Consider the following 474,752-nt stretch of genomic DNA (forward strand, 5'->3'; position numbering starts at 1 on the left):
GTCAGAGTCACTGAGAAAGACTCTGTTGGCCATTGCTGGCTTTGAAGACAGAAGGGGCCCCTGGGACAAGGGGTGCAGCCTCCCGTCACTGGAAAACATGGGGAAAAGGATTCATCCCTAGACCCTCCAGGAGGAATACAAACCTGCTGACACCTTGATTTTAGCCCAGAGAAACCCATTTCAGACTTCTGACCTCTAGAAATATAAGATAATCTGTGTCATTTTAAGCCACCAAGTTTGTGGCAATCTGTTACATCAGCAACAGGAAATAAATACTCTACTCTTCCTTAGATCCTTGAATAACGGTCAATGTTGAGAGTGCCTTCGTTGTATTTGTGGAAAACTTTAGCCTACCTGATAGTAGAAGAATGCATCATTCTTGGCTGGGGATCTTACCCCACTCTTCGTGTTCTGTAGAAAACCACAGTAAGTCATACATCCAGTCTACCAGTACACCAGAGAGACTTATCTGACTGCTGAGGTTGAATAGCAATTACTGAGCATGCTCTGTTTATGTGTTAGTTGGTTTACTCAAGATTTTGTAGGCTGGCAATTTGGGCAGGACTCTGCTGAGACTGATGGGTTTACTCATGTGTTTGTGGTCAGTGGCATGTTGATTGGGTGTTGGCTGATCTTGAGGATGTCATTTATCGGTCTGGCAGTTGGCTGGAGTTTCAGCTGGGGTGTTTTGGTTTTCATCCACACGTCCTTTCCACTGGTCTAGTTAGCTTGGGCTTCCTTACTTGGCGGGTGGTTTCCAAGAGGGAGCATGCAGAAGTCTCTTGACTTAGTCCTTGGCTCCAGAAATTGCCTAACATCATTCTGCTTCTATTGCCCAAGGCAAGTCACAAAGGCAACCCAGATTTAAAAAAAGAGTAAAGAAATAGACTCCATTTCTTGATGGGAGCAGTGGCAACCTCACACTGCAGAGGGGCATGCATGGAGGGATGGGAGGAATTTGTAGCAATGCTTTTTTAAGTTCTACATTATCTGTGGCTCCCTTTTTTGGGCTATCTGGCCTGAAGTTGGTATGCATTCTTCCTGCTGCTCCTGCCTCTCCCATGTGATGAACCCTTTGCTCTCACAGGGAGACGCTTGCAGTTGTCCAGCCACCATGACCATGAGAAGGTAGCTAAGTGCAATCCAGTATGGAATAGAAAACTCATTTAGACCACAGGATCAATCCCCATCCACCAGTCCAAGTAGCCAGCAGTACAACTATTATTAAAACTTCTGTCTGATTCCTTTGTGTATTTCTCTATTGCTTCAGAACTTGGAAGAGAGAAAGGCTTGATTAATTAGTACTTCCAAGACCTTAGCAATAACTACCTGAAGGAGTAGAGGAATAACCAACGACAAGAAGGGGAAGGATGAATAAGGATGAAACCAGGGCATTGTTCTAAAAGTGAAGGTACAAATTCTACCAATAAAAGTGAAGAACTGGGTTGCACAAGAGAAATGGCTTTTTACCATCCTTGTGGAATAACGATAAAATGTCTAACAATTAAGATATTTAAAACACGCTGACAAAATTCTGAAAAGCATTTGCTGGTTTTGCATTTACATTCTGGTCAAGTCATTTTCACACTATAGCTGATATTTAGACAAGTCTCCTGAGATGGCACTGGGGTATGATATAAACTGGCTTGTAAGCATTTAAACAATTCAATCCCCTCTAGTTCATTTCTTTCATAGACAACTCAAAAGAAGTATAAACTGAATATACACATACATGGACATGTTTTCATTTTCATTTTTGACTCCTTGGTTTGGAAATTGCTCACTTTGAAACCTTGGGAAGATTATTGTACCTTCTCCACTTCCATTTCTGCTGTAAAATGGGGCCCATAACCCCCATCTCACGACTGTCGTAAGGATCAAATAAGACATTTCAAATGTTTACTGCTGTGTGTAGCACATCATAGAGACACAGTAATGACGGTCATGCAGAAATCAAATGTGCAGGATTGGTATGAGGGGAATTGAGATTCGAGCCTTTGCATGGATCTGTGTAGTAGCTAGTAAGAACAGAAATAGCTAGAGTAGTGGAGATGAGGTTGAGGAAAGCTCCATGTTTTAAGAAGTGCATTTTTAGCAATGACATAGTAAGAGACAGTATTAGAATTGACATTTCACTTTCAGAGAATTCTCAAAGAAATAATGAGTCTGGTCTGAAAAGCCATGGACCAGCGTGACGGGGCTAAGGGCATAAAAGGGTGGTGGAGAATAGGATGACAACAGAATAGGCACAGCTGAACCGCACTTGGGCACGGACAGCTTCCCAGGCGGATGTTGAGCTGTGTCATACCCACTGCAGAGGCACGAATTTGGTCCCCGTTGGCTACCCTCCAATCTTTCTTCTCGTTGACTTGGCAAGGCTGATTGCGCTTCTGAAACCTCGGCTCTAACAGTGTGTGGAATGTTCTAGTGCAACAGAAGATATATTTTGTAAGCAAACTGACAAAAACAGGAGCAAGGGCACACTCTCCCAGTCGAGCCACTTAGCTGATCTACCCCAGCTGGGAAAGACCACTTCCTGGCTTAGCTCTTTCCCCAGTAAACCAGGATTCCTGGTGCCTCTCTCAGTTCTCCTTTCTGTAAGCTGCTATAGCATCAGGAGGAGGGAGGGATTCAAACCACCTTTCTGAAAATCAATCCTCATATTTCTGGCTGCCTTCTTATCATAGTGACAGCTCCTTAGGGACAGTGAGTCACATGCTAAAAGTAGCTGGAGTCCTTGGGGCTATCCCTGACTTTCTCTCCCCCAACGGGGTAGGGGAAGAGTGCTACTTTTTCCAAGGCATGGAGGCAAGGAAAGCTTCCCCTTCTTTTTTTTTTTTTTTGAGACAGAGTCTCACTTTGTTGCCCAGGCTAGAGTGAGTGCCGTGGCGTCAGCCTAGCTCACAGCAACCTCAGACTCCTGGGCTCAAGCGATCCTGCTGCCTCAGCCTCCCGAGTAGCTGGGACTACAGGCATGCGCCACCATGCCCGGCTAATTTTTTCTGTATGTATTAGTTGGCCAATTAATTTTCTTTCTATTTATAGTAGAGACGGGGTCTCGCTCTTGTTCAGGCTGGTCTTGAACTCCTGACCTCGAGCAATCCACCCGCCTCGGCCTCCCAGAGTGCTAGGATTACAGGCGTGAGCCACCGCGCCCGGCCCAGCTTCCCCTTCTTGATCCTTGGGCACAGCTACAGCCGTGGGGCACTGCTTGGGTGTGCAAGACCAGAGAGGAGCTTCCTTCATTTTAACAACCTATCTCCTTTTGCTCTGAAGCCCCCATAAGAGCAGAGGAAAAACACGAACAGAAAGAGACATGCCAATAGAGGAGAACTCAGTCTCCTCTAGTTCAAAATAGTTCCTTTTGGATAAATATTCTCAAGCTCTGTTTCCTAGCGAGTCTGTTTTTCTCTTTTCGAGAAGTTGTGCTTGACGGTTTCCCAAGATGGCGTCTGAGGCGGGAGGGCAGTGGAGGTTTAGTTATCCTCATGGTGGAGGTGAGGGAGGAGCCCTTCATCTGCGTGTGAACCTCTGGACCTCAGCTTCCAGCCTCACAGCCTTCACCGAATCTGTGCGAAGTCTGGTGCACCTGGTGAACGTTCTCTCAGCCCCTGCTGACTCCAGCCCACCTGACAATTTGCTGGTGGAATTGGTCCTTTGAGACTTGGTCCCACCCTCCATCAGCCCCCAGACCTGGCCAGACATCCCTATGACCTCTGCTACAGGGTTTCCCCATCTTGTGTCTCAGTGAGCACTTACAGGCAGGCTTCTCAGTTCTTAATTCTCTTTGTGCCCCTTTCATTGGGCCCTGAGAACTTTCCAGATCTTCCCTGTGTTCTGCTGAAGCCAAGAGAGACTTGGGGTGGGGAAGGGTGAGGCTATCTCAAGCCCTGGCTATATGGGGACCCACTTCTTCTCACACTGTCTGATGGTAACCACACCTGATGCACATGGCACCCTTTGGAAATGCAGATTTCTCCCACAGGCTTGTGGCTCTCCCAGGCTGTACCCAGGGAAGCAGAGCACTGGCCACGGCCTTTCTAGATTTCTCCAAATCTGCCTTGATGTCCCAATGCATGCTCACACCCAGCCCAGCCTGGACGTTTGATCTGGGCGTGTGTGGGGGAGTCAGGATACCTCGTCTCACTTGCCTGTCTTCCCTTTACCCCTCTTCTCAGCTCCTCCCTCCACTGGAGGCACTTTGTACTCTCCCCTTCTGTCTGTCCCCACATCCTCCTTGTTCTGTCCTCTTTGGCCTTTGCCTTCCTCTCCCCAGGACCCTATGGCAGAAGGATTACAGGGGAAGAATAAAATTTCCAAAGAGGGGAGATACAGAAAAGAAGGGGACAGCCACCTAGAGCTGTGTGACCCAAGGCTTGGTGAAGGCCAACAGAACAGGTAGTGACTCGCCTTCCATTGGGCTGTTACGGTGCCTTTTGTGGGTTTTGAAACTGGGAGGACCCTTAGGAATCTTCTGCTATAATCTAGGAGGAGGTTCAGAGAAGTGAGGGGACATGCTTAAGATTGGTGACTTGCATAGCTGATTTCACCACTGATCAGTTGAATTGGGTCCAGCGTTCATTCCATATTGCCACAGTCCTTCCTTATTGTCAGTTAATATCCATGCTAAAACATTACGAATAAATACGAGATGAGAATAGTAACAATAATAGCCAGAGGCATGCTGCTATGGACCAGTCAGGGTTCTCCAGTTCTTTAGAGAAGCAGAACCAACAGGATGTGTGTGTGCATGTGTGTGTGTGTGTGTGTGTGCATGTGTGTGTGTGTGCATGTGTGTGTGTGTGTGTGTGTGTCTATCTGTGTGTATTTTTGTATACAAAGTCTATCTGGAAAGCATCCAGCCATTGTTAATATAACGAGAATGGTTTGTGCAGCATCCGTATAATCTAGCTGCCAAGGAGAGCGACCGGGATGCACACGTGTGAACAATGACTTCACCGTCACTAGACGCCATTGAGTGAGCACGCGTACTGTGTGGCCATTGCCTCCAAAATGTCTGAGCGAGTAGACCTACGAATCTGCATTAAAGTTTGAGTTAAGTTTGAACATTCCTCCTCGGAAACTATTCGGATGGTTCAGAAGGCTTTTGGGGGGTGGGGGGACGATGCCATGAGTACAGCAGAAATAAAGGTGTGGCACAAACACTTCAAAGATAGTTGAGAATCTGTTGAAAGTGATCCATGTTCTGGAAGTTCTGCAATAAGCAGAACACCTGAGAATGTTGACTGTGTACGGGCTGCATTCAACAAAGGTCCCAAGGTGCCTACTTTGAAGGGGACTGAGGCGCCATTTGTCCTGTGTACAATGTTTCTCTATCTTGTGTCTTCTTCAATAAGTGTCCCCATTTTTCACCACATTACATGGCTGGATGCTTTCTGGATAGACCTTGTGTGTGTGTATGTGGAGAGAGAGAGAGAGAGAGAGAGAGAGAGAGAGAGAGAGAGAGAGAGAGAGAGAGAGAGTTATTTATTTTAAGGAATTGGCTCACACAGTTGCGAAGGCTTGGCGAGTATAAAATGATGGTGGAGACTCAGGGAAGAGTTGCAGTTTTGGTTTAAAGGCAATCTCCTGGAAGAATTCTTTCTTGCTTGGGGAGGGAGGTCCATCTTTGTTCTACTAAAGCCTTCAAATGATTGGATGGGGCTCATTTATGTTATGCAGGGTAATCTGCTGCTTTCCTCAAAATCTATCTCATCCAAACAAACACCTTTGTAGAAACATCCAGAATAATGTATCAAATGTTTGGGCACTGTAGCCCAGACAAGCAGACACATAAAATTCACCATCACGAGGGGGTTATGAGGTTTATTGTGAACTGGGAAGATATTGCCACAAAGGATCCACTACCCCATCTCAGCGGGTGAAGTTTTCAGAGAGTTAGAGATATGTCTGGATGTTGGTTTTCAGCGGCTGACTTGGCCTCCAGACACCGCATTAAGAAAGGAGGGAGGTAAATGATGTTGAAGAAGGGAACAAGGAAGAGGAGCTTCGCCACTTGCTTTGCTTGGGTCATGTCCATAAGTAACAAAACCCAGTTCAACATGGAGAAACCGCAAATGCAGAAGCCAATCTGAGAAGGATACAGACTGCATGATTGCAACGATATGGCATTCTGGAAATGACAAAACTATGAAGGCAGTAAAGAGATCAGTGGTTGCCAGGGATTGGGGGGAGGGATGGATGAATAGGCAGAGCACAGAGGATTCTTAGGGCAGTGAAACGACTCTGTATGATATGATAACAGTGGACACATGTCATTATACATTTGTGCAAACCCATAGGATGTACAACAGCAAGAGAGCACCCTAATGTAAGCTGTGCACTCCCGCGACGGTGATGGTCCAAGTGGGGTCACTTCTTGTAACAAATGTGCCACTCTGGTGGGCGATGTTGATAACGGGGGAGTCTGTGCATGTGTGGGAGCAGAGGGCACAGGGGAAATTTCTCTACCTTCCTCTCAATGTTGCTTTGAACCTAACACTGCTCCCCAAAATTGTCTTAATAAACGAACAAACCCGTTAAAGCTCACTTTGTGTAACAGGGGAATTTATTATAAAGACACACGGGTGTTTTTTGGAAGTCAACACTAGGGAAAAAAACGGGGCTTGGGAAAGGACTAGGATCTGGGGTCAGGACACAAGCCATGCTTACCCTGGGTCTCTTGCCTCTGATCTCTTCTGTTCCCTCTTACTCCCCGGAGCCTTGCTTTCTCTGCTCCCCAATTCACATGGCGGCTGGAACACGTCCACGGATAGCACAGGTCCAGTCATCCAAACAGTCATCCTCTCTTTTTCCCGACCCCATTTCCAGTTCCTGGGAGAAGGTTATTCAGTCAGCTCAGGTGAGTGCCCATGTCTGGTCCGATCAGTCGTGGCAGAAGATCGAGGCAAATGCTTCACCAGATGACTGCGAAAGGGTCACTGCTGTGGGTGAGGGCAGAGTTCAGAGTTTTAGTGTGAACTGAGCAGATGTTGCCAAAGACGATCCACTCACTCCTTCATCTCAGTGGGGGACGATTCCAGGGAGTTAAAGTATCCGTGAGAACTGGGGTGGGGCTGCCTACCCCTCCCTGGCCCTCTACCCATCCTCCCTTTGGAGGATGCCAGGGTCAGTGACGTTTCTCGGTAGCTGACAGTAGCAAAAAGAGCCCGTGGGAAACGCCAGCCTTCCCTCCTGCCTTCCGCTGAGGGCAGACCGGGGCCGCGAGGAACTCAGGGTCATGCCACTGCATCGCCCGAAACTGGAGCTCATTCACCATTCAACGCATGGTCCAAGAAACAAAAATAATATTTAATGAGCAAAATCTTCTTTGTCTAATTATGGTAAATGTCAAGGTTGAATCCAAGTGCTTTGCTTAAGGTCAAATACTCAGTGCTATCAAAAAGCGTTTAAACCGAAGCTGATGGGCTATTAAATCCCAGGCTAGTTAAAATCAGGCACAGTTCTTCTTCAGTGATTTATGTCCTCCTGTTGGAAGCAATAATGTTGAAGCTGGAACGATCCACCAGCAGCTTGTGCTTTGCTCCTCCCTGCTGTTCTCCGTAGACTGGTAAAGGATTCCCTGATGAAATCAATGCCCAAAGAATTACCTCCTGGGCTCAGGGATTCGGTTTCCGTTTGGTCAGTGATTTGAAAAGGTGCTGACCTCTTTCTTAGAGCTTCTGATTTAATTGGTCTGGGGTGAGACCTGGGCATTGGTATTTTTTGAAGGCTCCCAAGTGAAGTGTTTCTAATATGTAGTGGGATCAAGAACAACTGGGTTAAATGCTTGATTTAGTAAATTAAAATAAAACGCTGAAAGCTGATGCCCTTGTGTCCTGTACTTTCCTCCATATTGCTCTGCCCTTTCTGATAATTTTCATTCAATCCAAATTTATATTCTTCTCTGCTGCCCCTTATTCTTGGAGCCCAGAGCTGGCTCCTCCAAGGAGGCTTGTGCTGTTCAGCTCCAGAAAGGGCAAAGCTGCAACACCATGTTCTCCTTGTATTTGGCAGTGAATGGGATGGAAACTATCCCCCACATTTCCCTATTGATCTACCGAAGGGATTAGCAAAGATCGGTTCTGAAGGCCCAGGAGAGAGATGAGAATTCAGACTATGGGATAGGCTCCTTCAGGTAGTCTGAAAAGAACGGGACAATGGAAAGAACTTTCCTGAGCAGCAAGGAAATCTTTCTTTTATTATTTATGCACACTGCTTTGGTTTTCATTCTTTCTTTCTTGTCATACAATAGAAATAATGATCTCGGTCCTGGACCCTGTGCTGCTCTGGGACAATTAATCACCAACCTAGTCATTTATTTCCTCATACTCTCAATCCACCAGGACCATTATCCTGAAGGTAAACAGAGGTGCCAGTAAATCACGGACAGAACACAAGTCGGTGGGAGAATGGTTGATTAAGCGTGTCTATAACTTATAGTTATATAGCACCTCTCATCCCAAAGGATCTCCAAGCACCAGATAGACTGATGTACGTGCCTCTACCCAGCCCCTGTATATGTCATTTTCTACACCGTTGCCTTGGGGTGGTGGAATGTTTATGGCCTTTGTCACATAATTACCCTCACAACTACAGTCATGGGTTAGACAGAGCCCAGAGAAAGGAACTTTTCACTTTCTTGTCCTTTCAGGTAACAGAAATCAACTACCAGGCAGGAACTCAGCAGCAATCTGAGGGTAACCTATCCATCCTCTTAGATAAAATTTCTTTGGTTCATGACATTCTCCAAATATTAGAAAATTCCATCTTTATTCTTCGGAAGCTGGCAGCAACAGAGCAGGCACTGAGGTTGAGTGGTGAGCTAGGACAAGATCAAAAGCCAATGTTACCAGGGCAAAAATGTGTAGGATCTGCTAGAATCATAGTTTAGGAGTAAATCTCTGATAAAAGTAGATCACATACTCACAAGTGTGGTAACTCTGCTCCTTGAACTTTAGTAATATATGGATCTCTTTGAATATAAAAAGCAATTTCCACTTTCCTTCCAGTGTTTACTTAAATTGTTTGATTATAATGCTACTTTCAAACTTATCCTTAGGACTTCGTTATATGTACAAAACCAAAATCATATAATCAAGTTATATTGAATTAAATCGAAACAAGTAAAATTCAAACAAAATTACAAAGCCAATGTAATTAAATTTAGCAGCATTAATTAAATGAGAAGGATGATGTTGTTTTGCTGAAACCAAATTGCCTCTCAAATGGAAAACACGATATTGACTGCTGTCTCATTAATTCTTTTAAGTTTGGCAAGCCTGTGCTACTGGGTGCCATGTGATGACCCAATTTTCCACAATTCTCTCTATTTGAACTGTTATGGAAACTCCCATTGTGAAGTATTTTTTTTTTTTTTTGAGACAGAGTCTCGCTTTGTTGCCCAGGCTAGAGTGAGTGCCATGGCATCAGCCTAGCTCACAGCAACCTCAAACTCCTGGGCTCAAGCAATCCTCCTGCCTCAGCGTCCCGAGTAGCTGGGACTACAGGCATGCGCCACCATGCCTGGCTAATTTTTTTCTGTATATATTAGTTGGCCAATTAATTTCTTTCTATTTATAGTAGAGACGGGGTCTTGCTCTTCCTCAGGTTGGTTTCGAACTCCTGAACTCAAACGATCCGCCCGGCTCGGCCTCCCAGAGAGCTAGGATTACATGAAGTATTAATATATAGCAACTTACTTGGCTTAATTTGTGTGAACCCAACATTTCTGTGCGAAGTCTACATTTGTGCCATTGGTGGAACAGACAAAGCCACCTGGATCCCATGGTGTGACTTGGTTATGAGGTGTCATTAAAATGATGTGAAAGATAGTAAAATTCAATTTTAAGACTATGATGAAAAAGGAAAACCCTCAATTTAAAAAATACTCATAAAAATTTTTAAGATTTCCCTGGGGGGGGGCTGTGGTAGCAATGGACCTTATATTAAAACATGTATGTCCAAAGTAATTAGGTTTAGATCAATAGTGGGTTTAAAGCTGGAATCAATGCAAACTTCTGGGCAAAAGAAAAAAGCAAAATAAAATTAAAAGATCACATGACAGTAAAATTCATTCCTCAATAGAATCATGGACTTGAGTATGGAATCTTGCTATAGGCATGCCAGAGACTGCTAAATGTTCAAGCATGTCTGTTTTCTCCTTTTTACTTTTTTCTATTTTGAAGATAAAAATCTCCATCTGTTGCCCCGGCTAGAGTACACTGCAACCTCAAACTCCTGGACTCAGTGATCCTCCTGCCTCAGCCTCCCAAGTAGCCGGGACTACAGGTGCACACCACCACGCTTAGCTAATTTTTGTATTTTTTGTGGAAATGGGAGTCTCGCTCTTGCTCAGTCTGGTCTTGAACTCCTGAGCTTAAGCAATCCTCCCACATCGGCCTCCCAGAGTACTGGGATTACAGGTGTGAGCCACTATGCCCAGCTCCTTTTCCATTTTAGTAGGACAATTCTCCCCTGCTCCAAAGGTGCTCTCAGGGAGCATGGCTAATCAGGTAGAGGCCACATTTCCTGGCTTCTCTGGAGCTTGCTGTGACCATATTATGAAGTTCTTGCTAATGGAATGGAGCAGAAGTGTACATCTTCCACATTACTCTCTTAAAAGGATATTGTTGGCCGGGCGCTGTGGCTCACGCCTGTAATCCTAGCTCTTGGGAGGCCGAGGCGGGCGGATTGCTCAAGGTCAGGAGTTCAAAACCAGCCTGAGCAAGAGCGAGACCCCGTCTCTACTATAAATAGAAAGAAATTAATTGGCCAACTGATATATATATATAAAAAAAATTAGCCGGGCATGGTGGCGCATGCCTGTAGTCCCAGCTACTCGGGAGGCTGAGGCAGAAGGATCACTTGAGCCCAGGAGTTTGAGGTTGCTGTGAGCTAGGCTGACGCCACGGCACTCACTCTAGCCTGGACAACAAAGCGAGACTCTGTCTCAAAAAAAAAAAAAAAAAAAAAAAAAAGAACTCAAAAGGATATTGTTTACTTTCTACATCTACTTTGGCTCTTCTCTCTGGCTGGGCCATGGATGTGGTACTGCTGAACTAGCATTAGCCATGCAACACCACCCTAGAAGGATCTGGAAGAAGAAAATAGAAAACACCTGGGTCCCAGCATAGCCCAATAGTCCACAGCTATCAGTCTCCCTGGGTTACAACTATTCTGTTATGTCAGACAGACATACACCTCTTCCGTTGTGTGAGCCGCTGTGTCTTGGGGTCTCTTTGTTACAGCCTCTCAATCTATGCTTTTGCTGATAGCGACAGTGGTAGCTTAAGATCCTGTTCTATTCATTCAACAGTATAGATTAGGTACTTATTATGTGCCAGGCACTAGATAGGAAGAGATTTATTTTTTGATTGCACATTTAGTTAATAATAGAGCTGGGGCAAAATGTAGGTCTTCTGAATTCCAGCCCAGTACTCTTAGAACTTCATGCTTCCTCCTCGTCTAGCTGTGTGGCTAATGCTCCAACCATTGCGATTAATTAGGGGAGGGCTAAGTGTTCCCAGAACTGAGTTTGACCTGGAAGGCTTTACTCTCAGATGGCTTGTTAGACTCTTGTTTGCTTGGGGTTTTATTTCTTGAAGGGAAAAATAACGATAGTCCAAGCCAAATTAGAGGAGTTACTAACGCAGAAGAAATGTTTATTCATCACTGCAAGACCAACCCTATCCCCTGTGTATAAGAGGGATGTACAGGGAAGCTTACAGTATCTCAGGGACACAACTCGCCAGCAAAAACATTGTTAGGGAAAGGCACAGGATGGGGTGTATGGTCTAAGGCAATGTTTATGCGGGGGGGGGGGGGGGAGAAACAAACTGGAGTCAGGTTAGGTCGAACTGTCGCCATGTTCCAAAATAGAATCTGAGAAATCGGCAGAAAACATGATTAAACATACATGTAGTAGGTTTACTTCCCTCACCCCCTAAAAGAAATTCCTTGCTGCATCATCCTGTTTTATTTTCCTTAAGGTATCACAATGATCAGAAATTTTCTTCTTCATTTTTTTTCACGCATTTATTGTTCATCTTCCCCCAAACAAGGTATTTCCATGATGTTCTCATTTACCATTGATTCTCTGGTGACCAGAAGAGTTAGACTCTCAAAAGTATTGTTGAATGAATAAAAGAAGAAATGAATGAATGACTAGTTAATATGACAACATAGACAATGAACTATATAAATCATGAAACAAGACAGTCCTGCTTCTTTGGTGACAGTGTAAAGATTGTATGTTTTTAATAAAGACAGAGAAATACTATGCTGTCAGCTCTTAGAGGGTGTGCCATCATTCCAGAATACCCTCATTCCACCCACTGCTGCGACCATTTTCATTGTCATGGTGACCATAAGTGTGCTCCTTGCAGACCTGTACTACAGGGAGCACAACTCACCAGGAGCCCCAGCCACTGTGCTTTGAAATCCATCACCGTGTCTGTGCGCAGGCCATGCCTCCTGTGGTCTGCTCCCAGCCAACGACTAGTACAGCAGGGAGACTGAGGCGGACCATTCCTGGGAGACACAGGACTCTTCCAACAGCCAATTTTGGCTTGAGGACCCTCTGAGAGTTTTACACCACCCTCCTTAGACTACGTGGCCAGCTGGGACACTTCCAGCCACCTTTCCTTCCTCCTCTTCCTCACTCAGGGCCAGACTTTCTTTGAAGTCTGGTGGCTCCCCCAGCCTTTTCCTATGCACTCTGCATTTCCTCGCACAGGCGGTTTCCCTAGTAAACCCCTGCATATTTAATCTCCTGTTACGGTCTGATTCTCAGGGAACTGAGGCCAACAGGGACCCTAAGACCAGTCCTGGGGCCTGCGCTGGTTGGGAGCCTGGCTAGCCCCAAGCACTGTCCCATTCTCAATCTGCTGCCTGCTTGCACACAGCCACCATCCAGTTTTCCTTCCATATCAGAAGGAAATCCAGTCCAGATTTTAAAACTCTAACAGAAAAGCAGAGGTATAAGGCAAATGCTATTTATTAGTGCTCACTCTAGATAACTGGCACTGACAGGAAGAGAAAATAGCAGCAGGATAGGAAGCTGAATAGGAAAAACAGATACAAAAATCTCTTTTGAGTTCAGAGCCTTCCTCACCAGGAGGGAGGATGTCAGCTTTGACATACCGCGTGCAGCAAGCTTATTGAATTTTTGATGGCAAAAGAAGTGAGATTAGAGACTTCAAGTGGATAGTAGGGGCCCTTGAATGGACGCACTAAAACACACAGCTTTGTTGGCTTTGTGTAATTACAGAAGGGGGAGGGGTAATTGGACAGAGCATGTCAAAAACTAGATTTCATAGTGTGCCCTGGGGAAAGACAAGGGATATGAACATTTGTTCCTGAGGAATGGATTTCCCACGGCGCTGCGTTCTCTGAAGCACGCTCGGTCTTGCACAGACATCTTCCCCCTCTTTTATTAAAGTAAGACAATTTTTATCAATTTGTAACATAAGAACAGGAAATATATCTATTATCTCTTGTCACATAACAAATGACTCCAAAATGCAGTGTCTTAGAACGGCAGCATTTTTTCATCTCCTCGTTTCTGTGGATCGGGAATCTGGGACAGCTTTATTGGTCCTGTGGTTCAAGGTCACTCATTGACTGCAGTCAAAGCATCCCCTGAGCTGCTGTCATTTCAAGACACGACTTCCACGTGGTCGTTGTCAAGAGTCCCTTTCCTGCAGGCCTCGGTTTCCCAATGGCTTTGGCTGGAGGCTGCCCCCAGTTTCTGGTCAGGGGAGTCTTTCCGTAGGGCAGCTCACAGTGGGTGGCATTGGAGGTCATCAGCGTGGGCAAGTGAGAGAGCCAGAGACAGGGTTGCGAGCAAGATGGGAGTCAGTCTTTTGTAACCTGTCTTGGCCCATTTGGGCTGCCATAACACATACCATAAATTGGGTGGCTTATAAACAACAGAAATTTGTTCCTTGGAGTTCTGGAGGCTGGGAAGTCCAAGATCAAGACATTGGAAGATTCAGTGTCTGGTGAGGGCCCATTTTCGTGGTCCATAGATAACACCTTTTTGCTGTGCCTTCACATAGTGGAAAAGGGGACAAGGAGTCTTTCTCCAGCCTCTTTTCTAAGGGCATTATTCCCATTCATAGGGGCTCCATCCTTCTTTTGACCTAATCCCCTCCCAAAGGCCTTACCTCCTAATACCATCCCATTTTGGGTGAGGATTTCAACGTGTACATTTTGGGGGACACAAACATTCATACCATAGCAGTCCAATCTTGAAACAGCCATCCCTTCTTTTTTGCCATACTCAGTTGATTAGAAGCAAGTTACCAGGCACAGCCCACACTCAAGGGGGGGAGATTACAGAAGGGCGTGGATGCCAAGAGGAAGGAGTCATCAGGAACCACTCGGAAGCTGCCCATCACACAAACATGAACTCCACTCAAGGGCTTAATGGAAGAATGACGTGGAAGAGTGAGAAGATGAAACTGTATTTACAAGTAATGATCCTTTATAGGGCTTTATTGACTCTCACAGAGGACAAATGATGGGTTAACTTTTGAATAGTGCTAGGCAGTCTTCTCCACCAAAGAACCAATAATAATTGAAGATTATAAATGTACCCACAGAGCCCAACGCAGTCCGTTGCAAACAGAAAATTTCTTTTAAGTTTTATGCTTTGTCTCAAGAGCCTACATGAATTTTGCCTTCTAGGCCATGATGTATGTGTTTGTGGGAATAGAAAGGTATAAAAATTACTTACCATTGAGAAAAATTAATTTTCCAAGGCGAGGCACCATGTGGATTTAGTTTGAAGAGGCTGACTAAGATTTAATAGTACCAGTTCCCTTCTGATGGGTCATCTCTACTGAGTCATCCATGCCTATTTCCTCTGTGACATGGGCAAGCTAACTATTATCATCTGCTAACAGGGAAAACATGAAAGATCTTGCAACATCTATTTATTTTCCTTTTTTTAAAGAAATTTCCGCCCCCCTCTTCCACTCCCCCCCCCACCCCCTGCCGCTTGCTAATCCTTGTGTGGTCCACACACCAGCCATGTCAAACAACCACTTGTTCTTCCCTGAGTGTAGCAGCTCGTTCTTACGTTGGGTTATGTGAACACGTAGTTCTCTTGGCCGGGACTTCTCTTTCCTGCCATGTCTCCCTGTGTGATTCTTCCTTACCCTTTAACCTTCAGCTTGGGGGGTCAGAGGGGAGGTCTCAGAGAAACCGTGACATTTCATCAGAGTTAAGGGCTAAACCTGCTCCGTGTTCCCAAAGCTACCCTTGTGCGCCTCCATTTGTGCACATTAGAGTGTTAAGACAAGTATGTCTACAGTGACTGTATTTCGACACCTCCTCCTGTAGATGTGAGCTTTTTAAGGACAAGGACTTTGACTTTTCTTTTTTATACCCCAGCTGTGTGTGAAAAGTCCCCACTCTTTAGAATATAGTAGATGTTCAAAAACAGCTGTTGACTAAATCAGTGTTTCTCAAACTTTTTGGTCTTAAGACCTCTTTTATACTCTTAAAATGTATTGAGCTTCTGAGGAGCTTTTGTTTATGTGGGTTATATCCATTGACATTTATCATATTAGAAGTTAAAACTGAATCATCAAACATATTTATTAAAAGTTTTATCGATTCATTTAAAAATAACAAACCCATTACATGTTAACTAAATAACATTTCTAATAAAAACATTTTTCAAAACAGAACACCCATTAGTCAGAAGAATGGCATTGCTTTACATTTTTGTAGATCTCTTTAATGTCTTGCTTAATAGATGTCAGCTGGATTCTCGTATCTGCTTCTGCAATTAATCTGTTGCGATATGTTGTTTTGTTTGAAGTTTATGAAGAAAATCTGGCTTCTCATACTGTGTAGTTGGAACAGGGAAGAGCATTTTAGTAGTGTTTTTAGATATTTATGAATATTCCTCTTTGATATTACACCAACATTTTTAAATCCCTGGGCTTAGCTACTATCTAGGGATCCACCAACACCAACAATCTTTTCAATTCCTCAAAATCCACCTCTCTAAGCCCAGAAAAACTTTTCCTGGAGAAGAAGAGCTTCTCCTGGAAGAGAAGTGATAGTACTTTCGGCGAAACTGAGCGGTAGTTTCTTAAAGATTATTTTCAGTGTAAAATCTAAAACTGTATTAATGAGCTTTTTATACCCTGTTACACTAACATCTGTTGGTCTGTCCTGAAATTTGCATGGATCTATTCCCGATGCATGATTTTATAACATCATGGAAAATATTGCTTCACTGAAGGTATGCATATCTTCCAAATATTGATGCATTTCACTATGTAGTAGCAAAAAAACTCATTTGTCAATATCACCACTGATCTCATCAGAAAAGTTCTTAAGTATTGGGAAACTTTCAAGTTCACAGTGGTGAATACAATTTTTTCACATTCTAATTTTCAGTTAAAAGCTTAACTTTTATCATGGGTGACATGTACTGTAAGTTGCTTTTCTTGAAGTGACACGGCTCCTATCATTTACTTTTGATAAGATATCTGCCACATTCTGAAGTTTAAATAACTGAAATTTATTTGAAATCTTTATGGGCTGAATCACGTCTGCCCCAAACTCATATGGTAAAGCCTTTACCCCCAGAACCTCAGAATGTTGACTGTATTTGGAAAGAAGGCCTTTGAAAGAGGTGAGTAAATTAAAATGAGGCCTTTAGGGTGGGCCCTAATCCAATCTGATTGATGTTTTTGTAAGAATAGGAAGGCACCAGGGTCGCATGTGTTCAGAGGCACGACCACATGAGAACACACTGAAAAGGCAGCCGCCTGCAAGCCAAGGAGAGAGGCCTCACGAGAAACAAAACCTGCCAACACTCTGATCTTGGACTTCAAGAGAAGTAAGAAAATGAGCTTCTGTTGTTTAAGCCACCCAATCTGTAGTATTTTCTTATGGCAGCCCTAGCAGACTGGTATAGTGGCTTAAAGAGGAGCAATGACTTTGGGTGGAGAGACCAGCCAGCCCAAGAAGACTGCTCAAGGAGGAAGTCAAGGAACACATCACTCTTCTTTTTCCAAACCTGCTGGGGCTCCCACAGTCCCAAACAGCTGGACACCAGAGGGCAGGGAGTTCTGTGCCATCGTCCAACTAGGCCAGCCTTGTGGGGATGGAGAGGGTAAGAAGGAAGTCCAAACGGAAGATCTCTGGACACCTGCCATACTTATTTTTCATCAGGCTTATTTAGAATTTTAGAATTGGAAGCAATCTCATAAATGCTGTCATTTCTCTCACTGTACAGAAAATACGAACTAACATTTACCGATCATTTGTTAAGTATTAGGAAGAGTGCTAAATGTTTTACGTGGGAAATCTCACTTAATCCTTACAACAATCCTATGCACTGGGTGTTATTATTGAAGGAAAATAATATTCGTGAAATATTAACAGATATTCACACCTCCCCATCCCCTGTTTTGAATGCTTCTTTGCCCTCTCTCTCCTCTGTGTCCACTTCTCCCATTCGAGCAGTTGGGCCATTCTGTGACCTCAGAAGGGGTTGGGACTGCAGATAATAGAAAGAGAAAAAAAAAAAAAATTGCTGGCTTTTGTATTTCAAAAGCCTGAGCCTCAGGCTCTCTCAAGGCAGAGATAAAGAGTTTTGGAGAAAGTGTGCTAAGTAACTACTAAGTAAGTACAAACATGACCTCTCTTCCAGGAGAAGCTCTTCTCCAGGAAATGTTTTCCTGGGCTTGGAGAGGTGAGTGTTGAGGAAGTGGAAAGATGGTTGATGTTGGTGGATCCCTCGATAGGAGATAAGCCCAGGGATTTAAAAACAACAACAACAACAACAGAGAAGTTTGTGCACACCAAAGTGACCATGCTCCATTTCACAGGTGCTGCCTAAGAAAGCTTTTCAGACTCTGGGGCACAGGAGAGGAGGTGGCTGTGTGTGATAGATCTCAGCAGGTGGTACCTTAGATGGCCTCCCAGAGTTTTCCAGCTCCAGAGTAGCCAGGAAGCAGCAGGATGATGGCCAAGCACCCAAATGTGTTAAGAAAGCATGGAGAGGGCACCAGCCAAGAAGGAGGATTACATTTGGGGGATCTACGTGGCTGACAGCCATGGATCAACTTGGACTGATAAAAAAATGATCAAAGGATTGACATTTTTATAGATATGAGTATGAACATATGACATGGAGCCCAGGCGAGCACTCCTCGACTCGGCATTTTGTAAACCCCCTAAGAACATGGTCACACCACGAGGAGAAAGGGCAGAAGACCCTGGGTTGATGGAGGTAAATGTCTGCCATCCAGATATGAACAGAGCTCAAGATAAAAATTAAGCTGAGTTATAAAAAATAAAATTATATTTCTGACATGAATTTCCGGACTGAGATTTGTCCTTGCTACAGCCATTTTACAGGTGAGGAACCTGCACCTTAGAGATGACAAAGTACTTGCCCAAGGTTAAACTGTTAGTGTCTTGGCTGGATTTGAAACACCAGAGCCCACCAGCTCCTAGACTCTCCACAGGAGGAAACTCAAGGCTGGGGATATTCAGTGTCCAAGGCCACATGATCATTGGGGTAAACTTTGAGATGGAACCATATCTGTTAACGTCTCAGTCTGTGCTCTTTTTTTTTTTTTTTTTTTTTTTGAGACAGAGTCTCGCTTTGTTGTCCAGGCTAGAGTGAGTGCCGTGGCGTCAGCCTAGCTCACAGCAACCTCAGACTCCTGGGCTTGAGTGATCCTTCTGCCTCAGCCTCCCGAGTAGCTGGGACTACAGGCATGCGCCACCATGCCCGGCTAATTTTTTATATATATATCAGTTGGCCAATTAATTTCTTTCTATTTATAGTAGAGATGGGGTCTCGCTCTTGCTCAGGCTGGTTTTGAACTCCTGACCTTGAGCAATCCGCCCGCCTCGGCCTCCCAAGAGCTAGGATTACAGGCGTGAGCCACAGCGCCCGGCCTCAGTCTGTGCTCTTTATAAGATAATGGGATTCTGTATTTTGAAGGAATTTGGTGATGAATTCCTATAGTGAATTGTGTTATAACTGAATTACTGCTGGCTTCCCAAAAGACCATGCATGAGAAAAATCTGTTGATCAAGGGTGAGTTATTTTAATCCTGGCTTGCAAATTACTAACCTTGATGCCTAAAGAAAGTGGCTTAACCTGTCTTCACCTCCATTTCTTCTATAAAATGGGCCTCATAATGTTTGTCTCCCTACTCCTTAAGTGTGTGCTATGCATACTGACGTCCTTCTGAGACTACAGTATGGAAAGGGAGAAACAAAGAGTAACTTTACAGTGCAGAAACCTGGCAAACACTGCCTCAGCCAGGTGGTGGAGCTTGACATCGTCAGTGGTCAGTTGATAAAGCAATGCTTGCTATGCTGTGCTGAGAATGGTATTTGACCTCTGTTATCTTCCTCTCCAGAACACATAACCCCAGTGTCTTAATCCATGTGAGTTGCTATAGCAAATTACCATAACCTGGGTGGCTCATAAGTAACAGAAATTTGTTTCTCACCGGAAACTGAAATTTATTTCTTCCCAGTTCTGGAGGCTGGGAAGTCCAAGATCAAGGTACCAGCAGATTTGGGTGTCTGGCAAGGTTCTGCTTTCTGGTTCACAGATGGCCATCTTCCCATTGTACCTTTCACATGGCGAAAGGACACACTGAGAGGAGAGGTTTCTCTTGGGCCTCTTCTATAAGGGCACGAATCCCATTCATGAGGGCTCTGCTCACATGATCTAATCACCTTCCCCAAACTCTACCTCCTAATACCATCACCTTTTGAGTTAGGATTTCAACAAATTAATTTTAGGGGGACACAAACATTCAGAGCATAGCACCCAGTCTAATCATGACAAAAGCACCAGAGCAATCCCAGCCAATGGACATTCTACAAAATACCTGACCAGTTTTCCTCACAACTGTCAAGGTCATCGAAAACAAGAAAAGTTTGAGAAATTATCTCAGTCAAGAGAAGCCTACAAAGACATGTTGCATGAAAGTAATGTGCTATCCTGAGTGGGATCCTTGGCCAGAAAATATACATTAAGGAAAAACTGAGGAAATCTGAATAAAGTATGGACCTTAATTAAAAATAATGTATAAATATTAGTTCATTGACTGTGACAAATACACCATACTAATATAAGTTGTTAGTAATGGGAAACTGGGTGTAGAACATATGGGAATTCTCTGTATTATCTTGGCAATTTTGCTGTAAGTATAAAAATATTCTATTTAAAAAAGAATAAATATCAGTATATAAGTAAGAAAATAACTTTGGCAAGAAGGTATCCTTGAATATCTTATATTTTATTAAAAGGAAACTAATTATCAAACTTAATTTCAATTATTTTTAGTAACAAAGCACCAGTGACATACCTGTGGGTCCAGAAACTTGGGCTGAAAAGTGCTGAGGTAGATCGTGTCTATAAAAGATTTTTGGCAATGCTGCCTTCTTGAATCAGATCATCAGATAACACCCGAGGTGCTTTCCTGAATTCTATCTCTATCTAGTATTCAATTTCAGGTATAGCGAGATTTTACTGACCATTAGCATTACAGGAAGGCTTAAAATTTTTTTTCATTTTTTAAAATTAATTAACTAACTAATTAATTTTATTTTGGCATATTATGGGGGTACATATTTTAAGGTTTCAATATGTTTTTATTAGCCTAACATATCCAAAGTATTCTAATTTTAACATGTAACAACAAAAATATTAATGCAATTTTTGACATTCTTTTTTATGGCCTTTGAAATTTGGTATATATTTTGCAAGTACCAATTGCAAGTTTACATTGCAATTTGCGTGAGCCACATTTCAAGAGCTCAACAGCCACATGTGCAATTCTAGATTATCATTTAGTATAAGAAAGGGCATAATGACACACACGTACATACACACTCACACACACATGATTGTAATCTCTAAGTTTTTTAAAATGAAGAAACTTAGGTGCATAAAAGATGCATTGCCTTGCCCATATTGTTCTCTCTTCGTTATGAATGTATTTGAGGACCATGCCAGTGGTCAGAGACAGGCACCTGGGGGCTGGACATGGTTGGGGTGGAGTTGCATAAGGTGCCTAGGACTGCCTTGCCCCACCTGGTTGGCTCCTTCCTTCCTTCACTGAACAGATATTGAGAGTCTATACTGTGCCAAGCCTGGCTAGATGCTGGGACAACAGTGAGGGTCAAAAACAGAAGTGTCCTCTGACTTCACAGAGCTTCAAGCCTAAATGAAAGGTTAATTGCAAAAGGACCTGAGCGCTCTGTAGTGATGTATTAAGTGTGAACTGGACAATGAGGCAGTATCTATTCTGTAGAGATTTTACAAATAATACTAAAATGGATTGAAAGTTGTTCTGCTTTTCATTATCACCATGCACCTGCAATTCTAAAGCATGTCAGTGATAAAATACTTGAAGGAGTCCAGAATATGTCATTGCGGCATGAAAATTATTTTGAGCTGAAGGTGTTTGGTTCCTGAAATTCTTTATCTGCCTAAAAGCAGCGCCTCCCCAAAGAATTTGATTGTCATAAATCCCTTTCCTGGGAGCAACTTGGGAAGATTGACTCTTATCACTAGAGATGAGAAGTCAGCACTATACCCAGACAGACATTGCCACAAAACTATCATATCTCTCATCACTTCCTCTAAGGGTCCATTTATCTTTCCAAAAAGTCATTTGTTTTCCCATAAGTGCCCTTTCTCTTCCTTTCCCCTATTAAGATAGTATGTAAGCCCCAGACTCTAACCACCTCCATGAGTCACATTTCTTTGTGAACTAAAGTGAGTATGTGATTAAGTTTGCCTTTTCTCTTGCTAATTTGCCTGTTGTCAGCTTAATTCACAGGCTTCTAAGTACTGAGCCTAAGTGCGTAGAAGAAAAGTTTTTTTCTTCAAACACTCCTCATAGGAAGACTTTTAAGATTCCCATGCGTCAGTCTAATTCACTGTGCCAGGACCTTGGAGAGCTAGCTTAAACATCTGAATGTTTAACAACCTCCCCCGGTGAATCTTAAATTAATCCAAGGTTGGGAACTCTTGATCTAGACCAGGAATAGCAAATATAGTTCTTCTGCTATGCTTGTTGGGAGGACTTTGAGCCCTTGATAGAGACTGGTATGGCCTAACTGGGTTCTTTGTGCACAGGATGAAGCCAATATACTGAGAGAGTAGGGGTTGCAGTGGAGAAAGAGTTTAATATTGCAGGGCACTGAGCAAGGAGATGGGAGGAATTTCTCAAATACATCTTTCCAAGAATTTCAGAGCCAGAGTTTTTAAAGGTAGTTTGGCAGCTAGGGAATTGGTTCTGCTGATTGGCTGGGGATAGCCTCATAAGGCTGGGAAGCAGAAATTGTCTTCTTGCACTGAGACAGTCCCTGGGTAGAGGGTGACAGGACCTGTTGAATCAGATCCCAAGTATGGCCAGTGGTCTGGTTGGTGTCAGTTGATTCTCCCCCCACCCCCCTATACAGAGTCTGGAAAATATCTCAAAAACCTGTCTTGGGTTTTACAATGAGGTGTTATCTATAGAAGCAATTAGGGAAGTTACAAGTTTTATGAGAGTCAAGGATACCTGACTCCTAAGCAGTAAGCAACTACAGGAAGGCAATAGATGAAACAATGGCTGGTTAACTTTTAGGTATGCCTATACTTCTGTAGAAATCAGACTTCTACCACAGTTCTTGCCGTATGGCTCTACATTACTTTAATATAGGTGGTTTCAAAACAAGTACAGTCATGTGTTGCTTAACAATTAGGATATGTTCTGAGAAATGTGTCCTTAGGTGATTTCATCCTTGCGTGAACACTGTGGAGGTGTATATACACACTTAGGCTGTATGGTATAGTCTATCACTCCTAGGCTACCAACCTGTATAGCATGTTACTGCATTGAATATTGTAGGCAATTATTAACACAGTGCTAAATATTTGTGTATCTATACATATCGAAACATAGAAAAGGTACATTAAAAATACAGTATTATAATCCTATGTGATCACCATGGTAAATGTGGTCCGTCCTTGACTGAAATGACTACTCTGATGAGTGATGTCTACCAAGGATGGCAGGGTGAAGGGGTAGATGAGGAGGCTGGAGGAAGCTATTTTCCAAAAGTGCCACTTATTTTCCATCCTTATAATTCCTTCAAGTTTTCATAGCTTCTGCTCTTATTTCCGTGGGTCCTCTTCTTTTCTTTCCTTGTATTGTAGTTTTGATAATTTTAGCAAATCCTCAAAGAAATTTACACCCTTCCTCTTGAGTCACACATGCTTCTTGAATATCAAGAACAGATGCTGAAGAGCCAGGAATCACTGTCTACATTTGTCCTTTGGGCTTTTCCTTTTGGCTTATCTTGTTTTTCCATTCCTTCTTTTTAGATTTCTGGAAAAATCTTGGGAGTGATTCATTAGTCACACATTCTAATTTTAAGACAAAAGAATCTCTGGCATTAGAAATAATAGAAGTTAAAATGTGATATGATTACATCCCTTTTCTTTCTCATTCATTCAGCTTCTAGGGTCCAGTCCCAATGCTGCTTGGCACTTGGGACTCAAAGATAAGTAGAAGACAAAATCCCTGTCCCTGAGAAGTTCCAAAGCATGAGACCTAGAGTCCTACGAAATAAGTATAATGTGTTAAGTGCTATAAGAGGAGGTACTAGGGGAACAGAGGGAGGGGAAAGTTCATTTCAGTGTGGAAGAAGTGACCAAGGTGTCTGAGGTGTTAATCATGCCCCTTCCCCCTGTGAGTTCATAAGTTGTTAAACAAATAACTTCTAAGCACCTCCTGTGTTCCAGGCTCTGATCTAGGCATTGAGGATACATCAGTGAACAAAACAAAGATCCCTGCTCTTGCAGCACTTGTATTAAACAGAGGGACGAACTGAGAAATAGATTGAAGTGTCAGATGAGATAGACACAGCAGATTACTAGCTAGTAAAATGAGTTGGGAGAAAGTGATTGGAATTGGGCTTGCTCCTCCTTTCCTCCCACATCTTCAGGGAAGGTGAAGCCTGCCTCATCCTGCCTGGCTTGGGCTAATCTACCTTATAAATCATGCCCTGGCCCCTGACCAGGATGTGTTTACCCAAGAGAAGGAGAAGCAGGCAGGTAAACTTGAAAAAGAGAGCTTTTCCTGATCTCACAGTTCAGATAAAGTACTCATTCTCACTAGGAGGGGAAGGTGGGGTTGGTGGTGGTGGCGGTAGGGTGTTGGGATGGAGAGGACAGATGTTCTTTCTCTAGAGCCTGGAGGAAGGCAGAAAGAGGGGAAGGGAGCCTCTTGCTTTGGATCAGAAAAAGGTTCAGAGAGATGAAGAGTTAGATGATGAGGAATTGCTCACTAGACAGACAGAGATAGAGGGAGTCTTAGTCCGAAGCACATGCTGAAGCACAGGCTCTGTAAATACTAGTTTTACCCCCATTACAAAGATGAGGAAAATGTACCAGGCATCTCTCATGCCCCGCCTCACATCCTCTTGGGCCCACTATTCATTCCAGCTATTGCTGCAGCAACCAGCTTGGCATAGGTGTAACCTGACCACACCTCCTATTGTCTGTACCTCACCCTTCTTGCTTTCCACCTCGGGACTTCTCTAACATGCAAAGTCTGCAGAAACTCACCTGGCACTTATGCATGCATGATCTGGGAGCAGGTATACTGGTGGGGAGAATGGAGCCCATCAGGAATTGTCCCCTCATCTGTCCCATGGGCATTTAACATGGCTCCCAGAAGGTCCCTGAACAGTTGGGCCCAATTGTCCACATTGGTGGCCAACTCCAGAATATCCCCTTGTAATGGCTTTTCTTCTTTTCCTATTTTATTTTTTTGGTTCTCAATCCTTTCCCTAGACCATTTCCTAAACTACCTGCATGAAAGCTCTTGACCATATCTTTCTAGGGAAACCCAGTTGAAGACAGAAATTGCAGTTCCAAAAAGAATAGAAATGATATCAAGAAGCTACACACAGTATATGGCAGCAAAGGAACTCAAACGTGGGCTTCAGTCAAAAACAGGTCCTTTCTTCCTCCTGTTATGATATCTTTCTTCTCTGCATGTTGTTAGTTGCTAAAATGTACCTGCATTTACTGGGTCTTCTAGGGAAAAATTCTAAAATAAACTGGGAGTAGAAAAGAGTAAGATATTTTGTAAAGTTTGAGCTACATGAAGCTTACATCTGGTAATTGGTTTCTTTGGAATTTTGAGAGTCATTGTCATCAATGGTTAAATTTGGAAAGCTTTTCAAAATACTGGTTTTGGAATGCTTTCCTTAAAATTATTTGATTTGGGATTTATTTCATGTGGTTTTCATAACACATAAGTAGTTTTTTTAAGACAGTGCAAGCCTATTTGGTTTCAAACTGTATTTTGAAACCAGACCACTTAGACAAAATATTTTTGTAGCATTTTTATATTTATTTAAAATTAAAGAACTTTAATCTAAACAATTTAAAACTCTTTAGAAACCTATTTATCTGAGTGCCAGGATTTCTGGATAAGTCTCACTCTATTTAACTTCAAAACACTTAGTCAAAATAGCTTGGATTCGAGACAGATTTCAAAGCTGTATACTTTCAAAATGGTTCATCAGGATAACATGCAAAGATATATGGACCATTTTATTGTCCCAAAACATTGGTTTCACATCATATAAATATGGTCCTAGGCAATAACTTCACATTACTGCAAAATAAGCCACATATTTTTTAAATTAAAACATCTGTGTGATGTGCAAATGGATTAAAATGTTTTCTTTATCAATAATATGGAAACTGTTTTGCAAAAGTTTCAACCTATAGGACTATGACTGTGTAGACTGTGGATCATTGGGCTATAACCAGCACTTTGTAGATTAGCCTTGAACATTTTTTACTTTTATTACTGCTTGTAATTCTCACAACAACACTGTGAGGTATATACTGTATTATCCCCTTTAAAAAAGAACACCTATGATTAAAAAGGGTTTTAAATAACTTGCCTAAAGTCTTAAAATTATGAAAGGGTAGAATACGTTTAAGGACTCAATTGGGATCCATATCGTAAGCTCTTAACCATGGTACTCCTTACCTTGTGTTCAGTATTCATAACTTTAGTTTATGGAAACATTTTATCTTGCCTAGATATCTCCTCATTCTATTCTTTGTTTCAGTAGTTCTCACCCAAAGAATTACTATGCACCTGCAATCAGTTGCCAGATGTAAGTAATTTACCATTAATAACAAAATACTGATATGAGCCAATGATTTATGTTGAGAAATTAGAGCACATTGTGGATTATCTGAGAAGTCATATCACTCCCACACATTTCTAATCAGGTAGTCTTCTTGAGTGAGGGAAAAGGTGGGGGAAAGGTGCAATTAGATAACAAGGAATTACATAATCCAGATGAAAGGCAATCTCTTGAGCATCCTCTATGAGAATGGTCCTTAGCTAAGAACTGAATGTTCCTACGCATGGTTACTCTAAGCTCAGGTCAGAGCTCAGGGAGTAGCAATTTAGAGGTGTATCACTCATCATTGCCAGCTACCTGGGGAACACAACTTGAAAGGATGAGAGTTAGGAGTAGAAGGAAAGGAAATAACTGTTCTGCATAGTAACAGAAAGGACAAACTTTTTAATGTGAGAGATAGCCTATACATTGAAAATTATGGAAAAAAGAAAATATTTCTCCTTGTGGCTGTCCTGACTCTGACATTGATGTTTGTCATTGAATATGTGAGTGGATGTGTTTGATTTCAATGGTTAGGAGGAGCTAGACAATAGGGAGAATTATGAAGTTTGTTTCCAACTACCATTTGTAGACCAATTTCAAAATCATAGCAAAAAAATATTCCTGAATATTTCATGGTCCTTAAGGTGTCAGAGGGCAGGGGTGAATCTTGCTGGGGCTCTCTCCAGCTCTGACTCAGTTTACATGAATTCTACTCGGGGATACTGCCTGCTGCGGGAGGGGTGATGGATTCTGGGGCAAGACCAATTCCTTTGGACTAGGGTTGCTCCAAAGGTTGATACAGAACTTTCTAGAAAAGAGGAATTGGAGGTGCTTTCCCCATGAATCATAGACCCCAAGACCAGAAAGTAAGACTGGGAGCTGTGGTATGCTCACAGGGTGTGCCCTGAAAGCCTCCTATGCAGGACACTTCAGAAAATCATTTGCTTTCTCCTGAACCCATTACATTTGCCCCTTGTAAATGAGGAAAGAATGTCTCTGGCTTCTAAATTGAACCTTAATTAAAATAATTGGTCATGGACACGGACTTCCTAACTGCCAGTTAGGACTCATCTCCCAGAATTAAACCATTTTGCCTCTGACTTGGTGTAAACCTGTTAAATTAACTGAAGAATTAAGACAATTATGCAAATAATTTAGCCTTCGAATATAGTTTTCCTTGAAAAATTCATCCAATTAAGGCAAAGAATCTTTTCCACTTGCGTTTTCTCCAAATTGCTTTTGGGTTATGTTAATTAAGCCACTGCCCGTGGGAGGAAATGCTGCTGGGGGGGCGGGGGTGTCGGGATTTTTGTGTAGTGGGAAAAATTGTAATTTAATAAATAGAATGGCTGGCTGCATTTCTACATTCCGGCGGAAGGGCTAATTCAATATTTTTCATTTCACCGTATTTATATTTAATTTAGTTTTCAAAGCAGGTGGTTCTCTTGTGAAGAAAATCACCTGGATTAGCCTTGACGGACTCTTTGGATTGAGAAAGGGAAGATGCCCTTGGCCGAGTCTGGTCGGGCAAGCATAAGTTGGTCTGGATATAAAGTCTTCAGACTTGGGGTTGGGGGAGCTGACAATCCATTAGGAAACTCTGATGCCAAAGTAAATCCAGAATCTGCTCCAGCTTGGTGGGAGCCACCATCCGCTGAATGATTGATTACGTTTGCCTCTAACCGGGCTCCCTACTACATAGTCTATTTGCAACCCAGCAGCCTGAGTATTTCTGCTAAAACGCAAGTTGGATAATAAGACTCCTCTGCTTAAAACCCTTCAGTGGCTCCCACCCTACTCTGAGAAAACCTCAATGTCCTTATCGTGGCTTTCCTTGGCCTTACCCTTCTGACCTCCTGTGCATTTCCTGTCCCTCTTCTGTCACACGGTCCTCTGGGCTGCTCCTCTAGCACCCCAGGTGTACTCCTTCCTCATGGTCTTTGCACTGGCTGTTCCTCGCCCCTGGAATGCTCTTCCTGCATGTATCCTCATGGCTCCTCTCCCCTCCTTCAAGCCTTTGCTCAAATGCTGCCTACTCTTGTCCACGTATTTAAAACTGTACCTTTCCCATGCCATGCATTCCTGAGCTCCCTTACCGGTTCTATTTTTTCATAGCACTTACTATATTTTAAGATACTATATAGTCCACTTAGTATATGTCATTTAATTGTCTCCCCTTGATGAAATAAAATCTGTGAGGGCAGCAACTTTTGTGTGTTTTGTTCACCGATGCATCCCAAGTACTTAGAACGATGCTTAGTGTACATTATGTACTCAAGCAGTATTTGCTGGATGAATTAGATTCTCTTTACCATCCTGCCTCTGTTTTCTTCTCTGTAGCATGTGCTTCCAGGGATGTTCTAGGTGTATACAAGCATATAAGGTTACAATTGAGTCCACTTCTTATATTTTGCTATGCTGTAATTTGCTGTTCATAACCTTCAGTAACAGTTTGCTGCACACAACTTTAGGGCACTTGGAAGGGCTGCGGGTGTGGGGTGGTGTTTGGTGTGTGACAAGAGGGACCAGGGAGAGGAGACAAGAATCAGAGGAAATGTCATGGAATGGAGAGAAATAATTCAACAGAAACACAAAATCAGGGTATGAGGTGACTGGAACAAATGGGGTAGATTTGGGGAGAATCCTCCGAGTTATCTGGGCAATGGTATTGATTCTGGTGGCCTGTTCACTTACTATTCTTTTTTTTTTTAGGTGACAAAGTCTCACTTTGCTGCCTGGGCTAGAGTGCCGTGGCATCAGCCTAGTTCACAGCAACCTCAAACTCCTGGGCTCAAGCAATCCTTCTGCCTCAGCCTCCCGAGTGGCTGGGACTACAGGCATGCGCCACCATGCCCGGCTAATTTTTTCTATATATTTTTAGTTGGCCAATTGATTTCTTTCTATTGTTAGTAGAAACGGGGTCTCACTCTTGCTCAGGCTGGTTTCAAACTCCTGACCTTGAGCAATCCACCCACCTCGGCCTCCCAGAGTGCTAGGATTACAGGTGTGAGCCACTGCGCTTGGCCCACTTACTATTCTATCTATTGAATGATAAATGAAAGGGCCACCCTACCCTACCGAGGCTGGGGATGTGGTACATTTAGATACCAGATGTCTTGCTGAGATTCAAAGAATTACCCTGATTCTTCATTTTCATTACACTGATGTAAATATGACCAGGGTCAAACTCTCAAATGACTTGTTTCTATCTTCTTCTTCTTCTGCTTCTGCTTCTGCTTCTGCTTCTGCTTTTTATCATTCTTAAGGAGTCGATCTCAGTTTTCTCTGTCCTGATGGCTGAGACCAATGGTGTCCAAAGCTGGAGGAGGGTGGGAGATGGTGGAGTGGGATGAAATTCTTCAGGCTCCTGCCCCACCAGGTGCAGACACAGGCTCCACTCTTCTTCCTCGCTGACGCAGGGATTGAAAATGCTGGGACTGCGACTCCCACCGCAGGCCTGGCCTTCTCGGTTCATTTTACAACAGCGCCAGGACGTTTCCTTCTGGCTCAAGCGCCTGGGATTGCAGGTCTGGAACATGTATTAGTGGAGTAACGTCTGGAGAGAAAAGGGGGAAAACATGGAAATGCTGACTGCCATGGCAACCACTGGAATAATAAACAACTTCTTTTTCCCTAGGAAAATCAGAGAGTTTGGCCTTGTGGCAACATTTGAAAGGGAAATATGTAATATGCAAGTTAGATCTCGGGTTTGGGGTTTTTTTTTCCTTTCTCTTGGGTCAAAGAGATTTGCTAAGTGTTTCATGGGGCAAACGGAAGCCATTATCCATTATTCAAAACCTCATACACCTTTCTGGACATTTTCCTTAAACAAAAGTAATTCGGAATGTGTTCACTGAAACATTAAAATCACTTCTCCCCCTTCTCATACTTACTCTTCTGGGGTAACCACTACTACAGGAACCATCATAAAATTCCTCTATACCACATACAAATGGTTACTAACTGGTTTGGGTTTCTTGTTTGTTATTGAGTGGGTGGGACTTGGTAGGGTGCAGTCAGCAATTAATACAAGTTTTTCCCCCAATGCTTACTTGAAATGATTTCCCTTTTCAATCTCTTGAAGGCATTTCAGATGGTCTCATAGCTTTCTGATCACTGTCAGGTTTTAAAACATCCAGTCCAGTGTAAAGTAAGTCTTCAGTCTCTCATGGAATTCACAGTTTCTTTCCCTGTCCCCACCTCTGACCTCTGACCCCAGCTCAGTCCTGACCTGTTGGGGAAGGGGGGCCGTGGTGACATGATCTTTCAAACTACTTGCACCCTGCTGTCCTCTGTGGCTTCTGGCTCCCCCAGGGTGGGGAAGAGGGAATCAGAAGAAAAAGGCAACATCTGGCTGGACTTGCACTGTTGTCATCTGTGTGCCAGGTCCCCAAATGCTGGCTTCTCAGGAAAATCTCCTTTATACCATTTGATAAGCTTCTTGCTCCCCAAGCCTGAGCCCCACCTCCAAGGGTACACCCTGAGGTCTCCTCACCTCCGGGCCCCACTCACCTTCTACAGAGATCATTTGGCCTAGTCATTTCTCAGATCTGGGCAAGATGGCGCCAGCCTTAGACCCCACGCTTTAGGGCCCCGCTCTTTCCTTCTCTTGCCTGTGGCTCTTCGAGTGGACGAGAACTCAGTCTGTTCTCCACAAGCACGTTCCCACCTGGAGCACAAACAGCTCTTGTAGACCACATTTCCGGTAATGGAACTCCAGAATTCACTGCCCTAATGGCCTCAGGCCTGCTTCCAAGGCCCCTGTGGCTTTCCTCCTCAGGATCACCTGGGCCTCATTCCAGGTGTATACACCGCTAGGCCTGCGGGTGGCCAACGGGTGCTGCTTGCTGGGAAGCTTGGCAGGGCCAGCTCTCATTGTGCCTCTGCACTCAGGCGTGAACTCCAAGGGTTATGAGAATCTTCTATTTGAATCCAGCTTTCCAGGCCATTCTAAAGATATATTTATTTGTCATGGTAGAATAATAGAATATGTTTTATTTAGCTTGAGCCATACTTTTAAACTCTTTAGACATAGGGTATATGGACCTCCATTTGTACTCTTGTTGTGGGCCTTGGAAATATTAGGGATGAGCAGGACCGAGCCCAGAGGAAAACTCATGTCTCCCTGACACCCAACCTTGCATGTACAGGTGGGCTCTGCCACTGCCCTCTCTTCTCTCCTCAATATCACAGGTAGCTTCAGCCGACCTCCCATCTTTATATTTTCTAGGCTAGAGGCAGGCATTTCTATCTCCCTGTCTAGACTGCTCAAACTCTTGGGGCTACAGTTCAGACTGTCCTAGAGCTCCTTAGTGCCCTACTCAGGTAGCAACACCAGGTGGTGGGCTTGTATGTTGTTCCCAGGATACATTACGCTGCAGGGTGAGAAGCAGCCACCTCTCCTGGCAGACAAACTCAGACTCCACGAGTAGTTCTCTTGGGGAGCACACCCTCACTTTGAAGGGGGAACGGAGGAGAAACATAATTGTGCCCCCGATGCCTGGGAATTTCCTTCAAGAGAAATCTTCTCTAGGGGACCTCAACCTTTTCTTCCATGACCCCTTCAGTGGGTGACTTGATCGTGGAGGACCTCTGTGAGTGGGTCAGTCTAAAACTTTTCCTCAGAATCCATAAGTTCTTGTCACTTATTTTTTTCAGTTTGGGGCATTAGCAGAAGTCAAAGGAAAAGTCCTATCTAGTAATTGTTACACACACATATATATATATATACTCATTTATAGTCCTAAACTTACCTTTATTTGCATGACAGTTTCTGCAGTTCTTCAACTGCTGCGTAATGTCTCATATGGTACATGTGGCTATACTGCGATTTATTTAACTATTTTCATGTTGATAATTATGTAGGTGGTTTTGGATGTTACAAGTAATGCTGCAATGAGTAATCCTTTCACATAATCCTTGTGCCTTTGTGTAAATATTTTAGAAGTGTGATTGCTGAGCCAAAGGGTACATGCGTTTCACATTTTGATAGTAAGCACATTTTGTGTTTTGATAGATAGAGCCACATGTTCAAAGAATTGTAGCAATTTATAATCCTATTTAAAGTATCTGGGAATGCTCTTTCCCCCAAACTCTTGCCTACACTGAATATTATCAAGCTAACCTAATCTGATCTATTCTAATCTAATTGGTGAAAACTTATATCTCATTGCTATGTTAATTTGCATTCCCCAGATTGCTAATGAAGTTGGCTATCTTTTCATACACTTACACGTCATTTGTAACTCCATGAATTATGTTTATATCCTTTGATATATTTAGAACTCTTTGTTCTTCAGTCGTAATAACTACTTGAATATAAAATATGTTGCAAATATTTTCTCACCATCTGTTATTCTCAAGATGCTTTCATCATAAATAGACAGATTCTTGAAGGTTATTCTGTCTTGAATTGACTTTAGGTCATTGAATTTAGGTTATTGTCTCTGGAAAATAGAGTCATGAATTGTATTAGTCAAAGTAGCCTAGCTGCTACAACAAATTATCCCCACATTTCTGGAGCTTAACTCTGTAAAATTTGTTTTTCACTTTTTGCAACAGTTTGACACGGGTGTTTGTGGTTGGGTCTTTTCCAAGTGGCGACTTACAGACTCAGAATCCTTCTTTCTCAGCTCTGCCCTCTTCTAGAATTTTGAAGTCTTCTCCAGCTGGCAGATGAGGAAAGAGGGAGACAGCAGAGTCTCTTTGCTGTGTTATGGGCGAGGATTGGAAGTGGCACGCATGACTCCCCCCATATTCCTATGGCCACAGCACAATCATTTAGATGAAGTCCACCAGGAGCCTGCAGGGGAAGGTGAACACACACCAGGCCAGCCTGCTACAGTAAGATGAGCAGATAAACATCTGAGCAAATAAACTTACCTCTCCAGGTCTCATTGTCTTATTGAAGGAAGCCTAGTGGCTCTTGAGAAGAGTGTATAGGGCAATCCCCACTGAAGAATTTGCAAAACACAGAGACCTAATTGAATTCTAAGAATCCGGATTCTATTGTCTGAAGTCCTGACTACCTCTGTTCCTTGCGTGACAAGATTTAAAGTTGTCTTTGGAGACAAGAGCTTCTTCTGAACTCTTCCACTGGCGTAAAAGATGCCCTCTCGGTTCCAAAAGAATTCTGGAGGTCTTTCTGCCCTTTTCATACTCAGCGGTGTTGAGAATGGGTGACTGGATGGAAGGATCATGATCAGGCAGCCCCTGTGAGGTCTGGGGCTTGGGTCATAAAGATGGGAGGTTGTTGGCTGAGAGCCACAGGCCAAGCAGGATCCAGGGTGAAATGAAATTAATCGGTGGCTGGGTTGGGAAATCATTATGGTGGGGATTGAAGGATAAGCCTTGGAGAGATGAGCCTCTTCTAAGCGATGGCCTGAATAACAGTTAGATAAGGGAATGGGGAGGAGAAAGACAAGGACAGACTAGAGCTCCAATTTCCAACCTGTGTCCAAAATGGGAAGGAGAGACAGGTAAAAACCCAGGCTGGTGATAGAAACAGCAACCAGAATTGCTCCCAAAAGGGGGCATGTGGGTTTCCAGACACTTTATTTGGTTATCTTCAGCAGCCCTGACCCTAGACCTTGGCCCTTCCACACCTCGGCCATTGAGATTTTCTCTAAACCCAAGTCCTAGTGTCATTAGGAAGCAGTGCTTCACCATCTGGGTGGCCAACCACCTGCCTGTGTTGGGGCTTGCTGTTTGGTGTTGGGGCCCTGAAGGTATTTAGCTGGTTGGAGGAGTGATCCGTAGGCATTTGTAACTAGAATGATGGTTTCCCCATTTGTGAAATCAAAGGAGCAATTTGAATGAGCTCAGAAGTTTTAGCCAATGTTCATGTTCCATTAGATGGGATGTCAAGGGCAGCAAGAGTCATGACCTGATCTTTTATGAGGGGTAATTAGTTCCACGACCAAGCAAAGGAAGGCAGCAACTTCTTCCAAGCCCTGTAGGCTCTAGTGATGTTTCTGGGCTTGGGCAAGTCAGTTTCTCTCCCTGGGACTGTTTTCCCATATGAAAAATGGGGTGGAATAAGTGGGGTGATTTGCCCTTCTGTCTCTGACTTCCTAGGAATCTAAATCCAATCTGTGAAAACCCACATTAGTAGAAAAAGGTGGGTTCTGTCATTACACAATCAAAGTAGTCTTCTCATTACTGAGTTTGAGGAACACCCAATAGTCTTTATGCTGCCACAGGCAGCTCAAAGACCTTAATGACTTCCTTGTCAGTCATGCTGAGCCCTAGGATGTCCAAGGAGAGTGCTTTTTGCTCTGATCTGGTGGCTTCAGTGCCTGCCACCCCTCCACATACCAGCCCCAGCTAGGTCTCTGAGTTCTCTTTTGTTGCCACTCTCTGTTTGTTCCCCACTTTTAAATAAATCCATACAGATGATCTCCTGGTCTCAAGTTTTGTTTCCTCTCCATATACTGAGTCTTTCATTCTCTCTTAAATTGCACACAGACCAGGGCTCATGGTCAAGTCCTATGAAGTCCTACTCAGAGTCCTAGGAGCCCTCATGAAGAGAGATATTGGAGAGTTACTGTGCACCACAGCAGTAGTCCTTGTTTTCTGGGTGACCAAACCTTGGAGGGTGGCAGATGATGGTCAAGTGGCTTTTAGGTCTCACAGCCAAGAATCAGTTCTGAGCAGTGGCCCTTTTACTGGCTGGAGATTTGGGAGAGGTATTATAGAATGCACATATGATGGGTCCTGGGGCTATCTTGGAGACTGTATTAGCCACAAGTATTGCTAAGATATGAGGAGTTTGACAATCAAACTTACATTGGTAGCAGCCAACAGGACCTTGGAGCTGTGCAGGGGCTGGAAGAGGTCCTGGTCTCCTAGTATTTGCAGGTCTAAGATATGCCTATCATTACCAAAAACCAACCTGCACTGTTGGAGGCCTTAGATAGAGCTGAGGGTGGTCCAGATGCTTGAACAGAATGCTGAACCTATTTTTCCTTACCCCACATGGTCCCTTCTAACTCAATGAGCAGGATAGGACAGTTGTCATTGAAAGAAGTGTTTTACTGGTTAACAAGCTTCTTCAGAATGGCCTACACAATTCCCAGATGATGTCACTCCCCACTTTGATCAGGTCTTTATTTCTTCCATTTTATATGGTCCCATCTGGGAGAGAAAAATAAATCTACCAACCCAGGATAATTGTGGGAGAGAAGCTCACATGTGGCAGAGATAATTTTCTAGCAGAAAAAATTTTCATTCAGGGAACCCACCCTAGGCTGTGGCAGCTTGAGGAAGGGTCCATGTTTTGTTCACCACTGTTTATTTATTCATTATTTCAGAGTATTACAGGGGTAAAAATGCTTTGGCTACATAAATTGCCTTTGCACTACCTAACAAATGTGCCCATACCCTGTTAGGTGTGGACTTACCCATCCCCTACTCCCTACTCCCACCTGCCCGACATCCTGTGAATGTTACTTCCCATTTGTGCATGTTAGGGTGGATCAATTAATACCACTACTGTTTTTTTTTTTTTAAAGGCTACTTGAGTGAAGCAGTGAAAGTTAACAAGGAACAAAGAAATCTGTAACTGGTTGTGATCAATTAGTTGTAAACACCACTGCATTCCAACCAGCCATCAGCATTGTTTTTTGGTGCCTGTTGAGTGACAGCATCTCGAATGGATGGGCGAGTCTGGGGCTGCCCGGGGCTGAGATGTCCATGATGGGTGCTCCCAGGGCTGAGAAGTCACCCTAGATCAGGGGAGCCCCCAAGATCACCCCACAATTTGGCACATACTATCCTATTTTGTTATACTCTAAATCTTACCTTGTTTCTTACCTTCATCACTTTACAGGGTTTTTGAGATAGATCTCTAGTTCTAGATATAAATTAGTATTTCAGACTGCTGTATAGTATTTCATTATATTTTATGCCAACTCTCTAGCGATAGATATCTTATAGGTTGCCTCCAACAATTGACTCCAATTCCTAGCTCCCACCTTGCTCAAAATACATCCTTGTACTTGTCTTCAGAAATGCAATCTGTCCCTACTCATTTTGTGCTTACTCAGATGGTTTCAAGTATTAATCCACTGCTTTCCTAACTAGTTTGTCAGTTTCGCTCCAAGCAGATAATAATAGTACCTGCTTCACAGGGTGGCTAAGGGTGTAAATGAGATCGCATGTATGAAGAGCTTAGCACATTATCTGGTAAACGGAAAATTCTCCGTAGATGGTTTAAGCCCTGCAGAGCCTAGAACGCATTAAGACTTTAATAAATACCAATTACAATAATGAATATTTGATTGCCTCTGGTGATCTGGGATCTACTTCCCCATAAAGCCAGGTCCCGGAACACTTAAAACATGAGGTATTCAGGAGATAGTAATTATGATAGTCACCATTAATCCTCCCAAATTATTCCCCTTTCACAGACGATGAAGCCGAAACTCAGAGAGGTTATGCATCTTGCTTATGATCATTCAGCATAGTTGTGGCAGGATGGGGACTCAAATCCTGGACTAACTCCAAGGCTTTTGTTTTAAACTATTCTGTTCTATTGCTACAGCAGGAAAAGTAGGCTAGATTATTATTTCAGCAACAAGCATTTTTATTTTCTTTCTGTGTGGATAATAAAGAATTTAAGATCCAATTAACCTTTACTGAGACCTAACATATACTAGGTCCTGCAAGGACCATGTTTAGGACCATGCTAGGACCTGCTAGGACATTTGTGCAAGAACATTTGTGCAAGCTACTATGCACATTTGTTTAGGACCATGCACATTTGTGCAAGCTACTAAAAGATGCCCCCTTTGGGTGGATGCAGCTATGGGCACAGGTTTGGTCAGCAGAAGCCGGATTAGATTCTGGCCTTCACTTGTCCCCTAGCCTGGGCACCTGTATGCAGCACCTAAATGGCCCAGATGTATTCAGTGCCCTCGGAACCTGCCATATCATTGAATCTATTTCTCCATATTAGTCCTGTGGGCAAGTACGATGTCACCCTGCAGATAAAGAGACTGAGGTTCAGGGTTGTGACATTTCCAAAGTTACACAGGTCTCAAAGTGCAGCTCCAATGTTCAAGTTGGAGTCTGGGCACAGTGGTTCATGCCTGTAATCCTCGCTCTCTGGGGGGCGGAGGTAGAAGGATATCTTGAGGTCAGGAGTTCGAGACCAGCCTGAGCAAGAGCGAGACTCAGTCTTTACTAAAAATAGAAAAAATTAGCTGGGTGTGGTGATGTGTACCTGTAGTCCCAGCTACTTGGGAGGCCGAGGCAGGAGGATTGCTTGAACCCAGGAGTTTGAGGTTGCTGTGAGCTAGGCTGACACCACAGCACTCTAGCCCTGGGCAACAGAGTGAGATTCTGTCTCAAAACAAAGCAAAAACAAAAAACAACACACACACACAAACAAATTGGAGTCCCTTGATTTCGAATCCAGAGACTGGTTAAATATAAAGCAGAATGATTTAGGGATTCCTGAATTCAGGAATCACTGGGTAGAACTTGCCCAATTTGACAGCTAATACTATTATGACCCTCTTGCTTTCAAGCAGTCACCTCCCTGGGGAGTGATGGGCGTGGTCCCTCGGGGGCACTGCAGAGGAGACAAAGTTGCAGACAGGCTGCGGGTGAGAGCGTGGGGCTGTGGAATGGGTGCTGGAGGATAGTATAAACGGAATAGGCAGGGTTTCCGGTTTCAGTGCATGTACTGTGAGTCCCTCACAGGGCATTAGAACACATACCCACCTTTACGGAGCGGCACGTGCTCAGCCGAGAGCCCGGAGAGCCTGCCAGTGGCTGAGTGGACGGGACAGACTGCTGGGTGCTGTGCTTAAGATGTGGGCTCCAGGGAAGCCAGAATGGGGCTACCACCTGCCTGGGCACTTGCTAGCAAACCTCTTAGGGCCTTGGTTTCCTCATCTCCTCCCTCATTCTTCTGTGACTCTTCTAGTCCTTTGGAGCCTGAGTTTATGATCCCCCTGAAAAGTCCCAAAGTGAAATCAGGACCTCTGATTCTAGAGAGTTGTTCTAAAGCTCTGGGATTTTTTTTTTTTTTTTTTTTTGCTAGTGAAGGAGATGTCTGTTTTGATGGGCTATTATCAGTCTACTCTTTATAGGTATTTCCTTCCTTTACATGCTGGGGACATGTTTCCCTCAAACAACTGTGCCAGGAGTTAGAAATATCTACCATTGTAATATTTTCTACTTGAGGGAGTTTATATCTAATGGGAGGTAGACTAGGAAACAAGTATTTATTTATTTATATATATTTTAGAGACAGAGTCTCACTCTGCTGCCCAGGCTGGCGTGCAGTGGTACAATCATAGCTCACAGCAATCTCAACCTCCTGGGCTCCAGCAGTCCTCCCACCTCAGCCTCCTGAGTAGCTGGGACTACAGGCATGAGCCACTGCACCTGGATACATTTTTTATTTTTATTTTTTGTAGGAATGGGAGTTCACTATGTTGCCCAGGCTAGAAATAAGCATTTATAATCCATTTATAAGCATTTAAAATATGCACTTATACACTCTGGAGAAATCAGAGAAGACTTCCTGGAGGAAGAGATGTCTAACTTGAGCCCTAAAGGATGAATGAAAAGTGGAGTGGGGAGAATATCAGGAGGAAGCAGCAGTCTGCAAAGAGGCCCAGAGCAAGACAAAGCCAGCTTGTTTGGGGAGAAGAAAGGCTGGGCGAGGAAAGACCCTGCATGGTGTTTTAGCCACTTTAATGAATTTGGACTTTATCCTGGGGACAATAGGAGGCCAGGATGGATTTTTTTTTTTAAAGCACTCTAACATTTTATTTTTGAGGACTTTTTTTTTCCTGTGCATTTGTGGCAAAGGATTGAGCCCTTCCCACAGGATGGATTTTGAACAGGGGATTAAGCTGCTCTGCAGTTGAGGAAGAAAGATCACTCCGGCCCTGTGGAGAGAAGGGGGTGGGGTGGGGGCATGGACGGCAGGCAGGGAGACCAGTTAGAAGGCTGTTGTAGTGGCCCAGATGTGGGATTATTTAAGGAAACCTGAAAACCAGTCCAGCTGTCCCCGTTGGGAGGGAAGCTGCCCTCCTCCCACCCTAGCGTAGCTGGACTGAGCCTGTCTAACCCTGGGATCTCTCGCACCCCGCGGCCCCCAGAGCACAGAGCGTGGCCCTCCCTCCACCGCTCCAGCATCAGCCCCTCCCCCTCCAGCTAATCTGTCCTCCAGCATCCCAGTGGCCTCCAGACTGATCTCCAAATATTTTATGCTGCGCCCTTTCATTTCCCTTCTGACTCCTCTTTGATCTTCTCTCCACCTCCCTGTGGCAGACGCAGAGATAAATTTGCTGGGGAAGCAGGTCTTGTTTCTAGCTCTGGCCTGACACTCCCTGAGCGCAGCGGGACAGGGGCGTCGGCCGCTCTCTGGCTGGGAGGGGGCAGAGGAGCAGAGAAGGAGCTCTGGTTGCTGGAGCTCTGGTTATTGGAGGTCTGGCTGCAGACACGAGGAAGGAAAGAGAAGCTAGTTCAGATCTCCTGCGTCAGCAGCGTACTCTGTCTCAGTGGTCCTCAACCCTGGGTGCACATAGAATCACCTTTGAGGTCTTTTTTTTTATTAAATGCCTACTTCCCACTAGAGATTCTGATGTAATTTTCCTGGGGAGAATCCAGGCCGCTGTAGTTTTAAAAGCTGCCCAGGTGGTTCTGAAGTGTGGCCAGGATGGAGAACCACAGCTCTATTAATGCGATTCAGAGAGGTGCTGGCGCCAGGTGGGGGTGTCCAGGCAGGAGTCTCAGCTCTGGTCGTTTTTTTTGCTGGGTTTATCTTGGACGAATCCTGGCTTCTTTGAGCCTCATCTATTTCCTCTTCTGTAAAATGCGGAGTTTCATAGCTCATACCTCTTTAGATGGTTAACGGGCTAGGCAAGTCACGTAACTGCGTTGCCTGGTACACAGTGTCCAGCTAGGGGCACGGACTGGTTATTTTTCTTGTTAATATGCCTTTGAATTGGGCATTGCCTTGTCCTTCCTGTTCTTTCTTCATGCCCAGTCACTTTAGTGTGAGTTAGATGATCAGATTTCTAGCCCTCATCTGTGGGAGCAGATATACAAAATGAGTGGGGAAAGGCATAGAATTAAACTCTTACAAAATGATTAAATAGAATAAATTTGTCTCTAGTGCCCCTCCCTCCATTTCCTCTTCCTGTGCCCTGAGGTTTATAGACAGGAGTTGAGGCCAATGGAAGTACTTCGGTACCCAGCACGCAGCGCCAGCGAGGGTGGAGAGAGAATTCCTCTGGAATTTTTCCTTTAATAAGTGGTTTCAATGCCGTTCTGAAATAAGACTTTCCATCGCTTTCCCGCGGAGCTATGTTCCATTGGTCCCTGGATGGCTGCGTTCCTCCTGATGGCCTGTGTGGTCATTCCCTATGGGTAGATTGTAAGAGTCACTTTCCACTTTTCTTCGAGCTTCCTTCGGGTGTGACTGAGGGGGCCAGTGATTTCCGGCATGGCATGGCTTTCTGGGGATGAATGGGTCCTCAGGTCACAGCTAGCGCTGCAAAGAACTCTGTCCCCTTTCTCCTGATATCACGAACGTGTTTTGCTGGGCACAGCAGAGATGTCAGTGAAGGATGGAGAGGCCAGTGCAAACTCATCACCACGCCGGAAAAACAGCTTTTTGTAATGAAAAGAATGATGTGTCTCTCCCAAAAGGGTTGGGCCTCAAAGAGACAGGCTGTGGGACAGCTGAAACCTGAGCTCCAGAGAGAGAGGCTCAGAGAACCAAGTGACAGCTGAGAGGAGAAGCCCAGGCCTTCACAGCACTAGTGATGGATCTCTAGCCTGAAGGGTATTGCATTGCCTTTCCATATAAACCAGCTCTTTATTAAGACGGAAAACAAACAGTGGCTTCAATATGAGCCTTAAAAAGATTTAGCTAAAGACTCTAACAGCAATTCAATCACTAAAAGTTGACACTATTTTAAGAAGAAGCAGTGCAATTATCCTAAAGAATTTTTAAATGCTATGACAGCACCTGGAAGTCCTGGGCATTGAAATCACTTAATAATCCAACAAACATGAGTTGCCCCAAAGAGCATCTGTTTCTCCTGTTTCAATGCTAATACATCACGAGGACAGGCCTTCGAAACTGTAGGCATTGATAGGTAGCCACACTGCTGCTCACACGGGAAGTGACTGCACGAGCATGAACCAGGGTGGGTAGCTGCATGGAATTAATTGTGTGTCCTGGTGAATCGAATGACCAATTCCCTATATAAAGAGGCTTTATGGCAAAATTTTAAAACTATCATAGCTTGACATTAATTATTAATAATTATAAAAAATGATTATGATTCCAACATTAATTTTTATTGTTCCCATTAAACTTTATTTAATAATGCTTAATCATTTCTCCTGAGCAAACCCGGCAATATGGTGAGTGAGAATAAATATGTCAAGTGTTTAGTACAGTGTCAGAAATTTAGGAAGCAGACAAGAAATGATGGTCTTTGTTTTATCAAGGGAAAATTATATTTTTTCCCAAAAGATAAGAGCATTTTGGAAAAACTTAAAATTTTTCCAAAAGAGGAAAAAAAAAAAAGGTGCTAGCCTAATGGCTAGTCTGGTTATGTAGGAATCACAGTATCCATGAAGTTCAGGTTTAGGTATTTATTGACACTGTTGTTTTGATTGGTGTTGCCATTTCTCGAGTGAATACAGTAGTTCTCCCCCATCCGGGGTTTTGCTTTCTGTGGTTTCAGTTGCTCATGGAATGGTACAGTAAGATATTTTGAGAGAGGAGAGAGAGAGAGAGAGCACATTCCATAACATTTATTATAGTTTATTATTATAATTATTCCATTTTATTGTTAGTTATTATTAGTTTCTTATTGTGCCTAATTTATAAATTAAATTTTATCATAAATATGTGTATAAAGGAAAAAACTTAGTGTATATATATATATATATATAGAGAGAGAGAGAGAGAGAGAGAGAGATTGCTACTATCTGCAGTGTCAGGCATCCATTAGGGGTGTTGGAACATATACCCATAGATAAAGGGGGGCTACTGCATAACATTAGCACAACTACTACAACTATTATTATTATAAATATTAATCGTAGTAGGAATAATAGTAGGAGTGGTCATAATCATAGTTGGCATCAGTTGTTTTAGCGTGTATCTTGGCCCCCTGCTTTTGGTAACAGCTAGGTTTTCCCTTGGAAATTACCTCTCCCCGCTGGGCCAGTGGCTCAAAGGTGGAACCCCAGTGGAGCTGATTTGTCCTGATAGCAACAGCTGGAAGACACCATCGGAAGTTCTTGTGGCTTACAAATTGGGGGCGCTCCTGCTCCCTGATTTTTTCTGAAGCTTGGCCATTCAACTTATCCTTCAATTATGTCAGCTATCTCAGAGTCACCCAGTAAGTTTTCTTTTCCTTTTTAATTCAGTTAACCAAAGGTGATTTGCCTTGCTTTGTAATCAAAGAACCCTAAATAACACTTGGGAGGTGACATTAATAACAGTAGCTGTGGTTGTCATTGTCGTCATTTTCTAAGCCACATTAGTAAAAGACTCTGACTAGCACTTTCCGTGGGGAGGGGGAGCAGGTGGCGGGTGGACAGCTTCACATCCTGAGGGCAAAAGGGTGGACGCTGACAGTGGACCTTCCTCGGAGGCCTGGATCCCACGCTGCAACCAACCCAGGAGACCTCGATGGCCGTAGGATGACCAACAGCACCACCCCCAGCCTTTTCACTTTCAAGGGTGGGAGCCCAGGATCCGGCTCCGTGAAGCTGCCCTCCCACCGTGGACGCAAGGCTGGCTGTGCCCACTTCCAGCAGACCTGGGCCGCTGGCTGAAGCCACGCTTTGTGACGACCTCCTGGAGATGTTGGGCACCGACTGGGATTGACCCTGGCACCTCCTGGTCACTGTGGATACACCCCCCACCCTCACCCCAGGACCACCAGCGACCCCAGGCCCTGGCTGGGCCCCCGAAGCGCCCAAACCCAACCTCTCTGAGTCTTCGCTCCTCCTTCCCCTCCCTGCGTGGCGCTGGCCTGGTGTGATCCTGGCGCCAGTGTCTAAATGTCCATCATTCTCAGATTAAAAAAAAAACCAAACAAACAAAAAACTATCATATACTTACTATTTATTATGCTCTGGGCACATTCTAACATTATCTTATTGCATCCTCCCAACAGCACTGTGGGGTGGCAGCCATAACTTTATCACCCCCTTTTGCAGATGAGAAAACTGTGGCTTCCAGAGATCAGGTCACTTGCCTGGAGCTGGTAAGTGATGGAGTCGAGATGCAAACGCAGCGTGTCCAGCTGTGGTCCTTACACACTTGACCACACAACTGCTTCTCTGCTGAATGACTCAGTGGGATGTGCCTGGAAATGTGCTGATCACGTTACCTCAACTCTTGCTAATTTTCACAAAAAGGATTAAGTTTCAGTGTGTGTTCTGATCGCAGCCCTACAGACGGGGGCTCAGGAGGGTTAAGGACTTTGTGAGAGGTGGCTCAGTACTCACAAGCACAGCCATCAAGCCATCAAGCCGAAAAGGGTCTGAGCCTGTCAGGAGAAGGCTGAAGACAGGGTCTGGTCTGCCCAGACTTAACCTCACTCACTGTTAGCAGAACAAAAGGACCTTTAAAAGATGCTGGGAATTAAGCTTCCTTTGGAGAATTCCCAGGAGGGTTCTGCAGAAAGGGAAAACTTCCTTGTGCCGAGATAACTTTGAAACCCTCAGATCAAGGCCAGCTCCCCCCGCCTCCCTTTCTTGTTTGAGAATTCCAGGCCTGATTAGATCATGCTCTGGACTAGAGTCGGCCAAGGGCCATGGTTTAAATCACGTGCTCCTGGTGACCTTACAGGAACATCTTAAAAGGATAAATCTATTTGTTTTACACTGAGATAATGGAAAATAAAGCTATCCCTGCTCCTCTCCAGGAAAACTTGCTTGCCAAGTTGGTTTTCATAACATAGTTTGACACTTGATTTATCTTCTCTGAAAAGTGAGACTTAAAAAAACTAAAAAACAAAGCAGCACTTCGTAGTGCTTGGGCCGACAACAATGGAGGAGGCCCAGAGCATGGTCGCAGACCCTGCTACCACAATTGGCAGGTCGATGGATGTGCTTCCAGATGTGGGAACAAAGACCCCGGATTCCGGTGAGTCTGGGGAGACTTTCAGCGGCCCTAATTTTAGGGCTTTGTCAGGAAATGAATGACTGGAAGGCACTCGTGTGGCTGCTGTTTGGCTCCCAAACTGCCACCAAATCCCACCAGCATTCACAGCCCCACCTCCACACTCCCAAGACAAGTGGGGTTGAAAATTTGGAATTTGTGCCCAGGAGGTAGAATCAGGCCATTTTAGGAGATTATCCGGTTGCGATGATTTTCTAGAGGATGCTGATGGTGGGGTGGGTGTGCAGAGAGCAATCAAGGTGATGGAAGAAGAGCGAAGAATTTCTGCTTTGCTCTTTGGATCAGTTACCTCTAAACCAAAGCAATTTTTTTTCACAACTTTCAGATGAATGGAAGGATGGAATTGTCATTGACTCAGTGTCTCAATACCTCTGTGCCTAATATTCTCTCCTGTAGAATGGAGCAATCTAGTGCCTAACTCGGGCTAGATGGGGGATCCCATGTGATAATGCGCGCCTGGCCTAGGGGACATGACCAGGGAATGGTGGGCTCATTATCGTTACCCTGCTCCCGGTGGCTTCCAGGCTCAGTCATTCTGAGTCCCCATCTGTGCCTGGCGGTCTGCCTTCAGGGGCTTATGGCCTACTCAGATGATCTATAAATCCCTTTCTGGTAACATTCTAGTGCCTAAGCCCATTCCTCTCATTTTGTAGGTGAAGAAAGACACTGATGCCCAGAGAGGTTAAGTGACTTGTTCAAAGTCACACAGTAGGCGGCAAACTCAATTCTGTTGCTACTCTTATGTATCACTTAGTCTATTGCTGAATGACAAATTACCCTAAATTATAGCAGCTTAAAACAACAAACGTGTGTTATCTCACACGGGTTCTGAGGGCCAGGGATCTGGAGGCAGCTCAGGTGTGTGGTTCTGGCTCAGGGCTGCTCATGACGTGTGGTCAAGGTATCAGCCGGGGCTGCGGTTTCTGAAGAATTAATTGACTGGGGCTGGAGGAGTCATTGCCAAGATGACTCTGAAGGGTAGCAGAATATGCTACCCCAACATGTGCCACTTGGTCATAAGAATTATTTTGAGCTGAAGGCAAACGAGAAAAAGCAGATGCAAGAAGAGCTCTCTGCCCTCCTCCTATTTGCCTACTACGGGACATCAATTTGTAAAGCTGTCCGCCTCCTTTCTCTATGAAGAAGGACAGAGGTTAATCCCCAGAGACAACTCTAGACCCTCCTTAGCCCAGAGAGGGCACCGGAGGAATCTACCCGACAAACCTCACCAACCAGCCCTTATCTTCCATTCGTTCCCCACAGATTTGCCTTCCTGTAATTTGCCACCCCTAGAAGCTCAAAGCCCTTTCCCTTTGTCTTACCATTTCTCTAAAACTTTACCGTTCTTTTGTTAAAATGCTCTATAAGCTAAATTCTAACCACCTCTTTGAGTTATTTCCCGGGGTGCTTCCGTGTGTATGGTATGTGTCACGCACGTGTTAATAAAGTCCTGCTTGCTTTTCTCTTGTTAACCTCACTTTTGCCAGTCCACTTGCAGGGCCCCAAATCTAAGACCGGTAGAGGGAAAGCAATGTTTTCCTCCCCCCAACAGCTTACGGGCCCATGGCCGTTGGGCCACTTCAGTTCCTCTCGGTGGGAGCCTTTCTCAGGACGTGACGGCCCCCAGAGGGCGCGATCCCAGGGGGAGTGCGGATGGAAGCCGCGCTGTCTTTCATAGCCCAGTGTCAGAGCGGCGTGCTGAGGCCACTCCCATCTGTGGTGGGTCCCACGCACCCACTCTGGGACAGTGTGGGAGGGGACTGTGCAAGTTTGTGACTGCCCAAGATCATCGGACACCATCGTGGAGGCGGCGACCACATCTTCTTAAGTTAGAGACAAAGTCCTTGACGTGCCCCACAGACCTGCTCAGCCTGCCGGCTCCACTCGTAAAATACTCCGTTTTGACCTCTGGCCTTCAGTTTGCACTGGCTTTTTTTAGTTCCTCACGTACACCATGTTCCTTCCCATCCTGCCCATGCCATGTTGTTCCCTCTGCCTAGAACACTCGGGCATCACTCTGTCTGTCTCCTCAGTCCCTCTTCATCTTTCAAAGCTCGGTTCTGCCAGCTCCTCCTCCAGGAAGCCTTCCTGGATCCCCTAGACTAGGTCTGGTCTTCTGGTCACATGCTCTGCATTGGCAGGGACTGAGTCATCGGCTACTAAATGGATGTCCCCATCGCAGGGATACGTGGCCTGACACTCTGTCTCTCGGGGTCACCAGCAGGCAGCACAGATCACAAAGTCAGGCTCACTTTCCAGGTTTATTCACTCCGAATCCTGGGTCCAGATTCTTATTAACCACTTTTTAATCCTCATTCCTAGAGGGAGAAAAATAGCTGTTCTAGGGTACAAGTTCTAGAGTAGTTCTAAAAATAGAGTCATGGATTTTCCAGACTGAGCCTTTAGCCTGTATTTTTGCTTTCAAGCCTCTACGTTGACCACTAGAAAGAACTTTCTGTACAGTATTTCATTCCTTCACCAATTTGATTCTTCTCTGATAGCCAGTACAGAGTTTTAAAAGTTACCAGCCACACTCTTTATCACAGGTGTCTTTGGAGACCAAGTCCTGCTTCTAGAATACACTGGGGGGAAGAGTTGGATAAGAGAATTCTTTATTTTTACCTGGCATAGTGAATGGGCCACCTGGGGCAGTGGGGAGGCCTCAGCTTGAGCCCGCAGTGGAATTCATGTCTGTGGCAGTGGTGGGGGGGGACCACCAGGAGGGCATTTGCAGGACGGCTCTCCCACCCTCACCTGGGAGGAGCCTGAGGACAGGGAGCCCTGAGAGTACAAGAAGGCCCTTTGGAAGGTCTGGGTGGCCCCAGTGGTGCTGAGTGGCGGAGGGACAATATCCTCACTTCTAAATGGACCAGAGCAGCCTGTTGGCACCTAGAGGCCCAGCAGCTGTAGGAGCAGTGGTAGGTAGTAGCACCCCTGCCATGGACATCGGCATTCTCACGATGGACTGGCATCGGCAGTCAGTGGGAGGCATGCACCGTGAGCTCTCAGGGGGACTTAGATGCAGGCAGCATAGGTGAGTGGGTTGGGAGAAGAGAAAATTCCAGTGGCTGCAACTGGATGCATTGTGTCTCTGGTGACTGACTGGCTTGTGAGCACCTGGGAGACACCTCCAGGGAATGCCAGAATATAAGAGACTGAGATCCCATGGGGCACTGATGTTCTCGAGGATCCTATGGGAGAAAGAGCCAGGGATGTGTCAGAATGGCTGTGTTAGGTGATCTGGTGCCACCCATAGATTAGAGAGATCTGAGAAACTCAGGGTCATGTAGAATAAACCCACTGAAGTTAGAAGCTCAGGGGACTTTACAGATCATGTAGTCCCTTGGTTCTCTTGGTACCTAAGGGAGTCTGGGAAACTTACAAGTGTCACTGATATTTCCTTGAGACCACTGAGACTTGGATGGGGGGCCTGATGCTTAGAGACAGGCCGGTACTCAGCAGGTTGGGTGACTCTGTGTGCTGTGACCGGAGGGACAGAAGGCAACTGGCTTGCCTGAGATGCCTCCCCTGATGGGACTCCCGGGACTCAGCAATGTCCTCTCCCAAGGTCATTCCTTTGGGCTGAAGCTGGGTACCTAGAAAAGATGCTTTTAGTAGAAGAATTGTCCCTAGTCAAGAGGAATAATTACAGAGGAACTGGGCTCCACAGGTAAGCGTGGGAGAGGGGCTGGGGAAGAGGGGTGGAGTCTGCAGCATTGCAGACACAGCAGCAGCCATGAGCGATGGCAGCCTGGGGAGGCTGGAAGGGAGGCCCCAGGGAGGCCAAGCATGGTGGGCAGACTCTAGAATGGAGGAGCAGAAGTGGAGAACAGTGACCAAAGGGACCACTTCCCAACGTCACCTGGAGGACCCCTGCCCATCTCCCATGCCTCGTCCAGGCAGGAGTCCTGGGTTTCCCATGGTCTGATATGCATTGGCATGCTCAGAAATCCCCTTTCCTTGTTTAAGTGATGTTCCTTCTGTCTCGAGTATTTAGGGTCTTGAGTCTTATTTCCCTGCAAGTCAGGAGAGGGAGGAGGGGGGCATGTAAACAAAGGAAAAGAAAGGGGGAGAGAATGAGAGAGGGAAAGGGGGGAGAGAGACAGATACGTGAAAGAAATCGAGAAACAAATAAACGCACAGAAAGAGACACGCACGCAGAGAAAGAGCAGACACGAGCAGTAAATTGCTTCCAGGGTGGAAGGAACCAAGTACGCCCACTTTCAAGCCCTTCTGGGGCCACCGTTTAATAGCAACCAGCCGCCTGGCCCCAGATGGGCCTCTCACCTGCCTCCCATCAGCGCCTGGCGCCTCTGGGAACCAGCGTGATTTGTGGGCCCCTCTGGGCTTATGGCCAGACAGCTCCCCCCACCCCCCCACACATGAGTTGACCCCAAGTTGCCCTCCCTTGCGCACGTGGTCCAGCAGGTGGATTTGAGTTTCTAATGGCTGCAGACACCTGCAGCACTTGGCGTGGTGACGGAGAACAGACCCAGGCCACACCCAGGGGGAAGCGCCCGGCGGAGGAAACGCGGGCGACAGACGTGTTGGAGGCATGAAATACCGCAGCAAGTGTGGGCCTCGTCCGGTTTCATTAACTGTTTACGTTTCCCTGGCTGCGTTTCACTGGTCACCTGCCCCCTAACAGAATTGGAAACACAAACCTTCAATGAGGTCAGATTTTCCAATGAAATACGATAAGAAAGAAAGAGTCCGGAGCCAAATCACAGGTAAATGGGCCCAGTCCACCAGAGGGACAGTCACAAGGAGCCCGGTGTCAACACCCCCCTGGTCCAGCCTGACTTATGGTGGCGCGGAGGCCCAGGGAGGCCCGCTGTGGAGGAGGAGGGGTGAAGCAGGTTTGCAGGCCCGAGGGAGGCACAGCGGGGGCTTGGATTTATGGGGGGCCCCCTTCAGAGAGCAGCTCGCTTCCTGTGCTAACAGTGCCCTTGCAGCTCCTGGAAACTCGAGACTGAAAGTTTCAGGCCCGTGGTGGAGCCAGGAGTGTGGAGGGGAAAGAGAAGCCTCTGTTAGAAACCCTCAAGCCCTCTAGGTGCAACACAGCTCATGCTGCTCACCTATGAGCTGCCCAGCAAAGAGTAACCCTTTCATCCCCGGGAAGCATGCCTTGCAAGTTCCCCCAGTCTGGGGATGCCAGCTCTCAAGGGCCAGCTGTCCCCTGTGGCTGCTTCTGCTCAAAGGAAGAAGTGTTTCCTGCTAAAAATCTTCAAGATGTTCCTTTAGAGCCCTTTCCCCTCTGTCAGTATTCCAGCCTCTGACCTTAGAGGAGGTAACTTCTACTCCTTCTTCAAGCCCCTGCTCCTCAAACTGTGGTCTGTGGACCAGCGTCATTGGCACCATTTGAGACCTTGTTGGAGATGCACAATATCCATCCATGTCCCAGTCCCACTGGGTCAGAATAGTGCCCGCTCAGGGGCTCCACATCGGGCCCGGCTGCTGGCGAGCTGGATATGCAGGTTGTGGTGGTTGGACTGGCCTTGGTAAGCCGCAGTCCAGGCTGCTGTGCCCTGTGTAACCGCCACCTCTGCCACCCCAGCCATCCTGTTCACCTGCCCATCATGCCCGGCCTGGGTGGTTGATGACAGACACTGGCTAATGTCCACTGGCTGAGCCATTTTTGTCCACTCAGTTGTTCAGTGCCTCTTCCATGATGCAGGCTTTCTTGTCCAGCACCGTCACACTTTCTGGTCACACCTCGTGCCCACTCCCACATGCCTGTCCACATGCCTCTGCTCCAGGCCCTCCTTCCTCCAGCCATTTAGTCCATTTTCATTTTACATTCCTGATCAGTCAGCAAGGCCATTCATTTGCCACTACTCATGAGTCTGCACATATATTCTCACCTCAGGTCACTTCTCCTTCCACCCAAAGTAGATGACCAGGTACTCTACTCAAAGCCCCACCCATTGGGAAGATCTGCCCTCAGCACTGTCTTTCAAGACCACTTCTGAAAGTGGCTGCAATGCATTCACTGTCTACCTTCAGCTTGCACTCACATACCATGGTGTAAACCAAGTTGGGGGTTTCCTAGTTGTACTGGAATGGCCAACCATATGGCCACAGGTGCAAGCTCAGAAAGGGGCACTTGACAGCCATGGAGGATGGCAGGGGGCCTGGGATTTCTGCTCATGAAGCTTCATCTTCATTGGGTCCTCTAGTCCTGCTTGGGCTGGATTCTGGATGGACCATTTCCATCTTAGGAGGGACTGTGGTGGGCTTGTGTGACTTTATGACCTGGAGAGTCTGCCAGAACTCAGCTCATCATGGGCAGCTCCATACTCATGGTCACTTGGTGCCCCAAGAGCCAAGTGTTCTGTGTCCATCTATGTCCATAAATTTCTGTTGTTTATAAGCTAGCTAGTTTATGGTATTTTCTTTTTTTTTTTTTTTTTGAGACAGAGTCTCACTTTGTTGCCCAGGCTAGAGTGAGTGCCGTGGCGTCCTAGCTCACAGCAACCTCAAACTCCTGGGCTCGAGTGATCCTTCTGCCTCAGCCTCCCAGGTAGCTGGGACTACAGGCATGCGCCACCATGCCCGGCTAATTTTTTATATATATATCAGTTGGCCAATTAATTTCTTTCTATTTATAGTAGAGACGGGGTCTCGCTCTTGCTCAGGCTGGTTTTGAACTCCTGACCTTGAGCAATCCGCCCACCTCGGCCTCCCAAGAGCTAGGATTACAGGTGTGAGCCACAGCGCCCGGCCATATGGTATTTTCTTATAGCAGCCAGAATGGACTAAGACATTGTGAAACAAATTTAGCAGCTTACAACAGACTTTGTTATCTCACCCAGTTTCTGACAGTCGGGAAACTGGGAGCAGCATCTCTGGGTGTTTCTGTCCAGAGGTCTGGCATGAGGCTGTAGTCAAGTTGCTGTCTCGGGCTGCAGTCATCTGAGGAGCTGGAGAATCTGCTCCCAAGATAATTCATGTGACTTCTCAAGGGGCTTCAGTTCCTCTCATGTGAGACTCTCCACAGGGCTGCTCCCAAAATGTTAGCTGGCTTTTTCCAGAGAGAGAGAGAATGAGGGGGCTCCTCCAGCACACCACCATGCACCAGCCAACCACCACAGGGTCCTCACACTGGGAGTCATCCTTGACTACTCTCTCGCTGATCCTCCTCTCTACATATAATCAACCACAGATTCTACCCTTTTAACCTCTTTAGTGCCTCTCAATTCAAGCCACTTCTCTCCATCCTGTTGTCTACAGGGGCCAGAGAAAGCTGAGACTGAGGTACAAATCTGGTCTAGTCACTGTTGGCCCTCAAAATTTTTCCCATTCCCCTTAGAACGAAGTTCATGGCTTCCAGGGTCTGCCTACATCGCGAGCCTCCTTATTGCATGGTCCATATGTATAATAAGTGCCCTCTACTCTCCCTTCCCTCTGTTTGTCTTTAGGTCTGAAGTTCAATGTCACTTCCTCAGGGAAGCTATTCTGACCCTCAGACAAGATTGCCCCCGACACCCCATTACAATGTTCCAGAACATTCTGCCCTTATTGATTGTATTGCTCATCACATTTGTTCAATATCTCATTGAAATCTGGTCTGTAAACCCACAAGGTGAGGGACCACACAGGTCTGTTCACAGCCATACTCCCAGGACCTGAAATGATGCAGATAGTAGACATACAATAGATTGTGTTGAATAAGTGAATAAATGATGTTTACTTGGGCTTTGTCCTTGACTTCCTTCCATGGAAGGAGACAAGTTGCTTTATGTCCATCCTATTTTACCCTAGTGAACAATGTGGCAAGATTGAACAGGACATTCAATGCAAGGACCCTCCAAGGGAACAGGCCTCTGAGTTTGTCTTTGAGCAAATGCACATTTTGGGTCTAGACCTCCAACTAGAAGCAAAAATGTACAAGGCAATATGTTTTTCAGATGTTCATTGGCCTCAAATCGACATAGAAACATCACCTAACTTACATCACCAGACCTGAAGAAAAACAGTTCCTACTTTAGTTTAAATTTTATTTAAATACCCGAGGGAGGGGTTTTCTGCAAACTTCAAGATGAGATGTTCATAGACAGATAGTTATAATAGTTACAATAACAGTTAACATTGTTGGATCTCCCATTATGTATAATAGCCTCATTTTAATTTTCTCACCCCAATTAAAGGTAGCTATTACCTCTTTTTTACAGATGAGGAAACTGAGGCTCAAAGGGGTTATTCAACTTGCTCAAGTTCATATGTCTAGGAAGTAGCGCCACCGTGCCCTATTGCCTTCACTTGGAGTTATTCTATTTTTTATTTCTTTCCTCATCCCAAATGGCTCAACTGCTTTTAACTTTTGAGCTAGTCACTTGGATGGTGGTCAAAATTTTTACTGGTATTCTTTGTAAAGCTTTGCAGGTCAATTTCATAGCAGACAACTTTTTTTTTTTATTGAAGTTTATAAATATACATATGGAAGTCAAGAACAGGTTTCCCCAAGCGATTCAGGAGCACATTGACGATGAAGGAGAGAAGCTTGCCGGTTTTCAGCAATTTGCCTGAAAAATGACATAGGGCCAGAAGAATGTGGCCAGAGAAACAACCACAGCTGTACCTACCCCCTTGCCTGGCTCCCGGTGGAAGGGAGTGGAGCTGAGCCAGACCTGGAGGCAGAACATGACTGCTCATTGTGTAGGTAAACAGCCGGGATTCATTAGGGCTGGGGACTCCCCTGGTGGGGCCAGCTACAGCAGGCTCCGGTGGAAGGGCCCTTTGTCTTTTCTGCAGTCTGCCCTCCTCCATCTCTGGCCCTGGCTGACTTGAACTTTGTGTTGTGTACAGCAGATGAAAACCAAACTTAATTGCCAGAAGTCTGAGATGCCTCTGGTAGGGTGCAGACCAGTTCTGCTCTGCCCTCTTCTTTTCTCTGGCTCTCTCAGTGTGTGATTGCTGCTCGTTGCTGGTCTGCAGAGGTTTCAGCTCCTCCAGAGATCAGGGAACTGTAGACATTCACAAAGACAGCCTTCTCTGCTCTTTCTCCCTGTGCATTCACATGCAACTGGCTTCCCTGGTGGCACTAAAAAAGGTACAGCTTTTGTTAGAGTGCCTCGTCCTTTCATGTGAAAATTAGTGTGTTTTACCACGACTTGTAATTAAATGGGTGGCTTGACTCTATCTACTACAGCCAATTGTTGATTTCTGAATGCTGATTATTAGTAGATAATTCTTAATTCCAGGTATCATTCCCTACTTCCCAGCATGCCACTTTCTTAGCTGTGGGAGGTAAGGGTTGGAGGGGGAGAGAAGTACAGTAGACATAGGTAGCATTTACTGAGTACTTTGTATATTGTAGGTGCCATTACTCCAACCCTATGGGAGGAGGTACCATTATTCTTCCCGCTTAACAGATGAGGAAACTAAGGCCATCGTAGGTGAAATAATATGCCCAGGGATTCAACACTGGGCAGTATGGTCCAGAGCAAGTCAGGACTATAAAAAAGAACAGGGGTCCTCCAAGTATCCACTATGCAGTTGATAGTCTACATTGAACAACTGTATGTATGTACAAAATCACTTTCCCCAAACCCAAGCAATATTTGGTCAAATTTTCAATTTCAACTTATAAAGATCAGTGATTCTAAAACATTTGGGAGTTTGCAGATGAGACTTTGAAGAAAGTCATGGCTCTCTCTTACTCTAAAAACTGCATGCAGAATTTCATATATAATTTTGAGAGGTTTAAACTCCCTCTAAAAATCCCTTCCTAATAGGCAACTCCCAAATTGAGAAGCCCTGATTTAGAAGAATACTAACTCCATCAGTATGAAAAATTGAGTTGACCTTAATGGGGACAGAGGGAGCTAAACTTGTGTAGGGAAATCAAAATTTGTGTAGAGCTGTATGACCTCACGTCAACTACTGACTTTTCTGTATCATAGTCACAGCTCCCCTCTCAATCTCCCAGCCCTGGGTTCATTGTGAAGTTCAACAAGATGCTGTCTAATCACTGCTTTGAGTTCTCCAGAACTGTGTGTTTCCCTCCTTTGCAAAGCATCTTTCTGAGGGTTCCTTTCCAGTTTCTCTAGCCCCGGGAAATTGGCAAACCCAAATCAGTGACAACAAACTAGCAAATAAACTCTGTGGGGATTCCAGAAACAGAAGTAAGGGCCTGTGTTTTCAGGCCCCCAAACCTGTAGAAGGAAGCAAAGATCTGGTCCCAGGGACTTCCTTAGGAAGCAGCCAATTGGGTTTCTTTGTAGGGGAAGGAAAAAAACTTCTTTTTTTTTCCTCCACCCATCTTAGTTTCTTGCCTGGAGTCCTGTAAATTAGACTGACAAAAGATAGATTAACAAGAGAAAAATAAACAAAAGTTTGTTACCTTGTGCATGTGGAAATACCTGGTAATGAGTAACTCAAAGGGGTGGTTAGAATTTGGACTTATATAGCATCTTAATAAAAGAACAAAATGTTTGTAAAGAAGTGACAAGACAAAGGAAAAGGACTTTGAGCTTCTAGGGGTGGCTAATTATAGGAAGGCAGATCTCTGGGGGAACGAATGGAAGATAAGGGCTAGTTAGGAAGGTTCGACGTGTAGATTTTTCTGGGCTGATGAGTCTAGTGCTGTCTCCAGTGATTGACTTCTGTCCTTCCTGATAGAGAGAGGAGGTAGAGACACCTTTATAAATTTATGTCCTGCTTTTAGGCAAATAGAAGGAAGGCATGGAGCTCTTCTTGTATTGGCTTCTTCTCAACTGCCTTCGGCTCAAAATAATCCTTATGCCAAAGTGGAATATTTTGGGGTGGTGCATTCTGCTATCCTTCAGTTTCATCCCCTGGAGCCCCACCCTGTATGTGGGGGTACCATTGCTGTAGGAATGAGGCTGGTAGGTATTGGCTCAGGGAGGTTTTGTGTGTGTGTGTGTGTGTGTGTGTGTGTGTGTGTGTGTGTGTGTGTGAAGGGAAGAAGGGAGTGGTACTGTCAGCTGGTTGTAGAAACAGACTCCTGAGAGGCTCTCACACCTACAGTTATTTGGAAACTAAGTCACCTCCTCATCAATCTCATCCCCAAAGGACAAGGACTCCCCCAATTCCTAAGCCATCAGGACCCTGCCAACACCTATAGAATAAAATTCAAACACCCTGGTCACACTCTTACTCGGTTCCAGTTCTCTGCCACATTCAAACTATACATCCACACTACAAAACAATACTGCCTATTCTTTTCAGTTGGCTCTTGTTCTTCAGTTGGTTTTGTTTAGTATATCTCCAATATCTTATCTCTCTCTCTCAAAATTGTTTAAAATGCATTATAATGGTATACATTGCCATGGATACTTTGAGGAAAAGCATAAACATAAATTATGCTATAAACATATATATACTCATTATTTCCTAGTGACACTGTTCAAATTCAGTCCTTCCTCCCATAAAGGCCCTCTCTACTGCCCTCCATGGATTGAGAACCTACTTCCCAGACCGCAGGTCAAGCCTCCAGCTTCAAGAAGCCTCCCCACCAGCCCTGACCCTGAATGATCCCTGGCTTCTCCCAACTTTGGTTCTTAATCTGACAATCTGAAATGGGCCAAAGTGTGTCCCAAAGCCCCAGGTCCCCAGAGTGTGGGTGTGAGTCTTGCTTTCTCACTCCCGTGAGTGATCTTGAGCTGGTCACTTAATCTCTGAGTCTTTGTTTCTGCATCCATAACACGTGGGCAATACCGCCTAGTGTACTCAGTGACTGTAACGGTTGAATACAATTCTGTATGCATAGCATCGTAAGAAGCTGTATTGCCTAGTGGCCAGGGCTATAGTCTCTGGAGCCAAGCTGCTGGGGTTCAAACCCTAGCTTTGTCCCTCATTATCTATGTGACCTTGGATGACTTATCGAACTCTCAGCGCTCCATTTCCTGTCTGTAAAATGGAAAGGATCATTTTGCTGGTGAGGAATAACTGAGTTAATGCATATAAGGTACCTGGCACAGAGACTTGATTAAAAAAAATGTCACCTATTTATTATCTTATGAAGCAAAAAGATTCTTTTTGGCACCAGGGACTGGTTTCATGGAAGAGAATTTTTCCACGGATTAGGAGTGGTGGTGGTTTTGGGATGATTCAAGCACATTGCATTTACTGTGCAGTCAGACCTCTCTGCTAATGATGATCTGTATTTGCGGCTGCTCCCCAGGGCCAGCATCACCGCCTCAGCTCCACCTCGGATCATCAGGCATTAGATTCTCATAAGGAGCTCTCACAACCTAGATCCCTCCATGTGCGGTTCACAGTAGGGCTGGTGCTCCTGTAGGAACCTAATGCTGCCGCGGATCAGACAGGAGGTGGAACTCAGGTGGTGAAGAGGAGGGGCTGTAAATACAGATGAAGCTTGGCCAGCCACTCACTTCCTGCTGTGCGGCTGGTTCCTAACAGGCCACAGACACGAATGGGTCTGAGGTGGGGGGTTGGGGACCCCGGTTATACGGCATCCTTCTTGCTCACTTCAAGATGTCATTTGCTGTCTCATACCTAAACTGAGCCCCCTCCCAGTGGAGGTGGTGTCCTGCTCTCTGTGTGCTTCTGTTCCTGAGCCTAACTCCCTGGGTGGCTGGTGCAGGAGCTATTCAAGTTGCTAAATGTCATGGAAAGATGAAGAGTTTTCCCAGTAAGCTATAGGTGCAAAGGGTAAGGTTTCCAAACGGTGGCTGCCTAGAGCAAAGAGACAGAAAAGGAAAGCTGGGGGTAGACGAGGAGTGCTGGGAGTGGGGGAAGGTGGGCTCCCCTGTCCTCCAGTCACCAACTCCCTGTTCCCCCAGGCCATGCTTTCAATCGGGCTCTGGTCAGAGCAGACACAGCCAGCTCCTGTCCTCACCTGAGCGCTCCACACCCCGCCCACCTCTGCTCCCCGGTGCGGAGCCCGCCGACCTGGGCTGGCCCCAAGCCGCAGCTTCCCTTCCAGCCTCACCTCCCCGGGCCGCGCAAGGGTTAAGGCAGCCGAGAGGTTTGGGCTGACGTCGCTCTGGTTGAAGGTGGCTCCCCTCGGATGAGGACGGGAGAGCCGGGCGAGCTGAAACCCGAGCTCCCGCTCAGCTGGGGCTTGGGGAGGTCCCTGCAAGAGCCGCCTGCCCGCCGGCCTCGCTCGGTCCCTCCTCTCCGTCCCCTGCAGACACTCGGGCACCCGCCGCGGGAAGGATGGAGCTGGGCTGGTGGGCGCAGCTGGGGCTCACGTTTCTGCAGCTCCTTCTCATCTCGTCCTTGCCCAGAGGTACTGTGAGTAGCGGCACCCCGGGAAGGGGCAGGACCCGGGAAGTTTCAAGAGGAGGTGGTGGGGGGAGCAGGGGGCTTGGCTGGTGGCGCTTACAGCTCCTCTTGTCACCCTCCCTGGGAATGTGACACGGGTTTGTCATCCCTGATTGTGAGACTGAACTATCTCAGGATGGGGGGCCAGCTCCAGTTTTATTTGATTTTTTTTTAAAAGTCCCGAATTACCTTGGGGAGTCACTTCTGTCTGCCTTACCGGCTTTGACTTCCCAAAGCAAAGTTCCCCCTGGAACCAGCTCACTCAGAGGTGGGCAGGAAAGAAAGAAGAGAGCGAAGGAAAGACAGGGATAGAGAGCAGGGCTCCCCTGGTGCTCTTCCTGGTGAATCTTGCTTGGTGACATCGCACAGACATGACGTTCTGAACGATCACGTAAGGAGATGTGCGAGCTCAGCACATATACACACACACACTTCCTTCCCCATAGGAATGAGAAAGAAGAAGAAAAAGCAGAGGTTAAAAGTGCAAGTTGTTTCTGGGGGACCTGCAGCAGCGTTTGTTTTGAAAGAGCCCTGGCTTCTTTGTTTTTCACATGTCATCTTCTGAGCCACAATCTCAGATCAAAGGGGCTGCAGGGGGCCCATGAGGCTGGGACGCAACGTGACAGGGAGCTTCTGGGAGCCTCTTGGCCCGGCCAAGACAGAAGCCAGGGGATGGCAAGCTTGTCCTGTACCCGCTCACTGGCAGGCCGGGAAATGGGGACTTCTTAGGAGCATCTGTGGCTGGAAGGTGAGGTGTCAGGAGGTAGGGGGAGATCTCAGAGAGTGAAGGCAGGCTGGGACAGAGAGACAGCCGTGCGTGGGGGCAGGCTACCTGTGAGCCTCTGCTGCTTCCCTCTGCTCTGGCTATGTGCCACCCGGCGGTACCCGAGAGCCAGTGCTCTGCTGCTGAGAATGAAACAGGACACGTGGGGTGGCGAGGAAGCCAAACGCAGCAGCCTACCGCATAGAAGGGGAACACAAGCTATAAGTCTATCCTTCCGTGGTAAACAAAAAGCTGACATACACGAAAATGCCCTCTCCGCCATTTTGGTCAACACTTAACACCTACCCAGGTCCCGCCTGCCCAGGTAGAATCTTCCTTGGTGATGTCCCGTCAGGATGGCCAGAGTGTCGAATTTGGGTTTTGCCTGGATTGGCATCTGGGACAGCCTGAAGATATTAACGAGGGAAGAAGGAGCCTGTGTGAGGACTCCTCTCTGCTCCGTCGCTGACTTTTGGGACCAAACCCACGGGGTGTGGTGTCCTCAGATCAATTCCAGAGGCCCCTGGTTCTTCTCAGAGCACCAGGGTGCAGTGGATTAAAGTCCTCATGGTTGCAGCCATGTTTTCCTGCTTGGTTTTTTCCAATAATGTGCCAGGTATGATGGGTCAGACCCATAAAATCCAAGCTCAGCTGCCCCTTTTCTCTCTAGCCTAGGATCTGAAAAACCCATTTCTTTCTGACCCAAGAGTCTCTTTTACCTTTTGCTATGAGAAAGCTTCAGGGAGGGTGCACGGTTTCTTGGCAGCCAAGCTGCTGACTGAACCAGAGTACAGCCTCACGTGTCTAGCAAGGATATTTCAGTTATTGAATGTTTTATTCACACTTAGAGGGAAGACGGAGGAATAGAGTGAAGAAGGAAAATATTTCTTCAAGTAGTGAAGGAGTCCACTCCCTTCTGGGATTCTGAATCTGGCCCTGTCGAGAAAAGCTTGGAAGCATATTTCCTCTAATTGCTTTTCTAAAAAGAGTATGTGATGAAAATGTAAACATCCACTGGGCTAGTACGGAGGATTGTTGTTGCTCATTGGCATGTGACCTGGGTTGGGAGGATGAGAATCCAAACATTACGCCAAGCGATAACCCAACATAAACAGAATGTTTGGGGAGAAACCCAACTCCACTGACTTCACCAAATAGCAGTAGCTCTGCCAGGGTGATTTTGCCTGAAGAGGAAAACCTCATTTAAAATATGGGACTCTTGGGAATGAAACCTTAATCTGGAGAACTTCACAAGTGGTGCTTCCAACAGACATTGGCTTGTGGGGAATGAACATAAATACAACTGGGAAAGCTAATTCGAAGTGCAGATATTCGGTGGGCAAGAGCAGCCAGCTGAGAAAGGAAATGTGGAAAGAAAGCAAGGCAGAAGGAGTGGCAAGAAAAATTCGATGTTAGTTTACACTGGGATGTGTTAGCAAATTCCTAGGAAAGAGCTATGACAATGGGGCCTTCTTGGCAGGGGTGGACTTTTGTAGGGGATTGTGAAGAGGGTGTTCCCCTAATACATACTCTGAGAGCTCCTGGCTTCCCCAACAGGAAAATAATTTAATGCTTGCATCACGGAGTTTGGGAGCTGAGAGTGACTTTAGAGATTATTTTAGTTTGAGTCCCTCCATTTCAGAGGACATTGAAACCAAACATCTAACTAACACTTAGTGAGCATTTATCATGTGCTCAGTCTTTGAGCCAGATACTCTATGTGCATTAATTCTGAGACTGCCCTAGTAAGATGGGTGCTATTATTATCCCTGTTGTACGGATGAGGTTCAGAGAGGCTCTAAAGATATCTAGGCATAGTTCCTCAAAAAATTAAATATAGATTTGCCATTTGATCTAGCAATTCCACCTCTGGGTATATATACAAAAGAATTGAAAGCAGGGACTTGATCAGATATTTGTACCCCATTGTTCATAGAAGCATTACTCTCAATAGCCAAAAGGTGGAAACAACCCAAATACCCATTGATAGATAAACAAAATATGGTCTAACACATACAGGGGAACATTATTCAGCCTTAACAATGAAGGAAATTCTGATACATGCTTCGACATAGATGAACCTCGAAGACCTTACACTAAGTAAAATAAGCCAGACACGAAAAGACAAATATTGTGATTCCACTTATATGAAGTACTTGGAACAGTCAAATTCATATAGATGGAAAGTAGCATGGTGGTTGCCAGGGGCCAGGGAGAGGAGGGAATGGGGAGTTATTATTTGATGGGGACAGAGTTTCAGTTTGGGATGACGAAAAGGTTCTGGAAATAGATGTTGGTGATGGTTGCACAACAATGTGAATGTGCTCATGCCACTGAGCTGTGCACTGAAAAACGATTAGAAAGGTAATTTTATGTTACATATATTTTGCCACAATAAGTAAATTATAAAAAAAGACAACACAGGCAGATTAGTGGAGGCTGGGTTAGGCACGGGCTGTCTACTCTCTGAGCCCAAGTTCACCTGTTACGGGGCTGACTTCCACTCATACATCTAGCATGTGGGTTGATTATGCCGATGTACACCCAACTTCAGTAAGGTTTCAGGACACACATGAAGCAAGAGAGAGAGAGCCCCTGCTAGCTCCTGTGCCTGTTTTGGTGGCACCATTGCAGTGTCTTGGGTGGCTGTAGCAAAGAGAGAGATTGTGGAGCTGAGGGACAGCAAACTGGTAGCCCTGGCGCCAAAGTGCCTCGCAGAAGTATTTCGCAGGACACGGTGCTTAAAATGTTTTGCACCTGAATGCCTTGAAGTAGGCTGGATCCTCTCTAGGGTCAGACACAGATGCCTTCTCAACTCGTATGTCTGATACCTGCTGGTCCCTGCTAGCATTTGAGTTTTTGACTTCCTTTTCTGAGAGGGATGGGGCAAGAAGGGGAACTGAGAGAAACAAGGTGGAAGGCTGGATGCTGAATGGGGAGAAATGCGAGTGAGTAAAACTGCTAAGGATTAATTGTTAACAGGACTTTTAAAAGCATCTGATATATTAGACTCGTATGGGCGTCGCATAGATTTTAACTTGCATGTTTCATGGAACATAATCTCACTTCTCTCTGTGCCTCCAACTCTTTGGAAAAAGGTTTTACTCTCATGCATGTCCTTGAGTGTGAGCTTTTGGTGGAAACTGAGGACAAGGCTGGGTGTTATATCTGGGTCAGTAAACTGTGGACAAAGCACATTTGGACCTGGGATCCCAGAAGCAGAGGTGACCCAGAGCACGTAAGTCCCTCAAAAATATCCAGAATTCTTGGAAAGAGCTTTGGAATGCCACTGGCATGGACGGAGGGTTTGACTTAATCTTATCTACACCTGGGTCGCACTGGCTAGAGAGAGATGGCTGAGATAATGATGTCTAGGGGACCTAAAGACTGGCCTTAAGTCAGAAAATTATTTCCATCTGCCCCATTGAGTGGCCAATCCCGATGCAAGAGAAAACTTCTCTACCTGCCTCCCCTGAGATCGGCTCTAGAAGCTGCAATTGATTTGGGGTGTGTGCAATTTGGAAAAAGTGCCAAATGCACTCGGATAAATGAGGGAAGGGTATGCTTCCTCCCCCAACATGGAGAAGGAGCCGTCACTCTCACTCTACAGATATTTGAAAGTCTCAAGAGCCCAGCCTCCCTCCCCTCTTATTTTCTTTTAAAGGGGAGAGAAACGCAGCGTTTACATTCTCCAGTTCCTGAATTCCAGGGCAGAGGACCCAGAGGCCAGCTGGAACATTGAAAGCTACCAGATCAGTGGCAGACAGTCTATCGGATCCCAAGCCTGGTCTATGCTTAAGGAATTCTGTTTGTCGTCACAGGATCTGGGCCAAAACTTTAGGTTTATAATGGAGAGAAAGAAGTAAGGAAAAATAACAGTAGGACAAACCAGACCTTATACCTGTAAACAAAACCACAAAAGGAAGGTGGAGAATTGGAGTTGGCTGGAGATGTTCCACTCTCTGAATCAACGTGACTGCTACCCCCACTCACCAGCCCCAGCGGGCCCACCTGGAACCCAAGAAGAGCTATGTCCCAGAGGAAACAGGGGCGCTGAGCAGACCAAAAATCCAACCGACTTCCGGGATAGCTGTCCACGGTGTCAGGAACCTCACTCTGACTAGACATGGGGAGTGAGAATTTCTCTGTCCTTTGGTCAACTTTTATAATCCAAATCATGTGTCTGTTTCCAGAGCAACAGAACTAAGGAACAGACATATTTCATGTCTGGCCCTGACACTATGCATCCCTGCTCCTTTATGGATTTATTCTGTCAAGATCATCAATGCGTAAACTCTTAAGCCGCGGGATGGGAAGAGCAGGCCAGGAATGAACGAGGGGAATCATTTTTCTCCCTTCTCTTTTGGCATAGCATAACTGATGGATAGTGCAGGGCATGGAGACTCACTCCCCTTCCTCTAATCCCAGGATGGGTTTTAGCCAATTCTTCTCAACCTTGAATGAGGATCTACTGTCTACCAGACACCGGTGTCTTGGGTCTTAACGTCAAGTATTTAAGAGAAGTGCTTCTCTTGGCTAAGCAGCAAATGAAGACACCTATTTCTGCCACCCTTCTGCCGCTGGAGTTGGATAAATGCCTTTATTCCTGCAGTCTGGGCGTCTTTGTCTCCGCCCTTTCTAAGGCTCTGGCTGTCTCAGAGGGTTGAGTTAGTGGTTTGGCAGCAAGTATCTGTGTAAGTAGCAGTCTGGCCCGTTGGTTTGGTGATTAGAAAACCAGGACTGCTACTGCCGGAGTGGAGTGAGAAGCACATTCAGCTAACTGGAGCTCACGGGGAGACATAGCAATTGTCCTCATAAACTGCATTTATGGAGGGTTAAAGAAAATTCCATCCAGTCTACTGGAAACCACTGGATGGAGAGGGGTTGTTGGCCCAGTTTGCTTCAAATCAAATGAAGTGTTTGAGACTTTGAGAAACTAAAATGTCCATGTTCTTCAAACGCATGCCACTTCCATTTACTTCATAAGATTTCTTTGAAGGTGACCAGTTAGTCCCCTGCACCATGGGATCCCTCCTCAGGGGTTAACAGAGGTGGTGGGGGACACCTGAAATGCCCTAGGACAAGTTGCCTGAGCTTCGCCTCCAGGTGGTATCATCTCTTCCTGTGTTTTCCAACATACCCTTGGCTTACCTGGATGCCGGCAGAAGGGAGGACTTGGCTGATGGTAAAGAATCTTTGTTGTAGGATTTCCTGGTCTGGCTTTCTGCTTCCCAGAAGGTTGACTGCCTGCTCCCAAATGGTGCTCACCCTCCCTTCTGGGAAAGCCTGCCCCTCTGGCCAGCCCACGGGTAAAACAAAATGGGTAAATATCTCAAGCCCTTATGGAAATGAGACACACTCTGCAATAAACAAAAGCATTCAGTAGGTTGGGTGCAGTGGCTCATGTCTGAAATCCCAGCACTTTGGGAGGCCAAGGTAGGAGTATTGCTTGAGGCCAGGAGTTCAAGAGAAGCCTGGGCAACATAACGAGACCCTCCTTCATCTCTACAAAAAATGGCGATTCCATCTGTAGTCCCAGCTACTGGAGAGGCTGAGGTAGGAGGATTGTTTGAGTCCAAGAGTTCTGGGTTGCAATGAGCTATGATCGTACCACTCCACTCCAACCTAGGGTGACAGAGCAGGACCTTGTCTCAACAACAACAACAACAACAATGAAACCAGTAATGGACCCAGTGGATTTTTCATTCTGTACAATAGAGACTCTAAAAGTCACAGCAAGAGAAGATAGAGGATTCTAAAATCAGTCTTTGTCATAAATGGCCTTTACCTTGGGAATCACATGTGCCTCCTATGTCCACATTCATGTATTTATTTGGCAATTCATATCAAGCACCTACCAGGTGCCAGGCATGGTTCTAGGTGCTGGGGATACAGTGTTAACTAAGACAAAGTCCTTTTCCCCAAGGCACTTGCAATCTACTGAGACAACTTAGGGTTCAGCATGGCATTTCCCAAAATGAGTTTCATGGAATGCTAATCCTGGGAGATATTCAGCAAAAATAAACAGAACCCAGGATGTTATGATGCAATAAGTCTGGGGGAATGTGGAGAGTCACCATGCACAGAGCATATTATAGACTCTGCAGAGTCCTGCGAGAAAGACAGCTATAATTAGCATTTTACAGAGTTTGAACACAGAGCCTCTTTTTGCAGAATATTTTATACTATCCAGTGGAATTAGTGCCGCGTGGAATGCAGTTTGGAAGACTCTGATCTCTTGCCTGCAAGGAATAAACACAGAAGAATATCTCACCATTACAGTTTGAAGCCTAGGAAACACAGGCTTCCCTTCAGCTTTTGGTGAGCCATGGGCAGGAAGTCTGATGTCCTTGTCACTTAACACTTGCTGAGATGTCTACAGGACCACAGAGATGATGGCATATTCCTGTTGCTGTGAGAAAAGTCCCCACCAGCACTAATCTACACGGGCCATCAAGAAAACTGATTTCCTGTGTTCAACTTGTTTGAAGTAACGTGATTGGTCTGGGATTGTCGGGCAAACTGAGACATGAATCTGATTCATGAGCACTCATGGTGATGTGGCAGTTCTGGCCAGTGATAAGAGCTGTGACTTGACTTCCCGACTAGGTGTGTCCTTGGCGTCAGCCATGCTGTCTTTCCTTCAAAAATAAGGAGACTATTTGGGCATCGTCCTAATCCCAGGGGGCATTGAGTCCAAGGTTCATTCATCACCAATTACCCCCTCCTCTCTCTCTACTTTCCTACCCCCTCCCTGGGCTTGTCTTCAATCTCTTTTTACTTACTCATGTATTTGCTAGCTCTGACATAACCCAGTCACTGTGACCCTGGTTTGCACAACCCGAGAGTGGTCTCTCTGTTTACACTGGGGTTGTATCCCATAGAGAGAGCACATGAATTTGAGCTTATTCATCCATCCTTTGTTGATTGTTTCTGGGACCTACTTTATTCCTGTCTTTGCTAAATATTGACCTTGTTGTCATGCAGCATGGTTTCTCCCTTGGCCCTAGCATTGCATACCTTCTCTCTCTGCCCGGACTCGTTTCAGAAGGGATGACTGCAGTGACAATGGGTGAGGAATGAACCCAGCTAGCTGTTCCTTTAAAGGACATCTTGCCTAGGTGGACTTGGGGAAGACATGATCTTCTCAGCAAAGATTCAGCCCCCACTAAATATGTATGCAATTCATCTTTGATACAGATGTCTTAGTATGGATGTATTCAAGTTTACATGTGCATGCACAGAGAAGAATAAAAGCACGGATGTGGACATATTTGTGTGTATATGTATGAATGTGAATATGCATGGGGCACAGAGTATTGGGGTTATTTGGCAAGTTACTTTACCTCTCCAATGGGGCCTTGTCACCTTCCAGTCTGTAGGGTGAGGGTAATTGTGCCTATATTGTAGGTTTATTGTGGGTATTAAATAAGATAATCTATTTAAAATTCTTAGTGTAGTGCCTGATAAAATGGGAATACTCAGGAAATTAAGGTTGTCTTCTTCTCCTCCCCTTCCTTCTCTTGTTATTCCCTCTAACACACGTTTTGCAAGGAGTTGAGAAGAAGTGATACTGGTGTTTTCATCTGTAGTAGTATGGAACTTACATGGTCTGCCTGAAACTCACTTCATGAGTCCAAAGTCCCATTCCATTCATCTGTGATTCTGTCGAAAAAAAAAAAATCCCTAAAGATTGGCTATGCATTTATTAACTCATGACATTTTCTTTCTCCTGTTGGTTTTATCACATATCCACCTTCCAGTCTTAGGGGAAGTGCCTTCCACATGGTGAGCCTTAGTGTCCCTGTGTTTGAAATAGGGCTGGTGCCAGGTTCTTGCAGGGACTTAGGGGACAGTGTCTTGTAGAATAGGTGAATCTGGACCAATGACATTGCATCCCAAACACTGAGGCCCCCTTAAAATTCTGCAGATGAGATGTTGCTGTGATTAAAAGATAGGGTCAGCCAGGAATACTCAGGCAAAAAGAAGTTCCCCTTCATCTTATTCTAGCTTGCAGAGCTAGGGGAGGTAGCTATAATAAGGACTACTCTGCCTAAAGCTGCTGCCAGCTCAGGACTTAGGGACCCATCAGATACACCATTACAAATGCATCCCTCTGGCTCAACATCCCGCCACACCTCACACCTGTTGCTGGCCAGCCAGCTGCTTTGGTAGAAAGAAAATCTGGCTTCTACTTGCCATCAGTGAACCTGGGTGGTAGGACAGTAACCCTAATTCCGGAAGCTTTTGGCAAAGAGGTAGACAGTGGAAGACCAAGACCCCTGGTGTAGCCCTAATGCATTCTGGCCCAGAAAGAAGATTTTGAAGTGTGCAAGACTGGGAGCAGGTGGGACAGTTTGTAGAATTCCTGGGCCTAGGGATGTCCAGATCGGAGTTTCAGGGTATAGCTTAAGTTTGATTGTCTTTAATGTAGCCTAATGTTGCATTCTAATGCTTTGTTTGCTATATTATTTGCTGAGTTCTATTGCCAAGTATTTTTAGATGCATTATCCAATTATTTTTTCAGTAACCAATGCTAATAAAAATAACATCTATTCAGCTCGCATTCCAACATTTGAAATAACCCAGAAGCAGCTGTCCTTCAGGGATTTCTGGCTCCACAGTTGTTGAGGATAACAGCACCGGGGGGCTCGTCCAACAAGCTAGAGTTTGGGTTTTGTTCCCTTTGGCAACGGATACGGAATTCCTATTTCTAAAGAGGAGCAGCAGGGGGTGAGGCATGTCCTATTAAATGGTGTCCAAAGAGGAGGTTTTAGGGAAAAGAGGTGAGGAAATCCCAAAGCAGGCAGGAAGAGCCCAGAATGCCAGGATATAAGCAGGAACAGACTGCTTGAGAAGGCCACGTATGTGTGGGCCCCTGGGGAGACGTCACGACTCACCACCTCTGCTCCCGCAGCCGTCTGTGTCTTTTTTGTTCTGCAGAGCATAATGGTAATGCCTGACACATATGCAATTTTTCTTCTAAAAGAAATTGCACATATGCAATTTTTCTTCTGACACATATGCAATTTTTCTTCTAAAGCCCTTTGTGCTCATTGCCTTTTCCAATGCAGTGACGTCGACAGTTCCGCCCCTGTACCCCTGTTCCCGTGAGGCCCTGGGGAAAGGCTGTGGCAAGGTGTTTATTCTCTGCTTGTCCAACAATGTAAATGGGGGGCAGATTCCATGACTGGACCCAGAGGATAGCCCAGAAGGTCAGAGTCCCTTTCAAAGCCACTAGGAAGTCAGGGTTACCATCCTTGTTAGGCAAGCGGGAAGGGAGGACCGATACAAAGTAGAGCCTTACGTGAACTGGAGGGAGGGTGAGTTTTTTGTAACATATTCTCCTAGGCAGGCATCCTGAAACTACGGCCTTCGGGCCACATGCAGCCCGCTGAGGACAGTTATCCAGCCCGCCGGGTGTTTTTGCTGCCGCTGCCTGTCCTGCTTGGCAGCCGACTCGTCCCGGGCCCACAGTGCGCACTCTCCAATGGTCTCAGGGACAGTGAACTGGCCCCCTGTTTAAAAAGTTTGAGGACCCCTGTGACCTAGAGATAGTGAAAGCAGAATGACGGGGCTGTGATTCTCGAAGGAGTGTGCTTATTGGACAGGCAGAGACTCAGACCTGCCCCTAGGGATTCTGAGGGAGAAGGTCTGGATTGGGGTCCAGGAATATGACTTTTTAACAAGCAGCCCAGGTCGTGTCAGTGCCAGTGATCTGGGGAGGGTGTCGAGGATGAGAACCTGGCCTTCTCGCACGTGGGGCCTGAGCCCCGGCTCTGCCACTTCCTGTGTAACCTTCATCCAGGTCCTGAACCTTTCTGTGCCACGGTTTCTCCAGGTGTAAAATGCAAGATCGTAATGCCGGTCTGAGGACTGCATGAAATAACGCGTGGAAACACATGGAAAGCACTCGGCACGTGCCCGGCCCAGAGCAGGCTCTCAGTTTATGCACATCGTTGCTGCTGCCATCCGGAATTGCAAATCATGTACCTGGGAGCCAGGCCAGCACGGCGGTCAGGCAGTCTGACTCTGGAAGCTGCCTGTCCCGGTCTGCTGGGATCCGGCTCCAGTCTGCTCCTCACTACTCGTGTGACTGGGTATGCCATTCCACCTGTCTGTGCCTCAGTTTCCTTACCTATTTAAAACATAAATAGATAACATAACTTCCCCCATATTATAGGATTGTTAGAAGGGTTAAATAAGTTTACACAGGTGCACAGCCTAGAACTGCGTCTGGCGTATGGGAAGCACTGCAGAGGGGCTTGCTGCTGTTATCTGAAACACGTTAGTCATCAACCATTCGCAGTGGTTTCCGAGCACGGCAGCATCTTCCCTTAACTTCCCTTTGGTGTCACTGTTGGCAGCAGAGCCCTGTTCTGGGTAGACTACGGATCCGACCCCCGGCATGGCTGTTCATCCTAATCATAAAGATAGTAATAACACCGAATAGTGACTGAGCACTGCGCTAGCTGCATTCCTTTTACTAGTTTTTGTTTTCCTCATTGCAGCCACGAAGGAGTACTATCGTTAGCCACATTTCACAGATGAGAAAACTGAGGCACAAAGGCACAAAGAAATTGAATGGCTCTCCCAAGGCCACATAGTAACTGGTGGAGCTGGGATTCCGGCAGTCTGGTTTCCAGGTGTTTCTCTTCACCAGGGCTGCTTTCTTCTTAAACTGCAAGTCAGAGGCATAAACTTTTAAGAATCAATGTCTTGTGTTGGAAATAATGAGGCTTTGGTCCCAGAAAGAGCTGGGTTCTGACCTTTCTTCTTCTACCTGAAAGCTGTGTGTCCTGGGGCAACTTACTTACCCTCTCTGTTTTCTCATCTGCTAAATGATAAAAAGAATACCTACTTCAAAGGGTGGTCCTGAGGATCCGGTGAGCTGGTGTCAAGGGCTCAGATATATCCCTCGTGGGCGCTAGGACCCAGGAGTAGAAGGGGAGAGATGCAGAGTGACAGTGTGGGGCAGAGTGCTTAATAGAGGATGAAGGGGGAAAGGGAGTGACAAGTTGACTTGTACCCCCCTCCCTCTCTCCAGTGTACATGACCCAAAACCCTATGTATCTAGGGACTCTATTGAAAGTTTTATCACCCCTGTTACCCAAAGTGGAAATGAAGGCCTTGCCTGTCCATCTGCCATTGTCCAGTTAGCAGGAGGAGCTGGGACAAGGGAAGACTGAAGTCACTGAGGTCGAGATCCAGCCAGGCTGGACTGAGAGTCCCCTGGTGACAGGCTGGCTCTCAAAGGCTGGGGAGGAGGGACAGAGTCACCAAGGGCCGCAGGAAGCCATCCCTCCCCTGACCCACTCTCTCATCATTCCTGCCTGGGCTCTGCAGGTGCCCTCAGCCCCACGGAGCCGGTGGCCAGATCTTCCATGGTCAGGAGCGCCGTGTGCTGCTTAGACACCCCCACGGGGGTTGGGGCTGCACTAGACGAGGGGCCAGTGAGTGGTGACGAGCGAGGCTGCCTAAGCGTGTCTCTCTGATGCCTACATCTCTCTTTCTCCCTCTAGCCTCAGAGGGTCTAGAAAATGCAGACGGTAAAAATAAAGCCTCAGTAGAAATTTTAATTAGATGCAGTTAGATGGGAGGCCTGTGGGGGTTTTGGTGGACCAAGATGCCTTTCATTTTACAAAGTCAGTCTGGAGGAAGCAGGACTGGACTGATAGAACTGGACTCCCCCCTCTGGACAGGGGGTACCGGGACGGCTGCTTTTAAGCATGGACATTGAGACATGCTCGGACGAAGCTTACCATGCCAGAGGACGATACTTTGCAACACTCTGATTTAATAAAAGGGGCGACCGAGTGCTTGCCTGCAAAGGGTAATTATACAGCAATTTAAAAATTCCTCGTGCAGACTATTCAATATCAGGAGAAAATGTTCATAATCTAAGGGAAAAAAACCAGTTTCTAAAACAAAACATGTTACCGATTTTGAGAGGTAAAAAAGACTTTGTGTTTATGCATCTATCAATTCCTACACGTAGATATATATGCCTGTTGAAAACAGATGACTTGATAGACACCAAAATGTTGAGATTGTTTCTGAATACCATTCATTCCCTTATTTGTAATTTCCTTTATTTTCCAAAGCTTTGACAAAGAACTTTTTTTTTTATATTGAATAGCAGACAGATTGGGGGGTGGGGAGGGATGAAAAGGCAGAGAGCAGAGGAGTTTTAGGGCAGCGAAACGATTCTGTGTGATGCTATAATGGCAGACACGCATCGTTATGCATCTGTCTAGACCCATCGAATGAATAACACCCACAGTGAACCCTGATATGCAATGTGAACCTCGGGTAATAAGGACGTGTCCAGGTCGGTTCCTCAGTTGTGACAAATGTGCCACTCTGGTGAGGGACGTTAATGATGGGAGAAGCTACGTGCGTGCTGCGTGTGTGTGAGTGTGTGTGTGTGTGTGTGTGTGTGTGTGTGTGTGTGATTTGGGGAGATAGTAGGGGGTTTATGGGAAATCTCTGTACCTTCCACTCAATTTTGCTATGAATCTAAAAGTGCTCAAAAAAAATGAAGTCTCAAGGAGTTTCATAAAGAAAAATGAATATTTTATCCAGTGGAAGAGTTAGCAATGAATGAACGAATGCGTGCGGCTCTTAGACTTCCGTAAGCTTGATCTCTCCATGCCTCAGTTTATCCCAGGGCTGTGCTCTATGGGTTCTTTGTGCTTTCTTTGTGCTGATTTACTGAGAAGCACTGACAGTGTAAAACTCATTTTCAGCTTTTATAAGCCTTTGTTTTTAAACATGGAAGGCAAAGGAAAGTTTGCTCCACTCCTGTAGCTGGCAAAACTGGCAGTTGTCCTAGCCTCTTTCCCCCTGGGTGGCAGGCATGCTCACCTCCCCACCAGCCCAGGAATTCTGTGGACCTCTCTTTGCCCCCCAGAATTAATGATCTAAAACAGAGTATTTGGCATTTCTCTTTGGTTCAATAAATAAGACCAACTCTTCCCTACTTAGTGTTTGCCCTCACTAGTAAACTGGAGGGGTTGGGCTAAATGATTTTTAACTCCAAATGTATTAGCTACCTCACTGGGATCATTTTGAAAATTAAATTGTGTTAGGCGTTTAAAAGCACTTTAGCTAAGGAAATGCTAAAGTGCTTTGGCATACATATAAGAAAACATTCAATAACTTCTACTGCTGGTGTTGCTCTAAATCCTAGTTTCTGGAGCTGGCCCATAGCACCATATTGAAATTCCCTGAAATTTATGCAGCTGAAGCCAAATGGCCAATGGATCATTGTAATTCTAATAAAGGGAGGAAAAAATCCAGGATGTTGCTCTCGTCTGTTTATTGCATTTTTAAATCTCTTTAGCTGTTCAACTTGAAATTTTTCTCATAGGATATCTCATGTATCTGTCTTTTACACAAATATTTTGGGGGCGCTTTCCTGTCTCTGCTCAAGCTGGGAGATGGAGGGGCATGGACTTGCCAGGCCAGAGGGCAAAGGGCCAAGTCACAAAACCATCAAAACCATCACTTCTACCCATCACTTCCAGATTCCTGGGAGGTGGTCTTATTTTTACAAATAGATCAATTTCTTTCTGTGGTTTTATTTAAACCTCCCTAATCCTGTGGGGGGTCTGTAGATTTGGTGCTAATGCCCCTTTATGACCATTCATTCATTCTCATAGCATCCTCAATTTTCTCTATCACAGTTTGGGATTATGTATTTGTGGGGTCATTTGAACAATGCCTCTGCTACTAAACTGTGAGCTCGCTGAGGCCAGGGGTGACATCTATTTCTTTCTCCATTGCATTCCTGCACCCAGCCTCTTGCTTGGGACATAGTTGACACTCAGTAAATACTTGTGGAAAGAAAGAATGCATCAATTCACTCACACTCTTTGCACCGTGTTCCCTGCGGAGAATGAGGAACAGAGTGTTTAAATGGCTTGCTGTGGGTTAACCTTTCTTTTAAGAAGTCCCAGTGTGTCAGGCCCCTATCGATGCTGGAAAAAATTGCCACGACCGTAGTAATTTGAAACAGCACGCACTTATTACCTTGCAGTTCTGGAGATCAGAAATCGGAAATGAATCCTACAAGGCTAAAATCAAGGGGTCACGGGGCTGCATTCCTTCTGGAGGTTCCAGAGAAGAGCCCATTTCCTTGCCTTTTCCAGCTTCTAGAGGTTGTCCACATTCCTTGGGCCATGGGTCCATCCTCCTTGTCGAAGCACATCACCCCAACCTCTATTTCTGCACATCTCCCTTTCTCAGACCCTCCTGCCTCCCTCTCGTAAGGGTCCTTGTTATTTCCTCGGTTCCACCTAGAAAATCCAGAATACGCCTCCCATCTCAAGATTCTCAAATTCACAGCTGCAAAATCCCTTCTGCCAACATTCCCTGGGGTTGCTTCCTTAGACTGAGGTGGTTGTTACTTATATAGTTATTAATAATGGGCCAAAGAGGGCAGAGGCGGGCCTACTCGTTAAAGAGAAATGCCAATGAAAGTATTTAAGGGAATCAATTCCTGGGTAAAAGGGAGGCCCTGGGAATCCCACAGACAGGCCAGAGGAGGTGACCAGCCCTGCTGCTTAGGCGGAAACAGGCTTTGCCAGGTGCCGGAGTGGAGCGAACCTTCCTGGGCCTTCTGTGTTGAAGTGCAAAGTCTCATAAGAGTTGCAAATGAGTTTTATGCTGTTAGTGCCCCCTTCGAGGAGTTACTCATATTTATAAATTCTTAGAAAACTTAGAGAAGGATGTAGCGCTTGCCCCAGGGTAAACAGAGGGAGGGGGTGAGACAGGAGCCACCCCCCAAGGTATGTGTTCCCTGTTCACAGGGGCTGGAGTGGCAGAATATGGGCGCACGGCAGGCAACTTGGACCGCCCGTTCCAGACACCTGGCCATGGGCAGAGAAGCGCCAGAGCTCTGGTAGCAAATTAGATGCAAAGCCGGTTCTCCTGGCTCTTGGCTCCAAACTGGACCCCCTGCTTGGAAATCTTTGACTCTCTAAGGAAGGGTAGCTCTAGCATTAAGGCCAAAGTCATGCAACAGATAATTATTCAGCACCTCCGTGTACTTGGCCCTGCCCTAGAAGCCCTGAGCAAGGCAGATGTGGTTCCTGTTAGCTATGGTCACAGCCCATCAGCTAGACAAATGATAAGCAAGTCAGTGAAAACAGAAAATGGTTATGAATCGTGCTGAGGGCCACGCAAGGAAACAGGGTGCTGAGATGGAGATGACCGTGCTGGGAGGGGCGGGCGTGCATCGCAGGTGAGAAGGCCGCGAGGACCTCTCTGAACAGGCATCGTTCTCACTAAGACCCGACAGCCGAGGCAGAGGCCCTGGGCTGGGCAAGAGCTTGGTGGTTTTGAGAAACTGAGAGAAGGTGGGCAACAGTGGCTGAGCCAAGGTTGGCGGGGTAGGGAGGGAGCAGGCCCTGAAAGGCCTTGTGGACAGAGCATGTGAGGTTTATTCAACATGCAGTGGGAAGAAAGCTGATCACTGTAAGCAGGAGCTGATAGGATACACACTTTAACCACTTTGGCTCTGCGCTCACCGGCCGCGAGGCCTTGCCCACAGCCGGCACTCACAGTCCGCACGACAGTTTGTGCTGTGCATTGACAACGAATCCATTTTTGCTCTTGTGTGATGAGGAAAGCTTCAAAGCACTGAAAGCTTGTTTTACTTTACAGGCAGCTGTGCTTGTAATGTAAATCAGAATAGGTAACGTATACATATATGTTTTTATTGCTTTATTTTTAAATGTTCACAATTTTATTTTGATAAATGAAAAATTAGAAAAGTCATATCACGGCTGTCGGCTAAAGTCGCTGTGCACGTTCATCTGTGGCTACCGACTATAGTCGACGCTGGTACCGAAGTGGTTAAAAATAAGATCCTTGAGAAACATGGGTGTTCTGTACTGTTTTTAAGGTACTCAATGCTTATTACATACTGGGCACTATGTTAAGCTTTTTATAAACATTATCTTGTCTAATACTTTCAACAGGCCTGAGTTGGATAAAATGTACCCATTTTACTGGATAGTAAACTGAGGCTGAGAGAGTAAAGTAACTTAGCCAAAGCAGGTAGCAGGAGTAGGATTGAAAAACTCTATCTTTCTGACTCTAGTACTTTGCCTCTATTTTGTTTTCTCTCCCCCCCCACTTTTATAACATTAAAAAATTGTGATTTTATATATATATTTATATATATATGAACATAAAATTTGTCATTTTGGGGGTATTGCAACTGGTTTTAATTTGAATAATTTTGGCCATATCTTATAGATTTAACACATCATAGTACATTACCGGTAATATATATTCCACCAGGAAAACTTTTGGCACAGAGAATACAGGTAGCAGCATGTGATCTGAAAAAGAACTTGCCCAGAAGTCATAATATTTTTTTTTTTTGAGGCAGGGTTTCCCTCTGTCGCCCTGGCTAGAGTGCAATGATGTCATCATAGCTCACAGCAACCTCAAACTCCTGGGCTCAAGCAATCCTCCCTCCTCAGCCTCCCAAGTAGCTGGGACTACAGGTGCACCAAAACTCCCGGCTAAGTTTTCTATTTTCAGTAGAAAAATAGTACTCAGGTGCTCAGGCTGGTCTCAAACTTCTGACCTCAAGTGATCCTCCCATCTTGGCTTCCCAAAGTGCTAGGATTACAAGTATGAGCCACCGTTGCTGGCCCAGGATTCATAATCTTTGCTTCTTTCAAGCAAGCTTCATTTTGGTCCTGTGTTAGTTCCCATCCTTTGGCCTTTGGTATGCTATTCTCCCTAACTGGATGGCTTTCCTTGATTCTCTTGGCCTTTGGAAATATAATTGTTTTTTTTTTCTGTGATTAAAGGAAGCTATATATAAAAAAGAAAGCTGTATTGAGTTAGAGGAATTTTTAGATATTTGACTTACAATGAGAAAGAAGAAAAGAAGTCAGGATGTTATAATTTAATAATAAATTTCAGTAGAGTGACATGTTACAGTTCATCAATCCATACTTATTAAGAATTCAGAGTGGTCAGAATGGTATTAGGTATTAGGAACACGCAAAAACATTTTAGCAATAGGGAGATATAAATATAAAATGAGGGCACAGAGCGCTAAGGAGTAATGAGAGTAGAGTGCAGTTAATCAGAGGAGGAGTGGGAGGACAGAGAAGGCTGAGAAAATTTGTCATTTGAACCATTTTAAGTATACAATTCAGTGGCATTAATTACATTCTCACTGTGAGCAACCTTCACTTCCATCTAGTTCCAAAACTTTTTCATCATGCCAAACAGAAGCTCTGTAACATCTCCCCATCCCTCCTTCCATGCCCCCAGCCCCTGGTAAACTGTCATCTACTTTCTGTCACTCATATGAATTTGCCTATTATAGACATTTCATATAAGTAGATTCAGGCAATATTTGTCCTTTTGTTTCTGACTTCTTTCACGTGGCATAATGTTTTCACCACAGCATGTATCGTTCCTTTTCAGGGCCAAATAATATTCCACTGTATGGATAGATCTCATTTTGTTTATCTCTTCATCACTTGGATTGTTTTCACCCTTTGGCTATTGTGAATGCACATTGGCATATAAGTGTCTCTGAGTCCCTGTTTTCAATTTTTTAGATATATACCTAGAAGTATAATTGCTGAGTCCTGGGGTAATTCTATATTTAACTTTTAGAGGAACTGCCAAACTGTTTTACATAGTACCTGCACCATTTTATTTTCCTGTCAACAATGCATGAGAGTTCTGATTTCTCTACATTTTTGCTAAGACTTGTTTTCCACTTTTTTTTGGGGGGGGGGAAGAGGTGTGGTTTGGATTGTAGCCATCCTAGTAAGTGGTAGCTCATGGTGGTTTTGATTTGCATTTCCCAAATGACTCATGATGTTGAACTTCTTTTCATTTGCTTTTTGGCCACTCATATATCTTCTTTGGAGAAATGCCTATTCAAGTCATTCACCCATTTTTTAAAATTAGGCTGTTTGTCATTTTGTGGTTGAGTTGTAGTTGTGTTTTTTTGTGTTCTGGGTTTTGAACCTTTATCAGATATATGATCTGCAAATATTTTCTCCCATTTTGCGGGTTGTATTTTCACTTTCTTGATAATGTCCTATGACGCACAGAAGTTTTTAATTTTGATGAAGTCTAATTTGTTTTTCTTTCGTTGCTCATGCTTTTGGTGTCCTTTCTAAGAATGCACTGTCAAATCCAACATCATGGGTGGAGATTTACCCCCGTGTTTTCTTCTGTTTTTCCTCACTTGTAACCATCAAATTCTCACGTAGATTTCAGGTCATTCATTTCATCAGCTAACATCAGAAACTCGGGAAGCTCAGCTAAGAAAGGTGTGGTGGTTGCCCGGAAGGGACTCACAGAGTAGTGGGGGAAACAGACCTAGTGGTGACCATGCCATGATGATCGATGCCATTCATGCCCGGATGCCAATGGGAGGATCTTTCCTGGCCCACCAATGTTTTAGAAAAAAAAGATTTAAAAAAGCAAATTTTTCATAAGACTAAATATATTCAGTTTAAGAAATGGTCCCTTATTATGCAAGTGGTTCCTTTCTATTGAACTAGAATGTTCTTGTGACCCGGAGGCTGAGAGTAAATGGGGACAGTTTCTTTTAATGGCTCTACCTGGCACATTAAAAGTGATCAACCCTGTGTCAGACTTCCACATTTGAGAAGGAAATTAGAAAACCATGAAATGCAAGAGGGTGCAGGCCACCGCAGATGCCAGGGTCCATTCATGTGGCCCGCGTGTGGGGCTCTCAGCCTGGGGGTTATAGGGAAGGCTTCATGGGGACCGTGTCCAGATTCACTTTCTTTCTCAAATATCTGACCTGTTTCTGCTTTAATCGTCATCTTTGCACCACAGTTTTAGAAACGGAGAATCAGGAAAAAGCAGAGCAAGCCCAGGTTGGAAGGGCTGCTTCTTAACCTGAGTTCCTCTGGGCAATCTCTAATTGATTCCTCATATAGCTTTTGCCCACATGGTTTTCTTTTTACTTAAGGTATATGTATTAAAAAGAGGAAAAGAGAAAGAAAAACTCCTGCCCGGAAAGGGATACTTTTTTTCTCACGGGAAAGAACACTTGGTTGTACTTGGGGACTGAATGAAGTTGGGCTAATGAGTTCACCCTTGTATAACAGCGAAATTCTCCCAAACATACTAATTAAGGTACTTTTTGTCTTTTCTGTTGGTTTTAGCTTTGAAGGTACTATGAAAATGGCATGCTGTGAAATTGAGGAGCCAAGTTTGGAAGAAATGACATAGCCTCTACTTGGCAATCGGCCTTGCACTTGAATGGCCTAGTCTAGAGACTGATCTCCAAACTTTTTTGATGGCCCACATGCCGGGGCTGTGCTGTATAGTTGTGCAGTGGAATGGCTCCCCCTGGAGTTGTGCAGTGCACAACCTACGTAGCTGTAAGCAGTGGCCTGATGTACTCCAACAAAAATAGAAATGAGCATAGACACCCAAGAGATGTGTACTTGTTTACAAAGTATATACATGCTCTGCTGTTAATCCAATTAGATGATAGGTTGAAGAAACACGATTTCTTTTTTTTTTAAAGATAAAAATAAAAATGAATAGCAGTCATAATGAATTTCATCTGTGCACCAATGGATGGTTTTGAACACTCCCTGGGGTAGGCCACCTCACTTTGGCAATGTCGGCCCAGGAAGAATTCACACGGGTCTTCTCTTTCCTCGCAGTAGAGTACTTAAGGATCTCACCACTCCCTGCCCGGACCTGGCCTTACCTGCTGGCTTGTCATTTCAGAGTACACGGTCATTAATGAGGCCTGCCCTGGAGCCGAGTGGAACATCATGTGCCGCGAGTGCTGTGAGTACGACCAGATCGAGTGTGTCTGCCCCGGAAAGAAGGAAGTCGTGGGCTACACCATCCCTTGCTGCAGGAATGAGGAGAACGAGTGTGACTCCTGTCTGATCCACCCAGGTGAGCGTGGAATGGGAGACCTCGGGTGACTTCATGTTGTCCGAGGTAATGAACGGGAACAGGCCGAATGCCTGAATTCCAGCGGGCAGCCACCAGGAGGCTGTGGTGCCACGATTATTAAAAGTGACACAATTCAGCCCAGTCTAACTGCAGGCATGGGAATTAAACGGGTCAGTACTCTTTTAGGTGCTGAACTTGTAAAGCTGTGAATTTATTCCTTCATTTAACAAGCAGACTGAATAGCTCCTATGTACCGTGTCAGGCAGTGGGAATACAATGATTAGGAAAGGAAAAAAAGACGCACTCCAGCATGGCCAGAGCTCACAGCCGGGAGGGCAGAGGGAGAGCGGGCGGCTACCACACAGCCACACTGCGCGGCGAGTGCTCCACAGAGAGGCGCAGGGCCCCAGGCAGCGTGGATGGGAATGGGGGCAGGTAGGAGGAGGCTCCATGAAGACTTACCGGGGGACGTGGTGTGCACGCTGGGGGCAGGAGGAGCAGACTGGAAAGGGTGAAGGGGACCTGGCGGAGAGGTGGAGCCACAGAGGATAGCATGTGCCAAGGCCCTGTGGCAAGAGGGAGTGTGAGGTCTGGGAAATTGCAAGTAGCTCTGTCTGGCAGGAGAAATGTGTAGATGATGGGAAAGATGGAGGGAGGAGGGGGAGAGAGAGAGAGCCAGCGTACATGGGAGGAGGAGGGGGAAGGGAGGAGGAGAAAGAAGATTAAGAGAGTAATCTGAAGGAGGGAACAGGAGCCAGATCCCAGAGGACTGTGTAAGCTGTGCTGTGATGTTTAGGTTATTTCCTGAAGTTATTTTGGTGACATTGGAGATCTTTTAGTAAAGAGAGGAAAGCGGATTTTCTCTTTAGCTGTAGTACAGGGGAAGGATTGGGACAGGGGCGCGGCCAGAGGCAGGAGGGAAATAATGGGGACTTTAATAAAGGCAGGAGCCCTAGGGACAGAGAGGGTGGAGGGATTTGAGAGCTGTGAGGTGGAACTGGCTACACTTTGGGATTGCTTGGATGGGGAAGGAGAGGGAAGGAAGGGCAGAAGTCGACGATGATGCTCTGGCTTTTGACTTGGACATTTGGAAGGTGGTCCCAGTGACATGAAAGAGTCAGATGGGATGAGATGGGAACTTTAGTGATTATTTCTTTATGGTTATTATTGGCCTTAGAATATATACCAGTAGGTATATACAGTCAAAATGCTACTTTTTAAAAATCAAATCAACTGATAGAGTTCCTTTCTCAGTGGTGTTATGCCACCTATTTGATATACAAATAGATTTGTTGTTTTCTTCTATTGTCTATGTTTGAAAATATAAGCAAATACATAGACATATATATATATATTTATTTATTTTTCCCATTGTTGCACAAAAGAGAGCAATAAACATTGCTAACCATCTTGCTTTTTTCTCTTAACAATATACGCTGGAGCTCACTCCACACCCGTATAAAACCACATTCTTCATTTTTGTATGGTTGCATATATCTGCACCTACCAGAGTTTATGAACCTTTGGGTTGTTTCCAGCCTTTTGTCATTATTAACAATACTACAGACTGCCCCTAGGCATATATCATTTAGTATTTTTGCAGTGTATCTTTGAGGTAGATTCCTAGAAGAGGGACCTCTGAGTCCAAGTGAGTGGCAGATGTCATTTTCCAGCTTTTGCCAAATTCTTCTCCATGCATTTGGCGCCCACCCCTGCAGTGTCTGAGGGCACCGTGTTCCCAAAGCCTGGCAGCAGAACGCGTCGTTCGGGCTGCTTGCCAATCTTAAAGGTGGGAAACGGGATCTCAGTACGGTTTTAGTTTGCATTTCTATCATCATGATAGAAATCATGATGATCTTCTCTCTGCGGATGGCAGTGGTACAGGAGGATCAAGGTCCAGGCAACCAATGGCAGGGATGCGATGGTGACTTCCAGTGGCATCTGGTGGCACCAGGGTCTCACTGGACCAATGTGGTTTCCTGCAGTCCTAGGATATGCACCTCTGCAATTGTTTCCCTGGCCCTTCTGGCAACTGTGTGAGCTACCTAGTGTCTTTTTCTTTCTTTTTTACTGATACATAATATTTATGCATATTTATGGAGTGCACATGGTATTTTGTTACAAGCATAGAATGTGTAATGATCAAGTCAGGGCATTTAGGGTATACACAATCTTGAGTATTTATCATTTCTTTTTTTCTTTTTTCTTTTTTTTGAGACAGAGTCTCACTCTGTTGCCAGGGCTAGTGTGCTGTGGTGTCAGCCTAGCTCACAGCAACCTCAAACTCCTGGGTTCAAGCAATCCTTCTGCCTCAGCCTCCCGAGTAGCTGGGACTACAGGCATGCGCCACCATGCCCGGCTAATTTTTTCTGTATATTTTTAGTTAGCCAATTAATTTCTTTCTATTTTTTAGCAGAGATGGGGTCTCGCTCTTGCTCAGGCTGGTCTAGAACTCCTGACCATGAATGACCCACCCGCCTGGGCCTCCCAGAGTGCCAGGATTACAGATGTGAGCCACCGGGCCAAATAGTATTTATCATTTCTATACCTAGTGTCTTTTAAATGTAGCCTCATTCAGCTTAATTGCCCGGCTGGTTTTTGTGGCTTGCACCTAAGGACCCTGATGTGACTGAGCTGGAAGAGAGCATTGGCTGGCCTTCGGGAGGGCAGACTCAGCCCCTCTGGGTGGCAGTCAGATAGGGAATTAAAGAAGGAGAATTGGCAGGTGAGTGAAGATGGCCTTTGGAAGGCACAGTGACCTCACAGGGACCCAGTTATAGGCCATATGACCTACTGGAATTTGACAAATCATACAGTCATACCTGGGCATCCATGGGGGGTTGTTTACAGGACCTCCATGGATACCCAAATGCACAGATGCCCAAGTCCCTTAGTCAGCCCTGCAGAACCTCGGGGTTCCACATCCATGCATACCGTATCTTCCATCCACAGTGGGTTGAATCCATGGATGCCGAACCCACAAATATGCAGGGCTGACTATTTCAGCTATTCATCTTCTCTGGTAGGAGGGGGCCCTGGAAGAGGGGAAGCGAAATCAGGATGGTGTGGGAAGAAGGCTGCGAGTCTCTCTCCTACAGAAACCACACGAATACACTATCGGCCAAGGAAAAGCTAATTTCAGCCAAAAGCAAACAAGCATACTATCAGCTCAGAGAAATGTTGTTTATCTCAAGCAGTTCAGAAGCCTGGATCATTCATTCATTCATTCATTCACTCATTCACTCGAATAATATTTATTGAACACTTACTATGTTGCCAGGCACTGCATTAGGTGCTGAGGATATAATGGTGAACAAGATATAGTCCCTGACTTAAATCTATCATAGGAAAACAGACAATAGGCTGTTGACACCGAGCATGACGTATGCAATGGTAGGGATACGCCAAGCGAAGTTATGGGAAAGTAAAGTAATGATGATAGCTCATATTTTGTGGGTACCTTATATGTGCCTGGCACTTTACAGACGATAATTCAATTTAAAGGTGAAAACAGTCCTAAGAGGTAGGTATAATTTTTAATCCCAGTGTGACAGATAAGGACACTGAGGTACAGAGAGCTTGAGAAATTTGCTCAAGGACACACAGCTGAACAATGGCAGAGCCAGAATTGAGTTCTTGGTTTTGAAAAGTGGGGTTGAATTATTTCTGCTTTTTCTCACTATCCCCTAGCCCCTCAAAAGACAACGTTTCTAAAATGGTCCTCGCTAGGAAGTCACTCAGGTCTCTCTGGTGTGGCCTGCTGGTGACACTCGCAGGGTAAGCCTCTTGTTAGGCATTTGGGTTGTTTCCAATGGCATACTTTGGTTGTAGAAATACATGACATAGATTATTTAATGGCACAGGAAAATATTTACTATCGATTATTAAATTAAAAAGTAGGTTACAAAAGCAGAATGCACAGTATATAGTATAAGCCTAATTTAAAAAATGCATGTGTTTATACTCAGAGTGTTAGCAATACTTTTTTCTGAATGATGGGATCTTAGGTTTTTTTTTTATCTAATTCTTTTTGCTAGTCTGAATTTTCTAAATATTCCACAATAAACATGTAACACATCTACATAAAGAAAAAAATATATTATATTAATAGATTCTTCCTTTTCCTAATCATGTTACTATAAAACATCAGCCACTAACTGGGAAGATGTTGCAGACCACCCCCCTAAACTTCCCAGTCTGAATTCTGGTGACTCTGCCATTTTCCTTGATATGACCAGTTTTTCCTAGGGGCTTTGACACCTTTCTGGGTCCAGAAGCACTTAGTGGAGACAGGGCCCAAGAGAAGGTGCAGTCTTTCTCTCTCATGCAGCCGACCAGAACCTGCAAGTGCTTAGCCTAACACTCCTCTTCTTGGGAATGTTTCAGGTTGTACCATCTTTGAAAACTGCAAGAGCTGCCGAAACGGTTCGTGGGGGGGTACTCTGGACGACTTCTACGTGAAGGGGTTCTACTGCGCAGAATGCCGGGCGGGCTGGTACGGAGGAGACTGCATGCGTAAGTAGACCTTGAGCCAGCTCCGCCTCTAGCGCACGCTGGTGTAAAGTGTAAACTCTTGGCTTACAAGGGGCTAAGATTTATCTTTATTTTATTTTATTTTTGAGACAGAGTCTTGCTCTCTTGCCCCAGCTAGAGTGGTGCAGTGGCATCATCATAGCTCACTGCAACCTCAAACTCCTGGGCAATCCTCCTGCTTCAGCCTCCTAAGTAGCTGGGACTACAGGACTACACCACCATGCCTGGCTCATTTTTCTATTTTTAGGAGAGACAGGAGAGACCTGCTCTTGCTCAGGCTGGTCTCTAATATTTATCTTGTTGGAATCTGAGTTCTGGGAATCTTGTGGCCAGAGGGTTTTCTAGGTAAGACTATAAAAACAAAGATGTGTTTCCATCTGGGGTGTGTGGATTGTGAACATTGGTTTGAATTGTTGGTCACAGGAGGTTTATATCTGCTCTTCAATCTCCCTTTTGTAAGGGAAGTGAAGGCATTCTGCACATAGCATGCCTGTGTCCATTCCAGAGCACTTATGTGGCAGCCCTGGTCAGCAAACAGTGAATAGGCTTCAGAAATGTTGTCTGTAGAGCATTTTACTTACACATGTCTGTTGGTAAATTTCTTGAATCCTGAGTTAAATTCCTGGAACCCACAGCAAATTGCTAGCATGCCATTTGTCCCATGAAAAGGGTTCTTTCTGGGAGCTACTTGATCTTAAAGAATTACTTAATCTTTATAAAAGTTCTCTTGTGAGTTTCAATAATTCTTTGACAATGGAATGGAAATCTAAGCTCGTGCTCAGTCTAGATTCCCCTCTGCCGTGCCCTGAAGGATGAATATCCCTCTAAGAGTCTGTGTCTGCAGCAATGTACACATTGCTATTATTTCATTAAGCTTATTTAATATGCTTTGATTTGAACCAGAAATAGTCAGAATGGTCTTACAGTCTAATTTCACTCCTGTGGATGATATTTCCAGTTTACAGAGATAGAAGATGGAGTATGATTGGTAATCTTTGCCTGATCCAATCTGTAGTGAAATGCCACCAGTTTTAAGACTCTATGGCTAAGGATGACGTGTATGGTCTACAGCTGAGAAGCCCAACTATCCCAACAGGTGAAGGAGTTTATTGGCACTTCAGGGTGAGCCTGGGAGTTAAATTATCCAGAATACGGAAAAGTTTTAAAGTGTTGGTCTCAATAGCAGATTTAAAACCTCAATGCCATTTTAGGTGGTTTCTAGTAAAATTTAATTTAGTACTTGGAAGATGATGTACCAGGTAGGTTAGCTGCAAGATTTAACCCTGATCTTTCTTTGGCAACTGTTCTAATGAAAACTGTATTATATAATGATCAGAACGCAAGCTCTGGAATGACACAGACCTGGGTTTGAATAATGGCTTTGCCCGTCACTACCAGTGCGACCTTGGCCACGTCATAAAAAATGGGAATAATGCTCCCTACTTTAGAAGGCTGACTTGAGGGTTAAATGAGATAATGTGTGTGGAGCACTTAGTGCTCTGCCTGGTAATATTAAAACCCAATTAATGCAATCAATATGTCAGTATTCCATAGGCTTCTTAATTGCTGAGTTGATAGGTGGTCCAGAAATAAAAACTACTTTCAATAATAGTTTAAGAGAGACATAATTGGAGTTATAGTGCACCACTTTAGCTTTCACATTGAACTTTGGACTATACGAGATCACTTTGGGTTTTTCCCTGTTTGGGATCATATATTAGGTTACTTTTTCTCTGCGTACGTGAATGGGAAAGGGGAATTTGATGGGTTGGAGTGGTGGATGGGGGTGTGGTCACGCATGGTCTTGTAGGTAGGGAAGTTAGGTGAGGAACTCAGTTGTCATCCAAGTGTTGTGGGAAGCCAAGGAAGAGTGGCGAAGTAGGGTGTGGACCAAGTGCTCTGAGAACTAGATAAGAGAGTAGTTATGGCAGGGACTCAGGGGGAGAGAAAGTGTCAGAGAGGGAGGTGATGGTTGAGCTATGCCTGTGCTCGGATGTGGGTGAAATGGGAAGCTACTGCGGGCAGAGGCAATAGAATGGTCAGGGTGTGAGAATGCGAGGTACGTTCGGGGAAGCATGTGACATCAGGTGTGATTAGAGTGCGGTGACGGTGTTAGGGGCGGGTAGGCAGTGACAGTGGAAAGCTGGTAAGCTTTGGCTGTGAAAGGCGTAGTGTGCCAGGACTCAGACCTCGGACTCTGTCCTGAGGATGGTGGTTGGTGTGCATTGGATGGTCAATCAGGGGAGTGACATTTGACAGGTGACTCCAGCGGTGTCTGGAGGATACACTGCAGCGGAGGCAAGACCACACTCAAAGGTAGCAGTTAGGAGCATGATTTCAGTGGTTCCGGGGATGGAGAAGGGCAAAGGTAGAAGTGACAGGACACAATGACACGCTGAATGTGGAGGTGAGGAATCTTGCGTTTACCTTTCAAGTTCCTAGTTTGACCGGCTCTATAGATCAGCTGTTAAGAGAATAATAAATGAGAAGAGGTTTGGTGGGGGGAAAAGGTGAGTTCCACTTGAGATGCGCTGGACTTTGCACATCTAGGAGAGACCCTGTAGACAGTTGGAAATAGGTGCCTAGAGCTCAAGAGAACTTTGGAGACTTGAGATATACATACAGGGGTGACAGGCCGAAGCATGAGATGAACAGAGTGCCGAGGGCAGAGGGGAGAACAGCAAACATACATGGAAAATCAGAGAAGACAGGGAAGGAGATGAGAAAGGACAGTTAGAGGGGTGGGAAGAGCACCAGGAGGAAAGAGGGTTCTGGAAGCTGGGGCAGAGTGGTTCAAAATAAGGGAGCAAGATCAAGTGGGATAAGGAGATAAAGAAGATTTTGTATTTGACGGCTAGCAGGTGACCGGTGACCTTAGCAATGGCAGTTTCATGTAAAGAAAGATTCGAAGGGGAGAAAATGGAGACAAAGAGTAGATACAATTTTCAAATTAGCTTAATCAAGCAGGGGAGGGAAACATAAGGTGGGAGTTTACACGAGTAAATAGAGTTGTGGAAAAATACAGATTAAGACAGGAAAGACTTGAGCAGGGTTGTAAGCTGATGTGGGGAAGTGTCAATAAAAGTATTAATAGAAGCTGAAGATGTGAGAGTGAAAATAGTTGAAGTCGCGTGGGAGTGAGATGAAGAACAAAGGTGAAGAGTAAAGGAGGGGGAGTTTCTTACTTCTGTTCTAGGTTGAGGTAGGAGGGAAAGAATTATTTATAAGTAACATACATCCACTTGTTAGCCATTATATAGTAGGAACAGTACTTTATGTCCAGTGTTTTATTTGGTCCGTGCCATTACCCCATGAAATCTGTACCCCCATTTTATAGATGATGACACTGAGGCTCAGAATGTGAAGTAACGTTTAGGGAGAAAGCTCAGGGTGATTGCAGACCACTTGTTCTTGTTCTAATGCCCAGTCCTAGCCTGCCTCCCACTGGTGGGTTCCCCCTCACAGTTCTATTTTCTGTAGAGCTATTAGAGGCTGTGCTTGCGAGTATCGAAGCTTCGGGGCAGCCGCATGAGGATAAGAAAAGTCACCGGTTAGTGATAAGATACAGCATGTCCCAGCAAGACTGAGGACCCAGCTGAAGCTGGAGCTCCTGTGCAGGTGACACAGTCAGGTGGGACAGCTGAGAGGCGCTCTCCAGAAGCGTGGTTGCAGAGGTGAGTAAAACCAATCGTTTGGTTGATCCAAGAGTTGGCTAAGATGTGGCTGACCAAGATCCCAGTTGGGAAGGATGTGAAACCAGAAAGAGCCTGGGAGGGGGAGAGAACAGGGACTGGGGCAGAAACACAGACCTGGTGGTAATAAAGTAACGGAGCGTGTGGATAGAGGGGTATTATGGTCAGAGAATAGAAGTTCTAGGTTGAAGCTTTCAGGGGTGGTGGTGAGGATGATGTGTTCATATATGTCAGACCATGTTTGCTGTGTAACAATCTCAAAAGGACACATATGTTTGTTTTTCTTTATCGTGGTTCTGTGGGTTGGCAGGGGTTCAAGCATTTTCACCTGGGCCGGGCTGGCTGAGCTCTGAGCTGCAGGGCTTGGGCAGGGGGGCAGCAGCTACGTGGGACATGAACTTCTCAGGGTGGGTTGTGGAAGCACAAGAGGCCAAGTCTTGCTGTTACAGGCACACTTATGGCCTCTGCTCACATCACATTCACTCACGTTCCATGGGCAAAAGAACTCACGTGGCTAATCTCCAAATCAGTGGAGTAGGGAAGTATGCTCCATCCAAAAGTGGCTCGAGGGGTGATTACAAATACAAATATTTCCTAAACAGCACTCCAGTCACCCCATGTGAGTAAGAGGGTTTGACCAGGAGACAGGGTAAAGGAGGAGAAGAGTATTTCCACGCAGGAGGTCAATAAAGCAAATGGGAATGAGACAGAATGATTGCAGTTGCCCAAAGAAATCCCATACGTGTGCCTTTCCAAATAGCACCTGTTGGTTGAGTCTTGGGTTGAACTTCAGTGCATGATGCAGCTGTACATGGAGTCTATTTGGTTGGGCTGGTGAGGGTGTCCATGTGTAAGATCGAGGCTTTCTCAAGGACAGCAGAGCTGGCTCAGGGCAACCAGTCATCACTACTAGGCAAGCAGAGCAGAGAGCTAATGCCTTCATTCATTAATCTCCCATCCATTCAGAAAATATTTCTTGAATGGATGCTCCCAGCTGCTGGCCGTAGAACAATAAGCAGGACAGATGTAGTCCCTGCCATCTTGGAGCTTGCAGTTTAGAGAGGTGAAATCCCCCACCGTCTGCCCCAACACCAGCCAAAAAAAAAAAAAAAAAAAAGTAAAAAGAAATTTGGAGCGTGGTCAAGGCTATGAAATGAACAAATAGACTAATGGTCAGATTCCTGTCTGATTCTGTGTTGGCTCGGTGGTGCTTGCTTGCTCCCATTATGCTTGTTCTGAAAGCCTAATCACACACAGTGTATGTTACCATAGCCGTAGGCATTGATGGAGCATATCTTATGTAGCGCTGGGCTGGTCACCAGGGAGCACCACGAGCCCTCAGTGAGTTAGCAATCCATCTATGGAAACAGGGCTTGACCGAAATTAGATGTCAACGTGATGTTATTAGGTTCTTATCACCCACACCTCGTATTGGCGCTAAGTAAGTAAGAAGGGAATTCATAGGAAGAATTAATGCATCTCACTAGTTGCCGAATTCCTGTGCGGTGCTGGGCACGGTGCTGCCTGCCAGTACTAAGTAAAGGGAGGCCTGTTCCTGGCGGGGCACCGCGCTGGAGCTCCGGGGCAGTGCAAGCATCTGCCCACTAGATGGCGCCCAAGCGATCCTTTCGGGCCGTGTTTCCCGAAGGAGGAGGACTCTGCCTGAGCCGGTCTGCTGAGCGCTGGCTTTTTTCCTGACTACCGTATAGAGCCTCAGAAGAAAGGAGAAGTGACAGGCAAGTGCCTGAAGGATCAGGGCTGGTTTATATTAGACTTACAGAGCATTAGGCGTTGAATAGACGCAGGAGCCCTTTTATTTGCTCACTGTCCTTGACAATGTTTGTGATAGCATTAACCTAACTCATGACAGTGTTACAATTTATTATGCTACCGATTCATTCATAAGCATTGATAGGTTATATCATCCAGGAGAATCGGAGAAGGGCCTGAGGCCATTGAGCCCAGGAGAGAACTCATCCCCATCTTCCTGTCCAGAAAGATTGGTTTCACAATCTCAGAATATCCAGACTAGGAGCTAGTGGCATTTTGTTGCCACAAAGAAAGGAGCTGTTTTTTTTCTTCCTTTCCCTATTTTTTAATGTGAAAAATTTCAAATCTATGGAGAGCTGAAAGAATAGTATACATCCATTTACTCTTTACCTGGATTCACTAATTATTGTTTCCTAACATCTGGCTCTCTCCTTTTCTGCACTATGGACTCATGAATTTTAGGGTTTTTTTTCCATGTTTCATGACATTATCATAATTTTTATTTTTGATGCTCAAATTGTCCCAGTTTTTTTCCTTCAATCCAGTTCTACTACACTGTTCTTTGAGTAATCGTATGCTTTCTCCCCTCAAATGTTGCAAGTCCACCTTGATTTCTATGCCCAGGTCCTAGAACCAGCTATTTCTCCATGAATCCTGGTTACTTTTAGTGGGGAATGGTATTTAGAAACTGTGATCTGGCTGCTGGTTCTTAGAGGTGCTGGTGTACAAAGTGAAAACCAAGGCTTCCTCTCAGAGTTTCTTAAACTCAAAATTTGAGTCCTTAAATGGAACCACTCTGCTGACCTCCAGAGTGGTGTTGACTTAATGTGGCCACAGGCTGAGTTCCTTGGCCACCAAAAGAGATGAGCATTGTGGGGAGGAGAGGTGGCAAGAGCAAACCAAAATGCTGCACTTCTAGCTAGCATGGCAGTGATCCCAACCTTCCAGTCTCTGAAGGATATTGGGGATCTAAGAAGGTTAGGAAAGCAACCCAGATGAGAGGGGATTTATGGGGAGAGATTATAGGCTCTTAATACATTTATCTTCTTAGTCACATTTTGGACAGAGGCAGAGGAACAGAGGAACTGGCCATAAGCCATGGCCCAAAATGTTTGCAGGGTGGGTGTATTAGAGAGGAGGAGGGTTTGGGAAGTCTGCTACCTGAGCCTTAACCAAGAATGATTAAGAGCAAGTTTAAGGGAAATGGCTTACAAAGCTGTGTGCCATTGACTTATGGCACTGTCCTCTTGAGGAACTGTGGAATTGCCCCAAGTGGAGTCACTGAAAACTGGCTCATCTTGTTCCATCCTTTTGTGTCTTGACATTTCCAGGAAAATAATAATGCCCAGTTGAGTTCCAATTGGGGATGGTATTAGGCGATGGTTAGCAGCCTGGGCTTGGACCTAGGAAGACCTGGATTTTAATCTCTACTCCTCTGTGACATTGGGCAAAGTTTCCCAATCTTTGTAAATGTCAGTTTCCTCATTTACAAAATGGGAATAATAATAATGGCCCTCAGAGGGTTTTGTGAGGATTAAATGAAGTACTATCTATAAATCCCTTAATATGGAGTCTGGTATATAATAAGTACTCAATAAATGGTGGATGCTAATCTTAGTACTAAACCAGAGCCATGCATGAAATGAGCTCTTTTGGTGAGCTTGTTTCTTTGTTGTCATTTTGGGGACAGAGGAAGAAATCAATACAAGGCCAGAGAGGAAAGGTAGCAGAAGAGAATTCCCCAAGGGGCAAAAGAACACACACTGAACATGAGAACGCAATCTTCCCTGGACAAGTATTTTATGGCAAACAGTTTTTTATATTTTATGTGCTGCAGCTCTTGAACTATAGAGAATTAATATTTGGACCTTTGGAGAGAATTTTATGTTGCAAAAAAACTCATCAATCATAGCTCAGCTTCTAGCGAGGTGTAGAAGGGTGTGAAAGACCTCCCCTCTTCCTCAAAAGTAAGAAATCACTAGATAAACCAAAGAAAATCATGATTTTCTTTAAATCCACAAATTATCTGTGAGCATGGAATCTAAAAGAATCTAGACTCCAGAGGGGTGAGCTCTTCTTAGGTGAACAAGAGATCAGGATGCTTCACACTTGGAGACAGCTGTTGAAGTTGGGGGCAGGGCAGGTGAAGGAAGGGACACACCAGAGAAGGAGGAGAAGCCAGCCAGACTTTTGGCCCTTTGGGCTGGCCTGTCGGACTTAAATCTAGAGGAGATCCCAAAGCAAAGACAATCCTCTCCACCAAGTATTTCCTTAAATGAAATTTTGCTGAGCAAGCTGAAATGAAGCTACAGATCAGAAAATCTTGGGATATTGTAGCCTTGCAGCTTCAAAAAGTCGTCTCATAGGCTTACAGCTTTCCAGTTTTGTAGTCATGAAAGTGCAGAAAGTTGTGAGGAGGAGGAGATAAAAATCAAAGAGAGATTTCCTTAGGTTTCTGGTGTTTGAATTTCAAGGCCCTTCTAGTGAGATTTTTAGCCTCAGTACAGCCCCAAACCAGCTTAACTCCTTATTGGGTTAATCTGATCCATTTCTCATCATTTCTAACTATGAAATAGAGGAAAGAACATTTCCAACCAAGGGAAATCATAAATTTCCTGTTATGAAGAAGCAAAGAAAATATGATTAATAGTCAAGAGAACAATCAGTCAAAAGAAATAGACCATGAATGGCCAAATGTTGAAATTTTAAGATGAGAACTTTTAAATAACTTTAAAATCAATATATTAAAGGATATATGGGCAAAGATGAATGTAATGGATGAAGATATGAGGAATTTCAGGATATATTTGGAAAATATTAAAAAGAACCAAATGGAAACCCTAGCACTGAAAAATACATTATCTGAAATAAGACAGAAAAGCACTGGAGGGAATTAACAGCCTGTTGGTCACAATACAAGAAAGGATCAGAGAACTGAAAGACAGGTTCATAGAAATCAACCAAGCCAAATCACAGAGAAAAGCAATGGAAAGTATTTAGCAATCTAAATTCTTTGTGCTGCCCTCGCCAGACACTATATTTTGAGCTGGATTGGGCAGGGCTATCTCAGTGTGCATTTTTGGTGAGGACCCTGGCAACTTTGGGGAGGAAAGATTTTCTACAGCAAAGTGATAGATGCCATTCTTGGTGGACAACCACATTCTTAACTGAGTGGACAGGCCATTTGGTACAGGGGGTGGAGAGGGGCTTTAAAAATGATTTGACTGAACAGGAATAAGTTTAAATTGATAATTTAATACGGTCATTCATTCCGCTAACGGTTACTGTAATTGACTAATGACAATGCACATAAAGGTGTGAGCAAGGCAGATGGTGTCCTTGCTCTCACAGAACGGCGTCATGATGCAAACAATTCAATAAACAACCATTATTAAGGGTAAGTTTGATTTGGGTTACAGGGTGAGCCATGGAGTCACTCCTGGACCCCTGATCAAAGCCATCACTCAGCGCTTCTGTGTGCTGAGTGTTCAAAGTGCCTTCCTGTACTGACTCATTTAGTCCTTGTTGTAGCTCTCATCACAGCCATTTGACAGGTGAGGACACTGAGGCACAGAAAGGTTAAGTAACTTTCCCGCTATCGCTGTCACACAGCTCGTAAGTGGCAGGCTGAGATGCAAATTCAGAAGCAGACCCGAGAGCCTGGTCCCTTGTCTCCTTACTAAACCATCACTCTGGATGTGACGGGCACTTGAGGTCCTCACTCTGAGTGCCTGTCCGAGGGCCCAGCAGGCCATGGCAGGAGGACCCAGACCACGTGGAAGATGCGAGTTTCCTTGCAGCGCCTGGCCTGGGACGTGGGACAAGTGGCTCTACCATCACCGTCTGGGCTGCTGGGCCTGGTGGTGGTAGGGTTCTGGGCAGTGATGAGCCCTGGAGCAGCAGGTCAGAACCTGGCCTGCCCCCTGTGATTCATGTGCCAAAATAGTCAGTATCTCAGATCCAGGAAACACTCAAGGAAAGTAACAACATTTGTTGCCAGTCGCTGAGCGTTTTTATGTACCAGGCTCTGTGCTAAGGGCTTTACACACGATATCTCATTTAATCCTCAAAACAAACAAGAAAAACGCACGGTGGTGGATACTACTATTATTCTCATTTTCCAGGTGAAAAACCTTGGCTCAGGGTCTCACAGCTGGTAGATGTTGCACTGAGATTCAGACCCAGGCTGGCTCTGCAGACCCTGAGACCTGCCTCCTGAGTCCTCTTGAAGGAATAGAAATGCAAATGCCTCCTGAGTCTGAAGGTTTTTAAAGTCCCCTCTTTTTTTATTTTTTTCTAAGAGGAAAGATGAAAGAAAAACGAAAGCTGACCACGTCTCAGAAGGGTGTGCTGTGTCTCTTCCCCGCATTTCCCTCCCCACCCCCGCCATGCTGGCTATAAGAACACTCCTGTCTGAATGTGAGGGGCGTCAATTTTTCTTGGGAACCTTCCAGGTCTCTCACTGGTTTAGAAATTAAGGAAGATTTCCTTTCCTCGCTGTAGAAGCGGAGTGTGTCCAGCTATCCCCCCCATTTGGGTCTGTAGCAATGGGGAGGGGTGGGAGGTATATCCGGGATTTGAGGGCCCAGGGCACAGTCCAGCATCATGGACAGATCCCCCTACACGCACACGCACTCACGCGCACACATGCACGCACACGTACACATGCACACACGCACGCACACGCACACGTGCACGCACACGCGTGCGCACACACGCCTTCTCCTCCCGCAGCCAGGCGTTGTTAGGGAGTCTGAGCACATCTCTCAAGCTCTTTGCCTGCTCTGCTCTTTCACATGCAGGACCACCTGCTAGGTTGGCCAGCGGTACTTCCTTGGCAGGGACACTCTGTTGTGTTCACTGTTCTGCCCCGGACAGAGAGGTGCAGTCAGTCTGTCCCAGCGCCCAGGCCTGCAGCTCCCAGTGCAGAGGCTGGAGTGCAAGGGAACTGAAGGAGTCCCTTGACGTGGGGAGGGAGTGGGGCTCCCTGCTCTTGCTCTTTGCCTAGTATTCCTTCTTTTTCCAAGCACTGTTCCAAGAAGTGGCCTCTTTGTCTCTGGTTGGTTGGAAGTTGTTCCCCATCTTGGGGCCAACTCTGCCCTCCCCTTCGGAGTGAGAAGGAGCCCCATTAAGAGGAACAGAGATGTTGCATGTGTTTGGAATCCTGGCTCCTTCTGCAGGACAGCCCCGGCCTGCAGGAACAAGTGGTCCAGCGTTTCACACGGCCAGGGACCTGCACCTGGGTGAGGACGGGGACACTGAGCCCTCCGGAGGCTGCATGAGCCCCTGGAGCTGGCTAAAGCCTGAATGGACCTGCCAAGGAGCCCTGAATGGGGTGGCGCAGGCACTGCCTCCCCTTGGATTTGCAGAGGGGCCCAGGGGCATGGCTGTCTGCTTCCGGCTTCCACGTGGAGGGAAGAACCTGGGCACAGGCTGGCAGCACCTGCTGCTGGCTCTGACTTGGGTCCCTCAGCAGGAGGTTTGCTGAGGGAGCTGGGATTTAACACCTTGCGGGTTGGGAAGCTGCCAGTCCCAGGGGGCGGAGGCTGTGCAGGAAGGCTGCTTTTTTTGTCTCTCACACCCGCATATTCCTTCCGCAGCCCAGCAGCAGATGGGCAGATGGGGGCGATGAGGAGTGTGAGGTGTGCAGGAAGAAGGAACGTGCGCTTCAAAAAATGGGGAGTGGGCAAAGATTCAATGTCTCTCTTTGGGGGCGGAAACTTTCTGCTGTTTCAAAAATGGAGCCGGAGAGGGCTGGATGAGGGTGTCCCTAAGACAGCTGAACATACCGGCCAAGACCCAGCATGGGTACCAGACAGATCCAAGTTCAAATCTCTGTCCTGCCACCCAAAGGCAGTAAGCAAATGTATACTGATTTTTCTGCTAAGAGTTTTCCTATGCATCATCTGCTTAAGTCTCACTAAACCACATAAAGTAGGTGCCACTTTTATTCACATTTGACTCGGGTGTACTGAGGTTCTGAGAGAGGAAGTAACTTGCCCAAGGCCACGCATCTGGTGGGGATACATGTAAGGCTGACTTTCACACCGAGGGCAGTTGGACCCTGAAGTCTCTATTTTTAACTCCTGCTTTACAGTGAGGGCAGTGATTTGCAGTCTTCTCACTTCCCAGCCTCTGAGCCTGGGAGAGCCGCTTTATTTCTCCAACCTTAGTGTTCTCGCATCTGGGAAACGGGAAGATGAATGCTGTTCTCTTAGGATTCTTATGAGGATTAAACGGGAAAATGCTTGTAAAGCCTTTAGTCAGTGCCTGGCCTGTAATAAAGTCATCACTCATTCACCCAACAAATACTTACTGAGCGCCTGCTCTATGGCAGGTTCCATTCTAGGTGTGCAAGCTAGAAAATTCCACCGCTACCAAAGGGAGCAGACAAGTAAGCTAGATAATCTCCAGCAGTGATGTGTGCAATGAAGAAAACAAATCAGAGAGATGACAGTGACTGCAGAGGGGACTACAGAGGGGACTGCAGGGGAGGGACTATTTTAGTTGGATGGTCGAGGAAGGCCTCTTTGAAGAAGTGGCAGTTGAGCTTCATTCTTAAAGGGAAGAGACATTCCCTTCCTCCCATTCTTAAAGGGAGGAAGAAGAACCTTCTAGATTCAGAAAGCAGCAAGTTCAAGGCCTGGGGTTGGGCACAGAGAGTAGGCTGTGAGTCTGGAGCAGTGTGGTCAAGCAGATGAGTGACACGTGAGGTCAGGCAGAGGGCAGGTCTGGACAGCCAACGAAGCAGGGTCATGAGTGCTGTAGGAAGGTGTTTGCACCATGGACAGACTTTGGAGGGCTTGAATCAAGAGTGCAGCGTGATCTGATTTATTTGTTTAAAAGGTGGTTTTGGCTGCTGTTTGGACAGTAGAAGGTTGGGGGATAAGGGTAGATTCCAGGGGTCCAGGGAGGAGGTTGGGATTGTAGAGAGAGAGATGATCGGGCTGGGGCCAGGCAGGAGCCCCAAGTGGAAAGCAGAGACTGATGTTTCCCACTGGGGGAACAGGGCGGCAGCCATGAAGATCTGAATGAAAGACGAATTGCACAACCTAGGAGTTTTCACAAAAGGAGCAAGCATCAGACCTTACACCCTGTCAAAAGTAGAGTTTGGGCTCTTTTCCTAACACTGTAGAAATATTACTACTGATACTGGGCATGGTTGCTCAGGTCTATAATCCCAGCACTTTGGGAGGCCAAGGTGGGAAGATCACTTGAGGCCAGAAGTTCAAGGCCAGCCTGGGCAACATAGCAAGACTCAGTCTCTACAAAAATTAAAAACATTAGCCAGGCGTGGTGCCATATTCCTGTAGTTCCAGCACTTTGGGTGGCTGTTGTGGGAGGGCTGCTAGAGCACAGGAGTTCAAGGCTGCCGTGAGCTTTGAACTTCAAAAGTGTTGCACCACTGCACTCCAGCCTGGGAAACAGAGCAAGACCTTGCCTCTTAAAAAAAAGAAAGAAAGAAAGATTACTATTGTCATTTGCCATGGAGCAGTATTTTGGCAGAGGGTGGTGGTGGTGTGGTGGTTATTGAACATAACTGCATATCCAGAATTTATGATGTCAATCTGGGTTTTTGTATAGAACTAGGGTAAATAAATTTTGTCTGAAAATGGCTAGATAGTAAATATTTTCATTTTCGTGAGCCTTACTGTCTCTTTCCACAACCACTCAACTCTGCCATGATAGTGCAAAAGCAGCCATAGACAATGCATAAATAAGTGGGTGTGGTTATATTCTAATAAAACTTTATTTACAAAAACAGTCAGTGGGCCGAATTTGGCCCATGGATCATAATTTGCCAACCCCAGTTAGAGAATATAATTTATTTCATGACCCAAATAATTTTGTCTTAAAACCACTTTAAGACATTTTCTTCAAACTCTTGAGTGTGAAAATACGGTGCATCTTCCATGCCTGTGCTTATCTTAACACTGGAAAATATGATAGTAGTTTCAGGACTACTCAGCCCATCGGTTTTCAAACCTTAGGGATTCCTTGGTGGTAACCCTACCAGACCAGGTGAGGGTGGGGTTGAGGGTTTTGGCTCCTGCTTCTGCTTCAACCAGGAGCCCTTCTTTGATCCCAATTTTTTTTATTGGTGGCCTTGATAAGAGTTTGTTTGAGTAAAAGGGGTTAGGGGCAAGAAAAAGATGGAAAACCATCAATCCAGTCCAATTGGCTGGAGATTATCTCTCCCTTCCAACGGCATATATTAAAGATGCATTTATTACATGATTGATTGCTCATAGAGAAAATTAACGTCGATTTTCTGATTGGCCGTGGGTGTGAGGAGAGTAGAGATGAGGGAAGGGTCTACCTTCTGAGCCTTTTGAGGTGGGGGCAGCAGGCAGGCATTTGGAGGCCTGGACAGTGGCTTGAACTTCACACAGGGACCCAGTTAGGCTGGAGTCTCTGCTCTGTCACTTAGTAGCTAGAAAAGTTATTTATTTTAACTTTCTGATTATCTGTTTTCCCAGCTGGAAAATTGGGATGATACCACTTCCCTTCCCAAGCTGTTGGGTGGATTAAATGAATTACTTTATGCAAATTGCCTAGCACATTGCCAGCTGCTTGAGAAATATCAATTTCCTTCTTCCTTTCCTTTATTCATTCTGTTTTCAGAAGTGTGGACTTTCTCCCGCCTCTTTCCTGTTGACCTCAATTTTTGTGTCCCGATCTTTTCTTTTCTCCTTAGGATGTGGCCAGGTTCTGCGAGCCCCAAAGGGTCAGATTTTGTTGGAGAGCTACCCGCTAAATGCTCACTGTGAATGGACCATTCACGCCAAACCTGGGTTTATCATCCAATTAAGGTAAGGGGCTGGGGCTGGAATTAAGGAGTCTGGGGTTGTAGGAAACAATAATGGGGCAGAGGGCCCTGGATCCCATGATCACAGGCCAACTGTCAGCTCTTTATTCTTAAAAGCAGAAAATGTATGTTGGAGCTATTCTCTTTACCTCTCAGGGATTCTGTGGGATAAGGCTTGGCTAAAACTATAGTCAACTAAGCACTTGTCATTCGCTGCTCTAGAACTGTGGGGCTCCAAGGGTTTTACCCAAGGATAGCACGAACATACTGACAGCAAAATACTGAGAGCAATCCAGCCATCCACAAATCTTTAATAAGGCTTCCTACTACCCCATGCTGGGCTGGTCCTGTGGAAGGGATGGGAAGAAGGAAAGGTATAGGTCTCACTTTCAAGGCATTTATACTCAGATTGGAGTTGATGCTTGTCACAGCTCCTTTAATTGCTATTCTCAGCAAACAGCAAACACCCTACGACAAGTAAACCACTTCTGCCCCCTGTGTGGACGATAAGCCATTTTCTTCTTAGGGAGCTTTGGGGTCCTCACAAATGTTCAGTTTATGCCATAGTCCAGGGTATAGACCCTGCTTTACTGTGACTATTGATAAATAAATACTACAAGGGAGCCGTGTTTCGTAGGAGCTGTTCACTGCTGCGCCCTGGCGCCTGGAGCAGTTCATGGCGCCTGAGAGGTGCTTGATCCGCTCTGGTTGCAGGAGTGAATGTTGACAGAGCTGCCTGCCGACTACAGTGCCTCTTCTCTCTCCCTCGGAAAACACCTCCCTTTTTCCTCTTCAGGGAAGCAGGCGGCTCACTCCCCCCTAGGATTTCTAGAGTCATTGTCCCTAGACAATTAGCTCTTCCAATTTAAGCACGTGGTGAGGGGGTATGGGATTGAAACCCCCGATCCTTTAGGGCACAGGCTTTCAATAAGTATTTTCTGGGTGGATCCGTGGGCCCAGAGGCTGCCACATGCCAGCTGGCTCCTTGAATGGCTCTCTGTTCTCCAAGGGGGACAACCAGAACCCCGAATTTAAACGGCCCAACGAAGCAGATCCCCTTCTCAAGCCTGCTCTTCAAAACTGGCACGTGGTAGCTGGTGTCCCCAGGACCTGAGGACCCGAGGTTGGGAGTGAGTCTCCTTAGCTGGGCTCTCTTGGAGGAAGGCCGGCTCCAGGGGCACGTGAGGGCGACACTGTTCTACCCCGTGGGCTCACGGCCTGGTCTGCCAGGGATGAGAAAAGCGGGTGTTAAGTGCTGCATGGGAACATTTCAGCAGCTTCGGGACCAAGACAAATGGTCCCCTCAGGGCCTCTGAAGGGCCTCTCCAAGATCCAGGACGCAGAAGGAAATCCCAAAATACCAAAGCAGTGGAGGATTGAGAAGCTCATTAGCTGCCAGGAAAGGGCCCTAGAAAGGTGTGGAAATATGGCGAATTTCTTTCCATCTGGTTAAACCGGGACCTCCTGGCTGGGGATGGTAGTAATAATGACGAAACACTAGGACGCAGAGGCACCACGTTCAGCCCAGAAGCTCAAGAGTCATCCCTGATGTCCCCTCTGCGTCACCTCCCACCTCTAGGCCACCACGAAATCCATTTCCTTACCTGTAAAATAATCTCGCATCCATCCATGTCTCTCTGTCCCCACTGCCGCCGTTCCATTAGGACTTCAAACCACCACCTTCCTCCACGGGGGGATTGTGTCCTGGCTTCCTCCCCCGCGTCCCCGCGCCTGCTCTTGCCAGCTCTGCCGTCCTCTCTCTGCAGAGTGGCTAGAGTGAGCCTTTGAAATCCTGCATCTAATCACCATCCTCTTGTTGAAAACTGCTGGTGGCTTCCTGTTGGGCTTGGAATGAAATCTGAATTCCCTACCACGCAGGATTTATCACAGGCTTTTACCTTGCAGCACCCCCTGGCTTTCCTTCCTCAAACACGCCAAGCTCGTGACTGCCACAGGGCCTTTGCACGTGCCGACTCCCCTGCCCCAAGACCTTCCCGTAGCTGGCGTCCTGGTACTATCCAAATCTCGGAATCTCTGCCCTGATATTATATCCTCAGAGAGTTCTTCATGTCAGAAACGTAACTCCCCAGTGGCTCTTTGTGTTCTTCCCTGATTTCTTTTACTCATAGCACTGAGCATGTTCTGAAATTACCTTGGTTTTTGGTCTCCTCGCTTACCATCTGCGTTCTAGATCAGAGCTCATCTCCATGAGGGCAGGCACTGGGTCTAGTTGGTAGTTGGGGCACCGCTATACTGGTGGCACCTGGGACAGTGTCTGGCACAGAGCCAGCCGCCAATGTAGGTGTTGCATAAGTGAACAAATGAATGAATGCATGAGTGCAATCACACTTGCAGTGTCTCATTTCAGCTTCAGATACAGCTGTGGTCTCCGTTAGCTGGTGGCCTTGCCCTCACTTTCCAGACAAAGATATCAAGGCCAAGAGAAGGAACTGACTCCTCAAGCCCCACCATGAGTGAGTGGCAGCTCTGGGTGCAAAGTCAGGCGTCCTCTTAGATGGTAGAGCATGTTTCACAAGGTGTGAGTCACAGGACTTATAGCCCCCCAAAAGCCTAGTCATCAAATTTGTGTGAAATAACAATGATTAAACTCAGTTATTGGGTTTGTTTGTTAGGAGGACCTTTTAGAACATTTAAAATACACTGATTGTCAGCCAGACGCAGTGGCTCACGTCTATAGTCCTAGCACTCTGGGAGGCCAAGGTGGGAGGATCACTTGAGCTCAGGAGTTCAAGACCAGCTTGAGCAAGAGCGAGACCCCATCTCTACTAAAAATAGAAAAATTAGCCGGGCATGGTGGTGCGTACCTATAGTCCAGTCTACTTGGGAGGCTGAGGCAGGACGATCATTTGAGCCCAGGAGTTTGAGGTGACAGTGAGCTATGATAATGCCACTCCACTCTAGCAGAGCAGACTCCAGCCTGGGCGACAGAGCGAGACTCCTACACACACATTTGTGTGTGTGTGTGTGTGTATACACTGATCGTCACTATATATATACACTGATCGTCACTATATATGTACACTGATTGTCACTATATTCCAGTGTTCTCTAATCCTGGCATGTGTGGCTTTTACCCTAGGTAGTAGAAATATCCCTAGGGATATTATAGAAAGTCCCAACTTTTCAGGTGGCAGTCCTGGGCCTTTCTGTCTATTTATACTTCTTTTCTAGAGCATGCAGGAGAAGATGCAGATGTACATCTTGTGAACTTGACACTCAGGCAGTTTCCCTGGGAAACTTTGAAAAACAGCCTCTCTGGCCCTGGGATGGGGCTGCTTCTTTTCTTGTCTCTGGGAATTAAGGGCTTAGTATTGTGTGCTTTTCAGATGTGATGTATCCTGATGTGTTCAAACCCAAGACCCCTTTTAGATAAGCACAGGTATATCATGTCTGCTTAACCCCCATGATTCTGATTTGCTGCTTCTTTTTCGACTCTTTGGGGTGACTGTTATTCTGTTAGCCATAAGGCAGTTTACCTTCTGCTCCTTCCAGCAAACAGCAGAGTGTGCAGAGCTTGGTTTCCTTTGCTTAGTCTTGCAAAACAACATGAGCCTTTTCTATTCCCCAAGTATAAAATTACAACACCAGATCCATTCAGTCACCTAGCCAACAGTATTTGTTTGGCATCTCTGTGTGCCAGGCACTGTGCTGGGTGCTTGTGAAAACAATGGCAGAACAAGACAGACGCTCCTCCCTGCCCTTAAGGAACTTGCAGGCTAGTGGAGCAGAGAGGTGGAAAAAAAAAAATCAAGGAGTTCAGCATGAGAAATTAAAATCTGTGCCTACATTATTAGGAAAACAAGGGCTCTCCTTCAGAAAGAGTGGTGAGGAAGGCCTCTTTGAAGAGGGGCTATTTAAGCTTAGGCCATGCGGACTGGGAGGAAAGTGCCCCGGAAGAGGGACAGAGCATGGAAAGATTACCTACAGGGAACGGGGCACCTCCTTCCACCCTGGCATGTGCGCGCGTGTGCACGTACATGCAGACGGTATGCATGTGACACTCCTCTGTTCCTCTGTGGCGTGAACTCACTAACTCCAGTGCTCCCGGACCCCTGTCCCATCGGAACAGGCCGGTGGTGCCATCTGTTCCCAAGCCCTGTTCATCGCCTGCCTTGAACATGCCCAGGGCATGTGTCCTTCTGTCCCCTCTCTACCCGCAGGTTTGTCATGCTGAGCCTGGAGTTTGACTACATGTGCCAGTACGACTACGTGGAGGTGCGCGACGGGGACACCAGCGATGGCCAGATCATCAGGCGTGTCTGCGGCAACGAGCGGCCGGCCCCCATCCAGAGCACGGGCTCCTCACTCCATGTCCTCTTCCGTTCCGACGGCTCCAAGAATTTCGACGGCTTCCATGCCATTTTTGAGGAGATCACAGGTAAAGACCACGGAGACAGATGTGGCACTTTGTGGCTTGCTCCAGACAGACACCCCCTTGCTGTGCGCCTCCCTTCTCCCTGCTCGGCCGGGTGAAAACCTAGCATGTCGGATCCTTGAAAGAAACCTACACCCCGAAGAAAAAAGAGGGAAATGGCCAGGTAGATCTCAGAAAAGCTCACCTACAACCACAGCCTGGCATCATTTTCTCTCTTATGCAGGTCAGCTGGCTGGAGCACAGAGAGGCTGGAGAATCTGTCTGAGGTCACACAGAACCGGAGATTTGTACCCAAGCAGTTTGGCTGTAGAGCTGCCATGAGGGGGCCTCTCATAGTTAAGAGCATTGGCTTTGGATTCCTGGCAGGTCAGATCAAGCTGTGTGACCTCGGGTAAATTCTTTTACCTCTCTGGGCCTCAGTCTCCTTATCAGTGACAAGGGAATAGCAACATGTCCTGCTCCGTTAAGGGGGCTCTGGGAGACAGAACAAATGAAGTGCTCAGCATAGTCTAGTACACAGTCAGCACTCATCAGCTGCCCAACCCCAGGCGTTCCCTTCCCCTCCGTTACCATCTGTATTGCCATAGACAGTAAAATCTTAAACTACAATGGCAAGTGTCGTTTACCTGATGAGTAACTTTAGGCCTGACTTTAACTCCTTCTCTAGTCTTATCAGGAAGCAGGATTTGACCAAAATGGCCCATATGCTCAATCCTAAGGAATCACCCCAGTCTCACTGTTCTGAGTTTGGATCACTTCAGGTTTTACAAAATAAACTCAGCCTTTAAGTTCAATTTTTTAAAATACTGTATTTTTTTTTTTTAAAAAAACTTATAATGGCATTCTGATCATTAAGGCTTCCTTATGTATAAGGTGTGATATGAAAGTCTCAGGAAAGGAGTGGGTGGCTGTATGATCAATTTCTTCCGTCCCATTCATTCAGCAAGACGGGCAGACCCTGGGCTGCCACCTGCCCCCCCCATAGGATGCTGCCCCCCCCACCCCCCCATGCCCTGCCTGTGGGGCTGTGCGGGGCCTGAGGGTGGCCTGGTGTGATCGGCCTGTGGCCGAATCCCCTCCTCGGGGCTTAGGCTGAGCAGGGTCCCATGGGAGGCGCATCTGTGGGGACTCAGGGCAGTCAGCAAGAGTCGGCTGTCATGGAAGCCAGCCAGGGCCAGAGACAACTGGCCAGCTTGTGACTCTGGAACGAGGGAGGGTCAGGAGAGTCTTCCTTCCTCAACTTCCCCTGCAGAAGTTTGGGGAAACTGGCCTGCATTTTGGCAATGCAGTCAGAGAGCACCGCTTCTCACTCCTCAAACTTCCTTGCCTGTCTGCTTGTACTCAAGTTCTTTCCTCTGGCTAAAGTCGGGCTAAAGTCTGTTTCAAACCTGCATATCAAAACCCATACTTCAGAGCACATATCACATTCTTCCTCCTCTGCTAAATCTTTTCTCTTGCTCCCATGAGCTGTGACTTTGCCCTTTTTTGAATGTCTTGTAGCACTTTCTATTCCTTCTGCATGAAACATTAACTGTATTTTATGCTTCACGTTATAGTCCTTGTATACCTTTAATCTGGTAAGTAGGATGTCCTGTTCATCTTTGCATTTCTCTAGCACCTTCCACAGAGCAAGCACTCAATATAGATTTGTTGAACTGAGCTAAAGGATTTCCTTCCTTCCTTCCTTCCTTCCTTCCTTCCTTCCTTCCTTCCTTCCTTCCTTCCTTCCTTCCTTCCTTCCTTCCTTCCTTCCTTTCTTCCTCTCTCTCTCTTTCTCCCTCCCTCCCTTCCCTCTTTCCTTCCTTCTTTCGTTCCTTCCATTTTGTAGAGACAGGGCCTTGCTATGTTGCCCAGGCTGGTCTTGAATGCCTGGCCTCAAACAATCCTCCTATCTCAGCCTCCCAAAGTGCTGGGATTACAGGTGTGAGCCACCAAGCCCGGCCCAAGGGATATATTTCTACATTGGGATAAATGAATATAGGATTGATGGGCAACACACAGACCAGTGTTTCCCAGTCTTTTCTGTAGAAAAATAGTCCCCAAGACTCTCCATAAAATGCAGGTTCTGAGATCAGATAAGCTCAGGGCAAGCTGACTATTATGCACATTCTTAGATACTCACAATGTGTATTAGGGCATTGAACTGAGAAGTTCTGCAGTAAAGAAGTCTGGTTAATTACGACTCAATGCCAGCAGCATGTCCCCAACATAGTTGAGCCCAGACCCCTATTTCGTTGAACACATCAACATCTCAAGGGCTAATGTTTACAGCGTATAAGTTTGGAAATTCTTGAGTACACCTTCAACAGTGTCCCATAAAGCTCATCTTCAAGTTGCTTTCCCTCGGTACCTGGGATGCTGAGCTTTTTTGAAAGAAGATGGTCTTTAGCTGTCCAAACGCTATGGGAGAGATACAAGCATGGCTCTGTTTTCAGCTGCATAGCGTTCCTTTGTGTGTTTGCCTTATGCTCTGCAGACTGCAGTGGTCTCAAGCATACTTCTGGAGCCTTCGAAAACGTCACACGACATCAGCAACATTTGACAATTAATGAGCATTTGTTTTAGGCATCCTCAAATTATAGTACCAAGAATTCAGTAGAAAAGGAATAAACACATGACAAGAAGACTTTGATAGATAAGTGAAAGACTTTGGCCAAGATGCCAGGCTGGAAGACATCAACTCGTTGCACAGTGGCCTGAGGGATGCCTTTTCTCTTGCAGCGTGCTCCTCGTCCCCTTGTTTCCATGATGGCACTTGCGTCCTTGACAAAACTGGCTATTACAGATGTGCCTGCCTGGCAGGCTACACGGGGCAGCGCTGCGAGAATCGTGAGTATGCTTCCCAGGGGGAGTTAAGGTGTCAGGTGGGGCTGGCGTGGGGAGGGCTTTGGGAGCTTGCAGGGCCTGTTGCTTCTTGGCGTCTAGGATGGTCTGTCCAAGATGGCACGTGGTGTGGACACCCCCATTGAGTGGTTCCCAGAAGGGCAGGGCTGCTGCTGAGTCAGGTTGTTTGGAACTACCCAGGTTTGCCCATTGACATTTCTATAAATAGCCCTCACCTGCTGCAAATACCGCTCAGAAATATTCAGTGGCTTTGAATAATATTCAGAGCTCAAACACAATGAGAATAGGTCCATAGTAGAAAGCCACATGGTAAACTCTCCTGTGGCTCAGAGTCTGACTCCCCGTCCATCCTAACATCTGGATTTTAGAGTAGGCTCCAGGGCGCCACTCACAGACTCCAGTATGTTATTGCAGTTTAAAGCCCTGCAGTGGGGGGGGGGGGGGTGTGGTGAAATGCAAGGTGACCGTGAACTCCGGTTTCCCAGGGACAGTCTCAGACTATGCATTTTGTCTGGACATAATTATTAATAGCAGCCTCTTTCATGTTCAAAGTGTCCTGAATTGGATGACAAATTACATGATCATCCTATAAATAGAAGACAAGGTTAGGGGAGTCACAGACAAACCAACCAACATTTATTGAGGGAATAGTGGGTTCTGTGGGAATGCAGAAAAAAAGGATACCCTGCCCTTCTCTCAAGGAGCTTATCCTGCCCTGGTGAGACAAAGTCCAAGCTTCTTTTGCTGGAGGTGGGACAGAATCAAGGAGTCCTAGCAGAAGGAAATCCTTCCAACCATGCAATTCCACGGGCTCTCTGTCTCTAGGACGCTCTCCTTTTGCTCTAACCACTCATGTCTCCCTCCCTCAACCTCTTGCCTGAGCTTATCCTGTCTTCCCCACTGATCCCCCGAGTTCTCCAGTTCTTGCACATAGGAGTCAAAAGCAGAACAGTAACAGCCCCCAGTAACCTACGGTCAACCAAACAGTGGAAACAAGGGGAAGGGCACTGCATGTGGTGGCACAAGGACCGTCCAGCCTAGCTGTACAGTGCCAACGACTGTGCCACTGGCAAAGAGGAACTTAAACACTATGACCCGAAATCACTTATCAAGGGCGCCAGGTAATAGGAACCTAGGTATGACAGGTATCCTAACAGAAAGTTGAGACCCAAAACTGATGACATTGACTCCAGCCATCAGCATGGAATGAGATGTGCAAAAAGAACACGAAGCATCAAAGCTTGAGGGAGAGCAAAGGAGGACAGATAGTGTCCCAGGCAGGGCTCCCCAAAGCAGGTCCTGAGATGAGGGTGTGTGTGTGAGTGAGAAGCTCATAAGGGCGTGGGGAAGCCAGCCTGGCAAGAGAGGGGGTCTAAGGAAGGGTGTGATTTCATGCAAAATCCCAGCGTCAGTGAGATCTGGAATACAAATTATGTCTCGGGAGTTTGCCCTGGCTTTAAGGCAGGGGAGCTGGCCTTCCATGTCCCTGCAGCAATATGTCATTGGCCGAGGGCTGCCCTGGTGGAGTAGGAGGGCATAAGCCCTGGGCATGCCTGGCTTTCTGTGCATGTGGGCACCGTAATCCAGCAGCCCCTGAGCAGTTCTCTGAAAGACAGTCAGAGGTACAGGCCCTTGGAAGAAAACACCATCGAATGGGGAGGGAGAGGGGCCACACAACAGTGAAAGTGGACCCGGGTGCAGAGCACCCATAGTGTCTGCCATGGCCATTTCTAACTCTATAAGGGCCTTGTCTGACAGCATTCTCTAAAGTCCGCACATTTTTCAAGCTAATTTTCATTAGTGCTTCCCTGCAAACAATGCAGATGGGAGCCAAGGTTTCGATAGTGAGTCCCTGAGGCGTGCCACCGAGTTCTGCTTAAAAGCCTCCTTGCTCTGGCTTGGCACAGCTGACGAGAGTGTGGCTATGCTAGAGGCTTAGAGAAGGATGCTCTACTTGTGGCCCCTGCCTCATTTGAGCCTGCTGCTTTGTGTGCAAGGCAGACTGGAGACATGTTGCTCTCTTTTTGTTTCCAGAATTTGTGTCTAGAGTGTGATTCTAGAATCTTGACAGTGGCGAGTCCTGAGCTTTAGCCTGTAGATTCAGAGGAAGAAACGAAAAAAAGGAAAGGCTTAATTTCTTGACGAACTGACTACACGATATTAGGTCTTTGATAAACAAAGGCAAAATTGGAAAGAAGTAAAACAACCAAATAAACCGAACTGCCTTTAAGAAGCTGGGTCACATTCGGGGAGAACGATAAATTGGTCCAAAAGTTGTGACTAAAATACCCATCGGTAGCTTGTGAGTCAGAAATGGATTTCTCAGCATTGCTCTTCTAGCAAGAAAAGAAAACATAATGAAAAAAGAATATAAAATAAGTCATTATGAACTGATTCATAACTTGATTTACAAACTGTCTCAAATACTTTAAAACACCAGCATAGATGGGCAAGAAAATGCTCCTTTGCTGGTTTTCAAAATATTGTGCACAAATCACAGTTCCCTGAGTGCCGTGGGTGAAGGGATTAGCGGCGGATGACTGGCCTCCATATGGGGGGAATAAATGTTTTGTATTTTCTGTAAGATCCAAGTTTGCTTTTGCTTCTAGGAAATTCAGCATGAGTTCCAACTAACTCAGTGGGGGACGCATCACAAAAATTGTCAGGGGCAGTTTACCTGATAGTTTCTGAATAAACCTTAACCATTTTTTCCAGAACAGCCTGTTACCTAGAAAGGCAAAAAACAGGAAAAAGATTTACTTTACTATTTTCCTCATAAGGATACCAACAAACTAGAAAATTCTCCTTGGAGAGAATTCTAGGAAGCAACTCAAGCATCTGGGATTCTCTGAACTCTGAAATACCCAAATTGGACTAGGCTCTTGTTTTTTTAGAAAAATAGCACCAAAGTCAACATTAATGAGAATTCTGTCTTTTATTTACATAGTTCCAAATTTGACAAGGGAACCACTTCATAGGTGCTGCTTTACTGACCTGTCCTCTTAAAGTTGTTGTGGAAAGGTAGATGGTCCTTTTTGCAGATGAACGATCTGAAGCAGAGTATGCAAGACCCTGGCTCCCATCAGATTCAAAACCTGAGGCCAGAATTTCACATTTCACACATAGTTCACAGTCTATCAGACACAGTTCTTGACGTGTGGCTTATGAGATCCTCCGATGATCGATTGACAAGCCCTGGTTACCAGCGTGTCCCGTTCGAGAGTCCTCTCAAAGGACTTCCCTTCCCCACTAAGGCTCATCTGCATCTCTTCCAGAGAGAGTCTTGATTGACAATCTCTTAATAGAAGCTCTTCCCTTTATTTTCTTTGTGTATGTTTATGTCTGTGCGTGGAGTAGAACAGAAATAGGTTTTTTATTTCATTACAGAAATAGATGCTTGCCCCAAAAAATCTAACAGTACAGAGGTGTGTGAAATAAAAAGAGCATTTTGTTTTCCCTGGCCAATCCTGATTACTAGTAGAACCACTGTTAGAAACCTGGTGTATATCCTTCCAGACTTGTTTCTATGGTATACAAACCTAAGTTGTCTATATGTCATTATAGTGGTTCTCAACTGGGGGTGATTTGGTTCTTCATGGCACCCCCGGGTATATTTGGCAATGTCTGGAAACAGTGCTGGTTGTCATAATTGTGGGAGCGAGGGAGGGGGTGCTATTGGCATCTAGTGGGCAGAGATCAGGGACACTGCTAAATATCCTACAATGTACAGGACAGGAGTTATCCCACAATAAAGAGTTATCCAGCCCAAATGTCAGTGCCAAGGGTGAGAAATCCTGTTTTAAACAAAAGTGGATTAAAGTATATACACAATTTTCAACTTCTTTTCAGTGCCCATATTATGGATTTTTTTTTCCCCCAAGTCAGTCCATGTTGGTAAATCTCACTTGGGAAAATGATTGCTGAGTATTCCATTGTACGGATGAATGGATAGTCATATAGTCATCTAAGCCCTTAAGATCAGACTGGGCATTGTTTATAGTCTTTTATCAGATTATATGCTATGCTCCTATGCAGAGGACTGCAATGAATATCCTTACGTGTATCTCTTCATTCACACGTAGAGATAATTTTGTAAGATAAATTCTTAGATGTTGAACTGCTAGCCCCAAGGGCACACATATTTAAACTTTAGAGAGCTATTCCTGAAAGGGTCACTAAGAGGTTTTGCCAATTGACTAGACGAACTATTCCTTACAAATACCGGTCGTTAAAGTAGAAATTGGGATCCGAGTTTCATAAACTAGGGTCTATTCTTGTCGAGCTGTGAATGGCGTGATTGGCAAAGGGATTCCATCAGTCTGAGGATAAAGGATGAGAAGCACTCGGCGAAGTGTGGCCAAGTTCCAGTTGCGGAGGGTCCCCGATGGGACGGTCTTCAAGTGCTGCCGCCCTCGGCCTCCCCTTCCCTAGATTGTCTGCCCAGGAGGAGGGACCGTCCCCTGCGCCAGGGTGACCTCCTCCGTCACAAGGGGAGTGGCGGCCCCTCAGCCTCCAGGCCGAGCCCGGCATCCTGCCAACACCGTCAGCAGCCTCCGCCTCCCCGGGCCACCTTGTGAGAAACTGGGGCCCCTTCTTCCCTCTGAAGTTTCCTGTTTCTTTGTATGACACACAATGACAAAATAAGTCCTCGAGTAAATGGTCAGAATCTTGTTTTGCAAAAGTGGAGAGCGAGGGATTCATCGTCCTGCTCTAATTTCCATGCGGCCTTTGTTCCCCCGGCCCAGTTGAGGGCGCCGGGCTTCCGCCCTGCATCCTAATGAAGGCGGTGAGACGGGCCGCATCGCGGGGCGCAGAGTGCACACTGCGAGCTCTGACGCGCCTCCCAACAAAGCAAGCCGGCCTCCACCAATTAGAGAAAAATGGTGACTCTGGATTCGTGCGGGTTTTGGAGTCTCAGGAGGTTTCCCACCGGCGCGTCCCAAGGCCTGGGGAGGAAAGAGGCCGGGATGAGAGGCACGCTGTATACTCCGGCTTCAAAGGGGTGGCCGAATTTCTCAGCAGGACGAGGGCTGGGGGCTTGGGGGTTTGCATGGAAACACTGAACGCTGATGCAGGGACTTGTGCTGAGACCCCCGTGGGGAGCTGTCGTCTCTCCCATCGGAGACAGAAATCCTACACTGTGGCTTGGCAGACGACTGCAAATGGTTCTGAGGCCTCAGAGGCGAGGCGTTTAAAAATGGAATTATTTACTGCCTTTTTTTTACAGTTCTAAGAAGGCCTCTCTTGTCCTTAACGCACAGAAAACAGGTGCATCTTTGTCCATCGGGAGATGGCACGGCCTGGGTAATAAAGAGCTTGGAATCTGTGGTCTGCAAGACCTCGCTTTGAGCCTGAGTCTGCAGTTTACCAGCCAGGTGGCCTTGAGCAAGTCATTTAACTCCTGTGAGCCTCAGTTTCCCCATTTATAAGGTCCAGAAAAATAATACCAAATACCTCTCAGGGCGCTTGTGGGGATGGAAGGAGGTGACCCACACAAGGCGCTGAGTTGGGTGACAGGAGTTATTATTCTCCTCACTGCCTCCAACTCCATGAGGGCCATTTGAAAGTAAGCAGAGAGCACGGCATTCTCTGGAGAAGAGAGTTCTCCTCTCCTCCTCTCTGGAGAGGAGGTTAGGGCAACAACACTAGTTTCCACAAACTAGATGACTATGACAAACCTTTCTCAGGGCCCCAGGGTTTAAGAAAACTCTTCCAAGACTTTCTGAGTTTCCTCTGTGAACTCACCTTCCCGAATCATTGCTGAATACTAGGTATTGCTGCCACTGCACCAGTGCACAGGCAAGAATGATCTGGTTTAAAAGGACGGGTAGATGTGGCCAATGTCATGGTCATAAAGAAATCCTGGATCCCAGGAAAGGACACCCACATTGGGCACGATGGATGGGCAGGCCTTGTAGCCCAGGCAGCCCAGAGTGGGGACTATTAGAATGACAAATGAAGTCATACCACGGAGGAGGAACTAGATTCGGACATTCCAAATCGGGTTGCCCGGAGCATCATACTGTCTGGTTAACCTCCCTTTTTCTCATGGGGTTTCAATAGTCACTCATTTAATGGGTAGTATGGGCTGTATGCCAGTGCTCTGGTGGTCATTTTGGAGACTAAGGCTTCAGAGTAACATCTTTTGTATTTTGTTAGAGGGACAGGGAACAAAAGGGAAGGAGCAGTTTGATTTGGGGGAGTGTCAGGGGTATAGGGACAATTGCATGGAGAGAAGACCTGGGGAATCCACAGCTATTACCCACAAGCACTTGGGAACCCAGAGCCTAGAGGACCCCAGGGAGACCATCAGCTAGCGGGCTGCTACCTCCTCACACATTCCCTGGGGCTCCATCTCCTCACCCTCCCTAACATGGAAATGCATCTCTGACACCCTTCTGGGTGTGTTCAGAGGGATACTGTCCCATTCGGATTTAGATCCAAAAAACAAAATCTGTCACTGAACCAGTAGAACTATGCCCTTGCATATGTAGTTGATAAGGGATGTGTTTGGTTTTTTTGTTTTTGTTTTTAAATTTAGTGGAAAAGTTTTCTTTTCATTTGGGTCCATCCTTGTTGAGTGAGCCTGTGTCTCTGCAGACCAAATGACATCTTGGAATTAATTCAGTTGGGCTCTGGTGGCGCTGTGGTTCTTGGCCAAAGCATAGCCACGTCTCATGTTTGAGGATCGTGCTGGAAAGGGAACATTTTGCTAGTTGGCAATTATGTTAGCATGGACAGCATTCCAGGCAAGTAAGGTGAAGACAGGTAAGGCCACGAAAACAATTCTCAGCCTGTCAGGCTCCGAGAACTGGGGGTGGAGCGCCACTCCGCGTGGAAAGGGCCGGACCCACAGTGGCTTTGAGAAGCCTTCACTTGCACTTGCCTGCTCTTGCCAAGACCCTCTTGGCTTTTGCTGTGGCAGCTGAGGTCGCCGAGGCAGGACTGAACACTGGAGGCAGATTTTATTTTGGTTCTGGGTTAAGAGATCATCCATTAGGACTGTGATGGCCTGTCTGCACACTGAGGGAAGGGGGAGGAGGGTGCAAAGACTAGAACAGTGAGAGCATGGCAGAGTTAACTTCTGGTGGAGACAAGCATCTCTGTCATCGTGGGCCCCGAGGTGGACGCCAGCCCCTTGCAAAGGCTACAGAGCCCCCACTTTTCCTGAGAGGCTCCTGCCTTGTGGGGCATTCACTGCCTGTCCCTCTTCCTGCTTCAAAAGACGAAAGCTTCCTCTTTGCAAAACACAAAGCATTCTTGTTGGTATCCACGTATGAAAAACAATACTTATTATCCTCTCTTTTCTTAATATAAGCCAGGCTCTGTGCTGTTTGTGACATTGTCCATTTAATTGTCTCAACCTCCCCCACGATGCTAGGTACTTCGGTCATCTCCACTTTACGGATCCATCCAGCCAAACGTCTTCAAGCGTCTATGAGGTACCAGGCACTGGGGAAGTAAGGCAGGGCTGTACAGTGTGTATTTTCCCCTCCTTTTTGCAAAGCCATCCAACAGTCCCAATTAATGGTATAGAGAAGAATGTCACTGTCGCATGTCATACGGGTCTGGGCTGCAACTTCCTCTAGTGAGGCTTTTGGCAGCAGTGACGGTGGTGATGAGAATTAGTAAGTGCTTCTTGTATGCCAGGCACTGGGTGGGGTCGCCTAGGAGACTCAAATGCGCTCGGCAGCTCAGGACTTTCCTGCGAGGTTGTTCCCGCAACCCCAAGGCTAAACAGAGCAGAATTGCCCAGCTTGAGCTTGTTTTATAGCAGACGTTTCTTATATTTTGGAAAGTTGACTGTGACGATTGCTGGGTGACATTTCCCTCAGTAGTTCAGAGTTATCATCCATCCCCAAGAGCTCACCCAGGAACCTTCTAAGATCTGGAGAAACCCCAAGAAGACAACTAGGACCAGGCAGATTCAGTAGGTAGAGGACAGCTAAATTTCTCACCGTCACATGGGTTACCCATCTACTCTATCAGATGGGAATGTGTCAGGTTGATTTTGAACAAGAAATAAAATGACCAGGACTTTCTGAAAAATTTTCAAAGTTGCCCTGTCTCTTAGGTACAGGCAATTTCAGCAGCCTAATTAAATAGGCCATCCAAACACGGGAGAAATGGTATCCGAAAGACACAGTGTACCAGGGGCCAAAGACAATACTGATTAAGATCAAATAGCTAATTGTAAGCCTCAGCCTCCAAATTGCTGCCGGATGAATAAATAACAGTGTGTGCAATCCAAGCATAATTTCACATGGATACTGTCTCATTGATACCCGCAGAGGGCTGGAAAACATCAGGGGGCAGAATTCCATTGGCTGGAAAGGGATAAAAAGAGTTTTCAGTGGGGAATGACGTCACCAGTTGGCATTATTCCTGGTGAAGACCTTCCTGGGAGTAAAAAAATATTTGGTTTGGTGCAAGGGCACCACACTCAAACATAAACTGAACAGGGAAAAGCGAGGAAGAGAGCAAAGGCCATCCGATGGTTGTCTCAAGCAGTGGCCTCGTGTTAAGTCAGGTTTCCAGAACAAACAAAGCTCTGATGAGAAAGTTAATGCCTTTTCCAAACAGAACCGAAATCTGTCACAAGTTGTTTCCTTGATTTTGGTGATGAGTGAGAACGGGTGGATACCAAGAGTGTGCTAAGAATTGGGGCTAACATCCCTCCATCCCCAACCCCTACCACCAGCTAGATAACATGGTAATGAATTTTGTTGACTTTGGATTTGCTTCTGTGCTGAAATGCTCAGATAATCTTATAACTCTGAAACCCACTTCTTATTAAAGAGGCAGCGTACCCTGACTAAGTCAGGTACCCTGACTTAGTTTTTTGCTCAGGTATTTATCTGGCTGTCATAAATATTTCATTAACATAAAATTTGCAAAAAAAAAAAACACCAAAAAGAGAAATGCATACTTTCCATTTATAGTTTTGTAAATCACCATGAACTATTTCTGCAAGCAAGCAGGGTATAATTAAAATAATAATTTAGGGCCAGAACAAGAACAATAGAAAAAATAGAGTACTAGATGGGGTGGAGATGAAAAGAAAGTGAACACAAGTTCATCTGGAGATGCAAACATTATTGATTTTATGCTACCCCCTACTCCTTTCTTCTTCTTATCTAAAGATGGGTGTTGGGGAAATGTTGTTCACTTTAGTTTTGTAAATTATAGCAATGTGAGGTTTTTTATACCAGATCTAACAGCTAGATGTTGTTCCCTTCCCTTCCCCTTCTCCTGAAATGAAAGAGGTAGCTAGGTTGATTATGCGTATGCCATTCCTACATGTGTCAAACCAACTTGCTTCCAACCTCATGCTCCTTCCACACTGCCTGAGGCTTCCACTGGCTCCTGCGTGTGGCAGACTGGAGGTGTGAGTCCATGTTCACAACAGCATCCTTCTGTGTCTATGATCGATGGCAGTTGGTAGGTAGTAAGTCGTATCCCTTGCTCCTTGCGTGGGATAACAATGAGACATGTTCCACACTGTCTTGAAGAGTTGCAAAATGGCATTGAGCTTCAGTTACCCCCTGGTTGGTAACTTGCTTGGTGATACAAACCTCCCTGTCACTTCCATGTCTTATTCCTCCTCTCCACTGTTGGTCCTTTCTAAGATTGCCACCGGTGTAAACTACTTTTACTCAAAGTCTTGTCTCACAGGCAGCTTCTAGGAGAACCCAACGTAAGATGCTTCATGGAGGTATTTATTTGAGGAGCTAACTTAATAGAGGTCTAGAGCTTTGTATTAGTCATGGTTCTCCAAAGAGACAGTACCTATTGTATGAACCAATACTGTATATATTGGCTGAGAAGTCCTGTGATTTGCCATCTATAAGCTAGAAACACCCATGAAAGCCAGTGGTGTAGTTTGAAGGCTGAAGAGCCAATGATGTAGACTCCAGCTGGGGGCTGAAGGCCTGGCACTGAGGGCAGAGGTGGGTGTCCCAGCTCAAGCAGTCAGGCAGAGAGAGAACCCAAATTCCCCCTTCCTCTGCCTTTTTGTTCTATTCGGGTCCTCAATGGCCTTGGTGGTGCCCACCCATGTTGGAGGGCCTTCCCCTTTACACACTCTACCAATCCAAATGCTAATCTCTTCCAGAAACGCCCTCACGGACATGCCCAGATATGATGCTTCACCAGATATTTGACATCTCATGATCCAGTCAAGTGAGACATAAAATTATTATAACTATCATAGTTAGCTAGATCACCATTTGGTTGTTTCTCTAAAATATTAGTTAAGTTTCTGATCAATGTTGAATACACGTATTTTAGGGTTGCATTATCTGAAGGATGCTCAACATATGAAACATTTGTTTTGCTGTTTTAATAAAAATGAATGTTAAAGCCAAGAACTGATATTTTATACTCTCTCTCTTGCTCTTCTCTGTGCGTAAGATCCAGCCACATCCTTTATAGAGTAGGATTGTGGGAGTGAGTAGAGACTGCAGTGATGTTTGTGGAGAGAGCCAATAATACTTCTCAGAGGACTTGGAATCTTCTCAAGGATTTGTTCAAACTCTGCCCTTTAGTATTTTTCAGACAGGGGTTGGGAAATGGCTGTTCCCATCATAAAGAAGCACCTTTGGGCCTCTTCTAATTATCTTACATTTGTAATTGTGCTCCGACCAACTGGCCACACTGCATTAACTACAACGTGTGCCCTGGTTAAACGGCAATCTCTACACCAGCAGTTCTGTCTGGTACCACAGGGAGAAGAGAAATGTGATAACACCGGGAGCTCCAATTCCAGCAAATTTCCAATGGTTATTCTCAGCAGAAGCATCTAAATTAGAATTTGTTTCCATTTAACCCAGCTTCCTACCTGTAGATTAAGAGATTTTCTTTCAGACAGCTCAGCAGGCTAAGCAGATCAACCCACTTCAATCAATTGTACCTGATGAAATCTTTGTTGCAACCCAGACTGCAGTCAACTTCTGGAGTTGGTTAGTATTTGATGAGACACCCACACCCTGTTCAAAGTAATCTAAGGCCCCTGCAATTACCTTTACTTTATTCCTTGATTAAGGAATCTATCTTCTGATACAAATTTAGAAGCAAATTTAAGAAAGGCACTAGTCACCTGGGAAGAATTGGTGCTAATGGAAAAAATTATATATCTTCATTCTCCTCATCCCCACTCTCTCTCTCTCTCTCTGTGTCTTTCTCTTTTTCAGGGTCAGAATGGGTTGATTTGGTCCAAAGAAGTAAAACTGAATTTCCTACAGTAACATTCCTTCAAGTACTAGTTGAACTATTAACTGTCTGTTTTGGTCAAAAAAGATTGTGTTGGGTAAAAATCTGACCTAGGAAATAAACAATTGGAAGGAAGTCCCCATATTAATTCCCATACTAATTTTTTTTTTTTTTTGTAATTATTTAAGCGAAGCTGGAGAGAGTCTCTAGATGTATAAAGTACTTAGTAGAATAAGCCTGAACTGGCATCACTTCTATTCTGGGTTTAAATGAAAAATTTCCATGTTAAAGATACAGAAAAACATCTGCAATGCCTTATTCAGCTGGGCACATTGAATATGTGATGATGCAAGACAATGAATCAAATCAGTGGCCCCCAGCACTTCATCAGTCCTCTACAGGCGACATGTGGGACTTCCGGAAGGCCCAGCAGTGACTCAGCGACTGGATTCTTTGGAGCCTAGGGGCTTTTTGTAACTCTTGTCTCCAAATCTGAGCTTACAACTTGGACACTTAAGCAAAAAAATAAAAAGACAAATATTCATGGGAGGCTGGTGTAGCAAATTAAAATTCTGGATTCATTCAGAAAAAGATATTACTTTCTTTATGGACAGGGATATACAGGTGGGTAGTGCTATAATGGAAGAAAAGGTCTGTTGCCGCTCCACAGCTGAGATCTGTCCCTGAGGCTTTGTGGTTTATCAGGGGATGAGGAGGTGGGTCCACTCCTTAGGTTAGGGATAAAGAATGCAGCCGTCTTTTTGTCACATTCGATATTATCGGTTTAACCAGAGGGCAGAGAAAAGTGACGCTATGTGCACTGAAGAACCACTTTTCCTGAAACTATCCCCACATTGTCCTGACACACCCCCTGATGTCCCCATCATCACGTCCACCTCTCTCAGGCGTTCTAGACCTGGTCATCTCAGCTGCCTTATGTCGCATATGACTCTTAGTGTACCGATCAGATAGGAGAAAAAAGGATATGGCTTTATTTGCTTGAAATCCAACTCTAAGACCCATACGTCAGGCTCATGAGAAATTCAGTCTCTGTCATTGTTAGGACTCCCTCTGTGCCCCAAGATTGTAAAGAGAGTCCTCACTTTGCAAAGACAGCACCAAACCATCAGGGAGAACCCTCTGATGGTGGGTTTTGAGTCTGCACCATTCAGCAGGGGAAGCCCCATGTCTCAGACTACCTGGTCCCTGCAGGTGAACTAGCTCAGCTGGCGCGGGGCTGGCCTGGAGCCTGAGAGGACTTGAGCAGGCTGGAGGCTGTCTCATGAGGATCCAGCCTCTAGTGGCCGGGCCAGGCATCCCCCCAAGATCTTGTCACAGCCCGAGAGTGCTGAAAGCCACGTGGGGTTTAATGCCTGGGACTAAGCCAACCGCGTCTCTGGGGTCTTGTCCTTTCCAGGAGTGGAAAGACATGAGGAGCCCTGTCATCCAGGGATAAGAAAACAACAGCGGAGCTGTCTTGGGTTAATTTCTTCCACAAACAGGCCCTGAGTCAAGCATTTGGGTCCAAACACGGTGTCCAAGGAAGCACTCCCAGGACCAACCAGTAAGGGTATCGGGAAAACAAGATAAGAAAAGGGATGAAATCAAACAAGACTGTTTTCCATTAAACTCCTAGGCTCAGCCTGAGCCCATGGGGGTCTGGGGAATGTAAATTATACCTCGAGGAAGGGGAGTTGGGCTTTCGTACTTCTACACCCACCAGTCATTGGCTCTGGGCCACCCTGGGGTTGGTGAGGGGGAAAAAAAATCTCCCAGGCATTTTTCAGCTCTCCGTATGGGCCAGAGAGTGCCATGCCCAAGGGCAGTCCCCTGAAGGGTGACAGTGCCAGCTCCCAGCTGCAAAGCTCACATGTGGAAGTCGAGGGATGGGCGCCCTGACCGGGAAAAAGATCTGGGGGACCGGAGTGGGGTACCAGTGGTGATCACTATAAGAGCCATCCTAAAGCCACCACATCTGCTCCTGTAAAGTGGCATCTCAGTGAACTATCTCATACAGCTGCTGTGAGAAAAAAAAAACAACAACCAAGAAGAGAAAAGGTCTTTCTTTAAATGTTTATCTGAAACAATATTCCAGAAAAAGGCACCTCTGATTACAGTTTTTTGTTCACACAGTAGCATATAGGGGAATGCTAAACTTAGTGTGTTTATGTTCCCAGGATGAGTTCTGAAAGTATCAGGGCAATGTGCTATTTATTATTAATCATGGACTATTTTATTTAGCAAAGTAGGAGCTTGATGCTCCCTCAGGCCAGAAATGCAGATGTTTAAAATTCTCCTTTGCATGAAAACATCCATGCCCCTGAGAAGACATGAGATGTAAAGCCCTTAAAAAATCAAATAGGAAAGAATCATGAATCTATTCAATGAGGAGATATAAAGATTTCTAAAAAGAAAATGAATAGGAGGGGGAAAAAAAAGATCATTTTGAAATTGAACCCTGGGGAAGAGCTCTGATGAGATATAGATGGCCTATGTGCCCACCAGGTAGATGCCCAAACTCAGAGAGGAAAGGATGGATGGAGGAAGTCTGAGAATTCTCTTCAAAAGCATCCGAGGCCAGTGTGCAGCTTTGGAAAGTACAGGAAATAAATGAGAGGGAAGAGAGAATAATGCCCAGTGGCCCTTTGATATAGGAATACAGCTTTAAGGCTCTTTTGTGCAGGATCAAAGGAGATGAATGGAGAGACACCATGGCTGGTACCCAGAAGTCTGAATGAATACACTAGATCCGGGCCTGGAAGCCCATCGCTGGTAGACATTACCAGGAGCCCAGAAAATGGGGCGAAATGTCACATTATGCTAGAATAAGCCCAGTAATGAGCCTTTAGATTTCCTTGTGGTGTTTTCTTTAAGGTGTATTAAACTTGGGAAATTGGCTTTTGAAGGCAGTTGGGTGCCTTGTAAATGAAGGTAAACAAAGGGAAAGGAAAGTTTGTGTTATTTCAATTACTTCTCCGAATCAGTGCAGCCAGGGTAAGTGCTATTATCCTGTTTTGCAGATGAGAAAGGCAAGGTTGGAGAGATTATGTAATTTTCCCAGGCCCTGGTTCTTAAGTGGAAGAATGAAGAGATTTCACCCTTAATCCCTTCTACCTACCAACAGATACTATGTGTGCACCTACTGTGTGCTTGTTCTAGACACGGGGAACCAAATGATTACCTGAATCCTTATCTATCTGATCCTGGAGGCCATTCCTTTTCCCACCAGGGTCTAGCGATTAGACTTATCTAAATGATTTCATGGAAAATTGTATTCCTCTATGATTATGCAAGATGTTAAAGAGATTTGCATGGGGTGAAGAGACTATGGGAACACACAAGAAAAGTCATGAAAGATGGAATAATGCCAGATTTAGAAGCTTAGCAAGGAGGACCCAAGCCATTTTTCTTGATACGTACATTTAAAATAACAATGGAAACAACGAAAAATAATAAACAACAAACTTTTATGATAACACTTTCTGATTATAAAACTTTTAAAAAAGGTATAAAGAAGTAAAAATTATTCTTAATGTCCTAAGCCAGGGATAATGAATGCAGTTATTTTAAAGTATGTTCTTCTAGTTTCTCCCTTTCCCTCTCCTCTTGGCTGCTTCATATTTATCTGACATGGAACTCTGTGAATCTGTAGGTTGATGTCTTTCATTGTAGGAAAATTTTCAGCTATTATTTCTTTGCATATTGTTTCTGATCCATCATCTCCCCTCTCTTTCTTGGATGCCAATTATGTGTATTTTCTTAACCTTCTCACTGTATTTCCTGTCCCTTATGTTTTCCTATACATTTTCACTTTTTTATCTCTTTGGGTTTCATTCTGATTTTTGTCTTCAGTTTATTAACACTCTTCAGCTCTAATTTGCTATTAGCTTATCCACTGAATTTTAGCTTTCTGCCATTATATTTTTCAGCGCTAGTTTTTCTTTTGGCTATTTTCCAAGGTTTGCAGTTTTCTGCTCAATCTTGTCTTTTATTTTCTTGACTATGATCAGCAGAGCTATTTGTAAGTAGTGTCAGGTAACTAAATTACCTGGATCCTTTATAAATCTTTCTGTTGTTTGTATTTCTCTTGATTTTTCAGTCTTGCCTTTTGTCTTAGTCCACTGTGGCTGCTACAACAGGATACCATAGACTGGGTGCCTTAAACAATAAACATTTATTTCTCACAGTTCTGGAGGCTGGGAAGTCCAAGATCAAGGCGCCAGAAGATTCGTTGTCTGGTGAGGGCCTGCTTTCTGGTTCATAGATGGTGGAAGGAGGGCGAGAAAGTTCTCTGGGTTTTCTTTTATCAAGTAACAAATTCCATTCATGAGGGTTCCATCCTCATGACCTAATCAACTCCCAAAAGTCTCATCTCCTAATACCATGATACTGGGAGTTAGGATTTCAACATATGAATTTTGGGGGGGACACAAACATTGCATCTTCTATTGGATCATAACTCAGAAACATCACTTGGCTCTATCTTGATGACATTCCATAAGCAAGAACTTAAAACCAAATAACAGTTCTCAGAGCTCCCCATTCTAAGATCTTATCAAGTTTAAGTTGCACCATTGATTTAATTATAGCTTTTCTGGGGTCTTGAGTAAGGAAATACTACATAAAAAGTACATGTCACAGGTGACCTGATTTCAGAAATGTCAGATTATAAAAGAGTATGCATCTAAGAATTTTGGAACTTCTCAGTCTTGGGACATGGAGTTTGTGTATACTGATTAGGTTTTTCTTTAATTTTTTTCAAAAGACTCCTCAGTCAGAGAAACAAAGGCTCTGAATCATCCTAAATCTTTGTTACTTCCAAGGGCTCAAGAACTCTCCAAAGTCCCTGGTAATGAAACTCATATTGAGTATAGTAGGACTATGATCCACAAGAACCCTGGATATGGCAGATCGTGGGGTGGGAGCCTAGCAGACAATGGAAGCACTTCCTTCCAAGGGGAGAAAAACCCAACTTTGAGGTTTACCTGTCAAAGCCAATGGTAGAAAGGATTTCTTATCTTTTGCTGAGGCTGATGTGGCTGGATCATAGTTCATTTTCTCTCAGTATTCCAAGACTGGTCTTAAATATCACCCAATCCTTTCTTGGCCATGACCTCTAGCAAGGCTCACAATGGATGGGGAATTATACTTAAATTACACAAATTATAGCCTCACTGGTGACAGGTTCAAATGCCTGTCAGAGCCAGGCAGCCTGGTGGGAGCCCCCATCTAAGCAGAGTCACTTCTCAACTCCAGTTGGTTTTTGCCATGTGGGAATACAGGCCCAGGGCTTCCAGATACGAATTGTGTTAGAAACCAGTAGTACAAATCTTTATGTGAAACCCCCCAATTTTTATGTTGCAACTAATTCCATTTTTTAAAACTTGAGGCTGTAACACATCGTATTCTTGAGATGATTGCAGTCTGTGGGCCCCAGTGGGTGCCCTCTGGCTTCATGTTCAGCACTGAATGAGTCTGTGCTCCAAGAAGGCAGCCCCGTCACTGAAGCAGTACAGACTGCTGGCTTTCTCTGCCTCTTCCTCCCACATGATGGAGGCATTCCTAAAAAGATAAGCTGGGGTTTTCTGAGACCACTTGAAGTGTGAAAAAATGCATTTCCTTCCCCGTACCATCTCAAAATTTTTAAACAGCTTGCTTAGTGAGGTCTTTTTTTTTTTTACACTTAAAATAGGGGTTTTGGATTCACACAGCAGGAAAATTGCCGATATTACATAGCCCTAAAGCACACGGGGTACGATTAAGATCATCTGCTACATGGTCTGTGCACTGTCTTAGAACCAGTAATTTGGCTAATTGTAGCAATCTTGCCAAGTTGCACATAGGAAAGTTATTCATTTATTTTTCATTCTCAAATACTTTAGAGGTGTTATCTGAATGGAGATTCTTTTCTTGCCTGGAGGCAAGCAAGCAAGTTGCTTGGAAGATAATTGGGACAGTTACAGGGGAAAAAAGCATGTCAAATGTGCATAATTGCATTGCAGGGGGACTGTTTTATAAGGATGAGCCTAAGTCTTAGAAGAATGATTAAGAAGAAACCAGGGACACTGATAGAGTGATTGGTACCCAAATTCAATAATTAAAGGTTGGATTCTTTGGGGGACTCTCTTTCCTTAAGCAAGTCTTACTCAGTACCATGCTATAATCTATTTGGGAAAAAAAATGTTACCTATCTGATAGAATATTTCCAGAATTTATCTCAAAATCCTGTCCAGTGCTCAGAATAGCTGCTGATTACTTTAAGTAGCTTACTTTAGATTACTTTAAGGAGTTAAAGAATAGAAATACCCCTGTAATGAATATTAAGCATTTAGACGGAAAGTTATATTTGGAGATCAAAGAATATTTGGTGTATCTCCACAATTATATTATTCACTAGTATTTTTAACCTATAACTTTCAACACACTTATGTTCTTGGAGGTTAAATATAAAATCTAAATGCATGTCCTATATGCACTCTTGTTTCTCATCAGTTCTACTTTCTGGGTACAACCCATATAGGAAACTGAACAGTCTGGTTTAATTGCACAAGCTTTAGGGAATGAAGGAGATAATACAACAGCGTGGAAAAACAATAACTCTTATATAGCGATCATAAAATCTAGGTGAGATATTTATTTTGTCCAGGCCTGCCCAGCTCTCACAGTTTGAGAAAAAAATGAACAAGGTCATATGGGAGCCAGATTTGGTGTCAAATTTATTTATATAGAGGATGAAATATCTTTCAATTTAAGAACAAGTCATTATCACAAGGGGAAGACATGTCTAATACATGCATTTTCTATTATGAGATTTCTCTTGGCAAATCCTCGGAGCACCTTCGTTAGCAGGTTCTGTATCAATGTATTTTTAATTCAATGAAACATGAAAAGACTCTATTCTAAAATTGAATGACTCAGACTTGTAACATTTTTCCTTTTCTTTTATTTTCACTTCTAGTCCTTGAAGAAAGAAACTGCTCAGACCCTGGGGGCCCAGTCAATGGGTACAAGAAAATAACAGGAGGCCCTGGGCTTATCAATGGGCACTATGTAAAAATTGGCACTGTGGTGTCCTTCTTTTGTAACAACTCCTATGTTCTCAGTGGCAATGAGAAAAGAACTTGCCAGGAGAATGGAGAGTGGTCAGGGAAACAGCCCATCTGCATTAAAGGTAACTTTTCAGATGTTCCTGAAGTCTATATAGACATAAGTGGAGTTATTGGACTTTTGGTAGCTTCCATACATGTGTTTAAGCCCCTGGAAAAATACCTTTCTCCCTTAAGTTCTCCCTGGAACCATATATAACTCTTAGGTTGGAAACCATCCTAAAAACATTTGCTTCTTTTGGGGGGCCTCAAGAAGACCTGCTAAGCTTAGTCACAGCATCTTGAGGTGATCAAGCATAGTGGCATAGTTATCAGAGCAGTTTAGGAAAGATGACAAGGCTGAGTTCTATATATGCAAATCCTAGGGCAAGATTGAGGCAATTTATAAGCATTTACATAGCTACCCTTATCTACTCTCTATGCAATATTAACTTAGTGCGAGAAATAAAAGAACAAAATAGACACATCATCGCTGCCAGCCAACACAGGGGGAGGATTGAGATGTCAAGATGTTTAAAAACAAAGACAGACAGTAAGCGCTTGCACATTCAACGGACAGTCATAGGAACAGATGAGTGGTGTAAATTCAGAAAAAGGAGGGATCGACATATCTGAAATAGGGATTAGAGCCAGTCTGGAGAACTGGGAAAGATCTGTAGATGTGAAGAGGATATGGGATGATATTCCAGATGGAAGACAGAGGGGGAAAAAAGGGGTGTAGGCAGAAGCGACATAATCATGGTAAACCCGAAGTCAGGCAATCTGGGACCCTGGGAGGTAAATTTTAAGATGTAGGTTGGAACCAGAAGAAGGGAGCATGGAATAGAGACGTCTGAACCCTCCCCTCTGGCCTCGGGATGTGCAGTTTCTCATTGGATTCACTCACTAGTTGCTTCAGGTTAACAAACCCTCTCTTTGGAGGGCAGGCCACAATGATCTGGCTGTTTACTGGGAAGAAAAACATGTCCTTGTCCTAGATTATCCAGATAATTGCCTTAATCCTCCACTTTGCCTTCTGGGTGTTTGTCAACAACCTGAATCCTGGGAAAAAGAATGAAAGGGAATGGCTTGTGAAAGGAATAAATCACTTTAGACTTCAGCCAGAAGCGACCTTCATCCCCACCAGCACAGATTCTGATTTTTTATTTCATTAAGTATGGGAACGGTGTCACATATGTCCTTGGAGGTTTTTGTCAACTCTTCTCTTACAAATTAATACAACCAAAGTTCTCTAAGTTGCTAATTAGATGAATGTTGGCTGCCTGATTGGGAAAGTGAGATGGGAAGGACTCCTTTTCACTTGCGAAGAGAAAGAGAGACTTCAACAAAATTAAACCGGGCTTTGAATTGCCCTCAAGTGATTGTTAGGGCCCTTAATTGCAGAGAAAGGACAAGGGGAGTCAGTTACCGGAGACTTACCTATGGTTGACGCTGCTGTCAGATTTCAAATGGGAACCTCCTAATTACCTGTGTGGGCTTTATTGCAGAACGTTCACATTGACTTTTATTCCATTTTGGCGGTCAAGTTTGCTAATGCGATTCCCATTAACAGTTGATCCTAATCTATTAACCGATATTGTTCCAAATCACTTAGGTGGGGCAGATTTTCAGAGGTGTCTACTCCACTTGGGTTCTTAGAAGGGGCTGTCATTTTAGGTGCAAGGCAGCAAGCTCTTTTGCTAAATGAGCTGTTGAGGCTTGGCAGGTATGTCCAGCCTCTGAGAGCCTAGAGAATGGACACCTTGTGTCCAGAAAGGGTGGTCAGGTATGAATCCAAACGGAATGATGTGAACGGTGAATATGGAAAAGGATTAGGCAACATTGTTGTTTTGGGTTTTGTTTTTGTTTTTGTTTTTTCTAGCCTGCAGAGAACCTAAGATCTCAGACCTGGTGAGGAGGAGAGTTCTTCCAATGCAGATTCAGTCAAGGTGAGGTCAAAAACACCTGAACTGTGCTCTAAAGGCCAACAATAATTTATTTTCCTTCCATTCTCTTTCCCCTCTTATGTTTGGCCAAAGGCAGTCCAGGGTTTCTTCGGGACATTGAGTGCTAACCAGTCAGGAAAGAATAGGGGTTGTTAGATGAAAGCTCGTTAGCCAGCTGCCTCTAGCCAAGAGGTAGCAACTGTTGGAGAGTGCACAAATTTCACTGGGCCGTGGGAAAGTGGATGGTAAGTGAGATGCAAGACTTTCAGATGGTCCTTGAGGAACTGGATTTGAATACTTGCGTTTTCTGGAAATTACTACGTATTTATCTCGGCAGCTGCTAGGGAGATGGCATTTCTGCTCAACGCAGCCAGCTGTGCTTATAGGAAGATGATCTTGGTGGTAACCAATCAGCTGACGTAGTCTGGGGGCGCCCAGGAACTAGGGACAAATGAGCAGCCCTGCGTGCTGAGGGACGTGAGCCCTGGGGTATGCCCAACCTTTCTCCCGGAAACACAAAGGCGAGGACCACCTGCTGGGGAGAGAATAGGCCCATTTCTACTCATTTCTTCTCCTGCGTCCTCCTCTGTGCTCTCCCCACTCCAGCTACATGGGACTCCTTGGTGTTCCTCTGTCACTCCAGGCACAGTTCTGCTTTGGAAACCTTACACTCGTGGCTCCTTCTTTCTGGAACCTGCTTCCTTTGGATATCAAACCTCACTTCTCCCAGTTCTCTCCTCAGTTTTTGCCTGACAGTGAGACCTGACTGTCCCTTATAGCAAGCCCACCTCCACCCAGACCCTGGAGTGGGCCCCCTTTCCCCAGAGTTCTCTGGCCTTTACTATGTTTCTGTTTTCACCCCCTCCACCTGTTGCCTTATAGACCTATTTTTTATTTGTTCAATTGCTACCTCCCTCACCCTCCCCAAAAAGTAAAATTTACAAATGCAAGAATGTTATCTGTTTTGCTCATGCTGAAGTTCTAGTGCCTAAAATAGCACCTGCTGCATAGTAAGTGCTCTGTTAAGTATGAATGAATGGATTGGGTTGACAAACAAGGTTCAAGGCCTGGGTCTGCCTCTCTCTAGTGCTGGGGTGTTTTGGGGCAAGTTCCTAAACTTGCTGAGCCTGAGTTTCCTCTTGATAAGTAGGGAAAACCATAGCATCTGTCTCTGGAGATTGTTGTGGAGGATGAAATGCAACATTAACAGCTACTATTTATTACTGTCAATGTTTGCTTTGTTTCCATTGCTCTTCTGAGTATTTTACATGTATTAGTTCATTTATTTCTCACTACAACCTCCGAGGTCGATATTATTATTATTATTACCATTTTATTACAGACTTTATTACCATTTTTTTAACAGCTACTATTTATTATTGTCAATGTTTGCCTTGTGTCTGTTGCTCTTCTGAGTATTTTACATGTATTAGTTCATTTAATTCTCACTACACCTCCGAGGTCGATATTATTATTATTATTATTACCATTTTATTACAGATTGTATTACCATTTTTATTACAGATGGATAAACTGAGGCTCAGAGAAGTTCAATAACTTATCCAAGGTCACATTGCTAGAAGAAGTGGCAAGGCCAGGATGTAAATTCAGTATCTGACTTCAGGGTCTTTAAACCTTACATAAAACATTTAGCAAAGCACCTTGCACACGCCATCACTCGTCAGTGGAAGCTATTGTTATAAACAGTAACGATGAATCCCAGGGACTAGAATTGATTCCAACCAAGTGACCTGGACTATTCCTAAGTCAGGATACCCATCAGTCTCTCACCCCTCCTCAGACAATCTCATTCCAGTTTTGTCTTTCCCTTTTCGGGCAAGGCAAGGTATTTCTTAGGTAACAGTGGCAGTACAATCCAAATTCTGCCCACTTTTCTGATCTTTGTGATTTCCCTGGGCTGGCCTTTCCACTATGTGGGAAGCAACCTGTTCTTCTCAAGGAGACATCTTGCAGAGGAGCCCCGGAGCTGTTCGGAAAGATCACTTCCTACTGGTGAAGCAATCTTAATGGGAGGTTAGGGGGCAAGGTGCCACCTTTCTCATGCAGGTGAGAAAGGAGGCCTGCGACTTGGTTTTAAGCATCTTTCTGAAAGGTGGGCTGTGGTCAGTCATGGAGGCCAAGACTATTTCCTGCATCCAGGCTCACCCAGGAGCCCCCAAAGGGCAGTGTAGACCTTCCAAGGCCAAGTGAGGGGCTTGTTTACAAGTTCAGAAGCTCCCTGAGCGACAGACCTGGTTACAAACATAAGCTAAGGATTTGTTCAATGAAATCAATGTGCATGGAATATTTGCTCTGAGCCAAGCACTTTACAGATATGTGAAATAGATTTTTTATGATGACATCAAACTGGTATGGTAGAGACACCAGGGTGGAAATCGTGGCTGCTCAGCGCTGTCTTGGGTGCCATCTCGCTTTCCTGTGTGCCCCTGAGCACTCCCACTTGCCTCCCTGGGCTTCCACTCTCCAGCTCTCCGTTTATTAAATAGGGATGAAAACATAGGTTCCTAAAGGAATTCCACCTTTTCAGTTGACAACCATTATGTACCAATATAAAATAAACACAAGCTGAAAATGTGTGCACATCTTCCCGAAGAATCCTCCAGTGGTCCATTAGCCCTTCAACTTCAGGGCTCATTTAATATCCCTTTTCGCATTTCCACACAAGGCTTCATGTTTCTCCCAATCTATGTGCCCTGAAAGTTCTGTCCTCTGCGGTGTGCTAATTGCATCTGCTAATTGCTAAATCAAGCTACTGTATCAACACAGTTTAGTATGAGTCAATTCCTAATATTGCCCCATTATGATAATGTTTAGAGAAAGAAATACGCCTGGATTTCTCTCATTCAAATTAACTCCCTTTTCTGTTTAACGTTGCAATTAATTTGTGCGTGTGTGCGTGTGTGTGTGTGCGCATGTATGACGTACCTTCAGATAGCAGCTATTATGCCAGATATTACCCTCTTTGGTGAAAATTTTAAGCAGTTGGAATCATGCCAAAAATGGAAATGGAGGCATAAAATGAAGATTGAAGTGTGCAAGAGAATTTGCTCAGTGGTAGGGATGAAGTGTGTAAGTGTGTTCATGTATGTGTGAGAGACAGAGAGAGAGAAACAGAGAAAGAGAGAGACAGAGAAGGAGATAGCCATTTTTTTAAATTTTTCTGTAACCAAATATCTGCGTGGGGCTTGGCATAGATGCTAAAGGGGCCACAATGACTGTCTCTCGCCTCTCACCCTGCTCTTTCTTTGGGCCCATGTGCCCGATCCAGGGAGACTCCATTACACCAGCTATACTCAGCAGCCTTCAGCAAGCAGAAACTGCAGGGCGCCCCTACCAAGAAGCCAGCCCTTCCCTTCGGAGACCTGCCCACTGGGTACCAACACCTGCACACGCAGCTCCAGTACGAATGCATCTCACCCTTCTACCGCCGCCTGGGCAGCAGCCGGAGGACATGTCTGAGGACGGGGAAGTGGAGTGGGCGGGCTCCATCCTGCATCCCTAGTGAGTCAAGTCTCATCCTTGGGCTGGAGCATCTTCCGTATTTCTTGGCTGCCTGCGCAAAAACATTAGCCCCGTGGAAGACTTTTTTAGGAAAGGCTCTTTGTCCAAAGGAAGGGGTTGCCAATGCTTTCCCTAATTTGGTGATGTCTGAAGTTCCACAGTTAGATCTTCTTTCCTTTAGCTTGAACTTACTACCCAGGAAAAATGGACTCTTTACGCTTTAGAGGCATACTTTCTTGTCGATGGCTCTATCATATTTACTTGGAGAAAAGGGAGAAAGCAGTCATTAAACACCAAGTGAGGAATGGGTTAAAGCTGCCAGAGGGCCTCAAGTTATGCCATCTTCTCTACTTTGTCTAAGCCCCAGGGCTCACATTCATCATCCTGTCATATTAATTGAGTAATTGTTATTAATTAAGGGATGAGGTATCTGGAATAGGGGCTTGCACATGCCAAACTGCCATCCCATCTTCTCTTAGAAAGGAGAACAGCATGGCTTAGTTCATTGTGGTCATGTTTATGATTAGTCATGATATTTTGAGTCTTTACATACGTCATCTTCTTCAGTCTCCTCAAGACAATTGTTATTACTCTACTCGTTTTACAGGCAAGAAAACTGAGGCTCTAAGAGATTAGGCAACTATCCCAAAGTCCCATTGATAGTAAGTGCCTGGGATCGAAACCCAGGATTCATTTGACTGTAAAGCCTCCAATTTTAATTCTAGATTTTATAGCCAACCATGTCAAGGGGGGTTGATTACTATTTAAAGACAGAAAAAAAAAGCCACCAGGTTAGGTGGCTTAGTGGTCATCACACCCCTGAGGTCCACCCTTCCAGATTTGTGCCCTCCTGGTTGAGTGCCACGTTCCCCTTTGAATGGGAAAGTCTGAGTTTTTCTTACTAAACTCGTGCTTTCTCCATAGTCTGTGGGAAAATCGAGAATGCCACTGCCCCAAAGACCCAAGGGATGCGCTGGCCGTGGCAGGTGGCCGTCTACAGGAGGACCAGCGGGGTGCACGACGGCAGCCTGCACAAGGGGGACTGGTTCCTGGTCTGCAGCGGCGCCCTGGTGAATGAGCGCACCGTGGTGGTGGCTGCCCACTGCGTGACTGAGCTGGGGAAGGTCACCGTGATCAAGACAGCAGACCTCAAAGTCGTCTTGGGGAAATTCTACCAGGATGATGACCGCGATGAGAAGACCATCCAGAGCTTGCGGGTAAGAGGGCTGCGACTTAGAAACTAGGGCTCTCGCTCGACAAACTCCAAGCACAGGAGAGCAGTGACTATGCCAGCCCTGTCCCTTGGCATGTCAGCAGCCAGCCAGCCCAGAGCCTGGCATGTAGCAGTGCCCAATATTTCATTTTGTTAGATACTAGACAGGGGCACTAGAAAGTCAGTGCAGCCTTTTTTTCCCCCTTTAATTACATTAAAAATAAGATAGAGGCATATATCTATCATTGCTGTCACTAAAAGTTAATTACCTAAGAGTAAAAGACACATCAACTTCTCAAAGTGGTATATACCATAAGTTATAACAAATTAAAAATTAGAGAAATTATTTGTTCAATGGCTGGCTCTGCCTGAAACCATTGGTTCCCTGGATATTAAGATTTGTCATTGGACCCTCACAGCCTAGCACAGTGCCTGGCTGAAAGTAGATGATCAATAAATATTTCTTGGATGAAAAAAAAAAATTAATCACTTGTTATGTTTGAGCACTGTCCTAGGTAGGCTTTGAGGACATAGAGAGGGTTTATCCAAAATATTCCCAACCAGATTACAATATACTTCTCTTTCCCTGCCTCCCTCCCTCTCTTCCATTTATCCACTCATCTGCCTGTCCATCGTCCATCCGTCCATCCATCCACCCATCCATTCATTCATCCATTAAGCTCCCACAACGTGCTATTCTCTGCAAATAGATATAAAAAAGAATAAGGCATGGTTTTACTCTGAGCAGTCCCCAGTCTGGTGGGGGAGACAGACCAATATGTCATGATCAGTGTGACATAAAAAAAGCCTCAAGGAAATGCACCCCAATGCAGTTGAGGTAATAGAACATGCACGTAGAAAATCACAAGGTATCACAAGATTGTTACAAAATCACAAGGTTGTCTGCTCCTACAGGCCCCCATCAAAGAGCATGACCAGCAAAGGTTGGGAAAATCAGGGAAGATTTTTGGTAGTTTGCACTGGCAGTTTGCAACCTGGGGTTTGTGCCTAATGGTGCTAACATATTTTTTCGTTTATTTGCCAACATTGAAAGATCAGAATGTTGTCCGTCCCTTGCGTTTGCAGATTTCTGCCATCATTCTGTATCCCAACTACGACCCCATCCTGCTCGATGCCGACATCGCCATCCTGAAGCTCCTGGACAAGGCCCGCATCAGCACCCGCGTGCAGCCCATCTGCCTGGCCGCCACCCGGGACCTCAGCACCTCCTTTCAGGAGTCTCGCATCACCGTGGCCGGCTGGAACGTGCTGGCGGACGTGAGGAGTCCCGGCTTCAAGAACGACACGCTGCGCTCAGGGGTAGTCCGCGTGGTGGACTCGCTGCTGTGCGAGGAGCAGCATGAGGACCACGGCGTCCCGGTGAGTGTCACCGACAACATGTTCTGTGCCAGCCGGGACCCCACCGCCCCTTCCGACATCTGCACTGCAGAGACGGGGGGCATCGCGGCCACGTCCTTCCCCGGACGAGGGTCCCCTGAGCCTCGCTGGCACCTGGTAGGACTGGTCAGCTGGAGCTATGACAAAGCGTGCAGCCACAGCCTCTCCACAGCCTTCACCAAGGTGCTGCCTTTTAGAGACTGGATCGAGAGAAACATGAAGTGAGTCAGCCTCAGACGCGTCGAGCGGCTTTTCCGTGCACCCATCTGTACGCGTGTTGGTACACGGGGCAGTGTGGACCCCAAGTGCGATTTTGCCCACGGACTTGGCTATGCCAGGGCTTTTGATTGCAGGGACAGAACTCAGTAGCAGGTGAGTAGAGCTCAGTTTCTGGTAGGCCACTGCCTCTCTGACTGCCCGGACAACCGTTTGGAAGACAGCAGCACTTGCAAGAACTGAGTTTCTTCAAAGAAGGCTATATGAATAGGAAAGAAAACCTCCCCCTTCAACTCACCTGGTGGCCATTCCCGCCTTCCAGTGATGCGATGTCATGGTCGGCTCCTGTAGAGTCAGGGTCGACCCGGGGAGGTCTGGGCTTCACGAGGCCTCTTTCCGGGCTCCAGCCAAACGCAGTTCCAGACTGCCTGCCTGCGGGGCAGCCCAGGGCTTGGGTGTGACATGGGCTTTTGTGTACGTGGCCACAGAACTGTCTGGTCGTTTCCCATCCCAATCTCCTGTACACATTTTAATAAAACAAGGGTTACCTTCTGACCTACAGAGCAAATGTGCCAGACTCTCATTCCTGCATGCTGTTTCTCTGAGCTACATGCATTGGTATCGGGGCAATGGCGTGGTGATAACCCTTTAAAATAGAGCGGACAGTTGCATTAATAATTCCCAAATGACGGGTATGACAAGGCCAGGGCCATCTTTTCAGTACCAGCCCTTGGAGCGTGGAGGGTCATGGGGCTGGGGGAGGAGGAACATGGGTGTCCTGCGATGAGGTACCAACAGAGGGAAATACCAGGGATAGGGGGATTTCCATGGTTACCTCTGGTTCTCACCTTCTAGATCCAGCACAGAACCCTGCTTTGAAACTCTATCAGTCTTCACTGTATGTTTTCCAGCATCGGAACTGGAGTCACATAGTTACTTACACTTGCTTTAGATAATGCCAGGAAACTGTAGCTTTGCCTTTTCTATAATTTACATGATTTTCCTCTCAAGCCCCAGCCCCACCTCCCACTGGACAGTAGAGGAAACAAAATGAATTCAGTCCGATCAAATACCTTAAGTGATCTTTTCAGTAACCTCTCTCTTTTGGGTGACTTTCCCTTTTATCCTTTCTCTCCTTTTCTCCTCGCCAGGTATCTCTTCTCTAGGACGGTGCCTTGGAGGCTACATGCCTTCGAGCACTGGGACCCTGGCGGGGACTCCTGAGTTCCTGCTGGCTCCTGGGCGATTTGCTGGCATTTGTTGCTGGCGGCTGTAATTAGTGTGCCTCTACTACTTTCTCTCTCTACTTTCACCGGGCCCAGTGGTCCCGCCCGCAGACTAGGCTCCTCAGCTCTCAGGGAGGTACCTGTACTCCTGACATCTTGTGGTGACTCCTATTGGACCCTCGTTTGGGTAGCTCAACCTCATGGCCACAGTGACAACCTTCTCTGGCTACTGCCCAGCCAGACTCTCAGTGACCTCCTCTGCCTCCCTTGGGGGCTTGTGGGAACTTCTCGGTCTTGTCCACGCCACGTGGGAGCTGGGAGCCCGGGCTTGTTGCAGTACATCCCTGAAGTCATGGTCCTCCGCCTCCTATAGACCAGACAGGACCTTCACTGTTTCCTCAGCCCATCTCAGAGAACTTTGACCTCCAGGACTTTAGCCCTGGGACAGGGAGGCAAAGACATGCTTGTCTCCCAGCCTAACTTCCCATCTCTGTGTCTTGACATAATCCCCTTAGCCATGAGATAATTTCTTCTACTTTCTCTGTCTGTCTTCCTTTCCTAGGGCTTTGCAAAAGCCACATCCTCCTCCTTTCACCCAACCCTCTGCGCCCATTCTCCTGGTTTCATCTAAGGGAAATGTATTAGCTGTCAGTTGTTGAGTACAAATGACCCAGCACTTAGTGGCTTAGTCAATGTTTCTCCTCTCACAGTTTTAGTGGATCAGGAATTGGAGAGCAGCTTACCCTGAGGTTGCAGTCAACTGAAGCCTTGACTGCAGCTGGAAGATTTGATTCTACAAATATTTATCAGGTCACTCAAAGGTTTATTTATTTATTTAAGCCTAGAAAGCTTGGATCTGGGAAGGTGTAATGGAAGTCAGGTCAAAGAGATCTGAATTCGGCCTGGTGCAGTGGCTCACGCCTGTAATCCTAGCACTCTGGGAGGCCGAGGCGGGCGGATCGCTTGAGCTCAGGAGTTCGAGACCAGCCTGAGCAAGAGTGAGACCCCCGTCTCTACTAAAAAAAATAGAAAGAAATTAGCTGGATAACTAAATATATATATATATATTAGCCGGGCATGGTGGCGCATGCCTGTAGTCCTAGCTACTCTGGAGGCTGAGGCAGGAGGATCGCCTGAGCCCAGGAGTTTGAGGTTGCCGTGAGCTAGGCTGACGCCACAGCACTCTAGCCCAGGCAACAGAGTGAGACTCTGTCTCAAAAACCAAAAACAAAAAGGAGATCTGAATTCAAATTCCTGTCCTTCAGCTTCTTTTCCTAGGTGACCTTGAACAAGTACTCAGCCTCTCTGGCTCAGCTTCATCACCTGTTGAGCTGGCATGGTAAAATCTTGAAGATTGTATTGTGGTGGCTTGTGACAATTAAGTGAGATGTCATATAACACAATGAACACAGTACATGGCATATCGTCTGGTGCCTGTAACACTGGCAGGGCCGGGGCCGTCCAGCTGGGCGCAGTTCTACAAAGCCCCACGTCTGCCTCGGCACTTCACACGTGGGTGCCCACCCACATACCCTCTGTCCCCTGACTCTGTCCTGACGCCCCACCTGGGCCATCATGTTCCCTGCATTCTTGACACCCCCTTGACTCTTTACTGTCGTTTTCCCGTCTTGCCCCACCACTCGGATTCGGTTCACATGTACATCATTGCAGCTGTGACTCTGACCCCCTCATAGCTGAATCTGGCCCCAAATCTTGGGAGCACCACCCCAGGCTGCTTGGTTGATAGCCCCACGGCCCTTTGCCGCCACTCCTAGACCTTGCTGCCCCGGCACTGCTCCCTCAGGCCGTGAGTGCTCCATCTCGCTCGGCTGAGGCTCGAAGCAGGACCGGAGAAGCGGGCACGAGCCTGCCCGTGGGCCGCATCTGGCTGCTGTTTGTTGGAAGGTTGTCCATCTCTCTTTGCAACGCGGCCCTTGCAGACTCGCGCAGGACCCCAAAGATGAGAGGTTTCCTCTCTGCTGGAAATCTCAAGCGTGTACCAGTCTGGGGCTTTTCTGGAGAATCAGAACTTTTAAGAGCCATATAGAATAAGGGATTATAAGGACCACATAAAATTGCAGGCACCGGTAGAGAAGTCTGTGCAAGGCTGTCGCCTTTGCTCCCGATGTTGCACCTGAAATCAACCAGGCCAGGAGCGGGGAAGGAAAGCTGAATGCAAAGTTGGCAGAAAAAGGGCAAATGGTGTTTCCTTGCTGCCCCAGCCTCCGTGACGTGAGTTTCCCGCAGGAGAAGCAGGCGGCCTTTGCTTGTAGCTGCACACTCACTCAGTCCAGGACTCAGAGGAGCCAGAAGAGCTTTCCAGCAGGTGTGGGAGGATCCACGGAACCCCCCCCCCCCCGGGTGAGCTGTCAGATCAATGACATTGTCTATGAGCTGCCGCAGTGTTTGACATGCTCCACCAACTCTCGGAGCGGGAAAATAGCTGTTGTTTCACTCTCCCTTCCAAATCTCATGTAAATTTCTCTCTCTCTAACCTAGAGCCATACAGGGAAGGGGACTCTGCAACATAATTTCGTCTCCCCTAAGTTGACAGGGAGCAAAGCCATCACAAGTCATGGAGTACTCACGCTGGAAAAGTGCTTGCAAACCCTCCTTTGGGAAAAGCCAGAGAAGGCTCCTACTTCATCCGGAATCGTTTGGTTCTAATTTATTTTGTGGTGGTTGCTTTGGTTTTTTATATACACATGGATCCCTGACATCTGACACTTTATCAGCCAGGCTTGGGGGCCTAGGAGTTGACCTGGCACTGCTAGCTAGGAAGTGACGTTTTCCTGTTGAAGATAAATAATTTCACAGAATGCTGATAGCAAGCAGGGTCATTCTGTGACTGTGATGGATCAAGACACAAACAAGACCACTTCGTATCTTCTGTAATAACAGACAAATGCAAGGTCATTATGCAAACCATGAAAATGTCAAACATCCTCCTCTTCTGGTTAATATGAGTGACTGCTGCTTCTTCACCAAATGCAGCTTTAGCCTCTATTTAGTCTTCCTCCCTTCTAGATAAGATATATTAAGACGGCCAATTATAGATTCACTCCCACTTCCTGCCAGCATCCAATCCAGAACAAAGCCCCACTTCCTTGAAATCTCCCTAAAACATTTAACAGAAGCCCAAATCCTGTAAATCCTTTCTAACACAGTCTTGATGAGATACCCACAGTCCCTGGGATGTGCAACCTTCCTCATTGCCAGGAGCAACAGATCTAACTTGCTCAACTGCAGGTGTGTTTCTGGTGGGGTGCGTGGGGTGTGAGTATATAGACAGTCCCTGACTTACAACAGTTCAACTTATGATTTTTCAACTTTATGATGGTGTGAAAGCACTATGCATTCAGTAGAATCTATACTTCAAGTACCCATACAACCATTGTTTTTACTTTCAGTACAGCATTCAATAAATTAAATGAGATATTCAACACCTTATTATAAAATAGGCTTTGTGTCTATTATAATCTTATTATAAAATAGGACTTCAACTAAGTATAAGCTAACGTAAATTTTCTGAGCACATTAAGGTAGGATAGTCTAAGCTATGATGTTCAGTGGGTTAGGTGTATTAAACGCCTTTCTGACTTATTTTCAACTTACTATGGAGCTATTGGGATGTAACCTCATTGTAAATCGAGGACCATCTGTATATATGTGTGTGTGTCTCCCCTAAATCATATGGATTTTACTTAACGTTTGTTTTCCATATGATAAAATTTATATGAAACATAAAATTTAAGTGAAATTTATACAATTAAAGCAAGACTCTCACTTTCCTTGGGAGTGGCCAAGGCTTATATGTTAAGTGGACTTTCTGTAAAAAACTGAGTGTTCAATCCAGACTGTATTCCTTACATAAATTCCAACAGGAGTGGAGGGGAAGGGCCCAAGCAAGCAGGACAGTTAACTTTTCAATCACAGGGTAGTGGGACTTCAGTGGAGTCTTTGGAGTGATGGATGAGAAGGATACTGTAAGTAAGATACCGTAAGTAAGGAAAGAGCTTGGAAAATACATAAGGTTAAGCATGGAGGGGCTGTCTTTAAGGAGGGCCAGTTATTTCCCACCATAAACCCTTTATTACACTGATGGATCAGGTTGGCCAGCCAAGGCGAAGCCAATTGGTGGTGGATCTCAAATGCTAGGAATTTTTCTGTGCCCATTTGCAAATATTAAGCTCATTATGACATCACCAGGCGAGTGAAAGGATAGAAGTGGCATTCTAGAAAGGCCCAGTTCTAGCCAATGGGCAGTGGTTAAACGGCCCAGTCTGTGCTCACATCTCACCTCTGTCACTTACACATGGGGACCTTGATCATGATGCTCAATCTCTATCCCACAGTCTCACCTCTCATTTGTGAATGGGAGTGAAATGATTAAGTCTTCACCAAAATAATGCATCCAAGAGTTAAGTATGGGAGCAGTGTCTGGCCCGTTGTGCTCTACAGATATAGGCTGCTATTATAATGGTGATTGTGTTGTTGTTGTTCTTCAGGAGGAGGTTGGGAAACCAGTTACCAGAAACGTTAGGAGGGTTGGGAAGAGGAAAGGAAGTTTTAGAATGCTGTGGAGGTCCCAGCATATGGAAATTAAGTTTGGAGTGGGGTCCATAACAGGAAAGAGTGGATAGAAATCAATGGGAACAAGGATTAGCAGAACCACGCAGCATGAGAGCAAGGAGCAATGGGATTGCGCAAGTGAGAGTTGTCTGGATAAATTTCTGAGACAAAGTGCAGGGCCTGCACTGATTTTTAAAAATATAGGTTTCCCCATCTGCGTGTGAAGTGCAGGTGGGTTGGAGGTGGATGGTATAGGCTGGAATTATTAAAAGCGACCAGGCTCAGCTGGACAAGTAGGAAATTTGCAGCCATTCAAACCTCTCTTTCAAGCATAATACCCATTATACTCTGGAGTGATGAATACAGTGTTTGAATATGAATTTTCACAGTTCTTTGGGATTGGAGAATTATCACGCTATCAAATTCATCACCTGCTCAAAACTTAATGGGCCTTCCGCATTTTCCTCCTATATCAGAACGCTAGTCCATAAAATAGCTTCCATCCTGAATTGAATCAAGAATTGGTATTTCACTGATTTTCCACCTGTCTGCCATTCATTCAACAACAGAAATTATTGCTGCTTGCTGTGTGCCAAGGACTAGGAACCCTGGAGGTGGATAAAATAGGATGGTGCTTGCCCTCTGTTGTATTGTCCCAGTAGTACATGCAGAATTAGAAATCACGGTAAGTGCTAGGAAGGAAAACACAGCATGCTGCAAGAATATATAACAGAGGGGATTGATTTAATCTTCAGGGGATGGGGTACATAGTTTGCCTTCCTGCAGAGGTGATGGCTGAGTTGAGGAGTTAACTATTAGGGTGGGCAGTGAGGAAGAGCATTCCAGATTGAGGGAAGAATATGTGCAAACATCTTGAGAAGGGGGGCTTCTGGCATATTTGAGGAACATCTAGGAAAGTGGGAAGGCTTTAGGGAAAGCGTGAAGAGGAGAGAGGTGTGATGTGAGGTTGGACATGGGGTCACATGATGCAGGGCCACCTTGGAAGCTGGGAGAACCAGATGAGACGACACGGCCAGGGCCACACAGCGTATATGGATATACAGAACCCCATGAGTTCCTAGAATGTGCACTGGGAATTATTAATACTAGTAAGGTCATCAAGCCATCAAGTACAGCCCTTGACTTTGACTTTGGGTTGTTCTGTTATCTTAACCTGGGCATGAATGAAGACTTTGAGTCTCACTGCATTGACACAACTGCATGTTGTTTTAACAGAGAATTGTCTTAAATAAAGATGAGGCCGGGCGCTGTGGCTCACGCCTGTAATCCTAGCTCTTGGGAGGCCGAGGCGGGCAGATTGCTCAAGGTCAGGAGTTCAAAACCAGCCTGAGCAAGAGCGAGACCCCGTCTCTACTATAAATAGAAAGAAATTAATTGGCCAACTGATATATACATAAAAAATTAGCCGGGCATGGTGGCGCATGCCTGTAGTCCCAGCTACTCGGGAGGCTGAGGCAGAAGGATCACTCAAGCCCAGGAGTTTGAGGTTGCTGTGAGCTAGGCTGACGCCATGGCACTCACTCTAGCCTGGGCAACAAAGTGAGACTCTGTCTCAAATAAAAAAAAAAAAAAAAAAAAAAGATGAGATGGGTGAACAAAAGAAAGCAAAAAGCCAATGGAAGAGGCAAAGCAGTCAGGCACATATCTTTACTGCTGCCTTATTTTTTCTCCTTCTTTAGTATCCTGTGAAAATTTTGAGTGAAATACTTTGGATCCCTAGGGCTTGGGGAAGTTTATCTTTTCAGGGCTGTTGGAAAGACAAGGACATTTTGGAGTGGTTTGGTAGCAATTTGTGGTCCCTCTCTGCTTTTCTTGGCAGCAGGACTTGCTTTCCCTGGCAGGGCCCTGCCCGGATGTGCTGGTGAGGCCCAGCATTTTAAGGAAACTGTCTCAATGGCTGAGGTTTTTAGGGCTCACTTCACGTTTGTATTCAATTCACTGAGTGTTTATCCAGAGGCTTGGACTAGGTTTGAGGGAGAACTTTGCCAACAAAGAAAAAAAAAAAACACGTCAGCAGATAAAATTAAGGAATAGCATTCTCAGGTAAAGAATAAAATTCAGAACTGAATTCTTAGAGGAAAACACCCAGTGTTATGTTCCTGAACTCATAAGAAATCGTAATTTCTAGGAACAGGTAATTACACACAAAAGAAAAGGAAAGAACGCTCTTAATCCTTAAATGCTCCCAATTCAGGAAAAGTTGTTTATTTTCACTGGAAAGGGGAATAGGATGTTACAAACAAAACAGTATCCAGGTGCTAATAAATGACACCTCAGAGCGAATTGGGATGCCTTCCAATTACTGTAGTTATACAAAGGCATAATTTAGTTCTTCAGCTTTTGATTAAAAAAAAAAATCCTGATTCTGTAATCTCAATTTAGAACTAAATTACCTGGTTGCTCTCTCTCTCTCTCTCATTCTCTTATTAAGGAAAATAATTTTCTAAGAAAAATACTTTGGGGATTTGAGATATAGCCTCTCTCAGAAGTACCAAGTAATTTCATCAAGAAGTAAATAGAGAAAATAGAACAAGGATCTCATCGTTGGATTTTCTGAGGTCACAGGGCCTGGCTTGGGTCCTTGATTCAGTCCTTTATGCAAAACACTTTGCATTTAATCACAGGGAGCTGTTGTCAAGCAAAGAAATACCCCTGGAGATAAAAAATTTTCTCTTTCCTCTTGTTCATCATGAGGATGTCATTACAGAACAAAGGGAACGGGGAGACAGATGCATAGCCGGTAATCTTTGCCATGATTAAGAGAAACTGGGGATAGAAATTAAGATACCAGCAATCACTCTCAAAGATTATTCCCAATCTATACAGTATCAAGCTGCTCTAGTTCAAAACGTTATGGTTTTTATGGTGGGCATAAAGAATTTGTGCCACCCCCCTGACATTTAGCCTTAAGTCATCTTGCAGTAGAAATGCTGACGGCAGGAATGAATGATATGCTGAGAACTCACGATTCATCTTTTTCCACTGTCTCCTTTCCTCCTTCATCCATACTAAGTAAATGGAATGAATTCGCACTCTTTCTGTTGGAATTTATCAGTCAGTAAGCGTAGCTACCAAATGTTTCAGCCTCCCGACGCTCCTACCTAATGAGACAATTTCTGCCTGAAGAATGGATTATATTTAGACCAAGTCCTCGGTCTGAATTGAGATTTCTATAAAGTAACATCTCTTTTTTCATCAGCTGAGACAGTGAGGCAAAAATAGAACTCTCTCACTTCTCTTTTGCTAATGTGTGTTAACAAGAAAAGTGAATGAACTCCACTTGTGTCTTACGGCTGCAGACACCTTTGAGGTGGACGAGTCCCTTGGTTCCCTATTCGGTGACCTCAATCTGACAGACAGGGCTACAGGCAGGCTCGTCTGCAGCTGTGCCGGGTTGCTGCATGCAAAGCACTGCCGTGGATCTTCGGGGTGATGGGAGTGGCGTCAGTGAGGACGCCAACTTCATGAAGACGATAATAGCCACCACAGTGTGCCAGGAACTGCGCTAAGTGCTTTATGTGACATCGCCTCATTTAGTCGTCACCCAAGCCCAGTGGATGGGGACACTACTATGCCCATCGATACCCATAGGGGCAAGTGACTTACTCAAGGTCATTCAAACAGGGAAGAGGGAATGATGAGCTCAATTTGAATCTCACTGCTCCAAACATGGTTGAGACCGATGGTTCCCAGGTGGGTCTAATTCCGAAGGCTGCTGTAACTTCTGTGTCCACTGCAGCGTTCTTAATACAACGATCTGGTGCTGCCACTGTGAAAATTCTCCTTCGGTTAGTGGTTGTTCCAAACCTACCTTTGTTCCAAACCTTTCTAAAGCCTTTTCATTTTCAATTTAGTTTCAGGCTTCTCCAGTTTTCTCCCTTCCATGCTCTTGGCTTCAGAGCTAACGTTGTCAGGGAACAGTTTAGTACCTTTCCTCGGAAATGGGAACAGTATACAATAATTTTCATTCGTGTTTTTCATTCACCCTAAAAATATCTCAGATTTCTGAACATTAGCATACTCATATTGATCGTTTTACAAAAGAGCCCCTAATGTCCCATTTGTTTTATTTTTTAAAAAACATTACAGCGATTAGTGTTGTAGTCTTAATAGTTGGGTCAACGTTTTAAAGACAGATTCAGATCCACAGTTTATGATTCCTTGGTTGTTTAGGAAGGCAGAGGATGACATTTACTGTGTCCACATGATATGGCAAGCCCTGTAATATCTGCTTTATGGATATACTTTTTGAAGCTACAAGAACTATTTCCATTTCACAGATGAGGATGTGTAGGCAGAAAGCGATTAGGAGACCCACACAACGTTGTGTGCGGAAGAACTGGGATTCAAACACAGGCCTGCTTAACTCTGAAGCCCAGACTTGCTTTATCAGAAAAGCTTCCTAGAAACTCGGAAACGACAAACTGGTTCCCTGGGTGGTTCTGACTTTGTAAAGAACCACAAATATGTATGTCCCACTAATTAACTGACGGTGGATGGTTTTCCTTATTATGAAGTTCTGGAGATCATCGACAATCCTTTTTTAATAGAAATTTATGGGGTACACGTGAAATTTTGTTACATGTATATAATACATGGTGATCATCATGGTATTTAGGGTGTTCATCGCCAAAGTACAGTACATTTTTGTTAATTATAGTTACCCTACTCAGCAAGCAAACAAAACATTGAACTTAGTCCTTCTATTTTACTGAATGTTTATACCCTTTAACCCACTTCTCTTCCTCCTGCCCCACTCCTCATTTACCCTTTTCAGTCTCTGTTATCTATCTTCCCACTCTCTACTTCCATGGGATCAAATTTTTTAGCTGTCACATATAAGTGAGAAAATGTGATATTTGTCTTTTTGTTCCTGGCTTATTTTATTTAAGATAGTGTCTTCCAGTTCCATCCATGTTGCTACAAAAGACACCATTTAATTCTTTTTAATGGCTGAATAGTATTCCATTGTATATATACACTACATCTTCCTTATCTATTCTTTTGTTGATGGACACTTGGGTTGATTCTGTATTTTTGCTGTTGTCAATAATGCTGCAATAAACATGTGAGCTTATTTCAACATATATTGCAGGTATGCCGTTGGCATATTGATTTCTTTTCCTTTGGGTAGATACCTAGTAGTGGGATTACTAATTGAATGGTAATTCTATTGTTAGTTTTTGAGAAATATCCATAATGTTTTCCATAGTGGCTGTACTAGTGACATTGCCACCACTAGCATATGAGAGTTCCCTTTTCTCCACATCCTTGCCAACATCTGTTATTTTTTGCCTTTTTAATAAGAGCCATTCTGACTTAGATATCTTATTGTGGTTTTGATTTGCATTTCTCTGATAATTAGTGAGATCGAGCAGTTTTTCATCTACCCCTGGGCTGTTTGTATGTCTTCTTTTGAGAAATGTCTATCCATGTGCTTTGCCTACTTTTTAATGGGATTATTTATTTTTTTCCTGTTGAATTGTTTGAGTTCTTTGCATATTCTGGATATTAGTCCGCTGTTCAATGAATAGTTTACCAATATTTTCTCCCATACAACAGGTTGTGTTTTCATTCTATTGATTATTTCTTTTGTTGTGCAGAAGCTTTTTAGTTTAAGTTCCATTTATTATTGTTTTTGTTGCTTGCGCTTTTGAGGTCTTAGTCATAAATTCTTTGCCTAGACCAATGTCCAGGAGAGTTTTTCCTAGGTTTTCTTTTAGTATTTTTATAGTTTTGGGTCTTATGTTTAAGTCTTTAAATCATTTTTATTTGATTTCTGTATATGGTGAGAAATAGGGGTCCAGTTTCATTCTTCTTCATGTGGCTATCCAATTTTCCCGGCACCCTCGATTGAAGACAGTGTCCTTTCCCCAATGAAAGTTTTTGTTGGCTTTGTCAAAGATCAATTAGCTGATCTTCTAACTGGGACCCTGACTAATATAACCACTGACTATCTGTATAACCTGGGATAAATTCCTTAATCTCCTGGGGTAAATTCCTGAATCTCTCTTGGCCTTAGTTTTCTCTCTGTAAAATACAGGTAATAATACCTTCTGCAGAAGGTCATCTTAAGAATCAAATAAAGTTATACATATAAGGTGCAGTACACCATACACATAGTAAGCACTCAGTAAATGTTAAGATATGTAACTATGTAAGATAAGATATGTAAATATGTAAGTTTATTTCTGGGTTTTCTATTCTTTTCTAGTGGGCTACGTGTCTATTTAGCATCAATAATCTTAAAGAACAAAGCAGATGAAGCAGCAATTGCAATCAAATTCTCAGACATTACTAAATGATAGTCCCGTTTGTGGGGATAGCCCTTGGGTCACTTGGCTGTTGCCTTTGTCTAGGTCACTTTCTTCTGATAAACTTTGAATACTGCAACATTTCCTTGTTGTCCTCATGAGGGCGAATGGTTTTTATTCAGCAGCCTTTTATGGGAAAGCAGTGTAGGACAACTTTTTCTTTTCTATATTAAGAGTCGCCCCCTCCATCTCCCCAGTTTGGAGTTGCAGTAACCAATCTCAAGCAATCTGAAGGAGAGCCAAGACAGGGAATGAATTCCTTAGTAGAGCACAATAAGAGAAGGGAGAGTCTTGGTCTCTTCTTTGGTCTAACTAAGCTCTCCTTGGAGAAGAACATTGAGAATGATAGAATTTAGCACCAGAAACTTTGAAGCAATCTCATACCTTTTTCCATGATATAAATATACCTTCTTCTGATCTCTAGCAAATGGTCTGACCAAGTGTGGTTATCTGCTGGAACACTGTGTGATGGAGAGGTCCCACCTGTTATGGGGGCAACCTACTCCAATAATGATGACATTATTATCACTATAGGTTATATACCAGCAAGACTAAAAGCAAAGTTCTTCAGGAAGACTGCACTCAAACCCTGGCTTCATTCATTGGTCCTGTAGATCCATTCTCGATGTTTCTCCATCCTCTGTGCTTCTGAGGGAGGTTGAACAGCAAGACTACATATGAATTGTTGCAATGGACTCTCCTGCCTTCCAGCTTCCAGCTGGTTTTGGCCAATAGGGAGCCCTGGAGGGGAATAAAGGACAGAAGGGAAGTAGGGGTTGAGGTATTTATTCCCAGGTGCCCTTCCAGTGAGTTGCTATGGCTACAAAGGTCTCAGCTCCTGTCAGGTGGCCTTCTCCATATAGGATTCCCCTTTCAGTCCCAGTAACCTCCCTTTGGGCTTAGGGTGGGTAACTGTCCCTTACTGTTACCAGCCCAGGCAGTCCGAGCTATCCCTTAGAGTTTCCCTACACGTTTTCCATACCCTTCTAAATAGTCCCTTTATTTCACTTAACACAATTTCCTCAATTTGAATATACCATCTTCTAGGGACCCTGACTATTATAACCACTGTTTATATAACTGGGGTAAATTCCTTAATCTCCTGGGATAAATTCCTTAATCTCTCTTGGCCTCAGTTTTCTCCTCTGTAAAATGTGGGCAATAATATATTCTGTAGAAGGTCATCTTAAAATCAAGCAAGGTTATACATGTAAGTTACAGTACATTATACACATTCTAAGCACATCAGTAAATGATAAGATAATACTATGACTACCGCGAAGTTCCAGTTTACACACTACCTTAATCTCAACTATAGTAGCTCACTTCTTGTAGCTTGGGTTAGGTTTTAAGTCAACAATCAATAAGGCGAAAAGGAAAAAAAAATCTCTTATGGTCAGAATTCATTTTTAAAATCCCTTAAGTCACCTATCAGAGTATATATTGTACAATCGTTTTTGTATTCAGTCCTGTAGGGTAGTTCCTATTCACACTGAGGTTTGAGAACCCATGAGCTAGAATTAAGAAAGGTAAAATGTATATCCGAATGTCAGAGTATTACACGTATTCTGCTTTTCTCATAACTATGGAATCCCTAGGGGAGACTGAAAGATGCTAGCAAATTCAGAAGTGTTCCCACTAGCCTGCAGGGTTGGACTTGTTCTATTCTCATATCTTCTCTGTCAACTTGTAGCTAGCTAAGAGACCTGAACTTTGCTGTGAGGAGTCATTGGGGTCATACTCCAGGGCACACATTAAGTGGGGAGGCTAGGTTCTCAAGTGAGCTCAGTGGTAAATTAAACGGGGTGCAAGCTGCTGCTCCCACATATCTAGGATGGCTCTTTATTAAGCACACGGGATGTGCCAGGGTCACAGCTACGCATTTGCCATGTATCATCCCATTTAATCCTCATGACAACCTTGAGCTGGTCATTATTGTCATCTTCAGTTTCGAGATGAGGAAGCTAAGAACCTAAGGTGTGTAGGGGACTGACATATATTTTCCTAGTTTAAGAATTAAAGTTAGTGAGTAATGTACGTGTTCTGCCCAGAGTGTTTGAAAGTAATGTGTTCTGGACAGGCTCCCTGTGAAAAACCAAGTTGTTGCCTAGAGGCATAACAAAGGACCTGAGCTGCAACTAGCAAGAGCAGCCACACCCCACGGCATTCGGGGTCTGGAGGCCACATGATAAACACCCCATAAGATGGCTGGTTAGTCAATGATGGGTAAGACTCCTCAAGGGAGGGGCGACCTAAGCCAGGCACAGCCTCCGGGGTTCAGCCGAAGATCTTAGGGGGTCACCCTAAGAGAAACTGGGGATGAGAAATGCCCCCTGTGGCTCACCTTGCCCATCCTTGCTAATCTCAGTCCTTTATCTATGCCTAGTGCCTAGAGCAACCACCTGGAGATTCTGAGTCAGGGGATATCTGCTTCCCTAAGGGTACGCATTCTGGAATTTATGGCTATTGTTGCCACGCCTGGGTGGTTGTGTACAAGGAACTAACTTTAATCTTTTAGAGTATAAAAATAAAACTGACCAGGTGTATTACTACTCAAGTCAACCGTTTGTATGTATGTCTGCGTTTTTCTTTGTGTTCTGCGTTTGTGTTTTGTGCTCTGTGTTCATCCTCCGTCCTGTAAACGGGCCATGACAAAGGTGCCTAGACTGAGGTGACATAGAGTGTAATATATGGCAGGGGTCGTATTTAATGCAGGTCTGCCTGACCCAGAGCTGAGCACTGATCCTGCACAGTGGCAGTGCCATGTGGTGGCTTGTCCTCAATGCTCTATGTATTTGTGACATAAGAAGAAGGCTCTATGTTTTCATAGCTTCTCATATTGGTTGTCTAGAATAACACATATGTGTTTGCCTGGAAAGATTTTCATTCCCTGTATTTGAAGACAAGAGGATCAGCCTGTATCATATCTTCCCTAGTTTTTGTTTGTTTTTCTTTCCAAAGGTTAAACACGGCAGTTTTCCCTGACTACTTCTCACAGCCTTATTTCCCATCTTGTTGAACCACCTCTAGTCCAGTGGTTCCTGACTCTGGCTACACACAGGGGACTCAATCACCTGGGGAAGTTTTTAAAAGAGATTCAAGTCAGGGCCTCCTGGATTGATGGACCAGAAATTTCTGGAAGGTGAACTGAACATTTTTATTTTCTAAAAAACTCTCTCAGAACATTTTAAGGAACAGCCAGTGTAAAAATCACTGCTCCAGTTTGCTTAAAAAGTGAAGGATTGGTGTGAACATTGGCAGAGGCTCTCTGGCATGAAGAAAGAGAACCGATTTCTTCAAGCTATAATGATTATTGGACAGCATTATCTGTGGCATAGTCCACGTGACTTAAGAGACCTGGTCTCCCAGGGCAGCTGAATGCAAATGTCTCTCAAGTGTAGGATGGCATGTCAGGGTTTATAGACACAGTGGCAAACTAGAATGACGATTCCCATCGAATCCAGCCATGCTCAATGGTTCACCTGAAATCCCTCAGGTCTTGAACATTGAAAACATAATTGAGTGTTTTTCAATTGGAAGTTTTAAGAAGTGAAAAACAGCTCTATCCCTTGTTCTCCTTTTTTGCTTTGTGTTCATACACCAGCAGGTGCCTTGCTCTTGCAGTGAGTGCTAATGAATGGTGCAGCTCAGCCCTCCACGCATGTGTGCAGATATGGAGGGATTATGCTGGAGTACTTCATTCATGCTGATGGTAAGGGGGGGTCCTAACAACAGAGTAGTGCTGCTGGGATCATTAATATTTAGGCCTGGGAGAGATGGCCCTGCCTTGTTCTTTAGCTACCACCTCAGCAGAGAGGGAAACAAAATCCCTAAATTGTGCAGTTAGAAAATTAGACTGCGAATGTTGTCTATGTGACAACTTAAGATACAAAGTCAGGCCGGGCGCAGTGGCTCACGCCTGTAATCCTAGCTCTTGGGAGGCCGAGGCGGGCGGATTGCTCAAGGTCAGGAGTTCAAAACCAGCCTGAGCAAGAGCGAGACCCCGTCTCTACTATAAATAGAAAGAAATTAATTGGCCAACTAATATATATATATATAAAATTAGCCGGGCATGGTGGCGCATGCCTGTAGTCCCAGCTACTTGGGAGGCTGAGGCAGGAGGGTCCCTTGAGCCCAGGAGATTGAGGTTGCTGTGAGCTAGGCTGACGCCATGGCACTCACTCTAGCCTGGACAACAAAGCGAGACTGTCTCAAAAAAAAAAAAAAAAAAAAAAAAGAAGATACAGAGTCACACACCTACCCTTGACAAGTATTAATAGAAGAGAGTGTCAAACATCATATCAATGTGTAAGAAAGTAGTTTTTTAAATCTACAATTTTTTTTAAAACACATTTGCCAGATTACACAAAAACTAGATTTTTTAGAAGAGCAGAGTACCCAAAACTCAAATGCCCAAGGATGGAGAGATGGTTAAGGCTTTTTTTTTTTTTTAATGAGTGGTTCTGAAGGTTCTTAGGATGAGTAAGATACAGATCTGATTAATTCAATGGGGCAGACAGGAAGGAGGGAGGAGGAAAGAAGAGGGGAGAGATGGAGAAAGGCCTGGATGGAGGAAGATGTTTGGACTCAGATTTTGGAAAGGGGGGTGAAGGAAGGAGGTTATCAGAAATTTACTTTTTAAGCTTATATAATCCCCCCCTTCTTTTTCTTGTTATTTCTCTCATGTGCCTATTTATCCTTGGACGTTTTGCCCAAAACTATTTTTCAAGGACCATTAGAATTAAACTGAACTTTTTTTTTTTTTTTGACAATTTACTGGATGCCAGACTCCAGTTTAGGAGCTTCGCATATCTTTTTAATTTCCTTTAGTTCTCTTAGCACTGCGAGGTGAGAGATGATACTCCCATTTTGCAGACGGCATGAAGCGAAGTTGAGGAATTGCCCCAGATTACTCTGCTGGAAGAGGGTAAAGAACTCCAGCCTCCCGATACGGGCGCCTGGCATTTAACCACCCCAGTCCTGCTGGGACTCGGCTCCTCGGGCACCATCCCTGGACCGGCTCCGCGAGTTTCCACGTGGCCGGCCGCGTTCCTTCGCTGACATTCAGCACAGCGGGCCGGAGAGCGCCTCTGGGGGAAGGAGACTGAAGGGGCGGGTGCCTAGGAACACGGCCAGAGACCTCGCCCCACGCCCCACGCATGTTGGTCCCAAGAAACAGGCGCGCCCCGCTGACATCGCCCAGGCGCGTCTATACTTTGCAAATCTTTTTCTCACGAGAGCCTGTTTAATTCTCACCGCGGCCCTGCAAAGGGGATTATTTTGGGTCCCATTGTCCAGACGCGTAAAGCGAGGCTTTGCCTTCCCCGCGGTCACAGGGTCGGCAGGTGGTGGAGCCGTAGGTGTTTGCCGTGTCCCCGCGATAATAAAAGCTGCACGGGGTTCGACATTATTATGCAAAGCCGGCCGGGAGGCTTGGACTCTCCCTTGCACGAGCCCATCTGTCTCCGCGCGCCACCCCCGGGACTCGGAAGCCTGCGGGGAGCAGAGCCGGGTGGGTGGAGACGCGTCCCCGGCCGCTCGCCCGGGCCAACTCCGCGCGCCTTCCCGACCTGCGCCCCCGAGGCCGACCGCTCTCGGCTTAAAAAAAAAAAACAAACGCAAAAAACCCACCACCTCCCTTACACCCCTCCCGCCGCCCCCAGGGAGCTGCATTAATATTAATCTCCATGAATAATTGAAGTGAAGGCCGGAGATTTATTCGGGCTTCCGCGGGGGAGGGCGCGCAGCTGGGACGCGTTTCGGCCGCGCCACCGCGTCTTTCAGCCGCCGGGTTCCGCGGGGCCCGGACCCAGACGTGGGAGGATGGGGTGGGTGTGCCCGCCTGTGAGCTCGGGGGTGAGTGTGAGCTGAAGCGGATGTGCCGGGGGGAGGCGAGCGCCCGAGGCTGCTCCAGGGAGGCGGGGACGGAGGGGCATCCTGGGTCTCCACGCCGTCGCCTGCGCTTCACCCCGCGCGAGGTGACTCGGGGCCACGCCGACTTGAGAGGAAACAATAGCGACTCCTCAGTTCCTGGGCTCCTGCCACCGGCTGCCCAGGCCTTCCCGGACGAGCGGCGGGGCCTCTTTTCTTATTCGGCTAATTTATGGCTAGAGGCTGGGGGAGGGACGACAGAGGAGGGACCGCGCCTGGGGATGGGGGGCGGGGGGCGGCGGTTAAAGGAGTCGCTCGAGGCGGCGGCGCGGGTGATGTCAGCTCTCGACGAAAATAGCGAGGGATCGCCTGCAAATCCCCAGCTCCGGCGGGGCTAAACCTTGCAATCCCTCCCCGGCCGGCTCCCAGCCAGGGCGCAGCGGCCTCCACCGCCTCCCCCGGCGCGCACACACCCGCACACGCGCGCACGCACGCTCACACTCCCCCGCACACACACTCACCGTCCTCCCCCTGCCACCACTCTCCGTGCCCGCCGCTCGTCGCACCCGCGATCCCCAAAGCAAAGCACAGGTGGCAGCGGCGGCGGCGGCGGCGGCAGAGACGCATTGCCGGAGTGCGCCCTCCTACAGCCCCGGGCGCAGCGCTCTCTCGGGGAAGCCACCCTCTGCGCCCCCGAGTTCCCAGCCAAGCGCCACCCCAGCCGGCGGAGGGGAGCGCGGGTCGCGCGCCGCGGAGAGCCGGGACGCGGATTAGCGCCCGCAGGAGCCTCTTGCGCCCGTTGAGGCGCTAAAGGGCTTACCCGGGAGGGGGGTGGAAGGGCGGGGAGAGGCTCCCCCTTAAATACCGCTCCCGGCCACACTTGCGCTCACCCCGGCACCCGCTCGCTCCCTCGCCCGCCGCTGCCGGAGAGCGCCGAAGAGGAGGGGGCGTTCCCTAGACCATGGCATCCACGGAAGGGTGAGGGGGCTTTTCTCGGTACCCGCGGGGAAGCCGGGCCTGCGCGCGGGGTGGTGGCCCCCCTGTCTGGGATGGGGACTGAGAGACGTCGCCACCGGGCCTCGGAGACGGCGACGGAGCGGTGGCTAGCCTGGGGGTGGGATGGTGCGGAGGGGATTGAATTTCTTTGGTGGAGCTTGCTGCTTAACCCTTTGGAAGATGCGAGAGACGGAGGGTGGTTTTATTTTATTTAAAGGGGTAAGGTACGCTGGAGACGTGAAAAAGAGTGTGAAGAAGAAATTCTCTGGAGGTTACTTTTGAGATTTCAAAACAATAAGGGATTAGGCACGGTGTGAGCAGACTCTGGCCGGGAAGCAGCGCCTGGAGCGGCGAGCGCGGCTCCGGCTGGAAGGTGGGGACCGGCCGGGAATGAATGAGCCCGGGCCAGGCTGGGGCGGGGCGAGGACCGGCGCGCGCGGCCTGGAGCGCCAGTTTGCAGGGTCGCCAGGGAGATCCTGGGCCCGCTCGCGTCGCTCCTTGTCCCGGGATGGCGGAATCTCCCTGGCCAGCTCTAAGGAAGCGCGGAAGAGATTTGGGTGCTTCCCGGGAGGAGGCGGGAAACGTGGTTTTGGGCAAGGGCAGGAGTCCGCAGACTCTGGCGGGTGTAGCGTTGGCTTCCCTATTTTGCCTGCGGCCCTGGAGTCGTCTCCTGCCTCCTGAGAGCGCAGTTGACTCGGAGAAAACTCCCAGCGATAAATAAAGACAGCTGTGGTCGTTAGGAAGAGGGCGATGGGGATGCAAGAGGCAAAAGGAGTCCCTGAACCAATATCTCCCAGGAAACTTTTCTGGCTTGGTAGAGCCTGTGTGGCAATTGAAAGACTGGTTCGGGAGCTCGGCTTTTTGGTTAATTCTTAAAATTGCACTGGCCACTTGCAAAAGACCCCAGGATCCATGTTATGTGAAACGCAAATACCAGGGGCTCCTCTGGGCTCAAGTGGAGAGTCCTTGGTGCTGACCCTTTCCAGTTTCTTTTGATGCATTTTACCAGCTCTGCAGGCTTGTTTTAGGGAAATGGGTCTGCAAGCAGGAGTGAGGAGCTGTGTCCAAAGCCAGATCTCTAGACTCCAGCCTCTGACAACGGGAAAATATTTCTAAAACTGTCTCTCTGTGTCCAGGAGAAGGAACCCTGGAGTCCTTCCAGAGAGCTCTGGCATCTTGTCACAGCACGAAATTTCTTTTCTCTTTTTGTCCTAGCAGTTCAGCAGTATGGACCTTTTAGATTATTTCTTCTCTAAAAGGATGCGCCAGAAAGACACCTGTGCACAAGGAGGGTGGTACCTTTTGCTAAAACGGATCGCTAGAAATAAATATTAAGATCCCATATGCCTCAACATCAGTGCCTTCCCTTGTTTAATTTAGAAGGCTTCCATAGTAGCAAAGATATAGAGGCATTTCTGGGTCCCTTCAGGGCCCTTCTAGATGTACCCTGCTTGTGAAGGCTAGATTGGAAGACATCTGTGAAAAAGATGGATGATGATACTCTTTCAAATCCTGTGTCCAACTTGCTCCCTATTTTGAAGACCAGACAGAGGAGGGAGAGGTTAAGACAGCCACAAAAATCCCCAGACTAAGTATGTTTATCTCACCTTTGTCCTCAAAGAGACAAAGAGAGCTGCCAAATGATTTGACATTAAATATAATGCAGAAGTGATTTTCAGCATTCCAATTAATGCCATCTTTGTGCACTGTGCATGGTTAAGAAAAGATTGGCCGAAGGAACTTGAATTTAAGAGATGAAAGAATTGGAAAAATTTGGAAGGCTGGGAAACAAATATAGAAAGATCTTATGACCCATCATTGTTTAACAACAGGAACTGATGTACACGCGACATTCTCAAAAGTGCTGGTCTTTCCTTTATTCCTCTCTTCTTTCCTTTTGTCTTTTCTTCCAGGAACATTTACTGAGTACTTAGTGGGTAGAACTACCAGTACTACTGTACCAGAACTACCAGTACTTACTGGGTAGAACATGTAAGGCACTCTGGGGGACACAGAGATATAAACAGTCTAGGAGTCGGGCTTATAGACATTTAGCCCCAGCTGATGACTTTTATTAGTAAATTGTTCATGTGGGTTGGTGCAATTCTCTTGCCTGTTCTGATATCTTTGGTTAATGTGGCTTATAAAGGAAAATTCACTAAGACTCCTGGGGCTGGTTTCTTTTGTTAGCCTTTGCCCTCTAACAATATTGAAACTGTTTCCTTGAAGCATACATTGCTGAGGAGGAAGCAAAAATAGCAATGTAGTTATATACTTCCAATTTATGTATTTTCAGTTCAACTCTGTTTGATCCAGAATGTTTGGGGAATGGGGTAATATGGCAAACCAACCATTCTGGATAACATTTCTTCAGTGATGTCATTACCATCAACAACATATGTTGATTACCAATTTTTAAAGAATTATTAGAAGCAATAGTGACGTCTTGTGTTTGTTTAGCACTCCACTTTCAAAGCTCATTTGGGTACATCATCACATTTGATTCTTCCAATAAGTCTGTGAAGCAGGCAGTCCAATGAAAATAGACTTTAAATATAAAATTATATATATAGAATATAATGTCATCTTTCCAGGAAGATTCCAGGACTTGGCAAAGCTTTGAGGTTATCATCTGGATATATCAGTTATCATTGAAGAGCGTGCTAGGCATGGTTGGTGCAAAAGATTATTGGCTTTCTCTCAAAACTTTGGCATATATATCCTGCAAATTGCCTTTTGGAATATTCTTTTTATAATCTGTGCACTTGGTCTTTGCTTTTGCAGAGCAGACCCAACCATTGTCTGGTTACTTGAGGGTTTTGATTATTTGGAATTGGGATTATTAGCATCCAGTGTCTATAAAAATCAACAGTGGACTCTCTGGTAGTTCCCAGGCCTTAAGAGGTATTTTCCTACAAAGCAAGGTCTAATTTGGTAGTTGAACATTCTCTTTTTCTGATTTTCCCTGTCATGGCTAGAATTACTGAGATGGCTTTTAGGTCCCTGATCCAAATTGGAAAGAGATTATAAGTAGTTGGTGGCAGACAGGCTAGTGTCTGTTATTGACTGGGTCACCGTGGAGTGTCCAAATGGTGAGGAGGCAGGCATTTTAGAAATATGTTCCTGGAGGTGGCTAGGTCACCCCATAAGCCAGCGACTCAAGGCAATTTGTTTTCTGATCAGCTCTCAGGAGCCAAGGGGTCAGGGCGAAAGCCAACCACGAGGGCTTGGGTTTCAGTTTGACTTAGAGAGCAAGTGAAACAGAAAACTGCTGACAGCAGAAAAACCTTGGCAGAGGAGACCCCCTGAATTTATTATTTCAAGCAAACAAAAGCAAAACATAACAGTTGCCTTCTGCCTCTCCCGTTGGGAATGAAGTTGAGGTCAGTCGGTGGAGCAGACTTATTGGAAAGTGGGTAGAGGCCAAGGCGCCTGGGGTCTAGAAGGGTTTGCATATTGCATGCCTTAGGCTTCGCTGGAATTTTCATTTCTCATTTTCCAGAATATAGAAATTGGCATCCTTGGGTAAAATAGATGTTAGTAGAGCTATGAGAAAGCTATTTTATGTTTACTAAGACAGTCTCTCATGAGTAATTGGAAGCTTAATTCTGAAGAAATAATTTCTAAATCCAAATGAAACTTGGGAAGCAGAAATGCCGGGTTATGAAAAAGCAAAAAATAGGTTTGTTCATCAGTATCTGTGGCCCCTTCTCTTTCTCTTTTATGCAACACGATTAGGTGTTGTCTCTGTTGACTTTGGCTTTAATGGATGTGTTAGACAAGGAAAAGTCCTTAACAGATGATTCTTCAGCTGAAGAAACAAGCAATATATAACAGCTAGGTGTGAGATTTCTGGGTCAGTGTGCCATCAATCCTACAGTTCCAGGATTGCAAAACCTTTTCATATTTCGCTGCTCAAGGTTGATTTCAATGAAAATCCCCCTTCCCCACCCTCCTCCATGGCTGTTTCACACAATGCCTGGATGTCTGTTTTCCCCCTTTAAAGGCAAACTAGATTGTTTCTCATATTGAAATTTCCTCCATTGGACTGGCTTGTCTCTCGGAATCAACTGAATCTACTCTTCGTTTCAATTGCCTGCTTTAATCATTTTTAATCTAATAAAACACCAACAATCTTGCAACTTCTAGCAATAGTAGGCAGAAGCATCATTCTTGAGATAAAATTTTAGTTTTGTTTGCATTTTCAGAACTTGTCCTCGCAGTCTGAAAAAAAAATCTAACAAATGCCAGACACTGCCTTGCTTTCAGCCTTTGCTTCCATGCCCTTAACAGCTTGTTGGGGGCAGGCGGCATGCTTCATAGAAAGGGTTTTAGAATCCAGATTACGGCAAATCTCTTTATTTACCGGGATCCTGAGCTATTCTCTCCTCCCTCTGCCCACCCTTCACCCTGCAACTCTCCAAGTGCCAAGTCCTTGGAATGAATTAATTAAAGGAGTGTTTAAAAATATCTCATTGCTCCATCTCCACGTACTCCATCATTGATTGGAGGCAGATGGGCTGCATATTTGTCGGTAGAATAGAAAAGGACTAGCATCTCGTTATAAATCTGTCTGGTTTTAAATGATGTCAGAAAAGACAATGGGCCAGCAGTATTAAAGGAGAGTAAAGGATAGATCTTGAAAATTTCGAAAAGAATACCTCACTTTATTAGTGCTTTGTTTTATTTTTAATGTTGTTTGTCAACTGTGTTGATATTTATTTATTTTTCATTCATTTATTTATTTAACATCTCATTTAGATAAGCAGATATGACCGCTATTTGCTGAACTGCCGTCTGGTGTTTTTGGCTATCTCAGCAGCTGCTTTGGATTATAGACTCATTGAGCAAGGACTGTCCTTTAAAAACACAACAGAAAGGAATGAACTCCATTTTGGCAGCTGGACTTGACCTGTGTCAGTCCGGGTCCTCTCTGGGATACACGACGGCAAATGTTAAAGACCTTGAATGAAGTCCTTAGGGACAAGGAGGGAGACATTGTCCCCGCACTCCCCTGTATATGAGAAGCTTCATTTAAATCACAGACAGTACTTTCTTCTGTTATGTTTGGTCAGGAGGGCCATCTGTCACTTGCTGTTCGTAATCTGGCACAGGACTTTCGGTCATGTGGCCCTGCCGTCCTGGGTTCCCAGCCACTGTGCTCTCAGGAGCACAAAGCTGGTGACAAAGTTGGAAGCGGCACTGAGACCTGTCTGCCTCCCAGCCTCATGTGCTTTGAGCAGCATTGGAAATGAGGAGCCCGGTGCCTTGGACTGTAGGTGGACCCCAGGCATATTCTTTTTGTCTCCCAGAGGATTTTCAACATGTTTTAATTATTTGCCTATACTTAAAAATATTTGCCTATACTTAAAAATATTAAAAAATTATTTGCCTATACTTAAAAAATATTGCCTATACTTAAAAAAAATCCTAATTCTGGCCTCTCTTAAAAATTGGGAGACCTGATGACAAAGAACCTGCCCTTTTGTCTTGGTACTGAGTAATTACAGCCCAGCATTGTTTTAATCACTTCAACATGTGTTAATTTATTTCATCCCCACAACAATATGATACAGCAGGGGTAATCGTTAGCCCCATTTTACAGGTGTAGAAACTGAGTCATAGAGTGATTAAGTAATTTGCCTAGGATTTCACAGCTAGTGAGTGGCAAAGCCAGGCCTTAATCCCAGGCAACCTATCTCTGAGACCAATATCTCTTAGTCCATCAGGGCAGGGGTTAGCTGGGGCTGAGAAATGGCTGTCTCCTGAGACAAGGCCTGTGCTTTTCAGGTTGGGCACAGTCTTTTCTGGGACCATGTCACTCATGTCACCTGCTTGATCTCTTACCTCTCCAAGGCAGCTATGGAGAGACTGAGAACTTGGATTCCATCTTCTTAGGATATACCATTGTGTTGTGGTTTGGGATTGGAAAAATTATTCAAAATCTCATTTCTGTGTAATGAGAGGTAATTCAAACTACTTTTTTTTTTTTTAAACTCCTTAGCCACTTCTTGTTATTTCCTTCAACTTTGCTCTGGATTGTTCTTAATGGAGAGTTCTTTTGTGATTAATGGTTGTCAGGAAGCCCATAGCATTGTCTCACCTAGAGCCTGTGCATTGACACAGTCCAGGCACGACTACTGGGTCCCATCCTTTGTAATATTGAGCCTTGGGTATGTGCTTCTTAGTGGCAAATGTAGCTGAGCATTTAGCAGTCCCTAGAACTTATTTTTTCTTTTGCAATCTTCAAGTGTGGCTGTTTGGGGTTGTGACTTAACTTAATGCTCTTTCCTGAAACAGCTATCTTCCCTGTCCTTCTAGAAGTGGAGCTGATGTTTATTTTGCAACAAATGCTAACAGTGATGACCTAGGGATGCCTTTTGAATCGAGGAAGAAATCTTTCAGAGGCTATATTTCTGTAAGAGTGGCACAGTTTGCTCATCATCCGACAGATGGCAGTAAATGTCAGCACTTTGTCCAGACTGGTGGCTTGACTCCTTTTGGAAGCCCTTCAGTCCTTTGGGAATCCCAATTCCCAGAGCATTCCATTCTCTTTTGGTTAAAATAAGTTTCCCCACCAAATATATGGTTTGCTAATAGTGAGACAATTGCAGTGTATTAGCAGCGTTCATAGAGATGACCATAAACAAATATAAATAGGACTGTTCATTTGAACTTATTCCACGTGTATGTGACTCTATATATACATGCCTTCATTAAATCCTTGAAAAACTGTGGAATATAATGTTCATTTTACAGATGGAGAAACTGAAACTTAGAGAAGTTTTGATTTTATGCTATTACTGAGTTTATTGCTTTTCTGTCACCCAATTCTACTGTGTTTCATGTTATCCATATTTTGCAGTTATTCTACATTTCCTTAAAATTTTACAAACTCTCCCTTTGTTTTTTGTTTTTGTTTCTGTTTTGTTGCTCCAATGGGTGTCTCCGATCATTTTGATCAGGGAAAGCAAGATAACAACAATGACAAAAAAGTATTTAAGAATCTTCAATTCTTAAAGAATCTTTAAAAGTTTAAGAGGCAATGCCTAACAAAGACAGCAATGATTACAGAAAGAAGTTAGTTTTTCTTTGAGTGTAGACATGACATTCAAAAGAAAATGCTACCATGAAAAAAAGTGAGACTAAGTTTAGGTAATGGAAACCAGTTGTCAGACACATTTGTAGACATTAAACCAGAAAATTTCAAATGGAAGGAGTAGCAGTGTAGGAAGGGAGATGAGGCAAAAGAAAACAGAAAAGAATTGGTTTTTTATTTGTTTCTCTGTCATTAAAGGACAATTGGGATCTGACAGCCAGCTTTGTTGGGAAGGTGGATGGAAGTCCGTGTGAACAAAGCACAGTCAGACCTGTTTAGGGGTGACATGGGTGGTTACTAACTGACAACACTCATCTCAGACAATCCACAGTGCCCATTGGTACCTGGAGGATTTGTTCAGCTATCATTTTTTAAATTTAGATGCAACATATGGTCTAGGAAGAGTGTCAAGAGTGAATATTGGACTGATTTCTAAGAATGGATTAGGGAGTAACAGAATTATGGACGGCATCTATTCCCCCAGTGTTTTTCTGGAATTCAAGGTCATCAATCAGCAGACATTTGTCAAATCATCATAGAATCTTAGCACTGAATGGATCATTGATTTTTAGATCATGATTAAGTGCAAACATTTCAAATGAAGAACTCGTCCTTTGTATGAGTTTATCTATTAGTCCAGGGGTCTTCAAACTTTTTTAACAGGGGGCCAGTTCACTGTCCCTCAGACCATTGGAGGGCCGGACTATAGTTTAAAAAAAAGTATGAACAAATTCCTGTGCACACTGCACACATCTTATTTTGAAGTAAAAAAACAAATGGGCAAAAACACCCGCATGTGGCCCGCGGGCCGTAGTTTGAGGACTCCTGTTTAGTCTGAGAATGTCTAAATTTGGATCCTTTTCACAGACGTTGATACATTGGGTTTGAGGCATTGTTGCTGGTTGGTCCCAGGAGGCAGACTCTGAGATGGACACTTGTGTGCCAAGTTTACTGGGGGGAGCTTTCAGCATAAATCCTCACGAAGGAGTGAAGGAGGCAAGGGCAGGCGGGCAGACCCACAGGTTGAAACAGTCACAACAAAGGGCTCAGCCCACCCACAGTGAGCTCTGGAGCAGGGATGGCCTTACCCAATGGTCTAGAATTGAGGAAAGAGGTTTGGCCTTTCTACCTGGGGCAGGGGGCGTGGCGGGTACAGTTTGACGGGAGGGGGATGTGGTTAAGAGGTGTCACTTCTCAAGCCCCCCAGCACACGGGTGGGGGCTTGGGGGTTCTGCATAGCATGCGACAGCCTCCGCCATAGACTCCAGATTCAGGTGTTTCCAGACACTAAAAGAACAAGTGCGGTTGCTTTTAATCTGACTGTCAAGACCTCTGCAACGCTATCATCTGTAACAAAACACTATACCTTGCTGGTCAAAGGATACAAAATTTCAGTGATCTATAGTACAACTCGTAACAATGTATTGTAGACTTGAAAATTGGTAAGAGAGTAGATTTTAAGTATTCTCGCCACAAGAAAATAGTAAGCATGTAAGGTAATAGATACGTTAATGAGCTTGATTTATTTATTCCACAGTGAATACATACATTAAAACACCATGTTGTATGCCATAAATACGTACAATTTTTGTCAATTGGAAATAAATAAATACATAAATAAAGTTTTACCTTAAATAAATAAGGTTTTACCTTACATAAATAAAGTTTTACCTTGGTGGCTGTCCCTCACAGCTGCTAAAAGACAGACAACAGAAGCCCTTCTCTGCCCTCCAGTCTTTCCAAGGATGAGCCAATGGAAAGATGGTTATCTGAAATTTCTGCCTTAGAGAAAGAAATTGACTCTAGTTACATTAATCTACTTTCTATCTAGAGTGGTGAGTTTAATGGAAGGGGCCAGAAGGGACAATATAGACAAATATATTGGGAACTGGAGCATCACTATTATTGGTATTTCCATTGTTGACAGCGGCTATTTTCATATCCTACCAGTGTTTTTTCCCGTGGAGTCCTTACCTGGGGAAAGGTGAGCAGTGGACTGAATAATCCCTTTCTGGAATACCTACTGCATTGTTCTGTTGATTCAAGAAGTCAGGCATTCTGTCAACCTCCGGCCAAAGATGCCTGTACGTTGACATTTCTCTGCTCGATTCCACTGGTAAATATAAGGGTATGTTCAGAGATTAAAGAACAATTTTATGCATAATCCAAGGCCCTGTAGATCACACCTCTGTATTTCCCTGATTTTCTCATATTAGTTGACTCTGTGTTCTGAGACATTGATTATCATTGTGTTTGTGTTTTTATTAGGACAACTTAATTTAAGTGGCTCAACTGCCAGACAATAGAAGGTAGGACAAGCCAGCTGAAGTCTCATTGGAAATTGCTTCTCTTCCCTTGCCTGTTTTTGATAGTGACAAACCTGTTATTTACTATGACAGAGACATACTGTGCATATTTCCAGTATTTGGGTAAAGCTGTCATGGGTTATATTCAATCTACATGTAGAAAAGACATTTTGCACATAAACTAACTATCAGCCAAATGAAGGGGTTTGAAAGATTCACTATCCATTGTCAAAGTGTCAAAATATTTAATAAAAATTTTAAACATTTTGTCTTCTGAACCACTGGATCTTTTCCCATAACACAAAACGTGGCTTTATTAACAACAAAAACAAAAACCTCAACTATTACAGAATGGCATAAAGAAGTAAAAGACTGTTTCCTACCTTAATCCTGTACTCCAGAAATACTCATTTTTTGCGTACTCTTTGAGACATTTTTCTAGTGCATATTTAAACATCCTATTCTTAATGTATAAATTGACTATCTTATATAGAGCATTGTATAATTTGCTTTTTACTTAATGCTTCTAGGTATATAAGCATGTGTGTGAGAGAGATATCTATATATAGAGATATACACACACACACACATATATAGCACATAAACCCTTTTAATATCTGATAATAGTCCACTGTATGGTTATATATTATTGATTCAGCCAGTCCTTGTGACAGACACTAAGGTTATCTCCGAATCTTTGTTATCATAGCAATGTTAGGTGGGATGTGAATTGGAGGGCAGATGAGGCAAGGGTCCTGAGAGCAGTTAGAAGATGACAGCAATAATTCAGGTGGGACATAATGGCCTGAACTGGGGCATAGGGATGAGTATGGATTACCAGATTCCAAGGACATTTAGAAAGGCTCAGTGACCGAGTGCATATAGGGGTGAGCAGGAGAGAGAGGACTTAACGCCATTTCTCCAGTTCCTAGCCTAAGCAAATGGGGTGGGGTGAGTGCAGAGAATTCAGGAGATAAATAGCAGGTTTGAATAAGACAGTGAATTTGGTTCAGCATACTGGGTCAGAATTATTCTTTGCGAATCTGTGTGTGTGTGTGTGAGAGACATCAGGTGAGATGCCCCCCCCGAGCTTCTGGGGCTATTATGGGGTGCTCCTTGTGATCCCAGAAGTAAACATGCCCACCGACGCAGATCATGGGACTAGAAAAAAGAACTTGGCTGAGGGCAGAGTCCTGGAGAGCTCCAGTGTCCAAAGATGGGCAGAGGGAGGTGATTCACCAGGTGCAGGGTGCCGAGAAGTGAGGAGTGAGGCTCAGGAAAGAGCCCGTGTCTTGGAGCGGCGGACAGTGCCACATGCTACAGAGATGGTCAGATAATGGAAGTGCTGTAAAGTGGTCATTGGGTCAACCAATTTCAGGGCCATCACTGACCTTTGCCAGACCAGGGTCAGCGAAGTGTTGGCAACCGTGGCCAAGTTGGTATGGGTTGAGAATGGGTGGAGAGAAAATGAATGTAAACTACTTTCTTCAAGACTAGTAGTCAAGGAGAGGATGGGAATGGAAGTAGATCCAGAGCACAACAGGATTACGTTTTGGCTGATTAATTTTAGTTTTAGGGTGGGTGTGATAGAAGCATGTTTCTGTGCTAAAGGGGAGGCTTGGTCCGTGGAGGTGAGGTCTTGAATATATCTTTGTGGAAGATGCTGTTGAAGGAGAGAATTAGAACCAGAGGCTCATTAATTGCTCGCTTTGGAGGCTCCTGTAGGGGAGGGCAGGGTGGCGCTCCCGCAGTCTTCCTATCTGACTGATGCCACAGCAGAGGGAAGCACAGCTCAGAAGGGAGAGGGAGGGAAAGGTCACCTGCCTACACTGCCAGATCCACACGGTCCACCCTGGTGATCAGCAGAGCGACAGATTGGGCAGCCAGCTTGTCTGTAGCCTGGTGAGTTGGCAAAGTAGAGTTGGATGTATTTCCATAGTGGTTACTGGGATTGTGTGTGTGTGTGTGTATGTGTGTTTAGAGATTTACTTTAAGCCTTTCTAAGTCTCCTTAGCTGAAATTCTTCTTCATTTATGAAACTTCACTGGACTCAGTCTTAATCCCAGCCTCCTGTAGGGCTTTGCTTTCTCTTTGAATCACTTGGTGGGCATTTATATACCGCATGAATCCTATTAACTGCCGAATGTACGTTTCTATCTCAGATCTTTTCTCCAAGCTCCAGGTTCACATATCCCACGACCTGACTGATGTCTCTGTTTGTGCAGTGCGTAGACATCTTGACTTTACCATGGTGCAACGAAACTCTTGATCTTTTTTTCCGTGCAGACTCATCCCTGTGCCCTTCCAAGTTTCTCCCACCTCAGTAAATGCCACTTGGACATTACAAGCCAGAAATGTAGATATTACCCCTGCCTTTATTTCTTCTATCAGCCCCAACCTACAAGCTTACTGAGTTCTATTCTCCAAAAGGGACCTTGGGTCTGGGCTTTCCTCTCCATCGTCACGGCCATCACATCAGCCCAGACAACCGTATCACTCACTTGGAAGCCGAACAGTCTCCTAACTCTGAGTTTGTTAAAATACCCCATGGTCTCACCCATATTTTCCTTTCTCTTTTCCCCAGACTGCTTCCTACCCTCCACCCAGGGCCATACTTCACATGGCTGGCACCCTCTTGTCCTATAGTCTGCAACTGAAATCCCATTTCTCAGAGAGGCCTTCTCTTCTCTCTAAAATAGATCTAAATCTAAAATAGATCTCCCTTTCTTAGTTCTACCTCATTCCCCTGGTTTGCTTCTTTCCCTGCATTAATGACAACGTTTACCTATTTTCTGTTTATCTTCTTGTTTGGACCTGCTCCTCTCCCTGGAATGTTAGTTAGCACTTTGAGGACTGGTTGATCTTCACACCCTCCTAGATCCTAATGCAGGGCACGCAGTGAGCATTTGTTGATTGAATCCTCTTCCACGTCAGCTCGGGGAAGGAGGGAAGCCTTCTCAGAAGAGGTAACATTTGAGCTGGGTCTCTTCCAGGGAGTCTGTCCTCGTGACAGTTTGTTCAGACCTCTCTTACAGCACTGCATTGTAACAGAGCGTGCTAAGTGTTTTCTTGTCTGTTTGTGCACTGTCCTGCCATCTCTCTGAGGATCAGGACTTACTCTTTGTGCCCCAACTTATTATCATTATCACAAGGAATGTTAGCGTAATTGAATTGTCTGCCTTGGGAAAGAGACATGCAAGGGCATAGAGAGGACAGAAGGGAAGAGGTGTGGGGACAATAGAGCTAAAATTGAGAAAACATGTCCTTTTGCTTGTTGGGACATCAGCTCTTGGGAAGGTTGTGGTGGTCAGTTGAACATCCCTGCCCATCAGTCAATTAACCTTCTGATTTCTCGGGTGAATAGGGTTCAAATAGGTTATAAGAATAATCAGTTGGGCAGCAGCTCATCTTGTGAAGCCAAAAATATATTTGTCATAGTCAATCACATCCCTGTCGTGCTGTCTGGGAAAGATTACAAACTCTTACATCTACAGTTCTAATAAGATGCAATGAACTTTAATCAGATGGGTATCTTTGAGCCCACTGCCCATGTTTCCCAAGACCACCTGTCTTCTCTCAGAATTCTGTCTTTCTTTTCCTTTTCCTTATTCTTTGTAAAGGAAAAGAAGGAAGAAATTGGGTATTCAGATACAGGTTTCCTAAGTAAATGATCATTTTTTAAATTGCATTAGTGAACAAAATTCCAGGGCTTAAAAACTGATTTAGAATAATAAATGTTACCAGAAGCTGACAACATTGTTGTTAAATTGATCTTTTAGCTATTGAAGAGATTTTTAGTATATTTTGTCTTTCCTAATAGAGTTCTCTTACTCTGGCCTTCTATGAATCTAGAAAGAAGGTCTTGTAGTTGGGATGTATGTTTTCCAGTAACCTAAATAAATATGTTAGATGTGTTTATATTTCCTGAAATAGAGTTCTTTTCTGGAGTTTTTTTTTTTTTTTTTTTTTGTGACTGGACGCGTTGGGGGGTATTTGTTGCATCCTGGTGTGATAAGGGAATAAAAACTGTGCAAGTCCTGTGCACGTCCACCATGCAAGTCCTGGGAGTGGATGAAGGACCAGTTTATGAACCCCCTTCCTGAGTGTTATGGGAGAGTCTTCAGCTGAAACTACCCTCATCATCCTTACGACAAATGTGAGCTTCCTCCTAGATTCAAAGCCAGGACACTCAAACTGCTGTTTTTGAAGTGAAAATAGAATCAGAGAAGAGATGCTGAGTTTTTTGGGTTCCTCCCATGCAGAAGCCATCGCTACTTGTTAGAATCCAGCATACGCAGATTTGGTTTTTATTTGCTTTATTTGCTTTCTCTCTCCCTCTGAAGACTCTCAGTGGATTTCAAGGCAAGCAGACTCCAACACACAATTCACATGCCATCCTTCAGCAACCAGAAAGGCCAAAACAGTCTGTCCAGGAGGGGGCAGGGTGGAGCCACACCTCCAGGAGATGGTGATTTTCCTGCTGTTTTGCAGCAGGAGCCAGAGGGCCATTTGCTTCTTTCCCGGGCCAGCACCGGCTTTTGCCTTGGTTTTTAAGGAGGACGGCCCTACCACTTTGATTGTTCACATTCCGAGTGACCTGGAGTTGTTAGATCAGTCTGGGGACCGGAGCTCTCTGGAGGCCAAGGCCGCACCTGGGGCAGCCGGGCTGAGGCTGAGGGTGAGTTGACAGCAGTCGCCGTTTACCACCCTGGTCCTGGGTCCTCTTCCTTGTCCTCGTCCTCCTGGCTTCTCCCTGGGAGTCCTCAGTGGGGTTCCAACAAGATTTTCCGGTTCCGGAGCTCGGGTATGTCCAGCTTGGTTTTGTCTGGGTTACTGGCGACTTTTTAAGGGGAAGAAGGCAACCATGGGGCAGGAGGGAGGGCTTTGAAGCAGGAGGGCAAGACACTTGAGGGATTGAAAGAGCATTTGGAAAGGGTTGGAAAGGCCCCAGAATAAACAACACAAGAATGGAGGCATGAAGACAGATATTTCTCTTTTCAAAATGACTAACCAGCCACCCTAGGAGTCTAGCTTGTGCTTCAACCCGATTGGAAGCACGCCAATAAAATTAAAATAGGCGTGAAAATGCCGTGTTTTTGCTAAAAGACACACTCCCTTAGGAAGCGGCCGAGGAGCAGCCAGGGACCGAAGCATGTGTCCATATGTTTGTTTAAAGAGGACTGTCCCCTGCACGGCTCAGCTAAGCCACCGCCGAGGCAGGCCGGTGAGACAAAGATGTTCTCGTGTTTTCAGGGAGCAGGAGAATCAAGAAGATTCTGTCCCGCTATGGCTTCAGTGTCTAGTTAGGGGACATTTAAAATTAACCTTTGAGTTTCTCATGTCACAGGATATTTGTTAAATAAACAAATGAAAGCAATTGAAGAGCTCACCATATGAGTTCTTTATCACCAGAATTTCTGATTTCTCCTTCAAGACACTCTGAGGTTATTTGGACTTTAAACATATGAACTCAGGGAAGCAGGACCTATTTCATGGGTATATGACTTGGGCAGTCTTTGGTTTAATGCTGTGATCATCTTGAATTTTGTAACATTTGCCTCAAGTTTTCATTTTGCACAAATTATGTGCAAACCCACAATTATGTGCAGGTTCTATAAGGAAGCTAACACCTGTGCACGCTTGTATGAAATACTCTTAGTGGTGACAGTGAACATGATAAAGATGATGGGTAACCTTGAGAATATCTGCCCTCTTGCAGCGCAGTAGAATATTCCCATAATGAGATACTTTGCATAAAACAGCTTCTGGCAGCCAGTGTTGCAGAGCAGTGAAGAGGATGTGTTTTAAATTCAGAATGACCCATGCAAAAAATTCCTGCTCCATCACTCACTAGCTGTATGACTTCAGGGAAATTAATTAGCCTGAGACTCGGTTTCTTTATCTGTTAAATAGGGACAGTATCACTCACCGAATAAGGTTTTGGAAAGGATTAAGGTAGGACATGTGTGCAGTGCTCAGCATATGCCTGGGACATGCATGGCACCCCTTAATGGTGATTGTCATCGTTTTTCTTGGAATAGCATTACTGTATTACTTTTAGCCTGCTGAACTTAGGGTGGGTTATCCTTCAGTCTCCTGACTTTGCAAACTAGGTTGCTAACGCTTGGTGCAGTACCCACAGGTATGTTTGCTAATTCCTTCTCACAGAGCCACAGGTGATAAGATTAGAAAGTTAGGTCCTGCACTCCTTTGATCATGTGAGTAGTGTATTTGCACTAGCGAAGGTTTGTTTGAAGGTTTTTCTCTTATGTGCTTTTAATCCGTGAACTACTTTTACTCACAACACTTCTGACTCCAAATGCATGGCGTCTTTTCCACCACCAGCTGGGTATCCTAGGAGTCAGGTCGATTCAGTTTTAGCACTGTCTACCTGGAGTAAGCGTCGGATCCCACAGGTTAAAAGCTCAGTCCTATAAACCTGCCCCTACTTCAGATACCAGTCACAAGTCAAGGCCACTTGTACTTCTGATCAACCAGATATAAAGACAGGGGGTACCCACATCCCCTTCTCAAATTCGATAATTCCCTAGAAGAGCTTGCAGTCTCAGGGAAACACTTTACTTATGTTTGCCGGTTTATTATAAAAGTCACAACTCAGGAGCAGCCAGGTGGAAGAGATGCGTAGGGCAAAGTATGGGGGAAGGGAGCGGAGCTTCCAGGCCTCTCTGGGGGAACCACCCTCCCAGCACCGGGTTGTGTTCACCAACCTGGAAGCTCAAATCCCACCGTTTAGGGTTTTTTGTGGAGGTTTCTTTATGTAGGCACGATTGACGACATCATAGGCCGTTGGTTATGAACTCAGTCTCCAGTTCCTTGGGCTAAAAGTTCCAATCCTTGGTCTTTCTGGTGACCAACCCCCATCCTGAAGCTATCTGGAGGCCCTCAGCCACCAGTCATCTCATTAGCATGCAAAAGACACCCTTATCTCTCCAGAGAGTGCAAGGCTTTTAGGAGTTGTGTGCCAGGAACTCCAGACAAAGACCAAATGTTTATTTTTGATTATATTGCAGCCCGATAATATCAGGGTCTCCCCAAGCAAGGAGTTCCTGACTCCCCATTCATTCATTCATTCATTCATTCCGAGACTGTCTGAAATAGGACTGATTGTTTTAGGAGGTGTTGGGCAGAGGAGAGGGAGCAGAAGAGGTATCCAAGCCGAGGTCCGGTGGCCACAGGCAGGGGCACCACAGAGGGCCCCAAGCTTTGGATGGAGGGGAATGGATTTGGTGACTATTGTCTCCTTAACACTGAGAGTCTAATGCAGCCTGTCTGTGACTTCACCTCCATCAACCCCAACAACTGGTTGTTCAAAGTTTCTGACACCTTAAAGCATCTCAAGGGCATTTTGTGATCCCGTTGTAGATGGCTAAGATGAGTCTGAGTAACTGACAAACGAATGAGAAAGCGTTACAATTACCAGGAGAATAGGTCAGTTGTAAAAGGAACCTATGTGTGAGGTAGAAAAGAATGCTTGTATCTCCCAAATAAAACATTAAAAAAAATAGTATGCAGCCAGGGCACTAAATGGTTTCTATATGATTATTTTTTCCAGGGGAATCAAGTAGTTGAAAGACTTCTCTTTTTTTATGTTATCTCTCTTATTTCTCCCTGTTAAATTTTCGTGGGACTCTGATTTTTCAAGGATGTACCTATATGATATGTGGCAGGAGAGAGCCATATTAAGGCACCATTCTGTAAGGGTAGAGAGTTTATCAATAACAAATTTATTGATTCTACATGAAATCCATACTAATTACACATGAACAAGATAAAAAAAAATAACACTATCTCACTAACCAGCGATAAATATCTTTAACATTGGTATGTTTCATTTCATATGGGTATTTACGCATCAATACATTTTTTTAATAATGGGAGCATAACCTATGGATTGTCCTATAACCCAAATTTTTTACTTGGCAATGTGTTATGAACATATGTTAAAGAGTTAATCTATAAACCTGTTGAATGGCTCTATATAGTTTCATTTTGTGGATGCACCATGACTTTAAAACCAATCTCTTATTGTTGGGTGTTTAGCTTGTTTCTTATTTTTCACCATTATAAACATCTTGTATATACCCCTATGCTAACCTGACTCATTAGTTCCTCTGGGTAGGTTGCTAGAAGTGAAATCGCTGAGTGACATGGTGCGCGTATCTGTCATTTCCACACACACTGCCCAGTGAGGCAGTGTCTCGGGGCAGGAGATTCTCAAAGGCAGCTGTTTTTTTGTTTTGTTTTTGAGATAGGGTCTTGCTCTGTCACCCGGGCTAGAGTGCAGGGGCATCATCATTAGCTCACTACAACCTCCAACTCCTGGGCTTGAGCGAGCCTCCTGCCTCAGCCTCCTGAGTAGCCGGGACTACAGGTGCATACCACCTTGGCTGGCTAATTTTTCTCTGCCGTGTCTGTCACCTGCAGTTGCAACACAGAGTGGCTCTGGGGTTGACTTTGAATTCCTCATCCCATGGCAAAGACCTGAGCCAGGTTTAGGCTAAGCAGTGTCTTTCTCCTGTGCTTGGTAAATCATTTTCTTATGTTGAGTCTTTGTACTTAATATATCCTCTCTGACAGCCCACATCAGTCTGTGGTCACATAGACTGAAATGGTCACATCCTATTATATGAGGCTTTTATACAAATTCTGCAACATTCTCTGATTTCTTTATTCGTAACTGTGCAGAGTTCCCGCTATTTCTAAGGAGTTTGCTCTCCTCTACTGGCTGCTTTCTGTAAGAAAGTGGCTCCTGACTTTACTCAAGGCTGGTTTCGTCCTGTCTTTCAACCCTGTCTTTTCACTGCAGGTGGAAAGAGCTGGATATTCCCTCTGTTTTGAGTAGGAACATATTATCTGATGAGCCGCGTTGTGTGACTGGAAAAGGCGTCCTCTGCAGCGCAGACGTCATTGCTACCAGGTTTGGGTCTCTCGTATTCATAGCCACCTTGTCTCAAGACCCAGCCTGCCCCTCTCCCTCCCAGCCACCTCCCTGCCTCCTGTTATGGTCCTTTAGATACCATACCTGAGTCTATGGTGGTGACATCTATACAACATGGCGGGATGGAGAATTGAGGAAATCTTTTGGATAAATCAAACAGGGAAAAAAGCATCCAAAATAGCTTAATTGTCTGGACAGGTCAAGCTCTAGGTGTTTGTAAGTAGCATCATTGAAAGTACTTGCTTCAGTTTTCCACGTGTGTTAGGAGGTGTCTGCAGGGGGGTGGAGTGCTAAGTGTCTGTGAAAGGCCAATTCTTGACTTCCTTAGGGATAAAAGGGGACTAAATTGGGAAGATGGCAAGCTGGGAAGGAGGGAAGAGGAAAGAGCAGTGGTAGCACGCTGCTGAAGGCATCGTGGCTGGGCCTGCCACCCTGCGCTTCCCGGGCTAGTAGGAACGGATTGCAAATCGTTGTTTGTAAGTAACTTGCAGGCTGATGCAAATAAACTCCCTCCAGTGAAGTGTCCCCCAGAATCAACCCAGCCACCAACAGGTTACGCAGGGCATGGCGTGTTGTCCTTCCCACTCAGGAGGCTGTGAATGACCCTCTTCTGATATGTTCCCACATATTCCACAGCACCAGCACTGAGTAGATAAAGTGGAGTCTGAGTCTACAGCTGCTCAGGACACGACTTGCCTTTATTTAGCACTTTTAAGATTAGGTGACTCACATCACCTGTCTCACACAGCCAGGCAGTGGCTCCGTTTTCTATTAGTGGATAAACTAATTAGTGGACCCCAAACATCTATTTTTGCAGCTTTTAACACAATGTGTTGTTGCCGTGGACTTAATAGCCTTTGAATGGACTACTACCTACCGGTAGCCCTTCAAGTTTGGGCTGCGTTTCCTTGGTCAAACTCAGACCATATTTTTGTTTCATCGCCTTCAAATGCAAGAATGGCCAGTGCATGTGAGAATGGAATGAATTGAGTGAAATGAATGCCAAGTAAGCTTATATGTCATGATAGGGATAACATGGTCATCTACTTGTGGTTGCCATAAGCTCAGAATGTTCCAGAACATTTGGCCCAGCCCTCTCATTATCCTGAGACCCGCAATCAAAGCGCGTTGAGAGGCCTTGGTTTTAGTCCTAGTTCCGCCGTTGGCTGCTGGACGGGCAACCCTTCCGCGACGTCTCACAACACGGTCTGTGAGATTTGAAGACTGAGAGAAGGAAGAAAATGTCATCCCCCATGTCTTGGTTTATGGGGGACTATAACAAAATTCCATAAACTAGGTGGCTTATAAATGACAGAAATTTATTTCTCATTGCTCTGCAGACTGGGAAGTCTGAGATCAAGGCGCAGGCAGATTCAGCGTCTGGTGAGGGTTCACTTCCTTAGAGATGGCGCCTTCTTGCTATGTTCTCACGTGGTGGAAGGGGCTCGGGTCTCTCTCGGGACTCTTTTGCAAGGGCACCAATCGCATTCCTGAGAGCTCCACCCTCACAACCTAATCACCTACCAAAGACTCGCCTCCTAATACCCTTGGTTTTGGGTGAGCACGTCAATACTTGGAGTTTGGAGGGACACAAGCATCGGGACAGTGGCGGCAGACCTAAAGCCTAAGGCTGTGCTTTAGGCATGTTCTGAGTTTCTCTTCTTCCTGCCCAGCACATGAGCTGCCTGCTTTACCTGGGTTCTTTGCTCCCCCTCCGTCCTCTCCCTCCCAGATGCCTTCTATGCTGGGGCCTCAGGGCCTGTTACTCTCCCTTGAATTGAGGTTGCTCCCTCCAAGGGAGGGGTGAGGTGGGGAGAGGCGACCTTCCCCTGGCTCTGCTGTCTGTTAATTCCCCAGAGCGTTACTCATACAAGGACATTGTCAGGTACAGACTTTATCAAAGATGAAAAAAAAAAAAAAAGGAGATGACCACCAAAATTGTTATTCTTAGGGTTTAAGAGATGAAAATTCCTAACCTTTTGACAGGAAATCTGAGAGATTATGTCAGTCCTGGTGCCTGGCTTGAAGTCTGTTCTCCTCAGAGAAAGTGCCCCTCTCTCAGCCCTCCACCTCCACCGGGCAACCCCCACTCCTGCCTGCAGGGAGCTGGTGTTTCCCTTGGACGTGGTCCTAGTTGTTCACCGTGGAATGTTCCTGAAGTCGGGGTAGTCAGCCCGGAGCCCCGGTGGGGAGGATGCTCTCTCCGGCCCCTGTGGGAGCTCACTTCCTCCTGCGTCTCTAGGATCGGTTGTGTACTGATCTAGGCTAACCACACGGGGGACTAGGCTCCTGAGGACAATCAGTGGTCCTCAGGGACAGGGCACCCTTCAGACATACCGAGGAGAGAAACGTTTTTCTAGAAAGCAACGTAAGCTGCAATTGTATCCTCCATCTGCCCTAAGAGGACATTTGGCTTTATTGTGCCTTGTCCTTTCCCCGGCTCCCAGCTTCCATACTCGTGCCCGGTGGCTCAACTGTGCAAGAGAAATGAGTGTGGTCTCCAGCACCCAGTACCACCCCTCTCCAAGCCCCAGGGCCATCCGGCCTCGGTCACCCTGCTCTCTAGGGTAGATCTATGGGAGGCTTGAGTTGGCCTGGGCTCCCATCCTATCCTTGGCTGTTGGCGTGGTGGCCTTGCAGCAGGTCAGGAGGAATCGAAGTCGGGGCAGTGCAGTGAACTCTCCAGGAGGAAGAAGAAGAGATCAGCCCGCCTGGCCCATTCTGGCTTTTTCTGCTGAACATTAAGTCATTTTTTTTAAAAGGCTTCAAAGTTCATGCCTTTTAACTGAAGTTAGGGAACATTTTTTCCATCAGAAGAAATGAGCTATTGCACTTTCATATATTTGAAAAGTAGCCTTTCACTCTGGCAGGTTCAGACTGCCAAAGACACATGTCCACCGTCCCAGGGCACCAGCATCACAGACACCCAGAGCAAGGGGCAGGTCCCCGTGGTGTCTGAGCATCAGGTTGCAGCTCTGGAAACCCCAATTGTTGTGTCTCTGATCGCTTTATACCTGGCTACAGGTGTGTGGAGGACAGAGTGTGGGTCTCAGGCCCTTGCTACAGACATCTCCCAGGACTCCACTGCTGCCTGTAGCTGGGTGCAGGTAGGAGGGGTTTACCTTTAGGAAAAGTTAAACCCGGGGGCTAGGGTTGGGGTTCATTCTAGCGCTGGGGCGAGAGGAGGTGATGGAAAGGGAGTGAGCTTGAAAATTGCTGGGGAAGAAGGGCTCCATTGAACAAAGCATTCTTCCTTCCTTACTAGCGGACTGGAGAATGTTCAGTCCTGGTTACAGAAGAGCCTCAAGGGCCATGGGACCTCTCCCAGCCATTCCCAGGGACGAAAGCCCTATGGAGGAAGAGGAATGAAATACGTGGAAGAAGCCCACGATCATAAAAGGGAGTTCCTATTCTTTCCCATCCTTTAAAACCAGAATATTTGTAGGCAAACAACCTGTCTTTAACATCATCTACAAACCATTTAAAGATGCCTACTTTGTTCATTTTGGTAACAATTTTCATTTGGCTGTTTTTTTTTTTCAAAGGGAGACACAAATCACCAAAGGGAACGTTCAAGACTGGGGGAAGAGGTTGGGGACTATTATTTCACTTTCGCAGAACATCCTCTCACGTTTTCTCTGAATATCTCTTGCCAGTTGCCAAATCCTAATTTGATTAAAGGTCAATCAGTGAATACCAGTTTTGGAATGACTTTACCATCTTTGTTCGGGACAATAGGCAGCAGAAGGGGTGGGGTATTGGAAGGCATCTAATGAGGGGTGTGGATACTTGTGGATCGCCTGTACCCATCTGGCTTTGCCATGACCAGGGGAGGGATTCCTGTCTTAGCAGTGGAGGGAGGTAGGGGACTGCATTGGCCTCTGTCTTCAGTGTGGCAGCTTTGGAAACCAAGGGAGTCTCCTGGAACACCACACAGACCAGCTCAAGCTGCAGTCAAACGTGGTGCCATGCATGCATTGAACAGATGCTTATGGAGTGGCTGTCCCTCTGCCGAATGCTAGGGACAGCTCTCTGGGGACAGACAGAGTCACCATCTGGCAGCCATATGGAGCCCAGCAGCCTGATGCCCTAGGTGATAACGCATCTTGGTCTTCTGCCACCTGCTAGCATCACACTCTGACCAACACCTTTGCACAGGACACCCGGCACCAAGTAGGAGCATAGAGATGTTTGAATCTAGGACCAGCTACTTACTGGATGAGCGACTTGTCCTCTCGGAGCTTCAGGTTCCTCATCTATTCCTACTGTAGAGCAGGGATGGATAATAGCATACCTTGGAGAGTGTAGTGATGGTCGTTTGTCATTTGACCAGTGCTGGAACATGTAGGTACTTGGAAAAAGGTAGCTGTTTAGAAACATATTACTATTCAAGCACAGTTGTGCATATACCCCTCTGGAACACCTAAAATAGTGCCTTCAAGAGGAAGAAAATGTTCAAAGTGGGTTGATGCCACATTTATCCACTCTCCCTCTGCAAGCACACACGTGCACCTTACTGCTGTGGAATCTTCCAGAAGGGGATGTCCTGAGGATGCCAACTCTGGATAGATGCTTTGAGGGACTCAGGACGTTCCCTCCAGCTGGCTTTCCCAAGACCCCCCACTGCCATTGGGGAAAAAGAGTATGAGAACCCCAGGAGTCTTTATTTAGTGGCCAAAGGGTATGTCTTGGGGGCTCTAGCTCTCTGACATCTGGTCTGGCAAGAAGAAGTATGAATAACAAACTCAATAAGCTTTTAACTGCTGTTTGGCTCTGGGAATTCCTAGTAGTCTATGCGGGCGGTGGTGGTGGTGGTGGCGGCTGTGATAGGGGGTTTGCCCAGCAGGGACCTTTCCCCTAAGTAGGCAAAGACTGTGTGGGCTTCCTCATCTACTCCTGGTGACTTCCACTGCCCTAGACACAGGGGGGCGCTGCAGCCCCACTTTTGTCCAAAGATAGCTGGCTGCCCTCTCTGCCAGAGCCAGAAAGATCACAGTTTTCCTTTGTGCTTGCACGAGTTCACACTCTTCATATCTGCCTGTGTAGAAATCACTGGAAGGTCAGCAGTGTTCTTAGAAAACAAAGCAGAAAATGTGTAGGGCTTCTTCAACCAGGAAACAAAAACTTACGCCAACAATACGTTTTACATTGCTTATACCTACATTTAAAAGTAGGTATAAGCAAAAAGAATTCCAGACAACCCTTGAGAATAGTGTTCAACACACACACACACACACACATACACACACACACACACACAAATGCACACATGGTTTAGGACATTATGAGTGATTTTATTTATTTACCAAGATAAGGTATCACTCTGCAAACTCTTTTGTTATTTGCTTTTTCACTTAAAAATAGCCCTAGTAAACTTTTGCAGGTCTTTCCCACATTTATTTTTTTCAAAGTGACTTTGGATATACAGGACTATCAAATCTGGGGTTTGAAGCCTTAAGATATGAAGGTTGAAAATGAAAAGCAAGACTTCTTAATGAATATTCCTAACTGAAGGGAGGGCAGGCTTAAAATGCTAAAATTTGGTCACTCTCAGCACCTGAGCAACATTGATTTGCATAGTGGATAGAAGGCAGGCAACTTCCTAAAACTAAAAGACTAAACTACATTCCCTGAGGATATGCCTTCTTCCCTAAAACTGATGCCCTTTCTTTCTGGACTGGTTGATGACAGTCAGGTGGGCTGGTTGGTTCTCCCAGCTACAAAGGTGAAATTCAGCACTGTATCTAGATGGGAAGGGGTTTTTTGGGGGGTGGGGGAAGGTACACACAAGATAGAAAGGAAGCAAAGGCTGTGTGATCAGACTGGCAAGCTCCGTTCCTTGCTGCCCTGCAGGGTGACCTCGGAAAAATTACTTAATCACCCAGAGCCTCATTTGTAAAATGTGGCAATAAAACTTCTCTTGCAATATTGTCCCAGTATCAAGTCAGTAATGTATACATATGACCTAGCACGATGACTGGCAGATGATAGGCACCTACTGTTCTGTTAGGGGTTGCAGAATTTTTTTTTTTGCAAAGAGCCAGATAGTGAATTTTTTAGGCTTTGCAGGCCATGCAGTCTGTGTCGCTATTACTGAAGTCTGCCATTGAAGTGCAAGAGCAGCCATCGATGATACGTAAACAAATGAGCATAGTTGTGTTTCAATAAAAGTTTATTTATAAAAACGTATGGTGAGCTGAATTTGATCTGTGGGCTGTAGTTGGTTGACCCTGCTCTGAATCAGACCTGTCCAATAGAAATATAACAGAAGCCACATAAAGAACATAACATTTTTTCATAGCCACGTTAAGAGAGGCAAAGGAAACAGATGAAATTAGTTTTAAGAATATATTTTATTTACTTCAATATATCCAAGCTATTATTGCTTCAACATGTAATAAGTATGAAAAAGCATTGCTGAGACATTTTACTTTAGTTTTTGGTATTATTTTCAAAATCCGCTGTGTGTTTGGAAATTTGCAGTATGTCTCATTTCATACTAGTCACATTTCTAGTGCTCAGTAACTGTGTGGGATAACGTAGCCTCGATGGTTCTTCTCAAACTGCAGGTAAGAACCATTTCGTGAGTTGAGAAAGCAATGTACTAGGAAAAAATCAAATTTTAAAAAAATGCAAGTGGAAGAGAATAGAAACTATCAGTGTAAATTGCATGTAGAAAGGATGTGGGTTGTTTCCTACAGTTTTGTGTATGCATGTGTGTATGTTTACATGTATGTGTTACATGTGTGCATGTGTGCTGAGTCATGATGACATGACAATACAGAAGACATGTATTTCTTCCTGTGGATTATAGTCAAACATGTTTCAAATTCACTACTTTACGTACTAAAGTCCGGTGGCTTTTTATTTTGTTTTGTTTTCTTTTTTTAAATCGGGCAGAGGTATTTGGCTCCGTGCAGGCTATGCTGACTGAATGAACATCTAAAACCAGCCACACCAGTTTCTAAATGTCATGCTGACCATTTAAAAAATATAAATCAAAAGTTCAAACTTTAAACTTCATCATCTTTATACTTAGTTTTAAAGAATCCTCATTTTGCAGATAGCAAACTGAAACCCCGAGAGGGGAAATGCTTCGTCAAGACCACAGAGCTTGAGAATTAGCTTTAGGAGTAGAATGAAGGAGGAACTCCACGAGCTCACCCTGGGGAAAGCTCCTCCTTCACCTGCACGCGTCAGTCGGAAACCGGGTCACTTCGCCCAGTGATTTAAGTGTCATGAGTCACTTTTGCTTGGAACATTTGAATATATGAAACAAAAGTTAAAGAGATATTGCTTTATAGCATCTCATTCTCTTATTGATTCTTCCATTGATTCTTCCTCAAACACTTTTGAGCATCGAAAGGTGAATCATCACGTACTGGGAAACCAAGGTGAAGAGGGACAGGTTTTACGTGCGAACAGCTCACAGTGCAGAGGGGGAGTTATCTTTCCGTAAAAGTATGTCTGAGATTATTTAGAGTGAAGTGGAGAAGAGCTTGTTGTGTCTGGCATGTAGTTTCCATAAAAGATGAAAATGTAAAATTGGTAAAAACCCACTTTTTATTTATTTTTTATTTTTAATAATTATGGGTACATAATAGTTGTGTATCTTTATGATAAAACTCACTTTCCCCCTGGCTCTTTAGCAATGTGGTGAAAAAATATTTTAAATAAATCCATGGCTCATCGGGTCTTTCCTTTTTCAGTAAAAGTTATTTAAGGCTCATTTTCTTGAAATAAATTCTGGGTAAGCCCCATCCCCTAATTGGATTCTATTTTCTTCCTTTCCCACAGGGTTGATACATAAAAAAGAACACAGTCTTCGTAGTCAGGCAGACTTGGGTACAAATCCTGCCTCCGCTACTTGAGGACTGTGAGGCGTAGGCTGCATTTTCTAAGACTCAACTTCCTCATCCATAAAATGGGAGTGATGATAATGCTGACCTCCTAAGCTTGTAGTGAAGATTAGTTGGGAAAATGTATATTAAGGAAAAAAAACTTTAAGTGTGAAAAATGCTTTTCTATATGAATTTTTTATATGAATAAGTTTTCATTAATGTAGCAAATCAAATCTAGAAACGATGGTTGAGTTTTTTTTTAAATTTTCCCTCACTTCCTCCTCCTTCCAGAAGGGTGCAGTGTGATGCCAAGGAAGCCATTTTGGTTTCCTTCTGTTAAGGTCCTGACGCTTAATGGCTGCAGACTACATTTTCTTAAGGTATCTTTTCTCCACCCATTCACATCTCTCTCTTACACATGTATGGTTTCTGTCAGGGATTCAACATTCACACAAAAAAAGGGCCAGACACATTTAAAAAAAAAAAAACCAAATAGCCCTTTCAGTTGTTACCATGGCAGCCACTCTCTGGTCAGTTATCCAGAAGTGAATTATTAGTGAGCTTTGTCCAGGACACAGTCAGTAAACACGCCCTTGTTCTCCAGGGGAAGGTAGCATGGCTGTATGGAAGCGAGGTCACCGTGCGGGACAGTGGGGGGTGCTCTTGCCTCCCCGTCCAGTGTGGGAAAGACACCAAAGAGCCAGCCATTCACGTGGGATCCTCTTCGGCGGCCAAAGACCCCGTGTTCCTGGCATTTGGGGGTTGCGTAAAAGGCTTGGCCCCTCTCTGAGTCACTTTTCCAGAAGCGGGATGCTTACTTACACTGGCATTTTCCCTTTTTTATTTTCCCAGAAAAAATGTGACCATTCCTGCTTAAATCATCTTCTCCCACAGATAAGGCAACCGCCCAGCAATTGGTTGACCAGGAGCAAGTTCGTGTGCCGAGTCCACGAGAGAATGGGGGAGGCTGCCGGAAGATGGGAAAGTCAGAGGGTGTATTTTCTCAGCTCATTGAGACAGAGATTCCGCCCCTCGTGCTTATTTGAAAATAAAAAGCACTGTAGGTTAGTCACGGATAAGCTTCTAAGACAAAGTAATTTTAAGGCAATTTACTTAACCTTTCTAAGTCTCAGTTTCCACATCTGTAAAATGGGTTTCATAATAGTACCAAATTTTTAGGGATGGTTGTGAGGCTAAATGTGTGAAAAGTATATGGTGAAATTCCTGGCACACATTAAGCCCCTTAGTATGTTAGCTATTGCCATCAAAATGATCTATCCCTAGGCCACATATTAATATTTCTCAAATGTTGAATCACCTGAAATCTGTTATCATATTCTAAATACAACCTTTTAAAGCTGATGGCTTTTTTTTTCAAAAATAAAAATTGATTTTCTTTTAAAAAATGCTTGAAATTGCCATCCAAGTAATAACACATCAATGTCTTTTCTTCAACTCTTTTCTTCAGTTGAGTTTGGGTTTATGCCGAGATCCCTGAATTTTATTACAGTAGCGACTGAGGGTGTCAATGTCTGAAGGTGTCTGGAAAATACATATATTTTAAGAGACATCTTTTTCTGGCACAGCAAAAGAGTGAGGAATGAGAGAAGACAAGGTGGGCCTAAGAATTTGGGTATTTCATGGAAGAGACAAACCTGGCAGCATGAAAGAAAAATATCAGGAAACATGGTTAAGGCCCAGGGGAAAATACAAGTGTCATTATTTTTAAAGCCTGGTTATGCTCCTTGCTTTCTGTCTCCTCTGTTTAAATTCTTCTAACTCTGATGAGACAGATTCCACACAGAGTTCCAACCAGAGAACCTGTAGGCATAAGAAAAAAAAATTATAGCAATATATAATAATATAAGACTGGTTTGAAGGATGCTAAGAAGAACTCAGGGAACCAGAGAGAAATAAAACCGAGCTCTGTGTCTTTGAAGGAACGCACCTTGGGGAAAGATCAAATTAGATAATCAAATGGCTGATCTGGCTCATTGTGGAACAGATGTTCTGAGACAATGTACAGGTCCCAAACTGTGTATCTTTAGTGTATTCTGAAAAGAACATTCTACGGCCACCCTTGCCCCTCTGCAGGTTCTTCTGCCTAGGGAGGATGGGAGGCAAAGCACTGCAAAACCTGAAGGTTTTGGCAACAGATGGACTAGCTGTGTGACCTTCAAGAAATTGCCTAACCTCTCTGAGCCTCAGTTTGCTCATCTGTAAACAGGGGTATAATATTTTCCTTGCAGGGTTGTGATGAAGATGGCATGAGAAACCAGATTTTAGAGGGGTTGATGATCGGGTTTCTAAAAATCCTTTTAAATCCCCTGGATTCTATGGTTCAAAGGCTTTGTGTAATAGTCCCATAGAATAAGTGTATAAGTGGCTAAACTTCAATGATGCTACTTCTTTCCCCTAAAGACAGTGAACTTTGTGAAAATTTGAAGATCGGGACACTGACGAATATGCCATAGGGCAAGTGCATAGGTAACTTCAGCAAGCAGATAAGCTTCGTTGATGAATCAATATTTTCAAATCCACTGAACCTAAAGCCGAAACTGGGGCTCATTTAGGCTTCTTGGATCCAACATGTACTTGTTATTTTGAAGCCATATGTTGTGCAGATGGCCTGTGAGTTGTCCCTCCTTTATTCAAGAAGGAGGAAGGTCATATCCATTTCTCTGCACATGCCTTTCCTAAGACACGGGATTAAAGGATGGGACCAGAACTCTGACAGTCCACGAGCAACCCACGTGGATGACAGTAGTCAGTCGTCCTCCATATTCCAAGTGGGATTTGAAGTCATCTGAAGTTTGGCAAATGAATGTTTTTATACGTTTTCAGTTAAAATATTTATAGTGTTATGGTATCATTAAAAAAAAAAAAAAAACTCATTCCCAGATCTAACTGACTTTGTTGATGAATCACCCAACCACCTGTCCAAATGGCATTTGACGAGAGAGTGTCTATTGTTGCGTTCCTTGTTCTTGGTCCCATGAAACAGCTATACTTAGCGATGCCATACTCTCCTCTTTTATCTGCGCTAGGGTGAGGGCGTTTCTCTTTCAAGCAACCCAAAAAAGTCCTGACTAGAACAGATGGCGGGCCATTGCTACCCTTTGCTGTGTTGTGGCAAAACAGTTTCTCAACTGTCCTCCTTACCTTGTTCACCATCAGTGCCCCAAACATGTCGGGGGGAAACTGCTGTCCCTCCAGCGCCTAGAGGCCCCACGGACAAAGTCTGGAGGGACAGTCACGCAACAGATGCACTGAGGGAGATGGCATCATGGTAGTTGCTCCTTAAAATACCAGCACCAGTCTGGTCTCCAGAATCCACCAGGCACCGTGCAACAGACATTGATTAAGCACCTACTGTAAGCCAGGCCCTTTGATAGGTGCTGGAAATACAGAGATGAGTAAGACAGGGTTCATGCACTTGAGTGCTTTATTCCATAGTGATAGCAACACTTATACAGTACTTGTTCTATGCCCGGCCCTGTGTGTTAGCTCATGTGACTTCAGAACAATCCCATGAGGTAGGTATTATTGTCATCCCTGCTTCATAGACGGGGAAACCGGGACACGGAAAAGCCGGGTGACTTGCCCAGTTACACAGCGAGTGGGGAGCGTAACCAGGGTCCACACCCCAGCGGCTGGGCCCCTCCCCCGGCACCTTCTGCTTAGACTTTCCCTTTCTCCAATAACCTCAGGGGCATCTTCACCTCCTTACGTCTTGTAGCATTTTCTCAGGCTTATTTCTTTCATAGCAACCATTGCAAAAAATAACAAATGACAAAAAAAAAAAAAAAAAATGCTTTCAGCCCCAAAAGGCACAAGGCAACAAAACAAAATGGAATCATCCAAATGCTACTACTGTTATTCTTTTAGTTGATGTCCTTTAGATCTGTGTGCTTGTTGGTCGTGTAAAACTACACACAGTGTTTTGAAGCAGGCTTTTCCCACTTTGGATTAGGTCAGATTTTCCCCACTGTATTCTTCCTTGACATAACTTTTAATAATCAATCATTTTGCGTGTTATTAAATCACAGTTACACCGTGTAATTGACTTAAACTAATCGCTTATTTTGGGACATGCAGGTTGCTTCTGACGTTTCACTGTCATAACACTGCCATGAGCACCTTTGTGCAGACGTTTCGTCCCACCCGTCCGATCGTTTCCTTAGATGGTCGTGGGCTTTTAACCTCTGCATTGTCCAGGCAGGGAAAGCAGAATCAGATTTTGCAATCAGGTTCAAAAGAGCCATTTTAGGTTCTTTTCATTCCTGATGAGCTGGAAACAGTAACACCTTAAGTGTTTGAAGAAGATCTAAATTATTCGCTTTCTACCTTTTGGGAGGAATGTTACAACTTGTGATTCATCCTTTGGGAGATACAGGGTAGCTTCTTTCTGAGAAACGGATTCATGATGTCTCACCCAGGTTTAGCTGCACAGAGGTGTCATTGGTCTGGTTGCTGCTTCTGACCCATCCTGAAGAGTCGTGGTATGGAACGTTGGAGGATCAAGCTGGAGAGGGTCAGGAAGAAGCAAGCTAGGTTTAACAGGAACTCTGTGGGAGCAGACTATTGAGAGCTTGACAGGGGCAGCAGGAAAAAGTACAGTGTGAAATGAACCGCAGGTAAAGGCCCAACACACAGCAGGCGATTCTGCGGAAAGAGAGCAGCGCGCAGCGGTTGACCACAGGGGTTGTAGGCGCACGGAGTTGAGTTTCAAGCCTGACTCTGTTTTGCGGTTGCTGTGTGATCTCACACAAGTTGTTCAATCTTTCTGAGCCTCAGTGTTTTCATCTGTTCAATGGGCATGTTATAGTACCTGCTTCCTAAGGTGGGTGTGAGAACTCAAGCAAATCGTGCAAGTACAGATATCATTCCTGTTTGTTGGTGGCTCTGTGCGGGGCACCGTATTGTGATAATTTCGTCATCATTTTCCTCATCATCACTTCACTCAGTGGAAGGGGCTGTGTGATAAGAGGGCAGCTCGCACACCATTGCAGGGCATTGGGCTTTTCTGGAAAAGACAGCAAATCAAAAGGGACGCTATGACATCTACAAGAAGCAAATGTTACACTTTGTTTTCCTGAAGTACAAAGTAGGATCAGCTTGGAGTTTTCCACCTGCCTTCGGAGGCAGATGGGGGCAGTCTGGGGGCCTCCACTGAGGGGGCTGGAATCCTCGGAACCAGCAGAGTGGGCGTGAATGGACAGGCTGTGGCTCATGTTTTAATGTCCCTTGATGTTTTTAAAATTTGACATTTAGAAATAGCTCTGCATTAAGACTATTTTTTGGGGGGGTGTTCTTGGTGGAACTCCAACTCAAAGGGAAAAAGGGAATTTATTGGCCAAAGTAACTGGGGTGTCTAAGGATTCAGCGGGCTTCAAGCACAGAAGGGCTAAGGGCTCAGATGTGTCACCTAGACTCTGTTCCTCTTCCCGGCTCTTGGCTGGGCTGTTCCTGGGTTGTCTTCCTTTCAGGCAACGATGGCTTCTGGCAGCTCCAGGCTGCAGCACCCTCACAGCTCATGACCCCAGCAGTAGAACTTCCAGGGAGAGGCTCAGGGTTCATTGTCGGGGCTTCAGCGTCACTTGTTCCTGCTCTGATCGGCCAGGTCTGGGCCATGGTAGTCACCTTCATGGAAGAGAAGGAAAAGGGTGGTTCCCCAAAGAGATGCTGGGAAGACAAAAAAGGAAAGAAAAGAAAGAAAGAGAAAGCAAAAGAAGGCAGGATGGCAGGTAAGGAGGGAAATACCAGGGCTGCCCAGAAAGTATCCAGCCACATGCTATGTTCTCGTTATGTTAACAGTGACCGGATGCTTTCCAGACAGCCCTTGTCTATCTATATATGGCTGCTGCAAACTCAGAAAGGTCTCCTAATGAGCTCACTTGCACCTGAGCTCAGTAATACTTCGTTCCGACTCAGTCTGCCAAGATTCTTTTTTCTCCTCTTTCCTCCCACCTCCACCTTCACGTATGTGTGTGTGATTTTGAAACCAGGTGTTGTTTTCCAGCACCCGAAGCTTCGGCAGTTGCTGTGAATCCTGCTTCTTTAAGCTGAGGGTGTCATTAGTGGCATAACAGCCACCCTGTGCAGCCTAACTTCTCCCTGCGGACTCTAAAAATACCCAGAGGCGCTCACAGCAAACAGCCGCGCACCCCGGCTGCAGGCGCCGAGACTCAGGCAGGCCGGGCTCTCGAAACTGCCTTGGCGCTGCCACTGCGGGGAGAGCCAGCGGCTCCCTCGGCTCTTTTATTTACGTATTATGTTTTTATTTTTGGCTTACCGACACCTCTGTTTATGCAGGAGAGGCGGGAGTTACTGGCGGAGCAGCACTGATTGGAAGGCAGGGAAAGGTGGAGGCGAACAGCGCGCTTGTTGGCGCTGTCTTTGTGCGGCTCGCGGTAGACCCGAACTAAGATGTGTCAGGAGATCAGACCAGTCCAGGCAGCGGCTCAGATTAGCAGGGATTTAAAATAAAACTCTTTAACGAGAGATCACCTAGAATAACTCTCACGTATGTACCCATGAAGAGGCCCAAGGACCACATTTGGAGAAGGTTAGTGCTCTACCATGGCCAGGGCCACAGCCCGGGGTTATTTTTCAAAGGCAAAGCAAAACCCAAGCTCCTTTCTGTGGGTTCTCTAGGTGGGGTGGAACCATCCAGAATATCAGGGTCTTCTCAGTTCAAGGAAGAGCTCCCGAGCTGCTGAGGGTATTGGCATCACAGGCTGCACGTCTGCAGTCTGGGAACCTGTCTGGCCTTGGGTGTCTTAACAAACCAGTGAGCTCTTGGGTTTTCCAAAAGCTGAGGGACTGAATGATAAAATCAGATGGGTTATGAAAATATGTGAGTCATACGGGATCTGGCCTTTTATAGATTGCCTGGAACAATCAGAGGTCTGCTTAACAAGACAATGCACTTGACCCGGGCTAAGCGCGCAAGTGAAATCTTCTGCTGTCGGTGGTTAAATGCAGCCTGTTAGATGTTGCTAGCGATGATCACAGAAAGTGGGGAAACAAAAGGTCATAGCTTCCCACCAAACTCTGTGGATGTCTGGACTACGTGGAACATTTGTTTTAGCTGTTGGGAATTGCCACACGATTAATAGATCGCCCAGAAGTCCTTCTCAGAGCAACCTTTCAGTTTGGCCGGTTTATGGATTTAAATTAAAAAGTTAAGCCTTAAGGATAAGCATGAGCAAGTTCTTGGGACAGAATGTGCTTAGCGTTGTTTCCATCCATCCGTGAGTGGAGGAAGCGTGCGTACCCCAGACATATGCTTCTCATTGGAAAATTCACTCAAATGTCTCTCTCTCTCTCTCTTTCTCTAGACTGGTTCTTGTAGAAAGTCCTTGGCACACTCTCTAGCCTCAAGTAAAGGCTTCTAAGCTCCAGATTGCTGGGTGGTCTCTCCCTAGGACCATGTCACAGGCAGGGGCTCTCTACTCTTTGTAGGTGAGGGTTGGCTCACCTAGGATTTCATGTCTGCCTTTAAAAAAGAAAAATCTGCATTGCCTATTGAAATTGCATTGCCTAAATGTAGCAAAGGATTTGGAATCGTTTTATGAATCAGGGCAGCCTAAAAATGTTATTAGTAATAATAACAGCAGCCGCAACGGCAGCAAGAACTGGCATTTATGTAGCACTTCCTATGTGGCACTTCCTACACAGGCACTGCTCTGCGTGTCACAGAGTTTAATGCATGTAATCCAAGACGATGGAGATTCTCCCCTCCATCTTCTCCTTCCCTTTAAATGGGCTTAAATTAGCCAGATTGGCTATGCGAGATGGTCAGGTGATTGCCAACTGTAACCACGTCCTTACAGACATGACTTTTAATAGAGTTTAATTGAAGAGAACCACAGGTTACATGTTTGTTTGGAGATGGCCTTTGCCTTTCACGCTCTTGTTTTGCGAGCAGTGAGTTCAAGGCACAAGCCTTACCAATTCCATTGAGAGCTCCAACAAACACCCACTTTGCTTTCCCTGCCTGCCTTGCTTCAATGCGTCAGAAAGGTTCTTAATTTTTTGCTAGGCGGTTCTTAGTTTTCATGAAAAAGGGAAGTGGACTTTTGGAGTTGATCCCAAAGGCACAAATTGCCTATATGAATGAGAAGGGTCAGCTCTTTGGGAAATAAAGATTTTAACAAATCAGCCCAGGTTTGTGACAATTTTAAACCGTTTCAGACCAGCAGCATCAATGTTCTTTTTTGGCCTTTCCTCTGCCTTTGGTGACAGAGGCATACTGCTCAGCCTTGAGCTGCTCTAATATTGCTGTCTTCCCAGGAGACAGGGCCCCCAGGTGTTTTGTGTGTCATTACCCAAACAACGTTTCAAAATAATCAGTCCCTAAAGTAACACTTTGCAAAGGCATTAGGCCACTTTGATTTGAGCCTGGGTTTTAGAATCTAGGGCTTCTGCCTTTTTCTAAATTTGCATGTTGCTTTTCCTTTTCAGAATTTGGAGTTCTGAGCTGCAGAAGGGCTTTTGGGATGGGAGACAGTGGTGGTGCTGAGTATATTTCCAAGTGTGAAACCAGTCGACTGAGCTTAGATTTACAGGAGCTTGTCTGGTTCGATGTGGCTTTGTTCTTCCGGCTGAAACTTCTAAAAGAACTTCCAAGTTCCTATACAAGGCTGGTTCCATTTGCCATGTGCAAATATTTTTATTTAGCAATGGCCATTCAGTGAAATGGATGGGGAATCGGTATTTCTGAAAGAAAAGCCCAGGTTGGAATGAAGGAAAGGAGTGTTTGCAATTTTCTAGATAAGTTAGAACATGTGGGTGTCTAAAATAGATGAAAACAAAACAAAACAAACAGAACAAAGTAAACAAACAAAAACCATTTGTTGAGGGTCTGAATTATCTAGATTTGGTAAACATGGTGGCAAAATCAACTGGATAATGGCCAAATCAGCGTGAATATGCCTATTCAGGCCTATCTTTGAGGATCTCTTTTCAGGGCTTGTTGGGAGGTTCATTTCTTGGCACCTGCTTAATGATAGATATCTCCACCTTGGGAGTTTTCTCTGGAAATAGAATGAACAGAGCGAGCAGGTATACATGGCCTTAAATTCTGGTACAGCCACTTAGCTGCCTCGTGCTGGGCAAGTTACTTAACCTGTCTGAGCTCAGTTACCTCATTTGACAAGGGACTTGGTCTTCACTCTCCTTTTGCAATGGCCAAGCGAGGCGATGGATGTGGAGTACCTTCTATGTAAGGAGTGCACTGTGAGATTCATCTGGCTGACTCCGCACCCCAGTCTCTGAGCTGGGGACTAGCGAGGCAATTATTTGACAGGCATAGCTAGTCCAATATTGGCTTACACAAGAAAATTGACCAAGATGCCTACAGTCTCTTGAGACCCAGTTTCTATGCTATCTCCTAACCTTACTTGCTGTGTGATCTTGGGAAGTTGCTTAGCACCTCTGAGCTTCCATTTCCTTATCTGTGAAATGGGCGCATTCCTCCTAAGGCTGTGGTCAGTATTAAATGAGCTAATGTAGACAGTGCTCTGCACATAGGAAAGGGGACTGGCGCCTCTGTTTCTCCTTTATCCCTGTGGCCGTCAGCTATCTTGGCCTCATGAAGACACTTGCCCATTCCTTCCATTTTCGAAGCTCACTCCTGCCTACGAAGTGATCTCTCAACCACCAAGGGATTCAGGTCTTTCTTGCCAGCAGACTCATCAACGTGGAGGGGTTGGGATTTGTTAAATAGCGACATTCAGGATGTGAGTCAAAGAGAGTGAAAGATGGTAAATTCACATCTTGAAGCACGTGTAAGTAATCTGTTCTTCTGAAGCAGATCCAGGTTTCTAAACGTAACCGTTGCCAGCTTTGTAAAATAAAATGATTATTCACAGTCTAAACCACATTTAATATTACATCAAGATCAGGACTTATTCACATACACGAGTGTAAACAATATATTTGGCTACAATTACAAAGTTACATGTATGTTTATAAACTGAGAATGACAGTGGCTTTGATTATTTTGCCATTTGTATTTTTTGGCTTTTTAACATTTAATTTTTCCTTCTTTTGAAATGTTAGACTTACAGAATTGCAAATATAATGCATAGAGTTCCTATATTCTTCTCACACAGCTTCCTTTAATGGTATCTTACATAACCAAAGACCATTGATCAAAACTTAGAAATTAACTATGCTACAGTATCGCTAACTTAGACTTTATTTGGGTTTCTCCAGTTTTCCCATTAAGGTCCTTCCTCTGTTCTAGAGTCCAGTCCAGGGTCCTGCATTGCATTTAGTTGTCATGTCTCTGTAGCTTCCTCCAATCTGTGACAGTTCCTCAGTCTTTCCAAGTGACCTTCACACTTTCAAAGAAGACTGACCAGTGATTTTGTAGAATGTCTCTCTATTTGGGATTGTCTGATATTTCCCATTTCTAGCATGTTAGCTGACTGCATTCCTTATGTTGCATTGCTCAGGCCAAAAATCCAGTGACAAATGGAAGTTACTAGGCCTAATGCATTACCTAGATATTTCTGGGACTAGCCTGGCTGGGCATTATAGATATTGAAGGTTTAGAGTATAGTCTCTGGAGCCAGACAGCTTGGGTTTTGTTCCTGGCTCTATGACTTACCTGCTGTGTGACCTTGTGAATGTTATTGATCTTTCTGTGCCTTAATGTCTTAGTCTACAAAATGGGGATAATAATAGAAGTGACTTCTTAGGGTTGTGGTGAAGATCGAGTGGAAGTGTGCAGTGCACAGAACAGTGCCCTGCAGGTAGCGATGACTCAGTGTGCCTTAGCTGTCACCGTCCTCCTCCACAGCCCTCCCCACCCGAGTCTAGGCCCAGCGATCTGCCGGCACCACTGCTCGGGGCCGCAAGTACATGTGTATTTCGGACTCGAGTGATGACTGTGCTGCAAAGCCCTGGGGTTTTTGGCCATGGTCCTCACGCCCCTACTGGAATAGCCACTTCAACGGGAGGCCCAAAGTTTGGACGCTAGTACCGAATGGAGCTTCTGCCTCCAGGCCTCCTGCTGTGCCCATCTCACTAGCCACCTGCCTCCTGCACCCCGCACAGCTGCCCTGGGACCTGCTCGGAAACCACCCAGGCCCCCTTTCCTATTCTGCTCTTCTGCCCCTTGTTCTGTGTTTGTTTGGGGCTCCCACCCGGCTCCCCTCACTTCCCCTGTTCCTCTGGATTGACGTGAAGCAGCGATGCGTGGTGGTCACACGGCCGGCTTCTCCGGAAAGACTGACTGGGTTTGCTTCCCAGCCCTACCCCTTCGAGATGACCTCAATCTCTGTACTTCAGTCTTTGTGTCTAAAAAAGGCTAGTTTTTTTTTTTTTTCTTTTTTTTTTGAGACAGAGTCTCACTTTGTTGCCCAGGCTAGAGTGAGTGCCGTGGCGTCAGCCTCGCTCACAGCAACCTCAAACTCCTGGGCTCAAGCGATCCTCCTGCCTCAGCCTCCCGAGTAGCTGGGACTACAGGCATGTGCCACCATGCCCGGCTAATTTTTTCTATATATATTAGTTGGCCAATTAATTTCTTTCTATTTATAGTAGAGACGGGGTCTCGCTCTTGCTCAGGCTGGTTTTGAACTCCTGACCTCGAGCGATCCACCCGCCTCGGCCTCCCAGAGTGCTAGAATTACAGGCGTGAGCCACCGCGCCCGGCCAAAAGGCTAGTTTTTAATAGTAATAGTAATAATAATCATAGTTCAATTTAGTGAGGCTTTATTCTCTGCGAGGCACTATTTTCCATGTTACCTCTATCATTTTATTTAATCCTCAACACCCCTCTGTGACATAACTATTAACACGATCCCATTTTACAGATGAGGAAACTGAGAAACAGAGAGTGTAAGTCACTTGCCCAAAGTCACACAGCTACGACATGGAGGAGTGAGTATTCAAGCTCCACCTGGATTTGGAGCCCACGTTCTTAGGTGCTGCGTGTGAGGGTTACATGAGGTCATCTATATAGAGCACTTCGCAAAGTGGATGGCTCAGAGTTAATACTTTAAACTTGAGCTGTGATTAATCCCATGATCTGATTTCTGTTTCCTCTGGCTCCTGGTTTACGGGGCTCTGGGATGCTGCTTCTAGTGTTTGTGAGTCATTGCCCTGGGGCTCTGCACCGTGGCAACGGCGCTTTGCCTAAAGTGCACCCCCTGCCCAGGCCGCACCGGCCCCTCACCTCGATGCAGTGCAGTCCGCAGTCCTCTCCCTGATTCGGATCTACTCAGTTTCTCCGGTTTTCAGTCTGTTCCCGGTTGGTTCCACCTTGCCCCTTAGCCCTTGTTTCTGCCTTCTTCCCCTCCCCCACCGCCTGGTCCCGCGCGTCCCTGCGCCAGTTGCTTCCCAGCCCCTTGCTTGGTCCCTGGGACCTGTCCCGTGGCACGGACTGGGACAGATGCTTGTGATTGGTGTCCCTGCTGGGTTTGCCCAACTCACGAGGGTGCCAACCCTGCTATGGAAACAGCAGCACTTGGCCATGGGCCTCGCGGTCTGCAAGGAGGTATTGAGAGAAGGGAGCTGACGGTGAGCACCGGGCAGCCAGCACTTCAGACGGGACGCCTCGTCCCCCACTCTCAGGGGGTCCTCTGCCTCCTTCTGGGACTGCAGGCCCCTCCTGCCCCTCCAGGCTCTGTCCAGTCACTGTCTCTGGGAGGAGGCTTTCTCGGGGCCCCCCACACATGGCTCAGGCCCCGCTCTGGTGAGTTCTGCTGCTTCTGAAATTTGGACCCTGGGTTGCACTCGGGCCTGAGTGTCTGACCATGCTGTGGACAGTGGGCAGAGTCCAGACGCTCCGGCCAGATGGCCCAGGCCTGCATCCTGCACTGCCACGTGCTAAACAAGCTCAGGCAAGTCGCTGAACTCCTCTGTGCCTTGGTTCCTCTACCTGGAAAACGGAGACCCTTCAAGGTACCAGCATCACAGTGTTATTTTAAGGATTCAATGATTAATACAAATGAAAGGCTTAGAGCGGTGCCTGGCACGGAGTAAGAACTCCAAACGTGTTATTGATTATAATTATAACTGTGAGAATTTCTTGAGGCCACCTGCCACCATCATACTCATATTGGTGGCTGGTCCCGGGCTAGGTCCTTCCTGGTTCTTGAGCATAAGTTTGCAACAAGCACCTTATTTGAGGATAAATATCTCAAATAAATTGTATGGAGTATGTATTGGGGGATACTAAAAGAAGCAAAAAAGTTCATAATCTGGTTCAGGGAGTTTTGATGTGGGCTGCGTGCTTGGGCCCCAGAGCCACCGAAGCAGGAGAGAGGGGACCGGAACGCATGATGACACCCCATGAGAACAGAACAGAACAGAATGAAACGATCGGCTGGATGGTGTGAGTTTTGATGAAAGCTCTGTATAAAGGGAGGAGAGTCTGGGTCCAGCTGAAAATGAGTGAAAGAGCATCTGATCCGAGGAGACCAGAGAGCAGGGAGCAAGGCTTGGAGGTGAGCCAAGGGGTGACTCCTACCAGGCACGCTTCCTTCTTTTGCCCTCTGTCCCTTCTCCGTTTTCTTTCCAAGTCACTTCCTCGCATGTCGCCTTTCCTTCTGCGCTGCGCCTCCTGCCGTAGCTGCAGACGGTGGTCCAGGCATCGCGGCTGAAGGGGGACCCAGATGTAGCCCCAGACCCTAAGCCTCCTTCATGCACCTCCCAGGAGCATTAGTGGCTTCATAGTTCTCTGGCCGCTCTCACTTTGTTTTTGCTTTTCAAATTAAAAAACATTTTTTTAGACCTGCAGCCTGGCTGAGTGAGTTTCAAGATCAAGTAGAGGAGTGCTTCTTACTTAAACTCTCACGTATTTAAGAACCCCCTGGGATGCTGTTAGAAATGTGGTTTCTCATTCTACAGATCTGGTTGGGGCCTGAGATTCTGCATTCGTCCCAGGCCCCCGGGTGACGCAGGTGGTTGCGTGAGTGCGCTCTGAGTGGCAAGAAGTCAGCCCATTAATTCAGCTCATCACACTTCCGACTATTCAGTAAAGAACTGAAGCGACCATAGTGCGGGTCTCAAGCATCGTTGCAGGTGGTGCCTGCTCCTAAAAACGTTAACTGAGGTTACAGAGACTTCCTTTGCAAAGATTTCTGAGGCATCCCGGGCGTGTGCTGTCGCCTGGCGGTACTAAGGAAAACGAGGCCGCAGATTCGTGCTCAGCTTCCCGGGGGCCAGTCAGCTGCCCCTGGCTCCACTGATGCAGACTCTGCCCCATAGCCTCGGGCCACCACGCCGCTGTAGGAGAGGGGCGGCGTGGAGGGGGAGACTTATCGGTGGACGCTGAGCGATGAGGACCCGAGGGCCCCGCTAGACCGCGGTGGGCCCTTGGCCAGGTCAGCAGGAAGGGAGTGAACGTGCTTATGGCCGAGTTAGGGCCACGTCAGGGTGACGAGGGGAGGTGATAAACAGGAGGCAAACGAAAGGGTAGAAAGCAAGGAAATGGGGCTCACGCTGGCAGTGGCAGTGGCACGTGGGCGAGGTGAGCTGCCCGGGATAGAGGAGGCAGGGGCTTGTCACCGAGCGTGGCCACCAGGCTTGGGGTGCAGGATCAGAGTGAGTACGGGTGAGTCCTCTCAGCCCAGCGCCTCTGCAAGAAAACAGCTCGAAACTCATGCTGGTGATGGGCAAAGGGCATCTGCCCTTTGGGACTCTCTGTACCCTCGCAGAAATGGATGATTTATTCCTATAGGAAAGGCAAAGTTTCATATCTTCCTTGTATTCTAGTCTTATATTCTGGCTACTGTTTCTTCCCCTTGGCCACCCGGCACGTGCAGCTCATCGTTTTCTTGGCCTGGGAGGTCACAGAAGCTCCGAGGTGCCGGGAGGAACACTCGGCACTGGGGACTTCGATCACCCGTGCATGCCTCCCCTCAGCCACCACCTGTAGTGGGACAGCCGTGGGGGAAAAAGGAAAGCATTCTCACCTCTCCCTGGGCCTGCCCTCATTCATCCTGCTGGGCCCTCCTCTTCACTCTTAGCTCAGTGCCGAGAGCCAGCCTACCACCCACTAGACCAGAAAGATACCTGGTAACGCTCACTCCATTCTCTGGGCTTCTTTTCCAATGCACAAATGCCCTCTCCAGGCCTTTGCGATTTGCCAAGACCCGTCTGCTTCTCTCTTGGCTGGCGAGACATAGTTACTCCAAATCCAGCGTTATTTTTGTTCACTTGAAAGCTAAAGTGACTAATGTAGTTCTTTCAGAAGGGAGAATTTGACCCCTTTCTGGATGAGGCTTAGCCCTGCATTGGTGGTGGACCCTAAAGGTAGGTAGGGAGAGGTGGAGGAATGTTCTGTGGTCATCCCTCCTTCACCACTTTCCCTAAATAGCCTGAGCTCTGGAATCTCTCAGGCCTGGGCTCAATTCTTAGAGTTGTCCCTCGCTTGATCTTCAGTTAGGTCCAGCCTCAGTTTTCTCATCTGAAAAATGGGGCTATTAACACTGTACTTCCACATGAAGGTGTTGTGCACATTAAATCTGTAAAGCCTGGCTGATGGTTTATGGCATGGTAAGTACTAGCGACCGTCGTTGCTGGCACCTGTGCTGCAGTCCCGTTGAGGGTAGCACGTACTTTCCCCTCCGTGCCTTTGCACAAGCTGTTTTTTTTCTGCCTGAAGGGCTGCTTGTCCTTACCCCACCCAGTTTTGCAAATCTTTTAAAATGCTACCTAACCTATCACATTTCTTGATTTCAGCAACCAGTTACTTTACTCCTACATGGGGTGTGTCTCACATTGCTGGAGTTTTATTAGCATTAGTTGTGTATTTGGATTACGGCCTCGCTAGTCCACCCCAGGCCCCTGCCCCAAATACCTCCACCTTATCATTGACGGCAGTGGTCAGTTCTCAGAGCCCAAGGGCAGCCCTGTGTGGCCCGCAAGGTGGAGCACAGAAGGCAGCTGATGAAAATCCAGCATAAATGTATCACATCTTGAAGCAGAAATGCCAAGCTCTTTTCAGGCATGTACATGTGGCCACATCATGCTCTGGTAGGTTCGAGGGATCTCGTGTTTGGGACAATGCTTTTTGATAAGAGTCAACACAGCCATTTTCACAAATAGGAGAATGGATGTTCCTGCCCCAAACATTCCCCTTCCTGCGTCCCACAAATGCCCTCCCTGCAACCTCAGGTGTCCGCAGCCACCGCGCCGCCAGGACTCACAGGGGACTCCTGAGAAGGCCCACGCTGTCCTCCACTTCAGAATCCGGAGCTCAGACCCGAGCCACGCAGAGCCCAGCAGGCACAGGGGGTGGGGAGCGGCTCCCAACACAGGCTCAGGCCTCAGCCAGGGACTCTGGGGTGTAACCCCATGGGGTCTGAGAGCTCCCTGGGTCCTCAGACCACCTAGCCTCTTTATCCCCAGGGCCCTGTGGCTTTTTATGTCCAGCCCCCGGTATGGGTTTCCATTAATTCTGTACACATTTTGTTTTGCTTCAGCTTAGGGGTGGGGGAGAACCCCGAGGCTTCTGATAGGGAATCTCGTGCCCTGTCAGCTGATTTTAGCCTAAGGATGGAGAAGCTACAAGTGGGTGATGCTAAAATAGAACTTGCATGTTTATGCTAAGGGGGTGTCTACTGTCCCCTCCCCCACCTCAATTACATGGCAGAAGGCGCCTCTGTTCCTTTGGTCTCTAAAGCCTCCAGTCTCTGGGATGCGGTGGGGAAGGAAAGCCCACTCTGGGGTGTGTCATTTCCGCGGCTTGTGCACTGTCCACTCAGGAGCGGGGCTTGATGTTTTAAGACCAGAGAGGGACGGGGCAGGGGAGGCGAGCAACATGTGCGGAGTGCTCTCGCCCAGACTTGTGCTTTTCAAGTATTCTCTCCAGGTGGTGATCTGAAATAGGGCTTAGTTAAAATCTGGTGAGAAGTGTAGAAATGGAATATCTTAAAAGGAGAAAGGTACAAGAATGGCGTTGTCCACACTCACGCCCATCAAGGCATGAGGGCAGGGATGTGCGTTGTGATGCTTCTGCAGGTGGTACTGATGAGACCTCTGTCCTCATGCACTTTCTGCCACAAAATGGCAAATCCCGGGGCAAGTTGGCACGCTTTGGAGGCCAAAGACCTGGCAGGTGCATCACAACGCGGCCCGAATCTGCTCCAACCGACGGAGCAGTTGTGTCCATGCACCAGCGCCTTCTCTGTTTTAGTGGGAGGCAACTAAACAAGGCTGCAGTTAGGAAAAATAAACTAAAACAGGACAGACATAAACATGCCTGAGTTAAAGTATGGATGACAACCCTTGCTGCTCCTTAAGTCTTAGTAGAGTGAGAAAAGCAAGGCCATGTGACCTTGATAGCTGACTCAACTGGGCCTTAATTTCTTCATCTGTAGAATGGGTATCAAAATAGCCACCATACTGATTTGTTGATAATCGGTAATAATGACAGCCATAAATGATTGAGCATGACTGAGGGCCAACGATTTTTTGAGGTCTTAACGTTAGGACGTAGCGACAATGATTAATCCCCATTTTGCATGTGAGGAAAGAGAAGCTCAGAGAGGTTAAGCGACTTTGCCAGAGTCACACAGCTAGGAAGGGATCGAGCAGGAACCAAACCTTCTCCAAGTGGTTAGGTAAGACCCTACATCTGACAGGCTGTAACATCTGTGCTGTTGAGCAACCATGTTGTCAGTTGACTATACCGGATCCAGGGAAATAATACAGCTTCACTCAAAGTGTGGAACGGATGCCCTGGTGACGTGAAAGATGACGTTACAGGGCACTTGAGATGACTGGGGGTGCACTGGTGAGGAATTAAGTCCCGTGTGTCACATGGTAAGAAAATGATTCCCTTTTCAATTCTCTTTCCATCTTTCTGGCTATGACAAGGACTGAACCTTGGTTAGGTGCTGTCGTGCCTGTAACACTGTCCTAATACTTTCTAATCTCCCTTTTTAGCAAAGGGGGAGCGGGTGGCAGAGGGTTCAGCACACAATGACATCTCGCTAGAATTTGACATAAAGTGGTTTCCGTCATATTCATTTTCACTCCCACCTTCTATTTATGGCAAGTGAGACTGGTTTTTCATTGATAGTCGTCATGTAAAATTTTCTCTTCGAATACACTTATTGAAGTACAAGAATCAGTCAGTGCTAAACATTATTGAGGAAGTAATAGTAGAGGTGGTTTTCAGATGGGGCGAAAGTAGCGCTGGCTGAGTGGGAATGCCGCGATAGGCGGCCAGTACTTTTCAGCTGCTGACGGCACGTGGATCACACTCAATAAACGTCAAAGACGGAGGGGAGGGAGAATGCAACTCTCTCTTTTGCCCTGTTAAGGGAGAAAAGAACTGAGCTGTTTGTGAACTGAATAAGCCAGTCTTTCCCCAAAAGTTTTGGGGCTGAATTTAGCCTGTTCTGAAGGCTGAGGGGTGAATCAGGGGTTGGAGAACAGGAAGTTTGCCTTGGTCTTCATTGAACCCTAGACGCTGAGTGCTGGGTTGGAGCTTAGACCTCAGGCTGCGATCCTGCACTAGAAATCTAAGGCTCCAGATGGGGAAGGGATTTCCCCAAGGTCACCCGGGCTGAGAGCCACTGCGGTGTGACTAATGCTTTCATCCATTTCTGGGCCAAGCTCTTCATCTTTAGTCTCTTTTCCCACAATAGCCACCAGGCCTGGACTGGCCCACGGTAACACCCAGGCGGCTCAGGGGCACATCCACTGGTCAGTGTGTGCTCACCGATTCCCCAGCACGAGGCACACAAGGGGAAGAACATAAATAATTGTCTCCAAACTCAAGGCGCCAACAGGGTTATGCTACATGATTTTTGCCCTAAGATGAGCATCATTTGCGAGTTAAGTAGCCCAGGTCTTCTATAACAGAGCCAGGGAGGCAGGCCCACCTAGGAGGGAGAAGCCCTGTATCAGGCAGCTTTTACCTAGGTATGCTTCAGTAATAACCACCCCCAAATTTCAGTGGCTTCCAACAACGAAAGCTTGTTATTTGCATCTGTTACGTGTTGGTTGCAGGACAGCTGCAGGTGGGACCCAGGCTGAAGCAGCGTCCCCTACCTGGGCCATGCCTCTCCCCTAGCAGACGGGAAAGGAGCAGTATCAGAAGCAGGGGAAGGTTCCTAATGCTGCTGCTTGGAAGCAACATGTGTTACGTTTGTTCAGTGTTGGATTTGGGTTTCTAGGAGCAGATGCTAGGACAAGGATTTGAACTCACAAACTTTGGGAGGTGCAGGAAATGCCAGCAGGGGAGTGGAGAGGCAAGAAAAGGAAGGGAAGGCAGCCAGTCGAGTGTGGGTTACAACTCGAGTGTAATCCCATGGGGAAATTCTGGAAAACAGGGCAGATCACATGCCTCGGAGTTATCCTCTCGGGGAACAAGGGCGCTGGTCTACTCACACCACCAAACCTGTCGGTCAGTGGCTGAGGGCTGCTGCTGGGGAGTGTTCGTTGCTCAGCGCTTCCAGCCAGAGTGGGCACAAGCAGAGTAGCCTTCCAGCTTCGGAGAAAGCCCCCGGCCAAAGAGCTGGAAGTCGGCTGGCCTGCGTGAGAGGGCTGGGGCGGAGGGCTGTGGGTGGGGCGCCAAGCACATCTGAGACAGGCTCGTGTCTCATCCGCCAAAGCCGGTCTTCGGGGATGGGCAAGTGTCCTCCTCCCACAGAGGTGCAGCAAATATTTGAGAACCAAAACACGATTTGCAACAGATCTGGAGCTCTGATTTATGAAGTGCGGTAAACTCTTTAGTCTATAGAGCGAGTGATGCATCTTGACCACGGTGTCTCGACCTCGGCACTGGTGACATTTTGGGCTGGATAATTCTTTGTCGTGGAGGGTCATCCTGTGCAATGTAGGATATTTGGCAGCATCCCTGGCCTCTACACCCTAGATGCTCACAGCCTCCCTCCTCCCCTCCCGCCCCACAATGCCTCCAGATAATGCCAAGTGTCCCTGGTGGGAGGAAAATCTCCCCTGTAGAGAGCCACTGATGTAGACCATTCATGCATTGCTAACTCCCAAGGAAGTGAAATAGACTGTAGGTGCCTGGTTGAAGGTGCTCACAGCCTAATGGGAGAGACAGACAAACAGACATATGAACTATAATGGCAAGTCGCCCCCGGGTTGCAACAATTTGTAATGTGTAAAGGAAAATGAAATCATTCAGGAGTGGGAAACATCAGTTTTGTTGAGGCCTGGGGATGATCCGGGAAGGCTTACAGAGACAGAGACAGCTGAGCAAGGTTTTGAAAGATGAAAAGGAGTTTTCCAGATGACAGATATGAGATGGCACATGTAGAAGTTAAATGTAATCTTTGGTGATTGTGGAGACGTGGGGATGCTGTACTAACAGATGCTGGGGATACTGACCTCAGAGCCTTCTACCCAGCAAGGCCGATCGCAGGGCTGGAGTTAGACCAGCTTTACCACGATGTGTAAGGAGCAATGTCAAGGGCTCTGGGTGTGCTTACAGGAGTTGGTAAAATGGCACGGATACAGCTCAACCTCAGGGGGACCTGAAATGGCCTTGCTCTATTATTATATAGTCTAGAGAGAAGGCCAGCTTATTCTATAGCCCCCTCAGCATCATTTCCTGACCCATCCACTTTGATGTTTGTCTCATGGTGTTGTACAAAGAAATTTTATGTGGTTTCATCACTTAACATCCGTCTGCCTCAATTTCTCTACCTGTTAGACGAAGACCATGAGGTTTTCTCTCTTGCCAGCTTCCCAGTCTTGCTCTGACCAGACAATGAGATTATATAGCATTGGCCGTGTGTTCAGATGGACCATGTTCCTGTCCTGCTCTGCCGTCCACCAGGCGTGGACTCCTCTGGCTCTCTCTCTCTCCGTTTTCTCATCTGTAAAATGGGTATAATACCCACCTCATGGGGCTGTCTTAAGGACTGAATCCTGTGATGTCTACAAGCCCTCAGCCCTGCACCTGGCACATACATAAAGAGAAGAATAAATAAGAGTTAATCATTACCATAAATATTATGAAATAGGTTGAGTGTGCATAATGACAGCTAACTTGTATTGAGTGCCTGTCATGTTCCAGACACTGTCATAAGGGTCTGTACGTATTAACTTATGACTACAATAGGTATTGGGATTATCTGCATTTTACATATGAAGAAATTGAGGCACAGAAGCGTCCCATTGCTTAATGGCATGGTTATCGAGTGGTAGTCAAATTCCAGCAGACTGTCTGAGCAAGTAATCAGTTTGCTGGGCTTTTAATACTTAATGTTTTCCCATCACTCTGAAAAAAAAAAAAATTAAGGGCTTCGTTAGGGATTCACTTTTACCGTATGATTAGAGCCAGTGTAGCTGCTTTGCGGTAAATGAACTTTTCTCACTGCTGACCGAAGGCCTTAGGTATGCTCACAGAATATTAACAAGAAGACGGGCGAGCAGAGATGTATTTTTAACCACAGTGTCTGAGCTGGCTTCTCGGCGTGAGTCTACTTGGGTAAATGACAAATCGCCCAAAACTGAGCCTTTCCAGAAATGCCTGTGAGAACAGCACAAAGGCAAACTTTCTGTTGCTTAACTCTCCCCGAAGGCTCCACCCCCGTCTATTGAAATCAGACGCCGCGCGAGAGCTTGCCCGCCCCCCGGACACCACCTCCAGAACAGCAGGGGTGTGCCTGTCTCGCTGGGCGGTGGGCACACACATGGTGTTCCCAGCGTCAGGGACAGCAGCCTGTGTTCCAAGAGCTGCACTTCAGGCCAGCCTCCATGCACAGAGGGGCGGCGATGGAAAACAGCACGGGTTCCCTGTGTCTGAGGGTTACCCTCCCTCTGCCTGTGCCCCTGCCACTCACTAAGCTCTTGCCTTTGGCGGAGCAGAAAATACAAACGGAGCACGGGCATGGACCTGGCCTGTCTGGTGTGGTTTTGTGTCGCTGGCTCACAGTAGCGGCTTGAATGAGAAGGCATCAGTAAGTGAAAGGTGCGACCACCCAGCCTGTCCAAACACACCTGCTGAGTACCAGTCCCTACCCCCAGAGGTGATTTCCTCTCCTCTTTCTTTGGCTCGGGTCCTGGCTTCAGTTCTTGTCCACCCCGTGTCCTGGGGCAAGTCCCTTTCTCTCCCTGTGCCTCTTGAGTAAGGTGGAGGTGATAATATGAAATGATTCCGTGCAGAAAGTGGCTGGAAGAATTCAGCATAAAGCACCTGGCTGACAGAAAGGGCTCTAAGTGTTATTTCTCCTGTTTGTCCTTTTGAGACAGAGGCAGATGCGTTAGAGAGGTCTCTGGGGGAGCGTGCATCCTAGAATTCCAGTTTGGAAGCATCTTAAGGCATTCTCTCATGCCATGTGGAAACCCACTGATGAGCTCTCTATTTTGCAAATTGCAAATCTTTAGCCACCCAGAAGTAGAGGTATCTGTGGCCACTCTGCTCTCAGTAGCCGTGTCCTGGGTTCCAGGCAACAGCCTCCCTTCCTGTTGCCAGGCAACAGCCGCCATCTGCCCCCTACTCAGACACGGCGCTCTGGAGAAGCACGAGGCCCAGGCTGGGCCTGGCTAAGGCTGAACTGGTTGTTTTCACTGCACGACACCCAAGAGGTGGTCTTGCTTTCCATGCCTCACCCACACCCCCCGCCACCGCCTCTCCACTTTCCATCCCTTCTCACGTGTTCGTGCCTCACACCTCTCCTTCTCCGGAGGGATGGGAAGCCCCTCCAGCGAGAGGCAGCATGTGATGGTAACACGCACAGGCTCAGGAGTCCCACGTCAAGGGTCTCTCGTTGACCTGCTGTGTGAACTTGGGCAGGTTGCTGAACCTCTCTGTGCCTTCTCCTTGTCTACAAAAAGGAATAATAGTAGTGTCTATTTCATAAGGGAGTTGAACGATTCAAACAAACCAATGTGAAGCACTTAGAGTGTGTGTGGCACATAGTAAGTCTTCATGATGATCAGCCAATATCAATATCCTAAAGTGGTAAATGGCACCACAAGAGGACATAGAGGCTGCAGCCAGGACTTGAATGTAGTCAGGCTGCCAAGACATGAGACTGGAAAATCCAGTCTGCTGTGGATTTGCCATGGGTTCCCATGGCAACGCTCAATAGCAACATTCCTCCAAGGGCTCATAAAGTCAATGGTTATTTTGCCTAAGAAATATTTATGGAATGAATAAATACATAGTCATGATAATAATAATTGTCTCCATGTGTTGCATGCTATAATAGGTTCCAGGCACTTTCACATAAACTGATTGATTTCATATTCACAACAATCCTATGAATTGTAATGACTATCCTCCCATTTTATGAATGAGGTATTTGCGGATCAGAGGTGTTAGGTAGTCTGCCTAAGGTCACACAGCTCACGAGTGGTGGGAGTGGGATTGAAATCTCAGGTGGAGCTCCATTGCATTCTACAGTACACCTTCTTCTGGCATATTTTTCTGTGGTTGCTAGGAACCAGCTGCAAGGCAATCCTTTCCCAGATGTGAAAATTTCAGACTGGGATTGAAATGATCCACAGCGGGGCCAGAGTCCCTTGGTGAAAGAGCCACAGATATGGTGAGGAGTGTGTCGAGGCCATCAAGACCGCAGGATGCGGGGGTCTTACAGGGGCCACACCATGGGGGAGCTCTCCATCAGGCCACCTGTCACACACCTTGGATGTCAGCTGTCTGCAGTGGGTGACAGTTCAGGTTTTCCCCTGGCCCCTTCCCCGCTGTCGCCGGTCCTGGTTGAGAACCGAGGCTCCATTCTCTGTGCTACACTTTGGTCAGACTAATAATTCTATAAGGCAGCCTGAATGCTACCAATCTTCTCACCAGAGTCTTTATTATTCTTCCGTACCATGAGAATAAATCCAATTATGTAGCATAGGCTCAGGGCCATCTATGACCTCACCCCAATTACCCCCTCTTCTTAGCCTAGAGGATCACTGCAATATGGAGATTTGATGCCTGAGTAGGGGTGAGGGGTGTGGAGAGGAGGAAAGGGTGACAAGAACCCTTCTCCAGAAGTCGGAGAGGCCGGCCAGCCTGGACTCTGAGGGCCTCGTACACTGTGTTAGGAGCTTGGTCTTTATGCAGTAGATCGTTGCTTCCAAATTATGTTCTTTGATTACTACTAAATCTATAATATCTATATAGTTCTTATGTAAGAAAAATAAAACAAAAAGTAGTCAGGCTCTGGGTTCCAATAACCTTGGGTATGGCTTGGTTAAATGAAATCGAATAAGTTTCTTTGCTGCAGAACTTCTCAGAGCCTTTAATACACTAATGCACACGACGGGCCTCCAAGGGTAAGCAGCTCTTTCCAATCTTATCTGACTCCCTTCACCTTCAAATCCAGGGGCATTTTGGGGGATTAGTGTTCTGCGAGACTCAGTCTGAGAAATGGTGGTGTTATCCGTGGAAACTATGGAAGGCCATGTGGGGCTGGTGTCCAAACCTATCTCAAAACAGCAAGTTTTCCTTCCATTTTACACTTACTTAGAAAACAAACAGAGGTCCTTCAACGAAATCCAGGAATGAATTAAGGTATAGAACGTTTAGAATTTAGGCACAGACAAAGGATCGGAAGCTGGGACGTCTCCGGGCCTTCAAAGAGGCTGGTTTCTTTCCTTGGCGTTGGGATCTGGAAGTTAAAGACTAAGAACCCCGCTGGGTAGGGCTAAATGTCAATGAGCAAGGCTTGGGGGGGGGGGGGACGGAGTGGCTAATGACTACGATGTTAGGGAAGTGAAGGCAGGTGCCAGGGGAGAATCACCTGGTGACAGAGTGATCTACCTCTCCTGGCTCAGGGGCTTACTAGCGAGCAGCTGGGATCACCCACTGGGAATTCACAAAACCTGAAAAGGAAACAGCCCTGGTTCTTGCGTAAGGAGAGGAAAGGGACATCAAAGGCCAAAGATGATCCTGAGGAGGTCTTTAACTCCTATAATTACGCAACTTCCAAACAAACAAAAAGTGGCCTTGGGCATTCACGTCAAATGACAGCAGTCAATAGGACAGTCTGTGATGTCTTTGACATCAGAACACGGGGTGGGTAAACTTTAAACCCCCGGGAGGCAGGTTTTCCCCTGCAGCGGCGCAGCGGACAGTGATGGGCGACAGAGCGCACCCCAGCACGACGCGGCCCCCGAGGTCCCACAGCCGGCAGAAAGGTCAGGTGGGTTGGAAATCCCGAGTGGGGCCGAGCGGGCTGTGGGGGGCCATGAGAAGGGAGGGATCGCCTTGCATTCCTGGAGAAAGAGGAGAAATGGAAAAGTGGAAAAACGGGATATTATAAAGCACTCAGAAGAGCCGATCTTGGTATTTGGCAAAGACACTCTCTTTTCTTGGGGGGCTGAAGTGACGGGAGCCCCCTTCAGGTCTGCCTTAGCCAGGTAGAGGCTCAGAAAAAGGAGGAATAAGGATTGGGAAAACATAATGTGATTATCAGGAAAAAATAATTAGCTTCTGAAACGTCTTAGGATGGTGAACAAAGCCTGCAGGTCCCTGCAGCCCGTGCCTGGCAGTGAGTGTCTCAGTGAACACTCTCGAAGGAACTAATGAGTGAATCCGTGATGTTCTTCCCTGTCCACATAGAGTCTTCCCCATTTAATGACTGCTTAGATTACATTTAACAAGATACTGAGCGGTGAGTTGGAAAAGCTGTACCTTTTACCAAAATCATGATCTGTGGTTGCATCTTAAAAAGAACTTAAGCACCCAGAAGTCTGTGACGCCGTCCTTAATGATACGTCCCCTGCACTGAGCCGCAGGTTCTTTCTGGAAGTTACAATGTCAGTGTCTTCAGCGGTGACTGTAGAAGAAATAGATCCAGATAAAAATCTTTGGATCCCAGCTCTGTCGTTTGCCTGTTGTGTGATAACTGTATTTCCTCTTGCAAGTGCAGGCTGATGTAAATGATTTTATTAAGGTTTTACTGTTAAGCAGTTTATCCTGCTGCAAAAGTCCTTGGGTCCAAAGATTCAAAAGTGTAAGTGGTGTGTCACTGCTTCCTCTATTTGGTGGGGAAACCAGCAGGCCTGGCTTTGATGGTGAAAAAGGTATTTTCTAATTACTACAAATCCATAAAGTCTTTGATCCAATGTTTTGCTCTGGGACCCTGTTATGTATTTCTTTTCCCACTTGCAATACAGAGTGTGGGTGTTACAAAGACCACCACCTCCCCTTGCTATTTATTCCTTAAAATTACTCTTTCTTTTCCTCCATAATTGGGAAGAAAATAGCTGGTACTTATTTAGCCCTTCAACATACATCTATCTACTCAGTGTTCACAGGGCTCTGGGTACTGTTTTGGGGTTACTGGATTAAATATTGGTCCAGTATTTACTACTCTAGCCTTTCACATGTTAGTTTCCATTTTCAGAAGTCCAAGAAGATAATACAAAATAGGTCAAAAGAAGCAGAAACCGTTGATAGCAGTGACTCTGGTCATTGGTGTCCTTCCATCCTAAGGGTGAAGTCTGTGCTTTCGGCCTTCCCACCAAGAGGGCTGAAGAGCGTGAGCTCACATTGAACAAAGGAGCCCGCCACAAGGGAAAGATTCTTTGAAGCCTTGCATATTATTTTCGGAAATCAAACAAATTTCACACCACGCTCCATTATCTATTTGTTTTTACTTATTTGTTATACTTCTATATAAACATTATGGTGGAAACTGCCATGTTTCTTTGATTCTATCATATGTCATCATTTAGAAGAGTTTCCATTGATTTCATAACAGTGTTTTTTTTTTTTTTTTTTTTGGAGAGAGGACTGCATTGGTTATAAGACACATTCCATTTCCAGAAATGTTAAAACATGGAGAAAATGTATATTTTAGAATCAAGGAAATTCAGTACAATTTCTGGTCTTGGAAGAAGTGTCGTGTTTCTGTTGGGGCTGGGCCTGTCTTCCGGTATCTGTTAGCCCCACGTGGGGTAGAAAAGTGCCTCAGTGTGTGCTGCACAGTCTTAGGCGTGTTGGGTGACAAGGGTGGGAGAGAAGTGTGAGGAATCACCCAGGGCTGGTTCCTTCACCTCTTCTGACTCCTTTCATGGTAGAGTTTCTCCGCCTTGGCACTATTGGCATTTGGGGACAGATAATTCTTTGTTGTGTGGGATCACTAGCAGTGTCCCTGGCACTACCCACTAATAGTGACTTTTCCCTTGTTGTGACAACCAAAAATGTCTCCAGACGTTATGAAATTGCTCGTGGCTCAGAACCACTATGGTAGGGCCAAAGAGAAACAGCTGAAGGAGTAGACCCATGCAGACCTTCTGGCCTCAAGATTTTCTTTTTATTCCAGAAGTTTCTTGTCCCAGTATGCCACCTGTAGGACACCTTTGTCCTTTAGTAACAGATCTATGTTTTGGCCTCTACCTGCGAAATGGCCAGACCTGAGGGTTTCTAAGGACGCTTCTAGGTGTGAAATTGTTCTCAATAGTTGCTAGGATTATAGGATTTTAAAGAACATTGATAATAACCGTAGTCACCATTCTAACACCCTGTCTGTTACCTTCCTTACAGTTTAGTATGTATATTAATATTGCACTAAATGCTATGTTCTTTATTTACATACATCCTTTCAAGGGAGGCTTTGGCTTGTAATCGAAATAGGTGTAAGGAGGAGTCACTAGGAGCCAGGAGGGCAAAAGGCACAAATAATAAGTGTCTAAATATTATCTAACATCTAGTGAAGTAAGTATCAACATGGTCTGGTGATGGTAGAAAGACAACAAGACTTCTTTCTTTTCCGAAGGTCTGGGTCATGTTCACCCTTGCTGTTGGTACATTTGCCAAGGATTATTGAAAGAACTTTTGATCATCTGAGGTGGGAATCAGTCATTTGTCTTTTTAGCTCTGTATTAGACACTTGAATTTATTCATACAGCAAAAATTCATTGAAATTCCTATTGTGTGCATTATGGGTGATTTAGCGATGAGGAAACAAGGTCTCGTTCTGTCTCAGGGAGGGTTCAGTCCAGTGGGAGACAGTGGACATTGGTCAATCACACAGACCAGCGGGGCCATTAGACCTATTCCGTTAGGCCAGGGAGGCTTCCTGGAGGAGGCAATGTTCCATCCACGTTGGAAGGATGAGCAGGAGTCTGCTAGGCAGAGAGCTAAAGTGGAGGCATTGCTTCTGAGCATGCGTATGAACATGGGGGAGCATGGAAACCTGAAGATCAAAGAGACAAGGAGAAAGTCAGTCAGCACATCCTCGTCTGTCTCCAGCAGAAGGTTCCTAAACAGCTGCATTCACTCCACTCTAAATCACCCTTAGCTGCAGGTTGCATTTGCAATTTAACAATAATTTTTCTGATAAAAAGATAAATACCACAGTAGATTATATATTGACTAATATACATCCCAATTTTAGAAATAGTAAAAAAGTTACAAGTCTAATCTTAGAACCAAGAAAATAAGGTATCAAAATTCAAATGTCAGTCTTGAAATGGTCGCTGCTATTGTTATCATCGTTTTTCTTACTGACGCTCCCTTGGCCACCACTACCAGCTGGGATGGTTTCCATTGGCTGTCTCTGCTACCAGGCACCTGCCTCCCACATGTCGATAGGCTCTTGTGCTTCCTGCCCAAACCCCTTCTCTCCCCTCCCCAGCTCCCTCTCCCCAGTCCCCTGGGTTCCCATTGATTTCTCACACAGCACAGTTTAGCCGTGTATGACTTCACTCCCAGATGTCTCAGCCTCAGAGTGAAATGTGTCCATCCAAGCGAATTAGGAAATTAGGGCAGCCCTCTCCCCACGCAGCGCGGCACGCTCCGGGACGGCTCGCAATGCTAGACGGGGGAGAAGATCAGGGGGAGAAACTATGCCACTCTTTGGAGAAGGGAGCCAGGGCCTGGCTGATTCCTCAGGAGGCAGCATTGGAATGGCTTCTAGAAGGGTGGACGTGGCCCTACGCAGGATGAAAATGCCCTCTCTCCTTGAGCTCTGAGGCTCGGCCAAAGCAGGGGTGGCTAAAGAGCTAACCTGCCCCACCTGCCAGCTAGTAGTAGCGCTGACTGCTTCCCAGAGCGTTTGCTAATTAAACTTCCCTCTGCAGAAGGCAGGGCTGGAGAGGGGCCATGGGTGATTCGCTCCCAACACTGACATTCTTCCCTTGCCATCAGGAGCAGGCTTGGAAACCGAGTCATGGGAGGCGGAGGTAGGCATTTGTCACCAGGGCACACAGTGCGTAAGCAGCAAGCAGAAGAAACATGTGCCCGTGAGGTTACTTGTAGACTAAGTAGTTCTTGTCTTTACTCTGAATAGCATATTTTTTTTTAGCAACTTTTTTGTTTCTGATTATAAAGATGGCTTCATTTTTGTTGTAGAAAGTTTGAAACATAAAGGAAAGAATCAATAAAGAAATATAGGCCGGGCGCGGTGGCTCACGCCTGTAATCCTAGCTCTCTGGGAGGCCGAGGTGGGCGGATCGTTTGAGCTCAGGAGTTCGAAACCAACCTGAGCAAGAGCGAGACCACGTCTCTACTATAAATAGAAAGAAATTAATTGGCCAACTAATATATATAGAAAAAATTAGCTGGGCATGGTGGCGCATGCCTGTAGTCCCAGCTACTCGGGAGGCTGAGGCAGAAGGATTGCTTGAGCCCAGGAGTTTGAGGTTGCTGTGAGCTATGCTGATGCCACGGCACTCACTCTAGCCTGGACAACAAAGTGAGACTCTGTCTCAAAAAAAAAAAAAAAAAAAAAAAGAAATATAAACCACCCTTCATCTTACCATTCACAGACAGCCACTGGGAACATTTTGTGGTGTCTTTTTTTTTTTTATTCTTGATTCAATGTGCAATTTTTATAGAATATAGGTAGTTTTTCATCTTGCCTTTTAAATGCACACACAATATAATATATTAATATAATATATTATATATTATATTACATATAATATTATATATTATATTATTATCCTAATTATATTGTATCTGATAGGATCATTAAATATTACTTGGAAACCTGACTGACTGTTTTTGAGCTCACGAACCCCTCAGTGCCAGGGCTGAGTGGGGTGACACGGCCAAGAGAACACATGCCCGTGTCAGTAGGAAAATACTCTGGTCCGCGGTGTTCCTCAGACAGACTGCACAGTCCCAGGAGAAATCAGCGCACTGTCTGGGAGAGGAGAGATGTGCTGTGTCATTCTAGCAGGCGGAGAAGCAGTGGGAGGCTCCCTGGGGAAAGCATCATGCAGAGAGTAGAATATGGTTTGTGAGTGTTCCTGGTTTTGATTCTGTCTCTGGCACTAACTAGTTATCTGGTGGTGATTAACCTACCTAAGCCTCTAAGCCTCAGGTTTCTCATCTATGAAGTGGGACTCATAATATTATCTATTTCACTGGGTGATTGGAGGATAGTACCTGACTTGGAGTAAGTACTCAATGAAGGTCGGCTATCATTAGTATATTATTAATATTAATCTCTCCAGAGAAGACTGGGTCAGCTGATCCCATTAAATGAGGATAGTGGGTAGATGGGTTCACTGTTTAAGATAGTGTTTGAAAGGAAGTAAAACTGTTGGTGGGTTTTAGTATAGTCTTTCAGAGAGGAGGTGCTTTTAAGGGTTGGGGGGATCAAAAGAATGGAATCTTAAGGCTCCTTCCATGATGTTTCCTGGTCATGATTTGGGGGTATGTCAGGGCCTGGTAGGAGGTCACACACCCAAAGGTCTGGGTCCAGACCAGAGAGAGTTCCCAGTCAGGCTTGATTGGGCTGCTAGGCGTCTTTGAAGAATTCAGCAAAAGGTTTGTTTTATCAGCCAAGCATTTTTAGAGTCCTAAATCTAAAATCTGGGACAAACTCTTGTCTTGGTGTATATTTCTGGAAGGAAACCCAGGCGCCTAGGGTTGAATCTGGCTAAGATCAGGAGCTTGGAAATAGCATAAGGTGGTCAAAGAGACCTGGGTTTGGATCCCAGCTCTGTACTTTCTTAGCTATATGACCTTAGGCAAGAGTCTCAATCTCAGCCTCTCTTTACCTTCTCGCTTGATCTGGGCTAAACATTTGTACCCTTTGAGTTATTGTGAGGATTAAAAGAGAGAAAGTCTATGATGTGCCTGACTCAATATAGATACTCAATAAACATTGAAATCATCTTCCACCCGCTACATTCTGCAAGGTAAAACAAGGCAGAATAAGAATGTCTAGGTTTCTCCACCTGTAAGTAAGTAACTGGAACAAGAAGAATTAAAGACAGAACCTCACTTAGCCTCTAGGGTCTGGGAGATGCCCTCGTGTTGTTTGACAGTCTGAACTTCCTAAAGACCAGTAGTGGGCCTCCAGCATTTCCTGGTACATCTTAGCAGATATCTATTGCATGTGCAACGTGTGCCAGGCACTGACCGTACTGAGCCCTGTGCATGGGTGATCAGTGCCTTCATTTCATAGAGGAGAAAAATTGAGGCTCAGGGACATTAAGAAACTCACCCACAGTTTCTTCGCTGTTAAGTGGTGGAGCTGGGATTTGTACCCAGGTCTCTTTGACTCTGAGGCCATGTTAACAACTACTCCACCTATATGGGCCTCTAACCATATAGAGTGTAGGTCTTCAGCTAAGTACAAAACAGATGAGGATGGCCTTTTCAGCTGCTAAGTTGTAACCCCCTGAGCCCAAAGACTGTCTGTTGCCCCCATCCCTCTCCCCTCCTAGGCTCGCAGCAAATGGGAAGCGCTGGCAGCTCGTAGGGGGGAATCTAACCGTCTGGGTGAGGCTGTCTGTACAACACAGACGTCCTGGGAGGAGTAAGCACTGATTCCTCAGAACCTGAGCTCATTAGATGCTTATCTTTGATACGGGAAAGACCAGGACTTTCTCAGATCCCGGGCGGCTGCCTGCAGCGACAGGCACTGAGCGTCTGGAGAGGAAGGCCGATCCCTGCCTTTATTGATCACACAGGGAAGGGAGTAGCCGGCAGGGGGAGGGGAGCTGGCATGAGGAAGGCTCTCAAGCCTTCATAAGGAGAAAACATCTGGATTACGGGTTCCCAGGCCCTGGGCATTTGCGGGACAGGGTTCAGAGGGTCTGAAGGCCACGTAAGGAATCCATGCCTCTAAGGATGCACAGAACGTGGCCACTGAAGCTGCCATTTCCTTTTATTGATGGTTCCCTGGCTTTTGATTCCTTTTGCACTTGTGATTCCTTCGTGGTTCTCTGTTTTGATTTGGGCTTGGTCTTCGTCTTCACTTTCATCTGTGTGGCCCATACCTCAGTTCAGGTCTTGCGCTTCCCTGCCTGGGTGCCTGCCGGTCCCCCATGCCTCGTCCGGCTCCCTGTCTCCTCCCTGCTGCTCCCAGATCAACTTTCCACGGGGGCCACCGTCTCTGAACCTTTCCCATCTGCCTGCGAGCTTCTCTCTCTCTCCTCTGCCTGATGTAGCCTCAGCCCTTCCTCTCCTGCTAGTCTGCCTGTGGGCTACCAAACTCAGCCACGTCCTTCTCCTCCGTGACTCTGTTCCAGACTATTCCAGCAATTTCTTTGTTGTCTTAGTTCCAGGAGCACTGATGCATGCCTGCATCGGTTCCTTCAGCAGTTTGTCATGTGCTTCCTCCTGTCCTTTCTCAGGGCGTTTCCCCTCTTAGACTATAAGACAGGCTTCTTGCCTGTCTGCTTTCCTCCCCATCTGTGTCAGGAGCTCTTTAAACTTAATGTTTCTGTCTTATTTATTGAGTATCCACTACCTGCAAGCACCCTATTGAGGGTTTAGGGACAAAAAATAGGAATTATTGGGCTTATGCATCAATAAATATTAATACTTGAGGTGAGCCCCCCAGAAATGTGTGCCCATTGCCCCAACCCGATTCTAGACAGTTTTTTTCACCAACACTTGGGGGGGCCAAGCAGGCATGCCTGGGTGTTTGCATTCCACACGTCTCTCATGTAAAACAGATGCCCCAGGAACGCGCTGGGATAGCCCCATTCACAGGTTATTCCCGGTGTGGTCCTGCGCATCCATGCAGGGCTCCTTAGCTGTGTCCGTTAGTACCAGCCCCTCCAGCGGAGCAAACAGGGGGTCTGTCTCTGGGGTGGGCACTTCCCGTGATCAAGATCTGCCCGAGTTCAACCCAGGTGGAGCCGAGACCTGTCACTGGAAATTCAGACCCAGACAAAGTCAAAATGGGGCACTGGCTTCAGACAAAGAGGCCCTTTCTGCCACCCCTGTGTTCCTAAAGCTCACAGAAACCAGCTTCTTTGTCCTCAGGAACAAATGAGTTTGATCATTCATTTAACAAACATTTGCCAAGCACATTGATCTCTGTCTCCCCAGTGCCTACCTGGCACAGGGCGTGGCACAAACATAAATATGACAGTCTATGTTTTAAATGAGCCCACATCTTGGAAATACATTGAACAGAAATTACTAAAGCAAGGATGGCAAATATGGGCACATACATGGCCACTCCTTAGTTTTGTGTCCATGGAAGATACTGTTAATTGTAGAACTCATTCACATTGACTCTGGATTCAAGTGAGGAATCAGCCTCAGAATCCTTCTCAACACATTGCACCAGCAGCCACTATTATGGAATTGCATTTTGCCCGTGAAATGAAATCCGCTTTGGAATCCACTTTTGTCCTTAAAGTGGCCCCAAAATGGCTGAGATAGAAGGAAGGATGCTCAAAACCGCTAGTATATTGAGTTGTCGTGTCTGTCCAGTGCAGTCTGGGAGACTCTGTTAGTGGGAGTGTTCAAAAGTAACGCTGTTCTTGGGGGAACCCTGTATGATCGCCCCCTAGGACACTGCCATGCCTCTGCCCTCCCCCGTGGCCCCTTGCTGTCTGCCTCTTATGGATTCTCCTTCCACAGCTCAGAGGTAGCTGTCTTGCAGGGTACAGTTCTCACCCTTCCTGAGGTCTTTTTTTCTTGCCTAGTCTCCCTAGAGCTAATCTCTTCCCTCAGCTTTTTACTAGCGCCCAAATCTATATCATCAGAAAGGTCTTCTTCCCAAGTCCAGACTCCTTCCTTTGGCATGGAAGCACTTCCACCATCTGACCCTATTTGTCCCTCCTATTTGTCTCCTCCCCAGCCCCGGCTCCTTGACCGCACAGTTTCTTCTGTTGAGCACCTGGTCTTCATCCATCCTGGGCCCTAGTTGTATAGCACCAATCGGGGTCCTCGTCCCATGCTTTGGCACGTGCCCCTCTGCTCTGTGTGGTCGGTCACATCCAGCCTGCGAGTCTCAGCTTCACTGTCACTTCACTGAGAAAGCCCTTTCAGACTTCTTTGTGATTTCAGAAGAGAACATGTGCGGCAAGCTTTCAGTCACTCAACAAACAATTGCCGCGTGCCTCCCTGAATCCTCAGTGCCCACGGAGTGACCCTGCCCTCGGGGAGCTTGCAGTCTGCCCATATTGCTGTCATCAGTTGCTCTTGTTTCTATGGCATGTGTGCCGGGAGACACACCCCTTGTGGTCAAGGGCTGGGTCCTAGTCCTTGCATCCCCTCCATCCTGTGCACATGCCAGGTGCTCAGCATGTCCTGAGTCGACTGAAAGGTGGCTTCTTCCCCTGCCTTGTTTGCTGTCCACTCTCTTGAGTAGGGGGTTCTCTGGGAAGCTCATGAAGGGCTGGAGAGCTGGCAGGGGAAGGCACAGCCCATGGAAACTAAGGGAGGGGCCATGTCCCTTCTCTGTGCTGGACCTCAGAGCAGTGGGAGCTGGGGTGGAAATGGATGTCTCAAATGGAGGCATTCGTGGCCAAGATGCATGAAGAACATGGGTCTGGGTTCCAGTTTGCACCTCTTGTGCTTAATAACTTTGAGACCTTGAGCAAGTTGCTTATTTTCTCTGTGCCTTGATGTTCTCATCTACAAAATGGGTCTTCAGATAATTCAAACAATCCTATAGAGAGGCTGTGAGGTTTAAATGAGTTTAAATGAATATAAAACATTTCAAATAATTCTTGGCATAAGCTTTGGCCGTTACTTAGATTTTCCTGGCAATGGGATTTCCTGGTGATTTTCACTTTCATTTTTATATCTTTCTGTCACAAAATGCATATTATTTAGGTAATCTGAAAAACATACAGTAAAACTATTTCTTTTGGTGTTTTTTGTTTAAAAGACAAGGCAAGAGCGTCTAGTGGGTAAGAGGATCATAGTGAACCCTGCTAGCCTCTGCCCCTTGCCCAGTGTGGGTATTTCATGGAGTGCTCGGTGCGGGGAGGTAGCCTTTAGCTCTCTGTCCCACGGCTGTCCTTGTTGCTGGTCCCCTGCCAGTTCCAACGTCAGACTGCTCACAGTGGAGGCGCCAGCCATCCTGGATGGTGCCACGATTGGCGCCCAGGGAGTGGGGAACAGGGAATGAAATCATCCAGCAGTTTCTCTGCAAAGAGGACGCGATGGTTCGACAGTGCAGTAGCAGGCGCACGGCCGGAGTTTCCCAGGATTTAGCAGAAAATTCTGAGAGCTGGAAGGCACCTTACAGAGCCCGGGGGGAGAGAAAGGAAGGAGGACAAGTTTGCAAAAGCAGGAGCAAAGCCCACACATTTTATGAAGTGTTTTATGGTGGAGCTGCAATTGGAGCCCTGGTACTTAGCAAGAGTTATTAGGTGTGATGGTCTTAACACTGAGAGTCCTGGGGCGGCACGTGGGAGGCTGGCACGAGACACAGGCTGAGCGTCCTGGGGTGGGTTGCTTGGACTAGGCGTGCTGCTTAAATCAGCTTATTGATTGTTTTAAAAATGACTATTATTAGTTTTTTACCCTTGGGTCATTCAAAACTCTACTTAAAGACAAACCAAAAACAGTTGTCGGTTACTTGCTCTCTGTTCGACACTCAGCTAAGCCTAACTGAATGGTCCGATTCTCTTACTACCTTCTGGAGACTAAAGGCATCTTCCAACTCAGGACCCAGTGGAATCCGATGCGATCAGGGTGCTCAGGACTCCGGAAGCCCTTCCTGCTACAGAGGACAGTGTGAGCAGGCTGCAGATTGTGCCCTTCGTTCATTTCTCAGTCCCTCAAGCTCTTAGAAATTCAGAACCAGCACATTGGCTGAAAAAAAGAGTTTGGCCTCCTTTTTGTCTTTCTTTCACCCCATGAGGGATGGCAGCCAGGACTCAGCCTTTTGGAGCCACAGTGCCATGCCAGAAGCAACAGATGCTTGGAGTAGAACAGAGGATCTTAACCAGGGGCCATGGGTACAGGTCTTGAGGGGGCTGTGATTGTAAGGGAAACTTCTCTGTGTGCATATGCAAGGGAGAATCCCTTTATCCCATCAAGCATGCACGCACAGAATTTGCCTGTGCACTTACTACTAGTGAGGAGCTCCTCCTTGCTGTTTCTAAAACTCATCACACTTGCTCCTGCCTCAGGGCGTTTGCACTTGCTGTTCCCTCTCTAAGGGTGCTTTCCCCCAAGATCCCACATGGTCACCCTACTTTCTTCAAGTCACTGAGTATGTCATCTCCTGACCACCTTATCTTAAATATCCCCTGTCACTCTCTGTCACAGTCACCAGTACCTGGCTTAATTGTTCTTTATGGCACGTCTTCCCATATGGCTTTAATTATTTGTTATCTCCCTGCTGCAGTATGTGAGCCTCTGTGGTGTTTGTGGTTATCTCTGTTGCATATAGAACGGTGCCAAGTCTGGAGTAGATGTATATTAATAACTTTGATCATATTGGGTTCTCTGATAATAAAAAAAATTTTAATGATGGCCAAAGAGGATCTGAGTTCTCAGTGGGGTCACCTCTCAGCCATGCACCTTGGATCCCAAACATTTCATCTGCTGTGAAATGATCACCTGGGCCCTGCAGCAGATGTTTTAGGCAGAAGCTTTTGAAGGATTTCACAAAGCTTCTGCATCTATTATTAATTTCATCAATCCTTGAATACGCCAGATGTGTGTGTGTGTGTATAAAAATGGAGGGGCCATTTTTACAATAATATCCTTGTGCACAGATATTATGATTATTCTGGTGCACAGATAATGGGTTATTCCCATTTGAAGATGGGGATCCTAACACTACTGATGCACTAATGCGGTTTTTATGACCTGCCTGAAGCCTCATGATGTGTCAGAGCAGGACAGCGATAGAAGTCCCGCATGCAAACTGCAGCGCCACTGTAGAATCATTATTGTCTCCCGGTAACATACCGCTGGTTTGCTTCTTGAACTGGTCACTGCTTTGTTTGCTGACTTCCCAGGATTATGCTTACAGAATTTCCTTCTGGCCTTAGCCTCCACGCCGTAATCCGAGAGGGCACGTTGGGGGAATAAGAGGGCCTTTATGTAACTTGTTACGTAAGAGTCCAGAGATGCCGCGTCTCGCCTGGGTGTCTGCAGGGTTTTCCTAGAAAGTTCATTTTGATGGAGTTTTATGTTGTCTCTTTCAGCCAGTGAATTCTTTCAAAAGCATCCCCTTACTTCTGAGATGGCCAAAGGGAAGGAAGGAAACAGGACAGTCCTGACTGTGACTCTGTAGCAGGCACTTAGCAGAAGTTCTTGCATCTAATTTACTCTTTTCTATGATCTTCTTTTCTTGTGTGAATAAGGAAACTGAGGCTCTTGAGGATTAAAGTGAATTGCTTAGGATTGTACAGCTAGAAAGTAGTGGAACTGGGCTTTAAAGCCAGATGTAGGTTCTTTCTACAGAAGGGGTGTGTGTGTGTGTGTGTGTGTGTGTGTGTGTGTGTGTCTGTCTGTCTGTCTGTCTCTAGGTGGGGGGAGCATGGAATGGTTCAGAATCGTGCTAGGCAGCTCTGTTTCATGTCCCATTCTTTTGAAGTCTTAAACTTGGTCCACGGACTGTAATAAAGCAGATGGGGGCTCAGACCATTCCGATGACTGAGTATCGTGGAGGCCAGGCTGAGGCCAGCTCTTTGATTTCCATGCCCAGGATGCCCCATCCTGGCCCCAGCTGTGCCTAGACGGGCTGGAGGCCTTCGTGGCTGGTACTTTGGATGTCCTTCTGCCACCTTTTGCCCTTTACCTCTGACTTGGCACTGAGCTGGGTCAGACCCTAAAGAAACAGGTCCTATGTAATCCGCTTGCCAGGCAAGAGCTGGGTCCCGTGGCTCCTTCTGTCTGCTCAAGGAACTGACACATGAGCTGGGAGCTCATGTCAACGTGACCGTCTGCCATGGCCGATATGACAAAGCCTCAAAGGAAGAGGCTTTACCAGAAAGCCCAAGGAAATGGGGTTCTGGCCATTTGACCTTTAGGGTCATCAAGAGACGAAACCAAGAGGGGTTTGTCATGAAATATATTTTTTGGCAGTTTCCTCTTATTTTTAATCCTGACATCGAAAAAGTAATAAAAGCAGATTGCAAAACATTCAAACAGTGCTAAAGGGTATGCAATGATCAGTGAGTCACCGTCATTTGAAATACCCATTTACTCACTCTCCTCAGAGACCGCCACTATTAACAGTATTCTGTGAACCCTCCAGAAATATTATTCGTAATCTTTGCATATACAGTTATATGTGTATATATTTGTGTTTATCTATCTTCTGTCTATATAATGCTCCATCCATCTACCCATCTAGCTTATGCTTAACTCTTTTGGTTGAAAATCATTCACAACTGCTTGAATTCACTCTCTTGTCCTGGCGTGGTGTGCTGAGACCCGTGCACCCCTGACAGAGGGTCTTGTGAGTCCTCGGGATGCCTGTCTGAGAGCCAGCCCTCGTTACGAAGTTCTCCAGCCAGCGCAGGTGTAGCATTGAGCCACACACCAACCAGAGACAAGAGTATGGCCTTGTTTCCATACCCTGCACTGTGTGTCTCCCCCTGCAGTCTGTCCTTCTCTTTAAAGCAAAATATGAGACGATGCCCTGTGAGACGGGCGGTTCCAGTTAGCTGTGATTTCGTGGAATCTGTGCTTCGGCGCCCTAACGCATTCCTTGACGGAGAAGCGTCCTGACTCACAATCTTGCTCCCCGCGCTGAGACGCCCGATAACATACGCTGCTTGCTGATATCCCAACAGAGGGAGGTCAGTTTTCTCCCCAGCAGAAAATTTTTGCCAGTTGAATGGCAAGAATGTGGGGCTGAGAAATGGCTAAGACACCACCCTTTATTATAACTTCCCCCGAATTACCACGTGAGCAGCTAGCGCTGTACTGGGCCTCGTCATGGGACAGTCACAAGTAGAAAACAGGATGATCCCCACAGAACCACCCTCTGGAGAGCAGCGATGAGGTTTGGAAGGCTCCATCTTCTAAGACGGGAAAACAGCTGTGGGTTAGGACTAGCTGTGTGACGTTGAGCAGGTATGTCTTAATGGGGAAAGTAATCATGTCTATTTCAAAGGATTGTTTTGTTTTAGTTGCAAGAGACAGAAGCATAACTTACTCTGACTTAAGAAAACAGGAGAATGTATCGGTTTATTAGCCGAAAAGTCCAGAGGTCGCTTCAGGCATAGCTGGATCCAGAGGCTAAGATCTTATCATCGGGACTCATTCTCCGTGTCTTTTTGTCTTCAAACACAGGCAGGTCACTTCCATGCAGGCTCCTGGCAGCTCTGGACACATCCTAGTAGCTCAGAAACCTCAATAAGAAACAGCTTCTCCTTCCCACTTTTTCTAGCAAAAGTCTTAAGACTCAATGTCACTGGACCAACTGGGTCCACAGGCCCACCCACAAATCCCTGTGGTCATGGGGCTGGATTCACCAGGCTTGAGATGGGCAGTGGGTCAGCTCCCCCAACCCAAGAGACAGAATTGAGAAGGGGGCTGTGCCCCAAGGGAGAGTCAAGAGGCTTGAACCAAAAGAGTAGGAAGCAGACACCAGCCCGGGAAAAGCAACAGATTTGCTCTGTAAGGTCTAAGTGATGGGGGTGGGGGTGGGGTTTATTTTGTAAAAGGCCAAATAACAAATATTTTAGGGTTTCTATTGGAACTACTCAACTCTGTTCTTGGAGTGCAAAAACAGCCACAGACAATAGCTTAACAATAGGCTTGGCTGTGTTCTAATAAAACTTTGCTTACAAAAACAGGCAATGGCCCATGGCTGTGGGTTGCTGACTCCTGGTCTATGCAGAGCCTACAATCTTCTTGTCCCACATATGCTAGAGGCCTCAAAAAATCAGATCTGGCATATACAAAGTACTTAACAAATGCTGGCTATTATTATTATTGTTATTATTGTTTATGCTGTAAGTAAAGATAATAATGATAATATTGATGGTAATTATAATAACACTAATTGGATAATGAATTGTGAGTCATATGTCAGCAGCGTATTCTAGAATTGTTTCTACAGTGTTGGTGGAGTGTCCATTCCATATACTCTTAGAGCTAGAGGGCACTGCAAAAGTATCCAACTCAAATATCTTATTTTATAGGTAAATTCTAGGTGGAGATAAGAACAGCACATGCACAAGCTCACATAGCAAGCTGCGGCAGTTTTGGAGTTTGCAGGTGTTTCCTCTACCCCTTCTGCAACTTGAATGACTCTATAGGTGTGGTATGCCTAGTACATTTGGGCATACAGGTATAGTCAGGTATCTATCATTGATTTTTGAATCGACACTGGGTAGTGTGGTGATAGTATTGGTTAAGATTCTTGGCATGTTCTTGAGCCCGTGGAAGGGCCTGATTTGGGACTTGCATGTGTTACATGACTCATGAGAACTCCCTGCTGCTGAGATGACTCAGATGTCTGTTTTACACGAAGATTACCAAACACCTCTCGCTAGTTTGAAAACAGTGAGTAAAGTGAATGGTTACTCATTGGCTTTCTGACTACCCTCTTTGTCACTATTTCTGTTGGCCTAGCATGCTGGCAGCCACTTAGACAGTGAGCCTTCAGTTTGGCTGCATGCTGGTGAGAGGATTCCCCTCCAAACCCCCATCAACCTAAGTCAAGAGAGGCCTGTGGGCACTTTTGTCTACACTCAGTGTGGATCCATTCACTCAATTCTTTATGACTCTGGCAAAACCCTCCCAGGATTTTGGTTAACCAGCAGCTCTGCACTGATCCAGGAGGTGGATATTTGGAACCACAACTCTTTAGCTCTTTGTTTTTCTTTTTCCGAATTTATTTTCAACTGTCATCACTCAGGGTCATATACATAAATCAATGCAATGAAATGTTTTCACGAATCAAAAACAAGTCACAGAATCTTCTGATCTCAAGTACTACAGAGAGCTCAGAAAATAGAATGAAAAATTTGGGGTTTGTTTTCACTGTTCCTCTAAGCCAAGGGTCAGCAAACTTTTTTTGTAATTCCTGTATAGTAAATATTTTAGGTTTTGTGGGCCACAGGGTGGGCCATGATTTGGCAACCCCTGCTGTAAGCTCTAGTAAATTGTAAATACAAGACCAAAGGATGGCACATTTGAATTGGCTGCCCAGTTATTGCATATAGTCTTCAAAATCTGGCGTTGGGCAGATGTAGGTTTAGCTCTGTGGTTCTACTGCTTACTAGGGGATTTTAGGCACATGAGTTCCCTTAGTTCCTTGTCTGTACAATGGGGATAAAATAGTACTCTACCCATTCCTCCTTTGCCCCCACCTGCCCATAGGGTTGTTGTGAGGATTAAGCAAAGGAAATCACTTACCCCAGAGCTGATATCTCTGTAAATGATGATAATAATATTATCATAACCAATACTCTTACTGATATCCAAGCCCATTGGGCAAAAGCAACCATTCAAGAGCATAATACAGTTGATGAATTGACCAGATTACCTTCAAAGGGGCCTAGGTGGAGACCATGAAGAAATCTTTTTTCAGCATCTTTTTATGGGAGAAAGTCTGAACAGGCTGGACTGGATTTTGCTTTGCGTTGTTGCCAGAATCCTGATACTAACTCACGGCAGACTGTCTTCCTTTCTTCAACAAATGAGACCTCACATCAGGAAGAAGAAAAATCTCAAATTAAAAATCCATGTCTGAACATTTTCTTCAGGTACAGAGTTAAGCTACATGGCACGCCCAGTGTCGGGGGCCTCATTGTGGTCTGAGAACCAGTGGCGAGGGGCGATTCCAGGCCAGAGAGCACTAGGACCTTGCAATTTAGCTCCCAGCATCTTCCTTGTGCTGCCCTTGATTGAGCAACTGCTGTTGCTGTGGCTGAAGTTCGAAAGAATTTGGCCCGAAGCTGCCTATATGCCCAACATCTTGGAGGAATTTTGCTTTCATTAAGCAAGTTTTATGGGTATTTAGAAAGAATCAGCAGGTATGAGGTTGGGGTTGGGTGTGTTGGTGAAATTGGACAATGAGAACACACACACACACACACACTATTTGGGACAATTGAAGGTCACATCTATGATGCAGTAACTAGAGGAACATCTGAGAATGTTATTCTCATCTTAAAGTTCCAGGCTCTTGCAGCTGCCACATTGTAGTGAAACGAGATTGGGTTTGGCTGAAGACAGACCAGGGCGTGCTTGGTCCCAGCTCTATTCTTTCCCAGCTATTTGACAATGAGCAAGTTACTTAACTTTGCTTCCTCATCTGTAAAATGACTAACAGTGACTTCTCACACTGTCCAAAATGTCTGTCTTAAGAGATGCTCCAAAAAAGTCCGTCCAGCCAGACTCTATGGCCCGTGAGCACAACTCATGAAATGTGCACATCCTACACCCCACCCCACGCCAGTGTAGACTTGTAAAGAAAAGGCTGACATCATGTCTCAACATTTTAGCACATACTGAGTCATTACTCCTGTGAGTTCTAATCTTGGGGCCGTTGATAATGAGGAGAAATGCAGAGAAAATGATGAAACCCTCTTCCAGCCCCTGTAATCTGCCGGTCTGTCATTGGTTATTCTTCATGCACCACCTCTGCCTGCTCTCAGGAAGGTGAGATCACAGGTCGCTTGCTTCTGTCTTCACACTTGTCCCCAGGGAACCTCTGCTAGTAGTTGTAAATTATGTGACATCTTTTATAACAACAATGTGATTCACTCTGTTAAGCCATTCCATACCTATGTTGTAGCCTGGTGAATAAATTACTCATTTCTTGTTTGGGGATTTTACCTAAGCATACAGACAAAGCTCCCACCTGTACATCAATGGGACCAAATGGGATAGGGACTGCTAACTTCTCAGGAGCCAGCCAGGTACACACCTGACATCAGGAGATAGTTTGTTTTCCTCTTAACACTTCCTTTAAAAAAATAGCAGTACAGGCATGATGGTAAATGGTAATTGACACTTGGCATTGGTGTTAAGGAGGCAATAAGGACTGGTGGGGACTGTGGCAGACAGGAAAATCCATGCCTGTCTGAAGGATAATCACTTCTCGGTTCTAGCTGATTATTGTCATTTAGGAATCCGGGTTCCAGGATAGTTGTATTTTCTAGTACATAAGAGAAAGGTGAAATCCGAATTTTGATGGGAAATACACCATTGTTAAATGATTGAAATTTAAAAAGCAACAGCAACAACCCTGTACTATCCTCAAGTTCATAAGCACTTATATAGATTGAAGGGGAGAACTGTGTGGAGAGGGAAGAAGTTGGGGGAAAATGTTAGTGTGGAATAACACCCCCAAATTGCATATTATTGTGACACTCTCCAAGTAAAAACTACTTGCCTATTTTATTCAGGTTTTATCCTGTTCCTTATATTCTACTTACTAAGGCAGGAAAGTGGACAAACACCTTGAGTACCTTTCAGTAACAAGGTTGAAACAAAGAGCAATTGATGTTTAGTTAAGAAAAAGTTTGATGATTAACAGCTTTCTGGAATTTATCAGTGGAAATGAAAAGGTTTTGTAATTAATTTCCAACTCTTTATCATTAACATTGTTAAAGTTACTATTTATTAAGTTTAGCAATAAAGTAAAGGAATCCTTACCTAAAAAGGGTGAATACATTCTGTGACTTCTCTCCATTATTTTTAGTATAACAACATAGGAAAGTGTTTCATGTTTTTTTAGCAGCCGAGAAAGAGACCTGTTTGGGGAGTGAATATTTGATAAACTGTGAGGATGGGAGGTGAGGCCCACCCCAGGGAATGTGGTTGAGGAACAATAGCTTGCAGCGGATTGACAAGCCCTTGGGTTTGTGTTTAGCTCAACAGACTGAGGAGTTAAGGGTGAGGAATGAAGTAAAAGAGACAGAGGAGAGATATTCAGGGGAGTGTGGAGAAGAAGAACAAAGTTGCTTAAAACGAACTTTTATTGCATGCTCCCTGGGTGGTCTGTGGTGCCAATCTCTTCCCTTTCCCCCATAAAGCACAATATCCATTTCTCAGTAATGCAGTGTGGAGTTGGATCTTTCTCAAGTAAGGAACAAGGGCCTGAGTGTGTGCTGCATGTGGCCTCGGGGCAGACGGGGAGAGAGTGGGTGGAGGGAGAAGGCGAAAAAGCCTGTCTCTTCTGTGCTAACCCAACGCCCAAGGAGGTATTTGAGTCCAGAAATCTCATCTGGACTTCTCTGTAGATCTTCTTCAACCCCTGTTACTGTATTTTGCCCCAGCACTTAATTCAATCTACCAGTTTGTACCGAACACTAGCAGGTGCCTGGTGTGGTGTGTGCCACTAGGACTCAAGCCAAGGCAGGACATGATCCTTGCTTGGACGTCACGATTTAAAAGTCAACCAGATGAGTCACTGACTCAGGAAGAAACCATGCTCAGCAATAGATTTAACATCTTCCACGTTGAGCAGGAACTCGCCTTTCTTCCCAGGCACTGGGGGTGGAGAGCTTTTACCTCGGTTGCTGAGGAGTCGAGAGGTGTAGATGATCCAGCAGCCAGTGTCCCGCACCGTTACCACTTCCGGGCTGTCGAGGAGACGTGGAGCTGCTGGAAGGACTCCAGGAAGTACATAAAAGTCAAGTCATGGCCACTCGTGGTCATTAGAAGCCACAGTTGCTTTTGGCAAGGTCACTGGACGTTAGCCGGACTTCTGGTGCACTGCAGGCTAAGGAGTTCCATAATCCCATCCCTGTGCTTTGTTTAGGGTTCCATGTCTGTAGGAGGAGCCTCTTACCCAGCGCTCAAGCTGAGAAGTCACCTGCTGCCAGTCACCTCCCGGATCCTGCAGGCTGGGATCCCTGTAGTACCTCCACTCTCAGAAATTCTTATTATGTCCTGGGCACCGGGGTAGATAGATGGCCCTTGCTTCAGAGTCTACAGTCTAGTGGAGAAGGCATTTACACATTAAGCAAGCCATACGATTGTGACGAAATGTGCAATGTAAGATCCTAGAGGCATGAAATGTGCATTGGGGGCTTAGGAAAAGATTATTCAAAGGGACAGCATCGAAGAGTCAATTAAGACTTCAGGTTCTAACGTGAGAAGTCATACAGTCCCCAGACACCATGCCCTGCATCTGCCTATCAAAAAGGCGGGGCAGGAGTGGGCAATGACAGAGGACGCCTTCCGATGCGAGCACAAAGCCCCGTGAACCAACCTGGCTCTATAAGCCACCAGTGGGAGAAACATACCTTCTTCTCCTGTGAAGAGCAAGAGACCACACAAGTCCTCCGGGAGGCCTTGAAATGCCCCCCTGGGCAATGGAAGCCATTTAGACACCTGTTGCTGAGCCTTTTAAACAGCTTATTGGCTAAAGCCAGAAAAATATTGCTTTAGTCTGTGTCTGTCTAGGGCCTCCCTCAAAGCAGGAAGAGACGAGGAAGGCTGGTGCAGAAGACACCTGCCTACCTCTCAGCGAGGGGTGGGGGCTGAGGAATCAGCAGCTGGCTGAGCACGCTGCCTCCGAACAGATTTCTAGAAGGAGCAGGAGCTGGTGTCGGGGAACTCTCGGCGTCTGCCACCTTGCCTCTCAGGCTGTCTGTAAACGTCTAATAAGATGATGTCACACTCAGTGTAGGGTCTGGCACTACATTAGTGTCCTATTGTTGCTGTGACAAATTAAGGCTTAAAACAAGAGGCTTAGCCAATCATTTATTGTCTTATAATTCTGGAGGTCGTGCATCTGAGATGGGTTGCATTGGGCTGAAATCAAAGCATAGGCAGGGCTGTATTCCTTTCTAGAGGCCCTACGGAAGAATCTGTTTCCTTGCCTTTGCCAGTTTCTAGAAGCTTCCCACATTCCTTGGCTCATGGCCCCTTCTTCTGCCTTTAAAGCCAGCAACACCTGAGTGTTTTCACGCTACCATCCTCTAATTCTCCCTCTCTTGCCACTCTCTTGAACTCGTAAGGGCCTTGTGATTGTGTTGGGCCCAGCGGGATGATCCAGGCCCATCTCCTGGCCCAAGGTCAGCAGAGGAGCAACCTTGATTGCACCTGCAACCTGAAAGCCTCTTGGCCCTGTAACCTGACGTCCTCACAGTTTCCGGGGATTAGGCCATGGACATTTGTGGGGAGGGAAGCATTATTCTGCCTGTCACTGGTACATCCTAAAAAGTCAATAAATGGTCGCTATACCTTACCAGTACTCCCTAGCAACTTCATTCTCCAGTATGAAGTCACCGACTGCCCTTCAGTTTCTGAAATGCAGAGCTGACTTGGTGGAGGTCAAGAGCGAGGAAGCCTGTCCTCGATGGGCTCAGGGGCGCAGGGCTGTGGCCAGGCCTTGCGGGGAGGGTTGGGTGCAGGTCTGTGTTTGTAAGAAAGGAGCAGGGGGTGTTCTGACCATGATGGTGAAGAACCTGGAGAAGAAGAACCCTGAGCAAAGAGGAGGGCTTCTTCCTATGCTGCAAAGGCCAGTGGACAGGAAGGGATTCAGCACCGTTTACTGTAAGTGTTGGGGTTGAGAGCATGAGCCGTGTTCAGGCAGAGCCGGTTCCCATCCCAGCTCAGCCACTCACCAGCTGCCTGATATTGGGCCTATGCCGTCACGTCTCTGACCTCCAGTTTGCTATTCTATAAAGAATGATAATAGCATCTACCTGGTGGGAGAGTGTTGTGAGGAGTCGAGGAGATAGTGTGTGCAAAGCATCCAGTACATGGTCTGATGGTAACTATGTTTATTAAGTGGCTCCACAGGGTAGAAGAACAACCAGTGGGTAAAAGCTACAGGGAAACAGATTTAGGCTCCCCATAAAGGAAGGGCATGCTAATAGTCAAGGCTGTCCCACGGCGGGATGGTTAGAGTGTGAGGTGATGAGCTGCCCGTCGCTGCGACTGTTCAAGTATTGACCAGACATGAGCACATGGAATGGCTGCAGCAACGTCACCTGGTGCTTTCTGAAAAGTCCAGAGGTCTAGGCCCCACCTAGACTTGCTGGCCACATCCCTGAGCCCCTGAGCCCATCACGGACAGCACAGGTTTAACTTGGCTGCAGAACCACCTGGTCAAATCCCAGCTCTGCTCCTTCTAAGCATTGTGAATGTGGGCAAGTTTCAGAATCTTCTGGAGCCTCGGTCTCTTCATTTCTAAGATAGAATAATTCCTTCCCTCCAGGGATGTCATAAAGACAAAAGAAGTTCATGGATGCAAAAATGCTTTGTGAACTATGCAAATTTGTTAATAAGTTAAACTGATGAAATGTTGGCCAGTTACCACAAGAGCCCACTGTTGTTGTCTCACTTGCAGGAGATATTCACATGTTCCCAAATCATAAGGTGTTCTTTGGGCAAAATTAGCACCTGTTCTTTTGATGGCAAATTGACCAATATGGGAATCAGCTATTTGGGGGCCAAAGATAGATATGTTATATATATTTACTTCTAACTCCATAATTTAGTTTGCCTGTTTTTTAACTTTTTACTCAAGTATGGCGCTCCTACAAAAAAGCCACAGAAATCTTATGTGAACAGCTTGATTAATTTTCACAAACTGAACACACATATGCAATGAGCATCTGGATTAAAAAGAAATAAGAAAGAAAGCTGCTAGCATTCAAGAAACCCTGCTGAGGCCCCAGAATTTTAAATGCACTTGAGTCCAGGACTGCCCCGGGCAATGAATGGTGTGCACCTGGCAAAGTTTGAGTCAAACCTTCTGGCATCCTCTCCTTTCGTGTGGCTTCTGGGTGTGATTCCGGTCAGGACCCATGTCAAGGTATTCCCCTGGAAATTCCTATTTTTAGACAGGGACTGAGAATCTGCTTTATACTGGGGGTGGCAGTGAATGGGCTGCTTTTTCCATGGGCTTTTGGCTCAAATCTGGGTTTCCTGCTTGGATGCAAAGGGACAGGTCTTTCAAGGAGGAATTTTAGATTTCTGAGAGCCAGAAGCCAGTGACTTTGAAGGCCTCTTGGGAAACTTTGAGGAAGCCCTTAAGCATCATCTGGCGAAAGCATAGTATGGCATTTTGAACCTGCCGTGGGAAATCTCACCATCTGCATGGCCGCGAGAGTGACTTGCCTTCTTGCTTGAGGTTTTGCTGTGTTGTGAGGGTGGCTGCTCAGTCTAGAAAATAGAGAAAAGACACACAGACAGACCACACTGAAGAAAAGCAATTATAAGGTGTGACTCAAATACCCAGAAAGTCCCAGCTATTCTATACAGTACCTCGCCCGTTTCTGCCAGGTGCCTGGGGTGTCGCTGATTAAGCCACTTGCTAGTCACCATCCCAGCCACTCCCCTGTCTGGGAGACTGATTGGGAAGGCTCAGCCTGGGAAGGTTCAGGATCCAGAAGAAGAACCTCCAGGGCCTGAGGGCCAAATCTGGGGATCTGTTTACCTAGAGTGGCCCTCAAGGTCAGGACCCATGGACTCTTGGAAAGGGAATGAATGCTCATACACTCTGGCAGAAGGACCACATTTTGGAAGGCCCAGATTTAGAGATATTGATGCTTGGCAATTGGGTCCTATCTTCCCGAGTCCTCATCAGTTTCCCCCAAAGGCCCTGTTGGCTGAGCCTGCCTGGCTCATGGCTCTATACCTGCCCCCACTCTCACCCCCAGAGTGCTGGGAGCACTGGGGCCACCATGCCTTGGCAGGGCACCCGGATCAAAGCTACCAGCAGAGCAGGGCCAGCCCCGCTGTGGTGCTAACCTGCCCCTTCCCCCTGCCTACCGGTTTTTCTAATGCAAACATTCCTCGCTTCTGGCAGGATAGGGACATCCCCATGTGAAGCCATTTCTCATCTCCCTGCTGTTGCTTCTCGCATCTTCTCAGATTTCTTAGACTCCCAAACCACTGCCCCCTAGAACCTGTGACCACAACATATTTTCTGCCTACTCATTAGTTTATTCATTCATTCAACATACAATAATTCAGTATCTACTAGGAGGATGCTAGGTGTGGGGGAGACAGAGTCAAATAAGACACAGTCTTGCCTTCAAAGAGTCTATGTTCTAGTGGGCAAAGCAGACATGTAAAGCATGAGAAATGCCTGGAGAGCACAGGGGATACGGTCACCTGCAGAGGGAGCATCTAAAAAACAAATCTGGGAGTCACCAAGGGCTTCCCGAGGGAAGTCATGCTTGAGTCGTCTTGAAGGAGAAGTACAAGTTGGTCTGAGAAGGCTGGGCTGGAGGGTGGGCGGAGAGGACTTTTCAGCCGGTGGAGACAGTTTGCTGCAAGGCCAACTGCCTTATTCCTCTGGAAAGGGGGCCAAGTTCCCTGTGGCTCAAAACCCAGAGTGCACACCGCATGAGTCTCCCCCAGTTTATTAGACTTGTCTGAAGTTTTCAAATTTTCTTCGTGTTGTTCCATGAACCAGAGGCGGATAGCGATTACTTAAGAATTAACATGACTTCAGGGACTGGGTGGCTGGTGTGCTGCTGGGCCATGGCATAATCTCTATTTTTAGAAGACATTCCCAATAAGAGATGATCAAACACCCCACCCTAGTCTCTCGCCGGGCCCTGGAGGCTCACTGTTCCTTGTCTTATTTCTATTTTGGGTGGTGAACCCATCTGGAAATGGGCAAATCTGTTAGGTCAGAGCTGGCTTAAGTCTCCACCCTGGGGAGGATTTCGCAAAAGTCTAGAGGTTTTCGTAGTTCAGGTTGTATTCCTGACATTGAGAGTCATTTCACCGTGGCAGGGCTCGTGGCAGCGGGAGCTTCCCAGGCCCCCACACGCTCTGGCCCTTCTGGGACTTTTCCTTTATGAAAAGCACAAGTACCGATTTATTGGCAAAGAGATTTACTAAGGCTCAACTGTAAGTAAACTGCCTTAATGGTCATTTTGCAGCATTTGAGGCATTTCAGACAAAGAAAGGAAACTACGATTTAGTAATCTATTACGTATCAGATACTCTGTGGGTGCTTTCATAAATATTATCTCATTGTCTCTCCTAGTGACCCAGCGAGTTGGGTGGTATTGTTCACAAGAGTAAATGTCTTGTCCCAGCCACAGCTAGAAAAGGGAGATTTTCCACCACGAATCCAGTGGCCATGTAATTATACAGTTGCATTGCACCACGCTGCCTTTTGGCAGCTGCTAATCAGAGCTGGTGTTTTAACGTCTGCTTCTGGGCCAAACAAATACAGTTTTTATTCATCCCTTCAGAATTTTGTCTCCTACTGCTTCTTTTTGCTCCTTGTGTGAAGACACCCAAAGGCCCAACTTGCCATACATGTTGTTAGCTGGGTTGGGCCACTGGGCCTGCCAAGTGATTCGGAAAGGAGATTCTTTTCCCTCAATTTCTCGTCTTTTCTGTGAGCCCCACATCTCCACTTCCACAGGAGTTGACCGTAACTGATGTAGGCGGTCTCTTGGTGACCTAGTGGTGTGTTTGGCAACTGGCTGGTCCCAATGCCAGTTTGCTTGTTTGACTGGGTTTCCAAGGCATTGACCTGCCCATCTCAGAAATCTAGACCGAGAACGGGTAGGGGTGGATGGAGGTTGGAAGATGCCCATGTCTGCATTGTGTACTGAATTTGACCCCAACACAGCTTCAGTGGCCCTAGAGAAACATGCTTGTGTAGCAGAGAGAAGAAAGGTGAAAATAGAGGTAAAGACACAAACAGGTGTGGTTTGGTTGTTGCTGGCTTGTCCCTTGTCTCTGCTTTTCCCTGTGAGGGTTGTGATGCAGCCACTTGGCCTCCCTTGATGGTCAATGAAATGACTTGCCTCAGGGAGTAAACTCCAAACTTATTCAGTCCTGGGTCCCTAGAATGGAATCCACATTTCTGGAACTGAGTGTTGTTAATATCCTTTTCCTCACCCGGAGAATTAGAGAATCACAGGATTTTAGAATGTTAACACATTTCCAATCCAACCCTCCTATTTTACAGATTAAGAGACTGAGACCTAAAAAATAAAAATAGGTGAAAATTGACATCTAAACCCTATTGGTATCTTACATTAAAGAGTGTGTTTTTGCCATTTCACCCTATTGTTTGCTGCTCACAGGCAAGTAACTTTACATTCATTTTACCCTCCTCTTATTCCTGACACACCCAGTTAGCAGCAGCCCCAGAATTAGGACGCAGACCTCTTGACTTCCCATCTGGTCTCATTTTGCACACTAGTCCCATCCCGTCACCATTACACGATATCTGTAAACCATGCTTTTCAGCCAGATCCCTGGATGTCCAAGAAGCAGCTACGGAACAGATGTATAGTTTGTGAAGTCTGTAGTGCTCACTGGCAAGACCCTTCCAGAAAGGGCTTTTGTGATCTAGCCAGTGGACACAGTGAACAGAAGACGGGACGGAAGGGGCCTCTGGAGGCTGTGGCCCTCCAGGTTTCATCCACAGGATCTGTGAGGATCTGGGATCCGTCACAGAGAGACTGGCGTCTCTGTCCATAAGCATCTTCGACACAGTTTACCCGGGTTTTGCAGGACCCAGCAAGGGTGGACGGTCCCGCAGGCTGCTGGAAATGCCAGGCTGTCTTAGAGTTGCAGGCCCTTTCACAGCAAGGGTGGTGTTCGTTAGGGAGCTGGGGAAATCCGGGGTGTGGGACAGCGATGGAATCACCACCTCATGGTGCTCAGTGCTCAGAGCTGACACGACGGTATTTCCAGCACCCTGATCCACCCGCACCAGTGTCCCGGGGGAACAGCCCCTCAACAGGTGCTGCTTTTGCTGCTGAGGGTTAGCCTTAGATGCAGAGGGGCGGATGGGGAAAGCCCTCAGACTTCACCTGCTCCTGGAGAAACACACCAGTTCCTTCTTGGCTGCCTGGGGGGATGTTCTTTTGCCACTTCGTTGAACCAGTGAAGGAAGAAAAAAGAGTCTGGTGCCAGGTGAGGTGACACTGAAGTGTGCAGCAGGAAATCTGAACCCAACACCACATCGAATGAGCCTATTATTAGAGGCTCTTGGCAGAGCGAGGGAAAGCAAACGCTAATGGAAAGCAGGTTCTGAGAATAGTCTGAAACTTAGCATTAGCCCCGTTACACGTTCCCTTTTGAGTCCCAGAGGATGATTTGCACGATAAGCTGAGCTTGCTGTTAAAATAGGACTCACGTGGATTTGCATGAGAAAGAACTGGGCAGCGACTGCAAAAATTAACAGCTGTTTAAATAATTCAATGGAGAGGCTGAGGCCGAAGGAAAATTATAGACTCATTGTTAAAGTTTTTAATTGTCCCAACAGCTGTCCCATCACATGGCCTTACTTTGTTGGGCAGTGGAGGCCACTTGAAAGATCGAGTTTAGTCGGTTTACTGAAACCTCCAACATTAAGGAATTGCAATGCTAGATCTTTCAGCAAGGAGGCACTCAGGTAGAAATCAACTCAGGTGGTCAGCCGTGTTGCAGAGCATTAGCCTTGACGGATTTTCTATGCCCAAGCCCCACCTGGGCTTTCAAACTCTTTGTTGCTTTGTTCCGGTTGCACAGCCACAGGCTGTAGGAAGGGAGTTATTAATAAGTGGGTGACACTTGAAATGACTGCTTGTGTTTATCCACTGGACCAGGTCTGGCGCTTTCTGCTCATCACCTTGGAAACAAACCCACAGGCTGCCGAGACCTCAGGTTTTCCACCTGTGTCCAACTCACTTCTTCTTGGTAATCACTTCTCTTACTAGAAGCCAGGATAGCCATTGAGACCCCATCATATTCATGATAGTGAAACATCCCAGCATTGCGTATTTGGCATTCATTTGAATCCATGTGAAAACCAACACATGGACAGCAGAGGTTGCATCTGGTGGGAGATTTAGGCTCTGGGTGGCTATACGGATTTCCGAATTGTGTATGTTGCATTTGTTTGCTAAACTCTAGACAAATTGCATAATTAATCTAAGGAGACCCCTCATTTCCTCCAGGTTTCTGTTCAAATGTCCCCTCCTCCCAGAAGCCTACCCTGGCCACAAGATCACACTGTGCCTCCCCGCACACCACCCTCATCTCCTTCTCCTAGCACTCATCGCCACTTGAAATATATTTATCCACTTCTTTGTTCTCTCACAAAAGAGTACAGTCCATGAGTGCAAAGGCTTTGTTCTTTTTGTTTATTTTGATACCTTTAGCACCTAGAACAGCATGGGGCCCGTTAACAGGTGCCCAGCAGAAATTTGTGGAATCGACGCAAGCATGGCCAGAGGCTTGCTAAGAGGCATGCTGCCAGCCAGTCTGTATGAGGGCCGTGTTCCCAGGAGCAAGGCCTTTGCAGTTCTTAATTTCTTTTAGCAAACTTTTGTCAAACACTTGGTACTAGATGTTAAAGATTGTCACCCTGTTCTCCCAGGGCTCATAGACTGGTAGAGAATGTAGACATTTCAATCAAATCCACCCTTTAAGATTCAACTCTGGTATCAGCCCCTTCTGGGAGCCCTTCTCGAACATCCCTTCCTCTTGCCTAAACCTGGGTTTAAGCATTGTTCTTACAATTTCCCATAGCATCCTGTGCAGAGCTTGGTCATGGCCCATACTTAAAGCAGACAATTACAGTGCAATGTGCTTTCTGTTTCCTCCTTTCGTGAAGGCTCCTTAAGAGTAAGAACAATACCATACTCATTATTGAGTACAGTGTGCCTGACACATAGATAATACTCAAGAAATGCACGTTATCCCTGCCATTGCCACTGTTACCATATGCATTCATGATCAGTATTTGTATAGCTGTGTGTGGACACATTTAAAAAATGCATCTGTTATTCTAAAGGTATACAGGCTAGGAAGCAGCTCTATATTACATTACATAAGATTCTATGATGTTCTATTCTATAGTGGTGCCCATTTCAGGCACTCTCTGTGTTCTGGGAGATGCAGTGGTTAGTTAGACTGCCATAGAATTTTACATAGAGTTCTTGGGAAACTCCCAGTGTCTCCAGCTGCAAGTTGGAGTCTCTGATTTACTTTAAACATTATTTTCTACGTGCAAATGTCAGGATCTCTCACCAGCCTGGAGTATCTGTTTAATTCCAGGAGGGCAAGTCACAGAAATTCTCTCAATAAATACTTGTGGGTTTCTGACATTTGGATGCTGCCACTTTGATGTGGCTGTTTTGATTCAGGGCTTCGGGGACATTTTGTCACAGCCTAAAAAACAAACCATTAACCGTGTAGCAGTTTTGTACAACTAAGAAATGTGTGCAGCAGGCCTCCAACCACCTGGCCGGGTGGAGTATGTACATTAACCTAATGTTTGTGTGTTTTCACTTCGACACGGCTGTTTTGATGCCTGACGCTTCCATTACATCATCTGGATCTTGCCAGAATGTTTGCTTTAAATACTTGCTAGTCTTCCTTGAATACCATTATGTGCCTGATTCTAATTCCAACGGCAGAAGGGATTCAAATGCGGCAGAAGGCAAGGAGATTAACAATCTCGAGGGGACTGCGGAGTTTTGCCAAGGGCTGGCTGAGGGAATACATCCGCCATTGCCGAACACGTACGACCTCCGTTCTTTGTTCGCCATTTCCCAGTTTAGAGCTTCAGATGACTGGCTGGAGAAATGTTTAAAAATGTAAAAAGATCCCAGTGCAAACATAGAAATATGGTCTATCCGTGTTAAAAAGATCATTTTGATCATTTCCCCCTGCTGTGCTGTAAAAAAGAACTTTCTGTCTGTTCCACTTGGTGATGGGAGGAAGTGGTGCTTATTGCTCACGGATCAGAAAGGCTCTTGTCCGAGTGCTGGCGGCAGCCGTGCCCTATTTTCTTTTTCCAGTGGTCTAAGTGGTCATTTGTGCACACAAATGTCAGGAAAGTAAAAGTTGCCTCAAAAATTAACCAGATGAGTAGAAAATGAGGCCACTGAGGGGAGAGTAAGAAGCTTATATTTTGACCAGTATTTTCATCTGAGTATCTCACCAGACCATACATTATTCCCAATTATAAAACAATTTGGTAGTAAGGATATGAATCAGCTTGTTACGAAAAAGCAAGTAGCTGTCTTTGGGTCCAGGTCTTAACTCTGAGAAAGGAAGTCAGTTTCTTAGGGTCTTGTTGGAATGGCTGTGCAAGTGGGTTGTCCCCTGTACTAACTGACCCCCTTGCCATGAAGTTGACAAGTGTCCTGTGTCTCCTCTTTGTGTTCCTCAGAGAAAGAAACCACCTGTGTCAGGTCCCAGGCTGGCATACTTCTGTTTAATTTTTAGGAGGTCGTAGCTGGCTCTATTTTCTATGCACCACACAGCTAGCAAGTGATGGAGTCAGGAGTTGAAGCCAGGGCTCTTTGATTCTGAACCCCACACTATTCCCATTACAACCAGGATTCCAAACCACAGGCCTGCAAATTGGTGTTAGTTCCAAACACAGGCTTCTCCCGTCTGTGGTGAGGATGTCTGGATAAGGGCAACACCCTCGTGATTTGGAAGGTGCTGGCATACATTCAGAGATGGTAGACTCCCTTTCTAGGTGCCACAGGCTTTTTTCTTCTATCAAATGATGACAATTGTAAATAGCAGCTACAAAAAAGATGTCAAAATAAAACATTGGCAATTTCCAAGCTTTAATTTGGAATTTTATTGGCCTGGAAAAGGAAAAAGCTGGGAAAGGGGCAGTGTACCCACTACCCTGGCAAAGGCTCCACTTGGCAGATGCCCAGGATGGCTTAGGTTCATCTGGGGTTCATCCAGAAAAGGGCTGGGGTGCACCCACAGATGAAGGTGATCAAAATGCTTCTTACAGCCATACTTCTTTGACTCTGAGTGATATTGGCTCTTGGGCAGTTTGGCAGAATCCTAGTAATGCAAGTGACCTTTTGAAAACCACAATAGACTGATTTTTTTTTGACTAGATGAACCATCTTTTCCAAAAGAGAGGCAAAACTCAGATTACCAGCTTTTGCGACCTTTATTTGTCACAGGATGGGGAAGGCTTGAGCTTGGAGGCATTTTAATTTTGATATAACTCAGGCGTGACTCTCCTGAAGAAGTCACCTTTTTGCTGTTGTTACAAGAACAAAAGGGCTCAGGTTTTGGAGCCAGAAATATCTGGATTTGACTCCCCATTTCTTTTAGCTTTTGCAACCCTGGACAAGGCTTAAGTGAAGGCTCTGTGACATAGGACAAGGACAGTTCCCTCCCAGGGGTACCGTGGGGGCAACTCTGGGGAAGACCCTACTGCTGCAGGTGGGCTTCCTCGTCTTTAATGCGAGGGTCCAAGGTACTGGGGATGAACGCACCTGTCACTGTGTCCTGGCATCCTGCTTATAGGTGAACTAGAAATCCGGGTGCCCCGAGTCACTCTTGTTTTTATTTTCCTGCTAATGGGTCCAGATTCCAGCTGTGCCTAGGGAGGCTCCTTCTACCCGAGTCCCTGAAGCTGCACAGGGGAGGCGCCCAGGGTCTCTAATCTCTGGCTTCACTTCTGTTTCAGTGCCAACACTATGCCCAAGCAGGTGGAAGTACGAATGCACGACAGCCACCTCACCTCGGAGGAGCCCAAGCACCGGAATCTGGGCCTGCGCTTGTGCGACAAGCTGGGGAAGAACCTCCTGCTCACGCTGACGGTGTTTGGTAGGTGCCTGACGCCCCCCAGCTCCCATCCCTCTCCTGGCGCTGGGGGAGCTGGTCCTAGCTGCCAGCCCTTCCACCCCACTGGATGCCACACGCTCTGCCTAAGGCCCCGGTTGCCTGGTCATCGCTGCCTCTGTGACAGAATCTCCCCCCATCACCTGCTCTAGCTGTTTGTTCTCCTCCTTTGGGTTCTGGTGGTCCTCAAATTTTATGCTTAGAAGTAAGTTTCCTGTAAGTGTGTTAGCATGCAGATTCCCAGGCCATGCTCACGGAGACTTTGCTTTGGGCCGTCTGAAGGGAGGCCTTGGAATCTGCATCTTAGCAAACCTTATAGGTGATTCCAAAGCAGGTAGTCAGTGGACCGCATTTAGGGAACTACCTGCATCAAGGTAAGACACACGAGTTGCAGAAAACCCCACTAACACGGCTCCTGGGGCCAGACCTTCTCCGGATGTGTCGCTGGATTAGCTGGATTTGCTGGGCACGTTGGCTAACGAGGTCATTGTGGAAGAGGCTTGTGCCGGTGCCTTGGTCTGGTCCAGCTCCAACCTGCACAGCTTCCTCCCCTCCTTCTGGCCTCACCCAGGCTCTGGCTGCTCTTGGGCTGTTGATGCAATCGCAGTCTCAGGTTTTCCGCCAGGGTGTATTGAAAACAGGGCAAGTCGCAGTTTCTTGTAATGACAACCACACCATTTCCTTTCTCAATCCCTCTCTTGCTCTCCAGCTCTCACTTGGGCTACACAGAGGAGTGATGAGCAACTCCTCCTCCCCACCCGCCTGCACGCTCTCCATTCCCCGGCCTGTCCTCTGAGCCAGTCGTCACGACGCCGGAGGCCCAGGGTAGGACCAGCAGCCGCCACGGCTCAGGTCACCTAATAAGAAACCACAGGCATGCTGGGGTTTTTCGAGGGTTTATTCCGTGTAAGCAGATCTCATTCATCACAGGATTTGAGGAAGCTGAACAGTACGATTTTCACCTGTGGAAGAAAGAAAACTCAGGCTTTACTCTTTCCACAACTCCAGAAATTAACACCATAACCCATGTCCCTAGGAACTCTCTCCCTCCCTACGGCCAGTGGCGCTGTGGCCAGACTTGTGTGGTTTCCCCAAGGGCCGGTTATGTCAGCCGCCTGTTTGCAGAGACCTGAAGTTTTCCTGTGGGGCCTTGGAGTCTGTAAAGTGAAGGGTTCCTGCCAGGATCTCTGCCTAAACCCGTTTCCTCCCAAATTACGTAGTTTTAGAGCTTCTCCTTGAGTTCCTATAAGATCAGCCATTTAAAGACTATATATATATAAGGACACAGTAGTCAAGAACAAACCTTGAGGATGAAGCCAAAGAAAGTAAATAGGAAGAGAAAAAAATGGAACTCACACTCATATGGTCAATCCTTTTATCTGGCCTCCAGTTAAAATGAGAAGACATGCATTAAACCCCATGGCACATGGGCAGGCCTGGGCCGGGTGGAGAAGCAACTTCTGGCGCTGTGGGTTATTTCTACTGACACTTCTCGCTCCAGGCGGGCAATATCCTCCAAGAAGTTGGAGTCCAGTGGCTAGGGCCTTGAGAGGGTGCTCCTTGGCCATCCTGGCGCTGCCTTTTAGAATAGTTGGAGGTACGGAATGTTCTCTTGCTAGTCATCAAAATCAGCATCACTTATCTAATGTTGTTCTCGTTACATGTTATTCATCATCTAATAATGCGGAAGGATGAGAAAGGTCAGTGTCACTGAAATCAGTCCTTAGAGCTATTCATTTCACTAGGGCACAATACCAATTCGGAACTTTCCCCATCCTTTTTAGGTGTCATTCTGGGAGCGGTGTGTGGAGGGCTTCTTCGCCTGGCAACTCCCCTCCACCCTGATGTGGTCATGTTAATCTCCTTCCCGGGAGACATACTCATGAGGATGCTAAAAATGCTCATTCTCCCTCTGATCATCTCCAGCTTAATCACAGGTAAGACCACGTTCCTGGTGCCTGGCTAACGTGGGGAATACTCCTGCTTTTGGATTGACTGCAGAATCTCAAGTCAGTTGAGTGAATGTGATCATCTATGTCATTTCACTTCTGAGCCTTGATGTTCCTGTCTCTAAAATGGGGATAATCAACACCAAAGAAAAAAATGCTTATCATCCATTGGTTTCTCTCTCTGACAACCAAAGACAAAAAGGAAACAGGAAACACAGCTTCCTGATACAAGTGTTGATATCTCTAGTGATTTTCATTTTTAATGCACACTTTTCTCAATTTTCTCAATTACACTTCTTTTTAGAAACAGAAAAAGGTAAAACATAGAAAAAGAAACTATCTTTACTGTGTAATTGGGCATAGAGAAAGGTTGGCATTAAAAATAAATGAAATGGTACATATGAAAGCCCTCTGAGTTACTCAAAACAAAGCTCCCTTTAGTATGTGGCATCATGCTCAAATTTTTGGCTAAAAGAATTCATTATTTTATTTGAAAAAATTTTTATCCCCCACTATGGGCTTATCTTGGTAATTCCCTGCTTACCAAATAATATTGCTCAAACAGGGCATCTCGATTGGTGTCATTTAGAGAGTAAGGTCTGAGTGAAGGGTGGGAAGCTGGGCTTTGGTCCATATTTGGGTGCCAACCAGAGAGATGACCTTGAGAAGCTGCCCCTCTGGACTGACCACTTTGTGAAGAAAGTGAAGCTCCAGCAACCCCAAGAGAGTCAGATGCTTCGCCGGGTTGTCACAAAGCCTCAGCGGGTTGACCAGTGACCCCAGTGACCTGAAATGCTGGGACTCAGGATCAGGCACTCAGGGGTTAAGCAGAATCTTATCATTCAGCCCTAGATTGAGTGAAGCTGTGCTTTGCCCTGAATGCTCCTTTCCAAACCAGAAAGAATGTTCTCCAAGCCTGTTTAACAGATTGCACGTTGGCCAACCTGGTGAGGAAACTAGCTCCCGATGGCTAGAATTAGACTTCTGGCTGAAAAGAAAAGTAGGTCATATGTAGGCTGGGTCGCATCAGTAACCTCCTCTCCCATGGCAAAAATTGACGGGTCTCCAGAAAGCGGTTCAATGTCTCCTTCTACTAAAAGCAGGAACTGAAACCAGGAAGTGGACAAATTGAAGAAACCACTGGGAAAAAAACCCAATGGAGGCCGGAGTTTTTGTGACTTGCATGGAATTTCTTCTCACTTCCTCAGTAGAGAGGAGGTGCCCACCGCAGGCAGGGTGCTTTACGGGGTGGTCTCTAATCCCCACGCGAGGCTGGGAACTGTGTGTCTTCCTCACGCTTCAGCTCGGAGAGACGAGAGGGCTGTGCTCACTCCTTACTCTTAGATTATCGATTTCAATTTCTCACAATGTATTCAAAAGACATTTGGAGCATGACATAGAGCTACCAGCTTTTTATTTTCCCAAGTGAGGACATTTTTAAAAAGATAATAAACAAGAAAAAAAAAAACTAGCATATACCAGCACCATCACTTCCTAAAAGAAAGGACACCTAGGAACCAAAAAAGCAAACAGGACACAGTCTCAGAATTAAAAATGGAATATCTTCAACTGTATTTTAACTTGCTATTGCAGACTGACAAAAACAGTTGTCACAGACCGTTTGTAAACTCTGAACGGGGTAATCTCCAGCTCTCCCCAGTTCTCTAGAGTCTTGAAGATGTCCTTTGAAAATGGAATTACAAACTGTGAAACCGACCAAAAATACTCAGTACTGTCGTCCCTCCATATCTGAGGGTCACATATCTGCAGATTCAACCAACTGAAGATGGAACATGTTTGGGGGGTAAAAAAAGAAACCAACCTAGTAAAAAACAATACAACAGTAAAAATAATGTAAATTGAAAAATACAGCATAACAACTATTTACATTGTATTAGGTATTATAAATAATCTAGAGATGACTTAAAGTATATGCGAGGATGTGCATAAGTTATATGCAAATATGCCATTTTATATAAGGGACTCGAGGGGTTCTGGAACCAATCCCCGATGGACAATAGGAGAGACCACAGTAGGAGGTTTAATTAAACATTAATGCATTTGTGTAATATGAAGGCATGGGCTACAGATCCGTAGAGATGGGCCATTAATACAAACATAATAGAATTAATCCAACTGGATTTCTTTCAACAGGGTTGTCAGGCCTGGATGCTAAGGCCAGTGGCCGCCTGGGCACGAGAGCCATGGTGTATTACATGTCCACGACCATCATCGCGGCTGTGCTGGGGGTCATCCTGGTCTTGGCTATCCACCCAGGGAATCCCAAACTCAAGAAGCAGCTGGGGCCCGGGACGAAGAACGATGAAGTGTCCAGCCTGGACGCCTTCCTGGACCTTATTCGAAATCTCTTCCCTGAAAACCTTGTCCAAGCCTGTTTTCAACAGGTAACCCAACATTCTCATGTTCCCTCTTCCCCAATCTTCTAAGTCAGGGATCCTCAAACTACGGACTGTGGGCCACATGTGGCCCACCGAGGACATTTATCTGGCCCACTGGGTGTTTCTGCTGCCGCTGCCTGTCCTGCTTAGCAGCCGACTCGTCCCGGGCCCACAGTGCGCATGTGTGGAATGTGCACCACACTCTCCAACGGTCTGAGGGACAGTGAACTGGCCCCCTGTTTAAAAAGTTTGAGGAGCCCTGTTCTAAGTTATCAAGGTATTAAGTTAGAGACTCTTTCAACAAACCAACTCTAGGTAGCAATTTTCTTAATATTTAATTGCCTTTGTCTAGGCCCACAGGTTGTATGAGTTGGTCTGGGGCAGGATTTGGGGATTGGAGTCGCGTGGTTTTTGCTTTTTTAAACCTTCCCTTTTTTGTTCAGCTCACTTAATATCTTCTTGCTCTGGGATCTTCCCACCCACTCCCTTTTTTCTTATGTCTTCCTTTCCTTTTTGTTCCTGCCTCTGAGCTGTCCACGGGCACATTTTCATCAGCTCTGCCCACAAACCTGCTAGAGTACCCAGCGGTTCTCAAACTTGGCAGTATAGCAAAATCACATGTGGCACTTTTAAAAAATGTGAATACCCTACAGAATCAGAATCTTCTAGATGGATCTGGGGCTTGGGTATTTTTTGAAATTGTGGAAGTAATATATGTAGATTGTGAAAAATTTAAACAGTATAAAAGCACATAAAGTAAAAATCAGAAGCTCCCACTCCCCTTCTCTTGAGCTATTCATTTTGAGAATTTTGTTTCCTCTCATACATTTTCTTTGCCACATATGCATGTGTGCATAATATTTAAAAGAATTCAGCCCAAGGAAATTACATACCATGTTGCACTTGTATTTTCATTTAACAGTGTTTTAGAGTCATCTCTCTCTCTTTTTTTTCAATGACTGCGTAGTATTTCTAAAGGGTAAATTTCTAGAAATGAAAATGTCTGACAAAAAGTTTTATATTTTGCATTTGCTGGATGTTGCAAAATGACACAACAAAAGTTTATAGCAATATATATTCCTACCAACTGCATACATGCATATGTACTTTTTTAAACCTGTGATTTTTAAAAACAGGTGATTCTGTGGAGTGGACCCACCGAGTTAGCTGCCTGTACTCAGTCACTAGCCTGTTTTCTAGCCTCAATGCCAGCTTAGGTTAGAAACACACCGTAGTTCCTACTAGCCCAGGTAGGAACTAAGCTAGAACCAAGGAGCCTCCTTCATGCATTTCCAGGGAATCACAGAAGAATGAACTTGAGAAACAGAAGAAAAGTCTACATTCCCAGCTGCCCCCAAATGCACTTGTCAACCACTGCTGAGCCCAGATTGCTGAGTTGGGATATGTTCTCTGATTCTAAATACCATTTTGGTGGCACCTGTAGCATGATCCTATATTGAAGGAAACTATTCTAGGCAGGGGAAGTTGGATGGGGAATGAGTGGAAACAGGTTATAGAAGGGGGAGCTAGCTGGGCTGCCTCTGTATAAGGTGTTCACCCCACAGCCAGCCTGCTTAGGAAGAGAATTTACTTGCTTTGGAGAGATAGACACAGTTGGGTGCCAAGTCTATTCTTGACATTGTGGAAAGAGTGCTGCGGAACTATAGCTGCTGGAAGCTGAGCTGGTGGGAGATGGGCTGGGGCGAGCATGGGAGGGCCCGAGAAAGGCAGATTTGGGGTCTGTGCCTGGTTATGGCCGTGCTGTGTGTGAAAACGAGATACCTTTAATCTCAGTCCACAAGGCAAGACCAAGAAGCAGGCAGGCTCCCAGAGCTGTTGCTCTGGTATTGGAGTGAGCTTTTGTGGGGTCAGCCATGCTCCCTCTCAGTGACCTCTCTCGTCTGTGGGCAATCTTTGCATAGAGCTGCCCACGGCAGGGGCCACTGTCTGTGACACTGGAATGGGGACCTGAGCCACTCCCTGCCCCACCCTGGCCCCGACCTCACCCCTTCCACTGCCAAAATTCCTCTGAGGGCTGAGCCTTAGTCTCCAATAAGCTCGGGGTCAAGGTCTTTTGGGGTTAGACAACCTGAAGAATAATAGTGTAGAACCCTTTAGCTCAGGGTGAGGGAGGGTGCAGAGCCCTTAAGCCTGACAGAGAGAGCCTTGAAGAGGACTTGAGGAGAGGAGGCCCGTATAAAAGGATGTGGCATTCCCAGACAGAAAGGGTGCCCGAGAGGTGTCGTCTGTGTCCCTAGGTATAGCTGGAAGCGATTTGAAATTACTCTCTCAGGCGGAGGAGGCTTCCTGACCAGAGTTAGAAATAAAGATGTAAAGGGGAAAGAGAGCTGTCCCCAGAGCAGAGGCTGCCTCCCGCAAGGTGGCAGGACCTGCGGTGCCCAAGGCAGAGCCCCTGTGTCCTTGAGAGCAGGGAGTTCTCCTGCTTGCTGTTTAGGGCTGACACTGAACCGGCTCTGAGATTTCCAAGAGAGTAACCGGCTGCGAAGTGTGGCCTGACAGCATTAAATCAAGCCCAGTGATAAAGACCGCACGTGTTCTTTTCTTCCAGAAAATGCAGTGATCTGTGTATGTTCACTGAGCCAGTACTTGCGTGCACGAACAGCTGCCCGACTCCCTGCATTGCACGAGGATGGTACAGGGGATGGGACAGGCAAGACCCCTGCCCCATGGGGCGAGCTTACCTTCGAGGGGAGGGAGCTAGCCCGCCGCAAACATCGGGAAACACACAAGGGACCCAGACAGTGAGAAAGGCAGGGTGAGGGACTGGGTGGTAACTAGGGGAGATGTCAGAGCTGAGACGACAGGGGAGCAGAACGAGCTAAGCCGAGAAGACCTGGGGGCAGAGGCTTCTTGGCAGAGGCACAGATGTGCAGAGGCTCAAAAGTACTTACAGTGTTCGGAGGAAAGGAGGCGGCCCGAGGCCAGTGTGGGGGTGCAGCCAGTGGAGGAAAGTGAAACCCAGCCCAGACAGGACCTGGTGGCCAGGGTCAGATTTGGGTTTCTAAACGAAGAGAGTTTTAGGCAGAAAGATGACTGTTTTTCTATTTTTGAAACAATCTCACAGCTATGGATATAGATAGAGCCTTAGGTAGCTGCTTACCTATAGATTGTACATAAACGAGAAGAAAAGTGGATAGGTCAGTTAGGTGGCTTTTGCAGGGTTTAAGGTGAGACATGATGATGGTGGCTTGTGCACAGGTAGACTGGAGTTGGCACCTGCTGAGGTTTTAATGTTGGTCACCTCCAAATATTCATTCTGAAATATAGTTGCCATTTTAACAGTATTAAAAAGTGGAACCTTTAAGAGGTGAATAGGCCATGGCATCTCATGGGTGGGATTTATGCTGCTATAAAAGGGCAAGTTTGGCACCTTTCGCTCTCGCTTTGCCCTTCGGTCTTCTGCCCATGTGTTGATGCAGCAAGAAGATCCTCACCAGATGCCAGTGCCTTCATCTTGGACTTCCCAGCCTCCAGAACTGCAAAAAAATTAATTTCTGTTCATCATAAATTACCCAGTCTCAGGTACTCTGTTGCAGCAGCACAAAATGGAATAAGACAGCACCCAGATGGAGCTGTCCAACCCAAACAGGTTCTGTGAATACAGAACTCGGGCAGAGAACCAGGCCCGTGTTACAGTGTTCAAGTCTTTTTCGCAGTTCTGGTTACTATTGACATGAGATCTGAGATACAAAAACCTGTGGCACCTGGCCTCCTGCCTGATCCTGCTGCCACCATTATTTTAGGTCCATGAGCATTACTCTTTTTAACCCGAGCTTTGGCTTCTATAGCATTCTATAGCATAGGTCGACAGTCGGTTGACTTGGTTCCCTTTTCTTTCCCGGAAACGTGACTCCATTGTTCACAGACACTTTCCTTCTGATCGCTCCTACATTCTCTCTTAACACCAGTGTTGCCCAGATGAAGGGGCCAGTGAGCTGCCTGTTCTCCCCTCATGCAGCCAGCCCTGGGCTTCCTCTCTCCCTGCACACTTGCACATGGCTGGCTGGAACAGAGAGCACCCTGCCCCACTTCAGAGAATGCTGACCTCCTTCTGCCCCATTACAGAGAGCTGGTCAGTTCACCATTGCTTACTTGTTGGCCCAGCTGCAGTGAAATTGGGTCCATATAGTTTCACATACAGCACAGGCAGTGGAAGGAATTCAATGGAGGTCAGGTCATCTGAGTTGAAGTCCCAATTTTGCCAATAACTCTATGACGTCCGACAAGTCACTTGACTTCCCCGTGCATCCTCTTCCGTGTCTATTCAGGGTTCAGCCATCTGCTACCTACTATGTGCCAGCACTGACATTCTAGGATTCTGCGTTGAGTTTTATTTTAATGCCTTTGGAGGTGGTGTTTTTTTGAGCTCAAATGTGGGTTTTTATAGCACTCTGCATGTAGGGTGCCTGGCACCTTTAAAAATAGGACCGCTGCCACGAACGTCGAGGAATAGTGTGAGAGGTTCCTTGCGAGCCATCTGCACAAAAATGCCTGGGGAACATCGAGCAAGGCTTGGCATCACTGCCCGGAAGGAGCGTGTGTCTTTCCACCTTTCATTTGGATCCGAAATATGAGCAAATGCTCCTGCCATGGCGGCTGCTGGCAGCTGGCACACTTGGTGCCCGGATGGAGATCCCCAGCGCAGCCTGGCTCAAGAAGGACCCCAGACCCCTGTGACGGCAGCCTGTGATGACTGTCCAACAGGAGCCAGGCAGGGAGGGAAACAGGAGGATCGTGCATGGCTCATCTGACCCCTGCCAACGCTCTCTCCTTCCTATTTCTGAGCAGACCCGGGGCCCATCACAAGGGGCTGGGGAACCATCTAACTGGGTCTCACAATTGCGAAGAGCACCCAAGTTAGACGTTTGATGTCATCCCTGAACTACAATCATGAGGCTGAAAGTAAAAGACACCCGTCCCCCAATTTTAAGCGTGTGTCCCCATTATTGGACCACACTTCTTATAATACATTTACAAATTAATTGTATAGACTGTATTTATCTGTCACTAGCACAATTGTAAACCACTGCCTGTGTGTAATAAAACATCACTTTGTTAAACCTCAACATATAGAATATTCCCCAATTTTCATAACCCCGTTTTGGCATTTATTAATTATTGTCAATATATTGGGAACTTTAACATATATGAATGGAAAGGCGTTTTTTGGTTTTTTTTTTTTTTTTTTTTTTTTTTACCTTTTAGATGGAACTTCAACTTTATGTTTTTCCCACCCTTGCTCCATTAGATTCAAACGGTGACGAAGAAAGTTCTGGTGGCACCTTCGTCAGACGAGGAGTCCAATGCAACCAGCGCAGTGGTCTCTCTGTTGAATGAGACCATGACCGAGGCCTCCGAGGAGACGACCACGGTTATCAAGAAGGGCCTGGAGTTCAAGGACGGCATGAATGTCCTAGGTGGGCGAGCGGGCGGTGGGGGCGCATCTCTCTGGGGGAGGCCCCTGCTCCCTGGAGCACCCCCTGCCCTGCACGCCTTCTCAGGCGACAGTACCGCCACTGTCCTCTGGGGGGAGCAGGAGGCCCTCTCTGGGGAGCGGTCCAGGGTCGCCGGCCTGAGCGCTGAGCGATTGAGGGAGGCGGAGGGGCAGACAGACCACGAGGGGACACGGCAGCCAGGAGGGCTCTAGGTCGCTGGGCACGTTCCCCAACTCTGCGTGGTGTTGGCAAGTCATTTTCTCTGACTCTCCATGTTCTTAAGTGGCACATCCATTGCATTTTTTAAGCATTTTTTTTTAGCTGCTCCTATGTTACCAGTGCTATGAGGGGTGTGGGGGCTAGACCACGGAGCCCTTGCAGTCTGTAAACAAATGCAGTGCCACCGGGATTGTCAGGTGTTGGAGTAGGTGCAAAAGGGCTTTACAGATGATCTTATTTAACTTTCTGGGATCCCAGGGAGCCCTTTCCCTGAGCCCAGCGCCTTCTTAGCATGCCATCCCAGAGTGTGCAGTGGAGCAGCCTGGAATTGGGATCCTGTATGGACCACTTACTGATTATCTGACCTTGGGCAAGTTGCTCCACTCCTCTGAGCCTTGTTTATAAAATGGACATGGGCTTGGCATCTGTTTTGTAGGTTGTTGGATTAAATGAGATTGTGCATACAAAGCACAATTGTCCATGCCATGTGCATAGAGCTATGGTCATTATGAAAGTGGAGGAACAGCTGAGGAGCTCCATAAAAAGCACCCCCAGGGGACAGAGATTTCCCATCCTGCAAGTGGCTCCAGTTTGCTCAGTTTCCTGCCCCCCACCCACAGTGAGTCCACTTCCCTCCATAACCCCATCCACCATCAAAATATCAAAATGGTGTCCCCAAGGCAAGAAATAGGGACATTTGGCCAAGACCCGGGAAGAATGAGGACTCTGGATGGATGATGTTTATCCATCCAAGTGAGATTTCTAAGGGCTCAGGTGATAGCTATTTCGAAATGGATGAGCTCAGTGGTCCTCTCTATCCTTTGTCACCTAAAATACCAATTCTTTTGTCTCCTTAGTTGGGTTGCCAGATAAATACAGGATATCCAGTTAAATTTGAATTTTAGATAAATAACAAATAATTTTTTAGTCTATGTCCCAAATATTGCATGGGACATACTAATACTAAAAAAATAAATTATTTATTGTTGATCTGAACTTCAAAAAGTAATTGAGTGTCCTGTTTGTTGGTTCTTTATTTGGTAACCCCTACTCCTTACCCATCCAGAATGGTGCAGAGAAAAGGTAGAGGGAGCAGCATTGCCCAGCCACTGAGAAGCAGACGCAGATCTTTCTTGTTTGTCCTGAAAGGAAGCAGGTTGCGTAAGTGAGAATGAGGGAGGAGATAAGCCGACCAGGTTGCCAGGCAATGGAAGATCAATAAACATTGTTACTAATCCACCAGTGGGAAGTGAGAGACAGAAGGATGGAAGAGAAAGAAGGAGAGTTCCTCTGAGAAAGAGGTTTTGTGAATATCCTCAGCATTCACCTGTGAGCAGATATCTCTGCCCAGATGTCTGTAACACCCTTTCAGGACCTTCCCAACTCCCACCCGGTCCCTTCTGCTTGGTCATAACTTAAGACTCTACTGTCCTTGTCGTCTTCATACTCAAGAGGAGGTCGAGGCCATGAGTAATGGGGCCAGGGCTTTGGAGTGAATCATTCAAAGACTTTCCTGGTCATTTCCAGAGTCTTGGTGGATTCTGGGATGTCACATGACCTTTGGTCGTCCTGGGAGTTTCAACACAACTCACTACTCTCTCAACTCCAGCGACCAAGTCTAAGAGGGCTTTGTTCACATGAAACACCCCCGTTCCAGTGAGTGATTTCAGTTAGGCAATGTTTACAGAGGGAAATAACCAGCTGAACATGGGTTTCCATCCAAGTGCAGATCAAGGCGCTGGAAAGCCAAGGGAAGTTAGATTGTTGAGAAACTTCCCATTTACAAATCATGGCTGAAATAAGGTTCTTTCCATAATTTTCCAAAGGCAGAGATGGTGGCCTTTCTTTGTTGTTTAGTTTTTCTGTCTTTCTATTTTTTTGGCTTTGGAAAGTCCCCGGGACTAAGCATATAGTAAGCGAGACACAACTGTAGCCCTGGCCTTCTACTTCTGTAAGGACCTGTTTCTCCCCCACAAAACCTCCAGAACCAATTCTAGGCTCCACCTTAATCCAAACTGCTTAAATCAATTCCAATTTCTCTTTAAAAACCTACCTCCTGCGCTCACAGATCCTGCCAGTTTCTGCTGACACCTAGGGGAGCTCTTTCGTTTCAGTTCTTGGGACCTTGAGACCTTGTGTATTTTCCCTTAAAATTTTGTAAATGGAATTAACCAAGTAATCCCAGTATTCTCAGCCATAATATTGAGATTGATTCTTTTTTATTACCCACCTAGCAAAGACTTCCCCATGGGCTTAAAAGAAGGACTTATGAGTAACCCGAAATTGATTTCATACATTACTACAGAACTAGCCCACTATGTCCTGGATCTAATCTTAACCAAGCTTTTAACTTTCCTAGGCCAATAACTCACCTGTGAAGTCATTTGTCAAGTTTTCTGGCCCAGAGCTAAAAAGGGAGATATTAAATACCAGGTATTAACAATCCTGAGCACAAGTGCTAGATTCTTTTTGCTGAAGACAGAAAGGATCCAGCAGAGGGTAGTTAAACAATCTGGGGTGATATGTGCTTGGTATAGACAGGTGAATGGGTTAGGTGACTGGAGAATGAGTAAAGTCACAGGTTCAGAGAAAAAGAACTCACTTTTAAGAGAATCAAATTATAATGCTATGATTTACCTGCTACAAGTCAAGAATACAGGTATAACTAGACACAATAGGAAACCAGATATAATAGGGAAGAAGTGGATTAGTTCTGCCAAACTGGGATAGGGTAGGTGTGGAGAAAAGGTGGGAGGGGGAGGGAAGAGAAGATGGTCTGTACTTCAGAGTCAGAGAAAAAGTCAGGTGGGCAAGCAAAGACCTGTAGCCAAGGGTGTACCAATATTGATTTAGGGGCCGTGAAAGTAGTCAGAATTGGGGCCTCAAGACTGGCAACACTTGGTCATGGGTCAAGGAGCATATTGTGATTGACGCTCAGAAATCCAGGCAGCCCCCAGGTACACAGTGTGCCCCAGTAGTTGCGTGGGCTGGGGGGTGACTCCAGGCCTGAGGCTGAGGTACTGAGAAGGACCAACTGGCACAGAGAGAAGAGAAAAGCCAGGCTTAGCCTTGGAGGAACTGAAGTGTAGGGCAGCTTCCCAGGACCTTGGGCACCGGGGATGGGGCAAAGCCACACAGATATGAGACTCAAGGTTGGGTATTGGAATTAGTCCAAGACTTGGCACAGTCTGATGCTGACATTAGAGGTCAGGATCCTAGCTCCTCAAATGCTTCCTGCCTGGGGTTAGGATTTACCCGGAGGCTGGGGTAGGGATGAACTTAGATAAAAGTCAAAGTTGACAAGTGAAGGAAAAAGAGAGCTGAAAGGCTAGGAACTTCGAGAATCTGACAATGAAGTCCATGTTGTCTTTATGATCCTGAAAAATATAAATAAAATTTAAAAAGAAAGCATTCTTAGCATTCTGACCATTAAAAGAATTATGACAAATTCATAAGTAATAGGTTAAATTCAAACAAACAGAGTAAATTGGAGTTTCCCAACTTGTCTTGGATTTCTTATTGCTTTCCATTTTATTATTTAATATTCCTCTTCCCCCTCATGTTAGGTGTGCAGCAGTAAAAAAAAAAAATCACATTTAGGATTTTCCTAGTGGGAAACATACCAGCCATGTATTAATTTGAGATAACATCAGAACAATCTAGACATAACCTAGCAAAGACTTTATTGGCTAATTGGTCTCTGCTATTCCAATATTGGCTCCAAAGTTCACATGGAAATCCCCAAGTCCCAACAGGCCTTTCCAAGGCTTGTTAATTTGTGTAATGATAGAATCTGCTTACACGTGGTCTCCCATGATTTCATAAGTGAGGGGAGAGAGAAGACAGCACCTTTTAGTTTAGAGTGAAAATGAATTCATTTTCTTCAAGGAACTAACACCGCTTGCAGTTTAACTTGGTCATGTGGAAAATGTTAAATAAAGCCACAATTATCCAGGGAAAAGTTACTTTCAGTGTGAAATAAAATGCTTTTCTCTTTTCATGCCTAATTCATAGGATAACCCACGGCGAGAACATGGCTCCGTAGGTCGGGAATGGTAAAGAATGAGGGGAAAGGAAAATACATACTTTATAATTTCCTTCTGTGTAATGTGATTCACCCAACAGGTCTGATAGGGTTTTTCATTGCTTTTGGCATCGCCATGGGGAAGATGGGCGAGCAGGCCAAGCTGATGGTGGAATTCTTCAACATTTTGAATGAGATCGTAATGAAGTTAGTGATCATGATCATGTGGTAAGTGGGCTTGTTCTTACTTCCTCTTTGTGGGGGTATGAGAAGTCCCTGGGGTCCTCAGGGGATGCTGGAGCCGTCTGAGCAGGAAAGAGTGGGCATGGACTAGTCAAATGGCACTCCAGAAAAACTTTGAGAAAGGGATGAAAATCTCTTTCTTGGTGCTTCCCTTAGAACAGGGGTTAGCAAAGTATGGCCCTTGGGCCAAATCTGATCAGCCATCTGTTTTGTAGGGCCAGCAAGTTAAGAATGGGTTTTATGGTTTTGTGTCTTGTCTTCCTTAGTTCAGGCTGCTATAACAAAGAACCACTGGCTGGATGACTTAAAAACAACAGAAATTTATTTCTCATAGTTCTGGAGGCTGGAAGTCCAAGATCAGGGTGCCGGTATGGTCGGGTTCTGACAAGGGCCTCTTCCAGGTTGCAGATGGCTGACTTCTTATCGTACCTCCAATTGGAAAGAGAGCGAGAGACCTCTCTGGGGTCTTCTTTGGAAGAGCATTGTCCTAGTCCATTTTGGCTGCTGTAAAACAAATACCATAGATCAGGTGACTTATAAACAGTAGAAATTTATTGTTGACCATTCTGGAGGCTGGCAAGTCAAAGATCAAGGCACTAGCAGATTTGGTGTTTGGTGAGGGCCCATTCTTCATAGATGACTCCTTCATGTGTGTCCTCACATGGTAGAGAGGGCAAAAAGGTTCCCTCAAGCCTCTTTTATTGAGATCACTAATTCTAGTAATGAGGGCAGAGCCCCCCTGACCTAATCACCTCCTGGATGGCCCACCTCTTGACACCACTGCACTGGGCAACATATGAATTTGAGGGGGACACAAACGTTCAGTCCATTGCAAGAAATAAAAAACAAAAATCAAAAGAAGAATAATATTCCATGACACATAAAAATTATATAAAATTCATATTCAGTGCCCATAAATCAAATTTAATTGAAATAGAGCCGTACCCATTTGTTTACATATTGCCTGTCACTGATTTCATATTGTAATGGCAAAGTTTGATAGTTGCCACTGAGACTATATAGCCCAAAAAACCTGAAGTATTTACCATCTGGCTCTTTACATTAAAAAAAAATGTTTGCTGATCCCTGCCCTAGAAGAAAAGAAAAAGAGACAAGCTTGGAAAACCAATCAGCAATACCGAAGATGAGCAGTATTAGAGACACAAAGATGAATCCAAGATACCAGGGACATGGCATGACCCAGGGAGTGTGTGGGAACCACTGCTCCAATATTCTGGTGTCCAAAAGCAATGTCTTAGACATGGGTTTCTCATGACTCATATAGAAGAGAAAACAGGCAGTTGTTAGGGCATGCACACAAAAATGAAATTGCAGGGGATGTGCTGGAACTCTAATTGCTCTTGGAAACCTGGTCTCATGCTCGGGTTTTACAGAAGGGAACACTGTGGTCCGGAGACACTAAATTGTGATTCTTTCACCATTATCATGATCATTGCTGTAATAAAAACTCTCATTTATTTATTTCCTTTTACCTGCCAAGAGCCATGAAAGGTGCTTAATATCTATCAAATGTAATCCCAACAACCCTGCAAAGATGGTATTATTATTCCCATTTTATAGAAAATTCAACTGGGGCTCATTGTGGGGAATTAACTTGCTAAGATGATACAGCTAAGAAAAGGAATAGCTGGAGTTTATATTGGTATCAAAATCCTTGATGCATAAGTGATACGCTTTTTTGTTTAAATTGTCTAAGCCTGTGGTCCCCAACCCCCAGGCAGCAGACCACTACCCTTTAGGGCTACCCTGCCATGAGGCTTAGGAGGAGCAGGCAGGGGCACAGCAGGACGGGAGCTGCAGGCAAGTGAACAGAGCTTCATCTGTATTTACACCCCCTCCCCATCACTCTCATCACTGCCTGAGCTCTGCCTCCCCACCCCCCCCACCATGGAAAAATTGACTTTCATGAAACCAGTCCCTGGTGCCAAAAAGGCTGGGGACTGCTGGTCTAAACAATATCATCTCCACTTTATTTTGTGTATGTTTATAGTCAGTGGTTCTAAAATGTAAGGCAGCCCAAGAGAGCATGAGTCCCCACTTCCTCATTAAGGAAAGTGTGTCACCTTCAGTCTCTGGAACCTTCTGGGGTCCCGTATCTATCAGACAGCTTTTTCCATGCATTTGTTTCAGACTCCTAGGATGGTCCCGTTTGTCTGCTTAGAAAAGAATAAAACCACTATCAGACCAAGTCCCATCTGTGCTCTGTTTTCCTTCTGCAGGAACTCTGGGCTGCACGTTGCCCTCTGCATGTCCCCGGCCCGGCCACCTTCTCCCCACTCCTCCTCTGATGTGTTCCCAGCTTTCCCTAGGTGCCTTCCATTGCCTTCCACTGACATTCTAGCTGCTCTTTGTCTTCTCCCTTTCCCTGCCTCTCACCCCACATCATACGGGCAGAAATCTGTTCTTCACTTATCTTTTATCATCACAGAACCAAATGCAGTGATGTGCCTGTAGTCAGTTCTTACTAAAGCTGCGGGAATGAGTGGCATAGCTGAAAGCGCCAGAATTTCTGATCCAGGAGATGTTCCTCAGGATTTCATGAACCATATTTAAGAGACCTGGCTTGTTAAGATCATTGTTTTATGGTGCTTTTAAAACACAGAAAGGATGCTAGTAAAATAATATGTTCTCTTTTATTATTGTACCGATTCTTCAGCTTCCCAGGCAATGTTAGGTTTCTGAATATTTCTTCTGAATGAAGATTTAAGGTAACATAGTGGTGCTGTAAAAAAATATTTTTAAGTCCTTCCGATCCATCTGAGTCTGTTAGGAATTTAATAAATGATAATACATAAAGCAGAATAGGGCTCTTGGTTAAATATTGGGATCTTCCTTGTTTCCTAGAATTTCTAGCAGGATGTTCATCCTTACTGTAACACGTCGCCCATGTTTCTGTAACATGATGCCAACGACGTGGGCAGTGTATCGATTCCTTCCTGGAGTCATTTCTACAAAACTCTTGCAGGAAATGGAATCTTCTAGGAACGATCAGATGAGTCAGTGGGATAAAGTGTAGCCCCCCTTCTCCCAAGGCATGGAGGTTGGTGTGGATGAAGAAGTGTCTTATTCACAGAAAACAAAACTCCTAAAGATTTAGTGTCCTATTCTAGGGGATGAAGAGCCGCTGTGAGGCAGGAATGAGGCCCGTGGAATGATTCCTGACATCTGTTGGTTACCTCATTGAGACAGAGTCAGGAGTGCACTGCATGATGTGAGATGCCAATTCTATACGTTTCTTTCATTTTTTAGTTCTGTGGTCCCCAATCCCTGGGGCCACAGGCTGGTACCAGTCTGTAGCCTGTTAGAAACCGGGCCACACAGCAGTAGGCAAGCGGCTGGTGAGCAAATGGAGCTTCATCTGTATTAACAGCCGCACCCCATCACTCACATCACCGCCTGAGCTCCGCCTCCTGTCAGATCATCAGGGGCATTAGATTCTCATAGGAGCACGAACCCTACTGCAAACTGCACATGTGAGGGATCTAGGTTGCATGCTCCTCATGAGAATCTGATGCCTGATGATCTGAGGTGGAGCTGGGGTGGTGATGCTAGCCCTGGGGAGTGGCTGCAAATACAGATCATCATTAGCAGGGAGGTCTCACTGCACAGTAAATGCAATGTCCTTGAATCATCCCAAAGCCATCCCCCACCACCTGGTCCGTGGAAAAATTGTCTTCCATGAAACCAGTCCCTGATGCCAAAAAAGGTTGGGGACTGCTGCTTTTTTGCTAATGATGTTAACCTGCTAATAAGCAGCTTCTGGGTAAAACAGCCAATCACTCTTTAACTGACCTCTCAAAGCTGAAACAATCGGAATACTTTTGCACTCTTTTCTATGAATAGTAATAATAGCAAAAAAATAACATTTAGGAGATTATAATTATTATTATTGGTAAAGTATAACTTATAATGATTAAATTCTTACTGTATGGTCAGCGCTTTTTCAGTTGCTATACATGTATTACCACATTTATTGTCAAGGAAATTATTATTATTAAATTATAACTGAAATTTACCAAATTCCTATTAAGCTATATGCTTAATATTATTCCAATTACTTTACATGTATTAACTCATATATTCTTCACAATAATACCTAATATAGGTGCTTTTGTTAGCCCATATTCCAGATGAGAAAACTAAGCTCAGAGGTTGACTTGCCCAGTGTTGTGGAGCTGTATGGAGGTGGTAGTGGTATCTGAATCAGTTTCTTTCTCACTTTAGACTGGATTGAATCCATGATGCTCCTACTACAAGGTGTGTGACTTTAGGCAGGTTAGACACTCTACACCCCCACTATCCTCTCTGTAAAATGGGATAATTGTAGAATCCATGTCATAGAGTTGCCACGAGAATTACATAAGATTGTGATCAATAGTCACAGTGCATTTCTTATGTGCTGGGAACTGTCTGAGCATTTTACTTGGATTAGTATGATAGTTATCTGTTATTACCATTGCTATCATTAGTTCTATCTATATCCTTAGCATCTCTGTGTTCTCGAATTCTTCAAGAAGCCTGAAAAACCCTAAATTTGGGGGTGGTTTTCATATCCTCATTCTCTTATAAAGTTCTTTAAAACATTTTTTCAAAATCTGAAAAACTTAAACAGAAAGTAAAACTTTTCATAATCTCACCGCCATAAAAACACAAAGCGAGAAGCAAAATCCCTGCCCACCCTTCCAATTCTCTACTCCAGTAAAGCACCATCCATCCACACTGTTAAAGAAAAAAATCCCATGACACTTGCTGAAGCACGGTAAGGCAGGCTTTATTCAGAAGCGTCACAGTGAGAATAGGGGCTGCAGACAGCAGTGGGATTTTGCAGTGGGGGAGAGAGATCGGGCTCCACTCCAAATACAGCATGAGCAAGTGGGAATTTATAGCCACCGAGTGGGAGGTTGGGGGAGAGGGGGAGTGCTGTGAATGGAAAATTACCAAGAGGAAACATCAGGGGTCAGGGAGTTTCTGGCTAAACCAACCTAACGGGATTCTTGCTTGAGACAGGCCAGGGTGACCCGACATCACTTTGGGGACAGGGGAGGATGAGGAGCCCTATCGGCTATCAAGGGTGATCAGATTTTGAGGGTGGGGATCCCTGCTAAACTGATTTAGCTGGGTTTTTTGTAAAACTGGGTTTTATAAGGAAGTGTCCAGATGGGCCCAGGAGAAGGTTCAGGAGGCTCACTAAAGTTTGATTAAGCAAAGCATCTTTGTCAACCCATCCATCCTTTCATTCAGTGCTAATTCCATTCTGTGCTGGTAATGATTTTAGGCACTAGTGATATAATGGTGAATATGACGGAGAAAGGTTCCTGCCGTGGTGGAGCTTATGATAGGGAGCAAACAGGAATTCAGATGGTAGTCAGTGCCACAGAGACAATAAAACAGGGCCGTGGGGTAGAGAGGGATAGCGCTGGCGTGGGCAGATGATGGCCACATGGCGCTGTCTGGGAAGGTGACTTTGAGGAAGACCTGCAGGGTGAAAGGCAGGCAGCTTGGTGAAGACTTGAGGGGAGAATGTTCCAGGAGGAGGAAACGGCAAACGGAAAGGTTTTTTTAGGTCAGAGCAGAGGTCTGGAGAGGCTGGAGGTGGTTGGTTGGTGAGAGGGCCCTGCAGGCCACCATGATGGGTTGGAGTTTATTTGCTTGCAAAAGGAAGTCCCTGGAGGGGTGATAAGCCTCGAGGTTGTACAAACTGATTTTCACTCTGTCCTGATGAAAACTTCTAATCCACGCATGGTAGCTCTCAGCAAAAGTCACTCTTTGGGCAGCCAGAATACCTATCCCCACGTGGATTGGGAAAAATGGAGATTTGTGTTGCTTACAGAGCCTGAGTACAGACAGCACCTTTAGGCAACTCTGGGGATGTGTTTTTAACTCTGTTGAGAGGCTATTACAATTCTGCCTTCTTTGGGGATCTGTCCCAAACTGGCAAACTGACCTTGCTATTGGACATGTGTGGGACAGAACCAGGGTGGCTTCCCTGCAGGACTGAGGAAGTCCCTCAGCTGATCGCCATTCTAATATCTGTCTCACCATCTGTTCTGGGCCTGCAAGTCCCAAATTAATTACTTCAGTAGATTAAGACCTCAAAGGTCTTGAATAAATTAGAGCTAATGTAAATGGTTTCCAAAAGCTAATCAAGTAACATCTGCATATTGCCAGTTGCAGATAAGATTTTTGTTGTTTGAAATATTGGCTTCCAAACACATCAGAATGATTTGGGGTACTTGTTTAAGATATAAATTCCCCAAGTCAGCTCTGGGAAGTTCTGACTCCATAGGTATGTGGTGAGCCAAGGGAAATTGCGTTGTTGACAGACAGCTGGGGGATTTTGATGCAGGTGGCCCATGAGTGCAGAGACACTAACTGAGTTCTGGGGACTCCTGTGATGTGGCTGAATTTGTGTTTGTGGAGTTGAGACCAGTTCTGGGAGGGGCGTCTTGGTGGGATCTCTGGGCTGGCAAGGGCTGAGGTACAAAGGGGGTAGAGGCTAAAGTGGACAGAGCAGTAAGCAAGACTCAACAGGCTGGTCCTGGATGAATCAGGTGCCTGGAAAACCATGCACAGAACTGAGAGCAGGACCAGTCTAAGAGCAGCATGGCGGCCATTCCCTCTCCCTAACTCTATAGTCACATCCTTCTAATATAGAAACCAACCAACAAGTACTGGGGACCATTTGGCTTCAGAACTCTCAGTGGGGCCCTCAGCTTCTTTATGCACTTTGGTTTGTGTGCTTTATCTCAGGAGCTTTCAGTGGTGAGCATGAATGCTGGGCACTTGCCCTTTATTTTCCATGGAATGCCATTTTCAATGAGATAAGTCATTGATTTGGAAACCCAGGAACTCAGAAGCCTCAGAACTCATGCTTTTCCCAGCTAGCTGAGTGCCCTAGAGGTAAACTGTTACTTCTCTCTAGTTCCTTTGTCTCTGGCCCAAGTGCACCAGGGGGACTGTGTAGCGGGTCTTCCTTGGCAAAGATCCTTGAAAACATTTTCTCTCCATTCTACAAACTGTCCAGAAGAGAAGGAAAATTGAATGGCACCCCAAAACAGCTTGTATTTGTATTTTTCTAGACCTGTTTAATTTTTCTAGACATCTTGGGAAAGAATTAATCTCTTGGTTTATGAAGATAAATGCCTTTTGGCTTTTGGGGAAGGTGCATTATGCTCAGTTATTTACAGTCTCAGTAAACAAAAGTCTGGCCCCTGAGACCACCCTGCTAGTGTGAGATGTTGTGCCCATGGGCACACCAGGAGAATGCAGAACGGCAGGAAAGCTGAGGGTTTCATGACATGACAGCAGGTTTGTCTCAGACGCTCCAGTGTCGAGGGAAGCAGTCCTCGGACACGGCCAGCCTGCGCCCCAGGGAGAGGACGAGGAGAAGCTTCAGGCTCCATGCTCATCTGGGAAGAGAGTAGCTGTGCTGATGTTTTAACTAATTAATGTTTTAACTAATTACTATCGGTTACAAATCAGTTCTTTCAGGCTCAGTTTCCTCTTGAGAGAATATTTTTTCCCTATAAAAACATCTGCAGTTGAGTAGCCCATGAGATGTTCTAGAAAGCCTCACTAACTGAGTCCTGACTCATGAAGCGTGGATGACAAGAGGACATGGGGTATATGTGTGAGAAAGGGACCTACAAGGGATTCCTTTGTTGGGAGTCAGAGAACTAATAATGGCACTGGCAGGGGTGGGGCAAGGGAGTTTTGAGCAGTGTGCACTGTGCGTGTCCACAGCAACCCTGTGAGGTTGGAGTCAGCCTTTCTGAGCCTTGACGTTCTTGCCTGCAAAAATGGGAACAAGCCACTAAGCAAGATCATATAGCTGGTAAGTGACAGGACAAGCTCCATGTCTCACCTAGTTATATACAGGGCTCTCCTCTACTCTGCACATTTTCTCTTTAATCTAGGAAACAAAGACTTGCTCTGGGAACAATTGCAAAAAAAATAGTCTGTTTGGGTGTCCCTCTCATTTTCCTGACTCCCTGACCCCTGTTGGGAGCCTTCTCTGAAGACTGCAGTTTCCCCATAGTCTTTTTCCCAAGTATGTTCAGAATTTTTAGTAAGATATCAAGCTTCCCACAAACACTATCATTTCAGTCAGAAACTGTCACAAGCTGAACAAATTCATGCCCTAGCAACACCACGTTGGATAACAAGGAGGATGTTGCCAAACATGTGAAGAATAGAACAAGACGAGAGAGAAAATGGTTAGCTTTCCCCAAGAGTGAGGACAGAAATAGTTCCCAAGCGCTGTATGAAATAATAGGACACAAATTGCTTGTCTTCAAAGAGCTATGACTTCTCACTAAAGGGAAGTGGTGTGTCTTGGTGAGGAAAATCCCCCAGTTGTGGAGTTTCACAGATCTGAGATTGTTCTTCTCTTATTTCCTGGTTTCGTGGTCTTGGGCTGATTATTTAACTTTTCTAAACCTCAGTTTCCTTATTTGCCAAATAGGAATAATGTGGTAAGAATTAAGTCAGGCATTGAGTGTGCAGCTCTCACCATAGGGCTTGAAGCACAATGAATAATAGTGAGTAGTATTGTCAGAGTAAGCATGGAAAAAATACTTTCGGACTTAGAAGTAATAAAACTACATTTCTCTAAATGTACTTTTTGGCTCAGACTGGTTTTTTATTTTGGCATCTCTCTTTTATTTTAATATATTCTCTATCTTTTAAGGCAAAAACAATGCAAGTCTACAACCCCACTAGTTTATAGCTTTCTGTAAAGCTCAGAAGTTATCTATAAATGTCTAGGCTGGAGCCAAGAACACAGAAATCAAACAAGATTTCCAGAGACATAACAACATATATCCGGTGTCTCTCAGCTTTTAACTTGGTAGTTACTTAAAAGATGGTACAGCTAAAATATGGTACAGCATGTCTTTTTTTTATTCCTAAAACTCACCTTAACAACCAAGTTTGCATTTGGACTTTTCATCAGAGCAGTTACCACCAGATCCATAAAACAGACTTCAGTTAGGGCAGTCAGCCCAAAGTGGAAAATAACAACTTTTGAATCTCATGGCCCTTTCTCAGTAAAAGTCTTTTTGTTAGGAAAAGCGAAGGGTTTTCCTCAGGGCTCAGAGCCTCAGATTTAAGTTCTGAATCGGATAATGATCTCTTCAATACTGTTTTATTTTTTTTCTTTTGTGTTTTTCAGGTACTCTCCCCTGGGTATCGCCTGCCTAATTTGTGGGAAGATCATTGCAATCAAGGACTTGGAAGTGGTTGCTAGGCAACTGGGGATGTACATGGTAACAGTGATTGTGGGCCTCATCATCCATGGGGGCATCTTTCTCCCCCTGATTTACTTTGTAGTGACCAGGAAAAACCCCTTCTCCTTTTTTGCTGGCATTTTCCAAGCTTGGATCACTGCCCTGGGCACCGCTTCCAGGTAGAGAATACAAGAAATCGCCTTTCTCTCTGCTCACTGCTTTGGTCTCTTTGCCACTTCCTATTTCTCAAAACCCTCCCATCACAAAGTTCAATGAGAACACTTTTCACATATCACTAAAATTTGAAAAGGTGAATGCTTGGCTCCTTCTAGGAACTTCTGAGCCTTGTAATAAACATTTTTGCTGGTATGCAACTGTATTGGAAATAGGATCTCATACTAAAATTTCCAGATGCTATTAATTTGCATGCCTAATTTGCCACATATTAGTTTCGTTTTAAATGTTTTCCAAAGGGATGTGATAGGATACTGTTTGATTAAAATCTCGCCTGTGATTTGGAAAATGTTATCCTAAAATATCACTCTATTGAGGTTTTGGCAAATAATTTTTCAAAAGTAGGAGAACCAGCTTGTACAAGATAAATGATACTATAGGTAAGATTTTTTTTTCAAACAAACAGAAGTCAGCCAAGTCTTTGACCTTGGCATGAACCTCTCTAATGGACCCATTCTGCCCCAGGCTCGACATTGATGAAGAGTCAGTTCCTCCTTCATTACCTAGTTCCAATGCCTGGGTAGCCAAGAGGACCCCAGATTTAGGTAGAGAGAAAAATCATTTTTTTTAATATCACCTTGGACTGAAGTTAGTAGAAACAAACCAAAAAGGAAACAAAAAGAACTACATAAGAAATGCCTTAGAATTTAGAATTTTAAAGACGAGAGAGTTTTATTTTAAGCTTGCAATAGTCATGGTCCGTGGTGGCTGAGATCATAAAACAGGTGGCAGGGAGGCTGAGCAGACTCTGGAACCCATAGCTCATGGCTGGGTCCTTGTTGCAGAGCCTATGACCATACCCTCTGCTAGTGAGGTGGTCACTCTGTGACAGGATGGCCAGGCAGTCAAGTTTTCCATAAGTGACCTAACAGACCACTAGTGGTGACCACCTGAGAAGCCAAGTTATATTTCCATTTTGCAGATCAGTGAGAATTTGGTACTGGTAGAAAACAGAGTTTCAGAAAAGGCTGGGATATATACAACCTTGGGGATCTAGATTCTGCATCCAGTTTCCTAAGATGAAGAGAATCACTTCAAAATTTCCTTTTTTTCTTTCTTGGCCCTTTAAATTTCCTATGGCTAAGTATCTCTGTCTAGAAAGATTCTCTCCATTTGAAGAAAAAGTAAATTTTTGTTTTCAAAAATAAAAACAACCTTGTTTAATGTTATTTTTGTTTTCTGGTTATGAGCACAGTATAATATTTGCTCATTGTGGAAAAGTTCAGGCAGTGAATAAAATTTTGAAGAAGTGCACATGAGCTTCACCAGTTAGTTATGCTATCAGCCAGTGATAATTGCTGGTCACCTTTTAATTGATCCTTAATACATCTTTCTAATTCTTGCTATGTATATATATATATTGTTTTATGAACTGCTAATTTTTATTGGTCAACATACCACAAACTTTAGACTATGGACTTTACTACTATGGTTTTTTTAATTTTTTTTTTATTTGGACAGGGTCTCATTATTTTGCCCAGGCTGGTCTCAAACTCCTGGGCTCAAGCTGATCCTCCTGCCTCAGCCTCCTGAGTAGCTGAGATTACAGGCACCCACCACCATACAGCTTAGAGAATTCTTTTTTTTTTTCTTGCTTATTTGTTTTAAAGATAGGGTCTTACTCTGTTGCCCAGGCTGAAGTGCAGTGGTGTGATCATAGCTCACTGTAGCCTTGCACTCTTGGGTTCTATTATTCAAGTGCATAATAAAGCACTGTGTGTGCTACAATACAAACCCACCCCACCCCTCCCCTAGTGATGTACATTTAAGTCATGTCTATTCAAGAGGGCTGTGACCAACATCCTTATAAATACATCTCTGCAAGGTTGTCTGATGACCCCTCCAGAAAAGTGGAATTTCTAAATCAAGTGTACACATCGACGATTTTGAAACACATCACCATCAATAATAAAATGAATAATAAAAATTCATTATTTTATATTCCTACTAACTGGGTTCGAGAGTGTAACTTTACCTACTCGATAGCATTGGATATTATCAATCACTTTAATGTTTTCCAATCTTATTGGTGAAAAATAGTCTCATTGAATTTGCATATCTTTGATTACTAGTGAGGGGCAACATCTTTCTGTGTTCTTATGGACCATCCTTCCCCTTGGCTCTGCCTCACGAATTGTCCATTAACTTGCTCTATTTCCTGTCGGGTGCTCATCCTTTCCCCATGGGTCTTCAAACTCTGTTTGTGTATAAGAATATTAGCTCACAAGTCACATGTTGCAATTAATGCCCCTCTTCATTTGACATTTGTCTTAAAAATTTATAGTGTTTTTCCTTGCAGAAGTTTTCAATTTGTACTTAGTCAAAGCTGTCAATATTTCTTTAGCATGTAAAATTTAGATTTTGCTCATGGATGTATTTTCTTCCCCAGATTATAAAACATTACTTTGTATTTTCTCCCAATGCCTTTATGGTTTTGATTTTTAAACTACTTAAAGAATATTGGCCGGGCGCGGTGGCTCACGCCTGTAATCCTAGCACTCTGGGAGGCCGAGGCGGGCGGATTGCTCAAGGTCAGGAGTTCAAAACCAACCTGAGCGAGACCCCGTCTCTACCATAAAAAAATAGAAAGAAATTAATTGGCCAACTAATATATATATATATAAAAATCAGCCGGGCATGGTGGCTTGTGCCTGTAGTCCCAGCTACTTGGGAGGCTGAGGCAGGAGGATCACTTGAGCCCAGGAGTTTGAGGTTGCTGTGAGCTAGGCTGACGCCACGGCACTCACTCTAGCCTAGGCAAGAAAGCGAGACTCTGTCTCAAAAAAAAAAAAAAAAAAAAAAAAAAAGAATATTATTATTAATTTTTTTCTTTTGAATGACTAAACCATTATCCTACTACTTTTGTGAGACAAGGTGGATCTTAAAGGGATGTGGATGGCCTGTGTTTTTGTATTTAAATCAAGACAAATGCTTATGTTATCTGACCAAGGTAGCAAATGTTAGACCCATTTCCCTCCTTCAACCTATATTTCATTTGAAAAAAAGGTGGTTTTAATCTTTGGTTAAAATGTGGCTTTTTCCTGGATGTGGAATTTCTTTTTTTTCAAAAGGCTGTGTGGCATGAGTCATGTAAGAATTAATTCAGGGTTTCTTTGCCATGATGGCCATGAGGAAAAAAAAAACGCAAAACCCAGGGACAGCCCACTAAATATCCTTTCTGCCTCCTTGGTCTTTGTAGTGAATGAGGGTGTCAACGGTGGTTGACTGGCTTTTCCCAGTGGTCCCAGAGGCTGGAGGCAGGGAGGGCAGATAGAGGAAGGGAGGCCCGAGGCAGACCTGTTTTCATCCCTCTGACTTCGGGCATGCCATGGAAACTATTCTGGAAAAAAAAAAAGAAGAATCTCAAGTATCTGACAGTTATTATTAGCAACATTTGAATACTGTCATATGGCCATGGAGGCAAGAGCCAAAAAGCAATGTCAAAATGTCAGCCTGTCAACACAAGAAAGCTTGAAATTAAAATGCTCGAGTCCCAGTTTGCATTGATTGAGTATATGCGGATTTTTAAGACACAAAGAAATCCTGTCCAGTAGGGAAATAGAGGATATTTTCATACCTTACCAATCATTTTTTCCAATCTATGTAGTTGTCTAAAGACCTTTTGATGGCATTTTGGAAAAATGAATGTAATAATAAAAATTAATGTATTCCAATGATCCCAGAAGTGTCCTTAGATTCATGCAATCAAGAATCCTGGCCACTGGATGCACAACTGGGCAGTCATCTCACACCAGTCCTGGTGCCCTGGCCACCCTTATAAAGGGCCCCAGGAAAGGGCGGGTAAGAGGAATGAAGGGACACTAACTTCTCATTAAGACAGCTGGGGTGACAATCTGGTCTGAGGATATCCCCTGCATGCAAATGTGGCCAGACCCTAACTTTACCCCAGGTTTATAAGGTTTTAGTAATTAGATACTCCCCATCAATCATTTCTTCTCCTTACCTAAGGCCAAGGAGGTAGCATGATGAGACAGACCCCCCTGGCTTGAAATGACAAAGAATATTCTGGTAAGATGAATCTGGCTCTGCTAAGGTTGTTTTAGGAACTTGCAGGCCAGTGGTTTGATATGATGCAGATTTGGGTGTCTCTAATATTAGAGCTTCTGGTTCCTTGGTTTTGGAGGAGGCCTTGGAATCTGTATTTCATTTGGTTTCCCTGGAGCAGATTGTCTTCTCCCACCCTCTGAGAAACCAAGACCTCTGCTGGGATCTATGTCTTGCCTAGTCACTAATTCTGATCAGTAAAAGAGGGAATCTCTGACTAAGACCATAAGTGCAAGAGAGAAAACACCTCCAAATGCTGTCCACATTGCAGGTTTTCTAATTCACTGTGCTAAGGTTTTAATAGAAAAAAAAAAATGGTTGGACCACAAAGCACTCCCATTGCAGTTTGAGTGTTCTGCATTGCTTTCTACATCACTCAGCTTTGCAGCAAATCCACCCACCCTCTCCTGCACCTCTATCCACATGGAATTAATATTCTGGCCTTAGCAACCCTATCCTCACAGGTCTCCAATTTTAGAAGACATATGAGCATGTCAGGAAATCTGGCCTTCAGGGCAGGGTCATGTGGCCATGAATCCACATCCCACGCCCAGGAGGAATGGGGGTGAAGTCACTTCATATTGTGTCTTTAATTAGCTATGGAGCACATGCTTTTCTGCTCTGTGTTGTTGGAGCAACTGTAAAGTTGGCTGATGATGATATGTCAGGGAGTTGGACTGCCTGTGAGGTTCCCCAGTGAATTGCTCGAAGCTCAGGTTTGTGCCAAAGGGTGCTCAACATGTTTGTTGGTCTCAAAATTAGTAAACCCCGCTCAGGGCAACTCCCAGGGGCTGGATGCAATCCATGTAGTCATTTTGTTGGAAACAGCATTTCTAAGCATGAAATTATAGGTCATTCAAAATTCCTCATTCCATTTCACCGTTGACAGCTGATTCTTTTCTGACACAGTTTTTCTGTTCATTTTGCAACCCAATTTATGTGGACAATCAGATGCACTTCAATATTGAATCCAAGATGGAAACAGCAACCAAAGGAGAAAGAGCTACTGGAAGCTCTGAGTAGACCTCAAAAACCAGAACCACCAAAAATATTTTGCTGCCTGTTAGCATCTTAATAAGATTGAATTTGAGCCTCCAACTCTCTGCTTTTTATTCTGGCTTCAGATATTGCCTTTTTGCATGTCACATTGCTCGATTGGAACAAAAGGAGAAAAACTTTGCAGTGGCATTCCAGTTTGTGCTTTGCTCTGCTTCTCTAGAGTGGACCTGACCTTGTCTCTCTTTGTCTCTTTGTCCCTCAGTGCTGGAACTTTGCCTGTCACCTTCCGTTGCTTGGAAGAAAATCTGGGGATCGACAAGCGTGTGACCAGGTTTGTCCTCCCAGTTGGAGCAACCATCAACATGGATGGCACAGCGCTGTATGAAGCGGTGGCCGCCATCTTTATAGCCCAGATGAATGGTGTCGTCCTGGACGGAGGCCAGATTGTGACTGTGAGGTGAGCGAGGGGACGGTGGGGGAAGCACGGGAACAACCTTCCACCCTACGCCCCCTCCATGCTAACTCCGTGTGGCAGAGGCCACCTGAATTCCAGTTCTCCCGCTGGAAGAATGATGAGGGTAGTAAGAGTGTCGCCGGCAGCCATCGAAAGGAAAAGATCACTATAGAAAGCAGACTTGTGCCAATACCTTCTTGTTTGTATTGTTTATGTCACCTTGCTATGGACATTGGGTATTGTTTGATTTTTAGCAATCTTGTGATGTAGGCAGGCAGCTATTTCTCTGCCCATTTAATAAATGAGGGCACTCAGGTGCTAAGAGGCACGGTAGTTTGTCCAAGACCATAGCACTGGTGATGAGCTTGCAGGGCTGTCCCTGGGGCCAGCATTGGTTGAGTCTGGATCCAGTGTTCTTTCATCAGAATATGCTCCTATGCTTCCTTTGCTATTTTAGGCAGAAATGAAGAAATCCTGGAAGAAAGAGATTCCTCAATATGACATATAACATTTTATTACAAATAAATAGCACATGAGTTTGCTTTGCTAAAGCTATATTTATCTATATGTATTCATCATTAAAAAAATTCAGAAAGAGTATTCTTCCAAGAGATCACTGAAAACACATTGCTTCTCCCTAAATTTAAAGATTATACCTGCTGGCCAGGCCAACTCCTCAGTCTCTTGTTTATAGGTAGAATCATGGAAAAAAATCAGTCTTCAAACTATCCAACGTTGTATTGACATTATAGCATGAAATAAAACAGTTGGCAGTCATCATTTTAATATTATCACTCTCACTCCACAGAGGATCTTTGATTAATCCAGGAGCCAATTTCTAGCTTTCATTAATGTAAAAAGACCAGAATGATCGAGTTATATGGTCTTATTCATGTCATGGCCCTACTCCCAGTGTCTCAATTTCCTCATCTGTAAATGAGGAAGATATTCAGAATTTGGGGCTGTAAATTGGTGGTGTGGGTTGAATCCAGCCGGGTGTTGCTTTGTTTGTCTTACAGTATGTTGCAAAAAATTATCCTCTTATAAGCTAGGTGCCCTTCAGTTCACCACACTCTCCCCTGCTTCCTTTTACTTATGCTTAACCTGTTGCACCTGCTACCCTGCTTGGACTTTTAAGACATTTGAGTTTGTGAACCTTTTTCTTTTTTTTTTGAGACAGTCTCATTCTGTTGCCCTGGGTAGAGTGCAGTGGTGTCAGCCTAACTCACAGCAACCTCAAACTCCTGGGCTCAAGCAATTCTCCTGCCTCAGCCTCCTGAATAGCTTGGACTATAGGCACGCACCACCATGCCCAGCTAATTTTTTTCTATTTTTGGTAGAGACGAGTTCTCGCTATTGCTCAGGCTGGTCTTGAACACCGGCTCTCAAGCGATCCTCCAAACCTCTGCCCCCCAGAGTGCTAGGATTACAGGTGTGAGCCACCATGCCCAGCCAGTGAACCTTGAACTCTATAAGTTTTCTTTCCTCTCTTGGATACCATGAGATCAGGAAACGCTGGGAGTAGGTGGGTCACATTCTGTGTAACAAATGCACTTGCTGTACAAAGAGAATTCTAAAAATTGGAACAGCCAAGACCCAGGTGTTTCACTTTGGGAAGTGAATTAGGTAGATACGGAAAGACACTTTCGGGCTCCATAATGATAATAACTCCACTCGCTTGGTCCCTCTAAGGTGGCAGACTTGTTGTATACATTGCCTTGAGCATGCCCAACAAGCCTGAAGGCATAGTCATGGTCGCCATTTTAAGGAAAGTGAGGCTCAGAGAAGTCATCTGACAAACCCAGGTCTCATGGCTGTGGGTGCCAGGGGCACGAGTCACATCTCTATTCCACGGCCAACCTCTTTCAAATACACATAATTTCTGCTTTCTGACCATGACTCAAAGGAAGACATTAGAATAGTGGTTACTTATTTTTTTCCTTGGCATTAAAGAGGCAGTGTTCTTTGGGTTAAGGCACTAGCCTCTTTTCCCCATTTCAAACCCCAGGCAACACTGTCAACGTCTATATTAGAAATTCCTGTAATAATCTGGTGTCATGGTATTCAACAGTTCATTTTCTGGGAAGCTTTTAGTGGCCTAGGGCCCATTTTAGGAGACTTCTTCTAAGAGGCAGGTTCATTTCAGGTCTGATTTTGCTACATGCTCAGATTATTAAAAAGTCCAAACTGAGGGACTGCCCAGTGTCTGTCACAGTGCTTTTGTGAGATTGTCACTAGACACCACGTCCACCACATGTTCTAGGGGCTGATACTGCCCTAGAATGACACATTAGAGTCTGTGCTTGATCTGCCTAGCTCTGAAGTATTCAACAAGCTCAGAGACATTTTTGTTGGAACACATATTTCTTCTCTGTCCTCATAACTGTTCCAAAAGCCTTAATGAGTATCCCATATGCATCTGAGTTCAGTTCAGCAACTAAGTCAGCAAATAGGGAAAAGAAAAACTTGCCATGTCTAATATACAAACACACACAATATGAAAATATCAAATAATAATCACATGTATTTAATTTGCTAGAATGCATTATCTGAAAAATTTCCTAGAGAATCTCTTGGCAAACCATCTCATGTAGTAGAAAAGGAAACTGGGGCTCAGAGAATAGGTCACACACAGCCACCTAGAGGAAGACCTAAAATTTAGGTTTCCAAGTAGTGATGTATGTTTCCACTTATTAAGGCTTTTCACTTGTGATCCTAGAAATAGCCTAAAAAGTAGGTATTGGGTTCTGTATTTTACAGATGGAGAAAATGAAGCAAGTAAGGTGAAGTAACTTGCCCGAGATCACACTGTTTGTACGTGGTAGAAATGGGATTTGAACCCAGGCCACCTAACTCTGGGTTCTGTACTTCTAACCATACACACACTGCTCCTACTATACTATATTGTTGGGTTGCATATATTAATATATATGTAATATGATCCTCCTATTGTGTCTAGTTCATAGTTGCCTGTCAATAAACATTAGCTACTAGTATTGTTACTATTATTGATGTCCAATGAAATACAACAATACTTCTGGAAGATTAAAGAAAAATGTGTTAGTGACACAGGGAGTACCATGATGTTACTGACAATGGAAAACATGCTTCAAGTCAGAGAGTCGGGCCTTCTAACTATATCTCATAGACATCGTGAGAGACTGCCAACTTTACTTGCTTTAAAATTCACAAATGGAAAGAGCTTCTTAATGAAGCCCTTTGTCAAGCAAAGATGATTTCCAGCCCTCAATTCTTGGCCTTGCTGGCAACCACACTTCCCATCAAGTTCACACTATTAGATGGGAACTTAGACATGGGAGAATGGGCCGGTGACTAAGTGATTAGGATTGTGCATGAATTCTATAAATTTACCTACATAGGGTTTATTTTACATGAACAATGATACTGTTGAGGATTTTCACTTGGCAAAGGACAAGGTTGGCCCGTGGGCAAGTTCAGCCAAGTCCTCTTTCACCGTAGACACCACAAGGGCTGCCTCTGGGAGGACCCACCACAGGCGTGTGTCGTTCACTGTCTGCAATTGGAAAATAGCCACGTCTGGCTTTATGCTGTGCTTCCAAATAAATTCCTCGTCCTCTCCTTTCCCTGCATGCAGGAGAACAGTGATGAGGAATTCTCAGCATGTTCATTAACTCACAGAGTTCTCAGTCTGGGGAGGGATCGGAGCAGCAGGAGCTAGCATGGTGCTGGAATTAGCGGACCAGAGTTCAAATCCCAGAGGACCGTGTTCAAGCCGTGTGACCCTAAGTTTCTCCACCCACCCAATCCATGGTTTCCTCATGGGGCAAGCGAGTGTTATCATAGATGTGCCTTGCAGGATTGCTGTGAGGTTCTGTTCTGAGATCGTGTGTCTAGTACCTTGCACAGGTTCCAGGACCCAGAGGAGTGGAAGGCCAGGCAAAGCAGAGAAGGATGCTGGGACACAGGGGAAGTCCCTGACACGGAGCTGTTGCAGGGCTTAGAATTCCAGACTCCGCCCACGGGAGGGCGAGGGTGTTACTGGGGTGGAGGAACACAGTGGGAAGCCAACTTCCAGGAAGAATTCTCTTTATAGGGTTTTGTCTCACACGACAACGAAAAGATAACCAGATAGTGTGGCCACAGCACAGAGGGACGTGCAAGAGTGACTCATAATAGAGCAACTGATGCTGTAAATAAAACAGTCGAGGCCAAGACTGTTGGAACTTGGGAAGTTCCCTTTCCCTGGTGTTCTGTTTGTCTTGGTCAAATAGCTGAGGATTCCCACCTCCCAGCTCTTGGGGCTTTAGGGAAGTTTTCATTGCAAAGCAGCCCAGCCCTGCCTGGATTTCCCGATGAGAATAACGATTCTCATTTGCTGGGATTGCATGTGCCTGGCCTCCTCTACGTGCTTTTTTATAAGTTCCTGAAAGCTTCTGACTCCCGCATGAAGGAGATGCCATTGTTGTCTCCTTTGTACAGAAGAGAAAATCAAAGTGCAAAGAAGCTAAATTACCTATAGACGTTTGGTTAATAAGTAGCAGAGCTGGAATTTGAACCCAGGCTGTTCAACTGCAGAACTTTCACTGGTAAAAGTACCTCCTGTGACTCAGGTGGATTCAAGGGAAATGGAGTTCTCTGAACTCCGACACCAGCTCCACACTGGCGGGACAAGGGGAGGGCATAGATGGGGTCTGTAGCTCACACCCAGGGGAGGTGTCTATACCAGCACAGGCCTAAATCTGGGAAGGGTAGCAATCTGGAAAAAACAGCTCAAATCACAAGCTCCCCAAGGGCCTTCCTTTCCTCAAATGCAAGACTAGGTAAATTCAGGTCCCTTGCAACCTTAAGACCCCGGGATTCTGTGCTTGGTTATACCGATGGCCTGGATTTGGTTAAAATACTTTGGAAAGCTGTCTCTCAGCACGGAGCCTCAGTGCTTACTTTGGAAACTCTAGAATTTCATAACTGCAAAGATCCACTCTGGGACACCGAGGCGGAAGGGATCGCTTAAGGTCAGGAGTTCGAAACCAGCCTGAGCAAGAGTGAGACCCCTATCTCTACTAAAAAAAAATAGAAAGAAATTAATTTTTATTTATTTAAAAAAAAAAACGTAACTGCAAAGAAAGCAACCTCCTTTTCTTTTCAGCACCCACCAGACCGACTTGGGAATCCATATTTTCAAAAGTATCCTTGCATTTTGATGTGATAGCTTGTATAAATGGCATCCAGAAAAGAGAGGGAAAGAGTCACTGCCCTTTGCCGGACCACAGACACCCCCTGCTCCCTGCCGGTGTCTCAATAAGGCACTTGAACCCCAGATTAATCCTCTCCCGCAGACAAACTTCAGACTAGCGCTCGGTGTGCCCCTGGCATTGCTTGGAAAGAAACTGATGAGACGCTTCAGAAAGAAAGCCTCCATTTCATTATCATTTCTTGGCACCCTCTTTCTGAACAATGCGTTTTCCAGCCCGTGGTGAAACGTCCAGGCATCTGAAGCTTAATGTCATTTGGAATCTGTTGATGTGTTTCCCCTGATGTCCACTCAGTTGGGTCTGGATATTTGCTATTCTGAGTTCTCATGTCAACCTTGGCAATGGGCTTCTCAGACCCTTGCCACGTAGCCCGGGAGTCTCTGGCGCTTGCAGAGACATAGAGGCATCAGCAGAAATGAATGCAGTCTGTTCCCGTGGCAAGATTAAGGGTGATTTTGTTGCTGTTGTTGTTAATATTTCCTTGCCTGCTTTTAAAGCCACACTTACCTTATTTGAGCCCCGAGATGCACTGGGCTGATTGGATATCACGACGAGAATAAGGCTGCGATTCATGAATTTATAAGCTTCCATCACAGCGGAACAGAACCCAAACAGACCTGAGTTCCTGGGTCTTGGAACTTTAGATTTCTCTATTGCTCAGGGGGTGGAGTGGGGAGAGATTTTACAGCTACAAGAAAAATCAGAGTTTAGAATTGCCAGGGATGATCCCTTCTCTTCCCATGACCTGTCCTTTTCTGTTCTCACAGCCTCACGGCCACCCTGGCGAGTGTGGGCGCGGCCAGCATCCCCAGCGCCGGGCTGGTCACCATGCTCCTCATTCTCACGGCCGTGGGCCTGCCGACGGAGGACATCAGCCTGCTGGTGGCTGTGGACTGGCTGCTGTAAGTGCCCAAGGGTGGGGTTCTGCTGGGGGTGGCGAGTGCTGCCTCCCAGGGCTGGGCCGCTGGCAAGGCTGCGGCCAAGACCGTGGCCAGTCCCCATGATGACTCCCTCCCCTCTCCCCTCCTTCCCTCCCTCTCTCGTGTACTGAGCGCCTACTTGGGCAACAAAGAAGAAGATGGATTTTCTGAGGGTCTCGCAGTCTAGTGCAGGAATCAGATAGATTATAATACAAAGTTAAAAGTATAATCATAAGGAACCAACTATTGATCCACACAAGGACTCTCAAAACATTTTTGAACATTGAGTGAGCAAAGGCAGACACTAAGGAATATGTATTGTATGGTTTCCATTTGTGTGAAGCTCTAGGGAAAGACAACAGAATGTAGAGCAATAGAAGGAGATCAGTGGTCGCCTGGAGCCAGGGTTGGAGACTGTGGGGCCTAACTGGGAAGGGACATGAGGAAAACTTTAGGAGAGATGGAAGTGTGCAGTATCCACAGGTGTGCACAGGTAGCCATATTTGTCAAAACTCATCAAACCATGCACTTAAAATGGGTACGTTTTATTGTATATAAATCACACTTCACTAGAGTAGATTAAAAAATAGCACACACATAAAAGCATAGTGGTAGAGAGTGGCTGCATCCCAGACTAGGATGGAAGGGCAGAATGGAGAATCTCAGGAAACAATGGAAATGGTTACCTTGTACTCACAAAGTGCCAGCTACTACACTGAGCACTCTACATCTTTCTCTTAGAACAACCCTCCAAGTCTAGTGTTACCACTCCCACTTTGTATTACCAGATGAGAAAACCGAAGTTTCAATAGGTAAAGTGACTTGGGAATGAGCAGAGTCAACCCTAGGTCTGCGTGGTTTTGGAGCACTCCATGCTCTCGTTCATGGCCATATTCAAGGCTCTAAAGGCAGGATAGCTGAGCTGAATCACCACTGATAGATGGAAGTTACCGAGTATACTCAGGTGGAAGAAGAAATGGGCCATGCCATCCAAGGCCAGCCTGCACGAAGGCTACAGTGTGGGACCTCTGAGTGGTCTAGCATTGCTGGAGACAGGGAGGGTGAAGGGTAGGGCAAGGTGAGCAGCCTTGAAGGCCATGCAGAGAGGCCTGAACTTGACCATGCATGTGTAGCCCAGTTCCCTTTCCCAGGGAAGGACATTATCCTCATGTAAAAGACTCACTGCTCGTCCACAGAGGTGGGCAGGTTTAGCCAGATGGTCTCCAAAAAGAAGGCTGGAAAGGCTGTTCTCTCCCCACGCGGGCTCTGATGTTTTGTGGGATATACAGCGATGCCTCCTGCCTGGTCTTGGAGTTAAATGCTGAGGCCTTGGATGATGCCAGGGACGTCAGCATCAGTGACAAGTGTTGGCATGGAGGGCCATGGCCAAAGTGCTGCCCACACTTTTACTTTTCAACCTGCCTCACGTGCCAGTGGCAAGTTTTCTGAAATTTATTGGCATAGATTTTAAGAAAGAGCCAGAGGCCCCATTTTAGGGCCTTGAGTTTGTTCTTCCTCCCTACCCCCAGCCTTCTAAGGAGAGAACAATGTGAGTGGCTGGAGGGAAGGACATCAGGAAAGGCTAGAAGGAAGCCTGGCCTCTCCCTGAGACAGGCCTGGTGTTGGCGCAGCCAGTGGGGCTTAGGTTAGAGATAAGAGGTGGCCCCTGAGCATGGTCTGTTCAGCTCAGGAGGGCTGTGAGGAAGGTCCTGGATCTTCCTGACTGGCTCTTTCATCATCAGAAAAATGTTCTGGAAATGCCTTTAGCGGGAAGGAGAAGAGCAAACTAAGCAACCTCACGTCTGTCCCTGACAGTGTGTCAGTGGTGAGAGTGGGGTGCTGGGGCCTTTCCCTGCTAGCTTGATCACCTCTGTGCCCCGTGTGGGCCCCAAGGGGCTGCGTTTCCCGTGACATCTGTTTGGAAAGGCAGCTGGGACTGGATGGTGGGGTGTGAGCAGGAAAGTGTAGGAGAGGACGATGGGATGATGGGGACATGGGCATGCAGCAGGATTTGGACAGGGAGGAGGACAAAGGTGAGGAGGACATTGGTGGTGGTCTGAGGACGGAGCCCATCTGAACCGCATAGCTGCCGGCTGATAATCCGCACAAGAGGAAAGATGCAGGAAGCCACCCCAATCCCACCTGCTCCCCTGGGTCCTGATGCTTATTTATACCCACCCCCCTTCTCTAAGTCTTTGCCTTCTGAGCCTCGTCAACTAGTGTTGTCGTTAGGGCCCTGCCTGCTGTGACTACATCATCTAATCTCTTCTTGCATTTATTTCTGAGGCCCAAAACCACCTTTAGAGATTCACCTTTGTAAAAAGTACTATTCCAGAGGCTGGCCCTCATTGTAATACGAGTGCCTTTGAGTGGGGAAAAAAATGCACTGATATAATCAGGAATGGGGAACAGGAGCTGACATTTGGTGAGCACTACGTTAGTGTAATCCTTAGTATGCCCCGCAGCATATGTCGCAGATAAGGATACTGGCTATGAGGAAGGCCCGTCTCCTGCCTGATGTGAGGCAGAGCTTGTGTGGCCAGGCCAGGGCCCTTTATCCCACCCCATGTGGCCCCCTAATTTGTACCAAGCAGTTCTAACCATGGGGAGGATGAGCAGAGAGGTCCAGAGTCAGAAAGACTGGGAAAGACAGATTTATTAGAGTCCCCCCTGGGCTGTGCTTTGAACGTTTGAACCCTCTGAAACTCAGGTTGACATTTAATTGCCATTGTAACAATATTAATAGGTGGGACCTTTAAGAGGTGATTAGGCCATGGGGGCTCCAGCCTTCTGGGTGGGTAGGATTGGTGTCATTATAAAAGGGCGAGTTTGGCCCCTTCTTGCTCTCTCTTTGCCCTTCTGCTTTCCATTATGTGATGATGCAGCAAGAAGGCCCTCACCAGATACCAGCACCTTGATCTTGGACTTCCCAACCTCCAGAACTGTGAGGAAATAAATTTCTGTTCTTTATCAATTCCCCAGTCTCAGGTATTTTGTTATAGCAGCACAAATGGACTAAGATACCTCTGGTTCTACATACTAACTGGAGAATTTTTTGTTTGACCTGTTTTCTTCCTTCCTTCCCAAGATTAAAACAAAACAAACAGCCTAAATGAGGACACATGGGACACAATCAAGGTCTCAGCCAGTCTTAGAATTGAAGTTCTCCAGCCCCAGTAGTTCTGCCATTGTGGGCCCTGGTCTGCTTGGCAGTCATTTCCTTTCAAACCTGTTGGGTGAGCGTCACTTCATGAAACATTCAAAACCCTGCCTACTGCTGACCTAGATGTTAGCGAATGGAATATGAGGGCCAGGTCTTCCCAGATGATCACCCCATGCCAGTGCTCACATGCTCCCACTTGCACAGGAAAACAGGCCATCCTAATTCCAGGGCTGAAACGTGTCAGCATGTGGGAATTGGCTGAATAATAATAAAAAAAAAAGTGATGATACTTTTGGATTAACTACATTGATGAAATCATGTAAGAGAAAACTTTATTCTGGGCTGGAGTTGGAAAGAAAGGAGCAGATGAAGAGCTCTTCTCTAGTTCTGGGGCCCTGGTCCCAGATGGAGGGAGGTGTGGGCTCAAGAGAGAGAAAGGCCAAGAGGCAGGAGCCCTAGGTCTGAGCTCTGCACTTACTATCTGTAGAACTCTGGACAAGTTATTTCACTACATCCTAGGAACAATGACTTACCAGCTTGAAAACTAGAGTCTAGGCCCAATGCCTTTGAGTGCCCTTCCAGTTTTAAGACCTAGAGTAGATTCTGCTGGTGATGGATGTTGTATATAACTAAACGTGAACATTCTTCTAAAAAAAGGAAAGATAGAGGATCCTGGGAAAATGGGGCGTGGATGTCTGTAGCTAGGTCAGATCTGCTTTGAATTAGTAATGGTCCCACATTCTTTCTCACCAGCAAGAGGAGTTTTGGAAACCAGCTCTTGGTCGTGAGCTCCGTGGCTGTCTGGTGCTCATTAGTATGAAAGCTGGGGTGGGTGGTCTGAGTTGAGATGGGAGTGCAGGAGAGATTGGCCATTCCCTAGGAAAGTAGTCCATAAAGGACAAACAAAGAAAAGGAAAAGGGGGGATTTTTTTCTCCTCTCTAGGCAAGGTTTGTAAACTTTCATAACTCTAGCAATTTTTCAATTTAAAACCAAACAAAGCCTGCAGTGACATTTAACATGTCATGATGTTTGCCAACTGCTGAAGACCAGCCAGCCTCATTACTGCCTGCTAAGCCCTGGATACTCTTCAACAGGCAGGCTTAGCCCTGTAAATGTCATGGTGAAGACCAAGATTCTGGAGTTCTGAAAAGTGCCCAAATCCTATAACAGTGGATGGGCGAGATGGATCAACAAAAGCACCTGCTCCCAGGTCCAAGAAGCCCTTTGTGTCAGGAACCCTTGATAGGTATTTATGAGACCTCACTGACACCCCACCCTCTCTGAAGGCGGCAGGATGGAGTGAAAATTGGGCACCAGTAGCAGGAAGAGGAAATAAATAACTAGGTCTGCCTATAGTGGGAAAAGGAAAGTCAAAATAAAGTGAAACCTAAGTGGACCTATGGCTCGCTTGTCACATAAGACTCTGCTGGTGAGATCTTTTCTGGGCTCACATGTGCTAATCGAGGGATATAGTTGAGGTGGCACTTATAAGGAAGACCTTAAAGAGCCTCTGCCCTGCAGGAGGGCTCTGTAGCTCCCCCACTGGCATCCTTCTTTGGAGGGAATAGAGCATTAGTTCTCAAACTTGAGCATGCCCCAAAATCTCTTGGAGATTTAGGAAGTCTGGGTTGGGGCTGAAGAGCTGGCATTTCTAACAAGTCCCTGGGTGATGCTGATGGCGCAGTCTCCAGGGCCCCCACTTCCAGAAGCAGTGGACTCGAGACAGGGAAAGACAGCAGGATTTTCTGACTGTATGTATATGAGTGCCTCTACTCTGTTTTGAGTAACGGTTGATAGCTCATGCATTCATCCAGCAAAAATCTAATTGGAGACTTATTTAAATGTTACGGCAAATTATGAGACAGCTAATAGTTTTATCCTCGTTTTACAGTTGAGAAAATTGGGGTTGAGAGAGAAGTAACTTATCCCAATTTAGTGGATATTAAATGGCTGAGCTGGGATTCAAACCCACAAGATCTGGACATTCCAGGTGTGCCAGTCTGGGTTCTGTTTTTCTTACTTAAGGCACACACACACACACACACACACACACACACACACACACACACACACACTTGAATTACCCTCCACTCCATGTCTAGTGGGAAAGAAAACTAATTCCTACATTAGCCATATCTCTAAAGATTCTGGGGGCTTATGTTTATCTTAGTCTTTTGCTCTGGTTTCCCACTTCCACTGAATTCTCTTCTATATCTCATTTTATCTCTAGTCTGCTTCAAACTCACCATGGAATATGACTCTTTCCCACTAAGTCCTTCTGTCTCCCACCAAAGAATCCCAAGATCGGGGCAGTGTAATTGCAGATCGAGGGAATAGGGTGAGGCTATACTTTAGCACAACAAAATCATTTTTTAATATATCACAAAAGAAATGTGCACTTATGGGAAGGGAGGGAGCAAAGCTCAGGAGAGTAATAAAATGAAAATGAGAAAGCCTCCCTTCACCTGCCATTTAATCTCAAGTGCTGTTTCACTGCTAATAATTTCAGGCAGCACAGGAGTAAAATAAAAATTTAATATTAGGCGTCTCTTTAAAAAAATCTTTTAGTGTTCACCACCTCTAGGACTTTCTCTCTGCCTTGGTTTTCACCTTTCCTAGTCTTCCTTCCTTGTCGGGCTTCCTCATTCTCCATCTTCTTTGGGTCTTCCCCCAGATCTCTGGACATTTCTCTTATTTTCATCTGCAAAGCAACTTGGGCTTTCTGTGTCTTCCTCCTCATCCTTCTAAATCATGCCCTGCATCCTAACTTTTCACTCCCAAAGCATCCAACCAGACATTTTCTAGGCAAAACCCAATTCTGTCTGCAGAGTTCTTCATCTGCTTTCAACTCTTAAAATAACAATCCACTCCTGCCCTGCCTTACCCTACTTCACATACTGACCTCCCCACTCTCCCACACCCCACCTGTGCCATAAATAAATAAAACATGGTCTCAGCACTCAAAGAGCTTATAGCCTAGTAATGGCATCAAGAAATCCCAACAGTGTGCTAGGTGCAAAAAGAGGAGTATCAGAAGACTGGGTGGGGGAATAAAATAGGTGGTGATCTGATCCCCCTTTTGCTTACACTAATTGTAGAAATAGGATGAGCAGTTTGTTTGTGCCATGTAAGCCTTTTGTGCCATGTATGCAAAAGTTTGGTGGAGGGCCTCTCAGTTGACAAGTACTCAATACATGTTAGCAGTTATTATCTTCTCAAATGTGCTTGGAGATGGGTGTTAATTTCCATATTTTACAAATGAGAAAGCTGAGTGGGAATGGCCAAGAAACTTGCCCTGCTAGAGCCAGGATTGCCATCGTGGCTGGAATCCAAAGCTCACGCTTTTCACCGGTGCTTAGGTGGTCTTAGCCCTTAGATGCCCAGAATTATGCCAGCCTAACTCATGTCTGGGACCTTAGGTGACCCCTTTGCCACATTATGCCCCTAGAGATAGTCCTTCAACATCCTACATTCTGAGAGGCAGATGCTATGGTTTGTTTCTATTAAGTTGAACCATATGAAATTGCCAATATTTGGCCTCCTTAGACCTACAGAAATGGCAATTTCATATGGTTCGACCCAATACAAGGACCTAATAAGTTGTGGGTGACCCAGCTTCCTTGGTTCTATTCTTCTGTGAGAATCAGGTCTTCCAGACAACCTTACATCTTCCTGCTAGAGGATTTAGATTGAGAAATAGAAAAAAGACAGAGCACCTTGGCACTTGCTTTTTTTCCAGTGAGCCAGACCCGGTGACTCGGTGTGAAGTGACTGAGTCACACCCCTCTATTATTTTTGGTTCCTGGTAGCCCCCAAGGATAGCTGTAGTGAATCCCCTGAATGCAAGATTCTGCTCTTATCTCCATTCTCTTCTCCTAGCCCTAATGCATAGCATCCAGACCCAAAGATAGCATCAAGTGATCTTAAATTTGTTTTTACCAAGTAGCCTTAAAGCTCCTGAGATCAACATGAAAGACAGGGTTTCCTGAGTGCTCAGGGGTGATTGTGAGAGAAAATGAAACTATTTGCCTGTGGAGAAACTTTCCACATATGAACCGTAAGTTCCCATATCCTGCTTCAGGCCAGAGTGAAACTTCCCCAGAGCTGGTCAGACATTCCCCAGTAGCCTCAAGGTGTTCTACGCTGCAGAATTTTCAGTAAGGGAGATGCATACAGAGTGGCCATGACCCATGTCCCATCTGGGCACCCAGGGAATTTTCCCAGTATGCTTTGTGACCAGGGGACCTCACATGGTAGAGCGCTGATATTTTAGCTTAATCCAAATTAACATCTTGCTATTCAACAGATCTCCTTTAACTTCCGGCCATATCGCTTATAAGTCTATCTTCATAAGCTTGCCCTTCACTCCTTCTCTTTGGTAGCGGCTGGAATAGAGTCCCCCACCAAAGGAAATGGCCTCCATCAGCCCCCTGGATTGCCATCCTTTCTGACCTCCCGAGGTTCCTAACTCCATCAATTATTCCCTCTTCTCTGTAGCTTCAGTTTCTTCTCTACTAGCTTCTTCTCATTCTGACTTAAACATGTGCAAATATTCTACCTCTTGAAATAAAATGAAACAAAACAAAAATTCTTCTACCTCTTGTCTCCATCTACCATTTTCTTTCTTCATCTTGATCGTCATAAATAAGTTGATTATTCATAATATCCATTTCTTCACCTCACATTCAATTTTTTACCTATAGTGAACTGCCTTCCATCCCTACCTCTGTACTGAAATTGCCCATGCCAGGCCAACAGTGGCCTCTTTATTGCTAAAACCAAGAGATACTTCTTTTCCTTATCTTAGCTGATCCCCAGGCGAGAGCTAGCATTGTTCACCACACCTTTGTTGTAAAAACATACTTCCCTTTACTTATGATATGCCCAAATCTTCTAATTTCTGTTCACTTTTGCAGGCTCTTATTCCTTTGCCCATTCCTTAATGTTGGTTGACCCCAGTGTTCCAACCTAGATCGTCTGCTCTTCTCACTCTGCATTCTCTCCAAGGATAAACCAAACACCCCTGTGGCCCCCCTGCCATTGCCATGTTATGATTCCTGATTTATCACCTGCACCTCTAATGGGTCTTCTGACCCCCAGTCCCTATCCACAGCCACCTGTGGGGCATCTCCGCTGGACTGAGTCACATGCCTCACAATCAACATGTTCAGAATGAAGCCAGAATCTTTCCTGCCCCAACTCATCAGCCCCCCCAACACACACACATAAGGCAGCACTGTGCCCTGGGAGGGATCCTGGGCTCTTTTCTCTTTTTTTCCCTGTAACCAACCAGTCTTTAAGTCCTGTAATTCTGTCTCCTAAGTCTCACTGAAGTCCATCTTTCTCTATACCCTCCATACCCTCACTAACTGGATTTCAATCTCTCGGTCTTATCCTTTTCCAGCCCATTTTTCATAGTGAAACAAGTGTGATCTTTCCTTTCAATGGCTCCTTTTTACTCTTGGGATAAAGCTCTAACTCAAGCTTAGTTGATAAGGCCATAGATGATTTAGTCAATTCTTGCTTTCTGCCTCTCTCGCTATGCTTAGTAGCCATCCTGAATTCTTCTAAGTGCTCCTACCCCTTAGATTTCATGCATACTGTTTCTCTCCTCTCTCTGTCTCATTTTCCTATACTCATGCTTAGGGCCCAACTCAAGACACTTCTACTTGAAAGTTTTTCTGTGACCCAAGTGTGATAAAGTGTTCCATTGACATAATCTTATAGCACACAGTATTTACTTCTATTTGAACATTTATCTCACTCTAGCAGGGGAGATAGACAATGAGAGTGTGGGTTCTTGGGGAAAAGGGAGTGTGAGAAGCGTCTTGTCTTATTAGATGCTTGGGTACTTAGCATAGTGTCCCGCGCACACTATAAGATGCTCATTGAACATTTGTTGAATGAACAAATTCACAACAAATAACTCAGAAAGTGTAAGAGTTGATGTCCTTTTCTTTCTAATTAGCTATTAATAGGTGTAAGAAAAGAATATTCATGCTCATTTGCTCCTGCAACTTGTAATGAGTATTTCTGGCATCTTGAGTGTCGCTCTCCTTTCATTTAACTCTCACAACCTCCTGTGAGGTTAGGATTAGCCTTATTCCCTATTTCATGCCCAGGTAAGAAGTGATTTGCTCAGGTGAGAGAAAGAAGCCTTGGCTTAAAGGGTTCTAGCCCTAGGTCCAGGACACTTTCAATATTGATTTTGGCATCAAACATCAGTCTGTTTTGATTCTACACAAGTCTGTCTTCCATCCATTCCTGTCCTAATGACTGTTTCCATTGGCCAAGTTCCTATTCAAATTTAAGGAGATCTAATGGCATGGAAGAGATATGGCAATGAACAAATGTGGGGAAAGCTCACCCAGAAATACTATTCCAAAAACTTGGTTTAGTGGCTGCTTCAGGAGAGTAAGGATTTGGTGTCAAAGAAAGTCAAAGGTTGAAGAAACAGGAGTTTGTGAATTTATATCACCCATTTGAGTGGAGATGACTTTGTTAAACTGGAAAAGTCATTAACCCTTGAGCATGGTATTTTGTGCTTTTGTCCACATGATGGGGTATGAGTGGGGCTAGGGGTTATCCTTAAAATGGGAAGGAGCTAGTACATAATGAGTATTAACTGTTGGTCAGGAAATGATTTTTATCTTCCCCAAATTCTATAATGTAGATATTTTGGCTACTTGAGAAAAATTCTGTCTGAGCAAGTGTCTTAGTCCATTCAGACTGCTATAACAAAATACTATAGACTGAGTGGCTTATAAGCAACAGAAATTTATATCTTATAGTTCTGGAGGATGGGAAGTCCAAGATCAAGGAACTAGCAGATTCTGTGTTGAGGACCTGCATCCTTATAAACAGCTGTCTTCTCACCCTAACCTCATATGATGGAAGAAGCAAGGGATCTCTATTGGCCTCTTTTATAAGGGTGCTAATCTCATTCATGAGGGCTCCGCCTCCATGACCAAATCACCTCCCAATGGTTCCACCTACAAATACCACCACCTTGGGGATTAGGTTTCAATATATGAATTTTGGGGGACACAAATATTCAGACCACAGCAGCAAGTCATCACTGTCACACAGAAAGTGGCTGAGCTAGATCCAAAATTCGGGTTGTCTGGTTCCAGGGTGCTTTGCAACATGTGGCAGACAGTGGATGTTGGAATTCACTCCATGATTTTGCTAGGATGTGGGACTTTGGGGAGCCACTAATCTCTCCAGGTCTCAGTTTTGTCATGGAGTAAATGTGAATCATAGTACCTCTTACAGAGTTGTGATGAGGATTAAGTAAGGTAGCATCTATAAAGTATATTCCTATACATAGTAGGTGTGATATAAGTATTAGCTGTCATCATCACTATTGCCACCACGGCCACCACCTTACCTTTGGTCTCTCCCTTTACCAGTTAGGCAGATTTTTTCTGGGCCATGAGATCTACGGATACTCAGAGCATTGCTCTTGAAGACTTTAGCATTCCATGGAATTTAACAATTGGTCAAAGGTATTGGATACATGACTCAGGACACATGCCAGGAGGGATTGAAAGTATAGTCGAATAGCTCCAAAGTAGACCACAACTATGTGTTAGACAAATAACACATCTAGTTAGTTGAGAGGGTTACCGTGGGGATTGTTGTTCTATAAATAGGGTTAATATTTTCAGGGGGAGATAGTAGCGTGACCAGGCATATTTGGGTGTTCTGCCTAGGAGCTGCCACAAATATATTTGAATTGAGTTGATAAAAATGTATAGTAATATTAAAAGTACACATCATACAATAAATAATGTTTTTTGAGTTCTTACTAAATATCTGGAACTGTGCTAAGCACTTTGTTGTGTTTTTTAATCTTCACCACAGCCCTATGCATGGGACATTTTTATTATTTCTATTTTACAGATGAGATAACTAAGGCTCACAAATGTGCTGTATGATCAGGATTGTCCAACAGGTGAGGGGGCATATCTAGCATCTGAACCACATGGAGCTGCCTCTAGAGTCCATGCTTTATAAAAACTGCTATCATGCATTCCTTCTTGTGCCCTTTTACTGGGCCTTCTTTGCAATCTACTCTAAGTGCCTGATTTTGAGGATGACCTCAAGACCCAGTCTTCATTCACATATAGATTGGATCACCCTGAGGCAGACTCTACAAATCAGAAGAGGGGCAAGAGCATTCTCAGAGATGCCCCTGAGAGTGACATTCAGCTCTGATCAGTTTTTCCTCCCATGGAAAGCGTCTTCCTGGTTGAAATCAGAAAGACTACTGGCCTACACCTTGCAGACAGCTAGCCTTGCAAGGGAGCCAGGCCAGACTCTCCCTAGTGCGGTTTCATTATTATTATTCTCTAGTAAGAAATAGATTCAATAGTAGCAACTAGAATTTATTTTAGACCTTTGTTCCAAGAACAAATTAAGGTTTCCCGTGTGCCTGGAACTAATATTATTTGAATGGAAGGCTAGAATGTCATGGACTAAGAATGTCTTGGCAGCATCTTTACCCAAACTCCTTCCTTTTATATTTTCTTTCTTTCTTTTTTTTTTTTTTTTTTTTTTACTTTTTTATGTGATTTTCCAGCACCCTTCTCTTTAGGACTTTGCATATCTATTAAACATGGCCAAAAGGATTCTTCAAACTGATTTGGCCTGAACTTATGGATGAGAAGACACAACTTACTCTTAGAAATTTAATTAGTTTTCCTGGCACTGACCTTCTAAGAGGGAGAGTTACTAACCATAATATTTTCAAGTCAGAACTGGCAACACAGGATTTGAGGAAGGATTTTCTCAATACTTCCTGGTTTCAGAAATACCCTGGAAGATTTCATTTTTTTTTTTTTTTTAGGTTAATAGAGACAGCAAGATAAAATTATTTTGGTTTTATCCAGACACATAGTCATAACACATATTGTTCAATGAGAAAATTGTGTCTGGGTTTCTTATCCAACAGCTGTGTCTTGTTGGTGGGGGGTGCAGGGGAAGGGCGGGGTTAGTTTCCATGCTTATAAAAAGATGACTTTTCTATTATGGAAGAGTTTACAGGTGGTTAGTCTTTCCAGTAGAACTAATAAATAACATAAGTTGAGACAGTGCAGGTTCTTCAAAGAACAGTATAAATCAGGAGGAATTGCTGGACACAGCTAGGTGTGTCTGGAGTGGGGGTACTAATTCTGAGATTTGGACACACTATTTCTCTCTGATTCTTTCCGCCTCCTCCTACTTTTCTTTGCCGTTGTTTATTGGATGTTTACCATTTACCAGACATTTTGCCAAGCACTTTATATATATTATCTCATTTAATTTTCTCACAAGCCTATGAGAGAAGTATGAGTGTTATCTCCAATTGCCACGCTGGAAATCAAGGCTTACGAAGGTTAAGTAACTTGCCCCAGACCAGGCAGGGGGAAGAGGTAGGGCCAGACCGCAACCCTAGGTCTCTCTTGTTCCAGACCATGACCTCTCAACCACCAGATCCTATTGCTTCCTCCTTAAACCTTTTCTGTGCTTTGTCCCCAGGGACAGGATGAGAACATCAGTCAATGTCGTGGGTGACTCTTTTGGGGCCGGGATTGTCTACCACCTTTCCAAGTCCGAACTGGATACCATTGACTCCCAGCACCGAGTGCATGAAGATATTGAAATGACCAAGACTCAATCCATTTATGATGACATGAAGAACCATAGGGAAAGCAACTCTAATCAGTGTGTCTATGCTGCACACAACTCTGTCATAGTAGATGAGTGCAAGGTACCTTTCCCATTCATGGATATCGAGACCTGTATATAGTAGTGCATGCTCAATCTCTTTGAAAAACAAACACAAAGCCCTGCATGTATTATTGTAACATTTATTTTTCTAAAGAATCATGTAACCCGAGCTTCTATGAGTCCCAGATCATCTAACTCTGTGTCTAACATGGCGGGAAGTCAACAGGCCTAACAGTGAAAGAGCCAATCAGTTGCTTATTTCATCCATGTGACGTAAAACAACCATTCTTCTGCCCCCATCCACCCCACTTGGCTAATTTGATCAGTTTTCTTGAATGTTTTGCCCAAGAATTTGTCGCTGCTAGAGCTTTTCAGGCTTTCAAATATGCTATTCCACAAATGAAACACCAAGAGAAATCCCTAGCATCGTTTGATTGGAGTAGCACAAGTGCTCCTCCTTGCTTTATATCATGCATGGGTCAAAAATGTGCCCATGTAACTTCACACAACTATCTTTCTCTTAATTATTTTTGTTAAGAAGGGTGAGCTTTGACCTGACAGTCACTTTGCTCCAAAAATGGGGAAGCAATTCCAATTAAAGGATAGCCATCCTTCAAAATAATTATCCAGAGATGTCTTTTAAAAAAATGCTACATCCACTCTCACTGCCCGCAGCGCCATCTTTCCTGCAGCACGGATGTTCTGGGCTCTCCTCCAAGCTGTTGGGTGCTAAGTCTTCAAGCTTGATGGGCTCTGTCTAGCTTTCATTGTAACTAACGTGACATTGTCAAAATCAGAGTGTCATGACCAGAGTGAAGCAAACTTGGAGAAACCCTGGCAGGTGAGCAGAGTCAACTCTAGGGATTGGTTTGCTGAAATGATAACATGCAGCCACTGAGGACAATCTGAACCTAACACAGATATCTGGTACCATTTTGACTTCTGCTGACAAGGTCACATTTCATCGCTAATTTCTTCCTGTGTCACTTCTGAGCCATTCCAAATACAGACTATAGTTTTTGCCAGGCAACTAATGGCGACAGAGATGCAGTTCTCTTTATTGGACTGTGACTTAGGTCTAGAATTCTAGTGGACCCGTGCAGTCTTTTGCTTGGCCCCTCTACATCAGGTACATGTGTGGGTAAATCGGGGCTCTAATACAAATTAGGGAGGGAACCGACCCATCAAGAGGCAATTGCAGACATTAATTGACTCAATGAAAATGATTCAAATTATTAGTAATTCAGATGTACCTAAGGGCACAATCCATTCTCCTGGAAAGTTAGTGTTTTGTGTCATCTGAATGAATGAACTGGATTATTCCCCACCAAAATGTTGGTTTGGATGAGCAAACTATATGCTATATGCTCTGTTATATTTAACAAGTGCTTATTGTGTGCCTTGTAAGGTTTAGCTGAGTGCCCCATCTCTTTCCTGTTACATCCTATATTCAGATCATTCATCAAGTATTTATTGAGTGCCTACTATCTACAAAACCCCGAATTAGGCACCAGAGGATGGCAGAAATAATGTACAATGTTATAGCAGAGATAAGACCTGAACTCAAATTATTGCCATACAAGGATAAAGAGTACAAAATGAAATGTAATCACCATTTTTTTTTTAAAAAAGTCACAATTGTATGTAAGAAGAATTCTAGTGGTTAATTGCTGGATGGCTCCTCAAGAGGCTCCTTAATATTGTACAGGATATGTTTTGAAAAAGAAGATATGTGGGCATGGAGATATCTTTAGATTTCAGACTTCCTGGATTTCTTTTTTCTTGAAGGACACCAAGGTATCAGAAGCATCTTTATTCCTTGCTGTATTTCAGATAAGCTTTTTGCTGGACAGTTCCAAAGAGATGGAGGTTCAGTCTCTCTGTGAAATTGACTACCCAACCAACCACCTGCAGACTTGCTGGTTAATTAGCATTTAGATGGTCAGTGGTCAAACTGAGCAGGTCATGAAGATGATTAAAATGGCCCTTTTTGGTTTAATGGCTATTTTAACTGTATGCATTTTTAATGAAGTGATTGGGTTCAGCTAAGTGAAGGTTATTTGGTCCTCAGCCTTGGCTAGGTGAAGCAAGTTGACTCTTCTCACTCTAAATCAGTTAACCGTGTTGACACTGATGTGGGAAGAAGGCAGGCAGAGCTCTGGAAATGAATCTACAGTCTTTCTGAGAATATGTAGGTCACATGTATTCATTCATTCTTTTCGACTTCCTTCTAGTCAATTCTCTGTCTCACTATTGCTCACTTTTTAAGAACTGAGATGGGAGAAGTCAATGCGTATTGCCAATTCCACCTCCTTCTTTCTTTCCTATTACCCAGCTGGTTGGAGCAGAAAAGGGTGGAATGGGTTAGAGAGTGAAGTCTCAGCTTTCTTTAGCCCAGCCAGGAAAGGAAATGCCAAAAAAAAAAAAAAAAAAAAACCTGCTGTCCCAACTACTTTTGAAACATAGGCCCCAGTATTTACAAACAAAAAACAAAACAAAAACATCTCCCCCCAAGTGCTGCCTGGCTCTTCCAAAGGCACCACACTGTGATTGATAATTTTGCACTGCTATTGATCGGGCTCGTTACCAAGGATGAAATAGGTACATTTTAGGTCACAGTGAACAGGCAGCTTTCTCCAGGCAGACAGTCTGTCCCTGGCAGTCTTTCTCGACAGTTCACCGAAAGGGAAACAAATTTGCTGCAGCTCTGGTCAAAACTTTAACCACTTCAAGCACTGTTATGTTATGCTGGTCTCTCTAGTTTCAAACTCTTGCCTGGTGTTAGTAGTTTGAAGTTATGCAATAGCTTTTTAATATTAATCACAATAACTGCATGTGGAGCATTTAATGCTAATTGCATGGTCTTTCTAAAAAAAACAAAATTGTGGGGCTAACAGGGATTGGAGGAATGAATATTTTTTGTTTTCATTTGCTTGGTTTGTGAAGGGCACTTAGTTCTCTGTTCCTAGCATGTTGTGTGTGCTCATGCTGCATGCAGTTCACTTCCACTTGGGTAAGAAGAAGGTCAGATTTCTTTCAAACATTGCTGCGTTTGTCATGTTTCCATATTCTAATGCTTCCATAAATCCAGTCTCTCCATTATGTGGAATATCAGTCGTGGGTTTAAGTTTGCACATGACCTTGAGGACAGACAGACAGAAGGTAAGCTAGGAGAACTACTTAGAAGTGGAGGAGAGAACCTCCCATTCCGTGGAAAGGTTCAGTTCACTTTGAGCCAGGGAAACATATTATAGATGGTCTGGTAATATATATTAAATTGTTAAATATCTGCATTGAAATAATTTAGACATACATTGTCACTGATTTCAGACTTTTAACTCTCCCACCTTTTCTTTTTAATCTTTAAATCTGGGGTAACTTATTTGGTAGAGCCAAGCCCTCATAATTTTTGATTTTAAAAATTAGACAGTTATGAAATCCACCTGGCCTCATTGCAACTGAACCTTTCACATGCATGAGTAGAACTAGCTGCCTTGTTCTGGATTTTTCTCTCTGTGGTTGTATGGAGTAGCACATGGGACTGTATTTTTAGGACTATGTTAAAGTGTGATGGGTCTACAGGTAGTTAGACACCTCACAATCCTAAAAATATAAACATTATTCCCCAAATTGCAAAGCATCTGTATTCTCTCAATACCTGTAAAGCAAATATGGAATTTTTTGATTTTTGAAATTCAAAAATCAATGAAAATCAAGACAAGTGCAAAATCAATTTGGAAGGAACTCCATTTAAAACTAGTATCCCAGTCACGTAGTATAACCTTGGATCTGGTGCTTCTCCACATAACCCAGGGGGCTTTTTTTCTGGTCCGTGGCCTGTAAGCTGGATGTTGATGGTAATTATTTTCAGGTAACTCTGGCAGCCAATGGAAAGTCAGCCGACTGCAGTGTTGAGGAAGAACCTTGGAAACGTGAAAAATAAGAATATGAATCTCAGCAAATTCTTGAATAAGCTCCCCAGCGTATCTTATGGTAAAAGATGATATACACAAGCTTTCTTTAAAAAGGAAACAAATGCATATATTTCTATGTTTACTTAATCTGTTAGCTGAGGCTTAGAGGAGCTCTTGTGAGTCAGTGATGACAGGCACGGTGCTGTGTCTTTGCCAAATAACGCTTCATAATCATCTAATGTTCTCACTTGTATTATTGTTTGAATGGATGCTGCTGGAGGAATCCGTTTGAGTTGAAGACACGTTCCTGCCAGCTTCCCTTTCCTCTCAAGATACAGAAATGTGGATGCTCTTGCCCCAGGGGACACGACTAGAGCAGTGTGGTACACTCCAGGGACTTCGGGATCATGAGCAAAACACACAGTGTGTTCTTCCTTAAAGTGTTCTCCATGTCTCGCCTTGTTGTGCACAAGAGATTCTGTTAGAAGCCTCTAGAAGTAACTCCCCATAAATGTCTTACAGAGTTTGCACAATTCCTATCTTAGGGAACTCTAACCATTTACCTTCTGTGTACTCTTTAGGTTAAATGCTTCAAAGAGAGTTTTAGTGGGAGCCATACTCTTAAAGGCAGCTGATTACGGAGCCCCTTGTGTCTCTGCCCCACCCTAACTAGTATCTGTGTGAATAACGATTGAAACTTCAAAGTATGTTTCATAATTGTCTCTAAATTTGATAATGGAATAGGAAGTATTTTACATATAACCACTGTATATATTGACAAAAGTAAGAGAGCACAGCCAACATAAACTTTAACCAGATTTAAATATTCAAATTCACTTATGTTGGGTTTGCATTCACCTGGCATAGTGAAATTATTTGGTCTATGTTTTTGCTTTCTTGTTTCACCCATAAGCTTCTTTTCTGGATTTCTAACAAAGAAGACATTTGTAATCTGCAAACTATTTCAGTCATATTCTCAACAACCTAGAAGGTCTGATCATTTTAGCACCCTTGCACATGGAGGACACTTGTGTTGGCTGTGCCTCTTTTAATATCATCTCTCGATAAAACAAGAAAAACTGATACTTATCTAATATGTAGAAAGCTTTTTGTTATGTAATAGCAAAGCACATAAAACCAGTTCCAGGACACAGGTGGAAGCAGAGCCAGTCTTCCTCCTCAGTCTTCTCAGTGGAAAGGAACAGGAAACAAACATCTGTGCAAAATCCTATAAAGGTGGCATTCCTATGGCAGAGTCTAGGTAGCCTGGAACCAAGGTGTGGGAACAAAGGATGGCTCTAAACAACTTCACAGGTGGAATCTTGTCTATGGCTGTGAACGTTTAAAGGAATAAATAATATAATTGGCATAGCACAATGCCTTGCATGCAGTAGGCAGCCAAAGAATCTTTAATGATTGGCTTTGCAAGTTAAATTTTTTAATGTTTCTACTATCACTTGTTTATTGAATAATGCACAGTATTTTCGTAAGGTTGCTGGATTTGGGACTGAGCTGGGGGCTTGAATCATTGAGAACTAAAGCACCTTTGACTCTAAGGAGTACGTAGACCTAAGTCCACAGGTAGGAGTGGGGTGTATCATCTGAGATCAGCAGAAGAATGCTGAGATAGTCATGGTTATAGAACCCAAAATCTCTGAGGTGAGGGTGTTTATGGGCTTTCAATACCCTTTATTACCTACTCCTTACGACTTCTCTCTTCCAAATCAGATACCTTTGGGACGTACAAGAGACATGAGATTCTAGTTGTTTTTGTCTCCTAGGTTATTTTTGGATAAGGATCACTATTGAACAGTATTAAGCAGCTTTTTTGTTTTTGTTTTTGAGATGACATTGGTCTTTATTTTCATTTGGTGGGCAGTTAACAGGGCGGCCAAGGGCATGCGCAAATGTAGTAGTGGAAAATACATCCTTCACGGTAGGCATTATGGGCCAAGAGGACAATTCCTGGATTTTGCTGTGAAACTGATTATCTTTAAGTGATGCTCCCAAGAGCTTTTTAACTGTAAATAGAAGGATGGAGGCAAGGTTTATTATGTTGTGGAAGGCCACCTTGGCACTTGTATACACTGACATGTTTCTCAAAGGAGTGGTCACAGGATTGTTTTGTCAAAACTCTGCCTAAAACTTTTTCGGGTATGTTTTATCTTTAGCTTTTACTTAGCCATCCTGTTAGCCTATAAATATATAAGCAGACAATGTGTTTAGAGGAAACAAGATATACAGCTTAACAAAGCAGGTTTTTCTGGTTTGAGACTGTACACACAGTAAGCCTCATGAAAATAGACATAGGAAATCACATTTATCTGAAGATTCAATACATCTTATTAAAAATAAACACTTTCTCAAACTCAGGACTAGCCTGAAAATTCAGGATCTATGTAGGGTTGACACATGTCTTCATCCTCTGTTTTTTTTTTAGGCCTCTTTTGTTCTTCCCATGCCATACCCAATGGGATTTCCCTGCCCAGCATATGTGCCATAAACTGAACAAATGGATCCAAAGTATACCTCTAATAACCTTTATCTAAATAGGATAAGTATAACTTGTCAACAATATCAGTAGATTTATCCTAATAGGGCCAACACAGATATGAATGCTTGTAACAGTCCATTAATATTCGGTGATGCGTAAATGTTATATTTATATACAGAGACAGCGGGCTAGACACATACACTGCATCCTGTAAGGTCTGTACCTTAGGGCTTTGGCAACACCATTTTGTTACAGCCTTGTTCACTTTTTTTTAGGAGTCAAAATTATTTCAGGAGAAAGCCAACTAAGTAGACTTCAATCCTTCTCTTTCTCATTTTTGCCCTTTGGGAAACCCAAGTGGAATCATCATTTAATTACTTACTGAAATTCAGTGATTCAAATCCCATCAGTGAGAAGAGTGGCTTATCTCTCAAAGTGATACTTTACCTTAGATCTTTGAGGGTGTACCTCCCATACAAAGAGCATCAGAGAGTCAGGGCAACCATCTAGATCACACAAATCCTTGATATAGGACATTAGGTGTTGGGTTCTAAACCTTGTAGCTATCAGATTCAATTTTTTACTTCCTAGTAGTTGCAGAAATGCAGCCTATGGTCCTTTTGCCTGTGGAAGTTACCATGCCCCATAAAAGACAAATATTTATTTCTCCTCTCGAACCACTAGTCAGCCTGGATATTCATGAAAGCTTAAAGAAAGGGTGCCAAAATGCCTTGCTCCTGGATTTAGACTCGTGGAATCTGAGAAGGGCTTAGGGAAAATTCAGTTCACGGGGAGATTCCTTATAGGTGATGCCAGGCATCCCAATGGCCAGTTGATGAGACGGTCTCAGGTCAGTTCCACTTGTGCTTGGAGAAATGTGTCATTTGCAAATGTACCTAGTCAAGAAGCCCTTTTGGAGTGAAGTGGTTGGGAAACTCATTTACTGGGTACCCCCAAGTCCCCCCAAAAAAACCCCAATCCTGCCATGGTTTTGCCAATACCACACTTTCCTTTGCTCTGAATAGCAAAAACCATGTTATAATTTTTCACATTTGACAGAAGCAAGGCTTCTGCCACCTGTGCAATGTTTTCCCATGGAATACAGCAGTAAATCCATGTAGGCATGTACTTGCACAGAGATGATTCTCCATAGTTCTGACTTCTGAAAAACAAGTCTCAGCAGCTCTTGCCTGGTGTGATGACTAAAAGTGCACAGCAGTTACACCCTAGTGGAGGTGGTTTTTCCCACTGAGCTGCTGTCGGACTCTGGGGGCCGTCAAGTTGAGATGCTGGTTTGCTTTGCTTGCTCTCCAACTCAACTCCTACCAAGCCAAGAAAAAGGACCAAATGGAATTTCCAGTTTTTATTATACTTGCTCTTTGAATAAGAATACTAGAGTCTGGGAGCATAAGAGGATTAAGTTAAAGCAAAGACTCTGAAAGAATTCTGAAGTGAGAGTTTTGTAAATATAGTTGTCAGAGAAGACTAATAGTCTCAGTATCTGTGGTAATTTTGGGCTAAACCTAGACGAAGAGTCACTGAGTGCCAAGCCAGGCAGGTGGCACTAGGGGCAGACTATTCTCTTTGGGTGAAGTGAGTTCAAAGCTGCTCATCAAACATTTGCTTATGATTTTCTCTAAAGGAAAACCCAATTTTCTACTCTTCCTCCTCTTTTCCACTTATTGTACATATTGTTGCTGCTTTACTAAGAGACAACTTAGTAAGCCATCACATGAGCTAGTGCAAGGGTTGGCTTTAGAATGGATAACAGGGAATCTTAATTGAATAGTATCCAATCTCATAGCCTAACACAGCTAACTCAGGCAATGACAGAAATGATAAGAAACAACATGGTTTCGTAGAGGGAACATTTGATTTAGACTCTGCCCATTTTTTGCTATGTGACTTACACAAGTCACTGTATGTCCAACCCTCCCTCATTTTCTCCCAGATAAAAAGTTAACGGGTTGGATTAAATGATTAAAACCCCCTTCCAGCCTTATGAATCCAAAGTATTATGATCTCTGTTTTACTTTCTTCTTTAGTAAGAGGCTCACTACTATAAAATGTTACTTACTTATATTTTAAGTTGGAGAAGCCCTCAATAATGAATAATCAATTTAGATTTTTCTCATCTCCTTTGGGGGAAATTAGATTCAAGCCTCTATTCATTTGATGTTTTACAACCAAGCTTGGAAGGTGGCCATGTACAACCGCAGTTGGGTATTTTGGGACACCAACAAACAGCCTGTTATAAAAGTTCCCTTTACCTAAACTTTACCTGTCCTAGCAGAAGTCGCAATTCAGCTCAGGGAAAAATGCTGCCAGAGTCACCATGAGGGGACCCGATGAATCTGTAGCCTCACTCAAGCTCTTGCATCATTCCTGCTGTAGCAACAGAGCCCACTCTGAATACTCAAAACACACCATTTTCTCCAAACAGTCCTAATTGCCAACTCAGTATGGGAATTTGGGAGCCTTTGGCAAAGAAACTTGAACACTCTTATGAAATTTGGTGCAAGACTTACACAATCACAGCAACTGTCTGTAAATACCTTCCCTCCGCCTGTATGCAGACATGCACATCCATTCACAAGCAAGCCAGACTGAGTTCTTTCTCTGAAGGAATGTGCAGGAATATTTGATTGAATTCATTTTCAAATTTTCCTCTTGGTTTGTTTTTATCATGGGCATCCCATTGCAGGTAGCAAAGCTTACAAGAATGGAGTTTTGTGACAATCATCACCCTCTTTAATGCCTGAGGAGTTTCCAGGGTGGATGGGATACAATGCATGGTCCACAAGGTGCATGTCACCAGCCATCACTTTTAAACAACCTCTTTCCCTTTCTGGCACTGCCGTAATGGCCCATTGCTTGCATTTTTTCTCTTTGGCCAAACTTTGCTAAATACACAGAGTAGAATTGGTATTTACTGTGTTATGAGCACCTTTATTGCCAGAGAAGACTTCAGCTCTTTGGATTTTAGGGAGCGAGATGTAAAACTAGGATTAAAAGGATTAGGTTTTGTATGTTTGTTGGTTTTTTCCATTGGCGCAAAAGACCTGATGCAAGGGCCACAAGATAAAACATGATTTTTTAATCGACCCATATAAGAACCTGTAGAAAAGTGAGTTCCTATTTCATTCATTCTAAGTGATATCCTGAATAATTACAGATTACTTTTTTCTGTGTCCAGCCTTGCTTGACCTTCCAACCTCCAGGCCAAGTGTGCATTTTGATGTTTTACAAAGTCCTTCTGGTTGTTATGCAGGGCCCCTTTGTGCTGAGAATCAAATCTACTACTGGAAGAGAGCTCACTGCTTTGCAGGGTCAGCACTTGACCTAGAGAATGGGTAGCAACAGGTCCTCAGTTCCTCTGGAGACACCCCCAATCCCTGAGGAGTGTTGGAACCTGACAACCGACTGTTACCCTTGTTGTCATCCCCTGTGGAGATGGGGATGATGCAGTCAGAGCCTCACTCCTCTTGGGCTTCTGTTGGTTCTCATGGCAACCATTTTGCCTGCCTGGAAACAGCCTATTGCCTTTGGTAGGGGACAGAGGCACACACTAGCCAAGGAAGTTGGTCCAGCACGTCTCTGAAGTTTCTCCTCCATGGACCAAATTCTCTGAGATATATGATCAGAAATTTGGCTCTCTGGTGGTTTAATACTCCACGAGAGTTACTTTCCTTACTAGAAGCATTCTTTGACATCTAGATTCTTCTACAAATCACCTTAACTCCCTTCCTCCTTCTCCTGGAAAACCTCAGCATTGCATCTCCATGTTGCACAACACAGATCAGATTATCTGGTCACTATAGAGATTTGTATATAAAAAGCTACTTTTTTGAGGATTTTTGTATATTGTTTTTCTATTTGTTTTCTACAGCTTGAGGAGAGAGCTGGCAAACTGTGAATCTAATTTGATCTTGTTGCCGGCAGATATATTTTGGCTTCCTGGTAAGAATCTCGGTTACCAGGGATAATATATTGCCCTCTGATCAGTATTGCACCCCAAATCCACAAATTCCTCCAGCCCAATCTTACATTCTTTTTTAAATAAATCCCCAACCTTCTTTGCTATTATTTATAAAGAGCATGAGAAAAATGTATTTATAATCCTAGATATTATATGTTTAATATTAATTTAGCCTTTAATAATGTTATAGGTTTGTATCTATTCTTCAGAAATCATAAAGAACTCAGTGTAGACTGAATTAATCCATTTAGTATCTGTAATTTTACAGACAGATATTTTCTTACGGTATTTTCTATATAACCACACATGTAGAATTATAACTAATTAGAGCACAAGAAGTTTCTACAGCAATTTAGAGCTATCAATTATTTCCTGACTATATAATCCCATTTGAAAAATTGAAGAACCCAGTCTTTAGTGATGCAATGAACAAAATGACCATTAAGAACAAGGAATTATTTAAATCCCTTAGCTGGTTAAGATATATGTCTAAATGATTAATCTTTTTAACTCAAAGAATGGTGCTGATTTCATATTTTTGGGACCAGCTCTTGTTTTTCCACTGAGCCTTCTAGTTTTGCTTTTCTCTAAGATTATCAAAGACAAGGTAGTAATAGTGGGATCATTTCTATATTAGAATGTTTCATGCCTTTTTAAATGTTTATGTGAAAATCGGCTCAGGAAAACTTTGAGTAGCAGAGACTGAGGATGAGTGCTACAGAGGAAATCAGGACAGATTTGTTGCAGTTAATTCTTGCCAAGCAAATGGGTAGTAAATGTCACATGGTTACATGAATTGAGCACATATTTTTTAAACAAAGTTTAAAAAAAAATCCTTTTCAGTACCAGCTATGAAGCAATACTGTGTCACACGGGGCTGGCAGTGGGGGCTTAGAATCACATTGAAATTATTTAGAAGCAGCCCAGGTAGATTCTGTCCTCAGGTGAATAATAACAAACTATGTAACTTCCCCCAAAACTAAAACAATAGCCACTGGAAAGACAAGGTGTCTTCCTTCCACCAAACACACTTTCTGATATGGTGGTAGGGCTGGTATTTTTACCATGTTTTAAAAAATAGTCAGTTACATAAAAAATGTACTTGTATGTATTTGAACCTGCCCTTCATTAAGCAAACAAATGAGATGTGCCCTCAACTGGCAATGATTGTATCTGTTTTCAAGTACAGCTAGCTGTCAAAGCATGAAGCTCTTGTGTGTACACACTGACACTTGGTTCACGCATGAAGAACAGTGCCTATGCACTTTGTGTAGCTATAATGTAGATATCTAGGTGTAATTTCAGTGAAATGGTGTATAGATGTATTGAAATTTAATTTATATGTTTATTTTTGGCTATTCACCTAAATGCAGTAGACATATTGATTGGTGTTTTGCAAGTCCTTCTTTTCCCCTCTTAGATATCTAGCTGTGAATCATTTTTCCTTTTTGTCAATGTGGTTTGGGGGGGGCATATATGAGTGAGGAACTTATCTATGAATCCTTTGTACCGATGATTGTTTGAAAGTCTGTGTGTGTCCAGCACCTTTGTAAATATACAATTCAGAGCAGGGATGGGCTGGGTGTGTGTCCTGGTTCTTAGTGAAAGGTCATCCCACGTCTGTATAATACGCGGTGAATGCAACTGTGGAACTTTTGATTATCTAGGCTTAGGTAGGTTTAGAATGAGGACATTTACCTACAGTCCTCCTCCGCTTGGTGGATTGGGCTCAAAGAGACAAAAGGTTAGTCTGCCCCTGTGCATGTTAGCATCGTGTCCTTAGGGAAGGGTCAGCCTCTCTGGTTGCCAAATACTCATCATGATGCTCATGACTTAAAGGATTTGAAGAGCCTTGTCCCCCTTGGCTTCTTGAGTCAGGGTATGGGAAAAACATTTGCTGACTAACTGCCATGCAGGTGAAATCCCACAAAAGCACAGTTCAGGCTGTAAACTGCACAGTTGTCTGTAGGAAGGTAGAACACTAGAAGCACAGGAATAGCCAGTGTGCAGCTTTGGGGGTCGTAGGGGGGCAACTGATGAAGCACAGATCCCACATATATGAGGGAGTATAACCTCCTCTACCTAATATGCTCTGTGTGCATGTTTTGAATGAAGATGAGATTAACTAACATAAATATACACCTGCCTCCTAAAACACATGTTGTGTGTAGTTATCACTAAATACAATGCTGTGAGGTCTATAGTTCCTGTAACCCCTTTCTCCTCCCCAAGGACAGAGAAGAAGTAGCCATGTGCTTTAGGGAACTTTGAGTGCCCCTCTCTTATCCCAAGAGGAGTGAAGCCTAAGATATTACCTGAGGGCATGAAGCACATTAATTTGCAGTGGCTTCTTCATATAAGTGGAGTGAGGGGATACAGTGGACTAGCAAATTTTTCCTTGAAAATGTGGCTTCTTCAATACCTGTCAAATTTAGGATGGAAAATTTACTGAAAGAAAACCAGACTGCATACAGGATTCTCTTTGAAGATTCTTGTATGTCCAGAATGAAAGAATAAATGTTTTCCTAACATTCACAATCCCCCTTGGTCTGAAGTCATGTAGCATAGAGCATCTATAGCACATAGTGTTTAAAGACTAATGAATGCAGAAAGATAAAAGCTTCAACTAAATTTTTTGATTGTTTCTTATATATGGTACTAGAAGATGCCTTGTTGGCAAAGCACATTTTGGGTAGTTGAGGTCTTTTGTTTTCACCTTTAGCTTTCTTACAATGTGGACTGATTACTGTAACATTTCATGTGTAAAATAACTGGATATTCTTTATATACTGGAAATAACCTGTGAATCCAATATTTCACTAAGTGTTTTAACTTTTATGTATATATCTCCCATCAATAAATGTGGATTCCAATTTCTCTTGGTTGCTGCCTCTTCTTCTATTCCCATTTTAGACTCATCCTTGGTTACACAGTGAGGGTCTCTAATGTTCCTTTTGGAGAAGTTTATGGATTGAAGTCTACAGTATCCAAATGAATATTTTCTAGGAAGCCTAGATAGATAGTAGAGTCACATCTTATGATCTAAAGTTAGTGAGTTGGACAAAAATGGTATACAATCAATGAATCAGGAAGTATGGGCTAGCCCCCAAATCTCAGGGGCTTAAAACAACCAAAGTTTACTTCTTACTCACATGACATGCCCATCACCAGTTGGCCGGGGGACTGTGCTCCAGGCTGTCCTCACTCAGGGAGTTCAGAGGGAGGCTCCATCTCCATGTTTCTGCAGTTGCCAACGCTGGAAAAGAGGAACAGGGCAAATCTTACACTGAGTCTTAAAGTTTCATCCTGCATGTTGCATAACCCCACTTCTGTTCATACTTCAATGGCCAAAGCAAGTCACGTAGCTCCACCTAACTTCAAGGAGGGGAAGAGGTGCAGCCTTGCCAGGTACACAGGAAGAAAACTGGAAATAGTTGGCGAATAGCTCTAATGACTACTAGGCCATGAAAATCCCTTAAATCATTCATAAAGGATATTGTACAAATACATAGTTTCTCAATAAGTCCAACACAGAAAGTTTTCCCTCCAGTATTGGAAAAATCGTTACTGTGGAAGTAAGTGGAAAGCATTAAGTGATGTAGAAATAAAATGCACCGTCTTTAACAGTAGGAACACACTCAGCATGGTAAGAGTCTTAGTAGAGAAAGGTATAGGTATAGGAATGGAGACCCTCCGCGAGAACGTCAGATTCTCCTTTTACACTCCAAGGCATTACTGGTAGATGCCTAGATTCATTGCATTGTTCTCTTTCATTCTTTTTTGGGGGGGAAGGAGACAGATATTTGATTTTAAGTGTAAAATACATAGATGTGATACATCATAGTTCTTTCTCCCAGTGTCAGCAATTTATTTAAATTGTTGAAAATGGACACTTCATTTGAAAAGACACATTGTTTTTCTTCCCATGGAGCCAAATCTACATCCCATCCACATTCAAAATGTTATTAAAATCTTACAGAAAATATGCTCATCGGTAAATTTACAAGCTGCCATTTTATTAATATTTTAAGGTAGCAAACAAAAGAGCCACGAATCAGAGTTAAGGTAGAGTTCTTAATGCTTTCAAACAGGTACAATTTGGTCAAAACCAGCCACTCCTTTCTAGGGTAGCACAGCTAGAGAGAAACCTGACTTTGCTTCCTCAGGAGTATGATCCCCTCTCTTCATCGGAGGTATTTGCTCCATTCATTGTGAGAGCCAGCTAAGTGTTGCTTTTACTTACCAGTGCAAAAACGAAAAAGAAAAAGGAAAAAGAAAAAAGAACTTCGGGGGTTGAGTGAGTGGAAGGAGCAATTGTGTGCCAAGAGTTATGGCACAAGAGCTCTGATCTCTGCTCAGTCACTACCGAGTCATACAAATGTGCCCAAGTCCCTTTGCAATTTGGAAAGGGTCATCTCAGCATCTATAAAATTCAGGGTCTAGATTAGATAATTTCCTTTTGAACTCTGAAATTTGAATTTTCTCACCCCAGATAAGCCATCATGACTACAGATATATTTTTAATTTTTAATCTGATTATCTTAACATAATATCTCATCCTTACAAAAAAATATATGTAACCTCTATCTCAGTCATGATATTCACGCCCACAAACCACTCCCCAGGGCAAGAACTAGAACATCGCCAAGAGCCTTCCTTCCCCACCCCAACCCCCCATCCGTCCTCCCTGACCTCATTCTTCTGCTTGACTCCCCGGAGGAAGCTCCTGTTTGAATTTTTGTGTTTGTCATTCTCCTGCTTTTTTTAAAAAATAGTTTTATCCCACACATATGTGTGCCTACACCAGCTTTGCTTATTTAAGCTTTTATACAAAGGGTGCCATACCGCATGGGGTGTTTTTGAATAGCTGTTGTTCTACTCAACACGGTGTTTCTCAGTCCACCCATGCTGTTTCAAATAGTTGTGGTTTGTGCATTTTCAGTGCTGTATAGTAACATGATGGTGTGTGAAATATGTCACACTTTGTCTATGTGTTTTCCTACCAGTGGACAGGTGCCTCATTTCCAGGTTTTTGTTTTTTTTTTTAATGTCAAATAGGCCTGCTATGAACATTCTTGTCTGTGTCTCCTATGTATGACCCAGGAGGCTTTGGTACACGTACTCCTCGATACAATTTTTTAAAAATATGTGTGCATGACCCGAAAGTTCCTATTCAACCCTTCCACTCATCCATCTTCAACCCCCTCGGTGGGCCCACTTGTGGACCACTTTGGCACCTCTAGTAACACATGCACTGCTAGTAACACCCTAGTAATCCAGACATTGCTAGTAATTTCCTAGTAATCCGTACATGCACTGCTGGCTGTTTGATGGAGTCCATCTTTCCAATGGGGATACTGAGGCAAACTAGCACAGATCATTTTTCAGGAGGGGAGTTTAAGGTTAAAAGCTGAGGCCTTCTCTCCTCAGGCTCGTGTGATAAGGCCTTGGAGCACAGGTCTGGTAGGAGCTAAATGGAGCCCACTTCGGTTTTGATCTCTTCTTTGAGCAATAATGTGTGAGGCCCAGCCATCTCCACCTGCTATCAGCAGAATGTTCACCTTGATGTCAACTGTCATTTGACAGACGAAGTCACAGGAAGTCATTAAAAAGTCCCTCCACCTACCCCAAGAACTGCCAGAAGCCCCTTCAGCTACACCCCTGTCTTAATCAGTTCCAGCCACTGTAGTAAAATGCCATAGCCTGGGTGCTTTAGCAACTACACGAATTTGTTTCTCACGATTCTGGAGGCTGGAAGCCTGAGATCAGGGTGGCAGCACGGCCGGGTTCTGGCAAGGGCCCTCTCTGGGGTGCAGACTGCCCACTTCTCCTTGGATCCATGGCAGGAGTGGGTGAGGGAGCCTCCTGGAGTCCCTTTTATAAAGGCATTAATGCCATTCATGAGGGCTCCACTCTCGTGACCTAATCACCCAAAGTCCCACCTTTAATACTATCACCTTGGGCAGGCGTCCTCAAAGTACGACCCGCGGGCCACATGCGGGTGTTTTTGCCCATTGGATTTTTTACTTCAAAATAAGATACGTGCAGTGTGCATAGGAATTTGTTCATAGTTTTTTTTTTAAAACTATAGTCCGGTCCTCCAACGGTCTGAGGGACAGTGAACTGGCCCCCTGTTTAAAAAGTTTGAGGACCCCTAACCTTGGGGATTAGGATTTCAACATACAAGTGGGGGGAGGCACAAACATTACGTCCATTACAACCGCCCGCCCCAAGATGGAGGACGGCAGAGCCACAAAGGGCAATGCATCTGAAGACGGAGACCTGAGAGGCCTCCCCCCTAAGGCATGAACCCTGTGGGGATCTCCTTCCCAGCACAGGGACACAAACAGGAAGCCAGGGCTCTGTACATCAAAGAGCCACAGGTGACGGAGGGTTCAGGCACCTCCAGGGCAGCTTTCATGAGGCGTTCTTCCCATGTGTCACCTCTCAGCCCAGGCAGGAAGGTGTGGGTGGCTAGGTGCACACATCTTAACGTGGGTCGTGCAAGCACAGATGGCTGTGGAGCCCCTGGCAAAACCGCAAACGTTTTCAGCTCAATGCTTTTGCTTCCTGGTAGTTTTCGAAGTTCAATTAATTCATCCTTCCACTGAAACAGTGAGAGGCCATCTTTAATTTCCATGTTGCTGTAAGAAAAACTGAGCCACAGAGCCAGGCTCACATGTAGGAGGGCTGACCCGGTCCATGCAGCTTGTCCAAAGAGAATATAAAAAAGAATAAAGCCGTCCAATGTCAATACTGTTTTTACTCTCGAACATTTAAAAGCGGCGACTTTGAACCTTGAAGAAGTCCATAAAGAAGACAAATAAAACATTACTTCACTGCTTTCCGCTTTCTCTTTACCAGGTGAACGAATCTGTAAAACCTCAAAATATTTTTTTGGCTGTTATTTCAGGGACTCGGATTTTAGCCTTCCAAATATTGTCTGGAAAAATCGAGTGGCCTCCAGTTAAGGGGAAAAAGGCAAATATAGAATTGCAGTCATCTGTGCTACACTCCTTTTGTTGCATGACCTGGCTCTCCTGGAATTCTCCAGCGGCTTCTGTTGCTGTTCAGACGTTTCCCGGCCTGGGTAGCATACTGCTCAGAGTGGGAGGAGCCGCAGAATTTCCCCTCATCTGAGTGAAAAGTTCACTTGGGACACACCCTTCCTTCTCCACCTAATCTCAGACTTTTCTTTCGTTTTAGTGAGGAGGACAGAGACCAATCCAGATTTTAAGGCTACAAAGGACCTCAGAGGGAGATTATTTGACGTTAAGCCCATGTCTTTTTGCAGATGAGAAAGTGACACCCCAGTTGAAATGAACCCAGGTTAAATCTTGGTTCCATCGCTTTCCTAGCCATGGGCCTTTGGATTGTTAACTTAGCCTCATTCTCCTCACCTGTGGAATGGGACAGACCGTGAGCTAGGGGAGTGGATGACAGCACACCCATAAAGTGGTTGGCACAGCACTTGGCACACAGTGTTCAATCAGTGATAGCTGTCGTCATCACCCCCAGCACCATCGTTACTGTCATCATCACTATTGTCATCGTTAGCATCATCAATCACAACTGTGACTGAGCTGGAAAAAGCCCTGGCTTCTCTCTCCCAGCTTGGCCTTTTCCCCAACCCTATCACATAGACGCACCACCATGTAACCCACAGCTCAGCTGCCCTCCCAAAAATCTGAGCTTTGTTGACTGACCATGACCTCTCCTACCCAGCCAGGGATAACTCCTCCTTTACTCCAGAGGAGCTTCTTGGACACGAAGAGTTGGTGCTCTCTGGTGTTCCAGATGCCTTCTGACGCTTGGCAGTAAGGAGTGCACTGGGTTTCTTCAGGGAAAGGAAGTGAGTCTCGGCCTGGCCAAAGTGGCCTTTCACTGGGATGGGAGCCTGAGTTGGCCCTTCCAACAGGAAACAGGACATCCAGAGATGAAGCAAGTCTTTTCTTCCCTGGAGAAGTCCCTCAGGGAGTCGCCGGCTGACAGCCTTGCATGTCATGAGAAAGGCCATTTCTGTGGAATGTGCCCGACCCAGTGGGACCCTCCAGAACTCCCTTGGCTGGGTCTATTCCCGGCAGTTTCCCTTCCCGTCACCATGTTCTCTGTTGCCCTGTCTTCTTTCGCAAATGATGTTCATTTTCTCCCCCAACCCTTCCAAGAGGAGAACTTGGAGGAACCTCTTAGGAGCTCTCTGGCTAGGAGAGCTGCTCTTTGGCTACACTAGAACCATCTCTAGATGGTGCAAACCCTCTGTGGTTTGCAGCTGCTTCCGAGCACTGCCACTATGTTAAGAGTCTGTTATTTATTACTAATAGTAAGTCACTGACTAATAATTATGTTAATAATAATACAATTATCAACTGTATTAGGTGGGGATCCCCAGAGGCAGAGCCTGAGGCAGGATTGAAGTTCACATGATGTTTTGAGAGTGTACTTTTCAGGAAGCCTGTAAAGGCATGAGGGAAGCAGGACAGGGAGAGGAAGGGCAAGAAGATAGTCTCAGGGAAGGTCTCATTTTGAGTTTCCCCCCTTGAGGAAAGGAAGTGCATCTTTGAGCACCCATATCCATCAGTCATTGGCTGCGGGCTATTACAGGAGCGGGTGGAACCTCTGGGTGTAGGGGAGTGGCTTCCATCTGCAGAGAGACATTTGCTGGAGGAGTCAGCTGTGAGTTGTTAGCTGTCAGCCTGGTATTTGGGAGTTGGGGACAAGGGCACCAACCTGGGAAGGAGATCTGGGCAGACCACCGACAGCATCTCCCAAATCTTCCATTCCCCACATGCCTACTATGTGGCAGGCTCTTATGCATGTTGGGTCATTTAATCCTCATAAAAACTCAGTGAGGTGGGTGCTATCACCCTCCCTGTTTTCCAGATGAGGAAATTGAGATTCAGAGAAGGAAACATACACACCTAAGAAGCAGCTGGCCTGGAAGTCTTTCTAGTTTCAATACTTCCCACTTGAGTAGCTCTGTTTTCCCAAAGAACCCAGCAGAGTATATTGCCATGTTATAAGCTTCTGGTGGTGTATGAACCTCTGTGCTGAGTGCAACCCTCCTTGATGTCTCATCTTGAAGTCTAATCATGCTTTAGGGCATGAGACTTTAGGGCACTCAAAGAGAATTGGTTGTGTTTGTCACCCCAACGGGTCCCACATCACCTACTCGGCTGCCTCCTGGAACCATGAAACCCATGTTTGGTAAACAGGAGATCTCAAAGGAGTCCTGGAGCCCCTATATGAACCTTGCTAAGTCAATAGGCCAATGAGTGTCATCTTGAGTGTCAAGTCTGATCAACCAGAAATTAGGAAGATTCTCAGGCACTATCTGGGCTCACTTGGAAAGATGCAAAATTGATTGCAAAGGAAGAAGGAATGGGGAATGACTGATGTTTGTCTTATATTTGCTATCCTTAAAGGTATCAGTCAGGATGGGCTGAGTTGTGCTGCAGTGACAAACAATACCCAAATGTCAGAGGCCTCAACAATCTAAGTTTAATATCGCCTCTACTGCAGGTCTGTAGCAGATTCTGCTCATTGCAGTTACTCGGGGACCCTACCTGACAAACCAGCCTCTATCTTAAACAGGCTTATGTCGCCATGCCAGAGGCAGAAAAGAGCTCCAGGAAAGTCCTTGCAAGAGCACTTTAGCTCACAACCCATTGGCCAAACTAGCCACATAATCCTACCCAGCTTCAAGGGAGAACGAAATGCAATCCCACCATGCCCTCAGAAGGGGAACTGGGGGGTTTAGGGGGATGAGGGCAGTGGGGGTAAACAGAGAGATCCAGAAACATTTGGTAAACATCACACATACAACAGCCTGCTTCTCTAGTCACTTCATATTTGGTACACTCTGTCCCCATATGCACAATGCACAAACCTCCTCCCAAAGGGAGACCACATAAAAGTCTCATCCAGTCATGGCATCAAGCTCAAGGTCCAAGGTGTCTGTGTGATGTGTGGAAGTCTGTGCATACAGTGCAGATGTGACGCCTGCTGCCCCATAAATCCGTGAACAGAAAACACAAGTTTTCTGCAGCTCCCCTTCTCTCCCCTCCACCCCATGGGCACACACTCCAATGGTGAAACATGGACAGTTGTTACCATAAATACTCCTGATAGAAAGGGGACCACCAGTAAACTCACAAGTCACTTCGGAAATCCTCATGGGCACACATTTGAGGCCCCGACATTATGGACAATGAACATTTTTTGATTAGATCCTGATTTGGCCCCCTGGGAGGGCTTCCCCTGTCCATTTCCCCCTATGGCCCTTAATCTCACCTTCTAGTAAGTCCTTCCTTTTTCTTTAGACTCCTTGGCTGCATGTGAAGAGAGTACTAGGGAATGATCTCTCCTTCAGCAATATCCTCATAGAAAGTTAGGGTTCAGAGCTCATTTTAAGTCTTGAACAGTTACAGAGTTTTCCAGTTGAGGTCCATGGTTTCTTTGGCATCACAACTCTTAACATCTCTGCTGCTTTTTATCTATTTGACTCCAATCAGCCTCAAATACCAACAGCCCTTTTAAAAAACACACGTCCCTTTCTCTTGATTATGGGCAGCTTTAACTAATTAGGCTTAAGGCAGACAGACATATCCTCAGATGTATTTTTCCCTTAGCCATTTTTTGGGGGGGGGGGCAGAGTCTCGCTTTGTTCCACAGGCTAGAGTGAGTGCCGTGGCATCAGCCTAGCTCACAGCAACCTCAGACTCCTGGGCTCAAGCAATCCTCCTGCCTCAGCCTCCCAAGTGGCAAGGACTACAGGCATGCGCCACCATGCCCGGCTAATTTTTTCTATATATATTAGTTGGCCAATTAATTTCTGTCTATTTATAATAGAGATGGGGTCTCGCTCTTGCTCAGGCTGGTTTTGAACTCCTGACCTCGAGCAATCCACCCGCCTCGGCCTCCCAGAGTGCTAGGATTACAGGCGTGAGCCACCAAACCCAGCCACCTTAGCCATTTTTTAAATGAGAGAATATGCTGGGTGCAACATAAATTCATGCAAAGGTTTTAACAACAGTGATGGTGACCATGCACTTGAATTGATTTTGCCTTTGAGCCTGAGTTGGCTTTTTCCGTATAAAGCATCTATTTTATCTTGTATTGTTTGAGCTTGAGAAACAATTGCTTCTTCCAGCTCTGCAAGTATTTACACTTCTAAAACCTCACTTTCCCTTTAGCAGATAATAGAAATATTTTACATGGCAACTGTGCCATTAGTCAGGGTCTGTGGGTGACTGTGATGACAGAGCCTGTCTGGGACCTGTAATGAATGTATAGCATGAATGAGCAATAAATCTTTGTTATTTTAGGCCACCAGGAGTTTGCAGTTACTTATACTGCAAACAAGTGACTAATACATTAGGCAAATTTATCTCCTGCTCTGGTGTTTCAGCTTAGATGTTTCTTCTCTGGTATAAGGTCATTTGGAAACAAAACAAAACACTTCTTAAAGTGCCAGTAACAAATAGTGCCTTGTGAAGATGATGTTTAACTGTCCTGAAGAAATCAGAACTCAGTTACTAAAGAAGGCTTCCATAGGCAGGATGGAGGAAAAAACAGAATAGATAAAATCAGTTTCTGCAGATATAAGTTGTTTTCCTAAGCTTAAGCCTAGAGAGTTTCAGAATCACAGAAAATTATTTTTCTACACCAATTTCAAACTAAAAATGAAATTTAAAAAACAGCTATGTTTTTTATTATTGGAAGCTAAAACAATGGATTGGTTGATTAAAAAAATAATCAAAAATTTATGTTACACCTTTATTTGTACCTCCATGGGATGGATCTGTAGCTATCTCTTGAAAGATAAAAGTCTTTTTCCCCAGCTTGGTTCTTGCTACAGGAAAAGGCCTGGTGGAGCACACAGAGGATGCTCTTGTTCAACACGCAGTGACATGTCCTAGATGCCAGACCAGTGTCTGGTCTATGTGTATCTCATATTTATCGATTAATTGAATCCTCACAACTCAATGGCATAGGTCCCTTTATTAACTCCATCTAAGAAACTGAAGCCCAAATGCATTAAGTAGGGTGCTCTCAGGCATAATGTCCAGTAAGTAATGATCAGGAGGAAAGGATGCCCCAATTCTATTTTTTCTTGGATATTTGGAGGTTGGGAGGTAGACTAATTTTGCCAAAATGCAAACTACACCAGTGAATTTTTTTTTTTTTACTACATATGATGTCTCTTGCTATCATTCATTTGTGCATTTATTCAACATACACAACTGAGTATCTATGTGCCAGGTACCCCTCTAGGTGCAGAGGATGTTACAGGGAACATGAAACTTATTATGAAGATTATATACTCAGCTACTGATTGCTTGAAAGCCTCACATAATGACAGTAAGGGCAGGAGGAGGGGAAGGACCCTGGGTTTCCTTACCCCTAAGCCACAAGCTGGCGCGCGCGTGCGTGTGTGTGTGTGTGTGTGCGTGTGCGTGTGTGTGTGTGTGTGTGATGCTTCCTCCTGGAGTGGGCAATGTGAAGAACACCTCCTCTTCCTCCTTTTAATTCCTGGACCTCATCTTTCTTCCTTTAACCCCATCTATCTCTGGTGTCCCCACGACCCTCCCTTTCTCCTCATACCCACAACTCCTTCCCAGAGAAGACAGATGGTCCCCAACTTACGATGCTTTGGCTTATGGTTTTTCAACTTTGCCATGGGTTTATTGGGATATGAAGTGCATTTGTGACTTATGACGTGTCACAGGGACGCAGCCCCATGGTAAGTCGAGGGGCTTCTGTGATCCGCTCTCTGCCCACTCCAGCTCTCTGTCTCCCCCCTGCCCCGCTGCCCCCGCCTTCCATGTTGGACACCAACTGCTCCCCTCTTCATGCTGCAGTTGCTCCACACGGAGAAGGGTGAGCTCAGGCCCCGTGTCCTCTGGATTCCCCCGAGGCGAGAGCTTGTCCCTGGAACTGGAGGGGTAGGACAGGGAACAAGGCGAGAGATGGCCACCCTGGGCTGTGCCGGGGTTTCCCTGGGTTACCTAAAATCAAATACATCTCACCACCTACAGGATTAATTTCCTTCAAAAAACCCCAGAAACCTGTATGACAAATGCCATTTTCTCCCATTCATGTTGACACTCTTCCTAGCAGAATTGATACCCTGGATTTATTATGCTAAAGGGACATTCACACCCACCTTACCTCTGAGGTAATTTATCAAACACTTTACTGTTACTTAACAATAAAAAATATCTCGTCTGAATCATGCTTCCCTAACCCCTGGAGGCAGAGGCGAATCTCAGTTCAGCCAGTCTCAGATACAATTTGAAACATGATCCATTTGTGTAATTTGTTAACAAGATTAGAGGATGCTTCTTAGAAGAGAAAACATTTCTAGCATAAAATTTCTGGGAATAAAAAATTTTCCTGCAAACAGATATTTGGTTGTGTATTTACCTTTCTGTAGAAACGGAAAATAGGTCTTTGCTTCTGTATTTTTAATGTTAAATTCTTTTTAAGGAACAAATAAGCCAATCTCTTCTTTGAGTAGTCCTAGATTCTTTTAGCAAATCCATTTATCCAAAAGAATCATTCCAAACAAAAACCAAGAGCCAAGGATTGGCATAGTATTGATCTTTTCCTCAAACACCAAATGAGCACGTAATCTGTGCTACTCTTAGAATTAACTAATAGACATAAACTGTTTTGAAGTCCCTGATAATTCTGAAACTTGTTTAGTAGCTCATCAATGAGGACATTAGCCATCTTTAGAATTTGTAATGAAAATTATTCCCGTTAAAAGGATTGGTATGTTCAGGCAGAAGCAGTGTGGCATAGGAATTAAGAGAGCATGTTCTGGCTTTGGGCTGCTCATGTTGGCATCCAGCAGTTACTGGTAGAGTGACTATGCTCCCTGTGCCTTGGTTTCCCCATCTGTAGATGCAAGATAACATGCTACTTTATCTCACAAGGTTCTACTGAATCTCATTCCATTTTCTCATTTTAGCATACACTCATATTGTGTGCTCTGTGCCGACCACTGTTCTAAGACCTTTAAGATATTAACTTGTTTAATTCTGATACCTTTTTAAACTATATTCTATTATCTAATAATATTTAACTACAGAGAGGTTAAATAACTTAATACATACAACATGGACTGAGTGTGGTCGCTCATGCCTGTAATCCTAGCACGCTGGGAGTCCAAAGTTGGAGGATCGCTTGAGCTCAGAAGTTTGAGACCAGCCTGAGTAACAGTGAGACCACATCTCTATCAAAGACAGAAAAAATTAGCCGGGCTTGGTGGCATATGCCTGTAGTCCCAGTTACTCAGGAGGCCAAGGCAGGAGGATCATTTGAGCCCAGGAGTTTGAGGTTTCTGTGAGCGAGGCTGATGCCATGGCGCTCTGGCACTCTAGCCTGGGCAATAGAGCAAGACTCTGTCTCAAAAGTAAAAAATTAAAATAAAAAAAAATACATACAACCTGTTTAAGTGAGTGCCTGGTAGACGGGAAGTGCCTGATGTCAGCCATTATAGAGCGATGCTCTCCTGTACAATCCTTTCTCACAGCAGGTACTTGGCTGCAATTGTCTGTGATGTTCAGATGAGGATGTGTAGCACAGCATGTAGTAGGTATTCAGCAAATGATTAAATTGCAACTATGATGTCTCCTTCTCTTCATGATCTATACATCCTTTTCAATACACAAGACATCGATTATAAAGAATAACATGCACCATCAGTTGTACCCTGACCTTTTGTCCTGCCCAGACAACCCAGTCCCTTTCCCACATCACACTAAGCCTTGAGTTTGAGGATACTCACCATCACCCTCTTCTTCCTGGTTTTATCTTGAGGACTCAAGGACTGAAGTCAGGCAGCGGGACTCAACTTCCACGTGGACCAAGGGGATGTTCTGAAGCCTCCACCAGGGGGCGTGTGATCAACAGGCCGAAGAAGGCCAACAAGATGGCTGAAAATATGAGAGAAAACAGTTTCTGGAAGAGAAGTGAACCTAGATGGAGACATTCCCATTCTTCATATCCTTGGCTTGCCAGATGAACACAGAAGACTTTTTTCAGTTAGCTTCTATGCAAAGGTCGAAATTTTGTCGCAGGAGAGAGTGATCTAAAACAAGGAGTTAGGGGTTCCTTGCCTGTTGAGAGAGGTCCCAGTGCAGTGCCACCCTAAGAGAGAGTCCAGCGTTGCCAAGGACTCGGCAGCCCAGGCCAGGCTTGGTACTTCTGAGCTGCTGTGTCCCCACACCCAGTGACAGTGGGTTCAGAGGGTGGAAGAGAAGACAGGCCAAATGTGGCCAATCCAACCTGCTCTGGAAACGCAGCCAGCAAACCCCACTGAGAATTAGAGGAGAGAGATTGAGACTCTTTGGGGATTACTTTATACCTATCAGTACTTATATACCTGTCATATATGCATAGACAGTCCTATTCAATAGCTACTCACTTTATTTTATTCAAAACAATTGTTGAAATCTTGTTCTTCTTGGCATTCCTCTAATAATTTTTACCTTTCTGGCAGCTTTTCCTGACATTTTTCCCTTCATTTCTTAATGAGATTTAAAGAATCCTGGAGGAGTTGAAAAGAAAAAGTAAAGCTCTTGCTGAACTCTAGTAACCCAGCCTGAAATGTGAATTGCCCATAAGCCTTTATTACTGAAAACCTGTCTCTCCACTTCTGCATGGACGAGTTCCCAAGGTCTAGGATCTTCAGGATCTTTAGAGCTGGAATTTCAACCCCATTTCTTCTCTCTCCCCATCAAGGAGCCACCCCAAACTTGGCTCTGGTAGGGCCTTTGTGTGGTAAGATGTTGGCAATAATAAACCTGCATATTCCATCTTTGTCTAGAAAATAGAAGGGGGGATCTCTTTTCCTTTTTTGATGGCTATTTGGAAATCTTAGGGTGGGAGGAGTTAGGCTTTTAGGACCCCAATTCTTAGACTGGTTTGGGAGAGGCTCAGAAATTCTTGGAACACCTCTGACTTCCCACAAATCATGGTTCATATTCTATCTAGGTCCCTACTATATATCCACACAAAAAAAGTATTGAAGATGGCAGGAATGAGGGAAGGAAATCTGTATACATCTATTATATTCCATCATTTTACATAAATTATCTCATTTAATCCCCCAGCATTCTTCCCAGCAGAAATTATTATTCCCATTTTACAGATGAGGAAACTGAAGCACAGAGTTGTGCAATAACTCAGGTAGGTTCATACATAAGTAAGTGGCAAGGGCTGGATTTGAACTGAGAGTCTTATTTTAAAGACCATCCTTTTATTAATAAAACTATAACTGCCTCCCCTGAGGTTCTTGCCATTCCTCTTTAGGGAGTGAAGAAGGAGGAAGTGGTTTAGACAAGACTTCTGGAAAACAGTAGTCAGTACATGATGAGATAAGCAGTCTGGAAGCCTAAGGGGGTGGGATGGGGAGGCGGTTACAGGGAGGCATGACAGGCAAACTACTGGTGTTGAAGACCAGATGTCAACACAGGCAAGGAATGGGGCTTGAGGCTAGGGTACCCAGCCAGACTTCTTGGCCCCTTGACCTTTTGCCTGAGGCATCATGGCAACAGTCATATGTACACATGACCTGATTCCTCCCCTCCCAATAAACAAAGCATCCATGAAGTTGTTTATGGCTTCCTAAATTAACTCCATTGCCAATATGGCCTAAATAATGAGTGTGTCTTCACTTACTCAACCCCAAATCTTTCCAGTGGTTTCTGGAAGCCTCTTTGGCCCCACCAGGCACAGAAAGCTCTGGAGTGCTGACCTGGTTTGCAGCATTTGGAGATGATCCCTTAACTTCAACAAATTCAATTGGTCAAGCTTCTGACAATAGGCACACAGGCATCTTAGGTCAGAGACTTTGCACAGAGCTGAACTCCATTCCTGGTTCTACTTTGTGTGGTTTGGGGACACTCATGAATTTCTCTGCACCCTCAGGTGACTCACCTGTTAAAAATGAGATAAGGACTTCCTTCTCCTCGGTTGTAGGGAAAATTCAAAGATATGTAAAATCAGCACTCAGTAGTGGTTAACTTTTGAGGCTATTGTTGAGCTGGGTTTTCTGATGTGCATTGGAGGTACAAAGCCAGATCCTACTCTCAAGAGGCTCTACATATGGCAGAAGAGATGTGCTCATAAACAGCATAATGAAATTCCAGAGTGAGAACTACATCAATAACATGTGGACAAGGTAAAGGGATAGAACCATAGAACCGCAAAGAGGAGAATGAGGTCAGCCCAGGTAGGGGTGGGGTGAGACAACTTCCTGGAGATCATGATCAAAGCCATGGGCGGATGCCCAACTTTGGTTAATCTGCAGCCACAACTTGGATGGCCAAGCTTTCATCAAAGGATGCCAGCTATTTGCTTCCTGGACTCCTTGCTCTTTAGACTTGCTTTGAAAGCAGAAGACTTTCTATTAAAGTCAAAGGGCTTCCATCAAGAGGAGTTTTGGATTCTGAAATAATCTGGTTCCAACCACCCTAAGTTAAAAGCAACACACATTTAAAAGCTGGTTAGGGTTCAGAAAATTGGAGAGGATGGTGAAGGAAGAATTTAAGTAGCTACAGTGCCTATGTGGGAGATGGCAGGTGGGAATTAACATTTTTGAGGACCTCGTATACACCATGCATGGCCATGTAATTATTACCTCATTTAATACTCACAAGCACCCTATGAAGGTTTTTCTATCCCTCTCTTACAGATGAGAAAACCAAGACTTGAAGTATTTAAGATGTGTGAGAATCTAAGAAGTTTGCGCAGCTAAGCAAGTAGTAGAATCAGTATTAAAACCCAAGTTTGTTTTTGTCCAAAGCACATGCCTGTGCCAGGCAATCTCCCAAACATCTATTTACACGTGACTCTTCTCCTTCCTGTTCCAAGAACCATGGTATTTATAAAATTGTTTATGGTTTTCTAATTTATTGCCAACTTGGCTCAAAGGGTGAGTGTTATTTTAAGCAGAAACATGAGAGGTGCCCTTGAATCTTTCAATATATCTGTCATAGATTGATTGTACTAATGACCCTAATAACTGGCCTCCTTGTAGCCAGAGTCTCTGTAATGTGACTTTGCAACTTATCCCATTAGAAGGTAGAATCTATTTCCCTTCCTTTAAATCTGGGCTGCTCTTGTGACTTCCTTTGGCCAACAGAACATGGTGGAATGATGGAAGCTAGTTCTGGGTCTTCACCTTGAGAAGGCTTGTGAGCATCTGCTGTCACTTGGAACCCTGCTAGCTAGGTCTGGACCAGCCAGCTGTGGGCATGTGAGAGACACATGGAAAGAGGCTCCAATCATCCCAGATGAAGCCATCTGGATCAGACAGCTTGTAGCAGACCTGTTTGTTGACCACACACACCTGTGTGAGTCAACTCAGCCCTGCCCAGAACAGCAGAAGCACCCAGTCAACTGGTGGACTCCTGAGAAATAAATAAATACATGTTTGCTGTTTTAAGCTACTAATTTTAAAGTGTTTTTTTAAATGCATCAGTAGTTAGTTGATGTAACCAAAAAGTACTTATATTTTTAATTAGAGGTCAATGAAGGGAAAACATTGATTCAGTTACTAGTCAGTACTACAATTGGGACTGACTGTTCTCTAGATCTGCTATAAGCTCTCATCTCAGAATCTCCCTTTATCATCATCTTAGGAATGCCCTTTACTTTGTTTTCTGAGACTTGTGCCTTCCCCTTTCTTGGTAACTCCCTTGTTTTGATGGAGTACATCCTTTGGGAGTTGCCTGAGAATGGGTGAATAGTTTTGGAGACTATGCATACCTAAAATGTCTTTATTCTATCCTTATACTTAATTTGTGGTTCAGCTAAGTTAGAATTAGAATTCTAGCTTGGAAACAACTCCCTCAGAATTTTGAAGGCACTGTTTCATAGTCTGCTATCTTCTAATGTGGCTGTTGAGAAGTCTGATTCTATTCTGATTCTTTTTTTGTCTTGTTTTGCTTTATTTAGGGTTTTATTTACTTATTTATTTCAGCAAATTTTAGGGATACAAATGTTTGGTCCCCTATATGATACCTAATTTTCCCTTCTAGAAGCTTATAGGATCATCCCTTTGCCCTAAGTATTAAGAATTTTTGAGATAATGTCCATTAGTGTTAAGTCTCTTTTCATCCATTGCACTAAGCACTCATTTGGCTCTTAGTCAAGATATTCATGTTCTCAAATTGGGGAGATTTTTCTTGATTTATTTCTTAGATGATTTATCCCTATTCATTTTCTTTGTGCAACTGAGCCACACGAAGCTGCCTGAGAGTCCTGAGTGTCTGATGGGGTTTGAGATGAGATATTCACTGTAGATTGCTTTGTTGGGGCATGTCCTGGGGGAACTACCATGCTAGTATCTGTAGGGTTTTCTCTCGGGCCTCTAAGATCCCCAGAAAGGCTGAGCTTCTGCCTGAAGGATATATGCCCGGCTCCCAGAATTCAGGAAGCCAAGTGGGTGCGAGAAGTCTAGGGAGTCTCAATATTCCTTAAGCATGGCTTCATGTTTTCTGTATGGAATTTTTAATGTCAACTGCGTACGTCATGCTGCCCTTTAACCAGAGACCCTCTATTTTGCCCTCTCCAGAGTATAAACTCCCAGACTTTTACTGAGATTGGGAAAGAACAGGACTCAGCTATATGGAGTAGGGAAGGGGACCTGGGGCTCTAACTGCTTCTTAAATAGGCTTTAAGCCTATTCTAATTTTAGCCTCATTTTCCCGCCACTTCCAGAGTAGCAAATAAGCCTTTTTTTTAGTGGTTCTGCCATGTCAGTATAGTGGCTTCTCGACTTTCACCACTGCTGGCTTCAGATTCAGTTTTTCCAGATTTGTTCAGTTTTACTAATTAGCCACTACTTTTCAGCTTCAAATTTGTGTTGCTGTTGTTTCTTCTACCAAGCTCTTCAACTCCATTGTTTTATTCCTTTTGGGGATATCTCTTCACTGTCTTTTTAAAGATTTAAATGAGGAAATGGAGGTGAGTTCAGGAGTAGTTCTTGGCTTTTAAAGAAATAACACTTCATAGTGTCTCATTTAGTTTGAAAATGTGGACCACACACCTTCTATGGAGAATTAAACTTCCTCCATAAGAAGACTCTCAAGTGATGGAAACCCACCGATTTTAACTTTTAGAAAAAAAAATGAGATGAGTGTGAGCTTCAGGTACCTCAGAAACCTTTGACTTTGTGATTCTAAATCACCCAGGCAGCCAGATAATCACAGTTCTGCCCCCTCAGCCTCCCGTCCCCTTAAATTAGAGACTCCTGAGTCCATTTCCTTTAGTCTTTTAATGTTAGCCTTTTAATATTTTCCAATAAGTGCTTCCAACTGAGCAACATACATATCATGCTTTCCTCATTATTATTGGTCCATCAATAAATATACAAAAACCAAGAAGGGTGCGCTCTGAAAAATCGAAGTAGCAAGAACAATGGTCATTGTACAGTACATGCATGAACAATGAGCTCTTCTTTGAAAACTTAACACAAATGATCTGCAAAAAGACATATCTACGACAGAAAGGTGAATGCACCATGTTATTCTTGTTCTTAAGTACATTTTACTCTTCCAGAGAATTCTACTGTTTCCTTCCTTCTACTCCTCTGCTGTAATAGGATTGAATGAATGTTGGCTATAAAAACAATTCTTGGTGTTATGGGTTTCCATGGAAAACTTTTTGAAAGGTTCTGCTAGAAAAATCCATTCTGCTAGGATGGAAATATGAATTTGAAGATGTCTTTTGCCTCATTTGATTTTTTTATTCAGAGCTAAATTTAAGAGAAGACTTCAGGAGACATAAAAGATTTACAATTGCAGGCAAAACTACATCTTAAGCTCTCAGGTTGCTTTGTAAAATAATTAAATTCTGGCCCCTTACTTTTATCAACAAGACCCAGTTTAATGAATTAGCCCAGATCACCTGACAAATAACTGGTAAGAATGTAGTCAAGTTGTGCTTCCAGAGTTATGGCCATTTTTGTCAAGGGGGTGAGCAGGCATCCCAGTCCAAGAACTTCTGGCCATATTTCAGGGTTATCACAAAGACTTGGACAGCTCTCCACTCACGGTGTCCACAGAAGGGAAGCTCTAGACCTACCTATCTTATTTCTACCTTGAGAACACAGAGGTATAGCCAAGTGGGAGACTACAACAATAATAAAAGGAAAAATGAGATTGAATTCCAAAATAAAGTTGAAAACAATCTCCTATTCTAGCCTATTTCTTGGGAATGTCTAGAAAGGGTGGGAAACCATCCCTAGCTGTGAGACTTGTGCGACTATCCATGGCCCCAAGCAGAATCTGGGGGACAGGTAGAACCTGGCACAGCCCTCTTGACTCTGGTCCCAGAGTGACTTGTTGCATTTGGGTTAAGGAGCCTGAGTGAGCCTGTTTGTGTCCGTGGCAGACCCAAGAAAGTTCTGGGAAAATAAGGAGCAGTTAACACTTGTGGCAGTAACAACACAGGGTGGTCTAATGTCTTCTCCTTTCAACTTGAAAAGAAAATATAAAGAAAACCAGACAGCTGAATATGGAACTGGCCAGTGATATTCACAGAGGAAGAGAAAGGAGGTTTCTCAAGATCATGGGGTAGGGGTGGAGGGAGGGAGGAGAGAGGATAGATGTGGAAAGCAAAGGTTGGGAATGAGTGCAGAAAGTTGGCATCTCCGCTTTAAAGACATCTATCCTTCAGATCAACTCTTTGTATAAAGCCAGCCCTGATTTAGGGTGCAGCTTTTCTTCTTCTTCTTTTTGCTTTGTGGTCTGAGAAACGTTGCCCATACGCCTGCAAGTTTAGGTAACAAGTGACCGTTTATGGGAGCCTAAGAAAGGGGGTCCCACTTTATAGGAACCCTTACTTTCATAGAGTCAATGACTTCTATTGCAAGTGGCCTTTGGAAGTTCCAGGACCAACAGGACATCCTGACTAGCGAATAAATGCCACAAAGAATGGCCAAGTGGGGGAAGATATGAGGTCAGAGGATAAAGCTATTATTCTCGTGTTTGGTCCTAAGCTTGCCTATCTGGTGATAAGAGTCCAATGGTGGGAAGCCCTGTTACCTTTGGAGGGACTTCCCAGGCACTTCACTCATCCTGAATAGCAACTACCTCAGGGACAGACAGAAGCTTGTTAAAGTATATCCACCTACAGCCATAACAGTAGTCAAACAAGAGCTATATTTCATCCTCCCTGCCACAAGCCATCCAATCGGTCGGCCACTGACCATGCTTTGTCATTTCTATTGGCTTCTCCTTTTATTATCACACATCAAAAGGCACTTCCGTTCCATTTATGCAAATCACTCATAGGGTTAGCATCTATGAAATGGGACCCCCCAAATGATAGGTCATGCAAACTTAGTGTGGCTATTCAAAGCCCTTCACGAGAGAGAAAAGGTGGCCATTAAACCACAAAAGTGGCTGAAGCTCCTTCACTCATGATTCTGACTCCGGGACAGGACAGAAAGACTTTGGACAGCTCAGAAATCAAACAGTGCTGCCTTCCTTGATCTCTTGTGAGATCTGGCTGAGTGCGTCTTAGTGGGGGCTGAGGGGCTCAGAGAGGAAGACTTTAAGGAGCATTCCTCTCATTCTCAGATCTTCCCTGGTGAGCTCTAGGGACCTAGACTTTGCTGGTTTTGAAACTGAAAGATCACAGCACAAAAGGTTAAGATGGAAGAAGTACAGATGTTTATTATGACCCAGTTTGAACCCCTTTATGCCTCTGACAAAGTAACTTTAAAAAAAATCATACTGATCAAAGGACCTCCAGGGTTTAATATCTCAAAAACACAGATAAATAGCTTACTACAGATAAATAGCTTCACCCTTTGGGTGTCTCCCAGAAGCATCTGAAAAATTTCCAGGAGGTCTGTAGAAGGGGATGTACACCCAGTACACCCCAATCCCCAAACCCACGGGAAAGCAATGCCCAGGGATTGGGCTGCTGAGCGGGCAATAAGGACCCAATCAATTTCCTCCCAGGGACCAATCCCTCTTAGCCCTGGGGAATGTCCTTAGCTGATGGCTGTTACCTGGGAGCAGGGCTGGGGAAGGTTGGGGATCAGGAATATGTATTTGTAGCTTTTGTTAGAAGCCATCCTTAGCACACTCAGGGGAGGAAAGGCCTCTAGGTGGGAACTGGAACAGTCGCTGATTATTAACTGGGCCCTCCTTTCAGAAAGCAATGCTGTTTTTATAAATTGGACCTGACCTTAAAAAACAAAACACAAAAAACAAAAAGGAATAGAAAATTTTATGCTAAAAAAAAAGATTCCCAATGAAACAATCAGTAGCACATTGCATCCATTAAGTGTCCCAGTTCCCTGTAAGATAGTTATGTCCCCGACTGTTGTTTCTTTTCAAGATAACGGGGTCAGCGTTACACCCCAATCTTCATGTCCACATTCTGCAGGTTCCGCGTCTCGTCAGCTGTCATAAACTGGTCTGGGGTCTCCGATGGCTCCTTGTTCACCAAATGCACCATTTCCTGAGACTTGCTGGCTTCCCCGTTGAGCCCGCTTGGCTTTCTGTCCTCCACAGCTCCATTGCCATTGTTGATCACCAGCTTTTTCTTCTGCCCGCACCTAGTAAGTTTTAGAAAACCGTATGAGAAAGGCGCAACGACCCAGTCATCATCATGATGGTCATCGCCCTTGTGGAGCATCATCATGATGAGCATCATCATGATCATGGCTGTGGTTTATGATGGTCTCAGTAGGTGCCAAGCACTCTGCTAGGTGCCTTCTTGACTTTATCTGAATGACTATTAACAACTAGCCCTTCTCCAAATTAGGTCCCTGTGCCAGGAGTAAAAGCATCATCTGGGAACTTGTGAGAAATGCAAATTGCTAGGCCCACCCCAGACCTATTGAATCAGAAAACTCTAAGGCTGGGGCCCAGGGTCTGTGGTTTAACAAGCCCTCAGGGGGCTTCTGATACACAGTCAAATTAGAGAATCCATACCCCGCAACTCCAGGAAGCCAGTGCTATTATTATTCCCCTGTTACAGATAAAGAAACCTTAAGGATCAGAAAATTCAGTAACTTGCTCCCCAAGTTACTGAGCAAGTAATAAAAGAGTCAGGATTCAAACCCTGCTCTGCCTGACTCCCAAGTTCTAGTTCTCCTTCCACCATACTGCGTAGCGGAAATGTTTGTCTCTTTTAATCCCTCTAGCAGCCTCTGCGAGCTGAGCTAAACCATCAACAGGATGATTGTAAATCATTCTGATCTGTGTATTCAAGAAAGTCCTGTTACTTCCTCTTCCAGTCAACACTTTGTTGGCCTTGCCAGTGTTATTATTACAAGTACCGAGAAGAATAAAACATTTTTCTAGAAGTATAAGGTCATATTGATGTTCCCCTAATGTTGGTTAACTTCCATATAATCCTGGCCTAGGAAGTTTAACAACATAGGACAAAGTGTTCACTGTTCCTTTAAGGTTTCTCAAACATTACTTAAAATTTAAATGCAGAAGAGGGTTTCTATGGAAGAGCATGACCTTGATCTTACTGTCCATTGCCTCACCCCGAACAGCCTGACGAAATGCTTCCTCTTTCCTGTAACACATCACTGCTATGTATATTGGTGTGAGATTATGCTTAACGGAAGCAAAGTTGCACAGCCTCACAACTATAAGCGAGATGGGGAGGGGAGAAGTGGCCTAACATTTATTTGACACCTCCTGAATGCCAGACACTCCACCAGTAATTTCCTATAATTCTTAGAATAATCCCACAAAGCAGCTACTATCCCCATTGTAGAGCGGTGGAAATTGAGGCCCAGAGAGGTTTCATAACTTGCTGGAGGTCACACAGGGAGTAATACTGACAGAGCCAATATTCAAATCCAGGCCTCTGTGACCCACAGCCTGGCTCTGCCTGGCTCTGCCCATGCTGCCTGCCGACCATCTGGAGATCTGGAAACGTATGAAGTCGGAATTGTTCCCTTTGCCGCTGGATATTTGGGAGCGGTACAGACAAAGCCTCTATTATTCATGATCATGGGCCATTCCTTGTAAAACTGCCAAGGCCATAAAATTTAATCTCTTGTTTGGGGAAATGGAAATTATACCTCCTCAACAAGAGGTAGATCTTGTCTCCTCTGGCGTGAGGCTTGATGGTGGGGGGAGGAGGACCTGTGAACCATGAAACAGATTCATGGAGGCTGGGCAAAGGGATGGAGACCACACAGACAGCAGAGCACATTGGTCAAGAGGAGGGCTTTGGGAGACCTGGTTTTGAGACCTCACTGCTGTGTGACCTGGGGCAACTCACATAACCTCTCTGAGCCTCAGTTTTGCATCTGTAACATCAGGCTATTAAGAGTAGCAATTATCACAGGATGGTGAAAAGCCCTTGAAACAAGGCCTGGCACTCAGTAAATGAGTCTATTATTGTCGTTGCTGCTCTTATGAACAATGTGGGGCAACAACACTAAGGCCTTGTGGATAATCACTTAGAACAGTATCTGGAACTCAGTAAGTGTTCAAGAAGTGCTGGCTGTAATTGTTAATATAACAGGATCCACAAGAAATCAATTTCACTTGTTTCTTCTGGCTACCTCCACCTGCCTTGTTATATTTACCAGGAAGACGACTTAAAAGGCTGAAGGCAGAATGCTCCTTGTATTATTTCACACTCTCAGGTGCCACCATGTGTTCTTTGGAGGAAAGTTGTCCAATTAAAGTAATTCCCACTTGCCTACCCAATGGGTAGTTAGTTGAGAGGTGGAATGAAATACTGTGGGCAAGTAATTTATGAGCATTAAAATATGTCTGTGCGTGGGCAGAGGGTGGAGATGAATGTTATTAACCTAAATGAAGCTGATTTTGAAAGGAGATAATATCTGACCTGCAGAGCATGGGAATGTCGTGCTTGGGCTTGGACTTCCCCCATTTCCCTTTGGATGTGTGTGTCTCTAGTAGCTGAGTCTTTCAGGAGGATAGGACCATTCTTATAAATAACCCAGTCTGATGTAGTGCTCCATGCATCTACTAAGACAAATTCTAATTGTTTCATTGTTCTTAGTTATAGGAATTCAAGAAGGAGCACTAGAGCTGAAGGTGCTCCGGAAATCGAGCCCAACCTCTTTCTTATGTAAACCAGACACTGAGTCCAAGTAGTCGAGGGTATTGTCTAAAGCCACCGCTAGTGATGGCACTACCACAATCACATCTTGGATTTTCTGACTCCAGAGATCAGAGATCCTCAGTGAACTGCATATTACCTTTGTCTTCTCTCCCCTTAAATCTCAGGTATTAGCTGAGCGTACGACAAGCACACAATGTGGAAAGAACCAGACTGGGACCTCACCAAAGAAAGTGGGCAGAGTGAGTGGGATTTAGAAACCAGGTAACATACATTTAGGACATAGTGGAATTTATCTTAAAAGACTTAGGCGGGTTACTTAACAACTGAGCTCATGTCTCTTCTATCTGGCAATCCTTACAGATATTTAGGAATTTATTTTGCATTGTTTTAGAGCAGTGCCGCCCAATACAGTAGCCAGCAGCCACATGTGGCTATTTAAATTTAAACAAATTAAAATTAAATAAAGTTAAAAATTCACTTCTGTTGAACTAGCCAGAGCTCGAGTGTTCTCTAGCCAGAAGTAGGTAGTGGTTATGTATTGGACATGTGCAGATATAAAACATTTCCATCATCATAGAAAATTCAGCTGGATAGCACAATTCTAGTCAGCAGGACGAGGTTGGGTGAGCGTAAATTACAGGGAGGTAGGCTGTAGCATACGAGAAAGAAGGCCCTTCTAATTCATGGAGATTTGTAGAGGGGACCTAACCAAGCAGAGTATGGGTGACACCCCGCTGGGGTTTAAAGAAAAGATGATTATTCCCATGAAAGTGAGGGCTAGTGAATGCCTCTTCTGCACAATCAGCACAGACACATTTTTAAACCATTCCTGTTTTGTGAAGCCTTCTCTGGTAAAGTCCTCCTATTTTTTTCTCCTGTTCAGACAAACCAGATAGATTCTCTAAGGCAAAGGATTCTTCTTCTCTTGGGCCTCATCCAACATCTATCAACCCAACTGACACCTGAAACAATTGTTTGCTCTCAAGGAAGGTGAATAAAGTATGGTTTCCTTCGGGAAGCCGTCATCCAGGACTCAGGTGACATGAAGAACAGCAAAGACAGCTGTTGTGAATGATGGCAGGGGTGGGAAAAGCTAAAGAAATAACAGAACCCCCTAAAATCAGCATCTTTAAGACGACACGACTCACAGATGGCTTCATCATGGGAGTCCTTCGTCAATCCTTATACGCCCACTTCAGTGACTAATGCTTTTCCACTTTTGTCGCTTAACCCTAATTCCTATAACAATGCCTGGCACAGAGAATGCTCCCGGTAAATATTAGCTGACTCGAATCCCACAGGCCAATACTGCCACTGAACCTCAAGATTCTTTTAGGAAACGGAAGGTACTCTTCTCGTGTTTTACTGCCCTTCCTCTTTGCTGTTGCCCGTAGTCTTAGGCGCCACTCGAAAGATGTTTGCTGAATACATGAATTCCTGTTGGAGGCCCCCTTTTCAATCAAACTTTCCTTGATGAAAACAGAATTCCCTATCTCTCTTCATTGTAACGCCCAAAGCAGCAAGGCCCCAGCCTTTTAAGAAGATTAGAAATGGGTTGTCAGCTTTAGAAACACAGCAAGGGGCCCATGCAGCCGTTAACCACCCGTTAGCTGCGTGGCAAATCTGTTTTCAATTATCAAATCAGGACATAGTAATTTATGGCGTCCACGCAGCTACTTTCCCGGTGAGACACTCGCCGTGCTTGGGTCCTGTGTGTCCCTGTTTGCCTGTTGCTAGGGCAACTGCCGGTCTTGGGAGGCGGGAGGGGACAGCAAGGAGGCCCCTTCTCTGCTGCAGACAAGAGCAGGAGTGACGGGGGAGCCACCCAGCCACAATGCATGGGCTCCAGCTGCTCTTGGGGACAGCTGAGATGCTTCTCCTAGGTCTCCCCCACATCGACAGCTCATGAGCCAACATTGCCATGGCGACATGTGCAAAGCTTAAGGATTGTGTATGTGAGCAAAAGTGGTGCATTCTAGGGCCTGCAACAAAAGGGCTGGTTCCAAACAATAGGAAATTCATATTTAATGGAGCAAAAGCAATCCAAGAAAAAATAAGGAAACTGAGGGGAAGTATAAAGACTCTTTGTAAGGACTCCCCCAAGTCACGTTATTTAAATTCAACTAAAAAAAAAAGATCTCTTTCCATTCAATCATAGGAGCCCTTTAGGAGGTCTTTTTAATTTTTTTTGCCCTAGTTTTTGTTCTTTATGTAATCAGCTATCATGACTGCTTTTTTTTTTTATTATGCCCTCAAACATACAGATAGCAGCACAGCTATTTGATTTCAACATAGCAGTTTTATTAACTTGTACCAGTGTAAAATGGCATTATCTGATTTTCTCAGATAATTAGAGAGGCCCCATGAGCTGCGCCTGGCATTGAAATTAGCTGTTCGATGCTTTCCAAAAGCCAACAAGAAAGAGCGTATAATTCCCATTATGCCTTTTTCCAACCTGCAGGCCCTTTTCTGTCCTGTGAGATAATCTAGGGTCAATAAAGGTGGCCCTGCTTGGAAGTAAGATTCTTTTACGTCATAAGAAGCAATCTCAAGGGATTCAAAAGGTTGAATGTTCCCATGCATATGCTTGGAGAAAAATCATGTATCTTTAAAGCATCATGAACAGGAATTTAGACTTACACTTTTGGAGTAGCCCTGTTAAATAAAGTTCATTTCCTCTGTTGCTAATTATTATTTTCCTTCATTTCACTGTGTTATTTCTGGAATCTGGTCATGGCTAAGCCAGATATGTGTGTGTGTGTGTGTGTGTGTGTGTGTGTGTGTGTGTGTGTGTGTGTGTATTACATAAATAAGCTCCAAAACAATAGGACTTGGTTGGGGTAGGGAGAGAGTGTGGCTTTTAAAGATATGAAAACAGCCCACATGCTGGTTCTAGGAGCTGACCATTTTCATTCAGACTTTCCTAAGGGGAAAAAAAAAAAAAAAAGCTCTTCATTGTTTCATAGGTCTGTTAGGAAGCTCTTCCTGGGCTATATAAGCTGAATCCTTTCAACTACAGCTTCCAAGAAATAGAAAATACCATCACTATGAAAACAAACAGCACACAGAAACACAAAACCAGTGCCTGCTTTGGGAAAGGGCTCTCAAAGGATCAATGGGCCTCAGATAGGTTACAGAGGATGACCAATCATTAAATCTTTATACAACATTTCGTGTGTTGTGAATGTGCTTGCTTTTTGTTTAATGAATGAATGAATGAATATATGCTTTTATATGCCTTCCTGGTGAGATATTTCATGACTTTATCAGATAGAGTCTCCATGAAGTTTAACTCTGAAAAAATTAAAAACCACAAGATTCAACCACTATTTAAAAGTGGTGACCCAAGCAATGAGAGGTGTCTCCATTCTCTAAATAAAGGGGCAGACAAGGGTTTCTTAAACTGTACCCTGTACACAAATTCCTGGAATCTTGTTAGAACGCAGACGCACATAGGAGGTCTGGGGTTGGGTCAAGATTCTGCATTTCTAAGAAGCTTCCAGGGTGCCCAGGCTGCTGGTTCCAGGGGCTACACTCTAGGCAGCAATATAAAGCCTGTGTTTAAATGATGCTCTTTCAAAGTTGAAATCCCTAAGGGACATCCCCTTACCTTCTTCGACTGTTGACAGCAATGCAAACTGCAAGGATCAAAGCCAGGGCCAACAGGGATGCCAAGATGATCAGCCATTCTGGTGTGAGTAAACCAAAAGACACTTATGAGCTTCAGGAACATGCTTTGTAAAAACAAAAATGCACTCTATAAACTGACCTGGTCCAAACAAGAACCACAGTCAGCACTGCAGAAGGGTCTGACCAGTAGATCCAGCCAATAGGCAGATAATTCTGGAAGAGTAATTTTGCTATAAGCGTTTGTCCAACAGGCTTCATGCTTTAATCTTTCATCACCAGTCAGGATTTTCAAGTTCCCCCAAGAGAAACATGTTTCCAAAAGTTGAAACTTGTAGATGCCTTTGGTGCAATATTATTAAGTAGATTAAAGAAAAGTATGTGTCCTTTGAAAGGAACATTCTTTTCCTATATAAGAACACGCAGCTTACATTTTATTAAGAAACAAAAATGGAAGCCACATTCTATTAATACTGTGTGGAGCAAAGGACACTCCAGGGGAGGGTGGAAGGAGTGAACTTGTGCACACTCACTGGAGGGTCATTTGGCAACACTTGATAATAGCCTTCAAAATATCCATGCCTTTCATCCAGACATTACGCTTCCAGGAATTTGGCTACAAAGATGTACAGTACCTCAGAATTGGCTATAAAGATGTTTATTACTTTGATATTTATAATAGTAAACGTTGGAAACAACCTAATATCCAAAAGTAAGGAATTGGTTAAATAAGTTAGGCCACGTGTATTATGTCTATCTATAATATATAAAAAAATATTTTATATATTTAATGACATGCAAACCTGTGGTCAACCAGTAGGGAATGTTTACTAAACAGCATGTATGAATCATATTTTGGTACATAAATTACATTGAAAAATGACATGAAGGACATATAATAAAATACAGTAACCACGGCATTTCTGGATGGTGAATAACAAATGATTTATATTTTCATCCTTTTGTCTAGTTGTATTTTCTAAAATATCTTCAGTAATTATGTATCACTTATGGACTAATAAAACATTATGCACATATTTTAAAATCAGGCTTTAATAAAATTAAAATATGACTTGACAACTCAAATAAATTCAGTTGCAAAGTGGGTTTATACATGGCTGCAATGAATCAGGGCTTGAGAAAGAAGAAGGGTGGCAAGTCATTCATCGTCCCTTTCTCTTTGGAAGTCTTGGTTTTCCTCTGATTTCCTGCTCGGCATTACCTTTGCCTCACCTCTACCTGGTTTAGAGTCAGGGGTGGGGAGGATGGCAGGAAGGTACCATTGCTGTCCCCACTTCCCGCCCCGCCCCACCCCTGCACACCCCGGCCCTGAGATGTCCCACACACACTCTCATGACAGCTGAGAATCCTGATGCCTGATGACAGCCAAGCCTTCCCGCTTCCCCTTCCCCTACCCCGGGGCAGCCCAACCCTCTTTCCATCTGCTCTGCCTTCACAGGCGCTAGGCAAGCTGCAGCAAAGCAGCAAGGCCACAACCCACTCTTCTCTTTCCCCAGGGGTGACTCACTCTGGAGACCCCCGAAGAAGGGAGAATTAGAAGGGTAATTTACAACCTTAGGAGAAGGCTTTTTGTTTTGTAATTTCCCTTTGCAAATGCTCAAATTTGACCCCAAGCCAAACAAAGATTTTACATCAAATGCCTCCAATCTTGACGCTCAGGAGAGCCAGGTGGCTCAGCTCCCTCACTGCACGTGTAATACTTTCTCGGAAAAGTTTCTTCTGTCTGGATCAGTAGACGGACCCTCGACAAAAAAACATGGTTTGGAGACCAGAAGATTGTTCTCACTCTACCAACACAAATGGCTCTTAAAGCTCCTCCCCGCGTCTGCAACGGGAGAGGAAAATTACATGCTTCACCCTGACCCCAGAGGTAAAGGGGAGAATGGATGGGGACAAGAAGGGCCTGGGTAGGACATGGAGGCCCCCCGACGATCACTCATTTGGGAAGGAAGCTTTAGAACCTAACACAGCACTGCTTTGGGACAGTTCTGAATATGAGCTTAGCCAGTCTAAGGGACCCAGGCAGAAAAGATTATTCCATCCTTTCCTACCAGGACTCTGCAGCACTCTCATCCATCCTTGAACTTGCAAAAAGGAGCAATCGGGTTCAAAAGTTGCACATTTGGGAGAATGTGCTTTCCAGTGGGTCTCTTCTCCCTTCCTGGGACATTCTGAGAAACCTGCCTTAAGCACCTTTTCTGCTTCACAGTTCGAAACTCACCTGGAATTTGAGGTCTCCTCATAGGACCTGAGGTTGTGTTTGCCCCACCTTCTTGGCTCCCACTTGAGTGTCCTAAGGGGAAAACAACAACATCTCTCAACCAAAGTTTGGAATGTGCAACTGTGAGTTCCTTATAGAGCAGCACAGAGACCCACTCGCCACCCTCTGAATCGCTGAGAAGCTATCATGGATTAAAGCCACAGGTGTTTATAAAGTGTTATATAAAAGATATTCCCCCGAAAAGTTCAATTTGATTAAGGCTAAGGTTTGAAATGCTAATCTATATCAAGGAACACGAGAATTCTCAGTAGGAGTGTTGTGCAGTGTTGAAGACTTTGGGCTGAGAGCTGGGCACCTCTGGATTCAATTCCTCCGTCTCTTGCCAGCCAGCCAGGTTTCCTGGGTCAACTCACCCTCTCCAAGTCTTGGTCTTTCTCACTCACAAGATGGTGATGGAAGTAGAATCCACTTCATTGTAAGTTTACAGAGGTTTAAAGAAGTTCACAGTAATGGCAGTTGTGTGTAGTTTTCTATTTTTAATTTAAGACGTTGCTACTCAAAGTATGGTCCCTGGACCAGCAACATAGACATCCCTTGGGAGACTGCTATGAATGCAGAATCTCAGGCCTCCTCCCACACCGACCAAATCAGAATATTCATTTTAACAAGTTCCCTAGGGAATTCGTGTGTTCCAGAAAGTCTAAAGTGAATCTGAAAGTGCCATCTAATATCATCACAGAAGCCAACATCAGCACTAAAAAATAAGGATTGGGGAGGGCAGCGGCTTTTCCTATGAAAAAAAACACCCTATTAGAGTCCCTGATAATATATTACTGAAACACACCTTGATAGAAGAATCAACATTTTCTACTGCTAAAAACAAAATAAGGAAATGAACAAAAAAAACCTCAAACCGGAAGGAAGGATCCCAAGTCAAAGGTTCCCTAAAACGACAGGGGCATCATGCTTTAAAAGAAACTTCTAAGACATCTTGTGAAAAGACTCCCCTAAATTAAAGCTTCATGGATTTTTAAAAATTCTTTTTCCATTACTTCCAAACAAAATTTGAAAATGTCTCACTAAAATGAACTTTTCCCCCCTAACTCATGGGAACCTACTGCAGAATCCTGAAGGTCACCAAGGAGGGGAGGGAGAAAAAGCCCAGGGTCATCTGTTTGGCTAATCCGTGAATGAAGATGGCGAAAGCTTTCCTGAGAGAGTCACACTTCAGACTGTGCACACTGAAATCTTGATTGCAGGGGTTGTCTGGGGGTAGGATGGCTCGTGGGTATGCAATTTGGTGTTTTCTTAGAACTCAAAAGAGAGCAAAACAAGTTCTTACCAGACGTCTGGCCATTTCAACATACCCCATCTCATTTTGACAGCAGCCTTTTATTTCCCAAGCCTCTAAAAGAGTCCAAGGCACTTTCCCTTCCCGCCTTCCCGTGTCCCTGGAGGTTGGCAGGTCTTCACCTGCACAAGTCATGGGACATTGGCCAACTAAACTGGAGATCTCTGGCCTTGAAAACCACCTAGGAGGTACAGTCACTCTCACTGGTCTCTTTTCTGACTCACAGCAGCCTTTGATATTTCAAAGAGAGGCCATTAGTGGATCATAATCTCTTTATTTTGATTTTCCAAAAAAAGTGCTCCCAGCAAGGAAAGATCTGGGTGTGTGTACAGCAAGATGAAACCTCCTGTTTGAACAATAGACACCTGCACAGGAGCCAAACAAAAGGGCCCAGCCCCCGCCCACCTGATTCTCACTTCAAGAAAAGCCCAAGAAGATGGACGGGAGACAGCAGGCCCTGCCTTGGGCCCCAGACGTCCACAAATCCAGCCAGGGTGGGACTGGCCACAGGGATGAGTTCCCCAAAGGGAAGGGGCACCTGATATTCCAGTTGGGAAATGAGATCCAATCTGAGACGTGTGCACAGAGACCATTCAGTGGCTTCAACAGTGAGAAAAGCAGGTCAGGATGAGCTTCTCAAACTTTAACGTGCATACAAACCCCCTGGGGACTCTAAGAGCCGGGGGTGTCTGGTTAAAATGCAGATGCTGATTCGGTGGGTCTGGCTTGGCCAGAGATTCTGCATTTCCAACAAGCTCCTAGGTGATGTCTGATGGTTCAAGAACCGCCTTTGGAGTAGCTAGGTTTTCCCTACCTCTTAGTGCTCCTACATAAAGGGTTATTCAGGAAGCCACCAGGCAAATAGCCATCTTCATACTTGCTTTATATGTGTAAACATTTAAGCCTGATGATGACCCTCACTCCAACTTGGGCATTAAAAAGGGAGGACAATAATGTATATGGATTAACTGGGTTGCATGGGGTCACCTGGATTTGTGATGCCCCAGGAGACCACAGTTAAGGCAGAACCTTTCAGTAGCCCCAGCATTAAAGGTCATTAGCAAATCTGCCTCATGTCAGACTTTTGCAGCCTGGAGTAATGTTTACAGGGGTGTGATCTGAGTCACAACAAACAGGAATCTGTTTATCAATGCATAACTGACTTGTCACTCATGACTGGCAGTGACTTGTGGTCATTATGGAATGCTTTATCCAGACTGTGATTATAAGAAGTGATAGGAGACCCCCAGACTTGTGGCTCCACTACACACTAGTTATGTCAACTCTGCCAAGCCACCCTCTCTGAGCCTAATCTGTACTGTGAGGATAATAATAGTACTTATGTATGTCACAGTGTTTGTAGGGTGACTGAATGAGTAAATATTAGATGAATTCTGTGAGCCTGCCGATGCTGACTATCTTTGACCTACAGTGATGGCAGTATCATATGGTCCAACCTACCACAGGTAAAGTATTTGGAACAACGCCTCTGGTACACAGTAGAAGATTCTCGATAAATTCTAGCTAATATATCACATGCTGGATTGTGCCAAATGTTTTACACGTATTCTATCATTTAGTCTTTAAAACGATGCCCTGTGACAATTATTATCATCCCAAGTTTATTAGTGAGAAAATTTTGTCTCAAACCCTTTAAGCATCTTGCTGAGATCAAACTCAGGCCATTTTTATTCCAAAATCCATGCTCTTAATCATTCTGCCATAATGCAATGTTAAGTTGGGACACTGCTTGAAGTCTTCCCAAGCCTTTCAGATAGGAGACTTTTCTCCAGATCAGCAGTTTTCCCAGTGTCGTCCCTGTCCCAGCAGAATCAGCTTTTGTATCAGGGAACTTATTGGACATGCAAATGCTCAGGCTCTACCTCAGACCTGCTGAATCCAAAATTTTAAGGGTGGAGCCCAGCAGTGTGATTTAATAAGCCTTCCCTGAATGTATGCTAAGAAAGTTTGAGAACCACTTCTCCAGAGGCACTGACTCATACCTCATTAATAATCATCAGGTTCAATGATTATGACAGTAAATGACTAAAGCGGTTCCACACTCACCAGCTGATTCAGATCCATGAGTGGTATGGCCGCCCCAGCCAGGGTCCATGGACGAGTCTCGGTCTCCTGTAATAAGTAATCGAGGAAGGTCAGGACTGTGCGTTTCCACGTACGCTGCCACCTGCATTTCCTTATGTTTGCGTTTTCATACAGCCCATCAAAAATTTACAGACTTTTAAAGGTAATTAAAAAATGATGGCAAAAGTGCCTTGATTGGGTCCATGATATTAATTACTGCCAGGCCAGGTATAGTTGCTGATGCCTGTAGTCCCAGCACTTTGGGAGGTCAAGGTGGGAGGATCCTTTGAGGCCAGGAGTTTGAGACCAGCATCAGCAACATGGTGAGACCCTGTCTCTACAAAAAAATAAAAATTTGCCAGGTGTGGTGGTGCACGCCTCTAGTCCCAGCTATTGGGAAGCTGAGGCAGGAGGATGGGTAAGGCCCAGGAGTTCAAGGCTGCAGTGAGCTGTGATGGTGCCACTGCATTCTGCATTCTAGCCTGAGTGACAGAGCAAGACCTGTCAAAAAAAAAAAAAAAAAAGAAAGGAAAAATTACTGCTCTGCTCTTTTCTCAATCCACTGAGGAGTAGGCTAGAGCTTTACTTAAGGAAACCAGATCAATAAGAAGGAAGTCCATAGGAAGTTTGGTAGAAATCCCAAACATGTGGCAAGGAACACTTTTAAAAAATATTATATCTTCACATATCTGAGGTTGAGACGTAAGGACCATATGAATTAGATTATGAGAAATATGATCCCTGGAAATGGGTATACTCTGGCCTAGGGCATGAGACATCTACAGAGATTTCTCTGAGGCAGGAAATTGGTCTGCAATAAAAAATTTTAGGATTGAATGGTGTAAAGATTCAAAGAGAAAAGTCAACTATTTATTTTGAGAAAAAAAGAGTTTGAAAATAAGTGAAAAAAATAATTGGTGAGATGATAGCTAATACGTAAACAATGTGTATCTGGGTATTAGAATAAGTTTAAAACACTATTTTTCAAAAGTTAAGTCTGTACTTTCAACACGAATAGTTAATATAATCCCATCTTCTCAAAATTCCATCACCAGAAGGCTTTAGATTGAGATAAACGCATGAATTGCTACCCATCTAAATCCACAGGTCAAATCTTGAAGCCAGCGTATGGAAACTCCCTCCCCTGCCCTAATTTTTCAAGAGTATACTGGAATTTTTTTTTTTATTATTTCAGCATATTATGGGGGTACAGATTTTAAGGTTTCAATAAATGCCCATTTCCCCCCTCCCCCCACAAGTCTGAGTCTCCAGCATGACCATCCCCCAGATGGTGCACATCTCACTCATTATGTATGTATATGCCCTCCCCCTCCCCCCTCCCACCTGCCCAATACCCTATTACTGTAGTACCTATGTGACCACTTAGGTGCTGTTCAGTTAATACCAATTTGCTGGTGAGTATATGTGGTGATCTTTTTTTTTTTTTTTTAAATCACAGGACAATGGTTTCATAAAACAACCGTAGTCATCATTCTGCAGGAGGCTGTAAGGAGTGCATAGAGTGACCTGCTCACCGCCATTTCCTTGATGAGAGAAAGTGTGGGTGGGCGACCTGTACTCACTCATAGACTTGTATTCAAGAGACAGGTTGCCTTGTGCTTTGGCTGACAGTTAAAATGACTGGAAACAACGTTTGCCGAAGCGTCACCCCCATGCTCCCACTACCACAGTCACCATCGCTGTCACCGCCACTCACTGTCACCACCACCGCTGCCACCACGATTCCAAATGCTTTAGTTCTCACCATGAAACATCCAGATTACTGAGAAAATGTATTGGCAGAAATGAGATTTAGGTGAGTGTTTCAGAAGAAAACCAAAGATGAGAATTGGGTCACTTAATCATTTAATCCATAGAAAATCACAAAAAAATCTGTCCGTACCACCGTGGAATACAGAGGCAATCAGCATGGGTGAATATCATATCGATTTTGTATAAAGCATTTTATTACTAACAACTTGATGATACTGTGAGCCCTCTAGGATACTGTAACTATTAGAATTGCCATTTAAAATTTAAATTCATTAGGTTGCACGCCAGGCCTTATTTTGCCAAGAGAAACGAGGCAGTGCTCTAAGATTTATTTTTGCAGATGAATATTGACAGTGGTACTTGGAGTGTTTAATAAGGGAGAGCAGGATCCCATTGAATAAAGAATTAGCAAGTGTAAGGGGCTTTGTTTTGCCAATGTCACTGAGGTCCGTATTTTCTTAAATTGTTTTCCTTGAAGCCCTGGGGTGAACAGCCCAGAGGAAAGAGGACAAGCCTGTGGCACTCTGGATTTTCTGTCCCCATCACAACTGTCATCTGTTTTATACATTGGGTTCTTATAAGGTACCGTTTGCTTCTTTTTTTTTTTTTTATGGAGGAAAGGATCTCTGCTCCAAAAAAATAAATATGTAAGGTAGTCACTAATCTCCAATATGCCTTAGTGACTGCATGAAGAAGCACTTGAAAAACTGGTATCAGGAAGAGAGAACCAGTTTTTAATTTCTTCACCAGAGTGGGCATTTTCCAGTTCCCCTTTCTCAGAGTCAGTTTCCTAATGCAAATGGAGAAACAAAGAAAAGCAGAAGTAGAGAGGATTGCTTATTTGAGGGGAAAAAAAGCCTCATTAGGGTCCATGTCAGGCTTAATTGAGTAAGACCTCTTCAGTCATGGCTGCCATGACAATAAGCGGTCCCTATGCATCCGCAGTAGATTACATCATGGAGTTTTAAGAGTGCAATGGAACTGGAAGAGGTTTACCCACCAACCCATCACCAAAAGTAAAATTGATCAGTCCATCACCAGAAATAATTTCAGAGCAAAGATACTAGTATATGAACATTATTCGTAAGCTGGATAAAACCTTATCAAACAGGCAGCATATATTCATTGAATCAAATGAAATTGCTAATATTCAATGATTTTGACCTATAAAATGATCAATTTCATATGGTTCAACTGGATATGTCACAGGATTAGGAACAAGACAAAGCAATTCCAGCGTAACAACCAACCAAGTCACACACACACACACACAAAATTGGGAAGTACACCGGCAAATGGAAGCATTATTTTACCTAAAGTAAGTCCAAGTTTCCTTGCGCTAGAATTGATGACTAGGAATGAAAGCCATTACCGTATCACAAACTATTCTAACCACAGCTTATGCAGAAAATGCCCCCTGTGATACGGAAGTATATGTTGTTTCTCTCTGTAGAGAAAGCAGACCTGATGCCAAATGGCCAAATTACCTGAGAAGGCGTGATCAAGTTTAGAGTTGGAATCTCCAACGACAGTAACTTCAGTAACTCCAAAGGACCCAGTCTTAGCAGGGGTCGCGGGGATGGGGGTGCTGTTTTCCTTTGTGTCTGGGTAATGAGGTGCATTACCTTGTGGTAAAGTAGTCGAGCCTTCAGAAGGATTTTGACCTCTTCTTCCACCTCTGACAGGATTCCTGTCTGTGTGGAGGTGGAATCAATGATAAACCCACATTTGCAAGATTGCACCCACCCTGCGCTCGTATTCAGAACATGCCATTGCTGCAAAGGCTTTCCACTTATTATCCACAAACAAGGAGAAAAGGATGGTGAAGTTTGTCATACTGTTGAACAGAATCAATATTTTGCAATAGACACAAGCTGGGCGTCACTCAACAGAAGAGATTTTGGTGATCCTAATACCCAGAAGAGGCATGTGTTGTAACATCCATCTGGGTTACTAAAGTAAGGCCTATGCCACTACAACTGTCACCTTGAAGTCAATTCAGGTACTAGATAATCTTGAGCTCTTTCTCCATTGGATCCACCTTTGATGAAGTGGAGGAAACACACCATTGGATTCAAAGGTAAAATTATGCTGCGTGCAACTGGAATAGCAAACACAAGGTTTCAAAGACCTGAGGCCACTAATTTAATTATTATTTCCTTTTCCAGAAGGGAACTCCTTCTTAGTCACCAGTACCATGGAGCGGAAGTCCAGAGGACAAATAGCAAAATAACATTAAGGTAAGGCATATAGAGAGCAATATAATCAGACTTTTACACCAATTACAAATTATATATAAACAATCCATTATTTTTAAACCAAGTCACTAACTCTACAGCATGAGAAACCCAACCTTTAAGAATTACAGTTTTCACTTAGTATACAATATCTTCTAAGAGGTCTATAAAGCAGAAAAGTCACCAAAAGAGAACCATCACCAGACACACCTTTTGATCAAAAGTAACAGCATAACAGCAGCCAACTTAAGCACCTCCACCAAAGACACTGCAAAAGCACCCATAACTTATTGATTTTTATCAATAGCTGGAGCCAACCGGGCTTTGTAATCCTTACTGCTTGATGTTGGAGAAGTTGTTGTTGGATGGTCTTTATCTTCTTCCAAGCCTCCATGTGAGGTAGAGAAGCTCTGAGAATGACTCTGCTCTGTTTCAATAAGGGATGAATCCACCATTAATTTGAAGCCATGATATTAATCCTGTTACCTGCTAATGGGGAGGATATAGCTACAGCAGTGTCAGATGGGTAGGCACACAGGAAGACCAAGGTCTGTGTGCAACATTCTCCTCTGATAGACAGAAATATGCAGAAGAATTCTGTCCTGCCCCTAGTTGGCCACTAAGACCCTTATTTCTCAGTATAGTCAACAAAGGTAAAGTGGCAAAGTAAAGACTGAGCTAAAACTTTGTCTACCCTGGATCATCCTGGCCCAATTGGACTATTGTTCTCAGTCACTTAGGAAAACCAGAGAATATGGAGACAAAGAAAAAGGAATGTCCTAATTCCAGTATTCCCATCATTAATCAAGAGCACCTAACTGTGGGTGAAGAAGTGTAACTCTAGGTAAAATAAGCTCTATGATAGCCTACAGTGTACCTATCACCACAAAAGAGAAAGAAGCCCATCTAGAATGACCTGCTCAAGTAACTCAGATCAAATTTATACAAGGAAAAACTTAGCTCCCTTCTAAAGACTATTAAATTAAAGATACCATTTTAGTGTATTATTAGGTTTTTGATCTCATCTGTGGACGGGGATTCTCATCATTTCTCCAAGGAAACGCTTGCCTGGGCAAACACAGGGCCCTCAGTGACATATATCAATCTCAGGTTGAACCACTGCCCATATCCAAAATCACTTTGACTGTTTGAGTTCATTTCTTTTGTGTACTTCAAAGAAAGGGACTGACCTTTGAGTTGCAGGTGCAAGAACTTCATAAAGCACAATCATAAGCCATGTCCACCACCAAATAAATATTATAACCAGGAGAGAGACATTCACCAGATCCCAAACCCAATATTGGAACAAAAGCCAACAGTGACATAAAATGGAAATACGGGCCTATTTGCAAATCCTTTGATGCTTAACGCTGTGCTATTTACACTGCTGACAGTCAACACATGCTTGCTGATTTTTTCCTTTGTCTAAAGAGCTCCTATGAAGGACTTTGCCCATTACATGTAGCAAGCAGTGAAATAAGGCCCTCTTAATTCTTTTTTTTTTTAATTTCAGAATATTATGGGGGCACAATCGTTAAGGTTACATACATTCTCTTAATCCTTGATTTCTTTTATATTCTGCCAAGAATATGAAATTATGAATGACTTTGGGCTAATCTCTAGGATATCCCTGGACATGTAGTAGAAATTAAATGTACTAGAAGTTTATCATTGCTTCCTACCACTTGTTTAGTGATAGAAAGAGATATTAGCAAATGTTTCTTTTTTTATTTCCAGGACCCTACCTCCTTTGTTAATTGTCAACAACATGCCTTGCCACTTCTCCATGGGTGGATGTGATTTCCCTACTCTCTATGATTATCTAGCCCCCAAAATATCTTTTTATAACCATGCAAGCAATCGTACTCTTCTTCTGCCTTGACTAGAGAAAGGATGGGAATCGAAAGGAGATGGTCAGTTGAAATATAGAGGAACCACTGTCCTGGCTGTGGTCAGGTTTCACTGCTAAAACTACTTAGAGAAGGAAAAGTGAGTTGAATGGAGTCCCACATCCTTTTTTGTTTTTTTAAACATAAAGTCATTGAATCTGGGAGGCGCCAAGATTGAAGGCAGAATCAGGTTTAAAGAACCCCACAAGAAATGTAGGCAGTGAAGACAGATTTACACTCTGGGCTTAGCTGAGCCGCATAACACTAAATACACCGTTCACCACCACCAAGCTCTACATCTTGGCCAATGGGAGCAAGAGCTGAAGCAGGAACAAGGAATACAGGTCATTATTCTTACGCGTTGTCATTGAAAGAGGTCCTGTCCTGTCCAGGTCTTCCACCAAACCTGTGTTTGCATCTGCAGTAGGTTGAGGCGTTGTACTATGACTGGAGTCTGTATCTGAAGGAATTAAATCAATGTTATTGCTTGACTTCCTAAGCCACTACCTGAGAGTGGTTTATGGTCTATAGCTGAATTATTTTTGTATTCAAACCTGGATAAGAGGAAAGAAAGCACATACTGAATTATGTCTCCAGAATTGGGATACGTTACTGTTTCTTCAAAAGAGTACCACAAGAACTGGCTTTCCCTTAAGGGCTGAGTTATCTGAAAGCTATGACTTTTGTTTGTTTGTGGTGAGTCTGGAAGGACTCTACGTGAGCACATGATGGGACTCCCAAGCCTTGCAGAAAAACATCGCCTTTCTCAAACACACCTGCAATCTGACACGTGGAGAAAAGAGAAAGAGTCCTGGCTCAGACACGACTTTGTCACTTCCCCCTTATAAGTCATAAGGGCTTTCTTTTAATAGCTTTTCCCTCATTTAGTCCTTTTTTGCTTCACAAAAATCATCATCCAATACCACATAGGTGGAGGCCATGGAAAGTACACAGGGGCAAGAAATAAGAAGCAGGGGATGTCACTGAATTATTCTTCTCATAAACATGAGTATGAGGAGGTCTTTAGAATTTAACACGTACAGTGTTGACTGGTGCTGAAATTTCACTGATGTATTTATAAATGTTATTTTTTCATAGTTATCACAGATCTATTCTGCTGAAATACCAAGTCCTGAGTGAAATGGGGCCAAACAATGCATGAACATCATCAGTGTTGCTGGCTCTCCAATTCAGCCAAAGCCCATGCACACTGCTTTCTCTGGGGAGACTTCATCAGTTCCAGATGACTCCAGGGGGAGTGCTGGAACGCTGGGCACGCACATCTGCACTGCAGCCTTAACATGCTAAAAGAAAAGAATCAAGATCTTTTCCAGCCTGAGCAACATAGCAAGACCCTGTCTCTACAAAGAATAGAAAAATAGGCCAGGCATGGTGGTGTGCATCTGTAGTGCCAACTACTCAGGAGGTTAAGGCAAGAGGATCACTTGAGCCCAGGAGTTTGAGGTTGCTGTGAGCTATGATGATGCCACTGCTCTCTAGCATGGGCAAGAGGGTGAGACTCTGACTCAATTAAAAAAAAAAATAGATCTTTGTAGGACGAAAATGTGGCTGACTCTACTACTCCAGATTTCAAAAAAAATAGGAAAAGCCAGTTAACCCAGATCAAAACTCCAAATGGATATTCTCCCAGAAAAAAAAGAAGTCCTGCCTGCCTGCCTAATGATGGGTTCTAGACACTTGTGTTCTTCTTCCCGTTTATAAGTAGAATCCTTCAAGAGGTATCACACCATTCTACAGTTGAAGCCAATTGTACTGTCCTTGAATCTCTTTCTCTTCATCAATATGGAGTCTCAGTATTGATTCTTACATTCTTTTACTGGCTTGGTTTTCCCCCATGGATGTCCTCAGAGCCCCCAGGTGCCTTGTGCATACACAGGGATGCACATGCTGGGTGCATGTGGCACGTCAGTCACCTAACATAATGGCCCTGACCTAGCCGCTCAAACACATCTTCCTTTATACAAACAGATCCACTCACTTTGACATATTCATTCCTCACCTTTTCTTCATTCATGCTTCTCCTTACATGAATCTCCTTCCTAGAAGAACTTCCACCCACTTCCTTTCTCTGACTATCCAGGATGTTTCCCCCCATTTTTCAAAAACCAGATCCAATCACATTTCTCTGATGTTCTTGGTGGGCGTGGGAGGAGGGTTCTCTGAATTTTTTTAGCATTTATTGTTGGCAACATTCATTTCACATCTATTACTTACTGCCTCACATTGTTAGGTATATTTTGATGTTAAATGTTTTCTTTTGCCAACCCTCCTGCTAAATTCTTCACTTTCCGCTCGGGGCTTCCTATTCAGATGAACATGCATATCATTTTGACCAAGAAAACTAATTTTTGAAGAAACCTCCAGTCCCTTAGTAAAGTAGATAGGTCTAAAACCAAGGGCATATTTCTAGAACAATAGTCATTTGGTAGATATCAAAAACATGATATATATATAAAAAGTTCAGAGGCTATTACCCTTCCTTCTTTCTGTGTGATGACCATGTCCCATTGGATGTGAGATTGGGTCGAGGAAATCAGTCCAGGAGCTGTCCTGTTGGCTCTGTGTTGTCATTCTTTGACTTGGATGGTTGGTGTAGGCTGAGGCTGTTGTGACCATGCAGTTCAAGCAATTGTCAAAGTGTTAATGGACACTTGCCCAGGGATGCAATGATTTTTTAAAAAACATCTTATTCTCTAGACAAGATCATGAAACCATCTTCCTGGTATAGAGTGCAAGGAAGTTTCATAAATGCAGAATGTTTTAGCAGGTTTGGGTTCATTCATGCTCATTTTCTTAGCAATCAGCATGTGAACTGGAGGACGAAAGCATGAACAACTTCTGCAGTGGATAGAGGATGAGTTCCAGACATCAAGGGAAGATGAAGGAAAAGTAGTTCTTGACTCATGCCATGCTGCTGCAGTCCCTAAGGGCGAAGGTATAAGAGCCCAAGCACATGATGTCATTCTGAGACAACCACATTCCAGCAAAATGCACATGAGGCTGGTAGTGATCTCAGGAAAAAAATCAGGTAGCAGCTTCTCATGTGATAAACAAGAAAGTCAACGCCATTCATCTCAGAAGCATGAATGGAATCCGTTAGAAGCATCACCTTATAACAATGAGATCCATAGCATAAATGACATGTAAAAATGCAGCACACTGCCTCATTCTGAGCCAATGGAGAAGGATAGGTAAGAAAAGATTACAATAGTATCCCCTTAGCAACAGTAACAACACACAGCCAGTCACTGAATCCACTGCTCTGCCAGTGATTCATTATGAAGTTGCCATGCACTGTAAGGACAATATGCATTATATTCTATATTGCAAATGGAAACATGGAAATATTTCTCACTGATGCCAATTGAGAATGTGTAATCCACATTCTTTACAAGGCAAGGATGTATTTCAAAACTTATGTCACACAGAGAAAAGCATCATGCAAGGAGTTTGGCAAGAGTGAAGTCTAATTTCCACAGTCCCACAGTTCAAGAGTACAGAAGGTGTCTCTTTGTAAATATAAGAAAAACACATTATACACTCAAGGAGAAATTACCAAACAGACATGATCAAAAGGCCAAATGACATCAGATAGGTGTCATTTTTCTCATAACATCTGGCTCCCTTTCTTGAAACACTGGGGTTCTGGAAAAATGCTTTCTCGCAAGCCAGTGTTTCATAGAACCATATTGTAAAGTCTGGACCCATATCATAGAGTAGATTGTTGAACAAAACAAAAGGGAATATTTTAGAAGATCCAGGTCTCCGCTACAGCCTCACTAGGGAACACCCAAAGCCAGATCTGAAAGTGATTTGTTAGGGGCATGTGAGGTTTGGCTCAGTGTTAACTGCAACATGATTTATTAAGGAACCTAATGCCGTGTGACAATTCCTTCAGTGTCCTTTTGTCAGTGTCCTCCATGCCCAACATTTAACCCAAAAGGAAGTTCCCACCCAAGTTTGCTCGGGAAGCCATCCATTACTAGCTGTCCCTACTGCTGGACGAGAGTCTTCTCTTGGCGTTTGGGGATACTCCCCATGCCACCTGTTGCCAAACTCTCTTCTCTCCAGGTAGCTGTTTCGTCAGTTGTACTACTAGGAGTCGCCTGGACTGTGAGAAGAAGGTCAGTTGTGAGCCGTGATTGCCTAAGTTCCTCCCCAGTAGCTGTTACTTATCTTCCTACTTTAAGGGTGAGAAGGCAGAAAAAGAAGGGGAGAGAAGGCAGAGAAAGAAGGCAACAAGGAGATAGGCCACTGATAATCGGAAATGGATATTAGAAATTAAATGGACCAATCCTTTAGTTTTTCATATATGAAAACAGAGGCCCAAAGAGCATTTGACTTGCTTAAAATCACATAGTCAAATTGGTATAAAGTTAGGCACTAGATCACAGCCTATGAATTCCCGGTATTATTCGCATTTTACTGTAGCCTCTGGCTTCACGTATCCTGTCTGAGAGAGCTATCTGTTCAAGGAATAACCTCTTTGCTCCAGTTAGTTTGGGGAAGGAATATATTGTATAATGACCCATGACAAGATTAGCACAGAAGGGGCCTTCTCAAACGGTGGTGACATAACCCATGATCACACACACTGGCAATGCACCAGCAGTGGATGTGCCCAGCGTGAAGACGTTGGGATGGCTGGGATGCCACTCCACTGACACGTCACGTGGTTATGTCCTCATGGCATCGAAAATTGCTAAAATCCGAAAACCTACCTAACAGGTACAATGAACACTATTCGGGCGATGGGCACATTTAAAGTTCTGACTCAAGCAATCCAAAAGCTTTCCGTGTAACAAAAACATCTGTGCCCCCAAATACAATTGCTAAAGTCACTTTTTTACAAAATTAACTTAGTGGAAGGAAAACTATTCTAGCCAATTTGGGGCATTATATAAACAATAGCAATGTGTGGCAGACTTAAAATGTCAACTATTGTTTTAAAAAGGACAAAATGAACCGAACAAAATTCCACCAGCGTGATGACTTCAGGAGAAGCCAGAGAGCCACGGACATTTTCATCTAAAGCAACTCACAGCAAATTTTTAGTTCATCAAGAAAATGAGAGCCTGTAAACTTGCCAACTTGTAAAATTGGATGTATTTCATTATCTTAGAAAATGATACATGTGAATTGATGACAGCAAAGACATTTAAAATATAAAACTTTCTGTCTTCATTTTATGGGTACATTGGCCAAACCATTCCTGGGGCTGTTTATCCAGAGGGAGAAAAAAAAGGTCAAAATCTTAAGTTTTACCTCCTACTGACTAAATCACTACCTCCTGACAAAAAAATTAAGTTAGAAAAACCACCGAATGTAGTAATTATGAAAAAGGAAAATTCTACCCAAACATCGTCTGCCATGTTACTCAAAGTTTAAATAAAAGAAATAAAGAAGAGTACATGTGTGTGCAGAGAAGAACTCTATTTCCTTCTATCACTACTTTTATAAACATAATGACTTTTTGAGTGTCCAGCAACCCCCTATTGTTTTCAGCGTAGATAGGAATGGGTTAGCAGAACATAGGAATTCCATTGTGAAAGATGAAAGTTGATTCCCTTCTAGAAGTTGTAATGTTCATTTGATAGAGCCCAATCAGAATCCCTTTAAGTTTTGCAACTAAGAGAATTGCCGCAGTTGCTGCCTTCTCTTTGTCAAGTCCCATTAAGTCTGATTTTTCAACTACCCCCTAGCATTGATAGCCCTCACCTACCACTTTTTGACAACAGGCTCATTAGTTCTAAGTTTCCGAAGTAGCTTTCTGCTTTGTAAGTACAAACTGTCTAAATATCTCTAAGATATACTGTTAGGCCCCAACGGGAACTGGTACAGAATCATATTCCAAAGAGATTTCTGTTTCCTCTCTATTTCCTTTTCTTATTAGAAGACTTCTCTGTTGACTCAAGCCCATAATCCTTACTCATACATCAAATCCACTGGGGCAAGTGACAGGAGGTAAAGCCCGTTGGATATGTTCGGTACCGTGCCCACGACTTAGGAACCCACATCCGAGCCGATGTCTGAAAACTTTTCTTTTGTTCTCCGAAGACATCTCTCAAACCATACATTCCTAAACCTCTTTGGTTTCTAAGGGGCCGCTTTCTCTTTAGGCATTTTCAAGGCTGTGAAAATGATAGTTGATCCATTGTTTTAAAGAAATTTGGATGCAAGCTGTTATCCAAAATAAATACTTCTTCGATTACAAATAAGATAGGCCTCTCTGAGTGGCAGAGAAGAAAGAAGAGCACATATTTCTTACTGGGGGGGCAACGAGTGAGTTTATCCTAAGAATCCACTGATGACACTTGAGATTGTTTCAGAAAGCCAGAGATGTTTGTAAAACAGTAGGAATAATAGTGACAGCATCATAGTGAGAGCCTTGCCCAAGTTACCCTGGGCTTAAAAATAGAAAAGAGCAGTTGTAGAATCAAATATAGACTATATAAGCTATCAATTTTCCTCCAGAGAGTACAAGGAATGCCCTTCTACAATACAGTGAGGAACAGAATGTGAAAAAGAAACTATATTCATTAAAGATCTTCACAGAACATAAGGATCCCAAAGATCACTTCACTTGTCAAGCTTTCTTTCCAGATTCCACTACTAAGCACCAAATGAATACACTCTTCACCACACACTTCCATAAACACACACAAATCACCCAAATAGAATCTCCAGGAACCTTTAACACAAAAACTGGATCTCAGATCTACTTCTCAAATATTTTTGGCCTTTGGGCAACCTAAGAAGTTAGCATTTTTCTTCCAATTTCTAAAATCTATGTGCAGATTTGGCAGCTTTTCAGGATCTGGGCATAAAAGAAATTGCCAAGTGGAAATAGAAGATGTGGCCAGTGTCTAAACAAAGTCTTCCCTGTCTCTGGAATGTCTTCGCTAACTCAGCTAGACCAGAGCTGCCGACCGCCATCCTTCTTACTTGTGCTTGCAGAATGCGAGGTCTCCTCTTCATCGTGGTGCTCGCGGTGAACGAGAGGAGGGTGTGGTTCCTGGGTCCAGTTTTCTCCATGAGCATTGGTGCCACTTGTGTCTACATGTACTGTGATGGTGGTTAAATACACTGTGATTTGTTATCAACCAACTTTTAATGACTCTGTTCTTCCATTAAAGCACCTGCTATGTAACAGCTCTATGCCTAAGTAATACCTCTAAGCAACTACTTTCAATAATTTTGAGTGACTTCATTAGTCTCTCCCAAGAGAAAATCAATGGGCATGGAATTTCTTTGTGATTACTTGTTATTCCACTATAACCACTTTGTCAAGAGCAGCACCATAAATCATTCAAATATATTCATTTTTATAACAAAGCAACATAAAATACCCTGTGCTCAGATGGTATGATTGATAAATGATTCCTAAAGGGAATTGAGTACCCTTATGAAAGTTGACTAAGAATTTGTTGATGAGAGTTAACTAAATTTCCCACTGTGTCCCCATCATTGACCTTTGCAGCATCATAAACTTTGAAGGGAAAAAAAAATCTTTAATTAAATATGTATAACGCATTACCAGTCATCCTTGTCGTTGTCTGAAGTAGTACTTCTGGATTTGAATGGCTTGGGGTCCATTGGGTCCAATCCTGGTTCTGTTTTGTGTGGTCAAAAACCCGTGGTGTAGTTGAAACTGTGATAATGATGATCGAAGCAATTAGGAAAATGTTATTTCTTGAGCCTTCACCACTTGTTTTGTGCATTTCTCCCTTCTGCAGTCTATGCAATGAATCATCTATACCAGGTTGTATAGATGGATGTGTGGAAATGGGGGGAAAGCAGAGAGGGCCTTCAGCTTAATTCAGCCACTTGGTAAGCATCTCAGTGTCCTCTGCATTCTGTCATACATTGGGGTTCAGAACATGAGATCTTCCAGAGAAATCAGCCAAAGAAACTGCAGCAGCAGGAAGAACAGCTTTGGAAATACCAGCCCTCCACCGAAGATAACCAAAGACGTCAGAGTTTTGCCCATCCATGCAGTCTGTACTGGAAAGCCCAAGGATTTTGTGTCACAACTGCTACCTGTGGCTCCTCAGGCTGGAGCAGCAGATAACTGAAAGTTATGCAATGATGATCATTTTATTCTGTTAGTAATTTTGGTGGAGAAAGAAACACCTGAGCAGCCAGAGCTTTCCTATAAATGACTCCAAGAATGAATGAATAGCTACCTAGACCGGCCATATGGCTTAGCTATACATTTCTGAACATTTATCAAACACTTATGTATTCTCATCAAATACATGAGCAAGTCATTCATAGCCAATGAAAGAAAAACAAGACGCAAACATTCAGTAGAAAAAGGCCACAGGTAACCAGCCACCATCACAGAAGCACCAGTGCCCTGATATTGTCATCAATATGTTGGGGCTAGAATGGGAGATGCACCAGATAGAAGGATCATGATAAAATCAGAATCAATGTCTTTAGTGAAAAAGGTTATTTGCGAATTCATCCTAATTCTTTCAAACTTTATTTTGATGCCCAAATAATACAAAATTCTTTCTAGAACTGTAATACTATCAGATCTATTTCACAAGTTATAAAAATCACATTTAAAACCATTAACCACATTCTCAGTAAGCATGAAAAAGTGGCAGTTATCATACCCGTCAGGAGAAAGAGAGCATCCTGTTGAATTATGTGCACAGGTGCTAAGTAGAAAAGTAAACAAATAGAAAGATATGCCATGGAGATTAAAAAAATACCATAGGAAGTTCTTCCCTGTAGCCTGACCATACAACTTGCAGGTTGATCTGTTTGGGTTGCCGCCCAAGGAAGTTTAATTTCTCAAGTATTAAGACATCTTTAGTAAACAGCCACCTGCAGGGCTGGGCCACACAATAGTAAAACTCTAGTGTTTTTGGTTATTTGTGTTTTTTTTCCTGAAGTTACTAAAAAGAGTTTCCTTTTTTCCATAGACTAAGCTCTGCAGAGGTATCAGGTCTAAAAAATACAGCGCTTAAAGGTTTGCGTATCAGAATCTAGTTCATCTCTATTATTTGTTGTAACAATGTCATATACTGAGATGCCTTCGAGGCCTAAGGTTGTTTTTTTCTGGACTCCTCCCTCCCTGGGTACTGTCCATTTGAGGATGACTCTCTCAGGTTTTAACGGGATGGATAGAACTCAGTGACCTGCGTTGATGGAGTCCAGTTCAGGACTCTCAGCTCTGTTACAGCTACGTGCAGAAAACTCAGGCATCTGGCAGAATATTAGACAAAGCTTTGCATGTTTTTTAAATTTTTAAGGACATTTTCAGGTCAGTTTCCATCTCGTTCTCAAAAAGGTTTATAACTGTCACAAATATGAGTACTGTTATGTACAAATAGTGGTTTTACTATTTGCTTTTAATAATTGGCACTGTCTCATTCAAGTTAAAGCTGAACTGACATTTGCCTTTCCCTTCAATGTCCTTCTGTTATATTGGTGTTCAGCTCATTTGTTAAGACTCTGGGTTTGTTCTTTTGACCTCAACCAGGTTTTCATGGCCTAAGACAATTCTTGAGTTCTAGAGCCCATCTTTTAGGGCTTTCTAGAGCCTTCAATTTAGGATCTTCTACAACTTTTAATTAATACCCTCCTAATCACATTCTCCAAGTCTATTATTCCAACAGAGCATGAGTGCTTTGAAGGCAAAGGTTCTTGTTTTTTCCTCTTTGTGTTACCTGCATTTAACATAGTAGGTACACAATGAATATCTGTTGTAATGTTTTAACAAGTCCCTTCTGTGATAAAGCTTGATAATTCAAAGAAAATCTGTAGCAGAAAGCCTCATAGATAAAACAGGAAGAACATGAGGCATTAGAAATTTTATAAGAGATCTTTTTCCGATTTCTTTTCTAAATATATTGTGGCTTCCATTCAAAATATTCTATTTCTTCCTTCCCAATCTCATCAAGGCATAACTAAGGTATGATCATAGGTTCACTCATTTTTCACATTAACTATTTCCCAAGAGAGATGCTATTTGGTATCACTCAGGTAAATCAGTCAGCTTTGGATAAATGGTTCTACCATAATTGATTATTCTTACTGGTACTGGAGATAAAATCTTCATCATCATCAATGCCTGATCCAGAAAAACTGACGTGTTTGTCTCTTTCATCTTCATTTTCTTCATTTGGCTCCCAGCCTGTTGAGATGGTATTTGAATCCGTACCTGTTGTGGTGACTTGCATTAGTGGTTGAGCCGAATGCCAAGCAACCCACTTGCAAAGGAAGGAAATCAGGCACAGAAGGTACAATGGGTTTCCCACAATTTTAAAAGGAAAGTGAGAAAGTTGCCTTGTATACCCCAAATTCTTATGCCCTGGCTCTGAAGCTAATATATAGATCTCAAAACAATTGGCTATGATCTTTACAACTGAACATTCTCTTTAAGGAATTTGAAAGAGTAAATACAGACATAACCCCACCAAAGAATTTTTTAAAAGCCAATGAAAACTCCCTCATGCTTTCAGATGCGTTTATTAACTCATTAAGCATGTATCATTAAAGCTAGGACACCAAGAATAGAATGGAAAAATTTCATGTGCCTATTTTCTTTGTCAAGACACCTTTAGAAAAACCTTAGAATGTAAACTCATTTCAGTCATTTCTAAAATCCCAGTTGTGTTCACAATTTGCTGGTTCATTTTTTATCTTCTCTAGCATGAGATCATTGTAACTCTACATGCAAATGGAAGCTATACTACAGTTCCCAACAATACCTTAGCACAGAGCAAAAAAAGTTAAGTCAATTAGCAGATAAATAATTCCTGGCATTTATTAACTAATCAAAAGGTTAACTAATGCAGATTGTAGTTGAGGTTTTGAGAAATTTTCACTTTTTTCTTTTTGATGCAATATAGAAAAGGAGATAGAAACCTTCCACTTCTTCTCAATGGTTATTCTAGAAGATGTCCATTTACTAATAAAAAAGAGGTTTTCTACGTTTTGAGTGAGATTCAGGCTATCTTAGGGAATGACCATTTGTCTTTTCATACTATTAGTGTCTACCCCCAAAACAGTTCCATTGATGAAGATTTTTCTAAATTTTGTCAGATCTATCTATGCTATTTTATTTTTTCATGAAAAGTCAAAAAATTTTTGTGACTTTGGCAATTTTAGGATGTAAGTGAGTAATCTTTCAGAATCACAATTCTGTTCTGTCATCAAAAGAGATACCTGATCTCTCTTCACAGTGTCTATATTAGCCTCTTTCTGGGATATAATAATCCTATAGAGTAGAAAGAAGAAATCTGCTTATTAGCACTGTAAAATCAAACATATAGATCCCAGAGCTCATGAGACCTCTTAAGTCACTGTGAACATTTGTGAGAACAGAATTGACTTTCGGCTATAACAACATCAATTTTCATTGATGGGTCAGTGAAAATTATTAATGATTATCAAGGAAACAGACGATGTGAGATAATCGTAACTTTACCAGCCATTTGTGTTGTTGAGTGAAGAGAATCCTCAGACCATGATGGATAAAGCCACCATGTAAACCAGTCCTGGGGTTCTTGCCTCTGGGTTGCTGTGTCAGGAGTTGTAGCACTAGTGCTCATCAAAGCTGTGGTAACCATGATTAAATTGATTGTTGAGACATTAATTAATTGTCAATTCCTAAGAAAATAGCACTGTATATGTGCTCCCTCTTTTGCTTCTCAAAAGAGTCATCTATATTTGATATAGATGATGTATGGAAAGAAAGGGAAAAAGCGAAGAAATTCCATGTCTTTCAAAGGCCCAAACTGGACTTCATAGAATTTCAGAGATGGAAGGACCTTAAATATCATCTGGTTCATGTTCCTCATCTTAAAAATGAAAAATTTGTACTAGACAGAGCTTCTGGCCTATCTGAAATCATAAGGCCAATTAGCAAAAAAGGTCTCACAGAGGGCATGAAAGCTGTTTCTGAATTTTGAAATTCTATATGTAAAAGAGGGTTAAATTTTTGCTCTCTGGATTCATAAGGCCGAACTAGGGCGATGGATGTAATAACCTGAACTATGCAACAATGAACTTCTTCATATAGTATTATTAATACGTTTCCCACCATCAGAAAGATCACTTGGCAGGAAAGTTGTGTAAGAGATTAAATGATTAGAAGTGTTGACTGAATCAGACCATTTAACATCCTCTCCAAATCTGAGAGTTTATGATTCTAAAACCCAGCTCTTCAGCATCCTAGCTCCTTAATCTTCTCCACAATCTATCTTGAGCAACCAATATCATTCTCCAAGAATTGGGGATATGATATTTCTGCCAGCAATCACAGACATTTAATTCCAGCCGTCCAAAACACAGGGAAGAATGACATAGAAGTAGAAGATTGAAAATGAGACCTTTCCACTTTTCTCCATTTAGAGTCCAAAACCTCTACCAATCTTGCCCAAGGTCACCTCTTATATAAACACTATATTTTGAAAAGCAGTACAGATATTTTGAGTCCCATTTTTTGAAAATAGGATAATCAAACAGGAAAGACAGAGATGAAGTGACCCAATGATCCTACCAATAAGACCAGAAGCAAGAGTCTTTGATTTGAAAACTTCCAAAGACTGCCATTTCTGCAATTGTAATGTGCATCAGAGAATATTAGATAATAGTAGACAAAAAACTAAGAACAAGTTTTAGCAGAGATACTGAAACCATCATTAAATCCCCAAACACAAAAAGTAAGGTAAGTTAGACTTCTTTTTCCAGCTATCAAGAAAGCCCAGAAATGACCCAAGATGAAACACTGCCAAGAAGACCTTTTCCTTTACACTGTTTGTCCTACAAAGATAAACATCGTAAACATTGCAAAATAGCATTTTCATTATACCGCAATCTCTCTCACCCCCTCCCCACCCCAGCATGATCTTAATCACTGTGACATGAAAAGCATAACATAACACCAGCACCGTTTTCCTTAGTTGATTATTTATAGAAATAAGGGATATAATCTATCCAATGTCTTCTAAGCTAAACAAATATAAAGAACCAATTGTCCATTTTTATTACTCCCCTCTGCCTAGTTATATTGGAATACATTTATTACCTCCATCAATGAAAGTTAATAAATGAAGATATGACTGTAATCTCCCATTTTTATAGATTTTGAATCTTTTCCCCCAAAGCTCTCATATCAAAACACTTTGCAGGGATTTAGAGCTAATAGCCAAACATCCAGGTAGCTTATTAGAGGCCTAGATTCTATTGTAGAGCAACAGGTCATTTCCTAACTTTACACTTGAGGTTTTAAGTGTCCAAAAAAGTACTCAGGGACTACACTTTAATAATAGAAGGAAACCAGCATTTCCTTCAATTATTATTGACTGTGATAATTAGGTCGGCTGAGAGTAGGAGCCTGCATTTTCTGGTAGGCTTCTTTCTAGAGGACATTTTCTGAATGAATCAGGTAGTCAATCCATTCATAGTTTTTCATAGTTTCATTCATTCATTCAAAATATTCATTCAGGTTTTTCTTCCTCTGAAGGAAAAATAACTCTGGTTTTGTGAACACATTGCCAAAAGGAAAACAAATAGGGCATGGGAATATTCAGTCATATCCACAGATCCACAAGGCTCTTTGATAAATGAAATGGTACCAGACCCTACTCTCACTCAAGATGGCGAAGGAGGATCAGTAGGGAACTTTGGCATGATAATGAATATTCTTTTCATTAATGCCAAAAGACCTGGCATTCAGGACAGCTGACCAGCAAAAGATTTAACCATTTACCTGTTGTTGCTGTTGTTGTGAGATCCTGAGTCTTAGGCTGGAAATTACCAAACCAGGACCACATCCAATTATTGTGCTCCTGAGCTGCTGCGTGGCTGTTTGAGTGCACAGTTGAAGTAACTGGATCAATTATGAAAATACCATTTAGTGAGGTTCCCTCTAAAAAAAACCTTTACTTTCAGTTCTATTTATATATGTTGTCTGTATCTATTATTGAATGAAAATTAGAAAAAAAAAATCTGGGCCTGTTTTCATCTTTCTAGCCTCCTAAAGTCTCCCGGAATGTTAGAACAACATCAGAAATGCAAATTCGGTGTGGATATCAATTCAATGTTACTCATTCTTCAAACTGAACCCCCCTCCCGAATTCACGATTTCAGCAAAATCAAGCAGCAATTTAATAACCTGCAATGGAAAGAGATTTTCTGTTTACTTGATTGGGTTGGATTTATAAACTGGAAGTCTTCAAAGCAACATTTCAGAGGTTGCTTTTGTTCATCTTTGGGGTTGCTTGCCTGTATCTTTCCCATCTGTCTAGCATTGTACCCTGGAAGCTTGTGATGACAACTGGCATTTCAAAGCTCCACTCACAGTGATCAACAAGTCAAACTTTATACTTGAGCATGAACTTTGCAAAGGGTGTGTGTTCAAAGTGTTGAAATTAGATAAAGCTTTCTCAAGCATCCATCCATCACTTCTGCCACTTTGGACTCTAATTCAGTATATGTTTTTGGAAAAAGAAAACAACCCAAACTGCCAAAGTTAAAGAAATTCTGGACTCTTCTCAAATTAGAGAAAGGATAATCAGTAACATTTTGCAATTGGAAATCTCTCATTGGACTCTCAAGTTTGACTTGAGTCCAGAATGTTCTCCTACTGAAGCAGAATGGCAAAAATCATCGAGATAAATATCTAAGCCAATTGAGATTTTTTAAAAAAACATCTTAAGTCATATATTCCCTTGCAAATCTGACATAAGTTATGGCTTCTCTTCTCAAAAAAAAAATGACCCTATGTATGCATATTCTCAACATTTTGCATATAATTCAGGTGGCTCTTGAATACTTTATAGTGTATCATTGAACCTACTGAAAGTCTATAAACCCTAGGTTAAAAACTTTGACTCTATGTATACCAAATGCCAATGACTGGCACAATCCGTTATGCGCTAGGAAGAACACGTTAGGTCAGAACACAGAGTTGAGCGACAGGAGCCAAGTTCACCCATGATGCTCCCAGATGAACCTGAGCAGTCCCTAGAAGACCCAGAACCCCCCTGCAATTCTCACTCCAGAAACTTCATTAGAGAAGCAAACTTCCCACCACCCTTACCCCAGACTACACCAGGAAAAAACAGTACAAGAGGAAATAAACCCACATGACAAGATATACATAGGCGTTATTTCTGTCTTCCTGAAAGAAGTTGTATGAGAGGGGAAAATTGAGACAGCTACTGCTCAGCCAGCAGAGTTTCCAAGCTTCCCCACCCAAGTAGGCCATACCAGACCAAAAAAAAAAAAAAATACATATTTCTTTGACACCCAGAAGATAAGGAAATAGAGTGTTCCAAGGCGGGAGTCCGCCTCCTGAATTAGTTTAGGTTTCTCTATTCCAGAGAGTTGCAGATCACCAATAGGAAGAGGCTGATGACACGCCTCCAAGGAGGGCTCTTCCAAAAATAACACAATAAACAGCTGGAAGTCCAAGCTACCCAGATGGTTGTTCTTATTAGCCTTCCCTATTGCCACCCACTAAGGACCCTTAAGGAAGGAATGAGCCAGCTAAGCCAAAGGCAGCTTCTTCTGTGCACTCAGCCAGCCCCCTGTTGACCTCCGCCCTTTTGCAATCACTCCCTGTCACTCCCTCTCACCCTGTCCCAGCTCTCAGTACAACAGCGATAAGGTTTTGGGAATCTCCTCATTGGACTCTGAAAACACGATTCTATTTAGGAATCTTATCAGCACTAACTTTTCCTGGCATGCCATGTACTGCATTCCAGTTTCCACCTGGTTGGTTTCTTTGATGCCCTTCTTTGCATGAATTGATCTCCTTGGAGTTGCCATTGGCCTTCATGGATCCTACAGTACTTCAGTGACTCTCAAGTTAGCCCTGGACTCATCTCGTAGACAACTTAGCCTCTCTCTTCTTTAACTGCTGAAAGAAACTCAGCTAACTGCTCTGGAAGAAGGAAAGTACAATGCTTTTCTCAAGCCAAATCCTGAGCTGTATTTTATTAATAGTGAAGTCTCATAGCTCTTCTTTTCCTTGATTTCTGAACGAGTACATTGTCTCCATGAAGGTAGGTCCAACTCTGAGTTCCCAGTAACTACAGCAGTGTCTGGCCCAGAGGGGAACTCAAATACTGGCTGAATGAATAACTATCCCACTAATCCTTCCTTTTTGTCAGCATTACTTTCTAAGTGTTTACCACCAGATCCCAAGCATTCCAATAGGCCTGATACATGGTAGGTCCTCAAAATAGATTTGTCGACTAACTAACTTAGGCAGGAAAGATGCAGTCCTTAAGAGATGTGCTATGGATGCTAATAAAACGTGCTAATTGCCTTTTCTAAAATGCATATGAAATACTATTTTATATAGGCTGTTAGTGGCTTGGATGTTAACTTAATCTAGTCCTAACAAGTTATGTTTTGTCAAGATATTCTTCTTTGGTGGGAAATGGTACTTTAGGGCAGACCTGTTCTGCTTCCTGCTGAGACCACTAATTATCGTGTTTGCCAACATTTGGCGAAACTGCATGCCCTAATGGTAAACACCTTCAACACAGTTGCTTGAAGAAGGCCAGGGACTCAAGAGGCAGCCAGTCGCCCGCTGCACTGCCTCAGCAAGGGTTGCCCATGGAGCTACAAACAACAGGGTGATGTCATCTCGAGAGAGCCAATAACCCAGAAAAGCATGGGCAGTTTGAAAATACTTGCTTTTCAAAATGCTGCAAAGAATCTGCAGGGAATTGTGGGAACCCCAAGCCTATTTCATATCACCCCCTCCCCTCAGCCAGCTACTAACAGCAATTTAAAACACCGTTGAGCAAGTAACGTTAAATTGAATCAGAGTGCTGTGGGCGTTTCCCTGGCTTCTGGGTGACAAGGAACAGGAAGGAGTCCTGTCTTGCATGTTCACAAGCCAGTACATTTCTGCCACTGCGCGGAGCCCAGAGTTCCGCCCCTCCGGAGCTGCAGCCAGGAAGAGAGAAACGCCACACCATACTAGGAAAACTGCTGGAGATTGCAGATGCCCTTTTTGAGTCGGACTAATCCTTCACAGAAGGAACACAGCCAATCTGGAAACCTGTTTTAAAACAAACCACAGGGGGAAAGCGAAGAGGGAAGCAAAGAAGGAGATGTAAACGCTGCCCAGCCAGCTGAAGCACGGGGCACAAAATCCCAGAGAAACGTAACGCCGCGTTTGCTCAGTTCCACTCTCGCCACCCCAGTGACGAATCACCCCCACACACCAAGTGAGCACTCAGAACTCGCACGAGTAGGCTGGGATATAAAGCTCTTAAGCTGATTCAATTTGATTATAAAACTCCTCCAGATAAGCTTCCTTGAACCAAAAAACAAAGGAGATATTTAGTAAGTCATGGTCGATGAATGTGACTGACTGTCACACAATCAATAACATGAGTATGAATCAGGTTAAAACATAAAAAACACAAAGTTAGGTGAAAAAAGGTGCCAACGGAATGGAATGCATACTCTGTGATCCCAACTTCATTTAAAGAATCTTATGCGTGGGGGCATAAGAACAAGAAGGAAACGTGCAAAAATAAAAATAGTTTTTGCATCAGGCTTGAATTATCATCCTGTATGCCCAGGGACAAGAGACTAGGGGGAGCCTCTTCTAAAAAACTTCCAATGTGGCACTTCTTATCCCAAGGTAAGAAAAATAGAGTTCTGGATGGGAAAAAAAAATGTAGACAGTAGTAGTCAATGTGTGCAGAGCACTGACAGCCGCCACAGCCCGCCTCCCCACCTGTCACCTGCATCTAGATGTCCAGAGACAGGAGAAAATCAATGCGTGAGTGGGTAACACTCAAGAAGAGCAGAGATATTTTGCCAAGAAATTGCTATTGGAAAGCACAACGATTCATTCTCCTTACTGGTAGCAGGGGTACTCTCTGTGTTGTCGAAGATGGAGGGACCATCCTGGTCTGGGGTCGGGTAGGCAGTTGGAAGGTGGGTGTGGAAGATGCTGTAACCTCCTGACGTGCTCCTCTCACCAGGGGACCCACTGCTGATGTCGTCATCGGGAGAGTTGCTGGGGTTGATGTCTTCGGGGTTCGTTCTGTATTCCCCTTTCTTGGTGTAGCGAGTACCATCACGGTTGACAATAGCTGGGAGAGAGAGAAGGCGTCTTCAGAACCTCATGGCTGATATTTTGAGCATGGGAAAGACGGCAGATTAGCATATACGGTAGTGACTTACTTCAAAGCTATTTTCTTTTGTTCTGAGAAAAACAACACCTAGTGGTGGGAGAGACTGGCTGATCCCCTAAGAAAGTTCCCCATGCCCTGGAAAGGGGGAGGGAAAAGAGGAAGCTCTGGGGAGTCCTCGCGTTTGAATCCCAGCTTCCTATAGCCCTAGACAAGGTAAACTCTCAGAGCTTCAGGTTCCTCATTCATAAAACGGGGACAGTATAGTACTACTTTCTGGATGGGGGCCGTTATGAACATTATGAGATACACTGTAAGTAAATTGCTCAACACAGCATTCAAAATAGAGTAGATGTTCAGTGAATGAGCTAGACGTTCAGCAGCTAGATGTTAAGAACATTATTTAATTTTTCTTACATTTAAATGTATTATTGAGGTTGCCTTCTCTTCATGACAAGTGATGTTGGTGTTTTCCCTGCACAGTTTCTTTTTATAAATAAATGTATTTTAGATAGAAAAGAATGGGTCAAGTAAATGGAAAATATCAAGCTGTGTACATGATATGTCAAAAAAAAGGTGAAAGTGGTTTTCAAATGACTGAAGTTTGAGGAACATTAGAGTAAACCAGGGAGCAATTTTAAGCCATTGCAGGAAAAGGGGAAGGGACGCTGAATCACAGCCAACCGTCCCTAGCCTTAGGGAAATGACTCATATTCTATTCAAATATAAACCATACAGAACACACCTGATCCTTTTCCCAAGAATGAGAAAACTCAATCAAGATTAGAAGAGATACGTACTTATAGTAATTACTCCCTCAAAGGCATTGGGCAGGTCTGTGACTGACGAACAATCTTCTTCTCCCTCCGGAGCTACGGGGTTGGAAAAAAAAAAAACATGAGACCTCTTAAAAAATACGAGCAAAATCCATCTCCATTTCTATTTAGTCAGTTAGGATGGAGTTTTATTATAACTTACACCAAATAATTTTCTGAAACTCAGTAAGTCTACTAGGAATGTCTCTGCCCTTCATGACATATTTTCCATTTTTATTTAATTTCATAAATTTCTGGAAACTTACTTACCTCCACCACCCCTGAAATTCATTCATTAACAAATACACATGTACTACACCACACACTGTGGAAGCCTGGAGGTACCATCGTGAATGAGATGCACATGGCTCCTTTTCTAATGCAGCGTTCGTTAGAGAGGATTTTTAAAAATTTACTAATATAAAAGTAATGTGGGAACATCATAAAAAATTTTAAAAATAAAGAGATGTATGAACTATCATTAGAAAATCATTTATAATTTCAGAAATCCAGAGAAATGATGGGAAAATATGGCAGTCACGCATGATTAAATGTTCATCATCAACACGAACAGCATAACATCACCAACAAAGAATTTTTTTTTTATTTTTTTTTTTTAGTAGAGATGGGGTCTCGCTCTTGCTCAGGCTGGTCTTGAACTTCTGAGCTCCAACGATCCACCCGCCTCGGCCTCCCAGAGAGCTAGGATTACAGGCGTGAGCCACCGCACCCGGCCCACCAACAAAGAATTTACTTGATCAAAATATTTAATGAATCGTTAGTCTTTCATTAACAAATTAATTGATCTATTAATTAAGCTGCTCTTTCTAAGTGCCTACTCTTTATAGACTACTTCTCAACACGTGGCTTCAGAAGTTGGCCACCTTTGGTCTAAGTCCCTAGATTTCCTGAGACTGCCATTTTGACATATATCATCACAGACACCTCTGACTTCTTTTTTGTTTGTTCTCCATTTATCTTCTACTCCTTTACCATTTCCTTCAGGAAAGGTTTCCGCATGTACTTTGGGCCTGCCCGATCACCCATAGATGTTACTGGACAACACTGTGTTCAGCCCTCCAAAACAGGCCCTGAAAGTTCCACTCTGCATGCTATCCCATGGGTCTTAAAAGCAGACAGCATAGTAACTTAACCAACCCTTCCATTCATGCCAAAATGCTCCATCCTGCAACTAGAGCTTATGTTGAGCTTTAAAAACTCAGAGAGCTTTAAACTGGCTTTGCTGTGATGGGAAGGCAGGATCCATTTGTGCATTACAGTTTTTATGCCGTGTGTGTGTGTGTGTGTGTGTGTGTGTGTGTAAATGCCTAAATGTAAAATGGCAATTTATTTGTTAGATTGGTTTCTCCCAGAGTTGTTTTTAGCAAAGAGAAAGGAAGAAAGAAATGGATGGATGGATGGATGGATGGAGAGATGAGTGGAGATAAGTAGGCAGGCTGGCAGACTGCCATCACAAGGAAGGCTGTTATCACAAGTATTTTATATGACCTGCCATAAATTGTTTGGTTCTCATAACAATGGACAAAAATACAGGTTGAACAAACAGGTTTTGTTTGTTTCCTCGTACCTGGGACCATCTTTTTCCAGCAAGTACACCTAAGATATTAACCTCCAAAATGGTCTGCACATAATATATGAGTCAAGAAACATTTAGATAAACCCTGATTGGTAATGGCATAAGGAATAATTAAAGAAAGTTACAGATATCACTGTTCATTTATTCTTTTTAAGCCTGTACTCACCAGACCATATAAGAAAAAAAGGAGAAAAAAGATGAACATGATTCTGTCCCTGCTTCTAAAGAATTCACAAAATCATGGCAGGGCAAGGGGAGGGGGTGTTGAAGGGTGGGGATAATAGTTTATATTTCTTTGGTTTTTTACAGTTGTCAAAAAATTTTCCAGAAATTTTCTCCCTTGAAAATAAAGGCATATGACCAACCTGGGAGATCCGGGTGAGTAATCTACCTGCGTGTCTTACAAATGCCACCAGAGACCAGCAGCCTGAGCTATGAGACGCTTCTGATGTTCATACGTTGCACATATCCAGAAACAGGCCTTGGGTTTTGGCTTCATGATGCCAGGGATGGAACAACCTCCCCCAGATGCAAACCCAACTGCAGCTAACAGTGCACTGGGAATTTCCAGGAAGTCAGTTGTAACAGAATGGGGCATGATGTCAAAAACACTAAGACAGTTTTGTAAATGATTAGAGCATTTATTCAAATGAACCCCCTTCATGCTCCAATTCACCTTAACTTTTACAAAGAACATCAGATCTGGCAAGGACACGAAGATGGATGGTGACCCAAATGTGCAACTAATATACTCATACTCCCACGAGTGATCCCAGGGCCTCATTAGACAGCCTTCCATTCTGTTTAATGAGCACTGTGCTGCTTGGAAAGTTAGACCTGGTGATGTGTCCATGAACCAAAGGATTGTTTTAGAAAGTCTCTAAGGTGGGAATTCTCAGAAACCTTGGCTCCAACTCACCAAAGTAACCAAGAGAAACATTAATTATTCAGTCTCACCAAGAATCGTTGGGTGCCAGATAGAAAGACACCTTTCTTATAGCTTGATACATTCTGTTCTCCCGTGAACATTTTCAAATAGTTTTTGAATAAGTGAATGAATAAACAAATGAATGTAGAATCTTCCCCATAAGTCTACCTTCAAAGGAAAATGAGGCACTTTACTGAAAGCAAGCTAAATAAATGAACAAATTCAAGTGAGTTCTCCGTGTTGTTCAAACAGAAGTCACCAGGCTCACGTTGGGCCTTAACTACTGAGCAAAGAGACACAAAGCCTTTTCAGGGTCTGCCTTATTTTCTTTTGTAAGCCACAGGCCATGTTTTCCAAAAACTACTGCTAAAAATTTTAAGATCATGGAAGTTATCTGCTAAGATTGAGCTGGCTTTGGTCGCCTTAGCCAGTTTACAGGGGGATCACAGTTCCTTGAATACAACTACCTGCTGGTAGTTCTCAGGCTACGTTAGATTCAAGGATCTTTCCAGAGAGATCCTTTGCATGGAGCAGAAGGTTATCAAGATCTTTAGTTCACCCAACACCCCTATCATCTGACTCCAAGCTAAGACATTCAGAATTTATTTGTCCTTAGACACATTTGTCTTCTTCTCCAGTTTCTTTATTCTTTGTCTCACTGCTTCAGCAAGATTGTTAATTTAAGACAAGAAATATAACTTTGGGTTCTTTCATACCCCCACTCTGCCCAGCACAGCATTGAGCACATAGAATTGATCAATCAACATTCTCTTTAAACTTAAAGAAAAACTTTAAAAAGCAGCCTATTAGCATTCAGTCAATTTGGAAAATGGAGAAAAGAGAAAACATGACCTCTAGCAGTACCATTCAATGTGTCCATTTGGGCATGTAATACATCACCAGCACTTCTCAAACTTTGCAACTGAACTCCAAGGAAAGGAAAGTTAATCAATGCCATTGATTTCCCCTCTGGGTATAGGCTCAATTTAATAAGCAAAATTAAGGGCAGGGAGAAAATTCTCAGTAGCAGCCTGCCTGGATGGCTTTCACTCCAGGCCATAAAACCATGTGAGCGTCTACCTTTTTGAGTTAAGATTCTTTCTGGAAAGTGCTACCAACTTGTAAAACAGGTGGGACAATGTGGGTATGCAACTACATAATCTGTTGCATAGACACACTCAACAAGATTCAACAGAGATGCAACAAGCAGTGCCCGGAGATTCTCAGGAGTACATAGTCTCACACTAGCCCTTTCCCCCTTCGTCTAAAGCACAAGCTCCTCCCAAAGTCTTCCTCCGACCTCCTGCACCCAGATGGAGCTAGCTAGACCACATGCTGCTCTGTGTTGATTTACTGTTTATTCCTATGTGGTTTTTCTCACTATAACATCATTACAATGGACATCTGGGTACGTTTTTGGGAACTGGGTATGCATGGGCCACGTACTTTTTAGTGTCCGTTGGATTTTTCTCCTTTTGGTCAAACTTTATCTGTGTTCTTCACTCATATGACAGGAAGGAGTGAACATTCTATAGTTTTCTCCTTCTTGTTTTGTGTGTCTCTCCATAGGTTTAGTGATCTGCAAATGTTTGCCGAACTTTACTGGATTCACATACTCCATTTCAACTAGCCAGCCCCTGATATTTTCCCCTAAACCCTAGATTTCCTCTCTAAATTTCCTCTCTGATCCCTACTGCTCACGAAATAATCGGTGGGTAGAATAACCTAAAGCCATTGATGTAAGCTCACTTTTAATTTGTTCTTTTTTATATTTATTTTTTTTTTATTGACAGGTAGAAGTAAGATCTCACAATTAATTTGATGTTCCTTCTTTAGTTTAAAAACCCATGCAGATTTTATATTCTACTACCCCATATATCTGTGTTTATCTCATGCAAACAATGTCTTAAGTCACTTTCCAGCTAATTTCACATGCTCTTCCCATGTTTAAGGGAAACTGACACTCCAGGAAGATGTACCAAGTTTACCTCCAGGGTTCCTCTTTCCCTTCTCACTACTTCATACCTTCAGGGGGAACATAAGGCTCAGTATAAGAAGTAAGACTTTTTGTTGGCACCCCAAAATTTGACAATTGTGGTTTTGATCCTTCTCAAAAGACTCTGAGAAAACTCATGATGCATAGAACTCTTTAATTTTGCTGGGGCTTGAATTAGACTTGTAAGCATGAGTTTCTAGGCTAGTGGTTGGAAGAAAGTCCCAGAGACAGGAGAGGAGGCTGGCTAGGAGCCCAGCATCTACATCTGAACTTAGCTTCTTTATTCTCTGGTTGTCTCAACGGTTGGGTAAGGGACATTCAAGAAGGTCAAAGGCCTACTGTATATCCTCCCAGCCTTTTCTCTGGCCCTCACATATGATAAATACCTCTCAGCTCAGACATTTGGTTTACACTGCAACGCTATCATTAGATTCATGTCACTCCCCTATTTGAAACCTGCAATGACTTCCCATCACACCGAGAATGAATCACCCTACGTGCTCTGGCTCCTGCTGCCTCCCTGGCTTTATTCCTTGGCATTCTCTCCTCTGATCACCAGACTTTAGCCACCTTGGCCTCGCTGATGTTCTTGGAACAGGCCAGGAGGCACTTTCCCTGGCCACCTTCTCAGAGAAAAAGCATCTTTAACACTTTTTACCCTAATATTCTTTTGTATAGCACTTATATCTCTCTGACTTCATATAAGGTATTTAATACTTATGTGTTTATTGGTGCCCCCCCTCAACTTAGCATGTAAGCTCCACAGAGACAGGAATCTTGTCTCTGCCGCACGAGTATTTAGTGAGTATCTGTTACATGAATGGAAGCTACGTGAATCCCCACTGAAGGCGAGATCAAAAGGCCACACAGAAACACCCCGAGAACCAACCTGAAGCATTGTAGCAATACGTGTCATACTGGGAGTTTTCGGAAGGGAGGACGTACACCCCTGTGTTGTTGGCCGCGCAGATGGAGTTGGGGTGGATCCGGGGGATCACCACATGCCCTTCTATAAAGCCATACCTGCAAAAGACAAACAAGAGGCTACCAATCGACCTGCAAGGTGTGATGGGAATTTCGTAACAGCCCATCGAATGACATTTAACGCAGGGCACGGCTTCCTTTAATTCACCCCCAGGGATGTTAGAGGTTTCAACAGCTGAGTTATGTGAAATCCAAGAATAACAGCACACACACAGAGTGAAAGAGATCAACAAGGCCGATAGAGACAAAGTGATTTCACTTAGAGACCTATGAAGAGCTTCTCTAAAAAAAAAAAAAAAAAAAAAAAAAAAAAAAAAATTCACAAAATAAAAAATTAGCATCAAATAAAATTTGTGGTCAGCAGGTCAGAATTGGTTTGAAGAAGCAAAAGAAGGAAACCTGAGTCGCAGAAGAGAGAAGTTATGATGTGAGATTCAAGCTGGCTCTCAATTACCTTCATACTTTCCCAAAAATACATAAAATGGCCGGCTCCCGTGGATAGGAAGAAGTGGTTCTTCATTTCCGTGCACAAATTTCAGACCTGCCTCACTTACCATCCTCCACTCTTCGCTCCTGGCCTCACCTTTCCTGCAAGCCCCTCTCTCCATACTCTACGATTCTGAACACGAAGTCTTGTTCATGTGCCAAGTACACAGCACATTCTGTCTCCCGAGATTCCCAGGCATAATTCTATTGCCAGCAGAAATAAATTAACTGTCTTTACAATGGGAATAATAGCAATTAAGTAAACAGATAGCAATGGCTCATTTAGCCCAGGAACTTTCCAGAAGCAGCATAGCCAGAGAAATGCTTAGCTCTTCTCCCCCAACCAAAGAGTTTCTGGGAGCTGGCTACAGCCGGAGACCCCTTCAGAGACGCCATAGAGAGCCCTGCCTCTGCTAGCAGCATCTAGGTGGCCAAAAACTCAATTATCACACAATTTTTTCCGAATAGAAAATGTCTCGAAAAAAATGAGATGTGGGCTGAGAAAATACCGTGTGCAAGGGAAGCGGTGATGCAGAGGGAAGACAGAGAAGAAGAAGCTAAAACCTAGCAGGTTTTTGAAAATGCAATGCTGGCTGAAATGTATGGCACAGATCCTTTCCATCTTTCCTGCCAGGGCCAAGAGCACAGAGTGCAGTGCCCTGCAAGACCCACAGAAACACAGAGTCTGAAGTTTCTCAGCACATAGAAATTATTATGTCTGTGTTGCAATGGCAGCTCGCATGACTAATTCCTCATCTGGATGGACAGACTGGTTTCCCCAAAGTCTCCTTACCTTGGTAGGGGAAGGGGCACAATTAAATGTTAATAAATTTTCTTATATCTGAAGGTTGCCACCAGTCAGGGTGGGGCAGACAAAAGAGAGTAGCTGCTAAGGTTTTTATCCCAGTCTAGGAGACTCTGCCATCTGTCCTATAGCAGATCTCTGATTCATAGCTACCTAAGCAAAATTATGGAAATGAGTTTTGCAACACTTAATACCAGTTATGGTGAAATGATAGATTTCATTGGCACGGGTTTTCCTTTTCCTTTTCTAAATAACCCCCTTGGTGGGCCTACTCCCCACCCCATTCCCACCGCATCGTGTTGACAAGGATGTAGAACACTGACATTCTAGAACCTAACGTGCTCCCTTTGTAAGTTATTACTGAGTTTTCACCACCTCATGTTGCCTGCCAGTTTTGTGTCAAGGGATAGGTGAGTTGGGGATATTAAAATGGATGAGTGTGTGTGCAGCCTGAGTAAGTTACTATTCACAGGGAGGAAAGAAACATTCAGCAAATGCACGTAGCATACTTCCCTTTTCTTCTGCTCTTAGTCCCTTGGGCTTGCTCATTAAAAGTTTGGGCTCAGACTAAGCAGGACTGGAGCCCTGACTCCTCCAAGGGCAAGTTGTGTGGCCCAGGGCCAGCTTCAGAACTTCTCTACGCCTCCATTGCTTCATCCATAAAGTGGAGTGATAATATCGACGCATAGTCAGTTTGAGGATTAAGTGGGGGCAGGTGGCCAGTGGGAAGCAGGGCTCCCAGCATTTAAGTGCTTCATGATCGACTGGCCAGTGGCAGCAATGAGATCTCCCCTGGTTCTCAGCCTATGAGACCATCTCTGTATGTTGCAAGTACGTCTTCTTTACATTTCACAATCAATATTCAGCTTACTAAATCTACTTTCTTAAGCTAGTGGCCTAGTCAGGGCCATAGTTAAACAATTAGCTTTGGGAATAGAATACATGGATTTGCTAATTGCCCTTCCTTCACTGCAGCCTCCAGCGCAGGTTCAGTAGCTTCCAGAGCTTTCTCCCATTCTCTCGTCTACGTGCATCTGCTCTTTGTTTCAGGACAGTGCTGCTCAATAGAACTTTCTACAATGATAGAGATGTTCCATAATCTGTGGCATCCAATATAGTAGCCCCTTGCCACTGGAGGCTAATTGAAACATAGCTGGTGCTAGTGAAGAACTAACGTTTTAATTTCAGTAATTTTAATTAATGTAAGTATAAGTCACCACACGTGGCTGGCGGCTACCATGTCAGGCAGTGTAAATTTTAGATGAAAGGTTTTCCTTTTCCCTTTCCGCAAAGAAGGCTCATCCACCACTCATAATGCGGGTGCATGGCTCTGACCAATCCTGGGGGACAGATGCATTTACCTTACATGTCATGGTTTCCATAAAGAGTTCTGCGGCTTGACTTTTCAAAAGCAGTCTGCGTGCATTGTAGGGAAAGGGGAAACATGTCGCCTAAGGCCACTGCAGAAGCACAGAGGGGCAGCTGCAGGCTGGGTTGGAGACGACCAGACCTCTTCTACTGCAAGCACACCAAACCCAAAACACTTCACAGCTTGCTCTTTACGTGCACCACTGACCTTGGGGCCATTGGAAATTCAAAAAATAAGGCCTTTCCCTGTTAGGATTTTCCTGGAACCAAACAGTTTGAAGAAAGTTCTATGGAGCACTGAGATGTCTCTCAAGCCTCCTAATAATAGTGTATCTTAATATAATCTATCTTAATAACTTTCATGGCTTTTTATTTACTTTCTCAAATCAGACCAACACAGAAGAGAAACTCTCCCCCCCAAAAAAAAAGAGAGAGAGAGAGAGTGTGTGTGTTGTTTGAAAATCCTTCTTTGAGCCACGTCTTGCAGGGCCAAGACTCTACCAGCCACGTATTTATTTTAAACACTGTTATTTGGTTTACATTTTCTTGTGGTTCCGACAATGATCCTGCAGCTTCTTCAAAGCCAGGAGAGTGCTGTGGAAGCACATTAGACAGGAGGATTCCAACCAATATGACCCTTAATGGCTTCCTCTGGGCTGCCCCTACTATGACTCATAAAGGCATCGTTAGCCGACTTTAAATTCCGGTTGTCCTATAGGTTCCAGATTGACTTGGTGGAACCAAGTCAATAGGTGGGGACGACTCTTTTGGCAATTATCCATTCAGCTGTCAGGGAGGAGCCTTCTGACTCTAACTCCCCTGCCCCCCTGGGGCCAGGCCACCAGCTTTCCCCAGTGCCCAGGTGCTGGTCCCTTACCTGCAGGTCTCAAAGCCAATGTTCAGGGCTTGCTCCATCTGCTCCATGGTGGGCAGGGTGCTGTTGAAAGCCGTGCAGAGGTCAGCTGCCTCCGTCCTAGAGATGCTGTAGCGACCATTCTTCTCCACGTGGAATACACCCGAGTAGCGGCAGGTGATATTTAAATCTGTGGGATGAAACAGAAATGTTAAGATTCTTTTGCATAAATAATTTGGAAGCAGTAAGAAGTTCATTTTAGGATATACCCCTTAAAAAGCCAAATACAATTCTCAACTGGCCAGAGGCTTCAAAATTCACTCCAGCATTGCAAAGCACCATTACATTAAACTCAAATCAGAGATAAGACACGTCAAAGTAGCATCACTCTTACATTCTGTCCATCGGCTGCTCTACAACAAGGTTTCAAAAGACATGATTTACTTCTGACTATTAAAATAATACAAACTCATGGAAAACGTACAACATTCAGGGAAGTAGTAAAGGAAAACAGGTCCACCACTAAGAAAACTACAGCAAACATTTTGCTGTGTCTTCTTCCAGATTTTTTATTGAATATACACATGCTCATGCACACACACATACATGATATATATTACACCACATATGATATATATACACACATATGTGTGCATGGTTGAAATAGTACTAATTCTACAGTTCCAGTGTTGGGAGTCTTTTTTCCACTTTAATCCTGTATTACAAGCGTTTTCCACAATCAAGTGCTGTTGCTCCCTGGCTTATCACCTCTGATAGCATTTGGTTGCCCCAGAATAAATTTCCTTATCATGGCCAAGACCAACATGATCTGGCTCCTGTATCCCTCTCTGTGTCAAAGTAGCTGGCTCTACTCTAAGCACAAAGTTTTCCTTCAATCCCCTCAGGCACTCTGAGCACCTTTTCATCTTCGGACATTTGTGTCTGTCTGCCTTCCCCTCTGTCACGTGAGTGGTTCATTTTTGTCATTCAGAATTTCAACTCCACATCACCTCACCTTAGAGTCCTTCCCTAAACACCCTTATTCAACCCCTATCCTCTCCCTCTCCTCATCTGTCTTCACGACAATGTGTTCATCTGTTTGTGCACATGGTTATTGTCCGTCTCTCCTTCCTGTAATAAAAATCCAAGAAAGTCAGGTCCTTCTACTCATTTGCAGCTGTTTCTCCAACACTTGGTCAGTGCCCAACAGAGAGTAGATGTTCAAAGCGTTTACCGAATAAATAAATGACTCATTGAAATTTCCTCAAAAACACACTTTTAATATATTGACAAGATCCAAGACCTGCTATTTCTCCCAAGAGTTAATGGCATTAAAAAGTGAAACCAACCATTATCAACTGGGTAAAGAATTCTACAAGGTCTGTTGTGAGCTTTGTAGATATGAATCTAAAATCTCAATAGGAAGCTGGAAATCATCCTGTTCTACTTGATCCTGTGTAACAATCTCAAAAGACTTCAAAGACCTTAACTGAAAATTCATTCTTCTTCTGGAACCATATTATTCTGTTTGCACTTGAGTAAACTCCGCACAAAAAGGTTAAGTCATTGAGACTGTCCTGGTGAAGTTTGATTCCTCCTGAGCACTTCCTTGGGTCTCAGTGACAATCCTTATCCAAGGAGACAGGCTGACACCGTCCCTGGGCAATGGCCCAGGTGCCAGGCCAGGCACTACTCTGTGGAATCCGACCTAAGTGGCTTTAACCCAGACTCCATCTCTTCCTTGCACAGGTCCAAAGGTGTCTGAGAAGATTCTGCTTATTTGGCAATGAGAAAATTAGGAAGTGAGTTGCCCAAGGAAGTGAGTGTTTCTGTCTAGAACCTACTGCCTCCTTCCTGGATGTCAGTTGCTTTGTTCTACTTATCTGAGTTGACAGAAATAAGAGAGGAGACCTATTACTGCAGCATCCGTGGGTACCCGGCACCTCTGAGGTTCTGAGTTGCATCATCATCACCAGAACCCTGAGAAGTGAGTTTTATGTATTAAATATGTACGTACTATCTATAGGTGAAGAAACTGAAGGTCAGAAAAATTAAACGACTTCCCAAAGCTCGTAAGTGGCAGAAATGGAAATCCATCTGTTTAACACCAAAACCCATGGTTTGAACCACTTTGCCACGTGCCCAGGGATTCTTTCCTATCATTAGCACAACTGGAGAAAGAAGAGAGGCACACCTAAACAACTGTTAAATAATGACGAAGACAGGGTCATTTTCGGTGAACGATACAGACAACAACTGCTTTCTCCTTCCTGAGGAGGAAGCAGGTTTCAACCACTAGAAAACAGTGTCTGACACATGCAAACCTAGATAAGAGAACTGTTAAAATTCTATATTTTCTGAAAATAGTAAAAGGAAATAAGAAACAGAGCTTGCAAAGACATAAGCCAATGTCAATTATTTTTATTTTCTTTTGTTTGCATCCTTAACTCATGGGTGCTTAAAAAACTGCAAATATCAGAACTAGGTGAAATGGAGAAAACATGTTTTTGTGCAGCTAATTCTTTTTCCGGTCTAATGGCATCCTCTTAAGACACTCACGCAACACTAGGCCGACAAAGCACCAGGAGCACACGGGGAGGGGAAATGTTCAAGGCCCTTTTGCAACACTATTTGTTTTTACTGACATTTTCAGCCTGGGCCTCAGTTGGCCAATCTCACAAAGGGAAACTGTCACTCTGCATGACAGCCCTTTCTGGGCCTCTTCCTTGTCCAGCACATGAAAGAAAAATAAAGCATCCCAATCAGCTGCTTGGAGGTGAGGCTGATCAGGGAGACTTCAGTTGGACACCAGGAGTGGCAAACTGCTGGCCTGCGCCCAGCCCAGGTGCTTGCTGTCACTCAGGTTAAAAATAAAGTCCGAGGCATGGACGGTGGTTGCAAGCTAAATGGCAGTTTTTTTCTTATGAAAATCATTTCTAGCTTGCCACCTGGAAGACAGAACATGCAAATGCAAGAGGAACCAATGCAGGCTGAGACTTTTGAGTAAAATCCCTAGAGTTTCATGTGCAGCAGGTAACATAATAACTCCATTGCCAATACATGCATGCACTGTGTGAGTGTGTCCACATGTGTGTACGTACGTGAGGGCGTGGGTTTGTGTGTGCACATGGTCAGCCAATATGGGATGAAACAGATAAACCCAGCCTTCAGCCTTCCTGGGCTTGGAGGCTTCAACAGGGCTTGACACATTGTAGGTATCTGCAAAGGACTGCTAAATGAATGAAGAAATTCTACGCAAAGTAAAAATCCCACAGCTTACATTTATCTTCATCTTATGAAAAAGTCCAGCTCATAGCCCTGATGGACTTCAGTCATAGAGGAATTGCAACGATGGTAACAAATTCTTCATTTCAGGACAACTATCCTATGAGAGTGTTCATAATCCCCCTCCTCTGGGCCCCTCTTGCTTTAAAGGGGACTAAAGGCTTCAGGGCTGTGTATCATTTAAACCTTGATAATACATGAAGACATTCCATCAGGTTTCCTTAACCTGCTAATTTGTGCAAACCCAAATTATTACCCCAGAGGGTATTACTAATACCAAAGCAATAACAGTGGCTAATACTTATTGTGTACTTACAATGAGGATGGCAGGCACTCTTTTAAGCACTTTAGAAGCATGAACTCATTTTATCCTTAAAACAAACCTCTGAGGGGTAATATTATTATCCCCATTTTCCAGATACAGAAACTAAGGCACAGAGAGGGGGAGAAAAAAAGAAACAGCTCTGGCTTCACAGAGATGGTAATGGCAGAGCCAGGACTCAAACCCAACCAGTCCTGGCGCCAGGAGCCCACAGGCTTAAATAATTTTAACCCCAGTTTGGGTCCCTTTTTTTGACCTCTCAGCATCCCCAAGGCATCGCCGCCAGTACTCCCAAGGTCTGGGTAGAGAGAGGTAAGGGTGAGCGTGAGCAGCCACAGACCACAGAGCACTGCTGGACAGACCGCCGAGGTGCCTGGCAATGGCGCTGGCCGCGCCACAAACCACTGCAGAGAGGCAGGGCTCCTCTGTTTGCGTGTCTCTCCCCAGAACCAGAGACCTCTGTGAGTCAGGATTCACTTTGACTCAGGAGGCCAATATAAATGGCTGATTGCCTCTCTCAAACAAGCCCTGCCAACTGGAAATAAATCAAGAATGTTTTCCGTTGAGTCCCCTGGTCTCCAATAAATCTCCCGTATCATGTAATGAGTAAACTGTCCCAAGTCCCTCCCTCTGAGAGACAGAATGGGCTCAACGGAAAACAGTGACTGTCTGGGGCCAGTTTTGGCTCCGGAGAGGAAAATGCCAGGGAGAAATGCCACTGGACCTGCAGGGGCTCATCGCCACCGGGCTCAGAGTCTAGGAACCTCACCTGCCCCTGTGGGAAGAGGTCTGCTGGGGAGCTGTCAGGACGGCTAGGAGAAGGGGCCTCCAAGAGTTTCTTTTGTCTATCTATAAAGCCAGTCTCCAGCACCAAAGTTATATGAAGGTCCGTCGTTCAGTCTGGTTTAGACCTGCCCAAACCTGGTTCAAATCCTGCCCTGCCACTCACTCCAGGTTAGACAACTAGTTAGTCACTTAACCTCTCTGAGAGTCAGCCTCCTCCTTGATGGGCTGACAAGGCCAACCTGTCAGGGCTGGTGGGACTCTGAGATGAGATAAGATACGTCAAACACTTGATACGGTGCTTGACAGTTAATAATTACAGCCAATGGGTACTGCATATTCATTAGGCGCCTTATATACATCAGCTCATTTAATTCTCCTAGAAATGCTGTCAGGTAGGCGCTATTGGCAAACCCATTGTAGAGACAAGGAAACTGAGGCATAGAATGGTGAAGTAATTTGCCCAAAGTCATGCAAGTGGGAGACTCTGGGTCCTAACCTCTGTGCTATGCTGCCGACTATGCAGGCTCCTGGTTACATTCGTTCTCACTTGGACAAACCATAGTTGACCCATCCCACCATTATCTTATCTATACTTTTCCCTAAACCTTGGGTCAAGGAAAATAGAGCTGTCTAATAAAATTGCTCAGCACATTTCAAAACTTTGCCTACACTGTAGAGCCTTAAAAGGATAGCTTTTTGGTCCACAATAGCCATATTTCAAGCAATATAAAATCACATCTTCTCCTAGGGAGAAAGCATTGCATAATCTTCACAAAGTCACCATTCTCTATGTCTTCCCAAACTTTCCTAAGGAGTGGGGGTGGTTCGCACAGGTGCCTACTGATGGAGCTGGGTGACAAGAAGTGTTCAACCTGGAATCCAGGAGTTGGTCTTCAAGGTGTCTGTGAACCTGTGAGACTGTATGCAAGCCCATGTGTGCGTGTGTGTATGTGTGCATTTGTGTGTGTGTGTAGGTGTTTAGGTAGGGCAGTGTCTCTGGGTTTTATTGGTTTCTCAAAGTCTGTGACACAACCAGGCAAAGAATTACAAGAAGTTATTATTTCCAAGGTCTTTTCAGCAATACGGAAATTCCAGAAATCTAGAATTTTGGAACTTCCCTGTGTGCTTCATGCCAGCAGGAATTGTGTCACTCTCCCCCACATAATAAATCCAGTACCTAGCACAGCCACCCAGCGTAGGCAGATGTTGAATGAGTGAATGAATGAATGCTCCCTTTCCGCTCTTCCCTCCGGGAAACAGACTTATGGGGTACAAAAAAATCACCTATCGGGTCGCTTCCTCACGTCACATCTAAAAATGACCAGCTGGCCTCTGTTGAGAATTCCCCATTAGACACTCAAAATGTCTTTAATCTGAAACTTTGCTTCTGCGAACATTTGCTGTTTTCCCTGAAAGCAAATGTTTCAGGGAGCAACTTTCAGTTTGGTAACTGGCTTTATCTGTCTGAGCTTTCAAGCTATCATCTCAGCAACGTTCCTGTCCCATGGCAGGGCCATTTCTGAGGCCGATGTCCTGAGAGAGGACGGCAAACACAGTGCCTCCCACCAGAAGACCACCTACATCATACTACGCCCAGAGAGAGGACTGTCAGGTCTCCAAACCAGGCTCTTCCAGAAGGTCCAAAATAGATGGATTTGTTTTCCAACATGAGCTGCCCAGATGTACCTGGTCTCTATCTGTCATTCTGTCATCTCCTCAAGACAGATAAGCCAGAATTCGATTTTTTTTTTTTTTCTGATTTGGTCGAGAGTAGGATGCGTCTGGAGAAGTTGCTTTATCTTGAAGATGGGAATAAGGCCAGCTCCTGAGGTCAAATTCCCACGGCTCACTTGTCATGGGCTGTGATTATAACAGCAAGCACGTGGTGAGTGCCTGTTCTGGGCTCAAGGTATTCAACATTTTACACCTAATAATTCATTTAATTCTCACAGCAATCCCATGTGGTAGACACTGTTATTATCCCCGTTTTGCACAGGAGGTAACTGATTGGTTGAGAGGCATTAAGTAAATCGAGCCAGTCACTGGTGGGCCCGGGGTTTCACACTGGGCAGTCGTCTGATGACTGTACAGTGTTCATTTGTAGCGTACACATGGGACAGCTACCAAAACCACAGGAAACTCCATGTGATTTTTAAAGTGTGAAGAGGTGATCATTAAAAGAGAGCTCTTGAGAAAATAATTTGAACTTATTGAATATTATTTTAAGATGAGAGGTCTCTCGATTTTAGAGCACAAGGCTCAAAAGGGCAGGGACTTTGCCCAAGGGCTTGGTAAGGCTTCAGTGAAAATATTTGCACTCATGGAACTTCCACTCTTTCTCTGGGGAGAAGCTTCTGAAGTCTCAACGTTCACCGACTTTCCCCAACAATGAGCTGGCTCCCTGTCTCTGATTCTACCCGTTGGTCTTCCCATGATACTCTTGGGGACTGAGGGTCCAACCCCAACTACAGCCCGAGGCCTCCTGCCCCTCACAGCCTGAATGCTCTGGCCGTGGCCAGGCAGAGTGAATTAGGAGAGGACCCTGGGACTCAGCCTTGGCCCAGGGCTGGGCTGCCATACCACAGGCTGTTCTTGCAACATTTTGAGATGTCTGCTGCCAAACCCCAAAGATCTAGACCTTCAGGCTGAATGGCCTGGTTGATCTAGCTGGAGCATGGCACTCTGGGCTGACGGCATCCAAGGCGGTCCAGCTCCTGGGAGGCAGCCACACACAAACCACTTGGGCAGCGACAGCCAGAAGCATTGAAGAGCTCCCCAAAGTTTTCATTTTTGCAGTATTTATCATTAAGAAGCCAGGATTCTATTTCTGTCCTCTGATTTGCTGAGCTCATGTCCAAAACAGATTACACAACTCAAAAACCTAACTGAGCTGATTCTGATCCGAAGTAGAGAGGGGAAAGGCCAACGTTTATTTGTTTTTAAAGCATTATTGCTAATTGAATCATCTGCATATAAAGCCGAAAGAAAGGGACAAAGGGAAGCCTCTAACCAAAGTCTCTTGTGACACAGAGCCATCATATGCTGAAATACAAAAGAAAAAAGAATGACTGAGCATGGTCTCCCAGCCAGTTATGAGAAAAGCAGAATCTCAGGGGTCCATAAATGCAGGTTCCTGACTCTCAGTCCAGTGCTCTTGCTACTTACTGAACTGTCTTTTGTAAGAGGTCTGAGCAAGCTGTTCTCAATAAAGACAACCTACTGTCTTTTAACAGGACTGGAAGAAGTCTGTTTTTCATTTGTTTGACGTCTTCCAAGCCCAGAAGTTTCTATCTGGGAGTCTCTCTAGCTATCGGAGCCCCCGCTGCCCCCCAGGTCTGCCAGTCCAGAAGGCCGGCAGCCTCCCCTCTGCCCGGCATCACTCGCCCCCATCTCCTGACGCCCATGTGATGGGCGCCTGGTGAAAGGGCATATTGTTCACCATCCGCTTCTGAATGAGGCCAAAATCGCACTTGGTGGCCGAATCGCCTGTGGCTGCCCAGTGCAGACCATGAGTCTCGAGTGACTCAGTCTCTCCCGGAATTGCCCTGGAGGCGGATGAGGGTTTAATGAGCAGAGAACACAGTCATGCACAATCATACCCAGAGAACTTCCTCCAGAATGTGTCTTGGGTTGCTTTCAACTGAACTATTCATCACTTGGCACTTAGAAAGGAAATGCACCCCAACTTCTCGGCGCCTGGCCGGGGCCCCTGACCTCTCAGCCTTTTGTCCGTGGAGCACAGAGCCTGCCATGGCAGCCAGCGCTGAACCAACAGGGGCCGGTCACACCCGCTGTATCGGAGAAGAATGCCAAAGGTTCTCTCAGCTAAGGCCACCAAATGCCCAGCCCAGTGCACAGTCTAGAAAGCTCTTGGGTCATTTTCAGAGTCGGAAGAGAGGCCCTGTCTCTGCCTCCTCGTGTGACGGTAGGACTTGGGAAAGGAGAGAGTACGGAGAACCTGTTTAAAACCCCACTCCCGGTCCTGGATCTAACAGAGCCTTTCTGGAAAGGACATCACGCGTCCCAGAGCAGCTGCTCTACTGCGCGAGAATTCTGTCAGGCCAGGGGCCTTTGGTGAGGGAGTCTCCGGAGAGAGAAACCATAGTGTGTACCCCTGCGTGTTGCCATGGCAACCAGGAAATCCTCTGGCCTCAAAACCTTTATTTTCTTCTTTTTCGGTTCTTATCAATTTAGCAGATTGATGAGCACAAACTCAGGATGTGGTAAATGAAATGAAAAAGCATCTCTGGGGCCCACATAGGGTTTTTCCTGTTGCAAGTAGGAAAAAAAAAAAAAAGATGGTTCCACTTTGTTTTGTAATTTGTGTGTTCCCAGTCCCCAGGTAGTTACGATGACTGCGACATCACCTAATTCGTGTACCGTTTCTGCTCAGGACTGTAGCTGGCACTTTGAGGAACTGGCTCACTTAGGTTTGAGGGAAATATCTCATGAGAGTTGAGGCGGGCCGAGAAACTGTTACTCACAGGTACTGTCTCCATTTCCGGGGTGATTGATGGGTCACTGATGGGCCGATGAACCAGGGGCTCCCACCTGGGAGTAGGTGCACTAGTTCTCGTCTAAAGCCTGTTAATTATAAGCTATGTGACCTTGAATAACTCACTGAACCTGTGCTCCCCCCAGGCACATGGAGCCTTTCTACCTCCCAGGATGAAATAAGAAGTTACGAAACCTTTGGGGCTTGTGGGATAAAAGTGGGAGTGCTGCTATGCACACCTGGGACCGTTTTCAAATCTCAGAAAGCTTCTCCAAAACCCCGTATGAATGGAGACACATCTGGGCTCTGCCCGCAACAGAACAGGAGGGATCCCAGCACAGCAGGCTCTGCTAATCTCGCCACGTACGAGCTGTCTTCACCCACTACGAAGCACGTTCACATCCAAAAGCAGCCCCGTGAGGCCCAGAGGGTAGGTGCAATGGATCCCTTTAACAGATGAAGAAATGAAGGAATAAGAGTTTGAGACTCAAGAGTCTTAACGGAGAGTTTGGGAAACTCAGATTTTCCAGGTCTGATGGTTCTTTCCATTCACCGGTGGTGCTGCTCTTGTAGCCTGGGCTGTCAACAGGCAAAGGGACCAGTGGCTGCATTCAGAGAGGGGCACGATGGTTTGCAGACTTTCCTTCCTCTCCCTGCCATGACGTCTTCAGCAGAACCATGATATTCAAGATGGGTAAAAGTAGAGCTTCCCCCGTGGGGGCTGGAGTGAGGGGGGAGGGGCAGCCCCAGAGCCTTGTTCCCCCAGCACCCACCCCAGCCCACCGTGGTCCTGGCACCCTCCACAAAGCCCTAGGAGGCTGGGTGGAACAGTCTGGAAAACACTATGGTAGGGGCTAATCATAGTGATGACAGCCACTACTTAGTCCCGCAAGGCGCCAGGGGCTCCAAGCCACTGGAAGCCCTAGGAGGATAAGTCACCCCAGGCACTGGCTTTAGTAACAGAGAAATTAGCTCAGGGTCCTGCAGCACAAATGAAATTTGTGGCATAAAAATGCCATGAGTGACATGGGCTTCATATGAGTAGTTTTGTATTTTATTTCCCCCTTAGTATCAAGGATAAAAATATCTTGCAACTTAAAGTTCTCCATAAAGATCGTCCCTAGTTCACCACACAGAGAGGAGATGGCAAAGCCTAAATGTCCAATCCTATCCTATGGGGACCCGCACTGGGTAAACAGTGGACTTGACCATGATTATAGAATCAGAAGCTGCAGTAAGACTACCTGTCCTTCAACAGGGAGCCACCAAGGCAAAGAAGAGCAAAAGGCCACCACCCTCCTCCCAGAGCCTGACTTTGGCACACAGCCCAGGGCATCTCCAACTGCGACATTCTTCCCTCTTTCCTGCCTCTTTTAGCACCCTCTCAAGTGAGAACGGAGAGACTCTGGGATGTACTCTGTGCTGGACTGTAGGCTAGAAACCTTAACATGTTGTGCCATGTGACTCTCAGAGCACCTTGACATCCAATTGTCATCCCCACATCACAGATGAAACAAGTGAGGCTCAGAGTACAACTGATCCAACACCTTACTAGGAAAGTGGCAAGAGCCAAGGAGTCAAATCCCAGTATAACACCCAGTCTCTCAGCCAAGACTCTGTTCACCAAAGCCACACCTTGCTGCTTGGGATATGCAGATTCTCATGTTGGGGCATGAAATGCAAGTGAACTGTGGGCTAAAAGATATGGTTGGGACACTCCTAGTGCTGAGCCCTGGCTGGGCTTCCCAGTCGTGCTAACACAAGAGCACCTGCTAGGTGCCAGGCTCAGTGCTAGGTGCTTCACGTGGACTATCCCATTTAAACCCTGCAATATCACATGAGATAAGTACTATTGCCATCATCAAAGCTTTTACAGATAAGAAAACTGAGGCTGAGAGAGGTTAAGAAACCTCGGCAAGGTTGCACCATCATGGGTCAGGTAAAATGATCTCTTCTTTCTCGGCTGCCACATGCCAATGCCTCTCTCTTTGCGGCACTTGACTTCAGGAAGAAGCAGGTGAGAAGCAGAATCGTGCCTCTTCTCAGGTAGTTTGAACGTCATTGGGTTAATATTTACTAATGTCGTGCAAATACAGCTGGAGGATGGGAGCAGATTACTACTCTCTCCTCCCAGGAGGAAGCTGGCAGACCGGAGGAGATGGGGAGAATTTCATAGAAAAATCAGCCCTGCACTGGGATTTAGGAGATCTGAGCTTAAATAGGGCTGACCCTCTAGGGACCACAGCAAGAGGAAATGCTCTACGAATGGATTGGATTTCTGCCTGGCTGGGAGAGTAGACAGGTCACTACCTCTGTTCTCCCCAGGACAGATGGCATCTGGTTCAGATAGCCCATAATTTGATGCTTTTTAACCCCTTCCCCCATACCACGGCTTCAATTCCTAGGGGCACAATGCCAGTCACACTCCATTGGGAACTAAGTGCTTTGCAATCACCAGTGGCCTCTTTCCCTGTGCCTGAAAGAAGCTTATCTGGACCCAAGAAAGCGAGTGTGCAGGCTTTTCTAGGAATAACCATGAGCTTGCTGCAGGGTAGAAGAAACGTAAGTCAGTTGTAAACCTTGGCAGTTGGTGGCCAGTAGCCCTGACCTACAGTATACTTTACAACCAATACTGACTTACAGTTGGATTGTGACAGAACAAGAGTCATGGCTTTAGGTCACCCTTTTTCTCTTGAAATACTTCAGCAGCAAAGTAACGTAGCTGCAAAAATATTCATTTGCAACAACAAAGCATTGCAAGTGATGAAGTGGAGTTGTAGATTTCCACTGATTCTGAATTCAGAGGGCTCAGAAATCACCAGGTCACATTTGTGAGTTATCACAATAACTCAGTCTCTCTCTTTTCTCATCCTCTTTCCCTTTTTCACACGTGCACAAGCACACATGCACAAGAGGCAGGGTCCCCCTCCCAGTCTAAGAACCCTACCACTCGCCGCTCATTCTGCAGATATTTTTGGCAGTTACGCAAACATTTCAAAGCAGAAGCGCTAGAGCAGGAAGGGCTGGATTGCGGGGATATTTTAAAAATCTGGGCCAAAAGATTTCCAGGATTACTACAGTTCCAATTGCCCTGTGAACTCATAGCTTGTAATTCACACCTCTTCCCGAGTTTTCAGGCCGTGAAATATCAGCCGTAACAGCAGAGGCCAGTCACAAATGCCAAGCTCCAGAGAATTCATTCCCGACAAGCTTTGAAACCCAATTCAAGCCACAGGGCTTGGACCAAAATCTCTACCATTTCACGTTCAGCTGGAGCAGGCCAAACATAACTTCCTGCTTTTAAGGAACATGGCCCATGCAAAAATTCAGATGCATGGAAATGGAGGAAGTTCCAAATGACCCGTCTGTGGAATTGTCAGAAAAAATAATGACTTGATTTTCCTTCAAATAAATGGCCGTCGAGCATGACAAGAGGCCACACCTGGAGAAGGCCCGTCCTTTCACCACAGGAATTGGACAGCAGCTCTAGAAACATCAGGGTGAGGACAGCTGGGCCTCCTCCTGTGACACCTATGCCTCCCAAAGCCCCATGAGTCCCCATAGGGCAAGGTGCAAGGTGTCCATTCACAGCACCGTCTATAAGATATGGACGTTACATGCCATACGCAATCCTGCTTTCTGGGGAGACAGACCTGATCCCTGCCCTCCAGGAGCTTACCTTCTAGTGTAAGAGATAGTATACAGGTAAGTGATTAATAGATGAACAAGGTAATTTCAGGTACTGATAGTGCTATACAGAAGATGAAAGGGGACATTATAATCGAGAATGACAGGGCTGCTTTGACAGGTGGTCAGTGTGGTCTGGGGCTCACTCTTCTGCAATTTCATGGGCATAGTTTATTTATTCATTATAGGGCTTTTGGTGGTCTTGGATACATGGCAGAAGGAAATGTACTCCCCCTCCCACATGCCCAGATTAAATCAAATTTGGAATTCATCTTTGCCTTCCAGTGTCCATGAGGAGATGTCCCTAGAATTTGGACGTAGTAGGGTAGACAAGGGAGACTTGGAAGGCAAAAACTATGACAACTGAATGACGTGGCATTAGGGACAAGAGTTCCATTTGGGTCACAAGCTGGGTACAGAGTTGGTGTAAGTGGGGCTGCATCTGCCCCTTCTGGGTCTAGCCCAGAAATTCTAGGCAAATGAGACAGATTTGCAGAGCAGCCCAGCAGAGCACATCTGTCACATGTCCACTCTCAAGCCTTCTGAAGGTTTGGACCTCCTGGCCCCCTGACAACTATGCCATTCATTATTTCACAGTCACTGATAGCTGGTGACTGGAGCGATTTATCCCATGGTATTGTCAGATCATAGTGGCCAAACTCAGTCTTTTACATCAGGAAGACTTGGGTCTAAGTCCCAGTGTGAGCTCTTGCACGATGTTTCCTTAACCTTTAAGCCATAGTTTCTTCATTAGTAAAGTGAAGGTCATGCCTTCTTATGGGGTGCTTTTAAGGATTAAGTGAGGTAATACATCAAAAGCACTGAGCAAAGAACTTGACTCTTCGCAAAGTGCCTGGTACTCCAAAGATATTAGCCAATCATCTCAAAGATTAAGGTGCATTTAAGGCAGCTTAAATGTAAAGTACCTCTTACTCTAACCTAATTCTTCATTAACTGGTCAGCCACTTTCTGTGTCCTTGGTTAGGGCCACGCAAGACCTCCAGTTAATTAGGGGCCAGGAGCCTAATTATAACAAAACATGGGTTATTACTCTATACAATATGTGTTATCTATTTATGGATCAATAGATACACAGATAGGATAGATTTGAGATAGATGGGTGATAGACAGATGAGAGAGAGAAAGAGACAAGAGAAGGGAACAGGTATCTACCTATAAAGCATCACTCTAGCAAGAACCTGCCTCAAGTGGTACCAACCCATACGAGCAAAACGGGAGACCATGCCTTATCCATCTTCACATCTGCAGCGTCTGACACATAGTATGATGGCCCCATAAATGTTTCTTGGGTTTGGTGGGAAAGGCAGGAGGTTGGAAGTCCCGAGACCTGGAGTTTAGCGCCAGGCTTCTTACTGATAAGCTGTGAGTATTGGAGGAGTCGCTTTGTCTCCCCAGGCCTCATTTTCTTTATCAAACAAGGAAGAAGTTGGCTTTGAAGATTTCTAGGTTCCCAGCCAACCCAGCCCTCTGCCTCTGGAAAGAGAAGTCTGCATTTCTTTCTCACTCATTTTCCAAACCCTCGAGGAACCCGAGTGGCTGCCTCTTGCCTGCAGAGCAGTGGCATACCGCTCTGGTGTCAGAGTGGCTGCCGCGTAATGAATGCGTCAGGCAGAGTGGACTGGCCGGCAAAAGGAAACAATAGACAAAGCAGGAGAGAGTTACCAGCATCCTGCTCTCGTATTACACCCAATAAACGCCTTTCAGCACAAACACTAGAACCTGCTTCATTGAAGCCGGAGGGAAAGAATGGTTTCAATTAAGAGAAAGGCAGCAGTTGCTGATTTCCTAAGGGAGACTCCTCCTAAATTACTACAAACAGTCCCAGTGCTCCCTGCAGGGAATTTGGGCATCTTGGGCCAATCCAAACCATTCTTCAGTCCTGAGATGAACCTCCTGCTGGGCAGCCCCCACCTGAACAATGGGTGTCAGGATACCCCCACTAGCTCCCTGATCTTTGGTGGTCTCTGAGGCTTCATTGCACAGAGACCAAAGTTCTCACCACCTCCTTTCCTGAAGATGCCTCCCCACACTTCTGAATTGTTGCGAGCCCCTTAATTCTCAAGTAGCCAGAAAAATCCAAACTTTTAGGAAAAGGAGATGCTTTGAATTTTCAAAACCTCAGTTCTGGGCATGGAAGAACAGGATTAACCCCCAAAACTGAATGGGAACTTGCAGTGTGGTGCCACAAGAGACAGGGGGCTCGGGATTGAATTCCAGCCCCACCACATGAGAGCTGAGCCATCTCAAGCAAGTCACCTCCCCTCTTTATGAGCCTCAGTTTCCCAGCCTGTAAAGTGGCTCTGATCAAATCCAGCCATTCATTTATTTAGTACGATTTCCTGCATTCCTCAAGGAGCAGTTGATGGGAGTTGGGTAATAAATACCCACTAAAACACCAACGTAGGGTCTGGATCACAACAGATGCTTAGTCAATGCCAATGTTTCCCCTTCTCCCTCAGGAAGATCAAACCCTGGACCACTGGCCTCAGCTGTCCCTGACACCAAGGGGACTCTTCGGTTCTTGTTTACGATGTGTTTGCACCATGAAAAAAATCATGTGCACTTTGATAATCTGCTGTTTCATCCCAAACGGCAGCCCAAAGCTACACTCTCATAAAATTAAAAGATGAGAACCTGACACATATGCAATCACTGCTATTAAAGGGTGCAAAAGCCTTACTCACTTCTGAGGTGTGGCTGGGAGTGGCCAGATCTCCCTTTCTTTACAGAAGAGCAGAACTAAGCAGTGAGAGACTTAAAGGTATTTTTAGAGATTTGAGAATTGATTTTAAAAAAAACAAACCAAACTATTGACAGGTGTGAACTTTATGCACTCAGAAGCCGGCCCCTCGACCCCAATGGAGAAATTCGAAGCTTGGGCTGCCGGGAAGGAAGTGGGCTCTGGGCAACCCCAAAATTCCCAGAGTGAGAAGGAAGCTACTGCATTAAACTGCCCCCAAGGCCCCTTCTGTACTCTACGGCCAGGGAACAGCTGGGTAAAGAAACATTTCCACCGAAAGGAGAAAAACAGCATCTCTTCCTCCAGCCCCACCATCCCTGCCAGGACAGAAGGCAGGAAGAGGCGGATCCTGCTGAGACAAGCAGCGGGGAGATTGACTGTAATTGTGCAAGTAAAGACAGGACCCGGAGTGCCGATCCCCGTTCACTTTCACCAGCGACAGCGAGAACCCAGGTTCCCGGAACATCCGATGCTGCGCCAGTCTGCCCAGCAACAGTGGTGCCAGTAAGCGCCCACGTGGCCTCAGCGCGCTCGTGTGCCCTCCCCGCCTCATTCAATGAGATTTTATTGGCTGATGTTGTGCCCAGAAATGGAATTGAAAATCTTCCAAAGGCAGCTGGAAGCATTCCCAAGTGCAGCAGGAGCAGCCAGGGCTGAAGAGTGGAGGGAGAGGTCCCAGGTCTACACCTCACAATGATCGTAATGATTACGACTGTTGAACGCGTACTCCATGCCAGTCAATCAAGGGCTTCGTGAACGCGACCGCACCAGTCCTCACACGAGCCTTCGCCATAGGATTAGAACTCTGTTAGAGATGAGAACACTGAGGCTCAGGGAAGTTCAGTACATTACTTGAGGCCACAAAACTGGTGAGTAGCAGGACTCGGCCGTGTCTCCACAAGCACCCAGGACACCAGAGTCGAGTCCGAGTCCCCCAGCACAGAGACTCAGCGGTGTGGGCCGGAGTAGACCCTCTGAGTGTAGCCTTCAGGGCAAGACGGGAAACCGGCTCTGGGAGACACTGTTCCCTGCTGGCCTAGCTGAGGAGGGGCCTGTTTCTGAATGTCTCCCAGGGCTCTGGGAAACTCATCATGGAGAAGAAGCCACATGTGTTTTCCAGAGTCTTTAACAATGCAAACATTGCAGAATACAAAAGCGGCTGTTGGCTTTAGCCTTCCAAACAATGTAAAGAAGAGGAAGCTCCGGCAGATAGTAAGGCTCCTCTCCTAGATCATGAGAAACGGGCCTGAAGGAAGCCTGGGATTATCGGATGATGCTGGTTTGAAAGGAGAAAGAGCTGCCCCAAACGTGTCCCAGAGCGAGCCATGGGGAGCCCCTCCCTCTGCCCCCAGCAAGGAGTGGGGTCCCCAAGTCTCCTCCCCAGACCTCGCCCCAGCCGTCCCTTCCCTAGAAAGAAAATGTTCCTCCCTGTCTTTCACGTCCATCCTGAGCAGTCAGATGTTGCATATATTCAGCTGCCCTTGTGCTGCCCTGGCAGGAAACTGCGGAAGAGACTATTTCTTAGGTGATGCCAGCCAAGGAGGGGGTTAGGGAGTTGGGACGGCACAGAGCTATACGGAGGAAGAGGGAGAGAAGAAGTGGCCTGCTCGCTGACCCTCCTTTGCTTTCTAAGCACTTGTCTCTTGCTCCCATAGTAATAGACAGACAGAGAGATAATAGCCAGGCAGATGAGAGGTAGACATAAGTAGATAGAGATAGATAATAGGGAAATAGATAATAGAGAGTGATGGTAGATAGATAGCTAAACAAGGTTTTTTAAAAAGCTGAATTTGGAATTCACAGGCTGAATCCACCAGACTAAGCCACAATCCCACCAAAACCGCCACCTCCCCAGCACTGAAGTGGACACAGGCCTTCAGAAAGGAGAAGAGAATCTCAGTCCTCACCCTACTGATTCAACACTCTTCATCCAGTGCCTCTGTGTGCTGGGCACTGTGCTAGGTACGGGAGGGAACGAATGAGGCAGACAAGGTTGCTGTCCTAATGGAGGTTATGGCCCAAAGGGGAAGACAGCATTAAACAAGTCGACAACACAGCATGATAAACTAAATGCTGTAACAGAAATACAAGGTGCAGCGGGAGCTGAGAGCGCAGTCTACAGGGGAGGACTTTGCTGTCCCCAATGGAACCCTCCCCACCCCTACGAGGAAATGTCACCTCAGCTGAGAAATGAAGGATAGATTAGGAACTAGGCAGCCAGTCGAATGCTCAACTAGGCTTGCTATCTGGAAACTCAGCCTCAAAATAAAGCATAAATCATTTTGGTTTAGTAGAATCCATTTCCTCAGCTCTTTTGTCATTAGATACTTAAAAGACCCGGCCCTCTTCCTGTGTTGAGGTCCATCTTTAAACATGCCTGGATGCAGAATCATAAATCCTTTAACTATATTTCGGTGATAAAAAAAAGGAATGAGAGACAAACAAAATCCTGAAGGCTTCCCCCTGTGACATTAGATTGACAAGCTAGCTGCATGGAGCAGGGGACTGGCCCAGAACACCCTCCTGTTCATCTTTGGGCTTATTAAAAGGTTAAGATGTTGGACCCTTGAGCTTTGGATTCCAAGAAATTATTGGGAAGGACTTATCCTGCCTATGAAAGAGCAATTATTAATATAAAATTCAATAGTTGATTCTAGACTCCTTGAAAGCAAGTAAGGTCTGTTGGGAGCCTATCTAGTGTGGTGACATGGATATCAGCTCTGGGGTAGAAACTAGGGTTGAGATCTGCACTTATTAGCTATTACCTTGACCTTTAATGACCTTGGATAAGTAGTGAAACTTCCTTCTCCTACAGGAGGACAGTAATGCCAACCACGAAGTTAACATGAGGGCTGGATTAGATAATGGAGCTGAAAACACTTCACATACATTGAAACACTCTAGGAGTGGAGTGAAAAGAAAAGCAGGTCAGTGTCCTGCTGTTCCCTTGAGTGTCCTCATCGCACAATTTAGAGGAAGAGATGCTTATCCAAGGTCATAGTAATTCTTTTTTAATGGATCACTACAGAGCAGTGGTCCCATGCCGGGTGCTGCTCTTAAGAGCAAAAATAAGTTGCAAGTAATGAGTTTCTAATAATAAAGTACTCAAGTGTGCAAAAGATTGACTATTTCTTGTAAATTATAACAGATTTAACGCTATTCCCCGACATGATTCTCTTTTGAAAAGATAAAGTTATAGCTATTATGATTGAGTGTAAGCCACGGACCAGCGAAAGCCTCAAACTGTAGTGTGTCCCCCATGTGAACTCTATCCATGAGGTGTGTCTACTCAGAAAAAGGTAAAGGGTGTGGCTCAGGAACATGAGAACTTGGCTTTGCCTTTCTTCTTTAGCCCAGACAGAACCTCAAACCACAACTCCACCAGGTGGATGGATACCCTCTGGGGCCTTCCTCATTGTAATAAACGTGGTTATTAATGCAACAAAATTCTTCTAACTGAATCCCAGTTTTATTCAGAAACCTCAAACTTGTGTTTCAGGGGAGGTGAGACCCTGACTCTCTCTGCTCCAGTGGGTGGATCAGGATTAGCCTAAGTCAAGTACTGTGGTCCAAGTTCTCCTTGCTGGTGATTGGTTAGATGTGAGCATGTGACCTCATTCATCCAATGAGGAGTAAAGAGAAGTGAGTTAAGGGTTTCCAGAAAAGCCATTTCTGTTAATTTAAGAAGACATGTTTGTGAATAAGCATTCTTCCTACTGCTGCTGGATATTTATCTGGTTTTCATAGGATGCCTGGAACTGCAAGAGTCAGTTTAGGGATGGGAGAGGAGCTAAACTGCAGGAAGACACCGAGAGTGGTAGTGTGGAAAGTTGGGAGAAAAAACCTGGATCTTGGTAATATCATTGAGTTCCTGGGATCATCCGACTCCCAGACTTTATGAGGGTCGATTGTTCTGTTACTTACAGAGATATTCATCTATGTACAGACAGGGGCATACCAAAACACATGTGAGCGATAACAGCCACATGCACACAGCACGGTTGGATGCATAGGTGAGTTGTAGCTATGTTCCATCACAGTAGCTGTGTCTCCCTCCCCTTATCTTCCACCCAAGAAAGCCTGTCTGAGTTACAGTGTGTGAGAAGGATGTGATCCCCATCATTGGGGGAATAACCTTGAATCTATTCAAAAGACACAGTTGTTTACATGAACCATTTGGATGAGCTGGTGCCTATACTGGTTTTTAAATATTTTATTATTACATGTGCTTGCACCTGACAGCATCTTAAGTGATGTTTTTGTTTGTACATTCTCACCACATCTGTCTCGCTGTTCTGAAAGAGTCCTCTCTGGTCATCTCTAAGACCTCACCAGCAGCAATGGAGCGAAAGGAGTGAGGCCATTGGAGCCAAATGGTTGAGTATCCGTATCCCCGATTTCTCGCCTATTCCTCCTGCCTGGACCCCAAGAGATGCACCTGCCTGGCTATTGAAATCATCCTGCAAACCACCTCCTACACACATACTAATCAAATTCTGGGCCCAAGCTTCAGCCACAAACCAAGAAACTTTCAATAAAATGGGCAAGATTTGACTCAAGATCTCTAAGTAAATTATGGAATTTTCCCCCCCATGGCTTAAAATAACTTTTACACAATATAACACCTTTTGTTTCTTCAATAGTCCCACTGCCCCCCCCCCAACACATGCTTCTAGAAGCCTGAGTCAGCTTGGAGTGTCCCATGATTCTCTTCCCACCACTGTCTTTACAGGGCAGATGTGATAAACCAGTTGCTTTCAAGAATTTTGAGGAGTAAAAAATTTTTTTCTTGCTCTCTTACTCAGAAGACTCAACAGTGAGACAGTCAGAAGAGAGACTGCTCTAGCGAGCACTGCAGTGGGGAGCTTTGATCACACCCACCAGACTGTCCCCTGGTCCTGAGAGTTGGTGGGGCTCTGAGAAGTCCAACAAGTAGGGTCCCCAAGGAACTGTAGGGATCCTGCAAACACAGTTGCTGCTATGCATCCTACAGGTCTTGGGAGGCTTTCCTTGCTGCTTTAGATCAGATGAGATCTCCCTGTTACATCCTCTCCCAAGATCCTGTGCTTCTCCTTCATAGCACTTACTACGAGTGTAATTAAATAAAGGCACCATTAGTTGCTTACTGTCTGTCTTCCAGATAGTAAGAGAAGAGACTGCCTCTCTTGTTTAAAGTTGCAGCTCCAGCACCTAGCACAGTGCACACATATTGGTGTTCAATCGGTATGTGTTCAGTGAGCAACTGAATCATTTGAAAGCCATTGATCATTGACTCAGCTCACTGAATTGCCAGGTCAGATCAGGTTGCTTCGGACTGTCTGGTTTCCAAATGCTCATTATGTCAAAAAGGATCAAAACAAATGCCAAATGTGGATGTGCAAGATAGTGCATAGGGAACCAGGTCCAACTGTAGCAAAGACTCCAGTGGAGTTTAAACACCTACACCATTTCCCATTGTGCCACTAAAAAAAAAAAAAAAAAAAAAAAAAACAGGACTCTTCTCTTCCTCTCTTTTCACACTCCAGGTCGTCTTGTCCTGGTCAGTCCATTGTCCTCTTGTTTAGTGCCCTCTCTTCTATTGTCTCAAAGGGTGAAATAGAAAGAGAACTAGATGAATCAGAAGACCAGGGTTTCACCACTAAATAGTTGTGTGGCCTTGGGCAAGTCACTTGTAGTGCTTGAGGCTTCCTTTTCTTCTCTTTCCAATACAACAAGTGGGCTACATGATTCCTAACTAACACCTTTCCCATTCTGACACACCTTCATCTTTGGCTTTTCATCACCAGCTGTGATAAATTCCCACTTAGGGTCTTTCTCTTTGTTTCCACTTCTCCCTCTTTGAACCCAGACTCCGATGTTGCTGTGTTGCCCAGCTCACCCGCCACCTTCTAAGCTGCCTCATCAGCCCTGGCAAAGCATCTGGTCATCATCCCATCCCCACTTGGGTTACCCCAGCAAGATCATTGAGAGCCACCTTGGCAGTGCACCCCCGTCCCCCGCCAGCCTGAATGCATTAGCAAGCCTCAGGAAAGGGCACAACCAAGAAGCCTGAGCCAACCCAGGGCCCTCCTAGATAAGAAGGGGATGGGAGCTCCGAGGAGACTGGTGAGCATTCCGAAGAATACAGTTTCAGTGATTGGGGTCAACCAGCAACAGGAGACATAGATAGAGGCGAAAGTTATCCCAGGTAATAATAGGACCTTGTAGTTTTACATCACGTGCTTCTGCCTACCGGCACAAAACACTTTCACACCAGCAGGCAAAGGTGGAGAGGTCTAGGGGAGGCAGAGGGATTATTATCCCCAGGTGGTTCACACAGTATATTGAACCATTAGACAGATAAAGCCAATAGCCCAAGGTCAAACAATTAGGCTTTCACAGGGTGGGAATTAGAGCAGAGTGTCCTAATCTTACCCACGGGCTATTTCTAGTAGACTCTTGATGGAGCCTTTTGTTTATACTTTGGTTCTATCTTATCTTACCTGCCCAGGTAGAGAGCCTACTTTTTCCCCCTGGGGATGAGTGGTGGGAAACTTGAGTGGCCCAGAGGGGGCTGGCCAGCCTGAGTTCAGAATCCAGCCTTCTTGACTCGGATGCTCCGAGCAGGACCCAGTGGGGCCGGTCTGTGGAATGCTGCTGCTGTCTGCATTTGGGAGGCACACAAGAGCTGCCAGTGGCAGCTGAGAACTCAGAGGCTCCAGGGCTGATAAAAGTTGTAATTAACATGCGAGTACAACCCTTTCATCTTCAAAGGCTTTACTTGCATTAGCTAGTTATTCCTCCTATCACCCCCATGGGTGAGGCACCATTTTTGTCTTCTCAGTTTGCAGATGAAGAAGCTGATGTGGAGAAGGGGCCCTTTGCCAGGAGGTCTGGCCCTTGTTCAAACAGAGGAGATTCCTGGCTCCCTGTATCCAACTTCACTTGGGGAAATGGGAAAATATAATGGGGGTGAGTCCTAAGAAAAGGCTCAAGCAACCAACTGTGTCCTCTGAGTACGAGGCTGCTTTTATACTATTCTGGAAGGAGGTAGGGTCTTGGTATGACCAGCTGGCCAGATTCCAAAATGGCTAAACTCCCAGAGAACTCTATATACAACTGTCAGAACCATAAACAAGAAAAGCCTGCTGCTCTGCTAGGGCGATATCCGTGGGATCCACATCATGCCCATGCAGACATCACTAGTAGATCACAGCACTCTCCGTACCAGAGCCAAGGATTGGCTTCTTAGCACAGCACTCCAGGTAGTCTCTGGTGATCGATGGGAAGTGTCTCATAAGCTGAAATCTATTTGCTATTGGTGCTGTAGGCCTTGTTTGGGGTTCACTTAAATTGCCACTCTCCAACCTAGGTAGAGTTGCCAAAGTTCTGTCTAAATATTGGAGCTGGCCTGCTTCTGAACTCTGTCTAGCACTGTTGGAGAGGATGAGTCATGAGAACTTCTGAGTTTCTGGGGCAGAAGAATTGGATCTTCTGCCAGTGGACAGTGCCACTGTTACTTGATCGCCTGGAGTCTGTCCAACCACTGTTCTTAAACATGGACACTCTCATCCAGGCAGGCTGACCCCTCTCCTGACCCCAATTAAGCCATACTTATTTCCCCCACTTTAAACTTGTGCGTTACCTTTTCCTGGGTTTCTCTGCTCTCCCCTCTCTCTGTCCATCTCCTTTTGCACACTCAACTCATCCTCAAATTCCTTGAGGTCTTCCCATATAATCACAGCTCACAGAGACATCTGTGTTTCCTGATCTTCTGACACTCGGTTAGATGCTCTTTTGTATCATTCCTTCACCTGTTTAACTTTTCTTCCACCAAAGCGCAAGCTTTCCAAGGACAGAAACTAAGTCTTCCACTTCCCTCGCTTGTTCCCATGGTGTCAACCACGATACACTTTAAGGAACTGAATTGGTCAGTTTGTCACCGATTTGTAACTGGGGAAACAGAGGCACCGAGTAAGGGAAAGACCTTGCCCACTGTCACCCTGTGACTAAGACAGAGAAATGCCAAACCTCTGCTGGCCACAAGTGGGTTCTCACTTCTAGAATCTTATGTCTGTATGATTAGCTGGAGATACAGATGGCTGAACCATGTTCAGCAACAACCGCGGGCATCACCGCCTATGACACGAGGCCTGAACCCACCTGGGATTCTGTTTCAATTAGTGGTCAGTGGATTCCAGATGGGTATGCAATGGGCACAACCAGAACGGGCTGTGATCTGACTGAGGACTCTCAATGACTGATAGAAGGCCAGAAACCAGACAGGGGGTTTAGCCTTTGACCCACTTTGACGAACTTCTAAGTAATGCAATCTTCATGACTTCCTTTTTTTTTTTTTTTTTCTTTTCCCCTGAGCAAGAGTTTCTCTGTCTTATGAAGAAAAAACAAATCTTAGTAAGGGTCTGTAAAGCTCTCAGCAGAAGCAGCAGCTCACCATCTCACAGGTCTGCCTAGCTCAGTGCCTTGATTGGGTTTTATGTACATAAACTATATATATATATTTTTTCTTTTTTTGTTTTGTTCTCAGATTTCCAGGCCACCCTAGATGCACAGGATACTAGAACTCATCCTCTAAGTACTCTTTTGGCTGAATGCTGTGTTTCATTTTGCACCAACATGTTGCAGGGGTCCGTTGAAGAAAGCTGAGACATCCCAAGTGCTCATGAAGCTTTGAGAGTGAAGGGTACAATCTTTTCCCTTCTTCAAAGGTTGGCTTTTCTGGCCATTTAAAGAAATGTTTTTTTAAAGTACAGGGTGAAGTAAAGAGTATTGCATTCAGATCCTGCAGGTAATCCCAGGACTGGCTTCCTGTAGTTTTAGCTTTGTGACGAGGACATGTTGCTAACTTTTCTGGCCAAAGTGTCTTCATCTTCCCACCCTACACATGCTGAGAGGATTCGGTGGAGTACTATGAGCAAAACATTTTGTCCCTAGGAGTTGCTTCTGCCCATTGGAGTTTACAGTGTAATTGGGTCCATATGGTTGTTTCTGGCATGGATTAATAACTCACTTCTGACATTTAACGCAAACCAGGGATCGAATTTTTTGACACTGCATTATAGTAGTTTTATGTTATTCTTTCCATTAGTTTTTATGAGCCTTAGGTGTTAGTAGGCCCATAGAGTGGTAGATTTATAGAACACAAGGTCTGGAAAGGACTTTTACAGACCAACCAGAATCCCACCCTCTCATTTTATGCATGGAAAAATGGAGGCAAACAGGGGTGAAATGATTTGCTCAGCAGCATGTAGTCAATCAGTAATAGAAAGAAACTATAATATAATGTAAATTTCTATTCTTGGGACACCTTCTATGTGCCAGACATTCTGCTTTAGATATTATGTGCTAAATATATTGTTCTAGGCACTTTACACGTGCAATTGCCCGAGCTCACACGCTGCTCTTAGGAGGCCAGGGAAGCAACCAAGCAGAAGTCTGTCCTGTTTGATTGCTCTTCCACCTTCCACATGGCTCTCCTCCAAAGCCAAACCTCCTCGTTCCCATCACACCTCACCACACATCTGATTACATGGAGGTGATCTTTTGTCTGGAAGGTTTTTTAACTATTGACTGAAAGAAACAACTCCCCTTCCATTCTTTTAAAATAGTGACCAAAAAGCCAACATCTTTTCTCTAGTATTTTTGAGAACTTGATTTTGAGATTTGGGTTTTTTTTTTATATATAGATACAGGAGGGAAGATTTGGAAGTAAGCGCTGAGGCAAAGAGGCTGCCAGACCTATAGGAAATCAAGATCCCTGTTCTACTTGACAAAATGTCATGAGTGCTAAACCTTCCCTGCTTGGCCTGACATTTCAAACCTCAAGAAAGATCCACACAAACTGGAGAGGGTGCAGAGAGAAGAAATTGCGAAGAAGTTTGAGGATCACTACAAGAGTCAATAGAGGCAGCAAAAAAAAAAAAAAAAAAGATTTTGTATGGACTAGAAAGAAAAAAATGATGAAAAAGAATTAGCACCTATAAAAATCGTAAAAAGTAAATGGTGGAGATGGCTTTGCTAGCCAAGTCTAGAAATGTTATCCATTCAGTAAGCCAGTCAGTTATCCAAATATTTATTGAGCAACTACTATAACTGGGAAACTGTGATGAGAGATGGGACCATCATGAATACAATAGTGTACATAGGTGTGGACTTTTCCCTAAGGAGCTAATAATATGCTCATTGGTGAAAGAGAACAGATAGCCGTTACAGCTCACAGGCATCCCTTGAACTTCCTCTTTATAAATGGACGTGTGTTTATGGAGTATTTATGAATGATCAAGGGCAACAGCTAGTAAGCAATAAAAGGAAGTTAAAGTCACTTAGGAGAGACTACAGGGATATACCTGACCTCTAAGGCCAATACGGTGAAGACAACTAGTCCCAGCACACAGGATCCACTGCAAAGACCAACTTCTGGGCAGGAAATTTCTTCCCCAAACTTTACGCCCCTCTGCATGAACCAGTACCCTTGTGGGTTACCTGAACCCCTCGTCTTCTCCTTGCTGGCAGGTGAGGGCCCTGCAACTCACTGATGGCTGGGGGGCCTGACTCAGGGACATCAGCTGGTGTCCTGCAGGCTGCAAGATGGGGCTTAGCTCCATTGTATTCTGCTTTGGGGACTGGAACACTCAGCAATAGCAACATTTGTGACTGGCATATAATAGATACTCATTTAATGCGTTTAGAAGGTATAAAGACTGTGATCTGTGACCTGGGCAGAAACACCCTTCTAGGCAAGAGACCAGGCACGGGCTGCATGGCATTGTTCATGTCTTCCTGGCATCTTCATGTGCATAATGGTGAGCACTTGTGTAGAGGCTTTGCTGTCACCACACTTCTGCCTTGGAGAAGTAGGAGAAGATGCTGCCTAGTTCCATGATTGGTGCATGGGACCTTCTAGAAGGCACCGCTTAAATGCAAAGAGACGCAGTGAAATTGAAACACGTGAGGAATCTGGGATGAGTCCCTGTCCCAGGCCAAAGGCCCAGGTCTCCTCCTGTAGACTGAGTCAGATGTCCTCTGGGGGCTTTGGCTCCTCACTTCGTAGGTGGCTTGTTTCTCAGCCGGGGCCACCCAGAGGAAACCCTCTTACTCCCTGCTGGGCCAAACACAAGCCTGGTCATCTGGTTTAGGCTAGGGCCGAGAGAAGGGCTACAGTGCACTTCTAGTTTTGTCAAATTCCTTGTGCCCTGGATGTATGTAGCCCGACTGCTGACAGCCTCCTCTCTCAGTTTCCCTCCCTCACTCATCAATTCTAGCTCGTAGAAAGAAGGCCCTGGAACCAAGGACCCTTGAGCAGAGTGCAAGCATTTCGCTGCTATTCAATTGGCTCATTTCCCAGTCGAAGTCCTAGATGATGGAGAGACACCAACCAGCAACCCTCACTTTCATCCAGGTGACAAATAATGACGTGGGGATGAACAAACAACTCCAGCCACCGTCCCTTTCATCCCTACGCCTCCCCTTCCCCAACTTCCTATCACACAGAAGACAGCAGAGCTATTCAGGGCTTGGAATGAATGAGCTGCTCAGAATATGAATTGGAGGGAGTTTCCACCACAACCTTCTCCTTCATTTTTGCAATTCCAGCCCCCTCGTCTGACATCATATTTTAAAAAGGAAGAAGGCGAAACCAGCTCTGGGGACGTTATGATCCCACACACAACCGGATTCTGAAATGGAGTCTTTAAAAACAACCAGAGTACTACCAGGTATAACCATGCTGGTTTCTGGGGTGCCCTGACATCTTAACATACCACGAGAAGCACTGGCATGCAGTGACTAAGAACATGACTGTATCCAGACCTTCTGAATCCCAGCCCCATCACTTACCAGCTGTGTGGCCTTAGGCAAGTAACTTAAATTCTCTGTGCCTCTGTTTCCTCACATGTAAAAGGGGGATAATGATAGCACTGCCTTCTCAAGGTTGGTGTTTACATTAAACAAGCTAGTATATAGGGAATGATTAGAAAGGTGGTGGCACATACCACTATATAAGTGTGCACTATTATTACTATAGTGGTGATGGTTTCTCAGAACATACAACTAGCTGCAAACAACAAGCACAAAAGGCACAGGAGCTTGCAAAAAAGTAAAAAAAATATGAACTTTTTCAGGCACTGCCAAAGGAGACTTGCAATGACGCTCTCTCCAACGCTCAAAATTGCTCTTGTCTATGTAATCTTTCTCCCCCACTGGAGTTTTGCAATTAACCTTTACTCTCAAAAGCTGAAGACTTAAGGAAGGGTTTTGGGACCTGAGTTTTGCAAATCACCTCCTTGGTGACTCAGCCCCTCCCCACCCACCTGGGATCTGTCTGCCCACACTTGCACTTAGGAAGGACACTTGCCTCTGGAGGACACACCCAGACACCCAGTGCACCCCAAACTTGGAGAGATCTGGCTCTGCGAGTTACTGCTTTTCCACTGCCACTCCCTCCCCCCAAAAACCCAAAAAACATCCATCCCCTCGTTCTGTTTGTCTCCTTGTCTCTCGGGGCTTGCTGGGCATACGATCCTTGGGAAGGCAAGACCTGACCCAGTTATGGCCAATTTCACACGTGGAGGGATCCTCGGAGAGGAGACACCGTTTGCCGTCCCCAGCGTGGGTCCCGTCAGCGGGCAGGCCTCCCTGCAGACTGGGCCCTGGAGGAGCCGCAGTAGCACCAGGCCAGATAGCAGTTTGATAATTACCCAAAGAGACCTGCCAACAAGGCAAAGGTCTCCTGTGAAATGCTCCTACTTCTCCCTCAGCTGCCACCACCTTCCAGACGCAGGCCCCGGGGGCTGGAAGGGTGTGGGCCCCTCACTCAATAATTCCAAACTCATAGCAGCATCTCCGAAATAACCAGAACTCCAAGCTGGCTGCTGCTAGGGAGTATTTTATTCTAAGGCTTAAATTTGGGGTTGGTGTCATCATCCTGCTCATTCCCACTCCCTTCTCAGCGCAACTATCTAGTAACCCTGTCCTTAGACAGCCGTCCCCAACTGTCACAGCAAAAAGCCACCAAAACCACAAATGGGTGGGTGAGTTCCCTATTTGGGCTGCCCAAGCATGAGCCCTGTGGTGGGCAGTTGGCAAGCCCAGGGCCCTCCTCGGGCCTGCCCTGAGCAACACATTTGTCACCACTGTTACCACGTACACACAAACATATTTGCTCTACTGACCAGTGTGCTTCCATATATATTTCTAAATTCTAGACATTCATTTCAGTTCAACAAACAGTTACTGGTCACAACTGTGGACAAGCATCAGGATCTGGGAATGGGAAAATGAATGAGATACAATCCTCAACATCAGGGAGCTCCCCGAGAGAGAAGGGGCTCCCCCTTCTCTTGCTTCAGAAGACAGGCAAGAGAAGCTATGTCGGGCTTTGCCCTGTTGTTGCTGTTTTCCCCTTTGAGAGCTGCGAAAATCTTTAGTGCTGCATGGTACCACCAGCTCCACCACGCCCACGTGTGGGTTCAGGTGCATATATACTGCCAGGCACACCTGCCTGCGTGTGTGTCCACATCCAGCAAACAGGAACCGAACAACTTGGCCTTTCCTTGTACTTCACACACTCGGGTGATCAAGAAATGGACAGCAGAGGAGTATTCGATATTTCTCTCCAAAGTGCACACTTTCTGAACCAAATATCCATTTAATTCACACCAGAATCATTAAGAAGTTAGAAAGATGTGGATTTCTTTGTGTAGAAAGCCTTACAAAGTGTTTGTCTTCTGATCACATGAAACCATGCATCTATTTTAAAAAAAATATATATATATATATACACACACATTTAGTCAAAATAGACACTATGTGCCAATTGGCCAATTGGTAGAGTATTTGCATATTCAAGACCCTGACTGTCCTGGAGAATGTGGAACACCCCAGCACTGTATCCACGCCAAGCCGGACCCCTGAACCATGGACTTTAGAAAGCACCCCTTCCGGTACTCAGTTGGGCTGGCTTTTCAAACCCTGCTGGGCAGCTTTGGGGGAGTACACCTTATTTAAAAAAAATTTCAACCTGCTAAGTGGAGGTAGAGGGAGGCAGAAGGTAGAAGGCACCAGCTTACCCTGGTAATTCTAAAGAAAACTGTGTCTTTCCCATTCAAGCAGGGACACAAAGGAAATTGAGTCATCAGCTTCATGCTGTGCAAACCCCTAGATTTTCTCTCCGAGGCAGAAAACATCCCCTTTGAAAACTGCGCTGTGCCTGGCAGCATCTGCCACCTGCTTCGGCTCAGTCTTTCACAAGAACCACTTCCCGTCCAGGCCCTGGGTGGAGTCGGCGAAGACAGAGGTGCTGGGGAAATACAGTTGCAGCCATGTCCTGTTCCCAGCCCCAGCCCCAGCCCCAGCCAGGGGGCACTGCTGGGGAGGCCCAACTTACCTCCCACCACCTCCTGTCCATCAGGGGACCCCAGTCTGGAAGGCTGTGACACCGCAGGCTGATCTGAAACCTCACTTGGGTGGCCTCGTGTCCCCCAGAGCTGCACACTGGGTTTCAGCTCAAGACCCTTGACTTTTGTAGCAAACCATACCAGCCCCCTGCCTGGGTCCTCAAGACTTTCTCCCACGGGGGGGGGGGGGGGGGGGGGACACAGAACCCGAGAAGGAGCATGTGACGAGGGGCTTGCTGGGTCAACGCATCTGAAACTCTGGCAGGGGTCAGCGTGAGAACCTCTGGAGGCCTCTTTCCTAATTTTCAGGCGGAGGGCATTGCCCTAACTTGTCTCTTAGACAAGGAACAGCCTCTCCCTTTTCTCCAAGCCTGCAAATGACAGCATGTCTACTAGGGCAGCTGGACTCTGATAAGGGAATTGACTTATTTTAATAACAAATAATTTGGTTGACATCTCTGACAGCTGTGGCCAAGCTTGGGAAGAGACAGGCCAGAGAAGGGCAGGGCGCCAAGAGTCCACAGCCTGCCAGGGGTGGAGAGAGAAGCCGCTCACGCGAGGCTTCACCTATACTGGCCACAGGGGACAGGGAGGATGGGGGAACCACGCACAATTTCCGAAGTCCTCCAGAGGCAACGTAATAAATATGCGGAGCGCAGACAGTGGAGTCTAATGTAGCAGGATGTCAGACAACGGGGAAATCCCAGCTCCAGTACCCAGTCCTTGGGCAAGTGATGCCACCTCCCAGGGCTGCTGTCCGGCTTATGTAAGATGACCTGTGCTAACCCCTGGCTTTATGTTTCGCATAGTTGCTGCTCACTACGTGTTATTTCCTAGGGACGCAGGACCGATGGTACAGTAGCAGTGTCAGGCTTTTAAAATGTGGGTGCTCCTAACCTTCTGGTGATGTTCCAGGCAGGGCTAGAAGCCTCGGGACAACACAGAGAATCTTTCTCAAGCATCCACTTTGCTTTATGGCAAGACATATATATATCATTATTCTTATATTAAACTCAAACCGAGTATACTGTGGAGTACAATACAAAAGTGTAATGAGTGTGTAAGACAGTATTTAAGGTGTGGGCAAATGCCATTACCCCGGGCGACACACCCTCCCCGCCCATGCAGGGGGTGGGGGTGGGGCTCTCACAGTCCTGGATGATAGGGGTCTATCGGGGACGAATTGTAAGAAAAGTGTCCTGCCCTAGTACCCTAACAGTCTCAGAAAGGTGTCACTAGTTCTCCTTTTTCAGGGTGTGTTTCCTTCTTGGGGAAAAGAAGGGATTTTTCTAGAAGACCCTTAGAGTCCTGGTCTCTGAGTCTATGACAATGAGTCAGGAAATACTTCCTGAATGAATGGAAGGAGATCTGTCATAAACTAAGAATTTCATGCTGTCCAGCATCTCTTCCTGTGTGGGGGCAATTTGGAAGAAAACGGAACTTTTTCCTACTGGCTGCCAGTCTCCACCACACGGACCTGTCACCATGCCTTTGCAGGAAGTAGATGTCCCATGTGCGAAAGGGGAATGACTGAATTCCTTGATGCTAACCTCAGCCGGGATGGGGCTTTGCTTCCTGGCCTCTTCACATGGGAAAACACAGCCCAAACTCGAACTCCCTGCAAGGGGAGGAGTCTCTAATGTTCAGTGGGACCAGAAAGCTGGGTGCCACCCCCAGGGCCCAGGGCTCTCAGGTGCTCCCCTGTTTCTCAACACTAGGGGGCAAGTCCCTAGTGATGGATGATCTATGGCCCGCGAAGACAAGATGTGTGCACCGAGGACTCATCCCCTCTTCCCTCTCTACCTAGGGCCACTTTCTTCCTCTCTCACAGGACACCTAATTCAAGACACCTGTTCTCCAACTCAGTTCCTGGGTCCAGTGTAACTACAACTGAGCGTTTCTCTACTTTTTGCTTTCCTATACAAAGATTGGGCCCTTCCTTCCTCCCCAGAACCTTGCTCCTTTCTAAAGTTTCCTCAGGGTCATCCAGAGCCCACCACTCCCCAGAATGAGGTAACGACAGTTCCTTTCTTTCCCCACTCCTCTTTCTTCTCCCACCCTCACACCCGCCACCTGCCCAGCCCTAAGCCCAAGTCATGTCTCCTTTCCAAGTCTCGGTTCCTTCCAAACAACTTTACAAGCACATGAAAGCCGGGTCCCAGGCAGTTACTGCTATCGGCACTTCGTTATGCTGCTTCTAAATGGTTCTGCCCAAAGGGGCCGTGGACACTCGGGGTCAGAGTCAGGCAGGGGTGAGCCTGCTGGTCTCTGGGAAACCCTCAAGGGTTAGGACAGCACCAAATATTTGGGGGTGGGGCCCTGTAGAAGAATCAGGGAGGCAGGCTGGAGAGAGTCGGAATTTTCAAAGACAAAGCAGAAGTCCGCACTGGTAGGTAACATCCAAATAAACTTCCCTAGAGGCCATAGGGAAACCACCATGCATCTCTTCCTAAAGGCCAGGCTCGGAGCTCTCTCTGCTCTCGAGTCACCCTTTTTTTCCCCATCCTGAATGTTTCCGTCTTTCAAGAGCCTGTTTGAACCCCACTTCCCTTCGGAAGGCTCGCCTGAGGTCCACCAGCACCCCACCTTCCCCCAAATCCTTTCTGAGTTTGCCCATCCCGTACATCTAACAGATTCTCACTAAGCCTGGACTTTGCAGCTCAGTGGACCTGGGTCCACACCCAGCATACTCCTGGCATTGTGAACACTGGCAAGTCACTTAACCTCTCTGAGCCTCAGTTTCCCTCCTGTAAAACAGATCTAACAACAGGACACTTCTCACTGGGCCATTCTGAAAGTAAAATGAGACGCCACATGTAAAGGATTTAGCATAGTGCTTGGCACAGTGAAAGTATCAGTAAATGGTAGCTGGTGCTGTTACTGCTGCAACTATCATTATTCCTTCTGCTCCAGGAATCTAAATCCTAGATGCCCAGATCCCCACCTAGCCTCAGTAGCCATGTGGGACTGTGTGTGTTGTTTTCTTGGTACCCCTCAAAGCTGAGTTTAATAAATACTTGCTGAGTAGAATTAACTGTAGGCTGAGCTGCCTTAATGACCCAGCTGGCACGTCTTAAAAGAAAAATTAATTTTGCTAGCGATAAGCCAATCAGCCATGTAATTATCTGTACACACAGAAACAAAGAAAGGGAACGGCCAGGGTTGAGCCATGCTAGAACACCTCACCGGCGGCCCCTCCCCTCCACAGCCATGGAAAGGCGCCCACCAGGTTTGGATGTGATATTGGAGGCCCAGCTCCAGGGACCCTGATGTTACCCTGGTGTGAGATCCCCCTCCCAGCTCTGAGGCTGCCAGGCAGGGAACATGAGCCACCGTACTGTTTGGATTTCCCCAAACTGATTGGCAGAAACAGGAGGTTGCAAGGACTGAGCAGCTGGCCCGGTCTTGCCCTCCTGTTCGTACTCCCCGCCCCAGGCTAAAACCTCATGGAGACCCAGCGCAGAGCTGATTCAAGTTCCCACAGGCAAAGGTGGTCAGTGACAGGCAGTAGACTGTAAGCTTTGGAACCCAGGCTCGGTGGGGAGCCGCAAGGATCCAGGACCACTTTCTGGAAAGCGCACTGCCACTCGCTCTCACACATGCAACTGGGAGCCCCTCTGTGGCCACCTTGCCCCGTTCCAGCCCCGGCTCCAGCCTCGGTCCCTGCCCCGCCCAGCCCTGCCCTGCCGGCCACAGCCCCTTGGGCACGGGAGCCTGTTAGTCCAGGCGCCGAGTGCGCGCGTCCAGTACAGTTACTTTCTGCCATGTGCTCCCGCTCCAGCCACCTCACCCAAAACTGCGCGCGGCAGCCTGCCCGCCAAACTTTCTCCTTTCTCTTTTCCTTTCAACGACACAGTGCTTCCCACCGACAGACGCTCCAACGGCTTAGCGCAAATCGCTAACTGCTTTCCTGAACGCAACACCCGTCGCTCGTCGCCCACTTGACTTCAGTCCCCCAGGGCCAGAGCCGGCTTAGCCTGCGGGGCTGCGGCGGCGCCCGGCTGGGCACCCCTGGCGCCCGCTCCCTCCCGCTGGCCCGGCGGCGGCGGGCACTCACCGATCTGCGCCAGGCTCAGCTGCACGAGGCAGAGTCCCCAGGCTGCGCGCCACCAAAACGTGTCCATGGCGTCGGGGCGAACCGAGAGAGCAAGCGAGTGCCGTGCAGGGTCCCGGGGCGGGAGCCGGCGCACCGAACCTGTCGGAGGCTGGGGTCCGCTGGGCAATGAGGCCGCCTCGGAAGTTGGCTGCAGTTTTTATTCGAGGGTTGAAAGAGTGACCTAAGACGGAGGGAGGGAGCGAGCTCAGGACACACCCAAGCGAGGGGGCTGTGACTAAGCAGCCAGCAGAGGTTTAAAGACGTACCAGCCCTCCTTCGCGCTGCCCTCCGCCCCCGCCCGCCTCCCTACCCCGACCGGGAACCCCGCAGCCCGGGCGGGCGCCGGGAGGGCGGTGGGGACCCCGTCTCCGAGCGCCCACCGGCCGCGCGCCCCGGGACGCGCCCGCAGCTGGGAGGGCGGCCTCTGCACGGAGGATGACAGCGTCCTAAAACCTCGCCCCTTGTATTCAGCCTCCGGCCTCTCCCTTCCCGCTAAATTCATCTTTGAATCCGGCTGGAGAATGATTCTCTGGGTTTCCCAGGCAGCTGGATATCCCGGGAGAGGAGCTGGGAAGGGGCGAGGTCCTGCCCGGGACGGTGGCGCTTCCCTGCCCGCGCTGGGGAGCGAGGGGTGGGGAGCTTGTAATTCGTCCCGGGAGAGGGAAGGAGAGCTCATTCCTCTTCCCCTCACAGAGAAGGGAAGTCCACATGGCTTGGGCGGATCTTTGCTTCTTGTCACACGACTGCTCCAGGGGAAGGCTAGCTATGGCCAGTCATGGGGCTGGTCTTTGGCTCCACTAACCCATGTGTTCTCCGGTCATCGGCTGGCACCTCTCTCCATCCACCCACGCACGTACTCGTTCATCCTGCCAAATACCCATCCATCCTCGGTCCACTCGGTGTCCACTCACATCCATCCCTCTTCCATTCATCCATTAATCCAACCGCACAACCTTTCCGTCTAGCCTTCCATCCAACCCCTATTCTTACATTCAGCCTCCTATACTACAGCTTATCCATCATTCCATACATCGTTTTCCTCATGCCTTTATAAAGCTACATCTACCATGCTCTCCTCCACCCGCCCACATAACTGTTGATGTATCCACTCATCTCCCATCCACCATCATCAACATACCCATCCGTCATTTCGTCCATCCTCGCATCCACCCACGCATTCATCTCCTCTTTCTTGCTCCCATTCATACTCCTTTCTGTGTAAACATTAATCTGTTTTTCTCAATCCGTTGTACCAGTCGATCTCAAAGAGGTCAGGGGATTGTAATATTTTCAGGGGAAGCATTTTGAGTTTGAAAAATCATACTTTGAATCTCAATTCCTTGTCACCTATAATATATTATGGTTTAATATTTGAACATCAAAAGCAGTATTTATTTTTAACATGAACTACTGAAAGTAAGTCTGAATGGACTTCTTGCCTGGCAAGTTACACAGAAAATGAAAGTGGTTACCAGTGGTTTGTGGCACAACCCAGAAAGAACCATGCCAGAATTTCTGAAGGAAGGTAAGATTTTGTTATTTATTGAAAGAAACTGGAAAATTGAGAGAAATGCACCCAGCCTTCCACCCGCCCATTCATTCATCAAACATATAGTGAGTACCAAAAGGAATCAGGATAAATAGGGCTTGGCCTTGTCTTCAGGGACCTCACACCCTAGTAGGGAACAGACTTACAAGTAGGCTGTTACCACACAACATGAAATATGCTGCAAAATATGTGTGTTATCAGTCCTAGCGAAGGGAGTCATGCTTTTTCCTGGGGAACACCAGGGAGGCCTCACAGGGGAGGTGATATTTGAGCCAGGTCTCAAAAGAGGAGGAGGAAATCTTCAGATGAGACTGTGGGGACCAATCATCCGCGGGGAGTACTCTGTAGAGCTGAGTAGCAAGGATGCAGGAGACAAAACATGTGGGTCCAAACCCTGCCTTGAGTGCTTGCTAATTGTGTGGCCTTGACTAAGGCAATAAGCCTTGATTTCCTCAAATATAAAATGTGCTTAATAATATTAATAGTATCTACCTACTTCATAGAATTAGTGAGGATTAAATGACTCAAAAGTCCTGCATATATTAAGCACCAGATATATGTGTATATATGCATATAGTAAGCACTGTATATAAACGTTTGCTACTATTACTAGAAGCAAAATTGCATGTTAGCATAGAAAAGTGAAAGAACGTGGCTTATTCAGAGAATGAGAGCTATTTGGACGGACCTGAACATTAGCACAGATGATGAGATTGGGAGGGCGATAGCCAGACACGAGGCTGTAGAGGTGGGGGTGGGGACAGGCTGTAAACTATGCCAGGGAGTTTGAACTTGACCGACCCTATGGGAAATAAGGAGCCAATGTCAGTTTTTAGAATTATTATTATAATAGTATTATTATGTTAAAATATACATAATATCAAATTTACCATCTTACCCATTTTAAAGTGCATAATTCAGTGGCGTTCAGTGCTTTCACAATATTGTGCAGCCACTACCACTGTCTGGTTCAGTGTAGGTTTTTAGGTGGAGAGATCCCGTTTGACTACAGATCGCTCCTCTTGCGTTTTTCAGGGAGTGTATTGGGGACTAATAGATCACTGTGTGGACCTACTCCTCAGGCACTCAGCGGCTGGCATGCCATGACTCAAGGGGTTCCCTGTCTGAAATGAAGCCAGCTCCTCCGAGCCTTCATTTGAGGAGTAGGCACTTTCAAAATGCTGTCAGGAGCAGGAAAGACTTGTCCCTGCTACTGTCTATGATCAAGAGGACATTTTGCTGAAACAATTGGGGGCAAACTGGCTCCTGGGTAGAGTTTCAGGCTCTAGCCATGGGAGAAAGCAGCTCTGGTGGGTTTCGTGGACAAGAACACTGGGTGAGGAGTAGCTTTGAACACCTCGTGTGACCTCCGGGGATTTTGGATTTCTTTTCTTAGAGGAAGGAAGTGATGTGAAGTGAGTAGTCACTAGGAGTGATGTTTGTTTTGCTGTGTTTCACGGAATCTGGAGGTTCCTTGGGGACCCCTCAAAAGCAGACATTGTAGTCAGAGCAAATGCTTAGGAGTGAGCTGTTTCTCTCCTTCCCCAACCCCATCCCAATCACAGAAGTTCTACTTGCATCAGTTTTATATGCAGAGTACTGCATGAAATTTCATTTTGACAGAGGAGTTTATATATATATGTATATATATATATATACCACCAAACTAAGTCATCTCGAACCCTGGTCCCTTCTCTATTAATGCCGTAAACAATTCTGACAATGAAAGAAAAACAGGTATGAAAGTGCTTTGCAAACTACAGAGGGACATGCAAATTCTAGGGGTTATAATTAGGATTATCCTCCCAGGGGGGAGATATTTTCTCTGCCAGCTTCCCGATAGTTTAGTGAGGGGCTGAGATCTTTGCCCCCATACCACAAATGATTCATTTCAAATAACTGACCCAGTGACTTACTGAGTCAGGGCCAGCCTTTGGGAATTCCTGGATCAGCCCTCTCATTCACTTTCAACTCCAAACACACCCCCCACACACACATACCACTGGTCACGCGAAGTTTTCCCCATTTGCGCCTCGATAAAGGTTAAAATCTTTAAAGGGATTAATTGTAGATGCTCGATAATATCTGCTGTGTGTTGCACCAGCTACCTTTCTAAGCCAAGCCATGGGATGTGGGAAAGTGGAAAAGAGCTTGAATTGATCTGGGTTGACATGAGATCACACTATTTGGAAAGAATCCAGAGTGAAATCAGCTCAGCCCAAGTTTGAGCATCGGCTCTTCCCTTTATCAGCCAGTGACTTAACCTCTGGGAGTTTCGGTTATCCCAGCCACAAAACAAGGGTAAGAAGACCTTTCCTGTAGTTTGTTAGGAGTGGTAGATGAAAGACAGCATCGAGACCCTTTACTGGGGTGCTTGCCTCATGGTGGGACGCAATGACCCATAAACCTCTAAGCTACCTAAGAACAGGGACATAGCTGTCTTGGGCACCAGCAGATACTCAGCTGCCAGTGCCTGACATATCCTAGTCTCTGACATACATATCATGCTCCATAAATAAGCATTCCATAAATGCATGAATGATTGTTATTATTTTCCCTTCTCATCACAGGCATTTAGGGGTGTTTCGGGAATCACATGAGCTAATAGGTGGAAGCACACAGACCATTTGACAATTTCAAATGCAAGCTGGGGTAATTGGTTTATGCAGACTGCAGTGGAGCCAGAGCATTGCTCACTCTGGCAGCCTGGGATTTTTTTGCTGAAATATTGGGGCCTGATGGTTTCTGACTATTAGTAATAAATCTTCTTCCTCTTAAACAAAGAAAAGTCAAATCTAAACCAAATGTAAGCAGGAGTGTGAAGAGAAAGGCTGGAAGATCTGGGGCCGAATCATGGAATTTCAGGATTATAAATACAGCAGGTCATGGACTCTTTTAGAGGGACAACATTCAATTCTTTCATGGGGCTGCTTCCCAGAAAAGGAGCAATCTGGCACAGTTAAAAGAAAAAGGGCCATTCTCATTAAACTTGAACTTTAAAATAAAAAATTCATTCTTAGTTGATATTCACAGTATGAATTCTGCACATGCAAATGAGCAGTGGTGAAAAAAAAAAAGCTCTCATAAAACAGCTATTGGTGAAGTCTAAATAAACCAGTATCTGGGAAGTAATCGTCATGAAAAATAAATGACCTCGAATGACTACTCTCAAGCTAACCAAGTGTGATAACAGAGCTGAGTCTTTAGGATGAGTAAGGCTTTCAAATCATGACAAATAAAGTAGCTAGTGTGGCTGCCACAGCCTGGAAATGCCAAAAGGACAGGTGCCTCTGTGCTTTACATATGTCCATGTTCATCACCAAGTGGCTTTTATGCAGACCTTTGGAGGTAAAAATAGTGTGCAGTTAAGACCAAGTCCCACGGTTGGATGATAACATTGAGAAACATGAATATTTGTAGTGAGGATGAAATTTGAATTAACGGTGTGTGATTTTATGTAGCAAGCTAATTGGAAGGAAGACAAGTGAAAGAGTCTATATTTTATGCACTATTGTTTAAAAGAAATAATTTTATTTCTTTTAAATAGATGTAGTCACTAAAATTCTTATTTATTCCTCTTCTTTTCACTTCATACAAAGGGACTAGTTTAATATCTATTGGCAAGTTTTAAGGGACCTGCTTTAATGAATATTTAAGCATGATTTGTGTTGGTCACATCCATGGTTGTTATGTAAATAGTGACTAATACCCTTGGAGCTATCTAATAATTGCTTGTTCTCTTTATTCAGTCACTAAGTGACTACTGTGTGCTGAACAAAATTTATACATTCTTGGTTCTGTCATAATTAATCATCACTACATCGTCACTATCACCATCACCACCACCACCACCATTATCACCACAATCATTATCACCGCCATCAATGTCATCACCACCACCATCATCCCCATTCCCATCATCACCACTACCATCACCACCAGTACCATCACCACAACCATCATCACCACCACCACCATCATCCCCACTCCCATCATCACCACCACCATCACCACCACCAGCATCACCACCACCACCACCACCAGCATCACCACAACCATTATCACCACCATTAATGTCATCACCACCACCATCATCCCCACTCCCATCATCACCACCACCATCACCACTAGTACTATCACCACAACCATCATCACCACCACCATCACCACCACCATCATCACCACAACCATTATCACCACCATCAATGTCATCACTACCATCATCATCCCCACTCCCATCACCACCACCACCACCATCACCACAACTATTATCACCACCATCAATGTCATCACCACCACCATCATCCCCACTCCTGTCATCACCACAACCATCACCACCACCACAACCAACATGACTGCCTTGAACACTCCCACCACCACCGTCATCACCACCAACACCACCGCTAGCACCGTCTTTCATCGCCACTAGTATTACCATTACTATCACCACAATTACCATTATCTTCAACATTGTAGCTAAAAGTACTTACCACATGTCAAGCCTAATGTCATTTAATTGTCACAACAGCCCTATGAAAAGTTAATTCCTATTTTACAGATAAGGAACTGAGGCATAGGAAGGTTAAGTGACTAGTCCAAAGTCACATCTTCATTATTAGCAGATCTTTCCTGTCATTATGAGTTATAAGATAGAAAATTATGATTCCTTTTTGATTCTTGATCTAGTAAAAATGCAAAACCAATAGAGTTCTAATTAATCAGTATTCAGTAAATTTTATTATAATCAGTTTCTTTTAAGAAGGAAGAAGATCCCTTTGAAAGCTTTTGTTGACTTGGGGAGGTAGAAAGGGGGTTGCTAAGGTAGAGGATGGAAAATGTTGATTCTCACAGCTCCCTAGAATGTCAGAATCCTAGAATAAGGCAACTTTAAAGGTGTAGACTCAGACTTTGATTACTCACTGGACAATTTTAGATTTGCAAAGAACTACGTCTTGATTTCCTATAGTGTCATTGTGAGATAGCTGTTTAGTATGACTAGAAATGAACACCATTCTATGTTTATAGCAACTGAGAGTTTATTTGGTGACTATACTACTCACAAGACACTTCTTAGATTATTGGCCCAACTTACAAGTTCTAGTTCCTTCTCTGAATATTGTATCTAGTTCCTGACAAGTAGCTCCTGGCAGCCATAATTTTACTATGTGACCCCTGCCCACCTCCTATGGCCATGACTGACTGGACCCAGTGGTAGACACCTATGCAAGCCTGGCCAGAGTCTTTGTTCTTGAAATTTGGTATTACAGTGTGGTTGAACATATAAGATGAAAACTTAGAAGCTGTGGGGTAGCAATATACGTCCAAGTGGATAAAAAAGCAGGAGAAAGAAGAATAAGGCAGAAGTTCTGAAAAAAGCAGAAATTTTTCTTGAGCTTGAGACAGGGAGTTGGCAGGTCCTGCTTTAGGTATCGCCTTGGGCATTGCTTTGGGCATTGCTGCAGCATTGCCTAACTGAGTCAGGAAGTCTTCAAACAAAAGTTTCAGATTACGCTGATCAAAACAGGATCGAGGCTGGGCAAGTTCCAACCAGTTAGAACCAAATGGTGAAACACCACCACTACCATGAATATTCCTCCCGTTGTTTAACCTATAATTAACCTGTTGGTTAAATGGGAAGGAAACAGGTTTCAGAGAGCTGGTTCTCTTCTTCAGGGAGAACTTGTACAGATGTAAATCCACCATGATGTGAAGGAAAATAAAAATCTGCTGATCATCACACAGGAATTTAATGGATACCTTCTGTATACGCTACATGGACTAAGCACTGAGGACAATCCAAAGATGAACAGAACCTGCGCTCTCTCCTCAGAGATTGCGGTCTTGATCAAGGTTGGGAGATCAGTTGCCTTCATGAGGTCAAGAAATATTTTGTAAGCACCTCTATGTTCCAGACACCACTCTAAATAGTAGGAATACAACAGCACAAAAAGACAGACTAGTATTTTGCTATCATCAAGGAAGAGGACAGAGGTCTCAGGGTAACTTTAGTAAGGAAGACAGGGAAGGCTGGTCTGTGGAGGTGACATTTGAGCCTAGCTTGCACAAAAAAGACACAGCGAATGTAAAAGCTTGAGACCAGAGTGGTGTATTTGAGGAACTGAAAAGGCCAATGTGGATGAAGAAGAGTGAACAAGAAAGCAAATAGTAGGAAACGAGATTGAAGAGAAGGGTAGGGCCTAGCTCTCATGCACCCTTGCAGGCCATGGTAAGGAGTTTGGATTTTATGCTGATTGCAATGGAATGACTTTAGCGGGTTTCCCCTAATTTTCCAGATCTGATTAATTAGTAATGACTGCTCAGGTCACTGTGATGAGAAAGATTCTGAGGCCTTACTGCTCAATGGATAATAAAAGTTCATGATGGATTAATTATGTACATCATGTCTGCAAGATGAGGCAACACTAAGTAATAATTAATATTTGCCATCTCTGATAGTGATGGAGGATTAAGTTGTATTAGTCAAAAATCGCCTGTGTGATGCTGGGGTAACAGCATCAGCGAAAGCTCAGTAGTTTAACACAGTCACCAAGATGACTTCTTGATACGCTCAGTCAGCTGTGGGGCCAGGCAACTCTCTAAAACAAATTCTCTTCCACACCCGCTGACTCTAGGGGTTTGGATCTTATGGCTCTTTTCATCTTAACACAATTGCTGCAGCAGAGAAAGAGAATAGTAGACTTCCCTCTGAATGGAGATGAAAATTTAAAAAAAAAAGAGAGAGAGAGAGAGAGAATAGTGAAGGACACCAGTGACTAAATGCTTTGGCTCAGAAATAATATTATACATTTCACTTCTTTTCCCAACACAAGGGCTAGAACAAGTCACATGAACCCACCTAATTGCGTGAGGACTGAGGAAGGGTAATTCTCCCATTTGCCTAAGGGGAGAGAACAGCCCGGGGTGAGTAAGCAGTAAAAATCTAGCACATAAACAGTCCTCAAAAAGTCCAGTAGTACTCCTACACTAGACAAGGAGTAGTAAAGAATAAAGAAGTTCAAAGAGTGATGATATTGGCTCATGTAGTTCAGAAAAGCTCTATAGAGAAGGGGGTACCTGAGCCAGGTCTTGATGGATGAGTAGCATTTTGTTAGATGGTCACCCTCTAGCTCAATCCTCCGCATCCCAAGCCCACTAGGCCCTCCCCTTTCCCCCGGCTCAACCCCGTCTACCATTCTGCAAATCCCTTTAACTGGCTTTATTAGACTTGTCATTTTGGATGCAATATTATATAATGTGGAAGTGCGTTATTTATTTGCTGTGTAACTTAGGACAATGTACTCAATCTCTTTGAGCTTAAGTTCCTCAAGTAACGCTTTATATAATTATCATGAAAATTAAAGTATATAATCTAGTAATACATCTATTTAACTTACCATAGAGTTTGGAATATAGCAGCATACAAAAAAATAGTAATTATTGTTATTGTTGACTCACTCTTCCTTTAAATTCTATCTTCCCTTGGTTTTATAGCTATTACCCTAGCCCATCTTTCATTCTACCTTTCAGATGAATATATGTTTCCGTATTTTTGGTCCAATTTAGCTATCAATAAATTGACTCACAATGTAGAATGGCTTAAACACATGCAAATTTATTTTGGGGTCACCTAATATTCATAAAGTTTTCTGGGTCGATAGGATGGTGAGAGGATTGGAAGATTCAGGCTGATGGAGACTCTGCAGTTTTCAATTCGTGTCTTCCAAGTTCTCTGGGGTCATTTCCATTCAGTTGGTGGAAAGAAGAAAAGCATGGAAGAGCGAGTCTCTTGAGGCCGGCCAGGCTAGGTTGTGGGACCATCACTTCCGCTCACACTCACTGGCGTAGCCACACCTCACTGCATGGGAGGCTGGGAAATGCAGTCCCGCTGTGAGTCCAGGGGCAAGAGGAGAGCGTAGAGTTGAGTAAGGTGTTGTTTTTGCTACGCTCTCCATCCCCAGCTCCTCTGAGTCCTTTCCCCCATTCCCTCTCCTAGTGTGGGGCTGCTCAAGTCTATTTCCTGGTCTCTGCCTGTTTCTTCACTTACTCTCTATGTCCCCCAAACCTACTTAGCCACAAACAGTGATGAGGAAGGGACACCTGGCAGACCCTCACTCGGTGCATGCCTCCACCTTCCAAGAGGTCCTGTTCACTCTCATTCACACACATACACATGCATTCTACACACATGTGCACCACACACCATACACATGAACATGCATTCTACAAACATGTGTACGCCACACCATACACATGCATTCTACACACATGTGCACACACCATACACAAGCACATGCATTCTACACACATGTGCACCACACACCATACACAAGCACATATAATGCACACACCACATGCATGCACACATACACATACCACACATACAGGCACAACACAATATACACAGCACATGCATGCACACACCATGCACACCCCACACATACACACAGCACACACACACCACACACGTACATACACATACCACACACACACACCACACGTATACACACCACATACACACATCACACAAACACCACACACATACACACTCCACACACACGTGCTCACGGAGCGGCTCTGACATCACCGTGGGGAACACCCTGGTCCTGAGGGCAGTCTCTGGCGTCGGCGAGGTGGACCTGCTCTGTGGTGGTGGGACTGGAAAGGAAGACCCCACACACCCTGGGTGAGGGGACATGAGAGCTGGGAGGTGTCTGGCCCAGTCCTACGTCCAGCCCACAGCACAGGTGTCGTGATGCTGGGAGGATGACAAAGCCACATGTGGTGTCCTTCAGAGCAGGTCCTACCAGCCCCCCTCCTCGCCTTTCGGTAGCTGGTGCCCCAAAGTCTGCTATTTGAGCTGATAAAGCCTCACCAGCCCCTTTTGCCTTTGGGTCAGAGTTCATAAATCCGTCCCCACCAGCACGTTTGGCCCAGGGGTGTTGGATGTGAGTGACAATATGAGAACTGAGCACTCAGGAAAACCCAGAGGAAGAACCCGGAAAGAACAATGTGGCCTCCGTCCCAGTGATACCTAAGTCTGACCTTCTCAGAAGCAACCACCGCCCCTTTCCCGGTCCAGATGAGGCTTTGCCGACGATGGTTGTCACTTGCCCTTGTTCGTGGATGGAAAACTTCCTTTACTCCGGACTGGCACTGGGGGGTGGGCGGTGACACCCAGCACAGAGGGCCATGTACCCCACAGACACAGCAGCCACAGTGACATTGCCACTGTCCCGTCCTGCAGAGAAACAGCCCCACGCCCCAGCGCTGCGCTCGCCATGCGCCTCTGCTGGGAGCCGCCTCCAGGGTGCGGGGACCCACAGGGGTTCTGCCAATTTCCCAGACATTTTTAATCTCTCTCAGCTCCCATTCTTTCTATTGTCTTTTAACTTCTGTTTTCCTTCTGCCTTTTTCCCTTTCTCTTTTCCTCTTCCTCGTTTCTCCATCTTTCCTCATTTTCCCTTTATTCCTGTCTCTTGACCTGGCCGGCTTCCGCCAACCACACACACGGCTGTTCTCTTGGTTTGTGCTCACTCTCTCTTCCTCACCTTGGTCTTGCTGCTGCCGGCCCCCTCCTTGGCCTGGGGTTGTCCCTTTTTCTTCCCCCACCCACAGAGTGTCAGCTCCCGGTGGCCTGATTCAGACTTCTATGTGTTTCCATTCTCATCACGCGCAATTTGGAAACTCACTCTCAGAGCAGAGCGGAAGCTGCGGGCGCAGACCTCAGGCCACCTCTCTCTTGCTGGGACAGCAGTGGCAGGCTTCTCTGGTGCCCGGCTGCAGGGGCAGGGAGAACGACAGGGGGCTAGCTCCTGGGACAGGCCTGGAGGGCCCAGGAAACGCTTTGCTTTCTGGGGCAGAGTCTGGGGCTAAGCTTCCAAGGTGGGTGGTTTCAGAGAGCCCCATCTCCACGTGGAGAGAGAAATAGAGGCCAACAAAAGTGCCATTTATGTCATTGGACAGGCACTAGGAGAAGGGCTTTCTCAGAACATCTCACCTACTTCTGTGCTGGAGGAATAGCTATTATCACTTAAACAGAGAGAATCGAGGATCAGAGAGGTTAAGTGGCTTGCCCACACTCACACAGCCAGGAAGCAATGGAGCCAGGGATGGGACCCGTTCTCACGCCAAAGCCCTGTGTGTTCCTTTGCAATGAGAACCTCTACAGACTGAGGAAACCAGCTAATTATATACCGCCTTTTTGTGTCTTAACCCTCGGAAAAAGCCTCTTGCCATCCAACACCTTAGCATTTGTGTCCCTCGTCCTGCCCTTCGCTCATTTGCATCTCATTTCCTCCAGAAACGCTTTTGCTGTGTATGTCTGTGCCCTCCCCCATCCTACCCATGCACGTCTCTGCCCACGTCTCAGTGATGTCAGCAGCATCTTGGGCAAGCTCCAGAAAACCTGTACCTGGATCTTCAGGATTCAAGCTGTCTGGAGTCAGAGCGAAAGAGTTCCTTCCCGGTGGGAACCTATGTTCACGGCTTCCGTGTTTGCTTTAAGTTCACAGAGGCCTGAGGTCAGGAGAGGAGCAGCTGGCCTGACTGTGGCCTTCGTGAAGGCCAGGCTGATACCTGCAGGTCAGATGACGCTGAGCTGCATTTCCCCAGGGACAAAGCTCCCCTGAAAAGTGCCCAGTGACCCTTCTCCTCACCAAACGCACGCGGGGTTTCACCTACAGCACCTCTGAAAACCTGCTCTGCTTTTCTGGACAAGACAGTGCCTCTTCAGTGTTGGAAACAACTTTGGCAAAAGGAAAAATTCACCTAGATCCCACTTTTTACTAAAAGCTTTTATTAAAAGTTGTTTTTATTCTTGCATACTTCCTTTCAGTATTTGACCTTTTTTTTTTTTGACACTGTTGCCATCATGGTATGCACACCATTTTCTCTTTGACTTTCTTCCCTTACTGTTATATTCTATGTTGTGCATTTTTCAATGTAAAGTCCAGACTTGTTATTTTTAAATTATGTTCAGCATTCCATTGGTTGGATGTAACATGATTTGTTAATATTTTTTCCTGCTTGTGTACATTTAAGTTGCTTCCTTGGGTCACAATGATATAAAATAGTGTAATGGAAAATTTTATGCATGTAGCCTTCTGCTTCTACTGAATTATTTCCTCAGAAAATTGGACCAGGAATGAGAATGGTTATGAACAGTTTGATCTCAATATGGAGTTAGTATTAAGTAAGAGTGGAGGCCCAACGACCAGGTTACAACCCCACATTTGACACTTCCCAGCTCTATGACCTTGGACAAACTACTTACTCTCTCTAAGCCTTGATTTCCTCAAATGAAAAACAAGGCTAATGTAATTACTGAACTCCTAGGGTTGTAGTGAGGATTGAATAAGATAGTGTATATTCAAAATATTTTAGTAAGTACTAATACTACTGCTGCTATGATCACTACTAACATTAACACTATTTTTCTATTCTTTTAGACTAAGCTGACTCAACACCATGTGGCTGAAACCCAAAATGTTTCCTAGAGCCAAACACAACCTGGCATATAATAATCCAACAGGTCAAATCATTTTAGATCCACTTACTCTACTCATTTCTCTCATCCATCCTAAGTCAGAGACTTTAGTCAAAACTCAATTCTTACCTCATCTTTTTTAAATCGCTTTAAAGGCCTTTGTAGATGCCTTGCCCTCTTTTTTTGTTTTGTTTTGTTTTTGAGACAGGGTCTCACTCTGTAGCCCAGGCTAGAGTGCAGTGACATCATCCTAGCTCATTACAGCCTCAAACTCCTGGGCTCAAGTGATTCTCTTGCCTCAACTTCCCAGTAGCTGGGACTATAGGTGCGTACCACCATGCCCAGGTAATTTTTATATTTTTTATAGAGACGGGGTCTCCCTCTTGCTCCGGCTGTCTAGCCCTCTTATTTTGGAAACCACACTGCAGCTCTCACTAGGCATATTTAAAACCCTCCCATATCCTGCAGGAAATACATTTTCATAAGAGTAGGAAACTACATAGAAACAGTAGATTAATAGATGTGATGTTAGGTTTTAATTATGCATACTTTCATTTTTATTAAAAACTTATCAATTTTGATTTTGTGGTTTGAGTCAGAGTTTAGGGGTCCAATGAATGATGCCTTTCATCTCCCTTCCTGAGTTCAGACCCAAATAAGAAATATACTCAGGAGTCAGCTAGATGGACATCAAAATATCAGATTCATTACCAGGAAAAGCTGAAGGAAAGAATACGGCTTAAATATATGCACAGCCACAGTTCCTAATACTGTCCCCTGAAATGAACTTGCAACCCACCCCCCCAAAAACCCTTCCAGCCTCCCCTGCTTGCAGCACACAGAGTGGACAGCAGGGCGGAATGGACCCTCGCTACAGGCAGCACATTGCAAATCAAGGGAGAGCGAGTTGCCAGCTGGAAAATATTCAGTTTTTCTCCAAACTTACCATCAAAAAGAAAGAATTCCTTCCTCTTTGTATGGAAAGGACAGGGCAAGGGATGATCAGAGAAGCCAGGACTGTTGGTAGCTGAAGTTTCTCGGCATGAAACTATCAGATCAGGGTCCTACCAGTTTCTTTTGGGATCCAGTATTGGATCTTGTGCCGACCTGCTGGATATAATAACAATAGGTTCATTCTCACCATTCTTACCTTCAGCGGTTTCTCACAGCTGTTGTGAGACTCATTCTTTCCTTCCTCCTTTCCTGGATTTCCTCATAACCCTCCCGACTAGTCCCAGTACCTGGGACCAGTGTTGACCTACTAGTTAGCACCCCCAAGATGGGAATGTAGGGTCTGATATTTATGCTACTGAATCATATTTTCATTCTTCTTTCCTATCCATTTATGATTCCACCCACAATTTAATAGGATTATTTCAGCTCTCAAAAAACTCTAAAATATCTCAGTTCAAATTGGCCCAAGCAACAAAGAAAGTTATTATTTTACACCACAAGAAGTAAGGAAAAAATATAGTGAGTTATTATCAACAACTCTGTGATAGTAGACCCAGGTGCTTTCTATTTTTCTGCTGTCATCTGCCCCTTGGCTTCATCCTAAAACTAGTTTCCCTTGTGGTCCTCTGATAGGTGCTGTAATTCCAGCCATCATATCCGGGAACCACATCAGCCAGAAGAAGAAGGTAAACCATGCCACCTTTTTTTAAACTTTTTTTAAATGAAGAAATCTTTTCTAAAATCACCTTCACATGGTATTGCCCACTGCTAAACCAATCTCTAAGCAAGGAGATAGAGCTACCACTATTTAGATCTATTTCTGGAGTTACACATACATAGGATGGAAACCCTAACAAAATCAGGGTTCTGACAAGATGAAAAGGGGAGAACAGATGTTGGGTAGGGAGCCAGACTCGTCCGTTGTGCATCAGCAAACATTTGTTTCAGTGGTTATGATCTTAAAAAGCTAGTCTCCTTCTATCTCTGTTTTCTCATCTTTGAACCTCAATTTCCTCATCTGCCTTCTGCACCTTGCAAGGCTGCGGTGATGATCCAGTGAGATAATGTGTGTACACTATGAAGTGCTGTGTAAACCTTGCATCTGATAATGAGCCTTCCCTACCACCACCAAGGTATAACTCACTCCAGACATGAGCAGTTGTTTGTAAAGTTGGGGTAGTCCTTGTAAGACTGGAAATTGGAAGCGTCTCAACACTGGGATAAAAATTCCACTTTGACCTCCCAGTATAATGAAAAAAGGAAATAAAAAATTAAAGCATATTAGGTCAACAAACATGAAAAGATGCTCAACATCACCCATCATTAGGTAAATGCAAATCAAAACCACAGTGAGAAACCACCTCAAAATTATTAGGACACCTGCTATCAGAAAAAAAAAGAGAAAGAAAAGAAAGAAAAGAAAGAAAGAAAGAAAGAAAGAAAGAAAGAAAGAAAGAAAGAAAGAAAGAAAGAAAGAAAGCAAGCAACAGTGTTAGTAACACTGTGGAGAAAAAATAGTTTCTCTTCCCAAGAGGCCCTGAGAGAACCTCTCCTCGGATCCCGTTGATGCAATGTGGCTTAGGACTGCCCGTTGCTGAGTGAGCTACTGACTGGGGATCGACCCTGAACGGTATAAAGTCACTGCCTGAGCAAAGTGCAAGGTATGGAGTCATCCATGACGCCACCTTTGGTAGGCTTGGGCCAGATGGTGGAAAGTCTTAAATCACAGGCTGAAGAATCTGTATGCGAAATAAAAAGCACAGAGAACTGCTGATCTCTTTTCAGCAGGGGAATAAACAAAGCTGAGTTCGGGGCTACTGACTTAGATGTCTTGATCAGAAACAAGCACGCAGAGGAGAGTGGGTGTGGAAGAACCAGGTGCCCACTCCCATAGTGTCTTTTTCTCATCAAGAGGTGTATCACGCCAGTGGGAACAGAAAGGGGGCTGTTGATGGAAGAAACACTCCAGACAGGATGCACAGGGTGATCGTGGAGGGGGAAAGGAAAATCAAAAATGGTTCCAAAGTTATGAATTTCGGTGATTTACACAAATAGTGCCATGAATAAAAATACAGTCATCTAGAAGAGTCGGGGAGGTGATTTTGAACCCATAAATCAGATACAAAACTAGCAGTAATGGTAACAATTATAAAGTGATACTGAGTCAGCAAGGCGATTTTGAATCCATAAATCAGATATAAAACTAGTAGTAATGATAATAATTATAAAGTGATACTGACACATACTTAATATGTGTCAGTCACATAATGGTATATGTTTGTTGTTCTGAGTCATATACATATATATCCATATGTATCTCCCTAGATAGATAGCTTTACATTTTCTCCTTACAACAATTCTATTATTAACTGAGAGTGGTAAATGTCAGCGATCCTAGGTCACAAAACTGGTGAGTAGATAAGGTAGGATAAAACCCAGGCTGTCTGACGTCGGACCTTATTCTTTTGTTCTTTATAACAATAGCTAATGTCTATGTAGCGCCCACTTTGTGACAGTACTTTATATATCTTCTCTTTAATCCTTAACAGTCACCCCCATAAAATGGATAGTGTTATTCCTATTTAAGAGAAGAGGGCTCCGAGGCACAGAGGGGATAAGGAACTTGCCCAGAGTCACCCAGCTGGTAAGTGGCAGAGGTAGTTTTCAAATTGCAGAAGGCATGGTCAAAAACTCCTATTTCCTCCATGATGCCATAAAAAAGATAAATGCATCCTAGAAACCATAAGATCTGTATCCCCTGTCTCATCAATGAAACGTTAAACTTCTAGCACTTGGGGACCAAGTCTTACACATCCTGGGTACACTGTTAGTAAGTGCAGCACCTAGCATATAAATACCTGGACCTGATAGAATCTCTAGGCCTCTGGGAATCTCTTCATATAAGGAAAAGCTTCATATAAGGAAACGACAGTGGGAGGTTCCTGACCAGCCCAAGCATGAAGCTTTGAGGAGGTAGAAGGGCTACCTGTTAAGAGAAAGCTCAAGGGCAACAGTCCTGAGTCCAAATTGTAGCCCTGCAACTCATTAGCTGGAGAGGCTGGGGCAATAGCGTAACCTCTTTGAGCTTTAACTTCCTCATCTGTAAAATGGGGATAATACCAGCTGGACCTTGCTCTGTGGAGCTGTTGAATGAATACAATGAAACAGGTAAAACATTCACCTCGTTGCTTAGCATGCAGCAAATGCTTATTACATGGCAGCTACATTGCCGTTATTGTTGCTGTATGATGATTTCTACAAGAGAATACGGAAGACAAGCAGTCCAAGTCCCAGGAAAGGGATTCCGCTGCTTATATTTCATGATGTTCCTGCTCCTTGAAGCTTCCACACACAGCAGCTGCCTTGGCCTCCAAGTTTCACAGCAAGATTCTTCAAACCAGACTGACAAAGCCAGCTGTATGGAAAACAGCATGGAGATTCCTCAAAGAAACAAATGTAGACCTATCATTTGATCCAGCAATCCCACTGCTGGGTATCTAGCAAAAGGAAAAGAAGTCATTTTATCAAAAAAGACACCTGCACTTGAATGTTTATCACAGCACAATTCATAATTGCAAAGATGTGGAATCAACCTAAGTGCCCGTAAATTCATGAGCGGATAAAGAAAATGTGGTTCATACACCATGGAGTACTACTCAGCCATAAAAAGGAACGAAATAATGTCTTTTGTAGCAACTTGGATGGAAATGGAGACCATTATCCTAAGTGAAGTATCTCTGGAATGGAAAAACAGACACCACGTGTACTCGCTAATAACTGGGAGCTAAACGATGGGCACAGAGATGTAAAGGACATTGGAAACCAGGAAGGAGGAAGAGGAGGAGGAGGTGAGGGGTAATAACTTACCTGTCAGGTACAATTTTGGTGACAGGCACACTAAATGCCCCAACTTAAGCATTATACAGGTTATCTTTATAACAAAAATATTTGTATTCTCTTAATATTTTGAAAATTAAAAAATAACCCAGCTGCTGTTCCTGGAGCAAAGGATGCAGGGAGAAAAGGAGGTGAGGAAGGCCTGCTCACCCAAGGAAGCTGCCCTAGGCCCTTCCTGGGTCCCCAGAAGCCCCAGCACCCCCCCCCATGCGCTCTGCCCAGTCACGTGGTTTGCGTTGCTGAGAGTGAGTGGCAGCTGTTGGCCTCTGCTTCCGGCCGCTACTGCCTTCACTAAGAATCAATGGAGCTGTGAGCTCAGTGCTGGCACTGGGGTGGCTGCTTCCCCCTCCAGAGGGGTGGGGAGTGGGAAGGTGGGAAGAATCCGGCAAGCCGTGTAGCCCTGGCCACCATAGCTCAGGGCACTGGCCACCCCAGAGAGGTGTCAGCTCTCCAGACCAAGACACCCTAGCTCCCAGCTGTCCCTGGGCCGGCACACTCGCTGGGAAGAAGCAGCTTCTCCTCAGCAGCCAGGGCTCCCAGAGGCTTCTAGAATCTGCCCGTGAGTCTACAAGTACTTAGTCATGGAACATTAGAGCTGCCAAAGCCCTCAATCCAGCCATCCCATTTTATGGGTCAAGAAACTGAGGCCCAAAGGGATGAGGAGGGTAGTCTAAAATGGCAACATGAGTCAGGGCAGGGCTGGGCGGGAAGCTTACTGCAAACAGCCTGGGGCTTTTCCATTACTCAAAACCACAGAGCTGCCCCAGCACTCCTACCTAAAAAGGCTGGGGCCAGTTATCCAGCTGGGCCTGGGACCCCCATATGCATAAGCCCCCTGCAAGTGCCACGTACATTTGAAAGTGGACTTGCCAACAACAGACAACGGGCAGAAATGACGGCAAAGAAAAATGTACATTGGCCTGGACAGACGTCACCCTACAGTGTTAAAAGGAAAAGAAACAGATTCTCAAGCAGCATTTGTCCTGCGCTCCCATTTGGATGAGGAGCACACACGCACAGAAAAAAGACTGGAAGGAAAAGAAAAACAGGTACTTCTAGGAGGCAGGATTACAAGTGCTTTTCATTTTCTTCTTCTTTTTGTCTTATGCATATTTTCCAAAGTGCCAGGTTTGAGAGTGTTATTTTTGAAACAGTACATGTAAAAGGTTACAAAATAAACAGGCAAGTGCCAGGGTCCCCAGCCACCGCGCTCAGACAGGCCTGGCTTGCCGCACCTCCCAGGGCAGGCTGCGCCCATTGCACAAGGCGGGGGCGTTTTCCTTTCCGGTGAAGCCTCAGCAAGCTCAGACCTGTGGGCACGCAGCCACAGCTGCGGTTTTGCTGCAGTCTGGGAACAGCAGCTCCAGCTCAGGACACTCCTGGGCCTCCAGTGTGCACAGGGGGGAAGGGCTGGGTGCCAAACCCCAGCCTCGCAACCCACTCAGCTGAGAGTGTGTCTGGCAGTTGGGGGCAGAGGCCAGGCCTGAAGTCTGAGATGCAGGATGTGGGGAAAAAGGACAAAAAGCCCAAATGGCCTTCTTGAGAAGTCTCCCAGTCCCAGGCCACACCCTCCAGGAAAGCTCCTAACCCAGTTTTATCTTCCAGACATGCCCCTTTCTTTCTGCTGCCAGCTGCCCAGTATGACCCAAGACCCAGGAGAGAAACCCACCTTTCAGGTAATCTCATGAGGGCTACCTGTCATGTGGGAACCTCCCCAACCTTCTTCTTGCTGACTACAGGTTAGAGAATGGGGGATCTTGTCACCAATGCCACACGGCTGGGGCAATGATGGAACCATTGCCCCATGACACCTACCAAGTCAGAACTATGGCACCTGCCCTGGCTGGGATCTGCTATTTCCTGGAAAATCACATCCTGAATGTCAGCTGATTGATGCTGCTTCCCCAAAGGGCCTGAGTGGGGGAAATGCCGTCATTACACATTGAAGGGGCACCTCCATTAGGACAGCTTCCCCTGTCCCATAAGGGTGGGTCTTACAACCTCTTAACACAGTGGAGACAAAGGCAGAAGGAACTTGAGCAACTCCAAGGGCATCACAAGCCAATGGAAAGAGGAACCGAATCCTGGTCCTGCTGCTCACTAGTCTGTGATCCTGGGCTGGTGATGGAACCCCCTGCGCCTCAGTTTCCTCACCCCACGAAGTTAGCCTCAGCAGTGCTGGCAGTGTTAAACGCATCTAAGCCTCCTCATCATGGGTGTCAGCAAACTACAGCCCTTAGGGATCCATAATAGCTTGCTGCTTGCTTTAGTAAAACTCGCAATCTCAGAATGGCTTTTACATTTTTAAATGATCAAAAAAAAAAATTAAGAGAAAAGGAATATTTCACAATACATGATATACGATTTTATCTAATTCAAATTTCAGTGGCCATAACAAAGCTTTATTGGAATACAGCCATGCCTATTGTTTACATGTTGTTGATGGCTGTTTTTGCACTACCGGAGCAGAGCTGAGTGGTTGCGACAGAAACCAGACGGCCACAAAGACTAAAATATTTGCTATCAGGCCTTTACAGCAAACAGTTTGCCGACCCCTTATCTGAATGGTCTGGCATGTAGCAGAATGTTAACAAGCATTGCCCTGCCGACTTTTGGGAACCTTATCACCTTATTTTTCATTCCCCTCTACCAGGTACCTTTCTGTCTTGTGTAAAAGAAAGGGTCTTAACAGAGAATATCAGCACTTTGGGAGAGGAGGGGAGGAGGGAGATCCAGCCTCACTTTGATCATTAGGCTTGAAGTTGGAAGATCAAGCTGCAGAGATTAGCCCCTTCATTCTGCCACCAACTGGTTGTGTGACCTGGAGAAAGTCACTTTACCTCTCTGAGCCTCAGTTTCCCTCACCTACAAAATGGGATGATGGTAACAGCTAACGCTTGCGTACCACTTGCTGCATGTTAGGCATTGTTCCAATCACTTATGTCAGGGGCTTATTTAACGATTGCAGTTCAGCAAGGTAAGTACTATGGTCACCCCGTTTATGGGCAAAGAGAGTTGAGGCATAGGGAGGTTAAGTGTGTGACTGCAGGTTGCATAACTAGTCAGAGGTAGAATTCAAACTCATTCTGGCTTTATCACTTGGATGCTTAAACAGCTACATCATAGGGCCCTGCATACTTCATAGACCTACAGGGAGATTCAACTGAGATAAGGAATCTGAATGCTTTTTAATATTTTTAACTGACAAGTAAAATTATATATATGTATGGAAGACAACATGAGGTTTTGATATTTTACACATTGTAGAATGGATAAACCGAGCTATTTAACATGCATAGCTTCACATACTTTTTCATGCTAATAATAATCAAAATCTACTCTTTTAGCAATTTTCAAATATACAATGTATTTCTATTAATGATAGTAACCATATTGTAAAATAGATCTCTTGAACTTATTCCTCCTGTCTAACTGAAACTTTGTGCCTTTTGACTAACATCTCCCCCAATCTCCCAACCCCCAGTCTCTAGTAACCATTGTTTAATTCTCTGTTTCTGTGAGTTCAACTTTTTTAGATCCTATATATGAGTGAGATCTTGCAGTATTTGTCTTTCTGTGCCTGATTTATTTCACTTAACATAATGTCCTCCAGGTTCATCTATATTGTAGTAAAAGACAAGATTTCCTTCTTGTTTAAGCCTGACTAGTATCCCAAAGCCAAAGTAGCATCTTATTAAGACCTGTTCTTGGTCAGTCATTGATTGACTGATACAGAGGAGTCACTTCTCTCCTTTCACCTAGGCTTTGGGTCTCCTCCCAGCCACTGCTCCTGCCCTGTCTTGGCAAGACAGCTGATGGACAGCCCCTGCTCCTTAGCCCTGGCTGCTGGTCTCACCTCTGCTCATCCCCAACTTTAACTGGAGCCAATGCTTCTGGTGGTTTCATTTTCGAGCAGTCCTGGGACTGTGGCTGAGTCCAGCCAGGCCCCAGCACATGTCTTTTCGGAAGAAACCTGAAACGGTTCGCTCACTCTATCCTGTCCTTCCCACGCTTCCGTCACCCTCACCCTCCTCCTCTGTGTCCTCTCAGGCTGGCTGAGGCACACCCTGTCTACCGAGATCCTTCCCGGCCCTCCCTCCAGCCCAGTCCTCCTCTCCGGTCCCCCGCCTCTCACTCCAGCATTAGCATGGGGACGACAATTGAGTGCTAAGGGTTGGGGCAGGCTCTGTCTTGCCTTTTTGCCTAATTAATCCGTGTGAGGATGTCTTGCCCATGCTCTGGGCTCCTGTGTGGCTGGGAGGGTGGGGAGCTGGCACTACAGACCCAACATGCATGGCAGAGGATTAATAGTCCAAACTCTGAGGTTGAAATTCCCCCGTCACGTCCTCACTGTGGGACTTGGTGCAAGGTCCTTACTCCTCTGAGCCTCTGTTTTCTCCTGAGCAACATGGAGATAGCACCCACCTCACAGGGTTGTTGTGAGGGTACAATGAGATAATACACTCGCAAAGCCTAGAATAGTGCCTGGCATGTATCAAGTGCTCAAGAAACACGAGCTGTTATTATTTCTCTCCCTCCTACAATTACCTCAGCTTAAGCCACCTCAGGAGTGTGACAAAAGCTTTCCCTACCTGCTTATGTTCTGCACCAGCATGTGCCTTGATTCACCCACGGTATTAAGGGCATACTAAGTGCCAGGCACTGTGACAACCCAAGGATCTCACAGTGGAGGGGAGGGAGGCACAAGACACATAAACAGATGTGTGCCCTGGAGCCAGGGGTAAGTGCTCTGAGACCTCTGGGTCACCAGGAGGGCTTCTCCCACTGTGGAGAGGATGGCGTGGTCGGGCAAGCAGGGAGCAGGGGAGACCTGCTATAGGGGATAAGCGTGAACGGAGTCCTGAGTCATGTGTAGACCTCCGAGGCAGACAGGAGCAGGAAGGGCATTCCAGGCAGAGGAACAGCGGTGGAAAAGCACAGTGCGCATGCGTACCTTGTCCACTCAGCCCCCGTCATAAGCCTCCATAAAGTCCCAGCTTCATGCCCAAGCTTAGTCTCCTAGCTCTGGTCCATGGGGGAAGCGTGAAAGTGCCTGTTAGCATCTAACGTTAGGCCGTGGCTTCCCAGGGCTGGGCGGCAGGCGGGAAACCCTGCAAATGTCATGGCTGGGAGGGAATGAAGGAAAAGTGGAAGCACTGGGGGGCAAGGCCAGGGGCGGTCCCTCCCAAGGGGGTTCAGAGGAACCCACCCTGAGCCGAGCCAATGTGCTGCTGACAGCCAAGGAGCCCCCATGGGAGTCAAGAGCGAGAAGAGACCATAATAAGGCCACCTTCCCAGTCCCCGCCCAGAGGGAAAGGAGCCAGCAGGTCTTGACTGGGAGAAGACAGAATGACTCCAGGGAGGTGCTATCCTAGCAGGCCAAAAACAGGACTCCTTCCCCAAGCTCCTGTCTGTGGGAAAACCTCCACCACTGCCCCTCGCAAGACCTGGCGAGAACAGAGCAGCAACTACCAACTGATCAGACCTCCTGGTTCAGATCATGTCCAGCTGCACTGACGCCTGGCATGGCGGCACTTCCCCTCGCCAGTGCCCCCTCTCACAGGAGAGGGGTTTCGGGATGGGGTGGGTGCAGAATGTGGCCTTGGAGGGGAGAACGCACCGCACTGGGAAGCAGAACCTGTTCCAGTCTTTGTCCCTGACCAGCAATCTGAATTGCCCAAGTTTTAACTTTCTCTGGGCTTTTGCTTCCTTATCCATATCCCAGGACCACACGCTTGCGTTCCCTTACAGTTGGCTTGGAGGAATGAATATGACGTGAACAACAACAACAAAAAACCTATCAAAATGTTTTAACTGGAAATAACTGTGTTATCCGGGTTCTTCACTAAATGTGAATTTTTTGAGCTCATTGGTCATGTCCACTGTTGTGCGCTGGCCCTGAGCACGTCTCCTTAGCATGTTTGGAGGTGGTTCTGCCAGAAATGGTGGGTGGGAGATGATTTTCAGGCCGTATTGGGTCCCTCTTGCCTGTTCCAGCTTTGTGATCACCTATAATGCCGGAGTGAGCCTTGGGCCAGAGCTACAAAAGGAACCATTGGAGCAACAGCAAAGTGCAGAGGAATCCGGTGCTCATTCATCCATCTATCCTGACCCCTGGAACAAAGAGTTATAATCGCCTCCCCAGAGGCCATTTTGCCTTCTTCCTGATTAACAGAAATTCAATTTAATATGAGTTGCGAAAGTTTAGAGCCAAAACCTACATTTTTCCCAACCTTTTGCATCTGGAGTAGCCAAGGGACATAGCTGTAGCCAAAAAAGATAAGACATTGGATTGAGATTCTGGAAAATCCCTGATGGATTCATTGGCATTTGGCCATTTGTTCTTCCTCTTGTTCCTGCCTTGAATGTAGCATTGATGCCTAGAACTCAAGGAGCCATTTTGCAACCATGCAGATAAGAGCTGTACACCAGGAATGACTGAGCAAAGGCTCTGATAGCATTTTTGAGCTGCCATATAACCTTGGGCCACCTACTTCCAGAAATATAAAATTCCTAGTTGTTAAAGGTACTGGATTTTTTTTTTTTTCAGGAGGGTTAGAGTTGGAGTGGAATCTGCTATTTGCAGACAAGCACAGTTATAACCAATACACCCTTTCCTCCAAAGACTATGTCAGTGCCACCTTGGGGACCCTCCACACCTCTACCGAAGGACTTCCTGCACTGCATTGTAAGAGCCAGTTACTTGTACATACTTCCTATCAGACTACAAGCTCAACCATGGAACTATACATTCTGCATGATTGCTGTTGTAAGCCCCAGAGCACCACAGTGTCTGGCAAACGTTAGCTATTCTACGTGCTCTTCCTGAATCTGAATGAAAGAACACTTTGAGTTCTGATTCCAGCAGATGTACGTAACCTGCCTTAGACCTAGGAACCATCGCATGGCCAATTTTGAAACATCTGTTGATATATTTATTGATATATGAAAAAGTCAGCTTTTAAAAAAGTCTGCCTAAAATGCCCAAGGCCATGGTGCACAAGCTTTGTAAATAACTTTCCCAGCCTCCCACAGAGCCGCTGCCTTTCCCCAACCACTCACAGCCCATCATAGCTGCCCTCCATTTACCACTACCTGACCCAGAAGGAAACTCGCACACCTCCCCTGGCAGATCCTGATGCCAACTGTGCTGAGAAGCAGCTCATCCCACAGCGTATGAACAGCTTGACTGATTATATATAAATGTGTACGTGGAAACATTCATCGACATATTCATCAGTTTGTTTTCCATTCTTAAACATCCCAGTCATTTCTGGATTTGTAAAATCACTTTCTCCATGACTTGTGGAAGGTTCTAACTCTCTCCTCCTCCTCTTTCCTGTTAAATTCTATTCAAACTTGCTCTTTTTTTTCTATGTCCCCAAATCATTCACTTTTTCTCCCTCCAACTTGGATCTAGACTCTTTACTGGCTGTCCTTTTGAAAAACATGGAGAAGTCCATATATTACTAATGAGAGTGCCAAGTGCATATATTTCCAACACACTTGGAGTGCATTTGTTCAAGATGTTTCCTGACAGTCACTTGGACAAAATCACAGCTGATACAGCAGGACTACTGTTGAAGCCCTCTCAGTTTCTTCTGTTCACATGAGAATGACACTCTCCAGCCTCCCCTGAAATCAGGCGGGGCCATATGACGTGAGATCCTTACACTCTTTTCTCATCACCTACCTCTGTGAAAGGACTCTAAGAACTTAGGGGAGGAGGGAGCCACAAGATGGAAGGAGTTTGGGCCTCGTGAGTGGCTGCACGAAGCAGAAATCCACAGACCTACACTAGGCTATTACAAAAGCAAAAAATTATAAAGTTTATTGTATCAAACTAGTGCTTTGGAAGTTTATTTGTTAGAGCAGCTAGCATTATTTCCAGATTACTCTTTATTTATCCATGGGACTGTCTTAGTGTCTCTGTTCTAAAATGTTGTCACAGTCTGCTTTGTATTAGAGCTACCTACATTCATGACTACATTGAATGTGAGTGTTTAGATCAGTGGCTGTTAATGCTGGTTGAACAGTAGAAAGTAACTGGAGAGCTTTAAAAACCTCCCAATGCTTAAGCCTCACTCCTAGAGGTTTTGATACAACTTGTCAGTGGTGGGACCCAACGTTTGCTATTTTTAAAGAACTCCCCAGCTGATTCTAAAAGGTATCCAGAGTTAAGAGATACTATTCTAGAGCAGGGGTTCAAAAACTTGAGTGTGCATCAGAACACTTAGGGGCTTATTAAAACAAATTTCTGGGCTCCACCCCAAGAGTTTCTGATTCTGAGTTAGGTCTGAGAATTTTAATTTCTATTAGGTTACCAGATGGGGCTGATGCTGGTGGTTTGGGGAACACACTTTGAAAATTATTGGCCTAGACCTTTAAATCCCCATCAATAACAGTAATAGTGGTTGGTGCCATACTGAGAAAATACTAGGCGCTCAATAATCAAGTTATAGTTTAATTGAAAGTGAAGACACACAGGCCTTTATACTTAATAAGGCACCTTTCCCTACATTGTTTTTCAACAGACTCAGATTGAGTTTGCTCAGTTGTGCAATCTAACCAAGACATGCTACAGCAACAGGAAGAGAGGAGAATGATTGGGCAAGGAAGAATTTAATACTTGGGTTTGAGCTGGTATGTGGAAACAAATATTTACTAAGAATCTTATAGGAATATGATGCCATGCAATCTTTACCTTATTGAATAAGGAACTAATATGTGGATGGTGGGTGGCTGTAAAACCACTAGACCTTATCTAGACTAGCTGTCTGGATTTTAGCTCATTGTATGTTCATTTCTGGAAACTCACTCATTTTATCTTTAGAGTTTAGGCACAAAATAGATCAAAAGAATAATTGAACAGTGTTGAAGGAGGGGCAATTTACAAAGGTGTAGACCTCCTCAATGGAAACAAAGAAGGGACAATGGAATACCCTGGGGCTAGCAAGGACAGGATGCTGTTATGACCATTAGATCTAAAGCTCCAAAGGGAAAAAGGAAACATAGGAGTCCTCCAGGAAGTGAGAAGATGCTGGGGATGTCCCACACCATATGCCCACAGTCCCTTGACTTTAGCACCACATGTCAGACAGTTCAATGCAGTTTGCCTGGGCCCCACATGAAGGGCAAAGAGAGACGGCTCAAGGCGTTTCTCCACTTTGCTGTTTGGGGCTTTCTCCAAAACTGCAGAAGGCCACTAAGCCTATACAATTCATGGAGTTCGTGTTTCCAGGAGTAACCTCAATGGACAGCAGGTAGAAGTTAGTGGATAAATGCCCCCAACTCCTCAGCCCCTGTGGTCATCACTGAGGCATGTGCTCACAGTTCCTCATAGGGTCCCCAAAGTGATTGTACCCCAGTTTCCCACAACAATTACCAGGTTATTAGTAAATACTCTAATGGCTTTTCTTTCTTCTTCTGCTTCTTGGACTCAACTCCCAAATCAATTCCCAACACTGAAGTTCCTTTTCTCAGGTGCTGCTTTCAAGAAAGTCCAAACTAAGACACCAAAAGACAACTTTCGGCAGAGAAACACAATCACTGCCAATCCACAGCTTAACGTGGAAGGAATGAAAGGAATCAATAGCCCTACTTATCTCCTGCCCCCTTCTGATGTCCTGCCAGTGCTTCTTGGAAGCCAAAGGTGTGAAAATTCAGTTGATATGGTCGGTAAAGACCAGTCTCACGGGCCCAGAAAAAGATGGGGAGGGCAGAGAGTGGATTGGAAGGAGCAAAGAGCAACTATTCAATACAGTCTACCCCTTCTGCATCTCAACTCCATAAAGTCCCAAAACTACTGTATCATGTCAGGATGATGAATTCAGAGACATTGTCACCTGAAATCTAAAACTTTGGTCATCATTTGTGCTCTTCTTAGAAGACAGTAGGAGTCAACAGAGGCAAAGAAATAATCAACATGAACTATAGCATCGACAGACCCCACTTCTATACCTAATCATTAGGCCTAAGGAGATAACCATAGCTTCCTTCTTTTACCACCCATTCTATGCTTCCCATACCCTCTGCCAGCTTCTTGGTTGGATGAAGTCCTCTACCTGTTGTGACCCAAACCATCACAGCCACAGGATCTGAGTCCTGGGAAGAGAATCCTATTTCTCTTCATTTGGATGCTGGAGCTTTCCAATGACCAGGACCACAAGACAAAGAGTAGTAGGAAATGCCCCTGGTCCTTTCTGTTTAGAATCCTCCATATTTGTGAAGTAGTTCTTCTTGCTTCCATTGTGTAGCAGCACCCTAATTTTCCTTACTAATATGGTGACTCTTTTCTCTATTGGTTCAGAGATACAAGGGGGCCATAATGGCCAGCAGTAAGCTCAGCTTATAATTTATTAGAACCATGGCTATTATCCCTAAAGGAAGCATTCTATCCTGGGATCTAGGACCTCCAAACTTATTGAGGACACGAGAGAGAGGCAACAAGTTTCTAAGTAGGTTATTTCTTGCAACAGTGGGAGGAGATATTTCTACCTCCACCCATGGTTTTCCAGACCTGTGCATTCTCTGGATGGAGGAGATGGTACCACATGTTGGCTCTTAGCCATATACTGCAGACTATAGGATAGCACCCTAGCCTCACAGGGTGTTGCCCACCAAGTGGAAGCATACCTGAGGCTTCAGCAGGCTGTCTTACTGTTATTTCCAGGGTGATAGGTGGGCTCTAATATGACTCCTAGTGGTCCTTCCTTCGAGAAGTTCCTACCCTGTAAATCCCCCTGCCCTTGAGTGTGGGCTGGACCTAGTGACTTACTCCTAATAAATAGAACATAGCAAAAGTGATGGGATGTCACTTTCTGAGATTATGTTACAAAAAGACTCTGGCTTCTGTCTTGCTTTGTCTTACTCTCCTGCTTGTTCACCCTGATAGAATCCAGCTGTTCTGTTGTGAGTTCCTCCCTGGGAGGTCCATATGGCAACAAACTGATATCTCCAGCCAACAGCCAGCAAGGATCTGAGGTCTTTCAGCAGCCCTATGAGTGCTCTTAGGAGTGGGTCCTCCCCTGGTCAAGTCTTGAGATGACTACAGCCCTGTCTGATACCTTGCTTGCAGCCTCATGCGAGACCTTAAGTTAGAGGCACCCAGCTAAAGCATGCCCAGGTTCCTGACCTACAGAAACTGGGAATAATGTTTGGTATTTTTTTTAAGATGCTAAGTTTGGGGGTAATTTACTATGCAACAATAGATAACTAATGTATCCAGCCAGCTCCTTCTGAATGAGAGGGTGTATGGAAGCACTAGGGAATTCTGCAGTTATGAGCTCCATGCTACACTTTTTTTGTTGTTACAAAATGAACTGCTTGCTTGGAGCTAATGTTGTGTACAATACCATGGCAACAGACAAAGCTCTCTAAATAGCCCCAAAAGAGGGTGCTGATAGAAGCATTGTGGGCAAGGAAGGCAAATTCTATAAATGTAATAGGTAAGTATCTTTTCCAATGAAGACAAAACCCTGCCTTCTCCATAACAGGAGCGATCCAGTGGAATCATCCTGTTACCAGGTGGTTGGCTGGTCCCGTAGGGAATGGGGCCACATTAGAGGCTTATACTGGCTTCTCTTTTTTGGCAGAGAGGTCCTAGCAATGGGGATACCCTGATCAGCCATGGTAGGGGGCCATCTTTTGGTTGGACACAGGCATACAGACCATCCGTCCTGCTGCCGTAACCACCCTGTACATGGAATAAGTTCAGAGCTACCTGAAGGAGAGACCGACATCTCTCAGACAGATCCTTTTGTCCGTTGGATTATTTGGAGCCATCTCTGCACTTTGTACCCATTCCCTGAGATCCATCCACAGACTTCTCCCCAGACCTCCTTGTCATCAGTCTCCAATTCTGCTCTTTCCATGTCCCCAAACTTCCACACGTTCTCCCCACCTGGAGAATTTACCATCACCACTGTCTTTTGGGGCCACCCTTGAATAGGTCTGTAAGTGGTGGCCATATCTTCTGGTTGGTTCCAGGATACCTTGTAGACCCACCCGTACACTGGCCTGACATTGTAATTTCTCCTTTATCTAGCCATCAGAAACATCCCGTGAAGACACAGGTATGCCTCCCAGGAGAAGGAGTAGGTACCGTGGGAGTCTGGGACACTAGCTTATGCAGCTTGCTGTGCCTTTTGACCACAGAGGCCTTCTGATTTCCTAGCTGTGTTCTCAGCTTTATATTCAAACCATTTAGTTTGTTCTTTTCTCTGAGAATGCTCTTTAGGGTCCTCAGAGGTAGCCAGTGCACACCACAAATCTTATAAGCATCATTATCACCAGAGTGACTAAAGACTCACAGCCCCTGGTCCCAAAACATGACACCCCCCATGTGCCTTCCATCCATCCCATGCCACAAGGGGTAATGACTTAAGTAATTGTGGGCCTACTGCAAACCACAGTAACCCTTCCCTATCCCACAGGAGGGGTATACACATCTGCGCTGACACAAATGACATGTGTGCTTAGCCAGTTGCCTTACACACTTGTGCTTAGCAAATGTGTAAGAGCCCAATTCAAGAACCCCATTTTGAGGGGTTGTTTCCTTAGGCCATTTCTGGTGCCATTTGCTAACAGTGTCCTGGCAGAAGACAAATGACACCTTGTTAAAGGGGATTGAGAAAGTCTAACGAGCGCATCATTTACAAACCCGAGGCTGGGATAGCATTGACAAACGTGGAAGGCACTACACTCCTGGGTATGAGGGGGTGAGAGAATGGAGTGGTTCTCAGAACCTAGGGGACCCCTAGCTGCAGGGTCAGCCTGCTTTGGAGGGTTAGAGTTAGGGTTAGGGTTGGTAGAGGAGCACAGCCACTGACAACGTGAGGCCTGGCGGGAAGTGAATGGGGCAATAAATATCTGACCTCACTCCCATCCCACCCTCCCTTGCTCACCACTGGCCAAACCGAACCAGGGGTCAGAAGTCAAGGGGGATTGGGGATGCGGTAGACAGATGGCAGCATGCAGGGTCACAGAGTAGGTGGACAGGGTGTCAGGGGTTTGGGGAGCTGGAAGGGCCGACAGAGACCATTCAGCACACTCCTAATCCCTCCACAGGTAGGAACAGAGTCAATCTAAATGGAAGTAGGCCCCATTTCTATTGCCGTCTCTGCTGGGGCTTCCATTTCCTCATTTGTTAAAGGAGTCATTGGATTAGAGCTTCCCGAGCTGTTCCAGTACTGGTGGGAGTGTGGTCCTAGGCAGGAGTGTGCCAAAGGTGAACAGAGACCATGATTTTTGCTTGAAGATTACAAATGTGTAGCTAGGATAGCCACACATCTTAATGGGAAAAACTTCATTATTTCCTTAAAAATCTGGTATGCAATATAATAAAATGTTCTCATGAATTATGGAAATAAAATACACTTAGAGAGGTGTAGCTTAAGTATCGACCCCATTCCCTCCAGGAAATGAGCAAATGTGTCACTCTCGTCTGCCATGGGGTGGGCTTTGGTGGAGAAGTTTGAGAAGTGCTAGACGATCGCTAAGAGCACTTCCATAGCTGACATCCAGAGCTTCCTAGATTTGAGCTTCTCCTGGCCCCTGGGTTCCATTCCCCGAGAAACCTGAATTCATTTTGCAAGTGGCCCTGAAGGGAAAGGCTCAACTTGGGAAGATATGAGTCTCCTTCAGAAATGTGTCTGAGTTTGTGAGCCCACTGCACCTCCCATCCCTACCCAGAAATACCCAAGGGGATGCAGCGTTGCCCTTTCTAGCAGTGAGCTGCTTCTCGGAGGGCTGCTGGCTTCCTGACGGCCAAAAGGTAGGTCAAGAGTCTGCAGGGCCAGGTATGGTGGCTCACGCCTGTAATTCTAGTACCCTGGGAGGCTGAGGTGGGAGGATCACTTGAGGTCAAGAGTTCAAGACCAGCCTGAGCAAGAGCAAGATCCTGTCTGTACCAAAAATAGAAAAATTATCTAGGCATGGTGGCCTTCACCTGTAGTTCCAGCTACTTGAGAGGCTGAGGCAGGAAGATCCCTTGAGCCAAGGAGTTGGAGGTTGCAGTGGGCTATGGTGATGTCACTGCACTCCAGCCCAGGTGACAGAGTGAGACTATGTCTCCAGAAACAAACAAACAGCAACAAAAAAGAGTCTGCAGGGTTAAGGGCAAGAATACACTGGCAGCTGAGATTGACGAGGAGAAGAGGTGGGAACAGAGAAGAGCTCAACAGCTGGTCATAGGGTGTAGGAAGAACCACAGAGGTGGTGGAGTTTATCTTAGGATTTATAGTGCACTTCGCTGTTGCTTTAATACAGCAAAAGGAAATGACCTAAATCCATCCAGTCTACCATTATTTATTGGCTCTGTGTCAGGCACTGCACTAAGAACTAACATGAGCACCAGATTAAGGTAAACGGGTCCCTCAACTTGCAGGCACTTACATGCTAATGGGGAAGAAAATAAGACACAAGGAAGCAGATTGATTTAGCAATTCAGATACTGATGAGTCTATGAATAAAAGATGCTGTGGGATATGCAGGGGTTGGTAAACCTTTCCTGTAAGGGCCAGGTGGTAAGTACTGGCAGCTTTGTGGGCTGTACAGTCTCTGTTGCCACTAGTCATGCGTGGCTCTCAACGCTGCCGTGCAGCAAAGCAGCTACAGACAGTATGTAAATAAATGGGTGTGGACAGGTTTGACCATAATTTGCCAACCCCTGGGACAGAACAAGCTGGCGGGGAGTGGGGAGGATGCCAAACGCGGTGCCCTGGGGACCTGAATGACAAGAAGGGGCCAGTCATGGGCTGCCGGGAGAAGAACATCCTGGGTAGGACGATGAACACTGGCAAAAGCCCTGGCATAAAGGGGCTCAGCATGTTCCAGGGGTAGAAAGAAGGCTGGTGAGTCCGGACTGTGTTAAACAAGAGTGAAAGAAGTATGAGGTGACATCACTGGGGGAGGCTGCCACCGAGTCTGGATTTTTTCCAAAGTATGACAGGAAGTCACTAGGGGGTTTTAAGCAGAGTGATGATCAGAGAGGTCTGTTTCTTGCCTGAAAAAGAAGAGAAAATAGTAATTTCTTTCTCTTTCTTTCTCTCTCTCTTTCTTTCTCTCTCTCTCTCTTTCTTTCTTTCTTTCTTTCTTTCTTTCTTTCTCTCTCTCTCTCTCTCTCTCTCTCTCTCTCTCTCTCTCTCTCTCTCTCTCTCTTTCTTTCTTTCTCTTCATAGATGAACCTAGAGAAAATAGCAATTTCTTATTTACAGAGCACCTAGCCAGTGCTTGGCACCTACTATCTTCTTGTGTATTGGTTGATAAAGCATCGTGCTTCCAAAGAGTTATCAAATCCTGGAATAGAAGGGACTGTAGAAGCTATCTAGCACATCTGTCATATTTCACAGGTAAGTAATACAAAACCCAGAGAGGTTAAGTGCTTTGCAGCAAGTTGGCAGCAGAAGCCCAAGGAGAGAGAGCATTTCAGCAGAGAAACTTGGCCTGACCACAAAGCATTCGTTGTGTGAGGGGCAGGATGATCCTGGATCCAGCATGGTGATGTCATGGCTATGTCAGCACCAAGTCCTGCCCCACATGGATGCCATGTGAGAGTTCTAGGGAAAGACAAGCTGCACGACACACCTGAGCAGCAAAGATTTCCAGGTGCTTTGGGGCTGAACGGTGGCCTTGAGTATACAGAGGAAGTCCTGGGCATGAGAGTCCTCCCAGCAGTTTCTGACCGAAGACTCAAGACAATGAGATTCCCCTGAAGGGGGACGGAGGTGCAAAAGAGGAAAATGTCAGGCACCAGATGGAAACCACATGGGCGTGTTCATGAGCATATTTGACATACCCCTGAGAATGCTCAGAAATACTTGAGTGACGTATTGAGAATAGCTGAAGTATGGAATAGCAGGTGATAGCTAGTAGGGCCAGTGGAACATGATTTTAGCCTGTCGCACCCCATTTTTGCCATTCTGCCTGGTGTGCTCTCAGGAAATGCAAGTCCTGTTTCAAATTAATGTGAGAATACAGGGACCCATATCCCTGTCTATTCAGCAAATATACCAGGCACCACCTTGAGTATTTAGCTACCGTCTCTTCCAAAACATTGGTCATTCTTGGAGCTTGTGCAAATAATATTAATGACTCCAGGTCTGTGGCAAAAGCAAGCCTTGGCAATCTAGCACACTGGTCTAGGCAGAGTGGTGACAGAGGGAGGGGTCACACCTTTCGTGTGGACAATGGTTGGGCTCAGCAACCGGAGGGCCGTGCTCAGGGTCATGGAGTCAAAACTCAAGTAATGAGGCTCCCCCACCCCCAAGCAGGGAAGTGGGGTTTCAGCAGGTTAAGATTCTGCTGCCCCTGGATCTTATAACTCTTATCCCTGGGCTAGGACCCCCCCCCCCCACAAAATCCTGCTCCTTGCAAAGCAAAGCTGCCTGTCTATTTTTAGAAGAAAAAACTGCCATGAACTGTACTTTCCAATTTTAGGGCTCTTGCCTGGGCTCTGTGTCTAGTGACCGACTGGAAAAATATCTCTCATTCTCCATGTACATACTTGAAATCTGGCCAGTAGTTTTAGAGTCCACTCCCTGGAGAGAGTTAGCAAGAGAGAATTGGTTCCAAACAATGACAGGGCCATGGTTGTAGGAGAATGTCACCCTGCATTGTGCTGAGAGGGTGTTAACTGCCACGGTGCCAAGCCCACTACCTTCAGCCACAGGGAAATTCGAATCATGTTTTGTTTCTCTCAAAGATTCAATCCTAGTCTTGGTGCTTTCTGCTAATGGAGATGATGAAACTTCAGGTCATAGAAATAAGAAAAGTCAAAGTTCCCAGCAAAGAGCGCTGGCCCTTCCCTGACTCTCTCCCAGTGGGCTCTATTTCTAGCAAGAATTATTAACCGTAGAGGAGGGGCTTGATGCTTTATTGGAAACAAAACTGGACATGACCTGCGCTGAGCAGCCCTGAATTACTTTTACTAGATAGGATCTAAGCCTGCGTGGGGAAAGGGGGAAGAAAGACATGGAAACAAACACCAGTGGAAACACCCGGAGATGGGTCTTCACCGTGGGACCAGAGATCCTAAAGCAGTTAAAGGGCGCCAGTCAGCTCCTCTGGCCCTAATATGACAGTCACGTACCTGGCATTATTCGAAATGTATTGACAGTGCTTCCACGCCTAGGAAATGGAAATTGTACTCTCTTTCAGAGGATGATTCATCTCTCCAACCCCAGGTGCCTCTGGAGAGCCCAAAGCCTGGCTTTCCAAGCCAGAGCACATGTACCCCTGGGATTACACAGAGTACGAAAGACAGGCAAAGCTTGGGAAAACAGGGCATGTGCTTCTGAAACATTAATTTTACTTGCAGACTTGTAGTTAAAAAAATAACATTAAGGTATATAATGTATAGGTGAGGCCCATTTATGACCACTTAGTATGCGTTAGAAGTCTTTTTTTCTGATGGGAAAGTATCCCACATTTTGAGTTCGGGTTCCACAAAGAAGAAGTCAGAATTCACTCTTCTATCTTCCCTTGTGTCTAGGCTATGGGCCGTGTCTGGGGCTGCACCGTGCAGACACAGCTGCGGAAGACTTCAACTGGCTGAGCGTGATATAAGGAAGGGGCCGTGAGGGATCCCAGTCTGGGCAGCATTAAGGCGAAGGCACGGTTTTGCAAGTGTACCAGTGGCAGAGCCTCTGGATCTAGTCCCCAGTGTGATCGGAGCAAGCAGCTCTGTCTGGAGCAGGCTGGGGGGTTTGTGTCCAAGGCCAATACCACTGGGTATTTGCTGGGCAGCCCTTAGGAGCTGATCTTGTTGTGTTTCCAGCATTCGGAGAGCTCAATGCCCTAGATTTCCGGAAAATCCACAATTGCTTTTAAATTATTCTTCTTCTGCCTGAGCTAGCCAAAATGGACTCTCGTTTTCAACCAAGAACTGTAACTGATTCACATGATACATTATAGAATGAAATTCAAGTTTCACACGAATCTTAGAAATAAATAGGAGACGTCAATGAAATTTCACACTTGTATTGGGCACTTTAGGCTAAATCTTTTTAAACACATGAACTTCCATGTTAGTTGTATTTAACTCACACTAATTTTGAGTCTTAGGCCTCGTGAAGCATATGTAACTCATGTTTCTTCAGTCTGGGAGCTCCAAGAACTGTTTTTCAAGTTGTATGAAACTCACCCACAGAAAACAATAAAAATAACAAATTTATCATTAAATTAGAAAGGATGGTCTTGTTTTCAAAGTTTTTATTCTATTTTCATAATAAAACACTGTGGCCCTGGGGGGTGGGGCATATTCTTTTCTAGCGTGGCAGTCAATGTGTTCAATCCTTTTTGGAGAGTTGGGAGAGTTTTGGTGGAAGCATTCGAAAATTCCTGCCTAAGGTATAGGTATGGAAAGAAGAAAATGAAGGAGAAATAAGAAGTAGGTAGGACAGAAACAAAAGAAGAAGTTGCAGAGAAAAAGACAAATAAGCAAAAGAAAAATGTGTGCCCATAGCTGCCTGTCCTAGGAGGGCTGAGACACACGTACTCCACGTGATCCTCCTGTCAGCCTTGTGACTGTCACCATTTTACAGATGTGGAAGTTGAGGCTGTGCAGAGAGACTATGGGACTTTCCCAAGAACACACTGATGGAAGGCAACAGAGGCCAGCGTTGGAGCAAAGCCATTGTGTCTATCAAATGCAATTCTTTTCCCACTCTGTCACACAATGGGGCAGGTACTCTGTCTTCTGGTCTTGCTTTCCTGAAAAGTTAAGGAAACAAGCCCAGAGAACAAGCATGGAATCACTTCTTTCCTGCCTCCCTATCCAGTGGAATTTCTTTTCTAAACCTTGTCCCTACCCCACTGTCCAGGGCAGTCTGACAAAAGTGACTCTGCTATGTCTTGTGGCTTTTGCTGTTAAAGCTCTCCTGCCCTGGGCAGCAGGTGCTGCTGCCTGCAGCAAGGTGTAAGCAGCCTTGGCCACAGCAGCTTGGCTCCGGGATGCTGTTGCCCTTGGCCAGAGCAACCCTCTCCCTCCTCCCTCACCCATCCCTCTCCCTCCTCCCCCACCCATCCCTCTCCCTCCTCCCCAGCCCATCCCTCTCCCTCCTCCCCCACCTATCCCTCTCCCTCCTTCCCCATCCCATCCCTCTCCCTCCTCCCTCACCTATCCCTCTCCCTCCTCCCCAGTCCATCCCTCTCCCTCCTCCCCCCACCCATCCCTCTCCCTCCTCCCCACCCCATCCCTCTCCCTCCTCCCCAGCCCATCCCTCTCCCTCCTCCCCCACCCATCCCTCTCCCTCCTCCCCCACCCATCCCTCTCCCTCCTCCCCCACCTATCCCTCTCCCTCCTCCCCCAACCCATCTCTCTATCTCCTCCCTCACCCATCCCTCTCCCTCCTCCCCCACCCATCCCTCTAATTGTGCAGTGGCACAACTGCCTGGGTCTCACACATGCTGGGCTTTGTCTGGAGTGACACATACATATCACAGGGGCTTGGAAACATGAGCTGGGCTGCTGAGAAAACAGCGTCTCCTTTTGGAAGCACTGCTCCACCACACGGCCTGCACTCATAGGCCAGCTTGAGTCAGGGCTAGGGGAAAGAAGGGAGACTCGGCCCTCCCCAGGGCCTGCACCCAGAGCTTCTGGCCAGGGAGGCATCAAAGCCCAACCTGCCTTAGTCTGTTCAGACTGCTATGACAAAACACCAGATGCCGCATGCTTACAAACAACAGAGATTTATTTCTCACAGTTCTGGAGGCTGGGAAGTCCAAGATCAAGGCACTGACAGATTTGGTGTCTGGTGAGAACCCACTTCCTGGTTCATGCTGTCTTTCTGCTGTGTCTTCAAATGGCTCAAGGGATAAGGGGTCTCTTTCATAAGGACACTGATCCTATTCAGGGGATGGCTCCACCTCCATGACCTAATCACCAAAAGGTCCTACTTCCTAATACCATCACCTTGGGGGTTAGCATTTCAACATGTCAATTTTAAGGGGGGGTACAAACATTCAGACGATAGCACCAATACTGTTTGTGGGTAGAAAGGAGAAGGTAGAAAGAGGATGGGGTGTGGGCAATGATCCAAAAGGATCCCAAACTTAATTGCTAATAATTATGACTACCATTTATTGAGTACTTACTATATGTGAGACTTTCTGTTGAGCACTTTACACGCTCATTCAGTCTTCACAGACACCCTGAGACAAGTACTATTATTATCTCTATTTTTCAGAGGAAAACCATGAGGCTTAAGGCATTTGCCCAAAGTTGCATGAGTAAACAATGGCAGAACAGAAATTTGAGAACAGATGTTGAAGACTACAAAAGCCATATTCAATGGAGTACTCAGTCTTTCAAGTTCTAGTCAGCTCACAAAACAAACAAGACTTCAAGAACAGGGTAGTAGAGTGAATTTAAGATCTTTTAGCCGGATGCAGTGGCACACACCCGGTAGTCCCTGCTATTCAGGAGGCTGAGGCAGAAGGATCGCTTGAGTCCAGGAGCTCTGGGCTGTAGTGCACTATGCTGATCGGGTGTCTGCACTAAGTTCTGCATCAATATGGTGACCTCCTGGGAAGCAGGGGACCACCAGGTTGCCTAAGGAGGGGTGAATGGGCCCAGATTGGAAACGGAGCAGGTCAAAACTCCTGTGCTGATCATAAAATCTTTTGTCTCTCCACAGTGTTCTGAGGGTTGGCATCCAAATGCAGTGGAGCTTCTCGATGAGGCTACTGACGAGTGAGCCACAGTGTTTATTATTAATAAATGCCCATTGAGGGCTCTGCCTGTCACTCACACTTCCTGCAGGCTTACAAGGTTGTCAACAGACTAACCACATTCACACCAGACAAATACAAGAAACCTGACTGATTGGATCTTTATTCCACCGCCCTTAAGGCACCAAGCCAGCATGGGCTGGCACTACGTCAGTGCCCATTTTCAAGGCTGGGTTACCCCAAACCCTTTATCCCTCTGCTGAAGGAAGAGGGAGTACTTTTGGTCACTGTCCATAGGTTGCCCATCCACAATCCACCCCAATCCTACTCCTGTTCTGAGGATTACATTTCTGACTTACAGGGGAGGAGCAGAAATCAATACAGAGAAAATATCATGATCTCTTGTTTGTCAGGGAGGAGTGCCAATTCAGAACCACCTTCCTCAGGAGCCATTCATCCATCCCTTGGTCCCTCGGCCTCGCAAGAGGAAGTAGGAGGGGAGTTTTTCATATAACACATGCAAGTGGCCTAGTTCATAGGTCTCCAGCTAAATGCTATTCATGGAGCGAGACAGAAATCAAGACCACCAGGATTACAAATATGTGGCCAAAGCAGACATTGCTAATCCATCCCAGAACTCCTCTGGATCAGGATGTGGCCTCCCAAATGCTCCTCAGGAGAGTGCTTTAGACAGTCATTACCAATGAACCGGAGTACACCAGGTAAAACCTATCTTTTGAGGTGAATCAGTCTTTGGGCTCCTTTTGGGCAGGAATCCTACCTCGTCAGTACATTTGTCCCCCCTCAGCATAAGGTAACACAGTAGAATCAGGCTAGCCATCAATGTTTGTTGAATGCATATGTGAATGAAATAATAAATTAACATAGCTCTTCAGACAGATGTGACTAAGTCTTGGTCTACTGGGTACCACCTTCTCCCCAGGCAGTGCCCTTTCTTTGACTAAGATGCTGGAATATTCTGGATGCCAAACCTGGCTTTGCTCAAAGAGATCCTCTCTTGCTTATGACAGCTTTACAACGTTTTGCTCTGAGTCTAAAGCTAGGGAGCCTGTGTCCTGGTGTCTTACAGAGCTGCTAGTGAAATAATTTCTACCTGAGCCTTCCTGTATCTTCAACTATAAGAGTCAGACAAGAATCCATTGAGCCTAAGCCAGAAGACCCACTGGAACGACAGACGCTGTGGTGGATTTTCTCAGCCTCTGATGACTAAGTCTTTGTTCCCAGGCCAACCTTCTCTCCTTGCCTTGTTCTTCCCTTGGGATGAGTTCTCTCCCCGGAGGCACCACATGCAAATACTCTCCTAACAGACCTGCTCTATCAGTTCCTCAGAGTTTTCTTGGCATGACTGAATTCCAACAGTGGACACAGCTTAAGCCCAGCCCATGACCCTCTCTTTACCCCTGCATGAGGGAGACTATTTGTACAAGTTAGTTATTGCTACATAACAAACCACCCCAAAATGTAGTGACTTACAACAACCACCATTCCTTATTTCTCACCATCCTGCTGGCCAGCCGGGTGGTTCTGCTGCTCTGGGTTGGGCTTTGGCCAACATCAGCTGGACCTACTCATGTGCTTGTGGTCCACTTGTTAGGTGACTGGGGATAACTGCTCTAGGGCTGCCTTGGCTGGATGACTTGGCTGTCTTCCAGGTGCCTCTGACTTGCCTCCCGCAGACTAGCCTGGGCATGGTGTCATGGTGAGGGCGAGGGTTAAAGAGGGCAAGCAGACACGAGCAAGTGCTTTTCAGGCTTCTGCTGGGGGTCAAGGCAAGTTATATGATTCAACTAAAACTCAGTGTGGGAGGAACTAGCAAAGGGGTGGCTACAGAGGAGAATGCAAAAGCGGGGCCGTTAATGCAGTCCACCTTCCACACCATGGAAGAGAATGGAGCTTCGCCAGCAGGGAACATCTGAAACAGAGCCTGGCTCTGACCCAGTCCCCCTCTCCTGATGGGGAAAGTTTCAAGTCAGTGACAATCATGCTTCAGATGAATGTCATGAGATCAAAGGCCTCAGTTTCATCTCTCTGGTAGTAGCTGGGCTTTGGCCTGGGTCAGTCTGCCAGGATTCCCTCAAGAGCCTCAGCAGATAAAACAAGAACGAAGAACGTCCCTGGAGAGTCCAAGCTGCCTTTAAGGTCCTCAATCACTTCCCTCCTGTGTCCTGAGGGTGCGTCCCCCGTATCTACTGGAACACACAGCGGCTTCCCCCATTCCCAGTTTCTTAGCTCTGGTACTGAACTTGGCTAACTCTAGCTGGACATCCCTCTACTTGCTTGGATTTCTATAGCAGCTGCCATCATCTGGAGCATTTGATGCTGTGGGTGTGAAGAGCAGGAGTGAGGATTCATCTCTGGTGCTTCCAGAAGCTCATTTCCTGTTTGGTTCCAGCTGCATCTCTTCAGCCAAAGCAAGTTCTCAACCTCCACCTCAACAGGAGAAAGAAACATTCAGAAAACCCAGATGACTATGTCTTTCTGAATGTTTAATTCCTCTCGCTGCACCATGGAATAACTGAGTCCTGTTGGAGATTTGATCATTCACATAGGGTGAGACTGATTGCCCTGTGAGGGTCATTGTTTGTAACAAGATTGCAAATTGGTAATCACCTTTGAGGGAGCATCTCCACGGGAGAGATCCAAAAAAAGTAGGTCATTTGTGGGTTGTTCTTTCTTTTTCTTTTTTTGTTTTTTCGGTGAGGTCTCTGCTTCAAGAATGAGCAATGGGACTTTTTAAGTCTCCTGCTACTCGAGTGGTAATAAGGTAGAAATGAGTAAAACAAGTTGGTATAGGTTGAATTGTGTCCCTCTGGCGTTTATATGCTGAAGTCCTACCATCAATATCTCAGAATGTGAGATCGTTTGCAAGTCGGGTCTTTGCAAATGTAATTAGTTAAGCTGAGAGGTTAAATAATTAAGGTGGGGTTATACTGAGGTGGGGTGGTTCCCTAGCCCAATATGATTGGTGTCCTTACAAGGGGAAATTTGGACATAGACACACATAGGAGAAGGCTACGTGAGCATGAAATCAGGGCTCTATAAGCCAAGGAGCAAAGCAGAAACCAGGTTGGGGGCATAGGACAGATTCTCCCCCACAGCCTGCAGAAAGACCCAACCTGCTGGCACCTCACTCTCCGACGTCCAGCTTCCAGAACTGTGAGACAATAAATCTCTGTTGTTTAGGCCACCCAGTTTGTGTACTTTGTATGGCGGCCCTAGAAAACTAATACACACGTCAAAGACAACCTTGCCTATGGGGCACGGATTGTTTCTAGGAGGTCCAAAGCGTCAGGGAATTTAGAAACAGACAACTTGGAGACCAGATGGACAATTTCTCTCCCTTGAGCCACAAACTCATTTTACAACTAAAGAAACCAAGGCCCAGAGAATTTGCTGACAGTCACTGAGCCAGCTGGAGTCAGGGCTGAGATTTAACCAACTTTTGACTGTCTCTTCCCCATGTCCAATTTCCATACACACTTCATTTTAGTCATTTGCTTACATATCTATCTTTCCTAATGTACCATGATGCCTTGAGAGCAGGGACTATATGCCTGGAATGTAGCATGGGGCCTCACATATAGCAAGCCCTGAATAATATTTGTTAGTATCAGTTAATATCAGCCAGGTGTGGTGGCTCACACCTGTAATCCTTGCACTGTGGGAGGCCAAGGCGGGGCTATCACCTGAGGCCAGGAGTTTGAGACCAGCCTGAGCAACATAGCGAGACCCTGTCTCTACAAAAAATAAAAAGTTAAAAATGTTTTTAAAAAAATTTAATATTTCCAGGGTCTACCACAGGGCAATCTCTTCGTGTTGATCCAAGAAATGGTGCATTTCCAAAAGCAACTTCTATAACAGAGACAGAATAGAAAGCGAAGCTTTCCATGTGTCAGGCTGTGGACAGCAACTCCCAGCAGACTGCTGGTAATCAAGCCCTGTGCACAGTTAGCCTGGGCCAAGCGGCCTCTTTCTGTTGACAGTCTGGTGCTCCGTGGAGAGTAAGCCACTGCGCAATGCCAGCCAGCCACCGTGAATTCTTGACCCTCTCCTTTAGCAGCTGCAGATATTTATCCCTCTTCCCCAGCCGAGGGTCTTACATGCTTCTTAAAGGCAGGGGCCATCTAATTTATCTCCATGTCTTCCACACTGCCTGGGGCCCAGGGTTTGTCTCATATCATGGCAGTGGCCCAGTGAATGTGTGTCGGCTTGGACCAACCTCCTGTGCAGTCATCTAGCTGTTGAGCAAAAAAGAGTGGAAAATTTACAAGGTGTTAAATTGCTAAAAATATACCTTTGGGGGGAATCTCATGCCTTGTTATTTGTAATTCTTCCTTCGAAAGCTTGAACAGTGCTTGCAAGAAATCATCATCAAAATGATACTTTTCAACACATAAAATGTCTGCCCAAGTTTAGAGAATGAAGTCTTTGTCCCCACTCTGCAGGAAAATCCTTCATAAGTCACACTTAGGATGTACATTTTATACTGTGTTTGAATTCCCATAATAAACAAGTGCTTATAAAAGCTTAGGAGTAGAACACATTTTATACAGATAGTAAGTACTAAAGATCATGGTTATATCAAATATATTTATGAGGTGACTTCAGTATACACAGCCAGAATGAATTTTGGTATTTTTATGGTTGAAATGAGTTCTGATGAACAGAATACAATTTTTTAAAATTGAACTGATGGGAAATCAGGGTTGGTGTACACAGGCTTCATTCATGACAGTTGTTAAAGACCTGCTTGGATTGAAAAGGAGAAGTCATTGGAGTACCTTTGGTCCAGAACCAGAGCTGGCCACACAATTGTGGGGCCTAAGTACAAAGTGAAATGTCCAGCCAAGGCCATCAAGTGAGTCTTTCCTCCCCACAGCCTGTTTTCTCAACCTGCGTTTCTCCCCACCCACAAGGGATTGCAACTTCCATGGATGAGGGTGGGAGAGAAGGTCCCGCCCAGTTGCCTGCCAAGTATACCAGGACACTGCCAGCCCAGAGCAGGGACAGCACTGCTGTGCTCTTCCCCTAGATGCTGTGGGGTCCATGCCCAGTGGAGACCCTCCCCACACCCACTCCCAGGCTCATTCAGGAAGAATATTGCCTCCCTGCCCGCCAACCTGACCTAGTGGCCACCCTGTGTGAAGGTTGGCAGCAGTGGCGGAGCAGTGGGTGGGGCCCGGGCCACCAAGGAGGAGGCTGAACTACAAATGAGCTCCTGTGTCCCAGGGGATTTCATTAACAAAACACAAATCGAAAAATAAATGAAGAAATGCAAGGCAGCGCAGCTGTGCCTTAAACCCCAAACAAGGCTTTCTGAGCACGGGTCCCCGTACAACCACGCTGGCTGCCTGGCCACGAATCTGGCCCTGCCTAGGACGTTTGCACAGGGCCTCAGTTTCTCACGCAGGCTTCACTAAATGCCTTGGTCATGTGTTGAGTGTGCAATGTTTAGTTCAATGCTATATGAGAACCTAGCTGAGAGTAAACTGTAAGATCTTCAGAGGGGTGGTCAGGAATGCTTTTATTCTTGTTTATCTCAAAGCACTTAGCACACTGCTTTTAACACAAAATGCACTAACAACATAAACTCCGTAAATCACGTAAGTCACAAACTGAGATGCTGAGAGATAAAATATCCCCCTGCACATATGTCGAGTTGAAACACAGTTTTAACTGCAGCCACATACACTTCATTTCTGACCAAGAAACCCCATGCAGCCTTAGGGAGTCTCTCGTAGAAGGGTAACTTCAAGGGACAGCGTGGGAAGAAGGGTTGAAGAGGGAGGTTTCTGAGCAGGATGTTGTGTGCTGGCTCGGAACTCAGCTCACATCGCTGATATACACGCATCATAAAGCAATTTAGATTCTTCAGGGAGAATTAGGTAATGATGTACACTTGGAAATTATAAGAAAAATGGAGACACGCCTTAAATGCTGTGGTTGAAAGCTGGAACCCACAACCTCTCAGCCCCTTACTATTGAGCCTGCTTAATAACAAAATCCTTTCCTGACGCTGTGAATAATTGCCTGGAAGAGGGAGCAGGCGACGAGGCCCTTCTATTCTGCGCAGTTCAAATACCTATCGGGTGCATTCACTGACTCCCTGCTGTTTGAAATCCGCGAGCCAAATGGCTGCGGGGAGAAGTCGCCAAGCCGGTGCATGGAAATAGGCCTGCCCAGGGGAGAAAGAGGATCTCGGAGGGCTCTCTTCTCATCCGCTTACAAATACCGATGAAGCCTTTTTGCACCGCTGCCAGTTGCTATGGGGACGAGTGGAGAACACATGTAAATACTCGGCGTGCGTGAGACACGCTGAGGTCCCCGGGTGCAACGTGGTTCCTCTTTCCTTGGCTTTTCCCTTTCTGCCTCTGAGCTGCAGTTCGCCGCCACATCTGTGGTTTCGGGCCTCAGACTCGAGCGGCTCATTTTTGAGGAACTCATCTATCACGAAAGACTGGGAAACACCCCACATGGAGGGTCATGGGACTTGGATTTGAAACAGAGTTCCCCCACCTTCCCGAGCCTCCTTCTTCTCATCTGTAAAATGGGGGGGAAGAAAGCCTTCTTCCTGCGGGGGAAGAAATGAGGACCAACTGGGGTGGGGAGGAGACCGAGGACAGACATGACGGGCTTTGCGCAGATGAAAGCACGAGGCTTGTTCAGGAGTATGATTATGTAATTACTGTATACTCCCGAAGGCTTGCCAAAGCGCGGTCTCCTTCTGGCACGGGCATGTGGAAACGGGGCAGCTCGTCTTCAGGTGAGCGGTTAGACAGCCCCCCTCCTCCTCCTCGGAGTTTGAGTGGAGGTCCCCAGCCATGCACGTCGTCCCCCTGCAGGCAGGCGAGCTTCTAGCAGAAACCCAGGCCCTGCAAGTGGCTCCTGGCGCCTCCCGCCCAATGCAGCAGGCCGGCAGATGCCCCGCCCCACAGCCCTAGCTCCACACGGGCGGAATGGCCCAGCTGCCAGTCTCTCCCGACCCGCGAAAAACCCTGTTCCCGTCAGTACACTCCCCAGGCTGGGAAGCCAGCAGCCCCAGCAGCAGGGCCTCCTTAAAGAGCTGCAGGGGACCGGCGTCCGCGTGGCAGGCCCGGGTCGAGCGCCCGCGGCTGCCCCTCTCCAGCTCCCCGCGCGGCTGGAGGGGCGGGGCCAAGTGCCGGGCGGGGTCGGTGCTGATTGGCTGCCGCCACCCACGCTCCGCGGAGGTCTCCGCAGCGCGTTCCTTCCTGTCTCCTTGGTAACCGGGCAAGGTGCTGGGAGACACAGGCGCGAACAGCGCGAAGAGATTCAGTCCAGGGAGGGGCGCCCCCCCTTCCTCCAGACCCGCCGTCCGTGGGGGCGCTAGACGTGCGCTCCCGAGGTGTCGTTCCATCGCACCGCACCGCGGCGGCTCTGGGCTCCGGCCCTCGGAAGCGCGGGGCGAGCACACGTGCCTCTCGGCCACACAGCCAGTCGGTGCGGGACGCGGCCCACGCTGCCCGCCCGGCCCGCGCTCCCACCTGCCCTGCCCGGCTCGCGTGCAGGAATGTGGGGTGCGCCTGAGCCCCGGCTGGGAGCCCAGTCCTCTTCCCTGGACACGCCACGCCCAGATAGCACATCTGGAAGGAAAAATACATGCATGTATGCATATACACGGCCGGGGCAGGAATTCCCCAGTCCTCTCCTTTCCTTGACACTCCACGCCCCACGTAGCACATCTGGAAGGAATATATATACACAGTTTCCATGAAGTTGAGAGATGGGAGGACTGTAGCATCTTGCAGGTTTTTGTTTTCCTTTGTTTGTGTTTGCTTTGCCAGGAAAAGGAAGAGGGCTAAAAGGGAGCTTTGAGTGATGGAAGACGTGCTATTGACAATGACAAGTGGGCGGCGCTGGAGGGAGCATCCGCTGCAGACCAGGCTGCTTTAGGCGTTGGGGATACAGCAGTGACCAAAATAGGTAGAAGTTCTTGACCTCCAGGGCGCTGCGTTCCAGTGAGAGAAGCAGACAATAAAAATTACGAATTTGACCACGCTCAATGACTCATGCCTGTAATCCTAGCACTCTGGGAGGCCGAGGAGGGAGGATTGCTTCAGATCTAGAGTTCAAGACCAGCCAGAGCAACATAAAGATAACATCTCTAGCCGGGCGTGGTGGCTCACGCCTGTAATCCTAGCTCTCTGGGAGGCCGAGGCGGGCGGATTCCTCGAGGTCAGGAGTTCGAAACCAGCCTGAGCAAGAGTGAGACCCGTCTCTACTATAAATAGAAAGAAATTAATTGGCTAACTAATATATATATATATATATATATATATATATATATATATATATTAATTAGCCGGGCATGGTGGCGCATGCCTGTAGTCCCAGCTACTTGGGAGGCTGAGGCAGAAGGATTGCTTGAGCCAGGAGATTGAGGTTGCTGTGAGCTAGGCTGACGCCATGGCACTCACTCTAGCCTAGGCAACAAAAGCGAGACTCTGTCTCAAAAAAAAAAAAAAAAAAAAAGATACCATCTCTACAGAAAAAAAAAAAAAGAAAGAAAAATTGAAAAAAAATTGAAAAATTAGCTGGACATGGTGGCGCATGTCTGTAGTCCCAGCTACTTGGGAGGCTGAGGCAGGTGGATTGCTTGAGCCCGGGAGTTTGAGGTTGCAGTGAGTTATGACACCACTGCTCTCCAGTCTGGGTGACGCAGAGTGAGACCCTGTCTCCAAAAAAAATTATACATTTAAAAGTTACAACAAAAGTACAAATAAGTAAACTCTGTTGTGCCCCCTCCGTGCGCACACACACACACACACACACACACAGCAGAGCAGGAGGGTAGGAACTATAGGGGGTTTGCAACCCAAGATGCAATAACCAGGGGCATCTTCACTGCGAAGGTGGCACCTGGGTCAAGTTTGGGCAGATGTGAGCTGTCCCTGGTGTCTGGAGAAAGACCATCCCAAGACCAATCAGGAGGCCTCTGTGGCTGAAGCGATGAGTGAGAGACGGGTGACTCTGGACTGTGTGACATGTCAGATCAGGGAGGGCCTTGAGAGCCACTGAGGGCTTTTGCTCTGAGTTCAATTAGGAGCCATTGGAGGGTCTTACGTAAAGTGACATGATTTGACTTCTCTTTGGGGATCATTTTGGCCACTGCATGGAGAACAGATTAGGGTGGAGGGTGTCTTAAATCTGAGCCTGAAGTTTGCTCTCACTGTTGAAAGGGGAATTGGGAAATTTTAGAGTCCCAGAGTACCACCAAAACTTTCTCCTAACGATCAGAAGGACTGAGAAACTGGAACTGGGATACTTTGGGTGTGATTCAGTGTTAACACCACCTGAAATCATTAGCTATCACCTGTGGTTCATCTTCACTGCTTGGACAATGTGGTCTAGCAGCTGTCTCCAACTTTTTTGGCACCAGGGACTGTTTTCATGGAAGACAGTTTTTCCACCAGGGGGTCAGGGAGAATGGTTTTGGGATGATTCAAGCACACTACATTTATTATGCACTTTATTTCTATTACTACATTGTAATATATAATGAAATAATCACACAACTCACCATAGGTTGGGGACCCCTGGTAGAGAGAAGCCAAATGGTCACCACACCGGAGGCTATAATTTATTCAGCCCATGGAGGTTCTCTGCAGGCAGCTGCTATTCAGCTATGACTTGAGAGACCCTAAGCCTGACCCTCCTTAACTCCATTTGAATTTCAGCTTGTACTAAAATTCAAAATGTAAAATGTTTTATTCAAATGCAGTGGAGTCACCAAGTGATTCACACACTCTCACATGTGCAAAAATATGCAACTCCTCTGTTTTCTATAACTGACCAATCTTCCTTATGCTCCCTCAACCCTGTGTAGAATGGGGAAAAGACTGGACTGACACTGGAAGTCAGTATATCTTGGTCTCTGCCAACATCCTCTGGTCCCCCCAAAATAGCACCTGCTTCTATGGTTGGCAGCAGAGGTGTTATTATGTGACGATGGCTGTGAGAATGAACATGGTGACCTCTGGTCTTGGTGGGCTCCACTCCTGGGTATCTAGGTCAGTTCAGGTCCTGTACTAGTGTCCCCTGAAGTGCTCCTGGTCTAGTCTGTCCACTGGCATGCAATGGCGTCCATGGCTATGGGACACTGACCTTGTCATTGCCCCTAGAAATCAAAGTACTTGGTCTCAATGACTTCCACTTCCAACCTCTGCATTTCCAGCCATCCGCCTTGAACCTCGCCCTTCACCAGGGCCCATAGAAACACAGATATGTCACATGGCTATCTATGAAAGTCCCTCTGTCTGCTAATGCTGCGTATCTCACCCAAGCTGTGTTAGACCTGTGCCAAGACAAATGTGGGGCTTCTCCTAGGTGCTTTCAGCCTCCTCTAGGCTGTGTGTGGGAAAGTAACCACTCACCCCAATGTTCTCAGTTCCCCAATACCTTTCTAAAGGCTTCTATAGTTCCCTACCCAACAAGGCTTGGCCTTGAGGAAGAGGGGAAGCAAGACCCTGATATTCAAAGGTCTTACCCAGCTGCCATCTCTCTTCTCATTCCCTTTCTCCCTTGAGCACGGAGGAGTGGACTTGCCCTTTTTCTCACTTCCTTTGTGGTAAGAACTTTCCCCTTAAAATATCTTTTCCCTTGCTAGAATGTACCTGCCCTGCCCACCTTCCCAAGGCAGTTATGTTTTCATCAAATGTGCCCTCAGGGAAACAGACAGGGAGGCAGAATTAGGAATGTAAGAGGCTTACTGGGCATCTTAGTTTGGGCTTCTGTAACAAAATACTGTAGACTTGGGTAGCTTAAACAACAGAAGTTTATTTCTCCCAGTTCTGGAAGCCAGAAGTCTGAGATCAGAGTGCCAGCGTGGCTGGGCTGCAGATTCCATCTTCTCATTGTATCCTCTCATGGTGGAAAGAGTGAGAGCTCCCTGGGGTCCTTTTATAAAGGCAACAATCCCAGTCTTAGGGCTCCACCCTTATGACCTAATCACCCCCCAAAGCCCTCACCTCCAAATACCATCGCCTTGGGGGCTAGGATTCCAGCATATGAATTTAGGAGGGACACAAGCATTCAATCTATTGCATTGGAGAATAACACTCGTGAAGATAAAGTGGGGAGGAAACAGGATGGAACAGAGAGAGTGTCAGATCACAGTGCAGGCCTGAGGTTTTGGCCAGTTTGATGGGAATTCCAGAGCAAAGATTGCTCATTTGAGAAACCCCGTGTTGAAAAGACACGACCACAACTTAGAACCCCCTCTGTGCTCATTCACTGTTTGGGGGTGCTCGGAAAGAGAATGGCCTCGGCCTAAACGGTGAGGAGATGCTAAGGTGCCAACAGCTGGAGGCTGGTAGCTGACTGTCCCCCTGTAGCGGGACAGCAAGTTCTTCCGCACAGAGATCCAGATGGGTGCCCCCAGTACTGCCACAGTGGTGGCTCATGGAGGTCGCTGGAGAATGATCGAGAGGGAGCAATAATGAAAACCGTATCTGTTTAATATTTTCTAAGTTGTCTACACATTATTCAAGTTCTCAAAGCCATCACTGAACATAATCTTAGCCCACATCCTCTTCGCTGCAGGTGATTTTATCCACTGTGACCACAGCTCAGAGCAAATAACACAGATTTGACTTCTCTCAAACCTTTCCCAAGAACATCTTCACGGCACAATGCTTGACGGCCATCAGCATAGCCCTCGCAGAATCTTCTGCTTTCTGTAAAAGCCCAAAATGTCCATTTTAATTTAATGTTTGAAGCCAGCCAGTGCCCCACAGTTAATCTAAAGCCAAGTCTTTACCAAGACAGCATTCTGTGTGCTGCCAGGGAAATGTCAGTGGTCTGTTGATAGCTAACTAACGGTGCAAAATCTCTTGCAAAGAAACCTCCAGTGAGTCAGAAGACAATCACCCAACTGTCTGTTCACCAGGTTTCCTTCCTGTGAGTCACTTTACCAGGCTCAACTTCTTCTTTCTCAGTTTCCAGCCCTTCTCTGGCTTAATCAATGGCAGTTAAATCCAACATTATAAATCTTGGCCCTATCCATAGATGTGTGTGGTCCTCTCTCCTGGACAGCCCTTGAATGACAGTGGTAGACAGGAGATACAAAGAGCTGAGAAAGGGGGTATGTGAGGGAAGGGAGAAGCAAAAATGACTGCAGGTCTAGAAGCTTCTTGCTGCCTCAGGGGTTAAAACACTGGTTAGTCATAATTTATCAGAAAGGTGGCCAGTTTCCTGAGAGTAGTGTTGCCAGACAAAATGCAAGAATCTCAGTGAAATTTGACCTTCAAATAACAAATAATTTTAGTATAATAATGTCCAATGCAATATTTCAGACATACTCATATTAAAATTTTTTTCTTTGTTTATCTGAAATTCAATTTAACTAGGTATTCTATATTTTTATTTGCTAAATCTCATAACCCTGTGGATGCCTTTTTTGGCCTCCACTCATCTGTACTCAGATGCTCAAAATAAACAGCATTTTGCTACCAAAATAAATAAAATAAAATCTGGTAACTCTACCTGGGAGATATTTTAATTTCAGTCTCATCTCCTTCATTGAGGAGTGTGACAAACTATCATATTGAGTAGGAAATAGGATAGTACCATCTCCTCTTTTCTAGTAGAAAGTTCTAGGTTACCTGGACTTGAGATAGTTCCTCCTGGGGCAGCCTCTGCCTTCCCAGCTCTGCTCAGCCCTGAGCACTTCAGTCTGACCATTGGCTCAAACTCACCAGCAGATCCCTGAGAGTGGACGTGTTGTTCTTGCCTTGGTATTTTCCATAACTAAGAGCTTGCATCCCACAAGCCTAATGAACTTCGCTCTTGCTTTAATCCCTGCCGTGTTTGTCCGGTTGGTAGGACTGATCTTTTGCCTTGGTTTCTGCCTATAGCTGAGGTCTTGAACTCTAGGTTATTCAGTTGTGGTCGTGACATTCTGCCTAGACCTTACCATTTCCCTCTTTAAAGCGATTCCCTCAGCCCGTGCCTAGGGTGTGTCTCTAAGCCAAACACATCACCTGAAACCACAATGCTGACCCCAAGCCTCACCATCTTCTAGAACAGAGGTTGCCAAATCTTTTTTATAAAGGGCCAGACAGAGTATATTTTTGGTTTTGTAAACCCTGTGGTGTCTGGCACAACTACTCAATTCTGCCATTGTAGTATATGTTCCAATAAAGCTTTATTTACAAAAATAAAGCTGTTACAGGTCATGGTCTATGTTTGGCCCAAGAGCAATAGTTTGCTAACTCTTGTTCTAAAGGATCCTGTGACCTTGCTGTTTTTGCCAAAAAGATTCCACTTGGATAACACATGCTGGCCTATTAGCTCATAGGAGCCATTTATTTATTTGATATGATTTTGATGGCTTCTCCATGCTCTCATCAGGGGCCAGTCCCGTTTTACAGTCTTGGCACCCTAGTGTTGGGCTTGGCAGTTCCCAGCTTTCTTCTCTTCCCCTCCACCTGCCTCTGAGGTCTTGGCATGGCTTGAGGATGAACATGCTAGAGTAAGGCAACTCCTGCTTTTGTTTCCACACGATAGCTAGGATCCACCCCCTCTTTTTCCACAAACACTACCTTAGTTTGAGATGTAGTTGCCAATGCTTTGGACTGATTCCATCTCCTCTTTGGACTTCTACCTGAGGCACCTTCATCTGCCTATCACTGCTGATGTGATGTCCCTTTCATCTAAGAAAGTGAGACTACCCACCAGTGCTAGGAATGGTTTGCATCATGATAGCTATGGGTTTAGAGAAAACCCTTCCCTCTCAGATGATGGGGAAAAAAAAAACCTTGCAGAACCAGGCAAAGGCAGATGGTACATGGTTTCAGGGATACACATGAAGTGCTTTAGTGTGAAAAAAATTCCACATTATGAATTCTATTGATGCTGTTATTAAAAGTCATTATCAAAACAACCTGGCTAGGGTGTGAAAATGCAAAGCAGACTTCACAAGTACCTTAATAAATGTATGCATACATCCACTTAGTCACAAGGACAGCACTCCGAAACCTAATGAGTGAATTTCAAAAATAAAATTTTAAATTAGAAAAGGAAAACCATTTTGAAAACAGATCCCCACAAATAATGTTTTAAAATAAATGTTGATTGACACTGGCTGCTGCTGCTCTGGGTCAGTTTGACCACTTTGCTGTACACATCCTTTTATGGGATAAATATTTCTCTCAAAAGTTAAGTGAAATTGAAGGTTTTGTAAGCCACATCCTATGTTAAATAGAGAGAGCTCATTTTTTTTTATTTTGCAGACTTCCTTCATTTTTGAAAATGTGTTTTCTAGTTATTTTCTTCCATTATGACAGATTTTCAATAGCCATTATATCTCTAAATTAAAACCTTATACTTTCTTTCCTAAAAATATTTTTTAAGTTACCGGAATTCCTTCAAATCAGTTAACTATTATAAATTTATTTGTGATGACTTTGGGAAGAATCTAAAACTATCAGATCCTTACATTACTGCCGTTTTGTGGTTTGATTATAGCTAGTTGCACTAGACAGGTGCTGAGCACATATGAATTGACATAAATGGTTATCTAATAATTGTGATCAATGGTCAAAACTTTATTAATAAACTTTTAACAGGTATATTTGGCATAATTGTTAAACAATAGACTGTACATATTTAAAGCATAAATTTGATAAATTTTGGCGTATGTATCAACTTTGAAACCATCACTGCCATCAAGATGAGGAACATATCATAATATCCAGAAGTTTCCTCATGCCCCTTGGCACTCCCTCCCTCTCATCCCTTCCCATCTGTCCTCCACTTCCATCCCCTTGCAACCACTGATCTGCTCTCTGTCACCATAGAGCACTTTGCATTTTTCTAGAATTTTATATAAGTGGAATCATACACTATGTACTCTTGTCTGGCTTCTCTTGTTCAGCAAAATTAGTTTCATATTCCTTCACGTTAAAGTTTGCATCAATAAATTCATTCCTTTTAACTGATGAGTAACAATAGTCCAGTTTATTTGATAACTGTTTAATAGCAGTTTGGTTATCCATTTACTTGCTGGTGGACATTTGGGCTGTTTTCAGTTTGGAGCTGCTATACAAACATTCATAAATAGGTCTTCATATGGTTATATGCTTTCGTTTATCCTAGGTAAATTTCCCAGGAATAGAATGACTGGGTCATATTTCTCTTAGGTAAATACCTAGGAATGGAATGACTGATTCATACATGAGGTGTATGTTTAACTTTTTAAAACATGCTGAACTGTTTTCCAAAGTGTGCTGTTTACAGTCCCACCAGCCATGCGTGAGAGTTCCAGTTCTATGTCCTCGTTAACACTTGATACTGTCAGTCTTTTTTAATGTTAGCCCTTCTGATATGTGTGCAGTGATATTTCATTATTTAATTTGTATTGCCCTGATGACTAGTGATGCTGAGAACCTTTGCGTGTGCTTATTTGACATCCGGTATTTTCTTTGGTGAATTATCTGCTCAAATATAAAATTTTTTAAATTAGGTTCTTTGTTTCCTTGAGTTTTGAGAATTCTTTATATATTCTGGATCCAAATTCTACCATAAATATATAATCTGCCAATATTTTCTCCCAGTCTGTAGCTTATATTTTTATCCTTTTAACAAGGCTTTTCATGAAGAAAATGTTTTTTATTTTTGATGAACTCTAAGTTTTTAAATTTTTTATTTAACAGACAGTGCTTTTGAGTATCATATGTAAGAATTCTTTGCCTAGTTTTATTTATTTATTTATTTATTTATTTATTTATTTTGAGACAGAGTCTTGCTTTGTTGCCCAGGCTAGAGTGAGTGCTGTGGCGTCAGCCTAGCTCACAGCAACCTCAGACTCCTGGGCTCAAGCAATCCTCCTGCCTCAGCCTCCCGAGTAGCTGGGACTACAGGCACACACCACCATGCCCGGCTTATTTTTTCTATATATATTAGTTGGCCAATTAATTTCTTTGTATTTATAGTAGAGACGGGGTCTTGCTCTTGCTCAGGCTGGTTTCGAACTCCTGACCTTGAGCAATCCGCCCACCTCGGCCTCCCAGAGTGCTAGGATTACAGGCGTGAGCCACCGCACCCAGCCTTTTGCCTAGTTTTAGATCTTAAAGATTTTCTCTTTTTTCTTTAAGTTTTATAGGTTTATGTTTTACATTTAAATCTGCAATCCATTTTCAATTAATTATCATATAAGCCATGAGACTTAATTGAAGTTTGTTTTTTATTTTTCACTTATGAATGTCCAATTGCTCCTGCTTTTTGAAAAGACTATCTTTTCTCTGTTGGATTGTTTTTGCACTTTTGTCAAAAATGACTTGGTGGCTGGGCACGGTGGCTCATACCTGTAATCCTAGCACTCTGGGAGGCTGAGTTGGGAGGATTGCTTGAGCTCAGGAGTTTGAGACCAGCCTGAGTAAGAGCTAGACCTGCCTCTACTGAAAACAGAAAAAATTAGCTGGGTATGGTAGTACATACCTTTAGTCCCAGCTACTCGGGAGGCTGAGGCAGGAGGATCACTTGAGCCCAGGAATTGAGGTTGCTGTGAGATAGGTGGTGACAGAGCAAGACTCTTGTCTGAAAAAGAAAAAAAAATGACGTGGCCATATCTGTGTAGGTCTTTATGTGGGCTCTGTGTTCTCTTTCTTTGATCAGTGTGTCCGTACCTTTACCAATGTCATACAGTCTTGATTACTGTAGACATGTAATTCTTGAAATGGGGCAGAATGACTCCTGATACTCATTTTTCTTCTTAAAAATTGTTTTATTTTAGTTTGTTTGCCTTTTCATATAAACTTTGGAATAATTTTGTCTATATTCACAACATATCTTGCTGAGATTTTGATAGAAAGTGTGTATGGCAGTTTGGGGTAGAATTGACATCTTTACTACGTTGAGTTTTCCAATCCATAAACACGATATGTCTGTCCATTTATTTAAGTCTTCTTTGATTTCTTTCATTAGGCTTTTGTAGTTTTCAGCAGATACTTCCTGCATGTATTTTGTTAGAGTTACACCTTAGTACTTCATTTTTTTGAGCAATTGTAAAAACTATTGTATTTTTTATTTTGGTAGTCACATGTTCATTGCTAGACTATAGAGATAAAATTATCTTTTCTATATTTATTCTGTATCCTTGACCTTATTGAACTAACCTATAGGAAGTTTTTGTAGATTCCTTGGCATTTTCTACACAGACATTCATGTCATCAGCAAATAAGGACAATTTTATTATTCTTTTTCAATATGAATGCCTTTTATAGTATTTATTTTTCTTGTCTTAATGCATTGGCTAGAACTTGCAGTACCATGTTGACTAAGGATGATCTTGAATAAAGGTGGACATCCTTGCTTTGTTCCCAATTTTATAGGCAAAGCATTTAGTCTTTCACCGTTAAGTATAATGTAAGCTGTAGGTTTTTTGTAAGTTGAATAAGTTCCCCTCTATTCCTATTTTTATGAGAGTTTTTAAAATCATGAATGGGTGTTACATTTTGTCAAATACTTTTATGCATGATTTTGATTATGATCATGTGGTTTTTTGGGTTTTTTTTCTCTTTTGCCTGTTAATACTGTAGTTTCCATGGGCTGATTTTCAAATACTGAAACAGGTTTGCATCCTTGAAATAAACCCCATATGGTCTGGTGTATAATTCTTTTTATATACTGCTAAATTTTATTTGCTAATATTTTGTTAAGAGTTCTTGCGTTTATATACATGGGGGATAGTGGTCTGTAGCTTCTTTTTTTGTACTGCCTTTGTCTGGTTTTGGTATCAGGGTAACAGTAGCTTCAGAAAACGAATTGGAAAGTGTCCTCCACCCTTCCTCACTTAACAGCTACATAATCACTCCCCAATAAGATTCTTCTTTTTTTTTTTTTCAGTAACTCGTAGTGTATTTATAAAATGAAAAGCTCTCTATCAAAATACACTTTTCACTGGGAAAAATAAATAAAAGTGACAAATGGATCTACACAAAGTAAACATGAACTTTGGTAGATTTCAGTGTAGGATAGTCCGTCACAAGCATATTTGCCCTTATTCCCCCAGAGCTGCTCAACTTCCGAGTTAAGAATTTTTAAAGTATTTTTAACTGAGATTTTATTACGTTGACATTTGTTTCTCATTCCACATCATCTTCAGCCAAGCTCTGAGCACTTACAATTCTCTGACTAATTGTCGGGAGCTTAGTCAGAAGCATCTGGAACACTGGTGGTGGAAGAGTTTGCTGTAACACCTGTAGCAACTGCTGTGGCTGTCCACACACAGCAATTGCATTCGTAAGATGGTCCACACCCTTCTCATATTCACCTTGAGCTAGTAACTCTTCACCAAGCTGTATTTCTTCAAGGAAGACTTTCTGAACAGCCTCAGCATCTTTAAGATCTGGTAACTTGGAAAGTCCAGCTCTCTCCTTGGCAAGCTTCTGTTTCTTTCTTCGTTCTCGAAGCCTGTTCTTGAAGTTGGGGTCGCTCCGTCTCTTGCGGTCGAAGTAAATGCAATACCCGATGAAAAGGGCCCCGCAGACACCGGCGGCGATGGCGCTGTTCCGGCCCACCATCTTCTCTTTCTCCCTAGAACACGGAGTGTAGACGGCGGCGGCGGGGACAGCGAAGAAGCGATTGGTCGCGAACCCTCCTCAGAGCGGACAGAGCCGCTCAGTCCCCGACGCCCGCCAGCCTAAGATTCTTTATATGACAACTGTGGTTCAGATGTGAGATCATCCCTGGAAGTAGGAGTGTCCTTCCACCGCAGATTCTAGATGAGATTATAGATGACTAGGAAATACAAAAAGATATTTCTATTAGGACACAAAGTTGCTCCACAGTGTAACACCAGCCCCTCTGGCCTTCCCGAGTGGACTGGCCATGGGCTGCTATATTACTTACGGTGCTTAGTAGGCTCTTTGCTCATTTTTTTTAATTACAGACTTTATGATCCTAACCCTGTTCTAACTACTTCTACCCAATTATCACACCCAAACATACAACCATATACTGATTAAACTTTGGGGTCACATAAATTCAAATTTGAATTTTATGACTGGTCTCATTCCCATTCTTGTGGCTAGGGGTGGGCTAGACCCTGTGAATGAGCAAGAGAGACAGAGAAAGAGAGAGAAGGATGCTGAGCAGATAAACACAAAAGCCCCTTTTGCACTAGGTGGGGAGGAATAATGTCAGTCCAAGTGTGAGATGCAGAGCAGGCAGGTTGAGGACCAAGTTAGTTGATAGGGAGTTTCCCAAGACGGGACGAGTGTGGCAGTAAAGGTGCTGTGGTGACTATCAAGATGAAGGGGAAAGTGGACAGACTGAAAACCTGGTCAAGGTCTAACCTTACAAATATGACCCAGCTGCTGTGGCATCCCTCTTGCACTTAGCCTGATGTGCTGTGTTAGGGGAAGTACCACCCACGTGAGCCCACACTTCCAGGTGACTTAGAGGAAAGGGAGAGAACTGGAGCAGGTCAGTCCCGTGCTGGTGAGGTTTGCCATGAGCTGGGTCAAGTTGGGATGTAGCACTCTCACTGAGAGCTAAAACAAGGCATTAAAATAAGGAAAAGCAGAGTCATAGTGAATTGAAGGGCTGGAGGAGGACTAGAGACTGAGGCTGTAGAACCAGGTGGGAATGGAATGCAGATGGAAGCAGGTGGAAGACCTGATCCAATCACTCAAGCATCAGACGATGCTACTGGATTGGATCTATGGGCAGGCAGGAGTAAAGATGTGGTTTGAGCTGGTGGGACAGTTTTAAGGACCAGGAATAGGGCAGAAGCAAAGGTACACTTAGAGACCATCTTTCTACTCCAACACAGGAAAGCTTTAATTTGTCTTTCTTATCCTGGTTTACCCAAGAATGAGCTTGGTGGTTCCGTGGAAGGGATATATACACTATCGGTTGATCTAAAATCAAGCCAGGTTGCCACAGCCGTATAATCAAGTCAGATTTAGATGAAGTCTCTGAAGAGTCCTTTGTCACACTTAGGACTCTGACTATGTGAGGTCAGTCTGGGGACAATAGGGAAGGTAACAAGGGTTTGTGGATCTCTGTAAAGTATGATTACTCACCTTCTCGCCAGGCAGAACCATAATTCCAAGTTACCAAAGAGTAGGAAGAGGTCATATATCTGGGTTGCCACAGAAGAGGATTCATGGTTCGGGTCCTATTAAGAGAAACTGAGAAGTCGTAGGGCTGTAGTATAGACATCATTGTCTCAGCCCAGGAAAGCAACATAAGAAGAGCAAGTTTCAACCCACATGGCTTCCTTCGGACCTCCATAAGATCATCCCTCTCAAGGAGATGACGTGATCCACTTTTCTCCAAACACGTGGCCAATAGTGAGCTTCGGATCATTCTCTCGGGGACAAGGTCACAAAGACCTCTCCGGACATTATGCCAGATCATGGAAAGGGGCAGGGCAGGGAGAGAACAGCTGTTGGGTAGACAACCGGCACTGCCTGCTGCGGGGGTGACTGGGCGGCCTCTTTGATTTATTTCCCTCGTGGAGTCAAAGCCACATCATTTGAAAGGCATCTTAGGAGATGTGATCTGCCTCCATGAGCTCATGGATATGGTTGATGTCCTAGCTCAGGAGCAAGCAATTCCATTTTAAAATTCTGCTGTGACTATCTAAAAAACATTTCCTCAGTTACATATAAAATCAAGTCATTTGAAAAAAAAAAAAAAAGCAACTTGCTTTTATTTCTATGTTTAGCCTGCACTTCATCAAACCTCGCCCTCTGGGCCAGCAGCCCACAAATATCTCATAGCACTTACTAAAGTGTGTAATGGTTTGATGGATTTGTTTATTTCTCTGCCTCTCCTACTACCTTTACTGGAAGACTTGTCTGTCTTGTTCACTGTTTCTGCCTGAAGCACGCAGCACCAAACTTGGGCCACAGTCGTCACTCAATACACAGGTGCTGAATGAATAAAGCGATGAATGAAAATCTTGGATTGGTAAGTTGCAAGGCAGATCGTTAGAGCAGAAAAGGCACCTAGCACTATCAGTGTCTTCACCAAATTTTTGTCGAGCCCAGAAGATTGTTTTTAATGCTTGCCTCTGTGTGTCCTGCTGAGGATGTTCCCCGATGTCCCAGAATACTGAATACAGGGACCCAAAAGGCACCCTTTCCACTGATTTCCATCACCATGTATGTGCATGTGGAGCTTGGCCACAGCAAAACAAATCGGTTGCTGTCTTTGCAGCTACAAGAAGCAGAGAATGAATTGCAATTCATTTGCACTTTAGGGCCTTGGTTGAAGGTAAGAGAAAGATCCCCACCTCTCTGGGGATCTCAAACTCCTCATTTTTTATTGCAGGGTGCCAAGTTCTCAGAGAGGACTTGAAAGGAGCCCCATCCCGAAACAGATGGACACTGGCTGTGTAAACGGTGCCCCAGCTTTCAGATGTGGGGTCCGTGCACAGCCTTCCCTCCCAGGTGGGAAAGCGAAGAGCGGAGTCTCCGTTGAGTGGGAGAGCAGGGAAGAACGGGAGGGCTTCAGACAGCTACCACCAGCCGAGGCCTTGAAAGCCATGGCATAGTTGTGTCTGTTCACTGCTCCTTCACCACAGGGGACGGGGAGAAGGAAAAAGCAGGAAGCCGAGAGCGGGAGGGAGCTGGTCTGGAGGAATCCTTTCAAAGAATGATGCGTAAGGTGGGGACGCAATGGCCTGTCTGGACAGTGAGCTGGAGCATTGGGGAGCTGACGGCAGTGCATCCCAACGCTGCTGCTGTTGTCGCTCCAACTTCTCTCCTCTTCCACGGGTGCTTTTCGTGGCTGGGATTTCCTCAGACAAGTCCAGGGGAGCCTGAGTGGTGACAGAAAAGCTGAGGAAGGGAGAAAACTGGGAGGTATTTCAAGAGCTTCTTCCCTCACGCTCCTCTTCATTTCCCCTTGGGATCCGGTTCTAGGACCGCGGCTCAACTGTGGCCATAGATGCGATCGCCACCCCCCAGGGCCCAGCCTGCCATGCCCTCTCTGCTCAAACTGTAAAATCTGCACGGTTTTTATGAACGTTCTAGGGGCCTTGCTCATTTGATGATTCATTGTAAGGGGAGTGGAAAAGGTTATGAGAGAGTCTCAGCTAATGGGTAAAATGTGTGGGGCAGCTCCTATCTGGCTGCTGCTGCCTCGAGGCCACCGTCCCCCAGCCCGCAGTCTCCGTCCCCCAGTGTGGAAAGGACACCTGCTCACCCAGAGACTAAGCTCCGGGCTGGACTAGCAGGAACAGGCCATGGGTGCTTGGAGGACTGGCATGAGCACGGAGAAGCTTGCCCTCCAGGTCGCTAGTTCAAATCCCAACCGAGCTGAGGACAAGGAGAGGAGGGGACGTTCCTCCAGGGTGTTGGCACGTTTCCCGCACAGAATGGCTGGTCTCCACTGAGGCCCCATTCCCAGGGCATGGTGCTGCCTCATTTACCCCACACCTGTAACCAATCAGCCGTGTGGCACAACTCGAAAGGGGCCAGTTCCTCCATGACCGGGATATCCCCCCCTGCGGCGGAAGCAGGATGGAGGGCAGGGCTGGTCTCAGAGGGCCATCCCCAGGGTGACGTCTCTTTCTGTCTATATCCTCTCCCAAGGTGATCTCATCCAGTCCCAAGGCTTTAAACACCAACACCCAAATTTATGTCTTCAGTCCCGACTTCTCTTTTTCAATTCCAGCTTCGTTATCTCCAACTGCCTCCTCGTCAACTCCATTTGGATATCTGACAGGCATCTCAAGCCAAACATGTGCAGACAGCATTCCGGAGCCTTCCACCCACACCTATTCTACCCACATGCTTTGTTGACAAACTCCATTCTTCCATTTGCTCAGGCCAAAAGCCTGGGCTCTTCCCTTGGTCTCAGAACCCACGTCCAAAGGGTGAGTCTGGTTTGTCTCTGCCATGAGACATACCCAGTTCCAGCATTTGCACCACTGTCCCCAGGCCCAATCACTGTCGCCTCTCACCCGTGTCCCTGCAGTGACTTCCCAGCCGGTCTTGCTTCTGCCCCTGCACGTCTTCTGTTTATTCGCGTCCAGCAGCTTCAACGACTCCTCAAATTTAAGTCAGATCACGTCACTCTTTCCATTCAGAACCCTCCAGTGCCTTCCATCTTACTCAGAGGAGAGGCCAAAGCCCTTCCAGTGGCCTGGGAGGCTCTAGTCGTCTGCCCTGGCCCTCACCCCCCTTCCCCTCGCCTCTGCGTCCCCCCTCCTGCCACACTGGCCTCTTGGCTGTGCCTCAGACACAGAAGCACGTTCCCACCTCAGGTTCCCTCGGCACGGAGCACTCCGCCCCCAAATACTCACACGGCCCACTCCTTCGCCTTCAGGTCTCTCACCTTTGGGCGGGACCTTCCCCAGTCGTCCTCCATACAACAGCCAAATCTCACCCCTGGTACCCGCCACCCCTCACCTCCAGCGTGAGAATTCTCCATGACATTTCCTTGTTCATTTGTGTATGCAGGTGCAGCCACAAGAGGAGACACAGTAGAGGTTCAGGAAAACAAAGGTCCCAGAGACAGGAGGCAGGTGCTCATGCAGGGACGCCTGGGGAGAGCACCGGGTGGTCAGGAGGACAAAGGCAGGAGCAAGGGGAAAACACAGAGGCCACCGCCTTTGCTGAACCACAGAGGAGTGCCTGGTCGGGGATGAATAAGGCAGAGGGATATTATTGCCTTGTGGTGGGCACAGGCTCAGTAGCAGAGGCTGGCTCTGGGTTGGTTGGTTTGCATGTCAAAGGCATTCTTGGGACTAGGCCCTTTGCTATCTCTAAGAATTGGCTAGCCTTAGGAGGGACAGTCTCTCCCCAGCCAGAAAAGTTTTTTACGATGGTCAAAAGTAAAAAATTTTTGATCAAACATCTGTATCAAACATTGTGTGGTCAAAACATCATAACATACAGAAAATTTTAAAAAAATATTTACTTTGCAGTATATTTTCCATCTCTACTAGAAATAAGTTTCATGAGAACAGGGACTTTTTTGTCTTTTTTTTTTTCCCTGCTTAGTCTGCAGTGCCTAGAATAATGCCTGAGATACAATAGATGCTTAATAAATATTTGCCAAGTGAATGAATGAGTGAATGAATGAATTTCTAATCCCCTCCTACCATCTGATCCCAGGGTCACTATTGTTTTTGGATCTACCATTTTAGTTGCATTGACAATAAAGGGAGAGAGGGTGAGGTTGATGGTTTTGTTTGAAGGTAGAGTTTTTTTAATGGCCTTATAAGGAAGATATTAAACTTTTTAAAAAAAGAAATCTGTTAAATTTTTTTCCATTTGACTGACTCATTTTATGAGAACAAGAAGTTCACATGTAGCAGACAGAGAATTTGGATGAGGCAGGGGAGTGAGAAGCAGATAGGGAGGAACATTTTACTGTTTATTTAAATAAGGATCACCCTCCCCCTCCCATTTTATTTTTTTAGATAAATCTTTTTTTTCTTTTCTTTTTTAAAGTAGAGAATACATACAGAAGAGTGCACGAACCTTAAGCGAATTACTGATGAATTATTGCAAAGTAAACAGACCCATGCACACACCACCCAGGTCAAGAAACAGAACATTACCAACACCCAGAGACCTGCCTCCGCTCCTGCCCACCACTACCGTCATTTTCCTCTTTAAAGGGATCACTATTACGGCTTGTAACACCATAGATTAACTTTGCTTGGTTTTAAACTTCACACAAATGAAATCAGGTGGTACATACTTTTTTGGAACTGGCTTCTTCAATTCCACATTACATTTGTGAGATTCATCAACGTTGTGTGCAGCAATGGTTAGTTTGCTTTCCTTTTGTACAGTCTTCCATTGTATGACTATAACATAGTGTATTTGTCTGTTCTATTCTGGATGGACTTTTGGGGTGTTCCTATCTGAAGCTATCATGAATAATGCCACGATGAATAAATAATTCTGTGCATAACTTGAATGAACAGAAGCTTTCATTTCTGCCAGATATATACCCGGGAGTGGATTTGACAGGTTTTGTACAGACTACATTTAGGTTTAGTATTAATAGATATGCCAAACTTTTCCCTAAATGGTTATTTTATCTGAAGTTTTCACCAGCAATGTTTGAGCGTTGCAGTTGCTCCACATCCTCACCAACATTTGGTATTGTCTGCCTCTGTAATTACTTTCATTCTCCTGGGTGTTTAGTGATGTCACAAGGTGACTTTCATTTGTATATTCCTGATGACTAGTGAGATGGAGTGCTTTTTCTTTCATGTGTTCACTGCCCATTCTATTTTTATGAGGTTCCTGCTCAGATCGTTTGCCCATATATTTTTAATGGGGCTGTCTGTCTTTTCTTTTGTAAGAGTTCTTTATATATTCTGAATATGATTCCTTTATCAGTTATAGGTACTGTAACTATCTCTTCTCACTCTATAACATCCTTTTTATTAACCTTGTCAGTGGTATCTTTCGATGAACCAAAGTTTTTAATTTTTATGGAATTTATAAATATTCTTCTTTATGATTAGCACTTTTTGTGTCCGATTTAATAGTATTTGCCTACCCCAAGATCAAGAAGCTATTCTCCTGTATTATCTTCTAGAAGCTTTCATATTTAAATCTATAGACCACATATAATTGAATTTTTAAAATTTTTATATATATATTTTGTTTTTTGCTCTTGTGTGAGGCAGAGGTTGAATTTTATTCTTATTTTCCATTCAGATATCCATTTAACCCTGCGCCATTTATCGATAAGATTGTCCTTTTCCCTCTACTCTGAGGTGCCACCCCTTTCATAAATTAAATGCTTGTAGGTGCATGAGTCTGTCTCTGGGCTGTTTTGTTCCATCAGTTTCTTTGTCTGTTGTGCCAATGCACACAGCCTTAGTTTCTGTGGCTTTGCAATACATCTTGATATCGGTCAAGTAAGTCTTCCAACTTTGTTCTTCCTTGAGATGGTCTTAACTATCCTTGGCTCTTTGTATCGCTCTCTTACTTTTATATAGAACAGAAACCATTGTTTCTGTCCAAGGTACAGTGTCTTCCCATTTGGTGTGCCCTCACATCTCCAGGCTCCCAGCAATGGCTTGGTGTCATCAAGTCACACCCACACTTCATTCTACAAGTTGCCTGGTCCATCCCCATGTCTTCTCATCCTTCCTTCTTGATTGCCAAATGGCACCTTCCTGCGTGCAGCAGATCCGAGCAGTACAATGTCCTGCAAGTCTCTGCTACTGATGCTGCCTCTATTGTTTCTACTCGTCAATAAAGTGCGTCGTGTCCTGACGGCGCTGTCAGGCGTTGTGCTGAGTGCTTGGCGCACGCCACCTTATTTAATCCTTACTAGCACCCAGCAAGTGGGAACCCTTTTTCTGCCCCTTGAGGACGTACACCATCCTCTCAAAGATCCTGATTTCCCCGCTTTTCATTTTTCCCTTCTCTGTTAGCTTCAATGTTTCCACAGAACAGAGCTTTTCTGAGTTAGACAGGACCTGAGAGACATTTGCTTTGACAAATGAGGAGATGACGCCCAGAAGGGGAAGTGATTAACCCAGGGCCTCCTCGGCCAGTGAATGGCAGACAGTGGATTAGAACTCGGGTCTCTTGACTCCCAGGCCAGTGTGCTTCTCTCACACACGCGTCCCAGGAGCAGCACCCCGCACAGACTGGTCCCCGCCTATGCAACCTGCTTCCTCCCTGTTTCCATCTAAATCCTTCAAAGACTTGTCTGTGATGTTAGCTCTTTCCACTTCCTCATCTCCCTTTGTCTCTCTGGCCCACTCCAGTCTTACTTCCCCACTGAAACTGCTCTCATCGAGACCACCCACGCCTTCCATGCCGCCCAGCCCTGTGGTCTCCTCTCTCTCTCTCACCTTCCTCGTCCTCTCAGCTCGCTGCGACACGCATGGTCACTTCCATCTCTCTCAGAATGAGGTCCCTTTCCTTTGCCTCCATCACTATGCCCCCGCGGACCTTCGTCCACCTCATCAACTATTCTTCCTCTTGTCCTTCTGCTGGACCCACCTCCTGCCTCCTGGACATCAGATGTAAGAGTGCCCCAGATTTGGCCTCGATCCATATTTCTGCCAGCACATTCTCTCTCAGTGACTCACCAGTCCATGGTCTGAAATATCTGATGTTTCCTGGGGTAAGAGTTCCAACCCTGACTTCTCTCTTGAGTTCCAGACTTTTAACTTCTTCTTTGACATCTTTGTTTGGATGTTGTCTTCATTGGATTATCTATAAAAAAGAGCCCGAGGCAAGGGTTAAGATACTAATAGTTTAATTGGGAGGTGCAAGTCCAAGGTATGGCGTGTGGCAGAACAGGGGAAGGTGTGTTACAGTGTGGTGAGTGGCATCACCATCCCAGCTGCCACTTCACAGGGGCTGCCAAGAGACCCACAGAAGCTACGTTCACTCAGCATGTGGGATTCTCTGGAAGAGTTGTTTGAAGATATCAAGGGGGAAGTGAAGAATTTATCTGTCTGGTGCCCTCATGGCTCCCGTTTCCCTCTGTTTGGGGTTTACCCTCAGAACTAGCTCTATACACCCTGTGTGTGTGTCATCTGGCTCCTGCTGCCCTGTAGGAAGCCACCTGATGGTGTGATGTTTTATCCAAGTCTGAAAGTGGAAGAGTGACCCCGAGCATGGTCCAGGGCAGAGAGAGAAAAAGCGTGAGGCGGTACAGTGTTTTGGGGCCAATGCCATATCTACTAGACATATCAAAATTAACTTGACTAAGCAGAACTCTTGACCTCTTCCTCCCAGCCAAAGGGATTTCCTCTTCCCACACAGCCTTTCTCATTTCAGAAAATGGCACCCTTGTCTCCATTGCTCACACTTAGTCAAGGAAACCATCAACTCAGGCACAAGTCACTGAAGCAGCCTGTGAGCAGCTCTCCTCCCTGCCATTCTTGCTTCCTTTTGATGTATTCTTCACACAGCAAGAGAGACCTTTTAAAGGAAGTGCAGGAATGCTCTTCTCCCCAGCTCTGGGGCTCTGTCCTACCATGTAGTGATGAAATCAACTCACCCCTAGCAAAGCCTTCCCCAGCTGCCCTCTGGAAAGAGTCTCCCTCCTCTGACACTCTTCATTGCCCTGTTTTATTTCATCCTCCAGTACTTTCCACTCTCTGAAATTGTCTTGTTATGGATGTATGATATACCGTCTGTCTCTTCAACTATAACGTAAGCTCCATTTAGGTACAGAGGGTCTGTTATCTTTATCCATAACAGCTTGGGTCCATAGAGGGGCTCCATGAACGTTTGTTGAATGAGTGACAGAATGAACCACAGGCAAACAGAGGGGTTAAATGTGTGGAAGGAATGCACCTGTTTGCCTGACTTTTCATAGTTTAGGTCTTTCTACAGCTAAAATTCTTTGAGAGCAGGGAATATGGGCAAATTGAAAGGTGTTATTTAGGTCCTGCTAGAGTTCAGGGTGAGTTTAGAAATCAGCTTTTCTCCTACCCCCATTTTTAAAAATTAGACTTTTAAGACTGAAATAATCATAGGCTCACATTCAGCTTTAAGAAATGATACAGAGATTCCTTTTATTCTCACCCAGTTTCCCCTAATGGTACTTCTTGTGAAAACCAAGGTACAATGTCAAACCAGGATGTTGACATTGATGCAGGAAAGATGCAGAACATTCCATCACCATAAGGATTCCTCGTGTCATCTTTTCATAACCTGCCTGTTTCTCTCTTGCCCCTACCACTCCTTAGCTCCTGGCAAGCCCGAACCTGTTCCCCAGTTCTACTATTCTCTTATTGCAAAAATATTATGCAGCCTTTGGGGACTGGCCTTTTTCACCAGTGTAATTCTCTGGGGATTTATCCAGGTTGTTGCACACATCAGGAGTTCATTCTTTTTCATTGCCGAGTAGTATTCTGTGGTATGAATGTGTCGCCATTTGTTTGACCTTTCACCCTTTCAAGGACAACTGATTTGTGTCCAGTTTGGGGCTATTATGAGTAAAGCTGCTATAACATTTGAGTACAGATTTTTGTGTCAGCATAAGTTTTTATGTTGGGGGCATAAATAGCCAAGAGTAAAATTGTTGGATTGTTTGGTAGTTGTATATTTATTTTCTTAAAGAAACTGCACACTGTTTTCCAAGATGGCTGTACCACTTCACATTCCTGCCCATAATATATAAGTGATCCAGTTTCTATGCATGCTCTCCACATTTGGAAAACTTGAGGATCATTATTTGGATCCTGCTAGAGTTATAGGTGAGTTAACAGTCTTTCTTTTGCCCCTACTTTTTTTTTTTTTTTTTTTTTTTTTTTTTTTTTTTTTTGAGACAAAGTCTCACTTTGTTGTCCAGGCTAGAGTGAGTGCCGTGGCGTCAGCCTAGCTCACAGCAACCTCAAACTCCTGGGCTTGAGTGATCCTTCTGCCTCAGCCTCCCGAGTAGCTGGGACTACAGGCATGTGCCACCATGCCCGGCTAATTTTTTATATATATATCAGTTGGCCAATTAATTTCTTTCTATTTATAGTAGAGACGGGGTCTCGCTCTTGCTCAGGCTGGTTTTGAACTCCTGACCTTGAGCAATCCGCCCGCCTCGGCCTCCCAAGAGCTAGGATTACAGGCGTGAGCCACAGCGCCCGGCCTGCCCCTACTTTTTTAAAAGAAGACTGATGCTCTGCCCCCAGTTTGGCTCAGGTGGAGGATCACATGAATGATAAAAGCCAACTGCCATCTGCATAAAACAGCCCACTAAGCATCTTCCTTTAAGATGACAAGCAAGGAAACCCATAGGCTTCTTGGACTTCTTAGTCAATTTTAAATAATGTCCTTTGAGGTTTTTGAGAAGAGCGTGTGGCAGGATTCAAGCTAAGACCCTGATAAGTCCCAGGAAACCAGACCAAATCCTGGACAATGTTTTTTATTAATATAAACTTCAGGCACCTAGCACTCTGGGAGGCCGAGGCGGGTGCGTTGCTCGAGGTCAGGAGTTCGAAACCAGCCTGAGCAAGAGCAAGACCCCGTCTCTACTATAAATAGAAAGAAATCAATTGGCCAACTAATACATATAGAAAAAATTAGCCTGGCATGGTGGTGCATGCCTGTAGTCCCAGCTACTTGGGAGGCTGAGGCAGGAGGATCGCTTGAGCCCAGGAGTTTGAGGTTGCTGTGAGCTAGGCTGACGCCACGGCACTCACTCTAGCCTGGGCAACAAAGCGAGACTCTGTCTCAAAAATAAATAAATAAATAAAATAAACTTCAGGTAGAGGGATTCTGCAGGAAGTCGTGGCAACAGCGGAAATACGGGTTCAAATGCGTGTTTCCTGGCCTGAGCCCAACCTGGATTTAAAGCTGCTTCTAACAGAGAAGCCCTGACCTGTTCTCCATTTCTACTATTTTCTTATTTCAAAAATATTAGGTAACCTTTTGGGATTGGCCTTTTTCACTGAGCATAATTCTCTGGAGATTCATCCAGATAGTGGCCCTGAGCTTTAATGTTCAGGTTAATGTATGAGACTGGGGTCATGCTGGGATTTTCTTTCTTTGGGAGTTTGACAAATAGAGAAACAGCTTGTCTCATGATTGCTCCTGGTGTCCTTCCCTTGTTTCCACTCTTGCTGGGGCCTAGCTGCTCCCCCACCCTTCTTTTCTTTCTCAGCCTTGCCCTTATCTAAGCTTCTCTAAGTCCCCTGTTTCCTGACACCTTAATTATTTGTATTTTATTTAACGCATACTCATATGGTGGTTGCTACTTTCTAGGCATTGTACTGTGGTTTTATGAGCTCTATTAAAATTCATAAAGATCCTCTGAGGTAGGAATTATTAATGTCCCAATTTCACCAGTGCAGGAACCTGGGCACAGAGAAGCCAGGTTAACTTGCTCAAGGTAACACAGCTCAGAAGTGGCAAAGATGAGATTCAAACCCAAGCAGTCAGTTTCAGAATCCATACTTTTACTCACTGTATTATGATGACTTGCTATTATTGACAAATATGCCTTAAACTACTATCTCTGTCAAGGCCCTTGGTATTTCAGTAAGGCAAAAAGCCTGTAGCTGAAGGAATGAAACATTTGGATGTGAAACTTCAGATGGCAAGTGACAGGTATATCTGGGGCCACCACTGCCTTTAGGGATTCTTCATATGACATCCTGTCACCCAGGCTAAGGGAGGTGCAAGGCCCCCACAGGGAAGAATCAAGTACGTATAACATCTCTGTCTTGCACCAGTTATTTCAAAGAACTGCAGCTAACCTTTAGGAAATGAATTACTATATGCCAAGGACTGTGCTGGGAGTTGTACATGCATTATATCAACACCAATGTGGGACAGGCAATATGAACTCTCTTTCAGAGATTAGAAAGCTGAAGCATTAAGTGGCAAGTGGCTGTCATGTAACATAGTCACACAACGTGAAAATGGCAGTCCCGGATCAGGCTGAACCCCACACCGAGTCTCTTTTTACTACACAAGATTGACCTTTAAAAGGTTAAAGCTTCTAGTTTTGTCTTCTTTAGTTTTGGTCAGAGTGTCAATTTTGAGCAAATGGCAAGGCAGGAATAGAACCTTCCATTTCCTCACCCACGAATCAGTTGCTCTTTCAGACTTTCTCGTCTTAGAATATGGCACCACCACCACCAGCATAGGCGCTCAAATCCAAACCCAGGACTTGGCCTGTATTTCCCCCTTATCCAATTCTATCTCCAAAGTGCACCATGAGCCATCTATTTCTACCCGTCCCCACCGACAGCCCCTGCGTCCCAGCCAGCACTATCACTGCCAGGACCACATCTGCAGGCCCTCCTGTGCACACTCTGTTCCCCCCACAGTCCCTCTCCATGGAGAAGCCATGAATTGGGTCTTGTCCCTCACTTATTAAAGATTCTTCCCACTGGACATGGTGCCACTTTCCTGCTCTCTCACTAATCCCTAGCCATGGTGGAACAGGTCATATTCTTCCAACTTTGCACCCTTTGCCCACACAAGAATTTTCTCCCCCGCTCTTCCTATGACTGTCACCTCCTCAAAAAGTTCTCTTGAACCTGAAGTAGACATTCTCCCTCTATTAGGATTAAGTGTATCAAATTCTTCATAGACTATCATCTGGTATACAGTAAGCACTCAATTAATGTTAGTTCTTGTTGCTATTGTTTTGATTATTGTTGTTGTTGTATACACTCTAAAAATGCATGCCTAAGTGATTAGATAAATGGAGTAGGGAAGATAAATAATATTAATATCTGGGCCCCCAGGGGCTTCTAAGAGAGGAAGGTTAGATATTTTTAAAGGAGAAACAATGTGGCCTCGTAAACCCTCTTTCCTGCCTTAAAAATAAATGTTATTACTGTTATTGTGGCACATACAAATACCACGTGCCTAATGGAGGCATGTTCTACAACAGCAGTGTAAACTATATTTTTAAAAATACAAGAACACTCAGTATATTTTTAAAAGCACTGTCCAGGCCTGTCTGGTTGATTTTCCTGGATAGCTCTTGCTCCAGCTCTAAAAGACCTCCATCAGGTTTTTTCTATGACATAGTGACACGTACCTAAAGTAAATAAACTTTGTTCTCTTTTTAATTTTCCAATCTGCTTGCTAACAAGTTGTGAAATGGACTTCCAAAGACATGAAAAGAAAAGGGTGAAGATAAAGTGGGTCAGGATAGCACATGAACTGGACCATTAGACTTTGTCTAATTAAGAGCTGCCTTTGAACAGAGCAGAGGTGACAGGATTGAGGCCTCACAACCAAGAGGGTTCGAGGCTGGACCCTTCTTGGACAAATGGTGCCCTGATTTTTGCACAAAGATGCCCATCACAGCACTACTTGTAATATTTCATGTCCAGTGCTGGGGACCTGCTTCAATAAGCTATAGAGCAGCCATTGGATGGAACATTATAAAGCCATTAAAATAATACTGGCAAAGAAGTTTTAAAATATGATGTTCTAATATTATGTGGATAAAGAAGGCCTATGAATGACATTCATTAAAACATGTCATCGCACCAGCTGCTACATTTATTAACCTTTTTCTTTAGTTCAGGCACCATTCCCGTGGAGAGCAGACAGGGAAGCTTGGAAACAAGCCAGGGGCTTCTTGATCCATGGCACAATGTCGTCGACCCCAAGCTCTTCCCTGCTGATTTAAAAGACAGCACCGGAACACACCAAAACATGAATACTATATACATATCATCGTAGGCTTTTTGTTTAATTTTGTTCCTGTGTATTTTGCAAACGTTCTAGCAGTTTCTAAAAACACTTTTGTTCTTGTTTAAAGTTTCCCTGGGAACTTCTAGAAGGCCGCTCCTGTGAACTCTCATCATGCCCCCACCCCGTCCCCCGCACATGTGTAAATAAAGAAACACCTTTAAATTGTAACAGGCTAAACTTTCCCCTGTAAGTTGATCCTCTGACCAGAAGTCTGTGGGTGGGAGGGTGGGTGGGATGGGTGTTGTGTTTTTGTGTGGCAGCTTCTTTTGGCCGATAAACTAGCACTTAAGTGTTTCCCTTTTCCAACCCCCTAAATGACAAGTGTCTTTGTGGTGAAGCGATGGCCCAACCGTCATTGCGAATGCGAACGGTCCTGGGGACACTTATTTTTAGTCTGCCGTCTAAGGAAGGGCTAGGCTGGGTAAGCAGAGACTTTGGGGCCCAACCCTCCAGAATCCCGATCAGGGAGCTTTTCAAGAGGAAGAAAGGTAATTTACACCAGTAGAGTAAATTGACATGACCCTTAAACCCCGCTCTGCTCTCAACTGACCCCCACATATAACACTTTTTAGTCTGAGAGTAAACATCCTATACTCACTAGGGGCAGAAGTGGCTCTTCACTACTATTTTCAGCTCAGAGTGAAAAGGTAGAAGAAATCAAAGGAGAATGGTGTCCAAGTCCATCTCATAGGCCCAGATGGCTCAAAGGACTTGGTTATACACTCAACTCTAAAGTACTAACCAAGCTCCCAGCCTTGGTGGGTTACCTTACCTAGGTGTGCCAGGCCAGTGGACGTACCTGGAGGAGCCTGGAAGCTATCAAGGATCTAATAAATCAGTTGATGCTGAAACCAAGCTCAACTTCCTTCTGCAGTGTGTGTCTCTGCCATCTCGGGTTTCAGTGCCGCAGACACTAAAGTGTGACAGGAAACCCAATAATCTAGGCTAGCAACTTATTTTCAAAGCTGGGAGCTGGGGAGGGAAGGCAGATGTAGCCTGTAGACAAACATGAGATGAAAGGTTTGATAAGACTTGGTATCATTCAAATGGTACTGGCAGACATTTGTAGGGTGCTTTGCTCACGTGGCCAGCCTGGGGCAAAGTGGTGAACTCAAGGACAATGATTATGAACAGCCTCCACCTTCTTTTAGCACCTTCTTCCCTTGGAAAGTTCTGTCCTGCAGACACTCGCTGCCCTCAAACATCATCCATCTCCAGGGCTGCCTGCGCCAAGTGTCTCCTACACAGCTCTGTCCTGCCTGACCAAGCCCCTGGGCTGTTTTTTTTTTATTAAAGAAGGGATCTTAAAATATATTTACCCCATAGCTGTTCATTCCTTCAAAGTGTTTTTCACTAAACCAAAAGTGATAAGCTAATTGGATAATAATGACAATAAATTAATACTCTCAGAGAACTTTTGAAATTTACCCTAACAGTAACTAATGGAATTTTCTGGCACTCCAGGAGGCTGGTAAGCTAGAGATGTTTAGTGCTTCCTTTTCACCCATTCTCTTCTCCTTTTAGACAGGCCCATGGGACGGTGTGTCACATATGGACCAAGGCATTTAATTGCCAGTGAGTCACCCTCCAGGAGGCTCTCCCTCTGCTGTGACAATTGTGAAGTCACTTGTCAAAATGGAGGTGTCATAAGACTAAAGCAGCCTGGATCCCCAAGGCACCACGTGAAGGACAAATGTCCTAAGAATCATCTAGACCTACGATGGGGTTTGGGTGAACAGTAATAAAATTCCTTCATGTTAACCCACTAACATTTTTTGTTATTTTTTTATAGTCACATAATCCAGCATATCCTGACAGATAAAGCTAGTAACTTTAGATGACCTCAAATCACAATCCGTAGTTTGGTTCTGTTAAAAGGCAAGATTACAACAAATCTAGTTTTGTAGATCTTCATTGGCTTTTATTTGTGATTCTAGAATCAGGCAGTATTGCAGACCGAGAATGGCTCAGAAGGCTCCTCCTCACCACATGTGCAGGTTAGACTGACGGCCAGAGAAAAGGAAATGACACGCAGAAAGCGGAAGTGGGGCACAGAGATGGCCCGACTTGTTGCAGCTTGTGTCTGTCTTATTTGAACCTGAGTTGAACAGCTGACAGCCTGTGACTGGCTGGGACTCAGCTGTAAGTTACAAAGGTAAACTCCTAAGTCAGGTTTTCGGTTTGTTCATGTAGTAAGGTAGGTTGCAGTTTGTTACATAAGACTCTTGCAGAGGCTTCTAAAATCCCAAATTTAGTTTGATTTAACAGTTCCTATCTACTGTCCCACTTACAGTGTGGCTTTGGAAAAGTTAGGACACTTCCCCAGAATGAGTTTCAGTGTCCTTCTCTGTAGGACAAGGTGGCTCGTCTCTTTTTGGGTGTAAGATTCTAGCCAAGCAGCAATCCAAAATTGCATGGTATCTGCTTCCTAAAGATAACCATTATATTGTAAGACAAAGCAAGTAGTCCCAAAACAAATGGAGATGTTTACTCCAAGATAAACACTTTTTACCTCGTCATCTCTCTGAATAAGGTCAAGATCTCCAGTATAGGTACAAGAAGCACGTGTTTTAGGAGGTTTGAGATTGTGCTAAGAGGCCACACAACATCTCATAATCCTCCAGACCTGATCATTTTCTGCACTTCCCAATTACCAATATTTGTCAAATTAAAGCCATTCAATTTGGGAATCAGGCAGCCTTTCTCAAAGATTTTTAAGGAGGAGGGGGTCCCAGTTAATGTATGAAGATAAGAGGACCGTATGATATAAAACAGTGGTTTGCAGCCCTTTTAACATGAGGATGCTTCTTCAAAGCAAACACTTTCCCTGGATGGGTGTGTGTGTGTGTCTGTGTGTGTGTGTTGTACTATCAGTGCCCACTTATATATAAAAAAAATGCACTATTTAAAAAACTATTTTAGTAAATTGTTATTCATATATTTGAAAAATAGCACATTATTCAATATATTTAGACATATTATATATTCAGGCTACAGGCAATGTTGTGCATGTGTATATTTGCACACTCCTTGCAATAACTCTGAGGCTGCCCAGAGACTATTCATGCTCACAGGCTGGAAATAGTAAACTTAAGGAATCTAGGAGCATACTGCAACCTATATTTGGGTCTTGTTTCCTCCCCCTCATCCCCAACCTCTTGTTTTCTGGGAAGCAGATGCTAAGACAGAATTAGGAGCGCATAACATTTCGGGGGGAGTAACAACTGTGAAAGGAAGGAAGGAAGATTGCACATGGGGTAACCATCCAATCACGATATAGTCTCTGTTAGCCCCAAAAGATTGCCTGTTGGAGCTGAGTTCTCATCAGACAGAAATGGCCAAATCCAAATTCTATGGCTTTGCTCAGTCATTGGCTGCGGCCATCCTGAGCAGAGTATGACTTGGGCTCGAAAGCTGCTAACACAGGGGCTGTCAGCTAACTGCCCTCCTGGTAGCTGGGCGGTGAGTCCTTTCTTGAAGGGGAATCTGAGTGCTGTATCTCCATCTGCCATACCCCTCACTGCCCCCAAATTCCGTAAGGCCATTTTGCCCTGTAAGGTTATTCATGAAGACAACATAACTCTATAAACGATGGTGTGAAGTGCTCTTGGGAAATAGCATCTCTAAACTGGCAAGATCAGAAAGAAAATCATAACCACACAGGAGCGTAATCACTTTGGCCAATGGGTGAGGTGCTCCTAGGATATGAGATTGCATTTAGTTTAAGTAGAATCGCCTTCTACAGAGGGAGGTAATTGCAAGTCTGAAATAAGATCAGAGAAATGCTTGCTGCAGGAGTCGGGCTATGCTCTGCAATGCACACGGTCGTGGGTGTTGACGTTCGCTGTGGGGATGTAAACCTGCTGACAAAAACGAAGCGGTGAGTGAAGGCAGGAAATAGCCTGGGGAAGACAGCTTCTTGGAGAAGAGGAAGGAGTCTATTGCACGTGTCAGGCCTGAGCAGCTACAGTCCCTTCTCTTAGCCTGGGCTGTGAGGGTGAGGGGGTGGTTAGCACGTGGCATGAAGAACAGGCCAGAATGAACCCAGCTGGTGGGAAATATCTGCAAGATCTAATCTGAGAAGGGTGATGGGGCATGTCCTGGTCATCCGGTTTCAAGGACTGAACCAGGTACTCTCCAAAGATGCATCTTTCAGAAGCTGCCACAGTGGTTTCCAAATGGGTGTTTCCACTGACCAAGGAGAACAAAAGAGAGCAAATAGAAGGGGACCCAGGATTTGGGGGCCATCTCCTGCCCCTGCCTCCAGCCCTCCTGCACACGAGCAGCCCATCTTTGTCTGCTCTGCATGGTGGGACTTTGTATAAGTTTACACTGAAGAAAAGGTCCCTAAATGAAAATCAATGAGTCAGATAACTACAATTTCTTAAGTCTCAACTGATGCCTGCTGGAACAGAACCTCTTGGGAATTTATACTTCTAAACAAGCTGCTCAGTGTACTTCCTAATAGAGGGATGGATAGATGGATGACATATGGCAGATGTGGTGGGGTTGGGGGAGAAAGAGAAAGAGAATGACTGGGTAGATAGTTAATATACATGTGCAAATATACTAATGTGTAATGGATACTATAACATATGCATAAAAATAGAAAATGTAAAAGGATAAGATAAAAAAAACCCCAAATATAATAGAAGCTCTAGTATTTTCTCTTAATGATGCAAGAGATCATCTTGATTTCTCTCAATGTAGGCAAACTGGAGGATTCTCATAGTCCTGTCTCTGATAGAAAGCATGTATGGAAATGAGGGAACAACCCACCATCACTTACAAATGTAAATCCACCCCACTGTTTTTCTAGTGGCTTCTGAGTCACTGAGAGAGCAATTGTCCCCATCCTAGCCTGTTCCTTCCATTGTACTAGGGCTAGGGGCCGGGGGTAGAATGGATAGTGACTGTAGCCAATTACATGAGGGTACACGTCCTTTCCCAAACCAGATGGATTCTTTCTCCCCCCTTCTCTTTAAGAACAAATGAAATCCAATTTAAGTGTAGCTGAGATTTCAGAGATGAGCCCTATTCAATTGCCAATGTTTGAAATAATGGGGGGAATTGCAGATACTTTGATGAAATGTCTTGTAGCTCAACTCCGAAGGTCAATCAAAACAACAAAGTCACTGGTATCTGGGAGAGGAGCTAGTAAAGGACCCGTTTGAGAGGCATCAGCCTTGAGTGAAATGAGTAGATATTAATAGCGAGAGAGGAGATTTCAAGGCTTGAGCAAACAAAAGCAAAGATCACCAACACCCCGCGGGACTAGGAGGAATGAGACAGACACCACATGTGTTTGTGTCACTTCAATGACTCAGCTTCTATTTCAGCTACTGATAAATAAAGGACCATTTCCAGGTATGCTGTGTTTGGTTAAACCCTAAACTTGGACATTAAGTATAGCCCTAAGGTTACCAAAACTACATTGCTCTAAACCACAATTATTTCACATGTGTTGGGTTGAAAAGAAATTAAAATTAGAAGCATGAAAAAAATGAAATGAATGTCTGTGGGTTCCCCGCACAATCTCCAAATCTCCCTTCAGTGTTAACTATCAACCTGAGTTGTGCTTCCGCTTTGATGGCTCTTTCTGCCTCGGGGACCCACTTTCAGTACTATTTCCCCCTTGTGTTTTCCCACCTTTCATTCGTTCACCTTCTCTCTCCCCCACTCCTTTCCTCCAAATCCTCATCAGCCAATCTGTCTTTCCGACCCCACCTTTAAGATACATGTACAGGCCTTGCCCCAAAGCCTCCCCAGTGAGCAATATCTTTTTCTGGGGATAGTAAGCACTGACTCATTGCCTCCTTCCTACCACAGTTTCCAAAACACAGTCTTATTTCACTCTCGTCTCTATGCAGATCTCAGTAGGTCTGGGCCACCATGAACATAAACACACTCTTCGTGGGGGATTCCCTCCCTATTTCCTGAACACCCTCTCACTCTCTAGCCCTCTTCTGATGCCTACCCACCAGAAATTCTGAAGAAAGCAGAGCTTCAGGAACTAGAGCCCTCAGAATCTGTTCTTTTCTACATCTCAAACTTTTGGTCAATAAAAGAAAACATACTTGTGCTATTAAAACAAAACTCCAAGACTCCTAGAGAAATGGCACTGTAAAAAACAAATAATAATGTAGTCAATTCCATCTTATCTTCACCACCTGGGCAGAAAAAATACAAGCAAAGGATGAGCCAAGGTGTTCTCTGAACCAGGTAGCTAGGGAGTGGTACCCCTATTCTCCCAGTCTCAGGAAGAAGCAGTAAGAGGTGTGAATGTGGGTAGTTGAAAAGGAAGTGGGTAATCCATATCCTTGAATAGGCAGGACATGAAGGTTCTCAAACTTTTATATTAAATGTAAGCATATTAATCCTTCTAGCAGATCCATGCAAGGCAGCTCCTTTGCAATACAGTGGGGTAAATCACTAATCTGAGGGTGGCATGATACAAATGAGGAAGATGCTATTCAGCAAAATCAATGAGATTGCCATCTTAACTATTCCCATATTCTTATCTCTGGGTGGCTCTAATTGGGTCTTCCTACCTCCAGACACTTTCTTTTCTCTGGATTGATTCTTTAGATCTTTCTGCTTCTGGAAAAGCAGTCTCCTGGTGATTCAGAATTAGCTTGGGATACTCCCCCACCCCTGCCTCTCTGATCAAGACCAAGATTGTCCCCTACTGATTGCCAGCATCAACCCCAGCAAGCCCTCAGGTTGTGTCTCCACCAAGATGTGTGTGGCCTTTCAATTTAGGAAGCAGAAGGAAGCACTGTAGCAACCTGTAGCTTTAACCCTTTGCACTCACTTGCTTTTTTCTCAATTCCTTTATTCTACTCGGGATTTAATTTTTTAAATACCTCAGATTTTACGAAGCGCAGCAGTAAAATAAAAAAACTGGAGTTTCTTTTCATACAAACTTATTTATTTGGATTTTTTAATATTTCAAATTATTGATACATTCAAAGAGTAATTTTAATCTCTATAATTTTTCATGGTGTGATATTTTTTGAAACATTCACACACATGAAGACCTGGTTTACATTCACATGTTTCGCAAATATAAATTGTCTCTCTTCTTCCTCCTTTGATTTTTCTGTTAGAACAAACAACACAATCTTTGTGTTTTTTGTTAGAGTGAGGTGTGATTATATGGAGCTTTCCATCTAAATGTTGCTCTAAGTTAGTGGATAATAATTTACCCCTGGAAGTTAGTGTGCCATCTCTGATTTATATTTTACTTGTCCTTTCATGCTAATGAAAACAAGAAAATATACTGGAAAAATAGACAAAAATCCCCCTTCCCCCCCCCCCCCCCGCGGTGAAACTATGTGTCAAGTGTGGCTCGACATACGAGCTGCTACCCATGCTAACCGTGTTGAGTCACACTCAACGTCCGAGTGCAAAGGGTTAAAACTCCACAAAGGTGATGAGTAGTTCTGCACCAGCCTTCCTGAAGGAATTTATTGAGAAATTCTTTGGTCCACCACACCTTCATTTTTCAGGAGAGGAAATGCCTTCATGTTTCTGGAACTTCTCTGTGTCTTAGTTTAGATGTTAGAGAAAATGCTATTTATAGGATTTTGTAAGAGATTTCCATCCATGCCCATTGTAAGACCACTGAAATAAAAGCAAACAAACAAAAAGAAGGTATGTGGAACAGTCCCCTGTGAATAAAATGGAGATGTTTCACCTGAAATGATGCTGGTGGGATTATGGCTGGGACAGAGCCCCTGGAGGTGGTTTGTTCATCTGGTCACCAGGTCCCAAGGAAAGATTTGCATTCCATGTGGCTTCCAGAGGGTGTGTTGTAGGGAATCTCAGGTCCTTTGTCAACATGTTCAATCATTTTGGGGAATTCGCTTCCAACTTAGTTGTTTACCAGCAGTACTCAGGGTTCAGGCTTGATGAACCTTCAGTATACCTGGTTCAGGGTTGATCCAGAAATGCTTTATAAACCCATTGCTAGATAATCACGTGATCCAATGAACCAGGGCAAATCAATTCTTCCAATGTCTTCTTTCCAGAACACTTGAAGGAATAAGCACTTAAGGAATCAGGGTGTACAGGACTCAATATTCTTCTGCATCTCAAAACATTCATCAGATAAAGAAAGAGAATTTCTTCTGTTAAACAAGATTTGGGGGCCCTTAGTTAAACGGCACCATGAAGACATAGAGCAGTATGTGCCACAGTTTCCTATTTATGTTCTCTCCCTGGAAAGGAAACTCCAAGATGAGCCAAACTTTCTCTGGAGAAAGATTTTACTCATTCATTCAATTAACACTACTTGTGTAGTCCTGCAGCTCTGAGGATAAACAGTCATCAATGCCTGTAACTCTTATCTCCTTGGAGAGCATCGATTATATAAGCACCTCTCTAAACTTTATTTTCTAGAACCAGGTACTTAAGTCACTCACGTGGTATGATCCAGATTCTTTGAGTATAAGCAACAAAAATA

At 45.0% G+C, this 474,752-nt stretch overlaps 4 protein-coding genes and 1 long non-coding RNA gene across 19 annotated transcripts; 3 read left to right on the plus strand and 2 right to left on the minus strand.

Annotated features, from left to right (window-relative positions):
• Positions 1-57,380: 57,380 nt before the first annotated feature.
• Positions 57,381-131,545, plus strand: PAMR1 (peptidase domain containing associated with muscle regeneration 1). 2 transcript variants are annotated; one of them, XM_012738763.3, is made up of 12 exons: positions 57,381-57,611; positions 78,177-78,353; positions 82,740-82,868; positions 97,047-97,161; positions 101,339-101,556; positions 104,275-104,382; positions 119,796-119,846; positions 122,567-122,779; positions 124,576-124,642; positions 127,929-128,161; positions 129,086-129,378; positions 130,461-131,545. In XM_012738763.3, exons 1-12 carry the CDS (start codon positions 57,539-57,541, stop codon positions 130,995-130,997), a joined length of 2,214 nt encoding a protein of 737 aa, XP_012594217.2. In that variant the 5' UTR covers positions 57,381-57,538; the 3' UTR covers positions 130,998-131,545. The 2 variants fall into 2 exon arrangements, with proteins under 2 accessions (XP_012594217.2, XP_012594219.2); XM_012738765.3 differs by lacking the exon at positions 119,796-119,846.
• Positions 131,546-149,328: 17,783 nt separating this feature from the next.
• On the plus strand, positions 149,329-294,354 carry SLC1A2 (solute carrier family 1 member 2). 3 transcript variants are annotated; one of them, XM_012755408.3, is made up of 11 exons: positions 149,329-149,970; positions 232,614-232,753; positions 234,553-234,705; positions 236,872-237,122; positions 242,386-242,554; positions 246,917-247,043; positions 256,252-256,485; positions 261,867-262,061; positions 268,060-268,194; positions 280,899-281,130; positions 284,962-294,354. In XM_012755408.3, the coding sequence occupies exons 1-11, from the start codon at positions 149,954-149,956 to the stop codon at positions 285,031-285,033; spliced, it is 1,725 nt and encodes a 574-aa protein (XP_012610862.1). In that variant the 5' UTR covers positions 149,329-149,953; the 3' UTR covers positions 285,034-294,354. The 3 variants fall into 3 exon arrangements, with proteins under 3 accessions (XP_012610862.1, XP_020142104.1, XP_012610863.1); XM_020286515.2 differs by lacking the exon at positions 149,329-149,970 and adding an exon at positions 200,894-201,293; XM_012755409.2 differs by lacking the exon at positions 149,329-149,970 and adding an exon at positions 201,201-201,288.
• Positions 294,355-314,145: 19,791 nt separating this feature from the next.
• CD44 (CD44 molecule (IN blood group)) lies at positions 314,146-394,827 on the minus strand. Of its 12 annotated transcripts, none has more exons than XM_076002032.1 (18): positions 394,543-394,827; positions 360,781-360,946; positions 357,150-357,283; positions 351,725-351,796; positions 350,652-350,885; positions 346,529-346,648; positions 344,243-344,371; positions 342,848-342,973; positions 340,334-340,447; positions 339,742-339,861; positions 335,271-335,399; positions 333,134-333,235; positions 331,224-331,313; positions 330,137-330,343; positions 326,859-326,924; positions 323,441-323,512; positions 321,182-321,260; positions 314,146-315,064 (listed from the first exon to the last, which is right to left on the minus strand). In XM_076002032.1, exons 1-18 carry the CDS (start codon positions 394,607-394,609, stop codon positions 314,860-314,862), a joined length of 2,232 nt encoding a protein of 743 aa, XP_075858147.1. In that variant the 5' UTR covers positions 394,610-394,827; the 3' UTR covers positions 314,146-314,859. The 12 variants fall into 12 exon arrangements, with proteins under 12 accessions (XP_075858147.1, XP_075858149.1, XP_075858148.1 ...); XM_076002034.1 differs by having other exon boundaries at positions 330,275-330,343; positions 394,543-394,823; XM_076002033.1 differs by lacking the exon at positions 335,271-335,399 and having other exon boundaries at positions 394,543-394,823.
• Positions 394,828-440,409: 45,582 nt separating this feature from the next.
• Positions 440,410-441,172, plus strand: LOC142870466 (uncharacterized). The gene is made up of 2 exons (XR_012918831.1): positions 440,410-440,780; positions 440,960-441,172. It is a non-coding gene; the product is annotated as an uncharacterized LOC142870466 (long non-coding RNA).
• A 10,008-nt stretch (positions 441,173-451,180) lies between these two features.
• Positions 451,181-451,840, minus strand: LOC105866209 (mitochondrial import receptor subunit TOM20 homolog). Its single transcript, XM_012755424.3, has one exon. It carries the CDS (start codon positions 451,694-451,696, stop codon positions 451,259-451,261), a length of 438 nt encoding a protein of 145 aa, XP_012610878.1. The 5' UTR covers positions 451,697-451,840; the 3' UTR covers positions 451,181-451,258.
• Between the last annotated feature and the right edge of the window lie 22,912 nt (positions 451,841-474,752).

This window comes from Microcebus murinus, chromosome 4 (genome assembly GCF_040939455.1).
Source record: "Microcebus murinus isolate Inina chromosome 4, M.murinus_Inina_mat1.0, whole genome shotgun sequence".
Lineage (NCBI taxonomy): Eukaryota > Metazoa > Chordata > Mammalia > Primates > Cheirogaleidae > Microcebus > Microcebus murinus.

What these genes read in the sequence shown, in the direction of transcription:
- LOC105866209 (XM_012755424.3), bottom strand. Translation starts at nt 451,696, where the DNA reads ATGGTGGGCCGGAACAGCGCCATCGCCGCCGGTGTCTGCGGGGCCCTT.
- PAMR1 (XM_012738763.3), top strand. Translation starts at nt 57,539, where the DNA reads ATGGAGCTGGGCTGGTGGGCGCAGCTGGGGCTCACGTTTCTGCAGCTC. An exon ending in GTACGGAGGAGACTGCATGC is followed by an intron (nt 82,869 to 97,046) that starts GTAAGTAGACCT and finishes TTTTCTCCTTAG; the next exon opens with GATGTGGCCAGGTTCTGCGA. An exon ending in CATTTTTGAGGAGATCACAG is followed by an intron (nt 101,557 to 104,274) that starts GTAAAGACCACG and finishes TTTCTCTTGCAG; the next exon opens with CGTGCTCCTCGTCCCCTTGT.
- SLC1A2 (XM_012755408.3), top strand. An exon ending in CATCTCCAGCTTAATCACAG is followed by an intron (nt 234,706 to 236,871) that starts GTAAGACCACGT and finishes TTCTTTCAACAG; the next exon opens with GGTTGTCAGGCCTGGATGCT. An exon ending in GGCCAGATTGTGACTGTGAG is followed by an intron (nt 262,062 to 268,059) that starts GTGAGCGAGGGG and finishes CTGTTCTCACAG; the next exon opens with CCTCACGGCCACCCTGGCGA.
- CD44 (XM_076002032.1), bottom strand. Translation starts at nt 394,609, where the DNA reads ATGGACACGTTTTGGTGGCGCGCAGCCTGGGGACTCTGCCTCGTGCAG. An exon ending in ATTGGCTTTGAGACCTGCAG is followed by an intron (nt 357,284 to 360,780) that starts GTAAGGGACCAG and finishes TGTCTTTTGCAG; the next exon opens with GTATGGCTTTATAGAAGGGC. An exon ending in CTCGCATTCTGCAAGCACAA is followed by an intron (nt 335,400 to 339,741) that starts GTAAGAAGGATG and finishes TGGTCACAACAG; the next exon opens with CCTCAGCCTACACCAACCAT.